Raw genomic sequence first — 576,716 nt, forward strand, 5'->3', positions numbered from 1 at the left:
CTTAGGTCAGGAGTTCAAAACCAGCCTGGCCAACATGGTAAAACCCTGTCTTCGCTTAAAAAAAAAAAATATATATATATATATATATACATATATATACACACACACACACACGTGTGTATATACATATATATGTGTATATATACATATATGTATATATACACATATACATATATGTATATACACACACATATATGTATATACACATACATATATGTATATACACATATACGTGTATATATACACATATACGTGTATATATACACATATACATATATGTATATATACACACATACATATATGTATATGTATATATACACACATACGTATATGTGTGTATATATATGCAAAAACTAGCCAGGAATGGTGGCATGCGCCTGTAATCCCAGGTATTCGGGAGGCTGAGGCAGGAGAATCGCTTCAACCTCGGAGGTGAAGTTCGCAGTGAGATCACTCCACTCTACTCCAGCCTGGGTGACAAAAAAGGCCTGTCTAAAAAAAAAAAAAGATTTCTGGTTGAAGCCATAGGTGGAAGAGTTACCATGTTACCATTAATCAGAGGCCCAATCAAAGAAATAACTTGGTTCTGTTCTATTTTCTTCAAGGTCAAAACAAAGATTCACATGTTTCCTCTTACAATGATTTTCTCCTGCTCTGAACTCCTTCAGCATTTCTTTATACAAACTACAAAACACTCCCAGACAGGACGGAGCTCACTCACATCCATCAGGTCCCTGCAGGAAACAGATGGCACTCTCAAAAGGGTTGAGAAGAGTTTTTTGGGGGGACTATTTACAAAGGCGTGCACAGAGTTCAGGGAACTTGACAAGGACAGTGAAGTCCCACAGGGCTAGAGCTGGCAGGGAGTTGCTAACAACTACATCGGGTCTCCAACACACCCAGCCCATTCCTGCCTCATGGTCAGTGTATGTGCTGTTTTCTCTGCTTGAACTGTTCTTTCTCCAAATATCTCTATGGCTTACTCCTTCACCTCCTTCATTATTTAATAAAATATCACCTTGGCCTGACCTTATTTAAAAATTGTTAAAAAGCAAAATGAAACAACACTTCTCCTCTCTCCCCTCCTTTGTCTCCTAAGCAGTTATCACTGACATATTATGAATTTTACATATTTACCTTACTGTCTGTATTCCCCTCTAGAGTGTAAGTTCCATGAAATTGAGGAGTTTGATCTGTACACTGCTATATATCCCAGCACCTAGTACAATGCTCCACACACAGTAGGATGCTATTAAAGATTTGTTTAATGAACAGTTTCATTATGCCCACCTCAGAAGTAACTATGAAGTAGATTATATATTAACCTGATGCAAGGAATATTTTTTCAAAAGTCAAATTATAATACAAGCCAGAGACCAAAAAAACAGTCCATATTTGCTGTGTATAGCCTCATGAGTCTCTATCTACCTCCCTTGAGTTTCCATTAACTAGGTTAGCACTAGGTTGGCAAAGTTCTTGGTTCTCCAATATAGTTCAAAGACCAGCAGGAGAGCTGGGTAATCCGCCAGGCTTCCATGTTCACATGGAAATGTCATGTGAGCCCTCCAATGCCTTTACTCTGCCTCTGCACCCGTGGAACAACACTATGACCTGTAATTTCATTTTGCCCATTCATTTAAAGAATACATATTGGGCATCTACCATGTATCAAACAACCTAATGGCCAGAGACAGATATCCTTGGACAAAAAATATAAAGCTCCTACTCTCAATCCAAAAAAAAGTAATAAATCCAGTATCTGGACATAATGAGTACTATGGAGAAAAATAAAGCAGGGTAAAATAATAGAAAGTGGTGAGAATCCTATATTACATATGCCAAAAATAAAAGCCTTTCTGAGAAGACAGTATTTGGTGGAACCCACATCTGCCTCTCAGCCCATCCTGATGTCATGGGTGAGTTGCAGGAGGTCAACACAGAGCTGGCCACACACCTAGAGATCCAGCAGGAGCTTCAGGAGCTGCAGGTACGCCTAGCACAAATAAAGTGAGCTCACAGGACAGAGACAACTTGTACAAGCCGTCACAGCCCTGGTCCCTTGCACCCATCTTCAGAGAGAAAAGAAAAGCACAGCTGCTACCCCAATTCTACCATCCAAATGCTGGGTAATATGTCCCTTGTGGCCAATACAGACCTAGAATTACATAGGGAAGGGACCCACCTTCAGCCTAGCTAAGTTGACACAATACAAAACTACCAACAACATGTCAAGTATTTAAATGGCACTTACCATGTGCCACACACTATTCTAAGCACTTTATATAGATGAAACTCATTTAATTCTAGCATCTGCTTTATGAGGTGCATACTATTATTGGCCCAAGGGAAGCTAACAAACTTGGCAAAGGTCACACAGCCAATAAGTGACAAAGCTAGAATTTGATCCCAGGCAATCTGACTCCAGAGTCGTGTTCTTAACCACCACAAGAGTGTATTACACAGCTCCCGCACTCATGGAGAGACACACAAAACATAACACACATGTCAATTTATGATAGAATATCAAGTAGCAGTAAGTGCTATGAAGAGAGCGGGAGATGAGGCTAGACGATGATGGGGAGGGGCACAGTTATTTGGTAGAGAATGTAAATGAAGCCTTCTCAGTTGAAGCGATCTTGAGCAGAAACCTGAATGAGATGAGAGGGAAGGGTGCTCTGAGCTTGGGGAACAGCACAAGCAAAGGCCCTGGGGTGGGAGTAGGTATCGTATGTTCTAAAAAGCAAGGAGGTCAGCATGGGTGGTGCTGAGCGAGTAAGGGGAAGACTCATAGAAGCTGGGTAGGTGGAGGCTGGGGTAGATCTGGCCAGGCATTGAAAGATGTTGGCTTTTACTCAGAATGATGAGAACTCCTGGAAAGGTTGTGCGCATAGGACAATTTTACATCAGGGAACCCAGTTAAGTAAAAAGCATTTGCCAGAATCAGAGCGCACATGGTGAGAGCTCGCACAAGGGGTGTGACAAGAGGTCGGAGATGTTTTGAAGGTAGCATTGACATTTCCTAAGATTGGATGTAAAGACATCTCAGGTTTACGTAAATCACTAAGCAACAGGGGAGAGGTGTGTGGACTGTTGATCTCAGGAAGTGACCATCTATTCTGTGTATTTTCCCATCACCTGCCTCCAGAAGTATTCATGTATCCAGGTGTTCTGTTCTGCACCAGTGCTCTCCAGCAGAACTTTCTGCCGTGGTGGAAAAGTTCACATCTGTGCCATTCATTGTGATAGCCACTCACCACGTGTGGCTATCAAGCATTTGCAACATGGCCAGTGCAAATGAAGAATTAAACTTCTAATGTCATTTAATTTTAATTAAGTTAAAGTTAAATGTCCAAATGTGACTAGTGGGTACCATTTTGGACAGTGTAAATATAAATAATATCAAATATCAAATTGTTCAATAATTGAATTAATGTTTTGAAGGTCTTTTTTGTTCTTACATAAAACCTTAAAAAATATATTTCTTTTTGCTTTCCCAAATGATCTGGGTGCTCAGATAGGATTTCTCTGGGAGACTGTTCCTGCTGAGATCTCTTCCATACTTATGCTATGACACCAACCGAACTAAAGAACTGAGATAAATACCTACCTGATTCAAAAGGGAGAAGAAAAAACTTTCAACAGAATAATAACGCAAAAGTTATGCCATGACCTAATGTATCAGTCAGGGCTCTCTAGAGGGACAGGACTAATAGGATAGATGAATATATGAAGGGGAGTTTATAAGGACTATTGATTCACAAGATCACAAGGTGAAGTCCCACAATAGACTGTCTATGAGCTGAGGAGCAAGGAAGCCAGTCCCAGTCCCAAAATCTCAAAAGTAAGGAAGCCAACAGTGCAACCTTTAGTCTGTGGCCTAAGGCCCAAGAGCCCCTGGCAAACCACTGGTGTAGGTCCAAAAGTCCAAAAGCTAAAGAACATGGAGTCTGATGTTCAAGGGCAGGAAGCATCCAGCATGGGAGAAAAATGGAGGCCAGAAGACTCAGCCAGTGTAGTCCTTCCATGTTCCCCTGCCTGCTTTTATCCTAGCTGTGCTGGCAGCTGATTAGGCGGTGCCCACCCAATTAAGGGTGGGTCTGTCTCTCCCAGTCCACTGACTCAAATGTTAATCTCCTTGGCAACACTCTCACAGATACACCCAGGAACAATACTTTGCATCCTTTAATCCAATCGAGTTAACACTCAATATTAACCATCATACCTAAATTATAATCTTTTTTTCAGGTTCACAGAGCATTTTTACCCTTGCTATCTTGAAAGATCTTCCCAACAACCCTACGAGGGGAGCAGGTACTTCGGAGCAGATACTTCAGAGTAGAGAAAACTGGGGCAGAACTAAGGTGAGTGGGGTGCCCAAAGCAAATGATGATCAGATGAGCACCAAGACCTCAGCTGCTGCCTTCTGCCTCCAGGCCTCACCCTCCCTCCCCGATGACACGTGCTGGCCCTCACTTCTCTTAGCTTGTGCTAAGACCTTTCCAAATGAGTTCCTGTGTTCTTTCAAACCAACTTACTGGTTCAGTTTGAAAACTACACTTTCCTCAGCCTTTTTATTTGTTTAATTTATCGAAAGGTTATTTTTGATGAAACTTACATTTGGGAAGCTGTCAATTGGATTTTATGGGGTTCTATGCCTAGCTTCAGTGTGCCTTAACTAACAAAAGAGGGAAAATTAAACATTATTCCATAGGAAGCAAAGAATTGAAACATGAGCTGAATAATTTTAAATATCAAACTAAATTAAGTTTAAAAATAAATAAATAAAAGTGGTCTCAAAATCAGGAGCTCAATGGAGCACATCCCTTCCTAAAAATAGATTGTTCTGCACTTTCAGGAATTGATGATATCATTTCCATCGAAGGTTATTGTTCACACTTGGCAATATCTTCTTTAACCTTTCATCAGGATAAATGAACAAATTCATTCTAGATGATGAAAGGAAAGCATCTTTAGATCTTGAATGCATAATCTGGAAGAAAGGATTGGGGGTTAAGGTTAGAGATCCATACCTACACAAGCTCAACATCTAGTGAAGTGGGTCCCCTTCCAGTTCAAACTGATTACAGCAGGTAGAGACATGGCCCACCTGTCGCCAATATTGGCCCACAGGTCTTCAATATTGAAATGTAAAGGCGAGGAAGCGAATGCAAAACCAGAAGGGACATTTAATTATTCATCAAAATAGTGAGGCATAATTCTCAAATTCCTTTTGAAAGCAAAATATAGCTATTTAATTTTGAAATTACTTGCCAGAACATTCTAAATAATTTAAAATAAGACCTACTTTTGTTACTTCTAAAGTAAAAGTAAGCTTGTCTATCACATTTCCTCCTTTGGCAGACATCAATAATTCTGTGCCATCAGCCTCCTTTCTTTTTGCTTTGACTCTGAGCCTGACGTTGTCTCTGTTTGAAAGGATTCTTCACCAAAGTCATATATAAATAGGCCTTTTTTTTTTTTTTTGAGACAAAGTCTTGCACTGTCACCTGGACTGGAGTGCAATGGCGCAATCTTGGCTCACTGCAACCTCCACCTCCCGGGTTCACACTATTCTCCTGCCTCAGCCTCCTGAGTAGCTGGAATTACAGGTGCACACCACCACACCTGACTAATTTTTTGTATTTTTAGTAGAGACGGGGTTTCACTATGTTGGCCAGACTGGTCTCAAACTCCTGACCTCGTGATCTGCCCGCCTCGGCCTCCCAAAGTGCTGGGATTACAGGCATGAGCCACAGTGCCCGGCCACAGATAGGCTTTTTAAAAGTACACTGAGGCCAGGCACTGTGGCTCATGCCGGTAATCCCAGCACTTTGGGAGACTGCGGCAGGTAGATATTTGAGGTCAGGAGTTTGAGACCAGACTGGCCAACACAGTGAAACCCCATCTCTACTAAAAATACAAAAAAATTAGCTGGGCATGGTGGTGCATCACTGTAGTCCCAGCTACTTGGGAGGCTGAGGCAGGAGAATCACTTGAACCTGGGGGACAGAGGTTGCAGTGAGCCGAGATCATGCCACTATACTCCAGCCTGGGCGACAGAATGAGACTCTGTCTCAAAAAAAAAAAAAAAAAAAATTACATTGAAAGAGTTCCCAGTCCAGTTACCTAACATTTGGCATCCATATACAACAGTTGAGATGGTGTTCTTACCACACTCCATAAATCAGCAAACTAAGGCAGGAAGAGATTAAATAACTACTGAATGACAAAATCAGAATTTGAGCCACGTCTCTCTGACTCCAACTTATGTGTGTGTGTGTTTTAAATCTCCTTGGGTATAAAAGCTGGTTTCAGCATTATTTTCCCTAACTTTAAAAATATTTCCAATGTCTCAATAATGTATAATTGCCAATAAAAATCCCCCTAAGTCTCTGTTGTTCTTTGTAGGTAATTTGATTTTTCTCTCTGGTGACTTTCAGGAGTTTCTCTTCATCCTTAATTCCCTGCCATCTCACCCTGCAGTTTCATTGTGATATGCCCTGTGGATTTTCAAATCCTACTCAGCACCCACAGGCCTTTTAAATACCTTTTTTTTTCCTTTCTTGAAAACGCTCAGCTATTATATCTTTGAACAGTTCTTCTGCCATTCTCTTGACAATCTCACTCTGAAACTCCTATTAGACGTATGTTGGAGCTTCTTATCCTGTATGTTTTGTCTGTGAATTTGTCTTCCATGAAAATGTTGATCTGCAGAAGCTTTCTTCTTGAGTGCCTTAGACTGTAGAAGCCATGAGAGAGGCAGAAGGATTCTGAGTTTCCTCTGTCTGGGCCCTAGAGGATTTTTGAGACAAGGTCTTGCTCTGTTACCCAGGCTAGAGTGCACTGGCATGACCATGGCTCACTTCAGCCTTGACCTCCTAGACTCAGTCAGTCCTCCCATCTCAGCCACCCATGTAGCTGGGACTACAAGCACACACCACCATGCCTGGCTAATTTTTGTATTTTTAGTAGAGACAGGGTTTCACCATGTTGCTCAGGCTGGTCTCAAACTCCTGGGCTCAAGCAACCTACCTGCCTCAGCCTCCCAGTGTGCTGGGATTACAGGCATGAACCACTGGGCCTGGCCAGATTTGGTTTTTAATCTATCCTTCAGCTTGGGATTTCCACATTGCACCAGTGAGGACTCAGGGTTCCAATCTTTCAAATGACTTTTTCCATCCATGTCTCAAGACAGACAGCAATCTTCTGGTCATAACTCAGTGCCGGTGGGCAGGATATTCAGATGCCTTTTCACAAAAGATAACACATTTCTGCCCCCTGGTTCCATTAGGGAAATCCACTTCTGCTCATTCTGTGCAGGCCCTATATCCTCTCTTTTGATCCTTGCCTTTGTGTTGAAACTTCAACCCCTGGGGCCTACATTTAGTCCAGGTCCCTGTGCACCTCACAGTTTCTTCTGCCGTTTACTACTGTGGGCCCCTTACCCACCTCTGAAACCTAAAGACTTTCCATACTGCTTTTGCACTTCACTTTTTTTCTAGTATTTTCATTTTTTAAACATAACTCATTAACGTACCTGGAATTTATTTTAGCATATAATAGGAACTCATGATCTGTATTGATTTTTTTCCACAGAGCTAGATAAATTTCCCAAAACCATTAATTAATCTTTCTTAATGATATGTGATATTTCCTTTATCATATGTTAAGTTTTAAAGTTTGCTTCTAGGAAATATATTCCTTTCCATTGATCTATGGATCTATTCTTAAGCCACATTAACTAATTATTGTATTCTAAATATCCCATAGAATTGGCCCTTCTCCTTCCATTAATCTTCTCTTCATACTCTGCCCACTCTTTTTCCCATTTTTCTATTTTTGCAGGCAAGCTTTAGAACCAAAGGAGCAGTTCTCGACTTGCTGCCCTTTTGGGTTCTGCCTTAGTAGTAGTAGTAGTTATTTCCCCTTGACTGGAAATAAAGCCTAAACCAGGTAACCACTTGGTAGGAAGATGGGAGTGGAGAATCACTAAAAATAATTCTAAAGTTTCCTTGAATACTAGTTGTCTATTGACTCCAAGGTTCCTTCTAACTCTACAATTAGATTCTTGGCCAGGCAAAATGGCTCACCCCTGTAATCACTACACTTTGGGAGGCCAAGGCAGGAGGATCACTTGAGCTCAGGAGTTCAAGACCACCCTGGCCAACACGGCAAAACTCTGTCTCTACTAAAAATACAAAAATTAGCTGGGCATGGTGGCTTATGCCTATAATCCCAGCACTTTGGGAGGCCGAGGTGCCAGATCATCTGAGGTCAGGAGTTCAAGACCAGCCTGGCCAACATAGTGAAACCCTGTCTTTACTAAAGATACAAAAATTAGCCACGCATGGTGGCACAAGCCTGTAGTCCCAGCTACTCAGGCGGCTGAGGCAGGAGAATCACTTGAACCTGGGAGGTGGAGATTGCAGTGAACCGAGATCACGCCACTGCACTCCAGCCTGAGCAACAGAGTAAGACTCCATCTCAAAAAATAAATAAATAAATACAAAAATTAGCCGGGCATGGTGGCTCATGCCTGCAATCCCAGATACTCAGGTGGCTGAGGCACCCAGAGAATCGCTTGAACTCAGGAGGCGGAGGTTGCAATGAGCTAAGATCGCACTGCTGCACTCCAGCCTGGGCGACAGAGTAAGTGAGACTCTGTCTCAAAAAAAAAAAAAAGTGGCTGCACAGGACGATCACTTGAACCCAGGAGTTTGAGGCTACAGTGGGCTATGATCATGCCATTGCATTCCAGTCTGGGCAACAGAGTGAGACTCTGTCTCAAAATAAAATAAATAAAAGCAGAGTTCCTTGAAACATTATTACCCACAACTATTTTGTTCTGTACTAGAGAGAGCAGAGGTTAGTGGTCAGATAGACTAATACACTGACCAATTAGTCAAATGACCTTAAGGAAGTAGTCTGACTTTTATGAACCGTACCTTCCTTATCTATAAAATGGAGAGGGTAAATCCAACCTCACAGGGCTGTCAGGAAAATTCAAAGAAATAATGGAGGTAAAGCACCCATGATGGGGCCCATACAGTGTTCTTGTTTTTTGTTTGTTTTGTTGTTTGTTTTTTTCTGAGACGGAATCTCGCTCTGTCACCCAGGCTGGAGTGCAGTTGCACGATCTCCGCTCGCTGCATCACCTACTTCCCAGGTTCAAGTGATTCTCCTGCCTCAGCCTCCCAAGTAGCTGGGATTACAGGCGCCCACCACCACACCCAGCTAATTTTCGTATATTCAGTAGAGACAGGGTTTTGCCATGTTTGCCAGGCTGGTCTCAAACTCCTGACCTCAGGTGATCTGCCTGCCTAGGCCTCCCAAAGTGCTGGGATTACAGGCTTGAGCCACTGCACCCGACTTGGTGTTCTTTAAATGTTATCACCCAAGCCTTTTCCCTTTCAGGCAGCTTTCAGTCCTGAACTGCATCTTTGAAGGCATTAGGGTATCTTTGCAAAATAGATTCTAAGGTTAATTCCTTGGGGCTTCAAGGGATGTCTCACTGACTGGCCTCTTAGTCCTCTGTAAGAGGAAAGGAAAAGGTTAACCTTTAGTTTTGTGGAGTCCTGAGTTGGCGTCTTTATTTGACTGTCGGGAGCATTCAGCTAAGTTTTTGCCTTCAAAGATTTCTCTGCCAGCAGCAAAGAGAAAAGTGTGAACATTTTAAATGATTCAAGCCAGCTTGTCAGCATATTCTTCAAATCTTCCTACACATATATTTACACTTTGACTGTTAACAAGATGGATCATCCTTGGCCAGGCAGAGAAAGCAATTACTCTAGATGATTATCCCAGAATTGACACTAGCTTGGACTTAGCATCACTCCAACAATAGAAATTATCTGTTAAAAAGAACAAGATAGATATATATGGTAAAGTGGTTTTCTCTCCTAACTTGCCTTCAGTTAAAGCCCAGACGCCTCTAAGCGGGGCCAACGTTGTGAAGCAGTCTTCAACAAAGTCACATCAACCCTGCCCCACCTCACCATCCCTGGCCTAAGTCCTCATCCTGTTCCAAAACAGCCACCAACCCATTCAACCTTAACCCAGTGTGTTATCTATGGCTACCTTACTGCTCCATGTCGCTCCCACCACCATCACCCATGCCTGTGCTCACTGCTGTCCTCCTTGGCAAAATTGTGAAGTAAATGGTGTCTGCCTCTGTGGCATAGTAAAACATAAATACAATTGACCTTCGAACTACATGGGTCTGACCTGTGCAGGTCCACTGATACACGGATTTTCTTCCACCTCTGCCAACCCTAAGATGCAAGACCAATAAACCCCCAACCCCCGCTTCCTCCTCTTCAGCCTACTCAATGTGAAGGGGATGAGGATGAAAACCTTTATGATGATCCACTTCCACTTAATGAAGAGTAAAGTCATTTCCTCTTCCTTATGATTTTCTTAGTAACATTTTCTTTCTCTAGCTGACTTTATTGTAAGAATGAAGCACATAATGTATTTAACATACAAAATATTGGCTGGGCGAGGTGGCTCACACCTGTAATCCCAGCACTTTGGGAGGCTGAGGCGGGTGGATCACCTGAGGTCAGGAGTCCGAGACCAGCCTGGCCAACACGGTGAAACCCTGTCTCTACTAAAAACATGAAAATTATCCAGGCGTGGTGGTGCGTGCCTGTAATTCCAGCTACTCAGGAGGCTGAGGCAGGAGAATTGTTTGAACCCAGGAGGCCGAGGTTGCAGTAAGCCAAGATCACACCACTGTACTCCAGCCTGAGTGACAGAGAGACATTCTGTCTCAGAAAGAAAGAAAGAAGGAAGGAAGGAAGGAAGGAAGGAAGGAAGGAAGGAGAAAGAAAGAAAGAAAGAAAGAAAGAAAGAAAGAAAGAAAGAAAGAAAGAAAGAAAGAAAGAAAGAAAGAAAGAAAGAAAGAGAAAGGAAGGAAAGAAAGAAAAAGAGAGAGAGAAAGAAAGAAAGGAGAAGAAAAGAAAAGAAAGAAAGAAAAGAAAAGAAAACACACAAAAAAACATATGTTAATCAACTATTATGTTATCAGTAAGGCTTCAGGTCAATAGGCGCCTATTGGTGGTTAAGTTTTGGGGGAGTTAAATGTTATACTCAGATTTTTGACTGCACAAGGGGTCAGTGCTCCTAACCCTTGCATTGTTCAAGGGTAAACTGTATTTGGTCTTTATACCCTGTTCCTGGCATAGAACTCCAAAAATCCCTGAAATTTATTGTCTTTCATATACTCATGAGCTGACTCACTGAAAGCTGGTCACCAGAAAAACCAGCCACATGAATGGAGGGTTAGAAATTTCAGTCTCCCTCCCCCACCTCATTCTGGGGAGTGGAGGAAGGCTGGAGATTGAGTTCGATCACCCATGGCAAATGATTTAATCAATCATGCCTATGCATTGGCAATGAAACTTCCACAAAAACCACTAAATGACAAGATTTGAGGATCTTCCAGGTTGGTGAGCACACAGGTGTGCTGGGAGGGTAGTACCTGGAAAGGATGTGGAAGCTCTGTACCCTCCAGCCCCAAACCTTGACTTAGGGATCTCTTCCACCTGGCCCTAAGTTGTATCCTTTTTTTTTTTTTTTTTTTTTTGAGACGGAGTCTCGCTCTGTCGCCCAGGCTGGAGTGCAGTGGCGGGATCTCGGCTCACTGCAAGCTCCGCCTCCCGGGTTCACGCCATTCTCCTGCCTCAGCCTCCCAAGTAGCTGGGACTACAGGCGCCCACCACTACGCCCGGCTAATTTTTTGTATTTTTAGTAGAGACGGGGTTTCACCGTTTTAGCCGGGATGGTCTCGATCTCCTGACCTTGTGATCCGCCCGCCTCGGCCTCCCAAAGTGCTGGGATTACAGGCGTGAGCCACCGCGCCCGGCCTAGTTGTATCCTTTATAATAAACTGTAATAGTAAGTAGAGTATTTTCTTGAGTTCATTCTAACAAATTATCTAGTTAACTTGGGCCACACTAAGGCAAGGGTGAGGATCATAGGAATCCCCAACTTTGTTGTCAGTTAGACAGAAGTGTGGTTCACTGGGGACCACACTGGTGGCTAGCAGCTGAAATAGGGGCAGTCTTTTGGGACTGAGCCCTTTAACTTGTGGGATCTGACACTAACTCCAGGTAGATAGTGTCAGAATTGAACTGAACTATTGGACACCCAGTTGGTGTCAGAGAATTGGTGTGAAAAATATTCGGTGTCAATAATAGACACGCATTTGGTGTCAGAAGTGGTATCAGAAAACACTACACAGCCCCAGACTCCCTCCTCCTCCCCCTACCCCCTCCCCCCTGCCCCCAAAGTGCCATCTATCCTTATTGTGCTCCTTGGAGCCCCAAAAGTAGTTCATAAATCCCATAAGTCCTGGTTCCAAAATGGGCCTTAAACTACAGAATTGTCCCTTGCTCGTTCTCCCATCTCCTCCACCCACCACCACAAGAAATATAAACCTTCTTTGTCCAGTGCTTTGTCATGTTTATGTCTTTGTCCACCTGGAAAGTGTTTGCCTTCTGTTCCTATAAAGTTAAAGTTAAGCTCAAATGCCTTCTCAAAGTCTTCTCTAATCTCTCCACCAAACCTCATTTATCCCTGTTTAGAACAGTTCATCTCTACTTCTCTTTATCTGTATGCTTTATGGCATTTCAGTTTCTATCCACACTTTACTCTCGTGTTCATAATGCATTTTCCCTACTAGACTCTAAACTCTTTGCTGGCAAGGAGGTCACAGTCAAATTAGAGAAATATGTTGTGATCCATGTTTGAATTATCTTTGTATTCACAACCTGGCATGGTATTTACAGAATGAATACATGAATGAATCAAGCAGTCCCGCTACAGTGCTATGTGAAACCTACCAACCTTAAGAGCAAAATTAATCCCTTAAGTGAACATGTGCAGAATCTGCTCAGTGAAGTAGAGCAGCTCCGTTCTTTTCTACACATGAGGTCATGGGGGAAATCGAATGTATTTGACTGTGCTTACCACCCAATTTCTTGTTTTGCCCAGAATCCTCATTTCCAGGACCACAGCAACTTTTGAACTGGAATCAACCTACAAAGAATAAAATAAATAGCTGGGGTCTTTCCTACTAATAAGATGAATATTGTTTAATACTGCTTTCCTGCCATTTACTCCCAAACCTCAAAAGCCTCAGGCTGCCAGGTGCAGTGGTTCATGCCTGTAATCCCAGTACTTTGGGATTCAGAGGTAGGAGGATTGCTTGAGCCCAGGAGTTCAAGACCAGCCTGGGCAACAAAGTGAGACCCTATTCTCTACAGAAAAAAAAAAATCAAACAATTAGCCGGGCATGGTGGCACATGCCTGTGGTCCCAGCTACACAGGAGGCTGAGGTGGGAAGATCACTTGGGCCTGGGAGGTCAAGGCTGCAGTGAAACGTGTTTGTTCCACTGCACTCCAGCCTGGGTGACAGAGCCAGACCCTTTCTCAAATAAATAAGTATGTAAATAAATAAATAAATAAATAAACAAACAGCTTCAGGCCATTCAGAATTCTGAGAGTAATCATGAAGTGTTTTCTTGTACCTGCAAACCACAAACCAACTTGTGCAATTTAACAGCTTCCATTATCCGATATCTAATGATTTGGTAAGAAATAAAAACTTTGCCTTGCCAATATTTTGTGATTTATTCTCTCCAAAAGAAGTTGAAAATAGAAAAATGTAGGTGCTTTCAAACAATAAAACTCTTGACAAGTTCTGCTCACACCTATCATTCTTGGAGATTGAAGGTAACCACTCCCTTTCCCCACATGGAGAGCTGTTACAGCTCCAGGGAAATACTTTCCCCCAAACTCAACAGCTGATGAGAAACTAGAGATGAGAAACAAGAAAGGAACCAAAAGGAAGAATTGAGCACTGATCTCCATTAAGCTGACTCAACTAAATAAATGGCGAGGTTCCACTGTTACACTTCACTTCGCTATGCAGGCGGACGCTTCCATTTTATTGCCATAGTAAATTCAGACCAGAAAGTGGCAGAACATTGGCATTTCAATCAAGGCAGCTCCAGATAGGCACAAAGCACAGACGCAGGCTCAGGCAATCACACACTCACATACACTTTCCCTGCCCGGCCCACTCAGCTCTGTATGTTGAAAGCTTTATGAAAGAAAGGCTGGAGGATATCCAGAGATTGCTGACAAGATTCAAAGGGACGGAATTTTACAAATCCTTATAAAAGAACCAGGGGCCCTTCTTGCCAATGGGAATTTGAAATATGTCCCTCTGCTCCTCTGGCTGTACAGAAGGAAAAAAAATCACAAACAACTTGCTGAGAATATACATTCCCACAGAATACATCACCCTCAAGCTAAATGCTCACTGTCCTCCCTTCTTCTTTAAGAACTAAGAATCAGTGATGTTACTGGGGTAATAGCAAGCTGTCTGGCACCTTCAATCATTTGGCAAATTATAAAACAGGGCTATGTCACTTCAGCAACTGAAATAAGGAGGCAGACCAACATTATCAAATAAGCACGTGCAGTACAGGGTATAAGAAACAGAGCAATATTTCAAGCACTCACGAAATGACAAATTTTATGTTGAGCCACATCTACTGCAAAGCATCATATGATATTTCTTCAGGTACAGACATTGCACAAGGGTAACCTGTTCTGTGCACATTTGTAAAGTATTTATATTCCATCAGCTTTCTTGTCAGTAGAAAAATAATAGTGGTTCTTTGCACATATGCCAGATGAGTTTCATAATGGAAGCCATAGCTTGCTTCTAAGTAAATTATTAAATCGTCAGCTCTTTAATGAAATGGAATTGTCTGCACTCATCTTTCAGATAAAAGATGCTCTTTTGTAGAAAATGACTGTCCCTAGAATAGAAAAAATAATTTAACCACAGGATTCAGAAGATAGTGGAAAGGGAATGAAAGCAGCATTTATTGAGAAAAGCCCCAGAAACTGAGTAGGCACTTGCTATGTGATTTCACTAAATCTTAGTATTAACTCTACAAGAAAAGAACAATTATTCCCACATTAGAGATAAGCACATTCAAAGAGGCTGGATCACTTGCCCAGCCACAAAATGCTAAGAAATGGTAAAAATAAGATTTGAAAATGTAGAGCTTACTAAAACCTGAGCTTACTTAAATATTGTATGCTAACTCTCAGTCTGGATAAAGTTGGCCTAGATAATCATGCCCTGGCCTTTCAAGCCAGAATTAAATACTCTGTTAATAAGTAAGCCAATTGGTCAACTAATATGTATTAAGATCTATATATGAGTAATTGTATGTCACTCAACTATATTTCATATATATAGACTATGTGTCCTAATATAATTGCTGTTAGCAAAAAGGATTCACTAATCACAAGCATAGTCAGAACAACTTTTTTAAAAGAGTTAAGTAGAGTGAAAACTAAGTCATCTAATCCGTCAATCCATTAATTCATTCAACAAATATTTATTTGAGTGCCTATGTCCTATGTATTGTTCTAGACATTGGGGATACAGCAATGAACGAAACACATAGCATCTCTACTGTCATAGATTTTACATCCTAATGATGAAGACAGACAATAAATAAGCAAATGGATAATATGTCATTAGTGCAATGATTAAAAAAAATAAGGCAGGATTGAAAAGGGAGAGTGATTGGGGGTTCTACTTTATATTAAAATAGGTAAAGGTCTCTCCAATAAGGCAACATTTGAACAGAGACCTGAAGGATGTGAGGGAGCAAGCCATGGGAGGAGAGAAAAATTGTTCCACAAAGAGAGAAGTACAAAGACCCTAGGGCAAGAGTGTGCTCAATATGTTCAAAGTCAGCAAGGAGGCAAGTGTAACTGGGGAGAAGGAAGTGAGGAGGAAAGACAATAGAATAAAAGAAACTAAAAAGACATGTCAGCTCCATATGTGTGGAATGTTTAGGTTCTAATTCAAATAGAGGTAACTGAGACAATTAAGAAATTATTGGGGTGGGCAGAAATGGAGATGTAGGGGAAGGAAAGGGATGACAAATGCAGGGGGTGAAAGGGAAAGTGGTTAAGTTATTCCGGAGTCAAAAAATCTCGGAGAGGACTCTGAAAATCCTTGAAGCATCTGATCTCAGCTCAGATAAAAGAAATAAACATAATTGCTAACATTTATTGAGCACTGCTTTTGTGTGGTTATTCTTTTAATCTTCTGATATCTATATGAAGGTAGTATTAGTAATATTCAATGTTACAGATGAGGAAACTGAGGCACAGACAGATCAAGTAACACACCCAAGACTACACAGTCAGTAAGTGGCAAAATAAACGTTCAAATCTATAAATTTGACCCCAGAGCCCTTGTTCCTAACCACTGGGCTCTACTTAGAGCATTCCTTACCAGATAATAATGTTTCCAAATAAATGTGAGATGAAAATAATACTGTCCCTGACCACTAAGAGGCCATAAGTGAGTAGATTACTAGGTAGGTAAAATAGAGTTATGGGAGAATGTTAGTAAGCAGATGCAACCACAGAAGCAGGAACCCGTATGGGGGAGTAGGGAGTGGCTCAGTCTCTGCAGAAAGGCAGGCAAAGGAATAGTCACAAAAATCCTCCTCCTCCAACAGAGGTGGGGTTTCCCTGAGGTTCCTAAGTAATGAAGAGAAGATCTGGCATGCAGAATCTGTCATGCAAGAAATGTTTATTGAGCCAACAGATATATTTTTAAATGTTCAACATAACTAACCATCAGAGAAATACAAATCAAAGCCACAATGAGATGTCACTTCACCCAGTTAGAATGGCTGTTACCGAAAAGACACAAAATAACAAATGCTGGTGAGAATTTAGAGAAAAGGGAACCTTACATACTGTTAGTGGGAATGTAAATTAGTACAGCCATTATGGAAAACAAAATAGGGGTTTCTCAAGAAAACTAAAAATAGATCTACCATATGATCCACCAATCCCACTACTGGATATTTATCCAAAGAAAAGAAGTCAGTATATTCAAAGGGATGCTTGCATTCCCATGTTTATCATAGCACTATTCACAATAGCAAAGATAATGGAATCAACCTAAATGTCCCATCAACAGACAAAGAGATAAAGAAATGTTGTATACACAATGAAATACTATTCAGCCATTTAAAAAGAATGAAATCCTTCATTTTGCAGTAACATGAGTGAGCTTGGAGGACATTATGTTAAGCAAAATAAGTCAGGCACCAAAAGATAAGAACCACATGTTTTCACTCATGTGAGAGCTAAGAAAAAAATTTTGAGCTTTTGGAAGTAGAGTGTAGGATTGTGGCTATTAGAGACTGAGAAGGGTAGGGAGGAGGGGAAGATAGGGTGAGATTAGTTAAGAGATAAAATTACAGCTAGATAAGAATGAATTCTGGTGTTCTACAGTACTGTAGAGTGAATATGGTTAGCCATAATTTATTGTACATTTTCAAAAAGGTAGAAGAGAAGCTTTTGAATGTTCACAACACAAATGATAAATGCTTGAGGTGATGGATATACTAATTAACCTATACACACATGGAAATATCACTCGATATCCCATCAATGTGTACAATTATTACGTGTCAACCAAAAATAAAAGGGGCTGGGCCCAGTGGTTCATACCTGTAATTCCAGCACTTTGGGAGGCTGAGGCAGGAGGATTGCTTGAGTCCAGGAGTTTGATACCAGCCTAGGCAACATACTGAGATCTCATTATCTCATTTCAACAACAACAGCAAAAATTTTTTAACTAGCTAGACATTGTGACATGCACCTGTAGTCCCAGCTACTTAGGAGGCTGAGGCAGGAGGATCATTTGAGCCTAGGAGGTAGAGGCTACAGTGAGCTATGATCATGCCACTGCACTCTGGCCTGGGCAACAGAGCGAGACCTTGTCTCAAAAAATAACAATAATAAATATAAATAAAATAAAATAAAGGGAAAAAATCACCAAAAAAAGAAATATTTATTGGGTGTTCACTATGTGGCAGGGACTATGCTGGGAACTAGGGTTATAGAAGTAAGCAAGACAGTCAGGGAGGCACAGGAGCAATTTTTAAAAATATAAACAAAAATATTAGCAAGATCCTTTTGTTTGTTTGTTTTTTGAGATGGAGTCTCGCTTTGTTGCCCAGGCTAGAGTGCTGTGGCACGATCTCAGCTCACTGCAACCTCTGCCTCCCGGGTTCAAGCAATTCTCTCCTGCCTCAGCCTCCCAAAATGCTGGGATTACAGGCACCCGCCACCACGCCCAGCTAATCTGTGTGTGTGTGTGTGTGTGTGTGTGTGTGTGTGTGTGTGTGTGTGTGTGTTGAGATGGCATTTCACCATGTTGGCAGGTCTGGTCTCGACCTCCTGACCTCAAGCTATCCGCCTGCCTTGGCCTCCCAAAGTGTTGAGATTACAGGCATGAGCCACCATGCCCAGCCAGCAAAATCCTTTTAAATATTTCTCTAAGTATCATTATACACATAAAAAATAAAGGTACCTATTAATGGAGATGCTCCTTTAGGCTGAGTAGAAAGGGAAGCCCTCTTCAAGGAGACAGGATTTGTACTAAATGTATTAAAATCCACATGATTAAAAGGAGCCAATCGCTGGGCACTGTGGCTCACACCTGTAATCTCAGCTACTTGGGAGACTGAGGCAGTAGGATCACTTGAGTCCAAGCATCTGAGGCTGCAGTGAGCTGTGATCACACCACTGTACTTCCGTCTGGGTAACACAGCGAGACAAAAAAAAAAAAAAAAAGGAGTCAATCATGCTAATATCTGGAATAAAGCATTCTTGGCAGAAGCATTAACTGCTGCAAATTGCTCTTGGGTGGGCACAACACTTACTGACCTTGTAAGGGGACACACCACCATTGACCTTGTAGAAGAAATAGTAGGCAACATACACGTGCTCCCCCAGCTTCTAGTGCAATAGCTAAAGTTCAACAAATAATTGTTGAATTATGCAAGTAAAACTCCACCAAAAAAAGTTTTGATCTTTGGCAAGAGTATGAAATATTCTTCAGCTAAATCGAACTTAACAATGTCAAGGAAAATTTACAAAGAATAAAAACAATTTCAAAGTATTAAATTGGCTGGGTGCAGTGGCTCACACCTGTAATCCCAATACGCTGGGAGGCCAAAGTGAGAGGATCACTTGAACCCAGGAGTTCAAGACCAGCCTGGCCAACATAGCGAGACCCTTGTCTCTACAAAAAAAAGTGTAATTAGCAGATGTGGTGGTGTGCTAGTTACTCAGGAGGCTAAGGAGGGAGGATCACTTGAGCCCAGGAGGTCAAGGCTGCAGTGAGCTGTGATTGTGCCACTGTACTCCAGCCTGGGCGACAGGGTGAGACCTGTCTCAAAGAAAAAAAGAGGAAGACAGATCACCTGTCTGACATTTCTACTTCATACTTTGTAATATTCAACAAACATTCTATATTGGAACTGGAGTCATCTACAGACTTTAAAAGAAAGGAGGCAAGTCTGCTCAGAATCAACCTACTATTCTTATTCCAAGGTCCTCTCTTAGAAGCTGTTTTTTGAATAATTTCCCATCTATTTTCACCACCAGCAAGAATTTTATTTTTTCTAATACATATTACACAGTCTTGCAAACCTGATATAAGTAATTAAAAGACAGCAACCAAGGAGTTAGTTGCTGAATGCCACTAAGGATAGAACATACGAAAGTTTAGAAGGGACAAGGAAAAGTGGGAAAATGACTTCACTTGGCATATGGAAATCAGTCCTGCTGGCTGGTTGCCAAAGACAGAATGATTAAAGCCCTAGTGTGCTAGAAACTTTGAAGAGAAGTATAGAAAAGGTCTGTGCCCTCTTAGAGTTTATTATATCAACTACAAAAGAGCAGTTTGCAAAAGTCACAAATAAAGTTCTGAAGACTGAGATAAAGAATAAAACTTAGCAGGAGATTAGAAATAGAAGGACATAAAAAAGAATTGTTGAAGGCTTTGAAGGAAAAGACAAGGATGAACGATAAGCAGAAGAATGGGAAGGAGATACAGTGAATTCTAAAGGTTGACCTGATCAGAGTATTTATATAAGAGATACTGAGGTGTAAGATAAGTTTACTAAATACCCGGGAGTGAATTCACGTTGTGACATCAAAATTTACGCAGGGGATGTCATTGTTATTTACAGTTCACTTTTTTAAAAAGGAGGGGAAATGCTGTTTTGGAAACAATAGAATCACACACTTGAAAAGACCTTGAAAGATCATCTGGTCCTTGAAGGCTTGGTTAGCTGTCAGCCTCCAGCTGTAAGCACCTACAGGATCTGCCTTCGATTTCTAGCTAAGGCCATAGTCTTCCAGGGCAACCCCCAGCCAATGATTGAGCATAGCAGGAATATCAAGGTCTGGCTGTGTGTGCCTAATGCAGGAATCCTTTTGTTCTTTGCTCCAGAGTTCCTTTTTATGTTGGCTAAAGCTTTGTTGGATCTACACAGCAATCTGAGGCTCTCTTTGCCCTATCCTGCTTCTTCCTCCCTTCCCTATTACAGGAATCAGATCAACATCACTTTCTGAAGGCTTTCCCTGCCTAATCATGTTCCTCCTCTTTTTATCTTTCACAGACATTATACTCCCCACCCACCTATAGACCTCATGCACTCCTGACTCTATCTCCATATCTGTCTCCTGCTGGATATAATAAATGCAAAGAACATAGTCATAAAACATGTAACCAACAAAAGACTTATGTCCAGAATATACAAAGAACCTTTAAACACAATAAGAAAACAACCTAATTTTTTATAGACAAAGATTTCATTTAAAAAATATACAAATTGGCCAGGCGCGGTGGCTCATGCCTGTAATCCCAGCACGTTGAGAGGCCGAGGCGGGTGGATCATCTGAGGTCAGGAGTTCAAGACCAGCCTGGCCAATATGGTGAAACCTCATCTCTGCTAAAAATACAAAAATTAGCCGGGCATGGTAGCAGGCGCCTGTAATCTCAGCTTCTCGGGAGGCTGAGGCAGGAGAATCGCTTGAACCTGAAAAGCAGGGGTTGCAGTGAGCCGAGATTACGCCACTGCACTCCAGACTGGGAAAGAGAGCAAGACTCCATCTCCAAAAAAAAAGAAATACATATACAAATAACAAATAAGCACATGAAAATGTGTTCAATATCATAAGTCATCTGGAAAATGCAAATTAAAGCCACAGTAATAGATACTACTACACACTCATTAGAATAGCTAATGTTAAAAATACTGTCAATTCCAAGTGAGGCAGAGGATGTGGATCAACTGACACTCAAACATTGATGGTGGAAGTGTAAAGTGGTACTATCTCTTTGGAAACACAGCTTACAGTTTCTTATTGTATTAGTCCATTCTCATGCTGCCACAGAGGACCGCTCCAGACTGGCTAATTTATAAAGGAAAAAAAGTTTAATTGACTCACAGTTCCGCAGGGCTGGGGAGGCCTCAGGAAACTTAAAATCATGGTGGAAGGGGAAGCAAACACATCCCTCTTCACATGACGTCAGGAAGGAGAAGTGCCAAGCAAGAGGGGGAAAAGGCCCTTATAAAACCATCAGATCTCATGAGAACTCACTCACCATGACAAGAACAGCAGCATGAGGGTAACTGCCCCTATGATCCAATTAACTCCCACCAGGTCCCTCTCATGACACGTGGGGATTGTGAACTACAATTCAAGATGAGATGAGATTTCGGCGGGGACACAGCCAAACCATACCACTTGTTTTTTTGTTTTTTTTTCTTTTGAGACAGAGTCTCGCTCTGTCGCCCAGGCTAGAGTGCACTGGTGCGATCTCAGCTCACTGCAACCTCCACCTCCCAGGTTCAAGCGATTCTCCTGACTCAGCCTCCTGAGTAGCTGGGATTACAGGCGTGTGCCACCACGCTCAGCTAATTTTTGTATTTTTAGTAGAGATGGGGTTTCACCATGTTGGTCAGGCTGGTCTCAAACTCCTGATCTCATGATCTGCCCGCCTCGGCCTCCCAAAGTGCTGGGATTACAGGTGTGAGCCACCGTGCCCGGCCCATACCACTTATAATGTTAAATGTATACTTACTATATGACCAGCAATTCCACTTCTAGATATTTACCCAAGAGAAATGAAAACGTGTACACAAAATGGCATGTACAAAAATGTCCACAGCAGCTTTATTCATAATAGCCAAAAACTGGAAACAATCCAAATGTCCAAAAATGACTACATGAACAAATCATGGTATAGCCCTATAATGAAAATAGTACTTAGCAATAAAATAGATCAATCTACTGGTACATGCAACCAAATAAATGAATCTCAAAAACATGTTGAGTCAAAGAAGCCAAATATATTAAAGGACATATACAATTCCATTTCTATGAAATTCTAAACTGGCAAAACTAATCTAGTGATAAAAATTGGATCAAGGGTTGCCAGGGATGAGAGACTGACCACAAAGGAGCACGAGGAAATTCTCTGGGGTGATGGAAATTTTCTATATCTTCATAGGTGGTGTTTACACTCAAAATGTATGCATGTTACTGCATGATTTTAAAAATGTGTTCCTGACATTTACAAATATAGTACTAAATAAACACTAAATACTAAACAAACATGTCATTACTATATTTAATAATATTTGTTGGTATTTCAAGTGGAATATTTATCTCATTTACATTTCTAGATGATTATTACTAGAAGAGGCTATTGGTGTGTTTATTTTTCTTATATTCACAGACTTTATCAAATTTCTTTATTCTGTTATTTTTTAAGCAAAGTCTTTTGGGTTTTCTAGGTATATAATCATATAATGACCAAAAGGAATATCTTAGGCTGGGCATGGTGGTTCATGCCTATAATCACAGCACTTTGAAAGGCTGAGGCAGAAGGATCACTTAAGGCCAGGAGTTCAAAACCAGCCTGGGCAACAAAGCGAGACCCCCGTCTCTACTAAAAATAATTTAAAAATTAGCTGGGCATTGTGGTGCGTGCCTGTAGTCCCAACTACCTGGGAAACTGAGGCAGGAGGATTGCTTGAACCCAGGTGTTTGAGGTTGCAGTGAGCTATGATTGCACCACTGCATTCCAGCTTTGGTGGCAGAACAAGATCCCGTCTCATTTTTTAAAAAGGAATATCTTCATCTTTTATTATCCAACATTTATACATGTTATTTTGTTTACTTCTCTTATTGCAAGTGCTAGTGTGCTAGTCTCTAAAAGAATATTAAGTAATAATAGTGACTACCAGATGCCCTCTCCTTTCTATATGTTAAAGGAAATATCTGAACATCTAAGTGTTTAAAATACTACTCGTTGGAATTTTTGTAAAGTCTTTACCAATTTGTAGTTTCTATTTCTACTTTATTTTGTTAGAAATGATTTTTAAATTTTTTCAAATAACTTTTTAGCATTTATTAATATAACATGTTTTTTCCCTTTTATATTGTTGATGCAGGCTAGGCACAGTGGCTCATGCCTGTAATCCCAGCACTTTGGGAGGCTGACACAGGAGGATAGCTTGAGCTCAGAAGTTGGAGACCAGCCTAGGCAACATAGTGAGACTCCTGTCTCTACAAAAAAATCAAAAAATTAGCCAGGTGCAGTGGTACATGCCTGTAGTCCTAGCTACTCAAGAGGTTGAGGCAGGAGGATAGCTCAAGCCCAGGAGATCAAGGATGCAGTGAGTTGTGATCTCACCACTGCACTCCAGCCTGGGTGACAGAGCAAGACGCTGTTTTAAAAAAAAAAAAAATAGTCAATGCAATGAAATATTATTGATGTCCTAATATTGCAAAAGTTTGCTTTCCTGGTACAAAACCTCTTAAATTATTCTTTTGATAAAGTACTACCAGGTTGGTGCAAAAGTAAACCCCAATTAATTTTGCACCAACCTACTAGATTCTCTTTTGGATATATATTCACAAGCTAACTTGAACTTTGGGGTTTTTCTGGTACTATCTTTATGAAGTTACAGTAAGGCTGGCTTCATGAAATGATTTAAGGAGTTTCTTCTTTTTCTCTCCCCTAAAATGGTAAAAATAGTTTAAGACTCCATCATTCCTTAAAGATTGCAAAGGACTTAATGTGAAACTCCCAAGTCTCCATGACATTTTTAATAGTAGATATTTAATGTCCAATTTTTCTATGGTAATTAGTCTCTTCATGACCCTACTTCTTGGGTCAATTTTCTTAGAAAGTCATTCATATCTCTCAGGTTTTCGAATGTGTTGCTTTTGAGTTTTAGTTGGTAATTAATATTTTAATCTCCTTCTGCATCAGTGGTTATCTCATTTCTCATTCTTGTATAATTTTGTTCTCTTTAAAAATCTGGGTCATGACAGGATTATCTATCTTATTGGTGTTTTCAAATAATACAAAAAAGAATTGGACTTACTTATTCAAGTTTTGAGGTTTTCTATTTTATTGTTATCTTTATTGCTTACTACCATTTTGTTCCTAATAAAGATATATACATATATCTTAATATATTTACATTAATAAAATATACATATTTGTAGTTTATATATTTTTTATTTGTGGGATGCCAAATTCTCTCTGGAGATTTAAAATTGTAACATGAACCAACCACCCACTCCCACACACTTATGGTTCTTACTGTGCTTATTTAAAAATTTTTTTCATAGCATTTATTTATGATCTTCTAACAAACCTTATGCTACTTATATATTGCTTATTGTTTATCCTGTCAATTTTACATGACTATAAAGTCGACAAGGGTTGGGAACTTCCGTCTGTTCATTGATGTATCCCAAAGCCTGGAATGGTACCTGACACAAGGTAGGTGTTCAATAAATTGTTAGATAAATAAATCATAATCACATGACTCATTTTACCCAGGCAAAGGGCAAAACAGGAATACTACAGGTATTCATTCATTCACCAAAATAGAGTTCAGCATTTACTATGTGTCAGAACTGTCCTGGTGTTGACACAAGTCCCCACCCTTACCAAACCAACTGTTTACTTTAGGGCATATGAACAGGAATGGGAGGCAGAAGGATATCGTGAATCAATGAAAAAATATATTGGCTTTACAAATGTACTCTATATTTCTTACTAATCTCAAATTGGCTACAGTACCTCGCTTTTCGATCCTATTTTCCTTTACTCCACAATCCTAACAGTTTAAAATGTCGGCTTGTCAAATCCTTTAAATGCAGAGGAGATTCCAAAAGAGACAAAGTATTTGGGTGGTAATCGCCCATCGACTTTACTACCTTTAATAGTTTACCAAAGCGCGCGAATGTAAAACCCAGACCATGGTAAGACTACGGTGGAAATGGAAGGTGTCTCACTGAGGGTCCCGGTTGCCTTCTGCAAAGGTGAAGGTCGTGCCGGCCACGCGAGGAAATCTGCCTCGCTCACAACTCACAGGCACACATCAACACTGCCAACCGAGGGAGCCCAAAATCACCGCAAGCGAAAGGCTCCGGCGGCGGCCACGGGCCACAGCCCGCCTCCGCGCACACGCAGCCCCTCCCGAGCCTCCACTCGCCGTCTTCGCCCCGCCTTCGGACCGGAAGGAGTTGTTGGCGCTTCCGGTGGCCTGCGACCCCGTAATTGCCTCGGTGATGTCGTGGGTTCAAGCAGCCTCCTTGATCCAGGGCCCTGGAGACAAAGGGGACGTGTTTGACGAAGAAGCAGACGAGTCGCTCCTGGCGCAGCGGGAATGGCAGAGTAACATGCAAAGACGAGTCAAAGTAAACGTGGTGTGGACGGCGCGGGGTGCTGGGTTGTGGGAAGAGGCGCGGAGTTGTGAAGAAGCTGGGTCCAGAGTGGCCCCAGCCTGGCCCGGCGCTGCTCTCTTTATCCCTAGGGACCCGGTCCGACCCGCGTCTTGCTAGGATTTCTCGATGGTTACTTGAAAGCGTGTAAAACAACAAGACGCATTCTTTGAGCGCCTACGGGATGCGTTAGAAACTGAGGACCGACCAAAATTAACTATGTGTAGACTTTGAACAGTTTGCAGTTTGTTGAGGATCACAGGGAAAGGAGCTGGAGAGAAACATACACTATACTTATTATGGCTGTCAAAGGACGTGTACGCAGTTTATATGGGTGGCTTGAATGGGTAGGGAGCCTAAAGTTAAGGAGTAGTGTTAATCAAGACATATTGAAAAGATGAACTAAAGCATGCTGTCAGAGGACAATAAGGGAAAGCTAATGTGGAATACTGGTGTCTAGGTAAGGGAATATTAAAGTTGGTTTCTTTTTTATTTGTTAGATGTAACTTTTTCATCTCTAATTTGTCTCACTATTCATTGAAACTAAGCTTAATTTCTGTGTGCAGCCTACAGTATTTCTGGGTGAGGACCAAATAGTGAGGTCCACATCCACTTAATATATTTGCCAACCATTAAATTGCCGCTAAAGCTGCAGTTGGGAATCTGCCCTGTTTAATATTTCAGTAGAGTGGTATTTGCTTAGCCCAAAAACCATGTTGTCAATTACAAAAATGCTTTATGTGAGACTGGGGCCACACTAATAAGTATTGAGCATCTTTTAAATGCTGTGGCACCGTGAGAGATGCAGAACGAAATCACTACCCACAGAGCTTTTGCAGGTTAGTTGAATTTAGGTATTATGCAAAATTTCTGAAACCAGACTTCTCATCATCCTTTTTTTTTTAAACAATTTCCTCTCTCTGCTTTGCCCTGTCTCCTCACCCACCCACACCATTCCAATCAGTTGGCAAGAGCCCAGATGTGTAATTTTCCATATATCCTTTTTGTGAAGACATTGCTAATGCTGGGTTTTGTTTTTTGTTTTTTGGTTTTTTTAATCTTTTGAAGTGATTAGAAAAGTTTATTTTGTGCTTAGGATATTTTTCTAAGGCATCACAGGTTACACATCCAAACTCTTCAATGGTATAATATTTTATATTCTAAAGGAGAGACCTTTAAAGAAAACTTGTACATTATGCTACTATAAGTCTAGTGGATTCTCCTATCCGCAGAGCCTAGAAAGAAGGGGACATTACAGAAATTGTCTACTACATAATGGTCAGTTGATTCATTGTATTTATGGTTTTCCCCCTTCTTGTAAGGTGAAAACTATGTATGCCCTTTAAGGAGTATGCTCTTTAAGGAGTAAAAATACACTAAGTGTACCATCCTGTTGATTTCTACCTGTAAGATACCACACAATATTAGCAGTTAGGAAAGAACAGGAAAATATGAAGTTTGTATCTTAAAATATAAAAATGTGTGGCGAAACCCCATCTCTACTAAAAATACAAAAATTAGCCGGGTATAGTGGCGTGCACCTATAGTCCCAGCTACTTGGGAGGCTGAGGCAGAAGAATCACTTGAATCCGGGAGGCAGAGGTTGCAGTGAGCTGAGGTCATGCCACTGCACTCCAGCCTGGGTGACAGAGCGCGACTCCATCTCAAAAAATAATGATAATAATAAATATATATATATATAGTTAATGATTTTGAAACATCAAGCATTACAGACTGTAAAATTAATTAAGAACTTTCTGTATATGATGCCAAAGATACATTTAAAACATATACAAGAAGATGCTTTTTCCTGAGTAGAATGCAAACTTTGTTTTATATTAACCTTCTGTGAATTTTCAAAATGTAAAATACCAGGACTTTTCCACATCAGACAAAAATCAGGAATGTTCACCTTCACATCCAAAAAGAAAAATTTTAAAAGACAATTTCAAGTAGTTCAGCAAGAATGATTTAAAATCTGAAATGAATGGCCAAAATTTTAAATTATCAACAGACAGTTCAATTTGATGGATCTCTCAGTAAACTTCAGTTTGAAACAACAACAAAAAATGCTGTTTACTAAATCATAAAAGATAATTCCAGGATATTATCCAATTTGAAAAATAAAAAATGTAACCCGTAATAAATAAGAAAAATACAAGAGAAAATCAACCTTTATTGGAATCGAGAGAATACCATGGACTTTAAAACTTCCTAAATCAGTAGCTTATCCTATATTACCATGTGTAGAAAACTGCAACTAATTAATGTAAGGTAGTTTTTATTAGTTGCATAACTTAAAAATATGAGGAAATTTTGGAATATATCTCTAAAACCACGGAATTGTCACTGAAATATATATTTCTTGAGACAGTGGGCAAAGTTCCCATTTATGGGAAATACTTTCCTTTTTTCACACACATGAAACTGAGAAAAATTATATCAAATGAGAAATATTTTTCTCTAAAATAATCTTAAGTACCCCAATAATGCAATACTGGGGAAATGTAAATTTTCAAAACTCAGATTTGAAACAGGTTATTATTAAACAAATATACATAAATCTTATTGTTTGGCAAGATTTTTCAAAAATTAGAGAACTAGTTAAACCACCATACTGTCCTTAAATCATATTTCAAACTTACATACCTAGTGCTTTTATGTTCTGAATGTAGAGTCTTCAATTTAATGACAATCTAGACTGAATGCTGTAATATACAAGCAAGTCACAGTTCACTTCAAACCAAAAGAAATAATCAGTCTTCTGTTTTTATCAAAATCATGATATTAAGATAACTATACAATTTATCTGTGACCAGTGATGGACCCAGAGAGTGTTGTGTTATGGCATTCTGTGGAAAGTCTTTGTTCCTTCTTTACTTTTGGCTTCTTCTTCTGAAACATCTTCTTTATCCGCCTCTTGTTCTTCCTCCAGTTTTTTCAAAGGTTGAGCAGATTCTGATAATTTTTTTGAAGGGTATGGCTGTGGTGTGTGCCTTTCTGAAGGACAAAGGCAACCTGCCACAAATATCATACAGAGTCCTAGTAACAGTCCAGAATGCAGAGTTGCTAAAGGAAAAACAGCATATGATCCCCACACTGGCAATCCAATGTCTTCAATAAAGTAGTTATGGCAAGTCCTGATCCACGTAGATAGCTGAAAGAGTGCTGACGTACTACTCATCTGAACAGAACCTGAAACAAACCATGATGAAACGGGTTCAATACTCTTCCACTCTTTATCACTTATAAAGTTTATGAAGTCCTTCTGAGTCCTTGGACCCTGAGGATGCCTAAATTCACCATCTTTACAATGATAAATAGTAGGAAGAACAGTTATTGTAAACTGTCCAGTCAGTCCTGGCTGCTCTGTGACATCTACTTTCACAACATTAACCTCAGATCTTCTCCCCATTCAGCAAAACTTTCCCATTCCGGTTAATGGTTTTGACAAGCAGGGCACCACGGGGCATAAAATTGTATCATCCAGCCTCCTTCCAGCAGCTCTCTCCAGTTCTTGTCTGTGATGATGCGTACGTTGCTCTGCCGCCTGTGGGTCCAGGGAGCACCCCCAAGCAACAGTACCAGGACTGCCAGCGGAACTGCAAGACTCCTGGAGGGTGCCATGTCTGCCGCTTGCCCACCTCACAGCAAGCGTGGCGGCCCAACACTAGGTTTTTTAAAAACTGTGACTATCAGTGTTTTAAAAATTGCCCGGTAACTCTAGACTTCAAAAGTGGGATAAGTAATGATAAACCAATAATAAACTTAGGAGAAGCATAGTCTGCTTTAGTTATATTGTTATGCCATATTATGGTCAGTAACACAGTAAAGGCCTAATTCATCTGCTTTCTAAATTGGTTCTGTACTTTTCTAGAAAAGCCTACATGTATATACTTAGTTACAGCTGCACTTCTCCATTACTTATTTTTAGGAAGGTTATAGAGATGGAATAGATGCTGGCAAAGCAGTTACTCTTCAACAGGGCTTCAATCAAGGTTATAAGAAAGGTGCAGAAGTCATTTTAAACTATGGACGACTCCGAGGAACATTGAGGTAATTTTTAAAGTCTAAATGCTGAATCATTTTAACCTCAATACTACTGGAGGATGTTTCTGTATAAATAAAGTGTTTAAACTGAAATGCTTTTCCTGGTGCTAAATACACTAAAGCGTGTCGCAGATCATAGAATTATATTGCCTTCAAAAAGTCAAAATCTTTATCAGCTCATCTACTTTAATGTGTGAACTACATATTGTCTTTTCGTGCAAAGAAATGGTAAGAAGATGTATACTTCTGCTACCTGAACAATTATCTATCTCATTGAAAGGTCTTCAGATTTTGAATAAAACTTGTAGTACTTCCACACAGTATGACAGACCTCTAGACTAGAAGTACATGATGAAAATAGTTGGTAATTAAGATAAAATTGATTTAATTTACTTTAGTCCTGAACATTGAATACTTGTCAGGATGCCATTGCAATAATGGCATATATCGGAGCCAAATGGTCAAATGATACACAGAGCCAGGAGCCTAGCAGCCTTGTCCAGTTTGATGCTCTATACCAAGCTTGTCCAACCAGTGGCCTGCATATCACATGTGGCCCAGGACGGCTTTGAATATGGCCCAACACAAATTCATAAACTTTCTTAAAACAATATGAGCATTATGAAATTTTTTTCATGATATTTTTTCTTTTTTCTTTTTTTTTTTTTTTTAACTCATCAGCTATCATTAGTGTTAATGTATTTTATGTGTGGCCCAAGACAGTTCTTCCAATGTGGCCCAGGAAAGCCAAAAGATTGGACACCCCTGCTTTATACCCTTTACACTGTCCTTGGTAGAGAAAAAAAAAATGCTTCAAAGAATCGCTAATTTTAAAGAAGAGTAGATGATAAAAGTTACCAAAACAAACCGAAAAATTTATTGTATTTGGGATTTTAGAAAATCCAACTATTAGGAACCAGAATTTAGTCTGCTACAGTAGGAAAACAATGTGAATATTCACATCATCAAGTTGATGTTACATAACCTTAGAAAGCTACTGCTGAATCTTTTATATCAATGGATTCTATTTTTAAATACTTTTCATAATAATCATTATTTTATGACATGACTATAATATTAAATCTGTTAGGACTAGAAGAATTTTTACCTTTTTCAAGGAAATTGTTAGTAGTTCAGCAAACAGTTTCTACTCTGTGACATAAGCCCAGGAAAGTGAAGTCTCTTGAAAACTTCTTTTCTCTAACCTTCATTCTTGATGGCAAGCAACTATGTGCTTAGAACGATGGTTTTCAACTTTGGTTGCACCTTAACTCTGAAACTTAAAAAAAAGATACCCCCTGAGATTCTGATTTAATTGGTGTGGAGTATAATCTGGGCCTTGATAGGGGTCAGAGCTCTTCAGGTGATTCTAATGTGCATCCATGATTGAGAATTGCTAGTTAAGAAGCTGTTTAATGTCCTTAAAGAAGAAACTAATTTTTCTTTCTCGGAGTTGTATTCATCTTCAACAGATATTACATAGTCATAAGAGAAAAATATAAAATCAGGAAAAGCGTATATAGAGTTATGAAAGAGGGGTTATGAATTATAAACAGTTTTATGATTAAGTCCAATCGTTTAATTGTTATTGAAAGATAGTCTTATATTTTTAAGTCCTATTTTGCTATTTAACCCTTGTTTATACTTTTGTTCAGTGCTTTGCTCTCCTGGTGTCACCTTCATAATAATAATTCAACTTTGATCAATAAAATAAACAATCTTCTGGATGCAGTTGGCCAGTGTGAAGAGTATGTGCTCAAACATCTGAAATCAATCACTCCACCGTCCCATGTTGTAGATTTATTGGACTCCATTGAGGATATGGACCTTTGTCATGTAGTTCCAGCTGAGAAAAAGATTGATGAAGCTAAAGATGAAAGACTCTGTGAAAATAATGCTGAGTTTAACAAAAACTGTAGCAAGAGCCATAGTGGGATAGATTGTTCATATGTAGAATGTTGTAGAACACAGGAGCATGCACATTCAGAAAACCCAAGCCCCACATGGATTTTGGAACAGACAGCCAGTTTAGTTAAACAGCTGGGCCTATCAGTAGATGTATTACAACACCTCAAACAACTATAAAATTACCTTCCCTTTTCTAATGAAAATAATGTTCAGAACATTTGGTTTCCTAACAATCGAAATTTGTACTGGTTTCTGCATCAAACACCTCAACTGTAGGGTTACCCTTTATGGAAGTTTGAAATTAACACTATTGTCTTCAAAATTAACACTATTAAATGTAATATAAGCCTTTTTTCTTTGTCACTGGTAATTTTTATGTAGTTTTAAGATATGGTCAGAAATTTCTACTGTCATTGACATTTCCAAACTTGTGGTCAAAATGAAGTGTTTTCAGACTCATTAGCAAAAGTGAACAAGAATTAAACATATTTTGTAAGGACCTACCCCTACTTCTACCTCCTGTCACTATTAGGTGGTCAGGACCTCACCAAACCAAAGTTATAAAAATAACTTAATAGTTAACGTAAATATAGACACACAGACAGATATATAGATATAGATATGTAGATATATATTGAAATTAAGAGACTGTGAGAAACTGAAGCAGTGTTTATGCTGTTGATTAAATGGTTAACAGCAAAATACTAAAATGTGTTTTAGTTTTGTGTTAATTAAAAGTAAGGACATTCAGTTTTATGAAAAACATAGAAAATATATTTTATGCTAAAGTCTAAGGAAAATGCCTACTTAGTTTTTCTAAGTAGTAAGGAGTTAGTAATATTGCCTAACAGTGTGCCAGATTATTTTAAACTGCAGTATATTTCATATTCACATAGGAGTAAAACACTGAAACCACTGACTTCTATATTACCTTGAGGTAATATTCTTAGTCTAGCATGGACAAAATTAGATTCAAATTTTTACTCCAGGATCTAAACTCAGAATCAGGAGAGGATTTCTCAGCACTTTTATTCACCTGAAACACAAGTTTATATGAGATACCTGACTTCAAAGGCACTGAAATAATTGTCCCTCATTGGTAGCCTTAATTGCTCTTTCACCCCTATTTATACCTACCATCTAAGCTGAAAGACAGGCATATTGAGATGAAGAATCTGACAAAGTATATCTTTTCAAGAGATTAAAAATGTACACTGTACTATGACCCTCCTCAAAGTTCACAGAAGAACATTAAGAAATTGAAGCAACAGATTTAAAATCAGAAAGCCATATTGAGTTTCAGGATTTATTAAAACCCCCGCTGAAGATACCAGTGCCATTTGACAGCTGGCTAAAAAAAGCTCTTCGATCTCTCCAGGTGTGAAGACTGTTTTTCAGAGATTTACTAGTTTGTCTTGTTAATATATGTTTCCATGTTTATGGACACAGCCCAAATCTCAACTCCACATGGAATATGGGTATTATAAGCAGCCTCTAAAGTCTTTTTAATGTTGCTGTGCCGTGCATATACATATGAAATACCTCTAAGGATGCATCTCAAGGCCACCCTAAGTAAAAATGTCATGGGTGTGGTAAATCTTGAGATTTTTATCTAGGCTTTTCCTGATAAGATTCCCTGAAGATAACACCCATTGCCACCATTGGCTACATATGGTGTGTTTGTACAGATTTTTGTCGAAAATGAAATCAGGAGAATTAGCTAGTTGAGACTATTGGATTGAAAACATCTCTCGAACTTGTTTTGCCTTTTAAAAAGTACAGAAGGGGCCAGGCACAGTGGCTCACACCTGTAATCTCAACACTTTGGGAGGTGAAGACAGGAGGATCACTTGAGTCCAAGAGTTCAAGACCAGGCTGGGCAACATAGTGAGACTTTGTCTCTAGTAAAATGAAAAAAATCCGCTGGGTGCAGTGGCTCATGCCTGTAATCCTAACACTCTGGGAGGCCAAAGCAGGTGGATTGCCTGACCTCAGGAGTTCAAGACCAGCCTGGGCAACATGGTGAAACCCCGTCTCTGCTAAAATACAAAAAATGAGCCAGGCATGGTGGTGCATGCCTGTAATCCCAGCTACTGGGGAGGCTGAGGCACAAGGATTGCTTGAGCCTAGGAAGCGGAGGTTGCAGTGAGCCAAGATTGTGCCACTACTCTCCAGCCTGGGTGACAGAGCAAGACTCTGTCTCCAAAAAAAAAAAAAAAAAAAAAATCCGACAGCCATGGTGTTAAGTCCCTGTAGTCTTCGCTACTTGGGAAGCTGAGCTGGGAGGATCACTTGAGTGCAGAAGGTTGAGGCTGCAGTGAGATAAGATCACCCCACTCTACTTCAGCCTGAGTAACAGAGCAATACCCTGTCTCTAAAAACATGAAATACAGAAGTTCCTGGACTGCAGAGGAATGTTAATGGCATGCTGATTCTACCTGTGTTCCATGAACATGAGCCTCTGTACTAGAACCAAGAATGAAGGGAAAGAGCTTACTGGCCTTGGGTCTCTTGCCTTGCCTCACATGTTGTAGGTCTGCCAGGTCTTCCCATGAGAATACCCTGCATGAGCATAAATGAAAAATGGTAAAGCAAGATTGCCCCAGAGCTGGCACAGCCAGAGTTTCAAGGCCCAGAACCCAGACATTAGACTGAGTGGTGTGGCTTCCTTAGAAACAAATTTCATCTAAAATAAGTTACTTCTGGGTGCTAATATATCTGAGGTTTTTAAAAAGGGTGATAAGGAAGCCCACAGAACCACACTTTTCTGACATTTTAGTTACTAGAACTGCTGAGGCCACCAAAAATGTTGTGATATGTAAAGGGAGTGGGCAGCTGAATGCATATACCTGCGTCCTTACCTAATATATATCCTTTACACTACTTATTAACTGCTTTGTGGGAAACCAAAATAAAAGCCTTCAGCCCAGTCTAAGTTGTGATTCTACCCTCTTCCAACTAAGGTTAGAGCTTAGTTCTTAGAACTAAGTTTCCAGTCTAAGATACAGGAGAGAGAGAGAGAGAGAGAGAGAGAGAGAGAGAGAGAGAGTGAGTGTGTGTGTGTGTATAGAGAGTGATTCACCAATCAGGCTTCTTGTTCTACAGAAATTCTCAAATCTCTGTCATGAAGATACTTTACCGCAACAGTTGCCTTTCTTGATTTTGCCCCTACGTAATGCCTTTTCTGAACAAACATGCTGGAGCACGAGTCTGCCATCACTGTCTCAAATTCTTAATTTCTCATGCACTCTCCACCTTTAAACTACTTTTTGCTAAAGTCACTGATAGCCAGTCACACAACTGTCCATCACTGACTTGTTTTCAGTCCTATCATTTGTCTCCTCTCCATCATTGGACATGAACAATTCACTGCTTATACAATCCCTTCTCCTTGCCTTCTCCAACAGCACTTTTTCTTGTCCGCTCATTACTATTCCCTATCATTTTGCTAACTCTCCCCGACTCTGACTGCTGCTTAGATGTAGGGATTCCCCAGAGTTTCACTGTTGGACCTCTTTGTTTTTATATTCTGACCAGATGATCTCACCTATTAATGTCATCCCTGTTCATCCATAGCTGGAAACATTAAGTCTTCCTCTGCCCTTCCTGTGCCATCATACCCTACTTCTAACTGAGTTGCTTTACATCTTTCAAACAGTTTGAGTCTGGCCTCCTTTCATTCTAATCACCCAGATTTTAATTAATTTATGTACCAGCCTCATCACTAATGTCAGTACCTACAATCTAGCTGTCTTCCTGTCCATTCTGTCTCTTACCAATATTATCTTTCCAAAACAGTTTACTTCCCTGACTTAAAACCTAGATTTATTCCCTTTTGTTTCTGTTTTTGTTTTTCAGGTCTTGGCCCAAACCTGTTGAAGTGTTGGGCCCAAAAGAGTGTTGTCAGTCTTCTTTTCCCACCTGCCTCTTTCCATTCACCATGCACACTACACTTCTTTACAGGCATTACTACAATGCTTTATGGACACACTAGGCTTATTCCCAACTTAGATTTTTACTCATTGCTGACTCTTCTGCCTAGAATACTTTATTCCACGTCCTTTCCCAGCAAATTCCTGTCACCCTCCAATACCAGCTTAAATTTCAGCTTCATCAGGCAGAGGTGATTGCTCTTCCCAATGTTTCCCCTGCATCACTTTGAGTGTCTCTTCACGTTTCTCCAGGAAAATCCCTTATTTAGTGTTATAGTCCCAGCATTCAGCATCACACCCTGTACATAGATGCATAGGTGGTGCTTGATGAGAGAAAAAAAAAATGAATCTACTAGCCAACATGGAAATATAACCAGAACAGGAGAACAGGATTCCAAAATACATCGTGTTACATTCTTTTGTAAATCTTTATGTTAGCTTTTCTTTTTTGAGATGGAGTTTTACTCCTGTTGCCCAAGCTGGAGTGCAATGGCGCAATCTCGGCTCACTACAACCTCCACCTCCTGGGTTCAAGTGATTCTCCTGCTTCAGCCTCCTAAGTAGCTGGGATTACAGGGGCCTGCCACCACACCCAGCTAATTTTTTGTATTTTTAGTAGAGATGGGGTTTCATCATGTTGGCCAGGCTGGTCTCAAACTCCTGACCTCAGGTGATCCACCCGCCTTGGCCTCCCAAAGTGCTGGGATTACAGACGTGAGCCACCACACCTGCCTTATGTTTGCCTTTCTAAAAAATGTTTATCTTCATTTTGCATGTTAATAAAAATCCACATATCCAAACTGTGTCATTGAGAGGTGACGAAGTGCTGGCAGCCCTCTCTCACTCTAGGTGCCTCCTTGGCCTCAGCACCCACTCTGGCTGCGCTTGAGGAGCCCTTCAGCCCGCTGCTGCGCTGTGGGAGCCCCTCTCTGGGCTGGCCGAGGCCGGAACCGGCTCCCTCCCCTCCCAGGGAGGTGTGGAGTGAGAGTGGCGAGCCAGCGTGAGCTTCTGGTGGGAGGTGGGCTTGGCAGGCCCTGCACTTGGAGTGGCCGGCCAGCAGGGAGGGAGGGGTTTAGCACCCGGGCCAGCAGCTGCAGAGGGTGCACCAGGTCCCCCAGCAGTGCCAGCCTGCCGGCACTGCGCTCAAATTCTCGCCAGGCCTCAGCTGCCTCCCCGGTGGGCACGGCTCAGAACCTGCAGCCTGTCATGCCCTAGCCTCACCCCCACTGTGGGCTCCTGCGCAGCCCAAGCCTCCCCAACGAGCACCACCCCCTGCTCTGCTGCGCCCGGTCCCATGGACTGCCCAAGGGCTGAGGAGTGCGGGTGCACGGTGCGGGACTGGGAGGCAGCTCCGCCTGCGGCCCAGTGCAGGATCCACGAGGTGAAGCCAGCTGGGCTCGTGAGTCTAGTTGGGACTTGGAGAACCTTTATGTCTAGCTAAGGGATTGTGAATACACCAGTCAGCACTCTGTGTCTAGCTCGAGGTTTGTAAACACACCAATCAGTGCTCTGTGTCTAGCTAATCTGGTGGGGACTTGGAGAACCTTTATGTCTAGCTAAGGGATTGTGAATACACCAGTCAGCACTTGGTGTCTAGCTCGAGGTTTGTGAATACACCAATCAGTGCTCTGTGTCTAGCTAATCTGGTGGGGACTTGGAGAACTTCTATGTCTAGCTGGAGGATTGTAAATGCACCAATCAGCACTCTGTGTCTAGTTCAAGCAGCGCTCTGTGTCTAGCTAATCTGGTAGGGAGTTGGAGAACCTTTATGTCTAGCTAAGGGATTGTAAATACACCAATCAGCACTCTGTCAAAACGGACCAATAAGCTGTCTGTAAAACAGACCGATCAGCTCTCTGTAAAATGGACCAATCAGCAAGATGTGGGTGGGGCCAGATAAGGGAATAAAAGCAGGCTGCCCAAGGGTCTAGTTGCAGGCTGCCCAAGGGTCTAGTTCCATGTTGTGGAAGCTTTGTTCTTTTGCTGTTTGCAATAAATCTTTCTGCTGTTCACTGTTTGGGTTTGTGTTGTCTTTGTGAGCTGTAACACTCACTGCAACGGGCTGCAGCTTCGCTCCTGAGGCCAGCGAGACCACGAACCCATTGGAAGAATGAACAACTCCAGACGCGCTGCCTTATGAGCTGCAACACTCACCGCGAAGGTCTGTAGCTTCACTCCTGAAGCCAGTGAGACCATGAACCCGCCAGAAGAAAGAAACTCCGAACACGTCTGAATATCAGAAGGAACAACCTCCGGACACACCACCTTTAAGAACTGTAACACTCACCGCGAGGGTCTGCAGCTTCATTCTTGAAGTCAGTGAGACCAAGAATCCACCAATTCCGGAGACTACATCGTCATACACCAGGCTAAACAGTTACGTTAATATAATAGCATTTACCAGTCATTACAAATTTTACAATGAATAAGTTAATATTACAATATAGCAAAACTTTAAAAAATACAAAATTATGTTTTAGTATAGTTTCCGCTACTAAGAAAGTGCAGAAAGAAACTACACAAAGGCAAAAACTAGGTGAAAACAAACCAAGATGTTAGTTTCTAGCAGGATCCCTGGTGCATAGTTCTAATAACAGTAAGGAGCTGGAGGAAAAAGAGAGGGGAAGTAATGGTTAACGCAGGCAGTGTTTACTATATGTAGGCACTATATTCTAAAAGCTTTACATATATTAATTTCTTTAATCCTCATAATAGCCCTCTCCTGCAGAGCTGCTTTTATGCCCATCTTAGAGATTAGGAAATCGAGGCACCAAGAAGGCTAAGTAATGTGTCCAGTTTGTAGCTACTAAATGGCCCACTTGAGATTTAAACCAAGGCAAGCCTGGTTCCAGAGTGTGTACTCAGGGTGGATGCTTACTAAATAATAACATGGTAGCAGTGACTGTGTTTAGTAGGGGGACTGTGAGCTATGTGTTTACTTTGCTGTTAATTTCTATTTTTCTATGAGAGGCCGAGGTGGACAGGTCACTTGAGGTCAGGAGTTCGAGACCAGCCTGGCCAACATGGCAAAAACCCATCTCTACTAAAAATACAAAAATTAGTCTTGTGTGATGGCAGGCACCTGTAATCCCAGCTACTCAGGAGGCTGAGGCAGGAGAATCGCTTGAACCCAGGAGGTGGGGGTGCAGTGAGCTGAGATCACGCCACTGCACTCCAGCCTGGACAACAGAGTGAGACTCTGTCTCAAAAAAAAAAAAAAATCCTGCTTTTCTGCATTTTTCAAGTCTTCCCCAGTCAGCAAGTATTATTTTTATTTTAAAAATGTATGTAATAGCCGAGCTACGTGTCTATAGCTCACACCTACAATCGCAGCACTTTGGGAGGCTGAGTTGGAAGGATCACTTGAGCCCAGGAGTTTGAGACCACACCAGCCTGGGCAACATGGCAAAAGCCTGTCACTACCAAAATAATAATAGCCAGGCATGGTGGCATGCAACCTGTAGTCCCAGCCTCCTGGGAAGCTGAAGTGGGAGGATCACCTGAGCCCAGGAGCTTGAGGCTGCAGTGAGCTGTGATCGCACCACTGCACTCTAGCCTAGGCAACAGAGTGAGACCCTGTGTCTAAAAAAACAAAAAAAGCATAATAACCAACAGTTATAAGGAACAAAAAATTTACCAGATTTGTTTGCTATACATGTAGAAAAAGAGATGGTCCCTGCCTACTCGAGGGGAGAATATTATGTAGAAAGTGGTTTAGCACATATACTAAAGGAGAAACTAAATTCTCCTCGGACTTCTTAGACTTTCTATCCTCCAAACGGGAAGATAGTTTATGTCACTCATTTTGTGATGATGTGTCTAGCTTTTACATATTCCTATTCAACTGAAAGGAAGGGTGTTAGCTCACCACTCACATATGTGCATACTGCTGCAGATCTGCCAAAAAGAGCCAAGAGTCCTCAGTGTGTAACACTCCGTTTTCTTGCCCTATAAATAGTCTGCTCTTTCCAAAAAGAAGATCAAAGTACTAATCAGAACTACCTACAGATTGAGTTCTGCGGAAGTTGAATCCTGGTGCTTTCATGCATGTGTATGCAACTCACCACTGAGAGAGGCCTTGGACCTTTGGATCCTCTTTCTTTCGAAGAAGCTGTTGAGTTAGTTCAAGGCCACTAGGTGGTGCTCGTGCACCCTGATAAGTTAGCACGTGTTTCATTCCTTGGTAATGTGCCCTTTGCTTAGACCTCATGGTCACAAGTACAAGAAGCTAGTGATTATCCCTAAAGCTATACCAGACAGATTGAGCCATTTGTGAAGTTGGGTGGATGAGGAGGGCTTTTGGGGTATGTCGACAAATAAGAAATTAGGATCCTCCTGTTCTTGTTTAAATTCTAGGCTGAGAATTTTTCTAAATCAAAATAACTGATCATAAGAAAACCTGTTCAAAAGAAAAAAGCACCTTTTTTCCAAAGCTCTGAGGCCTAAAAGTAAACACCTAGAACCCAAAGCATGCAGCCTTCAATCAGAAGCAATGTAAAATTCTAACCTCACCTGCAGGAAGCATCTCTACTTGCCAAGCAGGACTGCACCTAAACTGTTTCAAACAACACTTGCAGTTCATCTCTTGATCTCACTCTCTCTTTTTCTCTCACACACACAAACACAACTTTTCAGGATGTAAACATAGGGAGAGACAACAACTTTGTTAACCTACTCAAATATATCACAACTCTTCTCTTTTTAGTCAACAAATCGACAACCAACTAGGTTTTCCTCTCATCAAATACAACTCTAGAATAGTTAAGCCTGTTTCCTTATTAATGACATAGTCATCGTTATCTATGTAACATGGCTTTGTTATTTATAAAAGAAATATATGGTTCTAGATAGATTTTTAAACACAAAACAAATGAGTTGTCAAATTGCTTGTAATAATGAAATATGAGAGATTTGACAATAGTATAATGATAGCTTTTGCCAATAAAGCAAAATGACTGAAATTGGGGTATAATGTAAATAACCTGAAAATAAAATATCTTCTTTTTCTTATTTGGAGGCATTGCAAAACACCTTTCTTCCAAAATCAGATTCTGAAATAACCAAAAACTCTCTAACCTGTAATTAAAAATTACACCATGGAACAGCAAATTATTATTAACAACTAACCACCCTGGCACGGTGGCTCATGCCTATAATCCCAGCACTTTGGGAAGCTGAGACAGGTGGATCACTTGAACCCAAGAGTTCAAGACCAGCCTGGGAAACATAGGGAGACCGCATCTCTACAAAAAATACAAAATCAACCGGGCATGGTAGTGCACACCTATGGTCCCAACTACTTGGGAAGGCTGAGGCAGAAGGATGGCTTAAGCCCAGGAGTTCAAGGCTGCAGTGAGCCGTGATCCTGCCACTGCACTTCAGCCTGGGTAACAGAGTGAGACCCAGTCTCAAAAAAAAAATAAAAAACAAGAAAATAACCATAAAAATAGCTTTTTAAAAAGTAAAAGTTAATTTTTTTTTTAAGAGATGGAGTCTCACTCTGTCACTAAGGTTGGAGTGCAGTGGTACAATTACAGCTTATGGCAGCCTCAATCTCCTGGGCTCAAGCAATCCTCCTGCCTCAGCCTCCCAAGTAGCTGGGACTACAGGCACTACACCAGCTTCTGAGAACTGTGTCTGTAGGTAGTTCTGATTAGTACTTTGGTGATATTCTTTCTGGAAAGATCAGACTATTGATAGGACTATACCATGCCGGGCTAATTTTGTTGTTGTCATTTTTGTTGTTGTCATTGTTGAGATAGGGCCTCACTGTGTTGCCTGGGCTAGTCTAGAACTCCTGGGCTCAAGTGATCCTCCTCCCTCGGCCTCCCAAAGTGCTTGAATTCTAGGCATGAGCCACCATGCCCAGCCAAAAAAAAAATTAGTTAAAAATAGTTATTTTAACTAACCATATAATTTTAACCTATCAGCTGTTTAGAAATGACTGCAATAGAATTGAATGTAGAAGGAAAACTCATTTAATTCATTTGTAGAAGCCAATTAAAAGTATTTTCATTTAAAATCACATTGTTTTGTCATTCAAGCTGCCAAACGATATATTATTAGTCTGTGATTTTTATCTTATAGGCCAATATGAGGTCTGTATGATGTCTGAAATCTGTCACAATGTTCACTTATGACCCACCCCATTTGTCAGCTTAGAGAGCGTTTTTTATTTCTGTCAGTGTGCTGGAACAAAGGATGGCCTTCATGAAAGGTAGCAGAAGCACTGAGGTCAGAGATGGGATTTCACTCAGCTACTCATCAGAGACCTTGCCTCTTTAGTGTGAACATGATACTTCTGACCTCATCACAGGTTGCTTTGTCTCCAAGGAAGTAACCAGGGACAACTTGAGAAAGTCAGGCAAAGTAAGTTGCCATTGACAGATGGTGTTCAGCTGATAGAAAGAATGAATGGAGAAGCTGACAGAGAAAGATGCCAAAGATCGGTATAGCTTTCCATTTGGTATAGCAGAAGATGTATCAAATCAAAGCCATTTATATACATTTACGTAAAAATCCCACTTCTAGGAATTTAGTTAAAGGAATTATAAAGGTGATTTTAAAAACTTGCAGCGCAAAGCTATTGGTTGCTGCATTCAATCTAGAGTAGAGAAAAATTAGAATAACCCAAATGATCAACAATTTTAAAAATTGAGTAAATTATTATAACATCCACTCAAAGAAATGTTATGCACCCATTAAAAGTTATCATTATGAGAACTATAGAAACAAGGAATATGTTATATTTTTAAGTGAAAGTCATAAAATGTATACATGTGGACATATTATACAAAAATGTATATTTTGCAGATAAAACTCTGGGAGTGCCTGCTCTTAACAAAATAAAGTTCTTTATTGCATTTGTCACAATATTGCTTCTGTTTTAAAAGAGAAAGACCAGTTTACAAAACAGGGGTAACTCTTAGCCCAATTGAGTTATTTTTCATTAACTCCAGGGGAAAATCAAAATCATACTCATAAGTCACTTCTCCACAATATCCAATAAGATACTCAGGCAGGACCTCAGAAAATTCTATGAGAAGTGACTGATCTTTAACTTAACATAGATTTGAAAGAGAATATGATATTTACAGAATTTATTTGGTTCTCCACATTGATTTGATTGTGGCAATAACTTTGGCCTTCTTTGCCATTATTTTGTACATGTTAATAACAGTGTGCCTATAAGCCATGTATTTCCCAGGAGATCTGAGCCTCCTACTTTCCAAATGTGTAAGATCTATAAAATGGAGGTAATGGTAGTGACATCATTGTTTCTGTGGGGATTACGTGCAATTATGTATGTAAAGCCCTTGTTTGGTGATTGCTTTGAAGCACAGCTTCATCGTTTACAGGTCAGTTCACTTTCCTGTGCCTGTTTCTTCATCTGTCAGACCTACCTCCTAGGGTTATTGTAAAGAATCTGCATATATGGAGCACTTAGGACACTGCCTGCTACATGTTCACAACTCACTAGACATTAGCTATTATTATTGTATTTTCTCCTGAACATCATACCTGCAATTTGAATAAATTGTAAGAATTTGAATAAGCTGCAAGAGGTTTAACTGTCTTTACACAACCGCTATCATGAAACTCTGCCATGACTCAGACACAGCCAAGCTTCCCTCTGGCAGAACTAAAGGTAATTAGCATGATTTCTCCTCACCACCCCCCACCCCATTATTATTTTAAAAGAAAACTAAGGAAGGAGGAAAAATAAGAAAACCTTTTAAACATTTGCAAAGTTCATATAAAATTATACTTTAAAGTGGGGGTGATCAATAAGAAAGTTTTTGGAAACTCTCAGGGCATATTTTTTGTTTGTTCGCCAGAGTGATGGAAAGGGGGTACTACTAGCAATAGTTATGGGGAGGAGATGCTGTATGTCCTGCAATGTCCAGGTCAATAGTGCACAAAAAAGAATTGCCCTGCATCCTTCATGACTTTCAAATGCCCCAGGAGATGTTCATATAAATGAAAAATCTGTTTATAAGTATCAAAGCCTGTAATTAACTATATTTTAAATGTAAACACAGTATTTTTTCCCTTATCCTAATTTATTGCCTTTCTATATTATAAAACAATTAGGGCCTATTGTGCTGACCCCGATTGACTCCTGTGGGGATGGCACTGTGTCCAAGAGGCCAAAGAAGAGACCTGGTGCCAGCAAACGAGATGTAGAGTTTATTGAGGACTTTTATACAGGGATGGTCCAGTGGCAGTGGGCTGGACAGGAACACTGCTATCATTTGTAAAAAGCATGTAGTATGGTCAGGCATGGTGACTCTGGCCAGTAATCCCAGCACTATGGGAGGCCGGGTTGGGAGGATCGTTTGATGCCAGGAGTTTGAGACCAGCATGGGCAACAAAGTAAGACCCCATCTCAACAACAACAACAAAAATCATGCAATTTATATAGCATTTTCACTTAGCACCCTCCACCTCATAACCTCCACTTAGCAGCCTCCACCTAGCAAAACTCCATTTAACCCAAAACAAAGTGCCTCAGTTCCTTGCATGTCCTGCATTACAGGGAATGGCCCAGAGGTTCAAATGTCCTTCATAGATAAGGAGCGAGTCTCCAGGTTGGCCACTTGCAATTTCTTATGTGGAGATTCTGACCAACACATTGTTCTTAGACCATAGAGTATCTCAGGCTGTGCTTCAGTTATTACTATCAGGTACGTCTGCCATATGGGCTTCTAGTAAAATATTTAGATATTCAGAAACATTGTAGAAAATATTATTTAGGAAAAATGAATATTTCATAATCCCATATTTTATGGACTGAATTGTGTCCTCTCAAAATCCATGTTGAAGCCCCAGTCCTCAGTACCTCAGAAGGTGACTGTATTTGGAGATAGAAGTGTGCCCTAACCCAGTCTGACCAGTATCCTTATAAGAAGAGGAAATTTGGACACACAAAGAAATACCAGGGATGCTCATATACGGAGGAAAAAACCACGTGAGAACACAGGGAAAGCGGCCATCTGCAAGCCAAGGAGAGGGGCCTCAGAAAAAAACAAACCAGCTGACACCTTGATCTTGGACTTCTCGCCTCCAGATCTGTGAGAAAATAAATGTCTGTTCAACCCACCCGTTCTGTGGTACCTCGTTATTGCAGCCCTGGCAAGCTCATACACTACTCCTCCAGATTCTTCCAGATTTTTTCTATGTGCAGACTAGCAAATGGCACAACTTCCTTTTATAGAAATGTATTTCTTCAACAGATATTTATTAAATACCTACTATCTTCAGGGAATAGATACATTGGTGAACAAAAAGTTCCTACTGAAATGAAATCATACCAAATGTACAAAAACTGCTTGCTCTTTTCACTTAAAAAATATATCTTGATGGGAGCGGTGGCTCATGCCTGTAATCCCAACACTTTGGGAGGCCAAGGCAGGTGGATCACTTGAGCTCAGAATTCGAGACCAGCCCGGGCAAGATGGCAAAACCTCATCTCTACAAAAAAATACAAAAATTAGGCATGGTGATGTGCACCTGTGGTCCCAGCCACTTGGGAAGCCGAGGTGGAAGGATCACTGTAACTTTGGAGGTCAAGGCTGCTGTAAGCCGCGATCGCACCACCGCACTCCAGCCTGGGTGACAGAGCAAGACCCTATCTCAAAGAAATATATATATCCTAGGTATCAGTCTATGTCAGTAATGATAACTACCACCTCTTTTTCTTCTTTTTTTCCTCTTTTTTTTTTTTTAGAGATGGAGTCTCATTCTGTCGCCCAGGCTGGAGTGCAGTGGTGCGAACTCTGCTCACTGCAACCTCCACCTCCCGGGTTCACGCCATTCTCCTGCCTCAGTCTCCCGAGTAGCTGGGACTACAGGCGCCTGCCACCATGCCCGGCTAATTTTTTGTATTTTTAATAGAGACGGGGTTTCACCGTGTTAGTCAGGATGGTCTCAATCTCCTGACCTGGTGATCCGCCCGCCTCAGCCTCCCAAAGTGCTGGGATTACAGGGGTGAGCCACCGCGCCCGGCCAGTAATGATAACTATCATTTCTCTCTTTCTTTCTTTCTTTTTTTTTTAAGAAGTCTTGCTCTGTCGCCCAGGCTGGAGTGCAGTGGCGCAGTCTCGGCTCACTGCAAGCTCCGCCTCCCAGGTTGATGCCATTCTCCTGCCTCAGCCTCCCAAGTAGCTGGGACTACAGGCGCCAGCCACCATGCCCAGCTATTTTTTTGTATTTTTAGTAGAGACGGGGTTTCACCGTGTTAGCCAGGATGGCCTCCATCTCCTGACCTCGTGATCCGCTCACCTCGGCCTCCCAAAGTGCTGGGATTACAGGCGTGAGCCACTGCAGTCGGCCGATAACTATGATTTCTTGAGGGCTTTGTATGTTCCAGGGACTGGGATAAACACTTTGCTTACGTTGTCTTGGAGTACTTATCTTACAGATGAGATGATAGACGTGCAAGCCTTGTGGGAACACTAAAACTCAAGTGAAATACAAAGGGGTTTCTCCCCACAGCTGCAGGTCATGGGTTCACCACCAGCCTAAAGCCTGGAAAGAGTCTTTCTTTTCTTTTCTTTTCTTTCTCTTTCTCTTTCTTTCTTTTCTTTCTTTCTCTTTCTTTCTTTCTTTTTCAGATGGAATTCCACTCTGTGGCCCAGACTGGAGTGCAGTGGTGTGATCTTGGCTCACTGCAACCTCCGCCTCCCAGGTTGAAGTGATTCTCCCACCTCAGCGTCCCAAGCAGCTGTTATTACAGGCATGCACCATCACACCCAACTAATTTTTGTATTTTTAGTAGAAATGGGGTTTCGCCGTGTTGCCCAGGCTGGTCTCGAACTCCTGACTTCAAGTGATCCACCCCTCTCAGCCTCCCAATGTGCTGGGATTACAGGCTGTTGCTCCAGCCTGGGCAACAGAGCGAGACTCTGGCTCAAAAAAAAAAGAAAAAGAAAAAAAGAAATCAAGTGTCCTGACTTTCAGTTAATCTTTACCACCCTTGTACTATTACACCTATATATGTATATATAATTTTAGGTACAGTTTAATATACACTGAATTTTCCAGGGGTATGACTAATGTCTAAACAGAAGGAATGTTGCACCCTGTTGTACCATGTTGTATTTGGAATTTACCAACTGACAGCAGCACTGCTCTGGGTCCTGAGTCACCCATGCAACACATCTGCCACATCCCCTGCTTTGGGCTCCTTTATGATGCCTTAATGGAGTTGTGCACAAACACTTATGTATCAAAATACATATTTTGCTGTGGAGTATCTTCCTTTTATTTTCTATATTACAATCAAGGCCTTATAACTTTTTAAAAATCATGTGTGTAGGTAAGTTATATTGTCTATAAACTTCAAGGCAGTACAGGGAGCATTACAATATATTCGTTATGAAAAGGGGTGCTGTGTCTAAAAACCCTGCTTTAAAGATAACTTAGAATAAAATTTAGAAAACAAAAACTTTTGTATATATCCTTACTACTTTTTAGTTTTTTAAAATCACGATTTAATCTCATTTAGTTTTCTTGGCCAATTGGCTCCAATTCATTCTTAGTCTCATCTGGTTTCCGGGACTTGTTAATAACAGTCGCTCCCAACCCCTATATAGTTGTCACTCTGAGGTGTTAAAATTTCTCCAGTCTTCCTTTTGCTCCAGCCTAAACTTTTAATTAACATATTTCTGTGGACTATTTAGTTCTGAAAAGCTAGTATTACTTAGTCCTTCTTTGTACATGTTGTAGGCTTGAAAGCTTGACAAAGTTTAGAAGAAGGAAAAATGGGCCGGACGTGGTGGCTCACGCCTGTAATCCCAACACTTTAGGAGGCTGAGGCGGGTGGATCACCTGAGGTCAGGAGTTCAAGAACAGCCTGGCCAACATGGTGAAACCCCGTTTCTACTAAAAATACAAAAATTAGCTGGGCTTGGTGGCGTGTGCCTGTAATCCCAGCTACTCAGGTGGCTGAGGCAGGAGATCGCTTGTTGCAGTGAAACCAGATCTCATCATTCATCATTGTACTCCAGCGTGGGCAACAAGAGGGAGACTCCATCTCAAAAAAAAAAAAAAAAAGAATAACAAGAAGGAAAAAATGGGAGCTACCCCCCACACACTGCACAGTAGTCGCAGGAAACACCACAGTGTTTCTTTCCTAATAATGGAAGTTCCGTCTCAAAGGAGAAGACTTTGATACATGTATCAAGTATGTGGATATTTGCTTAGTACTAACGTTGTTTACATCCACTTACTTGGTCTTATTAACAGATTAAGCAAAGCTTCCTGTTTATTCCCTTGCCTGCTTCCTTCTGAGTTTTAAAGAAATCACACTTGATTTTAGAATTTACTTTAAAAATGTAAACAATATATAATTTTAGGTTTTTTTTTTCTTTTTTTTGGAGACAGAGTCTTTATCTGTCGCCCAAGCTGGAGTGCAGTGGCATGATCTTGGCTCACTGCAACCTCCGTCTTCCGGGTTCAACAATTCTCCTGCCTCAGCCTCCTGAATAGCTTGGATTACAGGCATGCATTACCACACCCGGATTATTTTTGTATTTTTAGTAGAGACAGGTTTTGCCATGTTAGCCAGGCTGGTCTCGAACTCGTGGCCTCAAGCCATCCACCTGCCTTGACCTCCCAAAGTGCTGGGATTACAGGTGTGAGCCACCACACCTGGCTAATTTTAGTTTCAATTTAAAACAAAGGCTTTTTATTATAAAATAAGTCACATACTAACTTTAGAAATTATTCATTTACCTTACAGATTGATGAAGTTTTGAAAAACAATGTTAACAAATAAAAATTTTTACTATGTAGTTTTCTGTATAGCTATTTCAGTGCCCCCATGAACACATGTGTTTTAGAATATGAACTCTAAAGTTAAAGTTTAAAAAGCTTCATTGGCTGGGTATGAAGAAATGCTTGAGCATTTCTCCCACCTCAGCCTCCCAAGTAGCTGGGACTACAGGCATGCACCACCACGCCTGGCTAATTTTTTTAATTTTTGTAGAGACAGGGTTTCACTAGGCTGGTCTCAAACTCCTGAGCTCAAGCAATCCTCCTACCTTGGCCTCTCACAGAGCTGGGATTACAGGTGTGAGCCACTGCACCCAGCCTGAGACTGTATTTTTAAATGTGAAGGTAGGAGTTCTGTATTTAAATTTGTATTTCTCATAACTATTACTAATAGAAAGATAATCCATTAATCCATTTTGATCACTAATTCTGTTCTGAGCTTTTGTGCTTTCCGTAATTAAAGGTAATTTGCTTAAGTATCTGACATCTCCATTACAAAATGCTCTCCAGTTCCCAGGAGGCCCCAGGAGACTTATGAAGGGCAATTCCAGGAATGCAGCTGCAGCAAGACCAAAGGAGCTGCAGGCAGTCGCATTTAGGAAACTGTGGTCTTATTTCAAGAAACAATGCTTAGAGGCGGTAGACAGATGATAAGGTCACACACTTCACCACAAGAGACGGAGACTATGACTCACCGAAAGTCCCTTTCCAAAAACCTTGGGACTTAGAGGAAGAAAACAACTGACATGTGTCATAATAAAATATGTACGTGTTATGGTTTACAGTGTGTGATTGCAGAAATAGCAAAATACAGAACACAAGGGAATGTAATTTGAGTACAGCCCAGCCATATCAATAGGAAAATCATAAGAGTGTATACATAAGTCATTACTGAATGCATGCTATATATTAAGTATTTAGTACATTAAGTATTTACTAAGCCATTGCACTAAACATAATACACAAAATAATACCGTTAAGATTCCCAACACAACTTAAATGGTAATCTTTTTAATTAATGGAGATATTTTAAAACAGATAATCATTTAATCTTAGAGTTGTCATGAAATTAAATTATTTTTTTAAAGATGCTTATTGAGTACTTAAGATATGTCAGATAATTGCTAAGGGTTTTATATGGACTATGTTATTTTATTCTCATAAAGTGGCAATATGATCCCTATTTTACAGATAAAGAGCTAAGAGGATAAACCCACATCTGCCTGACTCCAATGCTGTTGAGTATCACTTATCCAAAATGCTTAGGACCAGAAATTCAGAATTCAGATGTTTTTTTAATTTAGGGATATTTGCATAAACATAATGAGATAAAGATATTTCATTATGTAGGACCCAAGTCTAAACATGACATTCATTTATGTTTCATATGTGCCTTATACACATAGCTTTAAGGCCATTTTATACACTATTTTAAATAATTTTGTGCATGAAAAAAAGTTTTGACTGCCACCCATCACATGAAGTCAGATCTGGAACTTTCCACCTGTGGCATCATATTGGCACTGAAAAGCTTTCAGATTTTGGAGAATTTTGGATTTCAGATTTTTGGATTAGGGACACTCAACCTGTAATAATATCTTACCTTGGCTGCCCTTCTTTCCCTTTCTTCCTTTCCCACTTCTCTATCACATTTCCTGAGATCACCTACTGTATTAGTTTGCTAGGGCTGTCATAACAGAAACTGCAGACTGGGTGGCTGGGTGGCTTAAACAATAGACATTTATTTTCTCACAGTTCTGGAGGCTGGGAAGTCCAAGATGAAGGTGTTGGCAGGCTTGGTTCCTTCTGAGGCCTCTCTCCTTGACTTACAGACGGCTGCCTTCTTGTGTCTTCACATGGTCATCTCTTTGTGTGCACATGTGTTGGGGTGTCTCTTTCTGTGTCCAAACTCCTCTTCTTACAAGAATACCAGTCAGACCGGATTAAGGCCCACCCTAAGGACCTCATTTTAACTTAGTAACCTTTTAGAATACCTTTGGGTCTTCAATTTATTGGTGGGGGGGACACAATTCAGTGCAAAACACCTATCAAATAAACCACCTCACTTGAAATTTTGTTTCAGCATTGGCCTGGGAAACACAAGATAAAACATGGAGGATACTGTTCGACACATAGTACTAAATACTTTTTAAGCATTTTTTATGGGTCTGGTCCACTGACAATGTATTCTCTTAGTTTTCATTTATCTTAAAATGCCTTTTATTTCCCTTTTATTCTTTTTTTATTCCCTTTTGTTCTTGAAGGATTTTTTAAAATAGACTTTATTTTTTGGAGAAGTTTAAGTTCACAGCAAAATTGAACAGAAGATTCAGACAGTTCCCAGATACCTCCTGCCCCCACACATGCATAGACTCCCCCATTATCAACGTCCACCACCGGATTGGTACATATGTTACAATTACCAAACTTACATTGATACGTTATTATCTCCGACAGTCCACAGTTTACATTAGCATTCACTTGGTGTTGTACATTCTATAGGTTTTGACAAATGTATAATGACATGTATCTACCATTATAGTATCACACAGAGTATTTCCACTGCCCTAAAAAATGCTCTGTGTTCTACCTATTCATCCCTCTCTCCCTACCTAATTCCTGGCAACCACTGATCTTTTTACACTTATGTATTTTTGCCTTTTCCGGAATGTCACATACTGTAGTTGGAATCATACATTATGTAGCCTTTTCAGATTAGCTTCTTTCACTTGGCAATATGCATTTAAGTTTTCTCCATATCTTTATATGGCTTGATAGCTCATTTCTTTTTAGCACTGAATATTTCATAGTTGATATTTCACAGTCATTTTATCCATTCACCTACTAAAGGACTTCTTGGTTTCTTCCAGTTTTCAGCAATTATGAGTAAAGCTGCAATAAACATCTTTGTGCATGTTTTTGCATGAACATAGTTTTCAACTCCTTTGGGTAAATATCAAAAAGTACAATTGCTGGATCATATGGTAAGAGTATGTTTAGTCCTTAAAGAAACCACCAAACTATCTTCCAGAGTTGCTCTACCATTTTGCATTCTTACAAGCAATAAATGAAAGTTCCTGTGGCTTCATATCCTCATCAGTATTTAGTGTCATCTATTTGTAGTAGTAATTCACTGTTTTAATTGGCATTTCCTTAGGGATATTTTTGCTATATGTAAAATGTGAGATACAGATGCTCCTCAACTTACCATGGCGTTATAAACCCATGATAAATTTATCTGTGATGGATTTAACCCATGGCAAACCCATTACAAATCAAAAATATCACAAGTCAAAAATGCACATACTACCACCCAATAAAGCCGTAGTAAAGTCAAAAAATCACAAGTTGAAGCATCATATGTAGGCAACCATATGTAATTTTACTAGATATGAAATAGATACAGAATTCTAAGTTTTATCCTTTTAGTGCTTTAAACATATGATTCATTACCTTGTGGCTTCTAGTAAGAAGTCAGCTGTTTATGTGTCATTGTTATCCTGTCTACAATGTGCTGCTTTTTCTGGCTCTTTTAAATACTTTTTTACTTTTGTTTTCAGTAGTTTCATTACAACGTGCCTAGATGTAGTTCTCTTTGCACTTATCCTGCTTAGAGCTTGCCAAAATCATATATTTCACCAAATTCGGAAACACTTTGGCCATTATTTCTTTAAATTTTTGGTCATTCTCTCTCTACTGGGACTCCAGTTACACATATTTAAACCTCTTAATGCTGTTTAACAAGTCACTGGGACTCTGCTCATTTTCTCCCAGGCTTTCTTCTCTGTTTTTTTCAGATTGGATAATTTCTATTGATCTATTTTCAAGGGTACTAGTTCTTTCTCCTTTTATCTCCAATCTACAGTTAAGCCTATCTAGTGAATTTTTAAATATCAGATACTTTAATATCTAGCTCTATAATTTCCATTTGGTTATTTCTTTTTTTTTTTTTTTTTTTTTTTTTGAGACAGAGTCTCGCTTTGTCACCCAGGCTGCAGTGCAGTGGCACAATCTTGGCTCACTGCCACCTCTAAGTCCTGGGTTCGAGTTATTCATGTGCCTCAGCCTTCCGAGTAGCTGGAATTGCAGGTGCCTGCCACCATGCCCAGCTAATTGTTGTATTTTTAGTAGAGATGGGGTTTTACCATGTAGGCCAGTGCCACCACGCCCAGCTAATTTTTGTATTTTTAGTAGAGATGGAGTTTCACCATGTAGGGCAGTCTGGTCTTGAACTCCTGGCCTCAAGTGATCCGCCTGCCCTGGCCTCTCAAGGTGCTGGGTTTACAGGCATGAGCCACTGTGCCTGGCCTTTTATGGGTGCAAGAAATCCTCCTGCCTCAGCCCCCAAGTAGCTGGGACTACAGTCACGCACCACCATGGCCAGCTAATTTTTTGTATCTAAAGAGACAGGGTTTTGCCACATTGCCCAGTCTGGTCTCAAACTTCTGAGCTTAAGCAATCTGCCCACCCCAGCCGCCCAAAATACTGGAAATTACAGGCATGAGCCACCGCATCCAGCCTGGTTATTTCTTTACGGTTTGTTTCTCTGCTGAGATTTCCTATATGTTCATTCATTTAAATTATGTTTTCTTTTACATCCTTAGGTATAGTTACGATAACTGCCTTAAAATCTTTGCTAATTACAATATATGAAGCATTCTGTGGTTGGTCTCTAGTGATTGTCTTTTCCTTAGAGTGTTGGTTGATCACATTTTCCTGTTTCTTCTTATGTCTAGTAATTTGGGGTTGTATCCTGGACATGGTCAGTGAATGATAAATTGGAGAAACTCTGAACTCTGTTATGTTCTTCTCAAGAGTATTAATTTTTGTTGTAGTAGACAGATAACTTTTCAGAACTCAAACTCCAAACTCTACCCCCTCTATGTTGGGCAGTAGCTGAAATCTTTGTTCCATTCTTTTAGCCATGTATGGGCTTCTCAGGTTCTGCCCTGCACAGGGATAGTGCAGGAATCAGCCAGATTTCCAAGTAGATTTTATATTCACAAACTGGGGCTCCTCATCTGTGGCTTTCTCCTTTCTAGAATCTTCTCCCTCACATTCCAGCTGTGGTTGCTCCAAACTCTGACTCTTAATACATAACCTGTATGATTATGAGTCTGTGAGTATTAGCTACCCGGTGCAAGCCTTGCTGGAGCCCACCCTCAGGTAAAGAGTCATAAGAAATGGAAAAACTCACCCAATGCCTTTCTTTTCCTCTAAATTTGATTCCTTTCCATTTTCTGCCTACTTTGGTCCCTTCTCAATGCCTTCATTTTTTTTTTATTGCTTTGTTCAGAGTTTATAAGTATTACTTGTGGAATGGTTGGTCTGATACATGCTACTCTCCCATTAATGGAAGTAGAACCTCATTTTTTTTTTTTGAGACAGTCTCACTCTTGTTGCCCAGGCTGGAGTACAATGGCGTGACCTTGGTTCACTGAAACCTCCTGGGTTCAAGCAATTCTCCCTCCTCAGCCTTCCAAGTAGCTAGGATTACATGTGCCCGCCACCATGCCTGGCTAATTTTTTGTATTTTTAGTAGAGATGGGCTTTCACCATGTGGGCCAGGCTGATCTCAAACTTCTGAGCTCAAGCAATCCACCTGCCTTGGCCTCCCAAAGTGCTGGGATTACAGGTGTCAGCCACCGTGCCCAGCCAGAACCTCGTTTTTTTAACCAAGAAAAATCTGCTCCATATTTAGACATTTGTATCATATTTATATATTTAAATAAACCTGATTGCTCCAGGTTATGATGTTACGCTTTGGTTTGTTTTTGTTTTTGTTTTTAATCTTTTAGAGATAAACTTTTTGAAAGGAGGACTATGTTCCCCCTCATGTTGTGGTGTTCTTTTCTAACTTCTCCGCTGAAAAAAGTAACCAGGCAACCTCTTCTCCAGAACCTCCACACTAATAGGACTTCTGCTTGTTCTGATTTACCCTTCAATTCTATTTCCGTGGATAAGTGAGTAGAAACATTATAGACTAGGGATTTTTTTTTCCAAGGTTAAGGACATTGCTGGGAACATTTCCAAGCATCACATTCAATTATTCTGTTTTTATTGATGAGGATTTTGTCCAGCGTTTTTCTGGAGGTTTGAACAGTAAGTTTCTGAGTTAAGGGGATTTGAGTTCACATCCAGTGTCATAATCTGAAAGGAAAAAGGATTGTCATTCTGGGACGTATGCCAGAAGAGCTGGTAAACACTGCAGAGAGACCCAAACAGGCCACACAGTCAACTCAGTCAAGAAGGCTTTATGTGCCAAACTATGCTGGCCTAGGGGAAAAGACATTAAAGTATACTACAAATGGCTTTTAAAAAACAATTTTATTAAGATATAATTTACATATCAAATTATGTATTTTTAACAATGAATAATATCTGAATGAATGAATAAAGAGCTCTGTAAACAACTCTCTCAGTAACTACTCAATTGCAGATAAAGAGGGAAATGGTGCCTTCATCTCCTCCTCCCAAGTACAATGACTGGAGATGCCCTTGTACATATTCAAACTCTGTGGTGGCATACAACATGGGTGAGTTTCAAGCCTAGAATGATGAGTTTAAAAATGAAAAGAATAGAGATTCAGCACTCAAGGAACTCATTTGGAAGCTGTCCTTCATCAAGCCTTCTTGAGATGAGAAGAAATCATCTCTGCTTTTTTTCTGGTCAAGTCTATATACAGCAGATATATACAGCAGTTATTTCTTTCTCTAATTCCAGCAGCTAAATTTCAGACCTAATCATTAATTTTCTCCATTGGCTATGCCTTTTTCTTGATATCTGGTCTTAACAATAGAGCTACAAGAGACAAAGGCAGTCGCACATGGTTGAATTCTCCATCATCAAACTAATTTTATTTTAGAGTTTGCAAAAGAGAGGCATTTATCACGTGGAACAGTTGAAAAGTAACAAAATAAAATCTTACCAGATTTGGCAATCTGTAAGTCACTTATTTTTTTTTCTTTTTTTGGAGGCGGAGTCTCACTCTGTCACGCAGGCTGGGGCGCAATGGCGTGATCTCGGCTCACTGCAACCTCCGCCTACCAATTGAACCAATTTGGTTCAAACAATTCTCCTGCCTCAGCCTCCCAGTTCTCCTGCCTCAGCCTCCCAGCCTCCCAAATAGCTGGGATTACAGGCGCCCGTCACCACACCCAGCTAATTTTTGTATTTTTAGTAGAGACGAAGTTTCACCATGTTGGCCAGGCTGGTCTTGAACTCCTAACCTCAGCCTCAGCCTCGCCTCAGCCTCCCAAAGTGCTAGGATTACAGGCATGAGCCACCATGCCCGGCTTTAAGTCACTTCCAATAATAATTATTCCTCATTATGTAGCTTAAATGTTTACTTCTCCTTAACAACTTTCCTAACCCTGTTTACCTCACTCCCTGACTCAGGCACCATTTTCTGTGCTCCCTGTGCATATTTACATTAAATTACTTATGACGTTACGTGAAAAGTGCCTATTTACTTACCTCTCTTCCCCGTTAGACAATCTGCTCCTTGAGGATATGCTCTGTCTCTCACTTGACTTTGTATCTTGGCCCTTAGGTCAGTACCTAGAATAAAATAGATACTCAACACATGCTTGTTGAATAAATAAATGAATACAAGACACAACTAATATAGGAAAAATAACTAACATGTTAAGTAAACAGGCCATGTCCACAAAAATTTCAAGGGAAAGATTTTAGAAGCAAATATGATTTGACATCTCTGAAACTGACTTTCTTTCTCTTGTAATTTGTGCTTGCAATTTAAATTTGTACCTGGACTTTTAAAAGACATTTCTGTGATAAGTCATGATGACTATGGCATTTGCCATCATTTAACAGATTAGAAATACAAGGCTTGTCCCTTAAAGGAAATCATTTTTGAACTGTGGCTTCTTCATAGTAAAAAAAGATTCTACTAAAATCTTTAGAAATGTAAAAGAAAATATTTAGCCTAGTAACGCTTTCTCTCATTATTCATGATGTGCTACATAATCAACTCTATTCATTTCTCTCTCAGAGTCTTGTGACTGATTAGAAAAGAGAGAGGTTGAGGCCAGGCACAGTGGCTCACACCTGTAATCCCAGCACTTTGGGAGGTGGAAGTGAGAGGACTGCTTGAGCCCAAGAGTTTGAGACCAGCCTGGGCAACATAGTGAGATTCCATCTCTATTAAAAAAAAATTTTTTTAAGAGGAGTTGGAATGTATGACTGGGAACCTGTTTAACTTACTATGAGGTTAATATTGGATACTTAGTTCTGATAATTCGCTGGTCTCAGTTATTACATCTCACTTTTCCTCATAGCAGTGCCATTCCTAAGTTATGTTTTGCTTTAGACTCTGGGGAAAAATATACTTCTGATCATCTAGCAAACCTTTATCCACTGTCACCAAGTCAATGTAAAACCAGTGTTAGCAGCAGGGCCGAGAAGCTGGGTTTTTAATAGTAGCGGTAGTGGTGGGGCCAATAGATACGGCCCGAAAGTAGGATTATTTTCTTTTCTGGAAAGAACTTAACCCCATCCTTTCACTTCCCAAAAGATTTACATTTAAAAGTGAGATGCTGGTTTTTGTCCCAGAATAGTAAGCCAACTACTTCCCACTCAATTTCCCAGCAGATAATTCTGTATTACCAGCATGTTCTGTGGAGGAAATTCAGTTTCTGGGTAGAAAGGGAAGTCCTCTAAGGAAATGGGGAGGAAAGAAGTGAGATAAGAAAAATTTTTCTTTTTTTTCTTTTTTCTTTTTTTTATTAAATAGGGACAGGGACTCACTATGTTGCCCAGACTGGTCTCAAACTCCTAGGCTCAGGGGATCCTCCTTCCTTGGTGTCCTAAAGTCCTGGGATTACAGGCATGAGCCACCATGCCCTGCCAAGTTTGTTTGTTTGTTTGTGACAGAGCCTCACTCTGTCACCCAGGCTGGAGTACAGTGGCACGATCTTAGCTCACTGCAACTTCCGCCTCCCAGGTTCAAGCGATTCTCCTGCCTCAGCCTCCAGAGTAGCTGGAATTACATGTGCAAGCCACCATGCCAAGCTAATTTTTGTATTTTTAGTAGAGATGGGGTTTCACTATGTTGGCCAGGCTGGTCTCAAACTCCCGACCTCAAGTGATCCACCTGCCTCGCCTTCCAGAGTACTAGGATTACAGGCATAAGCCACCGCACCTGGGCCAAGTTTTTTTTTTTTTTTTTAAGGAAGTGTTGATGGAAGAAATAAATGAAGTTGTAAATATTGGCAAGTAAAAAAGAAAGCAACAGGCAAGGTGCAGTGGCTCACACCTATAATCCCAGCCCTTCGGTAGGCCAAGAAGGGTGGATCACTTGAGCTCAGGAGTGTGAAACCAGCCTGGGCAACATGGCAAAACTCTATCTCTACCAAAAATACAAAAATTAGCCGGGTGTGGTGGCTCATGCCTGTAGTCCCAGCTACTTGTGGGGCTAAGGCAGGAGGATCGCTTGAACCCAGGAGGTCAAGGCTGCAGTGAGCTATGACCATGCCACAGCACTCCAGCCTAGGTGACAAAGTGAGACCCTGAGGTCCTGTCTCAAAAAAAAAAAAAAAGAAGAAGAAGAAGAAGGCAACAAAGAGAAGGAGAAGAAATTAGACGATAGGTATTATGTTACATAAACTGTTTAAAGATAAAGGAAAGACTTTTTTTTTTCAGTTCTCCCCACCATTAGAAGATGTATAACGTAGGGATTCTATAGCAATGGTATCTAGCTCAGGTGCCAGGCCATCTTAGGTTTAAATTCTCACTCTGTTGGGAGGCCAAGGCAGGCAGTTCACTTGACAGGAGTTTGAGACCAGCCTGGCCAACATGGTGAAACCCCGTCTCTACTAAAAATACAAAAACTGGCGAGGCGAGGTGGTGCATGGCTATAATCCCAGCTCCTAGAGAGGCTGAGGCTCGAAAATCACTTGAACCCAGGAGGCACAGGTTGCAGTGAGCCAAGATCATGCCATTACCCTCCAGCCTGGATGACAGAGAGACATGGTCTCAAAAAAGTAATAATAATAAATAAATAAATAAATCCTCACTCTGCCACTTGCTAGGCTTCTCAGAGCCTCAGTTTCTTCATTCGTAAATGAGGTGATAATAGTAGTTTCTATGTTGAAGTGTTTTTTTGTTTTGTTTTTTTGTTTTTGTTTTTGTTTGAAATGGAGTCTCGCTCTGTTGCCCAGGCTGGAATGCAGTGGCGCAATCTCAGCTCACTGCAACCTCCGCCTCCCAAGTTCAAGAGATTCTCCTGCCTCAGCCTCTTGAGAGCTGGGACTATAGGCATGTGCCACCACGCCTGGCCAGTTTTTGTATTTTTAGTAGAGACGGGTTGCTCTTATATTAAGTTAGTAATTATAAGAAGTTATTACCTCCTATAATTATAGAATTATAGTAAGTTAATTAACTCTCATAGTAAGTTAGTAGAGACCAGTAGACACTGGTGTTTTTATTTATTTATTTTTTATTGTTTTTATTTATTTTATTTATTTTGTATTTATTTATTTATTTATTTTTGGGATGGAGTCTCCCTCTGTCGTCCAGGCTGGAGTGCATGTTGGCCAGGCTGGTCTTGGACTCCTGACCTCAGGTGATCCACCCACCTCGGCCTCCCAAAGTGCTGGGATTACAGGCGTCAGCCACCGTGCCCGGCCTGAAGTGTTGTTTTAAAGATTAAATGAGATAATTTACATGATGATATTTGCATAGTATTCAACAAATATTGGCCATTATTATTGTTTTTAGGTATTCTGCCATGTGGTCCTTAAACATTGATAGTCCCCTTTTTATTTCATTTCCTTGGAAGTGAAAAGATTGTAAAGGAAGAGGCACAAATCCATGAAATGAAGTTTCTCGAGAGTAAGGACCGTATCCAATTTATTACTGTATTTCCACTACCTAGCATAGTGCTTAGCAGACAGTAAATATTTGTTAAGGAAATAGAAGAACCACTAATATAAAACATAACTTTGATTATAAGTGTTATGGTTGAATTGTGTCCTGTCAAATTCCCATGTTGAAGTTCTTGCCCCCAGTACTTCAGAATGTGACCTTGTTTGGAAATAGGGTTATTGATATAATTAAGGTAAGGTCATGCTAGAATGGGATGGGCCCCTAATCTAATATGACTGGTGTTTTTATTTATTTTATTTATTTTGTATTTATTTATTTATTTATTTTTGGGATGGAGTCTCCCTCTGTCGTCCAGGCTGGAGTGCAGTGGCACTATCTCAGCTCACCACAACCTCCACCTCACAGGTTCAAGCGATTCTCCTGCCTCAGCCTCCTAAGTAGCTGGGATTACAGGCATGTGCTGCCACACCTGGCTAATTTTGTGTTTTTAGTAGAGACAGGGTTTCGCCATGTTGGTCAGGCTGGTCTCGAACTCCTGACCTCAGGTGATCCACCCGCCTCGGCCTCCCAAAATGTTGGGATTACAGGTGTGAGCCACCGCCCCTGGCCTGCTGTTTTTATTAAAAGGGGAAATTTGGGGACAAACATGCACACTAGGGAGAACGCCACGTGAAGATGGAGGCAGAAGGTAATGCATTTGCAAGCCAAGAAATGGGAAAGATTGTCAACAAAGCACAAGGAGCTAAGGGAGAGGCATGAAGCAAATTCTTTCTCACAGCTCTCAGAAGAAACAAACCCTGTCAATACCTTGATCTTGAACTTCTAGCCTCCAGAACTATGAGACAAACTATTTCTGTCGTTTAAGCCACCCAGTTTGTGATACTTTGTTATGGCAACCCTACCAAACTAAGACAACAAGTCAGTACTATCATCATCTTCATATGCTGTGATTTTGACTGGTTTAAATCTAGTCTGAAAGAGAAGATTTTGTCTGTATTATTTTATGTAAGCAGGCATTATTCAAACCAAACAAAAGCAAGCACAAAGCGAAAATGCTCTTTGGTTAGGCACAATTCTAAAAAGATATCTAAGTAAGGTTTTTGGGGACCAGCATCATATTACTAAGTTCTGTGCCAGGAACATGCTTAATTCCTGACATAAATGCTAAATTGGTTGATACAGTAAGCAGACTGAGAACAACAGCAGAACAGTTTTCATTGTTTAATTTTACTCAAGTCAAAATTCTGTAACCACCTTTAATACTATTACAAAAACATTGTAAAAGGTTTACAGGGCAGCTAACACAAGTAAACAAAGCTTCTGATTATGGCAGTATTTCCTTTTAATTCTTAAGAATAACAGACTATAAATGTAACAATAAACTATAAAGGGCCGGGCACGGTGGTTCACGCCTGTAATCCCAGCACTTTGGGAGGCCGAGATGGGTGGATCACCTGAGGTCAGGAGTTCGAGATCAGCTTGGCCAACATGGTGAAACCCCATCTCTACTAAAAATACAAAAATTAGTCGGGCATGGTGGCGGGCGCCTGTAGTCCAGCTGCTCGGGAGGCTGAGGCAGGAGAATCACTTGAACCCAGGAGGCAGAGGTTTCAGTGAGCCGAGATGGAGCCACTGCACTCCAGCCTGGATGACAGAGCCAGACTCTGTCTCAAAAAAAAAAAAAAAAAACTATAAAGAACAGTCCAACTTCTTTGACTTAATCCTTTTGTTGCATTGAATCGCATTTGAATTAAGCAGATGCTTGGGTAGAGCATTATATAGATTTGACATTGATATGAAATTAGAAAAGTTAAAGTATTTTCATGAATATTCTAACTTCAAGGGGCATAATGCCGAAGAGTGCCCAGCAAGTGGTTATCTATAGAAGACAGTCAATAGGTACTGAATGGATGCATGAAAAAAAATGAATGGATTAAGAGAGCAGATTACTTTAGAAAAAATTGTGTTACCTAGGAGTAATTAACAGGAATTTTTGTGGAGTAATAATTGTCCTGGAATCATGTTTGTTATTTCCATCCTTTTTAGGGAAAACTAGAGGACTCAAAGAGACAGCCAGTCAGAAAGAACATAAGAAACTTAAGAGAACATCTGGTTAGAGATGCATTATTAAATTCAGCACTAATTCTATAGAGTCTATCATTGAAAAATCATCAAACTGTTAATGCTAGAAAGGTAGAATATTCCAGCCCAATGCAGCCGATAGACTGCTGAAACAAACACAGTAACACAATGTGGCTTCCTTAATATCTAAGAGACCTGCAGAGCTAGTTAGACAATAAGTTTCTGAGATTTAAAACAAGTCTTACCATGAACAGAAACTCATAATGAAATGATGGATTTCCGTGTTGTAGAACTCTTTAGCATCAGAAAAAGATTCAAAGTTTCTGAGAAGATTCACTTTGCAAATATTTTAGCACAATTACTCATTATATGAGCATTCTTGTCTATCATAGAAAAAAATGTGTTATTTAAAACCCAGAATGACTACAGCTGCTTCATTCTTCTAAGGTGGAGTGGCTGAATTCTATCAATGGGAAAATTCCTCTCTACGTTGTTTCTTTCCATTTGCAGAGGCAGGTAGAAGAAGAAGAAAACAGAGATTGAAATTTCAAAGTTTGGTTTTTTGTTTGTTTGTTTGTTTGTTTGTTTGTTTGTTTTGAGACAGAGTCTCACTGTGTCATCCAGGCTGGAGTGCCGTGGCACAATCTCAGTTCACCGCAGCCTCTGCCTCCCATGTTCAAGCAATTCTCGTGCCTCGATCTCCCGAGTAGCTGGGATTACAGGCGTGCGCCACCACACCTGGCTAATTTTTGTATTTTTAATAGACATGAGGTTTCACGATGTTGGTCAAGCTGGTCTCAAACTCCTGGCCTCAAATGATCTGCCTACCTTGGCCTTCCAAAGTGCTGGGATTACAGGCGTTAGCCACTGTGCTAGGTCTAAATTTCAAAGTTTCTGCCAATAATTCTGTGCCCCAGAAAAGTAAGACCCAAAGTAGATGGCCTCTAATTTAGCAGAGCATGTGATGAGTTTGTTTATTTGTTTGTTTGTTTGTTTTTGAGACGGAGTCTCGCTCTGTCACCCAGGCTGGAGTGCAGTGGCGCGATCTCGGCTCCACCTGCAGGGTTCACGCCATTCTCCTGCGTCAGCCTCCCGAGTAGCTGGGACTACAGGCGCCCACCACCACGCCGGGCTAATTTTTTGAATTTTTTAGTAGAGACGGGTTTCACCGTGTTAGCCAGGATGGTCTCAATCTTCTGACCTCGTGATCCGCCTGCCTCGGCCTCCCAAAGTTCTGGGATTACAGGTGTGAGCCACCGCGCCCGGCTCATGTGATGAGTTTTGATATGCAAAAGTAAACCAGAGTCCCTAAGTAGGTGGAAAACTAAATTAATTAGAAAATTAAGCTGTGGGAATTGTGATGAAGTGCTTTTTCCTGAAGATATTAGCCTGGAGAATGAAACCAGAGATTGCTGACCATGGAAGGTGACCAGTAAAAAATTCCAGTAGATGGAATTGCTGAGGATGTCAAAAACAAGAATATCTAATGATTCATTTTAAGATGTTTCACCAGAGTAATATAAAATCTATTCCCTCAGTCTGAATCTTCAATAAAATTTAACACACACAAAGTTTAGTGTGTATTATGGGAGTGGATTTTTTTTAAATAAATTGAGATAAAGAAGTCATGTTCCACAGCTGGATCTGCACAGTGTTCAAGAGTTCTGTATCAGGAAGTTGGATTTGGAGAAAGTCATTCTGAGGAAATTCAAAGAAATATCGAGAGGATATTAGATCTTCCGCCAACTGTGAGATGAGGGTTAACTCAGTTTTTGGTATGTTCAAGGGCAGAATCTATCAATTAAGATGACTTTGGTTGCAAGTAACAGAAAACCTTAATTCAACTTGACTTAAATAATAAGAGAGTTTAATATCTACATAACAGGAAGTATGGAGGAAGGGCAGGAAATATGGAGGAAGGGTTGATTGACATCAAGGATGCAGATTCTTTCAATATGTTCCTCTGACATTTCCAGCTGAGAGCAAAGTGGCTATAGCTGTGCCTGTCAACACATCCACACAGAACATCCAGAGGAAGGAAAGAGGCCATTTATTAACATCTCCTTTTGAAAAATTTGGAAACCTTTTCAAGAAGCAACTCAACAGAGTTTCTTACACATCTAATTGGCCAGAGCTATATCACATGCCTGCCATTAAACCATTCTTTTGGCAAGAGGGATTGCTCCTATTCTGAAACACCTTAATTGTCTTAGACCAATCAGGATTTACTTCTTAGTGTCACCTTTACCTGAGTCACAAGGGGGATAAGTCGATACCTAACAAAATCAGGGTTTTAGGTATGTAGTGTGACCTCCACTGATATTTGAGTCTCAAGGAAAACAATACATTGCAGAATGATTGTGTTAATATATATATGTGAAATATTGTGTATTTATCTTAGAGGAGTTTGGGAAACCATTTATGTAAACTACTTGGATTGGGCAACTTGAAATAATATTAAGGCTACTTTGATTAGTAGTTATATAGTCATAAATAATGGTTTCAGTGGTTTTTTCAACAGAAAACTTCTTTCTTTATATGAAAATAAGAGAAACAGAGCCTCAAAGTTGATTTTTCCCTAGTATAAAGGAGTTAGAACACATTTAAGATGTGTTCAGTTTAAGGTATCACATTTTATGAAAACTGACAAAACTAGAATGTGTCACAGAAATCATATACTATGAGGATTAGAAAAATAAGCTGGAAATGTTTAACTTGGGAAAAAAGTGTTTGAAAGAATATAACAGAATCTTCATTTGTTTGAAGAGTTGGTGTGTGAAATAGAATATAGACTTACTCTGAGTAGTTCCAAAGGTTAGAAGAAGAACAAATGTCTGGAAATTACAGTGAGATATTCTTCAGTTCAAAATAGCATAGACCTATCTAAAATAATTAAAGCTGCCCCTGAGCTTTCTCATAAAATATTGATTTCCCCATTGGAAATTTCCAAGAAGACCGTATATGACCATCTAGCAGCAATGTTGTTGAGAGATTCTTGCTTTGGGTGGGAAACCAGACCAGGTCAAAGTGACTTTGTAACCATGGTCTGCAACCTACTATGAGGTAGGTTGTGGTTAACCTATGAGCTGTGATGGTTAATTTTATGTGTCATCTTGGCTGAGCCATAAAGTGCCCAAATAGTTGGTTAATTATTATTCTGGGTGTGTCTGTGAGGTTGGTGCTGGATGACATTAACATTTGAATCAGAAGATTGAATAAAGCAAGTTGTCCTATCTACTATGGGTAGCCCTTGTCCAAACAGTTGAAGGCCTGAATAGAACAGAAGACTGATCCTCCCTCAAGTAAGAGGGAACTCCTGTCTGACTGCTTTGAACTGGGACATTAATCTTTCCCTCTTCCAGTCTTGAATTGAAACACTGGCTGTTTTGGGGTCTTGAGCCAGCTGTTTTTCAGACTGGAACTTACACCATCAGCTCTCCTGGTTCTCAGGCTCTCAGGCTCAGACAAACTATACATTGGCTCTCCTGGGTCTCCAGCTCATTGCCTGCAGATCTCGGGACTTCTCAGCCTCAATTATTGCGTGAGCCAATCTTTTTTTCTCTCTCTCTCTGTTGGTTCTGTTTCTCTGCAGAACCCTATGACATGGGCTGAGAACTTCTCCCAAAGCAAGTTCTTTCTTCAGTTCTTATAGGTAAATCGAGTATGTTCTCTAGATTATCGTTTTTACTTCCTGCTGGGCTTTGAGAATGACTAGAATTATGGTTCTACTTCAATTTTTATTGTTTCATTCATCATCAGAGTTCTTTTTTTTGTTTTGTTTTGTTTTGTTTAGAAACACAGAGTTCTTTTTACTAGAAAATTGAAACAGGTAAGCTACAAGGTCTTTTGCCCTACCCCCAAGAATCATGGTAAACAATTTTTTTTTTTTAGAAATTCTCTCCAGAAAACCACTTCAAAAGTCTCCTACAACTTTGAAATCTCATTATTACATTTACTTATTGCTTCCAATTGTTTTTCTTCCTTTGTGACTTCTAGCTGTATTTTTTGTGCTCAAAAAAAATAAAAAAGCTTAAGCACAAAGAGTCAGAAGTAGAATAGAAGGAACAGAGTTACAGATTGTATTTTTAAACAACAATAAAAGGGTTATTTTTAATAACCATTTCAAAAATACAGAGACATTTTGGATTTTGACTTCAAGTTTCATTTAATAAAATTTAGCAAATAGAAGAATGCTAGTGTATTAAACACCTACGTGTAGTTAAATTTTTAGTTTAACATTGAGAAACCTCATGTACATTCAAAAGGAACAGATAATTCCAATCTCATTCTCTTTGACAGTGATTAGTTTGTGGCTCATAGCAAGAACAAAGGAGAAAATGAAACTATTATTCTGTGCTGTATAAATCTACTCCACCCTGATGACTTCTGCTGAGCATGGAGGTGGAACCGGGTGAATGGTGGTACACAGATAACATTCCAGTTGCTATATTTGTGCACACACAAAAGGGTGTGCCCACAATTCTCTATCTAGGTTTAAGGGCAAATTAGAAGATTCCAGACTTAATACCAAAAAAGCACTAAAAAAAAATCAAAATCCAAGATAGCATTATGCAGTACTTATGAGATGCCATACAGAATGAACTATTGAATAAGTTAAAATCCAAATTTCATCAAATTGTATAACTGCAGAATATAATCATTTTGTAAACTGTATTGAGCTTTAAAAATATATACTTTCTCGTTTCAGGGTGATTTGCATAGAGTTGCCTACTGTCATTATTTTGAGTCTTTCAAGAGAAAAATAAAATTTTTATTCCTTTCTAAAATGTTGGTCTTTATACCAGTGCAAATTGACTCTAGTGGTTTGCTTGCTATCAACAATTATGTGACATATCCAAGTTCTTCTCAGCCTCATACTCTATGAAAATGTCAAGTATTCGCTACATAATGGGCTATACTGTCTTCAGTGCTTTTCTGTTGTCTTCTTCATCTCCAAATCATGAGGTTTACTTAATGTCATAAGTTTTCCCTTCTTTGGGATTGTCAGGATCCTCTCCTTTGTTCACTGTGGTCGATAGAATAATGTCTGTTGACCTCCCCAGTGTTGTCTATGTCCTACTCCCTGGAACCTGAAACTATGTTAGATTATATAGGAAAGGAATGAATGTTGGAAATGGAATTAAGGTTGATAATCAGCTGGCTTTAAAATAGGAAGTTATCCTGGATTATCCTATAATCACAAGAACCCTTAAAAGCGGAAGAGGGAATTGGAGAACCAGAGAAACTGCAGCATGGGAAGGGCTTGGCTTGGTATTGCTGGATTTGAAAGTGAAGGAAGGAGGCCATGAGTCAAGGAAATCAGGCAGCCTCTAGGCTACACCCTGCTCACACTGATCTGAGCCCAGTAAGATCCATGTTGGACTTTTGAATTCAATAAAGAACTCTAAGATAATACACTTTTTGTTGTTTTAAGCCATTAAGTTTGTGGTAATTGATCACGGCAGCAATAGAAAACTAATATATTTGGGTTTTGTTGTTACTGTTTGTTTGTTTTTTAAGATGTAGTCTCGCCCTGTTTCCCAGGCTGGAGTGCAATGGCACAATCTTGGCTCACTGCCACCTCTGCCTCCCGGGTTCAAGCAATTCTCCTGCCTCAGCCTCCTGAGTAGCTGGGACTACAGGCGTGTGCCACCATGCCTGGCTAATTTTTGTATTTTTAGTAGAGACGGGGTTTTACCATGTTCACCAGGCTGGTCCCAAACTCCTGACCTCATGTGATCCACCTGCCTTGGCCTCCCAAAGTGTTGGGATTACAGGAGTGAGCCAGGGCGCCTGGCCGTAATATATTTGTTTTGTTTTTGGCCTTTCCTCTGCACTGATTCCTTTTCTGTTGAAATCCTTAATAGCCTTCAGGCCAAATCCAAGGATCATAGAACATGTTCACCCTCCCTTGACTCCTTTATTTCTGTCAAAAAAATTAATTAAGGAAACTACTGAATAACCCTGAAATCAACAAAGGTGCCATTGTTATAAAGGTATAAAGGTATGCAACTTTTAAAAATTGACTTAGAAACAAGGACATAAGTGAAATGCCATTTGCCTATAGTTCTAAAGCCTTTCAATAATTTATTTAACGCCTATAAAATATTCAGCACAGCACCCTAGGGAAGTTAAAAATTGGGACAATACACATGGCAAAGTTCTTGGGAATACACAGAAGGCACCTGTGTTGATCAAGTGACTGCTGACAAGAGAAGACGTAGGGATTGAGAGAGACAGGCAGTGAAGAGCAGATGGAGTAGGAGATAGAGAAAGTTTAAGGGATGATTTCCGGGAAAGAAGAAAAAGAAAAGGGTAGAAAACAAAGAGAGGAAGAGAATGTGGCAAAGATAAGATCTCTCAGGAGATCTGCTCTCTTGACCATAATAAGCACCCAACAAGTATTTACAGAATGACTGATTTGAGGGACTCTGATTTCTTCCAAGAGGAAAGACAGGAAATAAGCTAATTCTATTCAACATACGTTTTAGACATGATTACAGTCTAAACAAAATTTTACATTTTCTAGGATTTCATTCTATATTACAGAAGTTTATTAATTATGTATGAATTCTCAGTAACTACTGATAAGGGATCCACCAATGCTTTCCTTCAGAAAGCATTCAGATATGGAGTGTAAACAAATACTTTTAATTACTCTTTCACTCATTACATAAAAGACTTTGGGCTTCTAACTGAAGAAGTTATATAATTAAAACAACCAATACTCATTCTGAGTATTACTTGATTGTCAGAAATACTGAGTCAGGGTTCATTTTATACCAAAGTCAAGCCTGACATGAGCTTAATGATTAAGTCAGATTTAAAAATCCTTCCCATCACTGCAGAACATAAAGACAATTTCAGTCCAACATGTCAGAAATCTCACTTTCAGAAAAGTTGTCACCTTTTCTTTGCACTCCAGCCCGCCAGCCCCTTTAATGTGCTATCCAAGAAAGCAGTGAGGAAGAATCACAGGATAACTGTGCTGTAGACAGGAAGAATAACCAGGCCAGTGATCAGGAGGACTGGAGGCCCCCAGGGGAAGAGCTGCAGGAAAAGGGAGACCCCACAGATAATATGATGAAATATTTGGAAAGCATTAGGAACATCTGGATAGAAAATTAGATAAGTGAAACAATAAGGCAGATACCAAAGCCAAACAAAAATCTTTAAAAGGAAATGCAGTCATACTTCTCTATTAAGCTGTGCAGTGAATCATATTTACATCACCATCATGTGGGAACACTGGTTATTATTTTATCAGAAAGTAATGATGTTATCAAATTGGGAGAATGGGGAAAGTTGGGGGGTTGTAACAGAGACAAATCTTCGTTATAAGTTTATCAGAAAATGATGATGTTATCGAATTGGGAGAATGGGGAAAGTTGTGGGGACAGTGATAACAGAGCCAAATCTCTGTCTATCCAATTGTCTATCAAAACAGGAACTCAACGGATTGGAGCCTACTGGGCTTGAGAGCCCCGCTGAGGAGTCCGGAGGTTGGGACGCAACTACTGCCGCGTCCCCTCCCGGTCCCCGGCCACATGGCGAGCGGGGCGACACCGAAGCAGCCCACGGAGCTCGAGGCGACGCTGCTGAGCCTGGTTCCCCAAAGCGGCCGCGCCACTCCCCGCTTCCCCGCCCGGCTCCGGGCCCCAGGCCCTGGGACGCCGAGCCACCGCCGGCGTTTCAGACGCAAACCCCACCGCGACCCTGCAGCAGCCTGCCCCGCCTGGCCGCCAGAGGCACCTTCCAACTCCGAAACACATTTTTCAACATATAATAGAATCATTATCAGAGGTGGACACATTTAGAAGTTGTTCTTAATCAGAGGGCAGCTTGTGCTTAGGAAAGCCAGCCTCAGTCCTCAGCACCCAGCACCCAGTGCTGCAGGTTTCTCCTGGGTGAAGATGGACCAGCCCACCTTGGCCCTCCGGCAAGCTAGAACAATATGTACACGTCTCTCAAACTATGAAGAGAAGATTTGGGAGGAGTATGAGAAAATCCTCAATACCAAACTAGCAGAGCAATACGAGTCGTTTGTGAAATTCACACATGAGCAGATTATGCGACCATGTGGGACAAGCCCAACAAACTATGTGTCTTGAAGCTTTTTGTTGCAGATCTCGGTACCAGGTTTGACCTCAAGGCATGGTTGCTATACATTTTTTGCAACTGTTTGATATCACATTTCAGCTCCAACTTTGCATCCTGAGAACATTCCAACGTTTCTGCAGGTCCATTTTATACGACTTGAAAGACCTTAAAACTTTCTGGTTGCCACAGGTATATCTTTCTTTTCTGTTCATCCAGTAAATAGTCATACCCTACTGTGACAGATTTTTCCAAACAAAAATACCTGGAGCAGCAGTGTAGCAAAATATGCCTTCAGTGGCACTCAACAAATGGAGTTTCCCCAAGCACAGTTCTGTAAGAAGTGTGTGTGAGAGTGTGTATGTGTCTGTACATGTACTTTAGATTATGGTTTGTATTGTGCAAATTTTTTTGATCTTGGGGATTCTGGCTGTGGATTTGATGCAGAAAATTATGGTTAAAAACTATGGTCTACAGAAGATACTTAATGCTTTGTGACTATATAAATTGTAACAGTGGATTGTTTTATGTGTAGGTATTATTGTTAAATATGGGGACTGTTCACCAGGCACAAAATAGGAATCATAAATTAGGATGCAGGCTGGGTATGGTGGCTCATGCCTGTAATCCCAGCACTTTGGGAGGAGGCCGAGCTGGGCGGATCGCTTGAGGAGAGTTCGTGATCAGCCTGGCCAACGTGGAGAAACCCTGTCCCTACTAAAAATACAAAAATTAGGTGGACATGGTGGCGAGCACCTGTAATCCCAGCTTCTCGGGAGGCTGAGGCAGGAGAATCACTTGAACCAGGGAGGCAGAGGTTGCAGTGAGCCCAGATTGTGCCACTGCACTCTAGCCTCGGTGACAGAGTAAGATTCCATCTCAAAGAAAAAAAAAAAAAGTGAAGATGGCCATTGGCTGTGGTTATGACAATACAGTGAAAGTCTGTTGTCTTAGATATACAAATACATAGTGAGAAATTAGAACAAACTGGAGACTGGCCTTTGACACATGGACTCTGCCTAGCTGTGTTAGAAAAATATTTAACTCCAAGCCTTAAAATTCCCAAATGGAGTTGGTGCTTACCTCATTCACACAATCCAAGAGTTCACTGGGTCCTGAACCTCTAAAGGGAAAAGGTCTCCCCTGGAGCAGGAGCATCAGAGTTTGCTCGGGGGCATAAGGTAGGTGAGTGCTGGGCCGAGGCAGGCTCCCCTGGCACTGCTAGTTGCAGGAGCACTTTACCTTTGTATCAGTTACTAAAAACAAAATTTGAATCCTTTGGTCAGGTTCCCCCAAATTATTTTGAGGTAGCCATGTTTAAGTGCTTGAGCTTTTGTGTTGGCAAACCCCTGCCCAAGGTTGCTAATAGGGTATTCTGCCCCTTGTTTCCACAGCTGAGGCACAGAAAGTAGCCTCTTTTGTGAGGAGTTGGGAGTTAAGTATACATTTATTTTTTTACCATGATTTGTTCAGGACCACATTTTACAAGATACCTTGTTTCCTTTATTATTGTTTCTGGAAAGTCCTATTCATATTATTTTATTTGAATATAGAATATAGTTTTTTTAAATGAGGGCTTATTTTGAAAAATTCTGAGCTTAATTCAAATTTATGCCAATACCTTCCCAAATAAGGTAATAGTCAAAGACAGATGTTCTGATCAAATGGCTTAGAGATAGTCCTGGAATATTCATATTCAAAGATTCCTTATTAATGAATGTCTTTAACTTAAATCTACCCAATAATTGCAACATGGTTCTTTGTACATTTTCATTATATGGTGTTAACAAGCTTCACTGCAAACAAATAAATTACTTAAGTTATTTGTTTACCTTGTCTTCTTAAAAAAACAAAGTCAGCATATGATGTCTAAAATTGATAAAATAGGCTGGGTGCCACCGTGCATGCCTGCAGTCCCAGCGCTGTGGGAGGCCAAGGCAGGTGGATTGCTTGAACCCAGGAGTTTGAGACCAACCTGGGCAACATGGCTAAACTTCCTCTCTACAAAAAGTACAAAAAATTAGCCAGATGTGGCGGTGTGTGCCCGTAGTTCCAGGTACTTGGAAGGCTAGGATGGGAGGACTGCTTGAGTCCAGGATGTGGAGGTTGCAGTGAGCCAAGATCACACCACTGTGCTCCATCCTGGGCAATGGAGTGAGACCGTCTCAAAAATAAAATAAAACTGGTAAAATAAGAAATGACCATGTAAGCCTATTATTGAGAACGATGAAGATAAATACTAGAAGAAACAGATACAAAAGCTAAAAATACTTGCCTTGGAGAGAGGGATTTTTCAATATTATTTGATTTTTTAATTTATGTGTATCAATTTGATAATAATTATTTATTACAATAGGCTGAACAATGAATACCCTCACCTAAAGATGTTTATGTCCTAAGCCCCAGAGCCTGTGAATATATTACTTTAAAGGCAAAAGGATTTGGCACATGTGATTAAGTTACGGATTTTGAGATGGGGAAATTCCCTTGGATCATTTGGTAAACCCTGTGTAATCACAAGAGACCTTCTATGAGGGAGGCAGGACAGTCAGAGTTGGAAAGGAGATATGATGATGGAAGCAGAAGACGGAGTGATGAGACTGCCGGCTTTGGAGATGGAAGAGGGCCACAAGTCGAGGACTGAGCAGCCTCTAGAAGCTGGAAGAAGCAAAGAATAGTATTCTCCCCTAGAGCAGTCGTCCCCAACCTTTTTGGCATCAGGAACTGGTTTTTTGGAAGAAAATTTTTCCATGGACAGGTGGCTAGCAGGGATAGTTTTCGGATGAAACTGTTCCACCTTAGATCATCAGGCGTTAGTTAGATTCTCACAAGGAGTACACAACTTAGATCCCTCGCATGCCCAGTTCACAATAGGGTTTTGCTCCTATGAGAATCTAATGCCACTGCTAAAGTGATGGAAGGTGGAGCGCAGGTGGTAATACTGGCTAGCCCGCCGCTCACCTCCTGCTGTACCACCTGGCTCCTAACAAGCCATAGACTTGTACAAGTTCCTGGCCCGGGGGTTGGGGACCCCTGCCCTAGAGCCTTCAGAAGGAACACAGTCCTGCCAATCCATTTTAGACTTTGGCCTCTAGAGCTGTAAAATAAAACTTTTTTTTGTTAGTTTTAAACCACTAAATTTGCATTAATTTGCTGTAGCAGCAATAGGTGACATAAATTTACTTAGAAAATAAAACCACCAGTTGTAGAATGTTAAATAAGAAAAATAAAACATGGTAAGACATGAATTATAGAAAACATGCCATCTGCTGACAGAGTAATTCAAAATGAAGGAATAATCTAAATCAGAAAGGGATGACAATTTCAATATATTTATCATGGTTTTGTGAATACTCACTATGCATTAGGACAAAGTTTTGTAACTTAAAGCTAGTCTTCTATGAGTCAATGCGTAGCTACATTCTAATGTTATTTACCACATGTACTTTTTCTTATTCCCACCTCCCTTTTTTTCTTTCCCATTCCTCAGTGTATCATCTCTCTTCCTGTCACCGATACTCGGTTGGGGTAGCCACCTGGCTCGCATTACAATGATTCTGTCATATCCTGGAATTGTCTCTGTATCAGTCAGAGCTCTCCAGACACAGATACATAGATATATCTATAGCTGTCTAGATTTATTTTAATGAATTGGTTCACATAATTGTGGAGACTGGCAAATCCAAAATCCATAGATCCACAGGGCAGGCTGGAAGCTCTGCAGGAGTTGACACTGCAGTCTTGAGGCAGAGTTTCTTCTTCTCCAGGAAACCTCCGTTTTTGCTTATGAGGCCTTCAACTGATTGGATGAGGTTGACCTACACTATTGTGGGTATTCTCCTTTACTTAAAGTGAACTGATTGCAGGTGTTAACCACATATACAAAATGCCTTCACGTCCATACTTAGAGTTTGATTAAATAGCTGGTTACCACAGCCCATCCAAGTTGATGCATAAAATTAACCATCACAGGCCCCTTGAGGGGTGGGTGGCAGGCACCATGGTTGTGCCCCATGACTCTGTTTCCTGGCTCATAGATCACCAGTCTAATAGTGGACACATGACTCCCACCAAACCATTCAGAGTCCCAACCCAGGATTTACTAAAGAAACTGGAAAAACAAAACCGAAAGACATCTAGCCCTCTCTAGTGTCGTGGCAGCCATGAGGTATGAGGATTGGGAGATATCAGTGGCCATATGGACAGTCAGTCATTCTGAAATGGAGGAGACTGAAGCAAACCTACAAAACAGAGACAAGATTTGGAGGAAGAGTCCTGGTTCCAGTTATCACTGAGGCCCAGATATACTCCTGCATTTTCAGTTGTTGAATTTTTTCAGTTTATGATCTGCTGTCTTATGATTCCCCTCCCCACCCCCTTTTGATTAACAGACAGTGTCTTGCTCCATTGCCCAGGCTGGAGTGCTGTGGTGCAATCATAGCTCACTGTAACCTTAAACTCCTGAGCTCAACCAGTCCCTCATGCCTCAGCCTCCTGAGTAGCTGGGAGTACAGCTGCGGGCCCTCATGCTCGGCTAATTTTTTTTTTTTTTTTAAATAAATGAGGCCATGTACTGTGGCTCACACCTGTAATCCCATCACTTTAGGAGGCCAAGGTGGGAGGATCACTTGAGGTCAGGAGTTCGAGATCAGCCTGGCCAACATGATGACACCCCATCTCCACTAAAAATATGAAAATTACCTGGGCATGGTGGCGTGCGCCTGTGATCCCAGCTACTCAGGAGGCTGAGGCAGGAGAATTGTTTGAACCCAGGAGGCAGAGGTTGCAGTGAGCCCAGATCGCACCACTGCACTCCAGCCTGGGTGACAGAGTGAGACTCCATCTCAAAAACAAAAACAAAACAGCGTTGTGCTAAGTTGCCTAGGCTGGTCTCAAACTCCTGGCCTCAAGCAATCCTCCCACCTCAGCCTCCCAAAGTGCTGGGATTATAGGCAAGAGCTGCCACACTGGTCTTTCATTCCCTTTTTAAATTTGAAGGGATATTTTTCTCATCATCCCTTAGCTAGACTGAGCTGGTTTTATGTCATCTGCAAGCAAAAGAGTCTCAACTAAGAGGGTATGATATCATTGGGTTACATACAAATGTTTATGTTTCCCTTTCCTTTCAGATATATGGTTTGATTATCCACTTTGAATAGGCATGACATGTGGCTTGCTTTGTCAATGAATTATGAGTGCAAGTATGTCACTTTAACAGCCAGTGCAAGATTTGCCATGTTCTATGCACCTGGCAGTCACCTGCAGTGACTGTGAAAACACATGTCACTTGGTGCCTCCAACAGGTAGGTTCTTAGGTAACAGTGAAAAGGAGAGAATCCTAGCAAACTGTACATGTAGCATGAGCAAGCAATAAGCTTTTGTGATGGTAAGCCACTGAGATTTTGAAGTTTTCTGCTACTGCAATATAACCTAGCTTATCTTGATTAACACACAGGGCACTTTCCTTCATAATATTTTCCCATGATTCATCTTAAAAGAATCAATATTGAGCCAATCAATATGGGGGTGATAACAGTACATGAAACAGAGTTCTTGCCCTCCTAGTAAGAAAGACAAACAAGCCATTCCAGATCATCCTAAGATTAATGGAAGTATTAAAGTAGTTTAGGCAGAGAAGTTGTATTTGCCTCCCAGATCATGATGGCTGCACAGTGAAGACTGCGTTTAGAGCAGGAAAAGTCTGAACCCATTGAATCTATACTACAATAATAGTAAGGAGGTAATAATGGCTTGGATTAGGGACGTGGTGATAGAAGCAGAGTGAAATGAATGATTTTGAGATATAATGAGGAGGAAGATTTAGCATATCCTGGTAAATGAGTGGATGTGTAAGAAGTAGAGAGAAAATTCAAAGCAAATATTTAGATTTCTGGCTTTGATCATTTGGCTATCATCAGTCAGTTTGGACATGCCTAGTTCGAGCTGGGTACCTACAAAACACTCAAAGAGATATCAGATAGGGAATTAAATATATAGGTTTCAAGCTTAGGAGTGAGCTCACAGCTAGAAGTCACCAATATACAGAAAGTAAAGCCATGGGTGTATAAAACCATGGGTGTAGATGAGATCATCCAAAAAGAATGTGGAGACTAGACTACATTGATAAGAGCCTTACAATTCCTTGGAGTGGCAATATTTAAGCAAAGACAGAGCATGCAAAGGACAATGAAACAGTTAGGCATGGTATCACAGAAGCCAAGAGAAAAGATTGTTTCAGAAAGGAAAAAATGGTCAATAGCTTCAAATACTATTGAAACATTAACAACTAAGATATATCTCATAATAGGAATGATGTTGGTAAGTTTATCAAGAGTAGTTTCACAGCAGTATTGGGGGTAAAAGTCTAATATATGGTTGAGGGTAACTTGGAGGTGAGGAATTGGTGATAAGCAAGCATAGACAATTTTCTCAAAAATTCTCCTTAGGGGAAAGGATAATTTGAGCAGAAGCTAGAAGGAGGATATGCATGAAGAAGACACTTTAACAAATGAGAATGCTAATGGCAAGAAACCAGTAAAGAGTGAGAGGCTGAAGACACAACAGAAAGAGAATAATTGATGGACCAAGGTCCCAACTAGACAGGAGTAGCCAAGACCTAGAATACGCATTGAATGATGGCCTCTATTGTAAAAAGAATGGAGGAAGGAATGAGTATAGTTCAAAACTTGTTAATTTGATTATAAGTAGTAACTAACACACACTCATGTTATTATTAATTGAATTCTTATAATAAAGTATATAAGTGTAGAAATATAGAGTAATATAAATATCCTGTTTACTATTACTATTTTCTCTGACTCTCAAGACTCAAACTACCTAGATTCATGGGACCTAGCCAGCCATTTCTTGTTTTGGTAAGTGCCTTATACAATGTCTGAAATACTGCAAATATTTCACAAGTGGTAATTTAACCCCATTTCCTTGGCTGACTCTGGATTCAAATAGTTAGGAGCTTCATCACTGATGATATCTGATTCTTTTTCTAGCTTCTCCATTAGTCTGATCTACTCTACCTGCCATATACCTCCTGAGGTTATAAATATCTTCTGTTCTGGTCTATCACTACTTCTACCTTTTTCCAGGATAAATCAATTCATTTATAATACAATAATTGGTTTTTTTTTTTTTTTTTTTTTTTTTTTTTTTTTTTTTTTTTTTTTTTGAGATGGAGTCTCGCTTTGTTGCCCAGGCTGGAGAGCAGTGGCGCGATCACGGCTCACTGCGAGCTCCGCCTCCCGGGTTCACGCCATTCTCCTGCCTCAGCCTCCCAAAGTGCTGGGATTACAGGAGCCACTAGAAATTGATGCTGGGTATAGGGTAATCCCTCAAAAATAATATAACTTATAAAACTGAATAAAAACAAAAATGGATGTCAATTTTCATAGTGACAGGGACTGACCAAAGGCATATTTTCACAGACTTTGTCCAAATGTATCAAAGAGCATTTTAAAGTATTAAATTGGGTTCTTCCCTTACTAGTAATGAAAATGCATAATTTTATTTATAATTAACAAGTGTAAAAAGTTGTTCAAGATTGAAAAACTGAAAAACTTGCAGAGAAATAAGGGAATAAAATAGAGCCACGTATATCTATTACCTCGTTAAGGGGAAATATTTCATCTGGAAGATCAATCCAAACAATAACTTCTAAAAACTAAATGCTTAATTACATACCAATAAGAATCAATTTTGGAGCTAGTTCAGTGATAGGAAGACAATGTAAAATACCTTATCTTATATGCTAAATTAGATAATATAAAAATACTACACAGCTATACATCCACAATTTTATTTAATAAGTATATCATTAACATTTTCTTAATATATCAGAAAAGATGAAAAGAAACAATATAGAAATATTTTCAGCTATACAAATTCAGGGCTTCCATGACAAATAAAGGCTAAAGATTCCACCTTTATTTACATACATTTTTTTCTTCATAGAAAAAGTCGATATCCAATAAAATGTTACCTAATGTAACCCCAGGCAAAGTGAATGCCATGACTGGACAATGGAGACTTATTCGTTGAACCGTTACACCTAATTACCATGTGCCAGATACTGTTCTAAGCACTCTATGGATGTTAGCTCATTTAATCTTAAAACCATGTCATAGAATATGGTAAAAAATAAAAATGAAAAAACTAAAATTGCTACTTTTCTCCCCACCTCTTCATCCTACCCCATCATATATTGTCAGTAAATGGACAGCAGGAGTCCAATGAAAATATATTTAACTTGGACTCAAAAGATTTGAGTTAGTTTCTGGCTCTATTTAGGGTTCTGTGTGACCTTGAACAAGTTATTGAAACCAGAACTTCCCAAACCTGACTGATCATTGGAATTCAAGGGAGAGTGTTATTACAGTTACAGATGCCTTGGACTTCACCCAGTATTTTCTAATCCTAAATCTAAATATTTTCTGTTTAGAGTGGGACTTGAGAATCTGAATTGCCTTTGAAACTACACAGGTGATTGTGATAAGCAGTCACATTTGGGAACCACTGATAGAGTAGTCTTATCCTCTAATCCCTTGACAGAAAAGTATAGAAATATGTGGTCCACAAGGGTCGTCGGCATGAAGGGGAGAATTATGAAGACCCAAACTCTCATAACCCCACTCTTTACACATTCTCATTAAAGCTGTGTTTAGATATTCTAGATGACCCTTTTGTTGTGGGTCATCCGGACTATCTAAGCCCAACAAACATATCCAGAGGCATATCATACAGGTGACTGTCATCTGCATCACCTACTTAAGCCTATCTCTCCAAGGCATGACGTCATTAAAAATGAAGTGGGAAATTGAGGCAATGGTTCCACCAATTTAAAGTACAAACCCAAATAAACTATCTTCACATGAATGTGCTGAAAATGTGTACGACCTCCTAAAAAAGTTTCTGAGGTGATTGTATCAGCTTTTTTCCCGCTAATTCAACTAAACATCACAATATACATTTTACTCATCCCCAAAATATTTTCTGAGTACTTATTTTGGGCACCATGAAGGATACAAAAATGAATAAAACAATGTACCTGTCTTCAAGCTGGTAAAGATACAGCCATAAACATAAGAATTGTAGTTTTCAGTTTTAAAAACGTTAAGTTTGGCTGAATTTTGGAGATGCTGCAGGCAATCAATAATAAGCCAGAAATGTCCATATTATAAATACATTCTGGACTGTCATATCAAGCTGGTGACCCTGGTATAAAGTACTAAAAGAAACAATATATTTTGAGAATCTCAAAATGTGTGTTTGGGTATGTTACTTGACAACTGTAGTGAATTTTTAAGTCTTTAAAAACTAGTCTCAGAGCGCTAGTCTTTCAGCACTCTGAGCCTATTTCTTTCAACAATTTGTATCTCACAAAATTGTGAAAACAAAATGAAATAGTACAAATGTCAAGGTGTCACGGAATTTTTTTTCTTTTTTGAGACAGGGTTTCATTTTGTTGCCCAGGCTGCAGTACAGTGTAATGATCACAGGCACTGTAGCCTCGACCTCCTGGGTTCAAGGGATCCACCTCAGCCTACTGAGTAACTGGGACCACAGGTGAATGCCACTATGCCTGCCTAGTGTTGTTTTTTTTTAATTTTTTTTTTTAATAGAGATGAGGGCTCCCTATGCTGTCCAAGCTAGTCTTTAACTCCTGTATTCAAGCGATCCACATGCCTCGGCCTCCCAAAATGCTGGGATTACAGGTGTGAGCCACCACACCAAGTCATGGTGTCATGAATCTTATAGATAATGCTCATAACTCTAATAAATAATAAAACATGATTTTGAGTTGATTTTTCACCAGTGGTGACAAATGGCTATTAACCAATTACTTTCTTATCTGGCCCTAAAACACAAAGAAGCCTTGTTTGTCATTGCTGTTCCCAGATGTATAGTTAATATACATTATATGATAATTTTATAAATTGGTATATAAGCAAGTGTATAAAAATAAACATGCACATTATGTAGTCATGAATACATTTAAATGTTTACATTATGCATACACCTCTCTAAAGGAAATACTGAAGTCACCAATTTAATGGAAAAAATTCTCATCTACTTTAGGGATAGACATTGGACAAAACTTCACAAGTCTATATATTTCATTACATGTTTGTGATTAAACAGTGATGAGAATGACAGAGTTTCACAGGAATGTTCAACTTAATTGTGTCAAACATGTAACTGTCTATAAATTCTATAGGGACTGCATTATTCTATGGGGACATGAATAATGTTTTTAATACAAAATTCCAGTTAACTGACTGGAGTAGACTAATCATTAATTCTAAAACATGCTTCTGGCAAATCCCTATCTACCCTGTATTTTCCCCCAAAGCATATATTAGCTATGAGTAGCATGAATATAAAAGTTGTGGTTACCAAAACTTCTTTTTACTTCCCTCTTTCATTAACTATATTTGTTAATACACAAGGTTTGATCATAAATAGTAAAGTCAATTCACAAGTTAAGAAAAAAGATCTAAGTGTATTTCAAAACAGGATCCTTCATGTTCTTTGAGTAATCCAGGCAGCAAAGTCAGGAATGCTCATGGGTGCTACTGGATATTAGTGCTAATTACTAATAATATGTACTTACAATTATGCCCTTTCATCCAAGTACCTCAAAGAGCTTTCATAGCATTAATTTGTTATTTCCTATAATATCTTTGAGAGGCGGCTGATAGAAAGTTATTATTATCTCTATTTTACAGTCAGAGAAACTAGGGCATAGAGAGGTTAAGTAACATTGCTAGGGTCATACGGTGAACAACTGACAAAAAAGGGACTCAAGCTAATTATTCTCATTTCCTGTTCAGTATATTATCCATTATATGGTTGTTCAATACACCTAAATGCTTTTTTATCCTAGACAAATTGAGAATACTGTATTTAAATAATCTAAGACGTAAGTGAACGCGTTTCTCTTTTTTTGTGTGTTCAAAAATGCTGCTCTACAGGGATATAGAGTTAAAAACTAATAATTAGTCTTTGGTTTGCAGCTGTAGCTATTATTTATAGGGCTTTTACTATTTGTGGTTTTCTGAAGCTCTGCTCAAAATGAAGTATTCTATTTCTCACTGCTTTATGCTAGGTTAGCATAGCTGTGAGCCACCAAAAAGCAGCTGAGACAGGCTGACTAATGAATTTGAGGTTGTCTTTCATTGCGTTCCTATTGCTGACTCTTCTTGAAGTCATCCTCCTTCTAGCTCTCCATTCAGCAGATATTTGTGCAACCCACCATCCTCAATCCTCAGCCTATGGCCAGCTTAACTGTTGTCAATGATTAAATTTAAAATATTTTTATTGGAATGGAGCAATTCCTACAGAATAAAAAAGAAAAAAATTAAAATATTAAAATATAAACATAGATAATATTTCATTTTATGAGTTAATGATGCTATACTATTAATAGTTACCACTGTTACATCCAGTTTCTGCTAAACCTGACCTTTAGGGTCCTTAGAAGACCATTAAACATTAGAATATTGGTCTATGGATGGACACATATCACCATATTGGGTTTTTTAATGCAGTATTTCAGTAATTTTCCCAAGTAAAGGCAGGGAGAAAGGAGAAGTGGTTTTGAAACTGTGCTCAATGACGTAAGACTGCAGTCAGCTTGGTTATGGTCATCTAAACCTGTGGTGTTTCCAACTTCAGCCCAGCTCCTCCCTAGAGCTCTAGACCCATATAGCAACCACCATTAGACAGCACCACTCTTACTTCACTCATCAACTCCAAAACTGAACTCATTTTTTTTCTGCAAAAATGTCCCCTCCCAGGACTCATCCTAACTCTTCCTTATCTTATTTAGTAAAATACACCCTTATCCTGCCCCTCCCTCAAAGCAAAACAAGGCATCATCATTGCCTCTTCCATTCTCCTATCTGGCAGCTGCCCCTAGCAACCAATTACCAGTTGATATGGCCTCTTGAATATTTTAGGAATCCATCTCCTTTGGATGCTCACTACCATTCACACAGGGTCCTTAAGTTTTCTCTTACTGGCTTCTGCAATGGCCCCCTTGTGGGCTCTCTGCTTATCCTTCTCTGCCCCCCCACCTCCACCCCCCCAAGTTATCTGTTCTCTACCAACAGAAGAATAGCTTAAATTGTAATCTGTCCACTCATTGCCTCACCAAGGCATAGACGATTCGTGATTTGGCTCCTGTTTTCTTCTCCAGCCTCATCTTCTTCAGCAACCTAAGTTTGAACTTCAAGACCTGTAATTATTACTCATTCTTCTCAACAAATTATTTGTCCCCGTGCTGCATCTCCTTTCTGTTCGGATCCGGATTTGCCATCCCACCCCTATTTTTGTAGTAGAAAATGCCTATTTATCTTTAAAACTCTAACCTACGTTAGTAAAGCTATCCATTCTTCACGCTGTACATCTTGATAAACCATACTTCCAATAGCAATGATTTGCTTTCATGTATGTCTGCCCACTAGACTGGACATTCCTTGAATGGCTCATACCAGGAATATAGTTGGTACTCAATTTGTGGGGAGCAAAGAGAGATAAGCGAATAAATGTCAAGACATAAGAATCTGTAGCTGCTAACTTAAATTTACGGATTTAGTGAAACTACTTCTCACAAGCTACCAAATCACAGTGCCATGGGGCCGCAAGATGATCTCAGTGCCACACCGACACCTGCAGAGTCGCAGGGGGGTCCGACACCCCTCAGAAAGAACTCGCAGACCGTCCGAGAAAGCGAATTCTCCAGGGGATCAGCAGTTAGATGAGGCCCAGGGCAGCCACGAGACCCTCCAGCCAGGGTAGGCGGCTGACCCGCCTCCTGGGATTTGGCCCGTGACAAGCCACGTCGCCAGCTCCGCTCTGAATACCCCCGGCCACGCCACACGAGCGGCCTCAACCCTGAGACGCCCAGGGAACATGAGCTGACCCTCTAGAAGCAAGATGGCGGCCTCCGCTCTCCCCTCCTTCCCCCAAGAACCCCCTCCTGGTCCCCAAAAGAAAGACAAGGACACCGCGGCAACGACGCCGAGATCCGGGAACCTCCGCGAGGCCCGCGGCCACTCCCGAGCCCCCGGGAGATGACTTCACCTCGCGGAGCTCAGAGAGCCGGGGGTGGGGCCGTCGGAAAGACAGCGCGGACAGCCCTCAGCTTGCAGGGGGCGGAGGCCGGGCAGCCTGCGCCCTCCGAGCCACTGTTCTGCGGCCCAGGCCCATGATCACCCTCCTCTCAGCCCACGGACAGGAAGTCGCTCCCCAGCTGCCCCGCCCCGCTCCCCAGCGCCCCGGAAGTGATCTGTGGCGGCTGCTGCAGAGCCGCCAGGAGGAGGGTGGATCTCCCCAGAGCAAAGCGTCGGAGTCCTCCTCCTCCTTCTCCTCCTCCTCCTCCTCCTCCTCCAGCCGCCCAGGCTCCCCCGCCACCCGTCAGACTCCTCCTTCGACCGCTCCCGGCGCGGGGCCTTCCAGGCGACAAGGACCGAGTACCCTCCGGCCGGAGCCACGCAGCCGCGGCTTCCGGAGCCCTCGGGGCGGCGGACTGGCTCGCGGTGCAGGTGAGCGATGCCCGCTCGGGCCGCCCGGGGAGGGACTGGGGCCACCCGGGCGGCGGCGGGGGTGTGTCCGGGCGGCGGCGGGCCGAGGCCCTGACGCGGGTTCGGGCTGCCGAGATTGCACATCCCACGTTCTGCCCGGGGACGAGCTGCGAGATGAGCCCGGCTGGAATCCGGGGCACCGCGTTCGCCGCTGTGGGGCGAGTGAGCCCCCGAGAGTGAGCGGCTGCGGAGAGGTCCCCTGCGCCCGGCAGCCGGTCTCAGTTGGCCTCGTCCGAAGGTCACCCCGCACCTTTCGTCCACGGCGCCCAAGTTCCCGCCCGGGCGGTGCCCGCGACCTGGGGCAACCCGCTGCCGCCGCAGTCCCCGCGCCTCACTCCACCCCTCTCCCCTCCTTCCCTTTCTTTCCACTCCTTGCCTGTGCTAGAGCCGCTGCTTTTTAAGCATCTCCGCCAGGGTTTTTTGTTTGTTTGTTTTGTTTGTTTGTGTTTTTTTTTTTTTTTGCCAGTTAAAGGAATGGTTTTTCAGACTTAAAGTCATTAGACTCTCCGCACTGAACTGAATACCTGGCCTTGGGCGCTTGCACAGCTTTAGCCCATTTTCAGGTAATCTAGCTTCTAATATGAGGAAGAGAATACATTTTGGGAGAGAGGTGTTTCCTCTGTGGTTCGTTTCTGAAAGATTTCCAGAAGTGGAAGATGTGATTGGCATGCTTTAGCCTGGATATATGTGTTTAAGTAGACGGGGGTGACGGCACACAGGGGTGGCAGTGTTGTTTCAGGATTTAGGGAGAATTAGGGAGTTAACTGGCCTGTGCTCGGAAACCTGAATGTCCAGACTTGTAAGAGCTCATCCAAGTGTGGCTGAGGTAGTGTGAGAAGTCCCGTGCCACGCCCTACGTGTCAAGCTGAAAAGCACCTAATTTACAAATTGTGTGGTGTGGGGGGGGAACAACCTTTATAAAACATGTATCATAAGTTAATTCTTTTCCAGAAAGTAAATTGCAACTTTAATCATATTCCAGAAATTGGATAACAGATTTCATTGGTAAACTCTTACAGTATGTTTATTAATGTATTTCAGTGTGTCTTATTAGCTCATGTTTTTCTGTCTCTGGTAATACAATATTATTCTAAACCGACTCCTGTATTAAAATAATACACTATTATTGTGAAGTATTATCTGACAACACCGTTTTTTGACCTTGGATTTCTTTAGGGCAGGAGCCATGTCCTACTTATGACTGTTTCTATGCAGTATGCCTTGAACATAGAAGCTGTTCACACATTTCTGCACTGAATGAATGAGTGTATAGGTTATCTCACAGTCACCATCCAGGAGTTGCTTATTTTTGTTGGGCTAGGCTGTTTGTTTTGTTTTAGGTTCTTGCCACTTACAGACTTTACTTCGTGTTTCATTCTTCAGCAGTCAGAGTTCTTTGCCTTCCAAAACTATCCTCCTCTGAAAGGTTAAAATTATATTAAAATTGTGCTGGGCATTATAACTTGTATTCTAGTGTTAAATGCTTACTACTTGAGCATATTCAGAGTTAGTAGGAAGAGACTGCCTGGTGATACACATCAAGTTTATGTTTGGGGTTGATAACTGTACCCTATCTTAATGAAAAAGAGGAAATTAGGAGTTACCATTGTTTGGATAACGTGGTGCTTCCCAGAATGCTTATAGTGGTTCATTCTTCCCATGAATACACGCAATCCTCTGAAATCCTGATGTGACCTTGGCATGATTTACCAATAGCCTCTTTTACATTTATTTTCCAAGATCCAGATGCTGTTCTCTAGTGTGTTTGCTGAGTGTGCAATAATATGGATCATTTATTTTGAAGCAGTACTTCATTACAACACTTTCTTCACAGGGCTTTCCAAAGGAAGAAAGGGCTAATTATAGAAAAGAATCTTGTCTACCATTTGTGAGGGAATATTTTTGTCTGTAGATGGTTGGATTATTTTCACATTAGGGAGGTTCAAATAAGAAGAAAGTGCTGACGTTTTCTCTCCTCTCCAAGTATGTGGTGGTGGTCCTGCACTGTTTTTCCAAGCTTAGCTTCTACAGAACATAAATACATGTACCAGTGTCAATTCTTGTAGATATGCATATCAGTGTAATATGCATTTGTATTCTTTAGTAGATGAGTGGCAAGGACAATTACTTTTAAAATACTGGAATAAGAGGCTGTGAATGTTAATGAGGAAAAAGACTATGATTTTGAAGGAGACAGTTTATGATTTTCATTGTTTTATAAAATATTTTAACTCTTAGACACTAAGGAGAGGGAAGCCAGCAATTTCTTACCTCAGTGACATTACCACTATACAGAGGTTAGATTTTCCTTCTTTAATTCAGCAACCCTCTTGGTAATAAGAGTTCTCATGTGTTGATTGCCTGCCGAGCACTGTGATAAGAGCTTTACTTAAATTATTTCTAATCTCCACAACACTTCTGCAAGACAGGTAGTTTTCCCATACTTTATTAAGGTAAATTGAAGTTATTTGCCAGAGGCTAGGCACCTAGCTTGTGTTTAGTAGAGCCTAGATTTGAAAGTAACAATTGCTGAGAGCACTGAGTATTATTGCAGTTAATCCTAAATGGCTGTGGAAAAGGCAGTTCTGACTGAGCTGGAACTGGAGCTTCAGGAAGGTGAAGATACTGATTCCTCTCTCTTGGACATCAAGTGTGGCCTGGGGTTGCCAGCAGTCCTGGCCAGGTGGCCTCAAGCAGCAGCCATTCTTCTCTTTTATCTTCAGCGTGCCTACAAATACAGTGTTATCACCGTCCATGTGTGCCATGATGGAAAAATGGTTGGGCATTTTTCCCGTGGGTGTCCCGGTAAAGTATTTGGACTCAATTCTGGTGTTTGATTAGTGCTTTTTAAAGTAACAGAATCGTCCCTATTTGAGAGGAATACCATAAATCTATTTGTAGTGACCTTTCCTTGAAATCACATTTTTTTTAGTTCGTTCTTTCACTAATGGAAATGGGGGAGAAGCTATGGGGGACAGTAGAAAGAATGGTAAAAGAAGCAGAGATGTGCTTGGTCTGTTTTTAACCGTTTGAGACCATTAATCATTTTCTCTGGGTTTAAGATGGAGGCTTAAAAGTGGCAGAAGTCTTGTAAGGGTTTAGCTGCTATTCAGTGCTGGTAGAATTCTCTTCCCTCCTAAGCCTGTGCACTTTTTAAAATGCACTTTTAAATAGGCTTAATTTGAAGAATGTGTCCATCTCTCTCTCTCTCTCTTTTTTTTTTTTAAAAGATGTACCCTTAAGTAAAAAACAGCTGATTGTCTGGCCCCCATAAGTAACAGTTATTCTGTTTTTTCTTTAAGACATCTTTCTTATTACCTTATCGCATTCATAAGGATTTGGGTTGCCGTATAGAAAAAAAGAAATTAAAGTTCTATGGGTTTCTAAAATATGTATGAGTAAATTTTAGGTGAGAATTTGCATCTTTGATTTAATTATACGTGAAGGTGATGACTTAGTTTCTGAAAGTCAAGAGGGTAGTCTTTACAAGCCAAAAAAGGCATGCTTCCATAAAATTATACTATTCTTAAAGGCCTTCACAGCTAGGGTCCTATATTAGATGCAATAGATGTAACACTGACATACATAGTCTCCTTAAAGTCTGGGATCCAATTTTATTGCTGAATTTACTTTTGAAACTAAATGTCAGGGTTTGGTAATGTTATTTTGGACAATAAGACATAGTTAGATTATAAAATGGCGTATACTCCCAGATTTATTGGGAAGGTGGGCAAAGATCCCCCAGTTTCCAAAAGTTATGATTATGGTCATCTAAGCCACAGGATCTGTTTTCTTATGTAGTTGAGAAGCTAACATAGTACTCCATTAAAAGTGGAGGTTGCCACACTGCGTGACCAAACACTGAGTTCAGCTGCCCTGTCTAGATATTCTGGATTACTACAGCAGCCTTCTAGCCTATGGTTGGAACCCATCTGATACTTTTCCCATTCTTGCTTAGAACAATGGTGATATTTCTCTGCTTAAAATCCTCTTGTGGCTCTTTTTTGCCCATTAATAAAATTCAAACTCCATTTATCCTTAATCTCATATACAAAACCTTCAAGATGTGCTCCTTACCTAACTCTCTTTTTTCCCCTTTATCTTTCATATTTTTCATTTTTTTTCTTACCTAACCCTTTAGCCTTATCTCTCTTCTTGGATGATCTTTTGTTCTACCAATACCCAGCTTCTGGAATGCTAGTGTTTGTTTACTCAGTCCTCCATTTCCTCTTCCTGGAATTCTAGCCTCTCTTCCTTCCCCTAATCTAGTATACTCCTACTGGTCCTTCAGAACTCAGTTTAGGTTATAATTCTCCAAAAAATTACAATTAGGTTCTCTCTCTGGATCCCATCCCTCAAAAAACAAAAAACAAAAAACCTTTAAGACTGGGCTGATTGCTTCTCTTATGTGCTGTCATAATATCTGTTACAGCTCTTAACTACACTGGAGAGAGTACTTTCATTAGCCTATTGTAAATTTTGTTGACAGCAGTCCACAGTAACCTCATAACTACACACACACACACACACACACACACACACACACACATTCTTTCTCTCTCTTAAAGGCCTTCTTCGTAGGCCTTTATCAGTCAAGTGCCCAAACTTTCTCAATTCATGGCACCCTTATTATCGCAGTAATTTTTTTCACAGCATCCCTAGGTCAAAAGAAACACCTAACAGTTTAATTTTTTTGTTTTTTGTTTTTTGAGACGGAGTCTCGCTCTTTCACCCGTGCTGGAGTGCAGTGGCGCGATTTCGGCTCACTGCCGCCTCCACCTCCCAGGTTCAAGCAATTCTCCTGCCTCAGCCTCCCGAGTAGCTGGGATTACAGGCACGCGGCACCATGCCTGGCTAATTTTTTGTATTTTTAGTAGAGACGGGGTTTCACCATGCTGGCCAGGCTGGTCTCGAACTCCTGACCTCGTGAGCCATGTGCCTCAGCCTCCCAAAGTGCTGGGATTACAGGCGTCAGCAACCATGCCTGGCCAGTTTAATTTATTAAGTAATTAGGTCTGAACAACTTAATAAGTATGTATCTCCTAACAAGTCAGTAGCTGTGTGAAAAGATAAAATACATAAACTAAAATCAGTAACTTTCATTCTTAACTGCTATCGTGTATGTACCATAGTTTTCTCGACTAATGTCCTGTTTGAACATTTAAGTAATATCTAATATTTTGCAATTACAAATGATGTTACAGTGAAAAACTTTGTGTACATGTATCTTTGTATTGTTGGAGAGATACATCTTCAGGATAAATGCATATGTAGAGTTGTTAGGTACTGTCAAACTCCTCATCCTGTGGGGTTATACTATTTTGCATTCCTACCAGCAGTGTATGAGAGTAGAGTGCTTATTTCCTCACAGCCTCACCAGCAGTGTTTTGTCAGCTTTTGAATTTGTGCTGATCTAATAGGTAAGAAATTGTATCTCAGTGTATTTTCCATTTGTACTTCTATTACAAGTGAATTGAACATGTTTTCATATGTTTAAGGGTCATTTTAATATTTATTTTTATTGTTCATATTATTTGCTCACTTTCTTTTCTTTTCTTTTTCCTTTTTGAGATGGAGTTTCGCTCTGTCGCCCAGGCTGGAGTGCAGTGGCACGATCTCTGCTCACTGCAACCTCTGCCTCCCAGGTTCAAGCGATTCTCCTGCCTCAGCCTCCTGAGTAGCTGGGATTACAGGTGCACGCCACCACGCCTAGCACGTTTTTGTATGTGTGTATGTATTTATTTATTTATTTTGAGATGGGGTCTCACTCTGCCAGGCTGGAGTACAGTGGCGCCATCTCAGCTCACTGCAACCTCTGCCTCCTAGGTTCAAGCGATTTTCCTGCCTCAGCCTCCCGAGTAGCTGGGACTACAGGCGCGTGCCACCACGCCTGGCTAATTTTTTGTACTTTTAGTAGAGATGGGGTTTCACCGTGTTAGCCAGGATGGTCTCGATCTCCTGACCTCGTGATCCACCTGCCTCGGCCTCCAAAAGTGTTGGGATTACAGGCATGAGCCACCGTGCCTGACCCTAATTTTGTATTTTTAGTAGAGATGGGGTTTCACCATGTTGGTCAGGCTGGTCTCAAACTCCTGACCTCGTGATCCGTCCACCTCAGCCTCCCCAAGTGCTAGGATTACAGGCGTGAGCCACCATGCCGAGCTTTCTTTTACTTTTTTTCTTTTTTTTGAGACAGAGTCTTGCTGGACCCTCCAGGCTGGAGTGCAGCGGTGCAATGGTGCGATCACAGCTCACTGCAGCCTCAGCCTCCAAGACTCAAGTGATCTTCCCACCTCAGCCTCCTGAGTAGCTGGAATTATAGGTGCATGCCACCATGCCTTGCTAATTTTTTTTTTTTTTTTTTTTTTGTCAAGATGGGGTTTTAACATGTTGCCCAGACTGGTCTTAAACTCCTGGGCTCAAGCAGTCTGCCCACTTCAGCTTCCCACAGTGCTGGAATTACAGGCATGAGCTATCGTGCCCGACCAATTTGCCCATTTTCTATACGACTTTCAGTCTTTTTTCCTCTCAGCTTTGAAAAGTTCTCTCTATTTAAGAATATTAACCGTTTAATTTTGACATATGTTGCAGATATTTTTGCTAGTCGTCTTTTGGCATTGCTTGTGGTGATTTTTTGCCATGCAAAAGATTGTTTTTATATAGTCAAATATATAAATTTTAAATTTACTGCATCTGAAGTTTTAGTCATATTCAGGAAACTTCTTACCTTCAGGTTATAGAGAAATTCACACATGCTTTCTTCTGGTACTCATATAGTTTCATTTCTCACATTTAGTTCCATTCAGAGTTTATTTCTATGTATGATATAAGGAATGCATCTAATTTTATCCTTTTCCAAGTGGCTATCCAGTTGCCCCAATGACATTTATTTAAAAAAGAAAAAAAAATTCTTGTTCCTTCTATATGCAGTTGGGTATATTTTTTTTCTATTGGATTATCTCACCATTCATGCACCAGTACCACATCATTTTAATCATAGAGGCTTTGTAGTATGTTTTAATGTTTGGTAGGGCTAGTCACCCATTATAGCGCTTCCTCTTCATTGTTTTTCTTGCCTTCTTGTATGAATTTTAGCATCAATTTGTCTAAGTCTATGAAACAATTCATTGCTGGTTTTTTGTTTTTGTTTTTTTTTTTTTTGAGACAGAGTTTCACTGTGTCACCCAGGCTGGAGTGCAGTGGTGCGATCTCAGCTCACTGTACCCTCTGCCTCCCAGGTTCAAGCGATTCTCCTGCCTCAGCCTCCCATGTAGCTGGAACCACAGGCGTGTGCCACCATGCCCAGCTTATTTTTTTATTTTTAGTAGAGACAGGGTTTCGCCATATTGGCCAGGCTGGTCTCAAACTCCTGGCCTCAAGTGATCCACCTGCCTCGGCCTTCCAAAGCACTGGGATTACAGGCGTGAGCCATGGTGCCCGGCCTCATTGCTGTTTTTATTGGGATCACATTGAACTTATACTAACTTATGAAGAACTGACATCTTTTTTTTGGAGAAAGGGTCTCCCTCTGTTGCCCAGGCTGGAGTGCAGTGGTGCCATCATAGCTCACTGCAGCCTTGAACTCCTGGGCTCAAGTGATCCTCCTGCCTCAGCCACCCAAGTAGATGATAGTACAGGTGTGTGCCACCATGCCCTGCTAGAGAATTGACATCTTGATGGTATTGAGACATCTTAACCTAAAACAAACAATGTCTTTTTATTTTTTGCATTCTACTTTTGTGTCTTTGAGGAATGGTTTATAGTTTTCTTCATACAAGTTTTCAACATTTCTTGCTTATTCCTAAGCTATTTTATCTTTTTTGTTGCTATTATAGTTTTCTTATCATTTATGTATTTTAACTGGTTATTGTCCATTTATACGAATATTGTTGATTTCTGCATATTTTCCTGCCACCTTGCCAAATTGTTACTAAGTTGACTATGTTAGCCTCTTTTGCATTGCTATGAAAGTATACCTGTGACTGGGTAATTCATAAAGGAAAGAGATTTGTTTGGCTTACGGTTCTGCAGGCTGTACTGGCATGACACCAACATCTGCTTGGCGAGTTGAGGCCTCAGGAAGTTTTTACTCATGGAAGAAGGCGAAGGGTGAGCAGGTGTGACACATGGCAAAAGAAGAGTGAGAGAGAGGAGGAGGTTCTGGGCTCTTTTAAACAACCAGCTCTCATGTGAACTAATAGAGTAAGAACTTGCTCATTACTGTGAGGACAGCACCAAGCCATTCGTGAGGAATCTGCCCTATGACGGAAACATCCCCCGACTAGGCCCGCCTCCAACCTTGGGAATTACATTTCAACATGAAACTTGGAAGAGACACACATCCAAATCATATCAATTACTTCCATCATTGCTTCTCTCAGACTTTCCAGATATACTATTGTGTCATCTGTAAATAGTTTTTTTTCCTTCTTTTCCAGTGTTTATGCCTTTAACTATTTATCTAATTGCACTGACTAATATCTCCAGAACAAGATTAAATAGCAGTGTAACAATGTCTTTAATAGAGGTACTGATTGCTTCATTGTATTATCTTCACCATGGATATACAAATGTGTACATTTCAATGTAGATAATAGTTTGGCTATGTATATACCTTACAAGGGTTGCACACAGTCCTTCGCTGTGTCTTTAAGAGATGCTTATGGAGATTGGCTGGGCGTGGTGGCTAAGGCCTGTAATCCCAGTACTTTGGGAGGCTGAGGCTAGCAGGTAGCTTGAGCTCATGAGTTTGAGACCAGGTCGAGTAAGATGGTGAAACCCTGTCTCTACAAAAAGTACAAAAATTAGCTAAGTATGGTGGCATGTGCTTGTGGTCCCAGCTACTAGGGAGCTGAGGTGGGAGGATCACTTGAGCCCAGGAGGGGAGGCTTCAATGAGCTGAGATCATGCCACTGCACTCCAGGCTGGGTGACAGAGTGAGACCCCATCTCAATTTTTAAAAAATTAAATTTTAACAAAAGATACTTAAGGAGATGGATGTGGTAAGAAGCAGGAAAGGTCAACTTTCCTAGTGCATGGTAGGAAAATACGGTGTTTAGCATGGTAACTGCTCCATGGTTTCTCAGTTTATACAAGCAGCCCTGAGTTTTCTTGCTTCTCTACACAGTTTTCTGGATTTCATTTTGTTTTTTACCCAGCTAGTTATAGATGCCACAGGGTGACCTCCTTTTCCCTTCTAGGCTAAAGCTGTCATAGGTCTATGAAAATCTAGGGATTCCCTTCTAGGCTTCACAGTCTTAAGTGGTGTGTGTGCTTTGCAGATGAGCAAGGCTTGTTTTGTATTGATATGTTGCTGCCTTGACTTCTTGGATTTCTAGATCATATAGCAAGGTAAATGTTAGTCTGTTCTCGCACTGCTATAAAGACATACCCGAGAATGGGTAATTTATAAAGAAAAGAGGTTTAATTAACTCACAGTTCCACATGGCTGGGGAGGCCTCAGGAAACTTAAAATCATGGCAGAAGATGAAGCAGACGTGTCTTACATGTCAGCAGAAAAGAGAGAGAAGGGGAGAGAGAGAATGAGAATTCATGAGAGTGAGCAGGAGCGAGCATGTGCATGCAAGAGCAGGAAAAACTGCCTTATAAAACCATCAGATCTCGTGAGAACTCACTGTCACGAGAACAGCATGGAGGAAACTGCTTCCATGATCCAGTCACCTCCCACCTAGTCCCTCCCTCAACAAGTGGGGTTATGGCGATTATAATTCAAGATGAGATTTTGGTGGGGACACAGCCACACCCTATCAGCAGGTTTGTAATTAGATGAGTTTATCCACTGGGGGGTAATCCTAGAGTACATATCTGTGGGTGGTTCTTGACAAGTGTGTAAGGCCTGGGACATCTGGCTTTGAGGCAGTTCTTTCTCCAGGTTTTATTTATGCGAATCCACTCATCTGGCAGGAATGATTTGTTGGTGTGAAATCAGGTGTTGGCCCAGCATCCTGCACATGTTCCATCCACATGGCAGTGATGGTCATTGCACACCAGTGCTTGGTCTCCCAAGTTCTGGAGAGTGTTTTTATTTCACTGCCATCTAATTTATCCAGAAAGTTCAAGTAGCGTATTTTCTGTAGATTCTTATAATTTCAAGATTACCAGGTCCCTGTGTGAACTCTCAGACCACATCCTGTTGCCTTTCTCTGTCATTCTATTGTTTTCTCTCCCAGGAGGGCTGGGTGGTAGGGTATTTATTAATTTATTGCCCCATATACTAATGAGTTCCTTCCTAGAACTCCTTACAACTCTCAGTCCATGGCCTGTTGTCCATCTTTGCTGTCCCAGGAGTGCTGGTAGGTAGAGTATTTAATGATCTCTTCTTGTCCCTAGGTTGAGGAGCCCTCACTCACCTTGGTCCATTCCTTGGTCCATTCCAGCTGTCTGTTTTCACTTTTCCTGTGACCCATGTCACCTTTTTCTCTCTGGGTCTTGCTGCCTCACTGGTATGAAATTCAGACTTGGGTGGGGCAGACTTGGGGGTTTCCTGCCTTGAAGATCCTCAGATCTTGTCCTGTGGTACATGCAGCTACCCTGATGGCACACTTCAGCAGGAGGGTGATCTTTTCTGTTCTTTTTTGTTGTTGTCTTATTTCCTCTGCCTGCCCCCACCATTTTTAGTCTGAGGGAAATCTGTCTTCCATCATCTTTCTGCCTAAAATATTTAGTCCATCCCCAGAAGTCTTAGGTTTCTGGGACACCAGCCCTAGTCATTTAATGTTTGAATAATTGGTAACCTTCCCACTACCCTATTAATCTCCAAGGTCTTCCTATTTCTTATGTCTACATAATACAGCTAAGACAATTCTCGGTGCCTGCTACTTCATTCTTATTTGCTGCTTGTGATTTTCAGTAGCTTTCTTAGTCCCTAAGAATAAAATAAAACTTGATCATTTTGTTGCTATTTGTTGCCATTTGTTGCTATGCTTATTTATTTTTATGTTTTGTTTTGATCCAGTTCATAAAATCCATTTCTTTGTTTTGTTAAAGTTTCTACTTATCTGGTTACAACTGCTTGTCTTTTTTGCACATTCATTGGTCATTTATATTTCTTAGCCTGTGAATTGTCTTTATTTCCTTTGCTTATTATTTTTCTGTAGTGAGGACTTGAATCTTCTTTATAATAACAGATTTATTGGGATATAATTCACATACCATAAAATTTGCCCTTTTAAATGTGCAGTTTTGCCAGGTGTGGTGGCTCACGCCTGTAATTCCAGCACTTTGGGCAGCCAAGGCAGGCAGATTGCTTGAGTCCAGGAGTTCAACATGGCAAAACCCCATCTCTGCAAAAAATAGAAAAAAATTAGCCAAGCATCTCTACAAAAAATACAGAAAAATCAGCCGAGCATGGTGGCGCGTGCCTGTCTGTAGTCCTAGCTACTCGGGATGCTGAGGTGGGAGGATCGCTTGAGCCCAGGAGGTGGAGGTTGCAGTGAGCCGAGATCGTGCCACTACACTCCAGCCTGGGCAACAGAGCCAGACCTGTCTCGAAAAAGAAAAAGTACAATTTAGTGGTTTTTAATATAGTCAGAGTTGTGCAATTATCACCAATATCTAATTCCAGAACATTTTCATTACTTTCAAAAAGAAAGCCATACTCATTAGTCATCAGTCCTGATTTCTTCTGCCCCTCAGCCCCTGGCAACTACTAATCTATTTTCTCTCTCTACAGCAGTGGTCCCCAACCTTATTGGCACCAGGGACTGGTTTTGTGGAAGACAGTTTTTCCACGGACCAGGGGAAATGGGGAGGAGGATGGCGTTGGGATGAAACTGTTCCACTTCAAATCATCAGGCATTAGTTAGATTCTCATAAGGAGCATACAAACTAGATTGCTCAGGTGCACAGTTCACAATAAGGTTTGTACTCCTATGAGAATCTAATGCCACCACTGATCTGACAGGAGGTGGAGCTCAGGCAGTAATGCTTGCTCACCCTCCGCTCACCTCCTGCTGTGCGGCCCAGTTCCTAACAGGCCACAGACTGGTACCAGTTTGTGGCCCAGGGGTTGGGGAGCCTGCTCTACAGACTTGCCTATTCCAGATAATTTTTGGATTCCATAAATGGAGTCATACAATAGGTGGTCTTTTGTGTCTGGCTACTTTCACCTAACATAATGTTTTCAAGATCATCCATGTTGTAGCATGCGGCAATACTTCATTTGTTCTAATGGCTGAATAATGTTCCATTGTGTGGGTATGCCATAATTTATCCATTCATCAGTTGATGGACATGTGGGTGTTTCTACTTTGGGGCTTATATTGAATAATGTTGACATGAACATTGATGTATGTGTTTTTGCATAGATGTATGTTTTCATTTCTCTTGGGTGTATATACCTAGGAGTGGAAGTGCTGGGTCGTATAATAACTCCCATGTTTAACATTTTGAAGACCAGCCAAACTTCTAAAGCAGCTGCACCATTTTACATCCCCACTGGAAGCGTATGAGAGTTCCCAGTTTTTCCGCAACTTCACTAACAGTTGTTATTGTCTTATCTTTTTTATTATAGCCATTCTAGTGAATATAATTTCTGTCTTCCTTCATCTGCTGGGATACTTTGAGCTCACCTATGTTTATTAAGTTATCTATATTTTAGCATATCGTGTATGCCTTTTCTTCTTAGATCTCTAAGTTTGAGGTCCAGTCCCAAGAACACTTTCTTCGTTGTAAAAACTATAAACATGACTTTTTGTTTGAACTTCCAGGTGGACTTTCTTTTTGATTCATCAACAAAATTTCTGTTTTACGTTTGTGTGTTTGATGTTATACTAGTTTGTTCTCTCACTGCTATAAAGAACTACCTGAGACTGGGTAATTTATGAAGAGAAGAGGTTTAATTGACTCAGAGTTCTGCAAACTTAACAAGAATCATGACCGGGAGCCCTCAGGAGACTTACAATCATGGCGGAAAGCAAAGGGGAAGCAAGCACATTCTCATTATGGTGGAGCAGGAGAGAGACACGGGGGCAAGGAAGTGCTACACTTTTAAACCATCAGATCTCATGAGAACTCACTATCACTAGAACAGCATGGGGGAAACCACCCCCATGATCCAGTCACCTCCTACCAGGTCCATCCCCTGATGTGGGGATTACAAATTGACATGAGATTTTGGTGAGGGCACAGAGTCAAACCCTATCAGATGAGTTTCAAGCTATTAAAAACATTAAATTGTTAAAAGCACACTGTTAAAATTTGTGGTATAGCAAATAGAATGTTTAAGAGTAATGAAGGGGAATTATTCATAGTGAATACTGACATTGTCTAAGTGAATTTTTAGTGCAGTGTTGACTACATAATTGAGGAGTCCCAGTTATAGCCAAAGTAACCCAAAATGATGCTAGGTTTAATCCTATATTTCTGTCCCTATTAACAGGAAGGTACAAAGTGTGACTAATTTTTTTTAATGGAACCTGCACTTTTGTATACATTATCCTTGTTTGATCTTTATTATCAGCCAAGAGATATAGAGAGGACGGCTATTCTTCCACATTTATTAACCTTCATTCAACAATTCTTTTGAACACACCTGTAACTTAAAGATTTTAGCACCAATTCATTATGTTACTTTGACTTAAGTAATACTTCAAAAAGTATTCCTTAACAATAGCATTTTTTGTAAAGCTTTAAGTGGTTCAGTCTCTGAATAATTATTTTATACTTTTAGTTTCATTTGTTCCCTCTGTTAGTTTCAGTATGTTAACACAGGTAGACCAAAAAGATGACAGTATTTATACACCAACTATGTGCTTCTTTCTAAATGCACAGATAACTGTATTGGTGATTCCATTTACATTTGGTTAGGTTTCAAATGAGAGTGCTATTTCCTCCCAGCTTTTTGTTTTGAAACATTTCAAACCTATAGAAAAGAGTAACATAGTGTATTGAATGCCTACATACCCTACACCTATATTCACCAATCACCAATTATCATTTTGGCCACATTTGCTTTTTCTGAGTATAGATGCTTTTATTTATTGATTGATTTTTGAGCTATTTGAAAGTAAGTTGGAGAAACTTCACCTTTGTGTACTTCAGCTTGCATTTTCTGAGAATAAAGGCATTCTCCTGCATAATACTGTTGTAATACTATTGTAACACCTAAGAAAATTAGTAACAATTCCATAACATCCTCTAATATCTAACCCAGATTCAGGTTTCCCAGTTGTCTCCTAATGTCTCTCTCTTTTTTTAAAATTTTATTTTAAAAGACAGGGTCTTATTCTGTCACTTAGGCTGAATGCTCTGTCACCTAGGCTGGAGTGCAATGGTGTGATCACAGCTCACTCTAACCTCTAACTCCTGGCCTCAAGTGATCCTGCTGCTTAAGCCTCCTGAGTAGCTGGGATTACAGGAGTGTGCCAGTTGTTCATAGATTTAGAACAATATTTAGTGTCAAGTCAGTGATTTTTCTAAGGTTATAATAGGGATCTTCATAAATTTGCCCTTTCCGGATGGTAGAAATGAAATCATACAATATGTGGTTTTTGTGTCTGGCTTCTTTTACTTAGCATAGTGTCTTTCTGGTTCATTAATGTTAAGGCATGTGTCAGTAGTTCTTTTTTGTTGCTTAGTAGTATTCTATTCTATGGATATGGATATACCACATTTTGTTTATCATCATGTCTCCCTGCAGTCTTGACCTCCTGGGCTCAAGCATTCCTCCCACCTCAGCCTCCCAAGTAGCTGGGACCAGAAGGCACATGCCACCAGGCCTGGCTAATTTTTTAAATTTTTTTGTAGATATAGGGTTCTCCCCGTGTTGTCCAGGATGGTCTGAAACTCCTGGGCTCAAGCAGTCCTCCCCTTTGGCCTCCCAGAATGCTGGGATAATAGGCATGAGCCACTGTGCCCAGGCCATCTTGTTTATCTGTTTATCAGTTGGTGGACATTTGGAGTTTTTCCACTTTTTGGTTGTTGTGAATAATCCTGCTGTGAACATTCATGTACAAGTCTTTGTGTGGACATAGTTTTCATTTCTCATGTATATATACTTGGGAGAGTAATTATTGGGTTGTATGGTACATTTATGTTTAACCTCTTAAGAAATTGCCACACTGTTTTCCAGAGTGGCTGCACATTACTTTGCATCCTCACCAGCAGTGTTTGAGGGCTTCTCTTTCTCTGCATGTTTATGGACAGTTGTTACACAGTAAGTCCTCACTTAATGTCATAGGTAGGTTCTTGGAAAATGTGACTTTAAGTGAAATGGTGTATAACAAAAACAATTTTACCATAGGTTAATTGATACAAGAGTTAAGTTTCTGTAGCATATTTCTGGTCACAAAAACATCACAAACTTCTAAATCAAGACCCAAAACACTTCTAAACATTGAAAGAATTGTGAGCTTTACATACCTTTCAGAAAGATTGATACAAACAAGTAAGACTATTACTTAACCCAATTTTACTCACCCAATCAGTGAGTGACAGCAGTTGCATTGGTGGTTGGTCAAATCAAAGAAGAAATCTTTACAAAGTGAAAATTGTAAGGAGAACTTTCTGCCACCACAGTTAAAAAAGAAATGGCGGTGATGTGCGCACGTAGTCCCAGCTCCATGAGAGGCTGAAATAGGAGGATCTCTTGAGCCCAAGAGTTTGAGGCTGTAGTGCATTATGGTTAAGACTGCATAGCCATTGCACTCTTAACCATGGCAACATAGTGAGACCCTGTTCCTTTAAAAAGTAGAGGGAGAGAAATAATAACAAATATGGCAGGCTTTCTGAGCACTTTTATATCATATCCTGTGTTTTCATGCATTTGTCCTATGATCATAGACTTTACAGATTTTTATTTTCTGATAATTTGTATTCATCCATTCATTTTCCAACCTGCTTTTTCCAGTTCAGGCTCTTGGATGGTGAGAGCCTATTCCAGCAACTCAGGGAACCAGGCTGGAACCAGCCTTGAACAGGACACCGTCCTGTTGCAGGATGCCCTCATGCACACACGCACACTCACTCAGACATGGACAATTTAGACATGCCTGTGAACCTCTTATGCACATCTTTGCAATATGGGTTTTTTTTCCCTTATTTCATTAAAACCGAATCATGATGAACCAAACAACATTATTTGAGAACCTGCTGTAGTCTTTTTTGACGTTAGTGTTTTTTCTATATTATAACCATTCTAGTGTGTATGAAATGGTATCTGGTTTTTGTTTTGTTTTGTTTTGAGACAGGGCCTTGCTCTGTTGTTCAGGCTGGAGTGCAGTAGTGAGATCTTGGCACACTGCAGCTCAGCCTCACAGGTCAAGCAATCCTACCACCTCAGCCTCCCCAACAGCTGGGACTATAGGTGCATGGCATCACTCCTGGCTAATTTTTGTAGAAACGGGATTTTGCCGTGTTGCCCAGGCTTGTCTCAAACTCCTGAGCTCAAGGGATCCACCCGCCTTGGCCTCCCAAAGTGCTGGGATTACAGGCATGAGCCACTGTACCCAGCGTGAAATGGTATCTTACTGTGGTTTTCATTTGCATTTCCTTAATAACTGATGGTGTTCAGCATCTTTTCATGTGCTTCTTAGCCATTCACATATCTTCTTTGGTGAGATGTTTAGTCAAATCTTTTTCCTGTTTCTTTTTAAATTGGGTTATTTATTTTCTTGTTACTGAGTTGTAAGAGTTTGTTTATTACAGATACAAATCTTACATCAGATATATATGAATGGCAGATATTTTCTCTCAGAGAGTGCTATGTTTTTTTGTAATGATGTTGACCATGAGCCTTTCTTAATGTTTTCTAATTTCCCATGAGACTTTCTTGGAGGCTTGGAAGAAAAGCTAAATCTTCTGGTCTTAATTCTTCCATGTATCTATTAATAGTATTGAAGCAGAATCAATTAAAGAAAGAATAGTCACCTTCATCTTCATTCAACAGTTAAGCAGTGAGAAACTCTTCCCCTTTGGACCATGTGAAGCAAATAGTCATACTGTGGGTATTAGGACTCTTTCAGTTGTAAGAGCCAGAAATCCAGTTCAGCAAAACAGAATTTTGCCATTTTTTTCCTCTCTTCTTCTACTTCCTTCTCCATTTTACTGGCAGATTCTCTTCATGTGGTCAGGAATATAGTCACCTTTATCTCCAGATTCAGTTCTTCCCAGCTCAGCAGAGACAGTCTTCCTCACTAGCCCTATCAGAAGAGCCCAAGAAATGGAGTGCTTTGGCCAGCTTGAGTCTCATGCCTTGCTTTTGTGGGAAGTAGCACATCCTAATTTAGTCCTGTTGTGATGGGGTAAGGAGGGGAAGGGGTGCTGGAGGGGTGCTGGGCAGACAAATCATATGTCTACTTCTTTGTGGGTGTTATATCATTTTTGCCCATTTTTATGAGGTTAAACCAAAAGTAATGAATAGAAGGTTAATACCTGGACTATTTTTGAAAACTCATATTTATTTTCTGATTAATTTTAACATTAAATCAGACTTTACTAATAGCACCATTTTCATATTGAAACAAACATATATGATACTTGGTTTATGCTAAAACATTCCACATACATCTTCCCACCTCCCAAGGAAGGGAGGGGACCTGTATCAACAATGATAACAACTTGATAATTGTGGCTGACCTCCCCACTTCTCATGGACGTTCTTTTATGTAGTTTTCTTTAGCTCTCTGAGTGGGGTTATGACCATCTTGGAGTTCCTATATTCCTACAGATTACTGAAATCAATTTTTTGTTATTGGTTTGCTTCCCCTCTGTTCATATATTTGGATTCCCAAGCTCTGTCAGTGTCCATATGTTATATGATTCATATTTGAAGTGATTTTTGTTTTAAGTAAGGATAATTTTTTTTAAGTAAGGATAATTCCCAGTTCATTTTCATGATGTTGGGTATATGATGTGGATGGTGATGGTGATGGTGTTATTGATGTAGTTTTTGTGATTTTCTTGCTCAAAAAAGGAAATCATTTTTATCACTTGAAGTGCTTCTTATCTAAACCCTTAGTAGATAGATATAACTGGAATTTGTTCATGTAGTTGAACAGATATCTTTGGATACTGTGTGGAACTTACATTTCTTCCATATAGTACTTTTTGGGATTTATTTTAATATGAAAATTAATTGCAGAATTGAAAAATTCTGGCTTGAGATTATCTGCATAAAATGTATTATCTGTCAGAGTTGGAACAGCCCTTAAGGGGTCATCTTGTATATTTTTCTACCCAAGAGAGAGACTAAAGATCACCTCTACCCATCTTAGTTCCTCAGTTGGGACAACCGCTGTAACAAAAGGCAATTTAACAATAGAAAAACAAGCATGTGCAGCATACAACAAGTGGGAGAAACCTCAGTGAAAACGAACTCAGAGCACAGTGGCTTAGAGCTCTGGTTTATATAGCATCTTCAACAAAGAACAGTAAATGTGTGGGTAAATGACAGGACAAAGGAAAGGGTTTTAGGCTTCCAGGGGTGGGAAACGGTGGAAAGGTAAAGATATAGGGGGAAAGTAAAGGAGTAAGATTTGTTTGCAGATTCCTCTGGTGCTGTCTCTGGGCTGATGAGTCTAGAGTTGTCTCTAGTAACAGAATTTATATCCTATATCCTGCCTTTAGGTAGAAAAGAGAGAGGGTAGAGATAGATTTTCCTTGGTTTGCTATCTCTCAGTTGTCTTCATCTAAAAAGTAATGTTTGCATCAAAGAGGCATATTTTGGGGTTATATATTCTGATTTCCTTCACACTCTTTACAAAAATCCCCTCAAAACTATCCAGCTATTAGCCATTCGTAAACCCCTGTAGTGATATTGTGGAAATCTGCTTCATTTTTGGATGTTTATATTTAAAAATATGTCCTCTTTGAACTGAAGACTGTTGTGACTTCTCTTTATTCCTTGGTTTGCTGTTGGGAGCAGCATTTAGTAGACGTATTTTTGAGCACTTGTTAAATAGCGCATCTGTTGACAGAATTGAGAGTATTCATTTTACATATACCTTTAATCAAATAATGGAAGCTGGCTGTCGTAAAACTTTCCCACTGGTTTCCCAAGCAGTCTGCCTGTTCAGGCCACACATCATTCATTTCTTTAGTTAGTTTCTAACCATCCTGATGGCAAACTTCTGAAAATAACACTGTAACATTCACTTACTTGGAGCTCAAGTTTTACAGCTTAGGTATGAAACACATAAGGCAGGAGGAAGTTACTGGAATCTGTAGATTTCCTTCTGTTCCCATGCCCTGACCTAAGCAATTTTATATTCATTGTTTACATCTAATCATCCAGTAAAACCCTGTGAGGTAGAAGATAAGGAAACTTAAGACTATACCATTAAGAATTAGGAAGTAAAGTTCAAACAAAGAACACCTTTGAGCATCCATATAAATGCCAAAGTCCTAGCACTAAAGACTATTATGTATCTGATGCATAAGAGAATAATTAGGTTATCACCCAGAACCTACTTGTTGTTACTTTATACCTAGTAGTAAACTTGATAGTTTATTTCCAAACAATTTTTAGGGGTAAAAGGATGCTGCTGCAGGCAGGCACATAGGCAGTAGTGATCAGCGGGGGACAACTATGCAGGGGAAGAAAGAGGCAGAAAAACGGCCAGGCGCAGTGGCTCATACCTCTAACCCCAGCACTTTGAGAGGCTGAGGCAGGCGGATCACTTGAGGTCAGGAGTTCGAGACTAGCCTGGCCGACATGGCAAAATCCCCTCTCTACTAAAAATACAAAAATTAGCCAGGCGTGGTGGCTTACGCCTGTAATCCCAGCACTTTGGGAGGCAGATGCAGGCGGATCACTTGAGGTCAGGAGTTCGAGACCAGCCCGGCCTACATATCAAAACCCCGTCTCTACTAAAAATTCAAAAATTAGCCAGGTGTCGTGGCGCACGCCTGTAATCCCAGCCATCTCAGGAGGCTGAGGCAGGAGAACGGCTTGAACCTGGAAGGCAGAGGTTGCAGTGAGCCAAGATCCACGCCACCTGCACTCCAGCCTGGGTGACAAAGTTGAGACTTCATCTCAAAAGAAATAAAGAGAGAAAGAAAAGAAAAGAAAGAATATGCAGTGCTGATAGAAGAATTCAGAGTTCCACATTACAGGGCTATTGAATTCAAGGAATACTCCCCTGAATTCATAATAGCCTCTGAGAGCAGGTTAATACATATAATGACTCCAGGTCCTCAGAAATCTTTTAAAAAATTATTCAGTTAAATTGAGGAATTTGTGAGAGAGACAAAATTCTGGACTCAAAATCTTTACTGAATATAACTCAGAAATCAAAATACTATTCTACCTGAGTACTACTTCTGGTGGCTAAATTGATTGTTTCTTATTCATTATGGTCTTGCTGGGAAATTCCTATGTTTTTTTTTTTTTTAATTTGTATGTGTTAAGAGTTAAGTGTAATAAGATACTCAGTAGGTATTCACCCATTGGTGCTTATTTTGGGAGCTAATTCATACAGTTAGAATGTATCATTTCTTGCAACCTTGGTTGAATCATCAAGGTTTTCCCATCTTGACTGTGTTGAGGTTTATCCCAGCTTGACTTCCCTTCGTGTCTTAGCACATCCTGGTCCACTTTCCCTGCTATCAGTTGTTAAGTATTTAGAGAATGCTGTTATTATTAGCCTGAGTGAAACATAGTTTAATTTTTCATATAAATATGTATGTGAATACTTTTAAAATTATCTAGATAATAGTTGCTTTCTTGTAGAGACTTGGAAATAAAAGAATAAGATTGCATTACTACTGAAATACTTTGTTTCATCCTTCATCTCTTTTTCCTTCAACCCCAGCTGTTCATTTGGTTACTATTTTGCCATAAACAGAGTACTGCCCTTTATTCTTAGTGGATTTAAACTATCTAATTTCATTAGATCTTTAAATCTTTGATGCAAATATTGACAATTTGTTCTTCAACCAAAAAAGATTAGGTAAATATATAGTCCAGAATATTTATGCTGCTATTTCTTGATTGTTTAAAACCCAGAAGTAATGTTTGTCAGAGGATCACTACCATTGAGACTAAAAAGTAGTAAACTTTTCTATGCCTTTAGTGAAATTTTAGGTACTTCATTTTAAAAAGTTTTGTTGTGCAGTATACAATACATTTAATCACGTGACAGATTTGTGCAAATTTGTAGGAAACCCAAGTTCTGCTTATAAATTACTTTTTCCTCTTTCTTTACAGTGATGGATTAAGCCGGTTTGATGCAATCAGACTTTTTGATGACTTTCCTAGACGTTAAAAGTGTGAAGTGTCCTTTGGCTTAAAATATTGAGACTATAATTGTAACATCATCCAGGTTCAGAACTGAGTACTCATTTTTTTTTCCAATTTAATGTCAGTATAAAGTATTATCACTTACATTAAAATTCTTGGGACAAGGGTAAACAACAGCAGGGTTTTGTAGCTTACTTTTGTTATATTAGTCAATAAACCTATTTTGTAAATCCTGTGTGACAGTGTGGGAGGTGGGGGCAGAAGGGTTCAGAAAGAACATTTCGTTTTTAAGGCAGTAATATGAAAATATTTTGAGATGAATGTTGTTACTAATGTGTGTTTTCTTAATTCTTAAACTGGGACACATTGACAATTATGGCCTCATAAATGAAATGAGAGAGGGAATGATGATAGTAATTGAGGGTTTTTTCTTCAGAAATTATAGTTTGTTTTTCCTTTAATATTTGAAACTGATAAAAGTCCATTTATCGTCAGTAAAGTGTAAAGGAAGCATATAACCTTTTAGGGGAGACAGTGTGGTATAGTGACATGAGCACAAATCTTGTTTAATAAAATGTTTCTTGAATGAATAAACACCTACTATGTGCCAGGCACTGTACTAGGCAAATAATAGGCACTGGCACTTAATCTAGGCTTAAGGAACAAGGAAAGCTTTCCATAAGTGACCACAGGAGGACGAATAGGAATTTGATAACGGAGATGCATCAGGTTGAGTTTGACATTGAATGTTCAAAACTGGGAAATAAAATTCATGCCATGAATTTAGAGCAAGAGTATATTCCTAAGGGGTGAAGAGGGGAGGGAAAAGAGGCTGATTAGAGGTGTCAGGAGGTTGTAGGCAGATCATAAACACCTTATTTCAGGTCAGTGGGGAGTCATCAAAACAATTTAAGAAGCATTATAAGATTTGCCTTTAGACAGACTTGGACCATTCTCAACTTCAGAGCTCTCAAAATTATCTCTGGTGAAAGGCTATTTTAAAAATTTTTAATAAGTGGCCAACTGATAACTTTGGAAAATACAACCACAATGAATTACTAGAAGAATGAAATGTTTGAAAGATAAAACTATGCTGGCTCATGCATATAGTCCTAACTACTTGGCAGGCTGAGGTGGGAGGATCACTTGAGCCTGGGAGGTCAAGGCCGCAATGAGCCATGATCATGCCACTGCACTCCAGTCTGGATGACAGAGCAAGACCCTGTCCCTACAACCCCCCGCCAAAAATAAAAAATAAAAACAAGCCCACTTTTAAATTAGATTGAACAGACTGGGCACAGTGGCTCACACCTGTAATCTTAGCACTTTGGGAGTCTAAGGTGGGAGGATTGCTTGAGATCAGTCGGGGCAACACAGTGAGACCCCCATTTATACAAAAAATTTTTTTAAATGAGCCAGATGTGGCAGCACACATCTGTGGTCCCAGCTACTCAGGAGGCTGAGGCAGGAGGATCACTTCACTTGAGCCCAGAGGTCAAGGCTCTAGTGAGCCATGTTCTTGCTGTGCACTCCAGCCTGAGTAACAGAGCAAGACCCTGTCTCAAAAAAAGATTGAACATTGAATAGACATAAAATTGCTCTAGTTTCTCTATAAAAGTTTCTAAGTGTGTACTCTCAAATTTATTCTGTTCTAGTCATTAACTACTTCACTTTGAGTACCTCTGTTACAGAGGAGTAATGTTTTTTTGGTCCTGCATGCTCTCAGTACAGAACTCTAGAGCCTCCCATGTATATATTTACTTTTCAGCCTTACCCATGTACTGCTGTTCAGTTATATGGTTTCCATTATAAACCATAAAATAATAAGTTAGAAAAAGTAAGAAAATAATGAGAGGTTGGATAAGCTATTATAAAATGTAAAATTTTATTTTTAATAGTATATAAATGTTGTGTTGGCACTAAACCATTGTTTAGTGAGATCAGTATAACTGAGTATTCCTGTTAGCTTATGAACAGATTCTTATTTATTTATTTTGGGGACAGGGTCTCACTGTGTCACCCAGGCTGGAGTGCAGTGGCACAGTCATGGCTCTTTGCAGCCTCGACCTCCCGGGCTCGAGCAATCCTCCCACCTCAGCCTCCCAAGTAGCTAGGACTACAGGCATGTGCCAGCATGCCCAGCTGATTTTTGTATTTTTTGTAGACACAGAGTTTTGCCATGTTGCCCAGGCTGGTCTCGAACTCCTGCGCTCAAGTGGTACACCCCCCTTGATCTCCCAAAGTGCTAGGATTACAGGCGTGAGCCACCACGCCTGGCTGCAGATTGTTTCTAGTGGAAATCCACATAGCTTCTCCGCTCATGAGGCTTACTCTGTGATTGTTTCTGATCAAAAGGTTCTGTGTCTATCCTAGGTGTATTGTGTATCCTGTAACTAAAACTTGAGGTATTGTTGGAAACATTTGAAACAATGTAGGTCTGGAGTTTCATAGTCCTGCATTTGAATTCCAGCTTATTGTTGTGTGATCCCGGACATGTTTGCACTGGACTGAATGTTTATGTTCCCCCCAAATTTGTATGTTGAAATCCTAGACCGCAAGGTGATGGTATTAGGAGTTGGGGCCTTTAGGAGGTAATTAGGTCATGAGGGAAGAGACCTCATGAATGGAATTGGTGTCCTTATTGAAAAAGACCCCAAAGAGATCCCTTGCTCCTTCCACCATGTGAGGTTACAGTGAGAACACAGCCATCTAGGAGGAAATGGGTCCTCACCAGACACCGAATGTGCTGGCACCTTGATCTTGGACTTCCCAGACTCCAGAACTGTAAGAAATAAATTTTTGTTGTTTAAAGAAAGAATGAAAATTTCTTCCTGCTTTTCAGTGTTATTATTGAAAACAGAGATAACTTTTCAAGTATCTGTCATAAAGTCTTAGATCTATTTTAAGCCCTTAAGTAAGTGTCTGTTTCATTTTGTTTCAACAACTGCATCAGCTGGTATGCCACTTCTATATGGTATAACATTTTTCTCAGGAAGTCAGATTTATACTTCCCTATTAACACACCTTTATAGAGGCTGTCATCATGTAAGCTTCTAAAGTCATATACAAAATTTTGGAATTTTGTAGGTTTTACAGGGGCCCAGTGGCCTGGGTTCAGTCCTCTCATTTTACATATCTGAAAACCATGGTCTTCAGAGGTTTGTAGTGGCAGAAAACCGAAATCTTTAGAGCCTATTAGGTGGTAGAACCTAGGCCCATTGACTTATACTCTAGTCCTCTTTCTGCTATCATGTGTAATCCAGAGCTTTATGTTTAAAAACAGTGTGAAAATGAAAAAGGAGTTAATATATACAGTTTGTTTTGCCAGTAAGTTTTCCATCAACTTAATAGCTTTTTTTTTTTTGTCTCTTTTCACAGTTAACTCTTTCGTCCAGCAGATATTAAGGGCCTCATGTGTCAGGCACTATCTAAGGTAGTGGAGATACAACAGTAAATACAATGGGCAAAATTCTGCCCTCATGGATCTTATGTTCTGCAGAGAGGAGTCCTAAAGGATGTGAGGGAGTGAGCCATGTGCTAATCTTCCAGTAGAAGGAATGGCAAAGTAATTTAGGATCTCTTAGACCTCATAAGGCTTTTATTCCCAGTGATATGAGAAGTCTTAGGAATGGCTGTATTTTGAGAGTAGAGGTGACAGATTTGCCAGCCAATCAGTTGTGGGCTGTGAAAGAAGAGTTAAGAATGACTCCAAGGGGCCAGGTGCAATGGCTCACCCCTGTAATCCCAGCACTTTGGGAGGTCGAGGCAAGCGGATCACTTGAGCCCAAGAGTTTGAGACAGTAGAGGCAATAAGTCAAAATCCAGTATCTACAAAAAATACAAAAATTAGCTGGGCATGGTGGCATGCGCCTGTAATCCCAGCTACTCAGGAGGCTTGAGGTGGGAGGATCGCTTGAGCCCAGGAGATCAAGGCTGTGCTGAGCTGTGATCATGCCGTTGCACTCCAGCCTGTGCGACAGAGCGAGACCCTGTCTCAATAAAAATAAAAGAATGACTCCAGGAGTTTCAGTGTGAGCAACCTAAAGAATGAGGTTGCCATTTACTGATAGAGGGAAAGCTAAGAGAGAAGCAGGTTGGAGTAGGTTAAACCAGGCATGGAGTTTTGGACAGTTTGGAATTTGGACAGTTAAGTTGCCTATTAGACAACTAGTTTTATGTGTTAAGTAGGCAGTTACATGTGAATCTGATGTTCAGGGGAGAGATGAAATCCAGAGATATAAATTTGGATGTCATCCCCATATAGATGCTATACTGAGTATTATGGTTTGAATGTTTGTGTTGCCTCCAAAATTCATGTTGAAACTTAATCCTTAATTCAACAATATTAAGAGATGGTGCCAATAGGAGGTGATTAGTTCACGAGCGCAGAGTCCTCATGAATGAGATCAGCAACTTTATAAAAAGGCTAAAGGAACTAGCTAGGCCCTTTTTTGCTCTTCTGCTCCTTTTCCTAGTGAGGACACAGCATTCGTCCCCGCTGGAGGATGCAGCAACAGGGTGCCATCTTGGAGCAGATGATGGTCCTCACCAGACACCGAACCTGCTTCAATTTGGACTTCTAGGCCACAGAACTATGAGAAATAAATTTCTGTTCTTTATAAATTACCCAGGCTTACATGTTTTGTTACAGCAACTCAAACAGCCTAAGTGAACTCATGAAAGGAATGAATGTAGATAGAAAAAAGAGGCCCAAAAAGAGATGGATGGAAAAAGAGAAGCCATAATGACTTTGGAAAACCAGGTGATTGTGGTATCCTGGAAACCAAATAAAGAAAATGTTTTAAGAAAGAGGGAGTGATGATCTGGGTCAGCTGCTACTGATAAGTGAGGTATAACGAAGATTGAAAATTGACTGTTGGATTTAGCAGTGTGGAGGTGACCTTAACAAAAGCTTTATATGAGTAGGCTTGGGAGAGAATAAAAGGAACAGAATTGGAGACAGTGAGTTTGAGAAATGAAGTAGGGTTGAGAGTTTTTGTTTTATTTTTAAGATAGAAAAAAATACATTTGAATCCAGTAGAGAGGAACAAATTCATGGATGAAAGGGGGAGAATTTCTGGAGCAGTCTCTGTTGAGTTGGCTAGAGGGAATGAGATCGGCATGAGTGGAAGCATCGGGCTTACTAGGATCTTGATCAGTTTCATTTATAGCAGGGGTTGGCAAACCCCAGCTCTGGAGCCAAATTCAGCCTGCTGCCTGTTTTTAAAATAAAGTTTTGTTGGAACATAACCTTGTGCATTTATTTAGGTATTGTCTGTGACTGCTTTCAAACTATGGCAGCAGAGTTGAGTAGTGCTGCAGAGAAGCCTAAAATATTTACTAGAAAGAGTTTGCCAACCCTTAGATTTACAGTAACTGAAGAAAAGATAGGATGAAATATGAGTGGGAGAGGGGAAGAAATAGGTATCAAATCTAGGGAATTGAACATTTTGAAGAAGGTAGTAAGACCCCTTTTCTGGTTTTGGTCAAACCACATAGAAAATCAGAACTTTGAATTTAGACTTGCAGTCTCGGTGCTTTTTCCTAAGGCGGGTTCTTGGAAGGGGCCCTAGTCTCAAACTGTAAGCTAACTATATAGTTATCTATTGGGGCTGTGTTATAAATTACCAATATCTTAGCTGCTTAAAACAACAAACATTTATTACCACAGTTCCTGTGGGTCAGCAATGTGAAAGCAGCTTAGCTGGATGGTTCTGACTTAGAATCTCCCATGAGGCTGCAATCAAAGTGTCAGCCAGGGCTGCAGACTTCTGAGACTTGGCTGGGTCTAGAGAGTCGGCTTCGTATCTTATTCATGGCTATTGGCAGGAGGCTTCAGTTCCTTGCCACATCAGCCTCTCCTTTGGACTAGTCATAATGTGGCTTCCCCTGTAGAAAGTAATGAGACAGAGTGCCCAGGACAGAAGCCTCAGCCTTTTATATCCTAATCTTTGGAAGTGACATGCCTTTACTTCTGTATCGTAGACAGTCCCCGACTTAGGATTTTTCAGCTTTACAATGGTGTACCATCATTATGTTTTTCACTTTCAACCCAGTATTCAATAAATTATATGAGATAGTCAACAAACACTTTATTATAAAATAGGCTTTGTGTTAGTTGATTTTGCCCAACTGTAAGCTAATATAAGTCTTCTGAGCATGTTCAGGGTAGGCTAGGTGTATTAAATGCATTTTCGACTTATGATGTTTTCAACCTAACAATGGTTTTGTTGGGATGTAACTCTATTGTATGTTAAGGAACATCTGTATATTTGTCACACAGACCGACCCTGGTACAACATAGAAGCCCACATAAGGGCGTGAATACTAGGATGTGTGGGGATTGTTGGAAGCCATCTTGGAGGCTCCTCACCACACTGATCCACTTGAGTGTCTGCAAAACTCCGTGTCATGTGACCAGTGTTTCTACAATTGCTGAAGCAGCTATTTGTGACAGTTTGATTATATTGGAGCCTAACCACAAATATTTTAAATATTTTTCCTTTTTCACTAAGCTTTTTTTTTTTCCTGATTACAAAAGTAACATTTGTGGTAGAAAACTGGAATACAGTTAGGCAGAAAGCCCTGGAAGTTAAACATTTTTCATATTCCCTTGTTCAGATTACTCTTAGTGAAATTTTATTTTGCTATCTAATTTTTTCATGTTTGTAGTAATACATATCTGTTCAAAATAAAGTTAATATATAAATGCTGTTTGTAAGCAGCTTTTATTTTCTGAACGTTTTTCAGTGTTATTCAGTACTCAGTGTCATTTTTAAACGACTGTTTTATGGTTCATGGCTATCCATAATTTTTTACTATGATGAATAATGTTACAATAAATATTCTTATCGCTAATTTTCTATGGATAATCATGACACTGATAGCCATTGTCTCAGTCCATTTCCTGCTGCTAGAGCAAAGTACCACAGACTGGGTAATTAGTAAAGAATAGAAATTTCCTTCTCATATTCTGGAGGCTGGGAGGTTTAAGATCAAAGTATCAGCAGATTCAGTCTCTGGTTCCAAGATGGTCCCTTATTGCTGCATCCTCTAGGGAGGAGGAATGTGGTGTCCTCCTATGGCAGCAGAGCAAGAGAGGGTGAAAGGGCAAGGTGAAAAGTGATGAACCTGTCCTTTTATAAGGGCACCAATCCCACCCATGAGGGTGGCCTCTTATGGTTTACTCACTTCTTCAAGGTCCCACATCTTAATACTGTGGCAATGGCAGTTAAATTTCAACATGAGTTGGGACAAACATTCAAACTGTAATAGCCATTCCCCACCCCATATCAATTCTTACTAATAATTCACATACAAATTCACCAAAAGTAATAATTGTAGGTATAAGTTTTATGATATTTGCATTAGTTTTTAAACAGGACCATAGTAGGGCTTCTAGGGATGAAGGTCCGTTGGTTTTATTGGGTTCTCAAGGATGACTAGGATATTCAAATCCTCAGTTAATTTGCAAAAATTGTTCAGTTGCTGTAATCATAGGAGTAACATAAACCTGTTGGAGTGGATATAAGAATAAAGCAATTCTAATATTCCTCAGACTCCTAAACTTCATAATACCTGTATAAGGTAAGAAGCAAGAAAAGTTTTACAGAGGTTTGCTACTTTCTAGAGTGATTTTAGTAAATGCCTATCAGAGGATTTGAATTTCTTTGTAGTCAAATCTTGATGTAGTTGAATTAATTAATTTTATTATTATTATTATTATTTGAGATGGTCTGTTGCCCAGGCTGGAGTGCAGTGGTGTGATCTTGACTCACTGCCACGTCTGCCTCCCAGGTGCGAGCAATTCTCCCACCTCAGCTTCTCAAGTAGCTGGGATTACAGGCATGCACCACCATACATGGCTAATTTTTGTATTTTTAGTAGAGATGTGGTTTTGCCATGTTAGCCAGGCTTGTCTCAAACTATTATTATTGTTAGCCAGGCTGGTCTCAAACTATTATTATTATTATTATTATTTTTTGAGACGGAGTCTCACTCTGTTGCCCAGGCTGGAGTGCAGTGGTGCGATCTCGGCTCACTGCAACCTCCACCTCCCAGGTTAAAGCGATTCTCCTGCCTCAGCCTCCTGAGTAGCTGGGATTACAGGCATGCGCCACCATGCCTGGCTAATTTTTGTATTTTTAGTAGAGATGGGGTTTCACCATGTTGGTCAGGCTGGTCTCAAACTCCTGACCTTATCATCCGCCTGCATCAGCCTCCCAAAGTGCTGAGATTACAGGCATGAGCCACCACGCCCGGCCTATTATTATTGTTTTTTGAGATAGGGTCTTGCTCTGTCACCCAGGCTGAAGTACAGTGGCACAGTCATGTCTCACTGCAGCTTTGACTACCTGGCTTAAGCCATTCTCCTACCTCAGCCTTCTGAGAACTGAGACCACAGATGTGTTCCACCATGCCTGGCCAATTTTTAAAACATTTTTAGTAGAGATGAGACCTTGCTATGTTGCCCAGGCTGGTCTCAAACTCCTGAGCTCCTATAATCCTCCTACCTAGTTGTAATAATTTATTTAGAATAATTTATTTAGAATTTATTTATTTAGAATAATTATATGAAGTGTCACCTCAGCTCAGCAGAATTCTCCCTCACAATTCCATTTTATTTTTTAGGACCTTTTTGAACATTAGTCTTGTAGTAGCTTATAGCTTCTGAGACCAGCATTTAATTTGTTTGTAGTACATTGTACTTCCAGGTGATAAAACAGCATTAAGCAGAGTACCTATTCCTCCTGGGTGGATGTCTCAGAATTTTGCCAATACTGATGAACTGTTCTCCAAAATCATTTTCTAGAGTTTAGGGTTTTTTTCCATCTGAATATGTACTAGTTATTTTCATGTACTGTGCTAGATGCTGAGATTACAGAACTGAGAAAGATAGCTCTCAGCTCCCAATAATTAATTTGATGAGTAGCACTGATAGAAGTTATATCCAGAATACTAGGGAACAATGAAACAAGCCCATTGAAGGCTGGAGAGCAATTGGAAGGCAGAGGACACTGCACAGGGGGTTCTATTTGAACAACTTTCTTTACCTTTATGTACACAGTCACATCACCCTATCAGTAAAAATGTTTTAATTGAAAACATTTTTATTGAATTGTATGAATCAAGAACATAATTGCTTCTTTCACCATTGAATAATATGTTATCAAATATGCATTAAATTGGTCGTCTTAGAAATGGCTAAAATATGTATTTATAGAATAAGAAGGTATTTGAATTTAATCAGCTCAGTCTCCAATCCTCTTTCTTTATCTGTTTGAATTCTTTGATGGGGCTTACAGACAGTTTATTCCAGTTTTTACAGTAATAAGTAATTGGAAAGATCTTGCTAGTGAGCCAAATCTGCCTCTTTTTGTCTTCTCCTCAGTAATTTTAGTTTTAAATTGTAAAAATTATCTCCCAGTCTGTGACTTATCCTTTCATTTTCTTAACCTTCAAAGACTGGAAGTTTTTTATTTTGATGCAGTCCAACTTATCAATTTCATAGATTTTGCATTTGACATTGTATCTAGGAAATCATCGAATGCCTAACCCAAGGTCACATGCCTAACTCTATGCTTTCTTCTAGAACTTTTGTGGCTTTAGGTTTTACATTTAGAAACAATCCATTTTGAGTTAATTTTTTTGTATATGGTGTATATGTGAATCTAAATTTTTGTTTGTTTGTTTGTTTGTTTGTTTGAGAGAGGATCTTGCTCTGTCACCAAGGCTGGAGTGCAGTGGTGTGATCATGGCTCACTGCAGACTCGCTTTCCCAGGCCCAAGCAGTTCTCCCACCTCAACCTCCCAAGCAGCTGGGGCTATAGGCGTGTGCCACACTATACCCAGCTAATTTAGTTTTTGTAGAGACTGTATCTCACTATGTTGCCCAGGCTGGTCTTGAACTCCTGAGCTCAAGCAATCCTCCTGCTTTGGCCTCCCAAAATGCTGGGATTATAGTCATGAGCCACCACGCCCAGCCTCTAAATTCTTTTTTTGCAATTGTATTTTTGCATCTAATTGTTCTAGCATCATTGTTTAAAAAGTGATTCTTTCTTTACTGAATTGCCTTTTGCACCTTTGTCAGCAGATGCTGAAAACTACAAACCACTCAAATGTCCATCAACAGGTGAATGAATAAACAAATTGTAAGATATCCATACCATGGAATACTACTCAGCAATAAAAGGGAATGAGCTATAGATACAAGCAACAGGGATAAATGTCAAAATTATGCTTACTGAAAGAAGCCAGATAAAAGAGTACATGTTGCATAATTCCTTTTATGTGAAACTGAAGAAAGTACTAACTAATCTATATTTACAGAAAGCAGATCAGTGTATGGAGGGGAGATGGAGGGAAAGGAAAGGGAGGGATTACAGTTGAACAGGCTTAAATATGTGCAGTTTGTCGTATGTTGTACCTCAATAAAGCTGCTCCAAATATAATTCTAAAATTTATATAGAATAACATAGTGGCTAGATAAGCTTTTGATAACCAAGGTTTTTCTTTTCCCATTTCTTAATTTTTTTTCATACTGTAACTCCAGTTTATTGTTCTTCTTAAAAAGGTATGTAGATCTGAATATAGCATTTGGAAAATAATTGATTGTTGTAAACTCACTTCAAGTATATCTTCTGTTTCTTTGAGTTATGTCATGCCAGTCCCTACAGAGTCTGTTAACCTTACTTGGTATCATTGTTTCACTTTGCTTATTATAATTTAACCCAAACTTCCCCAAATTTTCCACAATTATATTATTAATAGAAATTACAGAATACATCAGGATCAAGGCATATAAGGATTAAGGGGAGAGGAGTAAAAAAAGAAATGCGCAGGGGCAGAATTAAGGAATTTAGATTTTCACCTATGAGCAATGTGGAGTCTCTGAAGAATTTTAAGTAAGCTGAGTTAAACTAATTTCACTTTTTATTGTGATCAGCTGAACTTACATAAAAAGGCAGGCAGTATTTATCTAAGGGGATTTGCATCAGTCCCTTTGGTGTTTTAGTGAGTATATAGTTTTTTTGTAGTGGCAGAGTCAAAACCCCTATTCAGATATCTTAAATTTATTCCCAAGCCTTGTACATTATAGTTGCATCCTGTCAAGTGAACTGTAACTAGCAATTCAAAATTCAGAGTTACTTGAATGTTCTTGTTTCTGAGTATTTCTTGGGTTTATGAGATTGACAACTCTATTTAGGCCAGAGTATTTAGTCTACTGGAATTAAGCAAATACAGGTCCCATCTATTCATGTTTGCTATTTCTCAATTTAAAATCCTATAGCATGTAAGAGCATTAGCATTTTATTTGTCTTTCTTTCAATCCTTTAGAGTTAAGACTCACTAATTTGGGATTAGTTATGACTCTATGAGGCTACTACTGATTTTTGATAGGAACAAGAACCCAGGAAAGGAAAAAAAGGTAATTTATGAGCTGCAGCCAATTATCTGGCAACCAGAATGCCTTGTTGTTAAGAGTCTATTGTAACAAGTTTCTTTGTCTTCATACAGCACCTGTTACTGTGCAACAAGACCGTGTTTTTGAACACCTGGCATAACATGAAACTGTTAGGTTATATTGTGGCTAATCCTGAAGGAAGTTAGTTGAACTCTGGCTCATTTATTTAAACTCAGTCCTCCAGCATGACAGATTGGTGAATGTGGAAGTGGGTACCAGTTACTAAGTAAAACAAACATGCTCAGCCCATCTCTTGATCTGGACCCTGGATTTTGGGATAAAGTGAAGGGATGAGGGTAAGGGATGTTCACTTCAGAAGTCATTGGGGAGTTTCCAGTGATGTCACATCTGACTACCCTGGCATGGATATATAGAATCTCTTGGATCATACCATCCTGGCTCTGTTCCAGTTTTGTTTGTTTGTTTGTTTTTGTGTTTTTTTGTTTTGTTTTGTTTTTGAGACGGAGTCTTGCTCGGTCACCCAGGCTGGAGTGCAGTGGTGTGATCTCGGCTCACTACAACCTCCACCTCCCGGGTTTAAGCGATTCTCCCGTTCAGTCTCCCGGGTAGCTGGGATTACAGGCACCTGCCATCATGCTCAGGTAGTTTTTGTATTTTTGTAGTGACGGGGTTTCACCACGTTGGCCAGGCTGGTCTTGAACTGCTGACCTCAGGTGATCTGCCCACCTCGGCCTCCCAAGGTGCTGGGATTACAGGTATGAGCCACCACGCCCAGCCCAGTTCATTTTAACTCCACCACAACTCTCTGGAACTTCATGCCAGTGATGTAACTCTTATCGAACCCTTATTTCCTCATATAAAAAATGAAGGGTTTGGATTATTTTAAGGCTTCCTTCTGTGATTCTTCAATTTCATTATGTTTACTTTTAAAAATTGTTCAATGAAACTTCTAGGTAAACATAAAAGCAACTTGTTAAAAATTGTAAAATGGAAAGAAATAGACTAGTATACTGAAGGATATTGTATTGGAGACGGTCCCAGGAAAGCCCTACTTTCTGTGGGGTCTGGACCTTCTAAACATTATCTTTTTGGTCATTAACCTGTCCTCTATATTAATTGAGGCCTGTAAGCCTTAAGTGATAATGAAATGCAGCCAGACATGGTGGCTGACACCTGTAATCCCAGCACTTTGAAAGGCTGGGGCAGGAGGATTGCTTGAGCCCCGGAGTTAAAGATCAGCCTGGGCAACACAGCAAGAGCCTGTCTCCACAAAAAAAGAAAAAAAATGTTAATGAAATGCTACAATTCTGCTTCCAACCACTAGTTTGAATGTAGGTGCATGTGTTTAGTATTTCAATTTTAAATATGATTGTCTTTTAATGATAGTTTTAAAAGACTGGAGGTTTACTTGTGCATGGGCCTGATGCCCAGCCTGTGTGATACTAGTTCATTCCTGATGAGCCATGACTGTACCCACTAAGCCCCTTAAAGAGAGGGTACTCTTCCTCCTACTTCTCTTTCTTTGAGTTAAGAGTATTAATAGCACATGCATTCTAGTCCGTATTCTTGATGTTAAGACATGTTGGAAATGACTGAGGAGCGTTGTCCCTTTCTTGAGCACACAGACAGTTGCTAAATGCAGGGCTTGTCTTAAATTAATGTTCTCTGGTGTCTTCTATTACCATCTCACTCCATCATTAACCCCAGTGGTCTTCATCCTAGACATAACAGTGGTTTGCACTGTGGCATCCATGACTTTGCTCCTTTTTCTCCTTCAGCTGCCTCTCCAACCCTCTCACCTCCCCCTACAAAGTCTGGGTATATTTTTGCCCATTTCTTGCCTAGTGTTATCAATACTTCGAACAACTAGTATAAAGAACTTAGTGAAGAGCACTGGTGCAAAGTAGTATGTTCAGTCTGTTGGATATTTTTATCCCCTAGCCACTTTCTATTAGATAAACCATATGAAACTGCTGTTTTTGTATGTATATATATATATAATGTTTGCAGTTTTATATGGTTTCACTTTATAAATATACACAGTGATGATTTTTAACCAGAGATATGAACTACAGTTACCTAGGCAGTTTTTTACAAAATATATATATACACACACACTGTCTGCATCCTTGACCAGTGAATTAGGATCTTCATGGATGGTTCCAGAGTAAATGCATTTTTTAAAAACCTGATTCTGAGTCATACTCCTGGTTAAAAACACCTGTAAGCGAATCTTCCCTCTAGGCTATTTTTAGTTTTTTTATTTTAATTTTTTTTAGGGATGGAGTCTTACCACGTTGCCCAGGCTGGCCTCAAAATCCTGGGATCAAGCAATCCTCCCACCCTAGCCTCCTGAGTAGCTGGAACTACAGGCGTGCGCCACCGAGCCTGCCTCAAGCAGACTGCATACAGATGCATATGTTTTTGGTGTAATCAGTTGTCTGATATGAACTGAAACTTTTAAGTCTATGACTTCATAAATTGCTATTATTTAAAATTTTAAGATATGGACCGGGTGTGATGTCTCATACCTGTAATTCCTGCGCTTTGGGAGGCCGAGGCAGGCAGATCACTTGAGCCCAGGAGTTCCAGACCAGCCTGGGGCAAAATGGCAGAACCCCTCTAGAAAAAAACACAGCGAAAAAATTAGTCAGGTATGGTGGTGCTGCTGTGGTGGGGATGAAATGGTCTGAGGCAGGAGGATTGCTTGACCCCAGGAGGTCAAGGCTGCAGTGAGCTGAGATTGCATTGCACCACTACCCCTCAGCCTGGGCAAGTGAGAGAGACTCTGTCTCAAAAATAAAAAATAAATATGATCAAATCTTAAATTTAGATTTTTCAGTACTCTTAGGAAGAAAAATATAAGTGCTACAAGATGTTTTATGATTTTCAGGGAATTGTCAAGTCTTTTTTTTTTCCCCTAGTTTGTAACTTCACGTTATGTTTTGTATAACTTCAACTTAAGATTTTTTACTTTTCAGATACACTTTTATCTTTCATGAAAAGGAGTTAACAGTAGTGAGCAGGCTGTAGTTCGTTATTAACTTAATTATGACTCACAATGCAGCTTACCCTACATGATTCGTAATTTTATCGTAGCCAAGAGAAAATGGAGTTTCTTTGAACAGCATCTGTCTCCCTTCACTGCTGGTAATTTGTGTGTTATTATTAATCACTGTTTTTGGAATCTCTGGGTAAATAGGCACTAAATAAGCCCAAAAATATGAGCAAAAGTTGTCTGTTAATTCATTGGCCACTGCAGAAAGGAGTACTAAAGCCCAGAAAAGAGTTCTGAGCTTCCTTCTATCTCTCACTAGCGTGTTCTCTCTAATTTGCATTCCTTAAAAATGAGTTGCACTTGCTTTAGTGGCATGTATATTTTTTAAAAATACAGATAAGTTTAGTGTGGCTCCTGTATAAAAATGACTCTCAAAAAATAGTAATAAAAGGAACATGCTCTCCAAGGGAGCTATGTGCAGCTCTTGGCCCTTGGATGCCTGTGGCTGGGAGTCTGAATCTGTCTGCCCATGGCCCCCTCTTTAAAAAAATTTTTTTTTTAATTAAAAACAATTTAAGGCCAGGCACAGTGGCTCACGACTGTAATCCCAGCACTTTGGGAGGCCCAGGCAGGCAGATCACAAGGTCAGGAGTTCAAGACCAGCCTGGCCAATATGGTGAAACCCCACCTCTACTTAAAAAGTACAAAAATTAGCCGGGTGTGGTGGTGTGCACCTGTAGTCCCAGCTAGTTGGGAGGCTGAGGCAAGAGAATTGCTTGAACCCAGGAGGCAGAGGTTGCAGTGAGCCAAGATCACACCACTGAACTCCAGCTGGGGCAACAGAGACTCCATCTCAAAAAAAAAAAAAAATTGTAAAATGACTCCCACTTGTGATCCATTTCTTTAGAAATACATAACACTTATAAGAGGCAGTCTCTAGTGCTTAACTCAGAAGAATTCTTATCAAGAAGGAATATTGAATTTTATCCAATGCTTATTTCTTTTCTGTCTCTCTTTTTTTAATGAATTTGCCTTCTCTGCATAACTTTTTCTTTTCACTTGCATTGATTATATTGATTTTCTTATTGGGCCCATTCATGTGATTGTATTTTTATGCTTACTATTAATCTAATATTGCATTTTTGGAATACAGTTGACCCTTGAACAACACAGGTTTGAACCACAATAGTTTACTTACGCAGATTTTTTCAATAAATATATTGGAAATTTTTTTACAGATTTACAACAATTTGAAAAAACTTGCAGGTGAGCTGTATAACCTAGAAATATTGAAAACAAGATAGGTATATCATGAATGCATTAAATATATGCAGATACTAGTTTATTATTTACTATCAGGTACACAAATCTTATAAAAAGTTAAAATTTATCAAAATACATGCATACTATATTAGTCTGTTTTCATGCTGCTGACATGAAAGACATACCCAAGAGTGAGTAATTTATAAAGAAAAAGAGGTTTAATGGACTCAAACTTTTCCTGTGGCTGGAGAGACCTCACAATCATGGCAGAAGGTGAAAGGCATGTCTTACATGGTGGCAGACAAGAGAATGAGAGAGCCGAGCTAAAAGGGAAACTCCTTATAAAACAATCAGATCTCATGAGACTTATTCACTACCAAAAGAATAGTATGGGGGAAACTGCCCCCATGATTCAGTTATCTCCCAGCGGGTCCCTACCACAATACCTGGGAATCATGGGAGCTACAATTCAAGTTGAGATTTGGGTGGGTACACAACCAAACCATGTCATTCTGCCCCTGGCCCCTCCCAAATCTCATGTCCTCACATTTCAAAACCAATCATGCCTTCCCAACAGTCCCTCAAAGTCTTAACTCATTTCAGCATTAACTCAAAAGTCCACAGTTCAGTCACATCTAGACAAGGCAAGTCCCTTCAGCCTGTGAGTCTGTAAAATCAAAAGCAAGTTAGTTACTTCCTGGATACAATGAGGGTGCAGGCATTGGGTAAATGCACCCATTCCAAATGGGAGAAATTGGCCAAAACAAAGGGGCCAAAGGCCCTATGCAAGTCCAAAATCCAGCAGGGTGGTCAAATCCAAAATGATCTCCTTTGACTCCATGTCTCACATCCAGGTCACTCTGATGCAAAAGGTGGGTTCCCATGGTCTTGGGCAGCTCTGCTTCTGTGGCTTTGCCAGGTACAGCCTCCCTTCTGGCTGCTTTCATGAACTGATGTTGAGTGTCTGTGGCTTTTCCAGACTCATGGTGCAAGCTGTCAGTGGATTTACCATTCTAGGGTCTGGAGGACAGTGGCCCTCTTCTCACAGCTCCACTAGACAGTGTCCCAGTGGGGACTTTGTTGGGGGGCTTCAACCCCACATTTCCCTTCTGCACTGCCTTAGCAGAAGTTCTCCATGAGGGCCCTGCCCCTGCCTGGACATCCAGGCGTTTCTATACATCCTCTGAAATTTAGGCAGAGGTTCCCAAACCTCAGTTCTTGACTTCTGTGCACTCACAGGCTCAACAACACGTGGAAGCAGCTGCCAAGGCTTGGGGCTTGCACCTTCTGAAACCACAACCCGACCTGTACCCTGGCCCCTTTTAGTCATAGCTGGAGTGGCTGGGAGGTAGGGCACCAAGTCCCTAGGCTACACACAGCATGGGTTGGGGGGCCCTTAGCCCAGCTTTTGAAACCATTTTTTCCTCCTATGCCTCAGGCCTGTGATGGGAGAGGCTGCCACAAAGGTCTCTGACATACCCTGGAGACATTTTCCCCATTGTCTTGGTGATTAACATTGGGCTCCGGAGACATTTTCCCCCGTTGTCTTGGTGATTAACATTTGGCTCCGCAGATTTCTGCAGACGGCTTGAATTACTCCTCAGAAAATTGGCTTTTTTTTCCTATTGCATTGTCAGGCTGCAAATTTGTCAAAGTTCTATGCTGTTTCCCTTTTAAAACTGAATGCTTTTAACAGCACCAAAGTCACCTTTTCAGTGCTTTGCTGCTTAGAAATTTCTTCCACCAGATGCCCTAAATCATCGCCCTCAAGTTTAGAGTTCCACAGATCTCTAGTTCAGGGGCAAAATTCTCAGTCTCTTTGCTAAAACATAGCAAGAGTCACCTTTACTCCAATTCCCAACAAGTTCCTCATCTCCCATCTGAGACCACCTCAGCCTGGATTTCATTGTCTATATATCATTATCAGCATTTGAGTCCAAGCCATTCAACAAGTCTGTAGGAAGTTCCAGACTTTCCCACATTTTCCTGTCTTCTTTGGAGCCCTCCAGACTGTTCCAATCTCTGCCCATTACCCAGTTCCAAAGTCGCTTCCACATTTTTGGGTATCTTTACGACAGCACCCCACTCTACCAGTACCAGTTTCCTGTATTGGTCTGTTTTCATGCTGCTGATAAAGACACATCCAAGACTGGGTAATTTATAAAGAAAAAGAGGTCTAACAGACTCACAGTTTCCTGTGGCTGGAAAGGCCTCACAATCATGGCAGAAGGTGAAAGGCACATCTTACATGGTGGCAGATGAGAGAGTGAGAGAGCCAAGCTAAGTGAGACTTATTCACTACCATAAGAATAGTGTGGGGGAAACTGCCCCCATGATTCAGTTGTCTCCCACTGAGTCCCTCCCACAACATGTAGGAATCATGGGAGCTACAATTCAAGATGAGATTGGGTGGGGACACAACCAAATCATATCACATACAAACACAACTATATGTGGTGCCATTTGCAGTCAAGAGAAATGTAAACCAATGTAAAGATTCAGTATTAAATTATAACTGCATAAAATTAAGTGTAGTGCATATGATACTACTGTAATAATTTTATAACTACCTCCTGTTGCTATTGTTGAGCTCAAATGTTGCAAATACCTACTTCAAATGCCATGTGACACTAATTATCTCTGTGTGAGCAGTTCATCTCTCCAGTAAATGTAGTGTTTGTACAACACTGTAAACTTTAAATAACACTGTGGGACCCATAAGAAATGTTACTAGTGATGCTGGAAGTGCTCCCAAGAAGCAGAGAAAAGTCAACATTACAAGAAACAAGTTTAATTGCCTGATATGTACCATAGATTGAGGTCTTCAGCTGTGATTGCCCATCATTTCAAGATGAATGAATCCAGAGTAAGGGACATTGTAAAAAAAAAAAAAAGAAAAAATATATGAAGCCTTCACTGCAGCTACAGCAGCAGGCACAAAAGCTTTGCATTTGTTGCAAAATACATTTTTATCAAATTGAAAATTCAGCTTTTATGAGGGTGCAGGGTTGCTGTAAGAAAGGCATACCTTTCCAATCTGTCCCTGGGTCTAACGAAAAAAAGCCATAGCTGTAGACTCCAATGTGATTCCAGAAAAAGCAGTGTCATTATATGACAACTTAAAGCAAAAGGAAGGTGAAGGATCTAAAGCTGGAGAATTTAATGCCAGCAAGGGATGGTTTGATAATTTTAGAAAGAGGTTTGGCTTTTTAAATGTCAAGATAACATGAGAAGCAGCTTCTGCCAACCAAGAGGCAGCAGGTGAATTCCCAGAAGCCATTAAGAAAAACATTGAGGAGAAAGGATATCTGCTTGAACAGATTTTTAATGCAGACAAAATTGCCCTTCTGGAAAAAATTTTAAAAGCCACAAGGAACTTCTGTTGGTAGGGAAGAAAAGCAAGCACCAGGATTTAAGGCAGGAAGGAATAGGCTAACTACTATTTTGTGCAAGTGCAGTCGGGTTTATGATCAGGGCTGCCCTTATCTGTAAAGCTGCTAATCCCCAAGTCTTGAAAGGAAGAGATAAACACCAGCTGCCAGTCTTTAGGTTGTTGTACAACAAGAAGGCATGGACAACAAGAACCCTTTTTCTGGATTGCTTTCATCAATGCTTTGTCCCTGAAGTCAGAAAGTACCTTGCCAGTAAAGGATTGGTTTTTAAAGTTCTTTTGATATTGGATAATGCCCCTGGCCACCCCAAACCCTATGAGGTCGAAACTGAAGGCACTGAAGTAGTCTACTTGCCACCAAACACTACGTCTCTGAATTCAGCTTCTAGATTGGGGGTTGTAAGGACCTGGAAGGCTCATTACACACAGCACTCTGTGGAAAGGATGTCAGTACTATGGAGGACCCCAATAGAGGAACATCATGAAAGCCTAGAAGGCTCACACCATTGAAGATACCATCATTGTTATAGAAAAAGCTGTGAAAGCCATTAAGCCCCAAACAATAAATTCCTGCTGGAGAAAACTGTGTCCGAATGTTGTGTATGACTTCACAAGATTTATGACATAGCCAGTCAAGGAAATCTTGAAAGAGTTGGTGGACGTGCCAAAAAAAAAAAATAGTGGGAGGGGGAACAAAAGTCTGCTTGATAGAGATCAATGCTTCTGAACTGGTGCCAGGTGATGAGAAAGGAGTCCTAGAAGAAGCAAACCCATAAAACAAAGTGATGTTAGATAATCTAGCAGAAGGGTTCTTATTATTCAAGACTGCTTTTGACTTCGTTTACAACATAGACTCTTCCGTGATACAAGCACTAAAACTAAAGCAAATGGTGGAAGAAGGATTGGTACCACATAGAAACATTTTTAGAAAAATGAAAAAGCAAAAAAGTCTAATTACAATGCATTTCTTTAGCTACAATGAGTGTGCCTGCTTTTTCTGCCTCCTTTCCACCTCCTCCACCTCTTTTTCCTCTGCTACCCCTGAGACAGCAGGACCAATCCTTCCTCTTCCTCCTCCTCTTCAGCCTACTCAACATGAAAATGATGAGAATGAAGACCTTTATGATGATCCACTTTCACTTAATGACTAGTAAGTGTATTTTTCCTTCCTTAAAATTTTCTTAACATTATCTTTTCTCTAGCTTACTTTATTGTCAGAATACAGTATATAATACATATAACATATGTGTTAATCAACTATTATGTTATTGGTAAGGCTTCCAGTCAAATAAGCATTTGTAGTTAAGTTTTGGGGGAGTCAAAAGTTGGATTTTCGACTGCACACAGTGGGGTTGGGGGAGTTGGTTCAGTACCCCAATCCCTGTGTTATCCAAGAGTCGACTGTATAACACACTATACAGTAATGGATTATTTGTGTGCTGAGAGGTAAATTTCAGGTGTTGGTATTTTATGGAATTTCTCTGTTCATAAATGAGACTGCAATGTAGTTTTTTTTTTTTTTGGTGTGATTATCGCTATTTTATACCACTGACCTTATAAAATGATTTGGGTAGCTTTTCTGTGCCACCCGTGAGAATTATCTTTTTATGTTTAAGAGAAATTGCCTCTAACCTTTGTGTAAGGTCATTCTTACTAGTTTCTTCCATAGTGGTGATAAAGTTTAGTTGGCAAACACTTAGGATGTGAATTTTTTTTTTTTAATCCTGGCTTCACATCAATAGTGTGTCCTAGGGCACATTTTTAAAGCTTGATATGGCTCAATTTTCTCACCTATAAAATGTGAATGATAGGTCTAAAGTTGTTTTGAGGGTTTCATGAGATAATTAAGTACGCAGTTGAAAAAGTGTCTGACACAGAATAAGCACTCAATAAATAGGAAGATATTTATTTTTCCCCAAGGTTTTTGTCCTATCCAGTTATTTGGATTTTTTAATCTCCCTTTTTTTTCTTTCTTTTTCCTGCTTTCCTTGGAATTTTTCTCTTAGCTTGCTGAACTTTGTGACTGGTTGACTACTTTGTTTAAGATAGTCCTAGAAGAGAGTAAAAATTCAAAAAAAATGTATACTGGGTGTCAGGGCCACAAAGGTGACATTTTCTGACTTTACTCTCTAAGTTATATATAATGAATATATGTTACTTTTATAGTCATGAAAAAACACTGAGGATAGGAGGAGCTCAAGTTCCACCTGTGCCTGTGTGTGTTGGAAGGTGATGAACTCAAATGGTAGGATTAGGCGTATTCAACAGCATTCAAGATCACCTGTGGAAGTGAGTCTGTGCTAAACAGATTTGTGATGGAGAATGTAACTGATAATAGTTGTCATTAAACATAGTTTCAGGTAATATATTTTATATTCAGTGCCAAAGGGATTCTTTAAATTTAAAAAGTGACATTCGCAATGCCTTACTTATACAGGAAGGATCTTAACAGTACATACTAAGAGGTTAACCTGACTGGATGGATGTGGGGTGCCACATATACAAGTCAGAATTTAAGAGATTACTACTTTATATTTTCTTTCTTTCTTCTTAGCTGCTCGCTGTTACTCCTTAAAAAGAATTGGCTATTCACCCGCAGTTCCACAAAGTAAGAATTCAGCAGGTGGTCTGTAAAAGAGCTGTAGTAAAGGTTAATTGGCACAAAGGGAATCTTTGTTGCTATAGAGTCAGTCTTTAGCTTTACATTCCTGGTTTGTAAAAATAATGTCAATGCTTAATTTTCAAGGCTTTGATCAATACATCTTCTTATAAATTTTGAGTTTTAGCCAGCTTGTCCCAATGCTGAAGAAAAAAAACATTTTTGGGGAAAAAAATCACTTCAATCCTTCTCTGTAGCAGTTCAGACCATTAGCTTTCCTTTCTCTTCTCTCCTATTTCTGCCTCACTCCCACTCTTTTTGATGCCAGGTCTTGCCCCATCTTAAACTTTTGTGTTTATTTATGATTCTTTGGTCATCCATATCAGAAAACTGATTTACTCTTGAAGTTGGTATTGAAAAATAGTATTCTTTAAAACTCAGGCTAATTTTAATTGAATGTCTTGGAATTTTTTTTATACTTTCTAAATTTGAAATATTTTGGGGTTCCAAATCAAGTCAACTCAGGATTTTAACTCAAGTTCATGGTAATGAAAGCCAGTAGACTAAATATATGTGTCTACCTCCTCTTATCCCCAACTCCCTGTGAAAAGACAGGAAAAAGAATTTACAGACAGAAATTTGTAATTCTGTAATAGCACTGAGAATGAGAACAGATGGAGTGACCATCAGCAAAGCAGAGACTTTCTAGGTTGTAGAAGACAGAAGACAGATGGTGCTGATTGATGAAGCAGGGCGAAGGAAGGGCTACCCAGCATTCCCGTGAGGGAGGCCTGTAGGGGGAATCTCTTCTTCCCCACTGAGTCCTGAAGAGACTTTAAGCAATGAGTCAATAGGAACAGAGGGCAGAAGAGATGATAGGACTTGCTATTAATTAAAGGAATATAAGTGAAAAGCTAGCTTGATATCCTGCCCACACAACCAGCCCATACAAAGATTGCAGCAACATCTGTTCCATGCTAATTTTGGAAATCTATTTCGAAAAACATTTCTTTTTGAACTCACAGCCTGGGAGGACTAGGAGTTCTAATGAACATGTTAACAACCCAGGGTAAACTCTATTCTTTTGATATTTGGAGAAGGAGCCAATCTGTCAACCTGTTTCTTGCCCATGAACCTAAAGTGAAACTTTAAATACCCAGTGAATTTAAAGTGTCTTCCTGATCTGTTGTGAGAAGCAGATCTACCCAACAACGGAGGAAACTTACTATAGTGGACTGGGAGAGCAAGATAAAAGAAAGTCTAGCCAATGGTGACATGAAATTACACAAAATGTGATACAAGATATTATTGCCAGATGAGTAAAGGATAAGAACTAGCAATTCACAAAATAAATACTACATAGAAAAAGTATCCACCCTCTTTAAGAAATCAGAGATATAATTAGAAATAACAATGAGATATTTTTCACAGTATACAAGTAGCAGGTTTTTTAAAAGAATACACAATGCCAGTAGGGATACTAGCAATACTAGCATAGTTACTGTGCTAAAGTACAGCACTTTAAGAAAGCATTTGGACAATGTGCATGATAAACCTTAAACAGTCAATTTATTAATTTTCCATTTCTTAGAGTCTATCTCATGGAAAGTACTTTAAATGTAGAAATAGGTGGTCATCCATTATAATTTTGAAGAATTCAAAACAGCTCTAATGTCTTATATTATGGTTTATGGTAAGTTAATTGCTTTGTGTCTACAGGATGATATATTACATAGCCATTAAAAATTACAGCTATGAAGTCAGTAAAACAACATAAGGCTGGGCGCAGTGACTCATGCCTGTAATCCCAGCACTTTGGGAGGCTGAGGTGGGTGGATCACCTGAGATCGGGAGTTGAGACCAGCTTGACCAACGTGGAGAAACCCCATCTCTACTAAAAATACAAAAATCAGCTGGGCATGGTGGCGCATGCCTGTAATCCCAGCTACTCGGGAAGCTGAGGCAGGAGATCACTTGAACCCAGGAGGTAGAGATTGTGGTGAGCCGAGATCGCACCATTGCACTCCAGCCTGAGCAACAAGAGCGAAATTCCATCTCAAAAAAAAAAAAAAAAGAAAAGAAAAGATAAAGTAAGGCCAGGCGCAGTGGCTCACGCCTGTAATTCTAGCACTTTAGGAGGCCAAGGCGGGCGGATCATGAGGTCAAGAGATCGAGACCATCCAGGCCGACATGGTGAAACCCCATCTCTACTAAAAATACAAAAATTAGCTGGGCATGGTGGCGGTTGCCTGTAGTCCCAGCTACTCAGGAGGCTGAGGCAGGAGAATCGCTTGAACCTGGGAGGCAGAGGTTGCAGTGAACCGAGATCGCACCACTGCACTCCGGCCTAGCGACAGAGCAAGATTCTGTCTGAATAAATAAATAAATAAAATAAAAATACAAGTGGGACGTAAGTAGTAAGGAATGCAAAAGGCAAAATGATGTATAAGAATTTAATACATCCTTTCCCTCCCCCTCTTGCTCCATCTCTGTACTTGATTTTAAGATCTTTGAAGTCAAGGATCTTGACTTGCTCACCTATGAACCTATCCCCCACCCTCTCCCAATGCCTAGCATAGTACCTGACTCAATAAATACATGTTGGTGCAGAATATAGTCATAGGAAAAAGAAAAAGGAAATCCAGAAGCATACCAAAAGATCAGAGAAGCAGCTATACAAAGAGAGCCAACTTACAGATGAAACATGTGTTAAAGAGTGGGATTTAACAGATGTCTTCATGTAAACCAGAGGCTATGCTTAGATTTTTCTTTTAAAATATTTCATTTGTGGGCCAGGCACGGTGGCTTATGCCTATAATATCAGCACTTTGGGAAGCCAAGGTGAGAAGTTCACTTGAGGCCAGGAGTTCAAGACCAGCCTGAGCAACATAGTGAGACCCTGTCTGTACAAAAAAAATAGAAAAAAATTAACCAGGCGTGCCTGTAGTCCCAACTACTCAGGAGGCTGAGGCAGGAGGATTGCTTGAGCCCAGGAGTTTAGGGCTGTAGTGAGGTATAATAGCACCACTGCACTCCAGCCTGGGTGATAGACCGAGACTCTGTCTCTTTAAAAAAAAAAAAAAAAAAGCCTGCTAGTAAACTTTCTGTCACTATTCTAATACATGGTTTGATGTAAGTCTTAATCAGTTAAGCAAGTGCCCTACTCATTTTTAAACTGGATCATTCAGGCATGGTTAATTCAGTTATTTTTTCTGGCTGCATTTTTTAAAATTAACAAAGCTCTCATGGACAATATCAAGTTCATAAATATATCAATAACAGAAACTCAAACTACCAGGCTATATATATGCTTAATTTGTAGTAGCTCATACATAGAACCTAAAGCAGATATAAATTACTTAAATTATACTTTTAAAGATTAGATCTATTAAACATCTAAGCCTGCATTATTATTATTTTTGTAGAGACAGGGTCTTGCTGTATTGCCTAGGCCAAAGTACAGTTGTGCAATCTTAGCTCATTGCAGCCTCAAATTCCTGAGCTTAAGTGATCTTCTCACCTGAGCCTCCTGAGTAGCTAGGACTACGGGCGTGTGCCACCACATCCAGGTAATTTTTATTATTTTTTGTAGAGACAAAGTCTCACTGTGTTGCCCAGGCTGGTCTCAAACACCTGGTCTCAAGTGATCCTCCCACCTCAGCCTCCCAAAATGCTGGGATTATAGGTGTTAGCCACCATGCTCAGCTGAACATTATTTCTTTATTCAATTTTGTAAGCTGTTAAATTCAGTAAATAAAAACATCTATGTATTTAATTTCCAAATATGTAATACATTCACATGGATCAAAATTCAAAAGGTGATGTATCCTTCCAGAATTAGCATAGGAATATGGAAGCACACATATATCTTTGCAATTAATTATTAATGCTTTTCTAAACTATATCTTATTTTGAAAACACAGGGGTTTAAAAACAAATATTAAAATATAAATAGCAGTTTATGAGTCTTTTATTTCCTTTTCCACCTTTCAGGTTCTACCCTGTTACTTATTTCTCAATATTGCTGAAAACATTCAGGTCATAGTCTAGTAGCAAAACCACTGGGGCTGGGGTAAGAAAACTGCTTATTCTTAAGCTACTCTCAGATTTTTCTTATTAAATATTTTGATCTTTTAATAGATCAATATTGATTTCCATCATTTCCTTACAGTAACTCTTCTCTCCCCTCCTACTCCCAACTGGTCCCACAGAAGCTGCTTGTTTCCTTTCCTTTCCTTACCATAGTCACTTAAGCTAGGAAGTTTGTTGTTTTGGCTTAAATTCTCGCTTTCCTTTACCCCTCACAACTAATCTAGTTCATTTGACTCTTTTTTTTTCTTAATATCTTTTAGATCCATCTGTCCCACCTCCCTAGTCCTAACTCAAGTCATCATTGACCTGTAGCCTTCCACCTGTTCTTCCTGCCTTCTGAGTCCCAGTCTCTTTTTTTAAAACTCCTGGTGCTTCTCCATTGCTCTAAGGATAAAAATCTAAAGACTTGGTTTATAAAGTTCTGTCTTTGGCCCTTTTACTTTTTATAGCTTTCTTTCTTACTGTCACCCCAAGGTTCACTTAATTTGCTAATGCTTTGTCTTTCAAGTCTCAGCCATCACTTTCTCATGTGTTTTAGAAATTTTTTATAAGTTTTAACTGTGGTAAGGGCTTTACCTTTGTGCTACTGGTAATGATTTTGCACTGACTGTGGACTGAGTATATGTGGCATATAAAGTTAGGGTCTTCTAAAAAGACGCCTGAATATTTGTTACGCTTTATTGAATAATTATTTAGGCATATTAGATATCTTACATATGCTGTTTTATTAATGTTAACCTTAGTGTTACAAACAAGCTGAAACCCAGGGAGATAAAACTCGACCCTTCATTATGTTAAGATTCTGTGCTTTGATGTCTGACAACATGTCTGGCAAGTCTTATAAATAAATTTTATTTTGCAGACAAGGCAAAACGTTAAACCATCTTTAAGCCATCAACTACTGTACCCTTAAAACAGAATATTACTTTTCTTAGTTCAGTCTTTGTTATTATTTTGTGTTCTTCTTATTCAGTACAATTAGAGTAACGTGAAAATACTAAGTTGTTATGTTTCAAAAGTAGAAAAATGCCGCAGGGATTTTCTTTGAATGTTGTTCCTACCGAGCTTGATGGCGTATTTAAAATGGAGGGTTTAACTATTTAGGATGTCAGTTATAACTAATGTCATTTTTTTGACTTCCTTCCATCTCTTTATAATAAATTATTAACTAAATAATAAGGCTTTATTTGTAAATATTCAAAACATAGTAGTTAATTTGCCACTTAAAATGTCAAACATTTTTGAGACACCAAAAGCATAAAGAAAAATACTCATCAAAAAATATGTCAAGAAAATGAAAAGATAAGCCACAAACTGGAAGAAAATATTTTCAAAACACATCTCTGGAAAGGATTTGATTCAGAATATATAAAGAACTCTTAAAACTCACTTAAAAGACAAAACAAAAGTTTTTTAATGGACAAAAGATTTGAACACCAGAGTCATATGGATGGCAAGTAACTACATGAAAAGAGCTCAACATGATTAGTTATTAGGAAAATGCAAATTAAAAGGAAATACCACTACACATTCACTAGACTGCCTAAAATTAGAAGCCTGGGACAGTGCCAGGATGTGAAAGCAACTGGAAATCTCATACATTGTTAGTGGAAATGCAAAAAGGTACAGCCACTTTGAAAAACATTTAATCACACACCATACAACCTACCAGTTCTGCATCTGTTGTTTACCCAAGAAAAATGAAAACATGTGTAGACCTGTACACAAAAGTTTATGACAGCTTTACTTATAAAATTTTAAAAAATGGAAATAACATAAATCATGATACATCCAGACAATGGAATACTATTCAGTCGTAAAAAAAAAAAAAAAGATGCATGCACTGATACATGCAACAATATTTGTGTGTCTCAAAAGCCTTGTCTAACAGAAAGAAGCCAGGCATAAAAAGCTACATACATTATGATCCAAAAGGCAGAACAGTAAGGCCTGAAATCCTATCAGTGGCTGCCAGGGTGATGGAGAAGATTATCTGCAAAGGGACAAGAGGAAACTTTTTGGGGTAATGGAAATGTTCTGTACCTTGATTGTGATGGTAGTTACATGACTGTATACATTTATCAAAACTCATTAAACTATACACTTAAAAGGGTGAATTTTATTGTATGTAAATCAACCTTCCCTCAAAAAGTTCGAGTCAGTTTTCAACATATGGCAAAACACTTTCTCTACTAAAAATACAAAAATTAGCTGATCATGGTGGTGCACGCCTGTAATCCCAGCTACTCAGGAGGCTGAGGTGGGAGGATTGCTTGAGCTTGAGAGACGGAGGTTGCAGTGAGCCGAGATCGTGCCCCTGCTCTCCAGCCTGGGCGACAGAGCGAGACTCTGTCTCAAAAAAAAGAGAGAAATTATCTTCACAAATTTTATGGTGAAGAAAACTTTAGGAGACAGATCAGAAGACTTCTGAGTCAGGTGCTTTGTGTTTTGACTTACTAGGTTTTTTTTAATCATGAAGATATTTTTAATTTTCATAATTAATAGTCTTTTTTTACTGTCAGAGTTTTGTACCTTTACCAAAATACACTCTTTATGTCTCAAGAACAGGTTGTCTTCATTTATTCAAGTCATGCTTTATGTTACTTAAGTGTTATTATTAAACTGTCTTCATGTATATCTTACACAGATAGTGGTAATTTTATTCTTAGTTATATACTCTTTGTGAGTGAGGTTGTAAATTGGGTCTTTCATTATATATTCTGTCATTTGAGAAGAAATTTAATTGTATATGTTATATTCCTTATATAACCATTTACCCTTTGAAATCTCTTATTTGTAGTAATTTTGCAGTTGATTCCTTTGGTCTTTCTAGGTATGAAATCATATTATCAGTTAATAATGATCATTTGCCTCTTTCTTTCCTTTTCTAATATGGTACCACTTCCAGAACAGTGCCAAGTAAGAGTGATGCTAGCAGCCACCCTTATCTTACTCCTGATGTTAATGGAAGTGCTTTTATTTTGTCATTAAAAATGATTTTTAAGAGACAGGGTCTCCCTTAAGAGGGTTGGCCAGACCTAGTGGCTCAAACTTATAATCCCAGCACTTTGGAAGGCCGAGGCAGGTGGATTGCTTGAGCTCAGCAGTTCAAGACCAGCCCAGGCAACATAGTGAGACCTCGTCTCTACTAAAAATTCAACAAAGAAAATTAGCCTGGAAGTAATTACCTGGGACTACAGGCATGCACTGTAAATAAATAAATAAATAAATAAATAAATAAATAAATAAATAAATAAAAGGTTGAGGGGGGGTGGTCTTACTCTGTAGCCCAGGCTGTAATGCAGTGGCAAAATCATATCTCACTGTAACCTCAAACTCCTGGGCTCAAACCATCCTCCTACCTTAGCCTTCTAAAGCACTGGGATTACAGATTAGAGCCGCTGTACTGGGCCTGATTTGGGTTTTAAGACAGTTTCCATGTGATTAAGTGAACAATAATCTATTTCTACTTGTTTTATGAACAATTTTATCAAATATTATTCTAGAACCTGTAGAGATACTCATATGATTTTTTTCATCTATTAATATCAGAAATTATGACTTACTAAGCCATTCTCGTATCTGGTTTGAATCACACCTGGTCACTTGGGTTTATTCTTTTAATGTGCTAGATTCTATCTGTTAACATTTTTCACTTAGAATTCTTTGCCCCATATTCATGTGATAGTCCAATCATTCTATTTTGTCTTTATTCTATTTTTGTCAGTACTCTGCATCACTGTTAGCCTAGCTTGCTAAAAAGAATTTGGAAGCTTTCCCTGTGCTCTGAGACATTAAATAGTACAGATTGAGTATCCTTTATCCTAAGTGCTTGGGACCAGAAGTGTTTCAAGATTTTTTTGGATTTTGGAATATTTGCAAATGCATATTGAGATATCTTGGGGGATGGGACCCAAGTCTAAACATGAAATGCATTTATGTTTTATATACACTTTATACATATAGCAGCCTGAAGGTAATTTTATGCTTTTTTTTTTTTTTTTTTTTTTGAGTCAGAGTCTTCCTCTGTTGCCCAGGCTGGAGTACAGTGGCATGATCTCAGCTCACTGCAACCTCCACCTCCTGGGTTCAAGCAATTCTCCTGCTTCAGCCTCCTGCATAGCTGGGATTACAGGCACACGCTACCACACCCCGCTAATTTTGTTGTATTTTCAGTGGAGACGGGGTTTCACCATTTTGGCCAGGCTGCTCTCAAACTCCTTACCTCAGGTGCTCTGGCTGCCTTGGCCTCCCAAAGTGCTGGGATTACAGGCGTGAGCCAGTTTTTAATAATTATGTGTGTGAAACAAAGTTTGTATATGTGGAACCATTTTGCTGCTCTGTGGGAATGCTTGCATGAGAGAATCTGGGCATGTGCAGAAAAGATACATTGCAGCTGAAGAGAGCTAGCAGGGTCCTGGGGATGCTGAATAAACTGTATTGGGCACTTGCGTTTTGACCACATGAGGTCACATGAGGTCAGGTGTAGAATTTTCTACTTGTGGCATCATGTCAATGCTCAAAAAGTTTCAGATTTTGGAGCATGTCCGATCTTCAGGTTAGAGATGCTCAACCTGTATTGATGATACTTGTTCTTCTGTCAGTTAGGAAAATATACTTGTGGGCCTGGCACAGTGGCTCAGCCCGTAATCCTAACATGGAGGCCTAGGCGGGAGGATCGCTCGAGCCCAGGCGTTCAAGACCAGCCTGGGCAACACAGACCCTGTCTCTACAAAATACTTTAAAAATTAGCTGAGGGTGGTGCGTGCCTGTAGTCCTAGTTACTCAGGTGGCTGAGGTGGGAGGATCACTTAAGCCCAGCAGGTCAAGTCTGCAGTGAGCTGTGATGGTACCATTACATTCTACACTCTAGCCTGGGCAACAGAGTGAGACCATGTCTGGGAAATTAAAAAAAAAAAAAAAAAAAAAACTGTATATCTCCTTTTCTTGGTCATGTATATTCTACCTCTTCTGAAATTGTTCATTTTATATTACCTGTGTTTTTTTAATTGAGCAAATATTCTTAATGCAGATAGGGAGTATCATGTGTGAGTTGTTTATATGAAATACTTTCCATTCACTAAGACGGCCTTTACCTACTTGAAATTTATAATGATTTGATAGGGGCAGAACTTTAATGATCATAAGTCTTTTTATTTTTTTTGAGGCAGTCTCACTCTGTCACCCAAGTTGGAATGCACTGGCCTGATCTAGGCTCACTGGAAGCTCCGCCTCCTGGGTTCACGCCATTCTCCTGCCTCAGCCTCCCGAGTAGCTGGGACTACAGGCGCCCACCACCACGCTGGGCTAATTTTTTGTATTTTTAGTAGATACGGGGTTCCACTGTGTTAGCCAGGATGGTCTCGATCTCCTGACCTGGTGATCTGCCTGCCTCGGCCTCCCAAAGTGCTGGGATTACAGGCATGAGCCACCGCACCCAGCCGATCATAAGCCTTTAATGCACCGTTCAGATCAGAGGCAAGGGAAATGCTTCCTTGAATCAGTTTATTAAAAAGGACTCTCACAACTTTTACCAGCCAATATTTTTATTAGACTGAAGCCTAAAACAGGTTATGTATCCTTTATCTGAAATGCCTGGGATCAGAAGTGTTTGGGATTTTGGATTTTCTTCAGCTTTTAGAATATTTGCATTATACTTACCGGTTCAGCATCCCTAATCCAAAAATCCCAAATGCTCCTATGAGCATTTCCTTAGAGGGTCATATCATCACTAAAAAATGCTGGATTTGGGAGCATTTCACATTTTGGATTTTTGGATTAGCTGTGCTTATCCTGTAATGAGCTTCTCTATCGAAAATCTAAAGAAGATAATAATGAATTCTGGACATACAAAGATCATTGGGGTTTTTGTTTTGGCAGGCATGGGGTATTTGACACCTTACTTGGTAGAGTATTCCTTAGTAAGTATTGAAAAAACGGGTTGATTGTTTTTTAGAATAATTTTTAAAGTTTAAGATAGAGAGTTTAGAGTCTGGATTGGAGATCTGTGGTCCGAAGCTCCTTGACCCACTTTCCTGTGTATGGTAAGCAGTAGGCTGAGTAATGGCCCCACAAAATATCCATGTCCTAACTCCTAGAATCTGTGAATGTTGCTCTGTGTGGCAAAAAGGAATTCTGCCAGCATAATTAAGGATTTTGAAGTGAGGAGATTATTCTGGATCATCTGGTTGGGCCAAATGAATCACCAGTGTCATAAAAGGGAAGTAGAGGGAGGTTTGAGTTTGGCTAAAGTAGAGGAGAAGGTAGTATGGCCACAGAAGCAGAGTGGTGCTTCTGTGATGCGGCCAGGGGCCAAGGGATGCCCCAGGCTCTAGAAGCGAAAGAGGCAAGGAGCACATTCTCCCCTGAAGCCCCCTCAAGGAACCAACCCTGTTGGCATCTTCTTTTTAGCCCTTTAAGATTCATTTTGATCTCATTGTTCAATTCCCACCTATGAGTGAGAATATGCGGTGTTTGGTTTTTTGTTCTTGCGATAGTTTACTGAGAATGATGGTTTCCAATTTCATCCATGTCCCTACAAAGGACATGAACTCATCATTTTTTATGGCTGCATAGTATTCCATGGTGTATATGTGCCACATTTTCTTAATCCAGTCTATCATTGTTGGACATTTGGGTTGGTTCCAAGTCTTTGCTATTGTGAATAATGCCGCAATAAACATACGTGTGCATGTGTCTTTATAGCAGCATGATTTATAGTCATTTGGGTATATACCCAGTAATGGGATGGCTGGGTCAAATGGTATTTCTAGTTCTAGATCCCTGAGGAATCGCCACACTGACTTCCACAATGGTTGAACTAGTTTACAGTCCCACCAACAGTGTAAAAGTGTTCCTATTTCTCCACATCCTCTCCAGCACCTGTTGTTTCCTGACTTTTTAATGATTGCCATTCTAACTGGTGTGAGATGATATCTCATAGTGGTTTTGATTTGCATTTCTCTGATGGCCAGTGATGAGCATTTTTTCATGTGTTTTTTGGCTGCATAAATGTCTTCTTTTGAGAAGTGTCTGTTCATGTCCTTCGCCCACTTTTTGATGGGGTTGTTTGTTTTTTTCTTGTAAATTTGTTTGAGTTCATTGTAGATTCTGGATATTAGCCCTTTGTCAGATGAGTAGGTTGCGAAAATTTTCTCCCAATGAGATCACATGGACACAGGAAGGGGAATATCACACTCTGGGGACTGTGGTGGGGTCGGGGGAGGGGGGAGGGATAGCATTGGGAGATATACCTAATGCTAGATGACGCGTTAGTGGGTGCAGCGCACCAGCATGGCACATGTATACATATGTAACTAACCTGCACAATGTGCACATGTACCCTAAAACTTAAAGTATAATTAAAAAAAAAAAAAAAGATTCATTTTGGGCTTCTGGCATCCAGTACTGTAACAGAATAAATGTGTGTTGTTTTAAGCCACTAATTTTGTGGTAATTTGCTGCAGCAGAAACGGGAAACTAATACATTGTGGAACCTGTTAACTAAACATACAAGGGCAGGATTCCATAGCCTCAGCACCTAGCACAGTGCCTTACGTAGTAAGGTAGGCCCTTGGTGTATTTTTGGAGAGAAGGAAAAATGGAGGAAAGAAGAAAGGAAATAAGTAGCTCGTATGAGCATGGTGTAGTTGTCTAGTTTCTGGATGAAGCAAAGCTTGAAGTGAGCTTGAAAACTTGAAGCCCACCCATCACCCCAAATAGGTTCTATAGTATTATTCTAGGATATCACTTTAAAAAGTTGAACGGTAAGAGACAGAAAATAATTGAGGAGCCAAATAAGTCACACAATTTGGAATTCAAGGACCCCTGTTCCTTTGAAGGGGAAAAATACAAAGGCATGTACATGTGGATAAGTTGTATTTTAATTAAAATTCAAGCTCATACCTCCAATTTCTAGTTTATATAAGGTACCAAGAACATAGTTAATTGCAGTTTTGCCAAGTAGAATAAATAAGTGGGCTTTGTTGATTTATTTTATGACTAGTTTTAATTATATTTTTTAAATAAAGTATACATTTACATGATACAAAAATCAAATGTACAAAATGGTATACTCTCTCACCTCTGTAGTGACTTAGTTTCCATTTTCACAGACAACCTTGTGTTACCATTTTAAAAAAAAATCCTTCCAAATATATGAACAGGCAAATCCTGAATGTTCCTTTTTTGTTTTAATGTTTTTAGGCAATGCATAGCATATGGGATATGTTGTTCTGTATCTTTTTTTTTTTTTCCACTTTAGCTCTGTGTTGGAGTTCCTTCTATTTCAGTGCGTAAAGAGCTTCCTCATTTTTTGTGGTTACATATTATTCCATGTATCAGATTTACAGTTCCACCAGCAATCATTGAATATGCCTATTTCTCTACACCACGGATAGACAAAAATTTTCTGTAAAGGGCCGACAGAAAATATTTTAGGCTTGCAAGCCACATTCTCTGTTACGTATTCTTCTTGGTTTGGTTTGATTTTAATTACAACCCTTCAAAAACAAAAACCATTCTTAACTTACAGGCCATACGAAAACAAGTCAAGGGGGCTCTGGTTTGCTGGCCCTTGCAAACATACAGTTATCAGTTTGGTGGATAAAACGTTATCCCAGTATAGCTTTATTTGTATTTATCTTATCAGTGAGGTCAAGTATACTGAGTCATTTGTATATCCTTTTCTGTGACTATTCATATTTTTTGCCCAATTTCCTGCAGTTTTTTATTTATAGTAACTATTTTAAAGACTAGTCAAGTGCAGTAGTGAGAAGTGCAGTATAGCTTTTTATATAGAGAAATCATCTCTTATCTGTAAAATGAATTGCAAATGTTTTCCACAGTTTTATCTTTTTACTTTGCTTCTAGAAGATTTTGCCATGCAGAATTTTTTTTTTTGAGACAGACTCTCTGTTGCCCAGGCTGGAGTGCAATGGCGCAGTCTTGGCTCACTGCAACCTCTGCCTCCCGGTTTCAAGTGAGTTTCCTGCCTCAGCCTCCTGAGTAGCTGGGACTACAGCCGTGCGCCACCATGCCTGGCTAATTTTTATATTTTTAGTAGATATGTGGCTTCACTATGTTGGCCAGACTGGTCTCAAACTCCTGACCTCATGATCACCCTCCCAAAGTGCTGGAATTACAGGCGTGAGCCACCGCGCCTGGCCAGAAATTTTTTTCAGTAGTACAATTTTTCAAACTTATGACGGGTTTTATGTAATACTTTAGACCTTCCCCACTCTAAGGTTATGAAACAGGCTGGGCGCCGTGGCTCACTCCTGTAGTCCCAACACTTTGGGAGGCCAAGGCAGGCAGATCACCTGAGGTCGGGAGTTTGAGACCAGCCTGACCAACATGGAGAAACCCCGTCTTTACTAAAAATACAAAATTAGCCAGGTGTGGTGGCATGCACCTGTAGTCCCAGCTACTCGGGAGGCTGAGGCAAGAGAATTGCTTGAACCTGGGGTTGGTGAGGCGGAGGTTGCAGTGAGCTGAGATCGCACCATTGCACTCCAGCCTGGGCAACAAGAGTGAGACTCTGTCTCAAAAAAAAACAAAAACAAAAAAAACACAAATATATATATATATATATAAACTAGCTGAGCATGGTGGTTCATGCCTGTAATCCCAGCTGCTCGGAAGGCTGAGGCAGGAGAATCACATGAACCCAGGAGGCAGAGTTTGCAGTGAGCCGAGAGTGCGCTACTGCACTGTAGCCTGGGTGACAGAGCGAGACTGTCTCAAAAAAAAAAAAAAGATTAAAAAAGATGATCAGTTCTTTCATATTTTTTTCCTTGTGCCTTTGTGATTTCATTTTGTCACTTAAATCTTTGATCTACTTAGGCTTTATATTGGTATGAGGAGAATAGATCCAACTTTTATTTTTTTCCAGTTGGCTTGACAATTGTCCAAACACTACCTGTTGAATTATTCTCCGTCTTCCCCCACCCCCATTTGAAGTGCCACCGTTTATTACACACTACACTACAGTATGTATTTGAATCTGGTTTTGTATATTCTGTTCTATTGATCTATCTAGACAGGCTTGCTTTTGAATTCCGGCTCCCTCGCAAAATTATCTGTGGTTATATTTCATTGAAGAAATTTAGATACAGTCAAAGAAATAAATCTACCTGCAGCCGGCATCTATACCCCTATTCTTTGCATTGTCTTACCTCCCATTACAAAGGAAGAGATGTCCCTGCTCCTGTTATGTTCCAGGTCCTAATTCTTCTGGTTCACTCCAGAACTTTGCTCCTAGAGTTCACTCTGTCTTCTAGATCATTAATTTATGCCTCTTTTGGATGATTGTTATGCAGACATCCCCTAATAACATTTAAAAAGCAGCCAAACAAAAAGCCCTTTTCCTAACAACACCTTCCCATTATGATTGCATTTCTCCATTCATCTTGAGAGTAAAAATCCAATTCTGTACCTTCTGTTTCTCCTCAACCCAAACCCACCCTATTCCTTTTTTTTTTTTTTTTTTTTTTTTTTTTTTTTTGAGACAGAGTCTTACTCTCTAGCCCAGGCTGGAGTGCAATGGTGCAATCTTGGATCTTGGCTCACTGGAGCCTCCCGGGTTCAGGCGATTCTCATGCCTCAGCCCTGCAAGTAGCTGGGATTACTGGCATGCACTACCCACCCCATTCTTACCTCAATTGGTGAAATGACTCTTCCCAAGATTAACAACAACCTCCATCTTGCACAGAATTAGCTCTTTTTTGTCTCTCCTCATATCTCACCTCAGTCGGTCGGCAGGATTTAAGTCAGCCAGCCTCAGTGACTGTGCGATTACTAGATCTCCTGCTGAACTAGCCTGTTGAGTTGTTTCAGGGCTCTTTCCTTTGCCACTTTCTCGTATCTATCTTCATCTTCTCCCTAAGAAAGCTCATGCCATTTTGTGACTTCAAATATCATCTGTAAACTGACGTGCAATTTTTTTTCCATCTCTACCCTCATCCCTGAACTCTAGACTAAAACATTCAGTTTTTCTTGTTCAACTCTAGTTGAAATGTCTAATGTGCAAGCAGAGCTTGGGATTTCTTTCCCAGACCTATTCCTTCTTGGTCCTTCTCCATCTTAGGTATAGATGCCTAACATTCAGATATTTGGGACAAAAACTTAAAGGTTAGTCTTGTTTTCTCCCATCCAGTCAATCAGGAAGTCCTATCAACTGTTTCTTCAAAATGTATTCCAAATAACATAGTGGTTAGGAGAGCAGGCTCCCTCAGTTTGAATTCTGGCTCGGTCTTGAGCAAGTTGACATCTGTGACCCAGATTCCTCATCTGTTAAATGAAGTTAAAATAGTACATATCGCCTAGGATTGTAAATATCTGAAATGTAGTACTCAGCTGAATTAGTATGTGCAGAGTGCTCAGAACAGTGCCTTGCACTTAGTGAGTGGTCAGTAAATGTTGGTTGTCCTCAGTATAGGTGGTATTAGTAGTTATACGGGAACTGGTAATACCATTGCTGCTGCTGCTGCTGCTGCTGTACCCCAAGCCTCTGTCCTCTCTTGCATGGATTACTGGGATAGCCTCCTATACTTTCAACTCTTGATACTTCCACTGTCCATTCTCTACACACCAACCAGGGTAATCTTTTTAAAAACACAAATTTTACCACTATCCTTCTTAAAAACTCCAGAGGCTTCCCATTGCAGTTCTAGTAAAATCCAAACACTTCCGGGGCCTTCAAGGCTTTTTGTGATTTGGCCTCTGCCTACCTGTCAATTTTACCTCCTCTTACTCTCCAGTCATTCACTAAGTGCTGTGGTTTAAATGTGTCCTGCAAATTTCATGTGTTGGCACTTTTTTTTTCTTTCTAAGACGGAGTCTCACTCTGTTGCCCAGGCTGGAGTGCAGTGGCACGATCTTGGCTCACTGCAACCTCCGCCTCCTGAGTTCAAACGATTCTCCTGCCTCAGCCTCCCTTGTAGCTGGGATTACAGGCACCTGCCACCACACCCCACTAATTTTTTTTGTATTTTTAGTAGATGTGGGGTTTCACCATGTTGGCCAGGCTGGTCTCCTGACCTCAAGTGATCCGCCCACCTCGGCCTCCCAAAGTGCTGGGATTACAGGCATGAGCCACTGCACCTGGCCATGTGTTGGAAATTTAATCCCCAAATTCATATGTTGATTGGCAGTGGGGCTTTGGGAAGTAATTAGGATTAGATAAGATCATCAGGGTAGGGCCCCCATGATGAGACTGGTGGCTTTGTAAGAGGCAGCAAACTTGCCCACTTGCCATGTGATGCCTTCCACCAGAAGCCATGTAGATGCTGCCACCATGCTCTTGGGATTCCCAGCCTTCAGAAGTGTAAGAGATAAATTTCTTTTTAAAAAATAAATTACCCAGTCTCAGATACTCTGTTATAGCAACAGGAAACAGACTGACACTAGGCTTCATGTACTCTGGCCTTCTTCTGCTTCCTAGAACATGCTCCCCACTCCCACCCTCTTCTAAGTTCTTTGTACTTGTTATTCCCTGTGTCTGGAGCGCTCTTCCCTCAGAGCTGACTGGTTTCTTCAAAACATTCAGGTCTCAGCTCAAATGCCACCTCTTCAGAGTCATCCTTGACCATCTGGTTAAAGTAGCTCCTCCCCCCATTGCTGTCTTATTTTTTTTCATTGCACTTAGCACTAATGGTATTTGCTTATTTGTGTATGTGTTTGTCTTAAGTTCCACATAGGCAGGGGCTATGGCTTGTTTATCATTCAAAACAATATCTAGACCAGGGCTTGGGAATTAAGTGGTGGAGTGCCAAGTCTTTTAAAATGGGGGTCGAGTAGTTTTTCCTTGGCAGAAGCTTCTTTTCCTGGATAGCCTCTTAATAGTCTGGAATGTGCAGCTCATAGTTATTAGGAAATGTTTGCACTTTGGAAAAACATCCTTGGAAATCTCTGTCTTTTCTGCTTCTGAGTCACAGATTGTGTTTTAAATTATTCTAGAAGGAAAAGTGTTTTAACCCAGTTGTAGTGACTGCTAAGTGTTTTCTTTTGAACACACACACACACACACACACACACACACACAACTCTTAGAGTATTAATTGATATGGTAATGCCCTGAGCTCATGTGATATGTACTGTTTTAAAAATAAAACAGTAGATATATTAGCTGTGACATGATTATAACTGCCAGCAAGTAATGATCATAATAAAGAAGTCACTTCCTGATGTATTTAGGAACACCAGCAACAGCATGCTTCATAAACTGGCTTAGACTTGGTATCTTTCAGACTTTTAGTTACCTGCAGTGTACTGTAATTTTCACTGTTTTTGAGCAGTGATAAGCACTCACAATCTAATGGTCATGTTCTCAATACCCAGGTAAAAGAGTGGCTGAATTTGTGTTTGTTGAGTTAAATTGAACTCTTAGCCTGTAAGTGTAAATTTTTTGCCATACGCTTAACAGTTCAAACTGCTTCTGCTAAAATGCTTTTGATAGAATGATAAGAACAGGATGAAAAAATGCATTTATGTATATGTGATCTCAGTTATGTTAAATGTAGATTGAAAGCAGTCTCCAAGGAGGTATGTTAGCCTGTTCATATTGCTAAATGGACAGTAGGATTATGGGGGATTTTTCTTAATACTTTTATATATTGGGCAAGCAGGCATATGGGAATGATTTATGGGTGAGACCTGAAGCCGCACCCAGTTCTTGGGTGCCCTGTACAGCCCGTATGTGAGGCACAGACCCATGGCAGATTGTCCTGGCCCATTTGTGATTGAACCTCTAGTAGCAAGAGCTGCTTTACACCGGTACAACCTAAAAGCAGGGGTGTCCAATCTTCTGGCTTCCCCGGGCCACATTGGAAGAAGAATTGTCTTGGGCCAGACATAAAATACACTAACGATAGCTGATGAGCTAAAAAAAAAAAAAAAAGAAAAAAAAAAGTTGCATAATGTTTTAAGAAAGTTTACAAATTTGTGTTGGGCATTCAAAGGGCCGCATGTGGCCCACGGGCCACAGGTTGGACAAGCTTGGCTTAAAGCATTTCTCAGGGTTAAGTCAGACTGCAAACATTTGTGTATTCATTCATTCATTCAATGCTTTTGCACTAAATGGCGGATTTTGCCAGCCATGTTAGTTACATTAAGCAGACTATTAACCCAAGTGAACATGGTCCTGAACTCACTGTTTCTGGTATACTAGAGGAATACTTATACTATTAAGTTGGTGCAAAAGTAATTGCGGTTTTGCCATTGAAAGTAATGGCCAAAACCGCAATTACTTTGGCGCCAACCTAATACATATTCAGGCAATTTCAACTTGTGATAAGGATTATGAAGGAAAAGTATCAGATGCTATCTGAGAGCACAGAGCAGAGGAGAACCTAATTTAGGTTGAGAGTTTCAGGTAAGGCTGAGACCCAAAAACCAAGAGGAGTTAGCCAGATGGAATAAGAATATGCCAGACAGAGGAAGCTGCATGGCAAAGGCCAAGAGGCTTAGAAAAGTGAAAAACAGAAGGAGACCGTTGTGGGTCTGATGCAGCTGAGCTAGGAAAGATTGGCCCAAGATAGAGAGGTAAACAGGAGGGGGCGTGGTTCTGGGAGCTGCAACTTAGAAAGCTGTTTGTGTCCGAAACAAGTCAAAGAGTTGCTGAGGACAAGGGGTGCAACCCCCTCAACCCCCAATAACAAAAAGTCTCTTTGCTTGGATCTCCACACACGTTCAGAGTGTTTGTTGTGGCCTCACAGGATTTTTTCTAAGGCCAAGTCAGCATGGCCGAAGGTCACTACAACTTCTGTAAGAACCTGGCCTCTCCACACTGAGTGTAAAAATGTATTAAACAGTGGATGCTCTGAGAAAAGTGAAGGCATGCTAGATCCAAGCATTTAAGTTAGATTGGCCAGCCATCCCAAGAAACAGATGTTCCAGTAATCTGTTAGTTGGGGTATACAGTGTTGAATTCTGTTTATAATTCTACCACCAAGTTGTTGGGATGGGATGTCTTCTTCTATAAAATAGCAGTAAGTAAGCATTTCAATGAGGTCCTTAATGTGAGGCATGATGTAGTAAACACATTAGCAGTCTTTTTTTGGTCACTTGTTTCTTACTCAAGAGAAACATCTTGGTCGGGGGTGCGGTGGCTCACGCCTGTAATCCCAGCACTTTGGGAGGCCAAGGCAGGCGGATCATTAGAGGCCAGGAGTTTGAGACCAGCCTGGCCAACATGGCGAAACCCTGTCTCTACTAAAAATGCAAAAGCTAGCCAAGCATGGTGGTGCGCGCTTGTAGTCCCAGCTACTCAGGAGGCTGAGGCACAAGAATCGCTTGAACCTGGGAGGTGGAGGCTACAGTAAGCCGAGATCACGCCACTGCACTCCAGCCTGGGCGACAGAGCGAGACTCCGTCTCAAAAAAAAAAAAAAAAAAGGAAGAAACATCTCTTTAATTATTGCCAATATAAATTAGTGTGAAAACAAAGAGATCCTTTAGCCTGCTTTCGTATCTGTGTGGACATATTGCAGTGCAGCTGATACCCCATTATTGTCAGCATGCAGTTGTACTGGGAAATTTTCACTTTTGATCATAGCTCATTACTGAAACCCAACTATTTTAAGAGAAATGCCCTTGAGTCATAGGCTTGTTTTATTGCCATGGTATTCTCTGATAAATGGTTCATGGTTTTTCCCCTAAGTGAGCATACTTCATTTGCCATCTGTTTAAAATCACTACAGATTGAAAACTAGTATATTGAACTCTAAGGACATATCTCTTTCTTACACTGGAATTCTAAAGAAGAATGTACTGAGCATTACTTATTCTTTCATTCTTCTTAGATTCTTCTTAATCCTTTGGTGAAAACTGAGACACAAAATGGCTGCAAATAAGCCCAAGGGTCAGAATTCTTTGGCTTTACACAAAGTCATCATGGTGGGCAGTGGTGGCGTGGGCAAGTCAGCTCTGACTCTACAGTTCATGTACGATGAGGTAAGTGCTAATTTTATAATGGATCAAAGTTTAGGCTTTCAGAGAGTATTTCCCTAGCTTAGTTTTGGTGCTATTTTGTATGGATTGTTTGAATCCTTGAAATTACTAATAATTTTTTTTTCATTTTTGTGTTTAGAGCCATCTGTACATAACTTGATTTTACAAATCAGGAACTTATGGTCCTTAAAAACCTCAGGCTTTAAAAACAAAGCTAAACTAAAAACAGTACGCCTTTTTTTAGTAATCTAACTTTAGCTTTTTTGTTTTTAGGTTTTATTGGCGATTCCTACCTTTAATTAATAGAAGTGGTGTGTATAATACTTAAGAGAGACTTGAGGTTAACATATATAAAATATCTTTTAGGCTGGGCACGCACGGTGGCTCACGCCTAATCCCAGCACTTTGGGAGGCCAAGACAGGCAGATCACAAGGTTAGGAGATCGAGACCATCCTGGCTAACACGGTGAAACCCCGTCTATACTAAAAATACAAAAAATTAACTGGGCATGGTGGCGGGTGCCTGTAGTCCCAGCTACTCGGGAGGCTGAGGCAGGAGAATGGTGTGAACCTGGGAGGCGGAGCTTGCAGTGAGCCGAGATCGCGCCACTGCACTCCAGCCTGGGCGACAGAGCAAGACTCCATCCCAAAAAAAAAAAAAAATTCTTTTAATAAACTTGATGAAAAAGTCGTTTATTGTGTGTTTGGCATGGCACTACATTCATCATTAAGCAGGCCAAGTCACTAAAATTTATAATTACCACACAGGTTACAGATTTGTATGCATGTATTCATATCAGACTTCATCATCCCTGAGTTAAGGTGTAGCCTATATATAGCAATATAGTCTTTCCCTGCAGGAATGTTATCAAGTCTTAATGATTTAAGAGTTGGTAATCCAATGTAAGCATTTATCCTCACTTCTGTTTTCTCCCAACAAAAGCCAGGTTTTATGGTTGCAGACAACTTAGTCCTCGTAACAATCTTGTGTGGGAGATGGTGATATCCCCATTTTACAGATGTGAAAACAGAACCTCAGAGAGTTACCCAGCTTACCCAAGAAAAGTGATCTGTGATGAGCAACAAAGTGTTAAACCTAGTCTTTTGACTAAAAATATCCCTACAGATTTTTCCCACCCCATGTCTTTATCTCTTTTTTTACCTTTTATTTTTTTTAAATAGAGACCAGGTTCTCACTCTGTTGCCCAGGGCGATCCTCCCACCTTGGGCTCCCAAAGCTGGGATTACAGGTATGAGCCAGTGCACCCAACCCCCCATGTCTTTTTCTGTTGCCTGTGTCTCACCATTCTTTTTACACACATACATAAAACCCTTAAATCTGTCAGTTGCCATGCTTGTTAGTGAGCGAATTAAAAAGTTTAGGGAAGGCGTAGGCTGGAGAATCACTTGAGGCTAGGAGCTTGAACCAGCTGGCAACAAAGTGAGACCCTGTCTCTATGAAAAAATTAAAAAATTAGCTGGGCGTGGTGCTGCATGCCTGTTTTCCTAGTTACTTAGGAGGCTGAGGCAGGAGGATCATTTGCATTGGAGGTCACAGTGAGCAATGACTGTGCCACTGCATTCCAGCCTACACAACAGAGCAAGACCCCTGTCTCTTAAAAAAAAAAAAAGTTTGTGGAGAGTGGATTGAAATGGTACTTTAAATGAAATTACTGATTTATTCATTGAATTCTTTGTTTCATACTGTTTATTTAAGAGCTAATCTTCTCTCAGACTAATCCTTAAATCAGTCTCCTCTTGACAATAAGGAAGCCAAAAGTAAGAATATTCACATGCCTAATTTTTTTTTTTTTTTTTTTAAAGATAACGTCTTGCTCTGTTGCCCTGGCAGTGATGCAGTCTCAGCTCACTGCAACCTCCACCTCCCAGGCTCAAGCGATCCTCCCATTTCAGCCTTCCAAGTAGCTGAGACTATAGGCATGTGCCACTATGCCCAGCTAATTGTTGTATATTTTTGTAGCGACGGGGTGTATCCGTCTGTTCTCACACTGCTATAAAGAAGTACCTGACACTGGGGTAATTTATGAATAAAAGAGATTTAATTGACTCACAGTTCCACAGGCTTAACAGGAAGCATGACTAGGAGGCTTCAGGAGACCTGCAATTGTGGCAGAGGGTGAAGGGAAAGCAAGTGCATCCTCACATGTTGGGACAGGGGAGGGAGAGAGAGAGAGTGTGAGCGAGCACACGCGAGCAAGGGAGGAAGTGCCACACACTTTAAAAACCATCAGATCTCGTGAGAACTCACAATCTTGAGAACAGCATGAGGGAAATCTGCCCCCATGATCCAGTCACCTCCCACCTGATCCCTCCCCCAGCATTGGGAATTACAGTTCAACATGAGATTTGGGTGGGGACACAGAGCCAAACCATATCACGGGGTTTTGCCATGTGTCCCAGTCTGATCTTGAACTAACTCCTGGGCTCAAGTGATCCACTCACCTCAGCCTCCCTAACTGCTGGCATTACAGGCATGAGCCACCACACCCAGCCCACATGCCTAACTTGTAATGAATGACTAAGCACATTAATAGCATGTAAATGTGGTGGAATGTTATTTAACTTTTACAGTTACAAATACACTGTGTCCATTTTTAAAATAATTATTTATTGAGTATCTCCCATGTAACAGGCACTGTTATAGGCTTTAGAGATATAATGATGAATAGCATATGCAAGGTCCCTGCTCTGAGGGGTTAAATTCTAATGACAAGATACAGTCATAGCAAATAAATAAGAATGTATCAGATAATGAAAATATTTACAAGAGCTAATAAAAAACCCACAAATGTCTGTGTGTAAATGAATACATGCTAACAATGATATCAAAAGATAGGCCGGGCCTGGTGGCTCACACCTGTGATCCCAACACTTTGGGAGACCAAGGCAGTAGGATTATTTGAGCCCAGGAGTTCAAGACCAGCCTGGGCAACATAGTAAGGCCTTGTCTGCGTACATATACACATACTTATCATCTGCCTGCCTACGGTTTATCAAGGTATATTAAAGTGAGATTTATGGGGCTGACGATAGGAGTGGGAATGTAAAGTTGTTGAATTGTACTATTTAAAAAATCAAAAGTTTGGGAAGAAGTCTCATAAAGTTTAAGATTTGACTTTCTGTTGAGTAGTGTAAATCACTTTATTGACTTAGTTCATTTTAGAAAAAGAAAGGATTTAATGATACTTTCAGTGCTTACCAAAATATTGACCTTTAAGTTATTTCCACAGTTCTAGCATGAAAATTTATATTCAGAGTTACATAGAAAAAAGACTATTATAAATTTGGTAAAATATATGTGTAATAGTTTTTGCAGGTATTGTGTTTTAAGGAAGAAAAGCTGTTTTCAAGCTGTAAACAGCCTAGAGGTAATAACTCAGCCCTCTCTGTTTGCAAATGAGGAAACCAAGAAATTGTCTAAAATTAAAATTAGTGTAGTTTTTACCATTGGAGGAATCTGGGCAAAGGGTATACAGAACTCTTCTTGTACTATTTTGGCAGCTTCACATGAATTTATAATTATTTCAAAATAAGTTTTGAAACGTAATAATTAAAAAATTGGTGTGTTTTTATCTTTTCTAGTTTGTGGAGGACTATGAGCCTACCAAAGCAGACAGCTATCGGAAGAAGGTAGTGCTAGATGGGGAGGAAGTCCAGATCGATATCTTAGATACAGCTGGGCAGGAGGACTACGCTGCAATTAGAGACAACTACTTCCGAAGTGGGGAGGGGTTCCTCTGTGTTTTCTCTATTACAGAAATGGAATCCTTTGCAGCTACAGCTGACTTCAGGTATGTCCTAGAGTAATGTTGTTGCTTGTGACATACTATACAACAATTTCTTCCCCAGAAACAAGTAGACAACTAGAGGTTCTAACTTGTTAGTCTTTTACTCTGTCTCTAATTGTGTTTATTCCCTTTTTGATATCAGTATATGACTCTCTCTACTGTGTTATGTACACACAGTTAGGATACTTTGCATAGTCTTACAGCTCTCCCGGTGTCACCTGTATTGGAGTTTGATTTTGTGACAGCTTCAGTTACCCAGAGTCTCTATGAGTTACTGAAGTATTTCTCTTTAGTGTAAACTACTACTGCCATAACAGTTCATACTTAGAGCACATAATGGAGCTTACTCAGGTTTTACATCTTTCTCTGTTAGTCATGGTTTCTTAGCACCTATGTAATGCTCAGTAGGCACGTTGCCATCCTCCTCAAAATATAGATGCCCTGATAGCACAGACTGAATTTTTTGTTTCTTTTTCTTATTACATGGGAACCTTCAGAATGAATGAATTTTTAATAGAAATAATATCTCTGTAGATGGGCACATTAGATTGTTATATAATATTTTTTATTATTTATTGTTTAATTAAAATCTGGAATCCATTTGGTTTTAGAGGAGGTGGTTTTGGTGAAGGGGAAAGAGGTGCTCCTCTATATTTAAGAGGTATTTGGCATAGAGTTCTTGCGTGGTCTTGCAAATACTACATGCATAAATCAAGTGTTCTTTAATTAAATGATACATATTTTTATTTCTGTGTGAAGTGTCTTACTTGATTATGGAGGACAGAAAAGAAGCATGCAATGTATCCTCTATTTTCAAGATTCACACAGCCTAGATGAATATATAAGGCATTTAACCAAGAGCAAGTTAGTGACAAAGTAGGAACATGGGCAGTGGTTAGTGCAGAGGATCCGGGAGGGGAAAGAAGCTGGGAAACCTTCATGAAATAGATGAGCTTGAAGAAAAGAAGGATTTTCACACATAAGGAAAGAGGGCATTTCAGGTGGGTGAGCAAAAAACTAAACCAAGGCTTTTACAGAGCATTCCTTTTTATGCACACTTGAAAATCTCAAGAACTTATTCTAAGAGAGCATTCTTTGCAAAAAGCAGGTAATTGAGAAACTCTGAAGTATAGATTTATTCATAAAGTTTGTTGGTTTCTATGAGGAAGAAATTTCATATATGATGACATGCAAGGGATGGCAGACTCTGGTAGCTTGTAATTGTGGGAGACATGTTGAAAGTTATATAAATGCCAATGCTTATTCATTCAGCAGATATTTGAGTGCTTATAATGTAGCAAGTCTTGTTCTAAGTAATGGAATAAATGTTATCACCATAGTCACCAAAGTCAAAGTGATATTTCAAGAGAATAAGGTATTTTCATGCAAGAATCTTGGGCTATTACTATTATAGAAAATAAGGATGATTCATTACTCTTAGGGCGTACCTCCAATGCCTCTGCCATAAATAAAAATGACCCTAGTGACTCACCAACAATATTGTTGGTGAAAGGCTTTTTTGAAAAGGTCTGAATGGTTACAGTGGGCACTCCACGTGGTCTAAACTGCAAGAGTAGCAAAAATAAATAAAACAGTAGCATAAATATCAGCTCCTCCCTTTAGCCTTCCTGGTCATCTCTGTGATCCACAAAATCCATTGCTTCCTCGTCTATATATGCAATGTCCTTGCTGCAGCTCCAGTATCACACTTAACACCTATTCCTTTCCTGTCTCAGTATCCCCAGTACCTATATATGCCATAGTTCATAGCATATAATCTATAGTAAGTACATGTTTAGTAAACATTTGTCTTGATTCAAAAACCTTTACCTTTTGGTTTTTACTTTCCTATGTCAAAAATGAAGTTGGACCAGATTGTACTTCCCTATTCTGAAATTCTGTAATAGCCTCTAAAACTGTATTTAAAGGGAGTATTATATTAAGCAAAATGTATATGAAGTTTATACCGTAGAATTACTTTTCTCTGACATCCAGCAAAGTTGCTAGTAAAACCAATCTATTAACTCTAAAAAAATAACATCTTCTCACCTCGGAACCCAGTAGGTCCAGGTTTTCTACAGCCGTGTTTCTGCCAGCATCAATCACACTATGCTTTTTCAGTATTGGTTTCCCTGCAGCACCTGACTCAGAGTAGCTTAGTAGGTATTTATTAAGAAATAAATTAATGACTATATATACACACATATGACCAGAGGTGCTAGAGTTACAAACACCTGAGTCAGTCTCACCTTCCAAGTGGTGAGACTGAGTGGCAGGTTAGTTGTTGTTAACAGCTTCATTCAGTGGCGATCATTAGAAAGTCAGGAAACAACAGATGCTGGAGAGGATGTGGAGAAATAGGAATGCTTTTACACTGTTGGTGAGAGTGTAAATTAGTTTAACCATTGTGGAAGACAGTGTGGCGATTCCTCAAGGATCTAGAATAGAAATACCATTTGACCCAGCGATCCCATTACTGGGTATGTACCCAAAGGATTATAAATCATGCTGCTATGAAGACACATGCACATGTATGTTTACTGCGGCACTACTCACAATAGTAAAGACTTGGAATCAACTCAAATGTCCATCAATGATAGACTGAATTAAGAAAATATGGCACATATACACCATGGAATACTATGCAGCCATAAAAAAGGATGAGTTCATGTCCTTCGCAGGGACATGGATGAAGCTGGAAACCATCATTCTGAGCAAACTGTCACAAGGACAGAAAACCAGACACTGCATATTTTCACTCATAGGTGGGAATTGAACAATGAGAACACTTGGACACAGGGCAGGGAACATCACACACTGGGGCCTATCGTGGGGTGGGGGACTGGGGGAGGGATAGCATTAGGAGAAATACCTAATGTAAATGACGAGTTGATGGGTGCAGCAAACCAACATGGCACATGTATACCTCGGTAACAAACCTGCACGTTGTGCACATGTACCCTACAACTTAAAGTATAATTAAAAAAAGAAAAAAGAACAGCATTCAGGCCGTCATTCACAAAGGAAACTGGTTAAGAAAGTCACAGCACGCCCTAGAAAAAGATTGTGATTGGCCAAAATGCCCTTCACAAGTACTGCATATATTTAATAGTAATCATGGTGAAAGTTGACATGGTTTTTGCAAGAAATCATGTGAGTGGTAGGAAGCATCATAGCACTGTGTAGTGCTGTACGTCTTAGCCTGCATCACCCAGATACCGTGCTTGTTTGACTTCTAAAAGGATGTTTAAGACAAATACAAATCAGTGAAGAATGGAGTTTACTTTCTCTGTGGCCCATAGTCTGTGCGGCCTATAGTCTATTCACATTAGAAAAACTGAGAGTTCAGGTCCAAAGAACTTCCTATGAGTGTTGAATGTGTTAGAATGTTTGCTACATCGTGAGTAATCAAGTGAATGAAGTAATAATAATAGTAACACTACCTCATACTCATGCAGCACTTACCAGGACCAGACTGTTCTAAGCATTCACATATATAAATTAGTTTCTCAAACAACACTGTGAGATAGATACTACTGGATTTCATAGATTATAAGATGTACATTTTAACATCTCTGAGGGCTATGTCTTATGATATGGCACCATACAGTTATAATTGCCAGCAGTTTTTCTTAGAGTCCATAAAATAAGATTGAGAACTAGTGATGTCTTAAATTTGACTTTTTTTAAAAAAGTGACATCCAAATTTATAAATGAAGAAACAGAAATGCAGGGAGGTTAAGTGGCTTGCCCCAGGTTGTGCAGTCAGGAATAGCATAGAGTTAAAATGCAGGAGGTCTGCCTTTGTATTCTCTTGGTATCTACTGTACAAGTTCATTGTGTGCTCTGGAGTTGGATTTCTCAGTCCTGGTTCTACTTAAGTGTGTCTCTGAGCAAGTTAACATAATTTCTGTGTGCATCAGTTTCCTCATCTGTAGGACAAGAATAATAATGATACTAACTTCATAGGTTTAGGTAAGGATTAAATGAGAAAATGTATGTAAGTCCTGAAAGCAGTGTTTGGCACATTGTGAGCGCTGAGTACAATGTTAGTGGTAGTAGTGTGGTGGTGGTATTTAGGAAACATTGTCTAAGAAGCACAGAATAGAATAATCTGAAAATAAGGCAAGAAGATTTTTCCCAGTTTTTCAAGCATCACTATAAAATGCCTGCAGCCAGGTACAGTGGCTCACAGCAGTAATCCCAGCAATTTGGGAGGCTGAAGCAGGCAGATCACTTGAGTTCAGGAGTTCAAGACCAGTCTGGACAACATGGTGAAACCCCATCTCTACAAAAAAAAGAAAAAAAGAAAAAAAAATTAGCTGGGTGTGGTGGCGCGTGCCTATAGTATAGGTGTGCTACTCGGGAAGTTGAGGTAAGAGAATTGCTTGAGCCCAGGAGGTTGAGGCTGCAGTGAGCCGTGATCATGCCACTGCACTACAGCCTGGGTGACAGAGTAAGACCCTGTCTCAAAAAAAAGAAAAAAAAAAAAAGTCTGCAAAACCAAGTGTACTTTGCTGATTTGCCATTCTAATATCCCTTTAATTTTCTCATTTTCTCTTATTCTAAAATATAGTCGTCCCTCAGTATCAGGGCAGGGCAGGGATTGGTTCCAGGACTCCTTATGGATACCGACATTCATGGATAGTCAAGTCTCTTCTATAAAATGGTGTGGTATTTGCAGATAGCCTATGCACATCCTCCCATGTACCTTAAGTCATCTCTAGATTACTTTTAATAGCTAATACAGTGTAATTGCTATGTAAATAGTTGTTATTCTGCATTTTAAATTTTGTTTTACTTTTTATTGTGGCATTTTTTTGGTTTTTGGTTTTTTTTTTTGAGACAGGATCTTACTCTGTCATCCAGGCTAGAGTACAGTGATGTAATCATGGCTCACTGCAGCCTTGAACTCCTGGGCTCAAGCGATCTTCCTGAGTAGCTAGGACTACAGGTGCACACTACTACACCCAGCCAAATTTTTTTTCTATTTTTTATAGATATGGGGGTCTCACTGTGTTGCCTGGGCTGGTATTGAACTCCTAGCCTCAAGCAATCCTCCTGCCTCAGCCTCCCAAAGTGCTGGGTTTACAGGTATGAGCCACTGCACCTGGCTGTTTTTGGGGTTTTAAAAGATATTTTTTATTTGCAGTTAGTTGAGTCTGTGGATACAGAGGGCTGACTTTACTTACGTTCCTATAGCTTCAACAGCTCTTAATAATTTCAAAGGAGAGGCATTTTTAAGGTAGCAAATTATTGAACCTAAGTCTTACAGATTTCCTTTTGTTTTTTGATTTTACAAAAAAACATTTCTTCCAGTAGATTAATAATGAGCTAACATTTTTTGAATATTTACTCTGTCGATGCAGTTATAAGCACTTCACATTTAACCCTCATAGCAACTTTATAAGGAAGGTATAATTGTTGGCTCCATTTTATAGATGAGGAAACTGAGGTAAGAAGTACTTTGCACTTTGCTCAGACTTACATGACTAGGAAGAGCAGAACCATGGTACTTTAAAATTGATGACACTTTCACAGTGGATAACTTACCTCTCAATGCAAAATCTATGCTCAAGGTCTGACTTCCAGTAATTTCTGGCACATTTGGGTTTTGAAAAACAATTGGTGGGACCCTTGATATGATGCAATAAGAATAGCACTTTCTAAATCTTCCTCCCAAGAACCAATAACCCTACTTTAATCATGAGGAAAACATCTGACAAATCCCAATTGAGAGACATTGTACAAACTGCCAGCCAGCAGTCCTCAAAACTATTAAGGTCATCAAAAACAAGGAAAGTCTGAGAATTACCATGGCCAACTCAAGGCTAAAGAGACATGACGAAACTAAATGTCATGTGGCAACCTGGATGGGATCCTGGAACAGAAAAAGGATGTCAGGCAAAAAGCAAGCACATTTGAATAAAGTTTGGACCTTAGTTGCTAATACTGTATCGATATTGGTTCATTAATTGTGATTTGTGTACCACAGTAGTAGATGTTAACAATAGGGAAAAATAGGTATGGGGCAAACAAGAACTTTCTGTGCTATCCTTATAATGTTAATATTTCTTTTTCATTTTCTCTTATCCAGGGAGCAGATTTTAAGAGTAAAAGAAGATGAGAATGTTCCATTTCTACTGGTTGGTAACAAATCAGATTTAGAAGATAAAAGACAGGTTTCTGTAGAAGAGGCAAAAAACAGAGCTGAGCAGTGGAATGTTAACTACGTGGAAACATCTGCTAAAACACGAGCTAATGTTGACAAGGTAACACGTGACTCTTTACTACTGCATCATGTTAAAATAGGTTGGTTTGCTTTAACTTGGCTCCATTTTGTCTGGAGAGTCTATGAAACTTTCAAATAGAGGTTTAATCCTTGTTGATTTTTATCATCCCTGAATACTCAGATACATGTTAGGAATTTTAGTTCACCTTGTCCTTAGCTTCCCAAGAGACATTAAAACATGAGACACTACAGCTAAATGTACTTTTTTTCTTTTTAAAGCACTGATGGCATTCCTGACTTTTTTCCCCCCTTATCCTATTGAGTCTTTGGATAATTTAGAAGGAATCGTGTGAGTCCCAAGATTCCAGCACTAAACCGTTCTTACCTCTGACCTGACATCTACCCAACCCCACTTAAGTTCTTAAAAATAAGGGTACCTCCCAAGATGAAGAAGCCCCCAGATAAGAGCGTTTTAAAATCTCTCCTGCCACTCTCCACTCCCCACCCTCAACCTTTGTTTTCTCCTGAAAGAGAAAGAAAGGAAAGTAAACACTCTGCCCTCCTTTCTTGTCTTCTCGCTTTGTTCAGAGTGGCCCTTCCTGAAGACCAGATGTGGAACACCTGCAAGTACATTTCATCCCACTGCCCTAGACCAGCTCCAGTATCTAGAAAGACTGCTCACTGGGCTGAGGTAGCACAGAATCTTAAAGGCCTCCAAGTGGGGTCTTTCTTCAGCCTGCAAGTATCTAGGCTCTATAGTGTGCCTCTCAAGCTCCAATAGGCAAAAGAACTGCCTGTAAATCTTGATAAACACACATTCTTGGGTCTTACCCCTAGAGATTTGGATTCATTTGGTCTGGAATGGGGCCTAAGAATTTATGATTCTAGCAAGTGCTGCATGTGCTTGTAGATTTATAACCCTGATCCAGAAAGTACTAGGTTAAAAAAAAAGTTTGAGATTTGTTCTGTTATTTTGCTGTAGGTCTTAAGACAGTGTCGTTGCTGTCTTAAGCTTCTTAACTTTTTAAGACATTGTCAGATTCCTTTAGGTCTAAGATATCTGTACAAAGTGAGTACTACAGGATTCTATTCAGGATACGAATTTTTTCTAAGGTTAGGACTAGGGCAAGTGTGTGTGTGTGTGTGTGTGTGTGTATGTGTGTGTATGTGTGTTTTGCTTAAATAACAAAGTTATTTCTCACAGTTCTGGAGGCTGGCGAGTCCAAGATCAAGGTCTTAGACAAAATGATTCTGGAGAGGGCTTTCTTCCTGATTTGCTGGATTTCCTTATACCTTCCTGCTGCATCCTCACATGACAGAGAGAGAGAGATAGCTCTCCTGATTCTTCTTAGGATACTAATTCCATTATGACAACCCTACCCTAGTGACGTAATTACGACCCAAAGGCCCCATCTCTTATTGCCATCACATAAGGAATTCGGGTTTCAGTATATGAATTTTGGGGTGACACAAGCATTCAGTCCATAGCATGCCCTATCATAGTTTCCTGGGAACCATGGTTTCTGAACACAGTAACTAGGGCTTGGGTATTTCAGTTAGCTTCCATTTGGAAATGGGAACAAGAATACCTGCTTCATAGGATTATTGTAAAGATGAAATGAAATCACATATGTAAAATGCCCAGCCTGTGCCTGCCATTTCTAAGTCATTAGAAAATTATAGATTTGAAGAGACAATTTGTATGGCAAATATTTTTAAAATACTAATGAAAATATATGTTAAGATTGAGGGTGTTTGAGGTTTTAAAAGGCAACGTTGAACATTCTCATAGCATATATATACTTTTCTAATCGATGTTTCGAGTAGGTTGTAGAACACACTATAAAAACTATTTGAACCTAAGGGGAGTGGGGAAGAGATGCAGACACTGGCAATCCAAGATAGAAAGCTATATTGTAACAGTCCTTGTGGTGATCATCTGTTGGCATCAGAGGCCCTGGGAAGTATGGTGTCTGTATTAGCACAGCTCTTACAGGACAAAAGCCTAGGGAAAATGGCCCAAAAACAGCAACTGGCATGTCGTAGAAAGGAAACACAAATGGCCTTTAAACTGGAAGAGAGGCTCGGTCTCACTTATAAAAAGGGAAGTACAACTTTAAAATATAGTGGAATGTCCTTTTTTTACCCGTCACTTTGGGAGAAAAAAAGCAAAGAGGTTGAGAATAGAATATACTGTTAGCAAGAGTATAGAAAAACAGGAACCTCTCATATGTTGGTGGAAGGGCAGTTTTGTGATACCCATCAGAATTATGACCCAGCAATTTAAGTGCTAAAAATGTTATTTTTTTTTTTTTTTTTTTTTTTTTTTTTTGAGACGGAGTCTCGCTCTGTCGCCCAGGCCGGACTGCGGACTGCAGTGGCGCAATCTCGGCTCACTGCAAGCTCTGCTTCCCGGGTTCACGCCATTCTCCTGCCTCAGCCTCCCGAGTAGCTGGGACTACAGGCGCCCGCCACCGCGCCCGGCTAATTTTTTGTATTTTTAGTAGAGACGGGGTTTCACCTTGTTAGCCAGGATGGTCTTGATCTCCTGACCTCATGATCCACCCGCCTCGGCCTCCCAAAGTGCTGGGATTACAGGCGTGAGCCACCACGCCCGGCCTAAAAATGTTATTATACAGAACAAATTATGCACTCACGTATACGTGTATGTTCAGTGGTAGTCAGTGAAGCATTATTTTTAGAAGCAAAAGACTGGAAATATCCAAGTGTTCAGTAATGGACTGGTTTAAATAATGGAGTTTTGCCCAACCATTAAAAAGAAATGAGGATAGAACTAAATGTGCTGATATCAGATGATCTTCAATTATAAAGTAAGTGAAACAAAGTACAGAGTGGTGTCTGTAGCTTGCTGCCATGTGTTTTAAACACACATACATACACATTATCTATGTACACATCATAAGGATATGTAAGACTCTGGTACCTGTGGTTGCCTCCAGAGAATTAAGCCACAGTTTATGCTTTTTTCACTGTAAATACCCTTGTGAACTTTTTGCCATATTCATGGACACTTGGCCCTCAAACAACACAGATTTGAGCTGTGCAGATTTTTTTTTCACAGATGCAGTCTGCCTCCATGTCGGTGGGCTCTGCATCCACAACCAAATGCAGACAGAGAATACAGCAGGATGTGAAACCTGCATATGCGGAGGGCTGGCTTTTTGCATCCATGTGTTCTGCAGGGCCAGCTGCGGGACTTGAGTAGGTAGAGATTTTGGGATCCACGGGCATTCTGGAACCAATCCCCCATAGATACTGAGGTACGACTATGTTACTTTTTCAAAAAATAAAAAATAAAATAAAGGTATAAGGCCGTTTTAGTTACTATGGCTGTATAACAAAGTACACCCCAGAACCTTTATGGGTAAAACAGTCATTTATTCTGCTTATACATTCTGTGGCCAAGAATTTGAACAGGGCACAGTGGAAATGGCTTGGCTCTGCTCTACAGTGTCTGCTGCCTCAGCTGAAAGCTTCAAGTCTAGGCACTGGAAATACCTAAACTTAGGTTCTGAAGGCTTGTTCGCACATGTCTGGCTCAGCCAGATGATGCTGGCCATTATCCAAGGATGCCTCAGTTCCTCTCCAGGTGGGCTCCTCCATGTGGCCTTTTCCATGTGTGCTAGTTTAGGCTTCCTCACAGCACAGTGGGCAGAGTCTCCAAGGGCAAGTGTCACAAGAGAAAAAGAACCAGGCAGAAACCATACGGCCTTTTATGACATAGTCTCTGAAGTTATGCAGCATTATTTCTACCTCATTCTACAGGTTGGAGATAGTCACAAAGTCTCACCTAGGTTGAGAAGGAAGGGGAATAGACTTCAGCTCTTGATGAAAAGTGGCAGGATTCTGGAAAAGCACATAGGAAACATTGCTGTGGCCAGTTTCAGTTAATACAGTCTGCAGTCGGTGGTCACCTGTCCAAAACAGAATTACATTAAACGAGGCTGCTTGTAAAGTGAGGTGCAAATCCATACTGAAGACTATAATTTCATGTACTGCTACATCCTGCGGAGTGATTACCAGATAAAGTACCTCAGTGGCTACATAAAAGTCATTTGCAGCAACTATTCAATTTCCAGAATTAGGTTATACTTGTGTTTGTGGTTGTTTTCCTGAGGAAATAATCTAATAATCAGAAAAGCTAATATTTATTTGTGTTTATAAGAGCCAGGCACTGTGGTAAGTACCAACCATTTAATCCTTAATTGTGTGAGGCGTAGATACTCTTCTGATGCTCACTTTTTAGACAAGGAAGCTGCGGTGTGGGGAGATTACGTAACTGGCTCAAGGTCACGGGGTTCGTGGTGGCATCTGCAGCTTCTGGGTCTGGCCAACTCTGGCGCTCACATGCTCACATTCTTTCTTCAATATTTTACTCAAAACAATGGTTGGGGCCAGGTGCCACCACACCTATAATCCCTGCACTCTGGTAGGCCGAGGCAGGCAGATTACTTGAGCCCAGGAGTTTGAGACCAGCCCGGGCAACATGGCAAAAGCCTATCTCTACAAAAAATACAAAAACTAGCCAGGTGTGGTGGCGAATGTCTGTAGTCACAGTTACTTGGGAGGCTGAGACAGGAGGATTGCTTGAGCCTGGGAGGTGGAGGCTGCAGTGAGCCGAGATCATAACCACTACCCTCCAGCCTGGGTAATGGGAGTGAGACCCTATCTCAAAAACAAAACAAAACAATGGTTGGAATAGCTAGTGTATCTCCCATTTCTTATGTCATCCACTACTAGAAGCCTGATCACAAATTTTCAGGAATAGCAAGTGTTATTTCCTTTTATTAAATTGTGAAGTGTCATGCTTTGTCACAGAACAAATGCTAGCTCTCCATAAGATCATTGGCTCATGCGTTATCCTCATCTGGAGTCCAAATAGACCATTAGGTGGAAGTTTCAAAGATGCAGATTTTAAATCTAGTCATGAAAAAGTGTCATAGCCACCAGAGCTGGGGCATGGCATGTCTCAGGAAGCCATGCTTGTCACAGAGGAATCACTCCGAGGCTAAAGGAACATCTGGGCAATCCTACTTGTGTACTCATTGGATTCATTCAGTGACCTTGTTATTATCCTTCTAGCTAAATGCTCTGGGTCTTAATTCACGACTCCAAGGTTGCTCTTGATTTTAAGGAACATTTTGGCAGAATAGAGAGAAGTTGAGCAAATATTAACAGATGTCCAAAGGGGCAGTGTGATTTATTATGTCAAGAGAATCAGTTTTATGTCGAGGGAAGAATTTTGGTAGAAATACACTGTATTTTTTGGAAAATATCATATTTGGGTTTTTTCATTGTATAAGTAATACATGGATACATGCTTATATAAAGAAAAATTCATAATATAGAAACATAAGGAGGAAAAATGAGTCATTTTTCTCCCATAGTTCACTCCTTTCCCCTCCCTTTCAGTAACCAGTGCTAACACGGGTGTGTCTTTCCAGACGTTAAAAGCAGTCATACATATCTCTAAGGGAAAGTTTGCATTTGCTTGTTTTTTCTTCCTGTATTAATAGGATTTGTGTATATATATACACACACGTAATATATTTTGTATCTGTATATATAGAGCATATTTCTGTGGTGCGCTTTTTAAATTTTATGACAAATCCTACAGCTCTTCCATGTCACTGCATATAGATGTATCCACATTCTTTTTAAAACCACAAAGTATTCCATGGTTAGACTTTTCCATAATTCAGCCATTTTCCTATTAATGACATTTATTTGTTACAGCAGTGTTCACAATAGCCAAGATACAGAACCAACCCAAGTGCCAACAACAGATGAATGGATAAAGAAAATGTGATAGATATACACTATAGAGTACTATTCAATCATTGAAAAGGATGAAATCCTGTCATTCATGGCAATATGGATAGAACTGGAGACAATTAAGTGAAATAAGCCAGGAACAGGCAGTTAAACACTGCATGTTCTCATTCATATGTAAAAGCTTAGAAAAAGTTGATCTCATAGAAGTAAAAAATAGAACAGAGAATACTAGAGGCTGGAATGGGAGGGATAGGTAGAGATTTGTTAAATTATACAGAATTACAGCTAGATATGAGGAATGAGCTCTGGTGTACTATACTATTGTAGATGACTATACTTAACAATAATGTATAGTTTCAAATACCTGAAAGGAGGATATTGAATGTTCCCAACACAAATAATAAATGATTGAGATGATGGATGTGCTAATTACCCTGGTCTTAGTCACTGTACGTTATATGTTTCAAAACATCACTGTGTACTCTGTGAATATGTGTCAATTAAACAGACAAAATTCAATTGAAAATAAAATCAGAAATTAAACCTTCATCTAGTTTCCTTTTCATAGTGATTTATCTGCATTAGAAAGCAATACTGGGAGTATTCCAATAATTACATTTAGTCAGAATCGAGACCTCCTGTCCTAGCTAGTTAGCCAGAGACTTGAAACAGAGGTCTTCTGAAATTCCTAGTCTCTGGGGAAATAGAATCACAACCACTAGGGGCAAAAACCCATGGCTTTTATGTCATCATTGTGTTCCGTTCTGTTGCATACTTTGTGTGTGGGTGTGTGTTTTATACTTTTTTCCCTTTAACCGTTTATGCTCCTTCATGTTGGTCCTATGTCCGTTTGACTCAGCCCATTCATCTTTGATAGTTTCGTTGCTTTCTGACTTAAATTTTATGCTTCTTGCTGCAGATCAGGAATCAGCCATTCATCTAAGGAACTCAGGTTCTGTTTAGGAGGAATGATATTTAGCAGCCACAGCATAGTTACATAATTTGCTTGTTGCTATTGTGTTGTCATTTTTCAGTGAATAGTTCTAGGAAATAGGTATTATTAAAAGAAAAAAATGTGATCATGTTGTTATTTCCAATTCAAATTTAACATTACAAATGTTTACATCTTTGATTTTGTACTTGTATCTTTTCTCTTACACTGAAGATCTTGGTTCCTAAATTACATTAACATAATTCCTCCCTTGCATTAATAAAATAGTTCCAAAAGAGCAACATTGCTGTCACAAACAAACTACAAAATGAAGTTTGGCTGGGTGTTGTGGCTCACATCTGTAATTCCAGCACATTTAGAGGCTGAGACAGGTAGATCACCTGAGGTCAGGAGTTCGAGACCAGCCTGGCCAACATGGCAAAACCCCGTCTCTACTAAAAATACAAAAATTAGCCAGACATGGTGGTGCCTGTCTGTAATCCCAGCTACTTGGAAGGCTGAGGCAGGAGAATCTCTTGAACCCGGGAGGCAGAGGTTGCAGTGAGCTGAGATCACGCCATCCCACTCCAGCCTGGGCAACAGAGACTCTCTCAAAAAAAAAAAAAAAAAAAGAAGTTTAAGATTTGTCTTTGTTTTGTTTTGTTGGAATTTTGTTTCTATTTTTATCCTTAGCATCTATTCTAAAATAGATACTTTCTATGCTGTCTTATAGACCTTTGAAATAATTCCTCTAGTCAGTCTTACTTGTTTGTGTCTTGTTTGTTTGTTTTTTGAAATGGAGTCTCACTCTGTTGCCCAGGCTGGAGTTCAGTGGCACGATCTCAGCTCACCGCAACCTCCGCCTCCTGAATTCAAGTGATCTGCCTCAGCCTCTCGAGTAGCTGGGATTACAGGCATACGCCACCACACCTGGCTAATTTTTGTATTTTTAGTAGAGATGGGATTTCTCTATGTTGGCCAGGCTGGTCTTGAACTCCTGACCTCAGGTGATCCGCCCACCTCAGCCTCCCAAAGTACTGGGACTACAGGCATGAACCACCACGCCTGGCCAGTCTTAATTTATTTTAATTTGATTTTCAATTTTTAGGATTTGCTATTTTGTTTTATTTTTTATTTTTATTTTTTTGAGACTGAGTCTTGCTCTGTCGCCCAGGCTGGAGTGCAGTGGCACAATCTCGGCTCAGTGCAACCTCCACCTCCTGGGTTCAAGCAATTCTTGTGCCTCAGCCTTCCCAGTAGCTGGGATTACAAGTGCCCGCCACCACACCCAGCTAATTTTTGTATTTTTTGTAGAGACGAGGTTTCACCATGTTGGCCAGGGTAGTCTAGAACTCCTGACCTCAGGTGATCTGCCCGCCTCGGCCTCCCAGAGTGCTGAGATTACAGGTGTGAGTCACCATGCCTGGCCTAATTTTATTTTTGAATACGTAAAACACCTATGTCTCTAAAGTAGAAATTCTATAACAAGATACACTCAGAGATGCCTCACTCTTCCTTGTACCCTCCTCCCTTCTTCAAAATGAAATTGATTATTAGGGTTTGGTTTATTATTTCATTGTTCTTTGTGCAAGGGCGAACAAATCCATGTATACTCCTGCCCTACACACACACACAGGTAGCGCTCCATCTGCTATTCTGTGCCTTGCTTTTTTCAGACGCGTTAGGAAAGGCCACATCAGTCATGACATACACAGGCTTCTTTACTCACAGCACTCATTGTCGCTTTCATATTTCTTGCTTTAGTCTGAGTTTTTTAATTCTATAAGTAAAAACATTTTTTAAATCCAGAATTCAAAAGTGATCATAAAAGTTATTCCTCCTTTTATCATATACTCTCAGCCGTTTATGTGGAGTAGGAGTGTGAGTGTGTAGCCTTCCAGACCCTTCTGTGTTACAGAACAGAGGAATTTCTTATTGAAATTTAACTTTGAATTGTTATACTCGTAATTTTCTTAGTTACTATGCTAATATCTCATTATTTACCGGTTCCTAGACATCAGACAAAAACTGATAAATTCTCAAATACAGAGTAACAGACAAAGTTGTTTCATAGTGTCTGGTATCAAGATGATAAAGCATACACCCATCTTCCTCAGCTTCATTTCTAAAAATGGAACTGAGGAAACCAAGTTATGAAATATAATCAAATTATTAAATATAAATTTAAGCATATATTATTAAATATAAATTAATAAAATACATTTATTGATTATAAACTACTTAAATATAATCCATTGAGTTCTATCTTTGGGTCTGTCATCACCTTATAGAACTTTTTAGACTTTTGTCTCGAAAACTGGAACAGAAAGATCAGGTTTTATTACATATGAACATTTTTACCATAAAGTGTAATTCAGAAAACTTCCTAGTTTCCTCCTTTTTTCAAGATACTAGGAAAATCAGGCTTTAGTTTTATGCTTTCCGCTCTGTACTCCCAAACAAGAGCTCTTAAATATTTATACTTCTGTTACCCCCAAAGTTTACTGCTGTGATTTGGAGAAGTACCAAGTTCATGTATCTGTTTGCTTTATTTATCCTATTTTTTTTCTTTCTAGGTATTTTTTGATTTAATGAGAGAAATTCGAGCGAGAAAGATGGAAGACAGCAAAGAAAAGAATGGAAAAAAGAAGAGGAAAAGTTTAGCCAAGAGAATCAGAGAAAGATGCTGCATTTTATAATCAAAGCCCAAACTCCTTTCTTATCTTGACCATACTAATAAATATAATTTATAAGCATTGCCATTGAAGGCTTAATTGACTGAAATTACTTTAACATTTTGGAAATTGTTGTATATCACTAAAAGCATGAATTGGAACTGCAATGAAAGTCAAATTTACTTTAAAAAGAAATTAATATGGCTTCACCAAGAAGCAAAGTTCAACTTATTTCATAATTGCCTACATTTATCATGGTCCTGAATGTAGCGTGTAAGCTTGTGTTTCTTGGGCAGTCTTTCTTGAAATTGAAGAGGTGAAATGGGGGTGGGGAGTGGGAGGAAAGGTGACTTCCTCTGGTGTTTATTATAAAGCTTAAATTTTATATCATTTTAAAATGTCTTGGTCTTCTACTGCCTTGAAAAATGACAATTGTGAACATGATAGTTAAACTACCACTTTTTTTAACCATTATTATGCAAAATTTAGAAGAAAAGTTATTGGCATGGTTGTTGCATATAGTTAAACTGAGAGTAATTCATCTGTGAATCTGCTTTAATTACCTGGTGAGTAACTTAGAAAAGTGGTGTAAACTTGTACATGGAATTTTTTGAATATGCCTTAATTTAGAAACTGAAAAATATCTGGTTATATCATTCTGGGTGTGTTCTTACTGACACCAGGGGTCCGCTGCCCCATGTGTCCTGGTGAGAAAATATATGCCTGGCACAGCTTTTGTATAGAAAATTCTTGAGAAGTAACTGTCCGCTAGAAGTCTGTCCAAATTTAAAATGTGTGCCATATTCTGGTTCTTGAAAATAAGATTCCAGAGCTCTTTGATCGCTTTTAATAAACTGCAAGTTCATTTTAAATGAAGGGCCAGCATATATACTTGCAAGATAATTTTCAGCTGCAAGGATTCAGCACCAGTTATGTTTGAATGAACCCTCCTTTTCTCTGAGATTCTGGTCCCTGGAAATCCCTTTCTGCTAGTGGTGAGCATGTAAGTGTTAAGTTTTTAATCTGGGAGCAGGGCATAGGAAGAAAATGTCAGTAGTGCTAATGCATTTTGCACTAGAACGCTTCGGGAAAATATTCATGCTTGCCATCTGTTCATTTCTAAATTTATATTCATAAAGTTACAGTTTGATACAGGAATTATTAGGAGTAATTCTTTTCTGTTTCTGTTTATAATGAAGAACACTGTAGCTACATTTTCAGAAGTTAACATCAAGCCATCAAACCTGGGTATAGTGCAGAAAACGTGGCACACACTGACCACACATTAGGCTGTGTCACCATTGTGTGGTGTACCTGCTGGAAGAATTCTAGCATGCTACTTGGGGACATAATTTCAGTGGGAAATATGCCACTGACCGATTTTTTTTTTTTCCTCTTTGCAGTGGGGCTAGGACAGTTGATTCAACAAAGTATTTTTTTCTTTTTTCTCAGTCCTAATTTGAACAGGTCAAAGATGTGTTCAGGCATTCCAGGTAACAGGTGTGTATGTAAAGTTAAAAATAGGCTTTTTAGGAACTCACTCTTTAGATATTTACATCCAGCTTCTCATGTTAAATATTTGTCCTTAAAGGGTTTGAGATGTACATCTTTCATTTCGTATTTCTCATAGGCTATGCCATGTGCGGAATTCAAGTTACCAATGTAACACTGGCCAGCGGGCCCAGCAATCTCCATGTGTACTTATTACAGTCTTATTTAACCAGGGGTCCTAACCACTAACATTGTGACTTTGCTTTGAGACCTTTCCTCTCCTGGGTACTGAGGTGCTATGAAGCCAACTGACAAAGATGCATCACGTGTCTTAGGCTGATGCCACTACCCGATTTGTTTATTTGCAATTTGAGCCATTTAAAGACCAATAAACTTCCTTTTTTAAAATGTTTGTGGTGTTACTTGATGTTTACAATGTAACATGTAACATTCAAATGTATCAAATGAGGCATCTTTACCAAACAACTAAATCTTTTGAGCTCTCAGTTTGGAGACTTCTTTTGTGTAATGCCAGATTTCCTAAATAACAGTGTCAGCATTGCTCAGATTTAATCAAGGCTCAGAAATGGAAGGACTCGTGTACAACTACATTGAAGATATTCTATGCCGTCATGAAATGACAAATGTGTACATTACTTTTAGAATGCTCCAAACTCTAGAATGAATAGGTGACAGCTTTATATTCATTTTCTAATCAGAATGACCCCCAGAGACAATTTCCAAATTGTGGGAAGAATGACACCCTGTACCATTTCACCAAGCTTCAGGCCAACGTTTGATGTCTGGAGGGAAGCGTGGCCTATTAACTATCGAATAGCCTGCAAGTTAGAAACAATCCAGCCCAATATTGAGCACAACCTTTCAAAATCTGGTTCATTTTAATTTCGTAACTCATAAGCAGTGCTAGAATGAGCACATTTAAGTAATAATTGGCATAATTTTAAATCTCATTGTGTGTACAGATCCTTAACACCAATATGGAATATGATGTTAAATACTATGCGTCATAATCCCAGCATTTTGAGAGGCCAAGGCAGGAGGTTTGCTTGAGCCCAAGAGTTCGAGACCAGCCTGGACAACATAGCCCCATTTACAAAAAAATTAAAAAATCAGCTGGGCATGGTCTTGCTCACCTGAAGGAGTTAGAAAGTCATGTCCCAAAATTTTGTGAGAAGAACGTAAAAATTTGGCAACTTTATGTTACTACCTTAAGCTATCAAATCATTTACTAAAATTTCTGTAGAGGTTTCAGAGTAATCCAGTATCAGAAGTCTCCTTTAGGCGAAGTCTGTAATCCCAGCACTTTGGGAGGCCATAGTGGGCAGATTGCTTGAGCCCAAGAGTGAAGACTAGCCTGGGCAACATGGTGAGACCTCATGTCTACAAAAAAATCAAAAAATTAAGCAGGCACAGTGACGCGCGCCTGTAATCCCAGCTACCAGGGAGGCTGAGGGAGGAGGATCCACTGAGCCCAGGATTTCAAGGCAGCATTGAGCTATGAATAAGCCACTTCAGCCACTGGGGACAAAGTGAGACCCTATCTGTATTTAAAAAAAAAAAAAAAAAGCCTCCTTTGGTGTCTGAAGTCAAGAATGGCAAGTCAGTAGAGGTCTTTGTGCCTTTAGTATTCAATAGATTTTGATGGACTGCCTGCTCTGGGTTCGGCTGGGAATACGCAGGTGAAGGACAAACAGGCGTAAGGGACAATTGCAGAGATTCATACTGAAGAAAGTACCCCATGTATAAGGAGAGGAAGTGAAGTTTCAAAAAGATTAGAGGTTGTCTCATTCTCCTTATGCCGAACTAGGCCCCCTATTTCTTAATGATCGTCAATCCATATAATATTAGCAAACAGTACATCTGACATGCAAGATACTGTATTTTTATATATCTAAATTTAATACTTAACCCAATGAGGTAGATAGTGCCATTAATCCTTACTTTGCAGTTGTTGGAACTGAGGCATGGAGAATTTGAATAACTTCCCCAAGGCCACAGAACTGGTCATTATTAAGTGAGATTGGAAGCAAAGTAGTCTGGCTCTGAGTCCGTGCTCTTATTAATCACTGCACAGTGGAGAAGCAACAGAATGGAGCTCAGATTACAGTTAGTTATTGCCTATACTAAAGTGGGAAACACCCGAGATTTCCCCAGGGCTGCAGCCTCTTGAATGACTGAAAGCTTGCAGATGTTGCTGTGTGAATGGGAAAGAGGCTTCTTGTGCTTGCAGCCTGGTTGCTAAGAGGATCAAGAGCCAAGAGGCAAAACCTTGTGCAGAGCTCAGCTGTGGAGCCAGGGCTGACTCTGCTTTTTCCATAACATCAGTAAAGAGGCAGCATTCCTTTGGCAGCCCAGAGCTTTCCTCCCATATTTTTTTAACTGCAAAATCATTTCAGTCCTCTACTGTAGCAGTTCTGCATGCAGCTACTGTAGACAATACCTTGTGGGTGCACGGCAAATGGGCAGGAAGTGAGGTTTGGTCATCTATTCTCAATCAGGACCCAGGCACCATTGATGGGGCTGGGGACAGGGTGGAGGAACAGTTAACATCTGTTTAAGAGAGGATATGAGACACATGAAAACTTGCAAGGCTAATCTGATAGAAAAACTGTCAGATATCTGATAAAAGATTGCTTTCATCAAAAGCCCCAAGGAAAATAAACAGAAAAGCATTTAGGTGCTTGCAAGCATATAGTACTTAGAAAATACTCCTAAAGACAATTTTGGGGCTTGTTGAATTGGAAGCAGGTATTAGAGCTAACTTCTGAGCCTCTGCTGACAGGTAACTGGTCTATGAAGGAAGTGAAGTGGATTTCAGGTTATAGCCCTGAGAGCTGCATCATCACATGCCAGCTCTTTTATTTGTTTATGGACTGGTCTTTGTAAAGAATGCCAGATTCGGCTGGGTGCGGTGGCTCCCACCTGTAATCCCAGCACTTTGGGAGGCCAAAGCGAGTGGATCACCAAAAGTCAGGAGTTTGAGACCAGCCTAGCCACCATGGTGAAACCCTGTCTCTACTAAAATTACAAAAATTAGTCGGGCGCGGTGGTGCACACCTGTAATCCCAGCTACTTGGGAGCCTGAGGCAAGAGAATTGTTTGAACCTGGGAGGTGGAGGTTGGCTGTGAGCAGAGATTGCACCACTGCACTCCAGCCTGGGTGACAGAGTAAGACTGCATCTCAAACAACAACAACAAAAAAGAATGCCAGATTCAACGGATTCAATGGGTAGATATTTAGATGGTTTTCCTAGAATCCTAGAAGTTGGCCTAAAAGGCACCTTAGGAGCCATTCCCTCAGTTTATAGATCGGAAGAAAGATAATTTGCACAGGATCACCGAAGTAACATAAGAAGCAAAATTAGAATGCAGAGCTTCAATTAAAAAAGGAAAAAGAAAAAGTCATGGTGGTTCATGCCTATGGAGGGTGAGATGGGAGGATCACTTGAGCCCAGGAGTTTGAGACTAGCCTGGGCAACAAAGTGAGACCCCCATCAAAAAAAAAAAAAAAAGCATCTGTCATCTTTGTCTTTTTTTTTAGAGACAGGGTCTCATTCTGTTGCCCAGGCTGGAGTACAGTGGCATGATCATAGCTCACTGCAGCCTCGACCTCCTGGACTCTAGTGATCCTCCTACTTCAGCCTCCTGAGTAGCTGAGACTAGAGGCATAAGCCACCACATCCAGCCGAGTCATCAGTCTGCTAATTTCAAGCTCTTCCTATTTACCTTTCCAAGTTCTGGGTGGGGGCTGAGGGTGCTTTAAATGGAGACAGCACAATAGTCTGAGGGTTCTCAGAGTGTGATGAACTGAAATTCAAATTTGGCCTCCATCCTTTCTCATTTGCCTTGAGGAACTTCCTTGAACCCCAGGTTCTTCACTGTGAAACTCCTAGTCAGTGCTTAATTCCTAGGGTTATTGTGAGGATTTTACAAAAAAATAAGCTATTTTTAGTACAGGGTATATATATTTTAAATGCAGAGAAAAGTTCTCTCTGTGGCTGGCCCCCTATTCTCTGTAAAAGCAGTTTCTGTGTGACATTCTGCTTGGCACCAATTAAACCATTGACAATACCCCTGAAGTCCATGTTTTATGTTGGAAAGAAGAAACTGGGAGACTCTAGTTTAAGGAACCAGAGATTCAGGTTGCCACACCTTTGTATTCACTGAGTCTTAGCACTGAAAGTACCCTCAGATGGCAAGTCATGGGAACAAAGAAGTGAAGTCTGCAGAGACCAGGTGGCCTGTGCAAGGTCACAGCTAGAAAGACTTAATCTTGCACTGCTGGCTGAGTCTCTCGTGTTCTTTCTATCCCACTCTAGTATCTTTCATCAATATCTGGAGTTCCTGCCAGGAAGATGGGGATATGGAGCATAAGGACCCTAGAAGGAAGGACAGGTCAGAGATACCTGACTAGTTACAGAGAAGGCTCCTCTCTCAGCTTCACTGAAGGCCTGGAGCACCGGGGGAGTGGCAAACTCGAGAGACCATTAATGTGGGGATGAATATTCTCTTTGGCCCCTGATACGAAAGTTCTGACTTAGAAGAGGCCTTCAATACACTTTTACTCATTGACTGAGAGACTGGAGAGATTGAATCATTCAACGTTTTGACCCTAGATATATAGAGAGCACATGGTTAAGCACTGACGAAGAATTTCATTCTTGAAGAATTTTTTAGAGCAACCTGAGATACCGGCTCCAAGAGTTTGTGGGGTTTGATTTTCAGGCCCCATTGCATTGGATGTGAGCGAGGCTGCATTTTGGGAATTATGAGGTGGTTCACTGATTCAAACCACTAAACTAAAGCGGCCTGCCTTCACCTTGATTCTCTATTTTGGGGGTCAGCTTGCATCACCAAAGGCAAATCTTCTTGAGAGGGCCAATAGCATAAGTGGAGCATGGAGGTGAAGGTGCACAGACACCTGCATATCACATCACATCTTGTGTCTCTCTTATCCTGCCCCCAGCACATCACACTCCCACAGTCCCAGAGAGAAAATACTGTCTCAGGAAAGTGATAGTAAATGAGAATGATAATACATGATGAAATCAGCAAAACACATTGTGAAGCCTATGTGACAGTTGTATTTATTCTGAGACATATTAACATCAAGAGCTTGTATCAACACAGAATTTTTAAACAATAGAAAAAGGAAAACAGGAAAATGCTGAGCAGCAGCTGCAGCCTCTGGTGAAAAGGCTGGCCAGTAGCATATCTAGGTAATCCCCCTGTCCCACTACATATCTGCCAAAGAGAGAAGGAAACATTAGATTCCGGGAAATTGGCAACTGCTTTGTAAGTTTGCTCCACTGCTGGGAGGAGGCTTCAGATGAAGCACTGTCCTTATTCAAAGGTCAATAACCATTTCCAAGAGAGAAGCCACAAACCTTCTGACAAGTTATCATGACAAATGAGCCTTAAAAGGACAGCTAGTGATTGTCAGGGTATGCAGGGCTCAGCAGGTGATATATTTTGGATATCTGTCCCCACTCAAATCTCATGTTGAATTGAAATCCCCAATGCTGGAGGTGGGCCCTGGTGGGAGGTGTTTGGGTCATGGCAGGAGGTGGATCCCTCATGGCTTGGTGCTGTCTTCATGATGGTGAGTTCTCATGAAATCTGGTCATTAAAAAGTGTGTGGTACCTCCCCCTCCATCTCACTTGCTCCTGCTTTCACCATGTGACATGTCCGCCCCCTTTTCTGCCATGATTGTAAGCTTCCTGAGGCCTCCCAAGAAGCTGAGCTGATGTTGGCGCCATGCTTCCTGTATAGCCTGCAGAACCATGAGCCAATTAAACCTCTTTTCTTTATAGATTACTTAGTTTCAGGTATTTCTTTATAGCAATGCAAGAACAGACTAATACAGAAAATTGGTACCAGGAGGGGGTATTGCTATAAGGAGACCTGAAAATGTGGGAGCAACTTTAGAATTGGGTAACGGGCCAAGGTTGGAAGAGTTTGGAGGGCTCAGAAAACAGGAAGATGAGGGAAAGTTTGGAACTTCTTAGAGATGGGTTAAATGATTGTGACCAAAATGGTGATAGTGATATGGAAAATGAAGTCCAGGCTTCTGAGGTCTTAGATGGAAATGGCAAACTTATTGGGAACTGGAGGAAAGGTCATGCATGTTACACCTTAGCAAAGAGCTTGGCTACATTGTGTCCATGCTCTAAGGGTCTTTGGAAGTTTGAACTAAAGTGTGATGATTGATTTAGGGTATCTGGTGGAATAAATTTCTAAGCAGAAAAGCATTTGAGATATGGCCTGGCTGCTTCTAACACCCTATGCTCAAATGCAGGAGCAAAGAAATGACTTAAAGGTGGAATTTATATTCATTTTTTAATAAACCTTATTAATTTTTTTGAGACAGGGTCTCCCTCTGTCACCCAGGTTGGAGTGCAATGGCATGATCTTGGCTCACTGCAACCTCCGCCTCCTGAGTTCAAGCAATTCTCCTGCCTTTGCCTGCTCACTGGTTGGGAATATAGACATGCACCACCACACCCCGCTAACGTTTTTTGTTTTTGTTTTTTAGTAGATACAGGGTTTTGCCATGTTGCCCAGTCTGGTCTCAAACTCCTAGACTCAAGAGATCCATCTGCCTCGGCCACCCAAAGTGTTGGAATTACAGGCATAAGCAGCTGGAATTTATATTTAAAAGGGAAGCAGAGCATAAAAATTTGGAAAATTTGCAGCCTGGCCATGTAGCAGAGGAAGAAAAAGCTTTTCTAGGAGAGGAATTCAAGCAGGTTGTGGAGCAACCATTTGCTAGAGAAATTTGCAAAACTAAAAGGGAGGCAAGTGCTGATAACCAAAACAATGGGGAAAAGGCCTCAAAGGCATTTCAGAGAACTTTGTGGCAGCCCCTCCCATCATAGGCCCAGAGGCCAAGGAGGAAAGAATGGTTTCATGGGCCAGACCCAGGGCCCTGCTGTCCTACATAGCTTGGGACATTGCTCCCTGCATCCTGGCCATTCCAGCTCCAGCCAGGGCACAAAGGGGCCCAGGTACAGCTTGAGCTGCCACTTGGGAGAATGTAAGCCTTAAGCCTTGATGACTTCCACTTGGTGTTAAGCCTGCAGGCACACAGAATGCAAAAGTGAAGGAGGCTTGGGAGCCTCTGCCTAGATTTCAGTATGGAAAAGCCTGGGTGTCCAGGCAGAAGCCTGCTACAGGGGTGGAGCCCTCAGAAAGAACTTCTATTTAGGGTAGTACCAAGGGAAAATGTGGGGTTGGAGCCCCCACATAGATTCCCCACTGGGACACCTTCTAGTGGAGCTGTGAGAAGGGACCACCCACCCTCCAGATCGGAGAATGGTAGATAGACCAGCAGCTTGCATCCTGCACTTGGAAAAGCCACAGGCACTCAAAAGACTGTGAGAGCAGTCTTTTTAAGATAAATACAGGACTCCAAAAATAGTGTGGTGAGCTGCAAAATAGCCCCCCAAAGATGTCCATGTCCTAATTCCCAGAACCTGTGGATATGTTATTATCTTATATGGCAAAAGGGACTTTGCAGGTGTGATTAAGTTAAGGATTTTGAGATGAGATGACTATCCCGGATTATCTCGGTGGGTCCAGTGTAATCTTAAGGGTCCTTCTAAGATGGAGGCAGGAGAGTAAGAGTCAGAGAGTCAGAGAAGGAGATGGGAAGATGCAAGCAGAGAATGAGGGTTGTGACGCCAGGAGCCCAGGAATGCAGGCAGCCTCTAGAAGTGGGAAATGCCAAAAAGCAGATTCCCCACTAGAGCCTCCAGAAGGAACACATGCAGCTCTGCTGACACCTTGATTTTAGCTCCATAAAACCCATTTTGGGCTTCTGATCTTCAGGACTGTAAGATAAGTCTGTGCTGTTTCAAGTCACTAAATTTGAGATAATTTGTCATATCAGCAACAGGAAACTAATGCACAAGACTCACTGGGCCTTGCAAGCTCTCCCCATCTTATGCTGTGCTCCCTTCCCCTGGCACTCCATGTTTCAGCCACACTCATTTCTTGTATCCCTTCCCAATTCAGAGCCTTTGCACATGCTAGTCCCACTGCTGGAAAACCTCTTTCACATTCCTCTTTGTCAAGCATAGCAAACAACATTGGTTCCTACCCCAAATTTATTCCTCCACCACCCATTTTCCTTTCTGGTACAGCCCAGTTTTGTTCAGGAATCCATTCTTTTCTGTATGAAAAGAGGCTGAAGGCTCAATTCTAGCTCCAGGGAGTAAATCATGTTTGATTGGTCTAAGCAAATAGGATGATTCCATTACCCTTGCCATCGATTGGACTAGGCATCATGTGATTCTAGCCAATAAGACTTGGGATGCTGTCTCAAGACTTCATGGGAAGATTTTCTGCTAAATGTAGATGCACAGGGAGTAGTGGCTCCTCTTCTGTTGGTCACGTTTGTCTCTGCACATAACATCTGGAACTGTGAAAGCCATTTTTGCAATATGAGGGGAAATGAGCCAACACTGACAATAGCAAGAGGAAGATGAAGGGGACGTGGGTTTTTGTCGTTGTTGTTGTTTGTTTATTTTAATTATTGACAAGATCTTGCTCTGTCAACCATGCTGGAGTGCAGTAATGCAATCATAGCTCAGTGCTGCCTCAAACTCCTGGGTAAAGTGATCCTCTCACCTCAGCCTCTCAACTAGCTGGGACTATAGGCACATGCCACCATGCCTGGCTAATTTTTAAAATATTTGTAGAGATGAGGTCTTGCTACATTGTCCAGGCTGGTCTGAAGCTCCTTGCCTTAAGCAATCCTCCCACCTCAGCCTCCCAAGGGACCTGTGTTCTTGATGACATTGTTGAACTACTGAGTTGTCCAATGTTGAAGTTTCTTTATTTCTGGGCATCTTATATGGGATGATCCATTTTCCTTATTGTTGAGTCAACTAAGTTACGGTTTTCAATACTTGAAGCCAAAAGCATCCTAACTGATAAACAAGGTTAATTCCTTCTCATCCTTCAGACTGAAGCTTCTTATCCCTCAGGCTGATTGTTACTTTCTAAGGGAGGCCTCCCTGAGCTGCCTAACTAATCGAGTCCCCACCTGTTAACTCTACATATCCTCCTATGCAACACTTAGGAGCAATTGTACATTTACGGGCACAACTATTTAATTAATGATTGAGGGTTCCCCTGAACTCTGAGTTCAATGATTTGGCAACCATATCTGCTTTTACACACCATCATGTCCCCAGGACATGTATTTTACATCATCATGTATTTGTTGGAGTGAGTGGCGTTGTTGCAGAGATAAGACTGTGAACAGGACACAGTTCCTGCCCACCAGGACACTTCAGGAGAAAGAGAGGCAGACTCTGTGAACAGTGTAAAACAACATAGGAAGTGTCATTGAAGATGACAGAAAGAAGAAAGAAATGCAAGTCACTAAGCCATTAACTTTCATTGAGCAGTGTTAACATTTTAACTTTTTATTATGGAAAATTTTGGATCCATTCCTAAGAGTAGAGAGAATAGGCTAGGCTTGGTGGTTCATGCCTGTAATCCCAATGCTTTGGGAAGCTGAGGGGGCAGGATCACTTCAGGCCAGAAGTTTGAGACCAGCCTAGGTAACATAGTGAGAACTCTGTCTTTAAAAGAAACAAAATTGGCCAGGCGCGGTGGCTCATGCCTGTAATCCTAGCAATTTGGGAGGCCAAGGCAGGTGGATTGCCTGAGCTCAGGAGTTCGAGACCAGCCTGGGCAACAACAGTGAAACCCTGTCTCTACTAAAATACCAAAAATTAGTTGGGTGTGGCAGCATGAACCTGTAGTCCCAGCTACTCAGGAGGCTGAGGCAGAAGAATCGCTTGAACCCAGGAGATGGAGGTTGCAGTAAGCCGAGCTCGCACCACTGCACTCTAGCCTGGGCATCAAAGCGAGACTCTGTCTCCAAAAAAAAAAAAAAAGAAACAAAATTAAAATTAAAAATAGGGCTGGGCATGGTGGGTCATACCTGTAATCCCAGCACTTTGAGAGGCTGTGGTGGGAGGATGTCTTGAGCCAGGGAGGATGGCTTGAGCCCAGGAGTTTGAGACCAGCCTGGGCAAGATGATGAGACACTGTCTGTATAAAAAATTATAAAATTAATTATCTATGACCTGGGTAGCAGACATATTCAGTGGGTGAATATCCCTGAGGTCATAGAGTCAATTGCACATGGCTTGCATATGAAGTGAATCAGCTGCCTCATCTGGGGTGTCCATTGGCCTTTATAGGTGAAGTTAAACAGTTTCCCTTCCCAGGGTAAACAGACCTCACAGTGGCTTTTATCCAGTGCACCAGGCTGGCTGTTCCCTCAGGCATAACCTCCTGTGTGTCCAGATCATATATACCCATCTGTGACTGTTCAATAGTGAGCTATGGGTCCTGCATCAACCCAAACATGCTCTTCCACTCTCAGCATTTAAAACCAAAGATACTGCTCCTGAATTAGTTATTCTCATAATCCATTTTTGTAAAGATGCCTTAGGAAGCTGATGATACCAATCCACAAAATGAAACAATTCCTTCACAGTATTCCCTCTGGCTTCAGTCGTTACTTGGTTTCGTCCTTCTCCCACGTTGAATACCTTCTTGGTAACCACAGTTCTTAGAGGTACTTTTTGTTGTCCTGGCATAATGTTCCCACTTGTGGGTAGCATTGAGGCTAGTGGCCTGAGCTCAGACCTACATCTGAGCTTGGTCCAGCCTCAAGACCCAACTTCACACTCTCTTTTACTTTCTTTTTTTTTGAGACAGAGTCTCACTCTGTTGCCCAGGCCGGAGTGCAATGGCGCGATCTCAGCTCACTGCAAGCTCCGCCTCCCAGGTTCATTCCATTCTCCTTCCTCAGCCTCCTGAGTAGCTGGGACCACAGCCACCCGCCACTACGCCTGGCTAATTTTTTTTTTTTTTTTTTTTTGTATTTTTTAGTGGAGACGGGGTTTCACCCTGTTAGCCAGCATGGTCTCAATCTCCTGATCTCATGATCTGCCCGCCTCGGCCTCCCAAAGGGCTGGGATTACAGGTGTGAGCCATCGTGCCCAGCCTCTTTTACTATCATTTTAGCTATTATAGATAACAGTAGCCAAGAGATTGAATATTTTATTTTTTTCTTATTAGTTTGCATTTCCTTATGCCTCCAGTGACCCAACTCCCTGGGAGTTGGATACATCTTTAAATTCCACTGGAAACATTTACCTTATTGATGAAAAAAGACAAACTCTAAAATTTTTAATATTCTGAGCCAAATATGAGTGGCCATGGCCCAAGGCAAAGTCTCAAGAGGTCCTGAGAACATGTGCCCAAGGTGGTTGAGTTATGGCTGGATTTTATACAATTTAGGGGGACATAAGACATCAACTGATACCTCATATACATGCCTTAATTCTGTCTTGAAAGGCAGGACAACTTGAAGCTGGAGAAGTGGGGAAGGGGGCTTTCAGGTTATAGATGGATTCAAAGATTTTCTGATTGGCAATTAGTTGAAAGAGTTATTACCTAAAAACCTGGACTCAATAGAAAGAAGTGTCTAGGTTAAGATAAGGGGTTGTGGAGACCAAGGTTCCTATTATATAGATGAAGTCTCATAGGTAGCGACCTTAGAGATAATAGATGGCAAATGTTTCCTATGTAGACCTTTAAAAGATGCTAGACTTTCAGTGAGTCTCTTCAGGATTGGGAGCACCTGGAATGGGAAAGCTCTAGCTATGTTAATAGAGACTCTTTACATACGCAAAATTTCCCCACACACAAAGAGGCTTTGAGGGTCATTTCAAAATATGTCAAAGAAATATATTTTGGATTTTCTTCAGGTCCTGCTGTCATGTGATGCTATATTAGCACTGGTTTGAACTTTGGTATCTTATTGCTACAAACTGTCTGTTTTGACAGTCTTAAGATCTCTGTTTTAATGTTAATGCTGGTCAATTGTGCCTGAATTCTAAAGGGAGGAGAGTATAATGAGGCATGTCTGTATTGGCAGTAAGAATCCGATGGGTCTGCAGCAAACTTGATTCTTGCTTCCTCAAAGGAAAGAATTCAGCAAAGGGGCATAAGGCAGAGTGAGAGAATAAGGCAAGTTTAGGGCAGGAGTGAGAGTTTATTAAAAAGCTTTAGAGCAAGAACAAAAGGAAGCAAATTACACTTGGAAGAAGGCCAAGCAGGTGACTTGAGAGATCTAAGTGCCCCATCCAATCCTTGAATTTTCTTTTCTTTTTTTTTTTGAGATGGAGTCTCGCTCTGTCACCAGGCTGGAGTGCAGTGGTGCAATCTTGGCTCACTGCCACCTCTGCCTCTCAGGTTCAAGCAATTCTCCTGCCTCAGCCTCCCGAGTAGCTGGGACTACAGGCGCATGCCACCAGGCCCAGCTAACTTATATATTTTTAGTACAGATGGGGTTTCACCATGTTGGCCAGGATGGTCTCGATCTCTTGACCTTGTGATCCACCCACTTCAGCCTCCCAAAGTGCTGGGATTACAGGTGTGAGCCACCACTCCTGGCCAAATAGGGGTTTTATACACTGGCATGGTTCCAGGGTTTGTGTTTCCTCTCCCTTGATTCTTTCCTTGCGGGGGCTGTCCAAACACACAGTGGCCTGTCAGCACTTGAGAGGGGCCACATGAGCAGTGTGTTTACTGAAGTTGTGCGATGTGCTCATCTGAGGCATTTTTTCCCCACACCAGTCAAATGTTCCTAGAAGAAGGTCATACACCAGTGAAACTCTGCCATTTTGCCCCTTAGTGTGCATGATTAAGCCTGCTTGCCCAAATCCTCAGATCTTTTTGGGAAGCTGCTGATCACCAGCTTCAGGTGTTTTTCATCTATTGGGAGACTACCAATTATTATTTTAGGCAGTTTAACAACCACCTTCACCTGATGGTTGCCTAACATTGCTGGCAATTGGGCAGGGGAAACCTCCTCTCCTGCCCTTCTCATGTCTGCCTAGCTGCCTACTCTAACATCAGCACCCTCATTCCTGTCATGGCCTAAACTAGTTTTTCAGGTTTTAGGTGTGATCTCCTTAGCCAAGAGGGAGTAGGCCCATTCAGTCGGTCACGGGGCTTAGAATTTTATTTTCGGTTTACACTCTCAACACAGCTGCCGCCTCATACATGGGTGACCACGTGGCCACCCAGGAATCAAAGGTTTCTCACCACTGCCCCACCCCCCGCCCACCCTTTTTTTTCTTTCTTTTCCCAAACCACGTTTCTGTGGTCAGGGCCTTTCCAGCAAATCCCAATTCACTGACACAAATTATGTCAGGAAAAACTCTCTCAAACCGCATTTTTCCTCTACTCTTACACCACAACAATAATCATCTATATAGAAGAAGACTTCTGTGACAAAATTTTAGGAGTTTCTCCCTACTATCAAGCAGGGGTCACCAGCTGGTTGTCCTCCAATTCAAGTCTGACACTATCTGGAGATAGCATCAGATTCCACTGGTTAAATACTCTGTCCCCAAGACTACCCTTGCTCCACAGACATCAACCACAAACCTGGGCCTCCAGAACTTCTGACCACTGGGTTTGGGTCGGGGTTCCCACAACCTCCTCTTTGGGTTTAATTAATTTGCTGGAGCAGCTCACAGAACTCAGGAAACACATTTATCAGCTTATTATAAAGGATATTACAAAGCATACAGATGAAGAGGTACATAGGGCAAGGTGTGGGGGAACGGGCTAAGGGATCCCATGCCCTCCCTGGGGCACCGCCCTCCAGGAACCTCCACATTTTCAGCTATTTGGAAACTCCTGAACCCAATTATCTTGAGTTTCTATGGAAGCTTCAGGAAGTCAGCATTCCTTCCCCCAGGGTATGAGGCAGGATCCTCTCAGAGGAGGGTCATAAGACCCACAATCAGAAAGTTGGGAAGATTAGAGTCCTGCCTTGGGACAGGTGAAAGGAGGGCAGGCAAGAGATTCTGTTTCCTGAGGCCTAACACACCCAACATTATAACAAGAGACTATAAAAGGCTATGGGCCAGGAACCACGGATAAAAACCTATATATATATAAAATAACACCACAGGAAGAGAGAAATATAACTCTGTTTGCAGATGACATAATGCTGTGTACAGAAAATCCTAAAGAATCCATTAAAAATTAATTGAACTCATAAACTAGTTCAGTATGATTGCAGAGTAGAAGAAGATCAATATACAAAAGTCAATTCCATTTCTATTCACCAGCTATAAACAACCCAACAAAAGTGATTTTTAAAACATAATAATTCTGAAGTGGCTACGTTGTCTGGGTTACATACCCTAGGGTTCGTCGTCTCATGCCAGGGAAATTTAGGACCAGACACACACCAGGAGTTTAGGAACGGAGGTTTAATAGGCAGAAGAGAAGATAAAGAAAAACAACTCTTTCTACATATGGAGAGGGGTCTTCTGAGCAGAAAAGACTGGCTGGCGCAAATGTACCTTATTTTATAGTCCGGCTTGAGGAGGCGGTGTCTGATTTACATAGGGCTCACAGATTGGTTTGATCAGGTATGACATTTACATAGTGTGGGGCGGAGGGTGGGGGTGGGGGCGGTGGAGAGCGGGGGAAGGCTGGTTGCCCCACTCTAATCTTATTATGCAGATGAATTCTCCTTGGACTGCGCCATCTTGTCTGCTCCTTACTGTACGCGTGTCTGGCTGAGAAGGGAAGATGGAGCCTCCACCTTGAACATGTCTAGTCCCCAGTTCCTGCCAGCATTCACCCCTGCAAGCTCCCAGCTTGCTTGTCTATGTCTGCAGCTCAGCTTTACCGGCTGCTCTTTGATAGAAAATGATTTGGGCTGCTTTTCATTAAAGAGAAAAGCCTTGTCGAGGACTCCCATACCCTTACTATCTGCGTAAGTGATTTCTTCTTAAGTCGTATTATCAATTCCACTTATAATTGTTTCAAAAGAATAAAATACCTAGGAATAAATTTAACAAAAGAATTGGAAAACTTGGCCAGGCGCAGTGGCTCACACCCAGCACTTTGGGAGGCCAAGGAGGTTGGATCACGACGACAGGAGTTCAAGACCAGCCTGGCCAACATGGTGAAACCCTGTCTCTACTAAAAATACAAAAACTAGCTGGGGGTGGTGGGGTGCACCTGTAATCCCAGCTACTCAGGAGGCCAAGGCAGGAGAATGGCTTGAACCCAGGAGGTGGAGGTTGTAGTGAGCTGAGATTGTGCCACTGCACTCCAGCCTGGGTGACAGAGCAAGACTCTGTCTCAAAAAAAGAAAAAAAGAATTGGAAAACTTATAGCCTGAAAATTACAAAAATTTGCTGAAAGAAATTACAGAAGACTTACATAAATAGAAAACATACTGGTTTGGAAGAATTAATACAGTATTGCTAAGATAGCAATACTCCCCTAAATGATCTACATATTTAATGGAATTCTTATCAAAACTCTGCTAATTTTTTCAAGAAAACTGACAAGCTGATTCTAAAATTCATATGGAAATTCAGGGGATCCAGAACAGTCAAAACAATCTTAGAAAAGAACAAAGTTGGAGCAGTCACACCTCATGATTTCAAAACTTATTACAAAGCTAGAGTAATCACGACTGTGTGGTACTGACATAAGAATAGACAAATAGATCAATGAAATAGACTTGAAAGTCTAGAAACAAACCCTTACATTTATGGTCAATTGATTTTTGACAAGGGTGCCAAAATAATTCAAAAGGGGAAGAAAGTCTTTTTAACAAAATGGCGCTGGGACAACTGAATATCCACATGCAAATAAAATTGAACTTCTTCCTCAAACTATACGTGAAAAATATAAACCAAAAATAAAATTCTGAGCCCCCCCAATCAACTGATGGACCCCCTCTCAGCCAAGGGCATTCCAATGTAAACTTGAACATCTAGTTAAGGTCACGATGGGAAGGAGGGGTCCAGGATGCCTCATTGTACCTCCCTCCCTTTGGAATTCAGAACAGTTGACCAACATTAACATTAAAACAGAGTTCTTAAGACTGACAAGGCTGGGTGCGGTGGCTCATGCCTGTAATCCCAGCACTTTGGGAGGCCGAGGCAGGTGGATTGCCTGAGGTTGGGAGTTCGAGACCAGCTTGACCAACATGGAGAAACCCCGTCTCTACTAAAAATACAAAAAAAAAAAAAAAACTAACTGGGCATGGTGGTGCACGCTGGGAGGCGGAGGTTGCAGTGAGCTGATTAGCCAGGCCTGGTGGCACATGCCTGTAATCCCAGCTACTCGGGAGGCTGAGGCAAAAGAATCCCTTGAACCCGGGAGGCGGAGGTTGCGGTGAGTCAAGATCGTGTGCAGTTGCATTCCAGCCTGGGCAACAAGAGTGAAACTCCATCTCAAAAAAAAAAAAGACTGACAAAACAGACTCTTTTGGGCTGGGTGTAATGGCTCATGCCTGTAATCCCATCACTTTGGGAGGCTGAAGTGAGCAGATCACTTGATGTCAGGAATTCAAGACCAATCTGGCCAACATGATGAAATCCCAGCTCTACTAAAAATACAAAAAGTAGTCAAGTGTGGTGGCTTACAACTGTAATCCCAGCACTTTGGGAGGCCAAGGCAGGTGGACCACTTGATGTCAGGAGTTTGAGACCAACCTGGCCAACATGGTGAAATCCCGTCTCTACTAAAAATTCAAAAATTAGCCGAGTGTGGTGGCAGGCGCCTGTAATCCCAGCTACTCGGGAGGCTGCAGCAGGAGAATTGCTTGAACCGAAAGGCGGAGGTTGCAGTGAGTGGAGATCGTACCACTGCACTCCAGCCTGGGTGACAGAGCAAGACTCTGTCTCATAAACAGAAGCCAAAACAAAATTAAAAACTTGTGTTCTTCAAGGGATACCATGAAGAAAGCATAAAGACAACTCATGGAATGGAAAAAAATATTTTCAAACTGTGTATCTGATAAAGGACTTATATCTAGCATATATTAAAAAAACTCTTACAACTCAATAATAAAAAGACTAATAAATCGATTTTAAAATGGGCAAAGAATCTGAATATTTCTCCAAAGAATATAGGCAAATGGCTAATAAGCAAATGAAAAGACCCTCAACATCATTAGTCATTAGTGAAATTGCAAATTAAAACCACAGCGAGCTCCTACTTCACACCGAGTAGGATGGCTATAATTAGGACAGATGGCTCTTGATTATAGCCATCCTATAATCAAGGCTCATGCCTGTAATCCCAGCACTTTGGGAGGCCAAGGCAAAAGGATTGCTTGCGAGACCAGCCTGGGCAACATAATGAGATCGCATCTCTACAAAAAAATTAAAAATTAGCCAGGTGTCGGGGCATGCTCCTATAGTCCCAGCTACTCAGGAGGCTGAGGCGGGAGGATCATTTGAACCTAGGATGCTGAGGCTGTAGTGAGCCATGCACACGCCACTGCACTCCATCCTAGGCAACAGAGCAAGACCCTGTCTCAAAAAAAAAAAAAATAGATGATAATAAGTGTTGATAAGGTTGTGGAGAAATTGGAACCCTCATACGCTGCTGGTGGGATGGTAAAATAGTACAGCTTTTGGAAAATAGTTTGACAGTTCCTGAAAAAGTTAAACATAGAGTTGTCATATGATCTGGCATTCCACTTCCACGTGTATACCTGAGAGAAATGAAAACACTGTGTCCACACAAAAGCTCGTATGCAAATGTTCATAGTAGCATAATTCATAACAGCCAACAAATGGAAACATCCAAATGTTCATCAGCTGACAAATAGGTAAACAAAATATGATCTATCCATTGGATTATTATTCAGCTATAAAAAATAATGAGGTACGTGTTGCAACATACATGAACTTGGAAAACATTATAGTAAGTGAAAGAAGCCAGTCACAAAAGACCACATGTTGTGTAATTCTATTTATATGAAATGTCCAGAATAGTCAAATCTATAGGTACAGAAAGCAAATTAAGAGTTCAGCACACAGTCAAAAAATAAATAAAAAAGAAAGTGGATCAGTGGTTGCCTAAGATTGAGAGTTTGGGAGAAATAGGGAGTGACTGCTAATGGGTATAAGGCTTCCTTTTTCAGTGATGAAAAAGTCCTAAAATTGATTGTGGTGATCGTTGCATGACTCTTTTAATAGATTAAAAACCATTGAATTGTACACTTTTAATGGAGGAATTACATGTTATATTAATTATATCTCAATAAAGCTGTTATATTTAAAGATTGCATCCTGAATGATTCCATTTATATAACATTGTCTATGTAGAGATGGAGAAAAAAGATAAGTGGTTTCCAGGGGAGGGGTGAGGAGTGAAGGAGTAGGTGTGAGTATAAAGTAGCAGGAGAGAGGTCTTTTGCAGTGACAGAACAGTTCTGCATCTTAATTGTGGTGGTGGTTACACAAATTTCTACATGGGATAAAATTGCATTGAAGAATATACATACACACAAAATGCATGAAGGATTTTTTTAATGGTGAAATAAAAGCTGTAGTCTAAAACAGTAACGTGCCAATGCAAATTTCCCAGCTTTGATATTGCACTATGCCCATGGAAGGCATCACTATGCAGGGAAAGGACTCTGTACTAATTTTGTAATTTTCTCTGAGTTTATAATTATTTCCAATAGAAAGTTTGAGATAAAATAAAATTAGAGTTGTCCAAAACTGACATGCTCTCTTCCCTGAAACGGTGATTTCTCCATTTGCTGGAGTTTAAAATAGAAGCTGGGTGATTCTACATCTGAGATGCTTAAAAAAAAATGTGATTAGAGGCCTGGCAAGTGGAAAAGCTTTTTTAGAGCAAAATCCAGGAGCCACTGCTATTCAAGCTGACCCCCTCCTGCACTTCCTAGGCCTGAGAATGTCACCCGGGATGTAGAACTCCCTGCAGTGCCTGGAAGGACCAGGCTGCCCTCAGGGTTGCAGGTGACCCAAAGCTCTTTAGCTTCCTAGGCTGACTTGATAAGCTCCTTCTAGTCATTATCTGGGCAAGCTCATCTCTGGCCTCACTTTGATGCCAAGCCCTTCCCTAGCACATACACAAGGGGGCTGGGCTCAATGGGTGCAGAAAAGGCTGTTTCTGGACACATCTTTGATAAGAAACCAAGTGACTTCCATCTCCATGAGCCATTTGAGGATAGAGACTGAGTATCACTTTAAAATTTCCCATTGTCTAGTACCTTGTCTAATACAAGGGAAATGGCTATTGAGTGAGGACCTCTTAAAGATCTCTCTAAATCCCAATAGGTCTCAACTCCAGCTGCACATTAGAGCTTTAAAAAAAGTTTAGTAGCGTCAGTTCCACACCACACCAGTTAAATTCATTTTTTGTTTTTATTTTTCTTGCTTCTTCTTTTATAGCATCTTCAATGCCATTCTTATATCAGGTTCAATGAAAAGTTTCTGAGAGATATTTCTCTTCATTTTTCATTTTATTTTATTTTTAGTTGACAATAATAACCATATATATTTATGGGGTACAATGTGACGTTTCAATATATGTATGTTGTGCAGTAATCAAATCAGGCTTATTAGCATATCCATCACCTCAGATACTCATCTTTTCTTTGTGATGAGAACATTTAAAATCCATTCTTTTGGCTATTTTGAAATATACAATACATTGTCTGTAGTCACCATGCTGTAGATAATTAGGTTAGGGTTAGGATTAAGGTTGTAGAATAGATTACCAGAACCTAGTCTTCCTGTCTAACTGAAATGTATCCTTTGACCAACATCCCCTTTTCCCACCCACATTCCCCACTACTCCCACTGGCCCAGCCTCTGGCAACTACCATTCTACTTTCTACTTCTTTGAGTTCAACTTTTTTAGATTCCACCTATAAATGAGATCATTTGGTATTTGTCTCTCTGTGCCTGGCTTATTTCTCTTGGGTCCTTTTAGGCCCATTCATGCTGTTACAGAAGACAGAATTTCCTGCTGTTTAAAGGCTGAGTAGTATTCCATTACGTATATTTGCCCCCTTTAAAAAATCCATTCACCCATTGATGGGCACTTTTGTTGTTGCCGTATCTTAGTTATTGTGAGTAACACAGCAATGGACATGGGAGTGCAGGCTTCTCATTGGCACACTGATTTCAGTTCCTTTGGAAATATACCCAGAAGTGGGATTGCTGCATCATATGGTAATTCTATTTTTAGTTTTTTGAGGAACCTCCATGGTTTTTGAAATGGCTGTACTAATTTACATTCCCACCAACAGTGTACAAGGGTTCCCTTTTCTCCACATCCTCACCAATGAGGGATACTTCTTAAGATGACCCTCAGTAAGTCCGGTAGTTATCATTCATAAGCATTCAGTTAAATATGATGTCAATACATTTTCAGCTTTGGGCTCATCTAAGCTTCCACAAATTAATTTCATCTATTTTAATACATGCACATGGTAAACAGAAGCCAAAAATACCAAAAGATACGCAGTGAAAAGGGGTCTCCTTCCCACCTCGTCTCCCTGAGGCGACTGTTTGTACCTGCATCTTCTGTTTCCTCCCGGACATCATCTCTGCATCCACACACCCCGTGTACTTACACAGAAATGCATTTTAGAACATAGAACCCTGTGTGTGCTTTGATGTGTTAGTAAGTGGTTCGGGGAGTTGGGGAGTAAATTTTGGAAATATAGTACTCTATCCATCTCACAGTGAATATTAGCATATTAAAAGCTCCAAGTGTTTCTCAAACTTACTTGAACACAGAATCTTTTGGGGGGAAAGTTTCTTGAAGACTTTTCATGTTTTCTGTATTGGCATTTTCTGATACTACATCTAGGTGAATGCTCATGTGGCAGGATCATTTGATAAACTAGCCAATGTGTCTTCACCCCGGTCATTCCTGGTCCCTATGACCTTTCCCCTATTGGGCATCCACTACAGCACTCCGGGCTCCCGGTCCCAGGGAAAGAGGGGCACAGAAACGCAAAAATGTCCATTCTGAATTTCTGGTTTTCAAAGTACATCTTTGAGACAACAAAAGGAGACAAAGGTTTTTTTGTTTTGTTTTGTTTTGTTTTTTGAGACGGAAGCTCACTCTGTCACCCAGGCTGGAGTGCAGTGGCGCGATCTTGGCTCACTGCAAACTTTGCCTCCCGGGTTCAAGCGATTCTCCTGCCTCAGCCTCCAGAGTAGCTGGGAATACAGACGCATGCCACCATGCCCAGCTAACTTTTTTTTTTTTTTTTTGTATTTTTAGTAGAGACGGGGTTTCACCATGTTGGCCAAGCTGATCTTCAACTCCTGACCTCAAAAGATCCGCCGGCCTTGGCCTCCCAAAGTGCTGAGATTACAGGCATGAGCCACAGCAGCCAGCAGAGACAAAGGTTTGAATGTCAACCGTCAAAGCCCCAAGGAACTCAGGGCAGGCAGTTTATGGCAGAATTAATAGTTTTGGATGAATGCAAGAGAATACTTTTTTTTCCGGCTCTAGATAAGAGATTAAGAATCTCTGAATTGAGTGAAGGGAGAAAAAAAAAGCCAGAAAAGAAGTCCCAGATTAGGCACTGGTGAGTGTCTCTGAGGAGAATGCATGATAGAATCCCCAAATAAATCTGAAGATCTAAAACCAAAAGCACCTGTGCTCTATTCCCCTTGGTAACTCCAAGGAGAAATCAAACCTCATTAATAAGCTCCAAGTCTGAGATAGCATGAAGTATGTGTGCTACAACTGGGTTCTGCAAGGGATAGAAACTCCATAATAAGGGATTTATACACTTATAAGTTTATTTTTATTTGTAGTAAAAGGCCAGGCACAGTGGCTCATGCCTGTAATCCCAACACTTTGGGAGGCTAAGATGGGAGGATTGCTTAAGGCCAGGAGTTCAAGAACAGTCAACATAGCAAGACTCTGTCTCTACAAAATAAAAATAAAATTAGCCAGGCATGGTGGTTCACACCTGTAGTCGCAGTTACTTGGGAGGCCAAGAAGGTGGGAGGATGGCTTGAGCCCAAAAGTTCAAAGCTGCAGTGAGCCATGATCACACCATTGCACTCCAGCCTGGGCAGCAGGGCAAGATCTTGTCTCTAAAACAAAAACAAAAAAAAGTCCGGGCGCGGTGGCTCACGCCTGCAATCCCAGCACTTTGGGAGGCCAAAGCGGACAGATCACTTGAGGTCAGGAGTTCAAGACCAGCCTGGTCAACATGCTGAAACCCCACCTCTACTAAAAATACAAAAATTAGCCAGGCATGGTGGGGCACGCCTGTAGTCCCAGCTCCTTGGGAGGCTGAGGCAGGAGACTCGCTTGAGCCCTGGAGGCAGAGGTTGCAGGAAGCCGAGATCGTGCCACTGCACTCCAGCCTGGGCAACAGAGGGAAACTCCGTCTCAAAAAAAAAAAAAAAAGCAAAAGTCCAGGTAGGTTTCCCAGGGCTGGCTGGAAAGGTGTTCTACACTGTTGAGAGCCCAGGCTTTTCTCTGCCTTGTGTGGCCTCGACATCATAATTCAAGATGGTAGCATCCATGTTCTGGGCAGCAGGATGGAGAGAGAGACAAAGAAAGAGCAAAGGGAACACACATGCTGTTTCCTATGAAATGTTTTTGGAGCTCCTATGTATTTCCATCACAATGTTTGACCAGAAGTTAGTCACTTGTTAGAGTTTGAATTGTGTCCCTCAAAAAGATAGTTGAAGTCCCAGCCACTGGTACCTGTGAATGTCACCTTATTTGGAAAGAGGATCTTTGCCAATGTAATCAAGTTAAATTGAGGTCACTGCTGGGTGTAGTGGCGTGCATCAGTAATCCCAACTACTTAGGAGGCTGAAATGGAAGGATTGCCTGACCCCAGGAGTTTGAGACCTGTTCAGGCAACATAGCAAGACTGTCATTTCAAACAAACAAAAAAGACGAGATCAGCAGGGCGCGGTGGCTCACGCCTGTAATCCCAGCACTTTGGGAGGCCGAAGCAGGCGGATCACGAGGTCAAGAGATAGAGACCATCCTGGCCAAGATGGTGAAACCCCGTCTGTACTAAAAATACAAAAATTAGCCAGGCATGGTGGCAGGCGCCTGTAGTCCCAGCTACTCGGGAGGCTGAGGCAGGAGAATCACTTGAACCTGGGAGGTGGAGGTTGCAGTGAGCCAAGATCATGCCACTGCACTCCAGCCTGGGCAACTGAGCGAGACTCCATCTCAAAAAAAAAAAAAAAAAAGACGAGGTCATTAAGGTGGGCCCTAATTCAATATGATGGATGTCCTTATAGGATGAGGAAAAGAGGCCCAGAGGGAAAAGATGCCATGGGATGCTAGAGGCAGGGGTTGGAGTGATGTGTCTATAAGGCAAGGAATGCCAAGGGTTGCTGGCAAACACCAGAAGCCAGAAGAGGCAACAAAGGACTCACCTCTCAGGTTTCAGAGAGAGCACAGCCCTGCTTTTGGACTTTTAGCCTCCATAGCTGTGAGACAATCAATTTCTGTTGTTTTAAGTCACTCGATTCACAGTGCTTGGGTAGAGCAGCCCTCGGAGGTTAACACACCTGGCCACACCTGGGTGCAAGAGAGGCCAGGAAATACAGATATTATTCAGGGCAGCTGTGTGAGATTCTGTTATCATAGAAGAAGAAGAGAACAGAAAGTGGGGAATAAGTGGAGCGTCTGCCACAGGCGTTGAGGCCAGCAGGCTTGAGAACATCTCACTAAGTCCCAAAGAACTCAACAACTTACTTACCCAGAAAGCAGTAGAATGACCTCTGCAAGTGGCCAAGGCAGTGCAGACATGGCACTAAGAATCAGTGGATCTGGCTAGGCCTGTGTTCAGGACAAAGTGGACAATAGGGAGCTGTTAAGGTTCTTGAGTGGGACATGACATGAGGAAAGATCTGTCTCACCCATTGAAGACTACCTTGCCCATGACGCTATTACCACACTCAGCACAGGGTGTAAGACTCAGCAGACCCAGATCATGAAGGACTTGAATGGCAGGCTTAAGAGTCATTGGAGGGTGGGAATGCCTGCTATGAGATGTCCCTCATGTACTATCCGAGAGGACCCTGGGTCAAGGTCATGCCAAGAGGCAAGGCCAGCAGCAGACCTTTCTCTCTTCCTTCAGTCCATGTGTTATATCGATGAGCCAAAGGTGGCCTCTGTGTGTGGGTCCCTAGGTTGTTAATTTCTTCACCATGGGCTGAGACCTGTTAGCTCAAAAGCCTGCCAGTGCCACATTCAAATTTCTACACATCCAGTTATTTTTTAAAATGGTCCAAAGAAGCATATTTTTAGCCACTTAGAGGCTGCCTGCTTTGCATACCCTGCAAAACCTCACACACATTTGCTAGCAATAGATACGACATAGCTTTGTAGTTATAAGACCCCAAGCTGCTGCTTCCCTTTGGAGACTCCCTGCCATGCTGCTGAGGGACATCACCTAGACAGGGAAGCCCCCTCTCTGGTCACCCTCTCCCCCAGGAGATGCCTTAAACTCTCCCATTCTGGAAGATGGCTCCCCCATCTTAAAGCTGTGGATGGTCTCACGCTATGAGGAACTTCCCCTCTTATGCATCCCTATCCAAGCACTGCCCAGTAAAGCTTCTGTGTGCCTGCCTCTAGTGTTTCTATCTTTTTTCTTGATCAGCCTCCAAACGCCTGAAACCCTGAGACCTTGTAAGTCTCAAGCCCATGTACTCCTTCCTGGGGACGAGAGATTAGGATACACCACTTCCAGCCCAGCCCCGTTCTTTCTGGAGGAATCCTTGAAGCAGAAACTGAAGGTGAAGAGAACATACAGAGAGGATGGGACAGGATGGACACCAAGCTGGGGCCTCAGGAGGCGGCCCAAAGACCTCAGCCCCGAGCACTGCAAAGGAGCAGGTTTCCAGATATGGTCAGGGCACCATCAAGAATGGATACCCTTTCTAGGGCCATGTCTGGTTATAATCTGTTCACTTTGTTCAGTACAAACGATCACTTCCAGAGCAGAGGCTGGGGTGGAGAGTTTGGAATTTAAGTTTTAACACGTCCTAGAGCCAGTCTCCTTGAGGGCAGGAACCTTATTCTCTTATTCATTACTGCATCCCCAGGCCTTGGAAAAGGACCTGGCTCATAGTTGGTTCTTATTAATTCTGAGAAGGGAAGGAGGAATGACTTCCTTCCGGGGACCCTCCTCAAGCTGGACTGAGCCAGGTCCTATGACCACCTGCGGAAGAGCACCGCAGGGTTTGGGGCCATCTGCAGCAAGACAAGGTGTCATTCAGGCTCCCTGCAGCTCAGCTCTAGCCAATTCTCCTCCTTCCCGCCATGCACACTGCAACTAGTGGAGCAGTTTTCCAGGGTGGCACTTCCCTTTCCCACCCTCCCCCGTTAGGAAAAGCCCTTCTTCTCCTGAGCTCCCATCGCTGCCTGAACCCCACTCGGCCTGGCCCTGCAGAAGCGAAAGCCAGGGACCGGATTTCTCCTGAAGTCTTCTCTGCCAACGACAGTTCCTCTTCCACTCTCCCCCACCCAAGGGCCGCTCCTCTTACAGTAGACAGCGGTGCCTGCATCGAAATGGAATTCAGGAGGAGCACGTGAGGGGGAGGGGAGAGGTGCATTTTGGAGGAACTTGATAGGAGGTGCCTTGGGACACCCTGGAGGCGACGAAGCTGCGTCTCTCAGACTGCCACTCTTACTCCTCGCCCTGTAGCAGAACCCCAACCCCCGGCCTGAGACTCCAGGGATCGGCTGAGCTCGCGGGCTAACGCTGTGAAGCCTGCCCAGCTACCGTGACGTCACGAGACCCCCGCTATCTCGTTGGTGGCTATTTCCTCTCCCGCTGTGGTCCCTGGAGACGCCGGAGGAGATTTCCGTGACAACGGCAAGCTGGCTGCAACGAAGCCGCCCACGTAGGCCTCCCCGGCCTGCTGGAGGAGAGGGGATCCCCCGGGGCAGAGGCGGCTACACCCGGAGAACCCGGAAACCGGAAGCGCAGATCCTGCCGGCTCTGGACTAGCCGCTCAGCACCAGGGCGGAAGGAAGACGAGGCGAGGCAAGCGCCAAGCTTCCATCCGGACTTCAAGGCCAGTGGCTGGGTCTGGTTTTCTCAACACGGCCTCCTAGTCTCCTTCCCGCTTGGGCATCTGTTTTTCTTATATAGACCCTGAAGCCGCCCGTGATGTTCTGTAAGCAGGTTCCGCTTCAGAATCAGAGGTACTTAAGAGGGAACCTGGATGCTAGACCTGCCCTTGCTGCTGGCCTCAGTTTCTTTACCTGTAAAACAGGGATTTTGGAACTGTTAAATTAAATCAAACTTAAAAGAATTACAACTTAAAGCTGCTGGAACTTTACATGATCCCGAGCCTTGAGAGGAATGTGGCTATGCAGCCTGAGTCATGTGGCATGCAGATGCAACCTCTGCCTTTTTCCGCTGTAAATAATTAAGAAGACCAAGTAGCATCCAAGGTAAGACCCCTTTAGATCATTGTCCCTCCTCACAGTCATAATCTTCCTTGGAATGTAGCAATCTGAAACCAACCACATCGTTGTAGGTATGCAACTTGCATGCACATTTGTAATCCTGCTGGAATGTCCCTGCCTCCGTCTATATAATTGAAACCTTAACTTCACCTTGGAAACGCTGACATCATTTGTTTGGAGTCAGCGCTTTCCTGGATGGCCATCCTCAATCTTTGTGTTTAAATAAACTCTATGCTTATTTACATTTTCTGAACTTCATTGTTTAAGGTTGACAGAATGCAGGGGGCAGGGGGACAGTGCAGTGGAGGGACATTAGAACCCCTAGAGTCCTGTGACTCCCAGTCAGAGGGGTCGCTCAGCTGCCAGGTGTCTTTCAAGGGTTCAAGATGAAGTGACGTGCCCCAGGTCCCACAGTGAGGAAGTGGCTGAGTCAGAACATAGGTAATTTCCAGAGCTTCTAATTAGCAATTCACAAGGAGATCCTTCAGAGCCTCTGCTTCCCCATTTGTAGAATGAGGATTGTAAACCCTTCTTCAGTGGGATGCCCCTAGAATTATGTGAAACCACTACAAAAAGTGCCAAACACATGGCTTTTAATAAATGGCCATTATGTCTTTAATTTTTAATAAAGAAAATGGGTTCTTATTAAATTTGTATTCTGTGTTGGGTCATAATGCTTATTCTTCTGTTAACTCGTTCCTCTTTAAGCTAGTCTGGCTTCCTGGTCTTCCTCTCTCCACCTCACCTCCCACTTCTGGAATTCCTAGGGCTTCAGCTTGCTTCTCTCTTACCCTGGTCACTTCACTCTCCCCTCCAGTAGATCTTGAGAGGTCTGTACCTTAATTTGCTAGTCTCCTTCCCGTTCCAGGCATCAGTTTTTTTATATATAGATTTACCCTAGGCCAGGCACAGTGGCACACACCTGTAATCCCAGCACTTTGAAAGGCCAAGGTGGGCGGATCACGAGGTCAGAAGTTCGAGACCAGCCTGGCCAACATGGTGAAACCCTGTCTCTACTAAAAGTACAAAAATTAGCCAGGCATAGTGTGTGTGCCTGTAATCCCAGCTACTCGAGAGGCTGAGGCAGGAGAATCTCTTGAACCCAGGAGGTGGAGATTGTAGTGAGCTGAGATCGTGCCACTGCACTCCAGCCTAGATGACAGAGCAAGACTCGGTCTTGAAAAAAAACAAAAACAAAAATTAGCCGGGCATAGTGCACGCCTGTAATCCCAGTTACTCTGGAGGCTGAGGCAGGGGAATTGCTTGAAACCTGGGAGGCGGGGGTTGCAGTGAGCTGAGATCATGGCACTGCACTCCAGCCTGGGTGACAGTGTAAGACTCCGTCTCAAAAAAAAAAAAAAACAAAAACAACAACAACAACAACAACAACAATCAAAAATAAATAAATAATAAAATAGGAAAAAAGTTAGATTTACTGTAATCTGCTGTAAAATGGGACCCTGTCTCTTACATTCCCTCTGTCCTCACTATTCCCAAAGACAAGGTTACAGAACTTTGCCATAATTAAGGGTTTTGCAGTTTTTATTATGGAAACACAATTGGATGCAAGGAGAATAACAAACTAGAGGTAATTATGGAGCTTAAGGAAATAACACCAAGTCATCTGCCAGATGCTTAGATGTTGGCATCCCTGTGGGTACTGGCCTAAGCTGGCTTCTCACCTCAAGTACCCTCTCTGCAGATAGTTCCTACCTCTTTACTGGCAGCTCAGATCTCTCCTGACCTATGGACTCATGTCCTTCTTCCATTCAAGAGTATTGATCTCTCCACTTCTCTAAGTAGCTCTCAAGAGGAATAAACCAGTGAGAGACAAGCCCCCCATTTCTGACCTAACTTAACAACCTGGAGGTGGGTGAACCAGGCAGGAGCCAGCCAGATTGCAGGGATGCCGACAGTCTCAGTGATGACAGCCCTTTTTAGCTATGGATAACCCAGCATCACTGATCTCAGCTGGTGGCAGGAAGCTATCCCTAGGGTGCATGGAGGTCTGGCAGTTCTTATCTCAGAACCAATAATCCTAGACCAGGGAGACTGGCCTTTAGCCAGGCCTCAAAAACCACTGAAAGAGCTGAGTGATGACAAAGTGAAGTAGCAAGGCTCGTGCTGCTAGGGCTGATGGTTAACGACCTCAGTTTCCTCATCTGTAAACTAGTGAGAAAAATACTATCTGCCTCATGGGTAGTTATGGGGAATGAATGAGTGAATGCATATGAAGCGTTACTAAGTGGTATGTAAATCTTAGCTATTATTATCGTTTGGAGAGGTGAGAAAATGGGGTAGCTTTTTTAGTGGATAAAATAGAAAGATTTTCCACACATATCTCTTCTTTTGCCAATGTGGTCTCTTTATATGAACATATTCGTAAGTTAACCTTTGTTTTTAGTTTCTGTCTTACTGAAAGAATTGCAATATTTACACACTGTCACAGTATAAATGAACTTCTGTTTCATAAATTATGTAGTATTCTTTTTCTTTTTTTTGAGATAGGGTCTCACTCTGTTGCCCAGGCTGGAGTGCAGTGGCACAATCACGACTCACTGCAGATTCAACCTCCCGGGCTCAAGCAATCCTCTTGCCTCAGCCTCTGGAGTAGCTAGGATAATGCCACCATGCCACCATGCCTGGCTAATATTTTATTTTTATTTTATATAGAGACAGGGTCTCATTATGTTGCTGAGGCTGATCTCAATCTCCTGGGCTCAAGCGAACCTCCTGCTTCAGCCTCCCAAAGTGCTGGGATTACAGGTGTGAGCCACTGTGCCCAGCCAACTATGTAGCTTTCATGTACTTATATGCTTCATAGTCTATCAGGCTTCTGACAGTTGCATTTTTCTCCTTTGGAACATCAGCAAGACGTTGGATTTATACTAGGACTAGCCATGTTGGGGGAGGTACCTCTTAACATATTGAGGACATGGAGTTTTGTTTGGAAGGGACTTCAGTTTCCTCTCTACCCACCAAATGCTATGCTTATGCCTATGGCTTGTCCTTCTGGTTGGGCTTATTGAAAGAAAAAAAAAAGAAACTTAGGAGGCAGAAGCTTTGAGGCCAGGGACTGTTGAGTGTGGCATAGTCGGTTGGTCTGTCTGAAGTCACTTGGTTAACTATGTTGAATAGAAAAATACAGTCAAAGAGCCCACCTGCTGTTCTCCAGGGATCCTGAGACGTATGCCACCTCCATGCTGTTACAGTATCAGAGCCCAGAGGGGCGTAGGTGGAAACCTCACAAACAGTCTGGCTTCTTCTAAACCCTTTCAGATGTTGATCCTTTATATATCAAACTTGGAGCACAAGTGCGGCAACTCAACCTGCTGACAGGATTAAACAAGAATACCTGAGGCCAGGTGCGGTGGCTCATGACTGTAATCCCAGCACTTTGGGAGGCCAAGGTGGGTGGATCACTTGAGGTCAGGAGTTCGAGACCAGCCTGACCAGTATGATGAAACCCCATCTCAACTAAAAAGACAAAAATTAGCCAAGTGTGGTGGCACACACCTATAGACCCAGCTACTTGGGAGGCTCAGCCAGGAGAATCGCTTGAACCTGGGAGGTGGAGGTTGCAGTGCACCGAGATCATCCCATTGCACTCCAGCCTGGGCGACAGAGAGAGACCCTGCCTCAAAGAAAAAAAAAAAGAATATCTGTCCTAACCCACCAATCCCATTTCTTTTGCTCTCTTGAAGGAAAAGGGTCCAGGAACTGTTGGCAATTTTTATCCAAAGTAACTGACACAAAGACAAAAATACTTTATCAAAACAAGAGAGACTACAGACTATTTATTAATGCCCTGGAAAACTGGGCATCTTTTGAAATGATGTGGTGTATCTGAAACCCAAATTCTGAAATTAAGTTCCTTGGATACACCAAAAGCAGGGCAATGACATTTATTGGTGTCTTTTGTGTGTCAGTTAACAAAAATGCTTTACATATGTTGAATAATTTTAAGCCCTCAAAACAAAACTATCTTCACTTTTATGGGTCTAGAAAAGGAAGCTCTAAAATTGAGGTCATACCTACAAAGTACCATGACTAACGTGGTTGTGGCTGGAACACCATTCTGGATCTATCTACAGGTTCTTAGGGGAGGCAATCATCTGTTTATCAATAGCTGGGCTGTCTTATAGTGAGTAAAATAGCTAAAAAAAAAAAAAAAAAATATATATATATATATATATATATATATATATGTTTGTTTGTTTGTTTTGTTTTGTTTTGTTTGAGACAGAGTCTTGCCTGTCACCCAGGCTGGAGTGTAGTGGTGCCATATTGGCTCACTGCAACTTCTGCCTCCCAAGTTCAAGCAATTCTCCTGCCTCACCCTCCTGAGTACTTGGGATTACAGATATGCACCACCATGCCTGGCTAACTTTTGTATTTTTAGTAGAGACTGGGTTTCACCATGTTGGTCAGGCTGGTCTCGAACTCCTGACCTCAAGTGATCCACCCACCTTAGCCTCCCAAAGTGCTGGGATTACAGGCGTGAGCCACCGTGCCTGTAAAGATACAAGTTTTATAGATAAGTTAGAAAAATATATATAAGGGAAGGCACAGTGGCTTATGCCTGTAATCCCAGCACTTTGGGAGGGCAAGGAAGGCAGATCACCAAGTCAGGAGTTTGAGACCAGCCTGGCCAATATGGTGAAACCCCACCGCTAGTAGAAATACAAAAATTAGCTGAGCATGATGGCACGTGCCTGTAATCCCAGCTACTTGGGAAGCTGAGGCAGGAGAATCGCTTGAACCCAGGAGGTGGAGGTTGCAGTGAGCCAAGATTGTGCCACTGCACTCCAGCCTGGGTGACAGAGCAAGACTCTGTCTTGAAAAAAAATTTTTTAAATAAAAAGAAAAGAAAAATATATAAGAAAAAGCAAAATAATCAGACATAATCCCCCACCCAAAGTTACCACACAAAACATTTTGGTATTATGAAAACACCAATATATTTACCTGTTTTTGTCATCTGAGCTGTTACAGTGAGCCTTTTTCTAGATCCATAAATGTAGGTCTATGTCATCTATAGTTGGCTGGATAGTATTTCAGTACTTGTCTGTCTCATAAATTATTCATCTGGCTCCCCTATCATTAGACATTTAGGTTGTCTCTAATTTTTATTTATTGTAAATAATGCTTCCATGCATATCTTTGTACATCTTTGGGAGCTTTTGTTTTGTTTCCTTAGGAAAAGTTCTTAAAAGTAGACTTGCAATGTCAAAGGGAATGCATTTTTTTTTGTAAATTTTAAATCTATCTATCTATCTGTCTATCTATCTATCTATCATCTATCTATCTATACACACATAAATAAAATATACAGAAACATTAAAATGGTAGTTATGGAGGGTGGGAGCCCTGCAGGATAGAAGGAAATGGGAAGATGCAGGTCAAAGGGAACAAAGTTGCAGTCTTGTAGGATAAGTAAGGCTATAGATTTAATGTACAGCATGAAAACTATAGCCAATAATATTGTATATCAGTGATTTTCCAAGAGAGTAGGTTTGAAGTGCTCTCATCACGAAAAAGAAAGGTAACTATATGAGATGATGGGTATGTTCATTTGCTTGATAGTAATCAGTTCATTATGTCTATCAAGATAAGTCAGTATATCAAAACATCATGTCATACACCTCAAATACATACAGTAAAAAATTAAAGTATATCACATATACTGAAAGTGCACAAATTATAGTTTGATGAAAAATCATAAAAATGCACCTGTATAAATATGACTCACTCCAGTCCTTCAATGTAAATAAGGAAAAAAATACCTATATATTTGACCCAGATTAAGATATAGAGAAACACCAATACTCTGAACCTCTCTCGTGCTTCCTCCCTGTCTTTTTTTTTGAGACGGAGTCTCACTCTGTCACCCAGGCTTGAGTGCAGTGGCACGATCTCAGCTGGGACTACAGGCGTGCACCACCATGCCCGGCTAATTTTTGTATTTTTAGTAGAGACAGGGTTTTGCCATGTTGGCCAAGCTGGTCTCAAACTCCTGACCTCAGGTGGTCCACCTTGTCCTCCCAAAGTGCTGGGATTACAGGCGTGAGCCACCGCGCCCAGCCCCCTCCTTGTCTTCACGGCACCTCCTTTCCAGACGTAAGCACTCGTCCAACATTTAATATACTAGATTAATTCTGACTTATTTTAGCTTTATATAAATGTAATCATACAGTATGTACTCATTTGTGTCTGATTTCTTTTACTCAATATTATCTTTATAAACTTACTCATGTTGTCAAGTATAGTGGTAGCCCATTCATTTTAATTGCTGTATTTTTGGAGGATAAGCTCTAATATTAAATTATTATTATTATTTTTTTGAGATAGGGTCTCTGTCACCCAGGCTAGAGTGCAGTGGCATGATCATGGCTCACCGCAGCCTCGACCTCCCGGGCTTAGGTGATCCTCCCACTTTGCCTCTCAAGTAGCTGGGACACTGGCATGTGCCACCATGACTAGATAATTTTTGTATTTTTTATAGAGATGGGGTTTCACCATGTTGCCCAGACTGGTCTCAAACTTCTGAGCTCAAGCGATCCACCCACCTTAACCTCCCAAAGTGCTGGCATTACAGGTGTGAGCCACTGCGCCCAGCTAATATTTAATTTTTAAAAAGTGAATACTCACGTGTAACCATCACTCCTTAAGCCTCCTTTGTGCCCTCTACCGATCATTACTTCTTCCAAAGGTAACCGGTCTTCCAATTTCTATCACCCTTGATTTGTTTTACCTACTTTTGAACTTCAGATAAATGGATCATATAATATGTATTATTTGATGACTGGCTTATTCCATTCATCATTATGTCTGATTCATCCATGTTGTTGGGTGTAGCAGGAGTTCATTCTTTATTGCTGTGTGAATACACAACAATTTATTCATCTATTCTACTGTTGATGGATATTTGGATTTTATCTAATTTTAGGTTATTATGGATAATGCTACTAGGAACATCTTGATTTTGAGAATTGTCATTCAGTATTATTAAAATTTTCATGTATGTTGGAAAGTTTTATAGTTTTCTTCACATCATTTCTATGCATTTATGTATTTCTACTTTTATATTTTTAAAGATGAGGGCTTGCTCTGTTGCCTAGGCTGGAGTGCAGCAATATGATTGTAGCTCACTGAAGCCTCAAAGTCTGAGGCTCAAGTGATCCTCCCCCCTTAGCCTCCCAAGTAGCAGGACCATAGACTTGCACCACCACACCAGGCTATTTTTCTTTTTCTATTTTTTTTGTAGAGAGGGAGTTCTCGATATGTTGCCAGACTAACCTTGAACTCCTAGCTTCAATTGATCCTCCTGCCTCAGCCTCCCAAACCTCTGGAATTACAAGTGTTGAGCCACTCACCCAGCTTTGCATTTATTTTTAAGTTTGTTCATAGGTAGTTTATGTCTTTGGTTGTTTATGTTGATTATGTTTGGTTGTTTATTTTTTTTGATAGTTTGTGTTTTTTGGTTGCTTTTGTGAATAGGATCTTCTTCCAGGGAGGTCTTTATATGACACATTGTAAAAGAAACTAATAAATATTTTTTAGAACTTCAGTGTCTTAAGGAAATTTTACTTACCTCTTTTATTTGTAAATAATTATCAAAAAGTTCTGGGACGGTGGTTCACACCTGTAATCCCAGCACTTTGGGAGGCTGAGGCAAGAGGATTGCTTGAACTCATGAGTTGGAGACCAGCCTGGCCAACATGGTGAAACCCCATCTGTATTAAAACTACAAAAAATTACCTGGGCATGGTGGCGCGCTCCTGTAGTCCCAGCTACTCAGGAGGCTGAGGCAGGAGAATCGCTTGAACCCGGGAAGCGGAGGTTGCAGTGAGCTGAGATCGCGCCACTGTGCTCCAGCCTGAGCAACAGAGCAAAACCTTGTCTCAAAATAATAATAATAGTGGTTAAAAATGATCATAGTTGCTTTGTAATGTGTCCTGTTGGCTTTTCATTTCATGGTGGTACAAAGGTAACAGAATTTTGGAGAAATTCCAAATTGCATGGTGGTGTTGAAAGCTTTCCCACTTCAGGAGCTGCTGCAGGAAGTCTCTATTTGGCTGCCAGAAAAGAACACCTAAAAGCTGAGTCACTCAACAGGTGATTATGTACCAGGTACTAAATCTTTAGCACGTAAGTGCTAAACAGAGGGTAGTAAACCCAACAGATGTGCACAAAAAGCATGCATAGAGCTTTCAGCCCATAGAGAGGGGATCGTAGATAAGCCACCATGGGCAAGAGCTTTCAAGGCCTGGGAACCTCATGAGGAAGGCCCTGAAGAGGAAAGGAGATTCATTCTTTGGAGAAGGAGGAGCGCTTCCTGCTGGTGGGATGCGGTGCTGCAGTGAGGGCTGAGTATACTTAGATGTCAAGAGTCCCACGCGCGGTAGTAGCACACACCGGCCTTGGAGGGCGCTGAGACGTGGTCTTCCCACTCTGCCTTAGAGCAGTCGGAAGCACCATTCCGACTTCTGTGGACAAAGCCCTGGAGATTCATGATCAGGTGGTGATTCATGATTCATGATCATGGACGGTACTGCTCCCACCTGGAAGAGACCCAGGAAGGGTTGGTGGGTGTGAAGAGGCTGGAGGCTGCAAGTTGGGGGCTCAGGCGGCTCTGGCTACCAGTGGGGTAGGACTGAAGGCCTCAGACTGGGCTTTGTGGCTGCGGACTGAGTTCGAGCCCCAGCTCTGCCTCTTTCTAATGGTGTGCATTATGGCCAGTCATCTAACTCATGCTCTCTGGGTCCAGTATTGAGCTGGACGTCTGGCACTTTAGCTTCCTACCCAGTAAGGTAGGAAAGAAAACGTTACTGGTGAAATGACCCTTTAAAGCTAAACATAGGAAAATACACTTTAACCTCATAATTTCAAATTCACTGCTTTTTTTTTTTTTGACAGAGTCTCACTTTGTCACCAAGGCTGGAGTGCAGTAGCACAATCTTGGCTCACTGCAACCTCTACCTCCCAGGTTCAAGCGATTCTCCTGCCTCAGCCTCCCGAGTAGCTGGGCTTATAGGTGCACACCACCACACCTGGCTAATTTTTGTATTTGGAACATCAGCAAGACATTGGATTTATACTAGAGATGGGGTTTCTCTATGTTGGGCAGGCTGGTCTCGAACTCCTGGCCTCAGGTGATCCACCCGCCTTGGCCTCCCAAATTGCTGGGAATACAGGCATGAGCCATCGTGCCCAGCCAAGATTCGCTTCATCTTAATTTTTAACAATATTTAATAAGCAGCGACTTGGAATCCTTCAGCTTTTACTTTCTCCCTCTGCTGAGCATTTAAAGATCTATAAATATACACAGGAGAAGCTGCTTCTTAAAGAGATCCTTTTGTAATCTGGGGAATCCTTTAGTTATGAGGATAATTTCACCCTCTAATTTGGTGCAGTAAGAAAATAAATGGTAAGCATGATTACATTTAATCATGTAAAATACTGCCCAGTGTGGGGAAGGGGATGCTTACTCACACAGAAGTCCTTTTATTCACTCTGCTGTGTCATGTGTTTCTGTGACGGGTGTCCTGATGTCCCATCATTCCAAGCACTCTCCTCCCGGAAAGCCATTGTGTGGCCCAAAAGAGATAGAGCATCTGAAAATGATTTTTAGACAAAGGCCAGACAGGTTGAGGATTGTAACTAGGTCGGTGACTTCCTGAGGTCCCTCAACATCTGGACATGCTGGAGGTAGGGGGCTCTAACTGTGGGGCCCATTGAGAAGGTAGAGGACTTGCCCAAAATGAAGACATTCCTGAGGCAGCTGGGGGTGACCTTTGAGATTTCATTATTCTGGCCTGCCCATAGTTCAAAATTTGGCACTAGTTTTCATGGAAAAATGCTGTCTGCCTCAGCCATGAGACCTCTTTCACTGTCTGCAGTTCCGCTTCTACCTGGGCCCAGCTGAGCCAAACTTAGCTCCTGAACACAGGTGGGCCAAGCCACTCCGTGGCTCAGAGATAGGGTGTCCATGTCTCCCAATTTGCCTGTGACACTCCTATTTATGCCTGTTGTCTTTTTTTTTTTTTTTTTTTGAGACCAAGTCTCACTCTGTCGCCCAGGCTGGAGTGCAGTGGCACAATCTCGGCTCACTGCAAGCTCCCCCTCCATGGTTCACGCCGTTCTCCTGCCTCAGCCTCATGAGTAGTTGGGACTACAGGAGCCCGCCACCACGCCCGGCTAATTTTTTTTGTATTTTTTTTTTTTTTTAGTAGAGACGGGGTTTCACCATGTTAGCCAGGATGGTCTCGATCTCCTGACCTCGTGATCCACCCACCTTGGCCTCCCAAAGTTCTGGATTACAGGTGTGAACCACCGCGCCCGGCCGCCTGTTGTCATTAATACTGCCCCGTTCACTCTCCAAAGTGTCACAGTTTGAGCGATAAATTATTTGATCTCCTTATTCAGAATCCTTTCTGCTATTCTCTCAATAGTTTGCAAGATTTGGCAGCCAAGGTTTGCAGAGCAAGGTTCCAGGGACATGACACTGGTTCCTAAAAAGGTAAAAGGAAGAGAGAGTGCAGGAAGGGTCTAAAGCTTTCAACCCAGTGTGGGAAAGACCCAGGAGGCAATAATGCCTGCTCTGGTTCTCTTCCCACCTTCATGGTCACCCTCATTTGTTGAGCTCCTGCATTGCCTCTCCAGGTAGCAGGAATCCAGATACATAAAAGGCAGTGCACTGATCTCATCCGGTGATTAGGAGGAAATCGAACATTCATCCCACATGAGGAACATTTACTGAGCTCTGCCTGGGGCCAGGAATCCAAAAAGAACTTCAGAGAGTAAATAAAGAATTATAATAGAGTGAGGTGAATGCTGTGAGGTAAGCTGAAGGTGTCACAGGAGCCCAAAGGAAGAACTTGCTCACTTTTCCTGTAAAGAGGGTGGGATGCATAATTGGAAAGATGTCACCAAGGAGATGTGTGAGCCTGGCTCTGCAGACAAGACAAGGTATCAGGTACCTCTAAGTGGGGGCAGGGAATTCTCAGCTTTCAAGAGCCAAACAGCCACTATTAGAAGCATGTGTTGGCCAGCAGCAGAGACCCAGGCAGGCAGATGAGGAAGATGAGTTACTTCCCCAAGGGTGGGGCTGGTGCTCCTTCAAGCCCTCCCTCTTAGGGCCAGTTTGTGCCAAGACCTGAGCAGGGGTTGGAGCTGAAGGTCAGCAGCAACTATATGGCCTGCAGAAGAGAAGGGGTGGGGCTGAGTCAGATACACATTTATCTGATATCAGTTCAATTTCCCGGGGGGCAGGGTGGAAATATGGGCACAGTGTGTCCAGGCAGAGAAGCAGAAAACATGGGCCCCAAGGCACTGGTTTATGCCTGACCACAGGGAAAGGTTTAGAAACAAGCCCTGCCTAGTCCACTCCTCCACCCCCCTCCACCCGCCATGATTTGTCCAACGGCTGGCTCCATTTGGCAGTATGCCCCGAGGATCTGGATGCTGAGGATGACTTAGGTTCCAGGGTCTGGCCAAGGTAACCCAGCACTTCAGCCTACATCTTCAGCATCACTGGGCAGGCTTATTAAACACAAGATGCTGGGCCCACCCCTGAGTCTCTGATTCAGCAGGTCTAGAAGGGGGCCCCCTAAATTATGCTTTAACAAGTTCCAGGTGATTCTAGTCCAGGGACCATGTTTTGAGAACCACCAAGGTAATCCAAGCCGGGTATCCTCGTTGACCAGGGGCCCTGGAGATGCTGCCTGGGGCTAAGGCAAGGGCACTGGATTTGAAAGCTGAGGGTTCTGGTTGCGGGCTGGCTCAGGCTACTCGGTTGCCACATGTATAAAAGGGTAATTCTGCATCTTAAATAAGACCTTAGATGTGAAAGCCCTTTGTCAACTGAGAGGTGAGATTTGATGTCAGTTTTTTTACATGCAAACCTAGGGCTGTAAAGTTTGCTCATTTCTCCTAAAATAATTATGGCTGTGGTCTGAGGACCACACGTACAACAGGATCCTCTGGGAAGCTTCCTAGAATGCAGACTTTGCAGCTCTAAATCTTGATGTGGACCCTATCATCACATTTACATTTTCAACACATCTTCAGTGATTCTTGTGCACCCCAAGGAATTTGAAAACCACTTGCTTATGCTGGGGCGGTAGTGAGGGATGGAAAAAAGCTGTTCTTCCGTTTTCTGATCTGCTGTTGGGCCAGGAAGATCCCCCGCCCTCGCCCTGAAGTTTCCTTGCTGCCAGCATCCTTTGGGAACCTCTCATCTCAGGAAGGCTGCCTCTCTGCCCCGTCATTTTCCTCCTGGCTCCCAGCTGCATGCAGGCGCCACCTCCTGGCAACATAGTTCTTTCACTCTTTTTCTCCTGTTGTGTTAATCAGATCCTCCCCACATTAAGTGTTGAGAAAAAGAGCCTTTCCAATGTCAGAAAGAAATGTGATTCTCTTATATTTGAGGGGTTTCGATGCCTCCTTAAATGTCTTCACTTCTTGTGATTTTACTATTCCACTCTCTAAAAAACAACAACAATTAATAAATATATATACGTTTAATTCTTAGTTTTAATTTAATTTTTTTTTTTTTTGAGACAGAGTCTCCCTCGGTTGCTCAGGCTAGAATGCAGTGGTGTGATCTCAGCTCACTGCAACCTCCGCCTCCCAGCATGCACCACCACGCCCAGCTAGTTTTTTTGTGTGTTTTTCATAGAGATGGGGTTTCAGCATGTTGGCCAGGCTGGTCTCCAACTCCTGATCTCAGGTGATCCACCTGCCTCAGCCTCCCAAAGTGCTGAGATTACAGGCATGAGCCACTGTGCCTGGCCTTAGTTTTAATTTTTAATACAGTAAATATCAACATATATATCTCACATAAACAAAAACATTTTGGGGCCGTGTGTGTGTGTGTGTGTGTGTGTGTGTGTGTGTGTGTGTGTCTGTGTGTGTATGTGTGTATTTTTTTTAACTCTAGGTGCTAACCTTAAATAATTCTCCTCTGGGCCAGATGTGGTGGCTCATGCCTGTAATTCCAACACTTTGGGAGGGTGAAGCAAGAGGATCATTGGAGGCCAGGAGCTTGAGACCTGCCTGGGCAAGACCCAGTTTCCGCACACACAAAAAAGAAAAAATTAGCCAGGCATGGTGGCAAGCACCTGTGGTCCCAGCTATTTGAGAGGCTGAAGTGGGAGGATCACTTGAGCACAGGACATGGAGGCTACAGTGAGCTATGATCACACCACTGCACTCCAGCCTGGGTGACAGAGTGAGACCCGGTCTCTAAAAACAATAACAATAATAGTCCTCTGTATATTTTAAGAGAACAAAGGATTCTAAGACCAAAGAGTTTGCGAATCACTGACTTATATATTTATAAAATGGAAACAAAAGTCTCACACTACAATAGTCATCCTTACATCATACAATGCACCCTGAGGCTTTCCTTTCTATTCCATTTTATTTCATCCTTTTAAAAGTACTGATGCTGGCCAAGAAAAGTTCATTTGCGATAGCTTAAAAAGCATTCAACCAAAGTATGGGAACAGTATGTAATTTTCTGGGGTCCACTTTTTATTTAAGTTAAATGTTGTTATTTAAATTTAAAAAGTGCCTAAGGCCACATTAGCCTTAGGATCATGTTCTTTCTTCTAAACAGAGCTGAATTTACCATGCAGTTAGTGAAGCTCAGGTTCAAGGCTCCTGACTTTCACAGGCCCCTCCTGGACCCTCTACCTATTTTTTACCTATAATTTGGCATTCTTTTCTAAAAGATCTGTATCTGTAATCTGTATAAACTTCAGGCCCCACAAAACCCAGATCCACACTTGCTACTAAACTATATTTTTTTCTGTATATAAGCTGGAATGTATTAAAATAACGTAGTTTTTGCTTGCTTTTCTAATTAGAAACAATGATAGTTAATAGTCAATTTTTCTAATTGAAAAAGAGCTGCTGGTTTGCATTAAGTCTCTTTGGTTGAGGAAAGAAACCCACATGAGTTAGTTATATTTCAAGGAAAAGGGAGCTGACTTTAAGGACACATGTGCACTGGAACTACAGAATCATCCAGAACCAGTCTGTTCCTTTCCCCCAGTGGTCACAGGCTCTCTTGCTCACAGCCTCTCTGCTGCTTTCTTGTGAATCTGTCCATTCTGTCCTCCTCCCTTTATGGCTAAGCCTCTTCATACTCATGAGTTGCACATGGCCCACAGGAGACTTTTGCTAGCTCTAATGGTGAATTAGCCCAGTCTCCCTCTATTTCCTAACTATCAGTTCCTCAATGAGGAATCTGATTGGCCCAGCTCAGGTTTCTAAGACATGCCACATCATAGATTGCTGGCCAGTCTGATATAGGCCACCCTTGGATCAAGTGCCCAATAAGCCATAGCTATGGAGAACAGGGTCGTGTGGTACCAACCTTAGTCTGTAGACAGGGCCTTATCCCTTAGAAGAGACTAGTCAGCAACAAGCTCAGCAAACCATCAAACTGATCTGAATTCAAACTTTGATTTTTTGCTCCATATATTTAGTTGGATTTAATATTAATTAATTTATTTTTTCAAGAACCAGAGTCTCACTATGTTGCCCAGGCTGGAGTGCATTGGCTATTCACAGGCACCATCATAGCTCACTGCAGCCTTGAACTCCTGGACTCAAGTGATCCTCCTATCTCAGCCTCCTGAGTGGCTGGGACTACAGATGTGGGTGCCACCACATCTGGCCTGGTGGTTTCCAGGCCAGATGAGTTTTAAAAACTTATCTCTTTTTTGCTTTAATTTTGTTATTTTTTAATTAATTATTTTTTATATAGAGAGATGGGGTCTTGCTATATTGCCCAGGCTGGTCTCAAACTCCTGGGCTCAAGTGATCCTCCCACTCAGACTCCCAAAGTGCTGGGATTACAGGCATGAGCCACCACACCTGGCCAGAACCTATTTTTCCCCCTTCTTTTTCCTTTTAATATATGTAGAGATGAGGTCTTGCTATGTTACCCAGGCTGGTCTCGAACTCCTGTGCTCAAGTGATTCTCCCGCCTCCCAAAGTGCTGGGATTACAAGCATGAGCCACCATGCCCAGCTTGCCAAAACCTATTTCTTTCGGGGCATATTGGTCTTTCTACTGCTTGCCTTTCAATCACTGGAAATTTGATGCAAGTCAAGGATTTTAAAGAAATATGTGCTGCTCTGTCACTCTAAAAGAATGAATAAGAAAAAAAATCAGTAGTACCTGCAAATGGGAAGTTTTATTATGATATGTTTAGCTGCTGGAGAGCTTGAGTTTAATCTTGGCCTTTAACTTATGAGGAGGATACACAAACTCACTGTATGAGTCATTTTCAAAATGTCTCCAATTATTTTGTCCCTTTGATGACATCATAGGATTCTCTGAATGCTTGGTGTGATGTACACCACTCCGTATTATTGCTTTTTTTGTTATTGATGGCAAACATGTCACTATGACTTTTTAAAATAATCTAGAAGCAGAAGCACCACATGAAATGCATTTACAAATTTTAAGTCCTTCTGGGAAAGGCTTAGAAGTTGCAGGAAAGACTACAGGACAGGAAGAGAATTCATGCACAAGCAAGCCTAGGATGGACCTGGCACTATTATGTTTTATAGCTGATCTCAGGCAAACTTCTGAGGTATCACCCTCACTTTGAAAGTAGGCAATATAAGCTTGCTAGAGCCCACTCTTCCTCTGTAGCAGCCAACCCTGTGGGGCAGTGGCTCTTTAAAGTGTGCTTCCAGGGTCTGCAGCATCCGAACCACCTGGGAACTTATTAGGAATGCAAATTCTCTGGTTTTCCCCCAGATCTCTGGTGTTCCCCCAGATCTACTGAATCAGAAACCCTGGGGGAATGGTCTAGAAAGTTGGCTTAACAAACAAGTCGGCTTAACAAGTCCTCCAGGCTATTCTGATGCAGGCAAGGGTTTGAGTACCATTGTTTAGGGCTTGCTTTTCAAAGTGTTAGGATATGCAACATACACCCAATACTTGATGGGGATTACAAGAATCTCTAGCCTGCACCATGGAACTCTCCCACTTTCATGCCTTTATTCAGGTTATTCCTCTAACTAGAATAGTCTTTCTCCAACAGACTCACCTGTTGGTATCTTGTTCATTTTTTTCAAAGCCAAACCAGTTCAATACCTACTTCCTCTAAGATGTTTCTCCCAATCCGCCCATCTCTCTGGAACATGGTGTCTGTCTTTCAACGGGTGCTCAATATACAACAAGTTGTTAGCTAGAAAGTTAGAAGTTGGGAAGTTAGGTAAAAATCATTTGGAATGAGTGTAGTGGGCTGTCTTCCATAATGACTACTAACTGATGTTTCGGGATGGACCTTTCTTTTGTTTTCTGTCATCAAGTCATGCATGTTCCCCATCCAGGCTGGAATTGCTGCTTCTCCTGGAATGTGTTTGCTTAAGATCAAGAATCAGCAAACTATGGTCCATGGGTCAAATGCAACCCACAGGCTATTTTGTACAGCTTCTGAGCTAACAATATTTTTTACAATTTTTAATGATTGGGAAAAAAAGAAAAATAATATTTTGTGATACATGAAAATTACATGAAATTCAAATTCTACCATTCATAAAATAAGAGATCATTGGAACACAGCCACACTTATTTATGTTATCCATGGCTGGTTTCCTGCTACAAGGACGGAGTTGAGTAGCTGCAACAGAGATTGTATGGCCCACAAAGCCAAAATATTTATTGTCTGGCTTCTTACAGAAGAAGTTTGCCAACCCCTACTCTAGGTGACCTCACGTTTCACTCCCTCACTTCGTTCAGGTCTTTGATCAAATGTCACCCTGGTGGGGAGAGGTCTTCCCTGATCTTCCTACTTAAACAGAACATGTTCTCCCTAGCTGCTCTTTGCACTGTTATGTTATGTTGAGCTATTTTTCTTTGTGGCACTTATCCTAAGCTGACGTTATAGAGGTATTTGTTTATTATGAGTCTCTCCTCATAAGAGCCAGCTTCATGAGATCAGGACCTTTCTTTTGGCTCATCTCCTTTTCTTTTTTAATTTTAATGAGAACCTAGAGAAAACACTCCTTTTAAAAAATATTTTTATTTATTTATTTTTTGAAACAGGGTCTCACTCTGTCACCCAGGCTGGAGTACAATAGTGCGATCACAGCTCACTCTAGCCTTCACCTCCTGGGCTCCGGTAATCCTCCGACCTCAGCCTCCTGAGTAGCTAGGACTACAGGTGTGCATCACCATGGCCAGCTAATTTTGTATTTTTGGTAGAGACGGGTTTTTGCTATGTTGCCCAGGCTGCTCTCAAACTCCTGAGCTCAAGGGATCCATCCGACCTCCTCAGCCTCCCAAATTGCTGGGATTACAGGTGTGAGCAACCGCACCTAGCCAGTGTTTTGGCTCATTTCCACATGCTCACAGGCTCTCAATAAACATTCAAATGAATGAATGAATATTCTCTAACAAGAGTATCTCTAAGACCTTCCCTGGTGGTTAGATTATTTTACTTTGATTTTGGGAGGGACAAGGAGCTGATTGAGTGTATTATCTAGACTAAGTTACGTTAACAGAGATCATTAGACTTATTGTTTGCCTTTTACAAAATGATGGATATACATTGTGAAATATTTCTTAATTAAAAGACCTGGAGGCCAAGCATTCAGACTTGGAGGCCATAAATCAAAAATCATTCTTCTGCCAGGCAAGGTGACTCATGCCTGTAATCCCAGCACTTTGGGAGGCTGAGGCGGGTGGATCACTTGAGGTCAGCAGTTCAAGACCAGCCTGACCAACATGGTGAAACCCCATCTCTACTAAAAATACAAAAATTAGCTGGGCGTGGTGGTGGGCGCCTATAATCCCAGCTACTCAGGAGGCAGAGGGGGAGAACTGCTTGAACCTGGGAGGAGGAGGTTGCAGTAAGCCAAGATTGCGCCATTGCACTCCAACCAGGGCAACAGAGCAAGACTCTATCTCAAAAAAAAAAATTTTTTTTTTCTTCTGTTTTTCAATGACAGCATCCAGAGTTGCCAATTGGAATGCAGAAAATTGATTTTGACTGTTTGTTTTTTAAGAGAGCTTAGGGACTATTTTGTCCCATTCTGTTTTATTTCAAAATTCTTCTACATTTTAATCCAATTATATATATATAGAATGTAGGCAAAATATGTGTTCCAACACATAATTGCTATTTACTTTGGGGCAAGGAGTTTTCTGGAAAAGTAGCCAGCATCACTCAAAAGCCTCTAATGACTTTCTCATACCCTCCCATTTCAAAGTCAGATGAGTTGTTTTTAAAGGAATAATTCATCTTCCTCTCCCCCCTTTTCTTTTATAAAGACTTGTCTCTCATAGTTTGCACAAGATCTTTAAAGAAATGGGCTTGAGTTTACCTTGTGCTCAGTGAACAGAGCACCTTTACTAGGAACATGCCTTCTTTTCTCCTGCAGGCAGACAAAACAGAAGAATGTATCTGAGGGATTGGCTCTATTATCATATTAAGGAAATTTATACAAATGACTACTATCTGGAAGAATCTAAATTATAATTTTACTAAGTTATGGTAGTTCTCTCAGGAAGACTCTTCCTTTTGGGATTGTCAATATGGGGAGAATTATGACTTTTGTATTAAATCCTGAAGTATTTGCAGTGGCTCACGCCTGTAATCCTAGCATTTGGGGAGGCTGAGGTGGGCAGATCAACTGAGGTCAGGAATTGCAGACCAGCTTGGCGAACATGGCAAAACCCCATCTCTACTAAAAGTACAAGAACTAGCCGGGTGTGGTGGCGTGTGCCTGTAATCCCAGCTACTCGGGAGGCTGAGACAGGAGAATCACTTAAACCCGGGAGGTAGAGGTTGCGCTGAGCTGAGATTGCACCACTGCACTCCAGCCTGGGCAACAGAGTAAGACTCTGTCTCAAAAAATAATAATAATAAATAAATAAATTCTGAAGTATTTTTCTTGGATATCATGGTCTAAGCCCCACAAAGTGTAAGTGGCTTGGCTGAGGTTACAGCCAAGGGGTCCTTGGTGTCCGGAATTGGTGGGTTCTTGGTCTCACTGACTTCAAGAATGAAGCCACGGTCCCTGGCAGTGAGTATTACAGTTCTTAAAGGCGGCATGTCTGGAGTTTGTTCCTTCTGATGTTTGGATGTGTTTGGAGTTTCTTCCTTCTGGTGGGTTCGTGGTCTCGAGTGAAGCTGCAGACCTTCGCAGTGAGTGTTATAGCTCACAAAGGCAGTATGGACCCAAAGAGTGAGCAGCAGCAAGATTTATTGCAAAGAGCGAAAAAACAAAGCTTCCACAGCGTAAAAGAGGACCCAAGCGGGTTGCCATCACTGGCTCCAGCAGCCTGCTTTTATTCTCTTATCTGGCCCCACCCACATGCTGCTGATTGGTCCATTTTACAGAGAGCCGATTGGTCTGTTTTACAGAAAGCTGATTTGTCTGTTTTGACAGGGTGCTGATTGGTGCGTTTACAATCCCTGAGCTAGACACAAAAGTTCTCCATGTCCCCACTAGATTAACTAGATAGAGTGTCAATTGGTGTATTTACAAACCCTGAGCTAGACACAGAGTGCTGATTGGTACATTTACAAACCTTGAGCTAGATACAGAGTGCCAATTGGTGCATTCACAATCCCTTAGCTAGACATAAAAATTCTCCAAGTCCCCACCAGGTTAGCTAGATAGAGTGCCCATTGGTGCATCCACAAACCCGGAACTAAACACAGGGTGCTGATTGGTGTGTTCACAAACCTTGAACTAGACACAGAGTGCTGATTGATGCACTCACAATCCCTTAACTAGACACAAAGGTTCTCCAAGTCCCCACTAGACTCAAGAGCCCAACTGGCCTCACCCAGTGGATCTCGCACCTGGGCCGCAGGTGGAGCTGCCAGCCAGTCCCGGGCCGTGTGCCCGCACTCCTTAGCCCTTGGGTGGTCGATGGGACCGGACGCCATGGAGCAGGGGGCAGTGCTCATCAGGGAGGCTCAGGCTGCCCAGGAGCCCACGGCGGTGTTGGGGGAGACTCAGACATGGCAGGCTGCAGGTCCCGCGGGGAGGCAGCTAAGGCCCAGCGAGAAATCAAGTGCAGCGCCGGTGGGCCAGCACTGCTGGGGCACCCGGCGCACCCTCCACAGCTGCTGGCCTGGCTGCTAAGCCCCTCACTGCCTGGGCCGGCAGGGCCGGCCCGCCGCTCCGAGTGCGGGGCCCGCCAAGCCCACGCCCACCTGGAACTCTAGCTGGCCTGCAAGCCCCGGGCGCAGCCCCGGTTCCTACCCGTGCCTCTCCTTCCACACATCTCCGCAAGCCGAGGGAGTCGGCTCCGGCCTTGGCCAGCCCAGAGAAGTGCTCCCACGGTGCAGCAGGGGGCTGAAGGGCTTCTCAAGCACGCCAGAATGGGCCCCGAGGCGGAGGAGGCACCGAGAGCGAGCGAGGGCTGCCAGCATGCTGTCACCTCTCACTGCCTCCACCACCAATGCTCATTCCACCTCCCCTTGTACTTCAATACCTCCCTGCGCTTTCCCAGTTTCAACTCACAGAAGGGAAAGCTGCCGGCAGGCCAGCACTGGGGCTCTTTTTGTTTAATATTTGCCTAGTTGTTGAGTAAGGATGGAGACAGACTTAAATCATTAAGTGGGATTTCTATTTTTAGACATTTCTCATTCTGCTGAATAGAAAATTTAAAAAGAGTGCATTCCTGCCTCAAGGAATGGTAGGACTTTTTGAGGCTTAATGACTAAGGGAAACAAACGTGTGCTTCAAAGTACACTGAGCACTTAGGTTCAGTGAATGCTTTCTCAAATACACTTTGGATCTAATATAAGAACTCAGTTTGTCCTGGTGCAGACTTATCTGGGAGCATTAATACTCCTGGGCTTAAACAAACTGCCCCAGAACACAGTGCTGAGAGCAGGAGACCCTGACTGGCCTCAAATCTGTTAAGATGGCAATCAATCATTTAGAAGCTTTACAACCAGGAGAAAAACGAGCGTGAGAGGAAATGTGAAACGATGACACATCATCACTCTCCACTAGAGCCCTCCAGTTTCTGAGAAAGATGGAAACTCTCTCATTGGAAAAGGCAGAAAAATAAACATGCTAACAATGAAAATTCTTAAGATTTTTTTAAAAAGAGAAACTGAGAGGAAAAATCATATCTAAGTTCTTCTAGAAAGATCACAATTTCACAAAACCTATTGTTTGGAACAAAAACCTGGGTTTAAGTTTATTTTATTTAGCTGAGCACATTTAGTAGAATTATTTCAAGTGTCTGCCTTAGTACAGACTTTTCAGAAGTGGGATAAATGTACAGTTTCCTGCTACCTAGAGCTGCTGTGAGAATTAACTAAATTAAAAACCAAAAAATGACAGGCAGTAGATAGACTGAAATCTTTCTCTTAAGAGTTGTGCTATGGCTGAGTGCAGTGGGTCATGCCTATAATTTCAGCACTTTGGGAGGCCGAGGTGGGAGGATCACTTGAGCCCAGCAGTTCAAGACCAGCCAGAGCAACATGGCAAAACCCCAACTCTACAAAAAATACAAAAAAATTAGCTGGGCATGCTGGTGCATGCTTGTAGTCCCAGCTACTAGGGAGGCTGAGGTGGGAGGATCATGTGAACCTGGGGAAGTTGAGGCTACAGTGAGCCATGATCTCACCACTGCACTCCAGCCTGCTGGGCAACAGAGTGAGACCCTGCTTCAAAAGAAAAAAAAAAAGTCGTGCTATGAATTAAAAAAAAAAGAAACTAAAATATTTACTGCATGAAAATGAAAGAATTAGATTGGACTCTACCTGTGCTCTAGTTCCAATTTCACTGTCTCTCTTTAGCCAAGTATCAGAGGCATCTGTTGTTTTGTTGTATAGATGCAAGTTGGGCATCCATGAACCAGCTTATTGGATATTGGTGGTGGTGGTTTTCACTCAGCTCTATTCTGTAGAAATAGTACCCCAATTTTGCTTTGGGGAATCACCCTCCCTGTCTGAGCCCACTTGCTTCAGGTGAACCTGAATCCATCTACAGCCTCCTAGGGAGTAGAAAGTGAGTGAGGCTAAGCTCACCAGCACAGCCTCTTTCCCCAGATGACAGTCATTGGTTCAGGGAAAAAATGCATGACACAAATTAAACCCAGAGTATTAAAAACTTAATTGTTGGTGGGAAATGCCAAATGTTATAACCTTATGGAGGGGAATCCAGCAGTCTCTAAAGAGAAATGATAATAGAATGCAATTAATAATCTGTGGTTTTCTTTTCCTATAAAAGATATTATCAGGAAAATGGGTGAAATTTAAGATCTGTAGATTAGTTGATATTATTGTATCAGTGTTAATATCTTGAGTTTGATAATTTTTATTGTGGTTAATGTTCTTATTTTAGGTAACACTGAAGTATTTAGACATGTAGGGTCATCACATCTGCAACTTATTTGCCCATGGTTCAGGAACAATTACATTACACACACACACACACACACACACACACACACACACACACACACACCAGATAATAGATATAGAAAGTAGGAGGGCAAGAGAAAGAATGACAAAGCAAACGGGCTAAAAATTTAATAACTGGGGAACTTGAGTAAAGGGTATATAGCAATTCTTTATACTGTTCCCAAAACTCTTCCATAAATCTTTATTATGTTGTAAACCCAGAAAATCTGAGATAGGTCTCAGTTAATTTAGAAAGTTTATTTTGCCAAGGTTGAGGATGCACCCATGACACAGCCTCAGGAAGTCCTGATGACATGTGCCCAAGGTAGTCGGGGCACAGCTTGGTTTTGTACATTTTAGGGAGACATGAAACATCAGTCAATATATGTAAGAAGTACATTGGTTCGATCTGGAAAGGCAGGACAACTCAAAGCAAAGGGAGGAAAACTGGAAGTAGGATGTGGCTTCCAGGTCACAGATAGGTGAGAGACAAAGGTTGCATTCTTTTGAGTTAATACTTGGACTGAGCTAATGTTCATCCTAGGCATCCTCTTCTCAGGGGAAGAAAGAAGCATGATCCGTAGAGCTGCTATGGTGGTCTGATAATGTGAACACCCTCCTGGCCAAAACGTTCCTGCAGCAGATCAAAAATTCCCCACCAAAGACCCCCAGTGGGAAAATAACAATGCAGCCCACTACATATGCAAGACCTTAGGGAAATGATAATAAAAGGGATTAAAGAATCAGTACCCCAAATCCAGAACCTTACCCGAGCATTTGATATACAGCATGGGCAAGATGAAGGGCCTATAGAATTTTTAGACAGATCGAAGGAACAAATGAGACAGTATGCTGATCTAGATCCTGAGGATCCTCTTGGATGGGGAATGTTAAAACTTCATTTTGTTGTTAACAGTTGGCCAGATATTTCAAAGAAATTACAAAAGATGGAAAATTGGAAAGACCATCCTGTGGAGGGTCTGTCCTGCAGGCCCCAGCTCGCATGATGGATGAATAATGTACCCAGACACCGATATTCAGTGAAAGTGCCTCTAGGGATCCGAGCTGCTCACAGACACCAAGGAAGGTGGTGTAAAGAATCAGCAGCCACAGCCCCAATTAGCTGTCCCTGTGGGCATTTATTTGGCACAGTTTTAATGACAAAGGCTTTGAGTCAACACACCTGTGGGTAATTAATCTGGTCGCCCCCACCCCAGGAGAGCTATCCCGCCCTTGAGTGATCAAATGTTAGTTGTAGGACCACATGAGTAAACAAGCTCTTTAGATAAACTTCTCCACATTCCTATGTATCTGCGCCCTAAGCTCTCTGGCTCCTGAAAAGAGGATTTGGCTGCCTTCAGCCAAACTATCTGAAGTTATGCCAAACTTCCTGGCCTTCCAACAAGGTTTGCTTCTTTCTATTCCTATAATTTCTTCTGCCATACTGACTGATCTTCCACACTGTCCCGTGAGTGAATTTCTTAGGGAGGCTCAAAAAGAGTATGTAAGAAGGGACAAAGGAAAACAAAAACAGAAGGCAAAAATTCTGCTGTCCACCATACAACAAAGTACTCAGGGGGCCAGAACCTAAAAAGAGCCTAGGCCCCCACTTTCCAGGCCATATAAAGAACACCAAAAAGTGAAGCTTGGAAACTTAAAATTAGGAAAGGAAGGAAGGATCTCTTTGAAGGCTATAATGCTTTGAAAACTGTTGGCAGTGTGGCATGACTGCTTAAAGTAGATAAAAGCTTGTCATTTTACCCCATCCCGGCGTGACTGTGAAGCTGGTGAGGAAAGAGGAAAAAGGGCAAGTTCGGATGTAAGCTGGGTAGCTGGGACTGGTTGGACAAGGGACCACTCTGGAGGGCTCTTGTGCCCAGTGTTTTCCACTTCAGCCCAGCCACATGTTTATAGCAGCCAGAGTCCTTGCAAAGGTGTGGCTGGCTTCGGTCAGGGCCTTCTAGCACTATCAGCGCACTCCTGCCAGCAGCTCAGCTCCTCTCTGCCAGACCAACTAAGAGTGCTTTGTCCTGGCTGGGACATAGAGGCTGAGAGAGATGGGAGGAGTCATAACACCCAGAAATGAAAATACGGATTTAGAGAAGGAACCAGTAAGTAGGAGACAGAAGTTAAATATAAAAACCAATCAGCTAGTATCAAATTTCTGTTTATTCTGGAAGCAGGAGCAAATCTATTAGGAAGAGATTTAATGCTAAAATTAGGCTTAGGCCTCCAAATCGATCATGGGAAATTCCACTCCTCCCTAAACTTGCTCACCACCGCAGACAAAGAACACATTCATCCCAAGATATGGTCAAAAGATGGGATGAGGAAAGTTACAGATTCCTCTGATTCATGTTAAATTAAATACCCCTGGGGAAGTAGTAAAGAGAAAGCAATACCCTATTCCTTTAGAAGGCAGAGTAAATTTAAAACCTATAATTTAAGGTCTTCTCCGTGATGGGCTTCTTGAACCCTGAATGTCGCCCTATAACACTCCAATACTGCCTGTAAAGGAGCCAGACAGGTCATACTGGTTAGTGCAAGACCTTAGAGCTATTAATCAGATAGTCCAAACTGCACTCCCTGTTGTTCCCAATCCTTATACTATTATCAGTAGGATCCCATACAGCCACAAGTAGTTTACAGTAGTACATTTAAAAGATGCCTTCTGGACTTGTTTGTTAGCAGAGGACAGCCGGGACCTATTTGCCTTTGAGTGGGAAAGCCCTCACTCAATTTCTCAAAAACTATATATTAGATCTGTCTTCTGCCCTCTTCTCCCTTAGGACTCAAGGCATTCTAGCCCAGACTCCAACTCTTGAGTTTCCAGTTCACTACCACCAGCCTAGAGATCACATCCTCATCAGGAGTTGGAAAGAAGGGAAGCTTGAGCCCACTTGGGAAGGACCTTATTTAGTGCTCTTAACAACTGATACAGCAGTTTGGACTGCCAAGAAGGGCTGGACTCATCACACTCAAGTTAAGCGGGCACCACCCTTCCCAGAATCATGGACCCTTGTTCCAGGACCAACTCTTACCAAGCTAAGGCTAAAGAGGGTTTAACCCTCTTATTCTGTATTTATTTCCTCCCCCTACCCCATCCCTAGTCCCCTTATCATTAATGTAACCAAGTCAAGCTCACCCCAAACTATTACCTTTGATGCTTGCCTTGTTATACCCTGTGGAGAGTTGTCAAGTCAAAAGCAACTCTCTTCTTCAGAAAAGTATCTCCATCCTTCCTGGCTTTCCTCAGATTGGGCATTTGTTAATCGGGATAAGTTAGTTTGGGAAGAGTTTGATGAAGACTTCAGTATGAACTGGAAATCTTGTCCTCTTAGAGCAGATCTTCTCTGCCGAAGTTGGTTCAATGTTTGATGAAATACTAAAGAGCAAGAATGGACCACCCCAACTGGTACTTGCAGTTTCTTAAAGCCATATATTCATTTTACTAAAGGAATTACCCCTCCCAATTGTCAGCTGAACCAATGTAATCCAGCACAGATTACCATCCCTGCTCCCCAGAGTTCTTCCCCTTCATTAAGCCATTTCTGTGGTATAGGAGCAGAAGTCTCAGGGAAGGACCCCGCAGGATCCTTTGAAATGCACTTCATTGCTTCCCTACCTCCTGTACCCCCTTCTCCCTCTCCTAAGTTCTCCACTAACCAAACCTTTTCTCGTTGTATACCCAATGATAAACTGAAAGTAGCTGTTATAGAGGTTAAAGATTTAAAACAAATTATAGCCATTGAAACAGGGTAGCAGGACACAAATGCTTGGCTGGAATGGATTAAATATTCTGTTCACACGCTAAACAAAAGCGACTGTTATGCTTGTGTGACAGGCAGGCCAGAGACCCAAATTGTCCCCTTTCCACTCGTGAGGTGGTCCTTTCACAGACCAGGCATGAGCTGTATGGTCCGAGCTCTCTTCCAGAACCCCACAGTCTAAGGCGATGAGTCATGCAAGACTCTTTCACTGCTGTTCCCTGAGGTCAAGAGCCCTGCGGGTCAGCCCCTGAGGACCATCCAGCCTCCAGCCCCTGATGTTAACTTCACCTCATGCCTTTCATGGCAGGGGGAAAAGTTAGCCTTCCTTGGAGACTTAACAGGGTGCAGTGAAACGAAGCCTTTTCAAGAGCTTACTGATCAGTCTGCCCTTGTTCATCCCCGAGCAAATGTTTGGTGGTATTGCGGGAGACTATTGCTGGGTACTCTAACAAGTAACTGGAGCAGCCAGTTCAATTGGCTATCCCTTTCACCTTGGCATTTCATCAACCAAGAAAGTTGAAAACAGAATATTGTAAAAAGAGAGATGTCTCTCACCGATCCTTTGATCCTCATGTTTATATAGATGCTGTCGGAGTACCACTAGGGGTACCAGATGAATTCAAAGACAGAAATCAAATAGCTGCAGGATTCGAGTCCATATTGTTCTGGTTGTCAACTGTAAACAAGAATGTAGCTTAGAAGATAAATTATATCTTTTATAATTAACAACACTTTGTTAATTATACTAGAGATGCTATTAAAGGAATAGTTGAACAATTAGGCCCTACCAGCCAAATGGCCTGGGAAAATAGAATAGCCCTTGACATGATATTAGCTGAAAAAGGCAGGGTTTGTGTCATGATTGGAGTCCAATGTTGTACTTTTATTCCTAATAACACTGCCCCTGATGGAACAATACAAAAGCCTTACAAGGCCTTACCTCCTTATCAAATGAGTTAGCTAAAAATTCTGGAATAAATGACCCCTTTACAAGCCTCATGGAAAAATGGTTTGAGAAATGGAAAGGAATTATGACCTCAATATTCACCTCCCTTGTAATCATTATAGGTATATTCTTGTAGGATGCTGTATCATATTCTGTATTCGTGGTTTAATGCAAACATTTATAGAAACAGCTTTACCAAAACCTCCCTTAGTTCACCCCTGCCTTATTCAGATAAACTCATCCTTCTAGACGCCCAAGAAGAACAGAGCCAAGATATGCTGAGACGTTTTGAAGAGGAAAAACAAACTATAAAATCAAGAGAAGGAAATTGTCAGAGATGATAAATTCCTCTTCAAAAGGTTTTAATTCCCTGTTCTTCCCATTCTTTGTTTCTCTAGTTTCTGTAGTTACCCATGTGTGGTAAACAATCCTTCCCACCCTTGCCGTGCCCTGACAAGCCTAGACGTGCCTTGTGCTATAACGAATAGCCTTTCCCTTCCCACCTAGATAGCTGTGTTCAATTTCAAACATTAGCCAATTGGGTCAGTTTAGACTGTGCGGTCCAACCCCAGCCAATGGAGAAAGCACATAGCAGTAGGAACCAATTGCACTAGGGGTAAAAATCACTGCCCTGCTGCGGGTGTCCATCCCACAGACCCTGTCCAACAACAGATGAATAACATACACTGACACAGATATTATGCATGTCAGTCCAGCTGAGAGTCTGGCCCACTTACAGACTCCCAGAAGAGTGCTGTAAAGAGTTGTAACCATGGTCCCAACTTGCTGGCCCTCCCGGCATTTATACACCACACGTTAAATGACATAAGTATCAAGTAAACACCACTAGAAGGTAATTACCATTGCCGACCCCCGAGTAGAGAGCAATCATGCACCCGCGGATGGTCAAAGGTTTGTCTTAGGACCACATGAGTAAACAAGCTATTTAGATAGACTCCTCTATATTCCTATGTTAATTATCCTTGCTGTAGCTCAAGGAGGATTAGGCTGCCTTCAGCCATATCTCTATCCTGAGGCTTTTGCAAAAACCTTCCAGCTTTCCAAGAAGGTTTGTGTTTATTTTACAATTTTTCCCACCATCCTGACTGATCCCCTACATAAGCTTTGGAAATAGGTGTGAGCCCACATATGATTTTCCTAGTTTCTCCTCCCGCTTCTCTTTCTACTCTCTTGTTAGTATGTTAATTGTTTTCTCTCTCTCAATCTTTTTTCCCCATTTCTTTGGCAGACATTTTTACTTGTCTTGGAAGAGTAGGTGAAGAGTTGTTTTTAGGACTCTTTAAAAGGGTACAGTATAGATGACAGTCTTGGCTAATGGTAGCCAGATTCAGGGAGCCAGGGTCAGCGTGAGTTGGAATCAGTTCAAATTAGCAAAGCACTGGCACTCAGTGGCAGGAATACAAGCGACCACAAAGTGTTAAACACATCTGGAAAGAGATACTGACATCATCCTCAGAATCTGTGGGGAATACACATCGGCTGTAAGACCCATTCCTCTTTGACCCTATAAAGATTCTTTAAAGAATAATACCCTTAGCGGTTTTCTAGCCAGCTTGCCTGTTCATTTATCTTTGAGGACAACATGCCTCGTGGAGCTCCACAGGCCCCAGAGGTGTATGGATTCTGCATTTGAAAGTGCTGAAGCTGAGAGACTGGGTCTTAGTGGACCCCAAGAAGTCTGCTTTTCCTCTACTCATTGTTCCTTTTTTCCCAGCCGCTGGCATTGCTGTTTAAATGGGTTGTTCTTTGCTGTTTAAGTTGTTTCATAGTGGTGTGTCAGGATTTGGGTTTTCTGAATATTTTCCCAGCTGGTGACTCGAGTGGTGGTTAGGGAGGAGCTATTTTAGGGCTGTTCTGGAGCTGTTGAGGTCGGGTGTCTGGGTACTCACAGCGCATCTGTTGAGGAGAATGCTGTTCTCATTGTGCTGCCTTTTGTAGTGCTGTGTGTGGCCCTTTAGATGTGGGTGGAGGTGAGTTGGGGGAGTTAATGAGATCTTTTTTAGGTGCTTTTGATGAAGTAGCCTGCACTACAGGATTCATTGTGACTTTTGTCCTTAACCGGCACATATTTCTTTGCCAGCATTTGCTGTCTTTCTCTTGCCTTTGATTTTCCCAGCTCCTCTTGGTTGAATTAACATAAGTGCTCTGCTATGGTTTAAATGTGTCCCCCAAAGTTTATGTGCTGGAAACTCAGTCCTCAATGCAACAGTTGGGATGTGGGGCCTAATAAGAGGGCCCTCATGAATGAGTTAATGTTGTTATTGTGGTAATAGATTAGTAATCACAGAGTGGGCTTATTATAAAACAGAGTTCAGCCCCTTTTGCCCTCTTGCTTTCTTGCAGTCTCTTGTCCTTCTGCCTGCTGTTGTGGGATGATGTGTAGAGGAAGATAGTCTTCCTCTACACAGCAAGAAGATCCCTACCAGATGCAGCCCTCTCAACCTTGGACTTCCTGACATCCAGAACTGTAAGAAATAAAATTTGTTCCTTTTCTTTTCTTTTCTTTCCTTTTCTTCCTCCATTCCCTGCTCCTCCCTTCTCTTGCCTTCCCCTCCCTCCCTCTCTCTCTCCCTACCTCCTTCTCTCCCTTCCTCCTTCCCTCTTTCCCTCTTTCCCTTCCTTCCCTTCCTTTCTTTCCTTCCCTTCCTTCCATTCCTTCCCTTCCTTTCCTCCTTCCCTCCTTCCCTCCTTCCTTTTTTCCTTCTTGTAAATTATGCAGTCTGTGGCATTCTTTTATAGCAGCATGAAATGGACAAAGACAGGCTCCATTTTCAAGAGCAAGCACTTTTGTAGTTTCTGAGCGAATTATGACTGCAAACGAAGTTCTGTAGGTAGCCTCAGATCCACCATCTAGGAAGCATGCTACCAAGCAGACCTAGGATCTAGGATTTGATCAAGTGCTGGGCAACATGATACCTCTGCAATTTAGCACCTCCTTATATACCTCCAGTTGGCTCAGCCCATCAGGGCTAAAACTACTCCTCATATCCTAGTGTCTCTTGTAGGCAGAAGCCCTGCCTAAACCCTAAGCTGCTTGGCTCACATTCTGTCTTGTGCTTTTTTTTTGTAGGGGGTTCAAATATACACAAAAGAAATATGATGAACCTTCATGTACCCAACCCGCAGATTAAGCAGTTACCTCCATTTTTCCAGATTTGTTTCATCTGCTTCAATCTCCCTAAAAATTTATGTTTGTACAGGAAAAACTGAAAAAATAGCTAATTCTCCACCTAACCTCTCACTTTAAGTCACTTTTCAGAGTAATAAGTTAGTGACCTACTAACCTTCACTCTAGTGACCAATAGTTTTTTTTTTTCTGAATACCATTATGAACTCGTAGATTATTGTTTGCATTTGATGTATTTCAGGCCATTGCAGTCTTTATTGTTTTGGATGCTTACATTGTCTCATCTAGGTTAATAATTATCTCTTCAAGTTGACTCTTACGTCTTTTTGATGTGATCCTGTTGGACTTTGATGGCTTCCTTGCTTTCTGGCAAAAAAGATGTTCCAGGATCAATATACTGTTCCATACATGGAGTCAGCCATTTCTCTAGGAGGCCTTGATTCCTTTTAGTAGAGAACGCAGTTTGGGATCTTGGACTGAATGACTTTTGTGAACCTTCTCTTCTGAAACTACAGCCTGCATCCCTGCATATAGCCCGTTTGGAGCTCTTGCTGGGCACCAACAGATCTCCTAAAACTGCTATATAGTTCTGCCTCACTCTTACAAAGATTCATCTCTTGAGAGTTTTGTGCTCTACCCCCAGATGTGGTCTTTCTGGTTCTGAAGCTTTTGTTTCAGTCACCCTGAATTTCACCAGCCCTATGCATGCTATACCTTGGATTGCCAACCCGCCCTCAGTGGAGCCTCTTTGGTTAGAATAGTTGCCACAACCCATGCCTAATACTCTAGTAAAGAAGGTTCTACCTAGGCTTAGGTTAACTTTTGCTCCTTTGGGCCCTGTGTTCTACCAGCATTCCATTTATCTGAAACTCTTCTTCACCTCAAGAACTTATCTGTTCTTTAATGGTTTACTGCTGCTTCCTGGGTTCGCAAGAACCTGGTTCAAGAGTTTCTGTTTTAGTTTGAGATCTTATAGGCCTGTCTCATCAGGTTGGTGTCAGCCTAGCTAGGATTAGGCAGAATTGGGTGGGGGTTGTAGTGCATTTTTGGCACAGCATGTACCTGTCTGACTAATTCTCTGTCTTTTCTTTCCTGTTGCAATTAATGGGTCTTAGCATCTTCTGAATGGTGTTTAGTAGGTCATCCTGCTGATTTCCTCCTAGGGAGTAGCATACTCTGGCTCTGTACCATTGGCCAAGGGACTTAAGGATGGGTGACAGGCTGCAGTTTTGTTAAACAGAACAATATGAAGAGATGGCATTGTAAAAAAAAAAACAAAAAAAACAAAAACAAAAAAAAAGGCTTGGCAGCAGGGCCCATTTGAATGGTTAGTCCTTGGCTCCCGTGTTGATATAGGCAGATCCTTCATGGGAATTTGGAATGATCCCAAATATTGTAGATCACTGGTACATCAAGTCATCCTCAGGGTTGTCTGTGTAACAGTCTTGAATGATATTTTGTGAATCTTTGGAGATTCTCTGCATAGGGTTTAATCATTTAGTTATTTCAGTCGAGCCTGTTTAGTTTCTTTGCAAGGAGATAAGAAATGTGAAAGAGATGCAGACATTGGGAAATGCCAGGAGCCTTGTTTCCCCACCCTCTACTTGGGTTCTGGAACTGGACTCATCGGTGAGTAGTGAGGAGCTGGGCCCAAGTTCATTAATCCTAGATCTAGCTCTGCTTTGTGCTCGCTCCAGTTCTTGTATCAAATTCACTTCAAGCCACGCAGAGTAGTATGTAGAGGAGTCATTCAGGACTGTGCTTATAGTTCATTATATCAAATGGGAGATCCAGTAATTTATAGCCTAGTATTTCTGGAGTCTGGAGATGGCTCTGCATAAGCTTTGCTGAAGTAGATTTTATTACATTAGAAGAGAACCTAGCTGGCTGCATCCTACATTGGAAGCTTTTAGATGCTAATAAGGAGGTCATATAAAGGTCACAAAATGACTCTGGAATTCATTTCCCCCGAAAAAAGAATAATGACATTCTGCATTGGCCTCTTTTCATTTCCCTTTGATTTTGAGTAATAAATTATCTCCTCACTTCCCAGCTGAACAGTTTGGGAGTCTCTATTCCCTAGAAAGACTCTGGTCACATACCCATCAGATTAAATTAGGTGAAAACTCTTTGGCCTTAATGAATGTTGAAGGATTTCAAACGGCTAATGGAAATTCTTCTAGAAGTAACTGCAACCTCTGCCTTCCAGATTCAAGCAATTTTCCTGCCTCAGCCTCCCAAGTAGCTGGGATTACAGGCATCCACCACCACGCCCAGCTAATTTTTTTATTTTTAGTAGAGACGAGGTTTCACCATGTTGGCCAGGTTCGACCTCAGGTGATCCACCTGCCTCGGCCTCCCAAAGTGCTGGGATTACAGGCATGATCCACTGTGCCCAGTTAAACTCCAGTTTTTCATGTTCCATGCATAGGTCAGGGTCTTAGGGAGTGATTCATTCTAGCAGAACTCCCTGGATTTTAAGGCAAGTGTTCCATTTATTAATTGACAAAGGACGCATATTTCTCTTCTGGTAACCTAAAGATTTAGGTCGTTTTCCCAGGGACTCTGTTTCCACTATGAGAGTTCTTGGAAAACTAAGCAAAGGATGAGGAAAAGTCTGTGAACAAGCTTGCAGGTCTCTCCCTGTCCTACAAAAGAGCATACCTCTTCTGTAACCAGAAGACCCTTTTTTTTTTTGATTAGTCAAGGCTGGACAGACTGAGATGAGGGTGTGTGTGGGTGTGTGTATGTTGAGACAGGGTCTCACTCTGTCACCCAGGCTGGAGTGCAGTGGTGAGATCAGAGCTCACTGCAGCTTCCACTTCCTGGGCTCAAGCAATCCTCCTATTTCAGCCTCCAGAGTAGCTGGGACTATAGGAATGTGTTATCACACCCAGCTCATTTTCTAATTTTTTGTAGAGATGAGGTTTCACTGTGTTGCCCAGGCTGGTCTGGAACTCCTGGCCTCAGGGGATTCTCCTGCCTTAGTCTCCCAGTGGGCTGGGATTATAGGTATGAGCCACCTTAACTGACCTGTGATGATTTTTCAACAATGTAATTTCTCTTTTACAGAGTCACCTAAGCTGAAGATTCCCTTGAGAACAAGTACTGTCCTGTGGTTTCATGGCCTTTCTTCCATTTGTGGTTCTTGCCAAGCGGAATTTAAATGACATCTTATCAAGATGGATAAACCCTAGTTTCCCAGTGCTGGAATATAGAAAATGGATGGACAAGTAAATCCCACTCAGCACCCATAGCCCAGGCATGGGGACCTCAACACATTTGAGCCGCAGAGATCACCTTTCATTGTGAATAGCTCTGAGATGATACTTCTGGTTGGTAAGTGCCCACTGGCAATAGTTTATATAACAGCAAGTGAAGGAATAAATAGTCACCAAAACATTTTCTGTCCCTAATTCCAGCATAAATTGGATTAGATAGTTATTTTATGAAGAATTTCCTATGCCACAGTCCTGACCATATCTTCAAGTGAACAGAAAAATTTGATTAAAAAGTCAACCTTCTGTCTCACTCTGTTGCCCAGACTGGACTGCAGTGGTGCAGTTATGGCTCACTGCAGCCTCAATCTCCTGGGCTCAAGCAGTCCTCCTCCCTCAGCCTCACAAGTAGCTGGGACTACAGGTACTTGTCACCACACCTCACTAATTTTCGTATTTTTTTAAATATGTGGATTCCACAGGACTGACTTCAAAAACTTGAGTATGTGTGGATTTTGGTATACACAGAAATGGGGGAGCTGGAATTAATCCCGCCATATACCAAGGGACAAATTGTATATATTTTTACAATTATACTGTAGGATACATTACATTCCATGACAATGGTAGTTTTTAATAACAATTTTTAATTGAGTGAAATTACCATAAAAATAACAATAGTAGCAGCTAATATTTACTGAGCTGTTACTAGGTGCGTATAAATACCATAGATTTTTAAATTCCCTGTAACTCTTCCTTATTTCACTTAACCACTCTATCTTAAATTACTCATGCTTGCTCCAGTAACACACATACTTAAGTTGGAACAATAGAGAGATTGGCATGGCCTCTCTGAAAGAATGACATGCAAATTTGTGAAGCATTCCATATTTTTTTAAAAAAGAGAAAAAAATTACTCCCAGATTTTCACTGTATTTGTGCATATGACCTTTTGTTTAGGTTGAATTATATTCAAAGATGATATTTTCAGAAGTGAGATTACTGTGAGTCGCAGGGTATGAGCATTCTTACTACTCTTGATGTAAATTGCCGAGCTTTCAGGCACGGTGGCTGTCAGCCTGTAATTCTAGCACTTTGGGAGCTGAGGTGGGAGGATTTCTTGAGGCCAGGAGGTGGAGGAGGCAGTATAATCAGTCACTGTCTGTATTATTTTAAAAAAATTTCCAAGCTTTATCCTGGAAGGCTTGTATACAATTTAAACACCACTAATACTACAAGAAAATGGCCATTTCACTGCACCTTCGCTGGCACAGGTATTATAATTTAACAAGTTATTTTCTGTGTGATAAATAAAAGACCTCATATTACTTTGTCATTTTTTTTTTTTCTTTTTGTGACATAGTCTCGCTCTGTCACCCAGGCTGGAGTGCAGTGGTGTGATTTTGGCTTACTGCAACCTCTGCCTCCCAGGTTCAAGTGATTCTCCTGCCTCAGCCTTCTGAGTAGCTGGGATTACAGGCGCACACCACCACGCCCAGCTAATTATTATTATTATTATTATTATTATACTTTAAGTTTTAGGGTACATGTGCACAACATGAGGTTTGTTACATATGTATACGTGTGCCATGTTGGTGTGCTGCACCCATTAACTTGTCATTTAGCATTAGGTATATCTCCTAATGCTATCCCTCCCCCTTCCCCACCTCACAACAGTCCCCAGTGTGTGATGTTGTCCTTCCTGTGTCCATGTGTTCTCATTGTTCAATTCCCACCTATGAGTGAGAACATGCGGTGTTTGGTTTTTTGTCCTTGCAATAGTTTGTTGAGAATGATGGTTTCCAGCTTCATCCATGTCCCTACAAAGGACATGAACTCATCATTTTTTATGGCTGCATAGTATTCCATGGTGTATATATGCCACATTTTCTTAATCCAGTCTATCATTGTTGGACATTTGGGTTGGTTCCAAGTCTTTGCTATTGTGAATAGTGCCACAGTAAACATACATGTGCATGTGTCTTTATAACAGCATGCTAATTTTTGTATTTTTAGTACAGACAGGGTTTCACCATGTTGATCAGGCTGGTCTCGAACTCCTGACCTCGTGATCTACCCACCTCAGCCTCCCAAAGTGCTGGATTACAGGCGTGAGCCACACGCCCGGCCTATTTGTCACATGTTTTATCTTTTCTTATGTTAGCTTATTAGCTTTATTTCTTTATTGTCCTTTTTTTTTTTTTTGAGATGAAGTCTTGCTCTCTCTCCCAGGCTTGAGTGTAGTGGCACAGTCTCAACTCACTGCAGCCTTGACCTCCTGGACTCAGGTGATCCTTCCACCTCAGTAGTTGGGACTATAGGCACATGCCACTATGCCTGGCCAATATTTTTTTAATTTTTAGTAGAGATGAGGTCTTGCTTTGTTTCTTAGGGTGGTCTGGAACTCCTGGCCTCAAGCGATCCCCCCAACGCCCCATCCCAAAGTACTGGTATTATAAGCGTGAGCCACCATGCCTGGGCTGTCCGTGTCTTTTCCATTTATTTATAGAGTTAATTTGTCTTTTACTAATTCAATGATCTGTTTAATCTTTTATTAAATTATAAAAATAGTAAATACTTTTAAATAAAGAAGTGAAGAATTTCCTTCACTCTTTAGACCCATAATCTTATCTCAGGAAATAATTGCTATTGAGAAAACGGGCCATATCCTTCAAGATACATACACGGTGATTGAACATCAGTTCACATTTTCATATTTTGTGGACATTTGTGCCAATACCTGTTGATCTATCTTAATCCTTTTCATGGTTACATAATATTTTATTATATGGATGTATCACAATTTACCAGTCAGCTGCTGTAGGCATTTAGGCTCCTTCTAATATTTGCTTTGAGCTCTTTATAATTAAAAATTAACCCCCTCAGCCAGGTGTGGCACTCACACCTGTAATCCCAGCACTTTGGAAGGCTGAGGTGGGAGAACTGCCTGAGTGTAGGAGATCACCACCAGCCTGGTCAACATAGCGACACTTTGTCTCTACTAAAAATTAAAAAATAAAATGAGCTACACATTGCAGTACACACCTGTTGTCCCAGCTACTGGGGAGGCTAAGACTGAAGGATCACTTGAGCCTAGAAGGTTGAGGCTGCAGTAAGCTATGATCATACTACTGCACTTTAGCTCTGGTAAGAGCAAGACTGTGTTTCTTAAATAAAATAAACATTAGATGGGAATATTGCTCAAGCCCTGGAGGTTGAGGCTGCAGTTAACTGTGATTGCACCACTGCAGTCCAGCCTAGGCGATAGAGCAAGACCCTTTCTCTAAAAATAAAATAAAATAAAAATTAACCTTCCATCATATTTCCCAGTAACGCCTTCCCTCCTACATTTCTCCTAGAAGCCCTTGAATTTTGTTTGTTTTTCACATACCATTTAAAACTTTCAAGTACTGATGTCTGTCTGTGTCATCCCTCTTTTTTTTTTTCTTTTAAAGAATGTCTTTTTGTCACTTCCGGCTGGATCTACCATGAAAGATTTCTGAATCCAGGAAGAGAGATTGACTGGGCAACATGTTATTCAGGTACAAAAAGACTTGGACTATAACTCAAAAATGATCAAATAATACTGCATGCATCAAATGCAGTGGAAGCTCTTCTGGAGAGTGAGAGAAGCTTCCAGTTAAAGTGACATTGAAACCAGGTCCTGAAAGATGAGGAAGAGTTGTATGAGAGTGGGGAGGGAAAGGGGAGGTGGAGGGATGGGCAATGGGCTGGGATGGGATGGAGTGAGCTACCCAGGCAGGGAAACCAGCACTGTACAGACCCGAACAATGAAGATGGCACATTTTGTTCAGGGAATGGTGAATTAAGTGTGGCAGGAATGCTTTGGAGAGATGGTCATTTGCTTGTATGGAATTTTGCCCAAGAGACCTCATTACAGTTTCTAATTTTTTGATGTTATCATGCATCACTGCCCTTGTCAAATAGTATGATAATCACAATAACATCAAACATAATATTTCATTGATCTCACAAAAACAGGTGGGTGCCACAGTTATCCCCATTATACGCGCAAAATGATGAAGACTTGGGGTTAATGAGCAATTTGCCCAACCTCACCTGGGTATTAAGACTGAGTCACATGTTAGGTCTGGTCTGACTTTAATGCTTGCCTTGTTCATGAGCACCATGCATTGCCTCTCCTATGCAGTTAAGCAGGTAGACAGGTGAGAGAAGAACTCATGTTTCTCTCTACTCACACACTACTGACCAAGTATGTGTGTGGAGTTTCTACACCAATTCTCCAACTGTTTGGATACCAACTGCGTATCCCACAATTCCATTCTGACACTACCTGGAGTTAGTGCAGACCCCACAGATTAGGGGCTCAGTCCCACAAGACCACCCTCACTTCAGATGCCAATTGCAAGTCCTAGGTTGTCACTTGTATTTTGACCAACCAGTTAGAAATCAGGGTTTCCCATGACCCTCTTCTTGAGTTTAATTATTTACTAGAACAACTCACAGAACTTAGAAAAACAGGTTTTTTTCTTTTCTTTTAAGAGACAGGGCCTCACTCTGTTGTCCAGGCTGGTGTGCAGTGGTGCAGTCATAGCTCATTGAAGCCTCAGCCTCCAGGGCTCAAGTGATTCTCCTGCTTCAGCCTCTCAAGTAGCTGGAATTACAGGGTTCCCACCACCACATCTGGCTAATTTCTTTTAATTTTTGTATAGATGGGGTCTTATGTTGCCCAGGCTGGTCTCAAATTCCTAGGCTCAAGTGATTCCGCCCACCTCTGCCTCCCAAAGTGCTGGGTTTACAGGCATGAGCCACCATATCTGGCCAGCTTATTTTCTATTACTTGCTCAATGTAAAGGCTCCATCTCAGGAACAGCCGATGAAAGAGATGCACAGGACAAGGTAAGTGGGGAGGGGCACAGAGCTTCCATGCCCTCTGTTGGGCATGCTACCCTCCCAGCACCTCCTTGTGTTCAGCAACACAAGGTTCTCCAAACCCTGTTATTTGGGTTTTTATGGAGGCCTGATTGATTGGCCATTGGTAGTTAAGTCAATCTCCAGTCCCTTTTGCCTCCTGGAGTTCAGCAGGTGAGGCTGAAAGTTCCAAGCCTCAAAAAATGTGGTTGGAGCTGGGCGCAGTGGCTCATGCCTGTAATCCTAGCACTTTGGGAGTCCGAGGCATGTGGATCACTTGAGGTCAGGAGTTTGAGACCAGCCTGACCAACATGGTGAAACCCCGTCTCTACTAAAAATAACAAAAATTAGCTGGGCATTGTGGTGCATCCCTATAATTCCAGCTACTTAGGAGGTGGAGGCAGGAGAATTGCTTGAACGTGGGAGGCGGAGGTTGCAGTGAGCTGAGACTGTGCCGTTGCACTCCAGCTTGGGCTACAAGAGCCAAACTCCATTTAAAAAAAATGTGGTTGGTTCCTCTGGCAGCCAGCCCTCCTCCTGAAGCAGTCTAGGAGCTTGCAGCCACCCTGTCAGCTCAACAGCATCCCACTTGCATTCTTACCATGCTACAGATCTGAAAGACCTTAGAGGCCCTTGTGTCAGGAACCTGGGACTAAGACTAAATATTAAAACAGAAAGTGCTCATATTACCTTTGTCACTAAGGACTTTATAAGAGCTTTAGAAGCTCTATGCCAGGAACCAGGGGCAGAGACCAAATGTATATTTCTTTTCTTATATTTGAGACAGAGTCTCTCTCTGCCACCAAGGCTGGAGTGCCGTGATGTGATCATAGCTCACTGCAGCCTTGACCTCCTAGGCTAAAGTGATCCTCCCACCTTAGCCTCTCCAGTAGCTGGAACTACAGGCTTGCATCACCATGTCCAGCTGATTTTAATTTTAATTTTGTAAAGGCAGGGTCTTCCTATGTTCCCCAGGCTGATCTCTAACTCTTGGCCTCAAGCAATCCTTCCTCTTTGGCCTCCCAAAGTGTTGGGATTACAGATGGGAGCCCCCATGCCCACCAATCACAAGGATCTTTATAAGAGAAACAAGGAGGTAAGAGAGTCAGAATTAGAGAAGGAGATGTGGTGAAGGAAGAAGAGGTCAGAGAGGGAGATTTGAAGATGCTGCACTTCTGGCCTTGAATATGGAGTCAGAGGCCATCTTCAAGGTGAGTCAAGGAATGGGGGTGGCTTCTAGAAGCTGGAAAAGGCAAAGGAGCTCATTCTCTCTAGAGTCTCCAGAAGGAATGCAGCCCCTCTGACACCTTGACTTTAGCCTTAATAGACCTAGTTGGGCTTCTGGTCCGTAGAACTGTAAGGTGGTAGATTTATGATGTTTCAAGCCACTAAATGTAGGGTAGTTTGTTGTAGCAGCAAGTAAAAAATGAACATGAAGCCAGGGCTTCATGTTACAGTTGCTCATGCCTGTAATCCCAGGACTTTAGGAGGCTGAGGTAGGAGGATTGCTTGAGCCCAGGAGCTTAAGACCAGCCTGGGCAACATAATGAGACCTCATGTCTAAAAGAATTTTTTTAAAAAGGCCAGGCGCAGTGGCTCACATTTGTAATCCCAGCACTTTGGGAGGTGGAGGCGGGTGGATCACGAGGTCAGAAGTTCAAGACCAGCATGGCCAAGATGGTGAAACCCCATCTCTACTAAAAATACAAAAATTATCCAGGTGTGGTGGTAGGTGTAATCCCAGCTACTCGGGAGGGTGAGGCAGAGAATCACTTGAACCTGAAAGGCAGACATTGCAGTGAGCTGAGATCGTGCTGTTGCACTTCAGCCTGGGCGACCGAGACTATGTCTCAAAAAAAAAAAAAAAAAATTAGCCAGGTGTTGTGGCATGCAGCTGTAGTCTCAGTTCCTAGGGAAGCTGAGGTGGGAGAATTGTTTAAGCCTAGGAGGTTGAAGTTGCTGTGAGCTATGATTGCACCACTGTACTGCAGCCTGGGCAATAGAGCAAGACCTTGTTTCAAAAAGAAAGAAAGAAATGAGCATGGTGGGAATGGGGACAGATGGCAATGTTAAGTAGCGTGGTCAGGGTTGGCCTCATAAGTGAATATTGAGCAAAAGTTTGAAGCAGGTGATGGAGCTGGCCAAAGTGCTGAGGGAAAAGCATTGTAGGCTGAGTCAACAGGATAAAGGCATTAGGAGGAAATTCCCTGGTGTGTCTGAGGCTCTGGAAGGCCAGTGGAGCAAAGAGATAGAGGGAGCGAAGTCGGCAAGGAGGCCAGGGAGTTGCTGGGCTGGGATCGGTACAGACCGTGTAAGCCCTGGGACACTGTTGCTGGGGCTTTGGCTTTTACTCTGACTAAAATGGGAACCACCGAGGGCTTCTGAGCCGAGAGGCGACGTGATCTGTCTCCTGATTTAAAAGCACGCCCTGGCTGCCAAGTTGAGAAGACTATGGGAAGATTTGGGTAGAAGCATGGGGGCCAAGCTGTGGCAACATCCCGGTGGGAGAGGATAGTGATCCTGACCGGGTGCACGGTGGTGGTGAGAGATGGTCAGAGCCTGGATACATGTTGAAGTCAGTCAGTAGGATTTCCTGACATTACCCAAAGCTGTGAGAGAAGGCAGGGGTCAAGGTTGAGTTTGATTCTAATTGAATTATTAAGTAATTTTAAAAAACACTACTGCCTTTCCCAATCCTACCAAGTAAAGGATGCTAGATAAAAGAAATCTCAAGTCAGGCCAGGTGCAGTGGCTCACACCTATAGTTCCAACAGTTTGAGAGGCAGAGATGGGAGTATGTTTTAAGGCCATGAGTTTGAGAGCAGCCTGGGCAACATAGCAAGACCGCTCTACAAAAATAAAAGAAATAAATATAATAAAATAAATATAGCCAAGCATGATGGTGTGTACCTGTGGCCCCACTTACTCAGGAGGCTGAGATGGGCAGATCTCTTGATTCTAGGAGTTTGAGGCCAGCTTGGGCAACATATCAAGATTTCTCTCTCTACAAAAATTGAAAGAAAAAAAAAAGCCTGACATGGTGGTACTTGCCTGTATTCCCAGGTATTGGGGCAGCTGAGGCAGGAGCATCTCTTGAGCCCAGTTGGTCAAGGCTGCAGTGAGCTATGATTATACCACTGCACTCCATCCTGGGTGACAGAGTGGGACCCTGTCTCAAAATACAAATACAAATGAAATGAAATCTCAAGTCAGACCAGTCCCTTCTAGGCTATGTAGGCCTTGCAACCACATAGCTGTGTGATCTGGTTTGTGTGGCTGTGGATGAGGAAACCCCTGCCAATTGTTATTGGCTATATAATCAGTTTATTTTTCAATATAGTAATCAAATATATTTCATCATATTTGATGGTCTCAAATATGTGTGGGTTTTGGAATTCCCCTTGGAACAGGTTGTAACATCTTATTGGCTCCATCATTCCATAATTTTTTGAATCTGATCAGTTTTTAATAAGGTCAGAATTGATATTAGACTACCTAATCAGTTTTTAATGAGAAAATGAAATTGTGTTGTTTGCACTTTATCCAAGATTGGTGTCATATTGGCTAAATCTAATCAATACTTGAACAAATGCAAAATTAGAGCTTCTTTATCATGAAACACTATGTCATTCTTTAAGAAGATGCCATTTTTTTTTTTTTTTTTTTAAGATAGAGTCTTGCTCTTGTCGCCCAGGCTGGAGTGCAGTGGTGCGATTTTGGCTCACTGCAACCCTTGCCTTCTGGGTTCAAGCAATTCTCCTGCCTCAGCCTCCCGAGTAGCTGGGATTACAGGTGCCCGCCACCCAGATGATTTTTGTATTTTTAGTAGAGATGGGGTTTCACCATGTTGGCCAGGCTCATCTCGAACTCCTGAACTCAAGTGATCTGCCTGCCTCAGCCTCCCAAAATGCAGGGATTACAGACATGAGCTACCACTCCGGGCCTCCATTTCTTTTTTGTAGTCTTTAATAAACAGCTGCTATCGTTGCAGACTTGCTATTTAGGCACTTAGGAATTTTTCACTAGAAGGCGTGTAAAGAAAGACCACGGACCTTTGTAAGGAATTTAGCATTCATTCTTTGACTACATGACTGTCCCCAGAGCTATAACTTTACTAATGAATTTTTTAGAAGCCACTTAGCTAGCAACTGAGCCTAATCAGCCACTCACCCTCGTTATTCAGTGCTCTTTTTTTATTGTCTATTTCTCCTCCAACTTGGCTATACTCACAAAGTAATAAAAACTTGCATTTGTTTTCTTTCCTTTTCAGAGACAGGGTCTTGCTCTGTTGCTCAGGCTGCAGTACAGTGACATGATCATGGTTCACTGTAGCCTGAAAATCCTGGGCTCAAGCAGTTCTCCCACTTCAGTCTCCCAAGTAGCTGGGACTACAGACATGTGCCACCATGTCCAGCTAATTTTTTCATTTTTTATCACAGAGACAGGATCTTGCCAGGTTGCTCAGACTGGGCTCAAAACTCCTGACTTCAAGTGATCCTCCTGCCTCAGCCTCCCAAAGTGCTGGGATTACAGGCAGACATGACCACCTGTGCCCAGCCCCCTATTATTATTATTTTAAATAATAGCTTTATTAAAATATGATTCACATACCATTCACTTTATTTATTGAAATCTGCAATTCAGTAGGTTTTAGATTATTCACAGAGCTGTGCATCGATCACCACAGTCACTTTTAGAACCTTTCATTACCCTGTAGAGAAATCCATATCCATACCCCTTAGCCACTACCTCCTACTCCCCCAACATGCCTTGGCCCCCAGCCTTAGGCAGCCATTGATTTATTTTTTGTCACTATAGATTTGCCTAATCTGGACAAATAGAATTGCACAATATGTGATCTTTTGTGGCTTTTTTTCCCTCTTAGCACAGTGTTTTCAAAGTTCCTTTATGTCATAGTGTCTATCAATATTTCATTCCTTCTATGGCAATATTCCATGGTAGAGACACACTGCGTTTTGTTTATCTGTTCATCAGTTGGTGGACATTTGGGTTGTTTCCATGTATTGGCCATTATGAATAATGCTGCTATGAAGACTGTTGTACAAGTTTTTGTGTGGATATATATTTTTATTTCTCTGGGATATATGCCTAGGAGTGAAATTGTTGCATTGTATGATGACTGTACATTTAGCCTTTTGAGAAACTGCCACACTGTTTTCTAAAGTGGCTACACCAGTTGGGTGCAATGGCTCACACCTATAATCCCAGCTACTCAGGAGGCTCAGTTGGGAGGAATTGAGCCCATGAATTCAAGTCCAGCCTGGGCAAGATAGTGAAACCCTGTCTTGATTAAAAAAAAAAAAATCCAATTAAAATGACAAGAACAGAACTACCCAAACAAAGAGGTTACACGATTTCATGTTCCCACCAGTGATGTATGTGGGTTCCAACTCCTCCACATCTTCACTGACATTTTTTTTTTTTTTCTAGATAGGGGCTTGCTCTGTCTCTCAGGCTGCAGCGCAATGATGCCATCACAGTTCATTGCAGCCTTGACCTCCCAGGCAAAAGTGATTCTCTCATCTTAGCCTCCTGAGTAGCTGAAAATTACAGGTGTATGCCACCATGCTTGGCTAATTTTTATAGATGGGATTTTACCATGTTGCCCAAGCTGGTCTCATACTCCTGGCCTCAAGTGATCTGCCCACCTCAGCCTCCCAAAGTTCTGGAATTACAGGCTGAGCCACCATGCCCGGCCTTCACCAACATTTGTCATTATGGTTTTTTTTTCTTTATACCTTAAAGCAGTATAAGAACGAGTTTCTTCAATTATAGGAAACAATATAATCCCAGGGCATTGGGAAGCTAAGACAGGAAGATGTCTTGATGCCAGGAGTTTTTTTTTGTTTTTTGTTTTTTGGTTTTTGGTTTTTTTTTTTTAAGATAGAGTCTCACTCTGTTGCCCAGGGTGGAGTGCAGTGGTGCGATCTTGGCCCACTGCAACCTCTGCCTCAGCCTCCTGAGTAGCTGAGACTACAGGTACATGCCACTACTGCCCGGCTTATTTTTATATTTTTAGTAGAGTCAGAGTTTCACCATGTTGGCCACACTGGTCTCGAACTCCTGACTTCAGGTGATTTGCCTGCCTCAGCCTCCCAAAGTGCTGGGATAGCAAGCATGAGCCACCATGCCCAGCCTGATGCCAGGAGTTTTAGACCAGCCTGGGCAACCTAGCAAGACCTGGTCTCTACAGAATATTTAAAAATTAGCCAAATGTGGGGGTACCTGCCTATAGTCTCTCTCCCTCTCTCTCTCTGTTTTTTTTTTTTTTTTTTTTTTTTTTACTTTTTGAGACATGGTCTGGCTCTGTCACCCAGGCTGAAGTGCAGTGGTGTGATCATGGCTTACTGCAGCCTGAAACTCCTGGGATCAAGTGATGAATCCTCCCACCTCATCCTACCAAGTAGTAGGGACCACAGGTGTATGCCACCCAGGTCTTTCTATGTTGCCCAGGCTGGTCTTGAGCTCCTGGCCTCAAGCAGTCCTCTCACCTTGGCCCCCCACAGTGCAAGGATTACAGGTATGAGCCACCATGCCTGGCCTCTACCCTGCCTATTGAGAACCAAAAGAAGGATCCAAATTCTCCTTAGCTCAACTTGAGCTATTTCCTAATTGCTTCATCAGCAAGGTGCTGGTTATTGGGTGTCCAGGCCTCCCAAGCAGCACAGAAATGAGGTAAGGGAGTTTTCCTGCTGCTTCACTCTGTGAGGAGTTGGAGGATGATGTTTACTCATTTGCAGAGAGAGATGCCTTGTAGCCACCTTAGGATGGAGGGGACCCTGATTCCAATGTCCTTTTTTTCTTTAGAAACAGGACCTTGCCCTGTCACTCAGGATGGAGTTCAGTGGTCCAATCATGGCTCATTGTAGCCTCAAACTCCCAGGCTCAAGCAATCCTACCACGTCAGTCTTCCCAGTAGCTGGTAAGCACCATGACACTCAGTGAATTTTGTTTTTATTTTTTTGTAGAGATGGGGCCGCACTATGTTGCCATGGCTGACCTTGAACTCCTGCACTCAAGGGATTTTCCTGCCTTGGCCTCCCAAAGTATTGGTATTACAGGCATGAGCCATTGTGCCCACTGTCTCTGGTTCTTAACCTTCTGCCTCCCTCTTCCACTTTTAAAGAATGCTTGTAATTACATGGGCTCTCCTAGATACTCCAGGATAATCTTGTTTTAAGGTCAGCTGATGATGAGCAACATTAATTTTATCTGCACTCTTAATTCCCCCTTCCTATGTAATTGTGCTGTGTAACATAGGACATGAGCAATTAGTTGGCAGGGTGGGGGGTTATTACTTTGGCCACCACAGTAACTTGTGCCAGGTACTGAGCTAACCACTGGTGAATTAAGCATGAATAACACACACTCCCTAATCTCCATCCATTCATGGGAGGAGCACCTCACCTGCCATGCTCCTGAGAATCTGGGGAGTCAAGGAAGTCTTCCATGAGGAGGTGATGCCAAAGCGGACAAGTGACAGAGGAGCCGAAGCTAGCCAGGAAGAGAGTAGAGGTTTAAGGGGAAGCATATTATAAGCAGAGGATATCACCCACTTCAGAGACTCCCAGAGGAGAAAGAGTGTGCATTCAGGGGGCAGATGAGGCTGAGTTGGACTCCATAGCAGGTGAAATGGAGAGGGGCAAGCAGTGAGGCTGCCTTGCAAGGCAGGGCAGAGCGGGGGCTGTTAAGGAGTTTGGACTTAATCCCCAAGGCAAGGAGAAGTGATGTAAATGGGGAAGTAACATGATGAGATTCATGGATTAGAGACATGGCTCAGGCTTCTGTAGAGAAGGAACCAGGGAGAGCAGATGGCTCAATGGGTGTGCAGGAGACCTCTCACTGAGTTGAGGGAGAGGTTTTTAAAACAGAAGAAGTTTGAGTAATTTAAATGATGGTGGGAAGGCGCTAAAAGTGGGAGATAGGTTAAAGATACAGGAAAGTGGGAGGAAGAACTGACAAGTGAGGTTCCAGAGAGGGCAGGAGAAGAGGAGATTCCCTTAGGGGGATTAACACTTTCTTTTCTTTTTCTTTCTAAGACAGGGTCTCACTCTGTCGCCCAGGCTGGAGTGCAGTGGCATGATCTTGGCTCACTGTAGTGTAGACTTCCCAGCCTCAAGGGATCCTCCCACCCCAGACTCCCAAGTAGCTGGAATTACAGGTATGCACCACCACCACACCTGGCTAATATTTTTCTTTTTTTTGGTAGACATATAGTCTCACTATGTTGCGCTGACAGGTCTCCAACTCCTGGCCTCAAGTGATCCTCCTGCCTAGGCTTCCCAAATTGCTGGGATTACAGGCATGAGCCACAGTGCCTGGCCTCTGCTAGTTCTGTATTCTCTAGAGTTGTCTTTACTTTGTGCTAGTGTGTCCCTCATTATGCTGATCCTCTGCTAAAATTAATACTTTTTTTTTGAGATGGAGTTTCACTCTTGTTGCCCAGGCTGGATTGCCCAGGCTAGAGTGCAATGGCACTATCTTGGCTCACCGCAACCTCCACCTGCCGGGTTCAAGCGATTCTCCTGCCTCAGCCTTCCGAGTAGCTGGGAGTAGCATGTGCCACCATGCCTAGCTAATTTTGTATTTTTAGTAGAGATGGGGTTTCTCCATGTTGGTCAGGCTGGTCTTGAACTCCTGACCTCAGGTGATCCGCCTGCCTTGGCCTCCCAAAGTGCTGGGATTACAGGCATGAGCCATGGTGCCTGGCCAAAATTAATACTTTCTATATTAAATTTACATATATATATTTTTTTTCTTTTTGATACCAGGTCTCATGCTCTCACTCAGGCTGCAGTACAGTGGCACAACCTCTACTCACTGCAGCCTCTACCTGCCAGGCTCAAGCAATTCTCCTGACTTAGCCTCCCGAGTAGCTGGGATTACAGGTAAGTGCCACCACACCAAGCTAAATTTTGTGTTTTTTGTAGAGATGGGGTTTCGCCATGTTTCCCAGACTGGTCTCAAACTCCTGAGCTCAAAGCAATTCACCCGCCTTGGCCTCCCAAAGTGCTGGGATTACAGGTGTGAGCCACCTTGCTCATTCTAGTTTAAACTTTTGAGTGGTTTGTGTCTCCTGATTGGACTCCTACAAATACAGAATTGATGGTAGGAAGGGTACCAGGAGATAGACCCACACAGATGGGATTTGGGAATAGGTTTGGTTATCCAAGGAGCAGTGCTGAGCTCCTTGCTAATGGGATATGGGAGGCTGGTGATTTCCAGGAAGTGACCTCACAATGACTCAAGCTACCACATACTGTTCATTGTGAAATGCCAGTTGAAGCATATGTCCTGTGAGCTTAGGGGTGCTACAAGTTGACCACTGCAGCAGTAAAGATGATTCTGAAGAATGGCATGGGATGGATCCTTTCGAATGCACTTGAGCAGCGGTCTCCAACCACAGGGCCACAGAGCTGGAGGTGAGCAGCAGGCAAGTGAAGGGAAACTTCATCTGTATTTCTAGCCCCTCCCGTCGCTTGCATGACCACCTGAGCTCCATGTCCTGTCAGATCAGCAGCAGCATTAGATTCTCATAGGAGCACAAACTCTGTTGTGAAGTGTGCATGCGAGGGATCTAGGTTGTGTACTCCTTATGAGAATCTAATGCCTGATATTCTGTTACTGTTTCCCATCACCCCAGATGGACAGTCTAGTTGCAGGAAAACAAGCTCAGAGATCCCACTGAGTCTACGTTATAGTGAGTTGTAGAATCATTTCATTATATATTACTATGTAGTAATAATAGAAATAAAGTGCTCAATATATGTATTGCACTTGAATCATCCTGAAATTATTCCCTCACTCCCAGTCTGTGGAAAAATTGCCTTCCACATATTCACTCTGTTTTTTGGTACAGGCAAGGTCTTAATATATTGCCCAGGCTGATCTCAAACTCCTGGCCTCAAGTAATATACCTCTCTCAGCCTCCCAAAGTGCTGAGATTACAGGCATAAACCACCACCCTCAACCAAGACTTTCTTAAACCAAATAAAAATTAAGTGAGATTACTTGAGCCCATGTGGTCAAGGCTGCAGTGAGCCTGATTGCACCACTGCACTCCAGCCTAGGTGACAGAATGAGACTGTCTCAAAAAATAAAATAAAATACAAATGAACCCTTTATGACATTGCCAGTAACTTTCCCTCCTAAGTGTTCCCCACAAGTCTTTGAATTCTGTTTAATTTTCACATAACATTTAAGACGTTTAAGAACTTATGTCTGTCTGTGTCATCCCTTTATGTCAAAAGATGCCTTTTTGTCACTTCCAGCTGGATCTACCATGAAAGACTTCTGAATCCAGGAAGAGAGACTGACTGGGCAACATGTTATTCAGGTACAAAAAGATTTGGAGTGTAACTCAAAAATGATCAAATAATAGTGCATGCATCAAGTGCAATGGGAAGCTCTTCGGGAGAGTGAGAGAAGCTTCCAGTTAAGGTGACATTGAAGCCAAGTCCTGAAAGATGAGGAAGAGTTGTATGAGAGTGGGGAGGAAAGGGGGAGGTGGAGGGATGGGGAATGGGCTGGGATGGGATGGAGCAAACTGCCCGGGAAGGGAAACCAGCACTGTACAGACCTGAACAACGAAGATGGCATATTTTGTTCACGGAACGGTGAATTAAGTGTGGCAGGAATGCTTTGTAGAGACAGTAAGTTGCTTGTATGGAATTTTGCCCAAGAGACCTCATTGCAGTTTCTGATTTTTTGATGTCATCATCCATCACTGTCCTTGTCAAATAGTTTGGAATAGGTATAATGATCACAATAACCCCAAGCATAATATTTCATTAATTCTCACAGAATCACAGGTAGGTGCCACAGTTATCCCCATTTTATGAATGGAGTGATGAAGCCTTAGGAATAATGAATGATTTGCCCAAGCTCACCTGGATATTAAGACTGAGTCAAATGTTGGGTCTGGTCTGACTTTAATGTTTGCTTTGTTCATGAGCACCACGTATTGCCTCTCCTATGCAGTTAAGCAGGTAGACAAGTGACAGAAAAGCCCATGTTTGTCTCTACTCACACACTTCCGACTGAATGTATGTATGGAGTTTCTACACCAAATTCTTCAGTGCTCTGGATATTAACTGGGTATCCCATGACTTTATTCTGACACTACCTGGAGTTAGCACAGACCCCACAAGTTAGGGGCTCAGTCCCACGAGGCCATCCTCACTTCAGATGCCAATGGCAAGTCCTAAGTTGTCACCTGTACTTTTGACCAACCTCTTACAAATCGGGGGTTCCCATAACTGTCTTCTTGGGTTTAATAATTTGCTAGAACAGTTTACGGAACTCAGAAAAACAGTTTATTTTCTTTTTTTCTGAGAGAGAGGGTCTTATTTGGTTGCCCAGGCTGGTGTGCAATGGTGCAGTCATAGCTCATTGCAGCCTTGATTGTCTGGGCTCCAGTGGTTCTCCCACCTCAGCCTCCCTAGTAGCTGAGGCTACATGCCTGCACCACCACATCTGGCTAGTTTCTTTTTTTTTTTTTTTTTGTATAGATGGGGTCTTGTTGTGTTGGCCAGGCTGGCCACAACAAATTCCTGGTCTCAAGTGATCCTCCCACCTCAGCCTCTGAAAGTGCTGGGATTACAGATGTCAGCCACCACATCTGGCCAGTTCATTTCCTATTACTGGTTCATTGTGAAGGATACATCCCAGAAACAGTCAATGAAAGAGACGTGCATGCTGGATGCAGTGGCTCATGCCTGTAATCTCAGCACTTTGGGAGGCCAAGGTGGGAGGATTGCTTAAACTCAGGAGTTTGAGACCAGCCTGGGCAACATGGTGAAAACCTGTCTCTATAAAAAATTAAAAAATAATAATAATAACCAGTGTGGTGTTGTGCACCTAGAGTTCCAACTACTAGGGAAGCTGAGATGAGAGGATGTCTTGAGCTGGGGACTGGGGAGGCTTAGGTTACCATAAGGTGAGATTGTGCCACTGCACTCTAGCTTGGACAAAAGAGCCTGATCCTGTCTCAAAAAAGAGAAAGATACCCAGGGCAAGTTAAGTTCGGAGGGGCACAGAGCTCCCATGCCCTCTGTTGAACATGCGACCCTCCCAGCATCTCCTGTGTCCAGCAACCCTGAAAGTTCTGCAAACCCCATTCAGGGTGTTTATGGAGGCTTTATTATGCAAGCAAGATTGATAAAATCTTTGGCTGTTGGTGATTAAGTCAGTCTCCAGCCCCTCTTCCTCCTGGAGTTCAGTGCATGAGGCTGAAAGTTCCAAGCCTCTTACCATGTGGTTGCATGGTAATCAGCCCTCCTCTTGAAGAAATTTAGGAGCTTGCAGTCACCCAGTCATCTCAACAACATCCCCAAATGCATTCTTACCATGCTGGAGATCCCAAAGTTCTTAGAGGCTCTTGTGTTAGAAACCTGGGACCAAGACCAAATATTAAAACAAAAGATGTTCCTGTCACATCTATCACTGAGGTCTTTGTAAGCTTTAGAAGCTCTGTGCCAGGAACCAGGGACAGAGATTAAATATATATTTCTTTTCTTTTTTTTGAGACAGAATCTCCCTGTGTCATCCAGACTGGAGTGCAGTCTTGTGATCATAGCTCACTATAGCTTTGGCCTTCTGAGATCAAGCAATCCTCCCATCTCAACCTCCCAAGTAGCTAGGACTACACATACATGTCACCCATGCCCAGCTCATTTTTGTAGAGTCGGAGTTTCACCATGGTGGCCAGGTTGGCCATGTTGGCCAGATGGGGTCTTCTTTTGTTGCCCAGGCTGGCCACAAATTCCTGGGCTCAAGTGATCCTCCCACCTCGTCCTTGTAGAGATGAGATTTAGTTATGTTGTCCAGGCTGATTTCAAACTCCTGGGCTAAATCGATTGTCTCACCTCAGCCTCTCAAGTAGCTGGGACTACAGGCGCATACCACCATGTCGGGCTAATATTTATTTTTATTTTTTTCTAGAGGTGGGGGTCTCACTATGTTGTTCATGCTAGTTTCAAACTTCGGGCCTCAAGTGTTCCTCCTGCCTTGACCTCCCAAAGTGTTGGGATTCTGGGTGGGAGCCACCATGCCCAGCAATCACAAGGGTCTTTATATAAAAAAAAAAGAGGGTAGGAGATTCAGAATTGGAGCAGGAGATGTGGTGATGAAAGCAGAGGTAAGAGAGGGAGATTTGAAGATGCTTCACTTCTGGCTTTGAAGATGGAGTCAGGGGCCATGATCCAAGGAATGGGGGTGGCTTCTAGAAGCTGGAAAAGCCAAGGGAACACTTTAGAGTCTCCAGAAGGAATGCAGCCATGCTGACACCTTGACTTTAGCCTTAATAGACCTAGTTTGGGTTTCTGGCCCCTAGAACTGTAAGATGGTAGATTTGTGGTGTTTTAAGCCACTAAATGTAGGAAACTGCAAACTATGTTGCAGCAGCAAGAAGAAATGAACATGAAGCCAGGCATGATGGCTCATGCCGGTAATCCCAGCACTTTAGGAATTTAGGCAGGAGGATCACTTGAGGCCAGGAGTTCAAGACCAGTCTGGGCAATATAGTAAGACCTTGTCTCTACAAAAAATGAAAAAATTGGCCAGGCGTGGTGGCTCACGCCTGTAATTCCAGCACTTTGGGAGGCCGAAGCGGGCAGATTACCTGAGGTCAGGAGTTCGAGACCAGCCTGGCCAACATTGCAAAACCCCGGCTCTACTAAAAATACAAAAATTAGCTGGGCGTGGTGGCACGCACCTGTAATCCCAGCTACTTGGAAGGCTGAGGCAGGAGAATCACTTGAATCTGGGAGGTGGAGGTTGCAGTGAGCCGGGATCGCACCATTACACTACAGCCTGGGCAAGAAGAGTGAAACTCTGTCTCAAAATAAAATAAAATAAAATAAAATAAAATAAAATAAAATACAAAAAATTTAGCCAGGCATGATGGCATGAATCTGGAGTCCCAGCTACTTGGGAGGCTGAGGTGGGAGGATCACTTGAGCCTGGAAATTTGAGGTTGCAGTGAGCTGTGATTGCGCCACTGCACTCCAGCCTTCGTGACAGTGAGATCTTGAAGAAAAGAAAGAAGAAAGTAAAGAAAGAAGAAATGAGCATGGTGGGCATGGGGACAGATGGCAATGTTAAATAGAATGGTCAGGGGTGGCCTCCTAAGTGAAAATTGAGTAAAGACTTGAAGGAGGGGAAGGAGCTGGCCAAGGTGCTGAGGGAAGAGGATCATAGGCAGAAACAATAGAATAAAATGTCTGAGGTGTGTCTGAGGCTCTGGAAGGAGGCCCATGGAGCAGACGGAGAGAGGGAGAGAATTAGGGGAGGGGGCCAGGGAGTTGCTGGGTGGGGATCAGTACAGATCACATAAGCCCTGGGAGGTTATTGCTGGGGCTTTGGCTTTTACTCTGACTCAGATGGGAACTGCGGGAAGGTTCTGAGCAGAGAGGCGACATGATCTGTCTCCCGATTTAAAAGCATTCTCTGGCTGCTGAGTTGAGAAAGACTGTGGGAAGATGTGGGTAGAAGCATGGGGGCCAAGCTTTGGCAACATCCAGGCGGGAGATGATGGTGATCCTGACCAGGGCCATGGTGGTGTTGAGAGATGGTCAGAGGGGAGAAGTAGGGGAGGAGGCCAGGGAGTTACTGGGTGGGGATCTTTAGTACATGTCGAAGACAGTCAACAGGATTTCCTGACAGACTGGATATGGGGTGTGAGAGAAGGCAGGGGTCAAGGTTGAGTTTGATTGTTACTAAAATTATTAAGTAATTTTAAAAAACACTACTGCCTTTCCCAATCCTACCAAGTATGGGATGCTAGATTAAAGAAATCTCTTCAGGCTCATTGCAGTGGCTCATGCCTGTAGTCCCAGCTGTTTGGTAAGCAGAGGTGGGAGTATCTTTTAAGGGCAAGTGTTCAAGACCAGCCTGGACAACACAGCAAGATCTGCTCTTTACAAAAATATTTTTCAAAATTAAATAAATGTAGCTAGGCATGGTGATGTGTACTTGTAGTTTCAGCTACTCAGGAGGCTGAAGTGGGCAGATCTCTTGAGGTCAGGAGTTTGAGGCCAGCTTGGGCAACATAGCAAGACCCCTCACTCTACAAAAAAATTAAAAAAATAACCAGGCATGGTGGCACTCAGCTGTACTACCAGCTACTGGGGAGCTGAGGCAGGAAGATGGCTTGAGCCCAGGTGGTCGAGGCTGCAGTGAGCTGTAAGTGCACAGCTGCACTCCAGTCTGGGTGACAGAGCAGGACCTGTCTCAAATACAAATAAACATACAAGTAAAATAATGAAATCTCAAGTCAGAGCCTTTTGGCTCTGCAGCCCTTGCAATCGCTCAGCCGTGCAGTGGGGTTTGCGTCGCTGGGAATGAGGAGACCCCTGCTCGGTGTTGTTGCCTGACTAATCAGTGTTTTAAAACATATATTAATCGGGGTGGGCGCAGTGGCTCACACCTGTAATCCCAGCACTTAGGGAGACCCAGGCGGGTGGATCACCTGAGGTCAAGAGTTCAAGACCAGCCTTCTCTACTAAGAAAACTCCTTCTCTACTAAGAAAATACAATAATTAGCCAGATATGGTAGTGGGTGCCTGTAATCCCAGCTACTTGGGAGGCTGAGGTAGGAAAATCGCTTGAACCTCTGCGGGGCGGAGGTTGCAATGAGCTGAGATTGCGCCACTTCACTCCAGCCTGGGCAAAAGAACAAGACTTTGTATCAAAGAAAAAAAAAGTATTATATCAACATGTAATGGTTTTATTATTAATATATAAAGAATATTAAATATTTTTAAAATCTTCTATTATATTAACATGTAATGGCTTTATTAATATGTGATGAGTAATATTTAAAAATTTTTGTCTTATTTTCTAGTTTTAATATAATTATTTACAGAAAGAAATAGTCTTAGAGATCTTCAATAAAGTTAAAAAATGTAAAGGGATGTTAGACCCCAAAAGATTGAGAATTTCTAGTTTAGAAATATTCAGAGTAAGCCACATACAACTTGCTACTTGAACTATTTTTTTTCTTTGTTTTTTATTTTAGGAGATGGGGTCTCACCCTGTCGCCCAGGCTTGAGTACAGTAGTGCTATCACAGCTCACTGCAGCCTTGAACTCCTGGGCTAAGGATCCTCCTACCTGAGCCTCCTGAGTAGCTGGGACTGTAGGTATACATGACGATACTTGGCTAATTTTTAAATTGTTTTGTAGACATGGGGTCTCACTTTGTTGGCCAGGCTGGTGTCAAACTCATGGCCTCAAGTGACCCTTCCACCCCTGCCTCCCATCCTAGAGGTATGTGCCACCACAAGGAGCACTTGTTCAATTTTCTAAAAAAAAAATTTCTAAAGTAAGGCTGTGGGATGATGGCAGGAAGATAAGAGAAAAACAGAATAAGTTAAAATGACTTATTCACACATATTCTTTTGACAGCAAGAAGAACTTTTAGTATATACATTCCTTACAAACAAACAAAAGGCAGATAAACAATGTTGTATAGGAACTTCAACACACACTGTACAATATTCCCACTTTGCTGACATAAGTTATGGAAATTTCGTGGTTTACTTGAGTGTCGCTACCAGTATTTTGCTTCTCTGATCATTTTTATCAACTTCCTCATCTGTTAACTTCTCTCCAAGGTATGTCATATCATGACATACTGCTGCTGCACGAACATGGCCAGTGTCTTCCTATTAAACATGTAGAATGCTTTCCTAATTTCTCTTTTTACTCTCTGTCTTTGTGTTTTGCATTTTCCTTACTTTTATTGTCAGAAACTCCAGAAAGTCAATTGTACTAATTTATCACCATTTGCTTTATTAATTTATACTTTGCTTATATGGAATTTTGCCCAACAGACCTCATTACAATTTCTAACCTGTTTTATTTATTTATTTTTTTTTTTCTGAGACAGGGTCTCCCTCTGTTGTCCAAGGCTGGAGTGTAGTAGTGCTATCACAGCTGACTGCAGCCTCAACCTTCCAGGCTGAAGCGATCCTCCCATCTCAACCTCCCACGTGGCTGAGACTACAGGCGCTTGCCACTATGCCCAACTAATATTTGGAATTTTCCTATACGTGGATTCCAGAGGGGTGACAGCGAAACGTGAGTAAGCATGGATTTTGGTATATGCAGAGATGGGGGGCTGGAACTAATTCTGTATACTGAGGGAGGACTGTATATGTTTTTACAATTACGCTGTAGGATACATACTGTTGCGTAGCCTTGAAAATAATAATTTTTAATTGAGTGGAATAATAATAATATTGATAAAAGTAGCAGCTGGTCAGGTGTGGTGGCTCACACTGGTAATCGCAACACTTTGGGAGGCTGAGGCAGGAGGATGGCTTGAGGCCAAGAGTTTGCGATAGGCCTTGGAAACAAAGGGAGTCACCATCCCTACAGAAAAATATATGAATTAGCCTAGTGTGGTGGCATGTTCCTGTAGTCCCAGCTACTTGGGAGGCTGAGCTGGGAGGATCACTTGAGCCCAGGGAGGCTGAGACTGCAGTGAGTCATGATCAGGCCTCTGCATTCCAGCCTGGGTGACAGAGTGAGACCCTGTCTCAAAACAACAAAAAAGTAGCAGCTAACATCAACTGACCTTTTACCAGGTGCCTATTGATACCATAGTTTAATTTCTTATAACTTTCTTATTTCACTTACCAACTCTGTCTTCAGTTACTCCCAGATTTTTACTGTGTTTGTACAGATGACCTTTTGTTTAGACTGAATTGTCTCCCCAGAAGTAAGATTACTGTGAGTCATGGCGAATGGACATTGTCATTACCCTTGATGTAAATTGACAAGGTTTTGGGTGCCTCCCAGCTATAATCTTAGCACTTTGGGAGGCTAAGACAGGAGGATTGCTTGAGGCCAAGAGTTTGAGGAGGCAGTATGGCAGTATGGTGAGACCCTGTCTCTATTATTTTAAAAAATTGACAAGCTTTACCCTGGAAGGCTTATACACAATTTAAACACCCCTCATAGTATAAGAAAGTGCCCATTTCACTGCACCTTTGCCAGCACAGGGTATTATAATTAAGTCATTTTTTGTTTGATTATTTTAAATAGATAAAAGACCTCATATTACTTTGCTTGTCACATTTCAACATCTTTCCTTAGCTTATTAGCTCTATTTCTTTTCTGTCTGTAAATGGTTGTTGTTGTTTTGTTCTTTGAGACAGGGTCTTGCTCTGTCACCAGGCTGGACTGTAGTGGCATAATCATGCCTGACTGCAGCCTTGACCTCCCAGGCTCAAACTTTAGCATTCCGAGTAGCTGGGACTACAAGTGTGCACCATCACTCCCAGCTAATTTTTTTCTTTTTTTGGATAGAGACAGGGTCTCACTGTGTTGTCCAGACCGGTCTCTAGCTCCTGGCCTTAAGCAATCCTCCTGCATTAGCTTCTCAAATTGCTGGAATTTCAGGCATGAGCCACCATGCCTGGCCTGGGCTAGTCCTATATTCTCTAGAGTTCTCTTTACTTTGTGCTAGCCAATCTCTCATTATGCTGCTCACCTGTTATAATGAATAATTCTCTGTATTAAATTTTACCACTTTAAACTTTTGAGTGGTTTATGCTTCCTGATTGGACTCTGACTAATATGTTAGGAAGGGTCCCAGGAGATAAACCCACACAGATGGGATTTGGGCATAGGTTTGGTTTCCCAGGGGGCAGTGCTGAGCTCTTTGCCAGTGGGAAATGGGATGCTGGTGATTTCCAGGAAGTGACCTCACAATGACTCAAGCTACCACTTACTGTTGATTGTGATGACATGCCAGCTGAGGCACATGCCTTGGGAGCTAAGTGGTTGCTGCACTTGACCACTATGAAGACTGGTGTGGGAAGGGTCGTTTTGGATGCTCTTGAGCAGGGGTCCCCAACCCCTGAGCCATGGAGCCGTAAGGAGCCACACAGCAGGAGGTGAGTGTGTCGAGTGAGGGAGTGAGGGAAGCTTCGTCTGTATTTACAACCACTCCCCTTTGCTCACATTCCCGCCTGAGCTCCACCTTCTCACATCAGCAGTAGCATTAGATTCTCATAGGAGAACGCACCCTGTTGTGAACCGTGCATGTGAGGGATCTAGGTTGCGCTGTCCTTATGAGACTCTAATACCTATTGATCTGTCACTTTCTCCCATCACGCTCAGGTGGGACCATCCAGTTGCAGGAAAACGAGCTTAACACGCCCACTGATTCTACATTATGGTGAGTTCTATAATTATTTTATTATATATTACAGTGTACTAATGGAAATAAAGTGCCTAATAAATGTAATCTGCTTAAATCTTTTGGCCCAGCTCCTACCTCCCGGCAGCCTCTCCAGGCCCAGAACTTTCTCCAGTCGGCCTCCACAGACCAAGCTCATGACTCACAATGGCCTATTTAGGCCCATACCCTACCTCACGGCAGTCTCCGCAGATGAGGCTACTGCCTCACAACAGCCTCCACAGGCACAGCTCCATCGTTACAATGGCCTCTTTAGACCCAGCTCCTGCCTCCCAGCCTTCTCTCTAGGCCCTGAACTTTCTCAAGTCGACGTCACCAGGCCCAGCTCATGCTTCTTGGCAGCCTCTCCAGGCCCAGCTCTTCCTCCCGGCGGCCTCTGCAGGCCCAGACTGTCATCAAGTCGGCCTGTCCAGGGCCAGCTCCTGCCTCCCGGCGCCCTCTGCAGGCCCAAGTCGTCCTCAAGTTGGCCTCCCCAGGCCCAGCTCCAGCCTCTCGGCGGCCTCTCCGGGTGCAAAAGTTCCTCGAGTCAGCCTCTCCAGGCCCAGCTCCTCCTGCCTCCCAGTGCCTCTTTCGGCCCAGCCCAGCTCATGCCTCTGGGCGGCCTTCCCAGGCCCCGCTTTTGACTTTTGGCGGCCTCTGCAGGCCTCGACAAGGCCCGGCCTCCTGCCTCCCGAAGCCTGCACAGGCCCAGCCTCTGCCTCACAGCAGACTCTCCACGCCCAGCTAGCTCTCGCCTCACTGCGGCCTCCCCAGTCCAAAGCTCCTGCCTCTCGGCCGCTTCGGCAGGCCCAGCTCCCGCCTGCCAGTGCCTCTTCAGGCCCATGGGGCTCATTCCTCACAACGGCCTTTCCAGGCCCCGTTTTTCCCTTCCGGCGGCCTCTCCGGGCCCAGAACCTCCTCAAGTTGGCCTCTCCAGACCCACTTGCACCCTCCGGGCGTCCTCTCCAGGCCCAGCTCTTCCTCCCGGCTGCGTCTCCAGGCCCGACTCCTGCCTCCCAACAACCTCTTTGGACTCAGTGCCTGCCCATCTCCTGGCGGCCTTGGTCGGCCCACAGCTTCCTCAAGCCAAGCTCCCCAGGCCCAGGTCAGGCCTCACGGTGGCCTCTCCAGGATCAGCTCCTGCCCTCCGATGGTGTCTCCAGGCCCCAAATGGTCTCCGGCCAGTGGGCTCCTCCACGCCCAGCTTGGGCCTCCCGGCGACCTCTGCAGGCCCAAGTCGTCCTGAAGTCGGCCTCTCCCGGCCCTGCCTCCCAGCAAGTAAGCAAGCTTTTTTGGCTTAGCTCCTGCCCAGCTCCCAACCGCCTTTGTAGGCCCCGAACTTTCTCCAGCCAAGCTCTTCGGGCCCACCTCCTGCCTCCCGGTGGCCTGTACAGGCCCAGCTCTGGCTGGAGAACAGCCTCTGCAGGCCCCGCTCTTGCCTCCCAGGGGCCTCTCCAGGCCCAGCTCTCGCCCCCACAGCGGCCTCCCGGGGCCAAGTCCCTGCCTGCCTCCCGGCATCCCGCATGCAGCCCAGCTCCTCCCTCACGGTGGCCTGTTGATGCCCAACTCATGCCTCTGGCACCCTGCCCAGAGGCGTGAGCCCCTGCCTCACACCGGCTCCTCCCACGCTGACAGAGGTCAGCGTGAGCCCCTGCCTCAACAGGCCACCGTGAGGGAGGAGCAGGGCCGCACGCGGGCTGCCGGAAGGCGGACAGGGACTTGGCCCCGGGAGGCCGCGGTGGGGCAAGAGCTTGGCCTGGAGACGCCCCTGGGAGGCAACAGCAGGGCCTGCAGACGCTCTTCTCCAGCCAGAGCTGGGACTGTACAGGCCACTGGGAGGCAGGATGTGGGCCTGAAGAGCTTGGCTGCAGAAACTTTGGGGTCTACAAACGCCGGCGAGAGCTGAGCCGAAAGAGCTTGCTTGCTGGGAGGCAGGAGCTGGGCCGGGAGATGCAGCCAGGAGGAACAGCTGGGCCTGCAGAGGCCGCCATGCGGGAGGCAGAGGCTGGGCCTCCTCAAGTTGGCCTCTCCAGACCCACTTGCAGCCTCCCGGCGTCCTCTCCGGGCCCAGCTCTTCCTCCCGGCTGCGTCTCCAGGCCCAACTCCGGCCTCCCAACAAGGTCTTTGGACTCAGCTCCCCCGCAGCTTCCAGCGGCCCTGGTAGGCCCACAACTTCCTGAAGCCAAGCTCCCCAGGCCCAGCTCAGGCCTCACGGTGGCCTCTCCAGGCTCAGCTCCTGCCCTCCGACAGCGTCTCCAGGCCCCAAACGGCCTCCGGTCGGTGGGCTCCTCTAGGCCCAGCTTGGGCCTCCCGGCAGCCTCTGCAGGCCCAAATCGTCCTGAAGTCGGCCTCTCCAGGCCCAGCTCCAGCCTCCCGGCGGCCTCTGCAGGCCTAAGTCGTCCTCAAGTCGGCCTGGAAATGGGCCTGGAAGAGCTGCAAGTCGGCCTCCCCGGGCCCAGCTCCGTCCTCTCGGCGGCCTCTCCAGGTGCAAAACTTCCTCGAGTCAGCCTCTCCAGGCCCAGCTCCTCCTGCCTCAGTGGCCTCTTTCGGCCCAGCCCAGCTCATGGCTCTCGGCGGTCTTCCCAGGCCCCGCTTTTGACTTTTGGTGGCCTCTTCAGGCCCAGAACTTGACCTCCAGTCGGCCTTTGCAGGCCCGGCCTCCTGCCTCTCGAAGGTCTGCATGGGCCCGGCCTCGGCCTCACAGCGGACTCTCCACGCCCAGCTAGCTCTCGCCTCACTGCACCCTCCCCAGTCCAAAGCTCCTGCCTTTCGGCCACTTCGGCAGGCCCAGCTCCTGCCTGCCAGTGGCCTCTTTAGGCCCAGCTCATTCCTCACAACGGCCTTTCCAGGCCCCGTTTTTCCCTTCCGGCAGCCTCTTGGCCTCTAATTTTTTTATCTTTTGTGTATAAATCCCAAATTATGGAATTTTGGAATATTTCCACCATTATATAAATATTTTGGTAGGTAATTTATTTGGAGTGAGTTTCTGCACCAAGCCCGAATTTTTTATTTTATTTTCCTTATTATTTGGTGTTAAACAGGTTTAATGACGGTCATGGCAACTTTTTGGCACAATGAAAAATATCGCCCATGATCAACGTGTTCTGTTCTGGGGAAGGGGGCAAAGGCAGGGTGAATCACTTTCTTAAAAAGTACAGCTTAAGTTGGGAGTGCAGAGGGAATGGGGAGAAAACCCTCCCACTGCCTGTGTCGAAGTGCAGGAGCCCCCACCCCCATACTCACCTGAGTCCAGCCCCTCTGGGGAAAGAAGGGGTGCATGAACTCCCCCTATTCCACAGGCGCCTCCCTGTGGCCCAAGGCCCTCTTCACACTCCATCTTGTAGCCCCAGCAGGAGCTATTTTCCGAAAAGTGAAAAGCTCTGAAGGTCCCACACTTCATGGTATGTACAGGGGCTCAGAGGAGGGAAACTGCCAAGCTTTCCCCCTGCACAGCAGCAGGGGTAGGGGGTATATACAAGAGGAGCAGGCCTTGGCCAGGCGTGGTGGCTCATGCCTGTAATCCCAGCACTTTGGGAGGTGGAGGCAGGCGGATCACGATGTCAGGAGATCGAAATCAGCCTGGCCAAGATGATGAAGCCCCGTCTGTACTAAAAATACAAAAATTAGCTGGACATGTTAGCGTGCACCTGTAATCCCAGCTACCCAGAAGGCTGAGGCAGGAGAATGGCGTGAACCCAGCAGGAAGAGGTTGCAGTGAGCCAAGATCGCACCACTGCACTCCAGCCTGGGTGACAGAGCAAGACTCTGTCTCAAAAAAAAAAAAAAAAAAAAGAGAAGCAGGCTTTATTCCGTCCCAAACTGAAAGGATTAAATGGCTTTACCCGGGAGAAGATAACCATCCTGCCCTCCATTGCTACCCCCACATAATGTCCATGTTCTCAGGGGGTACTGTGAGTCCTAGGATCTTCTTTGGGGTGGCCCACCTGCCTGTGGTAGTTATGGAGGGACCCAGGTGTTGAGGCAGGGCTGGGGTGCCCCTTCCAGCCAGGCTGTCGAGGCCCCAACTCTGGGGCAGAGGCAGTGGCAGGGCAGCCAGGGTTGCGCCAGAGCCTGAGCAGGGTGAGGTGGGGTCAGGCAGGGCTGGGAGTCAGGGCAGGGGCAGCAGCAGTGGACCCGCTATGCACACATCTTCTTCTTCAAGGTTTGTGTGCAGAACATCCTGCCCATACTGCCCCAGCAGCTTCAGTTGGCACCTGCCCCAGTCCAGCCTCTGGGACCCAGGCAGCGGCTCCCAGCAGCCCTGGACCCACCACCAGCATCTGTTTCACCTGCAGTGGAAGATCCATGAGGTGCCCAGAAGATCATGCAGTCATCAGTCCCACGGAGCAGCCCGCGAGGCTGAGGCTCCTCCCACTGGACTGCCCCCCAACTGGCACCACTGCTGCCCCTGCCCCTACTCTCAGCCTCATGTGACTCTCGGGCAGAGGCAGTGGTAGGGCAGCTTCAGAGTCTGAGCCAGGTGAGGTGGGGTCAGGACCCCCGCAGGGGTGGGAATCAGGGCAGGGGCAGAACAAACCTTGGAGAGGAAGATGTGTGTATAGTGGGCCTGGAGAGCGGCTGTGGCCTAGTGGACAGGAAGAAGCAGTGGGCCTGGAAGAGCTGCATGATCAGGGCCAGCACTGGTCCAGGGCGCGTGCAGTGAAGAGGACAGCGCCTTCTCGGTCTCCAGTTCCCTGAGCCCGTCCTCGGCTTCTTCACCTGTACAGGCAAAGGGGAAGCTGTCCCCATCACACATGGCACACTTGGGCTGCAGATGGAGCATCTTCTCATCCTGCATTTGGGCATGGTGGGGTCCTCCAGTGCGGGATCCATGTCCGTGGGGTTCCCTCTGCCCCGACCCCCAAAGCCCAGTCAGTTTCTCCTCTTCAGGCTCTGCCCCCCGGGTGGCTCAGCCCAGCTCCTGCCTAGGAAAGCCTTAGTGTTGGGAGGGACTGCGATGACTGAGGGGCCTGGTAGCTCCAGGTCGCCCACACTTTCAGGTCTCTTGCACCACAAGGTGGCAGGATCCATTGGGAGGAAACAGGTCGCCTTGGAAGGCGTCCCTGGGCCCCCATCCCCAGGGGTAGGGGCCGTAGGGGGCCCGCTCTGCTGCCCTGACCAGACTCCTGGGCTTTGAAGGCTCCTGGGCCCAGTAAGAAGGAGGTGGGTGCCAAGGTTGAGGAGGAAGCATCCGAGTATGTGTAGGAGGAGGACGGGGTGGGACCATAGACTTTGCCAAAAACTGCAGGTGGATCGGGGGACCCGGGGGACTCAGGATCCAGCAAGGGGCGGCAGGAGTAAAGGAAGAAGGAATGACAGGTGCAAATACCTTCCCACCAAAGCCCTTGTTGCCCTCTGGCTCCTCCCCAGAGCTGTCCCCACTCTCAGTCGGTCACCCACTCCTTGAACTTGAGATCAGTGTCAGTGGTGCTAAAGCCGTCATCAGCAATGACATCATCACCCCCTCCTCCTCATGGATGACCATGTGCTCCTCGTCACTCGCTATGACCTCGCTGGCCATGTGCTGGGAATGAGCAGCTTAGGTGGGCAGCAGCAGGGCTGCCCACTGGTCACCTCCCTCACCAGGGGCTGCAAAGTGGCCTGGAGCTCCATACTGAGTAGAAGGCTTTGGGCCAGAGTATGATGCAGTGCCAGACACCACCTGTGTCAGTTCCTGTAGTGCCCGATGGTCTATTTCCCTGCCATCCAGGCTGTGTACCCCCCTGTGGGAGAAGGCTTGGGCCAGGCTGAGCCAGGTTCCCTGACTGTGTGCAGCCGTTCTGCCCCACAGAAGCTGCTCCTTGGTATCCGAGCTCTGGAGTGTCTGGGCTGCAACTGACAGGAGTTCAGAGGACACCCCAGGGGCAGTGGCAGTGCCCGTCTGTGATATGCTCTGCTCCCACGAGCCCTTGTACACTCCTGCTAGCCCCTGGCTTGTGGGCTTGGCCTCTGAGCTGGACTTCTTTCGGTCCTTGTTGCAAGTGGGCCACCTTCACCTGGAAGGCCAGGTCGTGGTACTTCTGCGTCTCATTGGGCCCCAGGGTGTACCACCGCTCGCTCAGGATCTGGCTGACGGTCCGGTTATCCTGGTTGGGGTGACCCTGGTGCGCCCTGCCAGGATCTGGTGCCACTTGCTGAAGATCATGACCGCCACTCATGGGCCACCGGATGTGGTCCTTGTCCCATTTGTTGGGGCTGCATCCATCCTTCTCAGAAGATGAGTCCTGTTCCTTGTGCAGGGCACTGAGGGACTGGGCCTGACATCATCTGAGTGGTAGAGGCAACTGGGTGTCAGGAGACATAACGGAGAGGAAAGCATCATCATGGTCATTCTCTGTCTCACTGTCCAGCAGGGACTTCCCTGAGGGGCCCAGGGCTCCTCCTTCATGGTGGGAGGTGGGCTTTTACCAGGTTCCACTACCCCCAAAGTGTGTGGGGTTCCGGGCCCTGGGCTTTCAGGGCAGGTGGATCCAGGGGGCTGCCGAAGGTCAGCACTCCCTGTCCCACCTGGTGGACACTCGTGAGCAACAGCTGCTGACTTGGCAGGTTCTTTGCTCTGGTTGGAGGCCACTGAGTGACTGGCAGGTTGCTAGGCCTCACGTGGCTGCAGGGAGGGGTCAGGAAGGGGACAGAGTACCAGGAGAACACAGCCACAGAGCAAGGTTCCACGTTCCTCCACACAAACATGCTGACGCCACCGGAGGCCTCGCTGGACGCAGACATCAGGGGCCTGTGGGCCAAGTACATGGTCTGGGCAGGGGGTTCCTGGCAGGGGCTCACACCTCCTCAGCCCCCTCCTCAGCCAAGGCAGCTTGGACCCACGGAAGGGGGGATGGGAGGGGAGCACGAGACCAGGCCTCAAGTTTTGTTTTTTGTTTTTTGTTTTTTTGTTTTTTTTTGGAGGTGCAGTTTGGCAGTCTGGAGTGCAGTGGTGCGATCTCAGCTCACTGAAACCTCCACTTCCTGGGTTCAAGCAATTCTCCGGCCTCAGCCTCCCAAGTATATGCACCTTTACTGCTGAATATTATATATTTTCTTATGCTTTCATGTGATTAATTAGCATTCTTTTTTTTTTCTTTTTGAGACAGAGTGTTGCTCTGTTGCCCAGGCTGGAGGGCAGTGGTGTGATCTCGGCTCACTGCAACCTCCGCCTCATGGTTTAATTGATTCTCCTGCCTCAGCCCCCTGAGTAGTTGGGATTACAGGCACCCGCCACCATACCTGGCTAATTTTTTGTATTTTTAGAAGGCATGGGTTTTTGCCATGTTGGCCTGGCTGGTCTTGACCTCCTGACCTCAAGTGATCCACTCTCCTCGGCCTCCCAAAATGCTGGGATTACAGGCATGAGCCACCACACCCAGCTGCTTTCTTTCATTTTTACTTGAAAAACTCCGTTAAGCATTTCTTTTAAAGTAGACCTAGTGCTCCTGAATTACCTCAGCTTTGTTTGTCTAGGGAACATGTTATTTATTCTTTCTTTCTGAAGGATAGCTTTGTCAAATATAGTATTAGTTGCTGGCAGTTTTTTTCTTTCAGCACTTTGAATATATTCTTCAATTCTCTCCTGACCTTCAAAGTTTCTTCTGAGAAATCTGCTGATAGTTTAATGAAGATTCTCTTGTTGGTGTCATGCCACTTGTCTCTTGCCTCTTCAACATTTTAAAAAATCTTTGACTTTTGACTATTTGATTATATTGTGATTATATATATTTGGTTTTAACCTCTTTAGGAATCTTTAAGCTTCATGCACTTGGATGTCTAAATCTTTCCCATGATTTAGGCAGTTTCAGCCATCCTTTCTTTAAATAAACTTCCTTCTCCTATCTCTACTTTCCTTCTCAAACTCACATGACAGTGGATTGCCTAATGGTGTCTCGATGGCTTTCTTTTCTCTCTCTTTTTTTTCGAGATGGAGTCTTGCTCTGTCACCCAGGCCAGGGTGCAATGGCGTGGTCTTGGCTCACTGCAGCCTCCCACTTGGGCTCTGCAGCCCAGCCTGTCTTGTAACCACTGCCTCCTCAAAGCGACACCTGGCAGATTCTTCTTCCCTTTGAGGGAGAATCATCGTTGTTGCTTCATCTCTTCTAAGACATTTTGTAGGGCATGGACAAGTTAAACAGAATGTGCTTTCCTCCCTGAGGTCTCGCTGTCCCACAGGCTCCTGGGAGAATGCCACAGGGGCCATGCACTGGTCGAGCTTCTCTGTAGAACCCAGGGGCTTCAGCCCAGAACACAGCATCTAGCCCTAAGCCTAGAGCAGGGAGGGAGTCCCGAACTTCTGCATTCACAGACCACCTCCAGAACTGTTATAACCAAAGGCATCCTGTTCTATTATTTCACTTAAATCAACATGTTATTTTGTTTTCACTCACTCCTGGCTTTCTCCTTGTGCCGAGCCCATGTATCCATGCAGTCATGTTCACAGGCTAGTTATGTTTTCCTTCTTACACATGAAAATAAATGCATAACTGGTAGAAGCTCTTCCGTGTTTCATATAAGCTCTCACACAGGTAAACCCTGGCCTTTGGTAGTAGCCCTGGAAAGATGTTTGCTGGGCATCTGCTCACTATGGCGGGGGTGTCCAAAGAGTGCTGGGGCTCAGCTCAGCAGACAGAGGGGCTCGTTTCCTGCCTCATGCCCAACACCAGAGACTGATGCTGGCCAACTCACAGGTGTGCCTCTTCTGGACAAGGGCCACCACTGACGGGGTTGGCTGCAGGGGCCTCACTAGGGCAGCCAAATGCTTCAAGAATTAACACTCAGGCTGGGCGTGGTGGCCAATGCCTGTAATTCCAGCACTTTGGGAGGCCAAGGCGGGCGGATCACCTGAGCTTGGGAGTTCAAGACCAGCCTCACCAACATGGAGAAACCCCTTCTCTACTAAAAATACAAAATTAGCTGAGCATGGTGGTGCATGCCTATAATCCCAGCTGCTCAGGAGGCTGGGGCAGGAGAATTACTTGAACCCAGGAGGTGGAGGTTGCAGTGAGCCTAGATCATACCATTACACTCCAGCCTGAGCGACAGAGGGAAACTCCGTCTCGAAAAAAAAGAATTAACACTCAGGCCAGATGTGGTGGCCAAAGCCTGTAATCCCAGCACTTTGAGAGGCTGAGGTGGGGGGGTCACTTGAGGCCAGGAGTTTCAGACCATCCTGGCCAACATGGCGAAACCCCGCCTCTGCTAAAAATACAAAAATTAGCTGGGCATGGTGGCGCATGCCTCTAGTCCCAGCTACTTGGGAGGTTGAGGCAGGAGAATTCCTTGAATCTGGGAGGCAGAGGTTGCAGTGAGCTGAGATCACATCACTGCACTCCAGCCTGGGTGACACAGTGACACCCTGTCTCAAAAAAAAAAAGAACACTCACTCCCAGGGCATGCTCCCTACATGTAACCAGGCTGCTCTCCCTCTGCAAGCTTGCACACTGACCCCTGGGCTCCCTTCGTGGGCACAGGCCAAGAGAAAGTTTGTGGCCTGAAAGAGCACTGGCTTGGGAACAGGCCACCCAGATCTCAGACCTATCTCTGTACTCAATAGCGTGAACAAGTTAGTAACCCTCAGCCTTGATGTTCTCATCTGGAGCAATTTTTTAAAATTTTTTATTGGCGGGGCATGGTGGGCCATGCCTGTAATCCCAAGCACTTTGGGAGGCAGAAGCGGGTGGATCTCCTGAGGTCAGAAGTTTGAGACCAGCCTGGCTAACGTGGCGAAACCTTGTCTCTACTAAAAATACAAAATTAGCCGGGTGTGGTGGTGTGCACCTGTAGTCCCAGCTATTCTGGAGGCTGAGGCAGGAGAAATGCTTCAACCTGGGAGGTGGAGGTTGCCAAGATCATGCCATTGCACCCCAGCCTGGGCAACAAGAGCAAAACTCCATCTCAAAAAAAAAAAAAGACTATATATATATATATATATATGGCCTCGTTGTAATTCCTCATGTCCTAGCATGCTTCTGTTTGGATGTGTTTGGAGGGGTGTTACCTGGATGAAACTCTGGGAGATGCCTCTGCTTTTTGGGCTGCCCGTGTATAAATCTTTCCATAAGGGGAGCACTCAGTAGTGTTTATTCACCTCCTCCACCCCAACCCTCCCAACCAATTTTCATTCCTCTTTTCTTCCTTTTCTCTGCTCTCACTTGGAGGGTGCCTGCCAAGTGTAGGCACAATCAGAACACTCCGGGCAAAGATGATTTCCCTTTTCTTTGGATAGACTCACTGGCAGAGATAAAATATATTCACTAGATTCAAAAAGATATTTGTGCACCCATGTTCATAGCAGCATTACTCACAATAGCCAAAAGGGGGAAGGAACCAAGTGTCCATCAACAGAAGAATGAATGACAAGATGTGGTCTATCTAGACAATGGAAGATTCTTCAGCCTTAAAAAGGATGGCAGGCTGGGCGCGGTGGTTCACATCTGTAATCCCAGCACTTCGGGAAGCCAAGGCAGGCAGATCACTTGAGGTCAGGAGTTTGAGTCCAGCCTTGCCAACATGGTGAAATCCCACCTCTACTAAAAATACAAAAATTAGCCATTAACCAGGTGTGGTAGTACACGCCTGTAATCCCAGCCACTCAGGAGGCTGACACAGGAGAATCGCTTGAACCCAGGAGACAGAGGTTGCAGTTTGCCAAGATCATGCCACTTCACTCCAGCCTGGGGGACAGAGCTAGACTTCATCTCAGAGAAAGACTCTGTCAAAAAAAAAAAAGAAAAGAAAGAAAGAAAGTATCCAGCCTGGGCAACCTGGAGAAACTCCGTCTCTACTAAAAATAGAAAAATTAGCTGGGTGTGGTGGGCACCTGTGGTCCCAGCTACTTGAGAAACTGAGGTGGAAGGATCACCTGAGCCCGGGATGCAGAGGTTGCAGTGAGCTGAGATCGCACCAGGCCACTGCACTCCAGCCTGGGCCACAGAGCAAGACCCTGACTCAAAAACAAAACAAAACAAAAAAACTAGAAAGTGAGTGATATGGATGTGGAATTGCTGCAGCTGTCCTGGAGACATGCCCTTTTGGAGGGAGACCTATGTCAGGAGACTGAATTCTTCATTGGCTGCAACCCCCACTGCTAGGAGGGGCCCACCTGGAAGTCCCCATGCTGCTACCCTGCAATTCCATACTTGGGCACAGTAAGCACAGAATCAGAGATGGGACAAAGGACAGCATGGCACACTGGGGAGCCCTGAGCCTTTCTGATGGTTACCCTGTCCCCAGAGGCCCCTTTCCTGAGGGCACACCCAGGTGTGAACTTCACCCAGCACAGGCCAGCCCCTCCAGGGCAACCCAAGCCCCTCCCTACCCTGCTAGAGAGATAAATGGTGGAAATGGGGAATTGAATGGAGAGCTGAGGGGACCGGGATGGGGAGAGGGGAGGGAGGAGGCTGGGCTGATAAGTAAGAATTGCAGGGACTAAGGACATTTTCCAAGAAATGTTCTCCTAACTTTAATGTAGTTTAGGTAACAAAATAATATATGAAGTATCAATATTGACATCCTCAAAGAGGAGGAAGCTGCTCATCAGAGAGCTAGTATAACTGCACGAGGCTGCACAGCAGAGACAGGATCAAAGCAGGTCCAGTGAAAACTCTATAGGCCTCCACTACAGACCCACTTCAGAAATCCACATTCTAGAATGTTCCAGAACCGATCATGTAACACAGGTGCCAAAGTACAACTGAAAAATAAACTTTAATGTCTTGAGCTCTGCCTTTTTTTTTTTTTTGAAACAGGATCTCACTCTGTTGCCTCGGCTTGAGTACAGTGATGCAAACACGGCTCACTACAGCTTTGATAATCTCCTGGGCTCAAGCAGCCTTCCTACCTCAGCCTCCCGAGTAGCTGGGACTCCAAGCATGCACCACCACACCTGGCTAATTTTTAAAATTTTTTGTAAAGATGGGGTTTTGCCCTGTTGCTCAGGCTGGTCTCGAACTCCTGACCTTGTGAACCACCCGTCTTGGCCTCCCAAAGTGCTGGGATTACAGGTATGAGCCACTGTACCCAACGCTGTTTGATTTTTTTTTACAATAAGCCTATGATACTTTTATAATATGAATGAATATATGTTTTTAAAATTCATTTTTCTAAAAAGATAGGCTGAATCCATAAAAGAAAAAAATAATGGACCAAAACTTAGAGAAAAGATAAGTACTGGCTGGGACTCAGGACTTTGGCCAGCCCTGGGCTGATATGTAGTTTGAGCAAACCACTGCCCTTCCCAGAGACTCGCCTGTGAAATGGGGGTGGGCAGAAGTGGGCAGGGCAGCAACTAAGGATTGAGCTGAACTGATGACATCTCAGGCTCTTCCCAGCCTTAGCAGCTCGAGATTTTGAGGCAATCTGGATTCCCACACCTGGTTAGAGAAGCAGATTAAGGAAATGATCTGGAGTTTGGAGTTCTCTCCCTAAGAGGATAAACACCACAATATTGATAGTCCAGGCAACAAGGCCAAATTCAACCCAGAAGAATGTTTTAGATCACACCATCTCTCATCAATCCCTAATTGAACTGGAGGTATTTAACTCTTTCTCTGCCGTTTTTTATCTTCCATTCTAAATCAGTCCTTCTCAAACTAAAATGTGCATACAAATCACCTGTGAATCTTGTTAATATGAAAATGCTCAATCAACAGGTCTGAAGTAGGACCTGAAATTCTGCAATCCTAACAAGCCCCCAGGAGATGTCAGTGCTGCTGGTCCCCAGACCACTATTTAAATATCAAGTCTCAGCTGGGCACAGTGGCTCATGCCTGTAATCCCAACATTTTGGGTGACCAAGGCAGGAGGATTATTTGAGCCCAGGAGTTCCAGACCAGCCTGGGGAACATTAGTGAGACTCTGTCTCTACAAAAAATACAAAAATTAGCCAGGTTCGGTGGCATGTACCTGTAGTCTCAGCTACTCAGAAGGTGGGAAGATCTGCTGAGCCTAAGAGTTCGAGGCTGCAGTGAGCTGTGATCGCATCACTGCACGCCAGTCTGAGCTACAGAGTAAGACCCCGTCTCAAAAGGAAAAAAAAAGTGACAAAGCAGCATCCCTTTGTCACAGAGAAAACCTGGAAACTCCATTGTACTTCACGGAATTACTAAAAAATGACACCAGACCATACAGGCTGTCTTCCCATTAACTGTTTTTCTGTTTGTTTTTATTTTTGAGATGAAATCTGGTTCTGTCGCCCAGGCTAGAGTGCAGTGTCTCAATCTCAGCTCACTGCAACCTCACCGCCTCCCTGGTTCAAGCGATTCTTCTGCCTCAGCCTCCCAAGTAGCTGGGATTACAGGCACACACTACCACACCTAATTTTTGTACTTTTAGTTGAGACAGGGTTTCACTATGTTGGCCAGGCTGGCCTTGAACTCCTGACCTCAGGTGATCTGCCTGCCTTGGCCTCCCAAAGTGCTGGGATTATAGGTGTGAGCCACTGCACCCGGGCCCTATTAACCTGTGACCTGTCATTTCTCTCTTGTCTTTCATTACTACTTGCTTGTTGTCTACCATCTGTCCCCTCCACTGCAATGAAAATCCTTTGAAGGCAAGGACATTGCTGGGTCCCTAGCTTCTGAGTACATATTTAACTTTTTTTTTTTTAGAGATTAAGTCTCACTCTGTCGCCCAAGCTGGAGTGCAGTGGCACTATCTCGGCTCACTGCAAGCTCTACCTCCCGGGTTCACACCATTCTCCTGCCTCAGCCTCTGGGACTACAGGCGCATCCGCCACCACACCCAGCTAATTTTTGTATTTTTAGTAGAGACAGGGTTTCACCATATTAGCCAGGATGGTCTTGATCTCCTGACCTCGTGATCCACCCGCCTCGGCCTCCTAAATTGCTGGGATTACAGGCGTGAGCCACTGTGCCTGGCTGCTTCTGAGTACACATTTAAGGGCTAACTAAACATTTGTTGGATGAATGAACCTCAAAATTTTGAGGTAGTAAATAAAAAAGCAAGTGACAGAAGGGTATGCAGTTTTTTTGTTTGTTTGTTTGAGACGGAGTCTTGCTCTGTCACCCAGGCTGGAGTACAGTGGTGTGATCTTGGCTCACTGCAACCTCCACCTCCTGGGTTCAAGTGATTCTCCTGCCTCAGCCTCCCAAATAGCCAGGATTACAGTCGTGTGCCACCACACCTGGCTAATTTGTATATTTTTAGTAGAGATGGAGTTTTGCTGTGTTGGCCAGGCTGGTCTCAAACTCCCGAACTCAAATGATCTGCCCATCCTTAACCTCCCAAAGTGCTGGGATTACAGGCATGAGCCACTGCGCCCAGCCCCATTTTTGTTTTAAAAAGAGTTTGAGGTCGGGTGCGGTGGCTCACACCTCTAGTTCTTTGAGAGAACTACTTGAGGCCAGGTGTTCCAGACCAGCCTGGGTGGGGAACATAGTGAGGCCCTGACTGAAAAAGTTATTTTTTTAATTAAAGGAAAAAGGGTCAGGTGCAGTGGCAGCAACTGCCGTTTTTTCATATGTACATGCATTTGTTTTGTTTTGTTATGCACAGTGCCTGGTCATAATATATCTATATCTGTATCTATATTTTTTGAGACGGAGTCTTGCTCTGTCGCCCAGGCTGGAGTTCAATGGCGTGATCTTGGTTCACTGCAACCTCTGCCACCCGGGTTCAAGCAATTCTCCTGCCTCAGCCCCCCAAGCAGCTGGGACCACAGGCATGTATCACCATGCCCAGCTAATTTTTTGTATTTTTAAGTAGAGATGGGGTTTCGCCATGCTGGCCAGGCTGGTCTCAAACTCCTGACCTTGTGATCCACTCGCCTCACCCTCCCAAAGTGTTGGGATTACAGGCGTGAGCCACCGCGCCCGGCCATAATATATTTTTTAAAGAATAATGCCAGTGTGGTGGCTCACACCTATAATCCCAGCACTTTGGGAGGCCAACATGGGTGGATTGCTTGAGATTAAGAGTTTAAGACCAGCCTGGGCAACATCGTGAAACCCTGTCTCTATAGAAAATACAAAAAGTTAGCTGCGGCTAGGCCAGGTGGCTCACACCTTTAATCCCAGCGCTTTGGGAGACTGAGGTGGGTAGATCATCTGAGGTGGGAATTCAAGACCAGCCTGGCTAAGATGGTGAAACCCTGTCGGTACTAAAAATATAAAATTAGCTGGGAGTGGTGGCGCGCTGGGTAATCCCAGCTACTTGGAAGGCTGAGACAGGAGAATCCCAGGAAGGGCTACAACCTACATTAAATAATAATAAAAAAGAAAGAGAAACTAAATTCCTTCTGTTTCCACATCCAAAACAAAGGTCATTGTGAATGGGATTCTTGCTAACTTGAGAAGGACATTACTCTCAGAGTTTCTCACCAGGATTTCTGTAACTTTCTTCCTAAATGCTCACACAGTCTCACATTCCACTCCCTCTCCCCAACCCCACAAAACCACTAGCAAAAGCATTATCCATTTACAGTGAAATGATTTTACCTAGAAGTAAATAGAATTGTTTCATTCCCCTAATTAAAATCCTTCAATGGCTCCTCTCGCTGCTATGAGAATACATATAATTAAAGCCCCTCTTTATGACTAATAAGGGCCTTCAGCTCTGATCTCTCTGTAACTTTCCAGACTCACCCATGTGTGGCATCCCCACGTACCCCCTTTCAGCTGTTCTGATTTACACATAGCTCCTGCATGTCCCATATGCTCTGACACCTCTGTGCCATTCAGGATGCTTATCTTTATCTGGAATGTCCTTATCCTCTTCTCCAGTTCACTCCGATTTGTCTGCCAAGACTCAGTTCTAGCTCTACCTTGTAATATAAGCATGTCCTGATGCCCCCTCCTAGGGTAAGTTAGGTGCTTTTCTCAGCTCCTTCCGGCAGAGAAATCTTCAAAGCCAACAGAGTTAAAGTATGATTTTTGGTAAGGAAAGTTATTAATTTCAGGCCAATAGACAATGAACAAGTGTCAAATATTTTATTTAACTCATTAACTGATGAGGGAACCAGTAAGATCTAAACACTGGTCCTAGGGTCATTTGAGAAGCTGAATGTATATAGGCAATTTAATTGATTGATGGATTAGATACAGAACTGGTTAATGTGTATCTGGTCCATAAGCCTTTGGGTTTTATGTTCTACCAGATAGGAGTTATTTGCATTCTATTGAATAAAAATTTTCATGGTAACCTTTGCTGCTACAGAGTTGTAAAATAGAAAATCAACAGAAGGTCACATGCACCACTGTTCTGAAAAACACCATGTAATTTGAGGCCTCTTTTCAATTGTTGGATAATTTTTCTAACAAAAGACAGAGCTTTTGGTGGGAGTGGAAGTTCACATTTAACATGCAGAAGACTACCAAGGTTTTACCAAGCAAGTCTTATTTTGGCATAAAAATATGACATGCTGGTAGAAAAATGGATTAAACATATGGACTGACAAATCAGAATAAATAAAAATGACAAATAAACATACTGAAACTGTTCACTCTTGCAAAGACTTTAAGAAATCCTAGTGAAAACAGTAAACGATCTCCCCTTACAAGTTAATAAAAACAGGCTTAGATGATGCTATCCACTATTAGCAAGACTTGGAGGGAAAGAAACACTTCCATAATTAGCATATGGGAATATAAACTGAGAACAGCTTCCTGGACCTGCAGCTCATATGCCAGTCCTTCGTGCTCTTGTCCATTGTGTTTTACTGCACAGGACTGCACAAGAGTAGAAAAATGTCAGAGATAGAACCCAAAGAACCTCCATCTGCCCTAGAACCTGCAACTTATGCTAGGACCACCATTGTATTACTCCCAAGTCTGGTAAGGCAGAGAGGTCCCCAAAGCATTCATATTCTGCTTCTAATTTTAAAAAATCATCCAGTCGGCCGGGCGCGGTGGCTCACGCCTGTAATCCCAGCACTTTGGGAGGCCGAGGCGGGCGGATCACGAGGTCAGGAGATCGAGACCATCCTGGCTAACACGGTGAAACCCCGTCTCTACTAAAAATACAAAAAATTAGCCGGGCGTGGTGGCGGGCGCCTGTAGTCCCAGCTACTCGGGAGGCTGAGGCAGGAGAATGGCGTGAACCCGGGAGGCGGAGCTTGCAGTGAGCCGAGATCGCGCCACTGCACTCCAGCCTGGGCGACAGAGCGAGACTCCGTCTCAAAAAAAAAAAAAAAAAAAAAAAAAAAAAAATCATCCAGTCATACCCTCCGGGGGAGCCACTGTTGAAAAAGACACAAAATGAGAAGGTTTGCCATGTCTTGAAATCAGGCTAGTGCTGTTGCCTTGGTGCCCTTCATTGTTTATTTTGTGATCTTTTGCCTTATTGTAGCCTCCTCCCCAATTCCATCTCCCTTCTCTCCTCATTCTGCTACACACACACACACACACACACACACGCACGCACGCACGCACACACACACACACACACACACAGAGATCCGGTAAACTCATTCACATAATGCTTCCTGATTTGTGTTACTGCTTGCAAGGGTGTTTTCATTTCAAAGGAAAATTTCTGTTTATCCCATATTTGGGCAATATGTAACCAAAATCTCTGTTGATAGAATTCAAACCTTCTTTGGACAGGGAAGGAAAAACAAAGAAAAAGACTGACACAGGAAGTAAATGCTTTGGAGACCAAGCACCTAAGTGATGTACTTTCACAAATACAAGGTACGGTGAAGAAATGCAAAGTTGTGGCCGAGAGTGGTGTCTCAGGCCTGTAATCCCAGCACTTTGGGAGGCCCAGGCAGGCAGATTATGAGGTCAGGAGATCGAGACCATCCTGGCTAACATAGTGAAACCCCATCTCTACTAAAAATACAAAAAATTAGCTAGGTGTGGTGGCAGGCGCCTGTAGTCCCAGCTACTCGGGAAGCTAAGGCAGGAGAATCGCTTGAACCTGGAAGGCAGAAGTTGCAGTGAGCCCAGATCAGGCCACTGCACTCCAGCCTGGGCAACAGAGTGAAACTCCATCTCAAAACAAAAAAAAAAAGAAAAGAAAGAAATGCAAAGTTGTATTCTTGTCTTTGGGAGGCTTTGCTCATGAGTCCTAACGGATAATAATGTTTTCCTGACCAAACTGTGAAAAAAGTTGTTGTCTCAGGAAAACACCATCCTTTAAGCATAGACTTGAAGAGGAATTTATTGTTTTCCCATTATCACACTGAGTACTGAGGATACCGAGTTTAGTCCTTTGAACCTAGAATTCTGAGAAATTTAGGAGTATCAGAAGTGAACTAAAAATAATTTTAAAAACATTAAAAGCTAACATTTATTAAGTGCTTACTACATTCTGGATATTCTCAGTAATTTTACATACATTATTAACTCATTCCTAGCTTGGACTAAAGAGCAACAACACTATTAAGCATATATTATGACTATCTTCATTTTACAGAAGAGGAAACTAAAACACAGAAACCTTGTTCAAGGTCACACAGCTGGTGAATGTGAACCCAGTCTACCATTAGGAAGAGAAATTTATGTCCAGTTTATACACACACACACACACACACACACACACACACATACACATATATATATATACTATTATAGTTGAACTACCAGCGCAGACATTCTGGAATTTGCTTTGCTTTGGGATCTAAACTCAAGAGGTCTCCTGGATTCAGTAGCACACATAGAAGGCACTGGTCAAGGACTGGAACAAGTCCCTGGACCCACACGTTATCACTGTCACTGACAAGAACATGCCACTTCCTTCAAAGCCCCACTGCCTTCCACCATACATGATATCTTAGGCAGCACATGGGCCAGATAACACAGCACAGCTCGGCAGAGCAGAGATGAGCTTTGAGGCTGGAAAGGGCTGGTGCGATAAGAAATTGCAAGAAAAGGAGCTGAGGTAATAAGTCTTGTCCAACAGGTGGAGCGAGGTGTTGCAGTCTGCGTGGTGCAAGGAAATCTACAGAGAATTGCCGAGACCAGCTCGGTCAGGGAGACTCTAACCCAGCGGCGCTAGAGGAATTAGACACACACACAGAAATATGGAGGTGTGAAGTGGGAAATCAGGGGTCTCACAGCCTTCAGAGCCGAAAGCCCCGAACAGAGATTTACTCACATATTCATTAACAGCAAACCAGTCATTAACATTGTTTCTATAGATATTAAATTAACTAAAAGTATCCCTTATGGGAAAGGAAGGGATGGGTCGAATTAAAGGAATAGGTTAGACTAGTTAACTGCAGCAGGAGGATGTCCCTAAGGCACAGATCACTCATGCTATTGTCTGTGGCTTAAGAATGCCTTTAAGCAATTTTCCGCCCTGGGATGGCCAGGTTTTCTTTGCCCTCATTCCGGTAAACCCACAACCTTCCAGTGTGGGCGTTAGGGCAATTATGAACATGTTACAGTGCTGCAGAGGTTTTGTTTATGGCCAGTTCTGGGGGCAGTATATGGTCAGATTTTGGGAGTCCTGCTCCCAACAGAGAATAATGCTACACCAATAGTGACAGAGACCCATAATTCAGGCAGAAGTATTTCTATTTCACTTTGTCTTCTTCTCAAATGGCTGCTGCAAATATATTGTCATAGTTATGTTTACTTTTGTCTTCTTGCCAACAACTGCAGCTCTGGGGTGAGTACTTCTAGCTGGAATGGCAGTGCCTGGCAAACTCTTTGCAAGTGCATGACTGGCATCACTTCTGAGTTGCCTCTGCACCTCCAGAGCTCTGGGCATAGCTGAAGAGTACAAACATCAACAGTCTTGTCCCCAGGCTCTCCAGAGGCAGCATCTGAAAAGTGTGATCTGGTAGTCCACAAGCTTCCCATGAGCATCCCTGGAGACTCCCCAGTTGTAAATCATGACCCGCTGACAAGTTGGATGACTGCCAGAGTGTCTGGGAGTGGGGAGAAACAAATACTGTTTAATTTTTCAGAATGCAAAGGGGGAAGTCTGATTCACTGGTAGATAGGGGACTGGTTATGGTGGTTGATGCTTTCTGGCATTCTGTAGTTGTAAATGGATGTTTCTAGAAATAGGAATCATATTAAGCAACACACACACACTCACACCCCTCATGTGGACTAAGCAACACACACACACAACCATGGAAGAACAATTTGTAGAAGGAGAGCATTGAACCTTGCTTCTCAGGAAGGAAGGAAGGGAGGAAGAGGGGAAGGGAGGAAGGAAGGGAAGGGAGGGGAGGGGATAGAGAGAGGTAGCGGGGTTGTGGGGCAGGGAGGGAGAGAAGGAGGGAGGGGAGACGAAGGAAAAAAAGAAAGAAAAGAAAATCTTTTCCGCTGGGCACAGTGGCTCAGGCCTGTAATCCCAGCTCTTTGGGAGGCCCAGAGGGGTGGATCACGAGGTCAGGAAATCAAGACCATCCTGGCTAACAGGGTGAAACCCCCTCTCTACTAAAAATACAAAAAATTAGCCGGGCTTGGCGGCATGCGCCTGTAGTCCCAGCTGCTGGGGAGGCTGAGGCAGGAGAATGACGTGAACCTGGGAGGCAGAGCTTGCAGTGAGCTGAGATCGTGCCACTGCACTCCAGCCTGGGTGACAGAGCGCGACTCCGTCAGAAAGAAAGAAAGAAAGAAAAGAAAGAAGGAAAGAAAGGATGAAAATCGTTTTAAGAGAAGCTTGCTGTAATTTTTCAAGAAAACAGCTAGCTTCGCCTGTGAACGTTTTAATTCTTAAAAAGTTTTGTCAATGAAGGGAAAAGCAAAGCAAAAGGAAGAGAGAGAGAGATGGGGGTGATTTCACAATTGTGTTTTCATTCCAACCAGATTAAAAGAGAGTATTACTGGCTGGGCGCGGTGGCTCACGCCTGTAATCCCAGCACTTTGGGAGGCCGAGGCCGGTGGATCACGAGGTGAGGAGATCGAGTCCATCCTGGCTAACACGGTGAAACCCCGTCTCTACCAAAAAAAAAAAAAAAAAAAAAAAAAAAAAAAAAAAAAAAAAAAAAAAAAAAAAAAAAATTAGCCGGGAGTGGTGGCAGGAGTCTGTAGTCCCAGCTAGTCCGGAGGCTGAGGCAGGAGAATGGCGTGAACCCGGGAGGCGGAGCTTGCAGTAAGCGGAGATCGCGCCACACTGCACTCCAGCCTGGGTGACAGAGAGAGACTCTGTCTCAAAAAAAAAAAAAAAAAAAAAAAAGAGTATTACTTTCAGCATCTAAAAAAATCCAAGTTTAATTCCTACAATGACATTGTTCTGTTTGCCTTATCCACCAAGCACTAATGAAGTGAGAGATAATTAGGACACCAGAAAGGGACTCTTTTTGAACAGAAAAAAGAAATTCTGATCTGGATACTGGAGTGGGCCAAAGAAAGAGATTTTAGATTCTTTATAAATCATCAAAAAGAAAAGAGAGCATTATCTACCCTGAATGGCTCAAACATTTATTTGAATCATATTTTTTTCTCTCCAGATATACTCCAAGGTATTTATTTATTTATTTATCTATTTATTTATTTACTTATTGAGACAGGGTCACGCTCTGTTGCCCAGGCTGGAGTGCAGTGGTGTGACTGCAGCCTCAAACTCATGGGCTCAAGGGGTCCTTCCACCTCAGCCTCCCAAGTAGCTAGGACTACAGGTGTATGCTGCCACACCTTACTATGCCCCACTAATTTTTTATTTTTTTATGTTTTGTAGAGACAAGGTCTCACTGTGTTGCCCAGGCTGGTCTCAACTTCTGAGCTCAAGTGATCCTCCCACCTCAGGCTCCTAAATTGCTGGGATTACAGACATGAGCCACGGTGCTCAGCCTATTTTTATTTTTTTAGAGACCATGTCTTGCTGTGTTTCTCAGACTGGAGTGCATGGCTATTTGGAGGCATTGTTGCCTCATCAGTGGCACTGCTGCCTCCAACTTCTGGGCTCAAGCTATCCTCTCACCTCTGCTTCCCGAGTAGCTGGGACTACAGGTGTGAACATTATGCCTGGCCCATATGCTTTTGGAGATCATGCTGCCTTTTAGAAACATTTTTTTTTTTGAGATGGTGTCTCTGTCACCCAGGCTGGAGGACAGTGGCGTGATCTCGGCCTCACTGCAAACTCTGCCTCCCAGGAGACCTGCTTTGGGGCTACACATGTGCTCATTCTTCGAGTATGCCCAGGTTCTAGAACATTAGTTTCCTTGGGTCCTCTTTTAAATAGCCTGAGTCCCGATGTTCTGAATTTTACGTACAAAGAAAATGTTTCTACATTTTAGAAAATCACACAGGGATGTCCAAATTTAGTACTGCAATGTAATGATGCATTCTACAACACAACTACTATCAGCATGCTTCCAGTTTAGCACCAAAAAGTTGGTATTGACATAATCTCAGGAAAAAAGAACAATAATGAACTTTAAGTGAAAGATTTATCTTTCTGAAAAATTGATATTATTCCATGTCTGTTTTTTTTCCTTGTGGCATCTATGGATGGAAACACTTTCTACATCTGGAATCCATCTACAAAATGTTTCTGAAAAAGCGTTTTTCTGAAGGCTGCCATCCAATCCTGCTATCTCAATGAAATGTCTCTTCCAGTACAGCCTTTCAGGTCTCACACAAAATGCCCTAGATTATTCTTCAGGGGATATTGATGCTTTTTAATGATTCTCACCAATGTGTAGAATTGTTTGCCACTGTAGGCAATTATCTCCAGAGAAGATATTCCTGAGATAATCCAGTGTTTCATATGGTGAGTATTTATACTTCTATCTATTTATTTTATCTCAAAGCATTTTTGGCTGTATGTCATTAATGTTTCATAATAATTATAGCAATACATGTATGTAACTTACTAATTTATACATATAAACATCCATCCACATAGATGTGAATATTTGGTGGTATATACTCAAATTTTTTTGCTAAAGGGACACTGAAGAACTTCGCTACAACCTTTTTAGTTTTTTAGGATATATGTATTTATACTTACTTGACTTTTTGGAGGATAACTTCTATGGGTTATGCTTAGAAGCACTACAACCCTTCCATCTTAAAATTGGCTGGGAAATAAAACAAGAGTTCTCCTCAGCAGTTTCAACCTCAACTGTCTCCCCATGCATTCATGGTGGAAACTGGTCAAGCCATAGAACAGGAAAATTAAAACCTGGGTTCTTGCTGTGGTTCCAGCCCAGTAAAGCCATAAACATGTTAAATCACACATTTACCAAAAGGGAATACAAGCAGCAACATTGCTTTAACTATTAATGCTTTAAGGATAACTTTTACATTGCTATGTAAAGAAGCAAAAAATTAATCAAATGTAATTTCTCCAACCCTGGGACAAACTATTGTTACAAACTCAGTGACAGGGACAATTATAAGAAGAAGACTGCTTTCTTTGCAGCTCCCAGATTTCCATACATACTCTGCTCTCCACGGTATAGAGAGACATTTGACATTTCCAGACTTGCTACATGCAGGGCACACAATCCCCCAAAATTGTCCTAAGTCTTGTCTTCCTCTGCCTGGCTCATTTCATTTAACCTAATGCTGGAAGTGACCTGACGTCCAGAAGTTTGATGGCTTAATACTGTTCCATTGTTCATATATACTTCAGTTTCTGCATTTCTTCATCTGTGAATGGGCAGGTAGGTTGACTGCATACTTTGGTTATTGTCCATATTGCTTCATGAAACATGGGAAGGCAGGTATTTCCTTAAGGTATGGGTTTCGTTGGCTTTATGGGTATACCCAGTGTTGGGATGGCTAGATCGAACTGGTAGTTGTATTGTTGTTTCAGGAACCCCCAGCTGTTTCTCTCAGTGTGTATATTAATTTACATTTCCACCAATAGTGCATAAGTGATCCTCTGTCTGCAGAGGATCCTCTGGCCCCTGCCTTCAAAAAGTTTTATTGCTGTTTCTGGTCATACCTGTTCTCTGGGGGATTTAATAGTATCTGAGTGTGGTTGGGATTACTGATGTGGACAAACTTTTGTATTACTCGTGAGTTTCAGGTCTTTTTTCAGAAATGTCTATGATGGTCTTTTGGGCATTTTTAGCATGTGTATTGATTTTTATGTTTCTGCCCACTTAGGACCATTAGTTTCTTGTATGTGTTAGATAGCAAGCTTTTCCAGATTCATAATTTTCCATAATTTTCTCCCAGTCAGTGGGATGCCTTCTGTTTGGGTTCACTGTTTTCTCTGCAGTGCCGAAGCTGTGAAGTTTTTCTTAGCTTCACATGGTTATGTTTGCTTTTGTTAGCAGTGATTTCTGTGTCCCATCGAGAAGAAAAGCAAGGTGGCAAAGCCATTGTGTTGTCTATGTTTATTTGTCTCCTGTGTCTTCCTTTTCTGTTTGCAGTTTAGGTGCACGGATTCAGGTTTCCCCAAAATAGACACTCACCCTATGCATTTTCCTTGAAGTGTTTGGGTTTCAGGATTAGACTTAGGTGTTCAGCGGATTTTGTGTTGTTTTTTGTGTCTTGTGCAATGTAAGGGTTTAGTTCAATCCTTTGCATGTGAATACCCAGTTGTCTCAACAGTTGTGCTTTTGGAGGAAAAAAAAAAAGCATGTGTTCACTGCATTTAATTTTGGGTTATTTGGTTCCCTTGTTGCGAGCTGTTATTTGTGTTAGGAACTATTCTATATCTTTTGTGTAGAGTCTCATTTAAGCATTACAGTGGTTTCCTGTGAGAAAGCTGCTATTTTCATTCCCATTTTATTAATGAGGAAATTGAGACACAAAAAGGCTAAGCAACAGCTAGGAAGTGACAGAGCTTAAAGTAGGATTCCAGCCCAAGTTGAATGTAATCCAAGGGCTATGCTCTTTCTATTCAAATAGGCTGCTCTTTCATTAATACAGTGAGTAACGAGAGGTAATAAACAGTGTGCTTTCTTCAAAGGAAAATTAAATGTTTTGAAGACAGAGTAATAGCAGGCTATTCAGTGTTTGCAATTACATGAATCGTTGATATGGCTGCAGATAGTGCACTACAATTTCCTAAAAAGTCTTCTCACTCTCATAGGACTGCTCTACATTTGGCCTGTGTCATGGGAATTCAGAAGTAGTAAAACTCCTGCTGGACAGAAAATGTCAATTTCGTGCCTTTGACAGCAAAAAGAGGACAGATCTGATAAGGGTATACAGTAGCCAACTCTGTCGGCATGAGATAGATTTGATTTCAATAGATAGAATAAAAATGAGTTTTCTTATTATAACTAGTTGGTGAAATGTGTGGAATGTTTATTTTGAATTCCTAGGATTTAAAATCTATTTCTTGGTCTAATACCAACAGTCTGTACAATGCCTGGAAGAGGAATGTGCGACAATTTTGCTAGAGCATGGCACTGATCCAAATCTTCCGGATGTGTATGGTACGCTGTGTAAAATGAGGATAAATCAGTGGCCCCAAAACTGCTTTCATACAACGCAAATATTGAATCAAAAAACAAGGTATAGATCCACCAATTTTATTTTCAAAATACTGAAATGCATTTGTTTTTACAATGACCTGTGTAAGGGTCAGTTTTCCATATTTGGAAGCTCAAGCATAACCTGAATGAAAATATTTTGAAATGACTTTATTATCTATGATTTTGTTTTAAATATTGTTACCTTTAAAGAAGCATTATGGGGTACACCTTTTTTATGCACTTGTGGTAAACATTCAATTTATAAAAGGTAATAGTTTTTTTCCAATTTTTTCCTCCCAGAATTTTTTTTCCTAACCAATGTAAAATGACAGAATTTGCCCTGGAAATAGGTTTTACATTAAAACTCCAAGAAAATGAATGCATTTTATAATGAATAAAAATCTTGATGCTTTAACAAGTTCCTTATATTAAGTAATAGATATGAAAGTGATGTATCTCTCAGTGACGAGGCTTAAGATATTTCTGATTGCTCTTAAGGCAGAAATGGAACAGGAAAAGGAGAGCAATCAGAAATATCGAGACTAATTTGGAAATTAGATAATTGAGGGAAAAGGCCTTGAAGAGATTCTCTGTGTGTGTTTTTTGTTGTTGTTCATTCATTTTTTCCCAGTTTGTATGTTTAGACAAGGTTCTCTTCAGTTTGAGGATTTTAGTTTGGGGAAGGGAGTTAGTGAGTTGTAAACTGCTTAGATCAATTTTAGGAGGCTTCTGAGGAGCCTGATTGGCAGTGAATAGGTGGTGATGAAGTGGGAAAGTAACAAACTGGAAACACCAATACCTTTCTAGTACCTTAAGCAAATGGCAATAAGAATTGCCAGGCTTAGCCAGTGTGCACCAATACCAATAGGAAATTATTTTTTCAAGATACTTGCTGAGTGCAGAAGCCAGGAAAGCAATTTCTTGTTGAGAAGCACAAGTCATGTTACATATCCTTATACCAACAAGGTCTCACTATTATTGACTTCATTCCTTCTAATTTGAAGTTGAAGGAGATATATTGATTTTGTTGGAAAAAGATGTGTTTTCTACCTGCCGGTTAATTGTCATAACAGTAATTTTGTTAGAACAAGATGCTCTGCTACTATTAGCCAAAAGATTATCATAATAAATAGGCAAATTGCCCAACTCTAGGCTCAGCAGATTATAATAAAAGTACAAAAATGTTTTACAAGGACAAAAATGCTACTATGCTACCTGGATATGGACATCTAATACATTGTACAATCCAAACTGTATGAGGACACCTTTGATTTAGTACGTATTTATCAAAGAGCTTCTGTAAGTTAGGTTTTGTAAGTTTCAGGAGACAGAGGTGGAATAGACATAGTTTTGATCATTAAGTTGCTCATAATGGACTAGAGCTCTCTCTAGTTAATTTTTGTGTTGTTTCAACAGAATTTTCAAAGAAAACCTTTTATTCACTTTCTCACTTGTCCACTTAACAGATAACTATCACATCTTTTAGATGCTAAGCATTTTTCTAATGCCTCAGAACCCAAACAATTAAAAATACAGTCAGGAGCTTGTTATCGTCTATTATCATTATCATTTTTATTATTTTGCTAATTTATTCAGTGCTTACTTTGTGATAGATACCCACTGGAAGCTTATAATTATGATTTAAATTTATTATATTAAATATGTGCCAGACACTTTAAGTATGTGATGAGGAATGAAAGCTTTAAGAAAGTAGGAAGGATTTAAGGTAAGCATGCAGTGGGAATAGAATTTTTCTAATTAAAAGAACAGAAGAATGATGTTTGGCAGGAGGAACATCTAACAAGATTATGTGTTTGGCAGAAGGAACAGATAACTAGATTGCGTGTTTAGCAGGAGAAGGGGCAAGTGAAGAAAGTAAGACCCTTGAGTGAACTTTGCAGGGTTTATGAGCAGTTTACTTTTGCTAGTACAAATAGTGTGAGATGTGAGAGGTTGGGAATAAGGTGACTACTTTGCTGAGGCAAGTTTATGACAGACTTTTTGATTCTATAGAAATGAGTAGATCTTATCCTGTGGGCCATAGGCATTTTACCAGCAGGAATACTTTAAACTGCAAATACTAGAAGACCAGTGGCTAAAAGAGTAGGAACCAGAGTTGTTTTGGTTGTTCAATTATATCCTAGAATCCCACTTGTCCCTCTTTCAGCTGTGCTGTTGGCAGTGTTTTATCCATGTTTCCTTTCATGGTTGGCTAATCCACAACAGCTCCAAACATCTTGTTCTCATAACACAACATCACAAGAGCTGTTTTCCTTCACATGTTTCTTTTAAATAGGGAGAAAACTTAGAAGCAAGCAGTAGACCTTCTGTAACATTGTATTGGCTGGGTCATACCACATGCTCATCCCTAAACCAGGCACTGGGAAAGCAAATGTAATTATGTGATTAGTTTAGAATAATCATTTCTCTTTTTGAAGCTGGGGAAAGGGGGATTGGGATGATAAATATCCAAACAGACTTGTGTTTCTTCTACAAGGAAGAATAAGGAATGGCTGTTGGTTAGGGAGTCAGCAATGTTTGCTGTAGGGGCACACTGGAGAATTTTGAGCAGGGGAGTCATAAGATTAAATTTGAGTATTAAGGGATTCTGATTATCATGTAAAACAGGAGTTGACAAGCTTTTTCTGTAAAGGAAAAGGTGGGAAATATTTTAGACCATGTGGTCTCTGTCATATCTATTTAACCCTGCCATCATAGTGTGAAAGCAACCATGGATAATATGTAAAAAAACAGGCATGACTGAGCTCCAATAAAACTTTATTTACAAAACAATAAGGCACACTGGATTTGGCCTATGGCCTATACTTTGCTGACCCCTCAGAGAGGACTGATGGAAGGTAACCCTGTAAAGAAACTAGGAGACAAAGAGGCTTTTGCAGTAGTCAGCTATAGTTTTCTTGTCACATATCCTTGGACTAGTATCAGTTTGTTATGAGGTTTTCACCCACTCTTGGTGAAATACAGTTGGGAATCTCAGTTATTTTAAAATGTTGGTCTTCTTCTTGGTGTTAGGCTTCTTTCATTTGTTTTGCTTAAATTTTTTTTATGTAAGATAAAGCAGGCCGGGTGTGGTGGCTCATGCCTGTAATCCCAGCCCTTTGGGAGGCCGAGGTGGGCAGATCACTTGAGCCCAGAAATTTGAGACCAGCCTGGGCAACAAAGCAAAACCCTGTCTCTACTAAAAATACAAAAATTAGCTGGGCATGGTGGCACACGCCTGCAGTCCCAGCTACTTGGGAGGCTGAGGTGAAAGAATCACTTAAACTGGAAGGCAGAAGTTGCAGTGAGCCAAGATTGTGCCACTGTACCCCAGACTTGGTGACAGAGCGAGACTCTGTCTCAAAAAAAAAAAAAAAAAAGAAAAAATGTTAATAGTTGGTGGGAGTTTTTAAAATAAAAGCCATCAGTTAAGAGCCCATGTTTAACTAGGAAATATAAAAATAAAATATAAATATTTTGTAAATGTTTATATTCCCAGTGGCAGTGGGAATATAAAGCAGAGGCAAAAGAGAGATATAATCAATATGATTTAGTGATTACTGAATGTGAAAAGTTTGTGAGATAGGGAGAAATCTCTGATGATTCACAGGTTTCCAGGTTATACGCTAGCATTTAACCTGCACATGAGGAAGGAGTAGGAAATTTTCTGGTGAATACAGAAGAGCAAAGAGCAGCAGGTCGGCAGGAATGACTAATTTTTTTCTATGCATGTCAAGTTCAATGGAATATCCATATGGTATATTTTTAATAGGTAATTGGATAATTGGCATTTATACCTGGATAAAGCTTGAGAGTGGAGATGCAGACTTTGAATAATCTTATTGTAATTATTATGCAAAATCATAGGTCTGAAGGAGATTGTCCACAATGGGAAAGATGTAGAATCAGCAGAAACCACCTGGGAATAGGAACATTTCTCAGAGGAAAAGAAGTTAGTAAAGAAGACTGAGCAGTGGGTAGAGAAAGAAAAAGTAGGAGAGAAATGTTACAAAAAATTGTTTAAAATGTGAGAATTTCAAGGAGGGAATATTGATTCAAACAAGATTACTAAAAAGTAAATTGAATTGACCTTTTAAAATCTCTTGATGGTACCTTTATCAAATGAACAATTTTAGAGTTGTAAGGTCTACTATTTATATGATTGGTACTTCTGGTGTTCAAATATGGAAGAATCCACCTAACAAGATCCTACCTAACTTTTTTGTAACTAGACTGGTGAGTTCACATGCCAACATTTTTCCAGAATTTTTAAAACCTAAAGGTCATGTATCAGGAAAAGTGTGGTCTTTCTCACCTGGTTTTTGTGGAAATAATTTTTTAGCACTCATGTTCTTGATACGCTCTTCTGGATGTGTTTCCAAACAAAAATCCAGCAGCAACGACTGGAAGCCATTCTCAGATGTACATATCCTTTCTCTGACATGGAATCATCGTAATACAGCCGTGTTTCAACAGAATTTCAAGTTTTGATCAGAAATAGTTTACAGACCAGCAGTGTGGAGAAACTGACATCTTTAAATATTTTATTGCAGAAAACTAATACAATATCACAGAGAAAAACGTAAGATATGCTGAATATATTAGTTGTCAGTGTTTTGGGGAATTCTGGTGACATCAGTAGGGAATTCAGCACCTGATTCCTCCCTTTTCCTTTTCATTTCCTTTTCATTTACCCTCCTGTGATATCTCTGCTTTTACTACTTTGTTTTGAATTTCATCTCTAAAGAAAATACTCTTAGAACACACTTTTAATAGTATAAGAGAAATGTATATATGTTTGACAAATATGTGTTATTTCCTTTTAAAAGAATTGGCTGTCTGTCCTAAAGTATATCTGGTATTTATTCATTTGTAATGCTAAATAAACTTCTTTATATGTGGACCACAATGACAGTGTCACCCATGATGGTCTGCCAAGATTTAAGTGTCCTCTTTATGGTCAGATAGAAATAATTTTATCTGACATAGTTTAAATGTGAAATGCTTTTCTGGTATTACATTTCTTAAGAAATTGGTAATCTGTGATTTAACTAGAACATGTAGTCAATTGGATTGGCACACTTTTAACCATCTGTATGTAAGATAACTTCCTTCCCCACCCCAAATAAGTTAAAAGTTTTGTTGATCGTTAATGGAGGATCAGTGGATAACTCATCCTACATTTTGCGTGCAATTTTTTTGACTTTTGGACTTGTTCTATCAAGAACAGCTTTTAATAGGTGAATCTTGTTTCTAGTTTTATAAGAAATTAAGAAAAAGTTCAAAAGCAAATAGAACTCTATGATTAGGGCGGGCGCAGTGGCTCACACCTGTAATCCCAGCACTTTGGGAGGCCGAGGCAGGTGGATCACGAGGTCAGGAGATCGAGACCATCCTAGCTAACACGGTGAAACCCCGTCTCTACTAAAAATACAAAAAATTAGCCGGGCGTGGTGGCAGGCGCCTGTAGTCCCAGCTACTCGGGAGGCTGAGGCAGGAGAATGGCGTGAACCCAAGAGGCGGAGCTTGTAGTGAGCTGAGATCGTGCCACTGCACTCCACACTCCAGCCTGGGTGACAGAGTGAGACTCCGTCTCAAAAAAAAAAAAAAAAAAAAAAAAAAAACTCTGTGATTAGTAGTACAGTAACATACTATCTAATGGCTATATTAGATGACTATAATGACTATATTAGATATATTAATAGTATCATTTTTTCAACAATTATTCCAGTTACCTGAATAAAGCACACCTGGGATGTGCCTAATTCCCCCAGCCTCAAATTTTGACAACACATGTGCAATGTTGTCTACCAGTACCAGAGTCTCATTAGAGACTCAAGTATCCACGTATTGTGATTTGTTTTGTTTTGTTTTTTAGTGGAGCCTAGTCACATAGGCATCCTCTCCTTCACAGTACCAAAATACCGGGCTCCCAGTAGAAAAGCAACTGCGCAGATTATACCACATTGTTTGTACAAGCCATTTAGGCACAGTGAGCCACTCTTCTTAGTTAGGGAATGGTGGCGGTCCTCCCAAATCCAAGGTCCCAAACACCAGCCAAGGGCCAGTCTTGTAAGCTGGCCTTTCTCAGGATGGTAGTCTCCTGCCTCCTGTATGAAACCTTTACTATACAACAGCTATGGCCGTGATGTAATTTGGGGGGGTTCTTAGTATTTTATTTTAATAGCAAATAATAATATAATGACATAACACGGTACTGTTTTCAGTTGCATCACTCATACTAAGTTGTAATGATGCTTATGGTTTTGACATTTGGTGGATATTTTACAGGTATTTTTATATGAATTGCTATGGCAATATTAGATAATCATAATCTGTGTTTCTTATCTGATTAACCTTTCAGTAAAATTGTTAAATAAGCATACTAATTTCTGATTTTAAATTACAGTAAAAGTGGTCTTTTAATTACATGAATGGACCTGTTTTGATTCAGTGTTAAATCCCTGTTTATAATTATAAAATAAGATAAAATATTTAATAATTTTTATCAATTATTTTTTGCTTAAGTATACAGTTAAAATTATTAGCTATACATGCTCTATATAATTCAGTTTGGGAGATAATATCCATATTCTGTTATTAATTCTTTGACCTTTAGTGATTTGCAATTTTCAGGGTGACTATATCTTTTCATAATATAGAGTAATAGCAAATTCAGTGAATATCTTTTTTAAAATTAATCTTTACTTTTTAGAGCAGTTGATGTTCACAGCAAAATTGAGAGGAAGGTAGAGGTTTTCCAAATACTCCATGGACCCCCACATATGCACAGCCTCCCCCATTATCAATGTCCTCCACCAAAGTTCACTAGAGTTATTGATGAGCCTACATTGACACATCACCCAAAGTCCATAGTTTACATTAGGTTTCGCTCTTGGTGTTGTACATTCTCTGGACTTGGAGAAATCTATAATGACATGTTTCTACCCTTGTAAGTATCCTAGACACAATCATTTTATGGCCCTAAAAATCCTCTGTACTGTGCCTTTTCCTCTCTCCCCCCCACTAATCCCTGGCAACCACTGATCTTTTTGCTGTCTCCATAGTTTGCTTTTTCCAGACTAGTCTGGAATTCCACTGTATTGGAATAATAAAGTGGATAACTATTTGAATATTAAAAAATTAAAATTCCATGGTAATTGCAGTAGTCATTGAAGATGTTTTTTGTCCTTTTGTTTTCTTTTTGTTTTGTTCATCGTCGTAGAATATGATGATATGTGTTTTCCATACTGAGAAAGCATGATTTCTATAGACACTTGCCACATAATAGGGTTGACAAAAATGACATCATGCAGCACTACAGACCATCCTGCTCTATGAGATGGGTCCAGATAGACTTTCTATGAATGAAAAGGGACAATCTTAAGAGTTCATACTTTATAAAACCTTCATGCCTTGCAGTTGAAAATAAGACTAGGCAGTGAATACTACAGGTGGATAAATATATTCCTCACTGATTATCTTCCTTTGAGATACGAGTTTGAAAATAGTCTATATTATTACGACATGGCTCACCTACAACTAGATTCTCTGTCATGAGAAATGCCCAGAGAGTCACAGTGTTTGCTTTACATGAAGTGCAAAAGAACTTTTTTCTTCCACTGGAGAGAGTGACAACTGTTGGCACATTCTAGTAGCTTGAGTGAGTTGATAGTTCTGTTCACATATATTTTTCACATCAGATAGTACTCACTGGCAACTTGCCACCACCTCTTCAGTGTTTCTTCTTAAGCTTCTCTCTGAATAAGTGGTATGCTTCTGAGTGAGTGGATAAGCTCTTAAGGGAATGATCTTTCCAGTGGTTCTTTTCCATAGGAGTGAAATGGCAGGCAAATTTGAGCCTTGTTTGTGGCATACATAGGGCAGAGAAAATAGCCAGAACTAAGTAAACTTAACCAGCATTTTCCCCAGAAGAGTATTAGCAATAGTGAGTACAGTGATCTCCCTTGAGATCTTCTCCACTGGCAACTGAAAAGTCTTTGCAAGAATCTTTGTCCCTGGTCTGTTTCCTATGTTTTGCCATAAAACATAGTACAGTGCCCATGGACCTAGCTTCCTCGTGACAGGATGTTTTATTCTAAACTGAACAGTTTTAACTGAAGAACTGGAGAAGCTTTGTTGTGTCACAACAAAATAAGTCCAGTTGTCTTCCCTTATCCACAGGGGATACATCCCAAAACCCCCAGCAAATGCCTGAAACTGTGGATAGTACCAAGCCCTATATGTGCAATGTTTTTTCCTATACATACATGTCTATAATAAAGCTTGATTTATAAATTAGGCACAGTATGAACTTAACAATAGATAATAAAATAGAACAATCATAACAATATACTATAATAAGTTTTGTGAATATGGTTCCTTGAAATATTTTCTTGCACTGTACTCACCCTTATTCTGTTGATGATGTGTGGTGATACAGTGCCTCTGTAATAAGATGGCATAGGTATTGTGATGTAGTGCTAGGCTACTATTGACCTTCAGGAGAAGGACTATCTGCTTTGGGTGATCCTGGATTATTAAGCCTTGATAATACTGATGGTTGGATGTCAGGAGAAGACCTGCCAATGACTAACGGGTAGATAGCATATACGATGTAGATGCACTAGACAAAATGATGATTCATGCCCTGGCTGGGATGGATTGAGATGGCTGAAGATTTTACACTACTCAGAACGGCATGCAACTTAAAACTTATTTTTTTCAAACTTTTCATTTAATATTTATGGATCATGACTGACTATGGGTAACTGAAACCACAGAAAGCAAAACCACAGATGTGATACCGTGAAATACATATTTGGTCTTCAACTCTGTTAAAAGAAAAACTTCAGCTATATTAAATTTAAAGGAATTTAATTGAACAATGAACAATTCGTGAATCCAGCAGCCCCCAGAATCATGGCAGATTCACTGAGACTCCAGCACAGTCACATGGTAGAAGAAGATTTATAGGCAAAAAAAAAAAAAAAAAAAAAAAGAGGAAACGATGTCCAGTACAGAACAGCTGGATTGGTTACAGGTTGGTGTTTGCCTTGTTTGAACACAGTTCAAACACTCATCGGTGTATGAATGGTTGAGGTATGGCTGCTGGGATTGGCCAAGACTCAGTTATTGTTACAGGCACATACTCCTAAATTAGGTTTTTAATCTTGTCTACCTATTAAGCTAGGTTCCGGTTCATCCACAAGGACTCAAATACAGAAGTAAGGAGTCCTTCTCAGGTCACATTTAGTTCGCTTTAACAATTCCATTTCACGGCATACAACTCCTAAAATCCTTAGAATCTCCAAAGTGATGTATTTTTGTATGCTAATGATTGACTGATGGCTAAGCAGCTTCAGGATAGGGGCTGGTCACTGGAAAGATTAAGGCATGATTAGAGGATTGGAACTTCCAGCCTCCTGGGAGGGGAGAGGAACTGAAGATTAAGCTGATCACTGATGACCAGTGATTTAATCAGCCATTCCTGTGGAATGAAGCTTTCATACAAACCCAAGAGGATTGGGTTCAGGGAGCTTCCAGATACCTGAATAAATGGAGGTTTCTGGAAGGTGGTGCACCCTCTAAGGTTATGAAACTCTACACCCCTTCCCCAAACCTGGCCCTGTGCAACTCTTTATCTGTATTTTTGGTAACATTCTTTGTAATAGCCAGGAAATGCAAATTTTTTTGCTTCCCTAAGTTCTGTGAGCTGCTCTAGCAAATTAAACCCAAGGAGAGGTCATGGGAACCATAGCTTGAAGTTAGTCATTCTGGAGGCCCAGAATTGTGACTGGTGAGGGGAGGGGGCAGCCTTGGGGACTGCACCCCCAACTTGTGAGGAATTGATTTAGAGGACCCCCAGCTGGTGTCTGCTGCAGGATTGATTGATTGCTTGTTGGTGTGGAAAAGTCTTCCCCTCATTTGGTCACAGAAGTCTTCTGTGTTTGTTATTGTTGTACTTTGAGAGCAGAGAAAAAATACATTGTGGTCATTTTTTTTTCCACACATAGAATGGGTAAGGGGGTGTTACTGTGCATGCCTTCTAACTGCTCCTAGTCCATTAGTCCAGAAATCATGCTACGTTTGACACTGTTAGCTTATGATACAGATTTTGTTATTGATACCAGTGAGACTGATAGGGTTGATTTAGGATTATAATTGTACACAGCAGTTCCTTTTAAGGACCACATTTTGATAATTCCCATTCTTCCTTGCATTTCATAGATGCAAAGGAGGGGCAGTAAGAGTTCTTAATGCATTAATTTCCTACCAGTAGTATAATTAATATTCTAGTATAATCTCCAGGTATGGTCCCAAAGGAATACTTTGTAACAAAGCATCAGTCTTATGCCTTTTTAAAAAACAAAGTCTAAAGCATGCAGAAAAGTGTGCACGGTTTTTTAAAAATAAAGGTAGAGTTTTGCTCTGTTGTCCAGCCCGTTGTCAAACTTCGGGGCTCCTCAAGTGATCCTTCAGCCTCAGCCTACCAGGCACTTTTATGCTTTAAGTATTCTATGTGTTTCTATTGTTGATTTAAAAGGTATTTTACTTTTTTCTTTAACAGTGGATGGGAGTTCTGAAGACTCTGTAATCAGGTAGGATTTACAGATTTTAAATATTTATCTGTTAACTAAGGGAATAGAAGGAAAAGAAACGAACAACTGTTGATTGTTGCACCCCGTTGTGCACTCAAAATGACACATCATATTATGTACCTAACTCATTCCATATAGTCATCACAACAGCTTTGCAAAGTGTCTGTGCAATTACAACCTACTTTTTACTAATCAGGCAACTGTGGTTCAGAGAGGTTAATTGGCCCCTGATCCTATAATTAACAATTAGCTGACTCATAGAACAAGAGTAGAGACCTGATAGACCTGTGTATCTCTGGAATCAAGGTACAGGTCCAAATCAGATTAATTCAGAAAGTCACATTTAGTTATACATTAACTCTGATTTACACTTTTCTTTAGAAGTCTGATTAGTGCAAGAGTTTGTCCTATATAGTTTTGGCAATTTCAGTGCTAACCAGCAACATGTTTTTACCATCGAAGGTTTTAGGGCAGATCTCATTTAGCTACGGCCACAGAACCTTAGGTTTTACATAAGCAAGACCGGGCAAGTTTTAGAGACTTATTGGAAGAATTATTTTATTTTAAGTGAAAGATATCTACATATCCATGTTATGTTACATATCCATATTTACATATCTGTGTCATGTTAATTATATTTATCGTCTATTTACAGGCTATGTCTAGGTGATTTCTGTACTTAGACTTCCCGGTTTAATTTTCCCATTAGTTTACTCTGCCTAGTTCCATGAAGCTTTTTTCCCTAGAGATTTTTTTCTTCTTCCATTAGTTTTTATAATCTTCTCTTGAGTTTTTAACTTTCTTCTTCACTTTTCTTGGGGTGTCTTTTGTTCTATTATTTTTTCCATTTCTGCCAGCTAAGTGTTCCTTTTTTTTTTTCTGTAGACAGAATCAAAAGCACATAGAATTTCAGAACTTTAAGGAATCTTAGTGGCTAATCAAAATAACCTCTAGTACTTAAACCTGTGTTTAACATTCTGGTCAAGTGGTTATTCAGATGGAGAACCTGAAACTTAAGGAGGTTAAAGTGACTTATTTGGATACAGGAAGTGGCGGAAATGAGATTTGAACTCCTTTGAAAGCCCAGTCCTCTCCCTTCTTCATCATCCTGTCAGTGTGCATTTTAATAATAGAAAGGGAAGGTGGGAGTAGTGAACACAGTGGAAGAGGAAAAGAATGGAATCAACTGATGAACCCAATGGAAGAGGATAGGAATGAAAGGAGTAGGGGAAGGCCTAGTTTGAAGAGAACACTGAGGTAGGAACAAGGATTTTAGAAAAGAGGTCAGAATATTGGGGTTTATGACAAGTCTGATAGATTTTAGAAAGAAAGGGCACAGGATGTTGGGAGTTATCTAGAAAGGCGTATTAAAATAAGAGGTTCAAGGAAGTCGCAAACGAGTGGCTGCTTTTTTGGTTGTTTAATTGGAGCAGCTGACAAACTTCAGAGTTTCTATTGAATGATGGTAAAAGAATTTGAGTCACTGTGAAGAGTCTGCATAGCAGATAGGACTGCCGTATCATCTACTTTCATTGCAACTTGCAGAGGAGTGGCTCAGAGCCCCTCAAGTACCAGGGGACTAGAGTTTGCTGTACTTGACAGATCTGTGGCCCAGGGCAAGTGTCCCCTCACCTCTATTTCTTTTTCCAGTCTACTGACTTTTTCCCATGTCCATGCAGACTAGGGCAGGGGTAGGATTGGCTGTCAAATCAGTCATGGAGCTTCAGCTGGGTAGTTGAATCTGTTACCTGCTGGGGACAGATAACAGACTGCATTTAGCTTGTTTTCCGGGAGCAAGGAAATAGCTCCTACTCTTGGTTATTTGAGCCCATGCTTTTAGGAATTTGTGCTTCCATTGGCTGAAGATTTAAAGGTTGGAGACTGCCATAGAATCTTGCAGAAGAGGAATCTAAAAGGAAGGAAGATATTTAGATAGTACTTAATAGTAGTTAGGGACATAGAGCTGTACAACTACCAGGACTGTGTTTTTTCAGCAGTCCCTCTCTTTAGGTATCTGAGTGCCTATAAAGGTTGTTAAGGGCTTGCTAGTTTATGTGAACCTGAATAGGACAGGACCTATATAGGGAAAATACTAGGATTTTCTAATTTTTAATGTTTCAATATTTCTGAGAAGAATATTTTAATAACAACATAGACATTTGTCCTCTGACTTTCATATATTTAGCTTTCAATTATTTCAAATGTTTCAAGGTAAAGGTAAGCACTGAGGCCTTCTTTTTTTTTTGGAGACGGAGTATCACTCTGTCGCCCAGGCTAGAGTGCAGTGGCGCGATCTCGGCTCACTGCAAGCTCCGCCTCCCGCCCAGGCTAGAGTGCAGTGCCGCGATCTCGGCTCACTGCAAGCTCCACTCACTGCAAGCTCCGCCATTCTCCTGCCTCAGCCTCCCGAGTACGCCCAGCTAATTTTTTGGTATTTTTAGTAGAGACGGGGTTTATCTCGATCTCCTGACCTCGTGATCCACCCGTCTCGGCCTCCCAAGGTGCTGGGATTACAGGCGTGAGCCACCGCACCTGGCCCGCACTGAGGCCTTCTTAAGTGATTTCCGTGCTGAAGAACCCAGGCTGCCATTTTTGAGTGACAGAGATTAGTCTTTGAACCAGAAATAAATGAAGAAGAGGAGACTCTATATTTTTCTACCTTGTTTTAGATTATCAGGTTTGTTCCAGTTCAGGTATTAAAAATTATGTCAGCAATTAATTGGATTTTCAGCTCAGCCTGTAGGACATACAATTTGTGAAGACAAATTATTCTCAGACTATGCCAGTGTATTGGCTGCCATGATTTGTTACGGAACTATGCGTGGGTCTTGACTATTTCATAGGTTGGGAGAGGTGGAAATAGAAATAAGTAACTAAAATCTACAACAGAGGCCAAATTTTAATTTTCTTTTCTTTTTTTTTTTTTTGAGACGGAGTCTCGCTCTGTCGCCCAGGCTGGAGTGCAGTGGCGGGACCTCGGCTCACTGCAAGCTCCGCCTCCCGGGTTCACGCCATTCTCCTGCCTCAGCCTCCCAAGTAGCTGGGACTACAGGCGCCCGCCACTACGCCCGGCTAATTTTTTGTATTTTTAGTAGAGACGGGGTTTCACCGTTTTAGCCGGGATGGTCTCGATCTCCTGACCTCGTGATCCGCCCGCCTCGGCCTCCCAAAGTGCTGGGATTACAGGCGTGAGCCACCGCGCCCGGCCTTTAATTTTCTTAAGCAACATTAATATACAGATAGCTAGTCTCTCACCAGATTTGTTTCTATTTCTGTTTTTTTGGAGGTGACACTCAGGTATGGACCTGCAAATTACTTTCTTAAAGAAATGAACACACTCATTTTTGTTGTATATTTTTGCTCTAAAGGCTTTCCGGCAAACAGGCGATCAATGATTTACAGCCTACATCAGCTAAGGAAGACCGTGATTGTGATATCAAGGTAAAGTGCTCACATGTGAAATTAATTTTCTCATTATGAATCTAGTTTTCTATATAATTTACTCTTAAAATTTAGCAGTGGTCAACCTGTCATTGTTTTATGTTTGTAATGGAAAGTTGGTTACAAAAAAGCATTTTAAAGAAATATGAATAATTGAATTTGTAAAAATTGTACTTTGGTAAATAATAGATTGTTAAATACTAAGAGGGTGTGTGGGTGAGAAAAGGAATGTGCTGGAAAATGATTATATTGTGACAGAAAAATTATATTTGGCTAAGCTTTCTCACAATACAGGAAATTTGAAATGTGGTCAGGGTTTATTTGGATGAGTATGCTTTCTGTGACTTTTAAATTCATACTAACATGACTTTTATAATACTTATGCCTAAATAAATTCTTATCATAGTAATCATGGACTCTCCCTGGTGCGTTTTAGTTCCAAAACTGTACAGCAGATAGCATATAGTTTCTTTTTTTTTTTTGGACAGTTAATATTTTGGTATCATATACTTCTTAGGATAGCACTCTTTCCCTATTTCTATCCTTGGTTCTGTAATTAGACTAATACTAGAAATTGTGAAAATTTAGTTGAGTATTGTGGTACGTGCCTGCAATCTCAGCTACTTGGGGGTTTTAGGTGGGAGGATTTTTTGAGCCAAGGAATTTGAGACCAAATTGGCCAACATAGCAACACTGCTTCTCTCATATAAAAAAAAATTGTGGAAATTTAGAAATGTAAATTTTCTTTCTCCAAATGTACATTATAAAGGGATTCCATTGTGTTTTCTAAGTCACTTAATTAAGAACATACTTAAAACTCCTCAAATTGAAGAATTTGGACTAATGGGCTAGGACATGCTTTGCCCAAAATACCAACCAGTTCTAGCAGCAGAGACTCTTAATAACCATAAGGTAAGGCTTTGATTTCAGAATTTTTTTGCATCATACTTATTAAAGATTTACACTCAAAATCTTTGTATCACATTTAAAAACTCCAAATGTAAGAAGTCTTTGTATTTAGTTATTTAAATAATCACTTTAAAGCCCCTGCATTAGTATAAGCTACTGGAGGTTAGGAAACACACCTGTTTATATCCTGGAGTAGCTAGAATAAAGTATTGCCTGTAAGAAGCATTTTAATATTTTGTAATGTGAATACTTGAACAGACAAAAGGATTTCTATATAATGGAATGTTACAATTAACATGAGATACATACCTAATAATTAAATCTATGGCATTTCTAAAGTATGGCTTAAATGTATAGTCCCTTTCAATGTTTAGGATGTATAAATTCAGATGAGTTATATTGGGAAAATATGTCATAAATAAGAAAGAAATATGCCATCAAATAGGAAAGAGGGTTACAGTATACTTTGCAGTATCGTCCAACTATAAGCTTAGGTTAGGATTTGAGATTTAAAATTTTTAAACTTTTTAAACCCCAACCCATGTTCTACTAAATATATCTTTTCAAGCCATAGATTACACTTTAGAATTATGATTACTAATTATTTCTCCAAGTGGAAAGTTTATGGAACATTTCTTTTTCCATTTCTCTCTCCCTCTCTATAGTAATAATGGTCCATCTTTCAGGTAGTTGTAGATGACCATGTTTAAATACTTGAATGTATTGTTTTATGGTATAAAATTAAGCTCTTAGAGAAATATTTACAGCAAACTAATTGTAGAGTATTATTAGGGATATATTATAAACAAAAATCTCTGTTATATATCTGTATTTCCCCATGTACGTTAGCATACTTGATGATTTTCCTTTGGGTCCTGCTTGACAATGATTGATGTATATAAAAACTTTTAAATCATCAATCGGGATAATCATAGCTTTGTTTTTTTGTACTAGATCCTTTCTCCAACTTTTAACTACCATTCTATATGGTGTCAATGGGAAATTAGAACTATTAGTATGTTTACAGGGGAATGAGAAAACCATTTGATTTTGAAAATAGGATTTACATTTCTTTCTTACATCGTAGTAGTACCTAAAAATGCCTCATAATTCTATAATGACAAAAGCTTTTCTTACAATGTAAAACTTTAAAAATTAATTTTTAAAAAGGAGTGTTCTTGCAGAATTTTGAATTGAGGTCTTAGAATGAAATCTTTTCATTCAATATAAAATGTATATGACCATAATATTCCAAAAATATTAGCATATATTAAAACAAGTATATTTTATATCCTTGAAACAAATGTTGAAATATGTAATTGAGAGGGCGGCGGCGGCGGCGGCGGCGCTGGAGGCGCAGAGGGCGGCGCAGGCGGAGCCGGGCGGGCGCGCGAGCGAGCGGAGAGCGGGCGGCCGTGCGGGCGGCGGCGGCACCCCCAGGCCGAGCCGGCGCCGAAGGAGTTCCAGGGCGATGGGGCCGCGGCCCGGGCTGACGCTTTGACAGCTGGAAAGAGCGCGGAGCCAGCGCCTGGTGGGGAGGGAGGGGAGCGCGGCGAGGAGAGCGCCAGCGAGCGAGAGAGCGAGCGAGCGCCGGGGAGGGGGCCGGGAGCGAGGAGCAGCGCGGGAGAGCCGGAGCGGTAGCGGCGGCGGCGGCGAGGCTCGGCGCCCTCTTCCCTGCAAACCATGTTTGCCAAAGGCAGAGGCTCGGCGGTGCCCTCGGATGGGCAGGCTTGGGAAAAGTTAGCTTCATACGTCTACGAATATTTACTGCACGTAAGAGTACAGAAATCTGCAGAGACCTTCTTGTCGGAGATTCGATGGGAAAAAAACATCACGTTGGGAGAACCGCCTGGGTTTTTGCACTCGTGGTGGTGTGTATTTGGGGACCTTTACTGTGCAGCTCCTCAAAGGAGAGACACTTGTGAACATTCAAGTGAAGCAAAAGCCTTTCATGATTATAGTGCAGCAGCTGCCCCGAGCCCCGTGCTTGGCAACATTCCCCCCAACGATGGGATGCCGGGAGGCCCCATCCCGCCAGGTTTCTTTCAGGGTCCTCCGGGGTCACAGCCCTCGCCGCACGCACAGCCTCCACCTCACAATCCTAGCAGCATGATGGGACCCCACAGTCAGCCTTTTATGTCACCGCGATACGTAGGCGGCCCCGGGCCCCCGATCAGAATGGGAAACCAGCCTCCGGGAGGAGTTCTTGGGACACAGCCATTGCTGCCCAATTCTATGGATCCCACACGACAACAAGGCCACCCCAACATGGGAGGATCAATGCAGAGAATGAACCCTCCCCGAGGCATGGGGCCCATGGGTCCCGGCCCACAGAATTACGGCAGCGGCATGAGACCACCACCCAACTCCCTCGGCCCGCCATGCCCGGGATTAACATGGGCCCGGGAGCTGGCAGACCCTGGCCCAATCCTAACAGTGCTAACTCAATTCCATATTCCTCCTCATCACCTGGTACCTATGTGGGACCCCCGGTGGTGGCGGCCCTCCAGGAACACCCATTATGCCCAGTCCCGCAGATTCAACAAATTCCAGTGACAACATCTACACAATGACCTGGCGGCAGGTCCAACTTCCCGATGGGTCCCGGCTCGGACGGTCCGATGGGCGGCATGGGTGGCATGGAGCCACACCACATGAATGGATCATTAGGGTCAGGCGACATAGACGGACTTCCAAAAAATTCTCCTAACAACATAAGTGGCATTAGCAATCCTCCAGGCACCCCTCGAGATGACGGCGAGCTAGGAGGGAGCTTCCTCCACTCCTTTCAGAATGACAATTATTCTCCAAGCATGACGATGAGTGTGTGATCCCCCCTTCTCCGAGACGCTGAGAGAGCCGGCATTGCAGGCGGGAAGACGCCAGAAATTATGCAAGAAGTGAGGTGTTATTATCCAGGAGCTGGTGGGGAGGGCATCTCCCTGCTCCCCTAAACCCCCTCCCACCCCATCCACGCCCCCTACCTTTCCCAATTTTAGTTTCATGCAATAAAAAGGCCAAACTTTTTATTCCATAAAACATGAAGGACAAAACTCTCAAAAAAAAAAAAAGAAATATGTAATTGAGAAATTGAATCTCATGTTATTTCCCTCCTCTTCTTTCCATTTTCAAAATTTCAGACTTGTATATAGGTTTTCATGAGTTAATTCTACCAGTGCAGTATATTTTACAAATATTTCTTTTCTTAACACCATATGCTTTTCCCAAGTAAGGTCACCCACTCCTACACCCTGAGTGCCTCAATTTGACTTGTCCCACACTGAAGACATTGTCCTTGACCTTCTCCTGACTTTTTGTAATCTGCTCTGTCATCTGATTTTCCCATCCTAGGAAGTAACATCTAGTAAATAGAACTGAAACATTGAAACAGGAAAAATCTCGCATTCCAGCACTCCCTCAAATCACCAATCCAGTCACTCACAAGTTATACTTTTTCCACCTGCTTACCGTTTTTCATATCTCACTGCTATAATTCACTTTGACCCATCATTTTGAAATACTCTTGTCTAGTTTTGTCCCTCCCCCATCCCATGCCATGTTCAGTTATCATTACAATGCTGCCAGGGTGGCCTTTCTAAGATATTTTATGATGCTGTAACTCATCTGTTTATGAGTGGATCCCCATTACATGATGGGGAAGTTCACATTCTAGCATGGCACATATCTTTTGTGGTTTGGCCTGATTCTCCCATTTTATTTCTCCATCTCACTCCCTCTGACTAGGTTCCAGTTTTCCTGCATTACTTTAACACCCCTCATTTGCCATGTCGTTTCTCATTTCATGCCTCATACCTTTGCTCATACTGCCCTGTCTAGAAACCCTTCACATCCTCACTCTCTGCACTTTGTCCTTCTTTCAAAATAGGCCCTATCTTTGCAGCATTTCTGGAACTTCCCAGGTATAACCGACCATTGTTTTCTTTGAGCCCTTACTGTCCATTATTAACTTCAGTTGTAGAACTAGTGAACTATACTGTTTTGTTTTTGTTTGTTTCCATATATCTCTACCCCTACTCAAATATTAAGGAAGAGTCTCTTCTATATATGTTTTCAGCTTCTCCCAGGATATTGCCTATGATTCAGCAGACACAGTGAATGTTTGTTGTCTTACTGGTTGACTGATTGAGTGGGTGGGTGAATAAATACAATGTTTTCCAAAGCTTTTTGGTTTGTTTTTCATAGGAAGAAACAACTAAATCAGCAAGTGCAAAAAGACAAAATGATATTGATGTTATTGAAAGTGTTCCACAAGAGCAAACCAGTAACGTCAAATTTACGTTTTGTTCACAAAGATGGTAGAAGTGGTAAGTTAGTGAATATCTGAGAATTTTCCTGTGCTTAAATGCTGTTATTAAAAACCATTCAAGTAGATAGTCCCAAATGTCATATTTATTTCTTTTAAATAATTTTCCTGTCTTTCTTCATTCTAACACCTTCTTCTTTCTGAAACTATTATACTTCAACCCTCTGAAAGTGTTTTTGTTATTACTTTTATTTTATTGAAATTTTCATTAATGGAGACAGACTTGTATACGTATTTATTATGAAATGCACAGTGATAAATGTTCTCATGAATATATCTGTGAATAACATTTTATAGATACGACATCCACATTGGGATAAGAAGAGGGAGACATAGAATCACTTTTGTATTCTGGGGTATCGTCTGTCATTATTCTTGTTATTTCAAAATACAAGCATTCAGCGATGTTAAAACATAAAAGACGATGCCTTGACTTTACTTTCTCACCTCTGTATATGCCTAAAGGAATTATTTTCTTATATTTTCAGCCCAGAATTTAGAAAGTAGTAATCACCCCTAATACCAAACTTCCACTTAAGATTGAAGGAGAAATGAAGAAGCATGGAAGTAACAACATGGGATTATCAGAAAACTTGACTGATGCTGCTGGCAATGGTGTTGATGAACTAATTCCACAAAGAAAGAGTGAAAAACCTGAAAATCAGCAATTTCCTAGGACAGAGAATGAGAAGTATCAAAGGTAAGCCTATGGCAACATTTAACAGGAGATACTTACGTGCTATAAAACTAATCTTAATTTGGGCTAATATTCATGTTGAACAAATTTCATACTTTTACTGGGATATTCAGTCTTGCCTGGAATCAGAAAAATGCCAATCAGCAAACAATGAGTTACCACTTTTTCCAATCATTGATAATTTATTTGAAAAATAATAACCAGTATTGGCAAATGTGAGGGAAAAGGCATTTTCTTTTCTTTTCTTGTGAACATTTATTTTTTTTGCCATGTCATTTCATGCCCCATCTGACTTCAGGGTTATATGTGCAGTTTTGTTAGATAGGTAAACTGTATCATGGGGATTTGGGGTACAGATGACTTCATCAACCAGATAATAGGCATAATACCTGATAGGTAGTTTTTTGGTCCTCTCCCTCCTCCCACCCTCCACCCTCAAGTAGGCCCCAGTGTTTGTTGTTCTCCACTTTGTGTCCCTGTGTTCTCCACTTTGTGTCCCTGTGTTCTCATTGTTTAGCCACCACTAATGAGTGAGAATATGCAGTATGCGAATTTCTGTTCCTGTGTTAGTTTCCTTAAAATAATGGCCTCCAGCTCCATCCATGTTGCTTCAAAGGATATGATCTCATTGAAAAAGACATTTTCATAGACTGTCGGTACATACATTTTGAACGTTAATTTAGTAGCATGTATCAAAATTTCAGATATGTCATTCCTTTAACCTAAGAACTTCACTTCTAGGGCTAGACTCTACAGGAACATGACTTGTGTACACACACAAACATGTTAAGGACACTTACTACCTATACTACATAACACTCAAGGCTAATACACAAGCACACACATATATATATAACATATTAAGGATATATTTGTATGTTAAGGATATTTGTATAGATATGTTACATATATACTTGTAAATAAGGACATTTATTATAGCATTATTACATCAAAAAGTTGGAGCTAGTCTAAATCCTTATCAATAGGAAATAGCTCAGTTTTCATACCCAGAAAATAATGGAGTATGCAACCATTTTTTAAAAAATGAGGTTAGATCTAGAGTGTACTGATTATTTCACAATTAAAATGTATTTAAAGCATTTAGTTTGACGACACATCTGAAGACAATTTTGTTAGAATTCTTGTAATATCTGCTGTGTTGCAAATGGAGGCTACATGCCACATAGACACTGAACCTTGTTAACAACAAGATTGTTAGTTATTAAATTTTGGCTTTTTGTTCTCAGTGCCTGAGTCCTGAAATATTGGACCCTGAATCTGAATATTCCCAAGGGATTACACATGAGGATCTATATTCCATAGAAACATTTTAGTGTATTGGGTAAAACTTGTTAAAATACATCAAAGGATTTTTGATCTACTAAAGCAGGAGTTGGCCAGCTTTTTCCTCAAAGAGCCAGTTAGTAAATATTTTAGGCTCTATGGACCATGTTTATCTTTTTGAGGTAGGGTCTCACTCTATTGGCCAGGCTGGAGTCCAGTGGCATGATCATGGCTCACTGCAGCCTTGACTTTCTGGGCTCCAGGGATCCTCCCACCTCAGCCTGTCTACTAGCTGGGACCACAGGTGTGCACCATCACACCCGGCTAATTGGCTTTATGGACTACAACGTGAATAAGCGTGGCTGTGTTCCAAGAAACTGTACTTATAAAAACAGGAAGTGGGCTGGATTTGGCCAACAGTGCTGAATTGCTGACCCTTGTGCTAAAAGGAGGGTGCTGCTAATGCAGTGAATCCTCTTTGTAAAAGTACACTGCATGTATGCCATTATCCTTCCTTTGAAAAGAGAATATATTTCAGTATGCATCTCACCATATTTTTCAACAGTGACTTCATATGATTTAAAAAAATTTTTTTATAAAATAAGATTATTTTCTGGATTTGTCCCCTTTTATTCCCGTTAATAAAATAGTATTTTACTGTGACCAGTTACTTTATATATTTGATGAGTATCAACTGTTTTAGAATTGGCTTATATTTATCAAGCAAGAAATACTCCCCTTGAAACTTTTAGTATTCCTTGGTTTTTATGTATAGGCATGAACAAAATGATAATCAATTTATGCAATCTAGAAATGTTCAGGGGGACTTTTAGTGCTATAATTTTATGAATTTATTATTTAATATATTTCAGTCTGGCATTTTTAAATGCCATATATGTATAGTTTTAAAAACCTTGAAAACATAATTGTTTAAAATTATTATATATTTTTAAAACCTTAAAAATATTTAATAAAGTATGTAATTGTTATATAAAATTTGAAAACTACAGGTAAACAAGAAGAAAATTAGATAATCCATACTCGTGATGTCCCTGAAAGAACTGTCTACACTCACGGACTCAATTTTTTTTCCATTCATTTTTGATTTCATGCCAGTAGTCTTCAATCCCAGCACTCCTCCAAAGTTGTTTTCTCAAGGTTATCGCTAGTCTTCTCTCTAATAAATCTAGGCATTTTTTTCTTACACCTTATTTTATTTAACCTGTCAGCAATATTTATTTTATTTTATTAAATAAATATTTTATTTAACCTGTCAACAACCTAATGGAGGACACTCTCCTCCACGACAGTGTCTTCACTCGGCTTTCAGGACCTCACTCCCTCATCTGGCTTTTCCACCTGCCTTTCTAGTCCATCCATTATGGTCTGTTTTTCTTGCTCCTCCTCATCTTTCACTTTTTGCACATTGTTGTTTCCCAGGGCTCTGTCCTCGATCTTCTTTCTCATGACTTTTTCTACTGTGTGTATGCTAGTGATTTCCAAATGTATGTCTCCAGCTCAGATTTCTCTTCTTAATTCCAGACCTCCTGTCAACCTGCCTACTTGACATCTCTCTTTGGTTAGCTATTGGGTATCACACACTTGTCAGGTCCAACATTGGACTACTGACATCTGTCCTCACATCTGCTCCTCTTGTAGTCTTTCCTACTTGGGTGAATGGCAACTCTTCCAGTTGCTCTCCCAAAAAACTCAGCATCATTCTTGACTCATCTCTCTTTCTCTCTCTGACTCCTCACATCTAATCTAGTTGCAAATCTTGTTAGGTCTACGTGAACAGGTCTAGCTTTATAATAAGCTACATTCTTTATGTTAATCATTTTTCACTTAGGGAGAAAAGTCCAATGTTGTGGTTACTCACTATTTATTCTTTCACTGGTAATCATGATAGTTGTAATTACAGTAAAGTGAATCAAAGTAATTGTAAACTTTACTGGTATTTTATTTACAAAATAAAAATTAGGGTGGTAAATTTAATAGACTCAAAAATTGTTTCCAGGGGATTATGAACCTTCTGTATTTGAAATGAAAAGACAGAGTTGGAATTTTTTGCTTCCTGTAGTAAGAGCTATGCTGGTCAGGCAGGCACTATCTATTCTGATGGAGCAGCTGCTGATCTTACATAGGGTTTTGAGAGGACTGGACTTGAAGGATTGGCCGATTCCCGGATCCAAGTGGGTTGGCATCATCTGGAGCAACATGGTTATCTGAGTGAGACCGCTGGGGATTGGTTAGCACTTCCTAGCCTGTGGATTGATTTTGTGTCTGATTGGCTGTCTTTCAGAAGCAAGCTGCTCACACTGATGCTGGTTGGTGAGCGAGGCCAGTGGTGATTGATTGATCGATTGACTAGATTTAGAACTAGCTCTGGGTGGCTGCTTGTTACTATGACTACAGGTCAGTTCTTTCCTAAGTTTCAGGAAACTTTGACCAGAAATTTTCTGTTTAAAAGTTGCCTTTTGGCCCAGTGCAGTGGCTCACGCTTGTAATCCTGGCAGTTTGGGAGGCTAAGGCGGGCAAATCACTTGAAGTTGGAAGTTCGACACAGTCTGACCAACATGGAGAAACCCTGTCTCTACTTAAAAAATACAAAATTAGCCGGGCGTGGTGGCGCATACCTGTAATCCCAGCTACTTGGGAGGCTGAGGCAGGAGAATAGCTTGAACCCTGGAGGCAGAGGTTGCAGCGAGCTGAGATTGTGCCATTGCACTCCAGCCTGGGCAACAAGAGTGAAACTCCGTCACAAAAAAAAAAAAAAAAGTTGCCTTTCATCAACTATGTTCAAAATGAAAACTCTTTCATATTCCAGAATTGTAGACTTGATTTTAAAGTTTTAGTCAAGATGAATCATTTAATTCATCTTTAGAGATCTTTCAGGAAGATTCTTTTTTGATACTTAGTCTCAACCAGAAGAGTTTGCTACATAAATTATTTTTTAAAAATAATTGTAAGTTTTGTTTCTGTTTTTGGTATTCTTAGAGGCTTCTGCTCCAGTGCTAACATAATCTTCAGTGGGAGACTTTAGTCTCTTTGTCAATTTTTGTATGTATATGATAGTGATATTCTGTCTTCTTTCCTTATTTTGTTCACTTTCTGTTGCTTGCAATAATAGTGATATTCTTATGTGTGTTTACTTCATAAAAATGTAATTACAATTTTCTGCTGGCAAATCCAGCTTTTTATATTAGGACTAAATATTAGGCTAAAAGTGAAGAAAAATCACCAGAACATTTTCTTTTCTTTTCTTTTTTTTCTTTGAGACGGAGTCTCACTCTGTCCCCCAGGCTGGAGTGCAGTGGCGCGATCTGGGATCCCTGCAAGCTCCGCCTCCTGGGTTCACGCCATTCTCCTGCCTCAGCCTCCTGAGTAGCTGGGACTACAGGCGCCCGCCACCACACCTGGCTAATTTTTTGTATTTTTTAATAGAGACGGGGTTTCACTGTGTTAGCCAGGATGGTCTTGATCTCCTGACCTCGTGATCCGCCTGCCTCGGCCCTCCCAAAATGCTAGGATTACAGGCTTGAGCCACTGCGCCCGGCCCAGAACATTTTATTTTCAAACAAAATCATAACTAATAAAAATTGCTGTTTTGTACTGCATCTATCTATCTATCTATCTGTCTATCTATCTATCTATCTATCTATCTATCAATCATGACATTTAGATATTTTAAATTAAGGATTCCTCTCAATATGGTTTGTCTTTGTGTCTCCACCTAAATCTCATCTTGAATTTTAATCTCTGGGTATTGAGGGAGGGACCTGGTGAGAGGTGGTTGGATCATGGGGGCTGTTTCCCTGATGCCGTTCTCATGGTAGTGAGTTCTCATGAGATCTGATGGTTTTATGAGGGACTCATACCCCTTCACTTCTGTCTGTCCTGCCACCTTGTGAAGAAGGTGCCTGCTTCCCCTTCACTTTCTGCCATGATTGTAAGTTTTCTGAGGCTTCCCTAGCCATGCTAAACTGTGAGTCAATTAAACCTCTTTCCTTTATAAATTACCCATTCTCCAGTATTTCATCATAGCAGTGTGAAAACAGATTAATACAGCAAATTGGTTCCGGTATAGCGGAGTACTGCTACAAAGATAAACTGAAAACATGTAAGCAACTTTAGAACTGGGTAATGGGCAGAGGCTGGAATAGTCTGGAGGGCTCAGAAGAAAACAGGAAGATGTGGGAAAGTTTGGAACTTCCTAGAGACTCGTTGAATGGTTTTGACCAAAATGCTAATATTGATACGGACAATGAAGTCCAGGCTGAGGTGGTCTTAGATGGAGATGAGGAACTTGTTGGGAACTGGAATAAAGGTTATTCGTGCTATGCTTTAGTAAAGAGACTAACAGAATTTTGCCCCTGCCCTAGAGATCTGTGGAACTTTGAACTTGAGAGAGATGATTTAGGGTATCTGGTGGAAGAAGTTTCTAAGCAGCAAAGCATTCAAGATGTGACCTGTTGATTCTGAAAGTATTCAGTTTTATGTGTTCACAAAGAGATGGTTTGAAATTGGAACTTTTGTTTAAAAGGGTAGCAGAGCATAAATTTGGAAAATTTGCAGCCTGACCATAGGGTAGAAAAGCAAGTCCCATTTTCTGGGGGTGGAATGCAAGCTGGATACAGAAATTTACGTAAGTAACGAGTAGCCAAATGTTAATTGCCAAGACAATGGAGAAAATGTCTCCAGGGCGTGTCAGAGATCTTCATGGCAGCCTGTCTCATCAGAGGTCCAGAGGCCTAGGAAGGAAAAATGGTTTCATGGGCTGGTTCCAGGGCCCTACTGCTATATGCAGTGTCAGGACTTGGTGTCTTGCATCCCAGCCACTCCAGCTCCAGCTATGGCTCAAAGGGGCCAATGTACAGCTCAGGCTGTTGCTTCAGAGGGTGCAAGCCCCAGGCCTTGGTGGCTTCCACGTGGTGTTGGGCTTGTGGGTGCACAGAAGTCAAGAATTGAGGTTTGCGAACCTCCACCTAGCTTTCAGAGGATGTATGGAAATGCCTGGATGTCTAGGCAGAAGTCTGCTGCAAAGGCAGATCCCTCATGGAGAACCTCTGCTAGGGCAGTGCAGAAGGGAAATGTGGGGTTGGAGCTCCCACACAGAGTCCCCACTGGGGCACTGTCTAGTGGAGCTGTGAGAAGAGGGCCACTGTCCTCCGGGCCCCAGAATGATAGATCCACCAACAGCTTGCACTGTACACCTGGAAAACCCATAGACACTCAACACCAGCTCATGAGGGAGCTGCCCAAGGCCATGGGAGCCCACCCCTTGCATCAGCATGCCCTGGATGAAAGACATGGAGTCAAAGAAGATTTTGGAGCTTTAACATTTAGTTACTGCCTTGCTGTATTTCAGACTTTCATGGGGCCTATAGCCCCTTTGTTTTGGCCAATTTCTCACATTTGGTAATGGGAGCATTTATTCAATGCCTGTACCTCCATCATATCTTGGAAGTAACTAACTTGTTTTTGATTTTACAGGCTCATAGATGGAAGGGACTTGCCTTGTCTCAGATGAGACTTTGGACTTGGACTTTTGGGTTAATGCTGGAATGAGTTAGCACTTTGGGAAGTCATGATTGGTTTTGAAATATGGGGACTTGAGATTTGGGAGGGTCCATGGGTGGAATGATATTGTTAGGCTTTGACTTTGTGCCTCCACCCAAATCTCATCTCAAATTGTAAGGTGTTGAGGGAGCGACCTAGTTGGAGGTGATTGGATCATAGAATTGGTTCCGCCATTCTGTTCTCATGATAGTGAGTTCTCACATGAGATTTGATGGTTTTATAAGGGGCTCTTCCTCCTTTACTTCTCTCTCTCCTGACACCTTGTGAAGAAGGTCCCTCCTTCCCCTTCGGCTTCTGCCATGATTGTAAGTTTCCTGAGGTCTCCCCAGCCATGCAGAACTGTTAGTCAATTAAACCTCTTTTCTTTATAGATTACCCAGTCTCAGATATTTCTTTATAGCAGTGTGAAAACAGACTAATACACTCCCCCTCAAGACATTTTCCTGATTTCATCTTTCATGTTATATGTGCCTCATGCTATTTTCAGAACTTCATTTGAAGGCAAGCATTATTATATTTAACAACAAAATCAGAAATATAGCAGAAATCTAATTATGACTTTCATGTAATATAGTCATTGCTTGTATGCAGTGGACTCCAGCTTTTTAGTGTAGCATTCAAGTGTAGTGTGGCATTCATCTCCTATTCTTAGCTTCCAAGTATTTTACACTTTTCCTTTCAAGTTTCTAGGAAACACCTGGACTTCATGTGCCTAATCTTTGTGCTCACTTTCTATTCTTTAACTGGAATGATTTTCTCTCACTGGATTTCCCTATGAGCTCCTCTTAAATTTTGCCTCTTCTCTAAAGCATTCCTTGTGCTAAAATATAACTTTTTATATTATCAACTCTGTCTTAACACATTGTATCATAATTGTATATTACCTTGTTTTTGAAGCATGGAATGCACATTTCCTTTTATGTTGCTTGTACTTCATACCTGTTTTTTAAATTAATAAATTGAGATGGGGAAGAGGTGTGGTTTTACAAAAATTGGGATTTTTGTTCATTGTCATTCGAGTTATTAGAAAACATTGGCTTTTTATAGAGTTTTAAAAGTAGTGGTTTTTGCCTTGTGTATGAAGAAAGTAAAGAAACATAAAAATAAAAAGTGGACCTCAAAATAATCTGTGATTACACCCATGTTAGAGAAGGCAGGCCAATTTACTAGCTAATGGTCTGCTACAAGTAAATGATGATAGCAATTTAAGTGAAATAGGTGAGGATGAAGAAAAGTAAAATTTATAAGTCCTTTCTAAGAAATCTCTGAAAAGGAATGTTAATAATGATTACTTTTTCTGGAAATAGAATAGTGTAGTCTGCCAAAGCTGGAGAAGACTCAACTATGTCAATGCTGTTGAAAGATTGATTACGATAAGGATTAGTGACTTTGACTAGGAGTGGTTTCAATAAATAGTAGCCATGGAATGCTGACTGTAGTGGATGAACATAGTCAACTCTTGAGAGAAACTTTACTGGGAAAGGCAATAAAGAAATGAGTAATAACTGAAGAAAAATGTGAGATACTAGGAAGTTTTCTCTCTTTTTATATTTTAAAACAGAAGTTTATAGAGTACGTTTGTTTGCTTTTGGGAATGATTCATAAGAGAAAAACATGTTTATGAAATGTAATTTTGTCTGCACGTCTAAGCATTAGCTTGATTTATTATCTTTTATACATTTTTAGCAAACTAATTGTCCTTAGAACTTCTGTTTATGTATAGTTTTATGTTTAGAGTTTTTTCCTTCAGAGCTTATTCAGAAATGTAACATATTAGTGTGACTGAACATGCAGATGATTACTTAAACTGTCATACACAGATTTTTAAAAATAATTTAATAACATGCACACACTTAGGCCATACTAAATAGAATTAAAATGTTCCTTCATAATTGTACATATTGCACTACCTTTGACAGTAGCATCATGAATAGCCATGATTTGCAAGGTAATTACTCTAAAATATCAGGTGTATCAACTTTACAGTTGTTTAGATTCTGGGGAGAAGGAAACGATTTTGTTCATTTACTTTAGAAAAGCAAACTACTGACAGTCTCTCACAGATTATTACTTCAGGATTATAAAGTTCTAAAGTGTCAAAACCATGTTTCCCTGGGCCAACAGTGTCATCAGCACGCATTGTGTGCTCAGTGAGTATTTGTTGAATCCATGAATAAACAGTTGAATAGATGAATGAATGAATGCCTGTTGGTGGATTTCTTTTAAAAACTAAATTTTTAGTTTTTTGAAAGTAGGTTTTCAAACTTGTCTCTGTAAAAACTATTTTTATTTAAAAAATGCAAGATTCAGAAATTATTAGTTATAATTACAGCCAGAAATAAAATGATAATGTGGATTCATCTGCTATAATATCTCTTAAAAACACTTGAAAATAAATACTACCTTCACAGCATATTGTGAAACACATATTTTGGAGGCAGAATTCTTGGGTTTGAATTCTGTGTATACTACTGACCAGCTGCATGGGATGGGGAAGGTTATATGGCCTTTCTGTGCCTAGTTTCTCTCTTTATAGAATCCTTAATATGTTACCTACCTCACAGAATTGTTATGATGATTAAAATGAGCTGGACACATGCACAGTGCTTAGAACAATGCATAGTGCCTGCATAGGAAGTCCTGAAAAAGCTAATACCATCATTAAAAAAGGGTTCCCCTCGAATGAGAACATAAATAACATTTTCCAAATAGATTTTAGTGCCAGTTAGTTTTTATTGAAAAGGGCAATAATGAGAAGTCCTGGTGTATTTCTTTCTATCACATAATGCAAGTAACATATTTTTCCTTTTGCCTTGATGTCAGAAAGCTTGATCTAAATTCAGTTGTTTGTAATGATATTATTATTACTGTATTTTCTTTCTCCCTTAATGTTACTCTTTGTTTATAGCTTAATCCCCCTTGTGAAAAATTATTATGTTTTACATTGCCTGTAAAAAAAAAGACCTGAACACTGAATGAATAGAATAAATAACTTATAAATGCAGATATTTTATATAACTAAACAATAATTTTAGATATGATTTGTATTTTGTGTATTTACTATTTGTCTAAAAGGAATTTGTCTAAAAAAAAAACTAAATTTTTTTAGGCCTCCAATGAAAACATCTGATGAGAAGAACAAGTTATTGTAAAAAGTACATTATCTGAAGCATTATTGTTTAAAAAAAACTACATTATAAAAGGTAGTGTGAAAAAACAGAGAATCTTTTGTTATAAAGACATTTACTTAGAAAAAGGTGATTAAGAAACAGTAGCCATTGATAACAGTACCTTTTTAAAGAATCTGTTTTAAGAAGTTCCTGTGGTTTTGCTCATATAAAAGATGAATAAACACCACTTCTGTACATCTAATACATGCTATAAATATTTTGAGGACCTTTTGAAGTAGAATTATTTATCTTACAGGTTAAAAGACAAATATATTCTGTGAATGACCTCGACGACTTAACTTGGCTATCTGAAACATCCTCCGAGGATTGTGAGTTGCTTTACTCTAATTATGAGACTTTTATGTTGCTCATGAGCAACTTGGAATATATTGTAACGGGAGGACCATTGCATAAATACAAGGCCTTTTCATGTATCCTACAGTAATGTGTGCACACACTGCTTAGCATTGCACCACAGAGCACTGATATGTGACAGTGTTGCTCATCTCAGAAATATGCTCATTGTTAAAATAGACTGAGAAATAATGTATATTGTACACCAAAGAGCTATGATAACTCCACTGTACTTTTCTCAGTGTGAAGGGCAGTCCTAGCCCTCTTGCTGATTCTTCTTCTCTCCTATGCCTTCCCTCCAGATCAGGTAGCCATTCTCTCCCACTCGGAATACTGCAATAATGTTAGAACTGTTTTTCCTGCTACCCCACTTCCTGAGACCATGGTCTACTAGGAAAATACAATTATATATTTTTAAAAATTCAGATCTGATCATGTTGCTCCCTTGATTATAACTCAGCTTACCACCTGCCGTTGCTATAAGGTTAAAGATCTGAATTCTCTAGTTTTATCCTGCATCATTTCAACCCTTTTTTCCTGTGTCCTAGTCACTGTCTTAGATATTTACTCCTGCAATCAATAGCTTTAGTGAGGTATAACTGATATATGATAGACTGTATGTATATAAAATGTACAATTTGGTAAGTCTTGGCATATTTATGCATACTTGAAACTATCACCAGAGTCAAGAGAGGTAACATATCCATCATCCATAGAATCTCTTCCTGTCCCTTTGTGTTCCCTTATTAAGAAACTGCTGGCCAGCGGGCGTGGTGGCTCACGCCTGTAATCCCAGCACTTTGGGAGGCCGAGGAGGTCGGATCATAAGGTCAGGAGCTCGAGAACAGCCTGGCCAACATAGTGAAACCTGGTCTCTACTAAAAATAAAAAAAAATAGCCAGGCGTGGTGGCGGGCGCTTGTGATCCTAGCTACTTGGGAGGCTGAGGCAGGAGAATCGCTTGAACCCAGGAGGTGGAGGTTGCAGTGAGCTGAGATCACGCCATTGCACACCAGCCAGGGCAACAGTGTGAGACTCCGTCTCAAAAAAAAAAAAAAAAAAAAGAGAAAGAAAAAGAAACTGCCGGCTGGGTGGGGTAGCTCATGCCTGTAATCCCAGCATTTTGGGAGGCCGAGGTGGGTGGATCACGAGGTCAAGAGATCGAGACCATCCAGGCCAACATGGTGAAACCCCGTCACTACTAAAAATACAAAAATTAGCTGGGTGTGGTGGTGTGTACCTGTAGTCCCAGCTACTCGGGAGGCTGAGGCAGGAGAATCCCTTGAACCCAGGAGGTAGAGGTTGCAGTGAGCCGAGATTGTGCCACTGCACTCCAGCCTGGCAACAGAGCGAGAGTCAGTCTCAAAAAAAAAAAAAAAGACAAGAAAAACAAAAGAAAATGCCAAATTGTTTTCCAAAATATTTGTACTATTTTCCATTCCTATTAGCAGTATGACAGGTCTCATTGTTCTATATCATCACAAGCTCTTAATATTGTTTTTTGGTTTATATTTTTAGCCATCTTGATGGGTGTGTATTGTGCGTGTCATTATGGTGTTGATATGCGTTACCCTAAGGACTAACAAAGTTGAGCTTTGTCCCGTGTGCTTATTTGCTTATTTGCCACCTGTATTACATCTTCTTTAGTGAACTGTCTTTTCTAATCTTGGTAGCTTACAAACATTTAAAAGTTAGATAGTTTGTGTTATTTGTTAACTTTTAAGAGTTTTTTGACCGGGGCCGGTGGCTCATGCCTGTAATCCCAGCACTTTAGGAGGCTGAGGAGCATGGATCATCTGAGGTCAGGAGTTCAAGACTAGCCTGGCCAACATGGTGAAACCCCGTCTACAAAAATTAGCTGGGCATGATGGCAGGTGCCTGTAATCCCAGCTACTTGAGAGACTGAGGCAGAAGAATTGCTTGAACCAAGGAGATGGAAGTTGCAGTGAGCCGAGATCATGCCATTGCACTCCAGCCTGGGTGACAGAGTGAGACTCCATCTCAAAAAAAAAGAAAAGAGGGGGGAGTTCTTTATAGATTCTGGATATTATTCCTTTATTAACTATGTTTTTTGCAGGGATTTTTCCCCAGTCTTTGGGTTGGCTTTTTTGTGTTTTTTAATAGCATATTTTAAACACAGAAGATTTTAATTTTGGTGAAGTCCAATTTATCTGTTTATTTATGGATTTTGCTTTTTGTCTCGTATCTAAAATATCTTTGCCCAGCACAAGGTCTCAAAGATTTTCTCCTCTGCTTTCTTGTAGAATATTTATTTATTTATTTTTATTTTTTATTTTATTTATTTTTTTTTTTTGAGAAGGGGTCTTGCTCTGTCACTCAGGCTGGAGTGCAGTGGCGCAACCTCGGCTTACTGCAAACTCCACCTCCTGGATTCAAGCGATTCTCCTGCCTCAGCCTCCCGAGTAGCTGGGACTACAGGTGTGCGGCACCATGCCTGGCAAATTTTTTGTATTTTTAGTAGAGATGGGGTTTCACCATGTTAGCCAGGATAGTCTCAATCTCCTAACCTCGTGATCTGCCCGCCTTGGCCTCCCAAAGTGCTGGGATTACAGGTGTGAGCCACTGTGCCCGGCCTGTAGAATTTTTATAGTTTTAGGTCTCACATTTAGATCTGTAATCCACATTGCATTTATTTTTACATACGGAGTGAAGTGTGGATGCAGGTTCATTTTATGGATGTGGATATCTAATTGTTCCAGCAGCATATGTTGAAAAGGCTGTCCTTTCATTGTCCTACATTGCCATTGTGCCTTTGTGAAAAATAAGTTGACTATATGTGTGTGGGTCTATTTCTGGACTGTTTGCTGTGTTCCATCGTTCTACAGATTCTCCATGAGTTACCCTGATAAACTGATCTTAAGTTGAAAATCTATTTAGTACCCCAGTAAACCCATCATACAGTTGAAAAATTGCAAGTAGAACCATCTTAATTTGGGGTCCTTCTGTATCTGGCTTTCTTTATGTAGGTCTAGCATCCCTAATCCAAAATTCCAAAATCAGAAATGCTCCAAAATCCAAAACTTTTTGGGTGCCAACATGATGTCACAAGTGGAAAATTTCACACTAGACCTCATGTACACAAACTTTCATTTGAAAATTTACTAAAAGTACTCCATAAAATTGCCTTCAAGCTCTGCGTATAAGATGTATGTAACATGTATGTGTTTTGTGTTTAGACTTGGGTTCCATCCCCAAGATATCTCATTATATATATGCAAATATTCAAAAACTCAAAACACTTTGGTCCCAAGCACTTTGAGAGATACTCCACCTACAGCAGTATCACACTGTTTTGATTACTGTAAATTTATACTAAATCTTGAAATCAGCCCTTCAGTTTTCTTCCTTTTTAAGGGTTGTTTTGACAATTCTGGATCTTTTGCATTTCCACATGAATTTTAGAATTAGATTGTTAATGTTTTTAAAAAGCCTGCTATGTTGGGAATTACACCAAGATTGTGTTCAATCTATAGATTAATTGGGGGAGGATTGACACTTTAACAATAATGTATCTTTCCACTCCTGTAGAGTTGTTTCTCTCCATTTATATAGGTCAAATTTAATTTTCTCAGTAACATTTTTTAGTTTTTTTGTATGTCTTTACATATATATATATATATATATATATATATATATATATTTTTTTTTTTTTTTTTTTTTTTTTTTTTTTTGAGACAGAGACTCACTTTGTCACCCAGGCTGGGGTGCAGTGGTGTGATTGTGGCTCACTGCAACCTCCACTTCACGGGTTCAAATGATTTTCTGGCCCCAGCTATCCAAGTAGCTGGTATTACAGGCATGAGCCACCATGCCCGACCAATTTTTGTATTTTTAGTAGAGATGGGGATTTCACCATGTTGGCCAGGCTGGTCTTGAACTTCTGACCTCAAGTGACCCACCTGCCTCAGCCACCCAAAGTGCTGGGATTACAGGTATGAGCCACTGCACCTGCCCTTGGTTTTTCCATATTTTATCAGATTCATCTGTATCTCAATTTTTTTGGTGAAGTTGTACATGATATTTTTAAAATTCCAGTTGATTGCTTATTGCTAGTATATGGGAATATAATTGGCTTTTGTATGTTGATTTTTGTATCCTCCAATCTTGCTAAACTCATGTATTAGTTCTAGTAGCTTTTTTGGTAGATTTGATCAGATTTTCTGTGTACACCAAAGGTTATCAAAACTTTTCATTCTCAAACTATTGTCTTACTAAAGATAGGAAATCTTTTTTAGACTTGTCACAAAACAGTCTCTGCTGCAGCTAATCAACTTTCCATTGTAGTATGAGAGCAGCCAGGGAGGATACATACATTAATGAACACAACTGTCTTCCAATAAAACTTTATTTACAAAAACAAGAAGCTGGCCCATTGGTTGGAGTTTACCCACCCCTATTATGTGATCATGCTTGTGAATAAACACAGTTTTACTTCTTCCTTCCAACCTGGATGCCTTTTATTTCTTTTTCTTGTCTGACTTCACTGGCTGGAATCTTCAGCACAAGGTTTATTTACTAAAGTTGTGAAAGCAGACATTCCCGTGTTGTTCCTGATATGGGGAAAGCATTCAGTTTTTCATCGTGACACATTTTTCATCATGACACATTAGTTGTAGGTTTATCATAGGTGCTTTATATCATGCTGATGAAATTTGTTTGTATTCTTAGGTTGCTGAGAGGTTTTTTTTCTTAAATCAAGAATTAATGTTAAATTTTATCAAATGCCTTTACTCAAATATCATATGGTTCTACTCTGATATTTTAATGTTAAACCTTGCATTTTAGGAGAAACTCAATTTGTTTATGATGTAGTCTCCTTTTAAAATGTCACTGGAGCCAGATACGGTGGCTCACGCCTGTAATCTCAGCACTTTGAGAGGCCAAGGCAGGAGGATTGCTTGAAGCAGGTGTTCGAGACCAGCCTGGGCAACAAAGCAACATCCTATTTCTATTTACAAAAATAATTATATATATAATTTATATGTACATATAAATTGAGTTACATATGTAGTTTTTATATATATATATATATATATATATATAAATTGAGTACAATTAGAAAATTTTTAAAGCATTTTTAGTGTAGTTTTAAGTTCACAGCAAAATCGAGAGTCAGGTGCAGAGATCGACCAGGTACTCTCTGCCCCCAGACATGTATAGCCTCCCTCATTATCAGTATGCCTCACCATAGTGGTACATTTGATATGATTGATGAACCACAAATGACATGTCATAATCATCCGAAGTTCATAGTTTATATTAGTGTTCATTCTTGGTGTTGTACATTCTGTGGGTTTGGACAAAGACCTGTATTCATCATCATAGTATTTTACAAAATATTTTCTCTGCTTTAAAATTCCTTTTTTTTTTGGTTTTTTTTTGTGTATAATTCAGACTTTATTGCTTATTAATTATGTCACTCCACAAAATTTTAAGTAAACAGACATTGAGAAAATATACTGGGAGTGTTAAACAGATGACGGCAATATTGATGAGGCTGTTCAAGTGTTTTACATAAGGTAATAAGAGGTACCACCGTCACCAGAACCCCTACAAATTTGTACATTTCATATAAAAAGAGTAAAAATAGTTCATTGGCATGTAACTAGCATCATTCTCTGTAATCTATGAGCCATAATAAGCCTGAACAATTTCAGTCTCTTCAGAGCAAAACAAAGTATTTTATTCCACTAGCAGATGTTTCTCCAAAAACAAAAAACAAACCAATACAACCACAAATACTACCCACCCACAACCCTGAAACATAAGTTGCCATATTCCAGTGGTCCTGAATTTTAACATGTTTTGCTCTACATTAATTCAAGAAATAAAATGAGAAACAGCTTTGAAAATGAGATTAACTCCTTTGCTGTAATTATACTTACTCTATAATTCAAACTATTTAGCTGAAGTCAGTTAACGAGTAAAAACCGCGGATACAGCTCAAACTGCTCTTAACTTCTTTAAATGTTTACTGTTCTATCAAAACTCAGACCCAAGCTGCACAGGTGTAACTTGAGGCACTAACAATCTTCCTACCAGACGTAATAGTTTTATGTGTTCTTAAAGCTGGGCGCATATACAAAATCACTGTACATCACACATAAACATCAGAAACTTTTCTTGGCACAACTAGACCAATAGTTTCCTCTATTATTATTATTTTTAAATCAAGCATGTGTAACAGTTCAGCATTTAAAAGACTCCCATGTATATGATTAAAAAGATGCTCAGGTTGAGAAATACATTTGAATACTTGAAAAGACACTCCAAAAAGAAACAAGACTTGAAATGTGGTTTTATGTTGAACCATTTAGGAGACCTCAGTTATCCAACAACTAAAAGCACACAACAGCAGATAAATAGGATTTTATTAAAATCAATGTCTCCAACAATACAAAAACTAAATATTAAGGCATCTTTTACTCCCATCCTGGTATATGCAAGAGAAATGTTTTAAGAAAGGGCCAGCATTTCTTACTAAAATGCTTTCTAGTGTATTTGGCAGATTTGTTTTTATATTCTCCTATTCCACATACCACTCAAAGCACTCATGATCAAACATCTTGACCCAAATCAAGAGAAAAGTATAAATAGATATTAATTTATTAAAAGGAAGCAGTTCATCTTTCAAAAATTAAAAGAAACTACAAAAAGTATCATGTATAAAGTTCAAATACCAGCATTTAAATTTCTCTGAAGTAATTTATGGTTCAGTAATTAAGCAAAAGAAGAGATGAAGACTTAAGATAAGAAGGCTATTAATATGGATTGCACTATGGAGTGACTGTTCACTGAGTACTCCGCTCCACTGGGATGATAGTTTGAAAAGGGCTTCATACTCCTTTAAGAAAATAGCACATCCACCAGGATAAGATCATTTAAATTAACACTGATTCTTATTCCCCATGCCTGTCCATTTATAAAGCTCAAGGGGCTTCATAAAGTATACTAAACAGTAACATTTTCACCTTTTATTAAGGCAAGTTTGTGAAAATAATTTAATACAACAAGATCTCTTCATGAACTTTCAACTTACAACCTTTTTAATGTAAGAAACATACAAAAAATTGTGTTTTATAAAAAGTTGCCTCAATACCAGAAAATAGTAATGAAAGATTTTGAACCCAGTTTTACTCTTTAAAGAATGCTCTTTCCTTGTCTCAAATTCCAAGTGCTACTCATCATCCTTAGAGCCAGTTTTGCTTAAATGCTTCACAACATCAACCCAGTTCCAGCCTCGAGGAAGTTCTCCTTTGTGATCTGTTTTGTCTGCCAGCTTACGCTTCTGGGCTTTTGAAAGTTGTTCTTTCTTGTCTTTTTTCTTACTTGATGGGGCTGTATTAGGAGTTTCAATTGAGATGATATTGCTTATCGATGTTGCGGAATTGATGGGATTGTGATTCTCCATGAACTGCTCTTTATTGTCTTTGGCATATTCAAACAATGTATAGGTCATAGCGGTTCCAAGATTAGCTTCTGCTGCTTCCTGTAGCTTGGCTAATATACTCTGCTTTACAGCTGATGATATGGTGTTGTTAAAAAAAGCGTTCATAGATAGAATTGGAGGTGTTTGGGGATATGTTTCTGTCCAGGAAATCTCTATTAAGAAGGCTTTGGGATCACCATTTTCACCCTATGTTGAAAAGAAACTGGACTTAATTCCCGGAAACTTTCATCTCCTCCATAAATAGAGCGTAATGCTTCTAGTTCCATCTCCTGGTCCTCGTTGGCACTCATCGCGCCGGTCGCGGGGCGCCTCCTGAGCGGACGGCGTTCGCAACAACGAAGAGAAAGCGAAGGCAGCGGCCCAGAGGCCGGGCGTCCCCCTTTCGCGCCTCGGCTGTGGGGGCGGCACAGTCTTGGCACTGGCAGACGCCAACTGCGCGCGCCCCGAGCCTCGGCAGCGCCCAGCCGCCGGCAGTGGGCTGTGGGCTACGAGCCTAAAATTCCTTTTTGTTTCACCTGTCTGTCCTTTCCTGCCCTTCCATACCCCAGGCAACTGCTGAACTTTTTACTGTAGTCATAGTTTTGCCTTTTCTAGAATGTCATATAGTTGGAATCATACAGTACGTACCCTTCAGATTGGCAGCTTTCACTTGGTAGTATGCATTTATGGTTCCTTCATGTCTTCTTATGACTTGATAGCTCATTTCTTTTTAACATTGAATACTAGTTTATTATATGACTGTACCAGAGGTTGTTCATTCACCTGTTGCAGCATATCTTAGTTGCCTCAGAAATTGGTTAAATTTTTATGTCAACATTCATGATGGAGTTTTCTTTTTTGTAATATCATTGTTTGGTTCAGGGTAATGCTAGCATGATAGAATTAGTTGTGTTGTGTTTCTCCTCTTTATTTTGCAGGGGAGAAGTTGTGTAAAATTATGTTCCATCTTCCTAAAATGTTTGGTAACATTCACCAGCAGAGCTAGCTGGGCTGGGAGTTTTCTTTGTGGGAAGATTTTACCTACAACTTTATTTTCTTTGGTAGATATAGAGTGATTGGGTTATCTATTTCTTGATTGAGCTTTGGTTATTTTTGTGTTTCAAAGGCTGTGTTCATTTAAGTTGTCATGTTTAGTTACATAAAGCTCACACTATTATCTTGCTATTCTTTTAGTATCTGTGAATCTAGAAAAATGTCACATTACTTATTTCTGAAATTAGTAATTTGTATCTTCTCTTTTTTATGATTAGCCTGGCTAGATGGAGGTTTATCACTTTCATTCTCTTCCTCAAAGTGTTCGGCTTTATTGATTTTCCTATTGCTTTTCTGTTTTATTGGTTTCATCTTTGATGTCATGGTTTGTTTGGCCTGCTGTCACAAAATACTATAGACTGTGTAGCTTATAAACAACAGAAACTAACTTCTCACACCTGGAGGCTGAAAAGTCCAAGATCAAGGTGCTGCAAGATTTGGTGTCTAGTGAGGGACCAATTCCCGGTTCCTAGGTTCCATGTTTTCCCCTGTGTGCTTCATATGGCAGAATGGGTGAATGAGCTCTCTGGTGTCTCTTATACAAGGGCACTCATCCCATTCATGAGGGCTTGGATTCCATGAGCTAATTGCCCCCACAAAGCCTCAGTTTCTAGTAATATCACCTCTGTGATCAAGTTTCAGCATATGAGTTTTGAGAGGACAAATGTTCAGACCATAGCAGACGTCTATTATATCATTTCCTCTGGTTCCTTTGGGTTTAATTTGCTCTTTTCTCCTTAGTTTCTTCTTTTTTACTTTCTTAAGATAGAAGTCAAGGTCATTGATTTGAGAGTCTTCCAGTATAGACATTCAGTACTGAAACTTTTTATTTAACTACTGTTGTAGCTACATTCCATAAATTCTGACATGTTGTAGTTTTATTTTATTTCAGTTCAAAATAGTTTCTAATATTTCTTTGCATCACCTCTTTGGCCTAGCGTTATTTAGATATGTGTTACTTTGTTTCCAAATTTTTTAGTATTTTGATGAGATATTTTGTTACTGATTTCTAATTTGATTGCTCTGTGGTCAGGGACCATAGTTTGTATGACTTAAATCCTTTTGACTTAATTCTTTTATGAAGATTTACTGTATGGCCTAGAATATGATCTGTTTTGCTAAGTGTTCCATGGGTCCTTGAGAAGCATAGTGCTCTTCAAGTCTACTCTAGTCTTACTGATTTTCTGCCTCCTTGTTCTGTCATATTGAGTAAGCGATATTGAAATCTCAGACTATACCTGTGAATTTGTCAATTTCTTCTATCAGTTTTTGCCTCATGTATTTTGAAGCTGTTATGTTACTAGGTACATAAACATTTAGGATTATGTGCTCTTGATTAATTGAACCATTTATCATTATGAAATAATTTTGTTGATAGCTAGTAATATTTTTTGCTCTGAAATCTACTTTGGTATTAATATAACCATTTCTGCTAGGCTTTATTTGTTAACTGTTAGCATGGTATATATTTTTCCATCCTTTTAACTAATTTGCATCTTTACATTTAAAGTTTTTTTTTTTTTTTGAGATGGAGTCTCGCTCTGTCACCCAGGCTTGAGTGCAGTGGCGGGATCTTGGCTCATTGGAAGCTCTGCCTCCTGGGTTCACGCCATTCTCCTGCCTCAGCCTCCCGAGTAGCTGGGACTACAGGCACCTGCCACCACGCCCAGCTAATTTTTTGTATTTTCAGTAGAGACGGGGTTTCACCATGTTAGTCAGGATGATCTCAATCTCCTGACCTCGTGATCCGTCCGCCTCGGCCTCCCAAAGTGCTGGGATTACAGGCGTGAGCCACTGCACCTGGCCTACATTTAAAGTATTTCTTAGAGGTAGCAGGGAGTAGGATCTTGCTTTTTTATACAGTTTGACAATCTGCCTTTTAATTTAGGTTATTAGGCTGGTTTCATTTATAATGTGATTACTGATATAGTTAAGTTTATCTGTTATCATACTGTTTGATTTCCATTAGTCCCAGCTGTTCTTTGTTTTCTTTTCTTCTTTTTCTGCTTTCTTTTCAATTAGCCATTTTTTTTTTTTTTTGAGATGCAGCTTCACTCTGCCACCCAGGCTGCAGTGCAACGGCATGATCTCTGTTCACTGCGACCTCGGCCTCCTGGGTTCAAGTGATTCTCCTGCCTCAGCCTCCCAAGTAGATGTATTTACAGACGCCTGTCACCACACCTGGCTAATTTTTTGTATTTTTAGTAGAGATGGGTTTTCACCACATTGGCCAGGCTGGTCTCGAACGCCTGACCTCAGGTGATCTGCCCCCACTTGGCCTCCCAAAGTGCTGGGATTACAGGCGTGAGCCACTGCACCTGGCCAGTCATGTAATTTTATGATTGTTTTATCTCTGTCTTTTGGCTTATTAGCTATAAGTCTGTTTTTGCCATCTTTGTGATTTCATTACAATTTGTACTATATGATTTTATCTTATCACCTTCAGGCAGTATTATACCATATCATATATGGCATAAGGAAATTAGAATAGTATAATTTCATTTCCTCTTTCCCAGCCAGATCCTTCCTGGATTTGTGGGATTATAGTTTTCATTAAGTTTAGAAAATTTCTGGCCATCTGCTCTCTATATTTTGTCTGTCTCTCTCCCTTTCTCTTTGGGGACCTGTATATTACTGCTTAAAGTTTTCTCGTAGTTCTCTGATGTCTCAAATTTATGAATCTTCTCTTTTGTAATGTTTAGTCTGTATTTATTTCCATCCAGTATAGTTTTCATTTCTGACATTTTAATTTGAATCTCTACACATACAGTTTGCTTTCAAAAAATATCTCCCATGTCTCTGCTTGAGATTTATTTTGGGACACAGTTGAGTTACTTATACACAGCTTGATATTTCTGGTCTTGCTTTATGGTTTGGTCTAGTTTTCCACTTCTGAGGCAAGGTGTTTCTAATAACTCTATTCATTGCCCTGTGAATCCCAAGTTTTTCCAGTATTGCTCATAGGAATGGACACTCTTCCTTACACATTGTGAGCAACAGGCACTATTTTTCACTGTTTCTAATTTTTTAAAGATTTTTTTCCCCTGGTCTCAGGTAGTTTCCTAGCACACATGTACCGTTCATCACTCTGCTATTGGTTTTTTGTGCTTCATCATTCCAACTCAGAGAATCTGGTGGACTCTACCTCAGTTTTTTTTCTCCCTGTGTCATGGCATGGAAACTTTGTCAAGTCAGGGAGCTGGGTTGTTTGTAAGGCTTACTTCATTTGTTTTGTCTTACAGGGATCATTGTCTTTGTTACCTGAAGTCACTTTCTTTTTTTCTGGAGAGTCTTGCTCTGTTGCCCAGGCTGGAGTGCAGTGGCACGATCTCAGCTCACTACAACCTTCACCTCCTGAGTTGAAGTGGTCCTTCTGCCTCAGCCTCCCGATCAGCTGGGACTATGGGTTTGCGCCACTACACCCAGCTAATTTTTGTATTTTTAGTAGATATGGGGTTTCACCATGTTGGCCAGGGTAGTCTCGAACTCCTGACCTCAGGTGATCCGCCTGCCTCGGCCTTCCAAAGTGTACCTGAACTCCACTGTCTTGAAAATCATCGTATAATGTATTTTGTCTTTTTTGGTTTTGATTGTTTCAGACAAGAAGGTAAATCAGTACCTGTTTCTCCATCATGGCCAGAAGCAGATTACAGGAGAGCTTCAGCACTTACCACAGACTGGCTAGAATGCTCTTCTACCCCCTTTACTTAACTGCTTCCTTCTCATCCTTTATTTCTCAGTGTAGCCATCTTTTCATCAAGGAAATCTTCCCTGAGCCCAGTATACATCAGATTGTATGTACCATAGAACTGTTTTCTTCCAGTATCTATCTGAATTTGTAATTTTCACTTTTATTGTCTTTGTTCTTCACTACACTGAAAGCTAAGCAAGAGCAGAGGTACTGTCTGTTGTATCTGCAAAGCTCAGCAGACCACATGTTAGGAACTTAGTCCATATTTGTTAGGTGTATGGTTGGGTGAATGTTAAAATGCACAGTCCTTTATATGCAAAAATTACTCATATTTTATTTCCACCTTGTTTTCTCCCTCATGTGGATTCTGTTAGCCTATTGAAAATGCAAGATGCAGTTCTTTCATGGGAACACTTATTAGAACTTAAGAATAATCATTGTGAACAACTTACAGTAAATATTAAACAAATGGAAAATATGGTTGGTGTACTACAAAAGGAGCTATCTGAAGCAAAAGAAACACAATTACAGTTAGAGCATGAAAAAGGTCAATGGGAACAAGAACAAGAACGCTACAGTTTGAGGTATGACGTTTGAGTTTTAAATAAATATTTTAACTGTCTATACTAAAGATATGTAAGAATTTTTGCAATTGTTGACTCTCTGGGGCTTAATGGGAAGAAAATGTCTTGTACTTGTGGAATATGAAATTCTTGGAAATAAGGTAACAAATTTTTAACTGAATTCTTCTAATAATTGTATATTTTAAATCGTGATTTTAATGGCTGTATGGAAGTCTACCATATGGGAACCTCAATATTTAACAAATTGAATTTGGGGTTTGAAATTATTTTGTATTAGAATTAATGCTGTGAGGAACATCTTTTATTCTTACTATTTTTAGACACAGGGTTTTGCTCTGTCGCTGAGGCTGGAGTGCAGTAGTGTGATCATAGCTCACTGCAACTTCGAACTTTTGTGCTCAAGGGATCCTGCCTCAACCTCCTAAGTAGCTGGCACTACAGGCACATGCCCCCATGCCCTACTAACTTTTTAAGTTTTTCATTGAGACAAGGTCTCACTATCTTGTCCAGGATGATCTCTAAGTCATGGCTTCAAACAATCCTCCTGCTTCGGCCTCCCAAAACATTGGGATTACAGGCGTGAGCCATGATACACAGCCCAGAACGTCTTTTATCTAAGTCACTTTCTACATTTCTAATTATTTACTTTGAATCAAGTCTTCAATACAGACTATTTTGGTTAAAATACAAGAACTTTTTTATAAAAGGCCTTGGATTAATATTTCTAAATTGTCCTCAAGGATGTTTGTGTTATTTTACAGTTCAACCAACAGAGCATGAAATGGCCACTTGTCTCAACCCAGAATACTTTTTAAAAACGCTATACAGTTTTATTCTTCTTTTTACTCTCTCTCTAATTTTTTTTATTTCAATACCTTTAGGAGTACAAGTGGTTTTTGGTTACATGGATGAATTGTGTAGTGGTGAAGTCTGGGATTTTAGTGTACCCATCACCCAAATAGTATACATTGTAGCGCAATAGGTAGTTTTTGTCTCTCAATGCCCTTACGCTTTTCTCCCTTCTGAGCCTCCAATGTCATTATACCACAGTGTCAGCTTTCACATATGGGTAGCATAGCTCCCACTTGTAAGTGAGAACATGTGGTATTTGTTGTTCCATTCCTGAGTTACTTCACTTAGAATAATGGCCTCCAGCTCCATCAAGTTGCTGCAAAAGACATTATTTCATTCTTTTTTGTGGCTGAGTAATATTCTGTGATATATATATATATTCCACTCATCAGCTAATGCACACAGGTTGCTTCCACATCTTTGCGTATTGTGAATTGTCCTGCAATAAACATATGCATGCAGGTGTTTTTTTGACATAATGATTTCTTTTCCTTTGAGTAGATACCCAGAAGTGGGAATGCTGAATTGAATAGTAGGATCTACTTTTAGTTCTTTGAGAAATCTCCATACTGTTTTCCATAGAGGTTGTACTAATTTGCATTCTCACCACCACTGTATAAGTGTTCTCTTTTCACCACATCCACACCAACATCTATTGCTTCTGATTTTTAATAATGGCCATTCTGGCTGCAGTGAGGTGATATATCATTGTTGTTTTATTTTGCATTTCCCTGATGATTAGTGATATTGGCCATATTTTTATATGCTTGTTGACCATTTGTACATCTTCTTTTGAGAAATGTCTATTCATGTCATTTGCCCACTTTTTAATGGAATTATTTGTATTTTCCTGCTTATTTGAGTTTCTTGTAGATTCTAGATATTAGTCCTTTATCTAATTCATGATTTGCAAATATTTCCCCCCATTCTATAGGTTGTTAGTTTACTCAGATGATTATTTCTTTTGCTGTGCAGAAACTTTTCAGTTTAATTAAAAGTTTAGTTATTAATTAGTTAAGTTATTTGTCACATTTGCTTTTAGGTTCTTCATCGTAAATCTTTTGCTTAGGCCAATGTTTTCAGGCATCAGATTTAGGCCTTTAGTCCATCTTGAATTAATTTTTATTTTATATATGGTGAGAGATAGGGATCTAGTTTCATTCTTCTGCATGTGGCTATCCTATTTTCCCAGCACCATTTATTGAATAAGGTGTCCTTTCTCCAGTTCGTGTTTTTATATACTTTGTCAAAGAATATTTGGTTGTAAATGGCTTTATCTGTGGGTTGTCTATACTGTTCCATTGATGTATGTATCTACTCTATACTAGTACCATGCTGTTTTTGTTACTGTGGCCTTATAGTATAATTTGCAGTCAGGTAATTTGGTGCCTCCAGACTTTTTGTGGTTGTTGTTGTTGTTGTTGTTGTTTTGCTTAGTATGTCTTTTGCTCTTCAGGCTCTTTTGTGGTTTTACATGAATTTCAGCATTTTTTTTTTCTAATTCTGTAAAGAGTGACATCGGTATTATGATGGGAAATGCATTGAATCTGTAGGCTCCTTTGGGCATTAGGGTCATTTTCACAATATCAATTCTTGCAGTCCATGATCATAGGATGTATTTCCCTTCGTGTCATCTGTGATTTCCTTCAGCAGTGTTTTCTAGTTATCCTTATATAGATCATTCACCTCCTTCATTAAGTATATTTCTAGGTATTTTACATTTTTGTAGCCATTGTAAAGGGATTGGGTTCTTGATTTGACTCTCAGCTTGGTCATAGTTGGTGTATATGGGTGCTACTGATTTGGATTCATTGATTTTGTAACCTCAGACTTCACTGCATTCATTTATCAAATCTAGGAGTGTTTTATAGGCATTTTTAGGGCTTTCTAGGTATAAGATCGTGTCATTGGCAGACATAGTTTAACTTTCTCCTTTCCAATTTGGAAGTCCTTTATTTCTCTTGCCCAATTGCTCTGCCTAGGATTTCCAAGTTTTATTTTTTATTTTATTTTATTATTATTATTATTTTTGAGATGGAGCCTCACTGTGTCACCCAGGCTGGAGTGCAGTGGCGTGATCGTGGCTCACTGCAACCTCCACCTTCTGGGTTCAAGCGATTCTCCTGCCTCAGCCTCCCTAGCAGCTGGGGACACAGCTGTGTGCCACCACGCCTGGCTAATTTTTTGTATTTTTTTTTAGTAGAGATGGGGTTTCACCGTGTTAGCCAGGATGGTCTCGGTCTCCTGACCTGGCGATCTACCCTCCTCAGCCTCCCAGAGTGCTGGGATTACAGGCGTGAGCCACCGTGCCCAGCCGGGACTTCCCAGTTTTATTAATATACATGAAATAAAAACTAAAATGGAAAGTGAATAATGATTAGTTTATTTCACATCTCTCTCTCCTATACAGATACAATTAATTCAAAGTTCTATGTTGAAAACACATGTTGGCCGGGCACGGTGGCTCACGCCTGTAATCCCAGCACTTTGGGAGGCCAAGGTGGGCGGATCACGAGGTCAGGAGATTGAGACCATCCTGGCTAACACGGTGAAACCCTGTCTCTACTAAAAATATAAAAAATTAGCCGGGCATGGTGGCAGGCGCCTGTGGTCCCAGCTACTCGGGAGGCTGAGGCAGGAGAATGGCGTGAACCCGGGAGGCGGAGCTTGCAGCGAGCTGAGATCGCGCCACTGCACTCCAGCCTGGGCGACAGAGGGAGACTCAGTCTCAAAAAAAAAAAAAACTAAAAAAAAAACCACATGTTATTCTTTATTGTTTAAATGTTAGATCCTATCTTGTTCCAAAAGGAATTTTAAAATTGTTTATAAAATACACAAGAATCAAGAAGATAAGTGGAAAGTGTTACCAAAAAATAAACATAAAAAGTATTGGTTAACACAAGGGTCCCCAACCCCCAGGCCACGGACCAGTACCAGTCCATGGCCTATTAGGAACCAGACCACACAGCAGGAGGTGAGCGGCAAGTGAGCAAGCAAAGCTTCATCTGTATTTACAGCCGCCCCCCATCACTTACATTACCACCTGATCTCTGCCTCCTTTTAGGTCAGCAGCACCATTAGATTCTCATAGGAGTGTGAACCAAATCCTACTGTAAGCTGCACACATTGGAGATCTAGGTTGTGCTCTCCTTATGAGAATCTAATGCCTGATGATATGTCCCTGTCTCCCATCACCCCCAGAGGGAGCTGTCTAGTTGAAGGAAAACAAGCTCAGGACTTTCACTGATTCTACATCATGTGAGTTATATAATTAATTATTTCATTATATATTACAAAGTAATAATAATATAAATAAAGTGCACAATAAATGTGATGTGCTTGAATCATCCCTAAACCAGCCCCCTCTCCCCCAGGTTCATGGAAAAATTGTCTTCCACAAAATCAGTCCCTGGTGCCAAAAAGACCAGGGACAGCTGGATTAACAGATATTAGACCCCATTGCCTTGTATTGGATTATAGTAATCTGCAGATATATATTGTGTGACTGACATCCGATGGTGCCATCTTTTTTTTTTTTTTTTTTTTGAGACAGAGTCTCACTCAGTCACCCAGGCTTCCTGAGTGCAGCAGCCTGATCTCGGCTCACTGCAACCTCCACCTCCCAGGTTCAAGCAATTCACCTGTCTCAGCCTCCCAAGTAACTGTGACTACAGATGCCTGCCACCAGGCCTGGCAAATTTTTGTATTTTTAGTAATGATGGGGTTTCACCTTGTTGGTCAGGCTGGTCTCGAACTCCTGACCTTGGGTGATCTACCCACCTTGGCTTCCCAAAGTGCTGGGATTACAGGCTTGAGCCACTGTGCCCGGCCCGATGGAGCCATCTTGCACTGTAAATTATTTTAGGAATACCTGCAGTATTTCATGAAAATTAAAATTTATTTCTAGTGAATTTACAAAGTTGTTTATAAGTAGTATGTTCTTTTTAATTAGTTAATTTGAAATGATCTGTCCTAATTGAGTTCTTATGACTGTGTGAAAAAGAGGTAATTTTCTCTTTCTTTGTTTTTTTTTTTGAGAGGGAGTCTCGCTCTGTCTGTCGTCCAGGCTGGAGTGCATTGGTGCGATCTCAGCTCACTGCAAGCTCCGCCTCCCAGGTTCACGCCATTCTCCTGCCTCAGCCTGCCGAGTAGCTGGGATCACAGGCACACTCCACCACACCCAGCTAATTTTTTTTTGTATTTTTAGTAGAGATGAGGTTTCACTGTGTTAGCCAGGATGGTCCCAATCTCCTGACCCTGTGATCCGCCCACCTCGGCCTCCCAAAGTGCTGGGATTACAGGCGTGAGCCACGGCGCCCTGCCAAAAAGAAGTAATTTTCAACGTGTAACTATACTAAATAATTTCTAATATTCTTTTCCATAACATTTATCAGAATTGCTAGTAACAGAAACTCACCAATTAGCAGGATGTTTTTTCTTCACTACCTTTCAAGTATATTTATCCCTTGGAAGAGACTGAAGTGAGAAATTAAAAACATGAGAACTAGAAAGGAAAAATAGTCAAGAACATAGAAATTTTATTTGAATAATAAACACTGCGTAGGAAGAGCCAGATAACAAAATAAACTTTTTATTTTCTAACAAAACAAATTTTAATATGTTTTACTGTAGAATGACCTTAAAAGAAGAAGAAAAGAGAAGAAATGATGATATGTTGCCTAAAAAAGATAGTGAACAGTTAAAAAGAAAAGAAAAGGAATGCGGGAAAGAAGTTGAAACAACTCAAACAGACTCTGAAATCACTGGTCACAGAATTGAGGACATAAGGAAAGAATTTGGATCAGGTAAATTAATTTTTGGTGAAAACTTTATATTTCTAACTTTATATAATTACATCCTTTGTATTTTTTACATCCTTTGATGTAATGTATATAATTTAGTTTCAAAACATACCAAGACTGTTATTTAATCTTAAAAAGGAAGTATGACATTTATAGCTATTTATTGTAAACCTTGGCATCTCTGTCTGTGATGTTCAGTCTTAGATGCTCAAACTATCTCTTATGTTTTCTGAATGAAGGAATGGAGGATAAATTGAGTTTAATCACATAAATATTTGTGTATTTTTATGTTAAAATATAGGCTCTATAGCTTTGAGACTATAACAAAGCTAGTTAAATGTTTTGAAAGAAATTTTATTACACGATACTGTATTTTTCTGTAGGTAAGAACTGTTTTTCCTCTTTGAGAAATTTAGCTGTCATGTATGCAATTAAAGTTTGAGTAATTCCTGAGGGATAAAAGTCCTTGTGTTTTAATAGGCTACTTTTTTTTTTTAACAGTTTTACAAAAACGGTTCTGTTCTTTAGATTTTCTTTTTCAATGCTATTAGACCAAAAATGTAATGTATGTCTAGGTTGTGCAGAAGCGAAGCGATACCCACAAGCAACTTTCTGAAGAGCAGAATGCCAGAATATTACAAGATGAGATTCTGACCAGTAAGCAAAAGGAGGTTGAAGGGGCTCAAAAGAAAATGAATTCTGAGGTATTTTCTTTAGTCATTTTCAAATATGTTTTTGTATGTGTATATATTTGAAAAACCAACTCTGTGTACCTTGGAAAATATAAAGGATTTTTAAATTATATATATATATATATATATATATATATACACACACACACACACACACACACATCCTATGTGTTTGTGTATCTATATATAGAATATACACGTGTGTGTGTGTGTGTGTGTGTGTGTAGGATAAAGTCATATTCTTAATTCAGCTCCATTAGTCTGCAGCAGTCAAGTAGTGACATTCACAATGGCCTCAATCCAAAGAAGAAGCATTTGATATTTTTTATAAGAATTGATGATCTTTCCATAATCTCAAAATTTTTGGTACTAACAACAGACGTTCTAGTTTTCGGACATTGTTTTATCTTCTCAAAATATTAGTGGAGAAGTCAGTTTATTATTTTCATTGATAGATAAGGAGGAAATGTATAGCCAGTTTAGAGGCCATATTGTGGATGTCATTCTTCTTACTTTTGAAGAACTTAAAAGTTTTCTCCAAGTAGTATCTAATTTCAATGCAAAGGGCTTTGAAAACAATGATGTAGAATAATATACATTTAGTGATAATTTATTGGTAAGTGTTTTGTTTCTAGAAAAATAGTTCAGTGTATTTCCCCCTATTTCACACTTATTACTGTTTCAAACATTATAAAGAGGAAATAAAAGTTATTACAATAGCAAATCTCATGATTTTTTAAGAAGATCTCTATAAATTTTACCATTGGTATTTTTAAATAAGAGGCTTCTTTTGTATTTATATATTTACACCACAGAAGTAACTGCAATTTGATGGAGGAGGACTAGAAGTAGAATCAGAAGACCTAGGGAAAATCCTGCATCTTGCATATATTTCAATCTCTCCTCTTCAGAATTGAGACCTTAAATGAGTTCAGTAATGTATGTAAAAGTGCAATGCTTAGATGTAGAAGTGTAAAATGTAGAAATGTACAATGCTTAGATTTAACATTTATGAATAAGTGTAATCTTTATAACTTACAATAAAATTGTTAGAAAAGTAGAATATTTATAGAACATTATCAGGAAAAAGGAACTTAGAGAACTTTGAGGAATTTCTTCAGTCCAAATAAATGCAGAACTAAGAGTCTTACAATAGGGTGGTGTATAGGTTAGATATCAGATTTTAAAATTTTTAAATTTTAAAAATTTAGTCAAATGTATCAATCTCATATTTTATGCCGCTGGGTTTTTTGAAATTCAGAGAAAGGCTTTGTCAATTCTGAGAGTCTTAAAAATCCTCTAGTGGTTTATTTTTTACTTTTATTGATTCATTGTCTTCAAATAGATTTTTTTAACTTTTGGGAATTTACACTCTGAGGTTTGAAATTTTGATTTAACATTTTTTCCAGTTAAATATCCACTTACGGGAATCCTTTCATTGTACAAATATACAGGTTATTCTTTAATTTCAGAAGAAACCATGATATGTCATTCTATTGAGTGCTAAGTTTCCTTTGTTTACTTAGATTTCTCAAAGCCATAAGAAAGAAAAAGACCTGTTGCATAAAAATAGTATGTTGCAGGAAGAAATTGCCATGCTAAGACTGGAACTAGACACAATAAAACATCAGAACCAGCTGAAAGAAAAGAAATATTTGAAGGATGTTGAAAGTGTGAAATAAAAGAATGACAACCTTCAAAATATGATAAAACTGAATGAGGAAACATCAACAAAAATAGTATTTCAGTACAGTGGACAGCTTAGCATTTTGACAGCTGAGAATAAAACTCTCAGTTCTCAACTTGAGAATGTAAAACACAACATGGAAAGACTGGAAATGGAAATTCAGCCATATCGATGCAGGCTGGCTGCTGCCGTACATGATTGTGATCAAAGTCAGACAGCATAAGAAAACCTAGAGCTTGCTTTCCAGAGAACAGGACATGAATGGGTTCATTTACAGGAGAAAATGAATTCTGATATGTCTAACCTAAAAGATAACAGTTAGATTCTTTCTGAAAAACTCTCTAATGCTGACAGTAAAATTAACAGCCTAAAAATTAAGTTTCATCAGCAAGAGAAACACTCAGAGAAAAGACATCAGTTTTAGAATGTTTCCAAAGAGACCTAGGCCAAACACAGTGTCAAAAGAAAGAAATTGAACGAATGTATAAAAATGAACAAAGTAAAGTAAATAAATACGCGGAAGAAGCAGGAATCTATAGAGGACAGATGTGCTCAACTACAAAGTGAAAATAGGTTGCTTCGACAGCAACTGGATGATGCCCACAAGAAAGCTGACAATCAAGAAAAGACAATCAGTACTATCCAAGATCAAATCCATGCTGTTGTAAAAAAATCTAGCTGGGAGTGAAATGCACAGTCTTCTGCTAGAAGAGAAAAACAAGGACTTAATCAATGTATGTAATAATTTGAAAGAAAGAATATATCAATGTGAAAAAGAGAAAGAAAAAAAAGTAAGTACCAAGAAAGATATTTTTCAAACTGAAAGAAAAAGTAATATTTGGTTATGCTAAATGTTATATATAGTTGAATATAAAAGTATGTAGAATAGGCTGGGCGCGGTGGCTCATGCCTGTAATCCCAGCACTTTGGGAGGCCAAGGCGGGCGGATCACCTGAGGTCGGGAGTTCGAGACCAGCCTGACCAACATGGAGAAACCCCATCTCAACTAAAAATACAAAATCAGCTGGGCGTAGTGGCGGGCACCTGTAATCCCAGCTACTCAGGAGGCTGAGGCAGGAGAATCGCTTGAACCCGGGAGGCGGAGGTTGCATTGAGCCGAGATCGCGCCATTACACTCCAACTTGGGCAACAAAAGCTAAACTCCGTCTCAAAAAAATAAAAAAGTATGTACAAATATACTTAGAATAAAAGTGTATTTGCTGTGTTAGCCTAGAAACATACCAGCAAAAGAAAGAGCTGAAGTACACTTTACTTTGAGTAAAGAAATTATATCACCTTTGAAATTTTAAGAGGTTAAGTTACAAGTTGTTAGTAGATATAGACTAATATTTATGATGTAGACATACTGCTAAAATAATTTTAATATTTGTATGTGGCCACATTTTAAGACCATGATGAAGCAGATAAACAGAAATGCCTTATATCTGAAATAAATCTTTTGAAATTAAGATTCGATTAGGTGGGTTACTTTGACTGTTAATTCAAGATTTCCCAGGTGAACTGAAGTATACTGTTGTATCTCATAATACTTTTCCTTCAGGGGCTTTTTATGTATTTACGTTTGTGTAATTTTATTTTTATTTGTATCAATTTGACTTTAATCTGAGACTATTTCAATATCACAGTATTGTTATGACATCTCAATTATTTAAAAGCATTTACTTTTTATTAAATCATAATTTGGGACAGATGTGAATTTCCAGCAAAACCATATTTGATTAATCTTACCACTGGTATTTATACTTTGAATGTTCTTAAAAATAATTTGCCCATAATTTTTATTTCAAGGCTCAATGGCTATCATTTGGATATGACTTTGTTTCACACAAAGATAATTGTGGCTATCTGCGATTGCTTTGTTTGACATTAGGTTCCCATTTTCAATCTAGTGGGAGGTGGCAGGATTCACATACAGTGAGAAAGCAGTGAGTAGAGAAGAGATTTGTAGGAGCTGAGGTCAGGGAGGGAGGTGAAGGCCGGTGGTTACCCAGGGCCTGGAAGGCAATTGAAATTTTACTTGTATTCTGAGATAGAAATCTATTGGAAGGATCTGAGCAGGCAATTGAGGATGTCAGGAGTGGTGGGGTTTCTTTGAGCTTCTAATAAAAAAGAGGAAAAACATTTTACAATGTTGCATTTTCTACCACCAGTCCCACCCACATACGGATTTGTTTTTGTGACTTAAGTAGGAAGTTAAGCATTGCAAATGTATCGGGTGAGTGAATAGTAAACTGAATCTAAGCAGAATACTGACTTGGCAGGAAAATAATACCTTCTGTGTCCTTAACTGAATTCAGTAATAAGCATGTATACACATAGGAAAAGAACGTAAATTCATGTATGTGGTGCTATTTTTCAAAGTACATGTTAAGTCTTATTACCATGATTTACTGATAAGGTAACATGTAAAATCAGTAACAAAAATATCTGAACAGGTAGTTATGAGACAACTTCAAGAAGAACTGGCTGATACCCTAAAAATACAACCTATGTCAGAGCCTTACCTAGAGGCTACACCACATTGTCTTATTAATTTAGAAGAGACCCAAGATTCAAAGAAGGAATTAGGTAAAATTGGAAGTCAAGTACATATGAAACATAACATGTCAATGGTTAATCTATAGGTAGTGGAATAATATCTAATGTTTTAGGATACTAATTGCATTGGATAGTTTTTTATTTTTATTATAATTAATTTTATTATCTTTATCATGCAGTTATTTCTTAACCTCTGACTTTCATTCTGTCATGTTTTTCTCATAAGTATATACATTTTAAAAATAATATTTACCCTTATGAAAGTTGGGAATTATACCTCATTCCTCACAGCAGTTGAGAGAGTTTTTTCTGCAAACCATTATTTCTTAGCTAGTTCTCTACTGTCATGGTAAGGCAAGCCAGATTAAATCAGAGGATAATGTTTAATATAGTGTTCCAAAGAAGTGTCTTATTTCTTGTCTTTACTTTCATGAATGGGTATAGAATGTGTGTCTGTTTATTGCATGAATTTCAGGATAACTTGTATGGAAAGGCCATTAAACTCTTCTCCAAAATGCAAATGTTTTAGATTAATTTACAAAGTACTTGAAATGTTAGGCATTTCCTTCATTTTCATTTCATTTTAAGTATATTGTAAAAGCATGGAAATACTCAGATCGTGTAGAGTATATACATCCAAAGTAGAGAATTAAGAAATGTATCTAGATCCTGCCACTGGATTTTTTAAAGCAACTGTGTTGATATATAATTTGCATAACATACAGTTCACCCATTGAAAATGTACAAGTCTCTTAGTATATTCATGGAGTTGTGTAGTCATCAGCAACATCAATTTGAGAACATCTTCACGACCCTGAAAAGAAACCCTGCATCATTTAGCCATCATCCACCAGTTTGCCCTTCCTCAGCTCTAGGGAACCACCAGTCTACTTTGTTTCTATAGAGTTGCCCATTCTGGACATTTCGTATCAATTGAATCACAAAACGTTTGGTGGTCTTTCGTGATTGGCTTCTTTCACTTAGCATAACATTTTTAAGGCTCATCCGCATTGTAACATGTATCAGTACTCAACTTCCTCTAATTGCTGAGTAACATTCCACTCTGTGGATATACCAGTCATTTTATTTACCCATTCATCAGTTATGGACCTTTGGGTTGTTACCATGTTTTGGCTATTAATCATACTGCTATGAAGTTTTATGTACAAGTTTTTGTGTTTGCATATGTTTTCATTTCTCATGGGTGTATACTTAGAAGTGGAATTGCTGGTGTATACTTACAAGTGGAATTTGAGGAGCTGTCAGTCTGTTTTCCAAAGTGGCTGCACCATTTTACATTTCCGTCAGAATTGTATGGGGATTCTAATTTCTCTGTATCTTCCCAACATTTTTCACATTTTTGATTGAAGATTCCATCCTAGTGGTGTGAAGTGATACCTGATTTTATTTTTTTTTTTGAGATGGAGTCTTGCTCTGTCGCCCAGGCTGGAGTGCAGTGGCACAATCTCGGCTCATGCAACCTCCCTTGCACCGGGTTCAAGTCATTCTCCTGCCTCAGCCTCCCAGGTAGCTGGGATTACAGGCACCCACCACCATGCCCGACTAATTTTTTGTATCTTTATAGAGATGGGGTTTCACCGTGTTAGCCAGGGTGGTCTTGATCTCCTGGCCTCGTGATCCACCCGCCTTGGCCTCCCAAAGTGCTGGGATTGCAGGTGTGAGCCACCGCGCCCCGCAAAGTGATACCTCATTTTTGTTTTGATTTGCGTTTCCCTAATGAGTAATGATGTTAAGCATCTTTTTATGTGCTTATGAGCCACTTGTGTATCTTTGGGAAAATGTCTATTTAAATGCTATGCCCATTTAAAAATCACCTTCCCTTTTTTTTCTGAATTTTAAGTTTTTTGTAGATCTTAGGTGTAAGACCCTTAACAGATATGATTTTCAAATATTTTATTTCACTCAATGGCTTTTATTTTTACTTTCTTGATGATGTCTGTTCAAGTGCAGACATTTCAAATTTTAATAAAGAATTTTATAGTTTTAGCTCTTATATTTAGCAGTCCTATTTTGAGTTAATTTTAGATGTGGCATATGTTAGGAGTCCATCTTTATTCTTTTGCATGTGGATATCCAGTTGCCCCATTACCATTTGTTGAAAAGGCTATTCTTTTTAACAAATTAATAGTCTCATTTGTTGTTTTTTTACCCTTGTTGAAAATCAATTGACCATAAATATGTGGGTTTATTTTGGGATTCTCAATTCTAATATGTTGATCTATGTCTATCATCATGCCAGTACCGAATCTAATTTTAGGATAATTATTTTTCAGTCATGTTGCTTATTATTCCCAATTGTCCTAAGTAAGAATAGAAATTCAAGTACTAGGATGCCTTTAATTTCACTGTTTGCTTCCTGAAGGAACATGTGGCTAGCTTATATTAATACCTTGCTGACTCCTGTGACACAATGGGAAGTCAGGCTTACAAAGACAAGAGCGTATTCATTTCTTTTTCTCCATTCAAACCGTTTTTCTCTCACTCAGGCCCTACCTCTTCACTCCCATTTTCATCAAATCTTGGTTAGAGGATCTGCTGACTCAGTCTGTATTTACTGCATTATATTTACTAACTCATAATAAGTCATAGAATTGTGTAGATTTTTGCCATGTAGGAAGGAGAAGATTAAGTCTGGGCTGTTGCTTTCCTCTTTGGAAATTGAGCTAATTCATCATCTTACAGCTCACAAATAGATCCTCTGTTGACCTGGTGCCTGGTTCTTTGGATAACACTGGAGCTGATCCTTTTCTTGGCACAGATCCTACATTCTCAGAAATTACAGTTTTCTGTATTTAACTGCTTTTACTTAACAGAGGTGCCTAGCTATGCTTTATAGCTCAGTACATAATCAAATTAGTAGTTCAACCCATTCAAATAAAAATTTTCAGGAATGCAGCACCTAAAAATTAGGTGATGTCCAGGTATTTATCAGAGACAAATAGTCAAATTAGTTTTATGAATCTCAAAATTTCAGAGCCAATTTGTACGATATGGAGCAGCATTTTGGTACAATGTAAAGATGAGATGGTCTTACCTTCTCAGCTTGAAGGGAAATTGTATTTAATTTTTTAACATGTAAAGGACACTACATTTGTTTTGCTACAGAGAAGATTAAAACTGATTTCCTAGTATTCTCTTTATTTTCTCATTGAGGAAATGAAAATGAAGATCAAATACTAGATTGATTAATAATTACTCAGCTGCTTATCACTTTTAGAATTTCAGTTCACTGAAATCAGGTAAAATGTCTGATTTGTGTTATTATATCAAATACTTCTGTTTTTTGTCAACTTTCATACTTCAGATTATACATCCTTCCTTCCTCATCTTCCTTATCCCATAACTTGAGGGGCAAATGCTAAAGAGCCTCATTTGCTTAGTTATGAGAATTTGTAACTGAAGGGAACTTCTTCTAAACGTCCTCCTCAATAGTTCATACGTCTGTCTCCTGGTTGTCTGCTGCTTCTCATTAGCATTGTTTGTCATTAATAAATTAACCTCAACATTTAGTAGATCCTATTTTAAAGGAGACTAGTTACTACTGTGTAAGCTATTATATTTCTTACTGTTTTTTGTTTAAGTCTGTTTTCCTGTTTATTTTTCCCTAACAAGCTACCCAAAGGTGAGTGGCTTAACAGCAACATGTATTTAGTTCACCAATCTGTGGTTTGGAAAATCCTTGTCCAGGACAACCTTCTCTGCTCCCCTCAGCTTCACTTGCAGTCAATCAAATGTTGGGGGACTGGAATCATCTGAAGGTCTGGTCACTGATATGTCTGGTTGTTGACAGTGGCTGTTGATTGGAACTTTAGTTGGGGCAGGCAGCCCAAATACTTGCACTGGAACTCCTGTGTGTCTTTGTGACCTGAGCTTCCTCACAACATGGGGGCTCGGTTCTAAGGGCAAGCAGTCTGAGGTAGAGAGCCTCTTCTAACCTAATGTTGGAGGCCACACGGTATCACTTGTACCACATTCTATTCATTAGAAGCAAGTCACTAAGTGTGGCCCATAGTCTATTTATAGGATGAATTGTTTGTTTGTTTGTTTGTTTATTTTTGATTGATTGATAGTGTCTCACTCACTACATTGCCCATGCTGGCCTTGTACTCCTGGGCTCAAGGGGTCCTCCTGCCTCAGCCTCGTGAATAGCTGGGACTACAGGTGTATTACATCATACCCAATTTCCTTTTTATTTTTGTGGACATGTATAATTGTACATATTTATGGGATTCACAGTGATATTTTGATAAGTGTAGCCACTGTATAATGGTCAAATCAGGCTATTAGCAAAGCCATCACCTTAAACATTTACTATTTCTTTGTGCTTTGAACATTGAAAATCCTCTCCTCTACCTTTTTAAAAATACACTATAAATCATAATCATAGTGACCCTACAGTGCCACGGAACACTAGAGTTAATTCCTCCTATGTAGCTATAATTTTGTATCCATTAACCAACCTCTCCCCATCCTCCACTCCCCCTACCTTTCCCACCCTGTAATACCCACAGTTCTACTCTCTACTTCCATGACCTCAAATTTTTTACTTTAGTTCCCATAAGTGAGAACATGCAGTACTTATGGTTTTGTGCCTTATTTCACTTAACATAATGTCCTCCAGGCTCATTCATGTTGTTGCAAATGACATTAATTTATTTTTTGGCTAAACAGTATTCCATTGTGTATGTATGCCCTATTTTCTTTATTCATCAACCACAATCATCTGTTGATAAACATTAAGGTTAATTCCACATCTTAGTTATTGTGAATAGTGCTGCAATAAACATGGGGGTGCTGGTGTCCTTTGATACATTGATTTTCTTTCTTTTGGATAAATACTCAATAGTAGGATTGCTGGATCACACCACAGTTCTATTTTTAGTTTTTACAGAAGCCTCCACACTGTTTTTCATAACGGTTATAGTAATTTGCTATTTCCTACACCAGTGCATAAGAGTTCCCTTTTTCTCCCCAACCTCACTAGCATTTTTTACTTTTTGTCTTCCTGATAGTAGCCATTCTAACTGTGGTGAGATGATATTGAGTACTGTTTCATATATTGGCCATTTGTGTGTCTTCCTTTGAAAAATAATCTACTCAGAGCCTTTACCCACTTATTAGTTGGACTACTAACTTTTTCACTGTTAAGGTGTTTGCTTTCCCATATATTCTGGATTTAGACCTTTGTCAGGTGAACAGCTTTCAAGTATTTTCTCTCATTCTATGGATTTTCTTCACTCCATTGGTGGTTTTCCTTGCTGTAATGAAACTTTTAATATAGTCTCATTTATCTATTTTTGATCTTTGTTTTTATTTTTTACCTGTTTTTTTTTTGATGTCTTAGCCATAAAATCATTGCCTAGACCAATGTCTTGAAGTATTTTCTCTATATATTTTCTTCTAGTAGTTTCATAATTTGGGGTCTTATTTTTAAGTCTTTAATGGATTTTGAGTTGATTTTATGGTGAAAGATAAGGATCTGCTTTCATTCTTCATCCTACTGATATCCAGTTTCCCCAGCCCAATTTGTTGAAGAGAGTGTTCTTTCCCAATGTTATGTTGTTGACACCTTTGACACCTTTGTCAAAAATCATGTGCCTGTAAATATGTAGATTTATTTCTGGGTTCTCTATTCTGTTCCATTGGTCTGTGTATCTGTTTTTATAACAATCCATGTTTTAGTCACTGTACCTGGTAATTTGTTGTTGTTGTTGTTGTTGTTGTTGTTGAGAGGGAGTCTCGCTCTGTCACCCGGGCTGGAGTGCAGTGGCGCGATCTCTGCTCACTGACTGCAAGCTCCACCCCCGGGTTCACGCCATTCTCCTGCCTCAGCCTCCCGAGTAGTTGGGACTACAGGCGCCCGCCACCACTCCTGGCTAACTTTTTTGTATTTTTATTAGAGACAGGATGGCCTCAATGTCCTGACCTCGTGATCCGCCCGCCCCGTCTCCCAAAGTGCTGGGATTACAGGAGTGAGCCACTGCGCCCGGCTTCTTTGGCAAGTTTTAAAAAGCATTTTGTTTATTCTTTTTCTTTCTTTTATTTTAGATTCAGGGGGTACATGTGCAGATGTTTTTACAAAGGTGTATTGCATAATGCTGAGGTTTGGGGTATGATTGACCCTGTCACCCAGGCAGTGAGTATTTACTACTCAATAGGTCATTTTTGACACTGGTTCGCCTCCCATCCTTCCCCTTCTTGTAGTCTTCAGTGTCTGCTGTTCTCATCTTTGTGTCCATGTGTACCCAGTGGTTGGTTCCCAGTTCTAAGTGAGAACATGTAGTATTTGGTTTTCTGTTCCTGCATTAGTTTGCTTAGGATAATGGCTTCCAGCTAAATCCATGTTGCTGCGAAGTACATGATTTTGTTCTTTTTATGGCTATATAGTGTAACATGGTGTGAATGTACCATGTTTCCTTTATCCAATCCACCTTTGATGGGCTCCTGGTTGACTCCATGTCTTTGCTATTGTGAATAGTGTGGCGATAAACATACAAGTGCATGTGTCTTTTTGGTAGAATGATATATATTCCTTTGGGTATATACCCAATATTGGGATTTCTGGGTAGAATGGTAGTTCAGTTTTAAGTTGTTTGGGAAATCACCAAACGTCTTTTCACAATGGCTGAACTAATTTACATTCCCACCAGCAGTGTATAAGTGTTCCCTTTCCTGTACAACCTCACCAGCATCTGTTATTAAATATTTTTGACTAATTGCCATTCCAACTGGTGTGGGTTAGTCTCTCGTGGTTTTGATTTGCATTTCTCTAATGATTAATGATAGGAATCTTTTTTAAAAATGTGCTTACTGGATGCATGTATGTCTTCTTTTGAGGAATATCTGTTCATGTCCTTGGCCCACTGTTTTACGGGGTTGTTTGTTTTTTTCTTGTAAATTTGTTTGTTCCTTATAGATGCTGGATATTAGTCCTTTGTCAGATGCATAGTTTGCAAAAATCTCCCATTCTGTAGGTTGTCTTTTTATTCTGTTGATAGTTTCTTTTGATGTACAGAAGCTCTTTAATTAAGTTCCATTTGTCAATTTTAGCTTTGTGTTTTGTTTTGTTTTTTGAGACAGGGTCTTTGTTTCTCAGGCTAGACTGCAGTGGTGCAAACACAACTCACTGCAGCCTCAACCTCTTGGGCTCAAGTGATCCTCCTGCCTCAGCCCCCCAAGTAGCTGGGACAACATGTGTATGCCAGCACGCCTAGCTAATTTTTGTATTTTTTGTAGAGACAGGGTTTTGCCATGTTGTCCAGGTGGTCTCAAACTCCTGAATTAGGGAGGGGTCCCTCCTCGTCAATATTTTGGAAGAGTTTCTGTAGGATTGAGAACAGCTTTGGTTCTGATTCAGCTGTGAATCCATCTGGTCCAGGCCTTATTTCGGTTAGTAGGTTTTTTATTATTGCTTCAATTTCAGAACTTGTTACTGGTCTGTTCACGATTTCAGTTTCTTCCTGGTTCAGTCTTGAAAATTTTTGTGTTTCCAGGAATTTATCTGTTTTCCTGTAGAAATTCTAATTTGTGTGTATGGAGGTGTTCATAATAGTCTCTGAGGATCTATTTTATTTCTGTTGGATCGGTTGTAATGTCATCTGTGTCATATCTGATGGTGCTTATTTAAATATTCTCACTTTTGGTTAATCCAATTAGAAGTCTATCAATCTTTTTTATTCTTTCAAGGAATCAATTTTTGTTTATCCTTTATGTGGGTTTTGGGGTTTCAATGTCATTCAGTTCTGCTCTCATTTTAGTTAATTCTTTTCCTCTGCTAGCTTTGGGGTTATTTTCTTGTTTTTTGGTTCCTCCAAGTGTAATGTCAGATTGTTAATTTCAGATCGTTCTAACTTATTGGCACGTGCACTTAGCACTGTAAACTTTCCTCTTAACACTGCTTTTGCAATATCCCAGAGGTTTTGATATGTTGTGTCTCTGTTTTTATTTATTTTGAAGATTTTTTGTTTCTGATTTAATTTCATTGTTTACCCAAAAGTCATTCAGGAGCATGTTTTTTAACTTCCATGTAATTCTGTAGTTTTGAGATATCTCAGTATTGATATGTTTTTATTGCAGTGTAATCCAAGAGTGTGCTTGATATGATTTTATTTTATTTTTAAATTTATGGAGACTTGCTTATGGCCAAGCATGTGGTTGACCTTAGAGTATGTTCCATGTGCACATGAGAAGAAAGTATGTTCTGTGATTTTGGGATAGAGTATTCTATAGATGTCTGTTAGGCCTAATTGATCAAGAGTCAAATTTAAGTCCAGAATTTCTTTGTAGGTTTTGTCTCAGTGGTTTGTCTAATGCTGTCAGTGAGGTGTTGAAGTCCCCTATTATTATGTGGCTGTCTAGACTTTTTCATAGACATAAAATAGAAGTACTATTTTATGAATCTGAGTGCTCCAATGTTGAGTGTGTATATATTTAAGATAATGAAGTCTTCCTGTTGAATTGAGCCTTTTATCATTATGAATTGAGCCTTTTATCATTATGTAATGCTCGTCTTTGTCTTTTTTTACTGTTGTTGATTTAAAGTCTGTTTTATCTGATATAAGAATAGCGGCTGGGCTCAGTGGCTCACGCCTGTAATCCCAGCACTTTGGGAGGCCGAGGTGGGCAGATCATGAGGTCAGGAGATTGAGACCATCCTGGATAACACAGTGAAACCCCGTCTCTACTAAAAATACAAAAATTAGCTACTTGGGAGGCTGAGGCAGGAGAATCACTTGAACCCGGAGGCAGAGCTTACAGTGAGCCGAGATCATGCCACTACACTCCAGCCTGGGCGACAGAGCAAGACTGCATCTCAGAAAAAAGAAAGAAAGAAAGAAGAATGGCAACCTTTACTCTTCTTTTCCATTTTATTTGCATGATGGATCCTTCCTCATTCCTTTACACTGAGCCTTTGCATGGTATTACATGTGAGATGGGTTTTGAAGACAAGCAGTGGTTGGTTTTCGTTTTTGTATTCAACTTACCACCCTGACTTCTGAGTGGAGCATTTAGACCATTTAATTTGAGATTAACACTGCTGTATGAGATTTTGATCCTGTTGCGATATTGTTAGCTGGTTGCTCTGTGTTCTCCATTGTGTAATTGCTGTGTAGGATCTGTGGGCTATGGACTTAAATCTGGTTTTGTGATAGCAGCTATTGTTTCCTTCATTTTTGTGTTTGTAACTCCCTTAAGAATTTTTTTTTTTTTTTTTTGAGACAGAGCCTTGCTCTGTCACCCAGGCTGGAGTGCAGTGGCACGATCTTGGCTCACCGCAACCTCTGCCTCCCTGGTCCTGAGCAGCTGGAATTACAGGCACCAGCCACCATGCCTGGCTGATTTTTGTATTTTCGGTAGAGACAGGGTATCACGATCTTGGCCAGGCTGGTCTTGAACTTCTGACCTCCTGATCCACCCGCCTTGGCCTCCAAAAGTGCTGGGATTACAGGCATGAGCCACTGTGCCTGGCCAAATATTATTTTTTTAAATGAATTGTTTCTCTTAGTCTGCTTTGTTAAATTTGGAATTCGTTGGACCCAGATAAATTAAAAAGTGGAAGATAAAAATACTTAAAATACGCTGGGTGCAGTGGCTCATGCCTATAATGCCAGCACTTTGGGAGGCCGAGGCAGGCAGATATCTAGGTCGGGGGTTCGAGACCAGCCTGACCAACATGGAGAAACGCCATCTGTACTAAAAATACAAAATTAGACGGGCTCTAATGGGCTTTGCCCATTTTTTAATCAGGTTGTTTTTGTTGTTATTGTTGTTGTTAAATTGCCCAAGTAACTCTTGGTGATTGTGTTTCTCTAATTTCTGCCCTCCTCTTCCTTCCTTTAATGCTTTATATTTTGTCACCAAGTGTGTAGCTTCTTAGACCTCTCTTGGGTAGTTTCAGTATTCATTTAGGAGTAACAACAAACAACAACAAAAAAAAAATGAAAGAAAGCAAAAGAAATGTAGTTGCTTCCAGCTGGAATCTGGTAAAATATGTATTTCACAACCAAGTCTTGTAAGAAAGGATAATGTGACTCATATAAGCTGGAAAGTTTAGGAGATTTAAAGCATAAAGTAGTGCTCAAAGTCACGTGGGTCCACCTCTTAGCTCTTCTGGTTTCACTGTATCCTGAGACAGTCTTTTCCAGGGTGGTTTCAAGATGGCTGCCAACAGCTACTTTCTTCTTTGTCCTCCCTGTCCCTCTTTCTTCTCCTCCTCTTCCTTCTCTACTTCCTACTTTCCCCTTTTCTTCTTCAGCAAACTTTATTTTGGCATTGTGAAAGGGAAATATCTTGGGCCTCCAAAATCACTAAGCTAAAGGGAAAAAGCAGCTGGGAACGGCTTAGAGCAAACCTGCCTCCCATTCTATTCAGTTGTCCCTCTGCTCATTGAGATAGATGCGTATAGTATCTGATTGCCTCCTTTGGAAAGGCTAATCAGAAACTCAGAAGAATGCAATTGTTTGTCTCTCACTTATCTGTGACCTGGAAGCCCCCTCCTGCTTCAGGTCTTCTCACCTTCACTTCGAGTTGTCCAGCCTTTCCAGACTGAACTAATGTACTTCTTACATGTATTGATTGATGTCTCATGTCTCCCTAAAATGTATAAAACCAAGCTGTGCCACAACCACCTTGGGCACATGTTGTCAGGACTTCCTGAGACTGTGTCTTGGGTGCACATCCTCGACCTTGACAAAGTAAACTAACTTTCTTTCTTTTTTTTTTTTTTTTTTTTTTTTGAGACAAGAGTTTTGCTCTGTTGCCCAGGCTGGAGTGCAGTGGCATGATCTCGGCTCACTGCAACCTCTGCCTCACAGGTTCAAGCAATTCTCCTGCCTCAGCCTCCCGAGTAGCTGCCATTACAGAAGCCCAGCTAATTTTTGTATTTTTAGTAGAGACAGGGTTTCATCATCTTGGCTAGGCTGGTCTTGAACACCTGACCTCGTGATCCACCCACCTCAGCCTCCCAAAGTGCTGGGATTATAGGTGTGAGCCACTGTGCCTGGCCTAAACTTTCAAAATTAACTGAGAACTCTCAGATTTTCTGGGTTTACATTTTGGTAACCAGAAGGGGTTTCTGAGTGGAGATACCCCTGACCTTTGACAAGCTTTAAATCAAAGTTAGCATGAGCTAACTTTATGGCTCAAACCAATAGGATAATTTGCTGAGGTCTGAGAGCACCCCCCCCAGAGAATCCCTGATCTCCCAAAATTTGGTCGAGATCTAACAACTCCTTTTTTTTTTTTTTTTTTTTGAGTTTTACTTGCTTCCAACACAAGGAAGGCAAGTTTTTCCTGCTTCCATGATGATGGAAGCGAACCAGTTCAATTCCAGCAGGAAAGATGAGTTTTTTTTCCCCTGCTTCTAGGATAGTAGACAGCAGTCTTTATTTAGCCTGAGACCCATCCCTAGGTAAGTAACTGAATTGGGGTTTGTCGTGGCTAAAGATTAACAACCAGCTGGTGTTAATTTGCTTACACTTCAGCCTGAGACCCATTCCTAGGTAAGTAACTGAATTGGGGTTTGTCTTGGCTAAAGATTAACAACCAGCTGGTGTTAATTTCTGCTTACACTTAACAGCACTCACATTAGAAACAACTTTTGGTGCCGCAAAAGAAATAGCACTCGAACAGAAATTTTCTCAGCAAGGCAAATTTACTTCTGCAGAAGGGTGTAGCTTGCACCAGTCATGATCACAAGAGCACACCGAGTGGGATAGGGTGTAGGGGTTCAGTTAGGATGGTGGGAAAAATTGTAAAATAAACACAAACCTTCTTGGAAAGCTGGAAGGTTTTTGCAAAAGCCTCAGGATAGAGTTATGGCTGACAGCAGCCTAATCCTCCTTGAGCTATAGCAAGGGTAATTAACATAGGAATGTAGAGGAGTCTGTCTAAATAGCTTGTTGACTCATGTGGTCCTAAGACTAACCTTTGACCATCTGCAGGTGCATGATTGCTCTCTACATGGTAATTACCTTCTAGTGGTGTTTACTTGAGAATTTTGTCATTTAATGTGTGCCATATAAGTGACAGAGGGCCAGCGAGTGGGGGCCATGGTTGCAAGTCTTTACAACACTCTCTTGGGAGTCTGTAAATCGCCTGAACTCTCAGAATAATATCTGTATCAGGGTATTTATTCATCTGTTGTTGGGTCAGGGTCTGCAGGATGGACCCCTGCAGCTGGTGCCCTGTGTGAGGATCACTACAAAGGAAGCACGAAGGACCCCCTGAAAATGAAGGTAAAAAAGGACTGCACGGTTACTGAGTAATCAGTAAGTCATTGGTGCCCACTCGGGATTTCCAAGTTCAGCTGGGAACAGGCTCACGCCTGTAATCCCAGCACTTTGGGATGCCAAGGTGGGCAGATCACCTGAGGTCAGGAGTTTAAGGCCAGTTTGGCCAACATCGTGAAACCCCATCTCTACTAAAAATATGAAAATTAGCTGGGTGTGGTGGCACGCACCTGTAATCCCAGCTACTTGGGAGGCTGAGGCAGGAGAATTGCTTGATCTCCGGAGGCTGAGGTTGCAGTGAGCTGAGATTGCGCCACTACACTCCGACCTGGGCGACAGAGTGAGACTCCATCTCAAAAAAAAAAAAAAAAAAAAAATTTAAAAAAGGAAGGAAATTGGCCAGGCGCGGTGGCTCACGCCAGTAATCCCAGCACTTTGGGAGGCTGAGGCGGGTGGATCACAAGGTCAGGAGATTGAGATGGTCCTGGCTAACACGGTGAAACCCTGTCTCTACTAAAAATACAAAAAATTAGCCAGGCGTGGTTGCAGGCGCCTGTAGTCCCAGCTACTGGGGAGGCTGAGGCAGGAGAATGGCCTGAACCCGGGAAGCGGAGCTTGCAGTGAGCTGAGATCGCACCACTACACTCCAGCCTGGGCGACAGAGCGAGACTCCATCTCAAAAAAAAAAAAAAAAAAAAAAGGAAATTCTGACACATGCTACAACGATGAACTTTAAGGGTATTCTGCTAAATGAAATAAATCAATCACAAAATGACAAATATGGTATGATTCTACTTATATGAGTTACCTACGGTAGCCAAATTCCCAGAGGCAAAAAGTAGAAAAGTGGTTGCCAGGGGGTTGGAGGAGGGGAGAATGGGGAATTAGTGTTTAGTAGATACAGAGTTTCCATTTTGCAAGAAAAAAGAATTCTGAGAGTGGATGGTGGTGATGGTGATGTTAATGAACCTAATGCCACTGAGCTGTAAATTTAAAAATGTTTAAGATGGTAGATTTGTGTTACGTGTATTTTACCGTAAGTGTAGGAAAAAGAGTTATGTGGACAAAAACACTTGCTGTAAGACAGACTTACATAGCTTGGCTGGAGAACAGCTAGAGTAAACAAATACATCATCAAAAGTAAATGAAAAATGTATAAATCCTGAGGGGAAATTTTTTTTTTAACTCTAAGACTTATGCAAATTTCTGCAAATAAATAAACAAAACTCTAAGACATATTTATGTAGAAACCTTAGGAGAAAATCAGGCCAGGCGTGGTGGCTCATTTTTGTAATCCCAGCACTTTGGGAGGACGAGGCAGGCAGATCACTTGAGCTCAGGAGCTCAAGACCAGCCTAGGCAACATAATGAGACCCTGTCTCAAAAAAAAAAAAAAAAAGAAAGAAAGACAGGAAGAGAGAGAGAAAGAGACAAAGAAAGAAAGAGAAAGGAAGGAAGGAAAAAGAAAGAAGAAAGAAAGAAAATAAAAGAAAAAAGAAATTCTCCAATGTCTCCAATATAAAGCCAGCTTTGGGATCTACTACCCTGTGTTGGTGCTTCTTAAACTGGAGAACGCACATCCCCCAAAAATATGTCCAGAGAACCCACCCCACTCCCTGTGCCCTGGGATCTGCTGACCTCATTTTAAGAAATATTGCACCTAATGTCAAAATAACACAATCACCCTGCATTTGTGATTTTTACTTTGGTTGAATTATTTTATGTTATAAAGGTATGTTATATAGTTAGTAATACTACATAGCCAAAAGCTTTATAGATTATCTTTAATTTCTTGAGGTAGTGTTTTCCCAACCTGAACACTCTTAGCTGCCCAAGAATATCAATAGAGAAACCAGTTTGAGAAGTATTGTACTACACAGAAGTTGTCTAAAGACCCTGAGATTTAATAATCTAGCAACAGAAGTTTCTGGTTTGAGCTCAATTGACTCCTAAAGAAAGTTGGGGCCTGGGCATGGTGGCTCACACCTGTAATCCCAGCACTTTAGGAGGGTGAGGCAGGCAGATCACTTGAAGTCAGGAGTTTCAGACCAGCCTGGGCAACATGGTGAAACCCCATCTCTACCAAAAATACAAACATAAGCTGGGTGTGGTAGCACATGCCTGTGATCCCAGCTACTCAGGAAACTGAGGTGGGAGGATCATTTGAGCCCAGGAGGCAGAGGTTGCAGTGAGCTGAGATCTCGCCACTGCACTCCAGCTTGGGTAACACAGCGAGACTCCCATCTAAAAAAAAAAAAAAAGAAAGAAAAGAAAAGAAAAAGAAAATTGATAGGAAAATAATGAGGGCTGGGGTAGGAGAGCAGGAGGCAGGGGCAGGGATCAGGGAAGGGCACAGGTGGCCAGTTGGTCATGGAGGCAGGATCTGTGGCTTTTAAGGGCCCTTTCTCTAGGACCTTGCACAGGGCCTGGCACACAGTAGTAGGCAGTCAATAGATATCGTTGAATGAATGAGGGAAGAGGGAGGAGGAGGAGGACAGAGATTGTGTTTTGTCATAACCAGAAACTCTGCCTGGATTTGTGTCTAAACTAGACAAAGCTGTGGCTTTTCACACAGCTTGGTGTGAGTTCGGTTGACTCCTAAAGAAAGTTTGGGGGCCGGGCGTGGTGGCTCACGCCTGTAATCTCAGCACTTTGGGAGGCTGAGGCAGGTGGATCACGAGGTCAGGGACCAAGACCATCCTGGCCAACATGGTGAAACCCCGTCTCTACTAAAATACAAAAAATTAGCCGGGCGTGGTGGCAAGGTGCCTGTAGTCCCAGCTACTTGGGAGGCTGACGCAGGGGAATTGCTTGAACCTGGGAGGCAGAGATTGCAGTGAGCCAAGATTGCGCCACTGCACTTCAGCCTGGCGACAGAGCGAGACTCCGTCTAAAAAAAGGGCCAGGCGCAGTGGCTCACGCCTGTAATCCCAGCACTTTGGGTGGCCCAGGCAGGCGGATCATCTGAGGTCGGGAGTTCGAGACCAGCCTGACCAACATGGAGAAACTCTGTCTCTACTAAAAATACAAAATTAGCCGGGCGTGGTGGTGCATGCCTCTAATCCCAACTACTTGGGAGGCTGAGGCAGGAGAATCGCTTGAGCTGGGGAGGTAGAGGTTGCAGTGAGCCAAGATTGACCCATTGCACTCCAGCCTGTGTAACAAGAGCGGAACTCCATCTCAAAAAAATAAAACAAAAAAAAGAAAGTTGGGGGCCAGGAGTGGCCGCTCACTCCTGTAATCTCAGCACTTTGGAAGGCCAGGGCAGGTGGGAACTTGGTTTCTGCTCTAACTGGTTTGGGGATGTGAATGAAGGGTAGGCAGAGATCTGACTTCAAGGCTTCAGGGAGCATGTGAGATAATTACAAAGTTAAGCAAGGGAAATTAAATTGCTGGCCAAAAATCACAATCCTTTTGCTCCTAAAGTTTAGAAATGCCCTGGTTTGCTAGAGAATTGACTTTTTTGAAACCTCTTATTTATTTATTTATTTATTTCTTAGACAGGGTCTTGCTCTGTGACCTAGGCTGGAGTGCAGTGGTTCCATCACAGCATGCTGCAGCCTCCACCTCCGGAGCTCAAGTAATCCTCTCACCTCAGCCTCCCAAGTATCTGGGACTATAGACATGTGCCACCGTGCCTGGCTAATTTTTTTTTTTTTTTTTGACATGGAGTCTCACTCTGTCACTCAGGCTGGAGTGCAGTGGCGCAATCTCGGCTCACTGAACCTCTGCCTCCCGGGTTCAAATGATTCTCCTGCCTCAGCCTCCTTAGTAGCTCGGATTACAGGCATGTGCCACCACGCCCGGCTAATTTTTGTATTTTTAGAAGAGATGGGGTTTCACCATGTTGCTCAGGCTGCTCTCGAACTCTTGACCTCGTGATCCATCTGCCTTGGCCTCCCAAAACGCTGAGATTTCAGGCATGAGCCACTGCGCCTGGAGCCTGGCTAATATTTTTTATTTTTTGTAGAGACAGCATCTCACTGTTGTCACCCAGGCTGGTTTCGAACTCCTGGCCTCAAGCAGTCTCCCTATCCTGGCCTCCCAAAGTGTTGGGATTACAGGCACGATTCACTGTGCGTGGCCCAGCTTCTTTTTAGTATTAAAAAAAATGTTGTGTCAGCCAGGATAGAATGGCCTATGCCACAGTAACAACCAACCCCCAAATTGCAGCAATCACATTTATTTCTTACTTTTGCTACATGTCCAAGGTGGGGCTGCAGGGCCTCTTTGCTGCTGCCACCACTCAGGGCCCAGGCTGCCAGTAGTGTCCTCTCAGCAGTGGCTTCCTTGATCATCAGGACATTGGGAAGGTGAACATGGTGAATTACGCACTGCTTTCTACCCAGAAGGGTCACATGTCATTCCTGCTCAAATTTCATTGACCAAAAAGAGCTACATAACCCAAATCCTACCAGGTGCCCCAAAGGTAGAGAGCTGCAAATATTTAGTGAACAGCATTTAATGACTACTACGTATTTTCCTTATGGAAAACAAACATACAGAACTAGAATTGCACAAATGAAGACTGAAGGTCTGGATTGGTTCTTCAACTCTATTAGGTTGGTGCAAAAGTAACTGCAGGTTTGCCATTTTAATGGCAAAAAGTGCAATAACTTTTGCACCAACCTAATACATATGCAAGAAGTTGTGTCACAAATTATAATTGGGGCTATAGCTATAGATTCACTGTTTGAAAGCCAATGTGAATCAAGGATTATTAGACAATGGGAGACTTCTACATTTCCCCCATACTGTTCTACAGCTTTGACTCAGAAATGCATTTTAGAATGTAAAAGATTTTTTCTTTTTTAAAACTCATTGCTTACTGCTTCTTAATTTAGTAAAAATCTACAAAGATATCTTTGTTTTCTTTTTTTTTTTGAGACGGAGTTTCGCTCTTGTTGTCCAGGCTGGAGTGCAATGGCGTGACCTTGGCTCACCGCAACCTCCACCTCCTGGGTTCAAGTGATTCTCCTGCCTCAGCCTCCCGAGTACCTGGAATTACAGGCATGTGCCACCAAGCTTGGCTAATTTTGTATTTTTAGTAGAGACGTGGTTTCTCCATGTTGGTCAGGCTGCTCTCGAACTCCTGACCTCAAGTGATCTGCCTGCCTCAGCCTCCCAAAGTGCTGGGATTACAGGTGTGAGCCACCACACCTGGCCTACAAAGATATCTTGATTGCTCTTCCAATTCAACTTTCCATTTGCAAAAGCCTCTAATATTTCAAAATTCTGAGTTTCTTCTGACAAAATTGGGGTAATCTGAAACAGGTAATGAACAAATCACAGAAAAATAGAGCTGGAAAGGAATACAGGGATTATCTCATCCAGCCATCTAAGAGAACAGAAAAGATAAAAATAATAAATAAATAAATAAATAGCTCTGGGATGTAGTCTTTCTGGCTAAACAGCTTCCCCATGAGGAAGTTGCAGCACTTAAACTTTTGACTCCTGTAGGCACAGCAGTGCATGCCTGTAGTCCCAGCTACTCCTGAGGTGGGAAGATCACTTGAGCCCAAGAAGTCCTGGACTATAGTACACGATGCCAATCGGGTGTCTGCACTAAGTTCAGCATCAGTATGGTGACCTCCTGGGAGTGGGGGACCACCAGGTTGCCTAAGGATGGGTGAACCAGTCCAGGCAGAAACTGAACAGGTCAAAACTCCTGTGCTGATCAGTAGTGGGATTGTGACTGTGAATAGGCATTGCACTCCAGCCTGGATGACATAGTGAGATCCTATCTCTAAGAATAGAGAGAGAGAGAGAGGGAACTAAACTTATCACTCCAAGCCAAATTCCCTTTCCTCACAGGCCTCTCATTAATGTTGGAAAATGCCGGGTCCTCTGTACAACTTTCTGTTTCCTACAGTTGCCTGGCCTCTATTTGTTTTTGTCATGTCATATTCCTCAACTGTTCTAATTGGAGTGGAGCTGTGGTCATCTATTGTTATAGTAGTAATACTGAACATTGCCATCATTTTTATTAAGTGATTCTTACTTGCCACAGCAGTATTGTATTTTCCCCATGCAAATATCATGTGTGATAGGTTCAACTGTGACCCCCTAAAAAATCTGTTCAAATCCTAACCCTTAGTGCCTATGAATGTAACCTTATTTGGAAATAAGGTTTCTGCAGATGTAATTACGTTAAGATGAGGACACACTGGATTAGGGTGTGCTCTAAGGTGACTGTCCTTACAATAGGTGAGGACTTGAGTGACGCAGGTACAAGCCAAGAAACACCAAGGGTGGCCAGCAGCCACCAGAAGCTGGAAAAGGTGAGGAAAGATGCTTCCCGAGAGCCTTCAAGGAGTATGGCCCTGCTGATGCCTTGATTTTGGACTTCTGGCCTCCAAAACTGCCAGAGAATAAATTTCTGTTGTTTTAAGCCACTGAATTTGTGGAACTTGTTAAGGCAGCCCAAGGAAACCAACACACTCCATGAGATGGTTATTAATTCTCATTTTACAGATGAAGAAACTGAGGTTTATAGAGATTAAAGATTTGCTTGAAGACTTAACAGCCATGAGAACTAAATCAACGTGTAGGTTTTGTTTGAATCCTATAAAAAGGCCATTTTTGAGATAATCAATGAAATTTGAATATGGTTTGGGTAGTGGATGTTATTTATTTATTATAAATTTTATATTATTGTTTTAGATGTTACTAATTATATTTGTTGGTGCAAGGTGCAGTGTTATTACATTGTTGTTCAATAACGGCATAGTGATCATATTTTAAAAGGGTTTGGCCAGGTGCAGTGGCTCATGCCTGTAATTCCAGCACTTTGGGAGGCTGAAGGGGGAGGATTGCTTGAGCCCAGGAGTTTCAGATCAGCCTGAGCAACATCGTGAGATGTTGATCTAAAAAAATAACCAATACATTTTTTTAAAAGAAGGAAAAAAAAATAAGTAGAAAGAAATATAAAAGGTTTTTACCAGCAAAATATGCATACTGAGGTATTTGTGGGTAAAATTTCATGACGTCTGGAGCTTGCTTTAAAATGCTCATCCTGGCCAGACACGGTGGCTCACGCCTGTAGTCCAGCACTGTGGGAGGCCGAGGTGGGTGGGTCATTTGAGGCCAGGAGTTTGAGACCAGCCTGGTCAACATGGTGAAACCTCCATCTCTACTAAAAATCTAAAATAAATAAATAAATAAGTAAGTAAATAAATCAGCCAGGGGCTGTGGCACACGCCTGTAGTCCCAGCTACTTGGGAGGCTGAGGTACAAGAATCGCTTGAACCTGGGAGGTGGAAGTTGCAGTGAGCCGAGATGGCACCACTGCACTCCAGCCTGGGTGACAGCAAAACTGTCTAAACAAACAAACAAAATAAAATGCTCATCCCCACCACTCCCCGAAAAGTACTGGAGGGAGTGGATAGATGAAACAAAATGGACACGTTGTCATTAATTGTTGAAGATGGATGATGTGTGTGTGTGTATATAGGGGTTTGTTATAGCATATATTGTACTACTCTTTCTGTTTATGTAACAAAAAATAACCTTTCTTTCTGAGAGAATTCAGTCCTATTGTCCTAGGGCATATTCTGTAATGAATTAACTCCACTCTTATGCATCTTGCAGGGAACTGCAGCATGGGATGCAACATTCTTGGAAGAACTGAGAAGAGTACTCACTCAAATTACCTTCTGTGTGGTTTCTATGGTTTCTCCACACTGGTTGAGAAAGTTCTGAAAACCGCAATCCAGAGGGTAAGTCCAGCTCGAACGGGAAGGCAGTCGGGCTCAGGAACATGGAGCAACCACCTGCCCTTCTGCTGCCCTGGACAATAGGTATTGCACTGTTGGAACTTGGTGGCATTTGCCCAAGGTCAAAATAGGGCATGAGGGAAGATGAAGGGATGGAAGTGAGCCAGCTGTGGGCATTCTCCTAGACACTTCTCATGCTCCTCTGCTTCTCTTAGCCCCTAGAGAACTAAGCCTCACCTAGTCCCCCACCCTTCTCCCCTGTCCCTAAAGCAGTGCACATCCCTTTCGAGATTTTCTGACAGTGACTAGGAAATTCAAGGGCAGGTTTTGTAGTGGAAAGTGCTGGCTAGGGTTGTGCAGCCCATAGGGGCCTGGTTTCCTAATCTGACCCCATGGCTCTTTGGCTGTGTGATCTGGGGCAGCTACCTAACCTCTCTCAGCTTCAACTGCCTCTCCTGTGAAACAAAGATGGTATTGCCCAACAGGCTGTGGGGAAGACTGAATGAAGCATTATTATATGTTATGCACCTAGTGAACTGCATGATATACAGCAGATGTTCAATAAGTAAGACACATGGCCGGGTGCAGTGGCTCACGCCTGTAATCCCAGCACTTTGGGAGGTCGAGGCAGGTGGATCACCTGAGGTCAGGAATTCGAGACCAGCCAGGCCAACATGGCGAAATCCCATCTCTACTACAAATAAAAAAATTGCCAGGCATGGTGGCGCACACCTGTAATCTCAGCTACTCAGGAGGCTGAGAATCGCCTGAATCTGGAAGGCAGAGGTTGCAGTGAGCCGAGATTGCGCCACCGCACTTCAGCCTGGGTGACAAAGCAAGACTGTCAAAAAAAAGAAAAAGAGATAAGGGCAAGAAAAGGCTCCAATCACTGCCTCAGCCACGTCCACTGCCATGACCACTGATACCTCACAGGATAATTTGCACCTTGGATTTCAGATGCTGATAACTGGTTTCTGTAAGGTGAGATCAGGGCAGAGAAGATCCAGGAGAGGGCTGGCATGCTGCCCAAAAGACTCCTTCCAAAAGGGCTGATGGCAGGGCTGAAACCACCTTTGCAAAAATTATAACAGAGGAAATTATGACAGTGAAAGAGATCAAACCTAACCGACTCCATCTGGCTTCTAACCTTTAAGCTGTCCTTGTTCACTCCTGGGCATAGGCTGAACTAACCTTGGGAAGGAATTTAGTTCACAGTTTTGCTCTGAAACAAAATTGATAATAGCCCTTTCCCCACAAAGACCCACTTCTTGCCTGGGGACCAGTCTATCTTTGTAGGACTCACAAATTAGCTACAAGATTAGAAATTATGGTTTAGAGGTCATGCAGCCTCTGGCTGCAAGAGTCTGAACCTCCCCAAATTGCTTCTGGGGATAACATCACCATTGTAAAGCCTAAGATCAGTGCTTGAGACATTTTGCAGACCTTGCACTGGTAGCTGACACTACCCAGAAGGGTAATCTGGCTCAACCAGTTCTGTGATCCCACCCAGGAACAGAAGACAGCAAGAAAACCTCACTATGACCCCCTAAAATCCCATCTCCAAACTGGCAAATCAGCACCCCGTACTTCCTGAGACTCCACCCCTCAAATTATCTTTAAAAATTCTCCAAATGCTCAAGGAGACTGATTTGAGTAGTAATAAAACTCTGGTCTCCCGCATAGCCTGCTCTGCATGAATTACTCTTTCTCCATTGCAATTCTCCTGTCTTGATAAATTGGCTCTGTCTAGGCAGCGGGCAAGGTGAACCTGCTGGGTGGTTACAGGGCTTTGGGTAGAAGAGAGAGAGGAGATGAGAAGAATGCTTACAGGGGAGGCAAAAGGGGAATTCCTGGGGCAAATCCTGGGGGGAAAGTAAGGGAGAGGTACTCTCCAAGGGACATAGGTGAAACTTGAGTCATCTGTAAATGTGAATACCTCCAAATAAATAGAAGAAATGTAAATAGTACTTGCTATGTCCCAAGGCTTATTCTGGAAGCTTTACAAATATTAACTCCTGTAAACTTCTCAACAACCTGTGACATAAGTGCTATTATTATCTCCATTTTGCATGTGAATAAACTGAGGCAAAGAGAGGTTAAGCAACTAGTCCAAGGTTGTCCAGCTGGTAAGGGTTGGAGCTGGGACTCAGATCAGACAAGCTTGTTCCAGCATCTCTCCACCAATTCTGGAAATCATCACTCTGTAGCTGAGTGTTGAGAATGGTACAAAGAGTTAAGATTCCTGCATTTTGATGGATCTTTCTTCTGAAAACTGGGTCACCCTAACAGTCCCCTGGGTTTACCTGGCCAGGATACCTTGATTCTCTGACACTTTTTTTCCTCCCTCAGGTCTAGTTCTGTGATCCCTCTTGGCTTGTGCCTTGTCTGCTCCAGATGGGGTGTCCTCTCTCTGTGCCAGTGTATCAGCCAAGGGTCCATCCAGAAAAACCCACTCAGAGTGATGTATACTAGGGAGATTTGAGAGGACCTAAACAATTTTGGAAGCTGGTTAATGCAAACTAAAAACAATTCTGGGATAGCCACAGTGGCTCACACCTGTAATCTCAGCACTTTGGTTTTTTGTTGTTGTTGTTGTTTTTGAGATGGAGTCTCGCCCTGTCACCTAGGCTGGAGTGCAGTGGCATGATCTCGGCTCACTGCAACCTCCACCTCCGGGGTTCAAGCAATTCTCCTGCCTCAGCCACCCAAGTAGCTGGAATTACAAGCATGTGCCACCACATCCAGCTAAGTTTTGTATTTTTAGTAGAGACAGGGTTTCACCTTGTTGGCCAGGCTGTTCTGAAACTCCTGACCTCAAGTGATCCACCTGCCTCAGCCTTCATCCCAGCACTTTGGAAACCTGAGGCAGGTGGATTTCTTGAACCCAGGAGTTCAAGACCAGCTTGGGCAACATGGCAAAAGCTCATCTCAACAAAAAAATGTATGAAGTTAATAATAATAATAAATAAAATGCTAAGGTCCGCGAACCACCTGAATGGACCCATCCTCTCTGCCAGGACATTCCAAAGTTAACCTGAAAAACTGGTTCAGGCCATGACAGGAAGGGAGGGTTGGACATACCTCATTATACCCTCCTCTCTTTTGGATTTCAGCAAAAGCTGACAAGCGTTAACATCAACACAGACCTTAAGTCTGATAAGAAAAACTTACGGGCCGGGCGTAGTGGCTCATGCCTGTAATCCCAGCACTTTGGGAGGCCGAGGCGGGTGGATCACTTGAGGTCAGGAGTTCAAGACCAGCCTGGTCAACATGGCGAAACCCCGTCTCTACTAAAAATACAAAAATTAGCCAGGCGTGGTGGTGCACACCTGTAATAACAGCTACTCTGGAGGCTGAGGCAGAAGGATCACTTGAGCTCGGGAGGCAGAGGTTGCAGTGAGCCAAGATCACACCACTGTACTCCAGCCTAGGTGACAGAGTGAGACCCTATCTCAAAAAGAAAACAAAAAAAGAAACACTTTCAGTCTATTATCCCTGAAGGCTGCTACCTGGAGCTTTCACCTGCATGATAAAACTCTGGTCTCCCCAACCCCTTATCATCATAACCCAGACATTCCTTTCTGTATATTCCAGGTCTTTAGATAATAGCTTAATAAGTTAACTCTGTCAACCAACTGCCATTCAGAAAATGTTTAAATCTACCTATAACCTGGACCTCCCCCACCTGCCTCCTTCCAGTTGTCCCACCTTTCCAGACCAAACCAATGTACATCTTACATGTATTTGATGTCTTATGTCTCCCTAAAATGTATAAAACTAGGCTGTGCCCCAACCACTTTGGGCACATGTTCTCAGGGTCTCCTGAGGGCTGTGTCACGGGCCATGGTCACCCTCATTTGGGCCAGAATAAATCTCTTCAAATATTTTACAGGACTTGACTTTTTTTTGTCAACATTGAACAGTCTGTAGATGGCTGGTTCTGGGGCCTGAAGTCTGCAGGGCAGGTCCTCTGGGGATGAGGATGAGGATGGATATGAAGTGGAGGAAAGCAAGGATAAACTGGGACTCTTGAGCCCAAAGCTGGAGCCAGAGGACAGATTGGAGCCCACATAGGTCTTTTAGAAAGCTTCCAATTTCAAGGAAGTAGGTGTCCTATAGGGAAAGCTAGAGCCTTCCACTATGGAACCAAACATACATCTGGCCCAAGAGTCAGAGAAGCTGAAAGAGGCTCCAGCAAAATATGGAGGAGCTGTGAGCCACGGGCTGCCACCAACAAGGTGAGCCAACAGAAAAGCAACAACACGAGCATGTGCTGGGATGGTAGCTGGAGCCTGAGCCAGTCAGCTGAGCACAGAAGGGATACAGCTGCTGTTTCACCTCTGTCTTCCAAATTCCACCCAAGATGTCTCTTGTGGGCCATGCCAGCCTGGAACTATGCAGGGAAGGGGATGCTGGGAGACATTGTTCCAGCTTAGCTCAACTGCTGCAAGCCCAGGCCACACACTTGGGATAGGACGCCCTGCTCTTGCTGGGGAATCCCCTCCATTCTTTCCCTGGAAGTCAAACTGAAGAAAACAAGCCTCCTGCCCAGGGAATTTCTTTGCTTTCATGTTTGCTTTGTTCTCTGTTTTAGTGCCACGGTGGATGTATTCCCTGCTGCCAACTTCTAGTATGGACACCTGGGTGGGTGCCTTTGCTTCTCTTCAGAACCACCCACACCTTTCTATCCTTGGACTCTCCTCCCCAGAGGGGTCATTATCCCAATCAAACACAGTTATGATGAACAGAGAATCCCTGACAGTCACCAGGGATGTCACATAAATGACAGTGTAGTTATGTCTACCACACTGTTTATTCTTGATCTGTAGGATAAGTCTAGAACCAGTTACTTTTATTTAAATACTTTAACACTTGGTGATGGCATAATCTAAGTCAGTGGTTGTCAAACTTTTGCCTGTGGCAGAATCACCTGGAATCCTCTGATTCACATTTTGATTTTCTTTTTTTGTTTTTCTTTTATTGAGACAAGGTCTGGCTATGTTGCCTAGGTTAGAGTACAGTGGCTATTCACAAGTGCAACCATAGTGCGCTGCAGCCTCAAACTTCCGGCCTCAAGCTATCCTCCTGCCTCAGCCTCCCAAGTAGCTGGGACTGCACTGTATACACCGCAGCATCCAGCTCCATCCCAAGTTTCTGATTCAGGTCTCTAAAGGGGCCTGAGAACTTGCAGTTCTATCAAGTTTCCAGGGGATGATGATGACATTGGTCTAGGAGCCACACTTTGAGAACCACTAGCCTTGAGGTTAAGAGGACAAACTTCCAGATCAGACTCCATGGGCTGGACTCCCAATTCACTATTCGTTTGCTTCATGACCATGGGCAAGTTACTCAATATCCTCATGCCTCAGTTTCTTTAAATGTAAAATGAGGACAAAAATGGCACCTACTTTTGGGGGTTGTAGTGAGACTTAAATAAATTAATCCACATAAAGTGTGTGTCCATAAAGCACTATATTCATGTTTTATCCATAAAATACTCTATCCACATTAAGTATGGATACAACATACAGTAAACACTCAACAAATGTTTGCTATTGTTTTAATTCAGCATATGTTTTGTGAGTAAGTGACTATGTAGCAAGTGCATATCGAGTTCTAGATTTACAGATCTTTCACACTCATAAAGGCTGAGTCTAGAATACACAAGTCTTTGATTTAATTTCTCAGTAACTGACATTTTCTTGTCTCTTCATACCTGTCCCCCTCATATGTCTCCAATGATTATCATTGAGCTAGGAAGCACAAGCAAATGCATTAGGAAAAAAGTATTATGATAGAAATACAGCAAGTGTCAGCTCTTTTACAAAATATTATTCTAATGGAAAAACTAGCTTTATGGCAAAGTTTCAGTTTAATTTCCTAATTGTCCAGTGGGTGGCAGCACCACACGGGAATTTCGCAGAAGCGTATTGAATTCCCATTCCCAATCTTCGGCACCAGGCTGGCTCTTTTGCAATTTAAACTCCATTTCCTGGGTCTCAGATGCTTTCCTGTCTTTGTTTACTTTTTTTTGAGAGAGAGTCTTGCTCTGTCGCCCAGGCTGGAGTGCAGTGGCGCGATCTCGGCTCACTGCAACCTACACCTCCCAGGTTCAAGCGATTCTCCTGCCTCAGCCTCCCTAGTAGCTGGGATTACAGGCACCTGCCACCACGCCCGGCTAATTTTTTGTATTTTTAGTAGAGACAGGGTTTCACCATGTTGGCCAGTCTGATATCGAACTCCTGACCTCAGGTGATCCGCCTGCCTCAGCCTCCCAAAGTGTTGGGATTATAGGCGTGAGCCACTGCGCCTGGCCGAGTTAAATCTTTATACACATGTTAAATGATTTCCTTTGGATAAGTTCTTATTACTATAATTGCTGGGTTAAAAGGTATACTTGGCTGGGTGCGGTGGCTCACAGCCTGTAACCAGGAGATGGAGGTTACAGTGAGCTGAGATTGTGTCACTGCACTCCAGCCCGTGCAACAGAGCGAGACTCTCTCAAACAACAACAAAAGGTATACTGTACTGTACATATCTTTAAAGCTTCTGACACTATTCTCAATTATATGGACAACGCTGGATATTATAATTTTAAAACTCTCTGCAGTTCTTATAAAATAACCATTGTGTTTAAAATGTTACATTAAAATTGGTTTAAAATGGTAAATTATTGTTTTTCTTTGCTTTCATGGTATATTTAACTTTCTTAGTTTATAACTCGATTTTGTTTCAAGCTCTCTATTGATTAAATGGAACAAAATAAAATTAGTTAAATGGAATTAAACTAAATAGAATTCAATTGCCAGTTTCTGTGTGCATATATCCTTCCAGAGGTATTCTATGCATTTTCCACACAATACACATTTTTCTACTCCTTGCATTTTCATATTTGTTCTTTTTTTTAAAAAAAATCCTAGATTGACTTAAAAAAAAAAAAAACTCTTCTTAACACATGTCACCTGTTACTTAAGCCTCATAATGGTGACAATAACCCAATTTCTTAAGCAGTAAGTTATTTTCATTGCCTTCTTTTCCTTTCTTGTCATTTGTCTTTTCCTCCAGATGGAATAGTAGGAAGTCAGATCCTGAGAGTCCTGGGGACCCTGAGGAACAAGCTTGCTCACATCTGTGTTTTGTGAGCAGGAAAGGCTGAACACGAAGGCCCTGGGCCGAGCTGCAGAAGTCTCTCCTCTAAGATCTGTTGGCAGAGGTAACAGGTAAGAAATGACAGATTTCTCCTTGTAAGGAAGTCCCAATCTCTCCTCCTCAACCCCAAGTTTCATTTTTCTCATTCATCTCTCCATTTCTGTTCAACAATGCTTTGCATGTAATTGACACTATACAAATGCTTGTTGAATGAACAAATTAATACACAAAAATATCAATGAATAAATGCCAACCCCAGAAATATCTGGTTATGCCTGTTTGAATAGTCCTAGAGACTTTCATCCATGTGACTGGCTTACTGTGAACCATCAATGACAATGTAGCACAAATGCTAGCGGGATACGGAGGAGTCTTTTCCTGTTAGAGCTGGAAGAGGCCCTAGAGCTTATCATATCCCAAAGTCCCAAACCAGTGAACGCTAGCAGAGTATACTTATTTACCATGCATAATCTTGTTGCTGCTGATGTTGACTGTTACTTTGGAATTAGTTACCAACATAGAAAAATTAGGAGACTTCACAAAAAGTGATTCAGGGGCTGTTTGGGGAAAAAAACTAGAAAATAGCTACAGAAAATAGCCTGGGCTGACTAGTTGCTGCCCCTCTTGCATTCTATTTTATTAGTGTATTTATTCTTCTTGGTCTTCTTTCAAGAATGGCTCCCATTTTAGATGGAGTGTGTTCTATTCATTTAATGCAGCTCCCAACCACCCCCAGTGCACCTGATGCATAGACAGGACCTGTCCAGCCCTGGTAGCAGTTGCATTTGTGATGCCTAATTTAATCCTATGCCACTCCACTACCCTTTTTTCAATAAGAAAACTGAGGCCCACTCAATTTGCCTCCCTAAAAATGTGTCTGATTTGGGTCTCATTCCTACATTGTCTTCCATCCACTGCCATAGTAAACACTGAAAAATACAGATGTAACAAGGTCACCCTTCTGCTTAAAATCCTTCGGTGGCTCCTTACTAGTTTGGAAGATCCCAGTCTTCTTGTCATGGCTAATGAGACCTTTCAATGCAAAGCCTACTTTACCAGCCTTAACTCTGACAACGCTAATAAGCCAGCCACACCAAACATCTTCAAGTTATTTTACTCTGCCATATCGTTTTGTGCCTCACTATCTCTGTCTATGCTGATCTCTTTGCCTGGAATGCCCATCCTTATCATTTGTCTGACAAACTCATGCACATTCGGCACTTAGCTCAGGCACCTGTGATTCTGCCCTGCCAATGCCTCCACCCTCCTCCTACTTCTCCTCCTCCTCCATCATCTCTGAGCCATAGGGCTAAGCTCACACCTCTATTTATAGCTCTTAGAACAGTCAGTTATAACTTCCCTACTAGAGTATGTGCTCCTTGAGGGAAGAGACCACAGACCATTCATTTTTATCTTCTGCATTTTTTCCCAGTGTTCAATAAATGTTGAATAAACAAATGATTATCTTGCTCCAGGTGACTTTGTTAGTGACCTAGCTGTGAGAAAATATGGTCTTCAAGTTTTAAAGGAATCCTTTAAAGGTTTAAAAAAAGTTTTAAACCTCATTTTGGCCTCAGCTTCCCAGTTATAAAGTTAACCCCCAAATGTCATTTGACTCCAGATAATTAGCATAACCCAATCCTGGAAATTCAATACTTCTTGCTAGTGTTTGGTTCGTGGATGAGCTTGTAATGAAAACCTGGTTAATAAAACATGAGGGAATCCTGCTCTCAGGAAGACAGTTCTGAGACATTTTCCTCTATCCAAAGAAAAGCCACAGAGCAGATGCCTCCTCCCTTTATCTTTTGGATATTATCATTTCAAAATACTATGTATGGAAGTGCTGACGGCATCTTGCCATCAACCTGAAAATAAAGCCAATACTAGTGCTGGGAGAATGGAGAGATGGAAAAAAAGCTTGGAACTAAGGCATCAAGAAGCCGCTGAGCCACCAACCCTGATTCTTGTTCCATTGCTACATCAAATAACACATTTCCTCCTCGTTAAGCCAGTTTAAGTCAAGACTGAATATTTTAATTTGGAACTAAACCATACTAGCTGATACAGTTCTTCAGTTCCCATTATAATTCCTAAAATGACTACATATAATCCTCAACTTTCTAATCCCTTTGTTAGTCTATGAATAGCCTAATTAATCAGGTAAGCTTTGGATGATCTAAAATTAGGCACCAAGAAGGGGGAAGGGGCATGACCAGAGATTCCTTAACTCTCTGTTTTCTCCTTGTCAGTCCTATACATGGCTCTTAATAAATAAAGTACATCTTAGAGTTGGCCATGAGTGAGTCTCATTCCATCATTCCCTACCATGAGCCATGCTGTCAGCTCCTCTGCAACTTTCAGTCACACTTCTCCTTCCTAACAGCACCCAGATTTTGTTCACAAGAAAACCCATCCTTCTCACAGCCACAATACCCCTACTTGTAAAGATAGGCCTGATTCTTCCACAGACAATCCCACTGACCCTTGTCAATGATCAGCTATGCGTGGTCCTGTAACTGGGTTCTGGCCAATGAGACAGGAGGAGAATTTATTAGGAAGCTTCTGGGAAAACCTCCCCCAATCCTAAAAGAGAGCTATAGGAGAAACCGTCCTTATTCCTCTTGACATTGCCCTGTCAGAATGTGAATACGCCAATTACTGCTGCCATCTTGTTATGAGCTTGAGGATGAAGCTGACAACAAAAACATCAGAAGAATGATGGAAGGAATCCAGATCCTTTTTTTGAGACAGAGTCTCACGTTGTCACTCAGGCTGAAGTGCAATGGCACGATCTCAGCTCACTGGACCTCCATCTCCCAGGTTTAGGTGATTCTCTTCCCTCAGCCTCCCAAATAGCTGGAATTACAGGCATGCGCCACCACCCCCAGCTAATTTTTGTATTTTTTGGTACAGACGGGGCTTCACCATGTTGGCCAGGCTGGTCTCGAACTTCACCTGCTTTGGCCTCCCAAAGTGTTGCGATTACAGGCGTGAGCCACCACACCTGGCCTGGAATCCAGGTTCCTGATAGCACATTGAGTTGTTGAATTGTTGAGTTGACCAATCCTGAAGCACTTCCTAGTCTAGTTGGGGATTTTAGTAATGTATGATAATGCATTATCTTATTTTTAAGCCAATTCAATTTAGACTTTCTGATACTTGTTCTTAAAACATCCAAAAGATACATCCACAGAAAAGGAAGAATGTGCCTTGCAACCATTTGTTACTTTCCTTACAGCTCTGAGATATTTTTGTATATTTTGTTTGATGGGTGAAGATCAATTTTTCACTAAGGGTCTGAAATAGGAATGAGGTGACCTTAAAGGGATATTTTGGAATCAGCTACTCTTCAGTTCTCTTTTCCAACAGAAATCAAATGGTACGTAAATGTTTTAGTTAAGATAGCATAGGATATGATACAATATCAAATTCCCAATACCAAATTTTGACGTCTGGCTCACCAACATCAAAATTCGATGTTGGTGAGCCAGAGTTCTCCTCCATCTGGTGACTCAGGAATCCAGGCTTCTTCTATCTAGAAATGGTGCCCTTTCAATATAGGGCTTTCAGGGTCACCATGGCAGGGAACAAAGCACATGGAGTTAACACACCAGTTCTTAAACATGTCCATCTAGAAGAGACACACATCTCTTACGTTCACATTTCACTGGCAAGAAGCAGACACGTGTCTTGCCTAATGACTAGACAGCTGGGAACTGTAGTCTCCCCTTATTCCTACAAAGGAGAGGTGAGCCACATATGATAAGCTTTATCATTTATTTATTTTTTAACTTTGCTATTAGATTTTTGAGACAGGATCTCACTCTGTCACCCAGGCTGAAGTGCAGTGGCACAATCACAGCTCACTGCAGCCTCAACCTCCTGACCTCAGGTGATCCTCCCATTTCAGCCTCCTGAGTAGCTGAGACTATAAGTGTGTGCCCCACATCTGGCTAATTTTATTGTTATTTTTATATATGTAGAGACAGAGTCTCACTGTGTTGCCTGGGCTGATCCTGAACTCCTGGTCTCAAGCGATCTTCCCACCTCAGCCTCCCAAAGTGCTGAGATTACAGGTGTGAGCCACTGTGCCCAATGATAAGCCCTTTTAGTCTCTACCACAGTGTCAAAATTTATTTTTTAGTTTTGGCTGGGTGCAGTGGCTCACGCCTGTAATCCCAGCACTTTAGGAGGCCGAGGTGGGTGGATTCCGAGGTCAGGAGATCGAGACCATCCTGGCTAACATGGTGAAACCCCATCTCTACTAAAAATACAAAAAATTAGCCAGGTGTGGTGGCGGGCACCTGTAGTCCCAGCTACTTGGGAGGCTGAGGCAGGTGAATCGCGTGAACCTGGGAGGCAGGGGTTGCAGTGAGCCAAGATCGTGCCACTGCACTCCTGACTGGGTGACAGAGAGAGACTCCGTCTCAAAAAAAAATTTTTTTTTAGTTTTATTTTAAAAATGACTATTTCAGCTGGGCACAGTGGCTCACGCCTATAATCCCAGCACTTTGGGAGGCCGAGGCAGGCGGATCACGTGAGGTCAGGAGTTGGAGTCCAGCCTGACCAACATAGTGAAACCCTGTCTCTACTAAAAATACAAAACTTAGCTGGGTGTGGTGGTGGGTGCCTGTAATCCCAGCTACTCAGGAGGCTGAGGTAGGAGAATTGCCTGAACCCAGGAGGCGGAGGTTGCAGTGAGCAGAGATCGTCCCATTGCACTCCAGCCTGGGCGACGAGCAAAACTCAGTCTTAAAAAAAAAAAAACTATTTCATGAAGAGGAACCCGAGGAAGTACTTGTTATAAAAATTATTATGTAAAATTATTCGAAATTAGATCAGCAGGGCCGGGAGCGGTGGCTCAGGCCTGTAATCCCAGCATTTTGGGAGGCCGAGGCGGGCAGATCATGAGGTCAGGAGATCGAGACCATCCTGGCTAACACGGTGAAACCCCGTCTCTACTAAAAAATACAAAAAATTAGCTGGGCGTGGTGGCGGGCGCCTGTAGTCCCAGCTACTCGGGAGGCTGAGGCAGGAGAATGGCGTGAACCCGGGAGGCGGAGCTTGCAGTGAGTCAAGATCGTGCTACTGCACTCCAGCCTGGGTGACAGAGCGAGACTCCGTCTCAAAAAACAAACAAAAAAAAATCAACAACTCTTTTTAGATCCATAAGAGAAGTGGGGTCACAAGGTAAACTGCTGCCCTAAAAACTGGAGAGAGACAGAGAGTCATAATTTCCCAAAGCAGAAACCGGTATACAGATTCCTCCATGGGAACCAGTGCCAGGGTAGGAAAACATAAATTGTAATTGATGAATTTCGGGAGTGGTCAAGTCTCAGAGTCAAAAGCTTCAGGGGACCCAGTGGTAGGGGGTTCATATAGTTTTGTGAGTTTTATTCCCAGGAGCTAAAACAGGACTTAAGGTGAATATTAGAAAAAAAAAAATTCCCTTGTGCTTCTGGCAGTGGGAGGGGAAAAGGAACCATTTTGAAAAATACCAAAGCAGCGCGGCTCAGTGGTTCACGCCTGTAATCCCAGCACTTAGGGAGGCCGAGGCAGGCAGATCACTTGAGGTCAGGAGTTCAAGACCAGCCTGGCCAACATGGTGAAACACCGTCTCCAATAAAAATACAAAAATTAGCCTGGTATGGTGGTGCGCGCCTGTAATCCCAGCTACTTGGAGTCTGAGGCAGGAGAATTGCTTGAATCTGGGAGGCAGAGGTTGCAGTGAGCCGAGATCGCACAATTGTACTCTGCACTCCAGCCTGGGCGACAGAGTGAGACTCCGTCTCAAAAAAAAAAGTAGAAAAATACCAAAGCATTCTGTTCTTTTTAACAGGTCTGCCCTCAGGAGAAACTTACCAGAGTATTATCTGCTGGGGTTTTATCAGAGCCTAACTGACCTGGGGGAAGGGAAATACCCAACCCCAGCCCAGTCTAGCTGGAGTGTATTAGTCTGTTTTCACGCTGCTGATAAAGACATACCCAAGACAGGGAAGAAAAAGAGGTTTAATTGGACTTACAGTTCCACATGGCTGGGGAAGCTAATGGTGCACTTCTTATATGGCGGCAGCAAGAGAAAATGAGGAAGAAGCAAAAGCGAAAACCCCTGATAAACCCATCAGATTTCGTGAGACTTACTATCACAAGAATAACACGGGAAATACAGGCCCCCATGATTTAATTACCTTCCCCTGGGTCCCACCCACAACATGTGGGAATTCTGGGAGATACAATTCAAGTTGAGGTTTGGTGGGGACAGAGCCAAACCATGTCACTGGAGTAAGCTCATGAATTATCCTCATGCCACCTAAGGGGGAGGAACAAAATTGAGCATCATGAGTAAAGTTCACAGTCCAAAGGCACAGGCTCACTGAAAGACTGAGACCTCATCCTAGGATTAAAGGACGCTTTCTCTCATGAGAACTCCCATGCACTACCACCACATTACTAATGGCCTATTTATAGCAGTTCTTTTTATCTAGTCGCTCATGTCTGGCTATTAATAAAAAATTACAAGGCATACTGAAAGGCAAAAAACACAGTTTGAAGAGACAGAGCAAGCATTAGAAACAGACTCATACATGGCAGGGATGTTGGGATTATCAGACCAAGAATTTAAAACAACTATGATTAATATGCTAAGAATTCTAATGGATAAAGTAGACAGATTGCAAACACATGTGGGCAATGTAAGAAGGGAGATGGAAATTCTGAGAAAGAATCAAAAAAGAAATGCTGGACATTAAAAACTAACAGAAATGAACAATAACTCTGATGCACTTGTTAGGAGATTCAGCAGGTCTAAGGAAAGAATTTCTGAGCTTAAGAATTTCTCAAAGACATTGCCAAAACTGGGCCAGGTACAGCAACTCACACCTGTAATCCCAACACTTTGGGAGGCAGAGGCATGTGGATCACTTGAGCCCAGAAGTTCAAAAACAGCCATGGGCGACATAGGGAAAACCCATCTCTACAAAAAGACTTAAAAAAAAAAATTACCTGGCCATGGTGGCATGCACCTGTAGTCCCAGGAGGCTGAGGTGGGAGGACCACTTGAATCTGGGAGGTTGAGGTGGCCATAAGCTGAGATTGCACCACTGCACTCCAGCCTGGGTGACAGAGTGTCTTAAAGAAAAGAAAAAAGTGGCCAGGCATGGTGGTTCACATCTATAATCCCAGCACTTTAGGAGGCTGAGGCAGGTGAATCACTTGAGGTCAGGAGTTCCAGACCAGCCTGGCCAATATAGTGAAACCCTGTCTCTACTAAAAATACAAAAATTAGCCGGGCATGGTGGTGTGCGCTTGTAGTCCTAACTACTCAGGAGGCTGAGGGAGGAGAATTGCTTGAACCCAAGAGGTCGAGATTGCACTGAGCTGAGATCATGCCACTGCACTCTAGCCTGGACAACAAAGTGAAACTCCACTCAAAAAAAAAAAAAAAAGAAGAAAAGAAAAGAAATTGTCATAATTGAAAAGCAAAGATAAAAAAGACTAAGGAAAAACCAGTGCAGAACACCCAAGAACTGTATGACAACTAAAAAAGGTATAACAGCATGTAATGGGAAATCCAGAAGAAGAAGAGAAAGAGAAAAGAAAAGAAGCAATATTATGACATAATAAAGGCTGAGAATTTCATCAAATTAATTTTTTGTTGTTGTTGTTGAGATGGAGTTTTGCTCTTGTCACCCAGGCTGGAGTGCAATGATGCGATCTCAGCTCACTGCAACTTTGGCCTCTGGTTCAAGCAATTCTCCTGCCTCAGCCTCCCAAGTAGCTGGGATTACAGGCACCCACCACCATGCCAGGCTAATTTTTGTATTTTTGGTAGAAACGGGGTTTCACCTTGTTGGCCAGGCCAGTCTCAAACTCCTGACCCAGGTGATCCTTCTGCCTCAGTCTCCCAAAGTCCTGGGATTACAGGCGTGAGCCACTGTGCCCGGCCCTAGAATTTCATCAAATTAATGTCAGATACCAAACCACAGATTCAGGAAGCTCAGAGAACACTTAGCAGGATAAATGCCAAAAAAATACTACAGCTGGCATATCATATTTGAATGGAAAAAAATCAAAGAGAAAACAAATCCTGAAAGAAGTTAGGAGGGGGAAGAAAACCTTAGATATAGAGGAGCAAAGATACAAATTACATCCAATTTATCTCAGAAACCATACAAATAAGAAGAGAATGGAATGAAATATTTAAGATTTGAGAGAAAAAAACCCTAACGTAGAATTCTGTACCCTGCAAAATTATTCTTCAAAAGTGAAGAAGAAACAAAGACTTTCTCAGATAAATGAAAATTAAGGGAATCTGTTGCTCTTGCAAAAAATGTTTTTAAAATTTCTTTAGAGAGAAGGAAAACAATATAAGTCAAAAACTCAGATCTACATAAAGGAAGAACGTCAAAGAAGGAATAAGTGAAGGTAAAATAAAACTTCAAATTTATATTTCTAATTGATCTAACAGATAGATATATACACACACATAAACATATATACATTTATGTAACATATATAAGCAAATATAAACACATGTATATGCTTATGTATAAGTGAAATGAATGAAAGCTATTATACAAGTGATAGGAGGGAGGAATTAGAATTATTTTGTCATTATAAGGTACTTGTACTACCTGTGAAGCACTATAGTGTTATTTGAAAGTGGACTTGGATTAGTTATAAATGTATATTGCAAACTCTTTTTTTTTTATTTTTCACTGCCTGTTTCGAGGAAGGTATATTGCAAATTCTAAAGCAACCACTAAAAAGAAGTTAAAAAGGTAGCATAACTGATAAGCTGAGATTAAAAAATGAATTCTATAAAATGCTACCACTCCTGCCATGAAACTCAGGACAAGCATGGAAGACAAAAAGAACAAGGACAACAAATAAAAAACAGTAACAAATATGATATATATTAACCCAATGTCAATAATTACTTAAACATCGATGGTCTAAACACACCAATTAAAAGACAGATTGTCAGAGTGGATCAAAAAGTAAGGTAAAGGCCAGGCACAGTGGCTCACATCTATAATCCCAGCACTTTGGAAGGCTTAGGTGGGCAGATCACCTGAGACTAACCTGGACAACATGGCGAAGCCTTGTCTCTACTAAAAATACAAAAATTAGCTAGGTGTGGTGGTGCACTCATGTAATCCCAGCTACTCAGGAGGCTGAGGCAGGAGAATCGCTTGAACCTGGGAAGCAGAGTTTGCAGTGAGCTGAGATCATGCCACTGCACTGTAGCCTGGGTGACAGAACGAGACTCTGTCTCATAAGAAAAGTAAAACAACAACAACAAAACAACCCAAAAATTAGGCATGGTGACACATGCCTGTAATCCCAGCTACTTGGGAGGCTGAGGTACAAGAATCACTTGAACCTGGGAGGCAGAGGTTGTAGTGGGCCAAGATTGTGCCACTGCAGTCTAGCCTGGGTGACAGAGAGATACTGTGTCTCTCAAAAATTTTATATATCTTTATATATATATAAAGATCCAACTGTTTGTTGTCTACAAAAATCCACTTTAGATATAAAGACATATAGATTAAAAGTAAATGGATGGAAATAATAAACAAAATTGACAAGCCAACTAAGAAAAAAAGAGATAAAACCCAAATAAAATCAAAAGCAAAAAAGGAGACATCACTACCAATACCACAGAAATACAAAGGATCATTATGGACTATTATGAACAACTATACACCAATACATTTGAAAACTTAGAGGGGGTGGATAAATTCCTGTACATGCAACCAGCCAAAATTGAACCAGGAAGAAATAGAAAGCCTGAATAGATCAATAGCAAGTAACGAGATTGAAGCAGTAATAAAAAGTCTCCCAACAAAGTAGGATTTGTTAGCTGTGGCCAGGGATCAGAAGAATAATTATTGTTAAAATGATTGCATTACTCAAAGCAATCTACAGATTCAATGCAATCCCTACCAATATACCAATAACATTTTTCACAAAAACAGAAAAAAAAACCCTTAAAATTTGTTTGGAATAACAAAAGATACTGAATAGCCAAAGTAATCTTGAGCAACAAGAACAAAGCTGGAAGCCTCCCACTATCTCACTTCAAAACATACTACAAAGCTGTAGTAACTGAAACAGCATGATGCTGTCATAAAAACAGACACAGAGACCAATGGAACATAATAGAGAACCCAGAAAGTAATCCAGATATCTACAGTCAACTAAATTTTGACAAAGATGTCAAGAACACTCATTGGGGAAAGGACAGTCTCTTCAATAAATAGTTCTGGGAAAACTGGACATCCATATGTAGAAGAATGAAACTAGCCCCCCACCTCCCACCCTATACACAAATCAACTCAAAATGTATTAAAGACCTACATTAAAGGTTGGGTGTGGTGGCTCATGCCTGTAATCCTAACACTTTGGTAGGCCAAGGAGGGCAGATCACTTGAGGTCAGGGGTTTGAAACCAGCCTGGCCAACATTGCAAAACCCTGTCTCTACTGAAAAATACAAAATTTAGCTGGGCGTGCTGGTGCATGCCTGTAATTCCAGCTTGAGAGGCTGAGGCACGAGAATTGCTTGAACCTGGGAGGTGGAGGCTGCAGTGAATCAAGATTGCGCCACTGCGCTCCAGCCTGGGTAATGGAGTGAGACTCTGTCACATACACACAAAAATATTTAAATTAAAACCCAAAAGTATAAATAAGACTACTAGAAGAAAACATAGGGGAAAAATCTAGTTTCCAAGATGGTGGATTGGAGGCATTGTTAGCATGCCTCTCTCACTTGGAAAGACAGAATAGTGCATACAGGCCAGGTGCGGTGGCCCTCACTTGTAATCCCAGCATTTTTGGAGGCTGAGGTGGGCGGATCACCTGAGGTAACAGAGACCAGCCTGGACAATATGGTGAAACACTATCTCTACTAAAAATACAAAAATTAGCTGGGTGTGGTGGTGTGCACCTGTAGTCCCAGCTACTCGGGAGGCTGAGGCAGGAGAATCACTTGAACCTGGGAGGCAGAGGTTGCAGTGAGCCAAGATTGCGCCACTGCACTCCAGCCTGGGTGACAGAGCAAGACTCAGTCTCAAAAAACAAAAAAAAAAAACAAAAACAGACAAAAAAAGAATAGTGCATACAGATTTACACTGTGAATTTTTTTCCAAGAAGCAACACAGAAACTTAACAAGGAAAACTGAAAGAAACCAATTACCCTGTGAAGGAAGCAGTGAGCAGCAGCCTACATCATTAGGCAGGCAGAAAACTGAATCTCCAAGAGTGAGAGAAGGAGAGACTGCCTCTGTGATGTTCACTCCCACTGGGCAACCCGGCAATCCAGGCCCTGGGGCAAGGCCTTAACTCTACCCAGTGCTGGAGCTGATTTAGTGAGCTGTGGGGAGTATGTGAGAAGGAGAGGCATTAGGATGTGCTTTGTGTGCACTCCCAGACTCCAGTGGAGACGGTGGGAAGCCATTCCTGATCCTAGCTCATAGGGGACCTCATGGAAGTCAGCCAGCTATCTCAGGCAGCATTCACAGGTTGAGAGAAGCTCGCAAATGAGATTTGCAATATAATCTCTTTTTTTTTTTTTTGTGATGGAGTCTCGCTCCGTCACCTAGGCTGGAGTGCAGTGGCACGATCTAGGCTCACTTGAAACCTCTGCCTCCTGGGTTTAAGTGATTTTCCTGCCTCAGCCTCCTGAGTAGCTGGGATTACAGGCATCTGCCACTATGCCCCGCTAATTCTTGTATTTTTATTAGAGATGGGGTTTCACCATGTTGTCCAGGCTGGTCTCGAACTCCTGACCTCAGGTTATCCACCTGCCTCAGCCTCCCAAAGTGCTGGGATTGCAGGGGTGAGCCACTGCACCCAGCTGTGATATAATCTTGAGCAGGGATGAAACCCTTTGGCCAGAACTGAGGGACAAGTGGGAAGTTTGCCATAGCCATGGGTGCAGGAGCTGGGTGCCCCTGCTTCACCAGGGCAGACTGGGAGAGGCATGACCAGAAAGCCAAGGTTTCTGTTCCAGTGGGGAAGGCTTATGACCTGGGGCAGTACTGAGTTCTGAGCACAGGCTGTCTTGAACCCAGGTAGCTGCTGCTACTAGAACACAGTGGGTGTGAGACTTGCCTTGCTAAGTGCATGGGAGCTGGGCAGGGCTTACTGCTGCCTGCAACCCCTCAGTCCCCATGTGGATTCTTCTGTGCAGCAGAGGTAGTTGCGCTACTCCCTGGAACATTAACCCAGTGGCCCCAGAACTGTACTCCGATTTCCACTGTGGCTGCTGCTTGCACCCACACATGGAGAGCTAGAGCACAGACTTGTCTGACCCAACCCCCCATCTGGCTTTTCTCCTCCACCTGCCCTGGTAGCTTAACACAAAGGACAGGGACTTTTGGAAGCTCCATGGTCCCACGCATTGCCTAAGATACCAGAGTACCTCCCCTGGGTAACATAAGGCAAGCACAAATCCCACCACTACTACCGCAGCTTGCACTCTTTCGCAAGTGCCACCTCCTGGCTGGAGGCCAACCAACACAGTCCATTTCAGCATCTGCAGACACAATAAGACAACAGCCAGGAAGGAGAAAACTTTTGTCCAACCTTAGGTATCACCACTGCCTTCATCATTCTTGCTAACCAGGAGGCCTTGCATCTGTCCACATGGCCAGCACATTACTACTACAGCTGGAATTTGAGAAAGCCAACACATTAAGGCTATTTATAACCAGGGAAATCTCACAGAGTCTACATCTCTCCCCTGCCACCCCCATCAGAGCTGATACTGGTTCTTACTGCTGGGAGACTAGATGACAAGCCATATTACTAGATCCCTTGCAGACACTTCCCAGCACCAGCCTGGAGTGTGGCAGCCTCGTAGAGTGGAAGAGCACCAAAATTCACAGTAGTCCGACCCTCAGGGACTTCTACTCCTATGGAAAGGGGAAGTGCACTACGACAAGGGAACACCTCATGGGACAAAATAATTCAGACTGCAGGCCTTGAGTCACAGAACTTTCTGCTTGTGGGAAGGTGCAGTGCTGGGCACAGGTGCAGAGGCGTAGGTGCAGTGCTGGGCTCAGTGAGGAAAGTCTGTAGCTCTACCCCAATAGTCAGGCAGCCCTAGTGTGCATGAAGAGTCTTGGAAAAGGACACTTCTTCTCCCCCTCAGCCATCACTGCACACGTAGCTGAGGTTTCTCCCATGGAACCTCGGCATGGGTATACCTGTAGATAGTCCTGGAACTCTTCAGGGTGACTGCATCCCCACAGGAGGAGTGCCCTCCAGGTTTAGCCTTGCATGAGGGGTAGAGTCACAATCCACTTCTACATAGAACATCAGCATTTTTTTGCAGATGAACAGAGGGGCGTATCTAACCTAAATAGCTGGAACACTGAGCCAGGAGTGTGACTAGTAGGTAAACTGCTTCCCGGCTGGGGTGGTAGGGAAGCTGAGGTGGCTCCCTCCCTTCCCCCTGACCTCAGTGCGTTTTGCTGAGAGCTCCCTCAGTCACCTCTGTCAAGACTGGGACCTCTGCCCACCATTAGGTATTACATTTACCCACCTGCTTTAGCCACAGCTGGTTTTTACTCATGGACATCTCCTACAGGCCTAAAGCCTGAACTGCTTAACTCAATGAATAATACACTGGGGAAAGTAAATAAATAAATAAAGTGCATACCACTGGGGAACAAGATAAGCCTCATGAGACCTCTGCCATTCCAGCCCTTCAGGAGACAGTGAACCTACTCACACACTGAACACATTGCTACTACAACTAGCATCTGAGAAAGGCATCACACAAAGACTCTCTGTGACCAAGGAACTCATACAGCATCTTCTCCACTGAAAGCACATACAGCCAAATTAGGTTGCAATAAACTGTTAACATTAAAGTCACATTCTCAAGAGGGGAAAAAAAAGAAATAAGGCAAAAACACAGTTAAATCAAAAATAAATTGAAAAAATAATTATAAGAAATAGTCTGCCCAAATGAGAAGGACCCAGAAAAATAACTGTAGCAATATAAAAAACAGGGCTCCATAACACCACCAAAAGATCACACTAACTCTCTAGCAATGGATCCAAACCAAGATGAAATCTTTGAAATACCAGATAAAGAATTCAAAGGATTGATTATTAGGTTACTCAAGCAGATACAAGAGAAAGGTGAAAAACAAGATAAAGACATTTTTAAAACAATTCAGGATATGAAAGAAAAATTTTCTAAAGAGATAGACATTTTAAAGAAAAACTAATCTGAACTTCTGGAAATAAATGACACATCTAGGGAATTACAAAATGCAATGGAAATTTAACAATAGAGTAGACCAAGTAGAAGAAAGAATTTCAGAGCTTCAAGAAAAGGCTTTTGAATTAGCCCAATCAGACAAAATAATTTTTTAAGTTTTTTTAACTTGAAAAAATGAACGAAGTCTCAAAAAAAGTCAGATTATGTTAAAACATCCAAACGCAAGAATCATTGGTGTTCCTGAGGAGAAGAAAAAGCAGAGTTTGGAAAATATATTTGAAGGAATAATTGAGGAAAACTTCCCTGACCTTTAGACATCCAGATACAAAAAGCACAAAGAACTCCTGGGAGAATCATTGCAAAAGGACATCATCAAGGCATATAGTATCAGGCTATCTAAAGTCAATGTGAAGGAAAGAATTGTAAGAGCAGTGAGACAAAAGCATCAGGTAACCTATAAAGGAAAACCTATCACACTAATGGTAGGCTTCTCAGCAGAAAATTTTTAAGCCAGGAAGGACTGGGGTCCTATCTTTAGTCTCTTTAAGCAGAATAACCATCAGGCAAGAATTATATATCCAGCAAAACTAAGTTACATAAATGAAGGAGAAGTAACATCTTTCTCAGATAAGCAAATGCTGAGGGAATTTGTTACTACAAGAAATGGTAAAAGGAGTTCTAAATTTTGAAACAAAAGGTCAATGCTCCCTGGAATAGAAACTTTTGGGCCAGGCATGGTGGCTCACACCTGTAATCCTAGCACTTTGGGAGGCCGAGGTGGGCAGATCATCTGAGGTCAGGAATTCAACACCAGTCAGGCCAACATGGTGAAACCCCATCTCTACTAAAAATACAAAAATTAGCCTGGCATGGTGGCACATATCTGTAATCTCAGCTACTTGGGAAGCTGAGGCATGAGATTCGCTTGAACCTGGGAGGCAGAGGTTGCAGTCAATTGAGATTCTCCCAGTGTACTCCAGCCTGGGCAATAGAGTAAGACTACATCTCAAAAAAAAAAAAAAAAAACTTTTGAAAGCATAAAATTCATAGGGCATATAAAGCAATAACAAGGAAGAAACAAAGTAGGTAACACAATGAGAAGAACAATAGCTCACATCTCAATATTAACATTGAATGTAAATGGTCCATATGCTCCACTTAAAAGATACAGATTGGTAAAATGGATAAAAAGTCACAAACCAAATATCTATCTTCAAGAGACTCACTTAACATTTAAGTATTCTTTCAACTCAACATAAAGGGGTGGAAAAAGAGATACCATGCAAATGGAAACCAAAAGTGGGCAGGAGTAGCTATTCTTAAATAAGACAGACTTTAAACCTAAATATATATGCTCCTAACTCTGGAGCTCCCAATTCATAAAACAATCACTACTAGAGGTAAGAAGAGATAGACAGCTACACAATAATAGTGGAGAACTTCAACACACCACTGTCAGCACTAGATAGATCATTGAGGAAGAAAGTCAACAGAGAGACACTGAACTTAAACTTCCCTCTAGAAAAAAATGGACCTAACAGACATTTACAGAACATTCTAGCCAAGAACTGCAGAATATACATTCTTCTTATCACCACATGAAACACTCTCAAAGACAGACCATATGGCCAAAAAACAAGTCTCAATAAATTATTAAAAATTGAAATCATATCAAGTAACTTCTCAGACCATAGCAGAATACAACTAGAAATCAATTCCAAAAGGAACACTCAAAACTATACGAATACATGGAAATTAACCTATCTGCTCCTGAATAATTTTTAGGTTAACAATGAAATCAAGATGAAAGATTTTGTTTGTTTGTTTGTTTGTTTGTGATAGGGTCTCACTCTGTCACTCAGGCTGGTGTGCAGTGGCGCAATCTTGGCTCACTTCAGCCCCAAACTTCTGGGCTTAGGTAATCCTCCCACCTCAGCCTCCTAAGTAGCCGGTACTACAGGCACACACCACCATGCTTGGCTAAGCTGTTAATTTTTTATAGAGACAAGGTCTCACTATCTGCCCCGGCTAGTCTCAAACTCTGGGGCTGAAGCGATCCTCCCACTTTGGCCTTCCAAAGTGCTGTGATTATAGGTGTGAACCACTATGCCCAGCCTCAAGATGAAAATTTGAAAATTCTTCAAAATTGTTAACAGCTGGGCATGGTGGCTCATGCCTGTAATCCCAGCACTTCAGGAGGCCAAGGTGGGCAGATCACTTGAGCCCAGGAGTTTGCGACCAGTCTGGCCAACATGGTAAAACCCTGTCTCTACTAAAAATACAGAAAATTAACCAGTCATGGCGGTGCATGCCTGTGGTCTCAGCTACTCGAGCAGCTGAGGCACGAGACTTACTTGAACCCAGGAGGTGGAGGTTGCAGTGAGCTGAGATTGTGCCACTGTACTCCAGCCAGGGTGACAAAGTGAGACTCTGTTTTAAAAAAAAAGTAATGATAACAATGACACAAGTGATCAAAATCTCTGGGATACAGTAAAACCAGTGCTAAAAGGAAAGTTTATAGTACAAAATGCCTACATTAAAAAACGTAGGCTGGGTACAGTGGCTCACGCCTGTAATCCCAGCACTTTGGGAGGCCAAAGCGAGAGGATCATCTGAGGTCAGAAGTTTGAGACCATCCTGACCAACACAGTGAAACCTCGACTCCACTAAAAACAAAAAATTCACCAGGCATGGTGGCACATGCCTGTAATCACAGCTACTCAGGAGGCTGAGGCAGGAGAATTGCTTGAACCCGGGAGGCCGAGGTTGCAGTGAGCTGAGATCACACCATTGCACTCCAGCCTGGGCAATAAGAGCGAAACTCCGTCTCCAAAAAAGTAAATAAATAAATAAATGTAAAAGATGGGCCAAGTATGGTGGCTTATGCTTGTGATCCCAGCACTTTGGGAGGCCAAGGCAGGTAAATCACTTGAGGTCAGCCTGGCCAACATGGCAAAACCCCATCTCTACTAAAAATACAAAAATTAGCTGGGCATAATGGTGCATGCCTGTAGTCCCATCTACCCAGGAGGCTGAGGCAAGAGAATTGCTTGAACCTGGGAGGCAGAGCCTGCAGTGATCCAAGGTCATGCCTCTGCACTGCAGCCTGGGTGACAGAGCAAGACTCTGTCTCAAAAACAAAAACAAAAAAAACAAAGTAAAAGACCACAAACTTAAAACCTAACATGACACCTCAAGGAAATAGAAAAACAATAACAAACTGATTAAGAAACAAACCATCCTAAGGAAAAATAAAACCAAGAACAAACCAATCCAAAACTAGCAGAAGAAAAAGAATAACAAAGATCAGAGCAGAACTAAATGAAATTGAAACCAAAAAATACAAAACATCAATGAAATGTAAAAGCTGGTTCTTTGAAAAGATAAACAAAATTGATAGTCCATTAGCTAGATTAACCAAGAAGAGAGAAGACTTAAATAAGCTCAATTAGAAATGAAAATGGAGACATTGCAACTGATATGCAAAACGACACAACCACATTGGAAGGCAGTTTCACACTTTCCTTCCTTCCTTCCTTCCTTCCTTCCTTCCTTCCTTCCTTCCTTCCTTCCTTCCTTCCTTCCCTCCCTCCCTCCTTTCCTCCTTTCCTCTTTCTTTCTCTTTCTTTCCTTTTCTTTCTCTCTCTCTCTCTTTCTTTCTTTCTTTCTTTCTTTTTCTTTCTTTCTTTCTTCTTTCTTTCTTTCTTTCTTTCTCTTTCTCTCTCTTTCTTTCTTTTTGATGTAGTTTTGCTATTATTGCCTAGGCTGGAGTGCAATGGCACAATCTCAGCTCACTGCAACTTCTGCCTCCTGGGTTCCAGTGATTCTCCTACCTCAGCCCCCCAAGTAGCTGGGATTACAGGCGCCCGCCACCATGCCCAGCTACTTTTTTGTATTTTTAGTAGAGATGGGGTTTCACCATATTGGCCAGGCTGGTCTCAAACTCCTTATCTCAGGTGATCCACCCGCCTTGGCCTCCCAAAGTGCTGGTATTACAGGCATGAGTCACCGTGTCTGGCCAGTTTCACAGTTTCTTATGAAATGAAAGCATGTAACACATAGCTATTACCATCCCTGCTTCTGAGACAGGTCATGAAGTCTAAGCAGGTGATAACCATAACTGCTGTCTTCTTTTTTTTGAGACAGAGCTTCGCTCATTTTTTTTTTTGAGACAGAGTCCCGCTCTGTCACCCGGCTGGAGTGCAGTGGTGAGATCTCGGCTCACTGCAAGCTCTGCCTCCTGGGTTCACGCCATTCTCCTGCCTCAGTCTCCTGAGTAGCTGGGACTACAGGCGCCTGCCACTGAGCCCGGCTAATTTTTTTTTTGTATTTTTAGTAGAGACGGGGTTTCACCGTGTTAGCCAGGATAGTCTCGATCTCCTGACCTCGTGATCCACCCGCCTCGGCCTCCCGAAGTGCTGGGATTACAGGCGTGAGCCACTGCGCCCGGCCAACTGCTGTCTTCTACAACTCATTTCATGTTCCCTTACCCTTTGATAGCACCTTAGCTAAATGGGGTTCTTTACCTGACAGGGTGACTCGGACCTTTATTCCTACAGGATTTGAGTCCTTAGTGACCTTTTTCTTGTGTGCTACTATGGTTTTTCATTGACTAAGACAATTGGCCAAGTGAGTGCTAAGAGGCAGCGCAGTGAATCCTCTGGGTTTCAGACATAGCTGTCTGTCTTCTCTGGGTCGCAGCAACTCAATTTTTCCCTGGTAGTCAGGATTGATTACTCCAGTCAACACAGTAACCCCATTTTCTGCATTCCTCCCTTGGGCACTAGGACCTGTAAATACACAGAAGCCAATGTCACAGGGACAAAAAGCAAAAATTCTTCAAGGTTATGGTGCCATAGTGAGAGGGATCACTGCCATCTCCAACCTTGGTTCCTAGGCTCATGCATTCAGGCTAGGAAAATGAGGACATCATGTGCTGGTCACTGGGTTATAAGCATACCTCAATTTGTAGGTCAGAAGCCCACCCTTACAGGGTATTTTCTCCCAGCTGACATTAGGATTTCAGCAGAGCATTCATTCTACTGTTCTATCAAACCAACTACTTTTGTGTAGTGAGGTCTGTGGTAAGATAAGTGAAGTTCACAGATGTTGGGTTCATTGTTCCACTTCCTTTGCCATAAAATTCATGCCCTCGTCTTAGGCAGTGTTGCACGGGATATGAGGGTGGTGGATAAAGTATTCTGAGAGTCCAAAAACTGGTGGAGCTGGCAGAAGCACTGAGGATAGGGAAGATAAATCTACACTCAGTTTATGTGTCTACCCTAAACCTAACGCTATTTGGCTCTCTGGTCTGCCCCAGGAAATGATGCCATGTCAAGGGCTTAGAATTGTCCTGTGCTATTGGAAGATTGGGCACTCAGCATTGGTGGTAGCCCTAATGAGGGAAAGCCCATGTTGTTGAGCCCATGCGCAGCTTTCATTCCTGTCTGTACATAGGTCCACAAACTCCATGAGTGGCTGGGGAAAGAAACTCACTGACATTCATAGGCCAAGGCATCTTGTCCATCTGATCATTAAGAGCCTCTTTGTTAGTAGATACCCTCTGGTGGGCATTTACATGGAACATGAATATTTTCACACTTTGTGCTCATTCCAAGAGCTTCACCCACATGCATCTTCCCCAGATCTCCTTCCCACTGGTTTTCCAAAATTAATCCTTCTAAGTCCCTGACCAACTGGGTCACTGTCCATGTGTTACTACAGTTCTGTCCCTCAGGCTACCGCTTCTTCCACATGTAGTGGACAACTAGATGCAACATCTAGCACTCTGCCCATAGGGATTTCCCTTCACTGTTGTCTCTCTAAGCCACCCTTCAGTGGAGAGATGGTGTAGCAGCCACACACTTCCAGCTGGGGATGGCCTAAAGGCAGAGCCATCAACAGAACTGGCCTATGTGTTTCTTCTTCCTCTATTAAGTGGCTGTATGAAACTCCTCAAAAGGGACTGGTGTGAATTGAGAAAGAGGCAACAAAGCAGTAGGAGTGGTAGCATGGGAGTCTGTGCTGCCTGCTCATGCAGGGTGCTGTGTCTTCCAGACCTGCTTACCAAGCAGATCATAACATTTCCATTTTATAAGAAACCTGCTGTTGGCCGGGCACAGTGGCTCATACCTGTAATCTCAGCACTTTGGGAGGCTGAGCCAGGCGATCACTTGAGGCCAGGAGTTCGAGACCAGCCTGGCCAACAGGGTGGAACCCCGTCTCTACTAAAAATGCAAAAATTAGCCAGGTGTGGTGGTGCACACCTGTAAACCCAGCTACTCAGGAGGCTGAGACATGAGAATCGCTTGAACCCAGGAGGTGGAGGTTGCAGTGAGCCAAGATTGCACCACTGTACTCCACCCTGAGCAATAGAGTGAGTAAACTGTGTCTCAAAAAAGAAAAGAAAGAAAAAAAAAAAAGAAAGAAAGTAAAAGAAACCTGCTGTGTGCAATTTTTAGGTTTTAGTGGAGCATATAATACCCAGTTCAGGATGGCCAGTCTGGGTCATAGGTGTCTGTCAGAGCCCAGTAATAATCTAGGAGGGTATTTTTTGGTTTTGGTTTTCAAATAGAGAATAGTTAAAGTTCTTTCAGGAGCTGAGTCCCTCCAATAAGGGACAAAGCTAGCCCATGATGACTTCTTAGAGAGGACATTGGAGGAATAAATATCTCAATCTCACTTTCCCCCCTCTCTCTGGTCTCCTTCTGGGTTTGCCATGGACTGAACTCAAACAGAAACCAGAGAGAAAAAAGTTCACCAATGATTGTAGACCATCTGTCACCCTCCGAGGGCATAGAGTAGGGTGGAGAGTGGATCTGGAGGGGCAAATAGATGATGTCCTGCACAGCAGATGAATGTAATCAAGGAAGAACAGAGAACAAAGAAGAAATTGAAAGATGGGAAAATTAAGCTGGATAAGGGGGGTGGTGAGGATGTGGCAAGAAAGTGATGAGAAAGACACAGGATCCTACAGCTCTAGGTGGAAAGGAAGGTATCTAAGTGGGGATACTAGAGTAAACTGGAAAGACAGAAGGTGCCCATCGAGAATGGAATTGATGAAAATAAAAGTTATTGGTTATGGTAAGGTTTTGAGCAGCCCTGGCCAATACAACTTTCTATAATGATGGAAATATTCTTTATCTGTGCTATCAAATACAGTAGTTACTAGCTGCATGGAGCTACTGATCATTTGAAATGTGGCTAGCATGAGTGAGAAATGAAATTTTTAATTTTATGTAATTTTAGTTAATTTAAATTTAAAGTCCAGGTGCGGTGGCTCACACCTGTAATCCCAGCACTTTGGGAGACTGAGGCAGGGGGATCGCTTGAGGTCAGGAGTTTGAGACTAGCCTGGGCAACATGGTGAAACCCTGTCTCTACCAAAAAAAAATATAAAAATTAGCCAAGTGTGGTGGTCCCAGTTACTCAGGAGGCTGAGGTGGGAGGATTGCTTGAACCCAGGAGGTGGAGGTTGTAGTAAGCCAAGATCGTACCACTGCATTCCAGGCTGGGCAACATAGCAAGACTCTGTCTCAAAACAAACAAACAAACAACAAATACATTTAAATAGCCACACATGGCTAGTGGCTACTGAATTGGAGAGCACAGGACTAGAGTATGAGCATGTCAGCTGCTTTATTGGGAGGTGTAATCCCAGGGAAGCAAAGAGTAATGGAAAAAAGGAAGAAAGAGAAACAAACCCAGTGCTGCCATGGGCATCAGGGAGGTCAGGCCAAAGCCAGGCACTCACCCCAGGGGAGTGTGAGTCAACTGTGGGTCAGCTGTGGTGTTAGGAGACCAGACGAGCTCCACCGAGCAAGAGGCCAAGGTCCAAGGGTAGGGCAGAGTGGGGCCAAGTGAGTCTGGATGGGGCACAAACTCAGTCAGGTATATTGTGAGTGATGTTGAGCAAGTCACTTAAGCCCTTCAACCTTTAGTTACCTCTTCTGTAAAATGGGTAATATTAGTACCTACTTCATATACTGGCTCAGATTATTCATTTATGTTATCCAGTATTTTTACAAGAACTTTGTAAAAATAAGCGAGGCAGCTATCATTCTTGCCATTTCACAGCTGTGGAAACCGAACCAAAGAGAGATTAAATGAATATGACTTACAAATGGCAGAGCCAGAGCTTCATCTGACTCTTAGCCTTTTACTCCTTCCACCATACCACACTTCCCCTTGAGCTTTCATCAGTGGACTGAATTTCAGAACTTAAGAGACACATAGTGAGGCATAAAAGAGAGTTAAAAATTATACTTGGGGGCCGGGCACAGTGGTTCATGCCTATAATCCCAGCACTTTGGGAGGCCGAGGCAGGGGGATCACCTGAAGTCGGGAGTTTGAGACCAGCCTGGCCAACAAGGTAAAACCCCATCTCTACTAAAAATATAAAGTTAGCCAGGCATGGTGGCACATGCCTGTAATCCCAGCTACTCAGGAGGCTGAGGCAGGAGAATCGCTTGAACCTGGTAGGCGGAGGTTGCAGTGAGCCAAGATCACGCCATTGCACTCCAGCCTGGACAACAAGAGTGAAACTCTGTCTCAAAAAAAAAAAAAAGAAAAAAAAATTACACTTGGGGCTGTACACAGTGGTTTACGGCCGAGGTGGGTGGATCCTTTGAGGTCAGAGGTTTGAGACCAGCCTGGGCAACATGGGGAAATCTTGTCTCTGCAAAAATACAAAAAATTAGCTGGGCATAGTGGCATGTGCCTGTAGTCCCAGCTACTTGGGAGGCTGAAGTGAGAAAATGGCTTGAGTCTGGGGGCAGAGGTTGCAGTGAGCTGAGATTGTACCACTGCCCTCCAGCCTGGGTAACAGAGAGATCCTGTCTCAAAAAAAAATTATACTTGGCTGCAGCTATTATAAAGGATAAAATGTGTGTCCACCAACGTGCAATTCTAAAATTTCTTAATTTATTTTATAAAGTAAAATGTACTTTGATGATGGCATGTACCCGTAGTCTCAGCCACTTGGGAGGTTGAAGCAGGATGATCGCTTGAGCTCAAGAGTTCGAGGTTATGGTGTGCTATGATCACACCGGCCTGGGCGACAAAACAAGACTCCACTTCTAAAAATAAAAATAAAAGATTAGAGACAAAGCCTCACTCTGTTGCCCAGGCTGGGGTGTGCTGATGCAATCATACTTCACCGCAGCCTCAAATTCCTGGGCTCAAGCGATCCTCCAACCTCAGCCTTCTGAGTAGCTAGAACAGGCATGTGCCACCACGCCTGGCTAATTTTAAAAAAATTTCTGTAGAGACAAGATCTCCTTATGTTGCCCAGGCTGGTCTCAAACTCCTGGGCTCAAGCGATCCTCCCACCTCAGCCTCCCAAAGTGCTGGGATTATAAAAAAAGTGACCAGCTTGTGTTTCTAAATTAAAAAAAAAGAAGTACTTTGAAAGCGGTTTACAAGTATATTTTTTGAAGTACCCAAAAACATCTTTGATTTGAATTCATTTATTTCTGTTGAATTGCAGTGACTGGTTAAAACATAAAACAGAAGACTTATTCTTCCAAAAAATGTTTAGGGGCCCCAATCTCATTTGTTAGGAAAGTGCAACAGGAGAGCTGCTATCGTTGAGATCACACTTGCTCTGACTTGTCAAGAGTTACTTCTTGTGTCTTCGTCCCGCCAAGTAACAGGCTCAGCTATCATAACCTCTAATCCCTTGGATCCAGCTGCCCTTCAGACTGTCAGAGCCTGAGCCACGTAGCTCCCATGCACAGCAAGCCTCTTTCAGATCTGAGTGTTGCAAGGAAATGACAATGGAATGAAGGGATTAAAAGCAAAGACCCTCCACACTCCTCTGAGTAGAACTCAATAATTACAATGAGCTGTGAACTGTTAAATGTTTGCACTTTATGCAAATACAGAGAGATTTCAAAAGTCTTTTAAAAATAGGGTTATTACTTGCCAGCCTTCAACTCTCTGAGTAAGACGATATGGGAGTGACGCTAATGTGCTAGAGGTAGGCAGGGCTCTTGAAGAAGCCTCCATTCCCAAAAGCACAGTGTAATGATGAGCCAGCTCATGACTGAAGACTTGTCCTGTGAACTTTATGAACTTCAGGCTGTGGAAACAAACTGGCACCTGCAAATGGAGTCGTTACACTGAGAAACCAATGCTGGAAGGGAAGAAAAGGTCACCCAAATGTTAGATTGAGTCAGGTGTCCTGGACGTCCGGAGCCTCCTCATCATGCAAGAGGACAAATGGGAGTGCTGTCTTTTTTTTTCTTTTTTAATTGGACCCACTGAATGGAAGGAGTGCTGCCTTTACAGTATGACTCCCTTCACCTTAACTCAGACCGTGGGGCAGGGCCAAAAGGTACAATGATCATCAATATTGTTTTCTTTCATGGGGAGTTAACTGGTGGTCTACTACTGATGTAAACACTTATATGAATTGTCTCTAAGGACATTTTTCTTTTAATTGTTTCTTTGTCAGGCAAGGACATGTTTTTGTTTTAGGGAAGAAGAATCTAAAATATAATATACCCTGTGATGATGGTATGCTATAGAAACACATTTCAAATAAACTTTGCAGGTTGGGCACAAGGGCTTATGCCTGTAATCCCAGCACTTTGGGAGGCTGAGGCAGGAGGATCACTTGAGCTCAGGATTCAAGACCAACCTGGGCAACGTAGGCAGAAGCAGTCTCTAAAAAACCAAAAAATTAGTCGGGTGTGGTGGTATACACCTGTGACCCCAGATACTGGGGAGGTTGAGTGGAAAGATTGCTCGAGCCTGAGAGGTCAAGGCTGCAGTGAACTGTGATTGCACCACTGCACTCCAGTCTGGGCAACAGAGAGAGACCCTGTCTCTAGATACATAAACCTTCCCCCCAAAGAGATAAAAACTGTGCTGTCAGAAAGGAAACAAGTCTGCTTTATGTTTTTATGTTTTTGTGCCCAGAGTAGTCCCCTCCATACACACAGTAGGACTCAACAAATCTTTGTCATCAATGTTGATAATGAAAAGTCTTGATCTGGCCCAGTGTGGTTGTTCATACCTGTAATCCCAGCACTTTGGGAGGCCAGGGTGGGAGGTTGCTTGAGGCCAGGAGTTTGAGACCAGCTTGGGCAATATAGCAAGATCCTGGACAATATAGTTAGACCTCTCTGTCTCTACCCCAAACAAAGTGGGGGCAGGGGGGGCTTGATTAAAAAAAGAAAAATTGTCCTGGGCTTTCTGAAGTAATGGCTAGGGAATGAAAACATACATGCTTTGACTTTACATTATCTCATGAGGCGTTAACCCAGCTGTCCTTTCCCAAACAGCTGTGAAAAAAATGTCTCAAAACAATTGTGTGTTCTTTAGACTATTTTTCCCATTTCATCCCATCTCCATTCTCAAGCATTTACAAATACTGCTTAAGTTTCTATTCCTTGCTAGTTGTATGATGTTGAGAAAAGTGAATAATTTCCTTAAATTTTATTTCCACATCTGTGAAATAGGAATGATAATAATGATACCTACCTCACAGGGGTGTTTTGAAAAGTAAATGAGTTATTGCCTGTGAATGTTTTCAGCCGAATTCTCAGTGTACTGTAGCTATTCATAGGATTATCGGATTTTAAAAATATGCAAAAATGGCAGTTAAGCTTTACTGGTGATATTATAATTTTTTTTAAGGAAAAGGGAAAGGAGCAGAAAATAGTCCATATTTTGAAAAATATTTTAAAAGAAGGTGAGTGACTTGGTACCCAAAACATTTTTCTCAGATTTAGGTCAGTCTCCTTTTTCTGGTCAGTTTGAATTTTCTTTCATTTGTGAAGGATTTCATTTAAATCAACGACCTTTATAAATCTAGATTTTTTTCAGAGAAATACAAAAACTTATCAGGAAAAAAAATTTCACAGCATTTCTGGTTTTTATCTGTCTCAATTGATAGATTCTTATCATTTCTTTTATAATTTTCTTGTAAAATGGGGCATACTGTTAAACTTTCATAAATCCTCTCATTCTCAATTAAAATTTTTCACAAAAAAAGCTCTTGCAATAAGTTTCTGCTGGTATGTACAGAGACGAACTTGGAAATCAAGTCTTTTTAAAAATCATGAGCATGAAGAAATAGTCTGTGAATGCCTACTACTTTACACAACATGCTGAGCAATGGGAAAATAATTCATGTTTTTGGGAAACTTATATTCAAGTTGTTCAAAAGAAAAGTTAGGAGAGTTGATTATGAGTACAGTGTTCTATGAGAAAACAATCCTCTTTCCTTGGTAGAACTTTGTTCTTTTTTGTTTTGTTTTGTGTAGTTCTGGTGTTAAGGTCTAGGACACCCCCTGTGGGAAGTGGGGAAGAGGGCAATTGAATTGTAAAGGGATCTAAGGGTAGGAAGAACTTGATTATTCATCAGGCTTGGGATTTGCCTATTTTATAAATGAGCTGAGAACTAAAGTCATTATTTAGAAACAAAAGAAGGCGCAGTGGCTCACACTTGTAATCCCAGCACTTTGGGAGGCCAAGGCGAGAGGATAGCTTGAAACCAGGAGCTTGAGATCAACCTGGCCAATATGGCAAAACCCCATCTTTACAAAAAATACCAAAACTAGTCAGGCATGGTGGTGGCATGCTTGTAGTCCCAGCTACTCAGGAGGCTGAGGTGGGAGGATCCCTTGAGCCCAGGAGATAGAGGTTGCAGTGAGCTGTGATCATACCACTGTACTCCAGCCTGGATGACAGTGAGACCCTGTCTCAAAAAAAAAAAAAAAGAAAAAAGAAATAAGGCCGGGCATGGTGGCTCACACCAGTAATCCCAGCACTTTTGGAGGCCGAGGAGGTTGGATCACCAGAGATCAGGAGTTCAAGACTAGCCTGACCAAAATGGTGAAACCCCATCTCTACTAAAAATACAAAAATCAGCCGGGCATGGTGGCACTTGTAATCCCAGCTACTCGGCAGCCTGAGGCAGGAGAATCGTTTGAACCCGGGAGGCAGAGGTTGCAGTGAGCCGAGATCGCGCCATTGCACTCCAAGCTGGGCAACAGAGCAAGACTCCATCTCAAAAAAAAAAAAAAAAAAAGAAACAGAGAAGAAACTTTCTCAGTAAGAAAATGCAACTTTTATGGTCATAAAGTTATAAATCCTCTAGTGACATTAGTGCCAGATGATAATAGGTGAAGAAGCCAAACTATGATGAGTTATCCAAGAAGGTGCTGTGGAAATACCCAAGGTGATATACAACTCAGCCTTGAAAGGGTGAACGGCGTCCCTTCCTGGAGAGAGGAGACCTAAGCTGAGTTTTCATGGATAAGTAGAAGTTGGCCATGGGAAAGAGGACTGGAAAAGGAAGGAACAACACACCCAGGAGCTCAGGTTCAAGGACAAGCAAGCACCACATTTGTGTTGATTAGAGAGTTGAGAAAAGAGGCCACAAAGTGATCTGAGATCAGATCCAGAAAGACTTAATGCAGCTGGGCATGGGATTCCATCCCTGGAATCCCAGCCCAGCACTCTGGGAGGCCAAGGCGAGAGGATTACTTGAGTTTAGGAGTTCAAGACCAAGGCTGGGTGTGGTGGCTCATGCCTGTAATCCCAGCACTTTGGGAGGCTGAGGCGGGTGGATCACCTGAGGTCAGGAGTTTGAGACCAGCCTGGTTAAGATGGTGAAACCCCGTCTCTACTAAAAATACAAAAAAAAAAAAAAAAAAAAAAAAGATTAGCTGGGCGTGATGGTGCCTGAAATCGCAGCTACTTGGGAAGCTGAGGCAGGAGAATCACTTGAACCCAAGAGGCAGAGGTTGCAGTGAGCCGAGATCATACCACTGCACTCCCGCCTGGGAAACAAGAGTGAAAAGTCCGTCTCAAAAAAAATAATAATAATAAAAAAAGAGCAGCAGGAGTTCCAAATCAGCCTGAGCAACATAGTGAGATTACATCTCTAGGAAAAACAAATGACAACCCTGTATTGAAGACAATGGGGATCCAGTAAAGGATTTATTAGGGGAAGGCCTTAAGCAGATTTGCCTTTGAGCAAGGTCCCTCAGGACTAGTGTGGAGAACAGATTGAGGAATATAATCTGGCTATTTGTCTAGTTTTCATAAGTGTCATAAAGGGAAGAAAGTGACATATAATAAACCTATTTCTAAAGTTTAATCTAATTTTAATTTCTTAATATTGCTCTCAGAAACATCTTTAGTAGAGATCTTTAGTAATTATACTACTTAACTATATCAATTCAACTTGCAAACATCATGTAACTATATACTGCTACTGTGGTGGTAGGTTTTTATAAAAACAAGAATTTCTAGATAATCTGGGTGTTGTTCCAGAGATGATTTTCCCCTTGTGCAATCTCTATGGGCTGATTCCTTTGGATTTATCATTTGAAATAATTAGTCATGCCATATGTCATGAACAATTGTATAATTAAAGAATCTATACTTCCTTTATGAAAAGCACAAAATAGCTCCATGAAATATGGGTGGCACTTATGAGTTTTCTCATAGATGATTTCAAAATGACATGACCTGAATGGATTCTTAATTTTTTGGTTCCTCCATATTGTAAAACTTAACAGATTACCTTACTCAATTGTTTCATTTCCACAGTTTAAAGCATACTGAAGATTAAAGACTCTGTGGCTGGGTGCAGTGGCTCACACCTGTAAACCCAGCACTTTGGGAGGCCGAGGCAGGCTGATCACCTGAGGTTGGGGGTTTGAGACCAGCCTGACCAACATGGAGAAACCCCATCTCTACTAAAAATACAAAATTAGCCAAGTGTGGTGGCGCATGCCTGTAATCCCAGCTACTCAGGAGGCTGAGGCAGGAGAATCACTTCAACCCGGGAGGTAGAGGTTGCAGTGAGCTGAGATGGCGCCTTTGCACTCCAGCCTGGGCAACAAGAGTGAAACTCTGTCTCAAAAAAAAAAAAAAAAAAAAAAAAATTAAAGACTCTCATGACCTTCATAAAGATAAATTCTGAGGGACATAAAAGTGCATTTTGTCGGTTCTTCCAAATCTGCTAAGACCTATTTTCCTTCAGGGAGAGATAATGTCTTTTGAACTCTTCCAAATTTTTCCAGCTATTGGCCTCTTCTGTTATTGCTGGCAAAAAATGCAGTTATCCTTACTTTCAGAGTAAGTTCCTGGCATGCCTAATAATACCTACCTGTCTTTCAAGCTCAAGGAATAAAAAATAACTCATAATGGAAAGCAACAGTCACCTGCCCCACCCCTTACGCCATTTTCCAGAAGCAACTACTTTGAATCATTTTGTTGCTATTTCTTAATTAATCAAGTTTAGACATCTTTTTACTTCCTGCTATGAGTTGAAAATTCAGCACACTTGCCGGGCACGATGGCTCACGCCTGTAATCCCAGCACTTTGGGAGGCGGAGGCGGGTGGATCACGAGGTCAGGAGATTGAGACCATCCTGGCTAACATGGTGAAACCCCGTCTCTACTAAAAATACAAAAAATTAGCCAGGCGTGGTGGCGGGCACCTGTAGTCCCAGCTACTCAGGAGGCTGAGGCAGGAGAATGGCGTGAACCCGGGAGGCGGAGCTTGCAGTGAGCCGAGATGGCGCCACTGCACTCCAGCTGGGGCAACAGAGAAAGACTCCATCTCAAAAAAAAAAAAAAAGAAAAAAGAAAATTCAGCACACTTATACCACACCTCAGCTCACTTACCTCTCTTCTCAATTCTGTTAGTCATAGCCAATTCAGTATTTATTAGTACTTTCTCTACCGCAGAGGTTGCAAACAGATGGTCTGCAGGCTAGACTTGACTGTAGGTATATTTGGTTTGGATTGTAGTAATTTTTTTTAAAGCCAACATTGAAAAATTATTAGATTTATTATTTTTTTAATCCAAATGTTGGCCCAGCGTGGTGGCTAACACCTATAATCCCAGCACTTTGGGAGGCTGAGGCAGGAGGATCACTTGAGCCCAAGAATTCAAGACCAGCCTAGGCAACATAGTGGGAACCCATCTCTACAAAAAAAAAAAAAATAGGAAACATTAGCTAGAGGTGGTGGTGTGTGCCTGTGGGCCCAGCTACTCATAGGAGGCTGAAGCGGGGGGATTACTTGAGCCCAGGAGGTCCAGGCTTCAGTGAGCTGTGATTGCGCCACTGCACTCTAGCCTGGGCAATAGAGCGAGACCTTGTCTCAAAAAAAAAAAAAAAAGAAAGAAAATGTTTAACTTTTCACAAAAAGTCAGTTGTAGCACATATGAGTTTCCTAGCATTGCTATAACAAAGTACCACAAGCTGGATAACTTAAAATAGTAGAAATATATTCTCTCACAGTTTTGGAGGATAGAAGTCCAGAATCAAAATGTTGGCAGAGCTGTGCTCCCTTAGAAAGATGTTTTCTTGCTTCTTCTTAGCTTTTGCAAGCAATCCGTGGCATTTGTTGGCTTGTAGTTGTTATTACTCAAATTTCTGTCTCTGTCTTCTCTTGGCTTTCTCATGTGTGTGTGTGTGTGTGTGTGTGTGTGTGTGTGTGTGTTTCCAAATCTCCCCTTCTTGTCAGGACATTAGCCTTTGAAGTTAGGGTACATCCTAATCCAGTATGACTTCATTTTAACGAATTACATGAGCAAAGACCTTATTTCCAAATGAGATAACCTTATGAGGTCCCAGTTGGACATGAAATTTGTGGGGGGATAACCAGTACATGAAAAATATAGCCCTTATCCCAAAAATTAATCCCATTAAAATTAATGATCAAGTGGCTGTACTCTCCAGATGTGGCAGGTGCCAGCTGGTATGCCAAAGTTCTCAACACACCCAAGAGGTAAACACACACACCCATGCTTGAGCCCTGTTTCTTATTTATATTACTTGCTTTGCTCCTATAAGCATTTCAATTTGTTTACCATGCTAATTGGTTACCGTTATAACATTAAATAATATACCAAAACTCCTATTTCTTTCTTTCTTTCTTTTTTTTTTTTTTTTTTGAGATGGAGTTTCATTCTTGTCGCCCAGGCTGGAGTACAATGGCGTGATCTTGGCTCACTGCAACCTCCGCCTCCGGGGTTCAAGCAATTCTCCTGCCTCAGCCTCCTGAGTAGCTGGGATTACAAGCGTGCACCACCACGTCCAGCTAATTTTTGTATTTTTAGTAGAGACAGGGTTTCACCATGTTGGTCAGGCTGGTCTTGAACTCCAGACTTCAAGTGATCCACCCACCTCAGCCTCCTAAAGTGCTGGGATTACAGGCGTGAGCCATGACGCCTGGCCTCCTATTTAGACTTTTGTCAATATTTCATGACTCTCTTCCTGTTTTTGTAAGACCAGGACATTAGATTTTCCCACTTTTTCCTCTATCTCTTCTCACAAATTTTCTATTTCCTTTCCATCTCACAAATTTTGTTAGCAACACCTCTAATTATTGTTGTGGGTTGAATTGTGTCCCCTCAGAATTCATATGTTGATGTTCTAACTCCCGCTACTTCAGAATCTGGCCTTATTTGGAAATAAGGTCCTTGTAGATGTAGTTAAAATGAGCCCCTAATGCAACATGAATGACATCCTTAAAAAGGGGGAGATTCGGAGACAATCGTACACAAGAGAGAAAGACATGTAAAGATGAAGGCAAAGACTGAAGCAGCAGGAGTCAAGGAATGCCAAAGATTGCATTGAACTTGAGAGAGAGGCATGAACAGATTCTCCCTCACAGTCTTCAGACAGAACCAACCCTGATGGCATCTTTGTCTCAGTCTTCTAGCCTCCAGAACTATGACACAAAAAATTTCTGTTGTTTAAGGCCCTTTTATGTTACTTTGTTTTAGCAGCCCTAGCAAACTGATACATCTATGTGTGTTCAATGTTATAACATCTATATTGTGTTGTGAAATTTTTTTTTTTTTTTTTTTTGAGAAGGAGTCTCGCTCTGTCACTCAGGCTGGAGTGCAGTGTCATGATCTTGGCTCACTGCAACCTCTGCCTCCCGGGTTCAAGCCATTCTTCTTCCTCAGCCTCCTGAGTAGCTGGGACTACAGGTGTGTGCCACCACGCCCAGCTAATTTTTGTATTTTTAGTAGAGACGGGGTTTCACCATATTGGTCAGGCTGGTCTTGAACTCCTGACCTCAGGTGATCCACCTGCCTCAGCCTCCCAAAGTGCTGGGATTACAGATCTGAGCCACCGCTCCTGGACTGTGTTGTGAAAATTTAAGTAACTCTTGTGTTCTACCATCCTCAAATGTCTGCTGATCCTGGGTTATCCATTCATATTTAAGACTGAGTCAGTAGAATTCTGCTTCCACTTATGGAGTGGTGTCAGTATGGAGCTTACTGTGCTGCCATAGAATACAGAAAACAAAATGTGTGAAATCAGTGTTTTAAGCTCTTTCTTTTTTTTTTTTGAGACAGAGTATTGCTCTGTCACCCAGGCTGGAGAGCAGTGGTGCGATCTCAGCTTGCTGCAACCTCCACCTCCCAGGTTCAAGCGATTCTCATGTCTCAGCCTCCCAAGCAGCTGGGATTACAGGCACACATCACCACACCTGGCTAATTTTTTTCTTTCTTTTTTTTTTTTTTTTGTATTTTTAGTAGAGATGGAGTTTCACCATGTTGGCCAGGCTGGTCTCAAACTCTTGGCCTCAAGTGATCCACCTGCCTCAGCCTCCCAAAGTGTTAGGATTACAGGTGTGACCCACCACGCCTGGGTTTCTTTCTTTCTTTGTCTTTTTAGACAAGGTCTCACTCTGTCACCCAGGCTGGAGTGCAGTAGGGTGATCATAGCTCACTGCAACCTTGAACTCCTAGGCTCAGGGGATCCTCCTGCCTCAGCTTTCTGAGTAGTTGGGACTACAGGCACAGACCACCACACCCAGCTAATTTATTTTTATTTATTTATTTATTTATTTATTTATTTTATTTTGGTAGAGACAGAATCTCACTTTGTTGCCCAGGCTGGTGTCAAATTCCTGAACTTAAGCGATCCTCCTGCCTCCGCCTCCCAAAGTGCTGGGATTACAGGTGTGAGCCACCACCCCCAGCCCTAAACCATTTATTTTTAGCCACTGAAAGAAAGGAAATCAATAAGGTGTGTCTTTTGATTGTTGCGGCTTCCTTCCTAAAGGCAATTCCTGGCTATGGCACAGAGAAAAGAAGCACAAACATCACTGAGAGATCTCACTGAGTTAATGAAGTAGAGATAAAAACATGGTATATTTTACCTGCTCTAGACATTTAAAAAAAAACAACTTGGGGAAGCTGAGGTGGCTGGAATTTGTGGGGCAGAGTTCCAAAGAGGGAGATATGCAGAGAAAGAGATCCAAAAGTTTGCATCACCTTCATTATTTGGCAGAATCTAATGTGTACTATGTGAGGTGAAATGACACAAGGCTGAGCGGAGAACAAAGTCTGGGAGCTCTAAGCTAAACAAGTCCTAGAGGTCACACAGGGCTAAGAGACGTTTGATCTCCTTGCCAGAGTGAAAAGAACTTCAGAAAAACCTGGGCTTTCAGGCCGGGCACAGTGGCACGCCTGTAATCCTAGCACTTTAGGAGGCCCAGGCGGGCGGATCACCTGAGGTCAGGAGTTCGAAGACCAGCCTGGCCAACATGGTGAAACCCCATCTTTACTAAAAATACAAAAATTAGCCGGGCATGGTGGCGCATGCCTGTAATCCCAGCTACTCAGGAGGCTGAGGCAGAAGAATCCCTTAAACCCAGGAGGTGGAGGTTGCAATGAGCCAAGATTGTGCCACTGCATTCTAGCCTGGGTGACAGAGTGAGACTCCGTCTCAAAAAAAAACAAACAAACAAAAAACAAAAACCTGGGCATTCAGCACAGAACCAACAATTGTTATGTCTTAGTGGTAGAGCTAAATATGTCTTAGAATTAAAACTACTTTAGATTTGCCTTAACAAAGTTTGAAAGTAGGTCTTGAAATGATCAAGCTGATATCCAAGTAACTAAATTACCCGCCAAACAAATTCAACATTCATTAAAAGAAGACAACAAAATCCAAATACTCCACACTATAATATTCACAATGTTCAACATCTAGTGAAAATTTGCTAACAAGATGAAAATATGACCCCTAATGAGGGGAAAAATTAGCCAATAGAAAAATACTCAGAAATGATAAACATAATATTAATAGAATTAACAAAGACTTTAAAATAGCTATTATAAGTATGTTTAACGTTTTAAAGGAAAACATAAAAATAATAATGAGACTGGGTGTGGTGGCTCACACCTGTAAACCCAGTGCTTTGTAAGGCTGAGGCAGGGGGATTGCTTGAGGCCAGGAATCCAAGAATAGCCTGGGTCAGACCCCGCTCTACAAAAAAAATTTAAAAATCAGCCAGGCATGGTGGCACATGCCTGTAGTCTTAGCTACTCAGTAGGCTAAGGCAGGAGGATCACTTGAGCCCAAGAGTTTGAACTGCAGTAAGCTATGATCATGCCACTGCACTCTAGCCTGGGTGCCAGAGTGAGGCCCTATCTCTAATAATAATAATAAAAATAATGAAATGAAAGATTTTTTAAAAGAATCAGATGGAACCTCTAGAGGTAAACAATACGATATGTGAAATGAAAACTTCACTGGTCGGCTTTTGTGTGTACATAAATTAATTTTTAAAAAAAGAAAGAAAATTTCACTGGATGAGCTTAATAACAGTTCAGATACTGCAAATGAAGAGATCAGTGAACTTGAAGACACAGCAGTAGAAATTGTCTACATTGAAAGAAATAGGCTGGGTGCGGTGGCTTACTCCTGCAATCCCAGGACTTTGGGAGGCTGAGGCAGGTGGATCACCTGAGGTCAGGAGCTCGAGACCAGCCTGGCCATCATGGCAAAACCCTGTTTCTACTAAAAATACAAAAATTAGCTGGGCCTGGTGGCAGGCACCTGTAGTCCCAGCTACCCGGAAGGCTGAGGCAGGAAAATTTCTTGAACCTGGGAGGTGGAGGTTGCAGTGAGCCCAGGTTGCACCACTGCACTCCAGCCTGGGCGACAGAGTGAGACTCGTTTCAAAAGAGAAAAAAAAATAAAAAAAGGCTTTTATATTACCTGTATATTTATCAGTTCTGAAGTTTATTATTTCTTTGTATAAATCTAAGGTTTTCTGCAGTCATTTCCTTCAGCCTGAAAAATATTCTTTATATTTCTTGTAGTGCAGGTCTTCTGGAGACAAATTTGCTCAGCTTTTGTTTGTATGAAAAAGTTTTTATTTTGTCTTTAGTTTGGAAAGGTATTTTTATTAGATATAATAAAAACGAAAAGGGTTAAATATGGGAAATGGGATTTTTTTAGGGCACTGAAATTATTCTGTTTGATGCTATAATGGTGATACACGAATGTTCATGGCTGACGTGAACTGATAGCCCCAACCTAGAAAAAACTCAAATGTTCAATCACAGGTGAATAGATAAGCAAATTGCGGTACTGTATATCCACTGTATACTGTGAGGTACTGCTCAGCAATAAAGAGCAATGAACTGATACGAGCTATGACACGAGGAATCTGAAAAACATTATGCTGAGCAAAAGAAACTGGAACCACATACTCTGTGATTCAGTTTATAAGAAACTCTAGAATATGAAAACAGATCTACAGTTAGTTGCCTGGGCAGGGTGGTGGTGGTGGGCATTGATGGCAGAGAGGCTGGAGCCAACTTTTTATTTTTATTTTTGTAAATGAAATATTCTTTACTTTGATTGTGTGGTAATTATATGCTATATATATTTGCCAATATATTATGCATAAACTATGCATCTATAAAGTTGACTTTTTTAAAAAAGAAGACAACATCAAGACTGATTTGTGCACAAAAGATGAGATTCTCAATGACAAGTATCCCTTGAGAATACAGGTCAAGGACTGGCTTTTATGCTGGAAGCTTCCCACATATCAGAACGGAGAGATTTTCTCTGTTATTCCAACTCTTCCCTGGTATCCCTAGTTCTCTCTATGCAGTTCTTTTGAGAGGAATTCTCCTGCTCGTATAGACTAAGTATTTGTGTCCTTCTGAAATTTATATGTTGAAACCTAATCCCCAGTGTGGTTGTGTCTGGCTTTTGGGAGGTGATTAGGTCATGAGAGTTGACCCCTCATGAATGGGATTAATGTTCTTATAAAAGAGACCCCAGAGACCTCTTTTGCCTCTTTTGCCATGTGAAGACACAATGAGAAGACAATGTCTATGAATGAATGCAGGCCCTCACCAGACACTGCATCTGCTGGTGTCTTGATCTTGGACTTTCCAGGCTCCAGAATTGTAAGAAATACATTTCTGTGGTTTATAAGCCATCCAGTCTATGGCATTTTGTCATAGCAGCCTGAATGATTGAGACACCTGCCCTTTTCAACCTTCACCACCATCCACCCTGGCTGCAAACTATTCTGTGCTTCAGGGCTCAGGTCAGAGTCAGTCTGTTCCCTGTCCACCTTTAAACCATTCTGTTTCGGCCTCACTTCTCCCTCTTTCTTTCTGTAATACTTTCAATATCCAAGTCCAGAACCTCTCTAAATTCCTGCAAATCCAAAGTTGTTAATTTGTTCTCAAGGTTTTTATTTATTGATATGCATTCACTGACTTAATCCTAACTAAAAAGCAGTATATTAGTTATCAGTTATCTACTGCAGTGTAACAAATGCTTCAGACTTTAGGGGCTTAAAAGAACAACAAAAAGGGGACAAGGACCATTGGAGGCTATCTGAGAGGCTGGCAAATACAGTCAGTAAATACTTACTTGTGTGTCTATATTCATCTACTTCATTTTTATTCCGCAGCAAGTCTTTCATCTGCCGCTTGTGAAGAAAATACCAATCACAGATACTATATATTATAAACATAACCAAGAAGTTTATAGTATTTTAAAATTACATTTGTAGGCTGGGCGCAGTGGCTCACACCTATAATCCCAGTACTTTGGGAGGCCAAGGCAGGCAGATCACCTGAGGTCAGGAGTTCGAGACCAGCCTGGCCAACATGGCAAAACCCCATCTCTACCAAAAATACAAAAATTAGCCAGGTGTGGTGGTGCGTGCCTGTAATCCCAGCTACTCAGGAGGCTGAGGCAGGAGAATTGCTTGAACCTGGGAGGCAGATGTTGCAGTGAGCCGAGATCGCGCCATTGCACTCCAGCCTGGGTGACAGAGTGAGAGTCTGTCTCAAAAAAATAAAATAAAATAAAATAAATAAGATAAAATTACATTTGTATATACTCTATTTTAAATTAACAGACTTTTAAAAGCAGTTTTAGTTTTAAAGAAAAATAAGTGGGAAGTGTTGCATTCCCATGTCCCCTCCCTACCCCACTCCCAGTTTCTCCTATAGCTATCTTGCATGAGTGTGCTGCATTTGGTACAATTGATGAGCCAATATTGATACATAGTTACTAACTAAAGCCCATAGTTTACATTAGGGGTCATTCTTTGTGTCTTACATTCTATGGGTGTTGGCAGTGGTATGGTAACAGGTGTTCATCTTCATAGTATCATATAGAACAGTTTTGCTTCCTTAAACATATCTCTTTCTCTACCCATCCATCCTTCCTTCCTTCCTCCCTGAACCTCTGCAATCTCTGATCTTTTTACTGCCTCCATGGTTTTGCCTTTTCCAGAATGTCATATCATTGGAATCACACAGTATGTAGACTTTTCAAACTGGCTTCTTTTACTTAGCAATATGCACATGAGGTTCCTCCATCTTCTTTTTTTCTCCTGTGTTTTTAGTAGAGACAGGGTTTCACCATGTTAGCCAGGCTGATCTTGACCTCCTGACCTCAAGTGATCCGCCCGCCTCATCCTCCCAAAGTGCTGAGATTATAGGCGTGAGCCACAGTGCCCTGCCCTCCATATCTTTTTGTGGCTTGATAACTCAATTCTTTTTATCACTGAATAATATTTCACTGCATGGATGTGCCACAGTTTATCACTTTTCTGAAGGACATCTTGGTTGCTTCCAAATGTCGGCACTTATGAATAAAGCTGCTATAAACATTTACATTCAAGGTTTTATGTGGATAAATACTTCTTTTTCATTCCTGGTTCTTCAGGTTTACACTGGGTATTTTTTTTTCTTATATGGTTCATTTCTTCCATACCTGAGAAAAACCCTTAATCTTGTTTTTAGAAGCCTGAATTCTTATTAGATTCTCATCAAATATTGATTACAAGAAAGTTTCCTCAAAATTAATACAAACATTTAAACATTTGTTGAGTGATTCTCAAAGTCCCTTGAGTTTCTAGGCTCTTGGCCATTTCCACACAAAGATGAAATGGTGTGCTATAATTGAGATTGGAGCACTAAATAACTTTTCCATAATGCAACCCAAAGTATCTTAGCCTCTTTTCAGTTAATACTTTAAAGTCTATTTTGTAATTTCTCTATCTTTAACTGAACACTTCATTAAGTTAAATATAGACATTTATCACTATATCTGAATTACTGAGTGTTCCTTTTGATGACAGAATGAAAATTATGCTTCGTTAAGAGCATCTCTGGGCCGGGCGCGGTGGCTCACGCCTGTAATCCCAGCACTTTGGGAGGCCGAGGTGGGCGGATCACAAGGTCAGGAGATTGATACCATCCTGGCTAACACGGTGAAACCCCGTCTCTACTAAAAATACAAAAAATTAGCTGGGCGTGGTGGCGGGCATCTGCAGTCCCAGCTACTCGGGAGGCTGAGGCAGGAGAATGGTGTGAACCCAGGAGGCAGAGCTTGCAGTGAGCCGAGATTGTGCCACTGCACTCCAGCCTGGGCAACAGAGCAAGACTCCATCTCAAAAAAAAAAAAAAAAAAGAAAAAGCATCTCCAAAACCATTACACTGTGTTTTTTACTACTTTTTGAGCCATTCTAGAAGCCCTGCATATATACACATGGCACCAAAACAAACTGCTTCTGTGTGGGGACACATATTTTGCTTTAGTTCTAGACAGCTGTAACTAACAGCTGTACCTTCTTAGCTGCACTAAGTCCAACCCTTCCTTCCTATGTAAGAGAATTCCCCACTGTCTTGATAATCCCCTTGTTCCCACTCTGGAGGCATTAGAGGACATATCCTGAGGCTCCCCACCTCCAGCAGCCTGTGCACGGGCATGTGATCTAGGCTTAGCCAATGATCGTTTTTCCAGAACGTTGATTCTTGACCAAGTAACACAAAGACAAAGGAGAGATGACATTTAATTCACAGCAGTAGGGAGATTATCTCCAAGGGCACTGAGGATTAATCCTAAAAGTGTCCTACAATGAAGGTGGCTGTGTCCTTCCCAGGCTATTGCTAAAGTCTTGTAGCTTCTTGGCTGTCTGGAACCACCTGGGTCTCTATCCATTTTTCAAGCCTAGTATTATAGATTCCTGTCAGTTTGTTAGCCCTTGATAATACCCTTCCAATAAATTCATTTTCATCCTTAAGATTGTTTAGAGTAGCCATTTACTTTCCATAAAAGTATTTCATGGAAATACTTTGATAATTAAAATCAATCCATTCATTAATTCTCCTAATATTCATTAAACACCTACTGTATATTATGGTAGAACTTAAGAATATGATGGTGATTAAGTAGAATATGATGGTGACTAAGAATATGATGGTGAGTAATAGACACTATTTCTACTGTCTTGGAACCCACAGTCTATTGGAAGATACAGACAAGGAAGGACATGATTGAAATACAGGCATGATGGAGAAGGATGCTATTCACCAGAAACACAAAGAAGGAGCATTTATTCCAGCCTTAATGATGATAGTGACGGGGGGTGTGTGTGTCAGATAAAGCTTCAAGTAATATCTAAATTAAGATTTGAAAATATATAAAAATGACACCTAGCTGTGAGGTAGGAGGTGGGAGTGAGAATTCCAAATAGAGGGAAAATGCCATGTGATGGCCCAGAGTTGAGAAATGCAGTACCTTTCAAAAATGAGAAAGAAGTTCTGTATTTCTGAAGTACAGAGTAAATATAGGCAGGTAGAGACTTGAATCTGGAGCGATAAGTGGGACTCAGATTATGCCAAGTATTGTGAGTCACATAAGTTTGTTAGCACTTTTTCCTATAAGCAGTTAGAAGCAATGAAGGCCTTCAAGCAGGAGCCTTAGTAGGCAGCTATCTGGTACCTGGGGGCCTGGGGAAATTGTGTAAGAAAAGATTTGAAATTCAGGAGTGGGAGCAAAAATCTCTGATCTGTCATGACTTCAAAGTCATTAATTTTTTTTTTTTTTCTTAGATGGAGTCTCACTCTATTGCCCAGGCTGGAGTGCAGTGGCACCATCTTGGCTCACTGCAACCTCTGCCTCCTGCGTTCAAGTGATTCTGCTGCCTCAGCCTCCCGAGGAGCTGGGATCACAGGTGCACACCACTATGCCCAGCTAATTTTTTTTGTATTTTTAGTAGAGATGGGGTTTCACCATGTTGGCCAGGCTGGTCTCGAACTCCTGACCTCAAGAGATCCACTTGCTTCGGCCTCCCAAAGTGCTGGGATTATAGGCATGAGCCACTGTGTCTGTCCTATTGATTTTTCTAAAAATTTTATCTTGTTTTTTACAGAGACAGGATCTCTCTATGTTGTCCAGGTTGCTCTCAAACTCCTGGGTTCAATGAATCCTCCCGTTGCAGCCTCCCAAAGTGCTGGGATTACAGGTGTGAGCCACCACGCCCAGCCAAAATCATTGATTTTATTTTTTAAGAACAATGATAATGTGCTTTCCTTTATGTGTGAAAATGATAATACTGGGTTAAAAATTAGCAGACAGGTCAGGTACAGTGGTTCACACCTGTAATCCCAGCACTTTGGGAGGTTGAGGCTGGCAGATCACCTGAGGTCAGGAGTTCGAGACTAACCTGGCCAACACAGGGAAACCATGTCTCTACTGAAAATACAAAAATTAGCTGGGCATGAAGGCGCATGCCTGTAATCCCAGCTACTTGGGAGGCTGAGGCAGGAGAATCGCTTAAACCCGGGAAGCAGAGGTTGCAGTGAGCCGAGATTGCGCCACTGCACTCCAGCCTGGGCAACAGAACAGACTCTTGTCTCTAAATAAATAAATAAATAAATAAATAAATAAATAAATAGCAAGCCAGGCACAGTGGCTCACATCTGTAATCCCATCACTTTGGGAGGCTGAGGCAGGCAGATCACTTGAGGTCAGGAGTTCAAGATCAGCCTGGCCAATATGGTGAAACCCCGTCTCTACTAAAAATACAAAAATCAGCCAGACGTGATGGTGCAGGCCTGTAATCCCAGCTACTCAGGAGGCTGAGGCAGGAGAATCGCCTGAACCCGGGAAGCGGAGGTTGCAGTGAGCCAAAATCGTGCCACCTGGGCACATGCCAGCCTGAGCAACAAGAGAGAGACTCTGTCTCAAAAAAAAAAAATTAGTAGACACGTTTATTGAGAATTTTTTCTATAATGGAAATGGATTTACTATGATTTACCAATGTTTCACAGAGGACTACCTACGAGAGTGGCCTTCAGATTTTTTTCTTGTATTTCCTAAAATAATCTTGGAAGCCTGTATTTTTGTACATTTTAAGTTGACATTTAAGATTTTTTTATTATAAATTTAAATAGTTACAAATGATACAATTTTCTGTCATTGTATAAGTAAAACTAAATCACTTGCGTTTATGTATGGAAAAGATTCAAGCTCTAGCAATTTGATATCCACTATCATTCTTTTAGAAATAATGCATCATCTTTAGTAAGTAGAATTTTACATTGTTCCTCTTTTTCTTTGACTTCTTATTTCCATTCTACTTCCCTTACATAATTTTACCATAATATAATATGTTAATTACTTTTTGGCTTCCAACTCTTTTACTGATTACCCTATCATACATCCTGCTATAAAAATGTGTATTAAATTGAAACTTATGCATTAAAAAAATTTTTTTTCTTTTCCCTATTTTCTATGGCTGGAGAAATTTTTTTTTTTTTTTTTTTTGAGACAGAGTCTCGCCTCACTGCAAACTCCGCCTCCCGGGTTCACGCCATTCTCCTGCCTCAGCCTCCTGAGTAGCTGGGACTGCAGGTGCCCGCCACCACGCCTGGCTGATTTTTTTTTGTATTTTTAGTAGAGACGGGGTTTCACTGTGTTAGCCAGAATGGTCTCGATCTCCTGACCTCGTGATCTGCCTGCTTCGGCCTCCCAAAGTGCTGGCATTACAGGTGTGAGCCACCGCACCCAGCAAGAAAAAATTTTTTATTCTAGATTAAGCCTTAATTTTAATTATCACTAATATTGATTAAAACAGCAAATAGGTGGGCGGATTGCCTGAGGTTGGGAGTTCGAGACCAGCCTAATCAACATGGAGAAACCCCGTCTCTACTAAAAATACAAAATTAGCCGAGCATGGTGGCACATGCCTGTAATCCCAGCTACTCGGGAGGCCGAGGCAGGAGAATCACTTGAACCCAGGAGGCGGATGTTGTGGTGAGCTGAGGTCGTGCCATTGCCCTCCAGCCTGGGCAATAAGAGTGAAACTCCGTCTCAAAAAAAAAAAAAAAACCAGCAAATATATTTTATAATTTGATAAATAATTTTTAAACATTAGTTAACGTGCCATGCACCATTAGCTCATATGTCCATAGAAGATTAGTACTTACTGCTACAATGAGACAGATTGCCTTGATTAAAAAAGGCTTCCTCATATCAATGCTTTGAATTGTGGCTTGCTTTGTTTGTCTTTGTTCTTACACCTTTGGGCAATGCACCATTATGATTAGAGAATGAGTGAAAGTGGCATCAGCTGCAAGTGGCTCATGCCTGTAATCCCAGCATTTTGGGAGGCTTAGGTGGGTGGATTCTTGAGCCCAGGAGTTCGAGTCCAGGAGGAGTTTGAAACCAGCCTGGGCAACAAAACCCCTGTCTCTACTAAAAATGCAAAAATTAGCCAGGTAGCATGGCACACACCTGTAGTTTCAGCTTCTTGGGGCTGAGGCAGGAGATCACCTGAGCCTTGGGAGATTGAGGCTACAGTGATCCATGATCATGCCACTGCACTGCAGCCTGGGTGACAAAGCAAGACCCCTCTCTCAAAAGAACAAAAAAAAAAAAGAAAGAAAGAAAATATGTCTTTTTTTGGTAAAGTGAGGGAAAGAGACCCAGCAAGACACCTTGAGGCCGGGCACGGTGGCTCATGCCTGTAATCCCAGCACTTTGGGAAGCTGAGGAGGGTGGATCACTTGAGGTCAGGAGTTCAAGAATAGCCTGACCAACATGGTGAAAGCCTGTCTCTACTAAAAATACAAAGATTAGCCAGGTGTGGTGGCGGGTGCCTGTAATCCTAGCTACTCAGAAGGCTGAGGCACGAGAATCGCTTGAACCCGGGAGGCGGAGGTTGCAATGAGCCGAGATTGTGCCATTGCACTCCAGCTGGGTGACAGAGACTCTGTCTCAAAACAAAACAAAACAAAAACACCTTGACCACCGGCAGATCAATTTTATGTATTTATTTAAAATTTTAATTTTATTTTAGATATGTGGTCTTCCTCTGTGACCCTGTTGGAGTGCAGTGGTGCAATCATGGCTTACTGCAGCCTTGAACTGCTGAGCTCAAGTAATCCTCCCACATCAGCCTCCTGGGTAGCTGGGACTACAGGCATGTGCCACCGCGCCATGTTACTTGTTTTATTTTTTGTAGAGATAAGGTCTTGCTGGTCTGAAACTCCTGGCCTCAAGCAATTCTCTCGCCTCTGCCTCTCAAAGTGTTGGGATTATAGCTGTGAGCCACTGTGCCCGGCCTAGATCAATTTTAGAAGTATAGAAGTTGAGGATCTAAAAACTCACTTCCTTAAAACTTTCCCAACCTATTTATTCCTTAGAACATCTTTGAGTACCACTACTGAATTTGAAAATCATGGATCTAGATGGAAGGCAAAATAAACCAGGCTTCTTTTACAAGTAGCAGTAGGATCTTGGATAAGACATTTGATTTGTGTAAATCTCAGTTTACATCATAAAAAGTGAGTGTGGGGGGATTAAGCTAATTTTTAAGATTTTATTTTATTTTATTTTATTTTGAGATAGGGTCTGACTCTGTCACCCAGGCTGGCGTGCAGTGGCACAATCTCAGTCCACTGCAACCTCTGCCTCCTGGGCCTCAGGTGATCCTCCCACTTCAGCCTCCTGAGTAGCTGGGAATACAGGTGTGAGCCAACATGCCCAGGTAATTTTTTTTTTTTTTTTTTTTTTGTAGAGATAGGGGTTTTGCCATGTTGCCTAAGCTGGTCTCGAACTCCTGGGCTCAAGTGATTCACCCACCTTGGTCTCCCAAAGTGCTGAGATTGACCTCCCAAAGTGCTGAGATTAGAGGTGTGAGCCACTGTGCCTGACCTAAGATTTTTAATTTTTAAATCCCTTGAATTCCACTGGCAATTTTTAGCTATGCTCAGGACAATAAGAAGAAGGCCAGGAACAAAGAGAGGGAAAAGGAAAGATGAAAAGCATCTGTGTGGTTACTGAGGACACCACAAAGGAAAAGAGCTGTAGATCAAGACTTTGACCCTGTATTAGTCTGTTTTCATGCTGCTGATAAAGACATGCCTGAGACTGGGAAGAAAAAAAGGTTTAATTGGACTTACAGTTCCACATGGCTGGGGAGGCCTCAGAATCACGGCAGGAGGCAAAAGACACTTCTTACATGGCGGTGGCAAGAGCAAATGAAGAAGAGGAGAAACAGAAATCTGTAATATACCCATTAGATCTTGTGAAACTTATTCACTATCAAGAGAATAGCATGGGAAAGACTGGACCCCATGATTCAATTATCTCCCCCTGGGTACCTCCCATAACATGTGGGAATTCTGGGAGATAGAATTCAAGTTGATATTTGAATGGGGACACAGCAAAACTGTATCAGACACTTTAAAAAAATAGTTTTATTTGTGTTTAGAATATGTTTTGAGATTAAAATTTGTTTCACATTATTGTTTATGTGGCTATAGGCAACTCAGTCTCTTTGATCTTTACTTTTCTCATCTGTTAAATGATAATAATATCATCTATTTTGTACTTCAGGTGATGATTATGAGAGAGAAACTAAGGCTTCTTTCACTTAGCATAATGTCTTCAAGGTTCATCCATGTTGTAGCATGTATTAGAAATTCATTCCTTTTTATTGCTGAATAATATTCCATTGTATGGATATGCCACATTTTGCTTATCTGTTCATCAGTTGATAAAAGTTTGGGTTGTTTCCATTTTTTTACCTATCATGAAATGTTGTGCGAACATACGTTTTCATACCTTTTGGGTGATATGCCTAGGAGTGAGATTGCTGGGTCATATGGTAATTATATGTTTAGCATTTAGAGGAACTGCCAAATTATTTTCCAAAGGGACTACATCCAGCCCGGCGTGGTGGCTCACAGCTGTAATCCCAGCACTTTGGGAAGCCAAGGTGGATGGATCACTTGAGGTCAAGAGTTTGAGACCAGCCTGGCCAACGTGGTGAAACCCCATCCTTACCAAAAATACAAAAATTAGCTGGGTTTGGTGGAACGCCTGTGATCCTAGCTACTCAGGAGGCTGAGGTGGGAGAATCGTTTGAACCTGGGAAGCAGAGGTTGCAGTGAGTCAAGATTGCCCCACTGCACTCTAGTCTGGGCAATAGAGCGAGACTCGGTCTCAAAATAAATAAATGAATAAAACAAAACAAAAAGCACAAAAGACATTTTGAGAGAAGATTTTCTCATAATATTTAATCAACAAAAGTTGATTATTAAGCAATAATAAATAAACATTTAAATTTTTAAAAAGTGGCTGCCCCATTTTTACACTTCCACCAGCAGTGTGTGAAAGTTCCAATTTCTCCACATCCTCAACAAAACTTGTCTATTGATTATAGTCATACTTTTTTTAAATTTTGTTTTGTTTATTTATCTATATTTGAGACAGGGTCTCGCTCTGTCACCCAGGCTGGAGTACAGTGGCACGATCTTGGCTCACTGCAACCTCCGCCTCCCAGGTTCAAGCGATTCTCATACCTCAGCCTCTCAAGTAGCTGGGACTACAAGTGTGCACCACCACACCCAACTAATTTTTGTATTTTTCTAGAGCTGAGGTTTTACCATGTTGCCCAGGCTGGTTCTGGTGTTTGAAATGGTTTCTCCTGTGGTTTTGATTCGAATTTCCCTAGTGGATAATGACACTGAGCATCTTTTCATGTGCTTTTTGGTCACTTGTATAGCTTCTTTGGAAAAATGTCTGTTTAGGTCCTTTAAACTTTTTTTTTTTTTTTTTTTGAGACAGAGTCTCGCTCTGTCACCCAGGCTGGAGTGCAGTGGTGCCATCTCTGCTCACTGCAATCTCCGCCTCCCGAGTTCCAGTGATTCTTGTTCCTCAGCCTCCCGAGTAACTGGGATTACAGGTGTGTGCCACCACACCTGGCTAATTTTTGTATTAGTAGTAGAGACAGAGTTTCACCAGGCTGGTCTTGAACTTCTGACCTCAGTTGATCACCCGTCTCTGCCTCTCAAAGTGCTGGGATTACAGGCATGAGCCATTGCGCCCGGCCAAATTTTTTTTCTTTTTCTGATAACACTTAAGATCTATCCTCTTGGCAAATGTGAAGTACAGGATCAGTTTTTCTTTGTTGTTGTTTTTGAGACAGTGTCTCACTCTGTCACCCAGGCTGGAGTACAGTGGTGGGATCTTGGCTCACTGCAACCTCCACCTCCTGGATTCAAGTGATTCTCCTGCCTCAGTCTCCAGAGTAGCTGGGATTACAGGTGTGAGCCACCACACCTGGTTAAATTTTGTATTTAGTAGAGATGGGGTTTGGCCATTTATCCAGTTTGGTCTCCAACTCCTGGGCTCAAGCAATCTGCCTGTCTTGAATTTTAATTTGGATGAAATCCAGTTTATCTATTTTTCCTTTTGTCACATGTGCTTTTGGCTCATTTCGATTTTTTTTAATATGGTATGAGGTTGGCATCCAGCTTTTTTCTTTTGCATGTGGATATCCAGTTGTCCCTGTATCATTTGTTGAAGAAAAGTCTATTCTTCCCCATTGTATTGTCTTGGCACCTCGTTGAAAATCAACAGACCATAAATGTGAGTGAATCAATTCTTAAATGCTGATTTTTATCCTTTTTTTGTAATGTTCTGTAAACAAAATAAGACTTATATTGCCAGTTAAAAAGTTCTGGTAGAAATGGGCCGGGCGCGGTGGCTCACACCTGTAATCCCGGCACTTCGGAAGGCCGAGGCGGGTGGATCACCTGAGGTCAGGAGTTTGAAACCAGCCTGGTCAACATGGTGAAACCCTGTCTCTACTAAAAATACCAAAACTAGTCAGGCGTGGTGGCAGGCGGCTGTAATCCCAGCTACTCGGGGGAGCTGAGGCAGGACAATCGCTTGAAGCTGGGAGACGGAGGTTGCAGTGAGCCGAGATCATGCCATCGCACTCCAGCCTGGGGGACAAGAGCAAGACTTTGTCTCAAAAATAAAAAAAAAAAAAGTTCTGGTAGAAAAGATTTCCTGTGACCTATATCGTCATCAGCATTATATTTTAAGATGCTAATGATTCTACTTATGAGAAATTTTAACAAAACACAGATGAATTGTTCATGTTTGTTTCTCTCAAATTTGTTCATGTAATTAGTAACTTGAAATACTCTTGTTATCTAGTTGAACTTCCAAATATTCATGAATATTTATCTCCTAAGAGGACCTACACATTCTTGTAAAATTAAAGAATAAAAAATATTTGGCCAGGTGCGGTGGCTGACGCCTGTAATCCCAGCACTTTGGGAGGCCGAGGCAGGTGGATCACTTGAGGTCAGGAATTCAAGACCAGCCTGACCAACAGGGTGAAACCCCGTCTCTAAAACAAAAATTAGCCAGGCGTGATGGCGCACATCTGTAATCCCAGCTACTTGGGTGGCTGAGGCAAAAGAATTGCTTGAACCTGGGAGGTGGAGGTTGCAGTGAGCTGAGATCACACCACTGTACTCCAGCTTGGGCAACAGAGACACCCCGTATGAAAAAAAAAAATGTAGTTTGGGGCCAGGACATGAATCTTAAGTTTTTGGAAAAACCAACTCCCCAAAAATCACGAAAATTATTTTAGGACAACATGAAAAATAAGTTTAATGCTAGTACCATCCCTGATCTATTGGTAATGGATGACTGCATCACCGTGTCTGAGGGATTCTGAGGCTACATTTAGGGTGAGCAGGAAGGAGTGCTGCCATTAATTAATGATACCTACCATGGAATGGAATGAGGACATGGGGTCACATGGTAATATTTAGCAACTTAATTTGGCTGTAATATAATTGAAAATAGCAGTGGCTTAAACAAATTATTCCTTTTTTAGTCTAGGGTTGGTTTGAAGGATCCATAATGCCCCCGAGGAGTCACGTCTTTCTATTTTCCTTTCACTTCACCATCCTTAGCCTGTGCTTATTCCTTTGTTGTCATGGGACAGCTGCTCAAACTCCAGTATTGCATTTGAGTTCCAGATGTAGAGAAAAGTAAGAAGTAAGAGTGAGGGGCAGAAGGTACAGGTCAGCGAAACTGACCTTCCTTTTTTTTTTTGAGATGGAGTTTCGCTCTCGTTGCCCAGGGTGGAGTGCAATGGTGCACTCTGGGCTCACCGCAGCCTCTGCAACCTCTGCCTCCCGGGTTCAAGCGATTCTCCTGCCTCAGCCTCCCGAGTAGCTGGGATTACAGGCATGCGCCACCACACTGGGCTAATTTTGCATTTTTAGTAGAGACGGGGTTTCTCCATGTTGGTCATGGCTGGTCTTGAACTCCCGACTTCAGGTGATCTGCCCGCCTCGACCTCCCAAAGTGCTGGAATTATAGGCGTGAGCCACCGGGCCCGGCCCTGACCTTCCATTTTTTAAGAATCATTTCCATAAGCTTCGCCCAACAACTTCCACTTCACTTCATTGGCAGGAGCCAATGATCACGTCTTATCTGCAAGGAATACTGGGAGATGTAGTTTTTAGCTAGGCACATTTACCCCCATCAAACCCAGGATACTGTTACTTAGGTAATCAAGGGAAAATCCATTTAGGAAGACAGCTAGAAGTTTACTCCACCATTACTGTTTTATAAATACGTATCCCTCAGCTTTACTGAACCAGCAAGAATTCCCACTCCCCAGCACATAGAAGCAATATTGCACTTCTGAAAAAAAAGTGCTAACACTGTGGGCCTCTGAACTGCATAAAAGATGAGTCTGGGGCCTGGTGCAGTGGCTCACGCCTGTCATCCCAGCACTTTGGGAGGCCGAGGCGGGCGGATCACCTGAGGTCAGGAGTTTGAGACCAGCCTGCTCAACATGACAAAACCCCGTTTCTACTAAAAATACAAAAAAATTAGCTCGGCATGGTGGCGGGCAACTGTAATCCCAGCTACACGGGAGGCTGAGGCAGGAGAATCGCTTGAACCTGGGGGGCGGAGGTTGCAGTAAGCCAAGATTGCACCCCTGCACTCCAGCCTAGGCGACAAGAGCAAAACTCTGTCTCAAAAAAAACAAAAACAAAAACAAAACAAAACACGAACTCCCCACCCCCCCACACACAAGCAGTAATAAACAAAAATATAGTCGTAAATGGGAATTTCAAATCTCTTTAATATTCAGGCAAGCAGACAGGCTTATAGAAACAGACGGCTTCTAATTCAAAGGTCCTTCCCATTTTTTGGAGTTTGAATCCTATTAGTTATTAGTGTTTCCAACCACGTGGGCAGGTATCTTGAGCTCAAAATGTTCATTCAACCTCCCCCACCAAAGGTAGAATCTTTGAGGAAACGTGGGTGGTAGAACCACAGTAAAAATATTTTAGTACATGTTTTTTGTTTGCACCCTGGATTGGGAACTATCCATTTACTTTTTTTCCCTTCTTCTCCATTTAATACACTTACACATGGGAATTATCCATTTACTATGGATCAAGTTTTCTTTGAAAATATATGATAGAAGATGACATTCTCAAGTGGAACTGGTTGTACACGAGGGGAGCTGCAAGCTAAACCTCTTATTTGCTCTCTTTGTTCTGTTATTCCAGTCTATCTAACGTAGGACGATGGAACAAGTTGATCCTACATGTTTCTGAAAAAGCCACTTGCTAAACAGTCTTTGGTAGGAGGCTGGCTACAGGACCTTCACTCAACAATACTGTCAACCAGAAATTTGTTTTAGGAACCCTGCCCCCTATTTTTCTATTCAGTTTCCCAATGCCCATCCCATGGTGTTGCCCACCCAGGCCTGCCCTCCTGGGAAATGCTCTGACTTTAAGATTACCTATTCCTTTGCCTCCTCCTTTATCCTTCAGCAAACCAACATCCTTTGTACTCGGTCAGTGAAGTCTGATCTTAGCTTAAATCAGGCCAGTCTGTGATACTGTGATGTCAAACTGATTAAAATAATTTACACTAAGGTATTAACGATGGATAGATACCAAGTGTTTAAGAACTAAACCAACTGATGATCTGAACAAATGAATTTTCAAAGGGGTTACTACATTTAGTCATTGAACAGACGGCTTAGCTTTTTCTTTTATTAGAGGCAGGGCCTCGCCCTGCTGATTGGCCAGGCTGGGGTGCTGTGGCACGGTCATGGCTCACTCCAGCCTCGAACTCTTGAGCTCCAGAGATCCTCCTGCCTCAGCCTCCGGAGTAGCTGGGACTACAGGCGTGTGCCACTGCACAGGGTTAGCTTGCGTTTCCAACCATTCTAAAAGCCAATAAGCCATTTACATTTTAATCTAATTATCCCGAGTGCTTAGTCTGTAACTGAAGGGCAATTCTAAGGCAAGAAATGAGATGTGAGGTCACTATATGGCTATGTTTGGCAACCCCAAAGGTTTAGATATGAAGGTGAAAGTGGGTGAAGTACTAAGAGGGCAGTCCTCATTCGCACAAGATGTTTTTATTTCAAGCCTCCTGAGAATTTGGAATTTTCAGTAGTTCCTTTTAACATTCCACTTATTTCCTGTATTGATTTAAAGCTTTAAAAATTTTTATTTTAAAGTAAATAGTGTTACCGAAGCTTGAGCTGTGATTCCCAAGTGTGTTTTTTAGGATAAGAAGGGGCCTCGCGGAAGTTGCGGTGAGCCGAGATCGCACCATTGCACTCCAGCCTGGGCAACGAGAGCGAAACTCAGTCTCAAAAAAAAAAAAAAAAAAAATGGGGCCTCGAACTTTGGCGTACGTGAGACAAGTTAAACCAACGCCATCTCCACCCTGTTTTGCGGGGTGTTTTCTCTCCTTTCGCAGCTGTTCCACTCCCAGGGCTTGACTGAAGGTACACGGGGGGTAACTGCCTACTCCAGAAGGCCACCAACAGCATTATTTCCCTCGCAGTCTCCAGAAACACTTGTTCTCACTGTGACCTTTCGCTCAACAGGCAGGCAGTGCGGCGTCTGCAGAGCCGGAACCGGCACTGCGCGCTGGACGCAAGCAACAAGCACGACAGGCGCGCCACCACGGGCAGAGTCTCAAGCAACAGCAGTGGGCGGCACACGAATCCTCTCCTTTCTTTAACCCTTCTTCACACGGAGTCCCACCCTCGCCGGAAGCCGAGCGGTTTCTACATCATGCCACTTCCGGTGCGGCCTGCCGGCCCCTGGCGGGAGCGAGCACGCCAGTGCGCGGTAACTTTGTTCCCGCCTCTCTTGCCCCGGCCACCTCTCATCTTCGGCTTTCTCTGAGCGTGAATTGCGGGCGCGCTCCCGGTCGTACGTCAGGGCTGAGGGGAAAAGCCGAAAGAGCGAGGCGAGAAGGAGGGGTTGTGGAGGTTAGGGCCCAACCAGCAAGTCCCGTTGCTCTCCCTCCTCCTGACGAGGAGCGGAGAGGGAAGGGGAGGAGCGAGCCGGGGCAGGCCGCGCACACCAGGAGCCTCCTCGTGGAGGGGGGGAGCGGAGGAAAGGGGTAGCTCCGCCACCTCTGCTGGCGGCGGCGGCGGCGGCGAAAGAAGAAGAAAGTCAGGGCCCGTACCTACCGCCACAGACTCAGAAACGCCCCTGCCCCCATCTCCCCGGAAATAGCCCCCCGCCCAGCCCCGCACAGTCGCTGCCCCAACCGAGAGCCGCAGCCCGGTCGCCCCCGCCTCGCCCCGCCCCGCTGCCCAGCCCCGCGGGCCGCAGAGTGCGCGAGGCCCTAGGCCGGGAGTTGTTGTCAGGCCCAGGCCACTTCCGAGGCGCCTGCGGTGTGTCGCCGCCACCACAGGAGGACGACGTCGACGCCGAGGAGGAGGCGGTGGAGGCGTGTTGTTGTCTCGCCCACTCCCCTCCCCTGAACTTGCACCCAACGTCAGGGCGCGATGGAGTGAAGCGGCGACGAAGGTGGTACTTCCGCGTTGCGCTGCCCGAGCCGAGAGCGCGGCCAAGGCCGCTCCCCCACCCCCGGGGGCACTTGGAGGACTCGGGACTCCCCCGCAGGTCAGCGCCCGGCGCATCTGGTGTTTTCGCTGCCGAGGATAGGACGACGAGCGCAATCGGGAGCTCCGCCGCCCGGATTCCTGCTTCCCTGGGGCCCGGAGGCTGCTGCGTACCCCACTGTGACCTGGAACCCAGGGACCCGAGTCCCGACCCGGATTATCGTGGCGCTTTTCCCGGCCGGCTCTGGTGCTCGGTGTCCCTCCGCCGCCGCTCCCGTTTCCGGCGGGGGAGATGGCCAGGATCTGACCCGGGAGGAGGCCGCACCCGCGCCGCGCTCTGCGGCTGGCTCTAGGCGATGCCGAGCAGCTCGGACACGGCGCTGGGGGGAGGCGGGGGCCTGAGCTGGGCGGAGAAGAAGTTGGAGGAACGCCGCAAGCGGAGGCGATTCCTGTCCCCTCAGCAGCCGCCGCTGCTGTTGCCGCTCCTGCAGCCGCAGCTCCTGCAACCGCCGCCGCCCCCGCCGCCTCTGCTCTTCCTGGCTGCTCCCGGCACGGCCGCCGCCGCAGCCGCCGCCGCCGCGGCCTCCTCCTCTTGCTTCAGCCCGGGCCCCCCTCTGGAGGTCAAGCGGCTGGCGAGAGGCAAGAGGCGCGCAGGAGGGCGGCAGAAGCGGCGTCGCGGGCCCCGCGCCGGGCAGGAGGCGGAGAAGCGTCGGGTCTTCTCGCTGCCCCAGCCGCAGCAGGACGGCGGTGGCGGTGCTAGTAGCGGCGGGGGTGTGACCCCGCTGGTGGAATACGAGGATGTGAGCTCCCAGTCCGAGCAGGGGCTGCTGCTGGGGGGGGCCAGCGCGGCAACGGCGGCGACGGCTGCCGGGGGAACGGGGGGCAGCGGCGGGAGTCCGGCCTCCTCCTCCGGCACCCAGCGGCGCGGGGAGGGGTCGGAGCGCAGGCCCCGCCGGGACCGCCGCAGCAGCAGTGGCCGCAGCAAGGAGCGCCACCGCGAGCACCGGCGGCGGGATGGGCAGCGCGGTGGCAGCGAGGCCTCCAAGTCCCGCAGCCGCCACAGCCACAGCGGCGAGGAACGGGCCGAGGTCGCCAAGAGCGGCAGCAGCAGCAGCAGCGGCGGCCGCCGGAAAAGCGCTTCGGCCACATCCAGCAGCAGTAGCAGCCGCAAGGACCGGGACTCGAAGGCCCACCGCAGCCGGACTAAGTCGTCCAAGGAGCCGCCTTCGGCCTACAAGGAACCGCCCAAGGCCTACCGGGAGGACAAGACCGAGCCTAAGGCCTACAGGCGGCGGCGGTCCCTCAGCCCACTGGGAGGCCGGGACGACAGCCCGGTGTCCCACAGGGCCTCTCAGAGCCTGAGGAGCCGCAAGTCCCCCAGCCCGGCAGGAGGTGGCAGCAGCCCCTATTCTCGGCGGCTGCCGCGCTCCCCGAGCCCCTACAGTCGCCGCCGCTCCCCCAGCTACAGCCGCCACAGCTCCTACGAGCGGGGCGGCGACGTGTCCCCTAGTCCCTACAGCAGCAGCAGCTGGCGCCGCTCTCGCAGTCCCTACAGCCCTGTGCTCAGGTGAGTTCTGCCGTTCTGCCTGTGTGTGCCTTGGCTGCGCTGGCCAGATCCCCAGGAGGAAGGGAAAGTGGTGCCCGGGTCCTCAGAACGACTCAGGTCCACCACCGAGACGAGACAACACCGCCTGAGCCTCCCAGGAAGGATAGGCGTTTTCGCGCGCGTGACACTTTTTTAGGGGGTCGAAGGGACAAAGCAACTGGGCGAAGGGAACTTTTCTCCTAGCTGTGGCAGGGAAGATTTCTAAGGAAGAATTAAAAGTTTCAGACTTGTTGCATTAATGTGTTAACAGGTTTCTCTCAGTTGCTCTTTGCTTTTCTGGTACAATTTGGGTAAACCTAGAGGTGGTTTAAGTCTTAATTTTGAAAGTTCTGTGAAGAGGTTTCATTGTTGGGAATTTAGGAATGGACTGCAACTTAAGATCTAGTATTGTACAGGGGAATAAGAATCAGGTACTGATGTCAGAGTTAGATGTGGATTGCAGATGTTTCTTATGATTATTACAGAAATGGGAGAAGCAGCCTTTCTGTAAAGTTTATTCTTTTAGTATGTTAAAAAAGCTTAGGTGGAAGCCGATAGTTCTGAATACTGAAGTTAAAAAAGGTATCTATTTAGTGATATTCTTGTGTGGGATAGTTTTTACCTGATCTTTCAAAGTCATAATTATAGAAGGTAGAAAAAATGACAAGACTGTGGTTTCTTTGTTGGTTTGTGATGACACCCAGTTGCTAATAACATTATAAATCTGGGTGGTGTAACCTAGTGTAACCAAGTGAATGGCTGAGTACATTCTTATACTATTATAAGCCTGTAACTGCTTACTTTAAAAGCTAAGTAGACTTTTTCTTAGATATATACCCGAAGGATAAAAACACAATATAACTAGACCTTTAAATATCAGGATCTTTGTCCAGAAATCTTTAAAAGGTGTAATTTAATTTAATGAAATTGGAGTAAAACTTTTCTGTAGCTTTCTTGCCTTTTTTGTTATATAATATTCTTTTTAAAAAGTGTGCCTTAAAATATACTTATCCACTAAGCAAAGTGCATTAAAAACAACTTTCGAGTATTTTATGGGTTCTTATATTCCTTGAGATGTTTGGACATTCCAGACCTTATAGTGTAGAGTATTGCAAAATGACATTTGTATCAGTTTTTCCTCCTGGGTTTCAGTAATGGCAAGTGGATGTACAGTACCTCTAAGTATGGGTTATGTGGAATCTCAACATAATACGAATATGCATCTGCAAAATTAGCAGACCTTTTTGAAGTATCACCATAATAAATGTAAAGGTGTGATGTTTATAGAGATCTGAGCGTGAGTTTGTCTTTAAGCCAAAAAAGTTCTATAAATTGCTTCACTCTTAAAGAGTGTTGAAGCATACTTAAAATGTTAGTTGATACCTTAGCGAAGAATTGAAAAACTCATTCATCAAAATTAGCCATTGTATCTTGTAAGACTTTGTATGTTACTTTTAACTATAATACTTTGCCAAAGGGTTTGCAGTTTTTGCAGTTGAATTTGTTTTGCAAACTGGTTGGTTGAAGTTTCAGCACTTGAACAATTTAAAGTGCTTGATGCAATTTTAAGAATGGATTTTGTACTTATCAGGTTTTTTAGTTGCTGGATACTTCAGCGAGATCCTTTATTGTATAATAGTGGTATGTATTTTTTATATACATATATGAAATATATAATCGTGGTATGTATGACTAGGACTATTCATATTTAGCAAGTATTTTTTGACCCTGTATTGTATGCCATATACTGTTTTAGGTATTGGGATGTAGCAGGAAAGAAAAAGTTACTTGCCCTCATAGAGCTTGCATTCTGGAGGACCGTTCAACACATAATCTTTTCATGGTGTTTACATTGACCACCAGTATTTCTAAAGAGTTGAATTTGGAAGGAACTTTAGGGTGTCTTGGCTAACATTGCTGACAGATGGCCATTTGGTATGTGCCTGAAATACATCTAGAGGTGGGAAGCACGTTAGTTAGAGGCAACCTGTTCACTAGATTTGGGACTTGAGTGTTTTAGCAAGATCCTTGAAGACTCAGTTTCCTAAACTGTAACAGGGAAACACTTGTTTTTCTGGATTATTTCAAGGATTAAGTGAAAATTTATCTTTTTAAAGCATGCAGCCTTACAGAAATATTTAAGGTCGTTGAATTATTCAATATCCCAAATTGTTAGAATTCTTCATATTGTGACCAAAATCCACCTTCGAACCATTGCTCCAAGTTTAACCCTTTGGAATGGTACAGAGCACACGTGTATGCTAACCCTTTAAAATATAAAGACAGTTGTCATGATTTCTGAGTCTTCTAGACTAAAAAACTCATACGGTTTTCAGATTTTTCACATTATATCTAGTTTGTCAAATGTCCAGCTTAAAACATAGGGCCTAGAATTAATAGCTAAAATAGTTGATTGGAAAAATCTAAAGATTTTAAAATATAATAAGTGTATTGTTACTTTTTAGGAACGGTTAATTGAACTCACTTGTACAGATTAATGGAAAAGTTTTATTTATTTTCAGAATTTATTACTTGTGGTAAGTGGCCCATGTTCTTTAATGAATGGACTGCTGTGAGTTCCATGAAGGCAACTGGGCTGTCTTATCCATCATTGTATTTCTAGTGCTCAGCACTGTATCTGGCACAAGTACACTCTTAATAAATGTTGAATAGGTGTAAATGAAGGGATGCTGGAGTTTACTGAACATACAAAATATTAATGTGGGCTTTGTATTACAAACTTCATTCAAAATATTTAATACAGACCATGTGTAATGCTGTAAGAAACAGTGTAATATTTCCCCAGCCTATGCAGAACTTACATATTAATGAATTGTCAGCGTAGATATTTTCAAGGAAATGCATACACATTCAAAATAGTATTGAAATCGTGGTATGAAGATGAAAAACAATTTTAAATAAGCTGAAAATAGAGATAGGGTTTCACCATGTTGCCCAGGCTGGTGTCAAACTCCTGGGCTCAAATGATCCACCTGCTGCATCAGCCTCCCAAAGTCCAGGGATTACAGGTGTGAGCCACCACATCCAGCCTGAAGCTTTTTTTGATGTCAGATAAATAAATCCTTTTCATTTTAGTGATTTCCACTTCACAACTTGTTCTTTGTCTTCATTTGAATCTTCAGTCCTCGGCTCATGCATTTCTTTTCATCAGTTCCCTCTTAGCTTTACTTTTTCCCCTGTATAATCTGTTTGCCGTATTTTCTTTACTACTTGACTGTTGGGGTGTGGAAGGTCACGTAATCTTGCTGACTGGCCCTATAATAAATGTGAGGGTGTGCTGAAAAGAGGGGAGGGTACCGTTTGTAGTGTTTTACTGTGTGCCAGGCATTGATAAATATTTAACATATATTGACCACCAAAATCCATGTGATAGTTGGAAACATTCCCATTGATGGATTGGGAAACGGGAGCTCTAAAAGGTTTTAAGCGATTTGTTCCAAGGTCAGCTTGGATTCAAACCCTAGGCTGATTTGAAAGTACATGCTCTTAATATTAAAGAGCATGGATTTTGGTTACAATATGAAGGTGGATTTTGGTTACAATATGAAGAATTCTAACAGCAGTCTATTCATTAAAGAACATGGGCCACTTACCACTTAAAGCATATGCTTTATTGAAATTTAGTTGGCATTCAGGGGCGCTGGCCACCTCACATAATGACCTGTTTTGGTGAAAAATCAGCTTCTGCTTGGGTATTTATGTGTTGGTTTCTGTTCCTTGGCCATTTTATCAGCATTTTGAAGATTTTAAAAGATGAATCTTCTAAAGATTCTTTCAGCTTATTTGTGTTTATTTGTAGTTTTTATGAACAATTGGGTTTAAATCTTGTGGATGTTTTTCCTACTTTGTCTTTACAAAGATTGGCTAAAAACATTTCTTGAAGACATTAATTACTCTTAGTTATTGGTGGTGGTTTTCCAGAATTATTTTGATCTGAAGTTACTGATGTCAGATTAAAATCCGTGCAAGAAATTATTATGTGTGTTTTGTTCTTTCTCTAAACCTATGGAAGTTCCATTCCACCAAGAAGCACAGAAGCATTCATTATGGAATAATAAGAACCTAAGAATCTGAAAAAGATGGGTGGACTCTAAATATAAATAAGAAAAATTATTGTTATATGTGGTACCTCTGTAATGGATTATTTAGTGTTTTGTCCTGAAAACTATAGTTCAAAAGTATATGAAATGAAGATATTCCGTAATGAAAAAAAAACTCAAAAAATATGCCACTGATTTAATATATACTTAATAGAAATAAGTCATGAAAATCCCTAGGTGAATGGAATTCTTAAAATGCTTTTAAAAAGTGTCAAAAAATAGGATACTAGAACAAATGGAGAAACTCTCAGAAGGGAATGGAAGTTTAGGTTAACTGTCTTAAATTTCCAAAGCTGTAATCATTATTTTCATTCTCAAAGTGATGGCCTTGTGTTTTGCTCCTTCTCTGACCAAACTTCACCTGACATTTACATCTACTCAGTCCTTATCACATTTCTTTTCCGCTAACGCTAATATTTATTTCTTTCCATTTCTATCACCATTTCAGGTTAATTAGCTAGACTTCATGTTACTGTGAACATTCTTCTCGTTTCATCCATTCTTCTCAGTTCATTCTGTATCAGGAGAGTTTTCTTAATATCTTTGTTTAGCTCATGTCACTCCCATTATATTAGAATTATTATTAGAATAAACCTAAACTTTTTTTTTTAGGGATAGTGTCTAGGTCACTTGCCCACCCTGGAGTGCAGTGATGATGTGATCATGGCTCACAGCAGCTTCGAACTCCTGGGCCCAGAGGATCCTCCTGCTTCAGCCTCCCGAGTAGCTGGGATTACAGGTGCATGCCACCATGCCTGGCTAATTTTTGTGTTTTTTGTAGTGATGGGTTTTACCATGTTGCTCTGACTTGTCTTGAACTCCTGGCCTCAGACAATCCTCCCGCCTGGGCCTCCCAAAGTGTTGGGATTACAGGCAAGAGCAGCTGTGCATGGCCAAGTCTAAACTTCCTAATGTTCCATCAGTTAATGCCTTTTATGATCTGGCTCCATTCTATCACAGTTCTGTTTTCAAAGACATTTTTATTTCTATTTTTATACTTGCTGTTCTGTTAGCTTAAATGATAAGAGACACTCCAAACTCTCTTTTGCTCTTCATCTCCAGCTTTGCATTTAAAACTCAGCTCAAAAATCCCACTGTCGTGTGTGTGTGTGTGTGTGTGTGTGTGTGTGTGTGTGTGTGTTTTGGTAGAGATGGTGTTTTACTGTGTTGCTCAGGCTGGTCTCCTGGGGTTGAACAATCCTCCTGTCCTTGCCTCCCAAAGTGTTGGGATTACAGGCATGAGCCAGTGTGTCCAGCCTTAAATCCCACTATCTTGAGACCTTTTTCCATTCATCTAGATAAAAGTTAGTTTTTTTTCCTGTGCCCCCACAGCACTTTATCTTTGTTGTAGAGTTTTAAAAAATTCTGTTTAATATCTGCTTAGTTGGCTGGCTGCCTTTGTGTTTTCCCTACTAGATTGTAAGCTCCTAGAGGACAAATTACAGAGCTTATTTATTGGTGGTTTAATTTAAATACATTTTTTCTCTACAGATTAGTGCAAACCAGTCTGCACAGATGCGAGTTATATCTGTAAACTTGCTTGGTATTTTGGTTTACATACACTCTCATACTCTAGGATAGGGCAGGTAATTGTTTCGATTTATAAGGAGGGAATTTAAGAACCTCCTTCTAGCTTCTACTTTATTAGAATGAGTAGAGGATGCTGGGAGTCACTTTAGTGTGAATGGAATAAATTCAGACCTAGTGTTTATATTTGCCCTCTGTTGTGCTGATCAAGATAAATTCTTGGTGCGTTTGAATTAATCTTTAAAGAGAAAATTTTCTGAGCAGACATTATGTCAAACTTATTTCCCAACTCTGAAAAATTGTAGCTATTTTTGAAAAACCAGTTGGAAGTGAATGTTGCTTAATATTCACATATAAGATAATTTTAATTTTTTCCTTTATTTTGGACTTTTTTTGTGTGAATATCATTTTGTTGTTGTTATTTTGGTTTTGGTTGGCTTTGTTTTCTATAAATTTATAAGCTTTGAAGTGGGTGTTGGAAGCAAAAGTACCAAGCTAAAATCAGAAGCATTACTTGTTTGCAGTGATTTTGTTCCTTGAATTCCTGCACATTTAAATTGTGGAAGAACCTAGTGTTTTTTATGTATTTGGAAAGTAAAATTGATGTACATTAGAGGATAAATATAGGTAAAACTGGAATGTAAGTAAAATGGAAATGAGGTTAGTGAGAGGAACCGAAAATGGTAAATGATCTACACGCCTCCCTGCTTTTCTGTTTGCATTTTCAGTTGCATAGGGGCACTTTCACTGGGATATTTTATTGGCATTCCAAACTCAATTTACCTAACATTAAATTATTTCACCTTTCTTAGAGTCATTTTTTTTCTGTTACTGCTCTTTATTATTTTTCACCTGTTTGCAAGCATAATAGAGGCTAATGGTAGAAATTTTCCGTTAGTATAGAAAAGTATAAGAGATTAAAAGGCCCCTTAGGTCCAGCTACCTGATGAGATGATCACTCATGACATTTTGATAAATATTTTTCTAGACTTTTTTATGCATATATGCACAGGGATGTATGATTTTTCCATAAGCGGGAACATGTAACAATGCTGTCTTGTAGCCTGTACTCCACAGTACAGCATACCATTTTTATTAGTAGCTCCTAGTATTCTGTTGTATGGATATAGCATAAATTGTTTGGCTGAATCCACTTTGATAAATTCTTAGTTTTGTTTTTTTTTTAATTTTTGCTATGTGTGTATATCTAAAGCAAATTTTTTTTTGTGTATTTGTTCCATTATCTTTAGATTGAATTTCCTGGGGATAAAATTTTTGAGGCAAAGGTGGTATATACATTTGTAACATTGATACACTTTCAAAATGCCTTTCAGAAGGCTTTTACAAATTTACATTTCCCAACAGTGTGGAATTACCCATTTCCTGAGTCTCACCAACACTTGGAGTTGTCACATATTCCATTATTGGTTTTTTTTGTTGTTTTGTATTTTTAGTAGAGATGGGGTTTTGCCATGTTGGCCAGGCTGATCTTGAACTCCTGACCTCAAATGATCTGCCCACCTTGGCCTTCCAAAGTGCTGGGATTATAGTTGTGAGCCCCTATTGGTGCCTGGCACCATTATCGTTTCATTCATTTGCATTTCTTTGATATTTAATAAGGTTTAATATATTTTCATCTGTTTACTGGATATTTTAATTTCTTTCTTTTTTTTTTTTTGCTCTTGTTGCCCAGGCTGGAATGGTGCGATCTCGGCTCACCGCAACCTCTGCCTCCCGGGTTCAAGCGATTCTCCTTCTTCAGCCTTCCGAGTAGCTGGGATTACAGGCATGCGCCACCATGCCCAGCTAATTTTGTATTTTTAGTAGAGACGAGGTTTTTCCATGTTGGTCAGACTGGTCTCGAACTCCTGGCCTCAGGTGATCCACCCGCTTCAGCCTCCCAGAGTGCTGGGATTACAGGCGTGAGCCACCGTGCCTGGCCTTTTTCTTTCTTTTTTTTTTTTAATTGAGACCGGGTCTCACTCTGTCACCCAGGCTGGAGTGCAGTGGCACCATCTGCTCACTGCAACCTCCACCTCCCAGCTCAAGTGATCTCTCACCTCAGCCTCCCGAGTAGCTGGGATCGCAGATGCATGCCAGCATGCCCAGTTAAATTTTTTATTTTTGGTAGAGACAGCGTTTCACCGTGTTGCCAAGGCTGGTCTCGAACTCTTGAGCTCAAGCAGTCTGCCTGCCTTGGCCTTTCAAAGTGCGGGGATTACAGGTGTGAACCACTGCACCTGGCCAGATGTTCTAATTTCTTGATTTTTTTTTTTTTAAATTAACTTGCAAGACCTACTTGTGTGTTATAGCTACTAACTTGTTTTTTTTTTTTTTTGCGGCATTAGCAAGTATTTTTCGTGAGCTTGTCTTTTATCTTTTAACCTTCTTTATGTAACGTTTTATTTTAGGACTAGGTTTTTGATTTGTCTCTGTGTGTGTGTGCACACGTGTGTTTTAAGTGGTAGTAGTTTCTCCCAGGTACCTAGTGTCAAACTTTAGTAGTACTTTTATCTCTTCATAGTTGTAATGAACTTCTTGTTCTGTAAAGTTTTTTCTTTTTTTTTTTTTTCCAGTGGTCTTTTGGTCCATACATTTATCTTGGAATGCTTTGTTAGTTCTGCTTGCTTTTAGATTTCTCTTTGAGCCCCTCCTGTTCTCTGCATTCAGATTTAAAATACCACTTTCATTTGATCATTTTTTTTTTTCTATAAGATACTTACAGAATCAAATACTTTTTTTTTTGAGATGGAGTCTCGCTCTGTCACCCAGGCTGGAGTGCAGTGGCACGCAGTGTCATGATCTCGGCTCACTGCAAGCTCCGCTTCCCAGGTTCACACTATTCTCCTGCCTCAGCCTCGCGAGTAGCTGGGACTACAGGCGCCCGTCACCACGCTTGGCTAATTTTTTTTGTGTTTTCAGTAGAGACGGGGTTTCATCATTTTACCCAGGATGGTCTTAATCTCCTGACCTCGTGATCCGCCCGCCTTGGCCTCTCAAAGTGCTGGGATTACAGGCATGAGCCACCGCATCTGGCCATCAGATGCTTTTAAAATTAATTTATTTATTTAAGATGGAGTCTCACTGTTGTCGCCCAGGCTGTAGTGCAGTGGCGTGATCTCGGCTCACTGTAACAACCTACGCCTCCTGGGTTCAAGCTGTTCTTCAGCTTTAGCCTCCTGAGTAGCTGGAATTACAGGCGCCTGCCACCATGCCTGGCTAATTTTTGTACTTTTAGTAGAGATGAGGTTTTGCCATGTTGGCCAGGCTGGTCTCGAACTCCTGACCTCAGGTGATCTGCCCACCTTGGCCTGTCAAAGTGCTGGGATTACAGGCGTGAGCCACCGCACCCGGCCAATTTATTTTTTATTGACAAATAATTGTATATGTTTATGTGTGTGATGTTTTGGTGTTTACCTGTGGAGGGCTTCAATCAAGATAATTAAGAAATCAGTCACATCACATACCTATTTTGGTGGTGAAAACATTTTTAAAATAATTTTTTTTTTAACACAGCTCGAAACAGCCATTGAAGAAAACATTTTAACTCTACTCTTTGGCTGGGCACAGTGGCTCACGCCTGTAATCCCAGCACTTTGGGAGGCCAAGGTGGATGGATTACTTGAGGTCGGGAGTTCAAGACCAGCCTGGCCAACATGGCGAAACCCCGTCTCTACTAAAAATACAAAACATAGCCAAGCATGGTGGCGTGTGCCTGTAGACCCCAACTACTCGGGAGACTGAGGCAGCAGAATAGCTCGAACTTGGGAGGCAGAGGTTGCAGTGAGCCGAGATCTCGCCACGACACTCCAGCCTGGGCACAAAGCAAGACTCTGTCTCAAACAAAAAAACTACTGTTTTGTCAGTATCAGAATATGCAGTGCATTATTGTAGTCACCATTCTGCCCAATAGATCGCTAAAATTTATTACTTCTGTCTATCTGAAACTTTGTGTCTTTTGATCAACATCTCCCTTTCCCTATACACTCCTCTCCCCTAGACCCTGGTAACCACCATTCTACTCCCTACTTCTATGAGTTTGAATTTTCTAGATTCCACATATAAGTGAGATCATGCAGTATTTATCTTCCTGTCACAAATGACATAATTTACTTCTTTTTTTTTTTTTAATTATACTTTAAGTTTTAGGGTACATGTGCACAACGTGCAGGTTAGTTACATATGTATACATGTGCCATGTTGGTGTGCTGCACCCATTAACTCATCATTTAACATTAGGTATATCTCCTAATGCTATCCCTCCTCCCTCCCCCTACCCCACAACAGTCCCCAGAGTGTGATGTTCCCCTTCCAGTGTCCATGTGTTCTCATTGTTCAATTCCCACCTATGAGTGAGAACATGCGGTGTTTGGTTTTTTGTCCTTGCAATAGTTTGCTGAGAATGATGGTCTCCAGCTTCATCCATATCCCTACAAAGGACATGAACTCATCATTTTTTATGGCTGCATAGTATTCCATGGTGTATATGTGCCACATTTTCTTAATCCAGTCTATCATTGTTGGACATTTGGGTTGGTTCCAAGTCTTTGCTATCGTGAATAGTGCCGCAATAAACATACATGTGCATGTGTCTTTATAGCAGCATGATTTATAATCCTTTGGGTACATACCCAGTAATGGGATTGCTGGGTCAAATGGTATTTGTAGTTCTAGATCCCTGAGGATTTGCCACAGTGACTTCCACAATGGTTGAACTAGTTTACAGTCCACCAACAGTGTAAAAGTGTTCCTATTTCTCCACATCCTCTCCAGCACCTGTTGTTTCCTGACTTTTTAATGATCACCATTCTAACTGGTGTGAGATGGTATCTCATTGAGGTTTTGATTTGCATTTCTCTGATGACCAGTGATGATGAGCATCTTTTCATGTGTCTTTTGGCTGCATAAATGTCTTCTTTCGAGAAGTGTCTGTTCATATCCTTCGCCCACTTTTTGATGGGGTTGTTTTTTTCTTGTAAATTTGTTTAAGTTCATTGTAGATTCTGAATATTAGCCCTTTGTCACTTGAGTAGATTGCAGAAATTTTCTCCCATTTTGTAGGTTGCCTGTTCACTCTGATGGTAGTTTCTTTTGCTGTGTGGAAGCTGTTTAGTTTAATTAGATCCCGTTCGTCAATTTTGACTTCTGTTGCCATTGCTTTTGGTGTTTTAGACATGAAGTCCTTGCCCATGCCTATGTCCTGAATGGTATTGCCTAGGTTTTCTTCTAGGCTTTTAGGTCTAACATTTAAGTCTGTAATCCATCTTGAATTAATTTTTGTATAAGGTGTAAGGAAGGAATCCAGTTTCAGCTTTCTACATAATGCTAGCTAGTTTTCCCAGCACCATTTATTAAATAGGGAATCCTTTCCCCATTTCTTGTTTTTGTCAGGTTTGTCAAAGATCAGATGGTTGTAGATATGCGGCATTACTTCTGAGGTCTCTGTTCTGTTCCATTGGTCTATATCTCTGTTTTAGTACCAGTACCATGCTGTTTTCGTTACTGTAGCCTTGTAGTATAGTTTGAAGTCAGGTAGCGTGATGCCTCCAGCTTTGTCCTTTTGGCTTAGGATTGACTTGGCAGTGTGGGCTCTTTTTTGGTTCCATATGAACTTTAAAGTAGTTTTTTCCAATTCTGTGAAGAAAGTCATTGGTAGCTTGATGGGGATGGCATTGAATCTATAAATTACCTTGGGCAGTATGGCCATTTTCATGATATTGATTCTTCCTACCCATGAGCTTGGAATGTTCTTCCATTTGTTTGTGTCCTCTTTTATTTCATTGAGCAGTAGTTTGTAGTTCTCCTTGAAGAGGTCCTTCACATCCCTTGTAAGTTGGATTCCTGGGTATTTTACTCTCTTTAAAGCAATTGTGAATGGGAGTTCACTCATGATTTGGCTCTCTGTTTGTCTGTTATTGGTGTATAAGAATGCTTGTAATTTTTGTACATTGATTTTGTATCCTGAGACTTTGCTGAAGTTGCCTATCAGCTTAAGGAGATTTTGGGCTGAGATGTTGGGGTTTTCTAGATATACAATCATGTCATCTGCAAACAGGGACAATTTGACTTTCTCTTTTCCTAATTGAATACCCTTTATTTCCTTCTCCTGCCTGATTGCCCTGGCCAGAACTTCCAACACTATGTTGAATAGTAGTGGTGAGAGAGGGCATCCCTGTCTTGTGCCAGTTTTCAAAGGGAATGCTTCCAGTTTTTGCCCATTCGGTATGATATTGGCTGTGGGTTTGTCATAGCTCTTATTATTTTGAGATACGTCCATCAATACCTAATTTATTGAGAGTTTTTAGCATGAAGCATTGTTGAATTTTGTCAAAGGCCTTTTCTGCATCTATTGTGATAATCATATGGTTTTTGTCATTGGTGCCGTTTATATGCTGGATTACGTTTATTGATTTGCATATGTTGAACCAGCCTTGCATCCCAGGGATGAAGCCCACTTGATCATGGTGGATAAGCTTTTTGATGTACTGCTGGATTTGGTTTGCCAGTATTTTATTGAGGATCTTTGTATCGATGTTCATCAGGGATATTGGTCTAAAATTCTATTTTTTGTTGTGTCTCTGCCTGGCTTTGGTATCAGGATGATGCTGGCCTCATAAAATGAGTTAGGGAGGGTTCCCTCTTTTTCTATTGATTGGAATAGTTTCAGAAGGAATGGTACCAGCTCCTCCTTGTACCTCTGGTAGAATTCAGCTGTGAATCCATGTGGTCCTGGACTTTTTTTGGTTGGTAAGCTATTAATTATTGCCTCAATTTCAGAGCCTGTTATTGGTCTATTCAGATATTCAGCTTCTTCCTGGTTTAGTCTTGGGAGGGTGTATGTGTCCAGGAATTTATTCATTTCTTCTAGAGATTTTCTACTTTATTTGCGTAGAGGTGTTTATAGTATTCCCTGATGGTAGTTTGTATTTCTGTGGGATCAGTGGTGATATCCCCTTTATCATTTTTTATTGCATCTATTTGATTCTTCTCTCTTTTTTCTTTATTAGTCTTGCTAGCGGTCTGTCAATTTTGTTGATCTTTTAAAAAAACCAGCTCCTGGATTCATTGATTTTTTTTTTTTTGAAGGGATTTTTGTGTCTCTATTTCCTTCAGTTCTGCTCTGATCTTAGTTATTTCTTGCCTTCTGCTAGCTTTTGAATGTGTTTGCTCTTGCTTCTCTAGTTCAGTTGTAATGTTAGGGTGTCAATTTTAGATCTTTCCTGCTTTCTCTTGTGGGCTTTAGTGCTTATAAATTTCCCTCTACACACTGCTTTGAATGTGTCCCAGAGATTCTGGTATGTTGTGTCTTTGTTCTCGTTGGTTTCAAAGAACATCTTTATTTCTGCCTTCATTTCGTTATGTATCCAGTAGTCATTCAGCAGCAGGTTGTTCAGTTTCCATGTAGTTGAGCGGTTTGGAGTGAGTTTCTTAATCCTGAGTTCTAGTTTGATTGCACTGTGGTCTGAGAGACAGTTTGTTATAATTTCTGTTCTTTTACATTTGCTGAGGAGTGCTTTACTTCCAAGTATGTGGTCAATTTTGGAATAGGTGTGGTGTGGTGCTGAAAAGAATGTATATTCTGTTGATTTGGGGTGGAGAGTTCTGTAGATGTCTATTAGGTTAGCTTGGTGCAGAGCTGAGTTCAATTCCTGGATATCCTTGTTAACTTTCTGTCTCGTTGATCTGTCTAATGTTGACAGTGGGGTGTTAAAGTCTCCCATTATTTTTGTGTGGGAGTCTCTCTTTGTAGGTCTCTAAGGACTTGCTTTATAAATCTGGGTGCTCCTGTATTGGGTGCATATATATTTAGGATAGTTAGCTCTTGTTGAATTGATCCCTTTACCATTATGTAATGGCCTTCTTTGTTTCTTTTGATCTTTGTTGGCTTAAAGTCTGTTTTATCTGAGACTAGGATTGCGACCACTGCCTTTTTTTGTTTTCCATTTGCTTGGTAGATCTTCCTCCATCTCTTTATTTTGAGCCTATGTGTGTCTCTGCACGTGAGATGGGTTTCCTGAATACAGCATGCTGATGGGTCTTGACTCTTTATCCAATTTGCCCATCTGTGTCTTTTAATTGGAGCATTTAGCCCATTTACATTTAAGGTTATTATTGTTGTGTGTGAATTTGATCCTGTCATTATGATGTTAGCTGGTTATTTTGCTCATTAGTTGATGCAGTTTCTTCCTAGCCTCAATGGTCTTTACAATTTGGTATGTTTTTGCAGTGGCTCTTACCGGTTGTTCCTTTCCATGTTTAGTGCTTCCTTCAGGAGCTCTTGTAGGGCAGGCCTGGTGGTGACAAAATCTCTCAGCATTTGCTTGTCTGTTAAGGATTTTATTTCTCCTTCACTTATGAAGCTTAGTTTGGCTGGATATGAAATTCTGGGTTGAAAATTCTTTTCTTTAAGAATGTTGAATATTGGCCCCCACTCTCTTCTGGCTTGTAGAGTATCTGCTGAGAGATCAGCTGTTAGTCTGATGGGCTTCCCTTTGTGGGTAACCCGACCTTTCTCTCTGGCTGCCCTTAACATTTTTTCCTTCATTTCAACTTTGGTGAATCTGACAATTACGTGTCTTGGAGTAGCTCTTCTCGAGGAGCATCTTTGTGGCGTTCTCTGCATTTCCTGAATCTGAATGTTGGCCTACCTTGCTAGATTAGGGAAGTTCTCCTGGATAATATCCTGCAGAGTGTTTTCCAACTTGGTTCCATTCTCCCTGTCACTTTCAGGTACACCAATCAGATGTAGATTTGGTGTTTTCACATGGTTCCATATTTCTTGGAGGCTTTGTTCGTTTCTTTTTATTCTTTTTTTTCTAAACTTCTCTTCTTGCTTCATTTCATCTTCCATCACTGATACCCTTTCTTCCAGTTGATCGAATCAGCTACTGAGGCTTGTGCATTCATCACGTAGTTCTTGTGCCTTGATTTTCAGCTCCATCAGGTCCTTTAAGGACTTCTGTGCGTTGGTTATTCTAGTTAGCCATTCATCTAATTTTTTTTCAAGGTTTTTAACTTCTTTGCCATGGGTTCGAATTTCCTCCTTTAGCTCGGAGTAGTTTGATTGTCTGAATGAAGCCTTCTTCTCTGAACTCGTCGAAGTCATTCTCTGTCCAGCTTTGTTCCGTTGCTGGTGAGGAGCTGCGTTCCTTTGGAGGAGGAGAGGCGCTCTGATTTTTAGATTTTTCAGTTTTTCCGCTCTGTTTTTCCCCATCTTTGTGGTTTTATCTACCTTTGGTCTTTGATGATGGTGATGTACAGATGGGGTTTTGGTGTGGATGTCCTTTCTGCTTGTTAGCTTTCCTTCTAACAGTCAGGACCCTCAGCTGCAGGTCCGTTGGAGTTTGCTGGAGGTCCACTCCAGACCCTGTTTGCCTGGGTATCAGCAGCGGAGGCTGCAGACCAGCGGATATTGTTGAACAGTAAATGTTGCTGCCTGATCGTTCCTCTGTAAGTTTTGTGTCAGAGGAGTACCTGGCCGTGTGAGGTGTCAGTCTGCCCCTACTCGGGGGTGCCTCCCAGTTAGGCTACTCGGGGTTCAGGGACCCACTTGAGGAGGCCGGCTGTCTGTTCTCAGATCTCCAGCTGCGTGCTGGGAGAACCACAATTTACTTCTTTTTAAAGCTAAGCCGAGTGCAGTGGCACACGCCTGTAATCCCAGTACTTTGGGAGCCTGAGGTGGGCAGATCGCTTGAGCTCAGGAGTTTGAGACTAGCCCTGGCAACGTGGTGAAATCTCTTCTCTACAAATACAGAAAAATCAGCCCAGCATGGTGGCATGTACCTGTAGTTCCAGATACTTGTGAGGCAGAACTGGGAGAATTGCATGAGCCCTGGAGGTAAAGGCTACAGTAAGCTGAGATCGCGCCACGCCTCTGCACTCCAGCCTGGGCAACAGAGTGAGACCCTGTCTCAAAAACAAAATAAAACAAAAAACAAACCTGAACCACATTAAAAAAAAAAAAATCCGTTCATCTAACAATGGACACCTAGGTTGCTTCCATATCTGAGCTATTGTGAATAATGCTGCAATGAACATGGGAGTGGAGACATCTCCTAAGCATACTGATTTCAGTTCCTTTGGGTATATACCCAGAAGTGGGATCATGTGGTAATCTTGTTTTTACTTTTTTGAGGAACCTCCATACCATTATCCATGATGGCTATAGTAATTTACATTCATACCAGCAGTGCACAAGGGTCTCCTTTTCTGTATACACTTGCCAACACTTGTTATCTTTCATTTTTTTGATGCTAGCCATTCTAACAGGTGGGAGGTGGTATCTCATAGTGGTTTTAGTTTGCATTTCCTTGGTGATTATTGATGATGATGAGCATTTTTTCATGTATCTGTTGGCCATTTGTATGTCCTTTTTAAAAAAAAAAATTGAGATGGGATCTTGCTATGTTGCCCAGGCTGGTCTCAAACTCCTGGGCTCAAGGAGTCTTCCCACCTCACCCACTTCAGCCTCCCAAGTAGCTGGGATTCAAGCACTAATCACCAAATCCAACTGTATTCCCTCTTTTGAGGAATGTCTATTTAGGTCCTTTGCCCGTTTTTGAAATTGGGTTATTTTCTTTCTGTTGATTTGAGTTGCTAATATATTTTGAATATTAATGTGTTATCAGATATGTGGTTTGTAGGTATTTTCTCCTTATCCACAGGTTGTCACTTTACTTCATTGTTTCCTTTGCTTTGCAGAGGCTTTTTAATTTGATTCCATCCCTTTGTTTATTTTTGTTTTTGTTCCCTGTACTTTTGGGTTTATAACCACGAAACCTTTGCCCAAACTAATGTCATGGAGCTTTTCTTCTCCTTTCTACTGTATAAGGTGTGAGATGAGAGTCTATTTTCATTATTCTCCATGTGGATATCCAGTTTTCCCACCCCTGTTTATTTTTAAGACACAGGGTCTTGCTGTGTTGCCAAGGCTGGTCTTGGAACTCCTAGGTTCAAGCAGTCCTCCCGCCTAGCCTCTGCAGTAGCTGGGACTACAGACATGCACCACTGTGCCTCACTCCCATCACCATTTATTGAAGAGGCTGTCCTTTTCTTACTGTATGCTCTTGGCTACTTTGCCAAAAATCAGTTGACTATAAATGGGTTTATTTCTGGGTTCTCTATTGTGTTCCTTCAGTTAATGTCTCTGTTTGTATGCCAGTACCATACTCTTTGGATTAACATAGCTTTGGAATAAACTTTGAAGTCAGGTAGTGGGATACCTCCAGCCTTGTTCTTTTTGCTCAGGATTGCTTTGGCCATTTGGGATCTTTTGAGGGTTTGAGTATTCCACTGAATCAGAGTCTTGAATGGGGCATTTAAGACCCCCAACACAGACTGAACCAAACTACTCTTACTTCTTACCGTATATCCTGATCACAATACAAACTGGACTGTTTACTATTTTCTTATATCTTAGTTTGTATCCTTCCTTCAGTTTGCCAGTCTGGCTTGCTCATTCTTTCAACCTTAGTTCAGGTGGGTTTTTTTGTTTGTTTGTTTGTTTGTTTGTTTTGAGATGGAGCCTCGCTCTGTGGCTGGAGTGCAGTGGTGTGATCTCAGCTAACTGCAACCTCTACCTCCCAGGTTCAAGCGATTCCCCTGTCTCAGCCTCCCAAGTAGTTGGGATTACAGGCACACACCACCACGCCTGGCTAGTTGTTTTTGTATTTTTAGTAGAGACAGGGTTTCACCATGTTGGCCAGCTGGTCTCGAACTCCTCACCTCAGGTGATCCACCTGCCTCAGCCTCCCAAAGTGCTGGGATTACAGTTATGAGCTACGGCACCTAGCCTCAGGTGTTATTTTTATCTATGAAGTCTTCATTAATCTCGTTCAGAAGTGATTTTTAAAAATACCTTTAGAACTGAGATCACTTTGTGAGTACTTATTACATCCAGTTTACCCAGTTGGTAGGCATTTGAGTTATTTCCAGTTTTTGGCTGTTATGAGCAAAGCTACTGAACATTTGAGTACAGGTCTTTTGTTTTTGTTTCTCTTGAATAAGTTAGGAGAGGGTTTGCTGTGTTGTTGTATGGGAAGCGAATGCTTGACTTCCTACAGTCCCATGGTGTTTTTCAAAATGTCTTTGCCATTTGCATTCCAGTCAGTAGAGTATGGGATTCCAGATGCCTCACCTCCTCAATAAGACTTATTTTTTTTTTTGTCAGTCTTTGATTTTAGCCATTCTAGTGGATGTGTATTGGTATCTCATTGTGGTTTTATTTGCAATTCCCTAATGATAAGTAATGTTGAGTATACTTCCATATGTTTATTTGCCCTTCCTATTTTTTGCTAAGTGTCTCAAAATGTTCATTCTTCATGAATTGGGTTGTTGTCTTACTAAAGTTGTAAGAATTCTGTGTATATGCTAGATACAAATAAATGTTTTGCAAACGTTTTTTCCTCAGTCTGTGGCTCACTTTCCCTAACAGTAATTTCCAAGAGCAAACGTTTTAAATTTTAATGAAAAACCAGTTTAGCATTTGTGTGATTTATGCTTTTTTTTTTTTTTTTTGAGACAGCGTGTCTCACTCTGTCGCCCAGGCATGTTCTCAGCTCACTGCAACCTCCGCCTCCTGGGTTCAAGCGATTCTCGTGTCTCAGCCTCCTGAGTGGCTGGGATTATAGGCATGTGCCATCACGCCCAGCTAAATTTTGTATTTTTAGTAGAGACAGGGTTTCACCATGTTGGCCAGGCTGGTCTCAAACTCCTGACCTCAACCTGCTTCTGCCTCCCAAAGTGCTGGGATTACAGGCGTGAGCCAGCCACTGTGTTCGGCCAGATTTATGCATTTTATGTCCAAAAAAATTTTTGCCTAACCCACAGTAACAGATATTTTCTCCTTAGGCTTATAATGTGCATGTTTCTCAGTCTACTTTTATGTATAATGTTAACATTATGATAGCATACTTACATTTTCATCTTGTCTTTTGTACTGTTGTCATCTTTTTTTTTTTTGAGACGGAGTCTTACTTCTTCGTCTAGACTGGAGTGCAATGGCATGATCTTGGCTCACTGCAACCTCCGCCTCCCAGGTTCAAGCAATTCTCTTGCCTCAGCCTCCCCAGTAGCTGGGATTACAGGCATGTGCCACCACGCCCAGCTAATTTTTGTATTTTTAGTAGAGCTGGGATTTCACCCTGTTGGCCAGGCTGGTCTTGAACTCCTGACCTCAAGTGATCCACCCACTTCAGCCTCCCAAAGTGCTGGGATTACAGGCATGAGCCACTGCGCCTGGCCTGTTGTCATCTGTTTTATGTCTGTTTGCATGGTGTATGTGTGTTAAATACAGACATAAAATTTAAAATGAGAAGAGGCACTTATATTTACTCAAATGTTTACCTTTTCAAATGCTTTTCCTTTTTACAGATCCAACTTTCCATGTAGTATCATTTTCCTCTGGCTGGAGGAATGGCTTTGAACATTTTTTATTATGTAGGTCTGCTTTTTCTATGTCTGATAAAGTCTCCATTTTGAAAGATTGTTTTACTGGGTGTGGAATCCTAAACTGAAATTTTTTCCTTAATATTTTGACTTGTTGCATTTCTAGCTGATAAATTTCTGTAATATTTTGGTTTTGCTTCAACCATTGGATTTCAAGTCCTGTGACTTTTTAAATATTTGTGGTTCTTAAGCACCTAGTACAGCATTTGATAGTAGGTACCTAGCAAGTGAGATTAAATTGCCTGTCTTGTTTTATAATTTTATTTTCTAGGGCTGGGTGTGGTGGCTCATGCCTGTAATCCCAGCAGTTTGGGAGGCTAGGGCAGCAGATCAACTGAGGCCAGGAGTTCAAGACTAGCCTGGCCAACATGACAAAACCCCATCTCTGCTAAGGGTACAAAAACTAGCTGGGTGTGGTGATGTGCACCTGTAATCCCAGCTACTCGGAAGGCTGAAGTAGGAGAATCACTTGAGCCCAGGAGGCGGAGGTTGCCATGAGCCAAGATCTTGCCACTACACTCCAGCCTGGGCAACAGAGTAAGACTCGGTCTCAAAAAAACAAAACAAAAAACAAAAAAAACACTTTGTATTTTCTAGCAAACTATTCCTTCAGCATAAATTGCTTTGGATTAAAAAAAAAAAGAGGTCCAGGCTGGGTGTGGTGGCTCGCAGCACTTTGGGAGGCCAAGGCAGGCAGATCACGAGGTCAGGAGTTCGAGACCAGCCTGGCCAATATGGTGAAACTCTGTCTTTACTAAAAATACAAAAATTAGCCGGACGTGGTGGCGGGCGCCTATAGTCCCAGCTACTTGGGAGGCTGAGGCAGAAGAATCACTTGAACCTGGGAGGTGGAGCTTGCAATGAGCTGAGATTGCACCACTGCCTGGGCAACAGAGCAAGACTCCATCTCAAAAAGACAAAAAATGAAAAACAAAAAAAACAAAAAAAGGTCCAGCCCCACACGGTTAGAAAAATTCTGTTGATATTAATAAGGTCTGGTAATACACTTTGAACAAATTCTTGATGGCTACAGAGAGACTAATCAAAGTATGTGCTTTTGTGCATGTCAAGTACTGAGCTCCCTTCTACTCTTCTCACCTGCTTTTCATTTTCTGTCTTCAAAAATACATATCAAGGCATGGTTCAGGGAAACATGAAGACAAACACAGAATTTATGCTCAGTGGACTAGAACATGTTTGCTTGAGCAAATCTGCAAAAAGTCAGCCACGTGTCTTTTTGTTGTTGTTGTCGTTACTTTTAATATGGCATAAGAACCATAAAGGAAGTGTATTTTTAGAATAAACACAAAACATTTCAGTTTTATGTTATCTTTTCTAGTTTTAAAAATAACATGTTTATTGAAATGTATTTCACATACTGTACAGTTACTGTTTTAAACTATAATTTATTAGTCTTTAGTCTCTTCATAGCTTTGTGTAACCACTAATTTGAGAATATTTCAGTCACTCCAGAGAGAAACTCCATGGCTATTTAGCAGTCACTCCCCATTCCCACATTCCACAGTTTTGGCAACCAACGGTTGGTGATTTCTTTCTGTCTTTGTAGATTTACCTATGCTGGATATTTCATTTCAGTGGAATCATATAATGTATGATCTTTTATGGCTGGATTCTTTCACTAAAGCATAATGTTTTCAAGGTTTATCTGTGTTGTAGTATATGGATCAATATTCCTTTTATTGGCCAAATATCCCATTGTATGGTTATGCCACATTTTATCATTAGTCATGGACCTTTGGGTTAACTTTTTGGCTATTTTTTTAATGCTGCTATGAACATTTGTGTACAAGTTTTTGCATGAGCATTTGTTTTTCTCTTGAGCATATATCTAGGAGTAGAATTGCTGGGTCATATGATAATTCTATGTTTAAGATTTTAAAGAGCTGTCAAGCTGTTTTTTAAAGTAGCTGCATCATTTTTATATTCATATCAGCAACATATGAGGGTTCCAGTTTCTTCACATCCTCAACAAGAGTTGTCTTTTTGATTGTAGCCATCTTGGTATTTGCAGTGGGATCACATTTTGGTTTAGATTTGCATTTCTCTAATGACAAATAAAGTTGAGCATCTTTTCATGTGTTTTTGACCATTTGAGAAATGGCCAAAATCTTTTTTTGAGAAATGTCTACATGAATCTCTTGTCCACCCCCACTACCCCCTCTTTTTTTTGAGACAGGGTCTCACTCTGTTGCCCAGGCTAAAGTGCAGTGGCACAATTTTGGCTCACTGCAGCCTCCATCTCTAGGACTCAAACAATTTCCCTATCTTAGCCTCCTGAGCAGCTGGGACCACAGGTACACGCCACCACACCTGGCTAATTTTTTCGTATTTTTGTATAGATGAGGTTTTGCCGTGCTGCCCAGTCTGGTCTCAAACTCAAGCTCAAGCAATCCTCCCACCTTGGCCTCCCCAAATGCTGGGATTATGGGCATGAGACACCATGCCTGGCCTTCTTTGCCCATTTTTAAATTGGGCTGTCGTCTTATTATAGGATCTTAAGAGTTTTTTATACTGTCTATTCTAGATGTAAGTCCTTTATCAGATACATGATTTACAAATAATTTCTTTCATTCTATCACTTTGTTGATGGTGTCTTTTAAAGCACAAAAGTATTTTATTTTGATGGAGTCCAATTTATTATTTATTGCTTGTGTTTTTTGGTCTCAAATCTAAGAAGGCTTTGCCTAATCTGTGTTCACAAAGATTTTCTGCATTTTCTTCTAAAAATTTTATAGTTATAGCTCCTACTTTGATCCATTTTCAGTTAGTTTTTTGTATGGTGAAAGGAAGAGGTCTAGCTTCATTCTTTTGTGTGTGGATATACAGTTGTCCCAGCACCATTTGTTGAAAAGAGTATTCCTTTTCCATTGAATTGTCTTAGCACCCTTGTTGAAAATCAACTGATCACAAATGTTAGGATTTATTTATGTACTCTGAATTCTGTTCCATTGATTTATGTATCCGTCCGTATGCCAGTACCACACAGTCTTGCTTACTCTGATTTTGCAGTAATTTTTGAAATCAGGAAGTGTGAATCTTCCAACTTAGGTCTTTTTTAAGATTGTTTTGACTGTTTGGGTTCTTGGCATTTTCAAATGAATTTTAGAATCAGCTTGCCAGTTAGTTCAAAAAAGCAGCTAGGATTTTGATAGGGAGTACATTGATTTTAAAAATTTTTTGTTTCATCACTACAGAACTGCAATACATTGACTTTTTAGATTAATTTGGGGAGTATTATCTTGTTAATTTTTTTTTTTTCTTTTTGAGACAGGGTTTCACTATGTTGCTCAGGGTGGTCTTGAACTCCTAGGCTCAAGCGCTCCTCCTGCCTTGGCCTCCCAAGGTGTTGGGATCATAGGCATGAGCCAGCGCGCCTGGCCAGGGAGTATTACCTTTTAACAATTTAAGTCATCTAATACGTGAACACGGGATGTCTTTCCTTTTATTTAGATTTTCCTTAATATTTTTTAGTGTGTTTTGTAGTTTTCAGGGTATAAGCCTTGCACTTTTTAAACTTTTAGGTATTTCATCCTTTTAAAGGCTATTGCAATGGGATTGTTTTCTTTTTTTCTTTTTTTTTTTTTTTTTTTGTTTTTTGAGATGAAGTCTCGCTGTGTCACCCAGGCTGGAGTGCAGTGGCACGGTCTTGGCTCACTGCAACTCTGCCTCCTGGGTTCAAGTGATTCTCCTGCCTCAGCCTCCTATGTAGCTGGGATTACAGGTGAGTGCCACCATGGCTGGCTAATTTTTGTATTTTTAGTAGAAACAGGGTTTTGCCATGTTGGTCAGGCTGGTCTCAAACTCCTGACCTCAGGTGATCCACCCACCTTGACCTCCCAAAGTACTGGGATTACAGGCGTGAGCCACAGTGCCCAGCCGGAATTCCTTTTATTTCTTATCCTTGACTAATTACAATGGCTAGAACCTCAAATACAATGTTGAACAGAGGAATGAGAAGGGACTTTCTTGTCTTGTTCCTCATTTAGTCTTTATTCGCAAAGTAGTTAGCTGCAGATTCGTCATAAATGGCTAGTTTTATTTTTTAATAAAAATAATGACTTTGATTCCAAGTCATTGCAGAAGTCAGGAAAAAAAAAAGACTTTGTTTCTCTCAAAGTCTTAAGCTCTGGTGTAAAAAAAATTCTGGGTTGGGCATGGTGGCTCACACCTGTTATCCCAGCACTTTGGGAGGCCGAGGCAGGAGGGTCACTTGAACCCAAGAGTTTGAGATTAGCCTGGGAAACATGGCAAAAACTTGTCTCTACAGAAAATACAAAAATTTGCCGGGCCTGGTGGTGTGCACTTGTCCCATCTACTTGAGGGGCTGAGGCAGGAGAATCGCTTTGAGCCTGGGAGGTTGAGGCTGCAGTGAGCCAAGATTGCACCACTGCACTCCAGCCTGGGCAACAGAGTGAGACCCTGTCTCAAAGCAAAACAAAAAAAACCCCTCAAATACCTTGTTTGACCCCTATATGTGAGCATATATTAATATAAGTATTCATTACTATTCTAGGGGCCATGAAAAAAGGAAATCTCCTATTTTGTAGTATGTGTGTAATGATTGCCACATTGGTTTCTCATATACCATGTGTACAGAAACATTTGAACAGTGTTTTATAATGAATAATGTATGCATTAATGTTGAAATGATGAGAGAGAGCCCGCCATGTGATGATCTAAGCATCCCAGGAAAAGAAAATGATGCATGCTTAGGCACCAAGTCAAGAAGAAGCTTGACCTTCTGCAAAAGCAGAAAGGAGACCAGCATGGCTGGAGTCTGGTAAATAAAGAAGGGTATAATAAAGATGGAAGGCGGTTTAGGCCTTGTGAGTCACAACACAGAGTTTTATTTTTATTTTAAATGCAGTTGGAAACCACTACAGAGTTTTAAGCAAGGACATGGCATAATCCAATTTATGTTTTTAAAAGACAAAGACATAAAATACAAGCCAACCTGTAACAAGTACTGTGTGATCAGCAAATAGGGAAGTGATAGAGATGAGACTTTAGCTTGACCCATGCAAAATAGATAAGAATTAAACAGGATCACACCTGTACTCCCAGCACTTTGGGAGGCCGAGATGGGCGGATCACCTGAGGTCAGGAGTTTGAGACCAGCCTAACATGGTGAAACCCCGTCTCTACTAAAAATACAAAATTTAGCTGGGTGTAGTGGTGGGTGCCGTAATCCCAGCTACTTGGGAGGCTAAGGCAGGAGAATCACTTGAACCCGGGAGGCGGAGGTTGCAGTGAGCCGAGATCATGCCATTGCACTCCAGCCTGGGCAACAGAGCGAGATTCCGTCTCTCTCTCTCTCTCTCTCTCTCTCTCTCTCTCTCACACACACACACACACACACACACACACACACACAGAAACAAATGGAGGAGAAAGAGATAGTGTGGTAGCAATAAATAGTGCTTGGCTTTGAAGTGAAAGACTTGGGTTTGAATATTGACTCTGCCTCTTCTTAGTTCCCCCATCTGCTTTCTCTATACCTTGGTTGCACATGAGGAGCAAATCAAATGAAAAATGCTTATAAATGTGAACCTGTGAGGGTTAGTGTGGTATACAGTCATGTCCCCAGTTTTCCATGGGGCATATATTCTAATACTCCCAGCGGTTGTCTGAAACCACCAAAATAGTACTCCACTCTAAATATACTATGTTTTTTTCTATACATACATACCTGTGATAAAGTTTAATTTATAAATTAGGCACAGTAAGAGATTAACAACAATAATAAAATAGAACAATTATAACAATACCCTAAAATAAAAGTTATGTGAATGTAGGGTCTCTCTCAACATATCTTATTATACCGTACCTTGCATAAGAGAAACCATGGAAAGTGAAATTGAGGACGAGGGGACTGCTGTACGGTATTTGTTTTATTCAGTGAATAAAACACTGAATTATGCTAGGGGCTGTGGAGTGATACAACAATGAATTAGACTCGGTTTCTGCTCCTCAAAGAGGGTGCAGTCTGATAGACAATGTGGTTGATATCTAAAATGTGAAGTTAAGAGTTATCATAAGAAGGGTGCAGATAAAATGCTATGGGAGTTCATAGAATGGAGACCGTGCTGCTTGTTTGGATTTGGCTTCTTTCTTCATAAGGCTTTATGAAGTCCTTTATGCTAGTCCTTGAGAGATGGATAAGCCTTGAATAGAAGATGGAGGGCAAGATGATATTCTCACTAGGCCAGTATGTGGGAATATAAAGGCATGGAAGTATTGGGCAAATTTAGTACTTGATAAGCAAAGGTAGGTTAGGACCAGACAAATTATGCAGTACCTTGATACTAGGCTGCTGTGAATTCTTTTCAATAGGAATACTATCAGCAGTGTCTTTAATTGTGTAAATATTTATTGAGCATCTACCACTGCTAGGTTTATGATAGAAGTCAAGGCTTGAGGATAGAATATCTCAGTTTAGTTGGGGAAGATAGATTATCTGATTATTTTTATTCTGAGATATAAACAGAATTGTGATGGGATCGTAGGACAAGTACCAGCTCTAGCTGACTGGCGTAATAAGAGAGGGCTTTATAAAGGTGGTAAACACTGTGCTGAGATACGAAGTATCCTTTTGTTTCCTACATAAAGGAGGTGAAGAGAGGAATATGAGAGAAACATTCTAGGCCTGACACTTCCTATATTTTGTGATGGCTGGACAAGGACTTTATATGCAAGTCAAGCAGGGCCGAAGGCTTTGGGGTAACTGAAAGATTATTCAAGTGCAGAGTTAATTGGAAAGGGTGGAGACTCGAGGTGGGAACCTGGTAGGGAGACTTGCACTGGGCCCAGTGTGTGATGATGTAGTACCTAATGTGGAATAGTAGCTATGGGGATAAAGAGCATGGAAAAATGGAGAGATGCTTGAGATGTAGAATTGGTGGAGCTTGGAAACCAAATAGATCTGTGAGAAGAGATAAAAGAGATCATGTGGAATGTAGAATAATTTCCAGGTTTCTGCTGTTTTAGAGGGTGCCACTGCCTCAGAATAGGGTGTATTTAAGGAGAAGGAGGGTGGATTTGAAGAGGAAGCTTAATAGTTTTAGCTGTATTGTGTTGAAGATACATGTCAGAGTTGGAAGTAGAGAGGATGATTTGCGGGGGTGATGGGGGACGAATTGACAACATTTAGGTAATCATTTAAGCCACACATAGCATAAATTAAACTTGTGGGAGAATGAATATAGGAAGGAAGAAAAACCTCAAGGTGCGGAAACAGCCATAGAAGTAAGAAAATCATGAAGATGAAAGGTAGTAGAAATAGCTAGGAAGTGCTCCAAATAATTGCAGCAGAGAGAGACTTTTAAGGTTGTAGCCAACATTATCACAGACAGTGACGTTTTTTTCTTTTTCTTTTTTTGAAAGGTAGGTCATTGGTTGCTTCAGAGGTGACCAGTTGCAGAATGGATGTATGTATAAGCCAGATTGTAGTGATTTGAGGATTGAAAGGACAAAAGAGATTTTGGCCGTAACTGGAAGGACAGATAAAGATAATATCAGTATGTCATCATTTTCTCTTTGTTTTGTTTTCTTGTCTGTTTTTAAATATCTTAGAGATTTGAGTAATTTATTCCTTCAGGGGAATTAACAAATGAACAGCAAAGGTTAACATCACAATTAATAGAGTAAGCCAGCTATTGTCATAGAGTAGCCTAGCATAGTGCATCTCAGACTTTAATGGATATCTTGTTAAAATGCAGATTGTGGTTCAGTAGGTCTGGGCTGGAGTCTGAGACACAGCATTTCTGACAAGCTCACAATTGGTGCTGATGCTGCCTGTCTATGGACTACACTCTAAGAAGTAAGGCTCTAGAGAGTATGAGATTGATGCATTATAGGGGAGTTAGCCTTAGATAGAAAGAGGAACACCTCCTTTCTTAATTGAGGTGGAGTGTACGGTGGATGAAGGCACAGGAAATACAGATTAAATTTGCAGGCAAGAGACATGCCTGGTAGTCTTTGTTTTTTTCTGTGAAACAATAAGTAAAGCTATGCTATGAGAAGACTAGGAATGGGATTGTGTGAGCTTGATGAAAGTTGTGAAAGTTTGGAATAGCTACTAAGAGGAGGAAAATGAGTGAATTTGGGACATGTAATAATCGCTGAACAGTGAGGATTAGTTTGGTTATGGTGTCTGTAGAAATGGAGCAGACACAGACTAGTAATAAAGTAAAAAAGACTAGTAACGTAGATTTTTTTCTTTCTTTTTTTTCTTTTTTTTTTTTTTTTGAGACAGAGTTTTCGCTCTTGTTGCCCAGGCTGGAGTGCAATGGCATGATCTCGGTTCACCGCAACCTCCGCCTCCCAGGTTCAAGCGATTCTCCTGCCTCAGCCTCCCAAGTGGCTGGGATTACAGGCATGCGCCACCACACCCGTCTGATTTTGTATTTTTAGTAGAGACAGGGTTTCTCCATGTTGGTCAGGTTGGTCTCGAACTTCTGCCCTCAGGTGATCTGCCCATCTCGGCTTCCCAAAGTGCTGTGATTACAGGTCTGAGCCACCACACGTGGCCAAGAGATTGCTTATTTTTTTAAGATGATATGGTACTCTAGGGAAGTGGTAATGAGGTCTAAAGTAGAACAGTGTCCTCGAGAATGGAAGAGGAGGATGTGGTAGGCCGAATAATACTCACCCAACACCACACCCCCTCCAGGTGCCATGCCCTAATCTTTTCAATCTCTGACTGTTACACCTTACATTTTAAGAGGAACTTCGTAGATATGATTAAATTAAGTATGTTGATATGGCGGGGTTATTCTGGGTTATCTGGATGGGTCCTGTGTAATCACAAGGATTTTTATAAAAGAGAGGCTGTAGGGTCTAGTCAGAGAACTCACGTGATGACAGGAATAGGAGAGAGAAAATGTCATGATGAAAGTAGAGGCCCAGGTGATGTAAGGTTTTGAGCCAAGGAATGTAGACAGCCTGTGGAAGCTGGAAAAGGCAAGGGAACATTTTCCCAAGAGACTCCAGAAGGAACAAAGCTCTGGTGACATGTTGATTTTAGTTCACTGAGACTGATTTTGGACTTCTGACATGCAGAACTGCAAGAAAATAAATTTGTGTTGTTCTAAACTGCTGACTTTGTGGAGTTTTCTGTTACAACAACGATCAGACACATTCAGAGGGTATGGATATAAGGGAATAGTATAGAGTTAGAATCAGTAAAATGAGACAATTAAGAGGTTGTGGTATGGGAACTGGGAAACTAGATTTCTAGCCTGGGTAAATGAGTGGAGAGTAGTGAAATTAAAAATAGAGAATGGTAAGGAGTAGATGTTACAGGAGGGTATATTTGCTTTGCAAGTCATAATTTCAGGAACTGGTGAGAATAGTATTTTGCGTCTAGTAATATAGATTAGAGTGGAAGAAAATTTGAAACAAGGAGATGAATTTAAGAGGCTACCACAGTGCTGTTACATATAGTTAATAGAGCTGTTATAATAACGTTACATGACAAAATACACAGGATCATCACTTTATATAGTGATTTTCAGTTTGGGAGTCATATTCATACCTTTTTGGGGGGGTTAATAAGTTTTTGAAATGGACACAGCTGCTATTAGCATGAGAAATAAGCAGAGTGGAAACATTGGCCTCAAAGATGTTGTGGATAGCAGCTACTGTATTGGGCATCATATGTATAGAACATTTCTGTCATCCAGAAAGTTCCATTGAGTGATGCTGCTCTGTGTTATTTTCAACAGTGGAGGACTGGATATTATCAGTATTACAGTAAAATTTTTAGGACACAGTATTTGCTAATTAGAAATAATTTTCAGAAGACCTAGACTCCTGGAGAAACTGTGAGATAATAGTCAAGTGAACAATATACATTGCTCTCCAAGGAACACTAAATAGTCTAACAACGAGCACTAACCAGTTGGGTTTCAGGATACTGGGTTTTTATTCTGGTACTACTTTGTGTTGTGTGTATTTGGGAAAACCTGTTAGAAACATAGAAAGTTCTCTTCTTAAAGAGGTCCTGTAGCCTCTTAAAAACATCACAAGCAAGAAACAGGTAATATGTATTCATTAATTTCTACAACAGTGTCGGAATATTAGGAAAACATTTTTAGAAAGAAAAATCTTGGCTGGGTGCAGTGGCTCATGCCTGTAACCCTAGGCCAAAGTGGACAGATCACTTGAGTCCAGGAGTTTGAGATCAGCCTGGACAATATGGCGAAACCCCTATCCCTGCAAAACATACAAAAATTAGTCGAGTGTGGTGGTGCGCGCCTGTAGTCCCCGCTACTTTTGGGGGGTGGAGGTGGGACGATCACTTGACCCCAGAGGTCAAGGCTGCAGTGAGCCTTGTTTGCGCCACTGCACTCCAGCCTGTGCGAAAAAGTGAGAGACCCTGTCTTAAAAAAAAAAAAAATTATCTATTAAACAAGGAGGTTGGACCTGCTACCTACCTCCATTTCAGTTCTTTTAGTAAAACATTATCATGCCATAATTCATTATATAGTTTTAAAGATGCACTTCTCTCTTATTCTCATAACTTTTTATGGCTGAAATGTTAATCATTAGTAAAAATGGCCTAAACTGAAATTTGTTTAGTTTTAGGTTCCCAAACCATGTTTGTTATAAACAGTAAATATATTTTTGGAATTTATTAGCAAATCACAATATCTGAGAGAATGGAAACTTACTAAGACGAAATAAATAGTTTAAGGAAGGAACTTTTGTAGAGAAATAAAAGAGTTGGAGAGGAACGGAAGTTGTATGTAGAAGAATTCAGTTGATATAGTGATCAAATACTATAAAAAGTAGCTTCCAAAATATCTTTTTTTTTTTTTTTTTGAGACGGAGTCTCGCTCTGTCACCCAGGCTGGAGTGCAGCGGCACAATCTCGGCTCACTGCAAGCTCTGCCTCCCGGGTTCATGCCATTCTCCTGCCTCAGCCTCCCAAATAGCTGGGACCACAGGCGCCCGCCACTACGCCCGGCTAATTTTTTTTTTTTTCACTATTGTGTATTTTTTCTTTTTTCTTCTTTTTTTCTTTTTTTTTAATTATTATTATTATACTTTAAGTTTTAGGGGACATGTGCACAATGTGCAGGTTAGTTACATATGTATACATGTGCCATGCTGGTGTGCTGTACCCATTAACTCGTCATTTAGCATTAGGTATATCTCCTAATGCTATCCCTCCCCCCTCCCCCTACCCCACAACAGTCCCCAGAGTGTGATGTTCCCCTTCCTGTGTCCATGTGTTCTCATTGTTCAATTCCCACTTATGAGTGAGAACATGCGGTGTTTGGTTTTTTGTCCTTGTGATAGTTTACTGAGAATGATGATTTCCAGTTTCATCCATGTCCCTACAAAGGACATGAACTCATCATTTTTTATGGCTGCATAGCATTCCATGGTGTATATGTGCCACATTTTCTTAATCCAGTCTATCATTGTTGGACATTTGGGTTGGTTCCAAGTCTTTGCTATTGTGAATAGTGCCGCAGTAAACATACATGTGCATGTGTCTTTATAGCAGCATGATTTATAGTCCTTTGGGTATATACCCAGTAATGGGATGGCTGGGTCAAATGGTATTTCTAGTTCTAGATCCCTGAGGAATCGCCACACTGACTTCCACAATGGTTGAACTAGTTTACAGTCACACCAACAGTGTAAAAGTGTTCCTATTTCTCCACATCCTCTCCAGCACCTGTTGTTTCCTGACTTTTCAATGATTGCCATTCTAACTGGTGTGAGATGGTATCTCATTGTGGTTTTGATTTGCATTTCTCTGATGGCCAGTGATGATGAGCATTTTTTCATGTGTCTTCTGGCTGCATAAATGTCTTCTTTTGAGAATTGTCTGTTCATATCCTCTGCCCACTTTTTGATGGGGTTGTTTGTTTTTTTCTTGTAAATTTGTTTGAGTTCATTGTAGATTCTGGGTATTAGCCCTTTGTCAGATGAGTAGGTTGTGAAAATTTTCTCCCATGTTGTAGGTTGCCTGTTCACTCTGATGGTTGTTTCTTTTGCTGTGCAGAAGCTCTTTAGTTTAATTAGATCCCATTTGTCAATTTTGGCTTTTGTTGCCATTGCTTTTGGTGTTTTATTAGACATGAAGTCCTTGCCCATGCCTATGTCCTGAATGGTAATGCCTAGGTTTTCTTCTAGGGTTTTTATGGTTTTAGGTATAACGTTTAAGTCTTTAATCCATCTTGAATTAATTTTTATATAAGGTTTAAGGAAGGGATCCAGTTTCAGCTTTCTACATATGGCTAGCCAGTTTTCCCAGCACCATTTATTAAATAGGGAATCCTTTCCCCATTGCTTGTTTTTTCAGTAGAGATGGGGTTTCACCATGTTAGCCAGGATGATCTTGATCTCCTGACCTCGTGATCCGCCCACCTCAGCCTCCCAAAGTGCTGGGATTACAGGCGTGAGCAACTGCGCCCGGCCCCAAAATATCTTTATATAGAACAAAAGTTTTCTGAGTCTTTATCTCTGTTATTCAGATTCTGTCTAAAAGAGATTAATAGTTCAGAAGAATGAATTGTGTTGGGATTTTACCTATTATCTTTGTATCTCTTTTCTTAGATAAGATTCACTGATTGTAAATTTCAATTAAATATAGTTTATGTGTCTGAATGAAATTGATGACCAGAATCTTGCCAGTGTAGGAAAAGTTGATTTCCTACACTGCTTTCTTCTGCTGCTTACCTTTCTGCTACTCATCAGTATCTGATCAGGGGATAGAAACATGACGTATATCAGACTTGTTTGGAGCTCCAACAAAATCTGAAGGGAGAGGAAATTAAAAATGTGGCTGAGTATTTCATGTTATGACACTTTTGGTTCCTATATTAAAGTTAACCAAGTTATTTCACAACCAGCTTACAATCACTTCATATTTAGCCAAACATTTCTTCTCATTTCTATGTATAATTATAAGCTTATTGATATTAAAGTGTGGGTTTTTATGAAATGCTTCCTCAATACTGAACCTTAGTTGACCCAAAGCACATACTTGTTTTTGAAAGAGGGGGGTAGATGTTGAATTTGTGTTTGAGTTTATCCTAAACCTAATCATCATTTTGTTTTTGTCCTAGAATTAGAATGTTTCTAAACACTTCCCTCCACACTGTATTAATGTCAACTAAGAACGGAAATTTTCAGTGTCCAGGCACGGTGGCTCATGCCTGTAATCCCAGCACTTTGCGATGCCAAGGCAGGAGGATCCCTGGAGCCCAGGAGTTCAAGACCAGCTTGGGCAGCAGAGTGAGACCCTGTCTCTACAAAGTTAGCTGGGCATGGTGGCGCACACCTGTTGTCCCAGCTACTCAGGAAGCTGAGGTGGAGGATTGCTTTAGCCCAAGAAGTCGAGGCTGCAGTGAGCTGTGGGTAGTATCTCTGCACTCCAGCCTGGGTGACAGTGAGACCCTGTTTCAAAAAAAAAAAAAAAATTATCTGCCTATTTATTATTTTTTTTGAATTAAAAAAATTCACGAAATAAAAATTTAAAAAAATTTTGTGGGTGCATAGTAGATGTATATATTTATGGGTTACATGAGATATTTTGATACAGGCATGCATGCATATTAGTCATGTCAGGGTAAATGGGGCATCCTTTTATCCTTTGTGTTACAAGCATTTATCCTTTGTGTTACAGACAATCCAACTATCCTCTTATGGTTTTTTGTAAATGTACACTTAAATTATTTTTGACTGTTGGCTGGGTGTGGTGGTTCACACCTGTAATCCCAGCACTTTGGGAGGCCGAGGCAGGCAGATCACCTGAGGTCAGGAGTTCGAGACCAGCCTGGCTAACATGGTGAAACCCTGTCTCTACTAAAAATACAAATACTAGCCAGGCATGGTGCAGGCATGCCTGTAGTATCAGCTATCAGGAGGCTGAGGCAGGAGAATCGCTTGAACCCAGGAGGCAGGATAATCGCTTGAACCCGGTAGGCAAAGGCTGCAATGAGCCGAGATTGCACCACTGCACTCCAGCCAGGGCTGGAGCGAGACTCTGACTAAAAACAAAAAAAAAAAGAAAAAAAATGTGACTATAGTCAGCCTATTGTGCTAGCAAATAGTAGGTCACCTTCATTCTTTGTATTTTTTGTGCCCATTAACCCTCCCCCGACCCTCCACCATGTCACTACCCCTCCAGCCTCTGGTAACCGTCCTTCTACTCTCTATCTCCATGAGTTGAATTGTTTTAATTTTTAGCTCCCACAAATAAGTGAGAACATGCAAAGTTTGCCTTTCTGTGCCTCACTTATTTTACGTAACATGATGACCTCTAGTTCCATCCATGCTGTTGCAAGTGACGGGATCTCATTTTCTTTTTATGGCTGAATAGTACTAGATTGTTTATATGTACCACATTTTCTTTATCCATTCATCTGTTGATGGACACTTAGGTTACTTCCAAATCTTGGCTAATGTGAATAGTGCTGCAATAAACATGGGAGTGCAGGTATCTCTTTAGTATTATTGATTTCCTTTCTTTGGGGTATGTACCTAGGAGTGGGATTGCCGAATTATAAGATAGCTCTAGTTTTAGCTTTTTGAGGAACCTCCAAACTGTTCTTCACAGTGGTTATACTAATTTACATTCCCATCTACAGTGTACAAGGGTTCCCTTTTCTCCACATTCTCGCCAGCTAGCTCCTTGGCAGTGTGTTAATGTGTTAACCTGCCTACTTTAGAGTTAAAAAAAATGCTGAGTTTCAGACCTGAGTTGTAGATAAAAATAGAATCCAACTCAGATCTTATAAGAGACTTTAATGCAGGGACTACAGAGGTGCCGTGGATTAAGGGAACCCATAAGGCATGTTTTTACTAGCAGCAGAGAAGCCCAAAGGGCCAGGAAAAATACAGTGTTATTGGAGTCTCTTGAGAGCTGTGAAGAGGGTGCCTCACAGCAACCATGGCGGTGGAGGGATGCAGCTTCTTCCAGAAAATGTGGCCATGAGGAGGGAGGGAGCTAGGAAGAAATAATCCAGCCTTTCTCTGCCTCCTTCTGTCAGTGGCAGAACAGCCCTGGAACTCAGAAGGCATATCTGTTGGGGTCAGCATCATTGGGCACAGAGTAGGGCAGAAAGGTATTGGGAGATAGGGCAGTTGTAGTAAGATAATAAGCAACACAACTACTAATGAGTTCAGGTGTTGACTTCAGGTAACGTAATATTTTACCCAATTTCTTATCTGTTAACTATGCATACTTTACTGGGTTGATGAGGGCATTAAATGAGATAATGTGAAAGTACTATCATAATGTCTTTGTCTTGTGAGTATATTTTAAAAGTCTTGGTAATGCATGGATTTGAAAACCTCAGCTTCCTTTCACTTGGTACTGTGTTAAATTTGTGGGAACTTTGCTTGCCACTATACTTTTAAATATATGTTTTCCAATAATTTTTGAGAAGTGAATGGCCTCATTATTATCAAGTAGTTTCCAAGATTTAGTTTGTCATTGTTTTATAGAGCCAGAAGCCTGAAAACCTAAGTCCTAGTTCAGACTATACTACTATTTGTGGCATAGTTCTTTGTGGGAATTATTTTTACTTTGCCTCTCTGTGCTTTTCCTTTCTAAGAAATTGAGTAATAATACTTAACTAGTAAATGTTTAATATTATGGTAAAATAATAGTTGTCAAGTACTTTGAAGACTTAAATGATATGTATATTAACTTTTTTACTCTCATTCATTTTGAAAAGTATCAGAGCCTCAGATTAAGAGTGATTGGATAGTTTTTACTTTGTTGCATTTTCTGTGTGAAATTATGTAGCTCATAAGCTATTATCTTGTATATGTGTGTTTACGTGAGTAAAGTGATTATGCTTATGTCTATTTTAGTTACTGTGTGTGAATGTAATTTTTTAATTTTTTTGAATGGAGCCCTCCGCCTCCCAGGTTCAAGTAATTCTCCTGCCCTAGCCTCCTGAGTGGCTGGGACTACAGGCGTGTGCCACCATGCCGGGCTAATTTTTATAGTTTTAGTAGAGACGGGGTTTCATTCACTATGTTGGCCAGGCTGGTCTCGAACTCCTGACCTCGTGATCCGCCCGCCTTGGCCTCCCAAAGTGCTGTGATTACAGGCGTGAGACATCACGCCTGGCTGTAAATTTTCTTAAAACTATCTTTCTGAAACGAACTCTAAGAGACTCTACTTATTGCCCAGTAGTAAGTCTTGTCTTTTTCACTCTTGCCATAGACAGAGCACTGCTTACTTCTGAACTTACAGTTGAGGAAGGTACTTTTGAGATGTGGCAACTGTCTCCTGGTAAAAGATTTGTCAGACTTTACCCTGCTGCTACTACTACCATTGATGTAGCCTTATTGCCTACTTCTTTTTTCTGAGACAGCAGTGATGCCTTGTCACATTTTTCGTCCTAATTTTTACATTTGTAGACCAGAGCGAGATCAGGGCAATCCATTTTGAAGAAAACTATGATCACCAAATAATACTCTACTTTAAAGAAATTTTTATTTTTCAAAACTTCAAAAATGTAACTTTGAAATTAAGTAAATTTCTATTTTATTTCATAAACTTGAATTAGCACTGTCTTTGTAAATTCCAAACTGAACCTTTCTCAATTACTGATTAAATCTTAATTATTTCTCACCAGACGGTCTGGAAAATCCCGAAGCAGAAGCCCGTATTCATCTAGGCATTCAAGATCTCGTAGCAGGCACAGATTGTCTAGATCCAGAAGTCGTCATTCTAGTATTTCTCCTAGCACACTAACTCTGAAGAGTAGCCTGGCAGCTGAATTGAACAAGAATAAAAAAGCACGAGCAGCAGAGGCAGCAAGAGCCGCAGAAGCAGCGAAAGCTGCAGAAGCAACTAAGGCTGCTGAGGCTGCTGCCAAGGCTGCAAAAGCTTCAAACACTTCTACACCTACCAAGGGGAACACGGAAACTAGTGCCAGTGCATCACAAACAAACCATGTGAAGGATGTGAAGAAAATTAAAATTGAACATGCACCTTCTCCCTCAAGTGGTGGAACTTTAAAAAATGACAAAGCAAAAACAAAGCCACCTCTTCAGGTAACGAAGGTGGAAAATAATTTGATTGTAGATAAAGCCACCAAGAAAGCAGTCATAGTTGGAAAGGAGAGTAAATCTGCTGCTACAAAGGAGGAATCAGTATCTCTTAAAGAGAAAACCAAACCACTTACACCAAGCATAGGAGCCAAGGAGAAGGAGCAACATGTAGCTTTAGTCACCTCTACATTACCACCGTTACCTTTGCCTCCCATGCTGCCTGAAGATAAAGAAGCTGATAGGTAAGTGCAAAAAGTATTTGTCAATAACTGTTCAAAGAAAAAATGTAAGTCTGAAGTGAGAAATGAGTTGACCTCCCCTAACCCCCTCGAAACAACTTTAGTGAAAAAGACTACAAGTGAATGAATTTTCTTGATTATATGCATCTTAAAATGAAGCACATTGCATACAAGATGGCAAAATTAAAGTTTATACTAAGACATTCAGGGAAAAATTGCCATTGTCTTGGGATACAATGAATATTTCAATATGATTTTGGGTATTAGAAATGCCAGTATTCTCTTTGGTTTAGTTTTCCTTGATGATGTAATCAGAGACAGAATATTTTATGAATAAGTTGGCCCTAGTTAATATACATCTCACAAGCATTTGTCTCATTTATTTCTAAGTTTCTTCAGTGGCCTTGTAAATTTATCACTGTCAGTGATTTTGTTATCACTTTTTAGTTTAGTCTTTTCTTAACTCTTTTAATTAAAAAAAAATTTTTTTAGCCTGTCTTGCAGTTGGGATTAATCACATTATATTATAGAAAACTCATAATGTGGCCAGGCCTGGTGGCTCAAGCCTGTAATCCCAGCACTTTGGGAGGCCGAGGCGGGTGGATCACCTGAGGTCAGGAGTTCAAGACCAGCCTGGCCAACATGGTGAAACCCCGTCTCTACTAAAAATACAAAAAACTTAGCTGGGCGCAGTGGCAGGTGCCTGTAATCCCAGCTACTAGGGAGGCTGAGGCAGGAGAGTCACTTGAACCTGGGAGGTGGAGGTTGCAGTGAGCCGAGATTGCGCCACTGCACTCCAGCCTGGGTGACACAGTAAGACCGTGTCTCACCAAAAAAAAAAAAAAAAAAAAAAAAAGAGAAAATTCATAATGTGATTATGCTTTCCTTTAAGATGTTTAAAAATTTCTATTATGAACAGTGAGGGTATGGCTTATTTTTTATTGAGAAACATATTCTTAAGAGGCAGTAAAAATACAGCTAAGAATGTTTCTTTTTTGTATCCTAGTGTAGAAAAATTAGACTTGTGTGGTTTATCTGCCTGTTACACCACCTAGCTGTTTTTATTTTTATGAAGAAATTAGAGCTTCCACCCCCTCCCACTCCCCATTAAAAAGCAACTATATGAGTAGTTTTCCTAGCTGATTTTTTTTTTTTTAATAGATTTTGAAGTCAGATGGATAAAAATGCCATGTGGACAAGTGCTTACTTTGGCATTATGAAAATTTTATAATTTAACACAAACAAAAGTGAAATAATAATTCTTGAGTTTCATGCCCTTTGAGGTGCCTTTTTAAAAATAATCAAAATGTTGTTGGGAGACCCCATCCAATTTAATCGGGTGTTATTTAATTATACTACTATAATTGTTGTATTTGCAGGTTTGACTGTTCTCAGGGAACGCTGAAGGTTCATAACAGTAGTGATTTGTAATTGTGAGGCTTGAGTGTGGAATTGAATTACTTCATTAGAGAGTAACCAGTTACTGAGAATCCATGTTTCATTGAGACTGGTGTTTCTCTACTTTATCCTTTTTTTTTTTTTTTTGAGACGGAGTCTTGCTCTTTTGCCGAGGCTGGAGTGCAGTGGCGCTCTCTCGGCTCACTGCAAGCTCTGCCTCCTGGGTTCATGCCGTTCTTCTGCCTCAGCCTCCCGAGTAGGTGGGACTACAGGCGCCCGCCACCAAGCCCGGCTAATTTTTTGTATTTTTAGTAGAGACGGGGGGCTTCACCATGTTAGCCAGGATGGTCTCGATCTCCTGACCTCACGATCCACTTGCCTTGGCCTCCCAAAGTGTTGGGATTACAGGCGTGAGCCACTGCGCCCAACCTACTTTATTCTTCATGTATGCTTTAGGAGTAAATTTTTACTAGGTTATTTTCAAGAACTCTTACGTATACATGTGAGTGCTTAATGAGGATATTCCTTATGCATCTGTCTTTAATTAGTTGGTGGCACATTTAATTCTTGTTCATTACTTTTTTTTTTTGATTCACCTTTTCTGTCTCCTCTCCTTTTCCCCCTTTTTGTTGTCTCTTCTTTCTTTGAATGTGTTTGTATGTTTAATGGATACGGAAGTTTCTAAAGATTCATGAGCACTTCTACTACATGTCTGTGTGGCCAAAGATTAACTCATCACCAATGGAACTTTCCTTATTTTGATGTCTATAATTTACCTAAATGTATGTACTAACTACATATGAGGAAGAGACTTGATATTGTTTTACTTTTTATAAAAGTTTTTAGGTGATTAAATAAAAATGTATTGTAAAAAGAAATGGTTAGAAGTGATTACTTTTGGAAATAAATGGGCGCTGAAGGGAATGGATGGCACAGGAGACTTATTTTATATTTACTATTTATAATACTGTTAGAAGTACAATAACATTTGTTAGTGGGCTGTAGTAGAAAGCTTAGTTTTTAGTGCCAGTTGTACCTCTTACTACTCTCATGAGTTAATCTTTCTGTGCCCCAGTCCATAGTTCTATTCATGGGTGAAAATATTTACAGTTTAACCTCACAGATTAGTTGTAAAGATTAAATTAGTTGATGGACTGAATTTTGCAAGCTGTAAAGTGTTATGCATCTCAGTTATTGTAATTAGTCATAGTATAAATCAGCACTGCTGGAAATACTACAGATATTTAAAACTGCTTTAGATTATTGAAAAAAAGTAAAAATTACAAAATATGATTTACATTGTATAATATATAAACCATTATATGTGTAACATGTAGATCCGGTGTGTAACGAATAGACCTAGTGCTTCATTTGAAAAGGATTGGTTTTTGTAAAAGAGGAACTATTGGTTGGTTTTCCATCCCCTTTTATAATGAAGGGGGACCACCCCCAGGCCATTTTTTTCATGTATCTGAAAGTAATGCTCTTGGTAATTTTGTTTACAAGTTTCTTTTTAGTAACCATTGTATACTTTTTGTTTTTTGCTGAACAGCTATTAGTTGAAAGTGGTTTATAAACTATTTCTCTTGAGGTAAAGAAACAATCTTTTCTGTTACAACATACTTTAGGAAACCCGAATATGGGAGGTATCTTTATTTACTTGTTACTCACTGTAAATGTAAAGATCACTTTAAAGAAGAGTGAGTAATGGTCTGCATAATCTCATTGCTGTATCTTAAGGAAAGCTTTTGATCTTTGCTTTCTTTGAGCATGCCTGTATCTATATTCCTGGTTGACTTTCACTGTTGTATCCACAAATACATTAGCAAAAGTGTGTGTGTGTGTGTGTGTGTGTGTGTGTGTGTGTGTGTTTTGGATGGCCTCTTGATTTTGCAAACCTGTACTCCACTTGCTTTTGCTGTTTTATTATATGTCCAAGTAAATTCTCCCCTTCCCTCATAAATTCTTTATTTTTAAAATATTCAAGCACTTAGAAAAATTGAAATAATAATACAATTAGCATCTGTGTAACTACTGGAACTACTGGATGGAAGTTATCCATCTAGATTAACGAAGTGTTAACATTTTGTTTTATATGCTCCATCTCAGCAGGTGTGGTGGCTCACAGTTGTAATCCCAAAGTGTAATAAGCACTTTGGGAAGCCAAGGTGGGCAGATGGCTGAATCCAGGAGTTTGAGAGGAGCCTCGGCAACATGGTGAAACCCCATCTCTTCAAAAAATACAAAAATTAGCCTGCTGTGGTGGTGCAGGCCTGTAGTCCCAGCTACTTGGGAGGCTGAGGTGGGAGCATCACCTGAGCCCAAGAGGTCGAGGATGCAGTGAGCTGTGATTGCACCACTGCACTCCTGCCTGGGTGACAGAGTGAGACCCTGTCTCAAAAAAAGGAAAAAATTATACACACACACACACACACACACACACACACACACGCACACACACACACAAGCACACACGCTCCATCTCTAGTTGTTTAAGAGAACTAATGAGGGTGTGTGTGTGTGTGTGTGTGTGTGTGTGTGTGTGTGTATACACTTCTCCCCGAGATGAAGTCTTGCCCTGTTGCCCAGGCTGGAATGCAGTGGCGCCATCTAGGCTCGCTGCAACCTCCGCCTCCTGGGTTCAAGCAGTTCCCCTGCCTCAGCTTCCGGAGTAGCTGGGGTTACAGGCGCACACCAGCATGCCCAGCTAAATTTTGTATTTTTAGTTGAGATGGGGTTTCACCGTGTTGGCCAGGCTGGTCTCAAACCCCTGACCTTGTGATCCTCCTGCCTCGGCCTCCCAAAATGTTGGGATTACAGGCATGAGCCACCGCTCCCAGCTGTGTATACTTTTCTTTTTACTATACTGTAAATACTTAAGTCATCTCCCAAGAATAAGGTCAGTCTCCTGCTTGATCACAGTATCATTGTGATAACAAGGAAATCAACAGTAGTTAATCTAACAGAAATAAATAATAATATCATCCACTATATATAATCAATAATCAGTACTCCCCCCCTACCCCCTGCCCCCAGCCCTATGACTTTTTGAAGAGTCTAGGCCAGTAATCTTACAGAATGTCTCACCTTTGGATTTATCTGATTATTTCTTCTTGGTATCGTTTAACTTGTTCTTCTCTAACCCCTTTATTTCCCATAATCTGGAAATTACTTGTGCTTTGTTTATATAAAGAATACACAGTTTTTTAGCCAGAATATTTAAGAGGTGATTTTATGTACTTTATGCTGTTGTTACAGGAGGACCAAAATATCAGATTGTTTTACTCTACTAGTAGTGATGTGATCACTTGGTTAAGGTGATGAGCAACGTTAAGGTCTCTCCATATATGAGGGTGCATTTTCCTCTTTGCAATTAGAAGTGAGCTGTAGGGTAATATTTTTGGCAGTGATTGAATATCCTTTTTCCCAACAACCTATCACCTAATGGTTTAGCAACCGTTAATGGTATTTGTCTAATTCAGTTACTGTAGTAGGGACTGCACATGGTGATTTTTTTTTCCATTGCTGCTGCACAAATTAAAAATGGTTATTTTCTAATTCTGCCATTCCTTTTAACATTAGCTGGCCTTGTTTTGTAAATACGTGTTTCCCCATATCCCATTTAATCATTCTACTCTCATGGATTTTTATTTATTTTCTGTGTTACAAATAGTAATAGCCACTACTCTTTTTTACCCTCACATTGTCCGAAATTTGGCCAGTGGAAGCTCCTATAAGCTGACTCCTTTATTCTTTTGACATGACCTCGTTTGTTTTTTTGTGTTTCCTTGCTTTCTAGTTAAAGGTATATGTTAGGTTCACTTTGAATTTTGCTTCATTCTCAAAATTACAGTCTGTTTTCCCACAAAATCATGAGATAGATGGTAATCTGTGTGTTTTCACAGAATGTAGTTGTTTTATTATTATTTTTAAAATTAGAATCATACCATGGATAATGTTTCTTGACTTGCTTTTTCATTTAATATGTTAGAGATCTTTCCATGTTGGTATAGATGGGCCCAATATTCTTATTACAGGAATGGATGTATCGTGTTCTTCTGTTGATTAATGGATACTTAGGTTTATAATTATTCGCTATTAAACTCTCCTTATATATTAATATTTTGTGTATATTTAGGTAATTTTTATAGGATAGTTACATGTCAAAGTATACACATTAAAAATTTGATACAAACTGTCACATTATGTCTTAGTAAGGCTGTGTAACAATTTATGCACCCAGATGTATGAAATTGCCTTAACAGTTTTGGATAGTGTCAATTTTGACAGTCTTTAAAATATGTAATTAATTTTGCATTTTTCTGATAATAAGGTATGGTATTTTCTTGAATGTTTATTGGTTGTTTATTATTTTTCTGGTGAATTGCTTGCTTGTATTCTGTGCTGGATTTTCCTTAAAGTTGTTTCCCTTTTTCGAATTGATGTTTAGTAGATATGTTAGGGATGTTGACCTTTGCTTCTCAGAGTCTGTTGCTTATTTTTGACATTTGTTTTGCTTTTGGTTATATGAATGTTTTCCATTTTTATCTAGTCAAATCTATTATTCTCTTTCCTTTAAAACTTCTAGGTTTATAAAATTTAAAAAGGTTAAGTCAGATCTGATAGAAGTTTGGTTTTGGTTATTGTGTAAAGAAGTGTTCTGATTCTTCACTCCCCCCAACCCAGTGTTGTTACTGGTACCGTTTATTGTATAATTCATCTCACTAATTTCCATATATAAAAATTCTTACATATATCTGTTTCTCTACTTTCTTTTCTTTTAACATATTGTATTTGTCAGTATCTTAACTGTTGTAGTGTCTTTAGATACATTCTATATTGGCTCCCAAACTCAAATTTCTATTTTAGGGGCAGACAGTAATATAAAAATGAAGGGGATGGAGTAAATTAGTGATGCGTAAATGGCTCTGCTGTTGAGCCTCAACATCAATGTTGCTCTACAAGAATTTAAGCTTGTCTTAGAACTTTTGCTTTTTTAAAAGAGGAAGCCTAGAACCTGAATATTATGTAAATCTTTGGATTTAAAATTACAATTCATAGTTCTTTATAAAACATTGGATAGACTGAGTAATATATATCCTTTGACTTCAGCCACCGTTTGGCTTTTAGTTCTGGATCTCTGAATAGGTTGACAGGGCAAATGCCACTTAATTTTTCTTTTTGAGAAACTTCTTGGCAGTTCTTTTGCCGTTATTCTTAGACAAATTTTATAATCAGGTTGTCAAGTTGTATTTAAAAAAAAAAACAACTCTTCCTTGAATTTTTTTTGGAACTCTATTAAATCTAATACAGTCATAATTTGGAGACAGCTTTATAATATTAGTTTCCCATATTAAAACATGGTTTCTTTTCATTCGTTCAGATCTAATTTTATTTCTTCAGTCAAATGTTTTATTTTTTTCTGTTGCTGGTGTGTATTTCTTTTTAAGGCATTTTATTTTTGTTGCTGGGGTGTATAGAAGTGTTTTTAAAAAGCTCATTTTCTATTTTATTATTGCAAATATTCAATAAAAATGTTTTAAATTATGTAACATTGTTCTTGGAAAGTAATATTCGATAATACACTGGACATTTAATATAGATAGTCTTTTAAGTTTTAAATTATAAGTGAAATTAAGACTTTAGTTTTTTGCTCTAAAAAATGTTGATTTGAATCTTCAAATAAGAACTCTTGACTAAAGCCTCATTACAAGTTAGAGACTATAGTTTCCTAAATAAGTTATTCTAAATAGGCCTATTTTCAGTTGGCATTCAGGTGATACCTTTTCTAGAAAGAAGCCTTTACTGTATTTCAGACCTGATTTAGCCACCCTTTAGCTACTTCATTACTCTAGGAATCTGTTTGTGTAACACTTTATCCTACTTCCTACCTGTCTTCCAGACTGTAAGCTCTTTTTGAAAGAAACTATAGCTTAATGTGTTTGTTGTTAAATTTCCAGTGCCTTACAAATACCTAGCACATGGAAGCTCACAACCAATATTTGCTGAATGGAGGGAGAGGCAAATTGAGAAGTGGGCTGTGTAATATATTACTTTAAAAATAAAACTGCAGGCCTGGCATGGTGGCTCACGCCTGTAATCCCAGCTCTCTGGGAGGCCGAGGCAGGTGGATCATCTGAGGTCGGGAGTACAAGACCAGCCTGGCCAACATGGTGAAACCCCATCTCTACTAGAAATACAAAAAAATTAGCCGGGCATGGTGGCACGCACCTGTAGTCCCAGCTACTCAGGAGGCTGAGGCAGGAGAATCGCTTGAACTCGGGAGATGGAGGTTGCACTCCGTCTGGATCATGCCACTGCACTCCAGCCTGGGTGACAAAGCAAGACTGTCTTAAAGAAACAAAACAAAACTACAAACCAATTTGTTTTAAAGCATGTTTTTTCTCTGTTAAAGAACCTTCCAGTGAGTAACACAGGACATAAATTTACTATGATAATTAAGTCGTTTTTATCAGATGGTATTATTAAGTTGTTTTTATCAAGTGGTATTAAAGGATTCATTTGTTTTACAGTATTATTCAACACGAATAGGAGGATAATTACAATTACATTATTTACATTGATAATATCTTCAGTAATTTCTGATCACAGCAGTGTAGTTGCAATAAATTTTTTCATTATGGGACTCAACTGCTATGAAAGTATGTGAAGTCCAAATTTTATTATCATTATGAGATTCTCTTTCAACATGTCACATTATATTAGATGACAGACTTTGTCATATCAGGGAAATTTAAAATAAATTGCCAAGTTAAGATATACTTTAAAACTCAGAGCTCTTTATGCATTCATAAAAAGTACAAAGCTAATGGAGTTTAAATTTCAGCTGTAATTCTAGAAAGCTGGAATCTTAAAAAAATTAGAAGAATAATTGTCCAATTTAGAAAAATTAATTAACCCTGAAAAGGGTCAAAGCTGAATTAGCTGTTGCTTGTGGTTATTTAAATGGGCAAGATAAATATTATCATGTGCTTTCTTTTATTTCTTACGGTAAAATGTTTTGTGTCTCTACCAGAATCAAACTAAATGCTTTGCAGCTGAGCGTTGTGAGGCCAAGGCGGGTGGATCACTTGAGGTTGGGAGTTCAAGACCAGCCTGGCCAACATGGTGAAACCCCGTCTCTATTAAAAATACAAAAATTAGCTGGTTGTGGTGGCGGGCACCTGTAATCCCAGCTATTTGGGAGGCTTGAGACAAGATAATCGCTTGAACCCAGGAGGTGGAGGTTGCAGTGAGCCAGGATCTTGCCACTGCACTCCAGCTTGGGTGACAGTGAGATTCCATCTCAAAAAAAAAAAAAAAGAAAAAAAAAAAGAAAAATGCTTTGCAAAACTGAGTTTTTATGCAAAGCATGTTTAGTTGATTTTCAATTTTAATGTACAGTTTTATAGTTAATTCTGTATCGTTTTAAAAAATAAACTTTATTTTTATAACAGTCTTACATTTATAGAAAAATTATGAAGATACTACAGGGACCCTGAATACCCCGTACCCAGTTTCTTTACTGTTAATATCTTACATCAGTATGGTACATTCGTTAACAATTAATCAATATTGATACAAAGTTATCATTAAAGTTCCTACTTTATACAGATTTCCTTAGTTTTTACCTAATTCTATATCATTTTTACTCCAAATTTTGCATTATACAGTTGAGTATAGTGTATTACTTTAGCTGGAAAGAAACTTGGACAATAGTCTTATAATGTGAAATACTGTTGAATATTCATGACTATTGCTACTTAAATGTAAGTCATAAGCATATTTTTATTAGTCAACAAAATTTTTGTTTTATTTGTCTGACTTCTTTCACTTTCAGCTTACGAGGAAATATTTCAGTAAAAGCAGTTAAAAAAGAAGTAGAAAAGAAACTCCGATGTCTTCTTGCTGATTTACCGCTGCCCCCTGAGCTACCAGGAGGAGATGATCTTTCAAAGAGTCCAGAGGAAAAGAAAACAGCAACACAGTTACATAGTAAAAGGAGGCCTAAGTATGTGCTTGCTTTCTACCTGCTCTTAAATTGACCAGCAGTGATTCTGGGTCATCAGAAGTTCATAAAACACTAAATTAAGGTTTAAAATAAAAAATGTACTTATTCTTTCAACTTAAATATATGAATTCTATTAGAGTTTTGAAAAAAATCATAATTGCTTGCATTCCTATTCACAATGACTAATAAAACCAAATTTAATTTTCTCTCGTAATTTGTAATGTATTAATTTCCTGGGGTATTGTATATGTTAAAGATACTTTCTGTTATTAAGAGATTGAAATAACACAAACACTGAAATTGGGCAGAGTAGAAGTCAGCATTTAGTGAGACCAAATAAAATTAGTAATGGGCAAGCTGCTGTTTCCTTTGCTTTTAGCTCCATTTTCTCCCATAAACAAATATATTCTTCACTTTGCAAGAGATGGAGTAGAAGAAGTTTTGAAATTTGTATCCTAAATTAGCTTCAAGTAAGTGCCTAAAGAGACCTCTTTCCCTTAAAACCTGTTAATCAGTTAAAGGCGGGGAACACTGGTGCCTTTTTTTTTTTTTTTTTAACTTCTTAACCAAGGGACAGTGAAGACTTTAAGTTAGATCTGATTTTAGAATTGCAGTTGAGGTAGTGCCTAGTGTGTGAATTTGAGGTCATTTTCTAAACTGGCCGGGCACAGTGGCTCATGCCTGTAATCCCAGCACTTTGGGAGGCCCAGGTGGGAGAATCACTTGAGTCCAGGAGTTTGATACCAGCCTGAGCAACACAGGGAGACCCCATCTCTACCAAAAAAAAAAAAAAAAAAAAAAAAAAAAAGCCGGGTGTGGTGGTGCATGCCTGTGGTTCCAGCTACTCAGGAGGCTAAGGCAGGAGGATCACCAGAGCCAAAGAGGTCAAGGCTGTAATGAGCTGTGATCGTGTGCCACTGTACTCCAGCCTGGGCGACAAGGCAAGACCCTGTTTCAAAAAAATAAGATAAAATAAAATAGCTAAAAAATACTCTCTTCTTGAGCACTGTAGTTTTATTCTTTTACTTGAATTTCTGTGATTTACTATAATATTAAAATACTACAAAATTATGTATCTTTTTGAAGAATGTAAGATTTTTGTCCTACCTGTCCATTTGTATCTGCTTAAACGTGGCTTCCTGAGAGTTGGTTATATTAATATCTTTTGTACTCTCTTAGACTGAAAAATCTTTTTTTTTTGATGTTTTTCAGATGATTTCATCCAGTCATAAGTCTAAATTTGTCAATAAGTTTTATAGTTAGATTTTTGTTCACATTCTTTATCAAACTCTTGTTTCGTAAAAGTAGATTATATATATTATTGTTAATGGATGCAAAATAAAACTTTCTGGAGATTGGTTAGAGAATTTTGACTCTACTAGTGTTGGTTTCATCTTCTCACTGAAAAATTATATTTTATTTCTGAAAAGCCTTCATACAAGCTCTACTACTTTTTTTCTCAGTTTAAATACTTGTCTACAGAAGAAGAGTCAGTATGTAGAAATGATACCTCAGTTTTTACGATAACTTACAATACCAAATCAGTGTTACTTGTTTGGGATAGATGATGATAAATACTGCAAGGGTAGGGAAAAATAAAGAATATACAATTGGGTGGCGAGTAGATATTGAGTTATTAGACAGTTTATTCAATTTGCTTGATTGTATATAAAAACTTTAGAACTATATTTGATAGAATATGTGGGCCTCGCTATGGTGAAACCAAAGAAAAAGATATTGACTGGGGAAAACGCTGCGTGGATAAATTTGATATCATCGGAATTATTGGAGAAGGTACTTACGGACAAGTTTACAAAGCCAGGGATAAAGACACTGGTAAGAATGCCAAGTTCTGGGGATCTTTGGGCCTACGGAATGTACTTAGTTTGTGTTTCTCTTCTGATGTTTGGCTTCAGAAATTTTCCAAAAAATTAAATTCAATTTTATTGTGCTTTTGTTTCATCTTGTTTTTTTATTCTATATATGCATTTTGTAAGATATGAGTACATGTAAGTGGGTCTGTATATGTGTATATTTTAAAAAGTGTTCCTTTAGTATTTGTGATATACTGTATGGTAGGATTTAGTTTTTCTTTCCTCTTTTATGGTGAATAATTCTTATACTGTTATTAATCAGAGGGAAAGGTATCTTGACCTGAATTAATTTTAGTAGTAAATTTTTTTTGTCATAAGCCTTACACAACACTTTCATTTAGCCTTCAGTTTTTTTTCCTGCAGTAACTATCCTTGGAGGCCAGTTTTAGCAGCTTAATCTTTCAGAACATAATCAGGAATTCAGAGAAAGTTTTAAAAGGCTTCACAGGAGAGCAAAAAGTAGCTGTGTCAGAAGCTATGTATTTTACTTAATAATGCATAGAGCTAGTATTTTATCTTTCTTTACTCATAACTGCTTATTGAAATAAACCAATAGGCCGGGCGTGATTGCTCATGCCTATAATCCTAGCACTTTGGGAGGCTGAGACAGGCAGATCACCTAAGGCCAGGAGTTCGAGACCAGCCTGGCCAACATGAAGAAACCCTGTCTCTACCAAAGACACAAAAGTTAGCCGGGCATAGTGGCACATGCCTGTAAACCCAGCTACTCGGGAGGCTTGAGGCTTGAACCCAGGGAGTGGAGGTTGTAGTGAGCTGAGATCACACCACTGCACTCCAGCCTGAGCGACAGAGCGAGACTCCATCTCAGAAAATAATAAAATAAAAACACAAAAATTAGCCAGGTGTGGTGGTGGGCACCTATAATCCCAGCTACTTGGGAGGCTGAGGCAGGAGAATTGCTTGAACCTTGGAGGTGGAGGTTGCAGTGAGCCGAGATTGGACCACTGCACTCCAGTCAGGGCCACAGAACGAGACTCTGTCTCAAAGAAAGAAACAAATAGATTAAAATAGCACAGCTATTAGAGGCCATATAGTATATGGGAGATGACCTTACGGTTAGAAACTACTGAGGGCAATTACTGCATAGAGTAATAATTGGTGTTTATAATGATGTGTTATCAAAAAGATTAAATGACAACTTTTAAAACTGTTAAGTAAAACGGACTCATACACAATATAGAAGGCATTCCATAAAAATTAATAGAATAAGTTTAATGATTAAAAGAATATGCTTCCTTCTTTTAGAAAATTTGTAAGAACATTTTTTTTCTCCAAGGAAGTGGAATGAACAAACCTTTATTATAGTGAATTTTTTCTTGTAATAGGCTTCGTGTATGTGTGTATATTTCATTTTCTATTTGGATCATTTCTGATACAAAGCTGACTCATACTTAAATTATGTGGCAATTTAGTGTAGTGGGGAAGAACATATATTTTTGAGACAAGTAACTGGATTTTGAATTCCAGTTTTACTGCTAGGTAACTGGCCAGGTTTGGTCAAGTAATATGTCTGAGCGTATTTTTTTCACTGATAGAGTTTTTCTTCTCTGTTCAGAGAAATTTTTATGCATACATAAGCATATTGGCTATATTTGTCTTTCCCTCGTTTACTTAAAAAAAATAAAAATGACAGTGTGATATACCCAGTCTTCAGCATCTTTTTTTTTTTTTTTTGAGACGGAGTCTTGCACTGTTGCCAGGGCTGGAGTGCAGAGTGCAGTGGCGTGTCGTGATCTTGGCTCACTGCAACCTCCACCTCCCGGGTTCAAGTGATTCTCCTGCCTCAAACACCCAGGTAGCTGAGGTTACAGGCGCCCAGCTAATTTTTTGTATTTTTAGTAGAGTTGGGGTTTCACTATGTTGGCCAGGCTGATCTCGAACTCCTGACCTCGTGATCTGCCCTCCTCAGCCTCCCAAAGTGCTGGGATTACAGGTGTGAACTACCACGCCTGGCCTAGCATCTTTCTGTTTTCTTTTTATTTTTTCCCAAGTGAATGTAAAAGCATCTTAGTTTTTTCACTAAATATATAAATGGGGAGCATAGTATATTTGGACTTACCTCATTCTTTCTAATGGTTGTATAGTATTCCCTGGTTTATGTAAATATTCCATAATTTGTTTAATGACAGACTTAATTTTTTGAACTATAAATATTATTTGGTATATTGGAAACTGAAACATACTTTGTGGTTCTATTTTTGAGAAATAAGAACAGAATTGAATTAAAATACATTTAAAGTTAAGAAAAATGTCATCTGCTTTTGTTAACTGGTAACCTGATTTTATTAAATTCCTTAATAGGAGAAATGGTAGCCTTAAAAAAAGTACGTCTGGATAATGAAAAGGAAGGCTTTCCAATTACAGCAATTCGAGAAATTAAAATTCTCCGGCAGCTTACCCATCAGAGTATTATCAATATGAAGGAAATAGTGACTGATAAAGAAGATGCTTTGGATTTCAAGAAGGACAAAGGTATGTGTGCATATTTAAATAACGAATTTTTTGTATTCATGATTGATGTTGCTAACTTGGAAATTTTTTTTATAGATGTGACTATTTGAGTAATTACAAACTATTGCTCTAATCGTGAAACTATATTTTTAAGTTTGGTAGAGTTGAATAATGAATTGATTTACTTTAGTGGTTTTTGAGTAAACTTCGTAAAGGGTATTTGCCAATATTACACATAAAGTATTCACTAGTAATATATGTTTTATTGGGCATCAGTGTATAGTTTTTAGTATTCATTTTTTAGTAGTTGAAAAACCAGTTCATAGTAGTAGTATTTTTACCCTACATTTTTATGTTACAAATGCCTTAACATATAAGGAAACTTTACAGTAGGCATATGTATTATTTCTGAAAGTGTGGAGGCAAAAATCATACTTGAAATTGCCTTTAATAATCTATAGTGGGGTATGTATATATGTATAGTTATTATTTAGCAGAGAAGCTGACAAAAAATTAGCCTGCTTATTAAAGTAGTTATTATAGGGCATATGATGGGTGAAAGCAGTGCTCTACTGTTGGTATGTTTTACATCTTCGTAAGATTTTAGATTTAAATCTTCATAAAATCTTAAATCTTATATTTTAGATGTAAATATAGGATCTTTATATAAATCTTACATTTAAATCTTTATGAGATTTTAGAACCAAAGTTTACTGACTGTATTCTGAGGTTTGCAAACAGCAAAACTTTTTCTCAAACTAAATCTAACATAAAGCAGACACAGTGTCTCACATCTATAAGCCAAACACTTTGGGAGTCCAGGGTGTGAGGATCACTTGAGCCCAGGAGCTCAAGACCAGCCTAGGTAACATAACGAGAGCCCATCTCTACAAAAAAAAAAAAAAAAACAACCAGAAAATTGGCCCTGCTTGGTGGTACATGCCTTTGGTTCCATTTACTCAGGAGGCTGAGGCAGGAGGATCTCTTGAGTGCAGGAGATAGAGGCTTCAGTGAGCTGTGATTGCACCCTGCACTCCAACCTCGGTGACAGAGCAAGACCTTATCTCTAAAAACGAAAAGAAAAAGATTAAAGTAGGTATGTTCTGATTGAACATGGTACTTAGACTCCTGTCTTCCCCAGCTACACACACACACACACACACACACACACACACACACACACACACACACACACACTCTCTCTCTCTCTCTCTCTTACTCTGTTGAGGGACACAATTCAAAATGATTGATAAACTACATGGTAGTTATTTTGCATAAAGGAACTGTTTGAAAGTACAATATGGAGTTCAGAATCATCATTTTAATTGATGTCACTTCTGTTAGTTTTTGTCCCTAGTAAAGCTTTCATTTCTCAGCCTGACTTTTACCCTGGTTTGTCTTTTTAACTTTATTTTTCATTACTACTTATTGTGTGGTTGATGGGGTACTGGTGTGACTTAAATTAGAATGTCTGGGTCTTGAGACTTAGTGTATTAGTGGTGTGGCCTTATTAGCAAGACTTTTAGCCCTTTTGAGTCTGTTATCCCTTCATCCATAAAAGGGAAACATTGTCTTTCATAGTTAGAATTAAGACTTTTAAACATGAAAGTTTGTGCAAATGCTGTTTGTTTTGCATTAACCTCAGGCTCTAGCCAAATCAGTGTATTTGATTTTCCTCCAGCATACCAGGGACGTCCTGCTTTTTTGATCTGTGAGATCACCTCCCTGCCTACTTCTCCAATCCCATCTATGCCATTTTGATTGCCCACCAAGCTTGACAGACACACACATACCCACACACTCATTCACACATGCACGCATGCACAATTTGAAAGGCTAATTTCTCACGCCTGAGGTCTCAGCCTGAATGTTGCTTTATTCATTAGTGAGGCCTTACCTGATCAGTCTTCCCACTTTCTACTACGTATAGACACAGACAATTTAATGTTTCCTAATAAGTGGGAATAATTATAATGGTTTGTTACTTGTTTCTGTACAGATAGCTGGGAACCATACCTGTTTTCTTCACTGTTGTGCCTCCTACCTAGCTCAGTGGCTGGACCATAGAATGTGCTGAATGACTAATTGTTGAATGAATATATGAGCTCTATTTTTTTTAATAATCCTATTTATACTTTAATACTTAAACAGTACTACTTGTGAATATATTAATAGTCTTCCTGGTATTATAATTATGGTCATAATTTATTTTCTTTATCAGGTTATAAATTCCCAGAGCCTTTGTATTTTGCTTTGTTTTTAGTTTTGTTTCTCCTCAGTGCCTAGCGCTGCATTTCAGAAATCATAGATTTTTGTGTTATTTGCACCCTTCATCATCTTTCTTCCTACCATAATCCTGTTTGTAATTCTATGCATCATGATAAATAAGAATGTGTTCTACTATGTGAGAAGTTACATGTAGGTACCTAGAATTACTTAAATGCATTAGAGAATGTGAGAGGTTATAAAATTTAAAACATAATTATTTCTTAAATGAATCTAATAATTTTGATGGGAACTATGATGAAGCAACATGATTTTCCGAAAAGGGAACTAGATTTGAAGTCTAATCCTGAGCATGCTAGCTGTATGACATTACACTAATTGTGATTGCCATGCTGTGTGGTATTAAACTAAATTTGATTGTCTAGTTAGAGCATAAAGACAGTTCAATAACACTGGTTAAATGTTATGGGCTAATCTAAAATGAGTGTATTAGAACATATAAACATTAAAAAGCAAAAGTTAAACAATGTAAATATGCAAATTAGAAACAATACAAAAATCAAGTAAAAATATTAACTTTTAAAAATATAAACATTTGCACTGTTATAACTAACTAAGCTATTAGTTGTGTAAGAGAAACATCATAAATGCCTGGCATAGTGGCTTAAACCTGTAATCCCAGCACTTAGGGAAGGCCGAGGTAGGTGGATCACCCGACTGAGGTCAAGAGTTGTTTGAGACCAGCCTGGCCAACATGGTGAAACCCATCTCAACTAAAAATACAAAAATTAGCCAGGCATGGTGGTGCATGCCTATAGTCCCAGCTACTCAGGAGGCTGAAGCAGGAGAATTGTTTGAACCTGGGAGGTGGAGGTTGCAGTGAGCCGAGATTGCACCATTGCACTCCAGCCTAAGTGACAGAGCGAGACTCTTGTCTCAAAAAAAAAAAAAAGGAAAACATCATAAATATATTTTTTTAAAACTTAGCTTTACTTAAAAATGAGAAAAAGTTAATCACGAAGGTTATTAATTTCAATTAATTATTTAAAGTGAATTTTTTTTTTTTTTTTGAGACCCAAGTCTTGCTCTGTTGCCCAGGCTGGAGTGCAGTGGCATGGTCTCAGCTCATTGCAATCTCTGCCTCTCAGATTCAAGCTATTCTCGTGCCTCAGCCTTCCAAGTAGCCAGCATTACAGGTGTGTGTCACTACACCCATCTAATTTTTAATTTTTATGTTTTTAGTAGAGACAGGGTTTCGCTATGTTGGCCAGGCTGGTCTGGAACTCCTGACCTCAAGTGATCTGCCTGCCTTGGCCGCCCAAAGTGCTTAGATTACAGGCGTGAGCCCCTGTGCCCTGCCAAAAGTGAAATTTTATTGCGTCTTAAAAAAGGAATTATTCTTAAGAAACAGAGGGTTAAGTGGTATCACCAAGTCATGGGTATATTTTTGTGTAGAAACTTGCAGATGCTGAAGAAGATTTTTCTTGTTTTTTGTTTTGTTTTTTCTTTGAGACAGGGTCTCATTCTGTCACCCAAGCTAGCGTGCGGTGGCATGCAATCAGGGCTTACTGCAGCCTTGACCTCAGGCAGTCCTCCTGCCTCAGCCTCCCAAGTAGCTGGGACCACACACGCATGACAGCGTGCCTGGCTAATTTTTTAAAAAGTGATTTGTAGAGATGAGGCTTGTCATGTTCCCCAAGGCCGGCGTCAAACTCCTGGCTCAATTGATCCTCCTGCCTTGGCCTCCCAAAGTGCTGGGACTGGCGTGAGTCATCACACTTGGCCTGAAGAAACTTTTTCTAAACTAATTGGGTGAATGGACAGGGGATAAACTGATTCTGAAATTTCCTCCTAACGCTTTCATCTGCATATAGTTTCATCTCTTTTAATCACTTTGAGGGGAACTTTGAACCTTTTTGTCTGATTTTTAATCTTTTATTGTTAGCAAGGTGGGGTTTTGGGATCAGAGAGAGCCTTTCGTGTTCCTCTAGGTACTCAGTTTCTTCATGTATGGAAGGAGAGTGGGATGCAGTTACTTACATTAGTTTCAGTATTTATGTTCATATTTGACTGTTCAAAAAGTCTTTGAACTGTTGGGTGTTTATACTGCAACAGATTATGGATGGAGATGCATTTGCTGAAAATAAAAGAATTATTTTGCAACATAAGCTTTTCTTTGTTACTTTCTTCCTTTCACTGAGGATTACAAAGTTGTAGAAAAATACTTTCTGAATGAGTAAAATAATATTTAATTAAATATTAAACATTTTAGTGCTGTTTATAATTCTCTGGGTAGGCTGAGTGTGGTGGCTAACACCTGTAATCCCAGCACTTTGGTTGGCTGAGGCGGGCGGATCACCAGAGGTCAGGAGTTCCAGACCAGCCTGGCCAAGAGGCCAGCTGGGTGTGGGGACACACGCCTGTAATCCCAGCTACTATGGAGGCTGAGGCAGGAGAATCGCTTGAACCCGGGAGGCAGAGGTTGCAGTGAGCCGAGATTGCGCCACTGCACTCCAGCCTGGGCGACAGAGTGAGACTGTGTCTCAAATTATCTTGCTAGAGAAGATTTTTATGCTGTATGAAGTAAAAACTCGAGTCATTGATCTTTATTTCAAGATGTAAATATTTCAGTATTCAGATTAAAAAAATTCCTAAACTGAAATGTACCAGTCTCTGCTGGTAAGACCTACACATTAACATTCTTCTTTTTCCTCTTCTGCCCTACCCTCAAAAAGGTACTAACTCTGCATAGTAACAGTACTACACAGAGGGGTAGAATCCTAAAACTATGAATCTGTGACCTTATACCTTAACTGTAAATTTCACATAAAATCTTCCTACTTAACAGTGTTTTGGTACTTAAACTTAACATGGTATCCTGGACACCCAAACATCAGTATTATAATTACTATCCCGTAATTAATTTAGCTATAATACTTGGAATATTAGTGTTTTTATAATGAGGGAATTTGAGCACTCTAGTGTGGAATTTTCCTAAAAATCAAGAAGACAGTATTCTATAGCAAATGCTTGTGGCAACATGTCACTGTTTGGTCCGGGGAAGAAGTCCTCACATGTCACTCCCTGTGTACTCTCTGATTCCCAAACAGTGTTAGGTGCTCCTGTATACTTGAATTGCATGTCATACGTAATTCTGTAATAGTACTTTCATATAACTTGTATTTTTGCTTTGGTTTGTTTTTGTTTTGAGACGGAGTCTCGCTCTGTCACCCAGGCTGGAGTGCAGTGGTATGATCTTGGCTCACTGCGACCTCTGCCTCCCGGGTTCAAGTGATTCTCCTGTCTCAGCCCCTGAATAGCTGGGATTACAGATGTCCGCCACCACACCCAGCTAATTTTTTTCTATTTTTAGTAGAGACGGGGTTTCACCATGTTGGCCAGCCTGGTTTTGAACTCTTGACCTCAAGTGATCCACCCACCTCGGCCTCCCAAAGTGCAAGGATTACAGGCATGAACCACCGCGCCCAGCCATAACTTGTATTTTCATATAACTTGTCATGTTTTCATATCTTATTCTTACTGTATTTCTGAGAGCAGGGACTCAATTTTATTCTTTGTGTTCATTGTGTGCAGCACACAGTTGATTATCATTAAATTTTGAGTAAGTGAATGAATGAAATGGAGAGGTAGGAATGTTCTGTGGAATAGGTGGAATGTTAAAGGTGGGTGCAGTTTGGATAGGTATAGTGGAGGGCATTCTAATTATTAGTGTCATGACTTGTTTTTACAAGACAATGAAAGATCGGCATATCTCCTAAAGAATACCTAGCTTCCAAATTATTTACCTTGTGTTTTTCTAGGTCTGAATTTATATTCCCGCAGTTTAGAACTGCTGATATCTCCTGAGGTTTGAGAAGAAAGCAACATTGATTTGTTCATTCTTTCTTTCCACAAATGTTTATTGTGCTAGTTTCTAGATAGATCTGGGCTGGCCAGTGCAGTAGCCACTAGCCACATGTAGCTATTTAAGTTAATTAGTATTACATAAAATCAAAAGTTTAGTTCTTTAACTGCACTATTCATGTTCCAAGTGCTCTGTAGCTACGTGTAGCTACTGGCTACATTTTGGACAATGAAGTTACAGAACATTTTCATCATCTTAGCATTGAATAATGTCCATCTAAATACTGGGGATATTAAACAAACAAACATCTGGTCCCTGACTCAACCTAGTTTCTGGAACCAGAAGAATCAGCAAACACTGCCAGAACTGAATCAGACTAATACATGAATGACAAACCTGTTTCTGCCTAGAGATTTTTCTTTATTGTTAGTTAATCTGTAATTGTTGGAATTTCAGTTGAAGGTGTTGAGTTTCAAAAGAAGTGAAAAAACTTAAACAGTAACTCACTGTGGAACCTACCCAATAAGTCAGGGAGCTTTGCTAAGGAGTCTGTTCTTAGCAACTGTAAACTATGTATCTTTTTTTCCCCTCCTAAAAAGAGAAATGAACTTGCAGGGTTTTTTTAATTGAAAATAACATGTTCCTGTAACAGTGCGGCTTCCAGCAGCATGTTAAGGCAGGGTTGAAAGTCACTCATAAGTTACTTTATCATGTTATTCATTATGTTATGTAAAAGATAAAACTTACAAAATAGTCTGCGTTCTACATTTTATTTTTATCTGGAATTTTATATCAAATTTACAATTAAGGTATAAGGTCAGGCATTCATAGTTTTAGGATTCTGCCCCTTTGTTGGCATAGTACTGTTACTGTGTAGAGTTAGTACCTTTTTGGGGGTGGGGCAGAAGAGGAGAAAGAAGAATGTTAATGTGTAGGTTTTCTTTACTTGATGATAAAATAAATATTTGTCATATATTTGAAAAACAAAGTGTAAAAGAGAAAATAAGATGACCCAGATAATGTCACTATCATCATTTGTCTATATTTTCCTCTAGTGTCTCTTTTCTCACATCTGTATGATTATTGATTACCAAATGGAAGGTTCTGCTTCTTTTATTGTCTTATTTAATAAAATGCTTTTGTAATGGCATAATGTCACTTGGGTGAAATGTAGCCTGAACTATATTTTATTCCTCCATTTTGCATATTTAAGTTCCTTTAGGCATTTCATTATAGTTCCTTCTATTGAAGTTTTATGCTTGGATATTCTAGCAGGTACCTGCCACTATTCATATGCCTTTAGTTAAAGCAGAGGCTTCATGTGCTAAGAAAAGTCCTAATCAATTCTGAATTACTGGTTTGGTTAGGAATGAAGAATTGAGGACAAAAGTCTTACATAATGAGCAGCTGTTGCATCAATCCTAGCAGTCAGTGGGTCATAGATACTAGAACCAGATTTCCTTCCATTCTGAATGTCCTTAGGGGTAAACATTTCTTTTTTTAACATTTGATTATTTCCTTAAATAGATCAATAGGAATTGAATTGATAGACCGAAGTTTTTAAATTCTGAAACTTCTTGACATATATTACCAAGTTGTTTTCCAGAAAAAAGGTGCCAATTTATACTCCCAAATCCAGGGTACACTCAGCAACCTAGAAGTAGAAGGGAACTGCCTCAACCTGATAAAGGACATCTTATGAAAAACAGGGATATCTGCTTCTACCACCTGTATTCAGCATTGTACTAGAGGTTCTTGCCAGGGCAATTAGTCAAGAAACTGAAATAAAAAGTGTCCAAATGGGAAAGGAAGAAGTAAAACTGTCTTTAGTTTGTGTGTGTGTATATTTATGCATGAGAAAATCCTGTGGAATCCACCAAAACAGTGGACGCCAACCTTTTTGACACCAGGGACTGGTTTCATGCCATTTTTCCACAGACTGTGGGGGAGGTGGGGATGGTTTTGGGGTGATTCAAGCACGTTAGATTTATCGTGTACTTTATTTTTATTATTATCGTAATATAATAAAATAATTAACAACTCACCATAATGTTGAATCACTGGGAGCCCTGAGCTTGTTTTCCTGCAACTAGATGGTCCCATCTCAGGGCAATGGGAGACAGTGACAGATCATCAGGCATCAGATTCTTGTAAGTAGTGTGCAACCTAGATCCCTCACATGCACAGTTCATACTAGAGTTTGTGCTCCTATGAGAATCTGATGCTGCTGCTGATCTGACAGAAGGCGGAGCTCAGGCAGTAATGCGAGCAGTGGGGAGTGACTGTAAATACAGATGGAGGACCAGGCGTGGTGGCTCACACCTGTAATCCCAGCACCTTGGGAGGCCAAGGCAGGCAGATCACTTGAGGTCAGGAATTCCAGACCAGCCTGAACAACATGGGGAAACCCCGTCTCTACTAAAAATACAAAAATTAGCTGGGCATGGTGGCATGCACCTGTAATCCCAGCTACTTGGGATGCATAGGCAGATTTCACTTGAAACTGGGAGACAGAGGTTGTAGTGAGCTGAAATCATGCGTCTGTACTCCAGCCTGGGTGACAGAGGGAGACTCCATCTCAAAACAAAACAAAAAACAGTTGGAACTTCGCTCACCTGCCACTCATCTGCTGTGCGGCCTGGTTCCTAACAGGCCACAGGCCAGTACTAGGATTGGGGACCCCTGCACTAAAAAACTGTTAGAACTAATAAGTAAGTTCAGCAAAGTGGCAGCATAAAAGATGCAGAAATTGATTGTTCTGTATACAAGTAATGAACAAAGTAGAATTAAGAAAACAATTTAAAAAGGCCTTAAAGAGAATAAAACATCTAGAAATAAATTGATAAAAGAAGTGCAAGACATGTATCTTGAATACTAGAAAACATAATTGAAAGAAATTGAAGACAATGAAAAGGCATTCCATGTTCATCGATTAGAAAATTCAGTATTATTAAGATGGCAGTACTTCTCAAAGTGATCTACATATTCAACACAATTCCTATCAAATCTCAGCTGACTTCAGAATCTGACAAGCTGATTCTGAGATTCATATGCAAATTCAAAGGAGCTAGAATAACCAAAAGAATCTTAGAAGAACAAAGTTGGAACCCTCACAATTTTCAATTTTAAATCTTCCTACAGGCTGGGCACGTTTGCTCATGCCCATAATCCCAACCCCTTGGAGGCCGAGGCAGGAGGATCAGTTGAGTCCAGGAGCTTGAGACCATCCTGGGCCACATAGTGAGACCCTGTCTCTATTTTTATAAATTTACATAAATCAAAATCTTCCTACAAAGCTAGAGTGCTCAAGATTGTGTGGTACTGGCATTATGATAAACGTATAGATCAATAATAGAATTGAGAGTCTAGAAATTAATTCCACACATTTTATAAGCTCAACTGATTTTCGACAAGGTGGCAGGATGATTCAGAGGGAAAGAATAGCTTTTCAGCAACTGGTGCTGGGATAACTGGATATCCACACACAGAAGAATTAAGTTGGACCCCTTCATACCTCATACAATAATTAACTTAAAATGGATCAGTGACTTAAATGTAAGCACTAAAACCATAAACCTATTAGAAGAAAAGGTAGGAGTAAGACTTTATGATCTTGGATTGGGCAGATGCTTATTAGATATGACACCAAAAGCAGGGGCAACAAAAGAAAAAAAATAGATAAATTGAACTTCATCAAAATTACTTTTGTCCTTTAGGTGGATACTATCATCAGCATGAGAAGACAACACTTAGAACGGGGAAGATATTTGTATATTGTATATCTTATAAGGAACTTGTATCTTAAATGTATAAATAACTCTTAGAACTAAATAATGAAAAAAGACAACGTGATTAAAAAGTGGGCAAGGGATCTGAACATATATTTCTCCAAAGAAGATATGCAGATGGCCAATAAGCACATGAAAAGATGTTCAACAACTTAGTTATTAGGGAAGTGCAAATCAAAACCACAGTGAGTTACCACTTTATATCCATTAAGATGGCTATTATAAAAAACAAAACACCACCAACAACAACAAAAAAAACCCTAGGAAATAAGTGTTGTCCAGGATGTGGAGAAGTTGGAACCCTTACTCTTTGCTACAGAGAGAGTACAATGGTGCAGTTGCTTTGGAAAACAGTATGGCCTTTCCCCCAAAAATCAAAAATAGAATTCTAGAAATTCTACTACTGGATCTCCAAAAGAATTGTCATTAGGTGTGGTGGCTCATAGCTATAATCCCAGCACTTTGGGAGGAGGCCAAGGTGGGAGGATAACCTGAGGCCAGGAGTTCAAGACCAGCCTGGGCAACATAGCAAGACCACATCTCCTCAGAAAATTAAAAAATTTAACCAGGTGAGGTGGCACATGCCTGTAGTCCCAGCTACTCAGGAGGCTGAGGTGGGAGGATTGCTTGAGCCCAGGAGTTTGAAGCTGCAGTGAGCTATGATCACTCCATTGCACTTCAGCCTGGGTGACAGAGTGAGATGTTGTCAAATAAAACATTTAAAAGATAATAAAAAATCTGAAGGCCGGGTGCAGTGGCTCACGCCTGTAACCCCAGCACTTTGGGAGGCTGAGGTGGGCGGATCACCTGAGGTCAGTTCAAGACTAGCCTGGCCAAAATGGTGCAACCCCGTCTCTACTAAAAATACAAAAATCAGCTGGGCGCAGTGGTGGGCGCCTGTAATCCCAGCTACTTGGGAGGCTGAGGCAGGATAATTACTTGAACCCGGGAGGCGGAGGTTGCAGTGAACCAAGATTGCACCACTGCACTCCAGCCTGGGCGACCAAGTGAGACTCTGTGTCAAAAAAAAAAAAAAAAAGGGAAACAGCATTTCCAAGAGATTTGTTAAGCTCATGTTCATAGCAGCATTATTCACAGTAGCCGCAAGGTGGAAGCAACCCAAGTGTCCTTGGATGGAAGAATTGATAAGCAAAATGTGGTGTGTACCTACAATTAAGTACTGTTAAGCCTTGAAAATGAAGGAAATTTTTACACATGCTTACAACATAGATATATCTTCAGGACATGCCAAGTGAAATAAGCCAGTCACAAAGATAATATATGTGTGATTCTACTTATGTGAGGTACCTACAGTAGTCAAATTCATAGGGACAGAAAGTAGAATGATGGTTACTAGGGGCTTAAGAGAGAGAGGAATGGGGAGTTACTGTTTAATGAGTTTCAGTTTTGCAAGATTAAAAGAGTTGTGGAGAGGGGTGGTAGTCATGGTTGCACAACAGTATGAATATGCTAATGCCACTGAACTGTACATTTTAAAATGGTTAAGATTATGTTGTGTGTATTTCGCCACAATTTAAAAAAATTAAACGAGATGAAGTAATACATGCTACTATTTGGGTAAACCAAGAAAACGTGCTAAGTGAAAGAAAGCTAGTCACAACAGACTATGTATTATATGATTCCATTTATATGAAATATCTAGAATAGGTGCCAAATATTATCAGAATATAGATTGGTGATTGCCAGAGACATGGGGAGGGGATTGGAAATGGAGAATGACTGCTAATGCGTGTGAGGTTTCTTTCTAGGGTCATGAAAATGTTCTAAAATTCATTGTAGTGATGATGGTTGCAGAACTCCAAGTACACTCAAACCAATTGAACACTTTAAGTGGTTGAATGTATGATATGTGAATTATATCTCAATAAAGCTGTTATTTAAGGAAAAAAACGATAACTAGCTCCTATGAATTCTGTGTTTAATGAAAATAGAGTCCAAATTGAGAGGGATAGACGGGTGAGGGGTGTCTCTGTTATAAAAGATGAGACTGTAAAGGTGCTAGACGTTTGAATACTATGCCAAGGAACCAAAATATCAAAAAACTTCTACTTTTTTCAAAAAATAATACAGTGCTTATTGTACATTTCAACCAGCATTTATAGTAATTTTATCTTTGGGCATTTGATAGGCAAAAAATGCTGTCTTGTCTTTTTTTTTTTTTTTTTTTTTTTTTTTGAGACAAGCATTTCACTCTATTGCCCAGGCTGGAGTGCAGTGGTGCGGTCTTGGCTCACTGCAGTCTCCGACTCCCGGGTTCAAGCGATTTTTCTGCCTCAGCCTCCTGAGTAGCTGAGACTACAGGCAAGTGCTGCCACGCCCAGCTAATTTTTGTATTTTTAATGGAAACGGGGTTTCACCATGTTGGTCAGGCTGGTCTCGAACTCCTGACCTCGTGATCTGCCCGCCTCAGCCTCCCAAAGTGCTGGGATTACAGGTGTGAGCCACTGCCCCCAGCCTGTCTTGTCTTTTTAATACACATTTTTTAATTTCTGTGGAGCTTGAATAGTTTCTTATACTTAGAGGCCATGTGTATTTCTCTCTCTTTTTTTTTTTTTTTTTTTGAGATGGCCTTGCCCTGTCACCCAGGCTGGAGTACAGTGGCACAATCATCTCAGCTCACTGCAGCCTTGACCTCATGTGCTCAAGTGATCCACCTACCTCAGCCTCCCGAGGAGCTGGGATGACAGGCACATTCCAGCACACCTGGCTCATTTTTGTAATTTTTTGTAGAGATGTGGTTTCAACATGTTGCCGAGGCCAGTCTCGAACTCCTGGGCTCAAGTGATCCACCTGCCTTGGCCTCCCAAAATGCTGGGATTACAGGCGTGTGCCACTGTGTCCAGCCCATTTATATTTCTTTAACCATACATTTTCATGTTTAGGTCCTTTGCTCTTTTTTAACTAGGGTATTAGTGTTTTTCTTAATTGATTATAATTGTATGTTTTACATAGTAATAATGTTCATCTTTTGAGTAACATTGAAAGCTGTTCAGGCATCTGGTTTTCTGGCTCTCAGTGTTTTTCTTATGTTAGTGATCAATAAATTTTTTTGAGGGGTGAGTTGAATTGAGAAGAAAAATATGTATAAAATAGATTGTAGTCTGTTTCAGAATAATCAAATAATTAGTAGAAGATGATAGAGGAATGTGTTTTAGTTAAGATACACCAAATAATGTCTTAAAGGAAAAAAGCTCAAATCTTAATTTGGAATGACTTTCTTCTCTGGGTTTCAAGGAAATGTAGAGTTAGTACCACGTTTTGAAATTTAAAGAACGTAGAACAGAATGTGTTAGATGCACATCAGGAGATGACACATGGCAAAGGGACTGTTAGGAGTTTAATGGAAAGGGAAACTGTGGGCAAGTAGGGAAGGGAGTTGGATAGGAATGGAAAGTAGGGTGGGGAGTACATTTCCCATGTCACTATTTCCTGAACAGTGCAGTAGAGCACTAGAAATATGTGCTCTTGGAACAGGTGGTATAAGGTAATAGTGATGGTAATATGTATAATGGGTTAAGAGCATGAATTAGAATCCTATACTCTGTTTTCTTCATCTGCAAAATGGGGTAATAATGACTAACTCACAGGTTTGTTGTAATTATTTAGTGATATAGTGCATGTGAAGGACTTCACATAGAATATGGCACATAGTAAGCACACATCAGTAAAGTTTAGCTTGGTAGTAGATTGATTTTGAGGGCAGAATTAGATTATTAATACAATAATTATTAGGCAGGTAGGATGGAATTTTGGAAGAAATAAAAATTTTAGTTTTAGTCCTCTAGTGAAATTTTATTATGTGGAGATCAGACCTCAGGAATGGAGTTGATCCAGAAGTTTAAAAAAAAAATTTTTTTCTGAAAGCTTAGAAGCAGTCTCTAATTGTGAAGAGTTTCAGTCACATCTGACTAGCTGTGAGTAATTGGTTAACCCACCAGAAAGAAAAAAACGAGTCATTGGTTGCGATCAAACCCAAACTGGCAGTGAAAGGAAGACTGACAAGTGAAACTCAAGAGCAGATAATAAGGGAAATGCAAAGAGCAGATGCCTTGGTACAGGTTAGAAATGGAGGGTAGAAGAGGAAGTTAAGGAGCAGATACTGTTGAGATTGAGATAACTATAGCCAACAAGAACAGATAGAATTCTGCAGTTAAATTCTGCACTGGGAGAAATGCCAGCAGTGAAGGGTGGAAGTGGCAGAGTGCCATTTAGAGCACATTAAGCTAAAAGATACTTGTTACGTTGCTGTGCAGTTTTTGGTACCTCTTGGAGGAAGCTAATGATTAACTGCTGTTTCTTCATTGTGAAAAGTAGAGGACAATGAGGCTGGGGGATTGTTTTACTTTTGCCACACAGTAGTTATGTCAACGTGGGCAAATTATTTATTGTCTCTGAGCTTGAGTGTTACAAGAAGATCATTATACTTTTTGGGTTGTTGTGAGACCTAAGTGAGACAATATGTGAAGTATTTTCACCATTCTTCATGATTACCATTAGAGTCTACCTATATGTACTAGATGTCACTGTTACTATGCCATGTGATAGGAGAGACTTTATATAGTAGTTGATCCATCATACAGTTACCATATAAAACTTCCAGGTTTCTTACTTGTTTTGGTTTGTGTTTAGAATTTTGTTGAAAGTCAGATGTTAAAGTTTGGGAGTACCAGGTGTTATGTATTTATAGAAATACATCATCTGATGTTGAGAAATATGAACTGTGGCATAACTTTTAAACAAGGAGGCATAGTTCTTCTTTATACCTCATTAAAGATTTACTATAAAAGTACATAAGGTGGGGCAAAAAGAAGAAAATAATTTCTGGTAAATGTAAGAAAAAAGAAAAAATATCCAGCCTCACTATAATAAAAGAAATGTAATTTAAACGATACAAACTTTTTATCTCTCAAAAGTGGTAGTGTTTTAAAAAATTTTTCTCGTTTGTTTTTTTAGAATTATAAAATTATATTTGGTTTAGTTAAAACAATGGAAATATGGAAATAAAAAGCATAAATGGATAGAATGGGAATATGCATATGTAGCAGATAAGAATACCATGGCCAGTGATGAAGAGACACCAGAGTCACGTTTTTTCAGTTTCCACAAATTTTTTGTGCAAAACAAGCATGTGCATTATTCTATTCATGAATTTTTTCAAAATTGAGGCATTAATATGCAATATTCTGCAAAATAGATATTTTTATATGCCATGATATAGCCACTTAAAAAACAGAGATAGTATTCTGTAATTCTATAATTTGGATATATTTTGTATTTTATTAGGCTTGCCCATATAGATGAATATTTCGGTTATTGGTTTTTAGCGTCTTCCAACAGTGCTTTACCAAACATCGTTAAGTGTAAATCTATGTGTATTTGTTTGGGACTTTCATAGGATACATTCATAAAACTGGAATTGCTAGTTAGATGATACAATTCTTTTGTATATTAATAGTTATAGCTAAATTAACTTATAAGGAAGTTTATTCAATTTTTTTACATTCTAATAAAATTTTGTGGGAATAGGTACTTTACTGAAGCACAGTATATTATTGATTTTATGGTTTTGCCCATCTGATAAGAGAAAGTAATACCTTTTTCCCTATTTGTGAAGTCAAACCTTTTTTTCCATAATTTTTGCCATTTCTTCTGTGAATTTGCCTGTTCCTTTGACATTTTCTACTGATTTAGAGAGATACTAAAATACAGATATTAATGTTTTATGTGTTTCATATGTCAGATAATTTTCCCATTTATATTGCTTGCCCTTTGTTTTTCTTTGTTATTTTAAATCTTTAAATATGGTCACATCTGTCTGTTTGGTGGCTTTTTTTTAATTTTGGAAGGGTGGTTTCTCTCATGCTTAGGAAGGCTGAATCCTTGGCAGAATAATAGGAATTTTTTTATATTAAAAAAAATTCTATTATAGTTTGAAAAAGTATTCAGGTATCTTAATCTTTTATTTTTATCTTACAGTGTTCTGCCATCTTTAGCCTGTATGAAATTCCCACGTTCTTTTTTTTTTTTAAATTCCCACATGTTCTGAGGATTCCTGTTTCACTGATGTTTTTGTATGTCCTGCCACCATATTATATCGCTTTAATTATCACCACCCTATAGCATATTTTAGTTTCTGGTGGATAAAGATCGCCTTCTCTTTCCCCTTTAAAAAAAAAGATTTTATTTTTGTGCATTTTAGATGGATATGAGGTCTGAAAACATACTGATGGAAATTTGGCTGGAATTACATTGATGTTAGTGTGGGAGGAAGAATGCTTTTTAAAAAATTGGTCAGGGTGTGGGATCATTGACAAGCATATTAATGTAATGCTGGAGAGTAAAAATTGTTAGAGAGTAATTAGGGATGTAGTATAGAACCTGGTGTGTGCTAAATACTAGATAAACATTTTATGTTACTATTATAATAATCATTATTTCTTAAAATATAATGTGTTCTTTAATTCTGCAATTGTATTTTTGGAAACATAAGGGAAGTAGTCATACCCAAGAGAAAACAAGTCATTATATCAGAAAGACACGTGCATGTGTGTGTTTATTGCAGCACAATTCACAATTGCAAAGATATGGAACCAACCTAAGTGCCCATCAGCTGAGGAGTGGATAAAGAAAATGTGGTTTGTATACACCATGGAATACTACTCAGCCATAAAAAAGAATGAGAGTGTCTTTTGCTGCAACTTGGATGGAACTGGAGGCCATTATTCTAAGTGAAGTAACTCAGGAATGGAAAACCAAATACTGTTATGTTCTCACTTATAAGTGGGAGCTAAGCTGTGGGTATGCAAATACATTCAAAGTGGTATAAAGGATGCTGGAGACTCAGAAAGGGGGAGAGTGGGAGGCAGGGTACAGTGTACACTACTCGGGTGACAGGGGCACTAAAATTTCATACTTCACCGCTATACAATTCATCCATGTAACCAAAAACCACTTGTACCCCTAAAGCTATTAAAATTGAAAAAAAATTTTAAAGTAATCAGGACTAGATATAGCTACAAGAATGTTCTTCATTGTATTGTTTATAATAACAAAACGTTAGCATCAACATAAATATCTCAACAATAGAGAATTGTTGAACAGAACTATGGTATATTATTACTAGAGAATGCTATGTGGTTATATACATTGTGTAAAAGTTAAATTATAAGGAAGGTTATTCATACTGTTTACAAAGGACTAGGTAAAGTTTCATCCAAAGTTTTGTTAAAATTTATTCCAGGAACACAAGAAAACTTTTGAGGGTGGTGGATATATTTACTGTCTTAATAGTAGCCACAGTCTTAATGGGTACATACCTATGTGAAAACTATTTAAGTCATTCCCTCTAAATATGTGCAGCTTATTATTGTCACTTAACACATCGAAGCTGTAAAAGAAAATTTTCTGTTAAAATGTAACAAACTTAAGCTAAAATTCAGTTTATTCCTTTAAGAAAGAACCAACAGGATGTATATTTACATATGTGTAGAGAGATTTATATTAAGGAATTAGGTCACACAATTGTAGGGGCTGGCAAGTCTGAAATTTGTAGGGGTGGCCAGCAGTCTTGAGTCTGAAGGTAATCTGGAATCAGAATTTTTTCCTTTTTGGTGGACCTCATTCTTTTCTTTCAAGGCCTCAACTGCTTGGATGAAGCCCACCCACATTGTGAGGGTTCATCTTTTCTCCCCAAAGTCTTCTGATTTAAACGTTAATCGTATGTAAGAAATACCTTCATAGCAACATGTAGGCTGGTTTTGACCAAGCAACTGGGCACTATAGCCTAGCCAAGTTGGCACATGAAATTAACCTTCAAACTGTAACAAGTTGATTTTGGCAGAATGACAAAATACCTAACTGAGAGACTTTTAAACCGTATGGGAATCTGTTAGCTTACATGAGAAGAGACCCAGAGATAAGGGCAGGGTTTAGGGTTGGTTGATTTAGTGGCATAAAGATGTTATCAGAAACTCAGTGTATGCCATAATGCATGATGCTTCATTCTCACGCTCAAGAATTTGGATAACAGGAACTGAATGATTTTTGCACTTTCATGAAGTTTTTTTGTTATTTGTCTCTGGCTTTAAATGTGTTTTCTGAAAGTGAATTGGAATTTTACAATATGTTCTAGATTTAATATAAATAATAAACTTTCAACTTTATTTTATTTTTTTTGAGACCGGGTCTTGCTCTGTCACCTAGGCTGGAGTGCAGTGTCACAATCTTGGCTCACTGCAACCTTCAGCTCCTGGGCTCAAGGGATTCTCCTGCTTCAGCTTCCCAAGTAGCTGGGACTACAGGTGCATGCCACCATGCCCAGCTACTTTTTGTATTTTCAGTAGAGATGGGGTTTCTCTGTGTTGCCCAAACTGGTCTCCAACTCCTAGGCTCAAACAATCCTCCCACCTCCTCCCGGCAAAGCTCTGGGATTACAGGTGTGAGCCGCTGCACCCGGCCCAAATTGTTTTATCGCCTCATGTTACTAATGCAGCAGCCACTTTACCAACCAGGATTCCTTTATTGCTACTTTCATACTCCTTTACTCTTCAGTTTTGAAGCTCTTCCTTTCCCTCCTGCTGTTCCCCCAATGTATTTCGTTGCCTAAGAAAGGCTAAACTGGCATGCTACTCCTAAAATGTTAACAGTGATTGCATTTGTCTTAGAATGTTATTGAGGTTACACATACTTCTTGCAACATTTCCAACTCTTATAACAGACACTACATTAAATGATGGCAGTTCAATGGAATATTCATAATTAAGCTAAATAAAAGTTGCTTAAACATAAATATGCTTTTAATGGTAATATTATAGCTATAGGTGAAATGCTTTGTAGGTAAAATTTTTAAAAAGCAAGGTAGCTTTTAAGGAATAGATTGCTTTAAATATATTAAAAAGTAGGGGTGGGCACGGTGGCTCACGCCCATAATCCCAGCACTTTGGGAGGCCAAGGTGGGTGGATCACAAGGTCAAGAGATGGAGACCATCCTGGCCAACATGGTGAAACACCATCTCTACCAAAAATACAAAAATTAGCAGGGCGTGGTAGTGGGTGCCTGTAGTCCCAGCTACTTGGGAGGCTGAGGCAGGAGAATCACTTGAACGCAGGAGGCAGAGGTTGCAGTGAGCTGAGATTGCGCCACTGCACTCCAGCCTGGTGACAGAGCGAGATTCCATCTCAGAGCAAACAAACGTATATATATATATATATATACACACACACACACACACACACACACACATAAAGTTTTAAGTCTGAAATTCCCAAAGATCAGTTCATACGCTTTCTTAGAAATAGTAATTTTGACTGGGCGCGGTGGCTCACGCCTGTAATCCCAGCACTTTGGGAGGCTGAGGCGGGTGGATCACTTGAGGTCAGGAGTTTGAGACCAGCCTGACCAACATGGTGAAACCCCATCTCTACTAAAAATACAAAAATTAGCCGGCTTCGTGTTGCATGCCTGTAGTTCCAGCTACTTGGGAGGCTGAGGCAGGAGAATCGCTTGAATCCAAGAGGTGTAGGTTGCGGTGAGCTGAGATCCTGCCACCGCACTCCAGCCTGGGTGATAGAGACTGTCTCAAAAAAAAAGGAAATAATAATTTGTCTGTTTTAACTTGATAATTTTCTTACACATAAAACTCCAAAAAATTTTTGAAAATATCACTAAAAAAGTAGAACCAACATACTTTTTTTTGAAAACTAGTTAGAAACTTAACAAATCTAAAAAAGTAGTGTTTTATTTAATTAAAATATATATGTATAATGCTTACTGTGGGCTAGACACTGCTTTAAGCTAATTAGAAATATTCAGTTAATCATCATAACAAATCTATGAAGGATAGAGAAGGAAATGAGGTACAGGGGTATAGGAAAAGTTAGAATTTTTGTCATGCACTAAATATGTGAAAAATAGCAACTAAAATTTTTCTTTTCAAGCAGATAGTTATTTCTGTTGGTTTGATTTTAACAGGATGTAGAGAATCTCATTATTTATCAAGGTATATTTATGGGAAAATGTGTTTGGAACTCAGATTTTGAGGCAAGATGCACACCTGTTCCCACTCCCAGTTGTAGTGTCATTAAATGGATTTTTACTCTTTATATTCCTACCACCTTTCACGTTGAGGGCGAGTATTTACTTAGGCAGCTCACTATCACTAGTGGCCTTAAGGCCTGAAATTTGGAATGGAAAAGAGCCAGGAGGTCTTAAGTTTTCAGCATTCGAAGGTTTGAGGACCAGAGTTTTCTTAGGGCCTCTTTTTGGTGTAAACACCTCTGGGTTTGAGATATATATTTGGTTTCATGTCAGCACAGTGACCAGATCTTTCTCTTTTGCCATTTCAGGGATTGATCTAGTTTTTCTTTTCATTGCTACTGCCCCCATCAGCCACAAACTTCTTGTAATGTGCATGTATCAATTTTTAGGTTTCCTACCACTGATACTAACGAGAAATGGAATAGTATAGGTTCCTTCTCTTCCAATACTCATACTACACCTTCTACCTTCAGGCATAGTTTTTTCATATGTCTTCTACAGGTCATGGCTTTGGGGTAAATAGAAATGTTGAAATAAGATCCCTGAATACTTTTAAAAGAAATATTGTAACAAATATTTGTTGAGCACCAATTATATACCAAACATTGTTCTAGGTGTTTGGAATAGACAAGGTAGACCCTATGTTGTGTCATAATGGCTGAGGATTGGGGCTGGGGTGGGGTTAGGGGAATAGAGGAAGTATCTTTTTTTTTTTTTTTCCTCTCTGTCCCAATTGAACCAGGGTCAAAGCAGAGTAGAGGAATGTCCTGATCTACCTCCATCGATACTGTATGACTTGGGACTCTAATGTTAGGTTAATTTGCTTACTCCTGTTAAAACTAGAATTGTTTTCTAGCAATTACAGATTAAAGGTAGATCCATAGGAAGAAAGTTTTTTTTCTTTTCGTCTTCTTTTTTTTTTTTTTGCAGTTAGGCAGAAATGGTTTTGAATTTCATATGAATGTCCTGAAAACTTTGCAAATAGTCTGATTCTTTTACTTGTTTTCTCAAGTAAAGATCAATGCAATTGTTGCAGCCCTTAGTTTTACAGTCAGAACTGTTAAATCTTGTTTCTGAAATTATCTTCCTTAGTTATTTCTGTTGTTGAATTTGAGAAAGCAGAGTTCTAGTACAACTTATACTTAACTTTTTTTTTTTTTTTTTGAGACAGAGTCTTACTCTGTTGACCAGGCTGCAGTGCAGTGACGCTATCTCGGCTTACCACAACCTCTGCCTCCCAGGTTCAAGAGATTCTCATGTCTCAGTCTCCTGAGTAACTGGGACTACAGGTGTATGCCATCATGCCCAGCTAATTTTTGTGTTTCTGGTAGAGGAGATGAACTCCTGGCCTCAAGTGATTTGCCCACCTTGTCCTCCCAAAGTGTTGCGATTATAGGCATGAGCCACCGTGCCCTGCAAACTTCTGATTATACATTTTCATAAGGTATTCGTGGTTGAAATAGGTGATTTTCTGAGACTTTGATCGGGAAGTTTATACCTCTGATATTTTGTCTTCTGGTGTCACACCTGCCCTAGCCTTCAACCTTGGATTGATCTCTTTTTTTTTTTTTGAGACTGAGTCTCGCTCTGTCACCCGGGCTGGAGTGCAGTGGCATGATCTCGGCTCACTGCAAGCTCCGCCTCCTGGGTTCACGCCATTCTCCTGCCTCAGCCTTCAGAGTGGCTGGGACTGCAGGCGCCCGCCACCACGCCTGGCTAATTTTTTGTATTTTTAATAGAGACGGGGTTTCACCATGTTAGCCAGGATGGTCTCGTGATCCGCCCGCCTCGGCCTCCCAAAGTGCTGAGATTACAGGCGTGAGCCACCACGCCCGGCCCTGGATTGATCTCTTAATACTAAAACTGCTGGAGAAGAATCATTACAGCCATCTAGGTTATTTTCTTCTCAGATTTATGGTCAACAAAGATAGGATTTCAGGGCTACCAAAGTATCCTTTTATTTGTCCTTAGTCAGCTCTGTCTTCCATTCTGCAAAGCAAAGATTCTTGTTCAACTTCTATTTCTTTTCTCTTAAATAGAAGATATTGCTTCATTTTCTGCAGGGAAAGTAACACCAGCCAAGAACTCACTCTCAGCTTTTAACTTTCCATGTATTTACCTCACTCTGTACCCGTTTTACTCATTTATCTCAGAGGAAGTAATATTTCTCTTTCCTACTTGAAGCAGATTCCCTCAAGTTCCTAGGTACTTTGACGTGTGTGTGTTACCTCTTCTGTATTTTCAACTGCTTCCCTCTCCACTCACTCCTTACCTTCAGCGCTAACCCTACCCACATATTTCCTGTATTAAAACAAAAAAACCCTTCTCTAATTTGAGTCTGCTTTATGGATCATTACTCTGTACACTACTTCTTTTTGTTGTCAGACTTTGTGAAAGAGTAATCAGTAGATGCCAGTTGTACTGCCTCGCTTTGTCATTCACCCATTGGTCTGAATTTTCTCGCCACTTTATAAAGATAAGGACAGTAGTAATTTCTTGCTAAAAGTAATAACAATTTCTCAGGTTTTCTTAGTTGACTTGGCCAGCGTTTATTATGTTGACTTGCTCTTAAAAATTCTACCTTTTCTGAAAGAGTTCTATTCAGGTTGGCTTTCTCTCTCTCTGGCTGTTGCTTCATAGTCTTTCTTAGTGGTGTCTACTTGGTGGTGGTCTTCTTCCAAGATATCTGTAGCTCTGTGTTTTTTTTTTTTTTTTTTTTTTTTTTTTTTTTTCCTGAGACAGAGTCTTGCTCTTTTGTCCAGGCTGGAGTGCAGTGGCATGATCTCTGCTCACTGCAGCCTCCGCCTCCCGGGTTCGAGCGATTCCCCTGCGTCTACCTCCTGAGTAGCTGGGATTACACGTGTGCGCCAGCACGCCTGGCTAATTTTTGTATTTTTAGTAAAGATGGGGTTTCACCATGTTAGCCAGGCTGGTCTCTAACTCCTGACCTCAAGTGATTCGCCCGCCTTGGCCTCCCAAAGTGCTGGGATTACAAGTGTGAGCCACCGCACCCAGCTGTAGCTCTGTGGTTTTTTAATCATCATATCTCTGTGCCATTACCTTATGAAAACATTCCCAGATCTTAGCTTCAGATAGCTACAGCTATTCACTAGGTATCTCAATGTTCATATTTCACAAAGGTATCTCAAACTCATGCTCCTGATCCCTATCAGCCTGCTTGCTCTTAGTCCTGCTTTAAATCTCAGCTTAAGTATCTCTTCTGATAGCTGAATCAGGTTTTATCTTTTGGGATACCACTGCATTTTTAAGCCTATCAAAGCATTATAATACTACAGTTACTTTACTTACATATTTATCTGCAGTGGTATTAATAAATTTCCAGCCTCCTGATGTGAACAAGTCTTACTTGTCTTTGTACTTGTAATCAATAAACTTCTGTTGTTTTGTTGAATAGTCTCACAAAGAAAAAATTCCAAAATAATTGGTAGAGTTTATATAAAATTATAATTTAAAAATTATTTAAATTATATTTGTAAATGTAAACTTGTAGTTTTTTGATCCACTTTCACCATTGCTATTCCTTGTATCTACTTTCAACCTTTGCCAACTTACTAGTCTTAACAGGTAGGATCTATATTAATTCAGATAATTTCTAGAATTGGTAATTAAAAGTTGATTGGGCATTTACAGCCTTTTTCTTGAGATGGGATTTTCTTCCATTAGGAATAATCTTATTGAAGAATTTTAAAACACATTTTTATAAATAGTGCTACCTTGCTTTCCATAATGTTTTGGTCATGTGTGAAATTTTATTTTGGAATTAGTAATAAGTGAAAACTTTGGTTTCATCTAAACCAATGTGCCATTGAATTTATTGTTTTATTGGTATTGTTTCCCCCTTCTTGCCTTATATGAACACTTAGAGAAGAAAATTAAGAAAATCAAATGCTTTATTCTCTCTTAGTTTTAATACCAGTTCTGCTAACAGGTATTTTTCTATGTGAAGCAATTTTTTTTGTTGCCAAAGTAAGCCAAGGTTTAGATTCTAACTGTGTGAAGTAGTGGATAAGGACACTCAGGGTTAGTTCTTGGTTCTATCTGGCTGTCTTTCCTTGCACCCCTGACCCCTTTTGCTCTGATTCTTTCTAACCCATGGTTAGCAGTCTCAAAAGCACTAGTGGCATCTCTTTTAAGTACTAAACATGTGGGGAGAGTATTTCAGTAGAATTGGTTATGGCCACTATATCTTTTCTAGAGAACAAAAGTACCTCACCGTTGAAATTAAAAGAGAAATAAATTCTGTGTAAGTATACCATTTAGGCCAGATGCAGTGGCACATGCCTGTAATCCCAGCACTTTGGGAGGCCAAGGCAGGAGGATCTCTTGAGCTCAGGAGTTTGAGACCTGCCTGGACAACATAGCTAGACCCTATCTCTAAAACAATAAAATACATTAGCTGAGCATGGTGGCACATGCCTGTAGTCCCAGCTACTTGGGGGGCTGAGGTAGGAGGATCCCTTGCTTGAGCCCAGGAGGTCAAGGCTTTAGTGAGCTGCGATTGCAGCACTGCACTCCAGCCTGGACAACAGAATGAGACCCTGCCTCAGAAATAAATAAATAACAATCTACCATTTAAAAATAATCTGAATATGTTTTTCTTACTCTTTCCTTAAATAACCTCATAAATAACCATAAAATTTATTCACTTTGTCTACAAGGTACTTAAAGCAGTTTTTGTTCTGGTTTTTCCTTGAAATAGCCAAAACATGCTGTTGGAAAGGCAGATGGTAGATTAAGCAGATTTCATAGACCTTTGCGGTGATTGTCATTCATTTCCTTTCCAGCCTTCATTTTAAAATGAAAATACTAGGAGAAAATTGGGAAATAATCCGAATAATAAAATACTGTGGTGTAGTTAAAGTTGTAGTCTGGAACTGTTTGCTTCAAGATATTTCATTAGCTTTTTTGAACAACAAACAATTTCAAGTTATATATAGACTTAGCTGGTTTCTCTTCAAGCTATTAGCTGGTTAGGGAGATGATTCGCACCTTTCTGATAAATAATGCTAACCGTGTATGTAAATTTTAAATGTTCTAAAAACCCCATTTAAACTAAAAAGACAAGCGAAATTATTTTAATATTATCTTTTATTAGGCTGAGTGCAGTGGCTCATGCTTGTAATCCCAGCATTTTGGGAGCCCGAGGCGGGTGGATCGCTGGAGGTCAGGAGTTCGAGACCAGCCTGGCCACCATGGTGAAACCCCGTCTCTACTAAAAATACAGAACATTTGCTGGACGTGGTGGCGTGTGCCTGTAATCCCAGTTACTCAGGAGGCTGAGGCAGGAGAGTCTCGAGCCCAGCAGGCGAAGGTTACAGTAAGCTGAGATTGTGCCACTGCACTCCAGCCTAGATGACAGAGTGAGACTCTGTCTCACACAAACACACAAACAAACAAAAAAACTTTTATTTAACCCCAGATATAAAAATTATTTAGCTACTTTAGATTTTTTGGTACTAAATCTTCACAATCCACTTTGTATTGTACACTCACAGCATATTTTATCTCAGCTGGGTCTAACCACATTTCAACTGTGCAATAGCCACATGTTAAGACTAAAGCCTTCCGAATGGACAACTTAGTTCTAAACAGCTTGGTATTTGCCCTACTTTGGGAGAGATATGGTATTTGACATGTTTTGGGGCCACCCACCACTGGTTTACCTTACTTTCTATAACACCCTTGGGCTTTTTTTTTTTTTTTTTTTTTTTGAGGATTCACCTTTTTTCTGTTCTCAGTCTGTGTAGCTGTGAAGCCTGCTCTGTTTCTACGGGTACATGACTCAGATTGGGCAGTTGGAGCCTTACAGTTCTCTTACGAGGTTGAGACTTAACGCTGAGATTTCCTATACAGAGTGAGGTCCTCTTACCTGTGCAGTGTGAGTGTGAGGGTAATCATCTTGAGACAGGATAGGTTCTGAGAATAGAGCAAGCACTGAGAAATGGAGAGAAGGAACGTAGGCCCTTGCCATAGGATTTTGATAGCTCTGTTTTTTCCATAATTACAGTAGAAGCTCAGAAGATTGAGAAATTAACCTTGTTTTTTTTTTTTTTTAAATTAGTGTACATTGGGTTTTCTGTCACTTGCAAGAGTGACATTCCAAGTAAATAAGTATGGATTAGGGAGGTTCAGTATGGTGTTAGAATGCCCCAGCAGCTGAAGGTCGTTCTCTTGTTGATCAGAGTGGGGGTTTTCACCAGGTAGAAGTCAGATCCTTTGTGATTCCCAGGATCTCAGATGCTTGAATTGACTTTTTTTTTTTTTTTTTTTGAGATGGAGTCTCACTCTGTCGCCAGGCTGGAGTGCAGTGGCCTGATCTAGGCTCACTACAAGCTCCGCCTCCCAGGTTCACGTCATTCTGCTGCCTCAGCCTCCTGAGTAGCTGGGACGACAGGCACCTGCCACCATGCTTGGCTAATTTTTTGTATTTTTAGTAGAGACGAGGTTTCACCATGTTGGCCAGGATGGTCTTAATCTCTTGACCTCATGATCTGCCCGCCTTGGCCTCCCAAAGTGCTGGGATTACAGGTGTGAGCCACCACGCCCAGCCTGAGTTGACTTTTTACCAGGGTTTTTACAGACCTGTTGGTGGGCAGATACTTAACTATCTACTCAATGAAAAGGATCAGAAATGCAAATAACACAATTATTTATTCCCCTGATGGTGGTCTCACTGAGTCTTATTTGCTTTGCCTGTGAGTTTAGAACTTATTGTTTCCAACTTTTATTGAATTTTAAATCTCTTGTCTTTTAGGGACTTTTTAACTATAAATTCCTTAATATTTTTCTTTTCAAAATAAAGTTCCTCTGTAAGAAGTATAAATGAGTTTACTATGACCACAGTAATGCAAATATATATAAATATATATAATAATGCAAATATACATAAAGAGAAAATTAATTTCCCATTTTCTTTTGCCACTTTTTGCCAAATCCAGTGTTAACAGCTTAGTATATATCATTGATACTATATTACAAAAAAAGGAAAACAGAAATGGAAAAATATATTAGATATATGGTTGACCCTTGAACATCATGGGTTTGAGCTGCATGGGTTCACTTATATGCAGATTTTTAAAATAAATATATTGGAAAATTTTTTTTTTTGGAGATTTGCAACAATTTGAGAAAACTCAGATGAACCATGTAGCCTAGAATTTTAAAAAATTAAGAAAAAGGCTGGGCGTGGTGGCTCACACCTGTAATCCCAGCACTTTGGGAGGCCGAGGCAAGTGGATCACTTGAGGTCAGGAGTTCAAGACCAGCCTGGCCAACATGGCGAAACCCCATCTCTACCAAAAAATACAAAAATCATTCGATCGTGGTGATGGACGCCTGTAGCCCCAGCTACTTGGGAGGCTGAGGCAGGAGAATCACTTGAACCGGGAGGCAGAAGTTGCAGTGAGCCGAGATCGTGCCACTGCACACCAGCCTAGGTGACAGCAAGACTGTGTGGAAAAAAAAAAAATTTAGTCCGGGTGCAGTGGCTCACCCCCGTAATCCCAGCACTTTGGGAGGCTGAGGTGGGCGGATCACAAGGTCAAGAGATTGAGATCATCCTGGCCAACATGGTGAAACCCCGTCTCTACTAAAAATACAAAAATTAGCTGGGCGTGATGGCGCGCGCCTGTAGTTTCAGTTTCTCGGGAGGCTGAGAGAGAGAGAGAGAGAGAGAAAAGATTCTTTTTTTTTTTCTTTTTTTTGAGACAGCGTCTCGCTCTGTTGCCCAGGCTGGAGTACAGTGCTGTGATCTTGGCTCACCACAACCTCTGCCTCCCGGGTTCAAGCGATTCTCCTGCCTCAGCCTCCCGCGTAGCTGGGACTACAGGCTTGCACCACCGTGCCCTGCTAATTTTTTGTAGTTTTAGTAGAGACGGAGTTTCACTATGCTGGCCAGGCTGGTCTCGAACTCCTGACGTTGTGATACGCCTGCCTTGGCCTCCCAAAGTACTGGGATTGCAGGCATGAGTCACTGCGCCTGGCCTAGATTAGATTCTTACTGTCTGAAGTAGTGGATAAGGACACTCAGGGTCATTTCTTGATTCTATCTGGCTGTCTTTCATTGCATCCCCTACCCCTTTTGCTCTGATTCTTTCTAACCCATGTTTAGCGGTCTCAAAAGCACTAGTAGCATCTCTTTTAAGTACTAACCATGTGGGGAGAGTATTTCAGTAGTAGTAGTTATAGCCACTATACACTATATCTTTTCTAGAGAACAGAAGTACCTCACCATTGAAATTAGAAGAGAAAATTATATATATATATATGTGTGTGTGTGTGTATATGTGTGTGTGTATATATATATATAGAGAGAGAGAGAGAGAGAAAGTCATTCAGTCAGTCTGGCATGCAAAGACAGAGAATCTGAGAGTGACACAAAAATAAACAATAGTTTTTCTGCTTTAAAAGTCCAGTGTTCATCCTTCCCCACCCCTGCAACTCTGGCAACCACTGATTTTTTTTTTTTTTTTTTTTTTTTTTTGAGATAAGAGTCTTGGTCTGACACCCAGGCTGGAGTGCAGTTGTGCCATTTCAGCTCACTGCAACCTCAGCCTCCTGAGCAGCTGGGATTACAGGTGCGCACCACCATGCCTGGCTAATTTGTATTTTTAATACAGACAGGGTTTTGCTGTGTTGGCCAGGCTGGTATGCAACTTCTGACCTCAAGTGATCTGTCTGCCTTGGCCTCCCAAAGTGCTGGGATTACAGGTGTGAGTTACTGCATGCTGTCACTGATTTTTTTTTTTAAACTTTATCCATAGTTTTGCCTTTTCAGAATGTCATGTAGTTGGAATCATACAATACGTAGACTATTCAGATTGGCTTCTTTTACTTAACAGTATGCACCTAAAGTTCCTCCTTGTCTTTCTGTGGCTTTATAACTCAGTTATTTTTTCACTCAAAATATTCCATTGTATGGGTGTACCACAGTTCGTTGAACCATTCACCCACTGAAGGATATTTTGGGTACTTCCAAGTCTTGACAGTTATGAATAAATATTTGTATGCAGGTTTTTGTGTTAATTTCAGCTCCTTTGGGTAAACACCAGGGATTGATGGATTATATATGGTAAGAGAATGTTTACCTTTTAAGAAACTGCCAAACTGTCTTCCGTAGTGTCTGCATAAGCAATAAATGAAAGTTTGTGTTGTTTCACATTTTTACCAGCATTTGGTGTTGTCAGTGTTTTGGATTTTTCAATTCTAATAGATATGTAGTGGTATCTTATTGTTGTTTTAATTTGCCGTTCTCTGATGAAATATGATGTTAAGGCCGGGTGTGGTGGCTCATGCCTGTAATCCCAGCACTTTGGGAGGCCAAGGTGGGCGGATCACTTGAGGTCAGGAGTTCAAGACCAGCCCGGCCAACATGGTGAAACCTGGTCACTACTAAAAATACAAAAAATAACTTGACGTGGTGGCACGTGCCTGCAGACCCCGCTACTTGGGAGGCTGAGGCAGGAGATTTGCTTCAACCTAGGGGGCAGAGGCTGCAGTGAGCCGAGATCATGCCACTGCACTCCATCCTGGGCAACAGAGTGAGACTCTGTCTCGAAAAAAAGAAAAGAAATATGATATTAAGCATTTTTTCACTTGCTTATTTGCCATTGGTATATCATCTTTGGTGAGATGTCTGTTCAAATGTTTTGCCTTCTTTTTAATTGGGCTGTTTGTTTTCTTTTTTCTTTTATTTTGGAGACAGGATCTCGCTCTGTCATCCACGCTGGAGTGTGGTGGCACAATCATGGCTTACTGTAGCCTCAAACTCCCAGTCTCAAGTGATCCTCCCGCCTCAGCCTCCTGAGTAGCCGGGACTGCAGGCACTCACCACCAAGCTCGGCTAATTTATTATTATTATTGTTATTATTATTATTATTATTATTATTATTATTATTATTGGGAGAAATGGGGTCTTGTTATGTTGCCCAGGGTAGTCTCCAACTCCTGCCTTCAAGCTATCCTCCTGCCTCGGCCTCCCAAAGTGCTAGGATTATAGACGTGAGCCACCATGCCTAGTGGATACCAATCTCCCAGTCTGACTTGTCTTTTCGTTTTCTTAGCAGTGTCTTTTGAAGAGCAGAAGTTGTTCTTCGGTTGTTTTGTTTTGTTTCAGGTCCTGCTCTGTCACCCAGGCCTGGAGTGCAGTGGTGTGACTTTGGTTCACTGCAGCCTCTTCCCCACAGGCTCAAGCCGTCTTCCCACCTCAGCCTCCTGAGTAGCTGGGACCAAAGGCGCATGCCACTGCACCTGGCTAATTTTTGTATGGTTTTAAAAATATTTTTTGGAGAGACAGGGTTTTGCCACGTTGCCCAGACTGGTTTCGAACTCCTGGGTTCAAGCAATCCGTATGCCTTGTTCTCCCAAAGTGCTGGGATTATAGGCATGAGCCACTGCACCCTGCCAAAGAGCAGAAGTTTTAAATTTTAACGCTATCCAACATATTAGTTTCTTCTTTTCACATATTGTGATTTTGGTGTCTTGTATAAAACGTCATTGCCAAACTCAAGATCACCTAGATTTTCTTCTGTGTTCTAGAAATTTAGTTTTGCAGTTTACACTCAAGTCTTTGATCCATTTTGAGTTAATTTTTGTGAAAGGTATAAGGTTTGTGTCTAAATTTCATTTTGTTCACTTGTTGGTGTCCCCTTGTTTAAGCAGCAGTTGCTGAAAAGACTATCCTTTCTCCATTGAAGTGCTTTAACTCCATTATCAAAGATCAGTTGACTGTTTTTTTAATGGATGCATTTCTGAGCTTTTGTATTGTGTTTTATTAGTCTAGTTATGTTTTTTTTTTCCCACTGATACCATACTGTATTAATTACTGTAGCTTTATGGTCAGTCTTAAAGTTGGATAGTGTCAGCCCTCTAACTTTGCTCTCATAAAATGTTTTCTTGCTACTCTGAATCTTTTACTATCTATATAAACGTTAGAATCAATTTGTTGATAATCCACACAATAACTTGCTGGGATTTTGATTGGGATTGCTTTAAATGCATACAGCAAGTTGGGAAAGAACTGACGTCTTGACAGTGTGGAGTCTGTCTATGTGCATGGCATTTCTCTTCATTCTTTTGATTTCTTTCATTAGAGTTTTATTGTTTTCCTCATATAGAGTACTTGGGATTATATGTGTGAGCCACCATGTTTGGCTAATTTCTGTATTTTTAGTAGAGATGGGGTCTCACCATGTTGGCCTGGCTGATCTCGAACTCTTGACCTCAGGTGATCTGCCCACCTCAGCTTCCCAAAGTGCTGGGATTACAGGCATGAGCCACCATGCCTGGCCTGAACATTGTCCTTTGATTCTTTCTTAGAGTTTCCATTTCTCTGCTTTTGCATTTTGCCCACCTTTTTTCCATTAGAGCTCTAGGAATATTAATTAGAGCTTTAAAAAAATTAGTAGTCTGATAATGCCAGTATTTCTGCTATATCTGAGTCTGACTCTGATGCTTGTTTCTTCAAACTGTGTTTTAGCGTGCTTTAAAATTTTTCATTGAAAGTCAGAGATAGTACGTGGTGTAGAAGGAACTGAGGTAAATAGGCCTTTAGTGTAAGGTTTTGTGTTTATCTGGCTAGGGGTTAGGCTATGTTCACTGTTTGCTGTACCTGTAAGTATCAGAGGCCAAAATTTCCTCTAGTGTTCATGTTTTTGTCTTCCCTGTTGTCTTTTGGTTTCTTTGGAATTTCTTCTTAAATAAGGTCTGAGGTGTGCAATTTGTTTAGTTGTATTCTCCACTTAGTATACAGGAGCCATATTTGTATAGTGGTAAGGCGTAGAGGGAGGGAAGTGTTCTATAGCCTAAAGATTTGTTCTCAGTCTTTTAGTGAACCTGTGTCCCTGGTCTGTAGTCTCTACAAGTACTTCTAAGTTTTGGTTTTTCCCTGCAGTGAGACAGGAGTGCTAGAGGATGCTGGTATTGGGTATTTCATTACCCTAAGTCTAAGGCTAGAATGCTCTGGAGTTGAATATTTCCCTTCTAGATTGGTAAGGCTCTGGTGGAACCCTGGTAGGTTAGTCTCTGATAATTAATTTCTCTTGAAGTCAGGCCTTGTTAAGGACAGAATGCTCTGGGCATATTTCATCATAACTACATATTTTTTTCTGATCTTCGCTATGATAATCTGGCAGGGCTTCTGGTTGTTAAAAACTGACAAAATGTGGAGGCCTCTCAGACAGGGTCCTGCTGTAGTTTTTAATTAAAACTTGTTCACACTGAACCTCCAGCTTGGTTTAGGCTTTCCTACCTTGGTAATGGTTCCCAAGGAGCTTTCTGCAGTTGTAAGTTGTGGTTCTCTGTATCCTGAACCTGCCTGCCTCTCTCTCTAATTTTGGGGGCAGTGGTTTGCCCTGTGACTCCAATTTCTGCAATGGCTTTACGAAGAGTTGTTGCTTTTCACCTTTGCTTTTCTTTTGTTTTGAGTATGGAATGGCAGTTTTTAACTCCTTAAATTCCAGACCAGAAACCGGTCATCTGCAGGGCTAATTTTTTTTCTATATTTTACTTTTCTTATTAAAGATTATAACATATCTCTAGCTGCATAATATACTACAATATGGATATACTAGATTTATTCAACCTTTGTTTATTGATGGACATTCAAGTTTTCTCAGCTTTTTTACATTATAAATAGTACTGCTAAAAATATTCCTGTACATGTATATTTGCATACTAGTGCTGTTATTTCTTTACATTTACTCTTAAAAGTGGGATAGCTAAGTCAAAGGATATTTGTGTTTTTAATAATACATATTGTCTGATTACTTTGCCCAAACATAGCAGTGTATGAGTTTCCTTTCTTTGGCTATTACTGGATGTTGTCAGTCTGGTAGAAGAGAATGGTATCTCATCATTGCTTTGATTAGTACTTTCTTGAAAACTGGTGAGGTATGGAGCATCTTACATATGTTTATTAACATTATAATTTCCTCTCTGGATTCTTTATTTGTGGACATTGACATTTACTTTCAGTTGGGTTATTTGCTGTTCCCCTTATTCATCTGTTAGGCACAATTGATAATATTTCTTAAAATTATACTTCTAGAAAAATTTAGAAAATTGCAGCATAAGAGAAAGTAAAAATCACTTATCTGTTCACACAGATAAACTCTTAGAGTTTTGATACTAATATTTTTCTAAGGATATGTATATATATCAGCTTTCCTACCATAATGAAATTTTATGTGGCATGTTATAGTTCCACAACTACATTACATATGATTTTATTAATTTTTAAATACAATATCGGAAAAATATGAAGCAATATAAAAATGTTTTTAAAAATGCAGGTCATGACCTACTCAATTGATTGCATGACCCACAGTTTGAAAAACATCGCCTTAAACCAGGGTTTCCCAGCCCCCAGGCCATGGACAGGTACTGGTCTGTGGCTGGTTAGGAACTGGGCCGCACAGTAGGAGGTGAGTGGAAGGTGAGCGAGTGAAGCTTCATCTGTATTTGCAGTGGCTCCCCATAGCTCCCATAACTGCCTGAGCTCTTCCTGCTGTCAGATCAGTGACAGCATTAGATTCTCATAGGAGCACAAACCCTATTGTGAACTGCACATGCAAGGGATCTAGGTTGTGTACTCCTTATGAGAATCTAATGTCTGATGATCTGTCACTGTCTCCCATCATCCCCAGATGGGACCATCTAGTTGCAGGAAAACCAGCTCAGGGCCCCCACTGATTGTACATTATGGTGAGTTGTATAACTATTTCATTATATGTTACAGTGTAATAACAATAGAAATAAAGTGTACAAGAAATGTAATGTACTTGAATCATCCCAAAACCATCCCTCCACCCACCCGTCCCCCCATCCCCCCATCCCCAGTCCATGGAAAAATTGTCTTCCATGAAACTGGTCCCTGATGCCAAGAAGGTTGGGAATCGCTGCTTTAAACTACATAAATATATAACCTTGGCTTCCACCCGTAATCCAGCACTTTGGGAGGCTAAGGCAGGAGGATAGCTTGAGCCCCCAGGAGTTTGAGACCAGCCTGGGTGATATAGTAAGACCTCGTCTCTATAAAAAATTACAGAAATTAGCAAAGTGTGGTGGCACACACCTTTAGTCCCAGCTGCTGGGGTGGCTGAGGCAGGAGGAGGAGCACTTGAGCCTAGGAAGTGGTGGCAAGATTGTACCACTGCACTCCAGCCTGGGCAACAGAGTGAGACCCTGTCTCAAAATAAATAAATAAATTACACACACACACACACACACACACATATAAAACCTTGATAAAAAGTGAAAACCAGTTTTAAAATATAGGAACATGAAATTTATCTCTTAATTCAATTTAATAATTTCAAAGCCTTCTAAAATTTTATTTACATTTTTAAGAGACTCATTATTACTAAAATATTCAAACATCTAAAAGTAGATGAGGTCAGGAGTTTGAGACCAGCCTGGCCAACATGGCGAAACCCTGTCTCTACCAAAAGTACAACAATTAGCCAGGTGTGGTGGCAGGTACCTGTAATCCCAGCTACTCTGGAGGCTGAGGCAGGAGAATTGCCTGAACCTGGGAGGTGGAGGCTGCAGTGAGTTGAGATCGTGCACTGTACTCCAGTCTGGGTGACAGCGCGAGACTCCGTCTCAAAAAAAATTAAATTAAATTACATTAAAATATAAAAATAAAAGTAGAGGAAATAGTATAATGAACCCCAGTGTCCCCATCTTTCACTTTTATAGTTAACACATTTTGCTAAATTTACTTATCCCTGTCAACTTAAAAAAAAAAACAAAAAACTCCTGGATTATTTTTAAGTGAATCTCAGGCTCATTGTATTATAAAAGTTAGTCTTTGATTATGGAGAGACAATAGATAATGAAATTGTAGTTACATTTAAAAAGAAAAGAGACCTTATAGTTAACAAAATCAGCCATAATTTTATGTCATCTAATGATATACATTCACGTTTACCCAGTTGTCTCAAAAATGTTTTTTATAGCTGCTTTGTTTGAACCTGGATACAAACAAGATGGCATGTTATTCATATTAATTAATATTTTAAGTCTCATAATTTATAGTAGCTCTTCTTGCCTTTTAAACATTTTATTCCATTTATTTATTGGAGAGTAGACTGCATTTTCAATTTGGCCAAATGCTTCCTTTGGGTGTTAGTTAGCTTGTTCTTCTATCCCTCTTTTTTCCTCTAAATAGTAATTAAATCCAGAAGTTTATTTAGATACAAATTCAATTCTTTGGCAGTTGTACTTAAAAGATTATGGTAGAAGCTACTATATCTTGAAGTTTCTGTGGGCAGGAATTTGGGAGAATCTTGGCTTGGCAGTTTTGGTTTGGGGTCTCTCATAAGATTGCAGTGAGATGTTAGCTAGGGTTGTCGTTAGAAGGCTTGACTGGGGTTAGAGAATCCACTTCCAAGATGGCTCCCCTCACATGGCTAGCAAGTTGTTCTCTTGATGGGAGGTCTCACTTATTCTTTACATGGGCCTTCCACAAAGTTGCTTAAATATCCTGACAGCCTTGGTGGCTGGCTTCTCCCAGGTTGAATGATCTAAAAAAGTAAGGTAGACGCTGCATTGTCTTTATGACCTAGACTTGGAAGTCACATCATTCACTCTCCAATATTCTGTTGGTCACACAGACCGTCCTTGAATCACTGTGGCGTGGCATGGATGCCAGATAGTGAGGATCATTTAGGACCATTTTGGAGGCTTGCTACTGTAGATGATTTCAGTTTCAATTTCAGAGTACAGGATTTATACATCTTTGACCTTATCTTTCTTGTAAACTAAAAGCCCTGGTTCCTAAAATATTAACATAGCTTGCTTTGTTCTACCATATACATGTAATAATTTCAAAGTAACAATGCTGATATTAATTACTAAAAAGACTACTGAATGCAGTTTAAGATTTCTTAGTGATTCTTTTTGTCCTTAAAATATACCCCCCAGCTGTATATAGTCAGTATACTCTATTGTAGACAGTTTATGCAACCAATTTGATAAACATAAATCCACCTAAATGTGGATATGTTTCCAGTTTTTTAGGGATTGCTTTTTTTCCCTTTTTGATTTAATAATGTATTTTAATTATATAAAACATTTACTTGGTTTCAAACTCTAAACTATAAAACAGGTACATTCAGAATAGTGTCACTTCCATTCTTCTTTTTCTTGTTCTCTCCCTTACCCATGGGTAACTATTTTAAATGTTTGTTTCATCCTCCAATGTTTCTTTTGTACATATTCACATTCCTTTTTTTATATATAAAAAAAGGTAGCAATGTTGTAAGTGCTCTGCTGTACCTTTTTCTTTTCATTTAACCATATATGCTGAAGTTTACTCCATGTTAGTAGACAAAAATCATTTTGTTAGTAGACAAAAATCACGCATTGCTTAGAGGCACTGCACTGTGTGGGTATGCTATAGTTTATTCAGCTAGTTTCCTAATGATAGATATTTTCATTGTGTAAATAATGCTGCATTGAATAGCCCTATGCATACATCATTTTGTATTTTGGCCAGTGAATTTTTGGTACAAGTTCCTAGAATTGGGATTGTTAAGTCAAAGGGAAATACTGAATGTGATTTAGCTAGATATTGCCAAATTTCTCTTCAGAGGGCTTTTTTTTGTGTTATTTCTACTACCAATGTATGAAAGTGTTTCTTACAGCTTTGTCAGTAGACTCTGGAGTTCTACTTTTAGATTTTTGTCAATTTAGTATCTTGGTCAAGTTTTAGTTTGGGAAATTAATTAATTTATATTTATTTTGAGACGGAGTTTCGCTCTTGTTGCCCAGGCTGGAGTGCAATGGCATGATCTTGGCTTACCGCAGCCTCTGCCTCCTGGGTTCAAGCGATTCTCTTGTCTCAGCCTCCCAAGTAGTTGGGATTACAGTCATGCACCACCATGCCTGGCTAATTTTATATTTTTAGCAGAAACGGGGTTTCTTCGTGTTAGTTAGTCTGGTCTCGATCGCCCGACCTCAGGTGATCTGCCCACCTCAGCGTCCCAAAGTGCTGGGATTATAGGCGTGAGCCACTGTGCCTGGCCACAAATTTTTATTGTGAGCAAGATTAAGCTACTTTGCATTCACTTAGGGGCGCTTCGCTCTTTTTTCGGATGAGCTAATTGTCTCTCTTTCTCACTTTTTTGTAAGGTCGTTGATCTTTTCTCCCCCTAATTTAGAGTTTTTAACTTTGCATTCACTTAGGGGCACTTTGCTCTTTTTTCGGATGAGCTAATTGTCTCTTTTTCTCACTTTCTGTAAGGTCGTTGATCTTTTTTCCCCCTAATTTAGAGAGTTTTTATTTTATTTATATATACAGATAGAGAGAGAGAGAGTGTCTTGCTTTGTTGCCCAGGCTGGAGTGCAGGAGTGCAGTGGCACGATTGTGACTCACTGCAACCTCCGCCTCCTGGCTTAAGTGATTCTCCTGCTTCAGCCTCCCAAGTAGCCAGGATTACAGGTGCCCACGACCATGCCCGGCTAATTTTTTTTTTTTTTTTTTTTTTTGCGACAGAGTGTCGCCCAGGCGGGAATGCAGTGGCAGGATCTCAGCTCACTGCAACCTCCACTTCCTGCATTCAAGTGATTCTCATGCCTCAGCCTCCTGAATAGCTGGGATTATAGGCATGAACCACCATGCCCGGCTAATTTTTGTATTTTTAGTAGAGAGAGAGTTTCACCATGTTGGCCAGGCTGGTCTCGAACTCCTGACCTCAAGTGATCCACCTGCCTCAGCCTCCCAAAGTACTGGGATTACAGGCGTGAGCCACCGTGCCTGGACTGTAGTTGATACTAATAATCACTCTGCAGTGTAAGTTGCAGCTAATTTTTTTCCAGGTTGCTATATTCTTTTAATTTTGCTTGTGGTATTTTTAGCCATGCAGAGGATTTTTATTTTTACATAGTCGTATTTGTCATATTTATTATTTCTTGGTATAAATTATTTCTTGATTCCTAGTTGGAACTTTTTTTCTACTCTTAGGTTATTAAGGAATTCTGTGTTTTTTTAAAAGTACTTTTATAGTTCTTTAAAAAAATTTAGATAACTGATTCATTTGCTTTTTTTTTTTTTTTGAGATTGAGTTTTGCTCATGTTGTTCATCCAGGATGGATTGCAATGGCACAATCTCAGCTCACTGCAACCTCTGTCTCCCAGATTCAAGCGATTCTCCTGCCTCTGCCTCCCCAGTAGCTGGGATTACAGGCACCCACCACCACACCTGGCTAATTTTTTGTAATTTTGTAGATTCATTTGCTTTTTATGCTGGTGTATAGTGTGAGAGACAGACAAGTTTTATCTTTTTCTGGCTATTCAGTTATCCCAATACCACCAATTAAAAAGTCCATCTTTTCCACACTGAATTGATATGCCATCTTTATCATATAGTAAAGGTCCATATGTATGTGGATATATTTCTGAATTTTCTGTTTTATTTCATGTTTATTTACCAGTATCACACTTTTTAACGATGGAAATGTATACTGGTTTAATATCTGATAGTGTGTACACATACCCCCTTTCTCTTTCAGGTGTTACTTTGCTATTCTTAATTATTTTTCTACGTGGATATACATTACAGAAAAACAACCAATAAGTATTGTGAAAAATTGGGCTGTGTCTAATTTATAAACTAACATAGGGATAATTAACATCTTTATCATGTTTAGCCCTGCTATCCATTTGCTCATGTGTACTTTTCTGTCTTGTAAGAGTGTTTATAGTTTAAAGGATTTCTCACATTTCTTATGTGAGCTTTTTAAATTTAATTAATTGATTAGCTATTACTAATGGGGTCTTCCATTTTATATTTTAACTGGTGGTTGATGTTAGTGACTATTATATGTAATATTCTACTTTTTTAACCTGTTTAACTGTAATAATTTTTTTGTTGTCATTGAGTGTTTATGGCTCTCCGGAGGCCAAAAACTTGTTATCTGCATTTAAAGATAGTTTTAGCTTTCCTATGTCAATTCTTAAATCTCGAATTAAGTGCTGTTTAATGGAAATAGAATGTGAGCCATTGCATTTTAATTTAAAATCATCTGGTAACTTCATTTTAAAAAAAGAAAGGTTGAAATTAATAACGTATTTAACCCAGGCACAGTGGCTCGTGCCTGTAATCCCAGCTCTTTGAGGGGCTGAGGTGGGTGGATCACCTGAGGTTAGGAGTTCAAGACCAGCCTGGCCAACATTGTGAAACCCCATCTCTACTAAAAATACAAAAATTAGCCAGGAGTGGTGGTGCACACCAGTAATCCCAGCTGCTTGGGAGGCTGAGGCATGAGAATCACTTGAACCCAGGAGGCGGAGGTTGCAGTGAGCCAAGATCGTGCCACTGCACTCCAGCCTGGGCAACAGAGTGAGACTCTGTCTCAAAAAAACCAACTAAACAAATAATACATTTAACCCAATGTATCTAATAGATTATTTCAGTATGTAATCAAGACCACAAATTATTGAGATATTTTATATTCTTTTATTTTGTACTGTCTTCAAAATTCAGTATGTGTTTTGCACTCATAGCATTTTTATTTTTAATTTTTTTCTATATACTTTTAATAATTCTCAAAGTCATACCAGAACTCGTAGCATTTTTTAACTAGCCACATTTCAAGAGCTCATTAGCCACATGTGGCTAGTGGCTAGTAGCTACTGTATTGGACCATGCAACTCTTAATGCTGTCTTTTATCTTTCTGTGTTACATAATGCCACCAATATAATGTTAAATAACAGCAGAGATAGCGGTATGTGTATATTTGATAACTGACTTCCTTTTACTCAGCATGCTCAGTACATTTCCACATCAATAATTACATCTCTACAACATTTTTCAAAGTTACATGGAGTGGCATAAGATATACCAGAAGAACTTTTTTGACATATTGTTTTGTTTTTAAGTGTTTTATTATTACATTGCTTTAGTGATCATGCTTACAGCTAAATCTTTGCAGTCTTGCCACGTGAAAGAGTATGCAATTTAAAAGTGTTATACAGTTGCTTTGATTTGTATATTTTGTTTAGTAATGAGATTAAATATTTTTCGTGTGTTTTTTGGACATAGGCATTCTTTTGCATATTGACAGTTCATTTGATTTCTTATTTTCTGTTGTGGGATTGGTATTTTTTTGTATTGATTCTTTTTTTGTTGTTGTAGTTGTTTGAGATCTTGGTCTGTCTCCCAGGCTGGCGCGATCTCGGCTCACTGCAACCTCCGCCTCTCGGGTTCAAGTGATTCTCCTCGTCAGCCTCCCGAGTAGCTGGGATTACAGGCTTGTACCACCAAGCCCAGCTAATTTTTTTGTATTTTTAGTAGAGACGGGGTTTCACCATGTTGGCCAGGCTGGTCTCGAACTCCTGAGCTGAAGTGATCCGCCCACCTCGGCCTCCCAAAGTGCTGGGATAACAGTCGTGAGCCACCACACCCAGCCGTTTTTGTATTGATTTGTAAGATCTCATTTTATATTAAGGATATTAATCTAGTATATGTTATAGATACTTCTCCAGTTTGTCCTTTTCTTTTCTTTCTTTTTTTTTTTTTTTTTTTTTTGACAGGGTTCACTCTATCACCCGGGCTGGAGTGCAGTGGCGCAATCACAGCTAACTGCAACCTTGACCTCCCAGGCTTAGGTGATCCTCCCACCTCAGCCTCCCAAGTAGCTGGGATTACAGGCATGTGCCCCACATCCAGCTGTTTTTTTTGTATTTTAGCAGAGACGGGGTTTTACCATGTTGTCCAGGCTAGTCTCAAAACTTACGGCCTCAAGCGATCCACCCACCTCGGCCTCCGAAAGTGTTGGGATTACAGGTGTGAGCCACCGTGCTCCAGCCCTCCTTTTTTTTTTTTTGAGACTGGGTCTGTCTCCTTCTGTCACCCAGGCTGGAATGCAGTGGCCCTGCAGCCACAGTCTCCAAACTCTGGGGCTCAAGTAGTCCTCCTGCCTCAGCCCCCCAAGTAGCTAGAATTACAGGTGTGCACTACCACACCTGGCTAATTTTTAAATTTCTGTAGAGACAGGATCTCTCCATGTCGCCCCAGGCTAGTCTCAAACCCCTGGCCTCAAGCAGTCCTCTCGCCCCGATCTCCCAAAGTGCTTGGATTACTGGCGTGAGCTACCATGCGCAGCCATCATTTGCCTTTTATCTCTCTTCCATATTGTTTCCTTAGGCAGTACTTCTACATTTTCATTTAATGAATTGAAATCTGTTGGCTTTTTATTGCATTTTTCTTTGATGTAACTGTCCACCTCCTTGTGGGATTATACATTTGTCAAAACACTATTTTATCTATTCTTTCTTCACTGACTTAAATTGGCTATTTTTATAATTATTAGATATATAACTGGGATTTGTTTTCTGGTGTGTATTATTTCCACTGTTCTGTCAGTCCCTATGGTATGACACAGGTCAGATTAATTTCTAGTAGGGCAAGTGTTTATTTTCAGAAATGTTTTGGCTAGTACTCTGGTTTGTTTTCTTCAAGGATAATTTTAGAATTATTTTGTCAAGTTAAGTCTCCTCGCTCCTGGTGACAAAAGAGAAAAACCATTGGTCCTTTTATTGAAATTGCTTTAAAATACAGAGTTTTATATGTGCGTGGTACCTCAAACCTGTAATCTGCCACTTTGGGAGCCAAGGTGGGAGGATCTCTTGAGTCGGGGAATTCAAGACTAACCTGGGTAACATAGAGAGACCCCATCTCTACCAGAAATAAAACAAACAGAAAAATTAGCCAGATGTGGTGGTGGGAGCCCATGACCCCAACTATACTTGGAAGGCTGAGGTAGGAAGATCACTTGAGCTCAGAGGTCAGGGATATAGTGAGTTGTGATGGTGCCACTGTACTCCAGTCTGGGTGACAGAGTGAGTGAGACCCTGTCTCAAAAAAAAAAAAGAAAAGAAAAATACAGAGTTTTACAATTTGGTGTTTATTAATGAATTTTGTATAATTTTTTTTTTTTTTTTGAGATGGAATCTTGCTCTGTTGCACAGGCTGGAGTGCAGTGGCACCACCTCGGCTCACTGCAACCTCCACCTCCCTGGTTCAAGTGATTCTTCTGCCTCAGCCTCTGGAGCAGCTGGGATTACAGGTGCACGCCACCATGCCTGGCTAGTTTTTGTATTTTTAGTAGAGATGGGGTTTCACTATGTTGGCCAGGCTGGTCTCTAACTCCTGACCTCAGGTGATCCGCCCACTTTGGCCTCTCAAAGTGCTGGGATTATAGGTGTGAGCCACCACGCCTGGCTCAGTTTTGTATAATTCTTGTTAAAGTTTAGTCCTGGTCATTAGTAGTAATTTTTTTCTATTGTGAAGTCATTTAAATTTTATTTTCTAGTGAATTGTTTCTTCATATATGAAGTCTTTTGCTTTTTTTTTTTTCTTCTTTGAGACAAAGTCTGGCTCTGTTGCCCAGGCTGGAGTACAGTGGCTCAATCTCAGCTTACTGCAACCTCTGCCTCCTGGGCTCAAGCCATCCTCCTACTTCAGTCCCCCGAGTAGCTGGGATTAAGATAACACACCACCACGCCAGGCTAATTTTTGTAGTTTTTGTAGAGACAGGGTTTCGACATGTTGCCCAGGCTGGTTTCATGTTCCTGACCTCAGATGATCCACCTGCCTCAGCCTCCCAAAGTGCTGGGATTATAGGCATGAGCCACAGCGCCCGGCTGTCTTTTGCTTTTTGAGTATTGATTTTTCTTTTTTTGAGACGGAGTCTCGCTCTGTCACCCAGGCTAGAGTGCAGTAGCGTGATCTCGGCTCACTGCAAGCTCTGCCTCCCGGGTTCATGCCATTCTCCTGCCTCAGCCTCCCGAGTAGCTGGAACTACAGGCATCCACCACCATGCCAGGCTAATTTTTTGTATATTTATTAGAGACGGGGTTTCACTGTGTCAACCAGGATGGTCTTGATCTCCTGACCTCATGATCCGCCCACCTTGGCCTCCCAAAGCCCTGGGATTACAGGCATGAGCCACTGGCAATTTTTGTTTTTAATCTCATACATAATATCTAGCCTTTCCTATTAAATATGACATTGGTTGTTGGTTTCAGGGAGGTACCATAATAAACTTTTAAGAAAGACTCCTTCTGTTGCAAGTTTACCGAGAGTTCTTTGCTCTGTTTTAAAAATTAGGAACTTATCTGAACCAAGTTCAGATGCTTTTTTTGTCTTCGTGTTAGTTTTTCTGCTTTTCACAAATGTAATGAATTATATTTCTCATTCAGTTTGTGTGTAAGTTTCTTTTAGGATTTCTAAATCTCTCGTAAGTACGTTTGTATAGTTTGTGTGTGTGTGCTATGTGCTATTTTAGGTTTTGGTAGCAGGACTAAGCTGTTTTTTATAAAATAAAGTTGTAATTTCAAATTATATTGTTTTTCCTCAAATTCTTGCTTTTAGGTACTCTGGAGCTGTATAAACAGAATTAAATTACATGTTTATTGAGGCATTTAGAAGTCGCCTAACATCTTTCTTGGCCTGTACTCTTTTTTTTTTTTTTTTTAATTAAAAGCAGTTCTTTTACCAACTTTTAATTTTTTGATAAACTATATTGACTTTATTCAGCTTCTAAGAGACAATTTGACGTCTAAAACATTAATCACACCTAGAAACTATACAATATGGAGAACAGCAGGGTGATTTTTTTTTTTTTTAAAATCATAACTGTTTTTTTGCGGGGAGAAGAAAATAGATTAGATGTTTTCCTTGGGATTTATTTATTAATATTATTAAGTCCAGAGAGAAAGATGAATGTTATTAAAGTAACAAAGTAACACTTCTTTTCAAGGATTAATTCTTCCTCTACCAGCCTTTTATTGTTAAAAATTGTGAATTTATGGAAAGGTTGTAGGAATAAGTTTCTAATGTATTAATTATTCTCATTCTTAGGTGCATTTTATCTGGTGTTTGAATATATGGACCATGATCTGATGGGACTACTGGAATCAGGCTTGGTTCATTTTAATGAAAATCACATAAAGTCATTTATGAGACAGCTCATGGAGGGTCTGGATTATTGTCATAAGAAGAACTTTTTGCATAGAGATATTAAATGTTCCAATATCCTTCTAAATAATAGGTATGGGTATGAACTTTATATATATTTAAAATGAGTTTTACCATGGACATGTACATGGAGAGAATAGACTGGAAACCGTAGCGGCGGGGAATGTCGGGGGTGGTGAGCGTTGAAAGTTACCTATTAGGTACAGTGTCCAACGTTTGGGTGATGGGTACCCCAGAAGCCTAACCCCTACTATTACACTTGTAATACCCATGTCACCAACAAACACATATACCCCCGAATCTAAAATTTTTAAAATAAAGATACGGTGTTACATGATGTTGCACCTTGATTATGTTAAAAAAGATTTAAAATTTAGTTTACTTTATACAAACTATGTAAAAATAATCAGGCCAGCCACAGTGGCTCACGCCTGTAATCCCAGCACCTTGAGAAGTAGAGACGGGCGGATCACTTGAGACCAGGAGTTCATGACCAGCCTGGCCAACGTTGATGAAACCCTGTCTCTACCAAAAAAATAGAAAAGTTAGCCTAGCGTGGTGGAGCATGCCTGTGATGCCAGCTACACAGGAGGCTGAGGCATGAGAATTGCTTGAATCTAGGAGGTGGAGGTTGCAGTGAGCTGAGATCATGCCACTGTACTCCAGCCTAGGTGACACAGCGAGACTCTGGCTCAAAAATAAAAATAAAAATAATCAACAATATTATAACTTGGGATACCTCAAAAGTTGTGTTACATAGCTGTTAGTGGCCGGGTGGGGCAGCTCAGCCTGTAATCCCAACACTTTGGGAGGATGAGGCAGATGGATCACTTGAGGCCAGGAGTTCAAGACCAGCCTGGCCAACATGGTGAAACCCTGTCTCTACTAAAAATACAAAAATAAACCCGGTGTGGTGGCACACACCCGTAATCCCAGCTGCTAGAAAGCCTGAGGAACGAGAATCGCTTGAATCCCAGAAGTGGAGTTGAGTGGAGTCAGTGAGCTGAGATAGTGCCACTGCACTCCAGCCTGGGTGACAAAGCAAGCAAGACTCGGTCTCAAAAAAAAAAAAAAAAAAAAAAATCTAATAATAGTCTGTAATGCATATAAAATAATACTTAGTTGACTTTTCTGTTTGCTATTATTCCAAGTAATGTGAATGGATCATCTGATAAGCAATGTAACTTCAGCTTTAGGTTAAGAATAGATTTTAGAAAATTTTAAAAAAGCAGTCACAGTTGTAAAGTGAACTTCTTGGAAGTGTGTACACACACATACACATTCACATATTTAAAACTTATGTAAATAAGCTTAGATTTGTAACATCTTATATTTGAACCCTGATAATTCTCTTGTAATTGGTACTGTTTGTTAATTTAAATAAGGCATGGCTGGTTCTCATTTTAATTAATAGACAGTGTTCTATGCACCTAGCCCCTCTAAAACTGGAGAATTAAACAAATTAAAAGTGATGTCACTTCGTTCTTGAGCACTGTTACCTTGAACAAGAAATTTGTCTTACTGCTAAGTAATAAAAAGGATCTCATTTTATTTTCATTGAAGTATGCTTTTCTAAATAGGAACTGAATAGTAATAAAATACTATTCTAATATTATAATACAGTAATTATAATAATCATATTACTATAATAATTTTAAGACTATCCAAGGATAGTTTACTTTCTTGTTTTGTGAATTTATCCACTACTTGCCTTTCCCTGTATTACCTTGATGATATTGCAGTGTGAGCAGAGTTAAAGTTTACATAGGTTTTTTTTTTTTAATCAGTTCTAGGCATAGAATATAAATGTGTATTGTCAATTAAGAGTAAATTAATACCTTTTGTTCATTTTGTCTTATTTCCACCAGAGGGCAGATAAAACTTGCAGACTTTGGACTTGCTCGATTGTATAGCTCAGAAGAAAGGTAAGCATACCTTCAAATGAATATTGTAGATACTAGAGTTTAGTATTAGAAGCTATACTAAGAATACCTTATTGATAGTTTTATTTTTTAAAAGAGAAGTTTACTTTTCATGGTTAGTACATAAAACATTGAAATTTTATACCATATTGGGTTGATTATTGTAATTACAATATTTTATACATTATCTCAATTTAAAAATTGATCTTCAACAGGTAAAAATGATTTTTTTAAATGAACATCTTTAAGTGTAACTGAAGTGAACTTAAATTTCTAATACGTATTCAGATATTAAATATTCTTAATGAAAACCTTTTAAATTGCATTTTTAAACTTATAAACTTTGGTTTCATTATTATTTTAGACAGATTTTATTGTTATATCTACAGTTCTTTGTTTTTTTAACTCCCTAGAACCCTTTATTTAAACCAACTGTTGGGAGGATGTTCACTGTATAAGACACAAAAATGTAGAACTTTTCTGGCTAAAGTTGGATTATATACCCAACTTGGCTTTCTTTGTGCCTGGTGGTAGTGAAATATGATTTGTCTTATTAAAACTAATATGGGATTTCAAAATAAAATATTTTTGTGCAATAGTAGGTTTTATGTAAATAAAATACGGAATTAATTTGGCTTAATAAATCTTTAGTCCATTTACCCCATTCCTTTTTTGTCTTTATTTCCATATGTGTATATATATATCTGAAATAATATAGTTAAAGAATTTTAAAATTATTTTATGACAATTTTGTCATTTCTTTAATATCACCATAATTTAATATAATGAAACATCAGTTGATTGCAGTCTTAGGAATAGATGTTTACTTTCATTTAATCTTTGCTTTTTTTGGTTAAAGCAATAAACAAAAACTCTCGTTTGAATTTTTCAGAGTAAAAAGTCTTATTTTGTTAAATCTTGCAGCGCCTGTGACATAATTCTGGAAAGTATTTTCCTTATATAGTGTTCTAGAGTAGAGGTTTATAAGTGATATGTTTTGGATCTATTCAAGTTCCATGAAACCCCTCAGAAAGTGTGCAGTGGGCCAGGCGCAGTGGCTCATGCTTGTACAAATCCCAGCACTTTGGGAGGCAGAGGCAGGCGGATCACTTGAGGGTCAGCACTTGGAGACCAGCCTGGCCAACATGGTGAAACCCCATCTCTACTAAAAATAGCTGGGCTTGGTGGTGCACGCCTATAATCCCAGCTACTTGGGAGGCTGAGGCACAAGAATCACTTAAACCTGGGAGGCGGAGGTTGCAGTGAGCCGAGATCACACCACTGTACTCCAGCAAGACTGTCTCCAAAAAAAAAAAAAAAAAAAAAAAAAAAGGAAGGGAGGAGAGAGGGAAGGAGGAAGGAAGGAAAGAGAGACAGAGAGAGAGAAAGGAAAGAAAGTGTTCTGTGGATGGGGTTTTGTGATTGGACCTCCAGTCCTCTGTACCAACTTTCACCAGAGTTACTTGGTTTTTATTTGTTTTAACTACTACACTTAAAATTAACATTTTATTTTAGGAAAGGGTTGTATGAGTGTTTTTTTTTTTTTGAAGTTTAAAACTGTTTTAAAGCTCAAAAGCTATGTCCCTCATTTTGCATTTGAGCGAATTGAGACCCAGAAAGGGCTGAGTTAGTTTCCTTTTTTAATTTTGAAATATGTATACATTGTGAAATGGCTACATTGAGCTAATTACTATGCATTACCCCACATTTTTTTTGTGTGTGCCAACACTTAAAAATCTACTCTCAACAATTTTCAAGAATACATTGTTATTAAGTGTAGCTGCCAAGTTGTACAATAAATCTCTTGAATTTACTTTTGTCTAACTGAACTTTTATATCCTTAGGCCAGCATCTTCCCCCCATACTCCCTATGCCCCGTATCTGGTAACTACCAGCTCTACTCTCTACCTCTATGAGTTGAGGTTTTTTAGATTTCACGTATAAGTGAAATGATGAGTTATTTGTCTTTATGTGCCTGCCTTATTCCACTTAACACAATGCGCTTCACGTTCATCCATGTTGTCATAAATGACAGGATTTCCTTGTTTTTTAAAGACTTGAATAGTATTTCATTGTGCGTATATGCCACATTTTCCTTTTTTTGTTTTGTTTTGTTTTTTTTTGAGACAGAGTCTCACTCTGTCGCCCAGGCTGGAGTGCAGTGGTGCAATCTCAGCTCACTACAGCCTCCACCTCCGGGGTCCAAGTGATTCTCCTGCCTCAGCCTACCGATAGCTGGGATTACAGGCCACATTTTCTTTATCCGTCCATCTCTTAGTGGACGCTTAACGTTGATTCCCTATCCTGGCTATTGTGAAGGGTTGAGTGACTTTAAAGATCAAAAAATGTTAGCAGAGCCAAGGGTGTATAGTTAAGTTTTCAATTCGCAATTTTTTATTCTTTCTGTCATATATAATAGTGCCTCTTGGTAGAAGTTGAAAGGAAAAATTGGTCTGAACTGTACTTAATCCAAAACTTAACTTGAAGTATATTTTTTTCTTCTGCTGTTTAAGAAGCATATGTATTTTATTTTATTTGAGACAGTCTCACTCTGTCGCCTAGGCTGGAGTGCAGTGGCGTGATCTCAGCTCACTGCAACCTCCGCCTCCCGGGTTCTAGCGATTCTCCAGCTTCAGCCTTCCGAGTAGCTGGGACTGCAGATGTGCACCACCATGCCCAGCTAATTTTTGTATTTTTTAGTAGAGACAGGATTTCGCCATGTTGGCCAGGCTGGTCTCGAACTCGTGACCACAAGTGATCTGCCTGCCTTGGCCTCCCAAAGTGCTGGGATTATAGGCATGAGCCACCATGCCCAGCTGAGAAGCATATATATGACTAAATTAATGTGGCTATTATTTTGGGCAAGTTCTGGTTAATTAAGAATTCTATCTGCTAAGCTGGTTGAGATTTCACTGTAGTTAGATTTTGCTTAATATAAGTTTGTGTCTGTTGTTAATTATGTAAATCCTTTCCTATGGAATGGAAAACAGCTAATTACCATTTTAATCTAATAGATTCTTGTTATGCAGATATTTGTGCACATTTGGAATAGATATGTTTCAGAAAAGCTGATTATAAAGCCAAATTTTATATTATGAGGCTTAATTTTCCCATTGATTTTCATTTTAAAATATAATTTGGGTTCCATTGGAGTGCCGGGGTGTGGTGTGTTCACTGGGCCATGGTCCCTGTTGCCCTGCTGGATTGATGTAGAAATTTTGAGTTTAGAGAACCAGAGTTTTAAAGTCCCATAACTTTGCATCTTCAGGTAATGTATACTGAATTTTTCTGCTCAGTTAAATGTATAAGAGGAAAATTCAGTCTGTCATTTTGTTTTAAGAGCAAATATCCTATCATTATGGGGTTTATATACTCCTTTAAAACTTCTCTTTTTTTTTTTTAAGAGAATAATTCTGATTTCTTCAGAATCTCCTGGAGAGGTAGTATTAATATAATGGAATACCTTTAAAATACATATGTTGCTCTAGTGAACCTTAATAACTGTGATTTTAAAAGAAATCTACCTTTAACAGATTTATTGTATTGTCTCAAATTTTCTAGATATTTTTTGAGATAAATATGTAACAAATGATTTTTCATTCATATTTCTGCTTCATTATAAACAGAGAGCCAGGTAGGGCCTTACTGTAATACTCATGCAAGTATAAAGTCACTTTGAAGTGTTTTTATTTTCTAAGTAGTTAATATAGATCGAATAACTGAATTGTTCAAGAATTTTGTGTAAGGTTTTTTGTTTGTAAATAGAGCAGTTTTCAGCTTACAACTGTAATAGCATCAACCACAGCTCTCATTAGATTTTGGATGTTCCTTTTTTGAATTTGAGGAAAGCTGGGTGGAGTTACAGCTAGTACTTGGGGGTCTGTGACCAATGTGGATCTGCTCTTCATGTGCCTATTGAAGAAAGAAAGAGAACCACTGGATTAAAATTAGAGGGGAAAATGATTTCTTAAATTTCAGTCATTTTCTCATTTTGAACATTGGGATTTATACTTTGTCCCATTCTGCATTGGGAATTTTAAAACTTGAGAATAGAGATTTTTGCCCCATTTCTTCATTAACTGTTCATCTTTTAGTATATGGTTTTTTAAGTATAGTTTTTCTGACAGCTACAATGTTTCCCTCTTCTTAGTTTTTATTTTACCAAGTCATTGCTCCAGTGGTTTTCAAAAGGATGGAGTATCTTTCTCTCTTTATGTGACCGTCCTGTATGAAAAAAAGTTTTCCATATTAATTGAAACTAGCCTCATTTTCTAGAGAAGAAACTATAATGTGACACTTTATTTGTTTATTTATATTTATGAGACGGAGTCTCACTCTGTCACTCAAGCTGCAGTGCACTGGTGTGATCTCGGCTCACTGCAACCTCCGCCTCCTAGGTTTAAGCGATTCTCCTGCCTCAGCCTCCTGAGTAGATGGGATTACAGGCACCTGCCACCACGCCCAGCTAATTTTTGTGTTTTTAGTAGAGACGGGGTTTCACCATGTTGGCCAGGCTGGCCTCGAACTCCTGACCTCAAGTGATCTACCCACCTCTGCCTCCCAAAGTGCTAGGATTACAGGTGTGAGCCACTGTGCCCAGCCCTGAAAAACGTATCTTTAATAATATTACTATGATCAAAATGAAAGTTTTTTAAACAATAACCAGAAAGCATACTACATTTCCATATGATGATCCAGTAAGGAGAGAGAAGGGAAAAATGAAAAGGGCCTTAGAGCATTAGCTCACTAATACCACCCTCCCAAAACGCACACACCTTTTTGAAGGCAGTATCGCCATCTAGTGGCTTTTCAGAACATTGTTATTGAAAGCAAAACTAAATTTTCCTAAAGTTGAAGGTATTAATGAGAGAGGAAGATAGTATTACCATATTTTATTCTTTTGTGTTTTATGTTCCCTAAAACATTGACTGCATTCATGATAAGTGCTTGGTTGATGCTGATCTGGGAGAAGGTGATCTTCATCTGGAGGATCCTCCTGATGCAGATGAGTGCAGGGAGCTTTGGGGATTCTAGGTAATGAAAAGGATCTTCTGAGAATCACTAGACAAGATTGGAACCATGGTAATAAAAAAATTACTAATAACAGATGAATGACAATAAATAATATGATTAAACAAGCTTCAGGAAAGGAGATCTCATTTAGATCATTGACTTTTAACTGTAAGATCAAGATTAAATTGTTCTCCCTTCAACTCTAATGGAGTAGTCTTCATTTTTGAGCATATAAAGTGGAAAGAATTCCCCCCTCCTTCTGTTGGGGGTATATCATCCGAGACATTACTGCTGAATACTTACAAAACTGAATTCCAATCCTTGATCTTTCTTCTGGTCTCCAGACCTTTTGTTTATTGGAAATCTCTACCCAGGTGATTTGGGTACCCTAAATTAAACCTTGTTACAAAACCTATCTATTTCATTCCCCAGAAAAATGTCTACTCCTTTTCCTTTATTTCCCGTTTTAGTTAAAGGTTTCCAGTCACCTCATATAGGCCATTGTAAATAGAATTGTATTGGTTTTTCTGTCCTCTGGTCTTTCTCCCTTATGGTCTTCTCTTCTGCCATTCCAGCCCCCCTGATAATAGCAATGTTGAACTATTTGTAGTTCCCTAAACTTGCTGTGCTCTTGAATGCCTTTGTGAATCTACATAAGCTGTTTCTTTTGTATGTAATTATACTTCTCACCTGAGTTTGACAAATTTTTTTTTTCTTTCAGTGTGCAATTCAGGCCCTACCGCCTTTGAAATCTGTCCTGAATCCCACAGGCATCATTGGGCACATCTTCTTTTATGTGTTTAGAGTATATTATTCATTCTATGTATTATTTATAGTACATGATTATAATTTATATTACCACCATTTTTCTTTTTTTTTTTTAAGAAAAAGAAGGGAAAAGGAAAGAACAAACTTAACTAACGTTTGTGTACATCACTTTATTATACATAGTTTCCTTTCACAAGAATTATTTTAAAAGAAAGTTGAGATGGATGATGTAGGTATCATTCTTATGTACATTTTAAAGTTACAGAAGTTTAGAAAATTTAAGTGCATTTGCAAGATCACACAACCAATAAGTAGTAGAGCTCAGGATCTTTTGACAGAAAGATTATTTTCATTATATGGGAGTGCTTCTCTGGTAAGACTCTGAATTCAGCCTTGATTACCTAGAAGTATCTTCCAGGTAGAGAACTCTAGGGGCCTCTCAAGTCTGCTTTAGAGGTACCATTAGGCTGATGGCAATTTTTAGAGTTCTTTTTTAGTAAAGGGTCTGCTGAATTTTGCTTTTTGTCTTTGCATCCTCCAAATATATTTTTGACAAATGAGTTATGCTGTAGGTTTAATCTTCCAGCAGATTAGGAAGTTATGTGATATTTCTACTTTTGAATCTCCCTTTGTCATATTGGATTTAATTATATTTTAAGCAGTTTGAAAGCTCTTGAAATATCTAATGAGAAATCTATAAACAAAAAATATTTTGATAGCAACAAATATTTAAAATTACCTGTAATTTTTCCCATGAAAGTTATATTAAAGTCTGATGACTTTTTTTTTTTTGAGATGGAGTTTCGCTCTTGTCTCCCAAGCTGGAGTGCAATGGCGCAGTCTCGGCTCAACCCAACCTCTGTCTCCTGAGTTCAAGCGATTCTCCTGCCTCAGTCTCCCAAGTAGCTGGGATTACAGGCACCTGCCACCACACCCAGCGAATTTTTGTAATTTTAGTAGAGATGGGATTTCACTGTGTTGTCCAGGCTGGTCTTGAACTCCTGACCTCAGGTGATCCACCCACCTTGGCCTTCCAAAGTGCTGGGATTACAGGGGTCAGCCACGGCACCTGGCCTGACTTTAAATTTTAATACTTGGTTAATCACTTAAGGTTTAAGGAAAAACAAAAGAATTGTTTGATTTTGTTTTCTAATGTGTTACTTTCCTGGCAGACAAAGAAATAGTGTCTGCCTTCTTTTAAAAAATATTAATGAGATTTACAAATGAAAGTATTTAGCAGAAGGACTGGCCTTGGTGTCTCTTGCCTGTAATCCTAGCACTTTGGAAGGCCAAGATGTGGAGATTACTTGAGCCTAGAAGTTCGAGTCCAGCCTGGGCAACATAGTGAGATCTCTATTTTAAAAAAAGTAGAAATTGAAATGCACAATAGTTAACGTTGAGACCATTATTTTTGGGTCTTTACAAAGTTTAGTTTCTTGCCATCCAATAACAACTTATTGAAGTTACTAAATTTTGTTTTCCAATTTAATGGCAGAAGGACTGTGTGTGTGTGTGTGTGTGTGTGTGTGTGTGTGTGTGTGTTTTCCTGGGTTATTGAGTTTATTGCTTGGAATTGATCTAATTATGTAAAGTGGAGTGGTTCATTTCATTTTTAGATTTTTCTTTTTTGTATGTACACATTTATTTGATAACATCTAAGAAGTCGACTATATGTTTTTCAGTCCTGTTTCTTTTTCATTGTGAGTTAATTTGCTTTTTGTGCAAATACTGGGTATAGACACACCACAAGAATGTAATTTGTTTTTTAATCCATGAAAGAAAAAAGCATCGTATATGTAGTGTCACATCAGTTTGCTTCTTCTTTGTGTGATCTAAACAAGATCATCTCTACGATGTTGACAGTTGGTAGCCAAATCTAATAGCGCAAGTTTGAAATTCATTTTTGAGGATTCTGGATTTTTTTTTTTTTTTTTTTTGAGACAGAGTCTTTCTTGCTCTGTCAACCAGGCTGGGGTGCAGTGGTGTCATCTAGGTTCACTGCAACCTCTGCCTCCTGGGTTCAAGCAATTCTCATGCCTCAGCCTTCTCAGCAGCTGGGATTACAGGCATGCACCGTGATACCTGGCTAATTTGTTTTGTATTTTTAGTAGAGGTGGGGTTTCACCATGTTGGCCAGGCTGGTTCCGAACTCCTGGGCTCAAGCAATCCTTAGGCCTCTGCCTCTCAAAGTGCTGGGATTACAGGCATGAGCCACCACGCCCGGATGGATTTTCTTTTATTTGTCTGTCTTTGGATAATGTATTTTCATATTACAACGTGCTTTAATTTTCCTGGGCTTTAAATTTCCTGGAACCAAAACATAGTTTCAGTCTCTTTTACTTTTGTCTTTACATTTGTAAACGGTTAACGGGATTTAATATTAGCATCCTAATCGTAACGTGGATTTTTGTTTGATAGTATACTATATTACTGAATTGGGTGATACCTGAAATTGTCCTTATTCTCTTCTGACTCCACCTACGTTGGAACTTGCTTTTATGATTAAATACTTCTGTCTGCACACTTTCTCAATATTTGCTTCTTTTTCATTAGAGAGGTAGAAAGTGAGGCATGGTACCTATTATGCAAAATTTTTGAGTAAATCAGGTGTTTTTCCTTGTCCTTAGTAACGGTCATTTTCATTTGTCTTTTGTCATTGTTACCTTTTAAAAGCTTTTTAAAAAATAGTTTATTAAAAATATTTAAAATACAATTAAAGTACCACTAACTTCTTTAAAGTTTTCTTGCCAGCTCTGTTCTCTCCCTGGCTTTATCCCCTTTCTCTGGAAAATGAACATTTGCTCACCCGCCTCAGGGAACTGAAGGTTTAGTGTGATTGGAACAAAAACCAAATGATAATGGATTTTATAGGCCTTGTGTAGGTATTCTCTAGATGGAAGCAATGTGTACTATAGCCATAACATATTCATGTTTCATTTCACGCTATCACTTTGACTGCACTTTGGAAAGTGGTTTGGCCTTATACGTCTGGAAGCAAGAACAATCACTTAAGAAAGCTGTTGCAGTAAATCTAAATAGGATGACTATAGCTAGAACCAAGGAATGGGCACAGGTAGTGGAAAGACAGATTAATTATATCATAAGGATGTAGACTTGTTAGACCTTGATGGTTGAATGTGTTGTGAGATACATCCCTGCCTCCACCCCCTACTGTAAGGTTTCTGCTTAAGCAACTGGATGAATGATTTGTTGGTTAGGATAGTCTAAACTTTTGTAACAAAGAGAACCACAAAAGTTAGTGGCTTAAAGAATGAGAAGTTTATATATGTATTTCTCACTTAATAATCTTGAGTGGTGGCTGGGCGTGGTGGCTCACGCCTGTAATCCCAGCACTTTGGGAGGCCAAGGCAGATGGATCACCTGAGGTCAGGAGTTCAAGACCAGCCTGGCCAATATGGTGAAACCGCATCTCTACTAAAACTACAAAAATTAGCTGTGTGTGGTGGCAGATGCCTGTAATCCCAGCTACTTGGGAGGCTGAGGCAGGAGAATCGCTTGAACCCAGGAGGTGGAGGTTGCAGTGAGCCGAGATCACGCCACTGCACTCCAGCCTAGGTGACAAGAGCAAAACTGTCTCAAAAGAAAAAAAAAATTTTGAGCAGTTGTTGCTTACCCCTGTGCACAATTAAGATTATTTAACCATACCACCAAGTCAAATGGTGACTGCTTCAATACAGCTATTCAGAGAAGAAGACTGGAAGATCTGTCATCTTCTACACATGCCTTCCAATGCTGGTGCCAGAGGTGAGAAAAGAGGAGGGAGGAGAGTAATGAGCCAGGCCTAGAAATGGCACTTATCACACGTGCTTATGTTCCACTGGAGAGCACTTGGTCATGTGGCCACACCTAACTGCAGTGAGGATGGGAAATGTAGCAGAGCTGGACAGCTGCCATAGAAGGGAGGAGTAACAGATTTTTAGAGGGCAGCTATGAGTATCTGCCACGAATGGTGAGGCTGTTTGCTGAGACAGTAAAGAAGAACAGAGATGCATTTTTTAGCAAAAGGTAATAATGTAGGTACTTATAGGACTTCTAAATTTGCTTGTGTAATAAGAATGGGCAAGTAAGACAGCTGATCTTAGATGACAGCATCAGTTGGGAAAAAATTGGTTTTGTTTCTCTATAGCACTGTGATGATAGAGGAATTTAAAAGTTATTTTTCTTGGAAGATATCAAAAGGAGAAAAACAGGAGTTCAAATAGGGGGAAAGAACATGAGAGAAAAGATTGTGTTTATTGTTATGTAGTTATGTTATATGAAAGTATTAATAAGTTAGGCAATGCATATGTAGGGTGAGGAATTTAAAATAGCTGAGTGCTACAAAGCAAATAAAATAACGACTATAGTGTCAAAGTAGGGGTGGTAGTGGATAATTGGGTAATTTTCGTTAGGGGAGTTAAGATAGGCCTCTTTTAGGAAGTAAATTGGAGCTAAGACCAGAGTGATGAGAAAGGGAAAACTTAATGAAGACCTGGGCCAAGAACATTCCAAGTACAAAGGAGAAGGAACTCAGTACGGCCTGAGAACAGACTTGGGAGGTTTAAGGTCAAAGGTTGCCCAGTGTAATAGGAGGTAAGATCCTTGCTGTACAGTCTTATCAACTGAAGTAAAGTTTAAATTTTATTTGATTGCAGTGGGAAATCACTGGGCAGTTTTAAGCAAGCAGTTGATACCTGGTTTTATGCTTAATAAAAAAACTGAAAAGAAGTTAAGGGTAGCTGGGCATGGTGGTGCATGCCTGTAATCCAAGCTACTCCAGAGGCAGGAGAATTGCTTGAATCCAGGAGGCAGAGGTTGCAGTGAGCCAAGATTGCACCACTGAATTCCATTCAGGGCAACAGAGCGAGACTCTGTCTCAAAAAAAATAAATAAAATAATAAAAACAAAAACGGGCAGGGCGGGCGGGGGGGTGCAATTAGAGATGGAAGCCAGGAAACCAGTTAAGATATTGTTGTGGTCATACCAGTGAAAAGAATAATGGCTTGGACTAGGTATTTGGATTGGGGATCTATTTTGGATGTAGAATTGGCAGAAGTTGTTTGGAAATTTGAGGGAAAGATGAATCAAGAATGACACTTGGATTTTTGACATTAAAAGCTGGGTAGGTGTTAGAAAATAGATCCCAGATTTCTTTTGTAGGTTTGATAGATTTTTCTGCAATGGATTGTGAATGTCTTAAAGATGACATGGCATTTTGTGTATATGATGAATTTAGTTTACTGAAGACTCTCTTTGTCTCAAAACAGTATGAATTATAGTATAAAAGAAGTACATGGGGGGGTTGCCTTCAAGCAGGAAGAAAGAAGTACAGACTTTATCATATGTTGTTGGAAAAATGAAACATTTTAGAGCTGGTTTAGGTATTTCATTTTATATGATTTTTTTCACTTAGAATGGTCTTTAACAAAGGCAGCAACCCTGCTTTATAAATTTTAACTGAGATTATCTAGAACCCCCAAATACTTCAAGGATCTAGGATTTTGTTCTGTTTTTCTATATATATCTAGACCAGTAGGAGGTGGAAAACGTGCCAGCCAAGGGGCACACTCCTTATCACACTGCTTGGTTTGTTGTGGATACGGTGCAGCTTATCAGGCCTTAAGGTAGGGAAGGCCATAACCGTATCTCATCTTCCCTGCCCTCCATCTCTGGAATTCCTGGGATTGCTTTTTGTTTTTTGTTTTGTTTTGTTTTGTTTTTTGAGACAGAGTCTCGCTCTGTCACCCGGGCTGGAGTGCAGTGGCACGATGTCAGCTCACTGCAACCTCTGCCTCCAGGGTTTAAGCAATTCTCTGCCTCAGCCTCCCAATTAGCTGGGATTACAGATGCATGCCACCACGCCTGGCTAATTTTTGTATTTTCGGTAGAGATGGAGTTTTACCATCTTGGCCAGGCTGGTCTTGAATGCCTGACCTCGTGATCCACCCACCTCGGCCTCCCAAAGTGCTGGGATTACAGGCATGAGCCACTGCACCCAGCCTTCTTGGGATTGTTCAGAGGCAAAGTATTGGAATCTATCAATGAACAGATAGTCTTTGATCTCTACTCCGTTGACACTTCCTTGAATGTAAAAATAATTTTTAGAGTGTGGTACTTTTTGTTTTATAAAAAGTATGTATCAGTCTGAATGTTTGTTTGCTTCATAAATCAAAACATTTCCATATTTTTGAAATTACATCAGTGTTTTAAAATTCAACTTCCTAGATTAAATTTTACAGTTGAATGTTTTGTCTCAGTATTTTGCCTAGTTCTTATTTCTTGTCTAACAGAAACTAAGCATTTGGAAAGGCCATTAATTAGTACACGTTAAATATTTTTCTGTACAGTTAGAAATATATTTCATGTGGTTTTGTGTTTATTTTTGAAAATTTACTATTTTCACGTCTGAATTAATAAAACATTATAGCAATTAATAAAAAGTATATTCTAGTTTGCTAAGGTGACTGCTAAATATTGCATTAGATGATGCTACATATTGCTTAGAATTTGATATACAATATATAAAATAATCTTTTACTTATTCCTTTTTAGTCACCTGAATTTGTTTAGTTTCTCTACGATTCAACATACTTTTAATTTTTAAGATTTTTTAAAAAATACAAGACACTAAAAATATTTTTTAAAGTAAAATAAAAATTAACTATTTGTAGATAGATTTATATAAATTTAAACATTTCCTTGAGCCTAGTTATCCAGTTGCACTTTTATAACACCATTGTATAGGTTTGATATACTCATAGATCCTTGATGTGTTTGAGAAACTAGTTGTCATAATTTTTACAAATTTTGTTCTTCCACCCAGTAAATCATGTGTCATCTAAAGTTAGAGGGCAATATACATTAAGGTGCCTGACCTGTGCCCAGCATTGTTTGGGCTTTGTGTGTGGGGTTCATAATAAAGAATGTTACGAGGTTTTTTAACTTTCTGGGAAAATACAAAATAGGGAGTTAAGACAGGTAAGTATGATGTAAATTTAAGAATGTGAAGATAAATATATTATTAATAGAGATTAGACTTTATGAATATGCATCTTTTACTGTGTTGTAAAGGAAGTATAGCACTTGAATGAGAAAAATAGGGAAAGGATTTTATTAAAAGGGGATAAGGCAGCTGGGCACAGTGGCTCACGCCTATAATCCCAGCACTTTGGGAGGCCGAGGTGCGCAGATCACCTGAGGTCAGGAATTTGAGACCAGCCTGGCCAACATGGCAAAACCCTGTCTCTACTAAAAGTACAAAAATTAGCCAGGAGTGGTGGCGGGTGCCTGTAATCCCAGCTACTCAGGAGGCTGAGGCAGGACAATCGCTTGAACCCGGGAGGCGGAGGTTGCAGTGAGCTGAGATTGCGCCACTGTACTCCAGCCTGGGCGACAAGAGTGAGACTCCAGCGCAAAAAAAAAAAAGGGCGGGGGGGCTAAAGCATAAAGAGGTGAGCATAATTTTAAAGAATTACTAAGTTCAGTTTAACTAGAGTAGCTAAAATTTGAAAGACTTGCTCATTATGTGAAGATAAGTGATTCCAGTAAACAAGCAAAAATCACTGAGAAAAGTACATTAATAATGTTAGAAAAACCTAATCTTAATTTACTATTAAAAATATTCATCTTATTCTGTCCTCTTTTCACAGTTTTTACCAAAGTCAAATGTTTTTGCTAGCTTTGGAGCACTGTTAACTATAGTCCTATCTGTGGTAATGCTATAATGCCCAAATTGATAGTTTTATAATGCTAGTGCTTAAGTTATTTGGAGAAATTTGGCTGGATGGGGGCAGAGCAGGTCAGGCAGATCTTACACTGCCTGGAACTGCAAATCTATAGGTGGCAAGAGGGAATTGCTTTCTAAATTGAATGCTCCATTTCCTTAACAAGACTGGTCCAGGACCAAGCCAAGCTTAGGTAAATGGGCTTGGAATACAGCCTTTCTGGGGAATTTGCTATGGCTTTTGAGTCCTTGTGATTTGGAAAACATCTGGATATAAAGAGATGTTTATAGCTGATCTGAATATATATGTGATCTCCCTGAAGTAAGTAACTACAGATCAGCCGAAGAACCTCCTCTGACTACTTAGGATTCTCTTCAAGCGTGTCAATCAGCTAGAACGTGACCATTCTCTGAGCGTTGAACACTTTACATTGCCAGATAATTTGTGCTGTTTTCGTCAAACCTGACCCTAATATAACTTGACTAAATAATCTTGTCTGTGGCAAATAAAGAGGTAGCAGTATATTTATGTCCTCTTTTCGGAAGGTGATAAAGGAATTATTTGATAAAGTACGATATGTATTGCTACTTTGCAGAGTAGACCTCAAGTAGATACTTGAGTAGACACTCTGCATTTGTGTGCTTTTTTCTATTCACACACTACAGTGGGTATGTGAATCAGTGAAAAATTGCCAAAAATATGATCAATTGAAAACTTTTGTTAGGTGGTCTTTATTTGAACTATATCTTGTCATCCATTAGTAATTTAGCAAGATTTGATCAGAACCAGTCAACGCTCTTTAAATCAGTTAATCCCATTAAAGGTTTTTATGGAAAGGAAAAACAGTGCTCAACAATTGAGTTGATACTAAAGCTTTGCTTTGACCAAATTGCAGTTAATACCAGTAAACTACTTTTTTTTTTTGAGACGGAGTCTTGCTCTGTCACCCAGACTGGAGTGCAGTGACGCTATCTTGGCTCACTGCAAGCTCTGCCTCCCGGGTTCACATCATTCTCCTGCCTCAGCTTCCTGAGTAGCTGGGGCTATGGGCACCCGTCACCACGCCTGGTTAATTTTTTTTTAGTACAGATGGGGTTTCACCGTGTTAGCCAGGATGGTCTCGATCTCCTGACCTCGTGATCTGCCAGCCTCGGCCTCCCAGAGTGCTGGGATTACAGGCGTGAGCCACCGTGCCCAGCCTATCAGTCAACTACTTTTTGTTTTTATCTTCATATATTAAGGGAATTTTTAGTTAAACAGGTTGCCCTCACATACATTTTATGATCTTATATTAGATACCTTTGGATGTCTGTATTTTTTAGTAGGCAGATGAAAGTGTTTTTAGTTAGGATTATAGGGATTGCTTTAGTAAAATAATATTTCCTCAGAGAATCTGTCTTACTCCAACAAATACTAACTCTAAAGACTGTTTTCTGTGTTTTTTAGTCGGCCGTATACTAACAAGGTAATTACTTTATGGTACCGTCCACCTGAACTGCTACTGGGAGAAGAACGATACACACCAGCCATTGATGTATGGAGCTGTGGGTAAGATAGCCTTATTTACTGGTTTATTTTACTTGAAACTTTTGGTAGTGAATTAAAATAGATCATTTGGTAATGACGGGTATTTTTTCCATTAGCTGTATCCTTGGCGAACTCTTCACTAAAAAACCTATATTTCAAGCAAATCAGGAACTTGCACAACTAGAATTAATAAGGTAAGCTGCTGATTATAATATTGGTGGGAATTGGGAGAGTGTCATACTCCACAGGAAATTTAAACTCTCCCAAGTTTGTCTTTTCAGGAAGAGAACAACATGGTTCTCTGGAGGGCTTATGACTGCTAAATGGAGGACAAACTGAAATGTAGGCACTTTGATACTTGTTCCAGTGAAATTAAGGATATCAAAGCCCCTGGGTGGGTGCATGTGTATGTGTACATGCGTGCGTGCATGTGTGCGTTTTTTTAAGTCAAAGGACTTGAGGCCCAAAAGATAAGACTGGCAAGGAAGAGTAAATGTAGGAGAGAATGAATGCTAGATACATATTTTTTAATTATGAAAGAAATGAAAAATTCATGTTTTGGGGTATTGTTTAAAAATACTCTTGTAAATACACATAAAAATATGTGTCTATATATGTGTGTATACACACTAAAATACATGCATATACCCCCTAGCGTAGACCTTCATTATTTGGAGCCTATCATAGGACCTAGTTCATAAGCAATTACTCATACATTTTAGTCGCTTTTCTCTTTATCTTTTATTTTATTTTATTATTTTATTTTTTTGAGATAGAGTCTCACTCTGTCACCTAGGCTGGAGTGCAGTGGCATGATCTCCACTCACTGCAACTTCTGCCTCCTGGGTTCAAGCAATTCTCCTGCCTCAGCCTCCCGAGTAGCTCAGATTACGGGTGCCCACCACCATGCCCAGCTAATTTTTGTATTTGTAGCAGAGACGGGGTTTCACCATGTCGGCCAGGCTGGTCTTGAACTTCCAACCTCAGGTGACTGCCCCCCGCCTCGTTCTCCCAAAGTGCTGTGATTACAGGCATGAGCCACCTCATCCAGCCCGTCTTATATTTTAAAATAATTTTAATTTTAAAAATGGGCTTTGGCCAGGCACGGTTTCTCACGCCCGTAATCCCAGCACTTTGGGAGGCCTAGGTGGGTGGATCACCTGAGGTTGGGAGTTTGAGACCAGCCTGACCAACATGGAGAAACCCTGTCTCTACTAAAAATACAAAATTAGCCCGGCGTGGTGGCCCACGCCTATAATCCCAACTACTTGGGAGGCTGAGGCAGGAGAATCATTTGAACCCAGGAGGCGAAGGTTGCTGTGAGCCGAGATTGTGCCACGGCACTCCAGCCTGGGCAACAAGAGCGAAATTATGTCTCAAAAAAAAAAAAAAAAAAAGGTGGGGGGGCTTCAGTTTCATATGTAATAATGTAAACGTGCAACTTATAAAATTTCCATGAAAGTTTCAAAATATATATGAAGTTTTTTAGGAAAGATATTGATAGGGGGTACAGATTTACAGAATTTTACTTTACCAACTGAACAAAATGAACATAAAGCAACAAATAGTAACCAGAGAAGGACCTCAACATCATATCATAAACAGACAAATTGAATCAAACTAAAAATCTTACTATTGCCCTTTTTGGTGGTTAGGCAAGGTTTTTACTATAGGGTACAGCAGGGAAAGATGAGTGCCCTAGTTAGAGCCTGCTTCTTCTCTGGGGATAACTTGGCTATAGTCAGAAGTACCCGAAGCCAGAAACTAGTAGTGCTTCAACTCCAAAGCAGCCAGTTGCCTCACTTTTAATAACATTATGAAAAAGAAGAAGGGAAGGGAAGGAGTTCACCTGAAACATAGAAAACTTTTATGTTACTTTTTTTTTTTTTTTTTCCTGTTTTTTGAGACAGTATCTCACTTTGTTGCCTAGGCTGGAGTGCATTGGGGCAGTCATGGCTCACTGCAGCCTTGACCTCCTGGAGCCAAACAATCCTCCTGCCTCAGCCTTCCAAGTAGCTGGGACCACAGGCATGCACCACCATGCTGGGTGATTTTTTTTTTTTTTTTTTTTTTTTTTTTTTTTTTGGAGACCGGCTTTCTCTATGTTGCCCAGGCTGGTCTCCAACTCTTGGACTCAAGCGATCATCCTGTCTCAGCCTCCCAAAATGTGTCATACCTTTTTAATTGTGCAATAGACAAGTAAAAAGGGTTAAGAAGAACTGATACTCTTGGAAAAAAGAAATATACCTTTCAGTGCTAATTGGGCATTTACAAAAGTTAGTTATATATTAATAGAGGAAGGAACTCCAAAACGTTGAAATACTATAGGCTAAATTCTCTAAAATAGAATAAAACTAGAAATTAATATAAACATGGAAACAACAAAGTCTCTTAACTATCTAAAAATTTACATATGCTAAAAAATCCTGGATTAAAGAGAAATCAAACTTTAAGACAGGGTTGTCCAGTCTTTTGGTTTCCCTGGACCACACTGGAAGAAGAATAGTTGTCTTAGACCACACATAAAATACAGTAACACTAATGATAGCTGATTGATAGGCTAAAAAAAAAATTCCAAAAAAAAAATCTCATAATATTTTAAGAAAGTATGAATTTGTGTTGGGCTGCATTCGAAGCCATCCTGGGTTGCATGCAGCCCATGGACTGCAAGTTGGACAAGCTTGCTTTAGAACATCTAGGTTTAAAAAGAGTGATAAGTATAAAAATCCATGGGCTAATAACCCTGTGCTTAGGAGAAAATCACAACCTTAAATATACTACTAAATAAGAAAAGGAAAGCAAATTAATTAAGCATTCTACAGACAAACTAGACAAAAGCAGCAAAATAAACCCAGGAAATAAAAATGAATTATAATACATAAAATGTAAAATTTATGAAGAAACCTATGATCTGGTCTTGGGTTTATTCACACATATATGCAATATAAATTAGTCTACTAGTTTAACTTCATATGAAAAGAGAGTATAAAGAAATTAAAAGACTGAATGCGGTGGCTCATGCCTGTAATCTCCGCATTTGGGAGGCCGAGGCAGGATCACTCGAGCCCAGGAGTTTTAGACCAGCCTGAGCAATATAGTGAGAACTTGTCTCTACAAATTAAAACAAACAAACAAAAACAACAACAACAAATTAGCTAGTCATTGGAGGGTGAGCATGTGGTCCGTACTACTCGTGAAGCTGAGGTGAGAGGATTACTTGAGCCCAGGAAGTCGAGACTGCAGTGAGCTAATGACACCACCGCATTCCAGCCTGGTTGACAGAGTGAGACCATGTCTCCAAAATAAAAAACCAGCCCCATTATTTTCTTTGATAAATTATTACACATCTTTTAGAAACCAGTACTTGTAATGTTCTTTAAACTATTCCAGAACATAAGAATAATTCAGTACAAGCTTTCTTATTCAGTCTTCTCTTGAAGAGTCTTATTAGATTAATTGATGCTCTTCATTCCCTCTGTAAAGAAAAACTGGCTTGATAACATGGCAAGCTGAATGCTTGTAGCTAGTAGGCTGTCACTTTCTAGTAAGACTATGTATTTATCCCACCAGTTGAAGAGTATGCTGAACAGGAGGTAGTTGTTAGTTTTCAATTTTTATGCTTTTTATTATTATAATTACATAGTTTAAGCGTAGATACAGTGCTTTACAAAAACTTTAAGACATTGCTGTCTAATTAGGGATGGACAAGTAATTGTGTAAGTTAGAAAAGTTATAAAAATCCAAGATGTGGTATTAGATTGCTTTGAAAGTGTTTTTAATTTCTAGATTTATTTAAAGAAATCAAAACTAAAAATCCTTGATGATGTGTTATGGGTGTGGTTTGTACAAGAGAGCTAATACAGAATTCCATTCAGTGAATCCTCTGTTTAAAGAGAAAGCCTTGGCCTTTGTCAGAAGATGGGAAAACAAATGTACATTTATAAACTTTCAGTTAAAATAAAATGTTTAAATTATATATCTGTGTATCTTTTTTTTTAAACGATTCCTTCTAACCTTTTTTTTTTAAACGATTCCTTCTAACCCATTTTTTTTTTGTTAAACCCAACCAGCCAACTCTTGGTCCTGATTGTATTGGAAACTAGGGCTTCTATTAAAGATAGTTAACATCTATTTAGTTCATATACAATATCAGCATTATTCGAAGAGTTTCACTTGAATTATCTCAGTTAAGCTTCGTAACAACCCTATGTCTTCTCTTTATAGTTAAGAAAACTGAACCTTAGAGAGGTGAAGAATTCGTCCAGGGTCATAAAACTAGCAAGTGGCAAAATTGAGATTTAAACACTGCTAGGTGTTACCTTAGGATCTAAACTTTTAACCATTACTCCAAAGTACAGGCTGGGTGCGGTGGCTCACGCCTGTAATCGCAGCACTTTGGGAGGCCAAGACGGGTGGATCACTTGAGCCCAGGAGTTCAAGACCAGACTAGGCAACATGACAAAACCCCGTATATACTAAAAACAAAAATTAGCCGGGCATGGTAGCACACACCTGCAATCCCAGCTCCTTGGGAGGCTGAGGCATGAGAATTGCTTGAACCTGGGAGGCAGAGGTTGCAGTCAGCCAAGATCGCACCACTCCACTACAGCCTGGGTGACAGAGTGAGAATTGGTCTCAAAAAATAAATAAATAAACTACATAGGAAATAAAACTACCTGGAATCTTTTCTTTTACAAAATCAATATGACACACATATCGGTACTTGACAAAGACAACATGAAAAATTTTATAAGATATTAGGCCGGGAACGGTGGCTCATGCCTGTAATCCCAGCACTTTGGGAGGCCGAGGTGGGAGGGTCACTTGAGGCCAGGAGTCTGAAACCATGCCTGGCCAACATGGTGAACGCCCCCATCCCCCATATCTACTAAAAATATAAAAATTAGGCTGGGCATGGTGGCTCATGCCTGTAATCCCAGCACTTTGGGAGGCTGAGGCGGGTGGATCACTTGAGGTCAGGAGTTTGAGACCAGCCCGGCCAGCATGGCGAAACCCTATCTCTACTAAAAATACAAAAACTAACCGGGCGTGGTGGTAGGCGCCTGTAGTCCCAGCTCCTCAGGAGGCTGAAACACAATAATTGCTTGAACCCAGAAGGCGGAGGTTGCAGTGAGCCGAGATTGCTCTGCCGCGCTCCAGCCTGGGCGATTGAGACTGTCTCAAAAAAAAAAAAAAAGAAAAATTGTATAAGATATTAATCCAAGAATTCTAAGGGAGGTACTAGCAAATAGTATCCAGCTTTTTATCACAAAGTTAACCTGCAGAAAAATGATGGGAGCTAAGATGATACAGAGGGTCAAGAAAGGTATCTCCCTTTAAGTGACATTTGAGCAGAGATCTGAATGAAGAAATGGCAAAGTAATAAAGACTCTGAGGCATATTTGGTTTTTTTTTTTTAGGAATATGTTCTCAGTGAACCATATGGGGGGAAAGCTTGGTTTATCCATTTTATAGCATGCTGTACTGTTACTAAGAAGGAAATAGTTGGTCAGGCACAATGGCTCACGCCTCTAGTCCCAACACTTTGGGAGGCCAAGGCGGGCGGATCACTTGAGGTCGAGTTCAGGACCAGCCTTGCCAACATGGTGAATCCCTGTCTCTACTAAAAATACAAAAATTACCTGGGCGCAGTGGTGTGTGCCTGTAATCCCAGCTACTTGGAAGGCTGAGGCAGGAACATCCTGCCTCAGGTAGCTTGAACCTGGGAGGCAGAGGTTGCAGTGAGTCGAGATTGTGCCACTGCACTCCAGCCTGGGTGACAGAGTGAGACTATGTCTCAGAAAAAAAAAAAAAAAAAAAAAAAAGGAAACAGTTGATTTGGAGATAAAGAAATGGAAAAGCAGCATGAATAGTTACAGAAGGCTATATTGAGATTGATCTCATTTAGGTAAAACAAAAGACTCAAATTGTTAATCTGAACATGGACTTTCAAGAAGACTAGGGAGGAGAAATTTTCATTTTCTAGTTTATATATTTCAGCATGTTTTTATTTTGTTAAGATACTTATAATTTTATAAAGAGATTGACCGGGCACAGTGGCTCACACCTGTAATCTCAGCACTTTGGAAGGCCAAGGCAGGTGGATCACTAGAGCCCAGGAGTTTGAGACCAGCCTGGGCAACGTGGCCAAACCCCGTCTCTACAAAAAATACAAAAATTAGGTGGGTGTGGTAGCACACACCTATAGCCTGAGCTATTGGGAGGCTGCGGTACAAGGATCACCCGAACCCAAGGGAGGTCGAGGCTACAGTGAACTGTGATTGCACCACTGCCCTTTAGTCTGGGCAGCAGAGCGAGACCTTGTCTCAAAAAAACAGAAATAAAACAACAAAACATAAAAAGATGCTTCAATTTTGATTTCATAGCATTAATTTCTTTTCAGACATGAAGAAAATGAAGTTTCTGATAAACAAATCTGACTATAATGAGGCAACGGAGTATACCGAAAAGTGTGTGGCCTTTAGAATCTTACAGGGTTGGGTTCTAATGCCAGCTCAGCTACTTCCTGCGCTTATGGTTTAGGGTCCCATATGCTCTTAAGTTTTTTTCTTCAAAAGTAAAAGAGGACTGATAACATGCTTAGGGTTGTGAGAATTAAATGTAAATAAGTTTTCAGTACATATTTCTTCCCTCACCTTATTTACAGTAATGCTAGGTTGTTTATAGGCTCAGGAATGATGAGACCTAGTGTCAGTATAGTACAGATACATGTAAAACTGATCAAGAGTGATAACACTAATTTGCTTTAAATGGCTTTACACCATAGTGAATGAGTTATTTTATTTATAATTTGCTTTGTTCCAGAAAGTATTTTAGGCAGATTACAAATATTTTATAATAGAAGTAGCATAGATTAAAAAGTGATGGAGGGAGGCCGGGCACGGTGGCTCATACCTATAATCCCAGCACTTCGGGAGGCCGAGGCAGGTAGATCATCTGAGGTCAGCAGTTTGAGACCAGCCTGGCCAACATAGTGAAACCCCGTCTCTGCTAAAATACAAAACAAGCCGGGCACAGTGGCTCATGCCTGTAATCCTAGCACTTTGGGAGGCCGAGGCGGACAGGTCATGAGGTCATGAGGTCAGGAGATCAAGACCATCCGGGCTAACACGGTGAAACCCCGTCTCTACCAAAACTACAAAAAAAAAAAAAAAAAAAAAAAAAAAGCCGGGCATGGCGGCGGGCACCTGTAGTCCCAGCTACTCAGGAGGCTGAGGCAGGAGAATGGCATGAACCCAGGAGGCAGAGCTTGCAGTCAGCCGAGATGGCGCCACTGCACTCCAGCCTGGGCAAGAGAGCGACACTCCATCTCAAAAATAAATAAAAAAACAATTAGCTGAGTGTGGTGGCACACACCTGTAATCCCAGGTACTTGGGAGTCTGAGGCAGGAGAACTGCTTGAACCTGGGAGGTGGAGGTTGCAGTAAGCGGAGATTGTGCCACTGCACTCCAGCCTGGGCAACAGCAAGACTCCATCCCAAAAAAAAAAAAAAAAAAAAAAGTGATAGAGGGCACAATGACTCACGCCTGTAATCCCAGTACTTTGGGAGGCTAAGGCCGGTGGTTTACTTGAAGTCAGGAGTTTGAGACCAGCCTGGCCACCATGGTGAAACCCCATCTCTACAAAAATACAGAATTAGCGGGCGTGGTAGCTAGCACCTGTAATCCCAGCCGCTGGGAAGGCTGAGGCAGGAGAATCGCTTGAACCTGGAAGGTGGAGGCTGCAGTGAGCCAAGATCGTGCCACTGCACTCCAGCCTGGGCAACAGAGCGAGACTGTGTCTCAAAAAACAAAACAAAACAAAAAGTGATGGAGGAAGAGAATGGAAAACACACATTGGGACAAAATGGGATGAATGAAGGCAGAAAGCTCTGTGTGGCCATATATATATATATATATTTAATTGTTTTTAAACATGAGGATCACATTACCCTAAGCCTTCTAGCAGTCAGCTGAAGAGCCTTTATATCACACAATGTACATTGCTTATGAGATAAAAAGGATTATAATCAGTGAAGAAATTGAAAGTAGATTAGAATTAAATGAATCCTTTTCTCTATCTGCCACCTCACCCAGTACACACAAACCCTCAGGCCTAGGTGGTTTACACAGGTGAAATTTTTTAAACTTTAAAGGAATTAGATTTTGGTTGTACCAGAAGATAGGAAAAGAGGGAAGCTTCCCATATTGAAAGAAATGAATCATGTATACCTTCATAAACTGATGGCATAAAATATTCTGTAGAGTTGTGCTTCTCAAACTTTTTGGTTTCATAACTTCTTTATGCTCAAATTATTAAAGATCCCGGGAGTTTTTGTATCTACTGAGATTTACCGTATTAGAAATTAAAGATATTTATGAATTCATTTTAACATAATAATGTTAACATGTTTTAAAGTCTATAACGTCTATAGTTTCTAAAATAAAAGTTGTTGGAATGGCAGATCTGTCTGGTTTAATAGACATGACACTTGGATCCTCATATCTGTGATGTGCTGTTTTCAATAGCCTTTTTGGATAATGGTGCATATTCTTCTTAGAAACCACAAAAATTAGATGATTGCTAGTTTTTTACAGGTTGTAATGTGTAATCTGAAACCATATGAAGGAATATTTTATAGTGTACTATATTGAAATCCATTGTTCTGTCTTACACTTTGAATGGATCTTTTATCTGTGATGATTTTGTGATATTATGCATTGGTCATTTGAAAAATGCTGCTTCACTGAACAGATCTTCCAAATGTAATGTTTTATGTTATATAATTTGTACCACCACTGATCTCATCAGAAAAGCTTTTCAGTATTTTGAAACTGTTAAGCTCACGGTGGAGGATATAAGTTTTCTAATATTCTAATTTCTCTGGAAAGTTCCAATTTTATAATTGACAATAAATACTGTTGTTTTCCTTCAAGTGACAAGCTGACTTTGTTCCTATTTGAGAAAATGTCTGGAAAATACCCAAGTTTGGATGACTGTAGTTTGTTAGTTTTCTTTGCCGGTAAAAATAGTGGTCCATGAAAAAAGCAGCTGCCTCAGTTCGCAAGTCAAATCATTGCACATCTTCTCAAGATAACTATCATATTTTGTTGTACAGTAGAAGTGCTTATGAGTATTTCCCATTTCATCGCAGAGAATATTAAAAAGATACATACTCAAATATCAGAATTAAATGCCATTAACAATTTGTACTGCTTCAACAAGTACATTCTTTTTTTGAGAGAGTCTGGTTCTGTCACCCAAGCTGGAGGGCAGTGGTATAATCTCAGCTCACTGCAACCTCTGCCTCCCGGGTTCAAGCAATTCTCATGCCTCAGCCTCCTGAGTAGCTGGGACTACAGGTGCGCACCACCACACCCGGCTAATTTTTGTATTTTCAGTAGAGACAGGGTTTTGCCATGTTGGCCAGGTTGGTCTCGAACTCATGACCTCAGGTGATCCGCCCACCTTGGCCTCCCAAGTGCTGGAGTTACAGGCATGAGCCACTGCACCTCACTTAACAAGTACATTCTTAAGTGAAACTGGCTTTTCTCCCCACCCTGAAATTTGCATGATAATGAAGACTACATCCTGTTAATATAGTTTGTTGCCACTGAGTTGAATCATGTTAAGGTGCTGGTAGTTTTACCACTGGTTTTGTACCATTAGTGCAAATCAACACATGGAAAAAGGCAAATAATGGCTTAGTAATAGCTTTGACCTGCCAGACCTTGAAGTGTCTAGGGGACGCTCAGTGGTCCTTGGACCCCACTTGTGAAAACTGTTGCTGTATATCAGTCTTACATACGAATACTGATGTACAACATCTAACTTAACAAGTGGAAAATACAGCATTACATTGAAATAATAGTACTTTTATTAGGCTTGGATGGTATTCTTCCTTTGAATATAATGATGAATATGTATTAGGAAGTCTGTTGATAAAATTCACATTAAGTAGCCTGGGGAGAAAATGCAGATGATGATGGTTATAGAAGTTCTAAAAAATCAAAACTGATAAAACTAAAGCACTCTTAGAATATAAAAGCCACAAAAATTAAAATCCATAGTAGAGAGGAATAAATGAATGCTTCCTTAACAGGAAATATGTGTGAATTTGTATGTGTATATGTGAGTATATTTCTGTTATGTGTTTTTCAAACCCAAAGGCATCATTCTTCCCAGGGCTAAACAATGAATGTGCTCCCATTAAAATCAGAAAATAAAGTTACCCAATATTGTGTACTGTCATTATCATTTTAACATTGTTTAGTAATTGCCACATAATGTAACATACCACAGTGATAAAGATACATTTGAAAAAAATATAGATGAATTCTAACATGGGTTATATGATTTATATACCTGGAATACCTCAAAGAAACAACTGCTAAAACTGGTAGGAACCCTACGATCTCAGATGGCTACATATTATTAAATTTTTGTTTGTGGCCAGGAATGATGACTGACACCTGTAATGCTAGCACTTTGGGAGGCTGAGATGGGAGGATTGCTGGAGTCCAGTAGGTCAAGGTTGCACTGAGCCTTGTTTGCACCCCTGCACTCCAGCCTGGGTGACAGTGAGACCTTGTCTCAAAAATAAATAAATAAATAAAATTTGAAACCTTTCCTGTAATAAAGCTTTTCTTTCTTTTTCTTTTTCTTTCTTTTTCTTTTTCTTTCTTTCTTTTTTTTTTTTATTTGAGACAGAGCCTCGCTGTGTTGCCAGGCTGGAGTGCAGTGGCGCAATCTCGGCTCACTGCAACCTCTGCCTCCCAGGTTCAAGTGAGTCTCCTGCCTCAGCCTCCTGAGTAACTGGGACTAGAGGCGCACGCCACCATGCCCAGCTAATTTTTGTATTTTTAGTAGAGACGGGGTTTCACCATGTTGGCCAGGATGGCCTTGATATCGCGACCTTGTGATCTGCCCACCTCAGCCTCCTAAAGTGCTGGGATTACAGGCGTGAGCAACCGTGCCTGGCCTTTCTTTTTTTCCTTTTTTTTTTTTTTTTAAGATAAAGTCTTGCTGTCTGTCATCCAGGCTGGAGTGCAGTGGCCTGATCTCAGCTCACTGCAACCTCCACCTCCCAGGTTCAAGTGATTCTCTGCCTCAGCCTCCCAAGTAGCTGGGATTACAGGTGTGCGCCACCATGCCCAGCTAATTTTTGTGTTTTTAGTAGAGACAGGGTTTCCCCATCTTGCCGAGCCTAGTCTCAAACTCCTGCTCAAGCAATCCACCTGCATCGGCCTTCCAAAGTGCTGTGATTAGAGGCATGAGCCATCATGCCTGGCCAAGCTTTTCTAATTAATTGCTTAGAAAATATAATGGGCATGGGCCAGGTGCGGTGGCTCACGCCCATAATCCCAGCACTTTGGGAGGCCGAGGTGGGCGGATCACTAGGTCAGGAGATCGAGACCATCCTGGCTAACACAGTGAAACCCTGTCTCTACTAAAAATACAAAAAAATTAGCCGGGTGTGGTGGCAGGTGCTTGTAGTCCCAGCTACGTGGGAGGCTGAGGCAGGAGAATGGCATGAACCTGGGAGGTGGAGCTTGCAGTGAGCCGAGATGGTGCCACTGCACTCCAGCCTGGGCGACAGAGCAAGACACCATCTCAAAAAAAAAAAAAAAAAAGAAAGTAAATATAATGGGCTAAAAACATGTTTAAGGCTGGGCTCAGTGGCTTATGCCTGTAATCCCAATACTTTGATAGACTGAGGCAGGAGGATCACTTGAGGCTAGGAGTTTGAGGCCAGCTTGGGTCTCAAATTAGATGGATGTAGTGGCATATTCCTGTAGTCTCAGCTGGTAAGCTGAGGCAGGAGGATCATTTGAGACCGGGAGGTCGAGGCTTCAGGGAGCTATGATTGCATCACTGACCTCCAGCCTGGGGTAGCAGTGGAACCCTGTGTCTATTTAAAAAAAAAAACAAAATATTTAAAAAACAAAAAGCCCGTAAAGGAAATACACAAAATCTCACTGAAAATAGATAAATAAATAAATAAAGGAAAGAAATAGAAACACTAATTCTAAGATAGAAATATTAAGCATTGTAAAGGCAGTAGTTGGTTCTAAATCTATAAATTTAGAGTGGCGGTTGAATCCTAGCAGGATTCTCTTTTGGAGTGTTATAGTATTGATTATAATTCATGTGTAATAAAATTTTGAGGAGAATAAGTAAAGAGGTGGATAGGAGATTTGTCCTATCAGACTTTCAAGGAATATTAAAAGCACAATATGGTATTGACACCAGAGTAGATTGATGGAATCACGATAGATTCCCAAAGTATACCTCAGGTAATTGGGGATTTAGCATATACCTTAGTGTATGATGCATCTCAGTAGTAAATGGTGTTGGGAGTAGTTGACTGGCCACCAGGCACAGATTTTGTAAATGCAGTTATCAGTTGCTGTCATGTCTACCTCTCTAGTTTCTAGGAACTTTCCTTGCATCGGTATGTGTATTCCATTGTGTATCCTGCTTTCAGTTAGATAAATTCGGTACTCAGATATCTTTCAACATCACATATGATAAAATAATTGAAATTTTTATTGAAATAAAATTTCAATAAAATAAAATTTTATTGAAATAAAATTTTAGTATAATGAAACTGTTGTTTATTATAAGACTATTAATGGGCCAGATGCTAGCTCATTTAATTTCGTAGCTTCAAAATAAAATTAATCTTAAGTTTCCAAAAGAGGAGCAGATTCCTAAGCAATGTAATTTGACCGATGTCAGACAAGAGTCAAATATAAAACTTGCTTTTAAATTCTGTCTTCATTATACATAGGCAAAGTACCTTAGAACTGTATTGTGGACTGGGTGCAGCGGCCCATGCTTGTAATCCCAACACTTTAGGAGACTGAGGTGGGAGGATCACTTGAAGCCAGGCGTTCAAGACCAGCCTGGGCAACATAGCAAAAACCTGTCTACAGACAAACCTACCGCAGTATTATCTAGACCCAGGTTATGCTTCCAGCTGAGCCTCCCTGAGCCCTGTATTCCCCCTACACTGATTTACATAGTGTTCCTCCCAAATGTCTATACTTTGCTACTTCCATGCCTTTGCCTGTGTTCTCTCTTCTGGTAACATAATTTATCTTATTCCATTTCCCACCTGTCTATGGTTTACTTATCCTTGGAATTATAACCAAAATTCTTCACTCTTTCCCTAACTTAAGTTTTCTTGTATTTCTGCATCTTGAAAGTATCTTTGCCTTCCTGGATTCCAGTATGCTTTATACTTCTATTATAGTGCACAACAGTCTGCCTGGGGTTGATTAATTGTGTTTACATGGTTTCTTGGAAAAGTATACAAAAACAAGAAATAGAAAAGAGACCTGTAAACAACTAAAATACAGAGCAGGATGAAAGAAATGTCAAACCAGTAGCATGCAAGGAGTAATTCTGAGTAGCATTGGAGAATACAGAAGACTTTTATTAATTAGATTACTTTTGATCTGAATCTTGAGAAGTGAAAATAATTCAGCTATATAGAATTTAGGGAGAAGGAGCATTAGCATAGACATGAAGGAGTGGCCTGTGGGGAGAGATGCATTGGGAAATGAGACTAGGAAGGCAGATTGGGACCAGATCTAGAGAGCCCATGCTACAGGAGTTGGGCTTTCTTTTCAAGGGAGTAGGGTTGAGGAGGTTGTGAAAATTGGACTTTAAGACAAAAGAGAGTAGAACTATGTAAAGAATAAGTTCTTAGTATCTTTAAAGCTTGGGTTTATAAAAATGCTAAATATATTGAGACAAAAAAGTACATTTCAGTGACATACGGCTTTAAAAACATAAAAGGTCTCCTATAAATATGTGTTTCTGAGGTATCATTCTAAAGCTCAGCTAAAAAAATGTCTGGCAACTTGAGCCATTACTTGTTCATATACATTTATACATGCATTTGTATTTACGTATGTTTGGAATATTTTTACTTTTAATCAGTGATACATCAACGTTTTCTTTTTACATATGCAGACCAGCTGACAATTTTATATATAATAAACATCCTTGAAATTTGGTATACTAAAAATAAGTAGATTTAAGCAAATTTTCATCTACCTATTACTAAATCAGTTAGTTTTTAAATGTTTACCAGCTGGAGTTGCCTATTTGTTATAGCATTTCTTCTACAAATTACCATAACAAGGATTTACTAGTTAATGCTAAAATAATGAGGATTTTCAAGATACAGATAAACGAGAGTAAAGCAGTTAAAATTTCTTTATGACTTAAGATCAGCAGCACTACTTAAATTGAAGAACTTTAATGTTTCAAGAGTGTTATGTTTAGGGTCCTTCCATTGATGGCAGTTAGCAGTAGTCTTTACACTACAGTTACCTTCCTGAGGTCATATAGAAATCCGTTTCTGCTATTATTGTAGACTGCCTTATATTCATGGGAAGGAGGAGTGACAGGTACCAAAAAACCAGAGAGGGACATATATTCAACTCTAGTTCCTTAATTTATGGGCATAAATTTTTTATGTTGGTTTTAAGGTGTAAGTCACATATTTTGAGTGTCATCATGTTTTAAGATTTCATTTTGCAAATAATGAAAGTCCTCTAAGAATTGGAATGCTTGGATTGTTAAAAGTATCCACTGAAAATAAATTAATTTCTTAAATAATTAAATTCGGATGACTAAAATATTTAACGAGGGCCGGGCGTGGTGGCTCATGCCTGTAATTCCAGCACTTTGGGAGGCCTAGGCAGGTGGATCACTTGAGAACAGGGGTTCAAGACCAGCCTGGCCAACATGGGGAAATCCTGTCTCTACTAAAAATACAAAAACTAGCTGGGCCGTGGTGGCGCATGCCTATAATCCCAGCTACTCAGGAGGCTGAGGCAGGAGAATCACTTGAACCCAGGAGGCAGAGATTGCAGTGAGCTGAGATTGTGCCACTGTACTCCAGCCTGGGTGACAGAGTGAGACTCTGTCTCAAAAAAAAGAAAGAATAAAATAACAAAAGTTTTTATAGACCAAGGCTTCAATTTTTGTGTATTTAAAAATGAGTTGATGTTTTGTATAACAGTTGTATGTATTCTTTATGTAGTTGATAGTGATGTACTTCCTTTTGTGTGTTGCTTAGCCGAATATGTGGGAGTCCATGTCCTGCAGTGTGGCCTGATGTAATCAAACTACCATATTTCAACACCATGAAACCAAAGAAGCAATATCGTCGAAAGTTAAGAGAAGAATTTGTTTTGTAAGAAGGGGATGTGTAAACATCCTTATTGCATGAATGTTTTACTTTAATTCTAGTGAATTATAAATGTTAGTCTATTCTCTAGTGATCTGAGGTAAACCTATAATTCTTCTAGGGCATTTAATTTTGAGTTCTGTTTGCTACATGCAGATTACCATTTTACCATTATTATGGAATCAGTGATTTGAGATTGTGTGTTTGGTTTGGTGCTTACGTGAAAGAACTTTAATAAGATCATTTAAATGTTACTGGAACAGCTTTCAAGTTACTTGAGCTCAAGTTTTCATTTTGCTTTAGAAAAAACTATACTGTTCAGTTCTTAATTTGTATAATAACAGCAAATTACCGATAAGTAACAATATATACTATTGTTTAGAAAGTGGTTACAAAAATTATGTAAAAATGAAATATTTATTCAAAGGAAAATTCGGATTTATTGAAGTAAAGTATTATGCACATATTAAAAAAGTATTTACAATTATTTTTAAATGATCTTAGTTTTAGTTTTAAAATTTAATTAAAAATAATTTAAGCTCCTAAAGAAACATAAGCTTGTGTCTAAAGAACACATCTAACTTTTGTAATCCTCTCATGCTAGTATTCCTGCAGCTGCGCTAGACTTATTTGATTACATGCTTGCCTTGGATCCTAGTAAGCGCTGCACTGCTGAACAGGCTCTTCAGTGCGAGTTCCTCCGAGATGTGGAACCCTCAAAAATGCCTCCACCAGAGTAAGTGACTTTTTATCCTATTATTATTATATATTATTATTATATTTATTATATTAAAACAGTTTTAATAACATATATAATAAGATATTTCATGTCTGGTTATGAGAAAAATATAATAAAGGAAAGATAAAACAGCAGTAATACACATAATTTGCACATCTGGGATATAGATGCTTGCTTAATGTTTACCCATAGGGCTAGCAAAAACAGCTGCCTTCTAGCTAATTTTAGGCTTGATTGACCTCAAGATTTAATAATATATTTCAACTCTAAGAAAATATTACTGCTGCCGGGCGCGGTGGCTCACGCCTATAATCCCAGCACTTTGGGAGGCCGAGGTGGGCGGATCATGAGGTCAGGAGTTTGAGACCAGTCTGGCCAACATGGCAAAACCCCGTCTCTACTAAAATTACAAAAATTAGCCAGACGTGGTGGCAGGCGCCTGTAATCCCAGCTACTTGGGAGGCTGAGGCAGGAGAATCGCTTGAACCCGCGAGGCGGAGGTTGCAGTGAGCCAAGATCATGGCATTGCACTCCAGCCTGGGTGACAAGAGCAAGACTCCGTCTCAAAAAAAAAAAAATATTACTGCTGTTGCTATTCTAATACTACTTCTACTAAATACTTAACACTACTACTGGTACAGCTATAGCCATAATTTTGAGTGCCATGCTAAGCATTTTTCATTTATTACATTAATCTTTATAACCTTATAAGGTAGGTATTAGTATTATTATCATCACCACTTCACAGAGGAGGAAGCAGGCTCAGAGAGGTTAAGAAACTTGCCCAAGAATACAAATCTAGTAAAGGGTACAGCCAGCTCTCAAATTCACATTAGTCCAATAAGTAAGAGAGGTTCTGAAAATACTTTATAGCATAGTATACAATATAAATTTCTTATCATTGAATGAAAAGAATGTTAGTATCAGAAGCCTGTATAGAAGGAATTATTGTCTGATGGGGGAAATATATAGAGTTTGGGAGTCAAAATAGCTGGCTTCTCTTGAACCTGTAACTTCAAATGGCTCCTGTTATTTCTCTAGGATTGATTTGGGGAGTAGGGGGGAAGGAAAACGTTCATTTGCATTCCTTGACAGGATCTAGAAACCTTGTAGGTATTTTCTTAGTAATTTTTATTTTATTTTTTTGTCTTGAGACAAAGTCTCACTCTGTCTCCCAGGCTGGGGTGCAGTGGCACGATCTCAGCTCACTACAACCTCTGCGTCTCAGGTTCAAGTGATTCTCCTGCTTCAGCCTCCCGAGTAGCTGGGATTACAGGCATGCACCACCACATCTGGCTAATTTTTGTATTTTTAGTAGAGATGGGATTTCACCATGTTGGCCAGGCTGGTCTTGAACTCTTGACCTCAGGTGATCCACCCACCTTGGCCTCCTAAACTGCTAGGATTACAGATTTGAGCCACCACGCCCAGCCTTTTCTTAATAATTTTTAAAATGATAAGGAGCATCATTAAAAGCAAGCCTATTATCTATAATAATAAAATGTTTCCATGTAATAAAAATAGCATATTTTAAATGAACAGACATGGGCTCTGGAGTTCAAATCCTGGTTCTTCTGCTTATCAGTTAGATAGTGCTTATTATATTTCTATGAGGCTGTCATATTCAGCTTCAGTAAGCTTTTATTGAGCTGTACATGGTTGGCCTTTATGGGATGATTTGGGAGCCAAAAAGGATCTATTACCTGACATCATGAGGGACCTGAATTTTTCACTGTTGAATTATTGTTTCATGTTTGCTTTTTTCTTAGTGTGTATCAGTAATCTTAAAACTTGGGCTCAGTACCCCTTCAAATAACATTTTTTAAACTTCTGATTTGGAAAAATTTCAACTCTATAGAAAAATAGGAAGAATAGTACAAAGAGTATTCATGTATATCCTTTACCTAGATTCAACAGTTAATAATAGTTGGACACATTTGCTTTATCACTGTCTACTTTTTTCCTGAACTAGTTGGATATCATGTTGTGGAGGTGACACTTATAAATATGTAATCATATCTGTAAGAACTAGGACTTTATTCTACATGCATACCATATAAAGCATATGAAATTTAACATGAGAATATTTAATGGTCAATCCACATTCAGATTTCCCCAGTTGACCCAATAATTTCTCTTATAGACTTTTTTTTTTAAGATAAAGAATTTTTCAAAGTTCAGCATTCTGTTTATTTGTTATGTCCTTTTCATCTTTAATCACTCTCTAGGGAAGAGATCTTTTGACATTCAACATTTTTTAAGATTCCAAGCTAGCTCTTTGGTAAAATATTTCACAATTTGGATTTGATTGCCTTCTTTTTATCAGAATTAGATTAAGAGTTTGGGGGGCAAGAATGTAATGTTGATGGTGATCCTGCTCTGTGATAATTATGTTCAAGAGAACATAATGTTACTTTGTACCATTATTATTGGTAATGGTAACTTTGACCAAGAGATGTAACCACTGTACTTAAAAATGTCAACATAGTAAATGCTGACATTTTTAAGTAGAGCAATTATATCACTCTTGTAAATATATCAAGTGGAAAGCAACTATCATAGCATTTTGATATCCACCACCAATAGTCATTTGGAAAATGTTGAGCAGTTGTACGTTGTTCCATTTTCATCTTGAACTTATGTTACTCCCGTAGGCTTTTATTCTAATGTAAAGTATTTATGCTAGAAAGTATTTTATTGATTACTGTATCATATATTTTAAAAAACAAATACATGTATATAAATGGAAATTAAATTTCACGTTTCCTGTGACTAAAAGCTCTTTTCTTGATTAAATTGTCATTGTAAATATCAGTAATGAATATTTCCTTATTTATTTATTGATTGATTGATGGAGTTTTACTCTTGTTGCCTCAGCCTCCTGAGTACCTGGGATTACAGGCATGCGCTACCACGCCCGGCTAATTTTGTATTTTTAGTAGAGACAGGGTTTCTCCATGTTGGTCAGGCTGGTCTCGAACTCCAGACCTCAGGTGATCCGCCTGCCTTGGCCTCCCAAAGTGCTGGGATTACAGGTGTGAGCCACCGTGCCCAGCCCAAATATTTCCATTTTAAATAAAGAAAAAATTAGTAAATTTTGTTGGAAGTACAACCTAATGAAAGAGAGGGCTGAGATTTTTTTCCCAAGTAGTTTGCATATCTGTTGATTAATATTGCTTATTCTAGAATGAGACATATTTCCATATGAATTCCAATTTTATTTTTTAGTTCTATAAGTATGCTTGTAAATTAGCATTTGAGAATGTAAGGAGTTTTGTCATAGTTATATCACTGAGTTCTTGGAACTCCTTCGACATTATGTGTGAAAAGCCTTTCATCAAAAATGATTTTAGGCTGGGCGCAGTGGCTCACGCCTGTAATCCCAGCACTTTGGGAGGCCAAGGCGGATAGATCACAAGGCCAGGAGTTCAAGACCAGCCTGGCCAGGATGGTGAAATCCTGTCTCTACTAAAAATGCAAAAATTAGCCAGGTGTGGTGGCGGGTGCCTGTAATCCCGGCTACTCGGGAGGCTGAGGCAGAGAACTGCTTGAACCTGGGAGGCAGAGGTTGTAGTGAGCCAAGATGGCGCCACTGCACTCCAGTCTGGGCGACAGAGTGAGACTCCATTTCCAAAAAAAAAAAAAAAAAAAAAAAAAAAGATTTAAAGGACGGGCACAATGGCTCATGCCTGTAATCTCAGCACTGCAGGAGGATCACTTGATGCCAGCAGTTTGAGATCAACCTGGCCGACATGGCGAAACCCTAGCTGTACTAAAAATACAAAAATTAGCTGGGCATGGTGGCGTGTGCCTGTAATCCCAGCTACTCAGAAGGCTGAGGCAGGAGAGTCACTTGAGCCTGGGAGGTGGAGATTGCAGTGAGCCAAGATCTTGCCGCTGCACTCCAGCCTGGGTGACAGAGCAAGACTCTGCCTCAAAAAAAAAAAAAAAAAAAGTTATTTTAGGCCGGGTGCAGTGGCTCATGCCTGTAATCCCAGCACTTTGAGAGGCCAAGGCAGGTGGATCCCTTGAGCCCATGAGTTTGAGACCAATCTGGGCAACATGGTAAAATCCTATCTCTACTAAAAATACTAAAAAATTAGCCAGGCGTGGTGGCACACGCCTGTAATCCCAGCTACTCCAGAGGGTGAGGCACGAGAATTGCTTGAGCTTGGGAAACGGAGGCTGCAGTGAGCCGAGATCGCGCCACTGCGCTCCAGCTTGGGCAACAGAGTGAGACTCTGTCTCCAAAAAAAAAAAAAAAAAAAGATTCTAATGACCTTCTAGGTGTTAAGATTCTTTCTCCTTCAGTTTTTTGGATAGTAAAGAATTGGAGGCTGGGCATGGTGACTCATGCCTGTAATCCCAGCACTTTGGGAACCAACGCAGGAGGATTGCTTGAGGCCAGGAGTTTGAGACCTACCTGGGTAACATAAGGAGACCCTGTCTTTACAAAAAAAAAAAAAAAAGATGAAGAATTAGAGATCACATGATCTAAAGAAGGATTTCTTGTCTAGTAATTATTTGCCTTTTCAGTTGTCTTACCAATGCTTATGAAATGACATTTTCTAGTACTTGTTACTGTTTCTTTTCACAGCACATTTAATCCAGTATACCTAGAAAAGATTAGGAAATCAGCATGTAATATCAGTGCTACTTTGCCAGTCCATTTTTAAAATTGTTTCTTAATTATGTTTTTTAAGTATTTTGCCAAAACTTGGAACTATAGGTTTATCCCACTCAATTTATGGGAAATGCCTACCTTATATTCTAATCATAAACTGTGTCCTTATTGTAAAGCAAATCACCTAAATCAGACTTAATTTTATCAGAACACACCTGACTGCATTTTTTCATTAAAAACAAACATGTTAAAAACACATTCAAGGAACATTCTGTAAGCTATCTGTAACAAATTATGGAATGTATCTTGTTAGATACATTACTAAAGCAATCAAGTAAAGAGTATCAGATTGATCCAATATTTAAATAAAAACATTTTATAAACAATATAATATAATATCTCTCACTATTTTGCAATATGATATAATGAGTAGTTAAAATTATGCATTACTTATGAGGTAAGGACTATGAAGAAATACATGGTATTCCTTTAGAAAGTTGGAAGGTGTATCAAACTCTTTTGATCAATTTTTTAGGAATAATCAAATGAGAGAATGGGGTATTTAAAAATCGGAAATAGGCTGGGCACGGTGGCAGTGGCTCATGCCTATAATTCCAGCACTTTGGGAGGCCGAGGCGGACCTATCACTTGAGGCCGGGAGTTCAAGACCAGCCTGGCCAACATGGTGAAACCCCGTCTCTAGTAAAAATACAAAAATTAGGCCGGGCGCAGTGGCTCACACCTGTAATCACAGCAGTTTGGGAGGCCGAGGTGGGCAGATCACGAGGTCAAGAGATTGATACCATCCTGGCCAACATGGTGAAACCCCATCTCTACTAAAAATACAAAATTAGCAGGGTATGGTGACACATGCCTGTAATCCCAACTACTTGAGAGGCTGAGGTACAAGAATTGCTTGAATCCAGGAGGCAGAGGTTGCAATGAGCTGAGATCACACCATTGCACTCCACCCTGGGTGACAAGAGTGAAACTCTGTCTCAAAAACAAACAAAAAAGTTAGAAATAACTCCATTAATTGTATTAGATGCCCTGTCAAACGTAAAGTATATATAGCTGGAAAGTGAATTAGACTAGCAGCCAGCCTGTAAGCTTTCTTTAACAGCAAGTAAAAAGCATTAAGCCATTTATAAGACAAAATATCAGTTGCCATTAGAATGAATATTTCACAATAATGATTTGATGGAAATAGTTGTAAACTATGAATTAAATGATCAGTGATGTCAAACATGAATTAATACATTGCCTACTTTGTAAGAGGCACTGCTGAAGAGCTTGCACATGTTAACATACAGTACTACCCCATGAGGTAGATAGTATTGTTAATCCCATTTTTAAAGACAAGGAAAATGAGGCACAGAGGTCCAGTTATTTGCCTAAGACACATCAAGTAAGTGACTGAGCTGGCATTTGAACCTTCAAGAAAGCAAATAAAAGTTTGGTTATCTGGAAGACATTCCTGATCCATCTGAAAGTATCAGCATCAGTAACCTGTACTATTTTAGCTATTTCTTGGGTAAAATTTATCTTTCCTAGAGATGAGTATTAAGATCATCCATAAAGAATCTCTTACTTTTAAGGGGGCCAGGTACGGTAGCTCATGCCTGTAATCCCAGCACTTTGGGAGGCCAAGACTGGCAGATCACCTGAGGTCAGGAGTTCAAGACCAGCCTGGTCAACATGGGGAAACCCCGTCTCTACTAAAAATACGAAAATTAGCCAGGCATGGTGGCATGTGCCTGTAATTCCAGCTACTGGGGAGGCTGAGGCAGGAGAATTGCTTGAACCTGGGAGGCGGAGGTTGGAGTGAGCCGGGATAGCACCACTGCACTCCAGCCTGGGTGACAGAGCACGAGAGCAAGATTCCATCTCAAAAAAAAAAAAAGGAAAGAAAATAATCTCTTACTTTTAAATTGTGGGAGGGAACAAAAGCCCTTTTTAATGGATTACTTTGCTTTGCTCTCATGGGGCTGTCCTTCAAGAGCAATGCATTCCCTGAGCTTCAGGATAGAAAGGTGGAATCACTCCAGTTACCCCACTGTGCAGTACTACAGTATATCTGAATTTAAGGTATCCCAACAGAGACTGAGACCCACATCATATCATACAAACACTTAGAAAGGAAATTCTTTGGCGGGTTTATGATGCCTGAAAGCTTCCCAATATCGATATTTCAAATTGTCCCTTTGTTTGTTACTCCAGGAGGTTTTTACACGCTGAGGCAATGCATCATAGTAAGATGGCTGAGAGGTATGCCTTTGTTTTGTTTTTGGACCTCAGGTGCATAGACTTGGTTTAATCATAATCCTTGTGTCACTCATCATTGGTCCATGCATGGCTCTCTTTTATTTATTTTAGTTACTTTAGTTATTTTTAATAATGTTAATAAGCAGCCATGAACCTACCAAACAAAAGCTAGAATGCTGAAAATAACATACTGTAATCATATTACCCCTACCCCCACCAACCTATCCCCTTGCCTTCCTCCACCTGAGGTAACCATCATCCCTGTTTTCTTTTGTATATACTTTTTGTTGCCATCTATATGTACTCATAAAAGGTTATATTTTAAAAATTTTAGTTGTTAATTTTATAAAAGCGCGTCATGCTGTTTGTAATATTTTGGGAATGACTTTTTAAACTAATATTGCTAAGATTCAACCATATTATTGCATCTGCCTTTATTTTATAACATGACTAATTGTGAAAGAGGAGATGTAAAAGAACTTGCTTAAACAAGCAGGCCATCCTCAAAGCTCAGTCTTAGGAAAGCAGACATATGGATATGGAAATTCCTTTAAAAAAATTCCAGGTGTACCCTCTTGGAGAGTCTTCGGGTACCTCCTAGAGGTAAACAGATCCAGGTTGAGGATTATAGGTATATATTACCAGGTGGGGTTGCTTAAGGGAATTTGTAGATATTCTGGGCAAGTTTATTCACCTTTCTAAGCCTCAAGTTTCTCATCTTTAAAATAGGTACAACAGTAACGTTCCATTAAATACTTAATTAGGGTAAGAAGAAAGCATTTATAAACCAAATATTTGTATCTTTAAGCAAAAGTTATTCTCTAGTGTTATCAGTTGTATGAAGTTACTTTAAGATAGAATTGACTAGGAATTGTGGGCAGTTTTGATAGTTGTTATTCGCAACTCTGTTGATAAATGATGAGCCGCTCTATGCCAGGATTACCTATTTTGAAAACTCGTCTGTAGCATCAGTTTAATTCTAGAGCATTTGGATAGACAAGCAAGTTAGTAAAAAGTAAGCTTTTACTGTTAAGTTCTTCACAAATGTTATGTTCTAGCCTTACTCTTTTTTTTTTTTTTTTTTTTTGAGATAGGGTCTGGCTCTGTCACCCAGGCCAGAGTGCAGTGGCATGATCTTGGCTCTCTGCAGCCTCTGCCTCCTGGGCTGAAGCCATCCTCCCACCTCAGCTTCCCGAGTAGCTGGGACTACAGACATGTGCCACCATGACTGGCTAATTTTTTTATAGAGACAGGGTTTCAGCATGTTGCCCATGCTGGTGAACTCCTGAGCTCAAGTGATCCACCCACCTTAGCCTCCCAAAGTGCCAGGATTACAGGCATGAGCTGCTGCGCCTGGCCCTTTACTACTTTTTTATCCCATATCTGGTTTCTGCAAATGGCATGTTTTTCTTTTTTGTGTGACAGGGCCTGGTTCTGTCGCCTAGGCTGGAGTGCAGTTACATGATCTCAGCTCACTGCAACCACCACCACCTGGGCTCAAGCTATTCTCCCACTTCAGCCTCCCAAGTAGCTGGGACTGCAGTGCACAACATCATGCCCAACTAATTTTTGTATTTTTGGCAAAGACAGGGTTTTGCCATGTTGCCCAGGCTGGTCTTGAACTCCTGGGCTCAAGCAATCCTCCCGTCTTGGCCTCCCTAAGCACTGGGATTATAGGCGTGAGCCACTGTGCCTGGCTGGAAATGGCATATTTTTCTGCCTTCTTTTTCATGTCTTATTCAGTGTATGATGTACTATCATAAGAACTGACTTTGAAAGGTTGCACCAACAGCAATAGTGGTGTTTTTTTTTTTTTTTTTTTTGAGACGGAGTCTCGCTGTGTCACCCAGGCTGGAGTGCAGTGGCGCAATCTCGGCTCACCGCAACCTCCACCTCCCGGGTTCATGCCATTCTCCTGCCTCAGCCTCCTGAGTAGCTGGGATTACAGGTGCCCGCCACCACGCCTGGCTAATTTTTGTATTTTTAGTAGAAACGGGGTTTTGCCATGTTGGCCAGGCTGATCTCAAACTCCTGACCTCAGATGATCCACCTATGTCGGCCTCCCAAAGTGCTGGGATTACAGGCATGCCCAGCATAGTAGCCTATTTTTATGAATATATATTCTTCATTCATAATTTTGATAAATGATTATTTATTGATTATTCAAAAGCCAAAGAAAAATAGATTATCTGTAAAGGCAAAGCAAGCCCTGAAGGAAGTGGGACAATAAGGATGATTTTTATTGGAAGAGTTTTACAGAGCCATTCTATGAAGTCTTCAAGAACTATTTGGGGTGGGGGCATAACTTTGTTGCTATATAGTAACTGTAGCATTTTTTGTTAAGAAATGCCATTTACAATTTAATTCCTTTTTTTTTTTCAGTCTCCCTTTATGGCAAGATTGTCATGAGTTATGGAGTAAAAAGCGAAGAAGACAGAAGCAGATGGGCATGACTGATGATGTTTCCACAATTAAAGCCCCCAGGAAGGACTTGTCTCTGGGCTTGGATGACAGCAGAACCAACACACCCCAGGGTGTGCTGCCATCTTCACAGCTGAAATCTCAGGGCAGCTCAAATGTGGCACCTGGTCAGTAATGCTTCCATGGGTTGGTTTTCTTCACATTGTTTTGCAGTTAATTCTGATCATATTGCTCTAATGTTAAAGCATCTTGTGGCTAACAATGAAAATTAACATTTATTCACTGAACTAGACATTTCTTTGTGCCAGTACAGAAGTTTCATTGCTATTGGCACCACAATTTTAAGTAATCTTAAGGTAACTTATAAAGAAGCATCAAATTACCTGACTGGCAAGTCCTCGGATTTCTGTATTTCCTTTTTACTCTTAGTGCAGGAGTGAGTAGGTCTTTTACTGACACTACTCTCAGTGAGGCTCAGCATTCAATGTCTATAGATGCTTAAGCAGTAGGAAGAAAGGTATAAGAAAACAGCCAAAAATCATAATGAGAGCTCTTTCATACCATTTATAGCGTCCTCATGTCACTCCTAATGTTATAATTTCTCTGGTTATATTAAAGAATCTTAAAGATTGGGGCCAGGCATGCTGGCTCACGCCTGTAATCCTAGCACTTTGGGAGACTGAGGCGGATGGATCACCTGAGATCAGGAGTTCGAGACTAGCCTGGCCAACATCGCGAAACCCCGTCTCTACTAAAAATACAAAAATTAGCCGGGCGTGGTGGCACACACCTGTAATCCCAGCTACTCGGATGCTGAGGAAGAAGAATCGCTTGAACTGGGGAGGTGGAGGTTGCAGTGAGCCGAGATTGCGCCACTGCACTCCAGCCTGTGCGACAGGAGCGAGACTCCATCTCAAAATATGTGTGTGTGTGTGTGTGAGTGAATCTGATATTTGTGCCCAAAATAACTTAAAATATGAGAAGGGAAGGCCAGGCATGGTGGCTCACATCTGTAATCCCAGCTCTTTGGGAGGCCACGATGGGCAGACCACTTGAGCCCATGAGTTCGAGACCAGCCCAGACAACTTCCTGAAACTCTGTCTCTACTAAAAATACAAAAAAAAAATTAGCTGGGCATGGTGGCACACACCTGTAATCCCAGCTACTCAGGAGGCTCAGGCACGATAATTGCTTGAACCCAGGAGGCAGATGTTGCAGTGAGCCAAGATTGAACCACTGCACTCCAGCCTGGGTGACAGAGCGAGACTGTCTCAAAAAAAAAAAAAAAAAGGATATCTTATATCTAGTTATTTTAGGGAAACTTAAATTTCTTCCTTTGACTCAGTCTGTCATAGAGTAAGCTTTTTGATGCAAAGTCTGCCTCTTCAATGTTGTCAAGAGTGTTAAAATCATTTAACAACTTTTTAAAAGGACCTCCACTCCCTCATTTTGCCTAAAACATCCAGAAACACCCATCTTTAATTTAACACCATCTTTAGTTGAAGTTTTATGAAAACAGAGACTGATATAAAATAGAGAGAGAGAGAGAGAGAGAGAGAGTGTGTGTGTGTGTGTGTGTGTGTGTGTGTGTAGGTGGTGGCTTATTAAACATGAAAAAATAGACTAGCACTTCTTAAGAGATGAGTATATGTTGATTGATGAGTTAGTTGATTAAAACAGATGTGTGGATCAGACTGAACTTTTGGTGGTTGAAGATAAATATAGATTAACTGAGAAAGCTTTAGGAAGATAACCATTAATGCTTGCCAATGTAGTCTACAAGCTTCTACTTGACCTTGGTTCAACTGCATACTTAAAGTACTCATTCAATGAATACCAAAAGCAATTGTTATTTGTTGTTCAAAAGTATTCTTTCTTGAAATAGTGAGTTCCCCTTATACATTAAAATATTTGTCCTGCTAACAAAAGGATGTGAAATGGCAATAACAGAAATTTTGGATGGTGATCTGTTTTCCCAGGCAACAGTTGTCATATTTGGCAAGACTCTCAGGTCTTTATTTCTGGTCCTCTTCATGGAACTGATGTCTTAAACTCTACCAAACGTAGTAGTTTACTCATTTTAGCTGGTAAAAAATGATTTGCCCTTTCTGGGCTCATTTTGTTGTTAATTTGCTCTAACTTACTTTACAACCCTGTTTTAATGGTGGATAATTTTATTTTTTATTTTCCTTTTTTAACTTTAATTTTTTTTTGAGACAGTCTCTGTCACCCAGGCTGGAGTACAGTGACACGATCTCAGCTCACTGCAATCTCCGCCTCCCAGGTTCAAGTGATTCTCCTGCCTCAGACTCCAGAGTAACTGGGATTACAGGCATGTGCCATCACGCTCAGCTAATTTTTGTATTTTTAATAGAGATGAGGTTTTGCCATGTTGGCCAGGCTGGTCTCGAACTCCTGACCTTGAGTTATCTATAAATAGCTGGGTGTGGTGGCTCATGCCCGTAATCCCAGCACTCTGGGAGGCCGGGGCGGGCTGTTTGCTTATGTTCGGGATTTCGAGACCAGCCTAGGTAACATGGCAAAACCCCGTCTCTACAAAAAATACAAAAATTAGCCTGGCCTATATTCCCAGTTACTTGCGGGGCTGAAGCAGGAAAGATTGCTTGAGCCTAGGAGGTCGAGACTGCAGTGAGCTGAGATTGTGCCACTGGCACTGTGGCCTGGATGATAAAGTGAGACCCTGTCTTAAAAAATCAAGAGAAAAGAGAAGAATCAGTATTGTGATTAAGAAGTGAGAATTCCAGGCTGGGCATGGTGGCTCATGCCTGTAATCCCAGCACTTTGGGAGGCCGAGGTGGATGGATCACCTGAGGTCAGGAGTTCGAGACCAGCCTGGCCAACATGGCAAAACCATGTCTCTACTAAAAATAAAACAACTGGCCGGGCATGGTGGCTCACGCCTGTAATCCCAGCACTTTGGGAGGCTGAGGCGGGCGGATCATGAGGTCAGGAGATCGAGACCATCCTGGCTAACACGGTGAAATCCCATCTCTACTAAAAATACAAAAAATTAGCCGGGCGTGGTGGTGGCAGGCGCCTGTAGTCCCAGCTACTCGGGAGGCTGAGGCAGGAGAATGGCGTGAACCCAGAAGGCGGAGCTTGCAGTGAGCCGAGATCGTGCCACTGCATTCCAGCCTGGGCCACAGGGCGAGACTCCGTCTCAAAAAAAATAAATAAATAAAACAATTAGCCAGGCATGGTGGCACGCGCCTGTAATCCCAGCTCCTAGTGGGGGCTGGGGCAGGAAAATTGCTTGAACATGGGAGGCAGAGATTACATATCATGCCACTGCACTCCAGCCTGGGGAACAGAGCAAGACTCTGTCTCAAAAAAAAAAAAGAAGGAGAATTCTGGTTTTTTGAAAAAAGGATGAATCCTCTGAGTCATTTTCTTCTCCGTCATCAGTAAGTATGCTGAAATAAGAAAACGCCCCTTCAGCAAAAGAGGCACCTCAATTAAAGACCACATCCCTGAATTCATATGGAGAGACTACCTGTGGTAATAGGGAAATGAAAATAAGGAAAAATGACTTTTGATTTGTAGCAAACAAGCATGCTCACGGATCATAAGAAGAACTTGCAGAAGTATCTCAAAATATATAAAGAGAATATAAAAGCATTAAACACCAGTTTTTCATCATCTTAGAGTTCCTCTTCTATCAATCTGTCATCTGTGATTATGGGAATTGCTTATCATTGCAGTCTTATAGTTACCATATATGGTATTATATGCATTTGAGCCTTGTCGTTATATGTGATTCAGATAAGCTTGCGTGAGGGAGGACCTGTGTAAATTATCCCAAGTCTAAACTGAAAGTTGGAAAAACAACTGAATCCTTATTACTGGTGATGAGTTAATACTATCATATGCATATATTAATAATAAGCATATTTCTGTAGGCATTCCTAACTTACCCAAAGTTACAAAAAAAAAAAGGTAATTTGAAGAAAAACACAGGCATTTTATCAGAATCTGAAAAATGTCATGATTTCAATATAGTGCAAAGATAACCTTAGATTTTGCATAATAAACTTTATTTTAGAGAAAGTACGGTGTAGTTAAGAGCTCAGATTGTGGAATCAGAATATCAGATTCAGATCTCACCTCTGCCACTTACAGAATATTTGCCCTTGGGCAAGTTGCTTGGTCTCTTTCGGTGTCAGTTTCTTCTTCTCAGTAAAAGGAGGCTAATAATAGAGTCTGCCTTCTAAGGTTGTTGTAAGGAATAAAGGATATTAAATGCTTAGAAGGTATGTGACACTCCCTTAGCTGTCATCATTATCATTATTCATTTCCCATTCACAATGTGCTGTTTCCTGGTTAAATCCATAACATGAGGTTTTAGTAGTGGTCTTGATTTTCCTTTTGAAGTATTTACCCCTAAAGATTTATTCAAAATTGACTGCAGTTCTTTTTATGTACAGGTACATTTTAAATGTACATGATATTTAACTAGACTTGAGGTTCTCTTTTTACAGTATTTCTTAAATACTCTCCCTCAAATATATATTTTCATATGGTAATACAGAGCCATTTTGGTGTGGGAGTGGGAGGAGCTGTGAATTATGACAGTTCTAATTAATATAATTTTGTCTTTAGTAAAAACAGGCCCTGGACAGCACTTAAACCACAGTGAATTGGCAATTCTACTAAACCTACTACAATCTAAAACAAGTGTTAATATGGCTGATTTTGTCCAAGTGTTGAACATTAAGGTAAACTCTGAGACTCAACAGCAGCTAAATAAAATAAACCTTCCTGCTGGAATTTTGGCAACAGGTGAAAAACAGACAGATCCATCAACACCACAACAGGAGTCTTCGAAACCGTTGGGAGGAATTCAGCCTTCTTCTCAGACCATCCAGCCTAAAGTGGAGACTGATGCTGCCCAGGCGGCTGTGCAGAGTGCATTTGCAGTTCTGTTGACTCAGTTAATAAAGGCTCAGCAGTCAAAGCAGAAAGATGTGCTACTAGAAGAGAGGGAAAATGGATCGGGACATGAAGCGTCATTACAACTCAGGCCACCTCCAGAACCTAGCACTCCGGTGTCGGGTAAGTGTGCAGATACCAGACCACTAACACAGCTGCATTACATTGTCTACTCAGTGTTGCTGACTATATATAATGTGTATAGTTCAGTGACATTGCCAAAAGATGTCCTGAAGAATCTCAGGTAACTGGCAATAGGTTGGTTTTTCAGTCTGTTTACTTCCAGGAATGGATTCTTTAACAAATTATCCATGTGAGATAGAACTCATTGTGAATGATAAAGATATTTCTAAGGTAAACCTATGGTTAAGAAATAATATTTAACTCCAAATACGAAAGGATGCTTGACTAAGGCATAATTTATGTACACAGTAGCTTTTGTTCCTCAAGCAATGAAGTATACGTGAATTCTGCACCTAGCCGTAATTAGCTTTAAAAAGCCAATTACGGCTGGGTGCAGTGGCTCACACCTGTAATCCCAGCACTTTGAGAAGCTGAAGTGGGAAGATTGCCTGAACCCAGGAATTCAGTACCTATCTGTGCAACATAGTGAGACCCTGTCTCTAAAACAATTTTTTTTAATTAACTGGGCATGGTAGCACATGCCTGTGATTCCAGCTACTTGGAAGGCTGAGGTGGGTGGATCACTTGAGCCCAGGAGGTCAAGGCTGCAGTGAGCTGTGATCACTCCACTGCACTCCAGTCTGGGTGACAGAGTGAGACCGTGTCACCAAAAAAAAAAAAAAAAATTTTTTTTTTTTTAAAGAGAAGCCATATACAGTAAAATTTACCAGTTACCATAGTACTTGTAAACTTTTTGCTTTTTTCATTTAACATTTTGCCAGAGATGGAACTTCTAATCATCTTTAGAACTACCTACAGGAAACACTGAGTATTTTGAATATTTAGTTTTCCATGGTAACTTTTGACCTTGTTTTTGCTCTGTTTCACTTAGGACAAGATGACCTCATCCAGCATCAAGATATGAGGATCTTGGAGCTAACGCCAGAACCAGACCGGCCTCGAATTCTGCCTCCTGACCAACGACCTCCCGAGCCTCCTGAACCACCACCAGTCACTGAGGAAGATCTAGATTATCGGACAGAAAACCAGCATGTACCCACCACCAGTTCTTCATTAACTGACCCTCATGCCGGAGTGAAGGCAGCCCTGTTACAGCTGCTTGCTCAGCATCAGCCCCAGGATGACCCCAAAAGAGAAGGTGGGATTGATTATCAAGCAGGAGACACTTACGTGTCCACTTCAGACTACAAGGACAACTTTGGATCCTCTTCTTTCTCTTCTGCTCCTTATGTTAGCAATGATGGTCTAGGAAGCAGTTCTGCTCCACCACTAGAACGACGTAGTTTCATTGGAAATTCAGATATTCAGTCTTTGGATAACTACAGTACTGCTTCATCTCATTCTGGTGGTCCACCTCAGCCTTCTGCCTTTTCTGAGTCATTTCCCAGTTCAGTAGCTGGATATGGAGACATTTACCTCAATGCTGGTCCCATGTTGTTTAGTGGAGACAAGGACCATAGATTTGAATATAGCCATGGTCCTATTGCAGTCCTGGCAAACAGCAGTGACCCTTCCACGGGGCCAGAGAGTACTCATCCTTTGCCAGCAAAGATGCACAACTATAACTATGGTGGTAACTTACAGGAAAATCCGAGTGGCCCCAGCCTCATGCATGGACAGACCTGGACTTCTCCTGCCCAAGGACCTGGATATTCACAAGGATACAGGGGACATATTAGCACATCAACTGGCAGAGGCAGAGGCAGAGGGTTACCATACTGAGTATCTGTTTTTCCTCAGGCACATCATTTTTATCTGGAAAGACTTTTCTAGCTGCAATTTAAGGCAGCAATCCAAGAGACTTGAATAATAATAATTCAACAACAGCTTTATTTTTATGTGGAGAAGGGTCTTGCATACAATAGTTTAAAAAAGACAAAAAAAACCTTTGCTTAAATTCATGCTGTTCTAAAAACTAGATCGATTGTACATCTTCACAAATTCTAGTTAACAATTTTATTTTGTATTCTTGCAGTTTTAAGTGGATGCTAATTTTAGGGGCATAAGCCTTTTATGGCCCTCTTGCAGATCTTCTGAACTATGCACATTTGTGCTTTTTTTGTAAGTTTGGACCAACTTTTATGTAACAAACAGCCCCTCCCCACCTCCAGTTTTACAACAATCAGAAAGGGCACTGATTTATTTGGTATTTTTCTTTTTACAAAGCTACCTTTAGTCAAAGGTCACTGTCAGTCTTTGCACCTGCTTTCAGTGTTATTGTGAAAGGTGTACTTTGTGCTCATTTCAGAAAATAAAACACAACCTTTCTCTTGATGCAACAGTTTTATAAAAAAAAAAATGGTCAACGTTATTTTTGTTTTGTTTTGCAGATTATCAAAGCCTAGCAAAATGCATTTAAATGAAATAGTGGGTTTTATATGAAAACTATGGGTGGGGTGGGGAGGGAAAGTAAGTGCCTTAACAGGTAAGCTTAAGGTCTGAAAAAAATAGTTAACTTTTACCCCCATTTGTCTTTTAAAGGGAATCAATGCATTAAAAAGGCAAGAAACTCTGAAGTTTCAGGGGCTGCCTGTTCAGTTCCTGTTAGGTCCATTCCCTCTGCTTGTCACACTTTCTCCTTTTCTGCCTGTCTTTGGGCTGTGTTGCCTTTCACTACCACCTTCTCTTGATAGGGGAGTGAGAGCAAAGAAAGGGAGTAGAACTGCAATCAGTACATATTGTTTGAGAAGTTCTACAAAGTTTTGTCATTTAAATGGTTGAAAGTAATAGCTCCAGGAGAATTTTAGAGTACCATTTTCTTTCAGGCTGCCATATTATCCCTGTTTCCATTTGCCATGGATAATTGGAGGGTCATGGTATAGAAGCAAGAGTTAATAACAGAACTTGCCTAAATGTGTTAAAGTTCATGGGGGAGGGGTGGCAAATACCGTATTTTAAGTTATGCAATTGCCCTTTTAAGAAAGTCAATTCTATTCACTTGTTAACTAGAAACATTGCTTAGATTGAATTTATTGAAGCAAAAAGAAAAGGCAATGAGAGAGAACTTTTATCTTCCTTCCTGTCACATTCTGTAAAGTTGATTATGACTTCTGCCAGACTTAGAGCAACAACTTTAGTTCATTTTAACATTTTTTTTTAATGAAGAGCATCAAAGAATGGAGTAGTCCTTATTTAAACTGTAATGGTGTCAAGTCTCACTGTGTGCACACTCTCACACATACACACACAATTATACTAATTCTAGAAAGGAACCAAAGGTAAATAACCAGTGTTTCCATTATCACTAAATGGAAAAATTGACTGGAAGTTAGAGTTGTGCCAATTAATCATTTTGTTCATCAACTGTTCTGGTAACTTATTTTTTTTTATTGGAATCTTAAATTGGAACAACTGTTACAGAATGTATATTGCTCCAGTTCTAAAGCCAGTTAACCCTGTGCCCTCTAACTTATGAACCTTCATTTCAAAACAGTATGTGGGAAGTCCTGTAGTTTGATAAGAGTAAAATTATTTTAAAGAGGATAATTTACCATTTTACTACTATAAAATAAGTTGATATCAGTTGACCATTTTATTTTTTGATGGACTCTTTTTGTTGGGAGAAAGAAATGAATGGAAGAAAAAAATATGTTGCTTTTATTTGAATATTGATTACTAACAACTTATAAACTACATTGCAGGAAATGAAGAAATATTTTGAAATTAGCAAAATAGCAACAGTATTCAAGTATCTGAAATTTTAATATGGTGAGTCTTAGAGCTTTAGACTTTCCTATAAGTGACAGTATCTAAGTTATTCTTAATAGTCACACTTGATAATTCTGCTGACCATAAGCAGCTAACCTACAGTTGAAGATATTTATGTGACATGAATAGCCTGTGTTTTAAAAATTAAATATTTTATATAAAATTGAACTGTGTTTGGATAGTTTTTCTAATCAAACATTTCAGTTATATATTTATGTTGGGAGAGTGGCTGGGAGGACAGGGAAATTGTTGCTTTGACATTGAAAATTTGAACTAGAACTTCTAATATTATCCTTACACAGCACTACTGTGAGACATACTAGTCTTTTATATGTCACTTAGAAGAAAAAATGTTGCCAATTAAGCCACAATACAATGCTAAGACGTCATCAATTGTAAGCTGCATCCCAGATTCAGACATATTATATGAAAATATGTCTTATAATTGATGAAATATGATAGTAAAAAATTTTAATGCTTCCCTTCATAGCATTTAATATTTTAATTCAGTGAATTTGGATTAATAGAACAAAGTTGGGAAATCACTAGTTCTGTAGGTTATAACAGCAGTCATCGCTGAAAATTTGAGTGAAATCTAAAGAACACAAAATATTGCTTAAATTTTTTGGAAAAAAGCAGGTAAGTCAGACTGCAAGTTAAGAAGACAAAAATATAAAAGATTTGACCTGCCAAAAGAAGAAAGTATTTATCTTCTCCCACGTGAAATTCCCTTTTGTATTTACTGACACAGCAGGTTTTTCTGCATGCAACTCAGTATGTTTCCTACGTCTTCATTATTTGTTGGAGAGTTGCAAGTCATTTGTGAAACCTTAAAATGCCAATTTTAAGGAGTTGTCATTTGTGGAATGTGAAATAAGGTAATAATTCTAGCTGTGATTCAGAGCTTTATTCTGTCAGCAAATACATAGTCAGTGCCTACAACATGCCAGGTAGTAATCTAGTCCTTGGGGTACATCAATAACCGTCAACAGTGTTAAATCATACTTTCAGTGTGCTGACAGTGAGCAAGATTTTTTTAAATGTCTGGAGAAGTTAGTGGTATTTGCTACCCTCAGCTGTATCTAAATTGCACTTAAGTGAATGTAGGGCATGAAAATTTGAGTATCTTTTTGAAATTTTAAATTGAAATTTGGATAGAGATGGTTATGGAGAGAAATCAAACAACTGGAATAGCTGTTTGATATCACTTAAAAGTGATAAAATTTTAAGTTGAATCTGGTCAGTTTGCAATGGCCTATTTGTAAGAAATATCAAGACTTCTTGAGAAAAATGAAAAGTGAATACATAAATGCTTAAAATCTGGTACTTCTGAGTTAAGGTTTTGCTCTTTGAGCTTAATCCAATTTGGGATGATTTTTCATCCTAGGGCTTTTTGTTTTCCTTTTTTATTTTTATTTTTTCTTTTTTTAGGGGAAGGGGACTTGCTTTCTTTTCCAAAAAGGTGAATCCTTCTTGTAGGACATAGGTAAAAAAAACAAAGCTGAAATATATGTTTTGAATATAGATAGCTAATTCCCTGGGATATAATATCCTTTCAATTTTTTTTTTTTTTTTGGCCCAGTCTGCCTTTTGATGTTTTAAAAGTCTGAACGAGATGTCCCAGTAACCTAAAATTATCCAGTCGGTCTTCTTACTTTACAACTAAGAAAAATAAGGCTTAGAAAGAGGGATTGCCAGAAACTTTGGCAGCTGGATTGCCTGTGCTTGTTCCTCTAAGCCATACCTAAATTCTGCAGTAAATACTTAACTTTTTAATAGGGAAATTGCTTCAAGATAACTTGACCAGTGATACGGTAAAATAATTAGACTATTGGACTAATGGTTTAACACAAGTGGCTTTAAAAAGTCTGCTTAAAAAACAATTTTTATTTAGAAAAAATAGAAAAATAAAAACATCTTCAAAATTTAGGAGCCTGAAGGGGCTGTTTGTTTCATATATGGATAATCTTTGAAAAGGCAAGTCCTGTATGTATTTTTCATTTGTTGAAAGAAGATTGGTTATCAGTAGGCTTGCAAACATAATTTGCTTTTAAGTTCTTTCAAGGTTTTATGCAATAAAACCTATTGATTTGGAACTTTAAAAAAAAAAACAACAAAAAAATACTTTCAGGGTTTTGTAATTTCAAGTGGTTTTTTAAGGGGAGCAATAGTTTGCCATTTACCAAAGGCTTCTCCAGATAATTTCTTAAATGTTTCTACTTAAAAATAAAAGCTATTAATAATAAGCTGTCATGGGATCCATTTGAAGACAGGGAAAATAGAAAATTTTTATTGTAAAGGGAAGAACTTATCCTTTTAATTTTATGGACTAACAGAGTCTGCAGGTCTTAACTCATTTCAGCCTGTCAAATGTGCAATTAAAAATGAATTTTCTAATTGTATTCAAATGAGGCTCTATAGTGAATACAGAATCACTCTTCTAAGTTTTTTCCCAGTTAATTTGTTTAAAAGTGTTGTACTCTCTTGCAAGAACGTTTAAAAGTTAAGTCTTGTAACTGTTAACATCTAATGTATTAATATAAGCCATTTGTTTTTTACCATTTTTTTAAGGCCGTATTCAATAGTCTGTAAATAAATTGCCGTAACACTCCCAGGCCATTTTTCAGCCTTGTTTGCTTTTTGCTTCTATCCAGAACAGACTTTTTGAAGTAATCTTATCTGATAAAGATGACCACTTGTAATCCACTGTGCCGTTTTTTTGACAAAGGTTAAGATGTGGAATCTTTTTTTTTCTTTTTATAATTAGTACATATTTGGAAATAGGAACACAGAGAAGAACACCCCCAGATAACCACATAATATTTTGCCTTTGATGGATGTATTTGAATGCATATCTTGTTTTTTTTTTTCTTAAAACAATGGGATCATACTGCCCATAGCTTTGTAATTTGAATTTTTTCATTTAATAATATGTTGTGAACATCTCTTGGTATCAGTCAGTTAAATTCTATCCTCTTTCCCCCAGTCTGGAATGCAGTGTCGACATCATGGCTCACTGCAGCCTTGAACTCCTAGGCTCGAGTGATCCTCCTGCCTCAGCCTTCCAAGTAGCTGGGACTACAAGTATGCACCACCATGCCTGGCTAATTTTTTAAATTTTTTGTAGAGATGGAGTCTCCCTGTGTTGTCCGGGCTGGTCTTGAACTCCTGACCTCAAGCAATCCTCCTACCTTGGCTTCCCAAAATGCTGGGATTAAAGACATGAGCCACTGCGCCCAGCCCACCCTCTTTTTAATGGTTGTAAATTATTGCTTTATAGAGGAACCATACTTTCACAATTTCTCATTGCTGGACACAATATTTTGGACTTTTCTGTTACAAATAATGTGATGAAAATCCACAAAAATACATACATACACACAAACATAAATCAATTTCCTTGGAGTTGCTGGTATAAAGAATGCACTTTTAAAATGTTTGCTAGATCCAAATCGCTCTAGGGAAAAGTTTACCAGTTTCCCATTCCTGTTCCTTAACCTTTTCATTTAGCCATGTTGGGTACTTAAAAGTTAGAGATCTTTGTTAGTTAGACAGGTGATAAATCATCTTGTTTTAATTCATGTTTCTTGGATTACTAGTGAAGTCCAACACTTCATATGTTAGCCAGGTCTTTTATTAACTATTCAGATGTTTGAAAACTTTAACAGCTGATCCTAATATTATGTATATATATAGTATAATGCATACATGTATACATATATAGTATGTATATGTACATATCTATATTGTATATATGTATGTATATATTGTAAATATGTATATTATGTATGTATATTGTATATATTTGTTATATATATTTGTTATGGGAAAATTTTAATATGTAGTTAAGTCTGTTAATCTTTTCCTTGTTTCTCTTTAGAAAAGCATTTAGAAAAGCTTTCCTACTCCAAAGTTATTTAAACATTTACACATATTTTAGTATACATTTAATTCTAAACCATTCTATATTTTATAGATGTTTGTTTTGAGATATGGATCCAACTTTACACTTTTTTTTTAATCTTTATCTTCTGTTTACAAGTCCTACACTTGTATCATTATAAACTAGGCATCTGACATTATGTGTGTGTGTTTTAAAAATAATTTTATTTTCAATTCCTAGAAAATGTGTACCACATAAAATTTGTCAGGCAGAACTTTAATTTAATTGTCCCCTTTTCAGAGTTTTCTATTCCTGTTTATTTTTCCATGTGACTTTCAGAATCATTTAGATTATTTTCTCAAGTATTCTGTTAGGATTTTGGTTGGAAACATATTAAATGTTTTTTACTTAGGGGATCTTTCCATTGAGAGCTTAGTAGAATTGTTTTTTTACATGTTCTCCATTAAGAGTTCGAACTGTTTTTTTTTTTTTTTTGAGACAAGAGTTTTACTCTGCCGCCCAGGCTGGAATGTGGTGGTGTAATCTCAGCTCATTGCAGCCTCTGCCTCCCAGGTTCAAGATTCTCCTTTCTCAGCCTCCCAAGTGGCTGGGATACAGGCCCCTGCCACCACACATGACTAATTTTTGTATTTTTAGTAGAGACGGGGCTTTATCATGTTGGCCAGGCTGGTAAGGGTTCCAAAATTTTCTTCATGTTCTTTTTTTAAGTTTCCAAAAATATTTTTGTTGCTTTTAGATATGGACTCCTCGTATTATAATATTTTTAACTAGTCACCACTTATATTGTAAAGCTGATTCTTAATTGTTGTTGTTAAACTGGCCACATAACTTTTATTATCATTTTTAATAGTTTTCAGTGAATAAGTATAATGGCATTCTTGTTTCTGATTTTACTGATGTCTGATTTTTAGTGTTTCAGTCGTGTAATTTATAGGTTAAAAATAGAATATTATGTTTAAGAAGAATCTTTTTTCATGAAGCCTGCTTATTAGGATCAGCTGTTAAAGGTTTTTTTCAAATGACATTATATGCAATTGCTCTTTTGACCTTTTGATGACAGAATAGAATGTAATAACCATTAATTTAAAATGCTGTTATATTCTAATTCCTAGCCATGTATTTAGGACTTTGTATCTATGTTTTGTATCTGTGTTAATTTTGATTAACAGGTTATGACAGATTGGCAGAATAAGCTGGAAAACTAATGTTTTATTTAGAATATAGATCCTGCTGGGTGCCGTGGCTCACGTCTCTAAACCCAACACTTGGGAGACTGAGGCGGGTGGATCGTTTGAGCTCAGGAGTTCAAGACCAGCCTGGGCAACATAGTGAAACCTCGTTACCACCAAAAATACAAAAAACTTAGCTGGGCATGGTGGCGCATGCCTATAATCCCAGCTACTCGGGAGACTCAAGCAAGAGAATTACTTGAACCTGGGAGGCAGAGGTTGCAGTGAGCTGAGATCATGCCACTGCACTCCAGCCTGGGTGACAGAGCAAGACTGTCTCAAAAATAATAATAGTAAAAAAAGCGATGTTTTAGTTATCTTAACTATTGTAATTATTTCTAAAATGTTATCCAGCAAACATACTTGGGGTAGAATGTTAGACATTTATTTTAAGATGAGGAATAGACAAGGATGTCCATTATTAGTTACTGTTCAGGTTGTCAGCATTTTTGAGGGATGGAGGAAGGTAGAGAAGGGTTTGAAAAGGCATAATTTTATTTATTTATTTATTTATTTATTTATTTATTTATTTGTTTGTTTGTTTGTTTGTTTGAGACAGGGTTTTGCTCTGTCACCCAGGCTGGAGTGCAGTGGTGTGATCATAGCTCACTGCAGCCTTGAAATCTTGGGCTCAAGTCATTCTACCGCCTCAGCCTCCCAAACAGCCGGGACTTACAGGCACATGTCACTATGCCCGGCTAATTTTTAATTTTATTCTTAGAGACAGAGTCTTGCTATATTGCCCAGGCTGGTCTCAAACTCCTGGCTTCAAGCGATCCTCCCAAAGTGGGAGGCCACAGTGGGAAGATTACAGGTGTGAGCAACTGTACCCAAACAGAAAAAATTATTAATGGCAGACTTAAGTGATTGTCTATGTAAAGCACACAAGATAAACTATTATTAGCATTGATAGATTTGTGTGAATTGCTAGTAACTTTTACAGTAGTCTCCCCTTATCTGTGGGTATGTGATCCAAGACTCACCACTTAGTGCCTGAAACTGCAGATAGTACCGAACCCTGCATAATACTGTTTTTACAATCTGATAACCGAGGCAGCTACAAGTGACTAATGGGCAGGTAGCATCTACAGCAGGTAGAGCCAGGATGGTGTGAGATTTTATTATGCTACTCAGAACTGCTCACAAATTAAAACTCATTAATTGTTTCTGGAATTTTCCATTTAATATTTTCAGACTGCAGTTGACCTCTGATAACTGGGGTAAGCAAAACTATGGATAAAGTGGAACTACTGTGTGTAGAAGAAGAGGCCATGAATAGCTAAGGTAATTTCAAAGAACAAGATTTTGGATTTGTTCTACCAGATATAAAGATTCCTGGGACAAATGATTATCTACAAGAAGAAATAGGAAGAGGCAAATTTTGAAAAAAAAATAACACATTTTCATAGATCTGAATGGGAAAACTTTAAAATACTGAGAAAGAACAAATACACTTTGACTAGCAACTCCACTTCTGGACATATATATATTTAGCTTATTTCTGTCTGTATAATTTTATATATAATTATAAAGTGAAAAAAGGTAAATATCTTAAATATTCATTTGTAGGAGAACAGTTAAATAATATGGATAAAAGTATAGAATGACTCCATTGTATTAAATAAGTATTTCTATATAGTGCATAGAGTATTTGAAAACTGAAACTGATTGTGGGTTATAATAGAGCAGATTGTTTTAAAAAGAGACTTGTGAGCCAAGACTAAATCCTGGTTTTACTATTTATTAATCTGTATAGCTATAGCCAAGCTATTAAAACTCCCTTATTTCTCAGTTTTTTCGTTCATGAAGTGGGTACAGTACCTAAAGGTTTATGTTGAGGATTAAGTAACTGAATAGTGCCTTGTACATACTTCAGGGCTCCCTGAATGTTTGCTGTTGTGACTGAGAGAAGAACTGGGTGGGAGTGGGGAAGGGGGAATTTTGCTGCTGCTTTGATGCTTATTTTTTATCTTGATTAAGAAAAATGTATTTGTAATAAAATAAATTTTTAAGTAGGAATTTATGGGTTCCAGTCAACAAAGCAACAATATTCACTCTTGAGACTTTCCTTCCGGTTTTAAACTACTTTCTGTCTAGTTCCACCTTAAATATCTGATAGAAAAAGATTAATGAAGAACTGTCTAAAGTATACGTAATCCGTGGCTCATGCCTGTAATCCCAGCACTTTGGGAGGCTAAGGTGGGTGGATCATTTAAGGCCAGGAGTTCAACACTAGCCTGGCCAACATAGCAAAACCCCGTCTCTACTAAAAATACAAAAATCAGCTGTGCTTGGTGGTGCGCATCTATAGTCCTAGCTACTCGGGAGACTGAGGCACGAGAATCACTTGAACCCAGGAGGCGGAGGTTGCAGTGAGCCGAGGTCAGCCGAGATCACACCACTGCACTCCAGCCTGGGTGACAGAGTGAGACTCCATCTCAACAACAACAACAACAACAACAACAACAAGAAGTATATGTAATCCATTTATTCCTTGTCATTTAAACACTGGAACTTACTCTCTTCAATTTCACGTGATTTATTTCTCTGCTCTCTATTGGAAGAGATTATAGAATAAGCAAATTCTATGCTTGCTAGGAGGAAATGGTATAAATAAAATATCCTAGCATAGGAACCATTCACTTTGAAAATTTAGATCTCCAGTAAGTGCTCAAATCGGCTCTCAGGCCACACTTGAACTCAAAATTTTCAGTCTTGAATAAGCATCAAAATCATATGTTAAGTTTATTTTCCATGTAATTTTTAAATTGTAATATGTTTACATTAAAGTTAAATTAAGTACACTTAATGGATTTTTAAATTATATTAACACTCACATAATGACCTAGGTCGAGATGGAGAAAATCTGTGTTACTCCAGATCATGTTCTTCTCAATCAGTACCCCTAGAAGAAATTACTATTCTAACACTCGGTTAGTTTTGCCTGTTCTTAAGCTTAATTTGTTCCAATAAATCTGCTAAGTTAGATGATACAGAAAAATACAGCTTAAAACTGACAGAAGAAATCCCAAAATCTTGTATCTATTAATGAGAATGAATCTGTAATTGAAAATCTTTCCACACACACAAAAAAACAAATGTGACTGCAGCCTCAGAATGCTTTCCTGATGAATTCTTCCAAATACTTCAGGAAAAAAATATTTTTTTATACACCGTGAGATTAGAGATAGAAGGAACATGTTCCAACTGGTGTTCTGAGTTTAGTGCAACTCTAACACCAAAACCTGACATGGGACTTTACAAAAATGTTACAAGCCAATATTTCTCTTGAACATCCTTAAAAAAAAAGTTGGAAAATCCAGAGGTTTTTTTTTTCTTTCTTTCTTCCTTTCTTTTTTTTTTTTTTTTTTTTGAGATGGAGTCTCACTCTTGTTGCCCAGGTTGGAGTGCAGTGGCACCATCTAGGCTCACTGCAACCTCCACTTCCTGGGGTTCAAGAGATTCCCCTGCCTCAGCATCCCGAGTAGTTGGGATTACAGGTGTGCACCACCACGCCCAGCTAATTTTTGTATTTTTAGTAGAGATGGGGTTTCCCCATGTTGGCCAGGCTGGTCTCAAGTTCCTGACCTCAAGTGATCCTCCCCGCCTTGGCCTCCCAAAGTGCTGGGATTACAGGTGTGAGCCACCGTGCCCGGTGAAATTTTTTTTTTTCTAAAGGATGATATATCAGGATCACATGGGATTTATTTCAGGAATGCAAGGTTGGGTAAACATTCATAAATCAATGTAATTTACCACTTTCACTGAATAAGGGAGAAAAATCATGTGATAATCTCAAATTCAGAAACTGTAAAATTAAACGCCCACTTGTGATAAAAACTCTCAGCAGACTAGAAATGCAAGGAACATAGATGATCTGATAAAAGGTATCTATAAAAAACCTATAGTTAACATACCTGAAGAGGAAATACTGAACACTCTCTCCCTTAAGTCCAGAACAAGATAAGGATGTTTACTATCACTGTTTCTTGTCAATATTTTACTAAAGTTTGGGCCATAAGGTAAGGAGAATAAAAAAATATATATATATAAAGATTGTAGGCTGAGCACAGTGGCTTACACCCATAATCTCAGCACTTTGGGAGGCCGAGGTGTGATGATTGCTTGAGCCCAGGAATTCGACAGAGGCTGCAGTGAACTATCATTGCATCACCGCAGCCTGGGTGACAGAGTGAGATCCTGTTTCTAAAAAAAAATTAGAAGAAGTAATTGGAAAGGAAGAAATAAAGCTGTGTTTATGTGTAGATGACATGATTGTATTCATAGAAAATCAAAAAGAACCTACAAACAATAAACTTATTTAGTAACAAAACTAAATAAAAGATCAACATACAAAAATTAATTGTATATATATAGATTAGACAAAGATTTAGAAAATGAAACTCAGTAAACACTGCTTACATTACTGTCAAAAACAAATACTAAGAAATACAACCTAAAAAGATGTACTTCACTAAAAACTACAAAATATTGCTGAGATGGTAAAGAAGACCTAAAAAAAAGATAAATGTATCTATGTATATATCTTGCAATATTTTGTATTCTATTTATATATTTTATATTTATATTATATATGTGTGTACAGTGTTTATATATAGTGGTTTTATATAGTTTATAGTATAGAGTGTATATAGAGACTAAATATATATACACACATATATACAGACTGTATGTATACATATATATATAGAGAGAGAGAGAGAGAGACACACACACACATAAAGAGAGAAAGTGCTTACATATATAAATACACACTGTCCCCTGGTATCTGTGGGAGATTGGTTCCAGGACCCTCTAGGATTCCAAAATTCACAGATGTCTAAGGCCCTTATATAAAATGATGTAGTATTTCCATATAACTTATGCTCATCCTCCTGTATTCTTTAAATCATGTCTAGATTACTTACAGTAGCTGATACAAACTGCTATGTAAATATGTTATACCATATTGTTTAGAGAATGACAAGGAAAAAAAGGCTGTACATATTCAGTATGGATGAAACCATCCATTTTTTTTCCTGAATGTTTTTAAGCTGCAGTTGGTTGAATCCATGGATGCGATAGCTGACAGTATGTATACAGTCATGCGCCACATAATGACATTTCCACATTTCAGTCAATGATGGACTACATATATGACACTGTCCCATAAGATTATAATGGAGCATTGGGATAAAGTAAGTACTTGATGGCTCTGAGGAATCTGTGTGACTTGGGCATTGTGGATCCATACCCACCATTATGTGACATTAAAGGATCATATACAGCACAATTGAACATACCATAGTGTTGGGTCCAACATGTAAAGAAGTTGTCAGCAGAGGAAATGACTATTCAACTTAGTCCCAAGCCACCTCAACATCTTTATTTTCTAAGCTTTGTTGGAGTATATTATATGAGAATTAATTTGCAACATGTCGTCTGTTTTAACAGTGTACCTATGTAATACTTCTTTTTTTTTTCTTTTTGAGACGGAGTCTCCCTCTGTCGCCCAGGGTATAGTGCAGTGGCGTGATCTCGGCTCACTGCAACCTCCATCTCCCGGGTTCAAGCAGTTCTTGCACCTCAGCCTCCTGAGTAGCTTACAAGTGTGGGCCACCACGCCCAGCTAATTTTTGTTATTTTTAGTAGAGACGAGGTTTCACCATGTTGGTCAGGCTGGTCTCGAACTCTTGTCCTCAAGTGATCCAGCCACCTTGGCCTCCCAAAGTGTTGGGATAACAGATGTGAGCTACCACGCTTGGCCTGTAATACTTTTATCCATGTTTAAAAAAGAAGGAATTTGGCCGGGCGCAGTGGCTCGCACCTGTAATTCCAGCACTTTGGGAGGCCGAAGTGGGAGGATCACGAGATCAGGAGTTCCAGACCAGCCTGGCCAACATGGTGAAACCCTGTCTCTACTAAAAATACAAAAATTAGCTGGACATGGTGGCGGGCACCTGTAATCCCAGCTACTCAGGAGGCTGAGGCAGGAGAATCGCTTGAGCCCGGGAGGCAGAGGTTGCAATGAGCTGAGATCAAGCCACTGCACTCCAGCCTGGGCAACATAGCAAGACTCTGTCTGAAAAGAAAAAAAAAAAAGGAATTGGCTCAAAGACAAACCATCTAATGTAATTAACCAAGGAAAAAGCTTTCAGGACTGTCAAATGTTAACTGTTTTTCCCTTTCCTGCCTGGGAAAATGCTATAAAGCTTCATTGAGTTAGGAATGACTTATACGTTTTGTTTTGATCACCCACGGGATGCTTTTCTGATATTTATATTGCCATAATTTTACTTGAATGCTTTGAATGACTACATCCACTTTTGCACCTATACCCTTTGGTGTTGCTTTTTAATCTTCCTGGAATCCATTTTCTAAAAAATAAAGACATTTTGAGATCTGAGAGCTACATCTCAATGTCTGTCTGTGGTTATAATTCTGGACAGGAGGTAGCTAAACTTAGTGTAGGGAAATGCGGTGACATTTATCGGAATTGTAGACCTCTACACTGAGACTTTCTTCTGTCATAGTGGCTAAAACAGGATCTACACATGGATAAAGTGGGACAATCATCTTTTCTTCATAAATACACAGCTTTAGGAATATGTCACCATTTTTTATAGGACATATTAGTCTTTTTCTTTTCCCCCTGGCATCAGAAAGATGTACTAATTGAAACATAACTTGGGAACATTGTGCCATCTTGAAACCTTGATTTAGTAAAAATACGGCAGTACTGATCAGGAAATGTATTCAGCTTGCTTAGAAAACCAAAAGGGCATTAAGAGCCACAAAAGCAAAGAAAACTTCCCATGTTTGGATCATGTTCTATAGAAAAACTAAATTATAATTGTAGGCTTCTTCATTCATGAGCCAAATGCTGTAATACTTTGCCCTTTGACTGGTTTGGATTCTTAACATTACTAGTGGTATTTCCAGAAGTAAGGTGAGAGTTACTCTCCTTATAGCAACTGAGTGTACTAAGTTGAACGAAAGGATGAATAATATTCACTTGTTTGAACTGAGCCCCACTACTGATTCTTTAACAAATTGCTTGAATTTTTTTTTTTTTGGAGATGGAGTTTCACTTGTCGCCCCCCACCCCCAGGCTGGAGTGCAATGGTGCGATCTCAGCTCACTGCAACCTCCGCCTCCAAGATTCAAGTGATTCTCCTCCTCAACCTCCTGAGTAGCTGAGATTACAGGCATGTGCCACCACGCCTGGCTAATTTTTTTTATTATTAGTAGAGACGAGATTTCACCATTTTGTCCAGGCTGGTCTCGAACTCCTGACCTCAGGTGATCTACCTGCCTTGGCCTCCCAAAGTGCTGGGATTACAGGTGTGAGCCACCACTCCTGACCTTGAATTCTTACATGTAAACAATTTGGTGGGAACGTTCCATCATAAATTCTAAGTTGTTTATATACCAAGGTAGCCTTAATTTGTATACATTTCAGTACAATGAGATTTTATTGCCTCTGGGATGCTGTTTGGTTTATATTTTGTTGAACGTTTTTCTCATAGAGAAACCTATGACTTCCGTACCTAGATCATTTGTTACATTAAAAAGCTGCTCTTTCAGCATTAGAGCTATAAAGGAATGTTATCTTGTGGGGAAAACAATCTAGTCTTTAGCTGTATGAGCTACCTTTATTAGGATGCTAGTTGCCTAGTGACATTGTTGCCTTCATAACATCATAAGGCAAAGCATTACTTTTTCTAGGTTTAGATACACAAATACTTAACATTGTATTACAACTGCCTGCAATATTCAGCATAGTAACATGTACAGGTTTATAGCCTAGCAGCAATAGGATATACCATATAGCCTAGGAATATAGTAGGCTCTACCATCTAAGTTTGTGTAAGTACATTTTATGATGTTCACACAACAACAAAATTGCCTAACAATGCATTTGTCAGACTGTATCCCCATCACTAAGAAACATATGACTGTCTATATAACCAGAAAACTAGATAAATAGGTAGGTAGATAAAGTTCATGGGTTGGAAGGCTTGATATTATTATTATTGTTACTTTTAAGACAGAGTTTCATTCCTGTCTCCCAGGCTGTAGTGCAATGGTGCAATCTCGGCTCACTGCAACCACCCCTTCCTGGGCTGAAGCAATTCTCGTGCCTCAGCCTCCCAAGTAGCTGGGATGACAGGTGCATGCCACCACGCTGGCTAATTTTTATATTTTTTGTGGAGACAGGGTTTTGCCATGTTGCCCAGGCTGGTGTTGAACTCCTGGATTCAACCTTTCTGCCTGCCTTGGGCTCCCAAAGTGCTGGGATTACAGATGTGAGCCACTGCGCCTGGCCAAGGCTTGATATTATTAAGTCAATGCTACTCATATTGGTCTAATTTATAGATCAATGCAATTATAATCAGAATCCTAGCAGGTCTGTGTGTGTGTGTAAATTGACATGTTGAGACTAAAATGTATGTGAAAATGCAGAGGGACTAGTGTAGCCAAGCCAACCTTGAAGAACAAAGTTGAAGAACTTACTCTACCAGATTTCAATGCTTAATGTAAAGCAACAACTATTAAGACAGTGTGATATTAGCATAAAGATAGACGTAGACCAGGGCCAGGTGCGGTGGCTCATGCCTCTAATCCCTGCACTTTGGGAGGCCGAGGCAGTGGATCGTGGTCAGGAGTTTGAGACCAGCCTGGCCAACATGGTGAAACCCTGTCTCTACTGAAAATACAAAAATTAGCCAGGTGTGGGGGCATGAGCCTGTAGTCCCAGCTACCCAGGAGGCTGAGGCAGGAGAATTGCTTGAACCCAGGAGGCAGAGGTTGCAGTGAGCCTAGATATCACCACTGCACTCCAGCCTGGATGACAGAGTGAGACTCCATATATTTAAAAAAAAAAAAAAAGCGGGTCGGGCACGGTTGCTCACGCATGTAATCCCAGCACTTTGGGAGGTCGAGATGGGTGGATCACCTGAGGTCACGAGTTCAAGACTAGTCTGGCCAACATGGCGAAACCCCGTCTCTATTAAAAGTACAAAAATTAGCTGGGCGTGGTGGTGGGCACCTGTAATCCCAGCTACTAGGGAGGCTGAGGCAGGAGAATCGCTTAAACCCGGGAGGCGGAGGTTGCAGTGAGCCAAGGTAGCGCCACTGTACTCCAGCCTGGTCGACAGAGCGAGACTCTGTCTCAAAAAAAAAAAAAAAAAAAAAAAAAGAAAGAAAGAAAGGAAGGAAGGAAGGAAGGAAGGAAATAAAAAAAATAGACATAGACCAATGGAACAAAATACAAGTCCAGAAATAGACCTCACAATCATTTTCAGCTTTATGCAATTCAATGGAGATGAAATAGTCTTTTCAATTCATTTTGCTGGAGCAATTGGGTTCCATGTGGGGAAAGAAAGGAAGCTTGGCTCATACATCACACCATATTCAAACATTAATTTGAGATAGATTCTAGACATACATACAGAAGGTTAATGTCAAAGCTTGTAGAAAAAATTGTTATGATCTTGAACAAAATAGAAAATCACTAATAATACTTCATTAAACTTAGGAACAAGTCCATGTATTCTTATAGTTATTCTAAGCAGTATCTTCAAATCAAGCTAGGCTTCATAACATTTAAGTACTTCCACCATTATCCACCATTATCTTGAAGTTTGTAGAATTACCTAAACTAACATTTTATTGTTATGCTCTCAGCTTTTTATCGAAGGGCACTATAGGAAACATTCACATGAAATTATTACTGGGCTGAGCATGGTGTCTCATGCCTGTAATCCCAGCAGTTTGGGAGGCTGAGGCGGGAGAATCACTTGAACCCAGGAGTTTAAGACCAGCCTGGGCAACACAATCAGACCCTGTCTCTACAAAAAATTAAAAAATTAGCTGAGGCAGTGGTGCATGATTGTAATCCCAGCTACTCAGGACGGAGGATTGCTTGAGCCCAGGAGGTGGAGGCTGTAGTCAGCTGTGATTGCACCACTATGCTCCAGCCTTGGTGACAGTGAGACCCTGTCTCTAGAAAAATTTTAAAAAAATTATTACCGCATTTGCTGTAGATGATTAACTAACACTTTAGTATTTACTGTGCATTAGGCAGTATTCTTAGCTCTTATAAATATTACATCACTTGGTCCTCATAATGCCTATGAAGTAGATAGTATTCCTATGTACATTTTACAGATGAGGACACTGGTGAAAAGACATTAAATTACCCAAGGTTAGTAGCCAGGGACTGCCACTTAGTATCAGGGATGGAATTTGAGCATAATCAGTGTATTAGTAAGCTAAGGCTGCCATTACAAATTTCCACAGGCTATGTGGCTGAAACAACAGAAATTGACTTCTCACAGTTACGGAGGTAGAAGTCCCAGATAAAGGTCTGGCATGATTTGATTTCTGGTGAGCGCTCTCTTCCTGGTTTGCAGACAGCTGCCTTTTCATTTTGTCCTCACATGGCCTTTCCTCCGAGTCCATGAGGAGAAAGAAGAGTGAGCTCTCTGGTGTCTCTTTCTATCAGGGCACTGATCCCATTGGATCAGGGCCTCACCTTCATGGCCTCATTTAACCTTAATTTTTTTTTTTTTACCCCAAATATAGTCACACTGGGCTTCAACATGAATTTTGAGAGAATACATATAGTAAGTCTATAACCATTCCATCACCCAAAAATTAATGTCCTTCTTGCATGCTGATATAAATGACCAGATCTCATGAGAACTCACTACCATGAGAACAGTACCAAGGGAAATGGTGCTAGAGCATTCATGAGAAATCCACCGCCACGATCCAGTCGCCTCCCACCAGACCCCACCTCCAACACTGGGGATTACATTTCACTGTGAGACTTTGGGGCTGGGGACACGTATCCACACTGTAACAGATGGAGAAATGAGAGCAGAGAAAATAACCAAAAACATTGGTGGAAACTACCACATGGTGAAAAACTCCAGGGAAATTTCAAGCTCAGGGCCAATAAATTCAGGAAGTCCTTTTTCATGCCAGTGTAACAGATGCAGCAAAAGACAACGTACAGAGACTCCACTTAAAATGGTGGTGGTAGGGAGAATTCTATAGTGGAGAAAAAAGTTTGTGAAAGCTATGAAGATAAATTTGTTGAATTTGTAGTTCAAATTTGTGTTATAATTGCAACTGTGTTAACTGTTAAAAGGACACAATTTGAATCACTCTTTTGCCTTTCTTCTATAACATTTCTGACCAGGCTGGGTGTGGTAACTCAGGCCTATAACTCCAGCACTTTGGGAGGCTGAGGTGAAAGGATCTCTTGAGGCCAAGGGTTGCAGGCTGCAGTGAGCTGTGGCTGCATCATTACACTCCAGCCTGGGCAAGAGAGCAAGACCCTGTCTCAAAAAAGAAAACAAAAATCTAAGGCCTGGCGTGGTGGCTCACGCCTGTAATCCCAACACTTTTTCTTTTCTTTTTTTTTTTTTTTTTGTCACCTGAGCTGGAGTGCAGTGGCACAAACATGGCTCGCTGCGGCCTCAACCTCTTGCACTCAGGTGATCCTTCTGCTTCAGCCTCCCTTGTAGATGGGACCCTAGGTGTGTGGCACCAAGCCTGGCTAATTTTTTTTACAGGGTTTCTCTTTGTTGCCCAGGCTGATCAAACTCCTGAGCTCATGTGATCCTACCCTCTTGGCCTCCCAAAGCACTGGGATGACAGGCGTGAGCCCCCACGCCTGGCCAATCCCAGCACTTTGGGAAGCCAAGGTGGGAGAATCACTTGAGCCACGGAGTTTGAGACCAGCCCTGGCAAAACAGCAAGACCCCCATCTCTACAAAAATAGCATTTAAAAATTAGCCAGCCATGGTGAAGCATGCCTGTAGTCCCAGATACTTGTGAGGCTGAGGTGGGAGGATCACTTGAGCCCAGGAAGTTGAGGCTGAAGTGAACCATAGTCACGCTACTGCACTTCAGCCTGGGCAACAGAGTGAGACTCTGCCCCCCGCCGCCTCAAATTTTTTTCTGATGAAATAGTGTGACGGGACAATAAGAGATTTTCCATTCCATGCTTCATTTTTGTAACCTATTCATCGATCTGACCTTCTATTTAATGGTATTAGGCCTTGAAGCAATTTGAAACAACAGCCTTGGGTAGGAAGCAATGATTCATAATTCTATAGTTCTGAGAGAAGCCTGATAATGTTTGTCTCTTTTTCTCTATCTTATCTCCTATTATGTCTCCCATTTTCTTGGGGGAATAATCCAGCTTTTTAAAACATCAAATCAGGCTGGCCGTGGTGGCTCACATCTGTAATCCCAGCACTCTGGGAGGCCAAGGTGGGCAGATCACCTGAGGTCAGGAGTTCAAGACCAGCCTGGCCAACATGGTGAAACACCATTTCTCCTAAAAATATAAAAAATTAGCCAGGTGTGGCAGTGTGTGCCTGTAGTCCCAGCTACTCGGGAGGTTGAAGCAGGAGAATCACTTGAACCTGGGAGGCAGAGATTGCAGTGAGCCATGATTGCACCACTGCACTCCAGCCTGGGCAACAGAGTAAGACTCCATCTCAAAAAAGAGCAAATTTGCCTAACTATCAAGTTGAGAGATGCTAGGGATCATCCTCCTTAAATGAACCACTAAAATTTTTTAAAAAGTATAAAGGCAAATTGAGAAACGAATAGATCTAGATATCCCATTATCCATCCTACAGGGGTTCCAAAAGAAGAAAACACAGAGAATTTGGAGGAGGAAATAAAGAAATACTAGAAGAAAAATTCCCAGAGTTAAAGGAGACATGAGTCTTCTAATTTAAGAGGCCTATAGAATACCAAGCAAGATACATGACAAAGGTTTCAAACTTGGAATACATCAAAGTAAAATTTCAGAATTTTAGATTTTATTGGAACTTTAGATGTATTTATATTGAGAAAATAACAAAACAAGATTGTCTACAAAAGAAAGAATCAGACTGGCATCCACCTCCTCACCAATTAACATTGCATGCAAAAAAGATTCTGCAATGTCTAAGAGAAAATAATTTTGGCTGGGTACAGTGGCTCACACCTGTAATCCCAGCACTTTGGGAGGCTGAGGTGGATGGATCACTTGAGGTCAGGAGTTCAAGTCCAGCCTGGCCAACATGATGAAACCCCGTCTCCACTAAAAATACAAAAATTAGCCAGGCGTGGTGTGGGCACCTGTAATCCCAGCTACTCGGGAGGCTGAGGCAGGAGAATCGCTTGAACCTGAGAGATGGAGGCTGCAGTGAGCTGAAATGGTGCCACTGCACTCCAGCCTGAGTGAGACTCTGTCTCTAGCAACAATAATAATAATTTTGACCTTAGATTACCATACTAAGTGTGTTAAGGAATACACTTTTCTCTAAGGAATAGCTTTTCTCTAAGCGTTCCCTTGGCCTTCTTGCTTTGACTGAAACCTGGCTCTTCCCTGAGGACACTGATTGCCCTGTCGCTTTCTCCAGTGATGACTGTTTTCTCTCCTGTGTACCACTGGGTTTGGAGTCTAGCTGGAGGTTCTTATTTCACAGATAGATAAATAAATAGGAGAGAGAAGCCGGTTGGCATGTAACAGGTTTTCTCGCTCTAGGGAGATTCTTCAAGCAATCACTATGTCGACAGACACAGATGTTTCCTTTTCTTCATACAATGAAGATCAGGCTAAAGAGGCACCATTCACCCCCATTGGAATGGCAGGTTTTGTAGCAATTGTTGCATATGGACTACACAAATTGAAGAGCAGGGGAAATACTAAAATATTCCATCATCTGATCCACATGCGTGTGGAAGCCCTAGGCTTTGTTGTAGGAGCAATGGCTGTTGTTGGTATGGACTATTCCATGTATCGGGAATTCTAAGCAAAACCTGAGCCTTAGAAGAAGAGATGTTGTTTTGATCTTGTTGGAGGAGCTTGCTTTAGTTAGACATCTCATTATTGAAGTTACATATTAATGCTGAAAATTAACTATTTGAGTGGGTTAAGATGGTAACACGGCATTTTGAATATTGGCTTCCTTTCTTGCAGGCTTGATTTGCCTGGTGATTGAATTACTAGTGAATAGTTTACTAACTAGGTCATTAAAGGAAGTAGAGTTAACATAAAAGATACATGTCACCTAAATATACTTCATAGTGTTGAAATGTCCACCTTCTTAAACTGTTAAGATGAAATTAGTTCTAAAGAAGATAGTAGGCCAACCGTGAAGTACTCCCAGTTTGCTGCAGAATCTCACATTTTGAATGTTATATGAGTCCTATTTGCCCAGTTAGTTTAACTTTTTTCTGCCTGTCTTGTGGACTGGCTGGCTCTTTCAGAACTCTGTCCAAAAAGTGCATGGAATATAACTTGTAAAGCCTCCTACAACTGACAGTATCTATGTGTGTGTGTTTAAACCCAACCTCGAAAGCTTACAATAGAGCTGTATAGTAGTAGTATTAAAGAATCACAATTGTAAACACGAGAATAACTGATGGATTCTAGTTTAGTTCTTTTGTAATTGCAGAATTATATTTTTGCTGCTGTTAGAATAATTTTTAAATGTTATCTTGAAATAGAAATATGTATTTTGGTTGGGCACTGTGGCTCACACCTGAAATCCTAGCACTTTGGGAGGCCAAGGCAGGCGGATTACCTGAGCTCAGGAGTTTGAGACTGCCCTGGGCAACATGGTGAAACCCTGTCTCTACCAAAAATACAAAAAATTAGTCAGGAGGCATAGTGGCAGGCACCTGCAGTCCCAGCTACTCAGGAGGCTGAGGCATGAAAATCGCTTGAGCCCGAAAATTGGAGGTTGCGGTGAGCCGAGACTGTGCCACTGCACTCTACCCTGGGTGACAGAATGAGACTGTCTCCAAAAAAAAAAAAAAAAAAAAAAAAAAAAAAAAAAAAGGAAAGGAAGAGATATGTATTTTAAGAACTCATGCAAAAATAAATGAACACTATTAAAATGTGTGTGTTGCTTATTTTCTCCATAAAAACTGTAAACAATGGAATTGATTAATGACTTATGAGCAAACTGGTTTGGCCAGAAAGTATACAGAATTTGTTGGTTTGTTTTTTTAGTTTTTTAGTTTCAGTGTGTCTCCCACTGGAGTGCAGTGGCACGATCTCGGCTCAATGCAACCTCCACCTCCCGGGTTCAAGTGATTCTCCTACCTCTGCCTCCCCAGTAGCTGGGATCAGAGGTGCCCAGCACCATGCCCGGCTAATTTTTGTGTTTTTAGTAGAGATGGGGTTTCGCCATGTTGGCCTGGCTGGTCTCAAATTCCTGACCTCAGGTGATCCGCCTACCTTGGCCTCCCAAAGTGCTGGGATTATAGGCGTGAGTCACTGTGCCCGGCACACAAACTTTTATATACTACAGAATGCTATTATACTTGTGAAATTCTCTTGTCTAACCTGAATTTACATTCCATGATGATAACATGGTATACGTATTGTTATGAAAGTGACCGTGTCCATAAATAGGAGAAATCCCATAACTCCTACTACATCGGTTCTACCTTTTGCAACCATTTCCATTTCACTAACTTCTGTCCTGCTGCTATG

At 40.8% G+C, this 576,716-nt stretch overlaps 3 protein-coding genes, 5 long non-coding RNA genes and 9 pseudogenes across 15 annotated transcripts, besides 40 other annotated features; 10 read left to right on the forward strand and 7 right to left on the reverse strand.

Moving 5' to 3' along the window:
* Positions 1–10,425: 10,425 nt before the first annotated feature.
* YAE1-DT (YAE1 divergent transcript) lies at positions 10,426–25,446 on the reverse strand. The gene is made up of 3 exons (NR_187579.1): positions 25,240–25,446; positions 12,973–13,041; positions 10,426–10,766 (listed from the first exon to the last, which is right to left on the reverse strand). It is a non-coding gene; the product is annotated as a YAE1 divergent transcript (long non-coding RNA).
* Positions 25,338–25,787: an enhancer, noted in NCBI's record as "active region_25876". NCBI's record gives its function as "activates an Ori minimal core promoter by ATAC-STARR-seq in GM12878 lymphoblastoid cells {active_cell/tissue: GM12878}" and the evidence as "EXISTENCE:reporter gene assay evidence [ECO:0000049][PMID:35858748]".
* On the forward strand, positions 25,501–71,186 carry YAE1 (YAE1 maturation factor of ABCE1). 2 transcript variants are annotated; one of them, NM_001282446.2, is made up of 3 exons: positions 25,501–25,644; positions 29,603–29,724; positions 68,714–71,186. In NM_001282446.2, exons 1-3 carry the CDS (start codon positions 25,516–25,518, stop codon positions 69,081–69,083), a joined length of 621 nt encoding a protein of 206 aa, NP_001269375.1. In that variant the 5' UTR covers positions 25,501–25,515; the 3' UTR covers positions 69,084–71,186. The 2 variants fall into 2 exon arrangements, with proteins under 2 accessions (NP_001269375.1, NP_064577.1); NM_020192.5 differs by lacking the exon at positions 68,714–71,186 and adding an exon at positions 31,374–31,978.
* On the reverse strand, positions 26,715–29,328 carry TMX1P1 (TMX1 pseudogene 1; annotated as a pseudogene).
* Positions 33,854–34,054: a silencer, noted in NCBI's record as "peak6497 fragment used in MPRA reporter construct". NCBI's record gives its function as "represses an SCP1 promoter by STARR-seq MPRAs in K562 erythroleukemia cells {active_cell/tissue: K562}" and the evidence as "EXISTENCE:reporter gene assay evidence [ECO:0000049][PMID:32103011]".
* Positions 39,395–39,474: an enhancer, noted in NCBI's record as "active region_25877". NCBI's record gives its function as "activates an Ori minimal core promoter by ATAC-STARR-seq in GM12878 lymphoblastoid cells {active_cell/tissue: GM12878}" and the evidence as "EXISTENCE:reporter gene assay evidence [ECO:0000049][PMID:35858748]".
* Positions 39,495–39,544: an enhancer, noted in NCBI's record as "active region_25878". NCBI's record gives its function as "activates an Ori minimal core promoter by ATAC-STARR-seq in GM12878 lymphoblastoid cells {active_cell/tissue: GM12878}" and the evidence as "EXISTENCE:reporter gene assay evidence [ECO:0000049][PMID:35858748]".
* Positions 48,613–49,160: an enhancer, noted in NCBI's record as "OCT4-NANOG-H3K27ac hESC enhancer chr7:39629115-39629662 (GRCh37/hg19 assembly coordinates)". NCBI's record gives its function as "activates a minimal SCP1, AML or CMV promoter by ChIP-STARR-seq in naive and primed H9 embryonic stem cells {active_cell/tissue: H9 hESC(naive and primed)}" and the evidence as "EXISTENCE:reporter gene assay evidence [ECO:0000049][PMID:30033119]".
* LOC646999 (akirin 1 pseudogene) lies at positions 68,725–71,208 on the forward strand (annotated as a pseudogene).
* Positions 68,828–68,977: a silencer, noted in NCBI's record as "silent region_18111". NCBI's record gives its function as "represses an Ori minimal core promoter by ATAC-STARR-seq in GM12878 lymphoblastoid cells {active_cell/tissue: GM12878}" and the evidence as "EXISTENCE:reporter gene assay evidence [ECO:0000049][PMID:35858748]".
* Positions 77,158–82,574, reverse strand: LOC107986785 (uncharacterized). Its single transcript, XR_001745175.2, has 2 exons — positions 81,530–82,574; positions 77,158–80,711 (listed from the first exon to the last, which is right to left on the reverse strand). It is a non-coding gene; the product is annotated as an uncharacterized LOC107986785 (long non-coding RNA).
* Positions 82,545–83,392: an enhancer, noted in NCBI's record as "H3K27ac hESC enhancer chr7:39663047-39663894 (GRCh37/hg19 assembly coordinates)". NCBI's record gives its function as "activates a minimal SCP1, AML or CMV promoter by ChIP-STARR-seq in naive H9 embryonic stem cells {active_cell/tissue: H9 hESC(naive)}" and the evidence as "EXISTENCE:reporter gene assay evidence [ECO:0000049][PMID:30033119]".
* RALA (RAS like proto-oncogene A) lies at positions 82,669–167,217 on the forward strand. 3 transcript variants are annotated; one of them, XM_047420682.1, is made up of 6 exons: positions 82,669–82,922; positions 90,993–124,387; positions 145,728–145,878; positions 149,479–149,687; positions 155,782–155,956; positions 165,220–167,217. In XM_047420682.1, the coding sequence occupies exons 3-6, from the start codon at positions 145,765–145,767 to the stop codon at positions 165,340–165,342; spliced, it is 621 nt and encodes a 206-aa protein (XP_047276638.1). In that variant the 5' UTR covers positions 82,669–82,922; positions 90,993–124,387; positions 145,728–145,764; the 3' UTR covers positions 165,343–167,217. The 3 variants fall into 3 exon arrangements, with proteins under 3 accessions (XP_047276638.1, NP_005393.2, XP_047276637.1); NM_005402.4 differs by lacking the exon at positions 90,993–124,387; XM_047420681.1 differs by lacking the exons at positions 82,669–82,922; positions 90,993–124,387 and adding an exon at positions 83,424–83,524.
* Positions 82,719–83,228: a silencer, noted in NCBI's record as "silent region_18112". NCBI's record gives its function as "represses an Ori minimal core promoter by ATAC-STARR-seq in GM12878 lymphoblastoid cells {active_cell/tissue: GM12878}" and the evidence as "EXISTENCE:reporter gene assay evidence [ECO:0000049][PMID:35858748]".
* Positions 83,823–83,872: a silencer, noted in NCBI's record as "silent region_18113". NCBI's record gives its function as "represses an Ori minimal core promoter by ATAC-STARR-seq in GM12878 lymphoblastoid cells {active_cell/tissue: GM12878}" and the evidence as "EXISTENCE:reporter gene assay evidence [ECO:0000049][PMID:35858748]".
* Positions 95,827–95,876: an enhancer, noted in NCBI's record as "active region_25879". NCBI's record gives its function as "activates an Ori minimal core promoter by ATAC-STARR-seq in GM12878 lymphoblastoid cells {active_cell/tissue: GM12878}" and the evidence as "EXISTENCE:reporter gene assay evidence [ECO:0000049][PMID:35858748]".
* Positions 147,927–148,221: an enhancer, noted in NCBI's record as "tiled region #6412; HepG2 Activating non-DNase unmatched - State 15:Elon, and K562 Activating non-DNase unmatched - State 14:Gen5'". NCBI's record gives its function as "activates a minimal TATA promoter and a strong SV40 promoter by Sharpr-MPRA in HepG2 and K562 cells {active_cell/tissue: HepG2 | K562}" and the evidence as "EXISTENCE:reporter gene assay evidence [ECO:0000049][PMID:27701403]".
* Positions 169,350–169,399: an enhancer, noted in NCBI's record as "active region_25880". NCBI's record gives its function as "activates an Ori minimal core promoter by ATAC-STARR-seq in GM12878 lymphoblastoid cells {active_cell/tissue: GM12878}" and the evidence as "EXISTENCE:reporter gene assay evidence [ECO:0000049][PMID:35858748]".
* Positions 181,391–181,892: an enhancer, noted in NCBI's record as "H3K27ac hESC enhancer chr7:39761893-39762394 (GRCh37/hg19 assembly coordinates)". NCBI's record gives its function as "activates a minimal SCP1, AML or CMV promoter by ChIP-STARR-seq in primed H9 embryonic stem cells {active_cell/tissue: H9 hESC(primed)}" and the evidence as "EXISTENCE:reporter gene assay evidence [ECO:0000049][PMID:30033119]".
* Positions 182,466–183,028: an enhancer, noted in NCBI's record as "OCT4-NANOG-H3K27ac hESC enhancer chr7:39762968-39763530 (GRCh37/hg19 assembly coordinates)". NCBI's record gives its function as "activates a minimal SCP1, AML or CMV promoter by ChIP-STARR-seq in primed H9 embryonic stem cells {active_cell/tissue: H9 hESC(primed)}" and the evidence as "EXISTENCE:reporter gene assay evidence [ECO:0000049][PMID:30033119]".
* Positions 183,029–183,589: an enhancer, noted in NCBI's record as "H3K27ac hESC enhancer chr7:39763531-39764091 (GRCh37/hg19 assembly coordinates)". NCBI's record gives its function as "activates a minimal SCP1, AML or CMV promoter by ChIP-STARR-seq in naive H9 embryonic stem cells {active_cell/tissue: H9 hESC(naive)}" and the evidence as "EXISTENCE:reporter gene assay evidence [ECO:0000049][PMID:30033119]".
* Positions 192,068–192,167: an enhancer, noted in NCBI's record as "active region_25881". NCBI's record gives its function as "activates an Ori minimal core promoter by ATAC-STARR-seq in GM12878 lymphoblastoid cells {active_cell/tissue: GM12878}" and the evidence as "EXISTENCE:reporter gene assay evidence [ECO:0000049][PMID:35858748]".
* Positions 192,258–192,327: an enhancer, noted in NCBI's record as "active region_25882". NCBI's record gives its function as "activates an Ori minimal core promoter by ATAC-STARR-seq in GM12878 lymphoblastoid cells {active_cell/tissue: GM12878}" and the evidence as "EXISTENCE:reporter gene assay evidence [ECO:0000049][PMID:35858748]".
* Positions 192,485–193,684: an enhancer, noted in NCBI's record as "P300/CBP strongly-dependent group 1 enhancer chr7:39772987-39774186 (GRCh37/hg19 assembly coordinates)". NCBI's record gives its function as "activates an origin of replication core promoter dependent on BRD2, BRD4, P300/CBP, MED14 and CDK7 cofactors, with strong dependence on P300/CBP, by STARR-seq in HCT116 cells {active_cell/tissue: HCT116}" and the evidence as "EXISTENCE:reporter gene assay evidence [ECO:0000049][PMID:35650434]".
* Positions 192,618–192,697: an enhancer, noted in NCBI's record as "active region_25883". NCBI's record gives its function as "activates an Ori minimal core promoter by ATAC-STARR-seq in GM12878 lymphoblastoid cells {active_cell/tissue: GM12878}" and the evidence as "EXISTENCE:reporter gene assay evidence [ECO:0000049][PMID:35858748]".
* LINC00265 (long intergenic non-protein coding RNA 265) lies at positions 192,665–253,720 on the forward strand. Its single transcript, NR_026999.1, has 12 exons — positions 192,665–193,141; positions 226,501–226,767; positions 230,102–230,188; positions 238,368–238,482; positions 239,600–239,721; positions 240,332–240,448; positions 240,841–240,982; positions 241,832–241,896; positions 247,579–247,701; positions 248,451–248,641; positions 250,691–250,748; positions 250,841–253,720. It is a non-coding gene; the product is annotated as a long intergenic non-protein coding RNA 265 (long non-coding RNA).
* Positions 193,889–194,660: an enhancer, noted in NCBI's record as "H3K27ac hESC enhancer chr7:39774391-39775162 (GRCh37/hg19 assembly coordinates)". NCBI's record gives its function as "activates a minimal SCP1, AML or CMV promoter by ChIP-STARR-seq in primed H9 embryonic stem cells {active_cell/tissue: H9 hESC(primed)}" and the evidence as "EXISTENCE:reporter gene assay evidence [ECO:0000049][PMID:30033119]".
* Positions 208,806–209,643: an enhancer, noted in NCBI's record as "NANOG hESC enhancer chr7:39789308-39790145 (GRCh37/hg19 assembly coordinates)". NCBI's record gives its function as "activates a minimal SCP1, AML or CMV promoter by ChIP-STARR-seq in naive H9 embryonic stem cells {active_cell/tissue: H9 hESC(naive)}" and the evidence as "EXISTENCE:reporter gene assay evidence [ECO:0000049][PMID:30033119]".
* Positions 213,250–213,917: an enhancer, noted in NCBI's record as "H3K4me1 hESC enhancer chr7:39793752-39794419 (GRCh37/hg19 assembly coordinates)". NCBI's record gives its function as "activates a minimal SCP1, AML or CMV promoter by ChIP-STARR-seq in primed H9 embryonic stem cells {active_cell/tissue: H9 hESC(primed)}" and the evidence as "EXISTENCE:reporter gene assay evidence [ECO:0000049][PMID:30033119]".
* Positions 227,438–227,541, forward strand: RNU6-719P (RNA, U6 small nuclear 719, pseudogene; annotated as a pseudogene).
* CICP22 (capicua transcriptional repressor pseudogene 22) lies at positions 255,692–257,534 on the reverse strand (annotated as a pseudogene).
* LOC101928688 (uncharacterized) lies at positions 289,857–358,335 on the forward strand. The gene is made up of 9 exons (XR_001745176.2): positions 289,857–290,075; positions 295,188–295,309; positions 295,797–296,008; positions 306,296–306,368; positions 318,961–319,170; positions 324,655–324,827; positions 325,400–325,528; positions 349,604–349,731; positions 356,794–358,335. It is a non-coding gene; the product is annotated as an uncharacterized LOC101928688 (long non-coding RNA).
* On the reverse strand, positions 292,383–292,890 carry LOC100422519 (pleckstrin homology domain containing B2 pseudogene; annotated as a pseudogene).
* Positions 292,468–294,012, forward strand: SSBP3P1 (SSBP3 pseudogene 1; annotated as a pseudogene).
* Positions 311,794–314,357, reverse strand: RWDD4P2 (RWD domain containing 4 pseudogene 2; annotated as a pseudogene).
* Positions 313,762–314,297: an enhancer, noted in NCBI's record as "H3K27ac-H3K4me1 hESC enhancer chr7:39894264-39894799 (GRCh37/hg19 assembly coordinates)". NCBI's record gives its function as "activates a minimal SCP1, AML or CMV promoter by ChIP-STARR-seq in primed H9 embryonic stem cells {active_cell/tissue: H9 hESC(primed)}" and the evidence as "EXISTENCE:reporter gene assay evidence [ECO:0000049][PMID:30033119]".
* RN7SL496P (RNA, 7SL, cytoplasmic 496, pseudogene) lies at positions 347,472–347,761 on the forward strand (annotated as a pseudogene).
* Positions 373,511–374,012: an enhancer, noted in NCBI's record as "H3K27ac hESC enhancer chr7:39954013-39954514 (GRCh37/hg19 assembly coordinates)". NCBI's record gives its function as "activates a minimal SCP1, AML or CMV promoter by ChIP-STARR-seq in naive H9 embryonic stem cells {active_cell/tissue: H9 hESC(naive)}" and the evidence as "EXISTENCE:reporter gene assay evidence [ECO:0000049][PMID:30033119]".
* Positions 405,847–406,141: an enhancer, noted in NCBI's record as "tiled region #5390; HepG2 Activating non-DNase unmatched - State 24:Quies, and K562 Activating DNase matched - State 10:DNaseD". NCBI's record gives its function as "activates a minimal TATA promoter and a strong SV40 promoter by Sharpr-MPRA in HepG2 and K562 cells {active_cell/tissue: HepG2 | K562}" and the evidence as "EXISTENCE:reporter gene assay evidence [ECO:0000049][PMID:27701403]".
* Positions 406,618–408,516, reverse strand: CDK13-DT (CDK13 divergent transcript). The gene has a single exon (NR_158201.1). It is a non-coding gene; the product is annotated as a CDK13 divergent transcript (long non-coding RNA).
* Positions 407,591–407,780: an enhancer, noted in NCBI's record as "active region_25884". NCBI's record gives its function as "activates an Ori minimal core promoter by ATAC-STARR-seq in GM12878 lymphoblastoid cells {active_cell/tissue: GM12878}" and the evidence as "EXISTENCE:reporter gene assay evidence [ECO:0000049][PMID:35858748]".
* Positions 407,802–408,721: an enhancer, noted in NCBI's record as "H3K27ac hESC enhancer chr7:39988304-39989223 (GRCh37/hg19 assembly coordinates)". NCBI's record gives its function as "activates a minimal SCP1, AML or CMV promoter by ChIP-STARR-seq in naive H9 embryonic stem cells {active_cell/tissue: H9 hESC(naive)}" and the evidence as "EXISTENCE:reporter gene assay evidence [ECO:0000049][PMID:30033119]".
* Positions 407,911–407,960: an enhancer, noted in NCBI's record as "active region_25885". NCBI's record gives its function as "activates an Ori minimal core promoter by ATAC-STARR-seq in GM12878 lymphoblastoid cells {active_cell/tissue: GM12878}" and the evidence as "EXISTENCE:reporter gene assay evidence [ECO:0000049][PMID:35858748]".
* Positions 408,221–408,350: an enhancer, noted in NCBI's record as "active region_25886". NCBI's record gives its function as "activates an Ori minimal core promoter by ATAC-STARR-seq in GM12878 lymphoblastoid cells {active_cell/tissue: GM12878}" and the evidence as "EXISTENCE:reporter gene assay evidence [ECO:0000049][PMID:35858748]".
* Positions 408,421–408,670: an enhancer, noted in NCBI's record as "active region_25887". NCBI's record gives its function as "activates an Ori minimal core promoter by ATAC-STARR-seq in GM12878 lymphoblastoid cells {active_cell/tissue: GM12878}" and the evidence as "EXISTENCE:reporter gene assay evidence [ECO:0000049][PMID:35858748]".
* Positions 408,722–409,640: an enhancer, noted in NCBI's record as "H3K27ac hESC enhancer chr7:39989224-39990142 (GRCh37/hg19 assembly coordinates)". NCBI's record gives its function as "activates a minimal SCP1, AML or CMV promoter by ChIP-STARR-seq in primed H9 embryonic stem cells {active_cell/tissue: H9 hESC(primed)}" and the evidence as "EXISTENCE:reporter gene assay evidence [ECO:0000049][PMID:30033119]".
* Positions 408,911–409,140: a silencer, noted in NCBI's record as "silent region_18114". NCBI's record gives its function as "represses an Ori minimal core promoter by ATAC-STARR-seq in GM12878 lymphoblastoid cells {active_cell/tissue: GM12878}" and the evidence as "EXISTENCE:reporter gene assay evidence [ECO:0000049][PMID:35858748]".
* Positions 409,141–409,420: an enhancer, noted in NCBI's record as "active region_25888". NCBI's record gives its function as "activates an Ori minimal core promoter by ATAC-STARR-seq in GM12878 lymphoblastoid cells {active_cell/tissue: GM12878}" and the evidence as "EXISTENCE:reporter gene assay evidence [ECO:0000049][PMID:35858748]".
* CDK13 (cyclin dependent kinase 13) lies at positions 409,353–558,677 on the forward strand. Of its 5 annotated transcripts, none has more exons than XM_017012750.3 (15): positions 409,353–410,949; positions 446,696–447,355; positions 456,591–456,761; positions 458,458–458,597; positions 460,958–461,128; positions 504,933–505,122; positions 506,918–506,974; positions 511,916–512,005; positions 521,923–522,024; positions 522,120–522,197; positions 537,102–537,218; positions 537,817–537,948; positions 547,223–547,428; positions 551,882–552,334; positions 553,227–558,677. In XM_017012750.3, exons 1-15 carry the CDS (start codon positions 409,739–409,741, stop codon positions 554,075–554,077), a joined length of 4,629 nt encoding a protein of 1,542 aa, XP_016868239.1. In that variant the 5' UTR covers positions 409,353–409,738; the 3' UTR covers positions 554,078–558,677. The 5 variants fall into 5 exon arrangements, with proteins under 5 accessions (XP_016868239.1, XP_016868240.1, NP_003709.3 ...); XM_017012751.3 differs by having other exon boundaries at positions 552,062–552,334; NM_003718.5 differs by lacking the exon at positions 511,916–512,005.
* Positions 409,931–410,220: a silencer, noted in NCBI's record as "silent region_18115". NCBI's record gives its function as "represses an Ori minimal core promoter by ATAC-STARR-seq in GM12878 lymphoblastoid cells {active_cell/tissue: GM12878}" and the evidence as "EXISTENCE:reporter gene assay evidence [ECO:0000049][PMID:35858748]".
* Positions 410,291–410,350: a silencer, noted in NCBI's record as "silent region_18116". NCBI's record gives its function as "represses an Ori minimal core promoter by ATAC-STARR-seq in GM12878 lymphoblastoid cells {active_cell/tissue: GM12878}" and the evidence as "EXISTENCE:reporter gene assay evidence [ECO:0000049][PMID:35858748]".
* Positions 410,561–411,479: an enhancer, noted in NCBI's record as "H3K27ac hESC enhancer chr7:39991063-39991981 (GRCh37/hg19 assembly coordinates)". NCBI's record gives its function as "activates a minimal SCP1, AML or CMV promoter by ChIP-STARR-seq in primed H9 embryonic stem cells {active_cell/tissue: H9 hESC(primed)}" and the evidence as "EXISTENCE:reporter gene assay evidence [ECO:0000049][PMID:30033119]".
* Positions 434,626–435,126: an enhancer, noted in NCBI's record as "H3K27ac hESC enhancer chr7:40015128-40015628 (GRCh37/hg19 assembly coordinates)". NCBI's record gives its function as "activates a minimal SCP1, AML or CMV promoter by ChIP-STARR-seq in primed H9 embryonic stem cells {active_cell/tissue: H9 hESC(primed)}" and the evidence as "EXISTENCE:reporter gene assay evidence [ECO:0000049][PMID:30033119]".
* Positions 437,359–438,103: an enhancer, noted in NCBI's record as "OCT4-NANOG hESC enhancer chr7:40017861-40018605 (GRCh37/hg19 assembly coordinates)". NCBI's record gives its function as "activates a minimal SCP1, AML or CMV promoter by ChIP-STARR-seq in primed H9 embryonic stem cells {active_cell/tissue: H9 hESC(primed)}" and the evidence as "EXISTENCE:reporter gene assay evidence [ECO:0000049][PMID:30033119]".
* Positions 488,681–488,780: an enhancer, noted in NCBI's record as "active region_25889". NCBI's record gives its function as "activates an Ori minimal core promoter by ATAC-STARR-seq in GM12878 lymphoblastoid cells {active_cell/tissue: GM12878}" and the evidence as "EXISTENCE:reporter gene assay evidence [ECO:0000049][PMID:35858748]".
* Positions 514,801–515,040: a silencer, noted in NCBI's record as "fragment chr7:40095303-40095542 (GRCh37/hg19 assembly coordinates)". NCBI's record gives its function as "represses an EF-1alpha promoter that drives an FKBP-Casp9 reporter gene in an ReSE screen in HepG2 liver carcinoma cells {active_cell/tissue: HepG2}" and the evidence as "EXISTENCE:reporter gene assay evidence [ECO:0000049][PMID:32094911]".
* HIGD1AP7 (HIG1 hypoxia inducible domain family member 1A pseudogene 7) lies at positions 574,721–575,238 on the forward strand (annotated as a pseudogene).
* Positions 575,239–576,716: the final 1,478 nt, after the last annotated feature.

The sequence above is a fragment of the Homo sapiens genome, chromosome 7 (assembly GCF_000001405.40).
Source record: "Homo sapiens chromosome 7, GRCh38.p14 Primary Assembly".
NCBI lineage: Eukaryota > Metazoa > Chordata > Mammalia > Primates > Hominidae > Homo > Homo sapiens.

What these genes read in the sequence shown, in the direction of transcription:
- RALA (XM_047420682.1), top strand. Translation starts at nt 145,765, where the DNA reads ATGGCTGCAAATAAGCCCAAGGGTCAGAATTCTTTGGCTTTACACAAA. An exon ending in TACAGTTCATGTACGATGAG is followed by an intron (nt 145,879 to 149,478) that starts GTAAGTGCTAAT and finishes TATCTTTTCTAG; the next exon opens with TTTGTGGAGGACTATGAGCC. An exon ending in GCAGCTACAGCTGACTTCAG is followed by an intron (nt 149,688 to 155,781) that starts GTATGTCCTAGA and finishes TCTCTTATCCAG; the next exon opens with GGAGCAGATTTTAAGAGTAA.
- CDK13 (XM_017012750.3), top strand. Translation starts at nt 409,739, where the DNA reads ATGCCGAGCAGCTCGGACACGGCGCTGGGGGGAGGCGGGGGCCTGAGC. An exon ending in GGATTTCAAGAAGGACAAAG is followed by an intron (nt 461,129 to 504,932) that starts GTATGTGTGCAT and finishes TCTCATTCTTAG; the next exon opens with GTGCATTTTATCTGGTGTTT. An exon ending in TTGTATAGCTCAGAAGAAAG is followed by an intron (nt 506,975 to 511,915) that starts GTAAGCATACCT and finishes ATTCATGATAAG; the next exon opens with TGCTTGGTTGATGCTGATCT.
- YAE1 (NM_020192.5), top strand. Translation starts at nt 25,516, where the DNA reads ATGTCGTGGGTTCAAGCAGCCTCCTTGATCCAGGGCCCTGGAGACAAA. An exon ending in ACATGCAAAGACGAGTCAAA is followed by an intron (nt 25,645 to 29,602) that starts GTAAACGTGGTG and finishes ACTTATTTTTAG; the next exon opens with GAAGGTTATAGAGATGGAAT. An exon ending in CGACTCCGAGGAACATTGAG is followed by an intron (nt 29,725 to 31,373) that starts GTAATTTTTAAA and finishes ACTTTTGTTCAG; the next exon opens with TGCTTTGCTCTCCTGGTGTC.